Source organism: Ranitomeya variabilis, chromosome 3 (genome assembly GCF_051348905.1).
Source record: "Ranitomeya variabilis isolate aRanVar5 chromosome 3, aRanVar5.hap1, whole genome shotgun sequence".
In the NCBI taxonomy this organism is placed as follows: Eukaryota; Metazoa; Chordata; class Amphibia; order Anura; family Dendrobatidae; genus Ranitomeya; species Ranitomeya variabilis.
This window is the reverse complement of record NC_135234.1, coordinates 760,022,612-760,599,327: the sequence shown is the minus strand read 5'-3', so window position 1 is coordinate 760,599,327 and position 576,716 is coordinate 760,022,612. Positions and strand designations below refer to the sequence as shown.

The window sequence follows — 576,716 nt, the reverse complement described above, 5'->3', positions numbered from 1 at the left end:
CCTGCTGAGATCCGGGAATGGGTGCGTGAGAGGAGACCAGCGACAGTGGAAGAAGCTGCATCTCTCGCTGATGAGGCTCTCACCATCAAGCCTCAGTGGAGGGTTCTGTTGGAGGATGAAGAGAGGCCTACCAGCTCCACAACACCGGTGGCCCCCAGTTCTTCTGTCCCCATTGTTCCCCGTTCCTCTAAGCCACCACCTCATGCTGATACCCGTGTAAATGTGCCTCCAGTTGCTTCTACTGCATTTTCTGGAATACGACGAGGAGAGGAAGTAGCAGAGCGCAGGTGTTATGGTTGTGGGCATCCGGGGCATCTGCAGGCCTCATGCCCAGCCAGCTCATGGAGGAGTCGTCCTCAAACCCCTCCAGCACCTTCAGGTGGGAGCCGGCCTCCAGGTGCCCTTATCCCTTGCCCAAGAGGACGCCTTGGATGGAGTGAGACCCAGCACAGATGCTATCGATGTGGGCAGCCGGGGCATCTGCAAGCCTCCTGCCCAGCTGTTCAAATGAGGATTGATCCTGTACCTAGTCGTATTATTAATTATGTACAGCCAAGTGCCATGGAGGAAGACATGTCACCACTATGTGAGGACTGGCCTAGTGCCTCACCCACCCATGTTGCACCACTAGCAGTTTATGGTGTGCGACCTGCAGCTATGACGACTTCTGCTCATCGAGGTAAGCACTTGCAGGAGGTCGTGCTGGATGGACAGAGACTTATTGGATTTTGTGGCTCGGGGGCTTTCCTCACACTGGCTGATCCCCGAGTGGTTCGGCCTGAGGCAGTTCATAGAGGACCTGGGATTGTCATTAGACTGGCTGGTGGGCAATGGAGGACTATTCCCACAGCCACTGTGGATCTGAACTTTGGTTTTGGGGTCAGGCGATGTGTGGTTGGGGTGATGGGTGGTCTGCCTGCAGATGTTCTCCTGGGCAATGATGTGGGAGAGCTACGATGCCAATTCATGGCTGCATGAAGCCACATGTAAGTTACGCTCTGCCTGTGTGTACTTAACCAGCGACCTGTAGAGGTCCCTAGTACGTACACAAATTGGGAGGGGAAGGGATTGTCATGATATGTACTTTTGCCCTGTCCTGTATTTGAATAATATGCCATTTGATGTATGTAACTGTTCTCTGGTTTCTATTAGCTGTAATTTATGTATTTTCTTGTGCTGGGAGTCACCAGTAACAATGTCTCCTTCCCCCAATACTTGCAGCCCTAAGCTTTAATGTAATTAAGCTTTGTCAACTAGTGAAGGAATAGCCATTCTTCCTCACAGTAGGTGGCTAGTCAAATGTACATTGTTGTGAACTCCGTTTTCAGGCTCCCTCTTGTGGTCACAGATGGTATTGTGTGACTTTGGTTTTTTGGCTCCCCCTGGTGGTTTGGTTTATTATCCTGCGGGTCTGCTGGATCAGCTGCCTCGTTATTCACCAGGGAGGCTCCTATTTAGCTCTGCTTCACTTCCACTTGTTGCCGGCTGTCAATGTATTCAGTGCTATTCTGATTGCTCTTGATCATCTGGTTTTCTGTCTCTTCAGGATAAGCTAAGTTCTGTTTGAATATTTTTGCTCATCTGTCTGCAATATGATTTCTGTGTATGATGAGTCTAGTCCAGCTTGCTAATATGTGATTTCCTTTTGCTGGTAAGCTCTGGGGTCGGAGTTGCTTCCCCCGCACCGTTAGTTGGTGCGGGGGCTCGAGCAATCTCTGCGTGGATATTTTGAATAGGGTTTTGTATTGACCGCACAGTCCCCTTCCTATTTTCTGCTATCTAGTATTAGCGGGCCTCATTTGCTAAATCTAATTTCATCTCTGCGTTTGTGCTTTCCCCTTAACTAACCGTTAATATTTGTGGGGGGCTATTCTATTTCTTTGGGGTCATTTCACTGAGGCAAGCGAGGACTTTCTTTCCCTCTAGGAATAGTCAGTTTCTCCGGCCGTGACGAGACGTCTAGGAATTTTTTAGGTAACGTTCCACGGCTACTTTTAGTTGTGTGCGGATAGGATCAGGTTGCGGTCAATCTAGCTACCACTTCCCCAGAGCTAGTTGTCCGTTAGTACTTAGCTTGTCAGTCCTGCGATCCTTGCCACTGGGATCATAACAGTACAGCCGGCCCATAAAGTGCTAATTGCATGGCAGAAGCAGGAGAAAAGAAGCTTGGAGAAGTTTTTTTTTTTTTACTTTTTTGCTGCCGTGTGTCTAGCTGCTGTGTGTCTGGCTTCTATCCTCCTCTTAATCTTGGTGTGGCTCTGAGTTCAGCTGCTGATATGGATATCCAGAGTTTAGCCTCCAGTGTAGATCATCTTGCTGCAAGGGTACAAAGTATTCAGGATTTTGTTGTGCACAGTCCTATGTCAGAGCCTAGAATACCTATTCCGGAGTTGTTTTCTGGAGATAGATCTAGGTTCCTGAATTTTAAGACCAATTGCAAATTGTTTCTTTCTTTGAAACCTCGTTCCTCTGGGGATTCTGTTCAGCAAGTTAAGATTATTATTTCTTTCTTGCATGGCGATCCTCAAGATTGGGCTTTCGCATTGGCTCCAGGGGATCCTGCATTGCTCAGTGTGGATGCGTTTTTTCTGGCCCTTGGATTGCTCTATGAGGAACCTAATCTTGAGAACCAGGCTGAAAAAGCATTGTTGGCCCTCTCTCAGGGGCAAGATGATGCAGAGGTGTACTGCCAGAAATTTCGTAAATGGTCGGTGCTTACTCAATGGAATGAGTGTGCCCTGGCTGCAAATTTCAGAAAAGGTCTTTCTGAAGCCATTAAGAATGTCATGGTGGGGTTCCCTACGCCTGCAGGTCTGAATGAGTCAATGACTCTGGCCATTCAGATTGATCGGCGTTTGCGGGAGCGCAAACCTGCGCACCATTTGGTGGTGTCTTCTGAACAGACACCTGAGTCTATGCAATGTGATAGAATTTTGACCAGAAGTGAACGGCAAAATTATAGACGGCAAAATGGGTTGTGCTTTTACTGTGGTGATTCAGCTCATGTTATCTCAGCATGCTCTAAGCGCACAAAAAGGATTGATAAATCTGTCACCATCGGTACTTTACAGCCTAAGTTTATTTTGTCTGTTACCCTGATTTGTTTCCTGTCATCTTACCCGGTTATGGCTTTTGTGGATTCAGGTGCTGCCCTGAGTCTGATGGATTTGTCATTTGCCAGGCGCTGTGGTTTTGTTTTGGAGCCTTTAAAATTCCCTATACCACTAAGGGGAATTGATGCTACACCATTGGCTACGAATAAACCTCAGTACTGGACACAAGTGACCATGTGCATGACTCCTGCTCATCAGGAGGTGATTCGTTTTCTTGTATTGCATAATTTGCATGATGTTGTCGTGTTGGGCCTGCCATGGTTGCAGACTCATAATCCAGTCCTGGATTGGAAAGCAATGTCTGTGGCAAGTTGGGGTTGTCAGGGAATTCATGGCGACGCTCCTGTGGTGTCAATTGCTTCATCCACTCCTTCTGAGGTCCCTGCGTTTTTGTCGGATTACCAGGATGTATTTGATGAGCCCAAACTCAGTTGTCTACCTCCTCATAGGGATTGTGATTGTGCTATAGATTTGATTCCTGGTAGTAAATTTCCTAAGGGACGTCTTTTCAATTTGTCAGTGCCGGAGCATGCTGCTATGTGGAGTTATATAAAGGAGTCTTTGGAGAAGGGACTTATTCGCCCCTCCTCGTCCCCTCTTGGTGCGGAGTTCTTTTTTGTGGCTAAGAAAGATGGTTCCCTGAGACCTTGTATTGATTATCGCCTTCTAAACAAAATCACGGTCAAATTTCAGTATCCTTTGCCATTGTTATCTGATCTGTTTGCTCGCATTAGGGGGGCTAGTTGGTTCACCAAGATAGATCTTCGAGGTGCGTATAACCTTGTGCGTATTAAGCAGGGTGATGAATGGAAAACTGCATTTAATACGCCCGAAGGCCATTTTGAGTACTTGGTGATGCCTTTTGGACTTTCTAACGCTCCTTCTGTCTTTCAGTCCTTTATGCACGACATCTTCCGAGAATATCTGGATAAATTTATGATTGTGTATCTGGATGATATTCTGTTTTTTTCGGATGATTGGGAGTCCCATGTTGAGCAGGTCAGGATGGTGTTTCGGGTACTGCGTGCCAATGCGTTATTTGTGAAGGGCTCAAAATGTCTTTTTGGAGTCCAGAAGGTTTATTTTTTGGGTTTCATTTTTTCTCCTTCTGCTATTGAGATGGACCCAGTCAAGGTTCAGGCTATTCATGACTGGACTCAGCCTACATCTGTTAAGAGTCTTCAGAAGTTCTTGGGTTTTGCTAACTTTTACCGTCGCTTCATCGCTAATTTTTCTGGTGTTGTTAAGCCATTGACGGATTTGACCAAGAAGGGTTCTGATGTTACTAATTGGTCTCCTGCGGCCGTGGAGGCCTTTCGGGAGCTGAAGCGCCGGTTTTCTTCAGCTTCGGTCTTATGTCAGCCAGACGTCTCCCTTCCCTTCCAGGTCGAGGTTGATGCTTCTGAGATTGGAGCGGGGGCTGTTTTGTCGCAGAGAAGCTCTGATGGCTCGGTAATGAAGCCATGTGCTTTCTTTTCAAGAAAGTTTTCGCCTGCCGAGCGGAATTATGATGTTGGTAATCGGGAGTTGTTGGCTATGAAGTGGGCATTTGAGGAGTGGCGACATTGGCTCGAGGGAGCTAAGCATTGTGTGGTGGTCTTGACTGATCACAAAAATCTGATTTATCTCGAGTCGGCCAAGCGCCTGAATCCTAGACAGGCTCGTTGGTCGTTGTTTTTCTCCCGTTTCGATTTTGTGGTTTCGTAGCTGCCTGGTTCGAAGAATGTGAAGGCTGATGCTCTTTCTCGGAGCTTCGTGCCTGACTCTCCGGGAGTTTCAGAGCCGGCTGGTATTCTCAAAGAGGGAGTGATTTTGTCTGCCATTTCCCCAGATTTGCGACGTGTGCTGCAGAAATTTCAGGCGGATAGACCTGACCGTTGCCCACCAGAGAGACTGTTTGTCCCAGATAGATGGACCAGCAGAGTTATTTCCGAGGTTCATTCTTCGGTGTTGGCAGGCCATCCTGGGATTTTTGGTACCAGAGATTTGGTGGCTAGGTCCTTCTGGTGGCCTTCCTTGTCGCGGGATGTGCGTTCCTTTGTGCAGTCTTGTGGAATTTGTGCTCGGGCTAAGCCTTGCTGTTCTCGTGCCAGTGGCTTGTTGTTACCTTTGCCTGTCCCGAAGAGGCCTTGGACGCACATTTCCATGGATTTTATTTCAGATCTCCCTGTCTCTCAGAGAATGTCTGTCATTTGGGTGGTGTGTGATCGTTTTTCTAAGATGGTCCATTTGGTGCCCTTGCCTAAGTTGCTTTCCTCCTCCGAGTTGGTTCCTCTGTTTTTTCAAAATGTGGTTCGTTTGCACGGGATCCCTGAAAATATTGTTTCCGACAGAGGATCCTAGTTTGTGTCTAGATTTTGGCGGACCTTTTGTGCTAAGATGGGCATTGATTTGTCTTTTTCGTCAGCCTTCCATCCTCAGACGAATGGCCAAACCGAGCGCACTAATCAGACTTTGGAAACCTATTTCAGATGTTTTGTTTCTGCTGATCAGGACGACTGGGTGACTTTTTTACCATTGGCCGAGTTTGCCCTTAATAATCTGGCTAGTTCGGCTACTTTGGTTTCGCCTTTTTTTTGTAATTCAGGGTTTCATCCTCGTTTTTCCTCGGGTCAGGTGGAGCCTTCTGACTGTCCTGGAGTGGATGTTGTGTTGGATAGGTTGCATCAGATTTGGAATCATGTGGTGGACAATTTGAAGCTGTCACAAGAGAAGGCTCAGCGCTTTGCCAACCGCCGTCGCTGTGTGGGTCCCCGACTTTGCGTTGGGGACTTGGTGTGGTTGTCTTCTCGCTTTGTTCCTATGAAGGTCTCTTCTCCTAAGTTTAAGCCTCGGTTTATCGGTCCTTATAAGATTTTGGAAGTCCTTAACCGTGTGTCTTTTCGTTTGGACCTCCCGGCATCGTTTGCTATTCATAATGTGTTCCATCGGTCGTTGTTGCGGAGGTATGTGGTGCCTGTGGTTCCTTCGGTTGAGCCTCCTGCCCCTGTGCTGGTTGAGGGAGAATTGGAATACGTGGTGGAGAAGATCTTGGACTCTCGTATTTCTAGACGGAGGCTTCAGTATTTGGTTAAGTGGAAAGGCTATGGTCAGGAGGATAATTCCTGGGTTGTCGCCTCTGATGTTCATGCGGCCGATTTGGTTCGTGCCTTCCATGTGGCTCACCCTGATCGCCCTGGGGGTTTTGTTGAGGGTTCGGTGACCCCTCCTCAAGGGGGGGGTACTGTTGTGAACTCCGTTTTCAGGCTCCCTCTTGTGGTCACAGATGGTATTGTGTGACTTTGGTTTTTTGGCTCCCCCTGGTGGTTTGGTTTATTATCCTGCGGGTCTGGCTGGATCAGCTGCCTCGTTATTCACCAGGGAGGCTCCTATTTAGCTCTGCTTCACTTCCACTTGTTGCCGGCTGTCAATGTATTCAGTGCTATTCTGATTGCTCTTGATCATCTGGTTTTCTGTCTCTTCAGGATAAGCTAAGTTCTGTTTGAATATTTTTGCTCATCTGTCTGCAATATGATTTCTGTGTATGATGAGTCTAGTCCAGCTTGCTAATATGTGATTTCCTTTTGCTGGTAAGCTCTGGGGTCGGAGTTGCTTCCCCCGCACCGTTAGTTGGTGCGGGGGCTCGAGCAATCTCTGCGTGGATATTTTGAATAGGGTTTTGTATTGACCGCACAGTCCCCTTCCTATTTTCTGCTATCTAGTATTAGCGGGCCTCATTTGCTAAATCTAATTTCATCTCTGCGTTTGTGCTTTCCCTGTCATGATCTCTGCAGGCAGAGATCATAGCAAGCCTATAGAGGGACAAGCTCTCGGAAGATGGAACTATACTGACCATGAACTAAGCCTGCCGCGCAACTAGAAATAGCCAGGTAGCATTTCCTATTTATCGCTAGATGCCCAGCTCTGGCCTAAGACCTAAATAGCTAGCAGAGGGAAATATAAGACCTGGCTCACCTCTAGAGAAATATTCCAAAGAAGACAGTAGCCCCCCACATATAATGACGGTGAGTTCAGATGAAACAACAAACGCAGCAGGAAAATAGTCTTAGCAAATTTGAGGTCCGCTTACTAGATAGCAGAAGACAGATAGTATACTTTCATGGTCAGCAGAAAAATACTAACAAAACACCATCCAGAGATTACCTTAAACTCTGGCATTAACTCATAACGCCAGAGTAGCAATCCCTGATCGACGAGAGCTTTCCAGACACAGTAACAAAACTTCAGCTGCGAACTGGAACAAATAGGCAAACAAAACATGGACAAAAGTCCAACTTATCAGTAGTTGTCTAGAAGCAGGAACAAGCACTGAGAGGCATCAGATAACATTGTTGACCGGCAAGAAACCACCAGAGAAATGAGCTTAAATAGCGACACCCACTACTGATGGAATCAGGTGAAACAGGAAAGAGGATGACAAGTCCAATTCCACAAGCGGCCACCGGGGGAGCCCAGAATCCAAATTCACAACAGTACCCCCCCCTCAAGGAGGGGGCACCGAACCCTCACCAGATCCACCAGGGCGACCAGGATGAGCCCTATGGAAGGCACGAACAAGATCAGAAGCATGAACATCAGATGCATTGACCCAAGAATTATCCTCCTGGCCGTAACCCTTCCAGTTGACCAGATACTGGAGTTTCCGTCTGGAAACACGAGAGTCCAAAATTTTCTCCACAACGTACTCCAACTCACCCTCAACCAACACCGGAGCAGGAGGCTCAACAGAAGGTACAACAGGTACCTCATACCTGCGCAATAACGACCGATGAAAAACGTTATGAATGGAAAAGGACGCAGGGAGGTCCAAACGGAAAGAAACAGGATTAAGAATCTCCAATATTCTATAAGGGCCGATGAACCGAGGTTTAAACTTAGGAGAAGAGACCCTCATAGGGACAAAACGAGAAGACAACCACACTAAATCTCCAACACAAAGCCGAGAACCAACACGACGATGACGGTTGGCAAAACGCTGAGTCTTCTCCTGGGACAACTTCAAATTGTCCATAACCTGCCCCCAGATGTGATGCAATCTCTCCACCACCGCATCCACTCCAGGACAATCCGAGGATTCCACCTGACCGGAGGAAAATCGAGGGTGAAACCCCGAATTACAGAAAAACGGGGACACCAAGGTGGAAGAACTGGCCCGATTATTGAGGGCGAACTCTGCCAATGGCAAAAAAGCAACCCAATCATCCTGGTCAGCAGAGACAAAACACCTCAGATATGTCTCAAGGGTCTGATTAGTCCGCTCGGTCTGGCCATTAGTCTGAGGGTGAAAAGCAGATGAAAAAGACAAATCTATGCCCATCCTAGCACAGAATGCCCGCCAAAATCTAGACACAAATTGGGTACCTCTGTCAGAAACAATATTCTCAGGAATACCGTGCAATCGGACAACATTCTGAAAAAACAGAGGAACCAACTCAGAAGAAGAAGGCAACTTGGGCAGAGGAACCAAATGGACCATTTTAGAGAAACGGTCACAGACCACCCAGATGACAGACATCTTCTGGGAAACAGGCAGATCTGAAATAAAATCCATCGAGATGTGTGTCCAAGGCCTCTTAGGAATAGGCAAGGGCAACAGCAGTCCGCTAGCCCGAGAACTACAAGACTTGGCCCGAGCACAAACGTCACATGACTGCACAAAGACTCGCACATCTCGTGACAGAGAAGGCCACCAGAAGGATCTTGCCACCAAATCCCTGGTACCAAAAATTCCGGGATGACCTGCCAATGCAGAAGAATGTACCTCAGAGATGACTCTGCTGGTCCAATCATCCGGAACAAACAGTCTATCAGGCGGACAACGATCCGGTCTATCCGCCTGAAACTCTTGCAAGGACCGCCGCAGATCAGGAGAAACGGCCGACAAAATTACTCCCTCCCTAAGGATACCTGTGGGTTCAGAATTACCAGGAGAGTCCGGGTCAAAACTCCTAGAAAGGGCATCTGCCTTAACATTCTTAGAACCCGGTAGGTATGACACCACAAAATTAAAGCGAGAAAAAAATAAAGACCAGCGCGCCTGTCTAGGATTCAGGCGTCTGGCAGTCTCAAGATAAATCAAATTTTTGTGGTCAGTCAATACCACCACCTGATGCCTAGCCCCCTCGAGCCAATGGCGCCACTCCTCAAACGCCCACTTCATGGCCAAAAGCTCCCGATTCCCAACATCATAATTCCGCTCTGCGGGCGAAAATTTGCGAGAAAAGAAGGCACAAGGCCTAATGACGGAGCAGTCGGAACCTTTCTGCGACAACACTGCCCCAGCTCCGATCTCCGAAGCGTCAACCTCAACCTGAAAAGGCAGATTCACATCAGGCTGACGCAACACAGGGGCAGAGGCAAAACGGCGCTTAAGCTCCTGAAAGGCCTCTACAGCATGAGGGGACCAATTAGCAACATCAGCGCCTTGTCTGGTCAAATCAGTCAGTGGTTTAACGACATCCGAAAAACCAGCAATAAATCGGCGGTAAAAGTTGGCAAAGCCCAAAAATCTCTGAAGACCCTTAAGAGAGGAGGGCTGAGTCCAGTCACAAATAGCTTGCACCTTGACGGGATCCATCTCAATGGAAGAGGGAGAAAAAATATACCCCAAAAAGGAAATTTTCTGGACCCCAAAAACGCACTTAGACCCCTTCACACATAAAGAATTAGACCGCAGAACCTGAAAAACTCTCCTGACCTGCTGGACATGAGAGTCCCAGTCATCAGAAAAAATCAGAATATCATCCAGATATATTATCATAAATTTATCCAGAAAATCGCGGAAAATATCATGCATAAAAGACTGGAAAACTGAAGGGGCATTAGAAAGACCAAAAGGCATGACCAAATACTCAAAGTGGCCCTCGGGCGTATTAAATGCGGTCTTCCACTCATCCCCCTGCCTGATCCGCACCAAATTATACGCCCCACGAAGATCAATTTTAGAGAACCACTTAGCACCCTCTATACGAGCAAACAAATCAGTAAGCAATGGCAATGGGTATTGATACTTAACAGTGATCTTATTCAGAAGCCGATAATCAATACATGGTCTCAAAGAGCCGTCTTTTTTTGAGACAAAGAAAAACCCAGCTCCCAAGGGAGAAGAAGATGGACGAATAAGTCCCTTTTCCAAAGACTCCTTTATATATTCCCGCATAGCAGCATGTTCCGGCACAGACAAATTAAACAAACGACCCTTTGGATATTTACAACCCGGTATCAAATCTATGGCACAATCGCACTCACGGTGCGGAGGTAACGACCCAAGCTTGGGTTCGTCAAAGACGTCTTGATAATCAGAGAGGAACTCAGGGACTTCAGAGGGAATGGACGACGAAATAGAAACCAAAGGTACGTCCCCATGAATACCCTTACATCCCCAGCTCAACACAGACATAGCTCTCCAGTCCAAGACTGGGTTGTGAGACTGCAACCATGGCAATCCCAGTACCAAATCGTCATGTAAATTATACAGCACCAGGAAACGAATAATCTCCTGGTGATCCGGATTGATACGCATGGTTACTTGTGTCCAGTATTGTGGTTTATTATTAGCCAATGGGGTGGAGTCAATCCCCTTCAGAGGAATAAGAGTCTCCAAAGGCTCTAAATCAAAACCACAACGATTGGCAAAGGACCAATCCATAAGACTCAGAGCGGCGCCAGAGTCAACATAGGCGTCCGTGGCAATGGATGACAAAGAGCAAATCAGGGTTACAGACAAAATAAACTTAGACTGAATAGTGCCAATGGAAACAGACTTATCAAGCTTCTTTGTACGCCTAGAGCATGCCGATATAACATGAGTAGAATCCCCACAATAGAAACACAATCCATTCTTCCGTCTAAAATTCTGTCGCTCGCTCCTGGACAGAATTCTATCACACTGCATACTTTCTGGCGTCTTTTCCATAGACACCGCCAGATGGTGCATCGGTTTGCGCTCCCGCAGACGCCTGTCAATCTGAATAGCCATTGTCATGGACTCATTCAGACCTGCAGGCAAAGGGAACCCCACCATAACATCCTTAACGGCATCAGAGAGACCTTCTCTGAAAGTTGCCGCCAAGGCGCACTCATTCCACTGAGTAAGCACAGACCATTTACGGAATTTTTGGCAGAAAACTTCAGCTTCGTCTTGCCCCTGAGATAGTGCCATCAAAGTTTTTTCTGCCTGAAGTTCCAAATGAGGTTCCTCATAAAGCAAGCCCAAGGCCAGAAAAAACGCATCCACATCGCGTAACGCAGGATCCCCTGCTGGCAATGAGAAGGCCCAATCTTGAGGGTCACCCCTGAGCAAGGAAATCACAATCCTAACCTGCTGAGCAGGGTCTCCAGCTGAACGAGACTTCAGGGACAAATAAAGCTTACAATTATTTCGGAAATTCTGGAAGCTATCTCTATTCCCTGTGAAGAACTCCGGCAAAGGAATTCTCGGCTCAGATACCGGAGCATGTACCACAAAATCTTGTAAATTTTGTACTTTCGTGATGAGATTATTCAAACCCGCAGTTACACTCTGGAGATCCATTATTGTCAGGTGCACACAGAGCATACAGAGATTAGGAGGAGAGAGAGAAAAAAGACTGCAGCAAGGCAGACTGGAAAAAAAAAAAAAAAAAAAAAAAATTCCAGCAGACTTCTTATAACTCTCCTTTCTCAACCTGGGTCTTTAACACTTTATGGGCCGGTCAAACTATCATGATCTCTGCAGGCAGAGATCATAGCAAGCCTATAGAGGGACAAGCTCTCGGAAGATGGAACTATACTGACCATGAACTAAGCCTGCCGCGCAACTAGAAATAGCCAGGTAGCATTTCCTATTTATCGCTAGATGCCCAGCTCTGGCCTAAGACCTAAATAGCTAGCAGAGGGAAATATAAGACCTGGCTCACCTCTAGAGAAATATTCCAAAGAAGACAGTAGCCCCCCACATATAATGACGGTGAGTTCAGATGAAACAACAAACGCAGCAGGAAAATAGTCTTAGCAAATTTGAGGTCCGCTTACTAGATAGCAGAAGACAGATAGTATACTTTCATGGTCAGCAGAAAAATACTAACAAAACACCATCCAGAGATTACCTTAAACTCTGGCATTAACTCATAACGCCAGAGTAGCAATCCCTGATCGACGAGAGCTTTCCAGACACAGTAACAAAACTTCAGCTGCGAACTGGAACAAATAGGCAAACAAAACATGGACAAAAGTCCAACTTATCAGTAGTTGTCTAGAAGCAGGAACAAGCACTGAGAGGCATCAGATAACATTGTTGACCGGCAAGAAACCACCAGAGAAATGAGCTTAAATAGCGACACCCACTACTGATGGAATCAGGTGAAACAGGAAAGAGGATGACAAGTCCAATTCCACAAGCGGCCACCGGGGGAGCCCAGAATCCAAATTCACAACATTTCCCCTTAACTAGCCGTTAATATTTGTGGGGGGCTATTCTATTTCTTTGGGGTCATTTCACTGAGGCAAGCGAGGACTTTCTTTCCCTCTAGGAATAGTCAGTTTCTCCGGCCGTGACGAGACGTCTAGGAATTTTTTAGGTAACGTTCCACGGCTACTTTTAGTTGTGTGCGGATAGGATCAGGTTGCAGTCAATCTAGCTACCACTTCCCCAGAGCTAGTTGTCCGTTAGTACTTAGCTTGTCAGTCCTGCGATCCTTGCCACTGGGATCATAACAGTACATACTACATAGACTAAGCGGAGCCGACCAGAATAGAATCTTCTGGTGGACCAAACCATTGAACAGAAGGTGTGACCCCTACCCCCCTTCATGGGCGGATCCCAGGAGCTCAGACAATCCATTCTTATTTTTGAGATCAGATGTGAGTTGACCTTTGAAGGAGAAGGAGTGGGGATTCTTAGCCAAGGCAAGACCCCATGTCCATCTGTGACTGCGGAAGCGAACGGGGCGAGACTTGAGCTGAGGACATATCTCGTCATTCGTGGGATTGTTTTGTGATCCCTTGGACTCGTGTGGACTATTGCTTTGTTAGCTGGCACAAGGATTATCGGGATGTGCCCCCGAACCTGTTCCGTTGGACTAATTGTGGACTCTGTAGATCTACCTGCATGTGTTGTTCCAGCGTTCTTGATAATAAATCTGTGGAATCATCAAAAAAAAAATAGCGGCGATACAACAGAGAAGTAGATGCAGTTTGTTAACTTCCAACAATGCAATGATTAATCACAGGAATTCAATGAAGGATAGGCAAATTGTCGATACGCTTGAAGAGATGCAAAGGCCGGATGTACACAATTGCAAGAAATTGGTAACTGGCAGAGAGTTTGGTGTGAACAATGCCTTAGTAAACTGCACTGAGCTAGGAAACATCTTGGTTGTAGCATGGAAGTCAGGAGCAGCTGGAGTAGACGATAAACGCCTGACTAGAGTTCAGCCCAAAGAAGTAGTAGCAAATTCCTAAAACTTGAGGCAAATATTGACAATACTACTCAAGGAGGTAGACTCATAACTCGGCCTTAAAAAAGTTAAAATGTTATTCTCACGACTCTGCTGTGCTGTTCATTAGAATGCGCTTGTACTTTACACTTCTCGTTAGAATGTTCTTGTCATGACTCTGTTGTCGGGTGTCCAGGGACTCCTTCCTTCTCCCTAATGTTAGGGGTGCCCTAACTTGCCCTTCTCCCCGGATTACTTCTGATGGTGAAGACACCAGGGCCACATACCTTGCTTTGGATTCTAAATCCATCTGCAATCTGTACCCTTCCCCCACCCAGGGAAGAGGGGAGTAGTATTATACTGTAGTACACCAACCACACTAACAAGGTAATACAAACAGGGATAAAGGAAAATACCAATCATACGAATATACTCACACAACCAACACAGGTAAACACCAGGGAGGGGAGGATGGGGAAAAACCAAAGTAGGAGAAGGAGGGGAATTACCACACACCCAAAACCTAGCAACAGTCACAGATAAAGCCACCAAATGCCTTCTCCAATAATAACCACCAACAACCTCCAGCCATACAGCATAAGCTAACTCTGACAATGAGTGCCAGCCAGGGCCCAGATTATATAGGAGATGGGAGTGGCTAACAGTGCACAGCTGAGAGCCTTAATGCTCCTGGAGCTCTCAACAGAGCAGATTAACCCCTGCACTGCTAAAAGAAACTTACACCGTTTAATATGTAGGTTAAGTGATTCTAATCAGTGCAGTATAGGAGTAGGAGAAATCAGACACTGCAGTTTTCTGGCTCCTCTCTGTTGCGATAAACCTGTGTCAGTTATTGTACTTTGTGAATGTCATTAGAATGCTGGCCAATAGATTTCTCTTGTAATTTGTGCGGGTCATTAGAATACTCTTGTACTCTTGTGCTTTCATTAGAATGCTCGTTCTTTGTGCTCATCATTGCCCTTGTACTTTACACTCGTCATTAGAATGCCCTTGTGTTATGAACTGGTGGCCTAGGAGCAGCATGGACGAGCTCTGGAGTAGGTGGCCTCTATACTGACCGCAGACCCTGAACTTAACACATCAACTAGAAGTAGCCGTGGGATGTTCCTGTAACTCCCTAGACACCTCGTCACAGCCGGAGGACTAATTACCCCTAAAGAAAGAAACAGGAATACTATCTTGCCTCAGAGAAAATTCCCAAAGGAAAGGCAGCCGCCCACAAATATTGACTGTGAGAGGAGAGGGAAATTACAAACGCAGACTGTTATGATCCTTAATGGCTGAGGATCACAAATAGACCAGCAAGTGAATAAACTAAGGACGAGCTCTAGGGAGATGGTAACTGGACTGATCGCAAATCTGAACCTATCCAACACAACTAGAGGTAGCCGGTGAACGTGCCTAAAAAATTTCTAGACGTCTCGAGCCAGCCTGAGGAACTAGCTACCCCTAAAGAGAAAGAAAGACCTCGCTTGCCTCCAGAGAAATAATCCCCAAAGATATAGAAGCCCCCAACAAATATTAACGGTGAAGTAAGAGGAAGGCACATACATAGGGATGAAATCAGATTCAGCAAAAGAGGCCCACTAGTACTAGAAAGCAGAAAATAGAGCAGGGGTCTATGCGATCAATAAAAAACCCTTACAAAATATCCATCCTGAGATTTCAAGAACCCACACACCAACTAACGGTGTGTGGGGAGAAACTCAGCCCACTAGAGCAACCAGCAAGCGAGGGAATTACATTTTAGCAAGCTGGACAAGAAAACATGATAAACACTGCTGATCAAAAAATGAGCAAACAAAACTTAGCTTATCCTGGATGGACTGGGAGCATGGTAGACAGAAGAAATCTGAGTAGCACTGATTACATCGACAGCCGGCAACAAGTGGAAGTAACACAGAGCTATATAGGAACCTCCCAGAGGATAACGAACCAGCTGATAGCCAGAGTCCAGCAGGATAACAGACAAATCCACCAGGGGGAGTCCAAAGCAAAAGTCACACCATACCACCAGTGACCACAAGAGGGAGCCTGAAAACAGAGCTCACAACAGCAGACTGAAAAACAGAATTTAGCAAAGGAGGCCACGCTACCTAGAAAGAAAAGACAGGATAGAGTACTGTGCGGTCAGTATAAAAAATACTACAAAAACCACCACAGAGAATACAAAAATCTCCACACCTAACTAAAGGCATGGAGGGTAACTCTGTGACTCCAGAGCTTCCAACTTGGCTGAATAAATCTTTACACAGACAAAGCTGGACAAGAAAAAACATAGCAATTCACTGAACTATTAAGTCCACTGCATGTGGACTGCAAAAACAGAGCCAGGACTTATCTTTGATGATTTGCACAATCCAGAAGGAGAAACCAAGCAAAGATGTGGATTCCTAGAAAACAATGTACAATTGGCACTCACTAAAGGAAGGAGCCAGACTAAATAGCCCCGTCCAAAGTGGAAGCAGCTGATGACTGTTGTGAAGGACAAACAGTCGCACTACCACTTATAACCAACGGAGGGAAACAGAATTCACAACAGTACCCCCCCTTGAGCAGGGGTCACCGAACCCTCACCAGAGCCCGCAGGCCGATCCGGACGAGCCAAATGGAAGGCACAAACCAAATCGTCAGCATGAACATCGGAGGCAACAACCCAAGAATTATCCTCCTGGCCATAACCCTTCCACTTGACAAGATACTGAAGCCTCCGTCTAGAAAAACGAGAATCCAAGATCTTCTCCACAACATACCCCAACTCCCCATCAATCAACACCGGGGCAGGAGGATCAACAGAGGGAACCACGGGCACCACATATTTCTGCAACAAAGATCTATGAAAAACATTACGGATGGAAAAAGAGGCTGGAAGGGCCAAACGAAAAGACACTTGATTGATAATCTCAGAAATCCTATAAGGACCAATAAACCGAGGCTTGAACTTCGGGTAAGAAACCTTCATAGGAACATGACGAGAAGACAACCAGACCAAATCCCCAACCCGAAGCCGGGAACCCACACGCCGATGACGGTTGGCAAAACGCTGAGCCTCCTCATAAGACAACACCAAATTGTCCACAACATGAGCCCAAATCTGCTGCAACCTGTCAACCACAGAGTCCACCCCAGGACAATCAGAAGACTCAACCTGCCCTGAAGAAAAACGAGGATGAAACCCAGAATTACAAAAGAATGGTGACACCAAGGTAGCAGAACTAGCCCGATTATTAAGGGCAAACTCGGCCAATTGCAAGAAAGCCACCCAATCATCCTGATCGGCAGACACAAAGCATCTCAAATAAGTTTCCAAAGTCTGGTTAGTTCGCTCGGTTTGGCCGTTTGTCTGAGGATGAAATGCGGAAGAAAAAGACAAATCAATGCCCAGCTTAGCACAAAAGGACCGCCAAAACCTAGAAACAAACTGGGAACCTCTATCGGACACAATATTCTCCGGAATGCCATGCAAACGAACCACATGCTGAAAAAACAACGGAACCAACTCAGAAGAGGAAGGCAACTTAGGCAAAGGTACCAAATGAACCATCTTAGAAAACCGGTCACAGACCACCCAGATAACAGACATCCTCTGGGAAACAGGAAGATCCGAAATAAAATCCATAGAAATATGCGTCCAAGGCCTCTCAGGGACCGGCAAAGGCAAAAGCAACCCACTGGCGCGGGAGCAGCAAGGCTTGGCCCGCGCACAAGTCCCACAGGACTGCACAAAAGAATGCACATCCCGTGACAAAGAAGGCCACCAAAAGGACCTACTAACCAAATCTCTGGTACCAAAAATCCCAGGATGGCCAGCCAACACCGAACAGTGAACCTCAGAAATCACTTTACTAGTCCATCTGTCAGGAACAAACAGTTTCCCCGCTGGACAGCGATCAGGTTTATCAGCCTGAAACTCCTGAAGAGCCCGTCGCAAATCAGGGGAGATGGCAGAAAGAATCACCCCCTCCTTAAGAATACCAACTGACCCAAGAATCCCAGGGGAATCAGGCAAGAAACTCCCAGAGAGGGCATCAGCCTTAACATTCTTAGAACCTGGAAGATACGAGACAACAAAATCAAAACGGGAGAAAAACAGGGACCATCGGGCCTGTCTAGGATTCAGCCGTTTGGCAGACTCGTGGTAAATCAGATTCTTATGATCGGTCAAGACCACAATACGGTGCTTGGCCCCCTCAAGCCAATGCCGCCACTCCTCAAATGCCCACTTCATAGCCAACAACTCACGATTGCCGACATCATAATTGCGTTCCGCAGGCGAAAACTTTCGAGAAAAGAAGGCACACGGTTTCAAAAAGGAACCATCAGAATTCCTCTGAGACAAAACGGCCCCTGCCCCAATCTCAGAAGCGTCAACCTCAACCTGAAAAGGAAGAGAAACATCCGGCTGACGCAACACAGGGGCAGAAGTATATCGGCGCTTAAGCTCCTGAAAGGCAGAAATGGCCTCAGAGGACCAGTTAGCTACATCAGCGCCCTTCCTCGTCAAATCGGTCAGGGGTTTAACCACACTGGAGAAGTTGGCAATGAAACGGCGATAAAAATTAGCAAAGCCCAAAAATTTCTGAAGGCTCTTCACGGATGTGGGCTGGATCCAATCATGAATGGCCTGAACCTTAGCCGGATCCATTTCTATAGATGATGGAGAAAAAATGAAGCCCAAAAAAGAAACTTTCTGTACTCCAAAGAGGCACTTAGACCCCTTCACAAACAAGGCATTGTCACGAAGGACCTGAAATACCATCCTAACTTGTTTCACATGAGACTCCCAATCATCTGAAAAAATCAAAATATCATCCAAATATACAATCATGAATTTATCAAGATAATTCCGAAAAATATCATGCATGAAGGACTGAAACACAGATGGGGCATTAGAGAGTCCGAATGGCATCACAAGATACTCAAAATGGCCTTCGGGCGTATTAAACGCAGTTTTCCATTCATCACCCTGCTTAATACGAACCAGATTATATGCCCCTCGAAGGTCAATCTTAGTAAACCAACTAGCCCCCTTAATTCTGGCAAACAAATCAGAAAGCAGAGGCAAAGGGTATTGGAATTTGACCGTGATCTTATTCAAGAGGCGATAATCAATACAGGGTCTCAAGGAGCCATCCTTCTTGGCAACAAAAAAAAAACCTGCTCCTAATGGAGAAGAAGATGGCCGAATATGCCCCTTCTCCAAAGACTCCTTCACATAGCTCCGCATGGCGGTATGTTCAGGCACAGACAGGTTGAAAAGTCGGCCCTTAGGAAACTTACAGCCTGGAATCAAATCAATAGCACAATCACAGTCCCTATGCGGTGGAAGGGAACTGGACTTGGGCTCATCGAAAACATCCTGGAAATCTGACAGAAACTCAGGAATTTCAGAAGAGGGGGAGGAGGAAATTGACATCAGAGGAACGTCATCGTGAACCCCTGACAACCCCAACTAGTCACAGACATAGATTTCCAATCCAACACCGGATTATGTACCTGTAACCATGGAAACCCCAGCACAACAGAATCATGCAAATTATGTAACACCAGGAAGCGACAATCTTCCTGATGGGCTGGCGCCATGCACATGGTCAGCTGTGTCCAAAACTGAGGTTTATTTTTAGCCAATGGTGTAGCATCAATCCCCCTCAAAGGGATAGGACTCCGCAAAGGCTGTAAGGAAAAACCACAACGTCTGGCAAATTCTAAGTCCATCAAATTTAAAGCGGCGCCTGAATCCACAAATGCCATGACAGAGAATGACGGTAATGAGCAGATCAGGGTCACAGATAACAGAAATTTAGGTTGTACAGTACTGATAGTAAGTTAACGGAATTAGCGATTCTCTTGGTATGCTTAGGGCAATCAGAAATAACATGAGCTGAATCGCCGCAGTAAAAGCACAACCTATTCTGACGTCTGAATCCTTGGCGTTCCGCTCTAGACACAATCCTATCACACTGCATAGGTTCAGGACTCCGCTCGGAAGACAATGCCATAGTGTGCACAACTCTGCGCTCGCATAAGCGCCGATCAATTTGAATCGCCAGAGACATAGAATCACTCAGACCTGCAGGCGTGGGGAACCCCACCATAACATCTTTAACAGATTCAGAAAGACCCTTTCTGAAAATTGGCACCAAAGCATCCTCATTCCACTTAGTAAGCACAGACCATTTTCTGAATTTCTGGCAATATGACTCTGCCGCTTCTTGACCCTGACACAGGGCCAACAAGGTCTTCTCAGCATGATCCACTGAATTAGGTTCATCATACAATAACCCAAGCGCCTGAAAAAAGGTGTCTACATTAAGCAACGCCGGATTCCCAGGTTCCAGGGCAAATGCCCAATCCTGGGGGTCACCACGCAGCAGAGATATAACAATTTTAACCTGCTGGATGGGATCACTAGAGGAACGGGGCTTCAGAGCAAAAAAACAGTTTACAGTTATTTTTAAAGCTCAAAAATTTGGACCTGTCCCCGAAGAACAGATCGGGGGTAGGAATTCTAGGCTCTAAAACAGGAGTCTGCACGAAATAATCAGAAATACCCTGTACTCTAGCAGCAAGTTGATCCACCCCGAGAAGCAAGTCCCTGAACATCCATGTCAACACCTAACTCCTGAGCCACCCAGAGGTAAAGAGGGAAGAAAAAAACACAACAGAGTACAGAAAAAAAATGGCTCAGCACTTTCTTTCCCTTCTTTTGAGATGCGGTTAACTCATTGTTGGCCAGTTGTACTGTTATGAACTGGTGGCCTAGGAGCAGCATGGACGAGCTCTGGAGTAGGTGGCCTCTATACTGACCGCAGACCCTGAACTTAACACATCAACTAGAAGTAGCCGTGGGATGTTCCTGTAACTCCCTAGACACCTCGTCACGGCCAGAGGACTAATTACCCCTAAAGAAAGAAACAGGAATACTATCTTGCCCCAGAGAAATTTCCCAAAGGAAAGGCAGCCCCCCACAAATATTGATTGTGAGAGGAGAGGGAAATTACAAACGCAGACTGAAAAACAGAATTTAGCAAAGGAGGCCACGCTACCTAGAAAGAAAAGACAGGATAGAGTACTGTGCGGTCAGTATTAAAAATACTACAAAATCCACCACAGAGGATACAAAAATCTCCACACCTAACTAAAGGCATGGAGGGTAACTCTGTGACTCCAGAGCTACCAGCTTGGCTGAATAAATCCTTACACAGACAAAGCTGGACAAGAAAAAACATAGCAATTCACTGAACTATTAAGTCCACCGCATGTGGACTGCAAAAACAGAGCCAGGACTTATCTTTGATGATTTGGACAATCCAGAAGGAGAAACCAAGCAGAGATGTAGATTCCTAGAAAACAATGGACAACAGGCACTCACTAAAGGAAGGAGCCAGACTAAATAGCCCCGTCCAAAGTGGAAGCAGCTGATGACTGTTGTGAAGGACAAACAGCCGCACTACCACTTATAACCACCGGAGGGAGCCCAAGAGCAGAACCCACAACAGAATTCACAACACCCTTGTACTTTACGCTTGTCATTAGAACCCTCTTGTACTTTGTGCTGGTCATTAGAATACCCTTGTACTTTGTTCTAGTCATTATAATGCTCTTGTACTTTGTGCTGGTCAGTAGAATACCCTTGTACTTTGTTCTGGTAGTTAGACTGCTCTTGTACTTTGTGCTGGTCAGTAGAATACCCTTGTACTTTGTTCTGGTAGTTAGAATGCTCTTGTACTTTGTGCTGGTCATTAGAATGCTCTTGTACTTTGTGCTGGTTAGAATGCTCTTGTACTTTGTGCTGGCCATTAGAATGCTCTTGTACTTTGTGCTGGTCATTAGAATGCTCTTGTACTTTGTGCTGGTCACTGGAATACTCTTGTACTTTGTGCTGTTAGAATGCTCTTGTACGTTGTGCTGGTTGTTAGAATGCTCTTGTACTTTGTTCTGGTAATTAGAATGCTCTTGTACTTTGTGCTGGTTGTTAGAATGCTCTTGTACTTTGTGCTGGTCATTAGAATGCTCTTGTACTTTGTGCTGGTTAGAATGCTCTTGTACTTTGTGCTGGTCATTAGAATGCTCTTGTACTTTGTGCTGGTCATTAGAATGCTCTTGTACTTTGTGCTGGTCATTAGAATGCTCTTGTACTTTGTGCTGGTCATTAGAATGCTCTTGTACTTTGTGCTGGTTAGAATGCTCTTGTACTTTGTGCTGGTTGTTAGAATGCTCTTGTACTTTGTTCTGGTTGTTAGAATGCTCTTGTACTTTTTGCTGGTCGTTAGAGCATACTGGGAACTAAACCTTCTAGTAGATGCTCTAAAAGAGGCCCAGGCCAATGGAGCAAACTACAATATGGTCTATAAAGTGTTTCCGAAGACAACTGATTTACAGTGGGCAGCATATTGGGTCTCTTGCCACTAGATGAGGGGAGGGTAGAAATACAGTATAAGCAGCCAATGACACTGAAATGGGACATAGACATTTTCTGCAGTGTATCTGTGAGGCCCTCAGAATATTTTCTTCTGTTGAGTCTATGATATTTTTGTTTGACATTATTGATGGTGGGGGGGGGGGGGGGTAGTGATTAGAGAGGGTCTGCATACCCCTAAAGTTTATAGAGATTCACTCCAGGTGGTTTTATTGTGGAGCATTTGGGGCCATTCCTCGCCCAACTGACTGTAATGCAATTTTTTGGAAAGAACCCAGGACTGTCTAAGTGAAGAATGTGTTCTGCTTATCGAAACTTGAGCCGTAACTAATATCCTCAGATCTCACGTCCTCGGGCTGCAGATTTTTCCATTTTCCTAAAGTTTACAACAAGCTCAAACAGTTTCCTCTAGCTGATAAATCCAGATTTTGCCAGCAGCTCCCACACACTGCTCCCTGCGGTACACGGCTGGTACAGGCAAGGAGGGGAAGAAATCTAACAATGCTCAGCCATAGTCAATAGGCATGGCAGCAGGCTCCTAAACCCTGATGCGAAAGTTATCACGCCCGCCACAAATTATCTTCTCATGGTAAAGACTGAACCCTACAAAAAAAGCAGAATAATAGCAAACATGTCTCCAGCTCTGACTGCACATCTGCTGGTAGAGTTATATTCCTCCGTAGAGTCTTATAATGGCGCTCTGTCTTCAGCGTGGCTCCGGTGCACGGCATTAACAATCTGGGCTATGGTTGCGCTGAATCCGGCGTCCTCGCTCTAAACCTTCCCCACAAACGTGAGAAGACTGCAATACCAAACACTACGGGGGACAAAATCGCTTAAAAGGGAACAGAAATATATATATATATATATATATATATATATATATATATATATATATATATATATATATATAATTTTTTTTTTTCAATAAATAAAACTATTCGGCCATGAAATCAGAAGTCGTCTGTACTATAAACCCTTGTATTATGAATCCTCTGTAGATTTCTGGATGCAGCCTGTGGTGTAAGGCATTACGAATTAGTCTAGGATGTTGTCTATATCTATAAATTTAAGTTTTTCCTCTTTATAAGAGGCATCGTCGATTTCTCATAAAATAAATGTAAATAAGAACGCAATGGCCAAAACTCAAGGGCAGACACGGCAACTGAAAAATTCATCATGCTTTACACTGCAGGCTGTCTTCAGAAATCTGGGAAATTCTACAAAATAAAAGAAAAGTTTTATATCTAGGTGGTGCCTTATACTTTGGCTTATTCGAAAACAAATTGCTTCTCTATTGGTGACATCAAATATTGTGATTGTAGTACGGGTATCTCAACTCACAGGCTCCAATTGTCAGCGTAACTTAGTAGAAACTTGCACCTCTCTGGCGCCCCCTTACCCTACTCACCAATATGGGTATTGACAGAGGATAAGAAAATGAACACAGCTGTTCTAATTTATGTCAAATATTGTGTGATGTGACGGGATGTATATATACCACCGGTTCCTGGTAGGAACATATCTATATACAGTATATATACCTCGATCTAGTCACAATCAAGTCCCCAACACCACATAAATATGAAAACTATGCTTCCACCACCAACATCTTATAGGTGGATCGGACACCCATTTAGTAGCGTGAATTTGCGCGGAGTACTTGGCGGATCGCTCATAGAGCAAGAAGAACAAAGTAAGCATATTTATAATTTTACTCCAGAAGAATCGGCAGTGTTTACAAAAGATACAAATGATATTACAAAAGAGACCAAATACAAATATGTATAAACAGTTATGAAATAAAACGGGATAAACAAATACGAAACTTACTAAATCTCAGTCACAGGTATGACGTGTCGATAAAGGGGTGGAGAGATCCCAAAGAAATGATCCAGTACCACAGCATGGTGTTAGCTCTCTCTCCTGGCTCTGAATGCCTGCCAAAGATGGACATTCCTGTTTTATGCTTCGGCCATAAAACTAAGAACTCCCACTTTGCTGACCTCACATATGGGCTGTTTTCTGGGAGGACACATATCTTTGAAAGTTATCGATAACTCTTTTTTCTCCTTTCGTGGGCCTGGAAGCTCACAGGCCAATGATAATGGCATTATTTTTTCCCTTGTGATTTTACTGTTTTTTTAGGTATGTCTGGGATTTGCAGGTGGGCAGAAATTAATTTCCCAGGTTTCTAATGGCCCTAAATGCTGCAAAACGCTGCCATGCATAACCCTAAGTGCCCAGATACTGGAAATCTAATTTTCCTATTTCTGGGATTATTGTGTATTATTGAATTTGACTTTGAGTGTTTTGATTAGAAGAGAAAGAGTTTTTTGGAAGGAAAAAATGCATTCAGCTCTGCTAGTCTTGGCAGGCAATAAAACTCAGCATTCCAAGCTGACCATTTGTTTGAAGGGAGGGGGATGGAAATTAACAGAGAGAGGGGCTGTATGTAGGATTCGGTCCTACAGAAACCAATGGTGGGAAGAGTAGTAGGCCAGCTCTGGTTGTGTTCCCAGAACAATGGAAAATAATTCAGATTTTTCTGACACCAATAAAAAAAGCATCTTTAAAGGGAACCTGTCACCACGTTTTTGGAAGATGGGATAAAAATAGCGTTAAATAGGGGCAGAGGTGGGCGTTACATTAGTGTGTTTGTTATGCGTTTATTACCCACCTAAGTTGCCGAAATACCTTTGCAAAGTCTCCGTTTTCGCCTGTCAATCAGGCTGGTCTGGTCAAAAGGGCGTTGTCTTCCCCCAGATTTTGCGTAGTTTTCCGTTGGTGGCGTAGTGGTGTGCGCATGCCCAAGGTCCCGAATCCTCTGCCAGGGGATTTAAAAGAGCGCGCTGTTCGTTTTCATTGGTGATCGGTGGGCGCGGCCATCTTCCTTTGGCCGCGTGTGCGCAGAAGCGGCGCTGTGCTGGCCGCGGCTTCAGGAAAATGGCCGCGGGATGCCGCGCGTGCGCAGATGGATATCGCGGCGGCCATTTTCCTGAAGTCGCGGCCAGCACAGCGCCGCTTCTGCGCACGCGCGGCCAAAGGAAGATGGCCGCGCCCACCGATCACCAATGAAAATGAACAGCGCGCTCTTTTAAATCCCCTGGCAGAGGATTCGGGGCCTTGGGCATGCGCACACCACTACGCCACCAACGGAAAACTACGCAAAATCTGGGGGAAGACAACGCCCTTTTGACCAGACCAGCCTGATTGACAGGCGAAAACGGAGACTTTGCAAAGGTATTTCGGCAACTTAGGTGGGTAATAAACGCATAACAAACACACTAATGTAACGCCCACCTCTGCCCCTATTTAACGCTATTTTTATCCCATCTTCCAAAAACGTGGTGACAGGTTCCCTTTAACTAGGCCCCCACCTAATAGTCCAGGGCTTCTGTCCCATAGATTCCAGGCTCCAGTGTAGACTGTCAGCTCTTATTATTTATTTCTATAGCACCATTGATTCCATGGTGCTGTACCTGAGAAGGGGTTAGATACAAATTACAGATATCACTTACAGTAAACAACCTAATAATGACAGACTGATACAGAGGGGAGAGGACCCTGCCCTTGCGGACTTACATTCTACAGGATGGTGGGGAAGGAGCTATTACGTGCAGGGTCCTCTCTCCTGTAGTGTCAGCTCTTATGTGCAGGGTCCTCTCTCCTGTACAGTGTCAGCTCTTATGTGCAGGATCCTCTCTCCTGTAGAGTGTCAGCTCTTATGTGCAGGGTCCTCTCTCCTGTAGAGTGTCAGCTCTTATGTGCAGGGTCCTCTCTCCTGTAGAGCGTCAGCTCTTATGTGCAGGGTCCTCTCTCCTGTAGAGTGTCAGCTCTTATGTGCAGGGTCCTCTCTCCTGTAGAGTGTCAGCTCTTATGTGCAGGGTCCTCTCCCCTGTAGAGTGTGAGCTCTTATGTGCAGGGTCCTCTCTCCTGTAGAGTGTCAGCTCTTATGTGCAGGGTCCTCTCTCCTGTAGAGTGTCAGCTCTTATGTGCAGGGTCCTCTCCCCTGTAGAGTGTCAGCTCTTATGTGCAGGATCCTCTCTCCTGTAGAGTGTCAGCTCTTATATGCAGGATCCTCTCTCTCCTGTAGAGTGTCAGCTCTTATGTGCAGGGTCCTCTCTCCTGTAGAGTGTCAGCTCTTATGTGCAGGGTCCTCTCTCCTGTAGAGTGTCAGCTCTTATGTGCAGGGTCTTCTCTCCTGTAGAGTGTCAGCTCTTATGTGCAGGGTCCTCTCTCCTGTAGAGTGTCAGCTCTTATGTGCAGGGTCCTCTCTCCTGTAGTGTCAGCTCTTATGTGCAGGGTCCTCTCTCCTGTAGAGTGTCAGCTCTTATATGCAGGATCCTCTCTCTCCTGTAGAGTGTCAGCTCTTATGTGCAGGGTCCTCTCTCCTGTAGAGTGTCAGCTCTTATGTGCAGGGTCCTCTCTCCTGTAGAGTGTCAGCTCTTATGTGCAGGGTCTTCTCTCCTGTAGAGTGTCAGCTCTTATGTGCAGGGTCCTCTCTCCTGTAGAGTGTCAGCTCTTATGTGCAGGGTCCTCTCTCCTGTAGTGTCAGCTCTTATGTGCAGGGTCCTCTCTCCTGTAGTGTCAGCTCTTATGTGCAGGGTCCTCTCTCCTGTAGAGTGTCAGCTCTTATGTGCAGGGTCCTCTCTCCTGTAGAGTGTCAGCTCTTATATGCAGGATCCTCTCTCTCCTGTAGAGTGTCAGCTCTTATGTGCAGGGTCCTCTCTCCTGTAGAGTGTCAGCTCTTATGTGCAGGGTCCTCTCTCCTGTAGAGTGTCAGCTCTTATGTACAGGGTCTTCTCTCCTGTAGTGTGTCAGCTCTTATGTGCAGGGTCCTCTCTCCTGTAGTGTCAGCTCTTATGTGCAGGGTCCTCTCTCCTGTAGAGTGTCAGCTCTTATATGCAGGATCCTCTCTCTCCTGTAGAGTGTCAGCTCTTATGTGCAGGGTCCTCTCTCCTGTAGAGTGTCAGCTCTTATGTGCAGGGTCCTCTCTCCTGTAGTGTCAGCTCTTATGTGCAGGGTCCTCTCTCCTGTAGAGTGTCAGCTCTTATGTGCAGGGTCCTCTCTCCTGTAGAGTGTCAGCTCTTATGTGCAGGGTCCTCTCTCCTGTAGAGTGTCAGCTCTTATGTGCAGGGTCCTCTCTTCTGTAGAGTGTCAGCTCTTATGTGCAGGGTCTTCTCTCCTGTAGTGTGTCAGCTCTTATGTGCAGGGTCCTCTCTTCTGTAGAGTGTAAGCTCTTATGTGCAGGGTCTTCTCTCCTGTAGAGTGTCAGCTCTTATGTGCAGGGTCCTCTCTCCTGTAGAGTGTCAGCTCTTATGTGCAGGGTCCTCTCTCCTGTACAGTGTCAGCTCTTATGTGCAGGGTCCTCTCCCCTGTAGAGTGTCAGCTCTTATGTGCAGGGTCCTCTCCCCTGTAGAGTGTCAGCTCTTATGTACAGGGTCCTCTCTCTCCTGTAGAGTGTCAGCTCTTATGTGCAGAGTCCTCTCTCCTGTAGAGTGTCAGCTCTTATGTGCAGGGTCCTCTCTCCTGTAGAGTGTCAGCTCTTATGGGCAGGGTCCTCTCTCCTGTAGAGTGTCAGCTCTTATGTGCAGGGTCCTCTCTCCTGTAGAGTGTCAGCTCTTATGGGCAGGGTCCTCTCTCCTGTAGAGTGTCATCTCTTATGGGCAGGGTCCTCTCTCCTGTATAGTGTCAGCTCTTATGTGCAGGGTCCTCTCTCCTGTAGAGTGTCAGCTCTTATGTGCAGGGTCCTCTCTCCTGTAGAGTGTCAGCTCTTATGTACAGGGTCCTCTCTCCTGTACAGTGTCAGCTCTTATGTGCAGGGTCCTCTCTCCTGTAGCATGTCAGCTCTTATGTGCAGGGTCCTCTCCCCTGTAGAGTGTCAGCTCTTATGTACAGGGTCCTCTCTCCCCTGTAGAGTGTCAGCTCTTATGTACAGGGTCCTCTCTCTCCTGTAGAGTGTCAGCTCTTATGTGCAGGGTCCTCTCTCCTGTAGAGTGTCAGCTCTTGTGTGCAGGGTCCTCTCTCCTGTAGCATGTCAGCTCTTATGTGCAGGTGCAGCGCCCCAGAGTCCTGGTTGCTGCAGTAATATTATTCCTCCACCAGGGGGAGTGATATTACGTCTGGAGGCAATAAAGGAGATCTGTCCAGGTATCACAAACACACCACACACTTCACACTCCAGTCCACCAGGGGGAGCAAAGGTTCTATCTATTAGGCCACTCCTCACAGTTAGGTAAAACTGGTAGTTGGAGGGAAATTAGTTAGAGAGTTCCTGGCTGGAGGCTGAGAGAGAAAGGTCTCCAGGCCGAGCTGTCTGGAGTGATCTCCAGCAGATCCAGACTTCGGTCTGAGGAGGATGAGGGTACGCGGAGCTGCACCTGCACCCCATGCAGCAGCATCCTAGGAAAGAGACATTGAAAGGAAGCGTGTTCTAGTGAGTGAGAAACGAAGGCATAGCAATAAGTGGATACCGGAGAGGATAGTAGACGTGAGGAGCTGCATCCTTCTGGTGCGCGTTCCAGTAGCCAGAATACTGAGGGAGTAAAGTGCTCTACGCCATTGCTTCAGAGACCGGCAGGACAGTCAATTCCAAGTTGGCTGCCCGGCCTTAATACCTAAGAACACACGGTGGCAACTTGTGGGGGTCTGGGTGTCTCTATGGTCCCTATAAACAAGCCTCAGGCCATCAGTCATACGGGTTTTGTTCTATCCGACCACGGGGAACAGAGAGAGAAGAGTAATAACAGTGAGGACTTCATTAGAGCATAAGCAAGTGAGGACCTACTGTGTTACTGTGCACATAGGAAGGCTATTGAATTCCACCTGGATAAGGAGACTCTGGATTTGCCTTCAGACCGGCCGGACTCTGCTGCCCTGTGATCCGGCGCCCAGGACTGTGGACACTGAAGCCTTCAGTAAAAGGTAAAGAGACTGCAACCTTGTGTCCTCGTTATTCCCTGCGCCTCACACCATCACCATCTACACTCTGGGAAGCCCTGGGGATACACTTCACCTGTGGGAAGGTATACCATCTAGCTGCCATAACATCACCCCAGCGGACCCCTAAGCAGCGTCGGTCACCCTGACCAAATACCACAGGTGGCGTCACGAACTTCATACAAAGTACACCTTTAATTGGACGCCCCTCAAAGGGCCACGGACCAAGTCGGGCCACCGTGACATTCCCCAGAACCGAGAAGGACCCGGTACCGAGTACCCCATTGCCCTTAACGTGGGGGCGTTCCTCAGGGCCCTCTCTCCTGTAGAGTGTCAGCTTTTATGTTCAGGGTCCTCTCTCCTGTACAGTGTCAGCTCTTATGTGCAGGATCCTCTCTCCTGTAGAGTGTCAGCTCTTATGTGCAGGGTCCTCTCTCCTGTAGAGTGTCAGCTCTTATGTGCAGGGTCCTCTCTCCTGTAGAGTGTCAGCTCTTTTGGGCAGGGTCCTCTCTCCTGTAGAGTGTCAGCTCTTATGTGTAGGGTCCTCTCTCCTGTAGAGTGTCAGCTCTTGTGTGCAGAGTCCTCTCTACTGTAGAGTGTCAGCTCTTATGTGCAGGATCCACTCTCCTGTAGAGTGTCAGCTCTTACGTGCAGGATTCTCTCTTCTGTAGAGGACCAGCTCTTATGTGCAGGGTCCTCTCTCCTGTAGAGTGTCAGCTCTTATGTGCAGGATCCACTCTCCTGTAGAGTGTCAGCTCTTACGTGCAGGATTCTCTCTTCTGTAGAGTGCCAGCTCTTATGTGCAGGGTCCTCTCTCCTGTAGAGTGTCAGCTCTTATGTGCAGGATCCTCTCTCCTGTAGAGTGTCAGCTCTTATGTGCAGGGTCCTCTCTCCTGTAGAGTGTCAGCTCTTATGTGCAGGATCCTCTCTCCTGTAGAGTGTCAGCTCTTATGTGCAGGGTCCTGTCTCCTGTAGAGTGTCAGCTCTTATGGGCAGGACCCTCTCCTGTAGAGTGTCAGCTCTTATGTGCAGGGTCCTCTCTCCTGTAGAGTGTCAGCTCTTATGTGCAGGATCCTCTCTCCTGTAGAGTATCGGCTCTTATATGCAGGGTCCTCTCCTGTAGAGTGTCAGTTCTTAAGTGCAGGATCCTCTCTCCTGTAGAGTGTCAGCTCTTATGTGCAGGGTCCTCTCTCCTGTAGAGTATCAGCTCTTATATGCAGGGTCCTCTCTCCTGTAGAGTGTCAGCTCTTATGTGCAGGGTCTTCTCTCCTTTCTCTCCTGTAGAGTGTCAGCTCTTATGTGCAGGGTCCTCTCTCCTGTACAGTGTCAGCTCTTATGTGCAGGGTCTTCTCTCCTGTAGAGTGTCAGCTCTTACGTGCAGGATTCTCTCTCCTGTAGAGTGTCAGCTCTTATGTGCAGGACCCTCTCTCCTGTAGAGTGTCATCTCTTATGTGCAGGGACCTCTCTCCTGTAGAATGTCAGCTCTTATGTGCAGGGTCTTCTCTCCTGTAGAGTGTCAGCTCTTACGTGCAGGATTCTCTCTCCTGTAGAGTGTCAGCTCTTATGTGCAGGACCCTCTCTCCTGTAGAGTGTCATCTCTTATGTGCAGGGACCTCTTTCCTGTAGAATGTCAGCTCTTATGTGCAGGGTCTTCTCTCCTGTAGAGTGTCAGCTCTTATGTGCAGGACCCTCTCTCCTGTAGAGTGTCAGATCTTATGTGCAGGATCCTCTCTACTGTAGAGTGTCAGCTCTTACGTGTAGGATCCTCTCTCCTGTAGAGTGTCAGCTCTTATGTGCAGGGTCCTCTCTCCTGTAGTGTCAGCTCTTACGTGCAGGGTCTTCTCTCCTGTAGAGTGTCAGCTCTTATGTGCAAGATCCTCTCTCCTGTAGAGTGTCAGCTCTTACGTGCAGGATTCTCTCTCCTGTAGAGTGTCAGCTCTTATGTGCAGGGTCCTCTCTCCTGTAGAGTGTCAGCTCTTATGTGCAGGGTCCTCTCTCCTGTAGAGTGTCAGCTCTTACGTGCAGGATTCTCTCTCCTGTAGAGTGCCAGCTCTTTTGGGCAGGGTCCTCTCTCCTGTAGAGTGTCAGCTCTTATGTGCAGGACCCTCTCCTGTAGAGTGTCAGTTCTTATGTGCAGGGTCCTCTCTCCTGTAGAGTGTCAGCTCTTATGTGCAGGATACTCTCTCTAGTAGAGTGTCAGCTCTTATGTGCAGGGTCATCTCTCCTGTAGAGTGTCAGCTCTTATGTGCAGGGTCTTCTCTCCTGTAGAGTGTCAGCTCTTATGTGCAGGGTCCTCTCTCCTGTAGAGTATCAGCTCTTATATGCAGGGTCCTCTCTCCTGTAGAGTGTCATCTCTTATGTGCAGGGTCCTCTCTCCTGTAGAGTGTCAGCTCTTATGTGCAGGGTCCTCTCTCCTGTAGAGTGTCAGCTCTTATGTGCAGGATCCTCTCTCCTGTAGAGTATCGGCTCTTATATGCAGGGTCCTCTCCTGTAGAGTGTCAGTTCTTAAGTGCAGGATCCTCTCTCCTGTAGAGTGTCAGCTCTTATGTGCAGGGTCCTCTCCTGTAGAGTGTCAGCTCTTATGTGCAGGGTCCTCTCTCCTGTAGAGTGTCAGCTCTTATGTGCAGGATCCTCTCTCCTGTAGAGTGCGGGCTCTTATGTGCAGGGTCCTCTCTCCTGTAGAGTGTCAGCTCTTATGTGCAGGATCCTCTCTCCTGTAGAGTATCGGCTCTTATATGCAGGGTCCTCTCCTGTAGAGTGTCAGTTCTTAAGTGCAGGATCCTCTCTCCTGTAGAGTGTCAGCTCTTATGTGCAGGGTCCTCTCCTGTAGAGTGTCAGCTCTTATGTGCAGGATACTCTCTCTAGTAGAGTGTCAGCTCTTATGTGCAGGGTCCTCTCTCCTGTAGAGTGTCAGCTCTTATATGCAGGGTCCTCTGTTGTGAATTCTGTTTGTGGGCTCCCCCGGTGGTGTTTTATGGTAGTGCCACTTATTTGCCTTCTTCTATCCTTGATCACCTGTTGACACCCATTAGGGGAGTTTCCTATTTAAGGCTGCTTGGCTGCTGGTCCGATGCCGGCCAACAATGTATCAGTAGCATTCTGTTGCATTCTCCTGCCTCAAGATCCTGTTCAGCTAAGTTGAATTTTGTTTCTAGTTAATGCTATTTTTGTCCAGCTATTTGCAATGTGACTCTCTGTAGCTGGAAGCTCTCGTGGACTGAAATTGCCACTCCAGTGGCATGAGTTGTCACTGGAGTTTTAAAGTAATTTCAGGATGGTGTTTTTGAGTAGTGTTTTGAAGTTGACCGTGAAGTGACTCTTTCCTGTACTTCTGCTATCTAGTAAGCGGACCTCACTGTGCTAAATCTGCTGTTCATCCTACGTATGTCTTTTCCTCTTGACTCACCGTCAATATCTGTGGGGGGCTGCTATCTCCTTTTGGGGTTCATCTATGGAGATGGACCCTGTTAAGGTTCAGGCTATTTGTGATTGGATACAACCTACTTCTCTAAAGAGTCTTCAGAAATTCTTGGGATTTGCTAATTTCTATCGCCGATTCATAGCGGGTTTTTCTGCCATTGCTAAACCTTTGACTGATTTGACCAAGAAGGGTGCTGATGTTGCTAATTGGTCCTCTGCGGCTGTGGAGGCCTTTCGGGAGCTTAAGCGCCGCTTTTCTTCTGCTCCTGTGTTGCGCCAGCCTGATGTTTCGCTCCCGTTCCAGGTTGAAGTAGATGCTTCCGAGATCGGAGCAGGTGCAGTTTTGTCGCAGAAAGGTCCTGACTGCTCAGTGATGAGACCATGTGCGTTTTTCTCTCGAAAGTTTTCGCCCGCTGAGCGAAATTATGATGTTGGAAATCGGGAGCTCTTGGCCATGAAGTGGGCATTTGAGGAGTGGCGTCATTGGCTTGAGGGTGAGTTGGAGTATGTGGTGGAAAAGATCTTGGACTCCCGTGTTTCCAGACGGAAACTTCAGTATCTGGTTAAGTGGAAAGGCTATGGTCAGGAGGATAATTCTTGGGTGACAGCATCTGATGTTCATGCTCCTGATTTGGTTCGTGCATTTCATAGTGCTCATCCAGATCGCCCTGGTGGTTCTGGTGAGGGTTCGGTGCCCCCTCCTTAAGGGGGGGGTACTGTTGTGAATTCTGTTTGTGGGCTCCCCCGGTGGTGTTTTATGGTAGTGCCACTTATTTGCCTTCTTCTATCCTTGATCACCTGTTGACACCCATTAGGGGAGTTTCCTATTTAAGGCTGCTTGGCTGCTGGTCCGATGCCGGCCAACAATGTATCAGTAGCATTCTGTTGCATTCTCCTGCCTCAAGATCCTGTTCAGCTAAGTTGAATTTTGTTTCTAGTTAATGCTATTTTTGTCCAGCTATTTGCAATGTGACTCTCTGTAGCTGGAAGCTCTCGTGGACTGAAATTGCCACTCCAGTGGCATGAGTTGTCACTGGAGTTTTAAAGTAATTTCAGGATGGTGTTTTTGAGTAGTGTTTTGAAGTTGACCGTGAAGTGACTCTTTCCTGTACTTCTGCTATCTAGTAAGCGGACCTCACTGTGCTAAATCTGCTGTTCATCCTACGTATGTCTTTTCCTCTTGACTCACCGTCAATATCTGTGGGGGGCTGCTATCTCCTTTTGGGGTTCATCTCTGGAGGTAAGGCAGGCCTGTATATTCCTCTGATAGGGGTAGTTAGATCTCCGGCTGGCGCGTGGTGTCTAGGGCATCGTAGGAAACACTCCCCGGCTACTTCCAGTGTTGTGTCAGGTTCAGGTCACGGTCACTTTAGTTCCCATCACCCGAGAGCTAGTCCGTTGTTATTTTGATTTCCCTGCCATTGGGAAAATCATAACAGTCCTCTCTCCTGTAGAGTATCAGCTCTTATATGCAGGGTCCTCTCTCCTGTAGAGTGTCATCTCTTATGTGCAGGGTCTTCTCTCCTGTAGAGTGTCAGCTCTTATGTGCAGGGTCCTCTCTCCTGTACAGTGTCAGCTCTTATGTGCAGGGTCTTCTCTCCTGTAGAGTGTCAGCTCTTACGTGCAGGATTCTCTCTCCTGTAGAGTGTCAGCTCTTATGTGCAGGACCCTCTCTCCTGTAGAGTGTCATCTCTTATGTGCAGGGACCTCTCTCCTGTAGAGTGTCAGCTCTTATGTGCAGGGTCTTCTCTCCTTTCTCTCCTGTAGAGTGTCAGCTCTTATGTGCAGGGTCCTCTCTCCTGTAGAGTGTCAGCTCTTATGTGCAGGGTCCTCTCTCCTGTACAGTGTCATCTCTTATGTGCAGGGTCTTCTCTCCTGTATAGTGTCAGCTCTTACGTGCAGGATTCTCTCTCCTGTACAATGTCATCTCTTATGTGCAGGGTCTTCTCTCCTGTAGAGTGTCAGCTCTTATGTGCAGGATCCGCTCTCCTGTAGAGTGTCAGCTCTTATGTGCAGGACCCTCTCTCCTGTAGAGTGTCAGATCTTATGTGCAGGATCCTCTCTACTGTAGAGTGTCAGCTCTTACGTGTAGGATCCTCTCTCCTGTAGAGTGTCAGCTCTTATGTGCAGGGTCCTCTCTCCTGTAGTGTCAGCTCTTACGTGCAGGGTCTTCTCTCCTGTAGAGTGTCAGCTCTTATGTGCAGGGTCCACTCTCCTGTAGAGTGTCAGCTCTTATGTGCAGGACCCTCTCTCCTGTAGAGTGTCAGATCTTATGTGCAGGATCCTCTCTACTGTAGAGTGTCAGCTCTTACGTGCAGGATTCTCTCTCCTGTAGAGTGTCAGCTCTTATGTGCAGGATCCTCTCTCCTGTATAGTGTCAGCTCTTTTGTGCAGGGTCCTCTCTCCTGTATAGTGTCAGCTCTTATGTGCAGGGTCCTCTCTCCTGTAGAGTGTCAGCTTTTATGTGCAGGATCCTCTCTCCTGTAGAGTATCGGCTCTTATGTGAAGGGTCCTCTCTCCTGTAAAGTGTCAGCTCTTATGTGCAGGATCCTCTCTCCTGTATAGTGTCAGCTCTTATGTGCAGGGTCCTCTCTCCTGTAGAGTATCGGCTCTTATGTGCAGAGTCCTCTCTCCTGTAGAGTGTCAGCTCTTATGTGCAGGGTCCTCTCTCCTGTAGAGTGTCAGCTCTTATGTGCAGGATCCTCTCTCCTGTAGAGTGTCAGCTCTTATGTGCAGGATCCTCTCTCCTGTAGAGTGTCAGCTCTTATGTGCAGGATCCTCTCTCCTGTAGAGTGTCAGCTCTTATGTGCAGGATCCTCTCTCCTGTAGTGTCAGCTCTTATGTGCAGGGTCCTCTCTCCTGTATAGTGTCAGCTCTTATGTGCAGGGTCCTCTCTCCTGTAGAGTGTCAGCTCTTATGTGCAGGGTCCTCTCTCCTGTAAAGTGTCAGCTCTTATGTGCAGGATCCTCTCTCCTGTATAGTGTCAGCTCTTATGTGCAGGGTCCTCTCTCCTGTAGAGTATCGGCTCTTATGTGCAGAGTCCTCTCTCCTGTAGAGTGTCAGCTCTTATGTGCAGGGTCCTCTCTCCTGTAGAGTGTCAGCTCTTATGTGCAGGATCCTCTCTCCTGTAGAGTGTCAGCTCTTATGTGCAGGATCCTCTCTCCTGTAGAGTGTCAGCTCTTATGTGCAGGATCCTCTCTCCTGTAGAGTGTCAGCTCTTATGTGCAGGATCCTCTCTCCTGTAGTGTCAGCTCTTATGTGCAGGGTCCTCTCTCCTGTATAGTGTCAGCTCTTATGTGCAGGGTCCTCTCTCCTGTAGAGTGTCAGCTCTTATGTGCAGGGTCCTCTCTCCTGTAGAGTGTCAGCTCTTATGTGCAGGGTCCTCTCTCCTGTATAGTGTCAGCTCTTATGGGCAGGGTCCTCTCTCCTGTAGAGTATCAGCTCTTATGTGCAGGATCCTCTCTCCTGTAGAGTGTCAGCTCTTATGTGCAGGATCCTCTCTCCTGTAGTGTCAGCTCTTATGGGAGGAGCGAAGCCTCTTGCTCTTGGATGAGGTTTTTCTGTATGACCTTCATCGTGGAGATTCCCAGGGAACATTTCTGCTTTAAAAAGAACAAAGGGAAGTGTTCGGACCCCGCAGAGGGGACTTCAGTGTTATAAGTAAGGTCACATAACATGATTTCCCAGAAGATCCTCCTCCTACATTCTGCATGGACTTCAATAACATTGTCTGCACATCACACATCTCTCATCCTCAGCTGCATGTTTCGTTCCACAGATTTTAATTTTCTTCGCTCGGCCCCTTTTATTTTATATTAACAATGTGTGATGGAAAACTTTTAAAAACTTTTTCTTTTTCCCATATTCCACAGACCTTCTATAGGGTCGAAGACCGTAATCTGAGACAGTGGTTTCCAACCTGTGGTTCTTTATCTGCGAGGCTACATCTCCTAGCATACCCTGACACAGAGGAGTAACCGTCTGGCTACCTACCATCACATACTTCTTACATGATAAAGGGGCATTTAGGACCCCTCAGGCACCAGGGCTTGGGTGCGACTACAATTTATGGTTCCACTATCCACCGCTTTTGCAAACCTGATCTGTCGATTTATTGCTTTCTTGTGTAATACTACTTGTCGACTGTAGTGGCCGCTGCAGTGAAAATGAACAGCCGGTGGCAACTCACCCCTATACTTTACACTGCAGCTCTGCCTGAACTGAATACTCTCACAGCAAAGAAAGGATGATTGTTAACTAAAAGTAAAAGAAACTAAACCATCAACGGGAAATGTCTGCAACCCATAGACGATGGGGGCGCAATAAAAGTGGCGCTGGGAGTTCTGCCTTAAAATCCTCTCCCCAGGGGGTTCTTTTAATGATACTTGTTCTTGCTGAATATGAGGATGATTGAGTCCCATTAACAGAATATTACAGCCATATCCCATCTATACCGAGATTCTAGGGCTCTTGATTGATACAAGTGCTGCTGACTTTTAATAAGATCCATTTTGCATGTTAAGCAAGTTAATTACAGAAAAAAATGCATCCCAGTCCATCTTGTAATGAGGAGTAACAAGCACGTAATCACCCGAGGCGACGAATTTATCCTAATTGGAGAGCAGTCATTTATTTTTGTAAAAGATGTGTCTCATTAGGCGCTGGCGATGGAGCGAGAAACGCTCTGCTTCAGATCTGATGCTTCATCCTTTGGAAGAAATACGTCTATGTTGCATCATGGACGGTTGTACAAAAAAACATTGTATGTCGGTAAATCCCTGGTGTACAACAGGTATATTGTCATAGAACAGATAAAATGAGAATGATATTTTACCTGGAGGTGACAGGGTGCTACGGAAACATCAAAATTTGTGCTGCAATAAGGTACACATAACTAAGGTGCCTAAACAGTAACAGAAATACTTCTGCCATGCTACTACATATGTAACTAGTGTCACCACACAGTACTGTATAAATCACTAAAAGCACCATGCAACATAAATCATGCTGCCATACTGTACACACAAATACTATCACTATACAGTAACATAAATCATGCTGCCATACTGTACACATAAATACTATCACTATACAGTTACATAAATAATGCTGCCATGATGTACACAAAAATACTATCACTATACAGTTACATAAATAATGCTGCCATACTGTACACATAAATACTATCACTATACAGTAACATAAATAATGCTGCCATGATGTACACAAAAATACTATCACTATACAGTAACATAAATAATGCTGCCATACTGTACACATAACTACTATCACTATACAGTAACATAAATAATGCTGCCATACTGTACACATGACTACTATCACTATACAGTAACATAAATAATGCTGCCATGATGTACACATAAATACTATCACTATACAGTAACATAAATAATGCTGCCATGATGTACACAAAAATACTATCACTATACAGTAACATAAATAATGCTGCCATACTGTACACATAACTACTATCACTATACAGTAACATAAATAATGCTGCCATACTGTACACATGACTACTATCACTATACAGTAACATAAATAATAATGCCATACTGTACACATATCTACTATCACGATACAGTAACATAAATAATGCTGCCATACTGTACACATAACTACTATCACTATACAGTAACATAAATAATAATGAAATACTGTACACAACTAGTATCACTATACAGTAACAAATAATGCTACCATACTATACACATAACTACTATCACTATACAGTAACATAAATAATGCTGCCATGATGTACACAAAAATACTATCACTGTACAGTAACATAAATAATGCTGCCATGATGTACACAAAAATACTATAGCTATACAGTAACATAAATAATGCTGCCATGTACATATAACTACTACTATACAGTAACACAAAAAAGGTGCCATACTGTACATATAACTAGTACTATACAGTAACATAAATAATGCTGCCATACTGTACATATAACTACTATTATACAGTAACATAAATAATGCTGCCATGCTGTACACATAACTACTACCACTATAAAGCAAGGATCAGGTGAGTGCTCTACTTCTTTAAAGTTTGTGATTACTAACTTAAATAATACTGCAATATAGAAAAACTTGGCACTCAAGTAGTGAAGAAAGAAAGTTTAATTTATTATGCATCCAGACAATTTGTTGTTATTGAACATTTTATAGTATGGCAGCAATATTTATGTTACTGTATAGTGATAGTAGTTGTGTGTACAGTATGGCAGCATTATTTATGTTACTGTATAGTGATAGTAATGTGTACAGTATAGCAGCATTATTTATGTTACTGTATAGTGATAGTAGTTGTGTGTACAGTATGGCAGCATTATTTATGTTACTGTATAGTGATAGTAATGTGTACAGTATAGCAGCATTATTTATGTTACTGTATAGTGATAGTAGTTGTGTGTACAGTATGGCAGCATTATTTATGCTACTGTATAGTGATAGTATTTGTGTGTACAGTATGGCAGCATTATTTATGTTACTAAGTAGTGATGTAGTTATGTGTACAGTGTGGCAGTAGTATTTAACAATACAAAACATGGCACTCATACGATGATTAGTTGTAGGAGCTCAAGTAGGGCGTCCAGCATGTCGTATAAACAATATAGAAAAACTTGGCACTCAAGTAGTGAAGAAAGAAAGTTCCATTTATTATACATCCAGACAATATGTCGTTATTGAACGATTTTGGTCCACAGCAGGACCTTCATCAGAACAGTCTGGTTCGGTAGTGTGGATGTAATGGAGATTAATTCGCCTCATATAATGGTGTTTCAAGAATGGCTATGGATTGTGCGCACATCCATAGCGACGGTGGTCGCAAGCCGCAGTCGCCCTGTCTGGACATATGTCCACTCCTCCGGCATCCATCGCATACCCACAGCGACGGTTGTCGCAAGCTACAGACGCGCTGTTTCTGCATAGATTGGACCAACATCCAGGCGCCTAATCCATAGCAATTATTGAAGCATCATTATATGAGGCGAATTAATCTCCATTACATCCACACATCGTATGAGTGCCGTGTTTTTTGTATTATTAAATAATGCTGCCATACTGTACACATAACTAGTATCACTATAGAGTAGCATAAATAATAATGAAATACTGTACACATAACTAGTATCACTATACAGTAGCATAAATAATACTACCATACTGTACACATAACTACTATCACTATACAGTAACATAAATAATGCTGCCATACTGTACACATAACTTCTATCACTATATGGTAACATAAATAATGCTGCCATACTGTACACATAACTACTGTCACTATACAGTAACATAAATACTGCCATACTGTACACAACTCAGTATACAGTAACATAAATAATGCTGCCATACTGTACACATAACTACTATCACTATACAGTAACATAAATAATAATTCCATACTGTACACAACTACTATCACTATACAGTAACATAAATAATGCTGCCATACTGTACACATAACTACTATCAGTATACAGTAACATAAATAATGCTGCCATACTGTACACATAACTACTGTCACTATACAGTAACATAAATAATGCTGTCATACCATACACATAACTACTGTCACTATACAGCAACATAAATAATGCTGCCATACTGTACACATAAATACTATCACTATACAGCATCATAAATAATGCTGCCATACTGTACACATAACTACTGTCACTATACAGCAACATAAATAATGCTGCCATACTGTACACATAAATACTATCACTATACAGCATCATAAATAATGCTGCCATACTGTACACATAACTAATATCAGTATACAGTAACATAAATAATGCTGCCATACTGTACACATAACTACTGTCACTATACAGTAACATAAATAATAATGAAACTGTACACATAACTAGTATCATTATCCAGTAACATAAATAATGCTGCCATACTATACACATAACTACTATCACTGCTGCCATATTGTACACATAACTACTATCACTATACAGCATCATAAATAATGCCATACAGTACACATAACTAGTATCACTATTTAGTAACATAAATAATGCTGCCATACTGTACACATAAATACTATCACCATACAATAACATAATGCTACTGTACAAATCACTAGTATCACTGTACATAACACGTAAATAACAGTCATACTGTAGACATAAATAATGCCGCCATGCAGAGCAACAAATCACCGTCAGAAACCACACAATAATCAAAGCTACAATAATCGGAATATCTTCCTTAGCAATGCTGGCGTAGCCAGTAGCGTGCGCCTTATAAACATTGTCGCCCCCCCTGGAGAAAGCTGTGTAATCTGTGCGGAACTTCAGCAGGTTAGAGCGCACATCCCTGGTGGTGGTCTAGGACGGTGACGTGGTTGGTGCCACTATTATCAGAGCAAATGCTCTATAAGTTCCCATAGCTGCCACTAGGGGGGGGGGGCTCACTGCACATAAATACAGAGTCACACATGTACTTCGCTCCCCCTGGTGGTGGCCACCTGCATAACACTGTAAAATTATTCAGGAAAAACAAGGGAGTAGTAAAGTTTCTGTGCACCATTAACAGTAAATATCTTGGAAAGTGCAAACTTTTCGGATGTTTTCTGCTGTTTGCTGCAGCTCATAAAAAGAAAAGTCATTTCCGTCTAGTCTAGTATGTAGCAATGGTACAACAGTGCAAAAGCCTTATTACCGCAGTGCCACCTGCTGGACACAACTATAAATGCACATAAGTGAGCAGCACACTGTTACTCAGACAATGCAAACTTCTGTGCAAAACTCTGAGCTCAGTTTTCTGCTCCGTGTGAACCTGTCCCAATTCTCCTCATATCAGGCAACAGCTATCCAGATGACATCTTCTTGCCGCATAGCATGTTCTTGGAGCACAGCCGGATTTAGCCACCACTGGTACGCATCTCAAGGATATTATAGACACCTTTAGGGGCTTTTTTAACTTATTTATATGGATTTTTTACTAAATCATTTTTACAATTGAGTTTTATGAAATATTTTGGAGCATTTGGTTTCTACAGCCTTTATGTATCACAGTACATAGTAGACTGCAGAATGAGGTAGTCTGTATGTACAGTGAAACATAGAACCTGTAGAAACCAATATTTTGAGACAAAGTTATCAACTTCTGCTCATGCTTATTTCTTCTACACCTCTGTTCTAAATCTGTATCCACCTCTGTCTGTTTTATCCATTTAGAGAACGTCATAAATGGGGTGTACCAGGTACGTATGCTATCCCCTATTGATAGGATAAGACTTAACTCCTCGATTGCGGGGTCCGAGCACTGGGAACATCGCTAATCCCCGTGCACGGTATGAATGGAGCAGGGGTAAAGCATGCGCACCTTCCCTCTATTCATTGTCTATGGTATTGCAGGAAAAAGCTGAGGACAGCGCTTCGCAATTTCCGTCAGTCCCATAGACAATAACAGTTATAAAAAATGGAACGAAAGCTGAAAAGTTAAAAACACAAAACAATATTAACCAAAAAAGTGTCCTTAAAGGTAGTGTTAAAGGGGTTGTCCTATAAACAACATTTCTTACATATCCAGAAAAAGATCATCAATGTAAGATCTTTGGGGATGGGACCATGAGGGCTTGGGTCCGAACATCTGCTATGTGAATGGAGCGGTAACGAGCACGTGCGACCACTGACCAAGTCATGGTCTATAGAAGCAGTGGTCGCACATGCTCACTACAGCTCGTTACACAGAGGAGTTCTCGTCATATTTGGAGGCCACAGTGGTCTTAAAGGGGTTGTCCAGTCCAAATCGAGAAGTCTGCAGTTACACGGAGTGCCTGCAGACTTATCAATTTGGACTGGACAACCCCTTTAATTATAACGCTTTGATTAAGAACCATGAAGTTAAAGTTTTGAAATGCGCACATTTTCCAATAAGTTGTTTTCTACTTAATTTTTCACATCAATTACTGGTTTGTGCACAGGGTTGCTCTTCAGTCTGTGTCTACCACTGGTCCTTGGTGTATAATATCTGGCATTATTACCCCCCCCCCGGTGTATAACATTCACCCACCCACCCATGGTGTATAACCTCCAGCCCATCATCCACTGTGTATAACCTCCGACCCTCGCCCCCTGGTATATAACCTCCGGCCCCCCGCCATGTCATCTGCCTTTACTACCATGTGACAGAGCGGCCAGTGGTGCAGAGCCCCTGATACCAGCGCGGTCCTGTAATAGAAGCCACCGGGGTAACAAGTCCGTCCATGACATTTCTTCCTCCTAAATCTTCCCCCATCACCTGTGACTGATATTATTGAGAAGTGGAAGGAACTCACCCACGAAGTGGAGACCCCATGACGTTACATAGTGGGGGCCGAGTGCTGAGGGACAAAGGGCAGAAAAGTCACCACCGCTCTGCTGACCCCATAACTGCAGAGTCCAGACCTCCTCTGGTATCAGCACAAACACTGCGCCCCCGCCAGGAGCTTCATTGCCGAGCAGCTGCATGCAGCCGTACATCACCAAGCACAATGCTGAGCGTCGGATGGAGTGGTGTAAAGCCGCCACCACTGGACTCTGGAGGAGACGTGTTCTGTGCAGTGATGGATCACACTTCTCTATCTGCGTCTGATGGAGGAGTCTGGGTTTGGAGGACGTTACCCCTTGACTGCATTGTGCCCCCTGTACAGTTTGGTAGAAATTGTTGTGGGCCATTACATCTCTAGAGGTGTGACCAGGGGTGGATTAAGGGTAAAAACAGCAAAACATGGCAGAGATGCTTACCTGCCTAGGCCTCCAAACAAATGCACTATCAGGATGCAGTGGACCCATGTGGTCAAGATGAAAAAAACACAGGTGCAGCATAACCGATGAGGCAGCCACTCACAGCCTACCAAACTAATGGAGGGGGTAGCTGCTTGGCACATTGCTGCACATAAAAAACTTGTATGTGGCGCTGTTCACACAATGGAGATGCACAGCATCCAGGCAGGCCTAGTAGTGACACCCTTCTATTAGATCAGGCGGGCCTGCCCAGCGCTATCCAAATGCACCCCATGTGAACAGACACCACAGTTTACAAGAGAAAAATGGGCCCAACTGCACCCCGGAAAAAAGTGCAAAAAACACACAAAAAAAAATAATTTTTATGTGAGGTATTAGTTGGTATTTTGGCCAAAATAAAGAAGCTCATGACCCACGTCAAGGGTCCCCACGCTCATGAGTCCTAACTCTAAAATAGCTAAAAGCACAAAAAGAGGATTCAGAGATCCTCCAAAAATGAGAAAAAACAGCAACAGCATCCTGATAGTGCATTTGTTTGGAGGCCTAGGCAGGTAAGCATCTCTGCCATGTTTTGCTGTTTTTTCTCATTTTTGGAGGATCTCTGAATCCTCTTTTTGTGCTTTTAGCTATTTTAGAATTAGTGGATTAAGGGTAGCCAGGGCCCTGGGTTGTTCAGACTCTGTGGGCCCCCCGGTCATGTGACGGGGTCATCATATACCTGAACCAGATTATTCCAGAAAAATAGTTGCTAAGTGAAACTCCACTTCTCACCTATCACACATTAACAGTTCCCATCACCAGATGACACATATAGCCGGCAGCTTTTGTTTTGGCCAAAAGATTTTTCAAGCCGCCACCATAACACGGTAGACACTTTTGGCTGGGCCCTACTCTACTGTAACCTACTAAATATTTGTTAAAATATGCAATACAATTTAGGTATATTTTTATTTTTCAATTTTTAAATGATCAATATTATCACATACAAGGAACAAATACAACACCATGACCAGACCACATATTACCGCCACATAGTGACCAAATAATAGCACATACAAGGGAGAAATACCGCAACACCATGACCAGACCACATATTACCACCAGTGTCCGAATATTATCACATACAAAAAACAAATACCACCGCACCATGACCAAACCACATATTACCACCACAAAGTGAACAAATAGCACATACAAGGGACAAATACCGCAACACCATGACCAGACCATATACTACCACCACATAGTGACTGAATACTACAATACTGATCAGTAATAAAAAAAACACAATACTCTCACCATAAGTGCCAGTATTCACAGGAGATCTGTACTTAGTATGCAGTGTCTGTGTAGAGGTAATACAGTGATCACTGGTGACATTATACACAGGACCTCTGTATATAGTATACAGTGTATAGGTAACACTGACTCACCAGTGACGTCTCTAGGTGAAGTCCTTCATCTTTCATCCAGCACAGACCGCCATCACTTAATTCAGCCAGGACCCGCCTCTGCAGGAAATAACAGTTATCTCGAGCTTCGCTTGCAGAACACATTACTTAATTTTTCCCAACTTCTACATTACACCACATGAAGAAAAAAAGGCGACATAGTGTCACTCTACACAGTAACAGGACCGCCCCCCCATTTAAAACAGTATACTCAAAAATAAAATTAATACATCACTGCAGTAATAATATCCCTTATTTAGCCCCTATGGTAATAATAATATCCCCCATCCTGGCTCCGTGTATCTCATTCCTGGCTCCAGCCACATGTTCTCGCATCCTGCCCTCATGAGTATCCATTCTGCCCCATATGATCTCCCCATCCTGCCCCATCAGTCTCCATCATATCCATCCTGCCCCATGATCCTGCACGATCTGTCTCCAATCCTGCCCCATGTCTTTCATTCTGCCCCATGTCTCCAATCATGCCCCGTATCTACATTCTGCCCATGTCTCCAATCCTGCCCCATCTGTCTCCAGTCCTGCCCCCAATGTGTCCAGCATCTCTGCCCCCAAATGTGTCCAGCATCTCTGCCCCCAATGTGTCCAGCATCTCTGTCCTCAATGTGTCCAGCATCTCTGCCCCCAATTGTGTCCAGCATCTCTGCCCCCAATATCCAGCATCTCTGCCCCAGTGTGTCCAGCATCTCTGCCCCCAATGTGTCCAGCATCTCTGCCCCCAATGTGTCCAGCATCTCTGCCCCCAATTGTGTCCAGCATCTCTGCCCCCAATATCCAGCATCTCTGCCCCAGTGTGTCCAGCATCTCTGCCCCCAATGTGTCCAGCATCTCTGCCCCCAGTTTCCAGCATTCTGGGTCCCCCGGATTGCCGCTCTCAATAAAAAAAAACAAAAACCGACTTCTCACCTGACCGCGCTCCTGCGGCGAAGCTCCCTCCTCGCAGCTGAAGCGCGCACTCGCCGGCGACTGACAATGACATCAGACGCCGGCGACATGCGCGCTGCGGCTGATGTCAGCTGCCAGCCTCCAATTGGCTGGCTGCTGTTAACTATTGATGTGCGGGCACAGCGCCGGTAGGGGCCCGGTGAGCAGGTGAGCCCCCTCTGCCCACCGGGCCAATACGTCAGTCAGGGCAGTAATGCCCTGATGGCGGCGGTCAATCTGAGCGGTAGCCTAGGGCCCTCCCACACCACTGGGCCCTGGGCTACCGTCCAGATTGACCTCATTATAATCCGCCACTGGGTGCGACTCCATACTAATGTCTATGGATGAAGAATGGGATGTCAAAAAAGTTCCTGGGGAGGAATGTGGCGGGTGCACATACTTCTTTCCATGTTTTCCCATTGATAATCGGAGCAGTTTCCCCTCCCGGACATCAGATCATTCCCTCATTCCTCCATCCAGGACTATTACAATAAACCATCAGTTCGAGGCTTCGGGCGCCCATGACTCACGCCGGGGCTCGAGCTCCATATCACCAGCGACATAGGCAAACACATCCTTTGTTTCCTTGTCTGTGGACATGACTCATGGGTAGAGGAAGCTTCCCATACAGACCAGGGCTCGGAAATATTTTCCTCAGTTTTTCATATAGTAGCGGTCTGTATGACACAATATGGCGGTATGTGGCGGGTTCTACCAGGACTGTATACATTTAGTTTTAAGGGCGAGTACACAGGGTTAATTCACAGTCGGTTGTATATTGCTTGTCCATGGCAGCTACAGTCAGCAATATGTACAGTGGGGAAAGAAAGTATTTGATACTCTGACTATTTTGCAAGTTTTCCCACCTACAGAGAATGGAGAGGTCTGTAATTTTTATCCTAGGTACACTTCACCTGTGAGAGACAGAACCTAAAAATAAAAACCAGAAAATCACATTGTAGGATTCTTACATAATTAATTTGCATTTTATTGCATGAAATAAGTATTTGATCACTGACCAACCAGCAAGAATTCTGCTCTCACAGACCTGGAAGTTTTTCTGTAAGAAGCCTCCTACTCTGCTCTCATTACCTGTATTAATTGACCCTGTTTGACCTCATTACCTGTAGAAAAGACACCTGTCCACACACTCAATCACACTCTCACCTCTCCACCATGGCCAAGACCAAAGAGCTAAGGACACCAGGGACAAAATTGTAGACCTGCACAAAGCTGGGATGGGCTACAGGACAATAGGCAAGCAGCTTGGTGAGAAGACAACAACTGTTGGCGCAATTATTAGAAAATTGAAGAAACACAAGATGGCTGTCAATCTTCCTCGGTCTGGGGCTCCAAGCAAGATCTCACCTCAGGGGGTAAGGATGATTCAGCGAAAGGTCAGGAATCAAGTCCAGAACTACACGGGAGGACCTGGTCAACGACCACAGTCTCAAACTTTACCGTTAGTAACACACTGCCGTCATTGATTAAACTTCTGCAGGGCATGCAAGGTCCCACTGCTCACACCAGCACATGTCCAGGCCTGTTTGAAGTTCGCCAATGACCATCTGGATGATCCAGAGGAGGCATGGGAGAAGGCCATGTGGTCAGATGAGACCAAAATAGAACACTTTGGTATCAACTCCGCTCGCCGTGTTTGGAGGAAGAAGAAGGATGAGTACAACAACAAGAACACCGTCCCAAACGTGAAGCATGGTGGGGGAAACCTAATAGGGGGTGATTTTCTGCAAAGGGGACAGGATGACTGCACCGTATTGAAGGGAGGATGTATGGGGTCATGAATCACGAGACTTTGGCCAACAACCTCCTTCCCCCAGTAAGACCATTGAAAATGGGTCATGACTGTCTTTCAGCACAACAATGACCCGTAACACACAGCCAGGGAAACTAAGGAGTGGCTCCGTAAGAAGAATTTCACAGTCCTGGAGTGGCCTAGTGTCACAACACTGCTGTCGGGTGACACGGGACCAGGGGATCCTTCCCTGTTCCTAACACTAGGGGGTGCCCTAGCTGGCCCTACTCCCTGGGATACTTCTGATGTTGATGTTAAGATGTCTATTTTCTTCCCCCTCCCAGGGAAGAGGGGCGCTACTGTGCACCGTAGTACACCAACCCGACAAACAAGGCTACACAAACAAAGGTTAACAGAAAACTCCATACAAAATATTCACTCACATGTAACAGAGGAATGCACCGGGCATAGAGGTAGGGGAATAAACCAAAATAGAAGGATAGGGAATTACCACACATACAAACCAAGCAACAGTAACGGATAACTCCTCCAACTCTCCTTCTCATATGAACACCTCTCCCTCCTGAAGCCACGCAGCAAATGCTAGCTCTGACGAGGATTTGAAACAGAGCCCAGATTATAAAGGGAAAGGGAGTGGCTAACCGATCACAGCGATTTCCAAGGTAGACGATTAACCAATGTTCTGCCAGAAGAAATAAACACATTCAAAATGAAGAAGTTCTTCTTCTCAGCGCCAGAGTAGGAGCAATCAGATGCTACGGTCTTCTGGCTCGGCGCTCTCGCGGTAAACCTGTGACAGTACCCCATTTTCTACGAGGAACCCCCGGAACCTCAAGACCAGGCCTATCGGGGTGTGCCATGTGAAAAACCTGGACCAGTCTGGCCGCATGAACATCAGATGCTGGTACCCACATCCTCTCCTCAGGACCATACTCTCCCCCCAATGCACCAGATACTGAAGCGACCGACGAACAACACAAGAATCCAAAATCTTTGCAATCTGAAACTCCAAGGTTCCATCGACAATGACAGGAGACGATGGTAGAGGTGATGGGCCTGAAGATGCAATGCACACTGCTCAAAAAATAAAGGGGACACTTAAACAACAGAATCTAACTCCAAGTAAATCAAGCTTCTGTGAAATCAAACTGTCCACTTAGGAAGCAACACTGATTGACAATCACTTTCACATGCTGTTGTGCAAATGGAATAGACAACAGATGGAAATTATTGGCAATTATCAAGACCCCCTCAATAAAGGAGTGGTTTGGTTCTGCAGGTGGGGACCACAGACCACATCTCAGTACCAATGCTTTCTGGCTGTTTTGGTCACTTTTGAATGTTGGTTGTGCTTTCACACTCGTGGTAGCATGAGACGGACACAAGTGGCTCAGGTAGTGCAGCTCATCCAGGATGGCACATCAATGCAAGCTGTGGCAAGAAGGTTTGCTGTGTCTGTCAGCGTAGTGTCCAGAGGTTGGAAGTGCTACCAGGAGACAGGCCAGTACAGCGGGAGATGTGGAGGGGGCCGTAGGAGGGCAACAACCCAGCAGCAGGACCCCTACCTCAGCCTTTGTGCAAGGAGGAACAGGAGGAGCACTGCCAGAGCCCTGCAAAATGACCTCCAGCAGGCCACAAATGTGCATGTGTCTGCACAAACGGTTAGAAACCGACTCCATGAGGATGGTCTGAGTGCCTGACGTCCACAGATGGGGGTTGTGCTCACAGCCCAACACCATGCAGGACGCTTGGCATTTGCCACAGAACACCAGGATTGGCAAATTCGCCACTGACGCCCTGTGCTCTTAGCACATGTGACAGACGTGACAGAGTCTGGAGACGCCGTGGAGAGCGATCTGCTGCCTGCAACATCCTTCAGCATGACCGGATTGGCAGTGGGTCAGTAATGGTGTGGGGTGGCATTTCTTTGGTGGCTGCACAGCCCTCCATGTGCTCGCCAGAGGTAGCCTGTCATTAGGTACCGAGATGAGATCCTCAGACCCCTTGTGAGACCATATGCTGATGCGGTTGGCCCTGGGTTCCTCCTAATGCAGGACAATGCCAGAACTCATGTGACTGGAGTGTGTCAGCAGTTCCTGCAAGATGAAGGCATTGAAGCTATGGACTGGCCCGTCCGTTCCCCAGACCTGAATCCAATCGAACACATCTGGGACATCATGTCTCGCTCCATCCACCAACTTCACGTTGCACCACAGACTGTTCAGGAGTTGGCGGATGTTTTAGTCCAGGCCTGGGAGGAGATCCCTCAGGAGACCATCCGCCGCCTCATCAGGAGCATGGAGGCCACACACACTACTGAGCATCATTTCCTTGTCTTGATGCATTTCCACTGAAGTTGGATCAGCCTGCCAATTTGATTTTCCACTTTGATTTTGAGCATGATTCCAACTCCAGACCTGTGTGTTATATTAGTTGTGATTTACGTTGATCATTTTTAGGTTTTACTGTTCTCAACACATTCCACTATGTAATGAATAAAGATTTACAACTGGAATATTTCATTCAGTGATATCTAGGATGTGGGATTTTAGTGTTGCCTTTATTTTTTTGAGCAGTGTATTTTTTGAGGAGAGATCAATGGCATAAATTATGGATCCTAAAGGTGGGCGGTAAAGCAAGGCAAAATGCTACGGGATTGACGATGACTACGATCTTATAAGGACCGTTAAACCTCGGACCCAGTTTCCAAGATGGAACCTTCAGCTTAATGTTCCTAGAGGACAATCACATCAAGTCAGCAACACACAGGTCCGGACCCACCAAACGTCTCTGATCAGCCACACTCTTATATTTGGATCCCATCTTACTCAAATTATTCGTAACCCCCTGCCATATGGTAGTAATGGAAGATGACAACCGTTCTTCCTCCGGTAATCCAGAAGGGCGATTCGATTACTATTAAAAGAACTAAACGGAGGATGGAAAAACGGGGACTTACCGGTCGATTCCTGACAATTATTTACAGCGAATTCGGCAAATGGTAAGTAGGTAACCCAGTCCTCATCATTTTCAGATACAGAACACCTGAGGTACGTCTCTAGATTCTGGTTATTGATAAGACAGCTTTATTCTTCGGCTCAGTATGATTACTGTGAAACCTCATTTATATCATTTTTTATGTTTTGGCGCTTTTACACAATAAAAACTTTTATAGAAAAGTTTTATTATTTTTGCATCGCTTTATTTTGAGAGCTATAACTTTTTAATTTTTCCGCTAATGGAGCTGTAGGCAACTTGTTTTTTGTGGGACAAGATGATGTTTTCAACGGCACCATTTTTATTCACATTCATCTTTTTGATTGAGTTTTATTCCACTTTTATTTCCAGCGGTACTTGTTTTTTTTTTTTTTGTGGCGTTCTTTGAAGGGGTTAACTATTGTGATATAAGAAAAAATGAACCAGCTCACCACCAATCCTGGTGTCCTGAGGCACGGAACTACAAGGGACCACTTGTGAACAAAGAAAGTAAAGGTTGCAAAATTTATTATTGATTTAAAAATATTATCAATATATATTTATAATATTATAATATAGTAACACATCAAGGTTTTTTGTTGTTTTTCTAACCCTCCACGCAGCAAAGACTGATCATCGCTCCCCCCCCCCAAGATTGTTGCTGCACATAGCTTTTGGCGGCCTCTGCTGGTGAAAATCTGGTATTACATCAATGGCTGACACTATAATAGCCGTGCTGCGCATTACGTGGTGTCCGAGGGCGCTACGCAGAGATCTCTGCACATAGGAAAGTGGTGGAGTAGGGAGCTGTCAATCACGTCATATCCCCACCCACATCAGCAGTGTAAACCGATACATAATAACTAATAGTGGTTTGTTGGTGTAATTCCAATTTCTGCCTCAGGAGGGCAACAATGAGAATACGAAAAACCTCAGTGTGAAAAATATACAAAATTATTATTGCCTCCTAAGAAAAAAATAAACAATGAAAATGATTTTCCAAAAAACACCATTACCTTATAACCAGCAATGGATCACTGAATCATTAACGTTCATATGAAAAGTGACCGTACGTGCCCTTTAAATGACCTCTGGTATATAGGGAATGACCCCCGCCACATACAGTGCAGCTATAATTACACCACATGGGCAGACTGCCAGCCGGCATCTGGCGTTATTACTAATGGAGGAAGTGATGAGAAAGTGGCGTGATGGCGCAAGAGCGGGGACTCCGCAGTCACGATCTTATGGTCACATCACATTCTGGAGGTTTTATGCTATTGAGCAAGAAGGAAATGCATCAGTCAGAGGCTCCGGCACATGGAAGAATCACCGGAGGGCTGATGGCGGAATTATGAATGCAGCAGACTTTCCAGGGAGCATGTGCCAGAACGTGATGGCAGTGGGCAAGGACGAGTGTAGTGAAATGTGTATGGATGTATGACCAGCAGTAAATTCACATCTGTGCTGAGACCTATGTTATCCTGACAAAGGCAGTTTCCTGGCTCCAGTCTCCCCAGGGGGCCTTGCTGAGAACACACAGAATTGGAAACATTTCACACCTTCTGACTCTTTTGAACAGATGCCAATTGCAGCATGACACTACTTACTATGAGAAAGGTCACGCAAATAGTGTTCAAAAGAAAAGTAATGTCTTCACTGGTAAAGTAGCCGGGATCCAGTCACAAACCAAGGATTAGAATATTTAGCTGAGGGGCTGCTCTAGAAATTTGACCTCCAGGTTGACTCTATAAATTAGGCCTTTACACATAGAAAGATGTTCACAGTGATGGGATCCATTCCATATTTCCCCCTCCCTCAGGGGCAGAATAAAAGACTGCAAGGTTCGATATTTCTGTAAGTTTTATCCCTTTTATTTTATAACCGTTTCGCATATTTGTATGTCACTTTTTATTTCCATATTTTTATACCCTTTTTTACCCTTTTTACTGTAAGCACTGTACCGTTCCTATTAAAGCTTAAAACTTTGATAAGTCTGAACCTTGTATGCTCTAAGGAATCCATAGCCTTGCAGCACGTGCCCCTGCTGATTGGCAGACCATAGTAGTAGGATTTCCGGGACTCATCGCCCGTGTGTTCGGTGAGTGGTGGCAGCGTGTATGAGCGGGGGTGTGGCCTGGGTCGGTGTGTGATTTATGCCCCCATTACAGCATAGGACAGAGGGTGAATGCTGGACTAAGAGGGGAGATGGATTAACCCTTGCAGGCGCAACCCCAGGTCACGTGCTGAGAAGCAGGTACGTGACAATGAGACTTTAGCAGCCATATACAGCGCCTTAGAAAAGTATTCATACCTCATAAGCAAAGGAGCAAAAAGGTATGACTACTGATGATGTACCTCATGACTATAAACAGTCACTGACAGCTGGGCGGCACAGGAAGAGGTGCAGGAACCTATGTCATCGGTCCGTGCACTCTGACCTACTGATCACAGCAAGATATCTCACAGAAAGTGCCAAAATATCAGCACCGGCCACCTGATCACAGCAGGAGCTCCGCGCTGCTAGTGGCCGAGCTCCTGCAGTAACAGCCCCCAGCTGTTTAACCCCCGAAATGCTGCAACCGCACACCGGTCAGGACACATCACCTACAAACCTCCCGCGCGCACAGGGCCGCCTAGCCCCGCCCGGTTCTCGGCACGTGACTGAAACTTTCAGCTCTACTCCTCCCTCATCTGGTTGGACCACGCCCTGTTTGTATCACGTGACTGACTGTATTACAGTGATATCGCCCCGCCGCGCAGTGTCATTGCTGAGAGGGGGCGTGGCCCGGTATAAGTCCTGCCTCCTCCTCCTTCCCGGCCGGCGGTGACTGGCAGCAGAGCGCAGCAGCATGGCTCCGGCGCTGGACAGGCCCGGCTACTGGGGGCCGCCGACCTCCACCCTGGACTGGTGCGAGGAGAACTACGCCGTGTCCTACTACATCGCCGAGTTCTGTGAGTGACGGTGGTCTGTGTGTGTGTCTGTACCTGTGTGTGTGTGTATGTGTATGTATATGTGTATATGCCTGTCTAGTGTGTGTGTGCACCTGTGTCCTGTCCATATACTGTATATACACAGCCTGTGTACCGTCCATTCAGTATATCCATCTAATAGTATATACTGTCCTGTGTGCTGCCCATATAGTATATACTGTCCTGTGTGCCGCCCATATAGTATATACTGTCCTGTGTGCTGCCCATATAGTATATACTGTCCTGTGTGCCGCCCATATAGTATATACCCTCCATATAGTATATACTGTCCTGTGTGCCGCCCATATAGTATATACCCTCCATATAGTATATACTGTCCTGTGTGCCGCCCATATAGCATATACTGTCCTGTGTGCTGCCCATATAGTATATACCCTCCATATAGTATATACTGTCCTGTGTGCCGCCCATATAGTATATACTGTCCTGTGTGCCGCCCATATAGTATATACTGTCCTGTGTGCCGCCCATATAGTATATACTGTCCTGTGTGCCGCCCATATAGTATATACCCTCCATATAGTATATACTGTCCTGTGTGCCGCCCATATAGCATATACTGTCCTGTGTGCTGCCCATATAGTATATACTGTCCTGTGTGCCGCCCATATAGTATATACCCTCCATATAGTATATACTGTCCTGTGTGCCGCCCATATAGTATATACTGTCCTGTGTACTGCCCATATAGTATATACTGTCCTGTGTGCCGCCCATATAGTATATACTGTCCTGTGTGCCGCCCATATAGTATATACTGTCCTGTGTGCCGCCCATATAGTATATACTGTCCTGTGTGCCGCCCATATAGTATATACTGTCCTGTGTGCCGCCCATATAGTATATACTGTCCTGTGTGCCGCCCATATAGGATATACTGTCCTGTGTGCCGCCCATATAGTATATACTGTCCTGTGTGCCGCCCATATAGCATATACTGTCCTGTGTACTGCCCATATAGTATATACCGTCCATATAGTATACTGTCCTGTGTCCTGTCTATATAGTGTACTGCCTATATAGTATATACTGTCCTGTGCCGCCCATATAGTATATACTGTCCTGTGTGCCGCCCATATAGTATATACTGTCCTGTGTGCCGCCCATATAGTATATACTGTCCTGTGTGCCGCCCATATAGTATATACTGTCCTGTGTGCCGCCCATATAGTATATGCTGTCCTGTGTGCCGCCCATATAGTATATACTGTCCTGTGTGCCGCCCATATAGTATATACTGTCCTGTGTGCCGCCCATATAGTATATACTGTCCTGTGTGCCGCCCATATAGTATATACCCTCCATATAATATATACTGTCCTGTGTGCCGCCCATATAGTATATACTGTCCTGTGTGCCGCCCGTATAGTATATACTGTCCTGTGTGCCGCCCGTATAGTATATACTGTCCTGTGTGCCGCCCGTATAGTATATACTGTCCTGTGTGCCGCCCGTATAGTATATACTGTCCTGTGTGCTGCCCGTATACTATATACCATCCATATAGCATATACTGTCCTGTGTACTGCCCGTATAGTGTACTGCCTATATAGTATATACTGACCTGTGTACTGTCCATATAGTATATACTGTCCTGTGTGCTGCCCATATAGTATATACCGTCCATATAGTATACTGTCCTGTGTCCTGTCCATATAGTATATACTGCCCATGTAGCAGATGCTGTCCATATAGTACAGTTATGGCCAAAGTTTTGAGACTGACACAAATTTTGGTTTGCACAAATTTGCAGCTTTTGTGTTTTTAGATATTTTGGTCAGTTATTTCTATCCTTACTGAAGTACAGTTTGGAGTGACTGCCCGTCGCCTCCATCAGTATCTGGTGACTGCCAATCTCCTCCATCATCAGTATCTGGTGACTTCCCGTCGCCTCCATCATCAGTATCTGGTGACTGCCCATCACCTCCATCATCAGTATCTGGTGACCGCCCGTCGCCTCCATCATCAGTATCTGATGACCGCCAATCGCCTCCATCATCAGTATCTGGTGATCGCCAGTTGCCTCCATCATCAGTATCTGGTGACTTCCCATCACCTCCATCATCAGTATCTGATGACCGCCAGTCTCCTCCATCATCAGTATCTGATGACCGCCAGTCGCCTCCATCATCAGTATCTGATGACCGCCAGTCGCCTCCATCATCAGTATCTGATGACCGCCAGTCGCCTCCATCATCAGTATCTGATGACCGCCAGTCGCCTCCATCATCAGTATCTGATGACCGCCAGTCGCCTCCATCATCAGTATCTGATGACCGCCAGTCGCCTCCATCATCAGTATCTGATGACCGCCAGTCGCCTCCATCATCAGTATCTGATGACCGCCAGTCGCCTCCATCATCAGTATCTGATGACCGCCAGTCGCCTCCATCATCAGTATCTGATGACCGCCAGTCGCCTCCATCATCAGTATCTGATGACCGCCAGTCGCCTCCATCATCAGTATCTGATGACCGCCAGTCGCCTCCATCATCAGTATCTGATGACCGCCAGTCGCCTCCATCATCAGTATCTGATGACCGCCAGTCGCCTCCATCATCAGTATCTGATGACCGCCAGTCGCCTCCATCATCAGTATCTGGTGACCGCCCGTCGCCTCCATCATCAGTATCTGGTGACTGCCAGTCGCCTCCATCATCAGTATCTGGTGACTGCCAGTCGCCTCCATCATCAGTATCTGATGACCGCCAGTCGCCTCCATCATCAGTATCTGGTGACCGCCAGTCGCCTCCATCATCAGTATCTGGTGACCGCCCGTCGCCTCCATCATCAGTATCTGATGACCGCCAGTCGCCTCCATCATCAGTATCTGGTGACCGCCCGTCGCCTCCATCATCAGTATCTGGTGACCGCCCGTCGCCTCCATCATCAGTATCTGGTGACCGCCCGTCGCCTCCATCATCAGTATCTGGTGACCGCCAGTCGCCTCCATCATCAGTATCTGGTGACCGCCCGTCGCCTCCATCATCAGTATCTGGTGACCGCCAGTCGCCTCCATCATCAGTATCTGATGACCGCCCGTCGCCTCCATCATCAGTATCTGGTGACCGCCCGTCGCCTCCATCATCAGTATCTGGTGACCGCCAGTCGCCTCCATCATCAGTATCTGATGACTGCCAGTCGCCTCCATCATCAGTATCTGATGACCGCCAGTCGCCTCCATCATCAGTATCTGATGACCGCCAGTCGCCTCCATCATCAGTATCTGATGACCGCCAGTCGCCTCCATCATCAGTATCTGATGACCGCCAGTCGCCTCCATCATCAGTATCTGATGACCGCCCGTCGCCTCCATCATCAGTATCTGATGACCGCCAGTCGCCTCCATCATCAGTATCTGATGACCGCCCGTCGCCTCCATCATCAGTATCTGGTGACCGCCCGTCGCCTCCATCATCAGTATCTGGTGACCGCCCGTCGCCTCCATCATCAGTATCTGGTGACCGCCCGTCGCCTCCATCATCAGTATCTGATGACCGCCCGTCGCCTCCATCATCAGTATCTGGTGACCGCCAGTCGCCTCCATCATCAGTATCTGATGACCGCCAGTCGCCTCCATCATCAGTATCTGGTGACCGCCAGTCGCCTCCATCATCAGTATCTGATGACCGCCAGTCGCCTCCATCATCAGTATCTGGTGACCGCCCGTCGCCTCCATCATCAGTATCTGATGACTGCCAGTCGCCTCCATCATCAGTATCTGGTGACCGCCAGTCGCCTCCATCATCAGTATCTGATGACCGCCAGTCGCCTCCATCATCAGTATCTGATGACCGCCAGTCGCCTCCATCATCAGTATCTGATGACCGCCAGTCGCCTCCATCATCAGTATCTGATGACCGCCAGTCGCCTCCATCATCAGTATCTGGTGACCGCCCGTCGCCTCCATCATCAGTATCTGATGACCGCCAGTCGCCTCCATCATCAGTATCTGATGACCGCCCGTCGCCTCCATCATCAGTATCTGATGACCGCCCGTCGCCTCCATCATCAGTATCTGGTGACCGCCCGTCGCCTCCATCATCAGTATCTGGTGACCGCCCGTCGCCTCCATCATCAGTATATGGTGACCGCCCGTCGCCTCCATCATCAGTATCTGATGACCGCCCGTCGCCTCCATCATCAGTATCTGGTGACCGCCCGTCGCCTCCATCAGTATCTGGTGACCGCCCGTCGCCTCCATCATCAGTATATGGTGACCGCCCGTCGCCTCCATCATCAGTATCTGATGACCGCCCGTCGCCTCCATCATCAGTATCTGGTGACCGCCCGTCGCCTCCATCAGTATCTGGTGACCGCCCGTCGCCTCCACCACTTCTCGTCACTTGTACACAGGTTATGGAGGATCTCAGCAGGAGGTTGTGCCAAACATCTTGGAGAACTGACCCCGATCTTCTGTGTTTCTTCCATATGATCCCAGACAGACTGGATGATGTGAGATTAGGACTCAGTGGGGCCGGATCATCGCCCCCAGGACTCCTCTGTCTTAATTACATTGGCTGGATGTTGGGGGTTGTTGTCCGGCTGCCTCCTGATGGCATTCTTACATGCAATTTCTGCTTGATGCCCCATGAAATTTTTACTGCCCCAAGATAACATGAAAGTGGTGATCGGGGTTGTACCTGGGTGTGTATAAAGCCAGGAGCACTGCTCTAAAAACAATCATGTTCTTGAGGAGTGGAATGTGGTTGTACCTGGGCACAGACATTGCCTACAGCCACCACTGTGCTACAATGTATCTATAGGAGCCTTGTAGAACACTGGTCGGGTCGTCATGGTGACAATGTATCCAGAAGCTATGGCTACCTGTCCTTGTGCTTGGGGGGTTTCTGCTGCATCCAGATTCTTTGTTGATACCATGCAGTCAATTTCAGCATAGACTGGTGCTTTTGACTGGCAGGGCATGCTGGGAGTTGTAGTTCTGTAACCACTAATAAGCAAAACATGGGGAAATTGCTGCTGCTGGCGATATCTCTACCGTACAGAAGTGTCCACCGGGCTTTACACCTGCAGGGAGGTCTGTAAATCATTACCGTAAGCGGAAGAGTCGGCGCCTGTGATGCCGCCGCTGGTATTACCCCTGAGATAACGTGGCCGTCACTGCATTCAAGGGTCAGAAAAAAAGTTTAAAAAAATTGCCACGTTCACTTCTTCTAAAGTAGTATTTCTAGGTAATGCATACTGTAAACGGCATTCAGGGAAAAAAAATAACTCCATCATTATTATATTTTTTTTAACATTCATTTTTGTAAAAGGGGACATTTTCAATATTTACATTCTTGTAACTTTTTTTATTTTCTGTTTTTTTTGTTTTTGTTTTGGCCACCACATCTTCCCCCACAGAAAAAGTAATGTGATCAAAAAGTTTTGTACTTAAATATGGTACCAATAAAAATTTCTGCTCGCCACAAAAAAGAATTCCTCCTCACGCTCCAAACACAGCTCCATTGATGGTAACAATTTAAATGGTTGTGCAAGTTAGAAGATTGACCCCAATACATTTTTTTTTTAAAGCAAAATAGTAATAAAATAAAATGAGCTTTCAAAAGTTGTCCAGGGATCTTTCCAGCATCCTGTAAAAATAAATAGCAAAAAAAGTTGCAGAATTAACAGTATGTCTTTTTTTTTTTTTTCACCTTTCATCTCATTTTTATTTTTGTCTTTTTCCATTATATTATATGGTAAAGTGAATGGTGTCATTCTAAACTATGAGCTGTTCTGCTAAAAAGCAAAAAAATAACAAACAAGCCCTCATACGGGAAATGGGGGTAAAGAATGGAATGTTTGGCATTTAAATGGCTAGTCTCAGCTGACAACCCCCAGAAAATGAGTCTGGCGGAAGTGGGTCGTACAGTTGTCGCTGCCAATACAGGTCCGTTCAGATGTACTGGTGATCGCCCGCCCCCCCCAGTATCGGTCTGAGATGAGTCCTGTGAAGCGCTGCTCTGGAGCACCAGTTTGGTCTCGGTTTTCGCTCTTCTGTGTTTTTGATATTAATGACGGCTCTTCTCTTCGATTCACAGATCTGAAATACTTTGTGTGCTTTCGGCATATCTGGAATACTTACTAAGTGTCCTCGTGATCGGCCGCGCTCGCTCTGTGGATAAAGTTGCGCTTTTGCTTTAATTCTTTAAATGTGAACTTTGCCTTTTTAAAGGGCATTTCCTTAATGGTGATGATGAGTCAGAAGTTGGTCGCAGCCAGAGAATCTCTTCTTGTTTGAGAAGCCTTTTTGTGCCCTACTAATAGGATATCACTTTAAAGGGTTTCCCAGGCTTGGTCGTCATCTTAAGGTTCAGTTCCTGTCCCCATAATTAAAGAGGTTGTCCATGACTAGTCATGCACTGTATATAGGGGGCAGCCATGTTTCTGGACAGGTTGAGAGACGTATTGCTACTCAATGGAGCCGACCTGCAGCACCAGACAGAATCTATGGGCAGGTGTGGCGCTGTTTCTGTTTAGAATCTTAGACATTCCCTTTAATTATGAGTAGAGTGGAGAGGCACTTTAAGGGAGAACTACTTTCCTGCCATAGGTGATTCATACAAGTGATACTTGTGTGTTACTCTTTGTCTGCTCAGGAGTTCCACCCATATCTCCTTTCTTCCTCCCATGTGCAGATTAATATCCTTCCTTATCTTTTCCTCTCTGATCTTCTCTCTGTGGCCTCTTGCTTCACAATCTTTCATGCTCCACCTGTTTTCTGGATCTGGGCTGTATATTTACATTGCTGCTGCTCTCAGATTGTGAAGAGCACGTTATCTCCTCCATCTCCAATAATGTACGCATTCTTATACAGGGAAATCCATTATCATATACACTTATAATGTACATGAAAAGTTCACTCACTACTGATCCTGAGTTACATCCTGTATTATACTCCAGAGCTGCACTCACTATTCTGCTGGTGCAGTCACAGTGTACATACATTACGTTACTGATCCTGAGTTACATCCTGTATTATACCCCAGAGCTGCACTCACTATTCTGCTGGTGCAGTCACTGTGTACACACATTACATTACTGATCCTGAGTTACATCCTGTATTATACCCCAGAGCTGCACTCACTGTTATGCTGGTGCAGTCACTGTGTACATACATTACATTACTGATCCTGAGTTACCTCCTGTATTATACCCCAGAGCTGCACTCACTGTTATGCTGGTGCAGTCACTGTGTACATACATTACATTACTGATCCTGAGTTACCTCCTGTATTATACCCCAGAGCTGCACTCACTATTCTGGTGTGGTCACTGCATACATTATGGTATGTTCTGCAGGGAGCACCTTGAGGCTCTGTGTGAGCAGAGTTGGTGCCGTCTACCGGACCACCCAGCGATCTCCTGTGTACTGTGGGGTAACCGCGCTGTGGCCCCCTACGCCCGGCTCTGCTGGGGGTGCTGTGCCCTGTGGTTCCTCCATTGTGCCCTTTGGAAAAACCCGGGGTGGCTCGGTGCAGCAGTTCTCCTTCGGAGCGCGGTCGTTCCGGCCTCTTTACTTCGCTGAATGATGCAGGGGAAACTCTCATGTTGGGTAAACACTTTTTTGGATCCAGATCCAAAGCGATATGTTACCTTTTTTTACTTGTGCAAAGCCCTGCTAATCCTCTGGTTGTCTGTCCACGTGAACTTGCAGCAGGCACGGCCTTTTGCATGCGCTCTAAAATTTTAAAAAAAATTAAATAAAAAAAAAATATATATATATATATAGAGAGAGAGAGAGAGAGAGAGATATTCCTACCGTTTTGTGTATGCAGCTCCTTTGCAGAACATGTCCTTTTTTTTTTTTTTCTCCTTAACTTCTACTAGCATGCCCTTGACTTGTTTGTTTGCGGTATATTTGTCCTCCGTTCCCCGCTCCTGACTTATGATGCATGTACGGTGCGGAGGTGCGTATGGGATTAATTGTGCGAAGTAATGGGCGACACGTGAGAAATGTGTAGATGGAAGCGCGCTCATGTGTGTAATGACCGATGCCATGGCTCCTGCTGACCACATAGGGGGCCGCTGCTGGCCACAGAGGGGGCCACTGCTGGTGGGGTCTGTGCTTCTGCTACAGAGCAAGGACATACATCAGTGAAAATGAGTCCTATAGCAAACGGTAGCCCCCCCCATTGTAGTGCTGGGTAACACCAGCTATGACCGAGATGTCTGTTCCTTGTTTGCCCACCTTGATCTTTGTGCTGATTGCCTCCCCTCTAATCTTGATCAAGCAGAACTGCAGTGTAAAGCAGGGTGGAGGTGTGTGGGTTGCACTGAGAAGCAGTTAGCCCTATTTCGGGGCACACCAAAACTTCTCTGTAGTCACTGTTCATGGCTGAGTAGTAATAGAGCGAAGCTGGAGTATAAAGCATGGGGGTGAAGCCAGAAGCCCAGGCTTCTGATAGGACAGCCTATTATAGACTATGACTGATTTCTATAGAGAAAGGAACTATACCAGTTGTAGTTTGAGGACACAGCTGCATTTACTATTAACATTGCCCCGGTGCCAGTCAGGGGGTTGACACAGCGAGTATGTTTGTTCTCCAGATAGAAGTGACTGCTGTTTTCCCATTATTTTTGCACTTGCTCCATAAGAATCTGTTTTGCAGCAAGCCATAAAATGAGCTGATGTCCCACAATCTTGTAACCCTGACATCTAGTGGCCAATGTGAAAACGGCAATATTTTGCCATCCCAGGTGCTAACACAATGGTAGGTCTGCACTAAGGTTGCCCCCCCACTTCTGAGACTACAGACCCTTTATCTCTGGAGCACCCTTTTTTTAGTGACTCATTGTGGGATTGCACAATATCCCATGCCCCAAGCAAATAAAATCTCCATAGGTAAATTCTGTGCGCCCGAGGATGGATATGGAAATATGTCCCGGCCTCTTGGTATCGAGCGCCGGCTAAATCCAGGGATTGCACATTTTCATATCGAACCCGTAAGCAAATTTATGATCCTGATTGTGCGCTGCGGGAGGGGGGGCAGGATTAAAGGGCACCGCACCCTGAAATGCATCACTATATTGTCACTGCAGAATGGTTGCTCAGGACGCTGGGAAAGCTGGGTGACCTCGTATGTCTGCCCTTAACATTTCGACTGGGTAGTCACCGTCTTTCCATTGTATTGAGTTATTTACCGCTCCTGCTTGTTCAGGGACTGCACCATATTTATGTGTCCCCCATCCTCTCCATGTAGGGAACACGGTGAGCAACCTGATCATGATCCTCCCTCCCATCTGCGGAGCTATACAGACGGTTAATGACAAGCTGGAGACCAGATACCTGATGGCCTTCCTGGGTTTAGCAGGTGAGTAGCCCGGAATGCTGTAGGACTACAACTCCCAGCATACCCTTCAATTTTATTCCCTAGATCATACACATTCACTTCTTTTTTATAATACATTGATTGCACCTCCCTGCATCAAGAATGGGGGACAGGAGACCACCAGGCACCGCTTATCTCAATGTTTATGGAGAATGTGCACCAGACTTACAATTGTCGCTTTCCTCTGTGTTTTACAGCGGTTGGGATGGGATCCTGGTTCTTCCACATGACTCTGCAGTACGAGATGCAGGTAAGAAAGTTCTGCTGCTGTAAAAGATGCCATCCCATAATACAGGGGTAAGATACACTATAGAGAGAGCCAACCCCACCTGACATATCCCTTGTACATAGGGGCAGTATTATAGTAGTTATATTCTTGTATATAGGGGCAGTATTATAGTAGTTATATTCTTGTACATGGGGGCAGTATTATAGTAGTTATATTCTTGTACATAGGGGTAGTATTATAGTAGTTATATTCTTGTACATAGGGGCAGTATTATAGTAGTTATATTCTTGTACATAGGGGCAGTATTATAGTAGTTATATTCTTGTACATAGGGGCAGTATTATAGTAGTTATATTCTTGTACATAGGGGCAGTATTATAGTAGTTATATTCTTGTACATAGGGGCAGTATTATAGTAGTTATATTCTTGTACATAGGGGCAGTATTATAGTAGTTATATTCTTGTACATAGGAGCAGTATTATAGTAGTTATATTCTTGTACATATGGGGCAGTATTATAGTAGTTATATTCTTGTACAATGGGGCAGTATTATAGTAGTTATATTCTTGTACATAGGGGACAGTATTATAGTAGTTATATTCTTGTACATAGGGGACAGTATTATAGTAGTTATATTCTTGTACATAGGGGTCAGTATTATAGTAGTTATATTCTTGTGCATAGGGGCAGTTTTATAGTAGTTATATTGTTGTACATTGTTGCGGATTTTACATAAGATACAGGTAACTTGACATCTAACACTCTGGATAAATAAACCTCTATAACAGATGTATTGCTGCGGTTCTGCATCTTTCTGGTTCATGACTGAACCTGCCAGTAGTTTGCGGTGTTCATTCTTTCTGGCAGGGAATGGGCAGATTATCAGTATTTTGTCGGTGTTGTCACAGAGGTGGAATCTGGAAGCCAACAGTTGGGAGCTCTGACGACCTGTAGCAGAGGACATTACTGGTGTACGGTGGATGGTCGCCCTCTGTACATTATCTGCTTCCTTCTATTAAGTTACTCCAATATCTATGGAGAGGTTGTGATAGTGACACGTTTACCCCTAGACCAGGCGGTATTGTTGTTCGGAGCCCTGGTATCCAGTGGGTCGTTCTTTATTACCCCTGGTGTCCCTTTTGTTAATAATGGTTTCTATTTGCTAATATCAAATGGAGGTTGTGAAAATGAGGATCCGTGTAGTTACACATCACAATAGTTTTGGGGGGCCTTTTAAGGAGGGTGTGAACTTCCTAACATTACAAGTGTCAATTTTAACCCTTTCTCAGTTGTTTTTTCTGTTTTTTTTTTCTTCGCAGCTCCTGGATGAGCTGCCCATGATCTACAGCTGCAGCGTGTTTGTCTACTGTCTGTAAGTTACACATCGTGTGTTATAGGGGTGTACTCCTGAAAAGCAGAACAGTGCTGGTGTAATTACACTTTAACCCCTGTAGATGCTGCAGTCTACCCCAACCTCGGCATCTAAGCGATTAGACGGATCGGGATACTAGATAAGTTGCTGAAAGTTTTGTCAACAGGCGGCCTGTCGGGCAGGACTTTAATAGCAGTTTAAGATGACAATACAGAAGTATATAGCAGGTGAAATAAGTATTGAAGACGTCACCAATTTTCTACGTAAATGTATTTCTAAAGGTGCTGGTGACATGAAATTCTCCCCAAAATTCGGTAACAACCCATCCAATCCACACAGGCAAAGAAATCACCATAGATGTCCATAAATTATGTGTGATAATGAGAAATGACACAGTAAAAAAAAGTATTGAAGACCTGAAGAAAGAGCAGAGCAAAAAGCCATGGAAAATCTTGACACCAGCTGAAATCTACCAGGAATTAGAAAGCAATCCTGCCACTTAGTGACAAATAATATAAGATGGTTGGCCTATAGAAAGGTGTCTCATTATCAAGATGCCACACAAGAAACATCTCATGATGGGTAATGGCAGTAAGCTGTCTCAAGACCTTCACAACCTTATTGTTGCAAAACACACTGATGTCATTGGTTACAGGAGGATTTCTAAGCTACTGAAGGGTCCAGTGAGCACTGCTGAGGCCATAGCCAGGTGCTCCCTGAAAGATTTGACAGAAGTGAACAGAATTATCAGAAGAGTTATCCAAGAACCACAGACCGCCTGTGGAGAGCTACAGAAAGACATGTAATCAGCAGGTACAGCTGTTTCAAAGAAAACCATAAGTAATGCATGGGCTGTATGCACGCTCACCATGCAAGCTTGATTGCTGAGCAAAAAACATGTTGAAGCTCACTTAGTTTGCAGAATATTTAGGCAAGCCTGTCAAATACTGGGAGAATAAGACTGATCAGATGAGACCAAAATTGAACTCTTTGGTTGCCCTAATACACACCATGTTTGGAGGCCAAAAGGCACCGCATATCACCCCCAAAAACACCATACCCACAGTGAAGTTTGTAGAAGGGAACATCAGGGAGGTGGGCTGTTTTTCAGCATACAGCACTAGCAAACGTCATATAATTGAAGGAAGGATGAATGGACAAATGTACCAAGACATTCCTGATAAAAATCTGCTGCAGGATGATGGCGATTTCAGCAAGATCATGATCCTAAACACACAGCCAAGAAAACTCTCAATTGATTTTAGAGAGAGAGAGAGAGAGAAAATAAAGCTGCTAGAATGGCTGAGCCGATCACTGGCCTTGAATCCGATAGAAAATCTATGGAAGGAACTAAAGCTCAGAGTTCAAAGTAAAGGAGCCCATGGAAGCTGCAGGATAGTGTGTGGTAGAATAGGCCCAAATCACACCTGAGCAATGCCTGCGACTAGTTTCTCTATTTAGGTAAGTCTCTAAACTTCATCACTTACAAAGACTTTTGTACGACGTATTTAAAATTTTTCAGTAACCGTGTTCAATACTTTTTCCTGAGTCATTTCTTATTATTGAACATACACTACCGTTCCAAAGTTTCGGGTCACCCAGACAATTTTGTGTTTTCCATGAAAACTCATACTTTTATGAATCCAACGAGTTGCCAAATGAATTGAAAATTTAGTCCAGACATTGTCAAGGTTCGAAAAAAAGATTATTTGAAATAATAAATTTCTCCTTCAATCTTTGCTCCCTCTGCAGCAATTTCAGCATTGCAGACCTTTGGCGTTCTAGCAGTTAATTTGCCAAGGTAAACTGGAGAAATTTCTCCCCATGCTTCCAGAAGCCCCTCCACAAGTTGGGTTGGTTGATGGGCACTTTTTGCACCATACGGTCAAGCTGCTCCCACAACAGCTCAATGGGGCTGAGATCTGGTGACTGCGCTGGCCACTCCATTACAGATAGAATACCAGCTGCCTGCTGCTTCCCTAAATAGTTCTTGCATAATTTGGAGGTGTGCTTTGGGTCATTGTCCCGTTGTAGGATGAAATTGGCTCCAATCAGGCGCAGTCCACAGTGTATGGCATGGCGTTGCAAAATGGAGTGATAGCCTTCCTTATTCAAAATCCCTTTTACCTTGTACAAATCTCCCACTTTACCAGCACCAAAGCAACCCCAGACCATCACATTACCTCCACCATGCTTGACAGATGGTGTCGCACTCTTCCAGCATCTTTTCAGTTGTTCTGCATCTCACAAATGTTCTTCTGTGTGATCCAAACACCTCAAACTTGGCTTCGTCTGTCAATAACACTTTTTTCCAATCTTCCTCTGTCCAATGTCGGTGTTCTTTTGCCCATATTAATCTTTTCCTTTTATTAGCCAGTCTCAGATATGGCTTTTTTCTTTGCCACTCTGCCCTGAATGTCAGCATCCCGGAGTCGCCTCTTCACTGTAGACGTTGACACTGGCATTTTGCGTGTACTATTTAATGAAGCTGCCAGTTGAGGACCTGTAAGGCGTCGATTTCTCAAACTACAGACTCTAATGTACTTGTCTTGGTGCTCAGTTGTGCAGTGAGGCCTCCCACTTCTCTTTCTACTCTGGTTAGAGCCTGTTTGTGCTTTCCTCTGAAGGGAGTAGGACACACCGTTGTAGGAAATCTTCAGTTTCTTGGCAATTTCTCGCATGGAATAGCCTTCATTTCTAAGAACAAGAATAGACTGTCGAGTTTCACTTGAAAGTTCTTTTTTTCTGGCCATTTTGAGAGTTTAATGGAACCAACAAATGTAATGCTCCAGATTCTCAACTAGCTCAAAGGAAGGTCAGGTTTATAGGTTCTCTAATCAGCCAAACTGTTTTCAGCTGTGCTAACATACTTGCACAAGGGTTTAAGGGTATCTTAACCATCCATTAGCCTTCTTACACAGTTAGCAAACACAAAGTACCATAAGAACACTGGAGTGATGGTTGTTGGAAATTGGCCTCTATGCACCTATAAAGATATTGCATTACAAACCAGATGTTTGCAGCTAGAATAGTCATTTACCACATTAACAATGTATAGAGTATATTTCTGAATCATTTAATGTTAGCTTCATTGGAAAAAACTGTGCTTTTCTTTAAAAAATAAGGAAATTTCTAAGTGACCCTAAACTTTTGAACGGTAGTGTAGTTATGGACATCTGTGGTTTTATTGCTTTGCTTGTGTGGATTGGATGGGTTGTTTCTGACATCTGGCGAGAATTTCAGGTCAATAGGGTCTTTAGAAATATATTTACTTAGAAAATTGATGTGTTCAATACTTATTTCACACTTGGATTTGTGTGCTTAGATAACTTTGACCAAGATTTCAGACCCTAATAAGTCTGTTATGGATTGTTCGCCATCATCGTTAGGAAAGGCCAGGGGATGCAAATTTCGCAGCTTCATAAAAACCCAGCCTTCTGTAACCTTGTACCAAAACACAGCAGCCATGGGTTCTTCTAAGCAGCTGCCTATGTCTCTGAAAATGGTGGAGGCCCACAAAGCAGGAGCAGGCTATAAGAAGATGGCAAAGCGTTCTCAAGTTGCCCTTTCCTTAGTTCCAAATGTAATTAAGAAACGGCAGTTACCAGGAACAGTGGAGGTCAAGAAAAGATCTGGAAGACCAAGACAAATATCAGTGAGAGCTGCTCGTAGGATTGCTAGAGAAGCAAATTAGAATCATCTGCTAAAGATTTATCAGACTCTGGAGTTGTGGTACATTGTTCTACTGTTCAAATACACCTGCGCAAATATGGCCTTCATGGAAGAGTCATCAGAAGAAAACCTCTCCTGTGTCCTCACAATAATATTCAGCGTCATAAGTATGCAAAAGAACATCTAAAAAATAGTATGCATTTTGGAAACGAGTCCTGTGGACCGATGAGGTTAGAATAGAACTCTTTGGCCACAATGATCACCGGTATGTGTGGAGAAAAAGGGCACAGAATTTCAGGAAAAGAACATCTCGCCTACCATTAAGCATGGGGGTGGATCAATCATGCTTTGGGGTTGTGTTGCAGCCAATGACACAGGGAATATTTCATGGATTAAATGACATTTCAACAAATTCATGATGCAAACATAACACCATTTGTAAAAAAAAAAAAAAAGAAACAAAAGCTGAATGTTAAGAGGAAGAGGATGGCTTCCACAAATGGATAATGATCCTAAACACACGTCAAAATCCACAATAGACAACCTCAAAAGGCGCAAGCTGAAGGTTGTATAATGGCCCTCATAGTCCGCTGATCTGAACATCATTGTAAACCTGTGACTAGACCTCAAAATAGCAGAGGATGCAAGACAACCCAGGAATCTCATAGAACGGGAGGAATTATCCAAGGAAGAATGGAGGAAAATCCCTCAAACCAGAACTGAAGGACTCTTGTCTGGCTGCAAAAAGTGGTAATGTGTCCTCTTTAACGTTAGGCCTTTCACAATAATATGCATCATTTGGACCAGGGATGCTCAAACTATTACATGGTTGCCAATGTGTTATATATTAAGTTGAGTAGTGCTAATAAATAATTCAACTTATCCTATAAAAAAAAAAAGTGTTCGGCAGGGAGAAAGCAGAGGAAATCTGTAATGCTGGCCCCATTTCTGACCCCCTAAGAGCTGGTCCCACTTCTTCTGTGCTTTGCTGCCATCTAGTGGTCAAATTATGTAAGTGTTCATCTGCAATGGCAAGTTTTCATAAAGTCGCTCCTCGGTCATCCGTGGTTTGTTGTGGTGATCCGGACTCTTGCAGTATTACTTTTTATCATCAGGGGGCTGTAACTGCCTCTCCACTCCCTTCGGATCAGTCTGTATCTTGCACTCTGTGACTTTCTGCTTTTGTTTTCTCTTTTTCAGATATGAATGTTTCAAGTTCAGAAACTCGTATAATTATTTGCTGCTCATCCTCTTAATGCTTTTCAGTGTAATAGTAACTACGGTAAGTGTGGGGATTGTTGTACACCCATGGGGAGGGTGAAAGGGGTGTGGATTGTTACAGGCCATGTGTTAGAAGGCCAATGCATAGTTAGCACTAACACAACATAGTCAATTACTATCTATAATATGTTGTAACTCCATATAATGCATCACTCATCTTGTCCTTGTGCACCATTCACATCAAGAGCTGCATTCCTATTCTGTTGTCTCTGCAGTAATATATTCGTGAATGATGCAGTGTGCAGATGGCGCCCTCTAGTGGTGATGCAGTGTGTGCAGATGGCGCCCTCTAGTGGTGATGCAGTGTGTGCAGATGGCGCCCTCTAGTGGTGATGCAGTGTGTGCAGATGGCGCCCTCTAGTGGTGATGCAGTGTGTGCAGATGGCGCCCTCTAGTGGTGATGCAGTGTGTGCAGATGGCGCCCTCTAGTGGTGATGCAGTGTGTGCAGATGGCGCCCTCTAGTGGTGATGCAGTGTGTGCAGATGGCGCCCTCTAGTGGTGATGCAGTGTGTGCAGATGGCGCCCTCTAGTGGTGATGCAGTGTGTGCAGATGGCGCCCTCTAGTGGTGATGCAGTGTGTGCAGATGGCGCCCTCTAGTGGTGATGCAGTGTGTGCAGATGGTGCCCTCTAGTGGCATATGGCATGAACTGCACTGATTAAAGCTGAGGTAGTCGGGATAAAGTGTTTTCATTGGGTCCTCATACAGTTACATTAATGTGCTGCTATGTGTAGCTGACCTGAGCTCTGCTACATGTGTGTAGTATAATCCTGGGATGACATCTAATGCCTGACCCTTCAGCAATAATGTCCGTTTTTTTTTTCTATGTCAGGTTTACTTACTATGGAAGGAACCAGTATTCCATCAGGTAGGATTTCTGATCATATCTGTAAAAAAATAAAAATCAGCATTTCATGCAGTGGTGAACTTGTACTGATGCATGGCAGCCAATCTGGGTAAGCAGAGCTGCAGTATAAAGCATGGCGGGGGAGACTGCAGTAGCCAGAGCCTCTGATGAGAGACTAGGTAGGTTACAGGCTATCCCTGACTTCAGTTGCCATTACTTCTAAGAGGCACGCCATGATTGTGCCCTAATGGAGTAGAACTGTAGTGTAAAGCATGGCGGAGAGTGAGTAGTAGCCTGTGCCTCTGATAAGACAAGATGTCAGTTTCCTAATACCACAAACTTCAATAGAGAATTCAGCTAAGAAGCCGTCACTGATCCTGACCGCACCCTAATGGAGTAGAACTGTAGGGTAAAGCATGGTGGAGAGACAGCCCCTGCTTTTTTTTTTTTTTTTTTACAGAGGACAGATGCAAGATTGATTTTGACTTTAGTAGACTGTTAAGCTATGAAGCTGTGACTGATCATTTCTTTGTCCTAATGGACCAGAGCTGTAGTGTAAAGCATGGTGGAGAGAAATGAACAGGCTGAGACTGGAGGTAGAATTCAGACAATTATAAAATGCTGATTATGGCTGTTATAATGGAGTGGTGCAGCAGTATAAAGCATGGTGGTGAGACAGCCTGAAGCTCCGATGGAACCACTTATCATAGCTGTAGTGTAAAGCATGGTGGAGAGACAGCCTGAAGCTCCGATGGAACCACTTATCATAGCTGTAGTGTAAAGCATGGTGGTGAGACAGCCTGAAGCTCCGATGGAACCACTTATCATAGCTGTAGTGTAAAGCATGGTGGAGAGACAGCCTGAAGCTCCGATGGAACCACTTATCATAGCTGTAGTGTAAAGCATGGTGGAGAGACAGCCTGAAGCTCCGATGGAACCACTTATCATAGCTGTAGTGTAAAGCATGGTGGAGAGACAGCCTGAAGCTCCGATGGAACCACTTATCATAGCTGTAGTGTAAAGCATGGTGGAGAGACAGCCTGAAGCTCTGATGGAACCACTTATAGCTGTAGTGTAAAGCATGGTGGAGAGACAGCCTGAAGCTCCAATGGAACCACTTATCATAGCTGTAATGTAAAGCATGGTGGAGAGACAGAGCGTCAAGCTCTGATGGAGCCGCTTGTCATATGTTTGCCTGATAAGAACAGCAAACCCTGGAGGAAATGACTGCCGGATATAGATTATTCTGCATTACAAAGACCTATACAAAAAAGGCTAAAACCCCCAGCGACCTGTTAGTTCTCACAGCTGAGTGTTTGCAGCAATGCATCTCATTCACTGACAGCAAGCAGACATCCTGAAAATGGTAACGAACTTTTAAAAAGAAAAAAAAATTGACCAAAAACTCCTGATCAGACCTATCTCTGGCTGCAGCAGGAGCCTCCCCCCACTGCTCTGTCTTCTATAGGAGAACTGGTATGCCAAGTCCACCCCTCCCTGTTATAATGACGTGAGTGTGATGTCGTGAGATTGGCCGCGTGAAATGATTTCCTTTTTGTCTTCTCCCTCCGCAGGTGATGTACGGAGTGCTGGTGGGCTTCCTTGTCCTCCGGTCTGTGTATATAGTTACATGGTGAGGCCTGACCCCCGATCTGACACTTTATATGTTGTTGTGTTTGTTTTTTATCTCCTTAATCATACTGACCTGGATAATCAAGTCACTAGGTCACTTCTGCCACACCATACACGTGTTAGAATCACACATCACCCCCTCCAAAAAAAAAAAGGCAGATTTTTATTTTTTTTATTTTTTTTTACTAGTACATTATTTGGTAAAAAGGGTTTGTTCACAACTAGAAAACGTCTTGAAAATAAAACAAAAATGTATGTCGACTTTTGGAACAAGTGGAGGAAACAAATAAAATTAGCAAAAATCATTAAAATTGATAATTGGGAAGGGATTAATGGAGAGTCCCATTTGTAAAACCTGGCACCTTGGAGGGTTTACGAGCATAAGGTCATTACAGCATCTCAATCGGATTAAGGTCAGGACTTTGACTAGGCCACTCCAAAGTCTGAATTTTGTTTTCAGAGGTGGACTTGCTGGTGTGTTTTTGGATCGTTAACCTGCTGCTGATTACCAATGTGGCCACTGTATCAGTGTCCCGTGACTTTTTGTTTGCCTCTACATTATACCTTTTGCTATGATTGTCATATTACTCACATAATGGCAGACAAAGGGTGAAATAAAAATGTAAACTTCAGTGTTCGTTTTTCTCTGTGGCTATGCTTGTTTTCTGGAGCAGAGCTGTCTGTGCTCTCACTGTCCCTTCTTTTTTTTTTTTTTTTTCCCTTCCTTCTTGCCCTTTGCTGACCTCCCCGTGTCTTGTTGCAGGGTGTACCCGTGGCTGAGGGGCCTGGCTTACACCTCGTTAGGAGTGTTTTTAATTGGATTCTTGCTGTGGAACGTGGACAATGTTTTCTGCGATACCTGGAGGTAAGGATTTTGTAGGTGGTTGCACAGGATGACTCCTCGCATCGGTCACAAACGTTCAGCTGACGCGTTTCAACCATTTCTTTGGTCATCATTATGAATGTGAAGTGTTTTGAGGCTGTCCGACGGTTTTTGCTGCAATCAGAAAAGTTTCATGAAGAAAAATATGTAAAATTCTCCTTTTAATTACTTGTTTTGAAATGATTGAGGAAAAGACAAGGAGGCAGTACTATCTGTGCCTACATCCTTTCCAAGTAGAGTATTGCCTCCCTGCCTCTATCATGTCTCCCTTCTTTACATTGCACTCAGCGTGTTCTCCCAGTCTCCCTTTGTGATTAACGGAGACCTATGATAAACAGGGAGGCAGTACTCTCCTTGTAAATTGTGGACAGATAGTACTGCTTCTTTCGTTTTACATATGTCACATAGGGTCAGATAATAATTCTTCCCTGTCTCTCCGTAAATACTGTAGAAATAGATTTTACTGGAAAGTCCTCATCTTAGTAAATTATCTAGACAGAGTACTGCTTCCTTGTCTCTAAATGATATAGGCACAGATAGTACTGCTTCACTATTTATGAGCGATATAGATAATTCTGCCTCTTTCTCTATGATTACTGTAGAGACAGAGACAAGGAGGCAGAACCATCTGTGCATATATCATTTCCATTGGGAGCCAAGGAGGCAGTATTATGTAAATGATCTATGCACAGCTAGTGCTGTCTCCTTGTCTTCTGTAAATCATGTATGTAGAGTTAAGGTACCTTCACACGAAGCGACGCTGCAGCGATAGCGACAACGATGCCGATCGCTGCAGCGTCGCTGTTTGATCGCTGGAGAGCTGTCACACAGACCGCTCTCCAGCGACCAACTATGCCGAGGTCCCCGGGTAACCAGGGTAAACATCGGGTTGCTAAGCGCAGGGCCGCGCTTAACCCGATGTTTACCCTGGTTACCAGCGTAAAAGTAAAAAAAACAAACAGTACATACTCACCTGTGCGTCCCTCAGCGTCTGCTTCCTGACACTGACTGAGCTCCGGCCCTAACAGCACAGCGGTGACGTCACCGCTGTGCTTTCACTTTCACTTTAGGGCCGGGCTCAGTAAGTGTCAGGAAGCAGACGCTGGGGGACGCGCAGGTGAGCATGTACTGTTTTTTTTTTTTACTTTTATGCTGGTAACCAGGGTAAACATCGGGTTACTAAGCGCGGCCCTGCACTTGGTAACCCGATGTTTACCCTGGTTACCAGTGTAAAATATCACTGGTATTGTTGCTTTTGCTGTCAAACACAACGATACACGGCGATCGGACGACCAAATAAAGTTCTGGACTTTATTCAGCGACCAGCGACATCACAGCAGGATCCTGATCGCTGCTGCGTGTCAAACTAAACGATATCGCTAGCGAGGACGCTGCAACGTCACGGATCGCTAGCGATATCGTTACAAAGTCGTTTCGTGTGAAGGTACCTTTAGAATGGTCTTTGTTTCCCTTTGTAAGATATGTAGGTGCAGACAGTATTGTCTTCCTCTGTAAATGTAGAGATGGTGCTTAGTACGGCGTCCTCCATCTATAAATGATATAGACAAAAGTATTACAGCATAGCGGACTTTCTATGTACCGGTAAATGGGGGGGAAAAAGTGCTATCTGCCTACATAATCTTCAGGAAGAGAATCGGAGGCAGCATTACCTGTGCTTCCATTATTTTCTGGGTAAAGACTAGGAAACGTTCTTATCTGTGCCTACATGATTTCTGGATAGAGACAGGGAGGCAGTACTGTGTGTATCTGCAGTCCACTACTGCTTCATTGTTTCATGATGGAGGCACAGATAGTGCTGCTTCCTATCTTTACATTGACAGTACATGTGTTCCTAGCTGTGAATGATTTCGTGCCACATGCTCTGTCTTTCTGACAGCAGTGTAGGCACAGATAGTACTGCCTCTTCTTTCCTGATCTAGGTGTTCAGTAACGTCTCTTTAGTCTCGGGTGTCTAACTGCTGATCACCCAGATATCACAACGTCGCTTGCTGTTGCAGGCGCCGCGCTGCCCGGGTACGTATGGAAGCTGCTCGGCACTGACGTTTCATGCGTGTCTGTTGCAGGGACGTCAGACAGAAGATGCCTCCTGTCCTAGGGGCAGTGACGCAGTTTCATGCCTGGTGGCATATACTGACCGGACTGGGCTCCTACCTGCACATCTTGTTTAGGTAATTTGAGCTTTTTTTTTTTTTTTTTCCCTTTTGTCTGTTGGTGATTTTTGCCTTTTTTCATATGTACCCTTTCACACAGCGGTATTTGGGCGCATTCACTCGCTGATGAATTGATGCAGGTTTTTAGTTCACTTTCTGCAATGAGAACTAAAGCGCAATATACAGTACAGACCAAAAGTTTGGACACACCTTCTCATTTAAAGATTTTTCTGTATTTTCATGACTATGGAAATTGTACATTCACACTGAAGGCATCAAAACTATGAATTGACTCATGTGGAATTATATACTTAATTTTAGTTGTTTCACACTTTTTTGTTATGTCTTATATTCTAGGTTCTTCAAAGTAGCCACCTTTTGCTTTGACTGCTTTGCACACTCTTGGCATTCTCTTGATGAGCTTCAAGACATAGTCATCTGGAATGGTTTTCCCTTCACAGGTGTGCCCTGTCAGGTTTAATAAGTGGGATTTCTTGCCTTATAAATGGGGTTGGGACCATCAGTTGTGTTGAGCAGAAGTCTGGTGGATACACAGCTGATAGTCCTACTGAATAGACTGTTAGAATTTGTATTATGGCAAGAAAAAAGCAGCTAAGTAAAGAAAAACAAGTGGCCATCATTACTTTAAGAAATGAAGGTCGGTCACTCCAAAATATTGGGAAAACTTTGAAAGTGTCCCCAAGTGCAGTGGCAAAAACCATCAAGCGCTACGAAGAAACTGGCTCACATGAGGACCGCCCCAGGAAAGGAAGACCAAGAGTCACCTCTGCTTCTGAGGATAAGTTTATCCGAGTCACCAGCCTCAGAAATTGCAGGGTAACAGCAGCTCAGATTACAGACCAGGTCAATGCCACACAGAGTTCTAGCAGCAGACACATCTCTACAACAACTGTTACGAGGAGACTTTGTGCAGCAGGCCTTCATGGTAAAATAGCTGCTAGGAAACCACTGCTAAGGACAGGCAACAAGCAGAGGAGACTTGTTTGGGCTAAAGAACACAAGGAATGGACATTAGACCAGTGGAAATCTGTGCTTTGGTCTGATGAGTCCAAATTTGAGATCTTTGGTTCCAACCACTGTGTCTTTGTGCGACACAGAGAAGGTGAACGGATGGACTCTACATGCCTGGTTCCCACCGTGAAGCATGGAGGAGGAGGTGTGATGGTGTGGGGGTGCTTTGCTGGTGACACTGTTGGGGATTTATTCAAAATTGAAGGCATACTGCACCAGCATGGCTACCACAGCATCTTGTAGCGGCATGCTATTCCATCCGGTTTGCATTTAGTTGGACGATAATTTATTTTTCAACAGGACAATGAGCCCAAACACACCTCCAGGCTGTGTAAGGGCTATGTGACCAAGAAGGAGAGTGATGGGGTGCTACGCCAGATGACCTGGCCTCCACAGTCACCAGACCTGAACCCAATTGAGATGGTTTGGGGTGAGCTGGACCGCAGAGTGAAGGCAAAAGGGCCAACAAGTGCTAAGCATCTCTGGGAACTCCTTCAAGATTGTTGGAAAATTATTCCCGGTGACTACCTCTTAAAGCTCATCAAGAGAATGCCAAGAGTGTGCAAAGCAGTCATCAAAGCAAAAGGTGGCTACTTTGAAGAACCTAGAATATAAGACATAATTTCAGTTGTTTCACACTTTTTTGTTAAGTATATAATTCCACATGTGTTAATTCATAGTTTTGATGCCTTCAGTGTGAATGTACAATTTTCATAGTCATGAAAATACAGAAAAATCTTTAGATGAGAAGGTGTGTCCAAACTTTTGGTCTGTACTATGTATGTGTGTGTGATAAATAAATATATTAAAAAAAAAATAAAAATAAAAAAAAATTATATATATAAATATATATTTAATATATTTATATTTATTTTTTATATATATATTTATTTATCACACACACACACACACTCTTCTATTTTCCAAGTCCTGTAATGTTTTTAGTTTTCCATCGAGACCCTTGGTATTTGTGTGTTTATTGTTTGCCAAGCTTAGGTTTTTATTGACATTATTAGGGGTTACATATGGCTTTAAAAGTCCCATCGTATGTCAGGAAGGGGTTAAAAATTGTTCATTTTGGAGGAACTCTGCAAATTTTCTAATCTGGAGTCTGTAAATTCATCTTGAAAATCTGCAACATATCCAGAACAGAATTAATACAAAGTTGGAATTTATGAAATAAAATCAGCAACATAATCTGCTGCTGATTTATTGCAGGTTTTGCTACAGATTTGTTGCAAATTCCACTGTGGATAAGTGTTTAGTTTTAGAATAAGACAAATGTATCTAATGCTCCGGGTGTGTGACGCGGATCTGCTCTAACTGGATTTTGCATGGTCTCTTTTAGCTTGTATACACGGACTCTTTACCTTAAATATCGGCCCAAGGTGAAGGTAAGTACCTCCTTAATACAGCTAGGCCTGGCCACTGATGAGAGTTGTAGTTCTGCTTTACGACAAGCACTGTTTTCAAGGAGCAGTTGATACCCCTTGGGTGTAAGACATGCCCGGCTTGGTAAACTTCCACCTAATTATTAGCTAAAGATGCAGAACGTTTCCTAAAGGGGGATAGAACTTCTAACAAAGTGGTCACATGTTTAGTTAAAGGGCTTGTACAAGATTAGAAATAAATAGTGGCTGGGGTTGACCTGCAGTACCGCAAACAGCCTGCTGGCAGGTGTGGCGCTGGTGATCTGGTAATTCAGTGCTATTGATTACTGTTTCTGGTCGTCTTCTGAGCAGTTCCTGTACGGGATGTGGCCGGTGATTATGGTGGAATCTTCCAAGAGGCAATGACCGAACGCTAGGAGACGGAAGGACCAAACATTCCAAGGACTCCCGACAGTCTACTCAGCATCTCGGACTACAACTCTACTTATTTCTATATTCCAAGTACCCGCTGAGGGTTCCTGTGCGTGACGGCGCCCCCGATCTACAGAGCCGTGGAATATATAACTGCCAACGGAGCACGGTTGTCACATCGCCCCATTGGCGACTGAACAGCTGGAGTGACCAACAACTCCCATCATCCTTATTAAATGTGACACTTGAGTAACTTTTACTATATTATTGCCTTGCACTCGCAGAGCATAAGCGTTCCGGGATCAAGTATTACCTCCTCATCTTCTGACCCGGGAATATTCTTAGTGCACAATCTGTATTATGGGGTCCGAGCGACCGCAAAAAACGCGAGGGGTGTGTGGAGGGTCGTCCCGTGAAAGTAGCACAGGATATAATCTATAGGGGCTCACTGATCATGAAAATAACAATGTAACACAAGCAGGAGGTGTAGACTACTGGAGATGAAACTGTTGTGGTGGATTCGGTACCTCTAAAAAGTATTCACGCCCAGGCCATCATTGAATCGGTGTTTTTAGTCCAGTGCAGAAAAATCCAATCTCAAATTGGTGAGTTGCCAGTTAACGCAAGAATAGTCCAGTGCATAAGTATTCACCCCCCTCACAGCTTTGAATGTGTTCAGATTGGCCTCCAATTGTCTTTGCAGGTGTAGAAATTAGTTTCTTTAAGTTCCTGTTTATGGTCGATCCCTTGTGGACTGCAGCAGGTTTTCTACACCCATTTGCCTTTGCTGTGTTGAATCCTTCTGCCTACAAATGATGAAGCTCATCGCCACCATTGCTATTTTTTATAGCATTTCATTTATTTTATGCCCAACTTTAATTTTGTAATTTTTTTTTTTTTCTCTCCCCAAAAAAGTTTTCCGTTCCTTAGTCGCTGCTGTGTGCACAGTCTGTCTCATATCTGTCATGAAGCCTCTCCTCCTGAGGTGTCGGACCCATTGTCTGCCTCTCACTAGTTTCTTCCTTTTTAAAAAGAAAAATAAAAAATCATGCCATTACATGCACTGTGGTTTTCTGTTTTTACATGTACAATACACTAAAAAAAGTGGTTGGGGGCGCTAATACTTTTTATAGGCACATTATATGCAATGTATACCTTGAAACAGTGCCTAACTTATTTTCTTAATAAATTTTGTGCCTATCCTTTTGTTTGTGTGTTTCTTCATTGTGTAAGGTTTTTAGGTTGTTTATACTGCTGTACGGAGCAGTTATTACCACAAGAGGGCAGCAGCACATTTTCCTCTAAGTTTTATCTGTTACCTTTTAATGGTTATATAGATAGATAGATATATATCTATATCTGTTAAGATCTCTGGGCCAGACATAGATCTCCCCAAGAATCTGCCTGCAGAAATTATTGTAAATTATAGGAGGAGTTAACAGTGTGAGACATTTAACTAAGGCCAATCTTTCTGTCTATTGTTCGCATGTCCACTTTTCATTCGACTGGCCCATCAGCCACGACAAGGCGTCCTCCCTGTTGCTACCCTAAACCTAATATTTGTCAAACACGCCTCTCCCTAAGATTATTTTACATTAGGGCTGCATCCTACCAGCCCTATAATTTGGTAAAAGGACAAAATGTATTTATTTTTTTTTCATGCCAGTTTCCTTATTTCGAAGATCTGAAACGATCGTTACTTGGAAGAGACGTGAAAAAGCTATTACGGAGGGAGGCTTTTTGGATTCATGCTCTCTGGACCCTAGCAGCACCCAAGGGGTTAAAACAAACAGTATGATATTGCTCCCATAGCATGAAACCTCACGTTTAGAGGTAGATATAATTTGTAAATGTTTTACTATACATCTCATAGAACTGACTGAAGCATGACACCATGAGTGCAGGGAAGGTTTTCTCATTATTTGTGGACAACGGCCTGATCCACTTGCGCCACGGAAAATGGAGAGCCGATCGTTTATTTTATCTACAGGTTTCTCTTAGGGCTTGGGTGAGAGTTTGGGTTAGAATTAGGGCTGGCGTGAGAGTTTGGGTTGGGTATTGGGCTAGTGATAGGGTTGGCATTAGGACTTAGGTTAGAATTAAGAGTTTGGATTAGTATTAGTTAGGGTTAGGGATAAAATTAGGGCTTGGCATAGGGTTAGGGTTAACATTAGGGCTTGGCATAGGGTTAGGGTTAACATTAGGGCTTGGCTTAGGGTTAGTGTTACAGTTAGGATTAGCATTAGGGTTTGAGTTAGCTAGGTTAGGGTTAGAGATGGGGTATGGGTTGGCATTAGGGATTAGGTTAGAATTCGGGTTTGTATTAGGGATATGGTTAGAGTTTAGTTTAGTGCTAGGGTTAGTGTTTGGGTCAGAGTGAGGACATGGGGTAGCATTAGCGCTTGAGTTAGTGTTAGGGATACTGAACGTGGTCTCAGAGTTACAGTTAGGATTAGTGTTAGTTAGATTATGGCTTGGTTTGAGTCAGGGCTATTGTACAAGACCGTACTTTCAGTCTGAGTGCTTTCTGTGAAGAAAAAAAACCAAAACGCACTCTGATGTGTGAACTTACCCTTTTGGGTTAGTTAGGATTAGTCTAAGGCCGGGGTCACACTTGCGTGTGCAATGTGAGAAACTAGCGCATCAATACCGGAGCATTCAGCTGCATGTATTTCTATAGTGCCGGGTAGTGATGCGAGAGACTAGTGCGAGTTTCTCGCATTGCACATGCAAGTTAGAGTTAGGCTAGATTTAGGGCTGAGATTAGGCCGGCATCACATTAGAGCGTTTTACGGACGTATGAGAGGCGCAAAAATAACGCATTGCACACGGACCAATGTTTCTCTATGGGGCAGCTCCTATCTGCCGTATATTTCGCAGCCATGTTTTACGGGCTGAGAGAATTGCAGAATGCTGCGTTTGTCAGCGTATTGTGCAAAAAAAATCCGCCAATGAAAGTCTATGGGGGTGAGAAAAATGCGGATTACACACGGACCATGCGTGTGACTTGCGAGAAATACACAGCGGTGTTCTATAGAAAAGCCGGCAATTCAGCGCGGTGTACAGTAAAATCACACTGACAGGTTAGAATAGATTAGGTAGAATAAATGTGTACACATAGAATAGGTATATAAATGTTACTGACACACATATATACATATATTTATATTTCATATAGCGCCAGATGTCTTAAAAGCCGGTAATTCAACTGCCGGCTTTTGCTAACTCCTTATCAAACCTGACAGGATATGACACATGGTTACATACAGTAAAGCATTTCATATCCATTATATTTTTACATATTCTTCACTAATAATGTTAGTAGTGTGTATGTGCAAAATTTGGGAGCTCTAGGTGTTAAAATAAAGGGTTAAATCACGGAAATAACTGGCGTGGGCTCCCGCTCAATTTTCTCCACCAGAGTGGTAAAGCCAGTGACTGAGGGCAGATATTAATAGCCTAGAGAGGGTCCATGGTTACTGGCCCCCCCTGGCTAAAAACATCTGCCCCCAGCCACCCCAGAAAAGGCACATCTGGAAGATGCGCCTATTCTGGCACTTGGCCACTCTCTTCCCACTCCCTGTAGCGGTGGGATATGGGGAAATGAAGGGTTAATGTCACCTTGCTATTGTAAGGTGACATTAAGCCAGATTAATAATGGAGAGGCGTCAATTATGTCACCTATCCATTATTAATCCAATAGTACAAAATGGTTAATAATACATACACACATTATGAATAAAGTATTTTCATGAAATAAAGACACATGGGGTAAAAAAACAAGGAATATGAAATGATTTACTGTATGTAAACCATGAACTCATATCCTGCTGGGTTTGGTAAGGTGTGTGTGTGTGTATATATATATCTATAATATAACGCTGGGAGCGTCACTCTGTCCGAAGCCTCTATAGACTGCGCAAGCGCCGGCGCAGTCTGGACCGCACAGAGCGACGCTCCCAGGAGATCGCGGTATGCGTAAGCGCTGAACGCACACCGCGATCTCCACCGGACAAGCAGGGACGAGCCAGGAGGCGGAGGGTGAGTATACTTACCTGTCCCGTTCCACCGAAGCGCTTCCGGGCCGTGACTGTCCCCCTGCTCCCGGAATCGGCGCCTGCGCAGTCCGCGCTTTCCGGCGCCATTTTCTTGAAGACACATTGCAGTGTCTTCAAGAAAATGGCGCCGGAAAGCGCGGACTGCGCAGGCGCCGACTCCGGGAGCAGGACCAAGAAAATGGCCGCACCCAGCACAGCCGCCGCGCCCAGCACAGCCACGCACAGCGGCCCACAGCCGCCAACAGCCACCGCACCCAGCACAGCCGACCATAGCCGCCCACAGCCACGCACAGGCGCCCACAGCCACGCACAGCCGCACCCAGCACAGCCTCCGCACCCAGCACAGCTGCCCACAGCCACGCACAGCCACCCATAGCCACGCACAGCCGCCGCAGCCAGCACAGCCGACCACAGCCACGCACAGCCGCCGCACCCAGCACAGCCGCCCACAGCCACGCACAGCCGCCGCACCCAGCACAGCCACCCACAGCCGCCGCACCCAGCACAGCCGCCGCACCCAGCACAGCCGCCGCACCCAGCACATCCGCCGCACCCAGCACATCCGCCGCAGCCACCCACAGCCACGCACAGCCGCCGCACCCAGCACAGCCGCCCACAGCCACGCACAGCCGCCCACAGCCACGGACAGCCACCGCACCCAGCACAGCCGCCGCACCCAGCACAGCCACCGCACCCAGCACAGCCGCCGCACCCAGCACAGCCGCCCACAGCCACGCACAGCCGCCCATAGCCACGCACAGCCGCCGCACCCAGCACAGCCACGCACAGCCGCCGCACCCAGCACAGCCGCCCACAGCCACGCACAACCGCTGCACCCAGCACAGCCACCCACAGCTGCCGCACCCAGCACAGCTGCCGCACCCAGCACAGCCGCCGCACCCAGCACAGCTGCCGCACCCAGCACATCCGCCGCACCCAGCACAGCCATGCACAGCCGCCACAGCCACCCACAGCCACGCACAGCTGCCTACAGCCACGCACAGCCGCCGCACCCAGCACAGCCGCCCACAGCCACGCACAGCCGCCCACAGCCACGCACAGCCGCCCACAGCCACGGACAGCCACCGCACCCAGCACAGCCGCCGCACCCAGCACAGCCGCCCACAGCCACGCACAACCGCCGCACCCAGCACAGCCACCCACAGCCGCCGCACCCAGCACAGCCGCCGCACCCAGCACAGCCGCCGCACCCAGCACATCCGCCGCACCCAGCACAGCCGCCGCACCCAGCACAGCCACGCACAGCCGCCACAGCCACGCACAGCCGCCGCACCCAGCACAGCCACGCACAGCCGCCCACAGCTACGCACAGCCGCCTACAGCCACGGACAGCCGCCACACCCAGCACAGCCACCGCACCCAGCACAGCCGCCCACAGCCACGCACAGCCGCCGCACCCAGCACAGCCACCCACAGCCACGCACAGCCACCGCACCCAGCACAGCCACGCACAGCCGCTGCACCCAGCACAGCCACCGCACCCAGCACAGCCGTCCACAGCCGCCGCCCACAGCCACGCACAGCCGCCTACAGCCACGGACAGCCGCCGCAGCCGGCACAGCCGCCGCACCCAGCACAGCCGCCCACAGCCACTGCACCCAGCACAGCCGCCGCACCCAGCACAGCCGCTGCACCCAGCACAGCCGCCACACCCAGCACAGCCGTCCACAGCCGCCGCACCCAGCACAGCCGCCGCACCCAGCACAGCCGCCGCACCCAGCACAGCCGCCCACAGCCACGCACAGCCGCTGCACCCAGTACAGCCACCGCACCCAGCACAGCCGCCGCACCCAGCACAGCCACCCACAGCCACCCACAGCCGCCGCACCCAGCACAGCCACCCACAGCCGCCGCACCCAGCACAGCCACGCACAGCCGCCCACAGCCACGCACAGCCGCCCACAGCCACGCACAGCCGCCGCACCCAGCACAGCCACGCACAGCCTCCCACAGCCACGCACAGCCTCCCACAGCCGCGCACAGCCACCTACAGCCACGCACAGCCGCTGCACCCAGCACAGCCACCACACCCAGCACAGCCACCACACCCAGCACAGCCGCCGCACCCAGCACAGCCACCCACAGCCGCCGCACCCAGCACAGCCACCCACAGCCGCCGCACCCAGCACAGCCGCCGCACCCAGCACAGCCACGCACAGCCGCCCACAGCTGCCGCACCCAGTACAGCCACCGCACCCAGCACAGCCGCCGCACCCAGCACAGCCACCCACAGCCACCCACAGCAACCGCACCCAGCACAGCCGCCGCACCCAGCACAGCCACCCACAGCCGCCGCACCCAGCACAGCCGCCGCACCCAGCATAGCCACGCACAGCCGCCCACAGCCACGCACAGCCGCCCACAGCCACACACAGCCGCCGCACCCAGCACAGCCACGCACAGCCTCCCACAGCCGCGCACAGCCACCTACAGCCACGCACAGCCGCTGCACCCAGCACAGCCACCACACCCAGCACAGCCACCACACCCAGCACAGCCACCACACCCAGCACAGCCGTCCACAGCTGCCGCACCCAGCACAGCCGCCCGCACCCAGCACAGCCACGTCACATACAGCCGCCCGCACTCAGCACAGCCGCCCACACTCAGCACAGCCGCCCGCACTCAGCACAGCCGCCCGCACTGATGGGGGCGCAGGATGGAGCAGCACGTGATAGGATGGGGGCGCAGGATGGGAGCACATGACAGGATGGGGATGAGGATGGAGCGGCACATGACACGATGGAGTGGCACATGACAGGATGGGGGCGCAGGATGGAGCAGCACATGACACGGTGGAGCAGCACATGACAGGATGGGGGCGCAGGATGGAGCAGCACATGACACGGTGGAGCAGCACATGACAGGATGGGGATGCAGGATGGAGCAGCACATGACATGGTGGAGCAGCACATGACAGGATGGGGGCGCAGGATGGAGCAGCACATGACACGGTGGAGCAGCACATACCAGGATGGAGACAATATTCCAATATAAATGCTCGCCACCCGGGCGTAGAACGGGTTCAATAGCTAGTATATATATATATATATATATATATATATATATATATATATATATATATATTTATTTATTGTTTCACGAATATTTGAGCCCATGGAGAAAATCTCGCCATACGGATGACACACGGATACATTTTTAGAGAAAAAAATCGCTTCCTCGCGTTGAATACGGATTACTGTTCAGGAACTTTTCTGCGTATTACGCCTGTAAAAAACGGACCGTATTTCCCTACGCTAAGTGTGACCCCGGCCTTAGAGTAATCGAATGGTGATATTAAAAAAAAAAAAAATGTAACAAAGTTTAAAAAACAAAAAACAACTTATAACTTTTTATTTTTTTCATGAATGTTATCCTTTTAGTCTTTTTACTCGTTCTTTAAAAAATGGAAAAAAAAAAATGTTCTGCGAAAATTTCACGATTTGTGTGAAAATTTTAATGAGTATATAAAATCACTCTCTCCGGGGAAGGAGATGCTGGAAAGCAAAAACTCCTCCTACAATGTAGAGCGCCAAGCAAACGCCTAAAAAATGGATTTCTGAGTTAAAAAGAATTTGGTGCAAATTAAATTAAAAACACCAAAAACCAGAGAAAAACAATAAAGGAGAGAATTGAATATATATTTTTTGTGAACAAAGTTTGCTGCGTTTTACTTTTCCCTATTTTAAAAAAAAAAGCAAAATGGTAAAAGACATCGTTGGGCGTGGGGGGATTTATCACTTTTTTACTGTCGTATTCTTCTGTTTTTGAGCGAAAGTCTTCAAAATGGCGCACATGGGTCTTGACTTTTACACAAAACCGAAAAATGTTTGTTAGTCCAGATTCATTATTACACTTGCACTTTTTTGTCCAGTTTTTTTAAACCATTTTTAACATATATTTGCCTGTTTTTTTTTCTTATTATTTATGTACGCCATTTTGGACAAAGTTTGCATTTTCTAGATTTTATGTTACTAATTTATCAATTTTAACTTAAGAAAATATCGCAAATTTTTAGTAAAAATGTGCTCCATTCCCCTTTTGGAAAGATTTTATCTGAATTTTTTTTCTCACAATTTTATCCTTTTTTTTCGAATCATGAACCATGTGCGCCACTTTGAAGAACGTATCTTTTTTTTTTTTTTTGCGTCCGTTCGGCGTGTATGGACGTTGTTTGGCGAATGTGATAATTCTCCCTCACATAGGGGCGTCAAACCTATACGGTATGAAACTAACCATAATTATGACATATCTTTCTAATAATCACCTCAAAAATTGTGGCAAAACCACATTCATGGTGACAAGACCGCGATGAGGGCCTACTACGCGCAACAAAGTTACTATGTAATCCCTGTCGGTCAGGTAGAAATAGAATAATAATGTGCGCCATTTTTCATATTGCCCCCCCCCCCCCAATAAGTCTAATTTAAAAGTTACGTGTGCAATTACCATCTACTTTTTTTTATTTAAAATCCACATATAGATAGATTAAGTGCATATTCACTTCATAAAAATTGTCATTTATTGATAAATCCCATATTTTCCTGTCAGAGAGATATCACTCTTTCACCACAGACATGGCGCCCGCTAAGTAAAAACTACATTCCCCGTGGTGCTTTGCGGCGGCCACGCCCTCAGTCCCCTCCCTGCCCCCATGAAGCCCCGCCCCGTAGTAGAGAGTTGCAGTCCTGCGCTGCAGTCGCCGCTGTGATTGGCGTCTCCCGGAGAGAAGGGACCGGCAGCTGCTCATCCCCCCGGGACAGGTGAGCCAGGCGCGGAGGCAGCGGGCGGCACAGACCGCGGGGTGCACAGCTGCCTGGCCATTATACACTTATTACAGCCCAGGCGGGCGGACGGCTCGCTATTAACCCCTTCCAGGCGGACCTGTGGAGTGATCGGGGCAGATCTGGGGGCGCTGCTGCCGCTCTACTGCACCATGTGGGGCGCAGGGACTGTTATAGCGTTATTACACTCCAGACTATTAACTCTTCTATAGCCAGAGCCCGCTGTATGCAGAGTGGTCAGTGCTGGGGGCAATTACTAAGGGGCTCCCTCTTTATTAGGACCCCCAACACCTCATAGCGCCCATTATAATGTTATTACACTTCATGGATTAACCCTTGTGATCGAGGCCATTTTTGGGAAACCAGGGTGGTCCCGCATAATGGTTACTTTCTTTACTATTACCCCCCCTCCTCCGACACTTCTTTATTAAAGCCGGCGCTCAGAGTCTATTATAAAGTTATTACAGACCAGGCTCTGAAAGCTGCATTTAACCCTTGCGTCTCGGTGTCTATTATATAGTTATTACAGCACAGGCATTGACTTTATGGATTAACCCTTTTCTTTAGAGGGCCAGGTGTGGCTGGCTGGATAATGGGGACTGTAGTATTATCCCTCCCCTCTTCTTTATCAAAACCAGAGCTCGTCTATTATAATGTTATTACAGACCAGGCAATGTGTGGACTCCGTGGATTAACCCTTATAGGTCCACTGGTGATCGATGGCCTTGATCTGTGGAGCCCAGCAGGGTGATCAGTGGCCTTGAGAGATTACCTCCCCTACCTCTTGTTATATTACAGTGTCTATTATAATGTTATTACAGACCAGGCAATGTATAGACACTATGGATTAACCCTTGTAAGTCTGGTGAGCCCCCGTTGGATTTGAGAACTGCTGGGAAGAGATGGTCTCCCCCTCACTTCTTTTATAATATGCCGAGCTCTGTGACTATTATAATGTTATTACAGACCAGGCGGCGAGACTGGGATTTATTTTATGGATTGATCTGTAGAGAGCCGGGTCCTCTGGGATGATGGATATTGATGTTTTTTGTTTTTTTTTTACTCATATTTGTATGATGTCTCCTCTTATATCGGGAGCACTGTCTGTTTATAAAGCTATTACGTTACATTAATTTTCAGATCACCCCCCCCCCCCCCTATAATAAGATTAGGGGCTCCCCTTATTATAAGACCCCAGAGCGGTCCATTATATGGTTATTACAGTTCATCTATATAAATGAATTGATTTGCGGAGCCAAAGCCCGGTCTAATGAGCTCTGTGCTCGGGTCAGATCATTATATTACATTCTCTCATTATAAAATCCAGCGCCGGTCTGTTATATAGTTATTACAGATTAGTACTTTATTCACGGGTTAACCATTATACAGACAGGGATCTTTACTGACCCAGTACTCCGGTCACACAGGCAGAGGGGGGAGCAGCTCTGTGTATTACAATATTCGGAGCTTGCTGTACATTATATAGTTATTACAGTTTCACGTATAGAAACTAATATACTGCATGGATCCTTAATATTTTTTTTTTATATAAAGTCCAGGGCCTCTATAATGATCACATCAGCTGGGTATTACAGATGGGAGTGACAGCTGTGTATTATAGCGCCTGCACCTCTGCTATATATTATATAGTTATTACAGTACAGTTATAGGAAACCAGCATCTATTGATTAAATTAACCCTTTTTTTTTTTTTTTTTTTAAGTTAATCACTTTTCTTGGGCTGGTGATGGATAGAAACCTCCCCTGGTTATAATAGCCAGAGTTCCACGTACATTATTTGTTTATTACAGTACAGACACTGACTTTATAGATTAACTCTTACTCAGCCGCTCGCTCGGCCCTTATCTGGATGGCTCATTGCAGTAAGGTGTGGCCGCTTTTTTTTTTTTTTTTTTTTGGTCGCCCCCTGGTTGTTCATTTCATGCGGTGTGCATAAATGATAATTTTGATCATCCGAAAAATTGCGATTTACCAAAAATAATTTGTGTTTTGCTGATTAGCCCGAGTGTCATCCCACATTTGGAGTATGTGCTCATCATTTTGTATAAAAAATGAGCCATATATCTATATAAAGGGAACATAATATACATCGACCCTTCGTGTACACTAAAAAGGTGAAAACCGTTGTTTAATATCTTCTTTCTAGGCGGAGATACAGTTATTTGAAGTTACAGGCCCAAAGCCTGAGGCTGCACTACTGCAGTATCTACATTGTGCCTGGCTGGAATAATGACCAATGTGTGTGAATATAGAGGTAATTAGTGATTATTGACTCGTACGTGACCTCACAGATGTCAGAAGGGGCCCAGCATGAGTCTGTCTCAGTAGTGCAGCCTCAGGCTTCTGGCCTATAACTTCATGTCGTCATATCTCGGCCCAGGAGTGGCGTATTGACGAGCGGCTTTCACATTTGTAATCTACAAGGATCTGCGCTGCTGCTAGTTCGGGCCGTTTGCTGCTGCTGAGCTTTCCCTTAATGGATGTGATGCCATGGTCATGGTCATGCAGGCACGTTTAGTATTTTGTTTTTTTTCCGTCCTGTCTCATTTAGTGAAGCGGAGCTGTCACTTCAAGGAAATGAAAAGCCACAGACCCTGAACGGAGGAGATGTCTGAGCACTGGGGGAAGATCTTGTGCTGTGGTGTATTATAGCACGCGGTTATTACGTCACAGCAGCCTCTACGTGACACGGCGTTTCCTCATAGTAATCGATAATAACATCTGTGTAATATGTTGTCCGGACACTCACCTATACGGAGCGACAGCCAGAACCAATAGAACTCCCTAATGTACAGCCAATAAGCCGCCTTTATTAGAGGTCGGCACCCAGCTTTTCCAGACTCCTGAATAACAAACATGTTAGGTGCTACGTCCTCCTTTAAATTTGCCATCCAGAAGTGAAACCCTCTATTGTATCTATAGTGTTGGCCATATTGACTGCTTCCCAGCTTTTCCAGGCTCCTGAATCGCAAGTGTGACAGTTATGCAGAGCAAGGTCTTCCTGTTTAAAGGGAAACAGTCAGCTGGATTAACCTCTAAAATCTGTTCCTCCCACCACTTTCTTAACTCTTTTCCATTAGTAACTTTGCTTACTTACTAAAATCATTCCTGCCCCATGTGCATATGAAGAGTCAAGTGTCCATTGGGTGTAACCAGACTGGCAAAGTGTCCTGGTCTTATGCAAATGAAGCCTGAAGTGTCCAATGGGCGTATCCAGACCGTCATTCTTGTCTAAGCCATCCCTGGTCTGACAACTGAAACCCGTACACTCACAGAATGTTCTTGACTGGGTAGTATCAGTGTGCACATGTCCTGTACTCACTATGTCCTGGTTCTGCGCCTGTGTAGACCAAATTGGTGACTACTCTCACACAAGAGCAAACATTCTGCGCATGTGCCGCATCCAAGCTCCACTGTGCAGCCTGTGGATGGCACTGCAGATGACAGATAAAACAAGATGATCCGGATACGCCCAGTGGACACTGCAGCATTCATTTGCATATGATGACAATTAGATGGTCCAGATTTGACCAGAGGACACTTTAAGCATCATTTGCATGTCACCAGGACACTTAGCTAGTTCAGCCATGCCCAGTGGACACTTCTAGCATTATTTTACATATCACCAGGTCACTTGGATTGTTTAGGATACGCCCAGTGGACACTTCAGGAATCATTTGCATGCGGCACAAGAGTTTTTTAGTACTTTCTATAAAGTACAAATCTATAGAACTTTAGGAAACGAACATTCTGCAACATTGTTATATTTCTCCCCATCTTCCATATCTGTTTACTATCGGTGAGTTGGAGCATTCCACGCACTGCGAGAGACCTGTACAGACAGAATACGGCTCTAGCAGTTTTGCCCACAAGCCTGGACTTCAGAGTGATACAATGTATCAGTGCAGGTAGAATGTAACAATCTGGGCAGGAGGGGTTTGTGCTCCTTTGTTTCTGGGTGTGGTCACTTCTGTGATACATATGGATCCATTCTCATGGTCTCCCCTGGTATAAGGTTTGCACATGCCCGGGAAGGTAATATTGCAGCTAATCTTTTCTTTCTTTACTATACTCAGGATTGTTCTTTTATGCAGAGACTCTGCCCTTAGAGCAAATACTGACTCTGAGGATTGCAGTGTGTGCAGTGTACACAGTCCCGGGCCGGTCCCATCTGCTTTGTATTACTAATCCGCACATTGTTGGGGTGTTCTGCCTGTATAAGAACATTGTAACGCTCCTCCCTCTGTGTAAAGTTGCTTTAATTCCCGTGCCTGGAGGTCTGTTTTCAATTCTGTTCTACAGCCAAACTATAATGTTCGGGGACCTTGTAGATGGATTTACTTTTAGTGACTGATCATAAGACATCCTTCATACAAGTCGCCAAAATCTGCGCTCCGGCTGCATGAGATGTCGTCACAATAAAGAAATCCTGGATCTATTCACACTGATTATCGGGGGGATTTCCTGATTTATTCCTCTTTTATACACCTACAGGGATTTGCATTACACAGAGGCTGTCCCAAAAAAGTGTTTCTTCGATGCCTCTGTAACATCTGTATGGAATAGACTGAACACTACGTTATTTTGCATAGATCCACCAAACACTGCAGTGTGAACTCATCCTTGGGGCTGCTTTGGATGTGATTGGAGTATAGACGAGGCTGTCTAAAAATAAAGTTTCTCTGTTATATCTGTAGATTCAATCCAGGCCTGTCCTACAATATTCACATCACCCATTCCTGTAGATAAGCTCCGATTCACCGTATTCATTTTTTTTGTTAATAGGTGACATTTCTTTTTTTGGAATTGCCATTTTTAGCGCCAAATTTGTCAAAGTTCTTGCATTTTGCACCTATGAAAAATGCTTTTTATTTTTCATTTTTTTACTGTTTATTTATTTTTGCACAATCCTTTTAAGAAGTTGCACTTTTTTTCCCCCAAATGCTTGAAAATAAAGTTAAGTTATTACTTTATGGTACTGGAGTGCAATTGCGCAAAAAGTTGCAAGTGATGAAATGGGCACAAAGACAATGCTGAATCTCGGCCAACATCTTTATCTAGTAATTTTGCTTCATTTGCATTCAATTATCACATGTGATGTCACCAGTTACAAAACACTGGTGATGTCATCACTTGGGCATCTGTTACTTATGAGGTTTGCCCAGTAGATGATATGTCTGGGAGGAGAACCTCCAACCCCATGTACAGCCCCAATTCCCAAAAAGTTGGCCACTGTGCAAAATGTAAAGAAAACGAAAATGCAATGATCTGGAAATCTCTTATCTCCATATTTTATCACACCGGAAAGTGATCAGGAGATGAACGTTGGACATTTCTCTATTTATACATTGTACTATCTCCTCTATGTAATGCTCAGCATTGATGGTGCCTCTTGTGTGCACTGTACCTGCCCCATACAGCAACGAGGACGCGCCGGGTGGGCCCCTCTCCTCGAGGACGCAGCGTCCAAAAAGAATTTCACATTGATTCTTTCGACCACAGAACAGTTTTCCATTTTGCCTCCATCCCTTATGAATGAGCTTTGACCCGGAGAAGACAGCACCATTTTTAGATTGATGATATTTTGATGCTTTTTTACATGATGGAAATTTAATTTTCATTTTTTGGGATCGCACGGAGAACTGTATTCAGACAATGGTTTCTGGATTCATTCTTGATCCCGTACAGTGGCATGCATGACTGAATCCGCCCATTATTAATGTAGAGCCGCCTGAGGGCCCAGAGATCAGGAGCCTCCAATATTAACTTCCTTGTCCCTTGTGAACATGGATTTCTCCAGAATTTCTGAATCTTTCGATATTATGTCCTGTAGATAGTGGGATCGTCAAAGTCTTTGCTATCTTACGTTCAGTAACATTTTTATGAAACTATCCCACAATTTTTAGATGGAGTTGTTGGCAGATTGGTGACGTCTGACCATCTTTGCTACTGGGAGACTCTGCCTCTCTAACACGCTCTTTTTAGGGTATGTGCACACGCTGCGGAAAAAGCTGCGGGTCCGCAGCAGTTTCCCATGAGTTTACAGTTCAATGTAAACCTATGGGAAACAAAAAACGCTGTGCACATGCTGCGGAAAAAAACGTGTGGAAACGCAGCGGTTTACATTCCGCAGCATGTCACTACTTTCTGCGGATTCCACAGCGGTTTTACAGCTGCTCCGATAGAAAACCGCAGTGAAATCCGCAGAAAAACCGCGGTAAATCTGTGATAAATCCGCAGTGGACCAGAATACGTGTGCACATAGCCTTATACTTGGATATTGACCTTCCGGCTGTTTTCATTAGTATTACTTACTTTTTCCAGCCTTTCTTAACCCTGTCACAACCTTTTTGAGATGTGTCGCTGCCATCAATTTCTAAATGAGTTACTTTTTTTTTTAATTAAATAAAAAAAAAAGTCCAACATTCAACAAACTGATCTGTAGTCTCTGTTCTGCTATGAATAAAATCTGGTAATAAGAGATTTCCAAATCTTTGCATTATTATTATTATTATTTATTATTATAGCGCCATTTATTCCATGGCGCTTTACATGTAAGGAGGGGTGTACATAATAAAAACAAGTACAATAATCTTAATCAATACAAGTCATAACTGGTACAGGAGGAGAGAGGACCCTGCCCGCGAAGGCTCACAATCTACAAGGGATGGGTGAGGATACAGTAGGTGAGGATAGAGCTGGTCGTGCAGCGGTTTGGTTGATCGGTGGTTACTGCAGGTTGTAGGCTTTGTTGGAAGAGGTAGGTCTTCAGGTTCTTTTTGAAGGTTTCGATGGTAGGTGAAAGTCTGATGTGTTGTGGTACAGGGTTCCAGAGTAGGGGGGATACGCGAGAGAAATCTTGTATACGATTGTGGGAAGAGGAGATAAGAGGGGAGTAGAGAAGGAGATCTTGTGAGGATCGGAGGTTGCGTGCAGGAAAGTACCGGGAGACGAGGTCACAGATGTATGGAGGAGACAGGTTGTGGATGGCTTTGTACGTCATGGTTAGGGTTTTGTACTGGAGTCTGAGCAATGGGGAGCCAGTGAAGGGATTGACAGAGGGGAGAGGCCGGGGAATAGCGGGGGGACGGGTGGATTAGTCGGGCAGCAGAGTTTAGAATAGATTGGAGGGGTGCGAGAGTGTTCGAGGGGAGGCCACAGAGCAGGAGGTTACAGTAGTCGAGGCAGGAGATGATGAGGGCATGGACTAGGGTTTTTGCAGCATTTAATGTGGATGGTTTCCATTTGTTTCCTTAGAGAATGCAGCAGAGCCGAGGATGCAAACTAATCTGTATGCGTAGCATGTCCTTGAAAATTTAAAGGGATTGTCCAGAATCGGAAAAACATGGCTGCTTTCTTCTCTAAGCCGCATCACTGCTGTCTATGTTCGATGTTTTCTGAATTGCAGTGCAAGCTGCTGAGATGCATTACCTTACACAACCTGCGCACAAATGTGGCGCTGTTTTTAGAAGAAATTTGACTTTTTTTTATTATTATTATAATCCATCTGATCCTTGCTCTTTCCTATTTCAACACTTCCCCAATCCCCTGCTGGTCCAGACATTCTGCCCCACATCTACACACACAGGAAATAACACTCAGCCAGTCATGGGCCATATCTGTGACCTTCTTTAGCCAATAATTGGCTATAGATAGTCATTAGGATGTTGTTGTTACAGCAGAAAGGGACCACTGGAGGTAGACTGGGCAGAATCAGAATGGCAGTGGTGGAAGATCCAGGATAGGGCCAAGTCTGTGATGCCAAGGGATGAGAGGGTCTGTAGTAATGGGGAATGGTCCGCTGTGTCAAAGGCAGAAGGTAGGTCGAGGAGGAGGACAGAGTAGTGTTGCTTGCTCTTGGCGGTTAATAGGTCATTGGTGACCTTAGTTAGGGCAGTTTCAGTGGAATGGTGTGACCGGAAGCCAGATTGTAAGCGGTCAAAGAGGGAGCAAGAAGAGAGATGGGAGGACAGTTCAAGATGGACGTGTTGTTCCAGTAGTTTTGAGGCATAGGGGAGAAGTGATATAGGGCGATAGCTAGATACAGAGGATGGGTCAAGAGAGGGCTTTTTGAGGATAGGTGTGATTGAGGCATGTTTAAAGCTTGAGGGGAAAGCACCAGTTGTTAGTGATAGGTTGAAGAGATGGGTTAGGGTTGGGATGAAGACTGAGGTTTGGGATGAAGTGGGATGGGATCGGATCAAGTGCACAGGTGGTGAGATGCGATCTTGAGAGTAGAGTGGAGAGTTGATCTTTTGTAATGGTGGAGAAGTTGGTTTTTGAGGTGGAGGGCTGGGTAGGTTGGAGGAAGGGCTCTGGGGGTTGTCGACTAAAACTGTCTCTGATGTTTTCAATCTGCTTGAAAAATGAGGCAAAGTCTTCAGCTGAGATGAGTGGGGAGGGAGGAGGTGCTGGGGGATGGAGGAGAGAATTGAAGGTGTTGAATAACTGTTTAGGGTTGTGAGACAGGGAGGAAATGAGAGATGAGAAGTAGGTTTGTTTAGCTGTGGCGAGTGTGGTCTTGAAAGTAGTGAGGGACTGTTTGAATGCGATGAAGTGCTCGTTGGAGTGGGATCTTTTCCATCTGCGCTCAGCAGCCCTGGAAGCTCGCCTCCGGTCTTTGGTCAGGCTGGTGTGCCAGGGTTGTCTGTTGATTTTGTGAGCTTTGGTATGTGTGAGAGGGGCAACCGATTCCAAAGCTACAGCTATTGTGGTGTTATATAGAGCGGCAGCGTCATCCGCATTGTGTAGGGAACTTATGTCTGTGAGAGGGAATCTTGTTGGTTTTATATTTTACACAACGCCCAACTTTTTTAGAATTGGGTTTGTACTAATATGGAAATGAAAATGAGTTGACTACATTATGCACAAGGTAAATCATAAGAAATTGAAAGAATTGGCGCACTCGCCCAGATCCTATGTGGAATTTTTATTCCACGGTAAAACGTGATATCAAACCATATTAAAGTACGGAGAGCAGGGGAGCGGAGCTATGCAGATGAGGTGGAGGGGTTATTACAGAGCCCTCATTGTGTTATTGGTGACCCTGTTTCATACAGCCCACCCTGTCCTTGTCGTCCCACATGACTTTGTCCCTCTTGTACCTCGATGTCGGAAGGTTTGCACTCTAGTAGGCAGAATAGTTCTCCTATTTGTAATCTACTACGTTTCTCCAAGCAAAGTTATACATTTCTTTATTGTTTTAAAAGTTCTTACCCCCCAGTGACTGCATATGGGGTCTTTAGTTTGCAAATGGGGGAGGGAAGTGGAAAAAGTAGGTCAGGACTTTGTTTCACAATGTACTAGCCCCCAGCGATCAGGAGTAGTCTCATGACGGTCACGACTCGGTCGGAGCAGCTTCCTCTTCTACATCTTTACGTATGTAGAAGTAACGGATCTTGTGCTCGGACCATAAGACTATGCAAGAGAATGCAAAAATATAAGTACAACCCCAGCCCTCCAAAAATAAGAAGGGTCCCTGGTAAATAAAAGTCCATGTGTGTAGTCACACATGGCAGATTTGCTTCCTAAAAGTTTTGTAACAGATTTGTCACGGATGTAGGAATTATCCTGTTACATTATTTTAAAGGTTTTGCCACTTCTCAATTTCTGCACATAAATTTTCCACAAAAGAAGATAGTTTGTTGCTGCAAATTTTACAAAGTGAGACCCAGTAAGGCACGTATGGTCACCCTTCACAAAGTACAAAACCTTCCAAAAATCTGAAATAAATCCGTTTTGTAACTTTATTTTTGCTGGGGATTGACTGCACGATTAAAGGGTTCATACCAAAATATGAAGTTATCCCCTATGCACTGCTTTTTCCCATAGAAGATGGATGCATTGGATGGGGCACATGTTCTTCACCTATTCTTGGGATCCGAAGAGCCCCGTTTTTGTGACTGGTGGGGTTCCCATCAGACAGACCACCAATGATCATAAAGTTATTACCTACTGTTTACTGGGTAATGATTCATCATCTCGTTTGCGCCACTTTCCTGGCTCCTTTTTTGTCTAATTTTTCTTATTTCTGTTGGTTTCATTACTTCTCTCGTCAAAATATTGGTTTGTTGATGATACTGATGACAAACTTATAAAAAATTTGAACTGAAAGCTCAACTGTTTGTTACATGGTCGGAATGTTAAAGACCCAACAAAATCATGATCTAGCATGCAAAAGGTGCCAATCCCGTAAGCCTAGACAGGAAAAATGACTATAAATGCTCCTTACTTTGTAATTTTTCACTTTTTTTTTTCTAAACTTCCGGCATTCTTTCAATGAAAGAATCACTATTTATTGGTAGTGGTAAGTGCTGTGCTCCCCCACCAGTGACCAGAACAGGGTGTCCCTTGTTCCCGGTTTTGTGTGGTTATGGTTAGATGAGGTCCCTTCTTTCTCTTGTCTGTGTACAGAAAGGTGATTAATATGTAAACAAATAAGTCACAAATTGCTACAATGTAGAAACCCTAGTGTGCACTGACTGCAGGGAGCACACGGGCTCTGCACGGTGCAGAAGAGGACACCTCCATGATTGTCCATGTCCTGCTAATGCCTTAGTACCAGTGCTCCGGCTCATCAATAGTTAATGAGGGTTCGGATGGGTGTAGCTCCTCACTTGAGGTTTTAGCTGTAAATTAATGTGCACTCTTAGAATACATTAGCCACTCACAGGTCGGCATTGATCAATCTGAGGACGGATCCGGTGGCCGCAGGCTGGAAGCATTTAATGTGGATGGTTTCCTTAGAGAATGCAGCAGAGCCGAGGATGCGAACTAATCTGTATGCATAGCATGTCCTTGAAAATTTAAAGGGATTGTCCAGAATCGGAAAAACATGGCTGCTTTCTTCTCTAAGCAGCATCACTGCTGTCTATGTTTGATGTTTTCTGAATTGCAGTGCAAGCTGCTGAGATGCAATACCTTACACAACCTGCGCACAAATGTGGCGCTGTTTTTAGAAGAAATTTGACTTCTTTTTTTTTTTTTTTTATTATAATCAATCTGATCCTGCTCTTTCCCATTTCAACACTTCTCCAATCCCCTGCTGGTCTAAACATTCTGCCCCACCTCTTACACACACACAGGTAATATCACTCAGCCAGTCATGGGCCATATCGCTGACCTTCTTTAGCCAGTAAATGGCTATAGATAGTCATTAGGATGTCGTTGTTACAGCAGAAAGGGACCACTGGAAGTAGACTGGGCAGAATCAGAATGGCAGTGGTGGAAGATTGGTGAATATCTGTAATAGTATTTAATATTCCATTCGGATCATTAAAAAAGTGGACAAACCCTTTAAGTCATGAAGAAAAATACAGTTGAGGAGCCACATGCTGCAGCGAGAACTCTAGGCAGGGGTGTTGCAGACATGGCAGCTGCTCGGGGGCCGGCCACTAGTAGAACCCACCCCTGCAGAGCCAGTGTCATCACGCCTGGTGAGCTAGGCAAGAAAGCAACTTTTGAGGCTGTTTCGTCTGTACGTCTTTGATTTCCACTAATGTTTAGCTTAAAGTGATTCATGTGTGTTAGACGTGTGCTCCAGATCATGAGTAGAGAAGAAACTGGAGCCAGAGTGGGGCTTACGGATCACATTATGTTTGTGCATTATTTATGCATGCTTACATATCGGGGATTGCCAGTAATCATCATCCATCATGTCTGATGTAAGGAGCCCTGTGCTGACACTTCTGCAGAAGACCTGGGAGGTAGATGTCGGTTCTCGTAGTCTGCAATGATTGTCTCTGTGACACAGGACATCCTTTATCTAGCCTTGCAAGATGGCATGGCTGCAGTACTGGGCACAGCCACACTTGTGTGTGTGGCGCTGTACGTGGATAGAACGTAATGTACATAAGGCCACTGCTCTCCAGTCTCGTTCTATTATTCTATGCCGTTGTGTATTTAACTATTGCTCCAAAATCCATTTCTTTGCACAGGTTAGTCTCAGGCCGTGCACATTCCTGGGGAAAAGCAAAAAAACCAAATGAGCTTTCTTTGACCTCATGGTCTAAAATGGTGTTCACCCCCCGACCGCAAGCCGAGTATACAACGTGATTTATCGCCCACGGCCACATGCAGCGGGTTCAGCAGTAATGTAATATTAAATATTTAAGGGCAGCACCGTATTATTCGGAGACTGATGCTCTGCCGTGTAAATAGGCTGTTAGTTATTGATTGGTCTCAACGAGAACCACACCTAACATTCTGCAGTTATGTCATTGCATGGACTTTCCTCCCCATTTATATTAAGTTATTATATATTAAATATTAACCTTCCATTACAAGACTAAAGGGTGTGCCGGACTAGCAGATATTCCGTGTTATTGGACATTTTCAGCCTTAACCAATGTCATCATTACATCCCATAGTTCTCTCCCTTGGACATAAACTACCTACAAAAAAAATTATCTAATAACCTCATAACATCTCGCACCGTTAGAGGATTCTGCTACATAAGTGACAGTGGGATACATGGATGCGCAAGAGAATGTTGTATTAGCAATTTTTTGTGATTATCACAATAATTTTCACATTGTATAAATAAAAGATTTTCAAATAAATCGATTGAAAATAAATAATAAAAAAATAAAATATTTCAAATAAAAGATTTTTATTTGAAATAATAATTTTCTCCTTCAAACTTTTGCTTTCGTCAGAGAATGCTCCCTTTGCAGCAATCACAGATTTTTATTTGAAGGAGACAGCAGGAAATTTGCTCCTTTTGAAGGTGGCGTACGAGACTTTGGGGGTAAAGTAGTGCAAGTCTTCCGCCTTTGGAGCGGAGAGATCCCATAGAATGGGGAGATGGCTCATGATCTTTGCAGATATCTGATTCTGTTCTTGATCGGTGGTTTGTGCTGTTTCGGCAATATTCCATTTCTCCGTTCTTCGTCTCCGGAGAACGTTCTGCTAGGAAACTGATCAAACGTCTTTACCCCTATAGAATTTCCCATAGTCTGCAGCTAATAAGGGAAGTAATTATCCGTTCCTGGCTCTACTGGGATCCAACCTTGTGTAGGAAACAATCCTCCCAGTGGGATGACCGCTAGATTTTAGAGATAATGTCAAAGCCGCTGCAATATATTCCTCTTCACAACCGGCTAGGTCTTGTGTAACAGAAGCTTGGTGACGCTCATGGCAGGTGCTAATATGCTCAATTCCGTACCTATGGAATGAGCCCGCACCCTACGTAACGGATGTCGGCTGTGTTATGTAGCCAGCACCTGCCTCTAGCTAGCTAGCTCCTTGCTGTTTAACCACTTAACGGTAAATCTTTGCACCTTTATGGCGTTTTCCTTATGCGCCAAGTAATGAGAAAAGCCAAAATTGCTGTTTTTGTGGCGTCCTCCCCCCAAAAGGTAATTAAATAGTGATCAAAACATTGTATGTACCCAACGTGTTTCCAATAAATGCTACAGCTTGGCCACCAAAAAAAAAATATATATATCAAACCCTTCCAAAGCACTTTTGATGAAAAAATAAGTTGCTGGTCTTAAAAATAGCAACAAAAAAATGCAAACCAACGTGCAAAGAATAAAGATGATTATCCTAAATTGCAATAACTTGAGAAAATCTCTGCAAACAAAACACAAAGGCAAAGAAATAAAACCTGTCCTCGGCTTGGTGTAAAACTGAGCCTTGTTATAAAGGTTTTTAGCTGGAATGTTTCCATTCACTGACAATCGGCAGAGCTTTTTAATTACACAAGTTCAGGGGACCGCTCCTTGTATAGCTGTTCTTTGCCACTTGAAGCGGATCATACACAAATCATTATAAGACGCTGTTATCGCTCCGCCATAAACAAACAGAATCCCGTTTCATCCTTTGCGGGGTGAGCGGGAGGGCGAGCGGAGGTAGATTGTTTACAGGGCGACTCTCGGCTGTGTACATTATTTCTGTAATGTGTATGGGGTCAGGATGAGGACAGCCAAGTATGAGGAGCTCATAATGGTGAAAATGCGTGCGTTAGAAGACGTCTTGCGCTACGCTGAAGACAGATGTCCTCGAATTTAAGGAATCCATTTAGGGCTGATAATTGGATAATGAGTATTTTTTGTACTAGACCATCAGGCTACAAATGAGCGAAAGGCTTGTTCGTCGGGTGAGCTGATTCAAGTGCTTCTCACAAAATTAGAATATCATCAAATAGTTTAATTTATTTCAGGTCTTCACTACAAAAAGTGAAACCCGTATATTATATAGTCATTACATAGTGATCTATTGCATGTGTTTGTTTCTGTTAATGTTGATGATTATGGCTTACAGCCAATGAAAACCCAAGTGTCATTAAATTAGAATAATTAAAAAAAAAAACCTGCAAAGGCTCCTAAGTGTTTACAAAGGTCCCTTAGTCTTTTTCAGTAGCTCCACAATCACGGGGAAGACTGCTGACCTGACAGATGTCCAGAAGGCAGTCATTGACACGCTCCACAAGGAGGGGGAAGTCACAAAAGGTCATTGCTGAAGAAGCTGGCTATTCAGAGTGCTGAATCCAAGCACATTAATGGGAAGTGGAGTGGAAGGAAAAAGTGTGGTAGAAAAAGGTGCTCAAGCAACCGGGATAACCGCATCCTGGAAAGGATTAAGAAAAGGCCATTCAGAAATTTGGTGGAGATTCACAAGGAGTGGACTGCTGCTGGAGTCATTGCTTCAAGAGCCACCACACACAGACTGTCACGGGGTCCTACTCCGCTATCACAAAATCAACAGAGCAAGAGAAGTGTGAACAATCCCAAGACCTTTATTTAGTCAAAAATATGAAAGGTCCATATACGATCCACCACACAAAGGATAAAGTAGTCCAGAACACGAATGCAGTTCAGTAACAGGATAAAAGTCCAACAGTCCAGGAGACAGAGGTTAGCATAGTCCATATACTCTTCCTTCTTTCTGACGTGCTGTCATCACATCATGGTTCCACACAGGATCTGATCTGTGTCTCACCTCACTGATATTTACAAGTCCCCCTCCTCATTCACAGGTCAGGAGGGGGAAAGTTGCAGGGGGCTCATTGTTTCAACAAGCTAGGTCAACATGTCATTAGCATATTAGCAAACAATACAGAACTGTGGGGGCTGATATCAGATGGCAGCAACAGCCATTCATCAATTAGCAAATAACCCATCCTACAAGAGAACACCATGAAAACAAGCAAAACAGAAATATACACAAAAATGATACCCACATAGCATATCACACCATCACAACCTCTCCCCCCTCATAATAAGTGAGCACGCCATGAGGTCTACACAGACCTCTGGCCTGCTCACTTTAATCCACATTGCTCCATCGTTTATAGTTCCTTGTACAGTGGCAGGGGTAGGTCGGCCTGGGGAGCCTATGGTTCTTCTTGTCGAGACAGTCCATTGGCGTTCTGGTGTTGGCTTCCCCGCTTGTATTGGATGGAGAAGCTGTAGGGTTGTAAGGACAAGCTCCACCGCAGCAATCTTCCATTGTCCCCTGATATGCGGTTCAGCCATGTGAAGGGGTTGTGGTCTATAACAATTGTAAAGTCTCTGCCATACGAGTATGGCTGCAATTTTTTTAGCGCCCATACGATGGCAAGGCACTCCTTTTCAATAGTGGCATAGGCAACTTCCCGATCCAGAAGTTTCCGACTGGCAAAAGCAACAGGATGTTCTTCTCTGGCGGCGTTCACTTGGCTAAGTACTGCCCCAATCCCAAAGGTGGATGTATCTGTCTGCACGAGGAACCTGCGCTTATAATCAGGGGCAGCCAAGACAGGAGCAGTGGTGAGGGCTGTCTTTAACGCTGAAAAGGCATCCCATGCAGTCGTCCACGTCACATTCCTAGCCATGTTCTTGCGGGTCAGGTCGGTTAGGGGCTTGGCCAAGGTGCTGAAGTTAGAAACAAATTTGCGATAGTAACCAGCAGTTCCTAAAAATGCAAGTACCTGCTTTTTAGTCTGGGGTCTACACCAGTTGCTAATGGCTTCCACCTTGGCAGGCTCAGGCCTTAGAGTCCCACCCCCTACTCTATGCCCGAGGTACTGCACCTCAGCCATCCCTATTTGGCATTTATCAGGGCGAATGGTCAGTCCTGCAGTAAGGATACAGTCTAGCACTATGCCCAAGTATTTAAGATGTTCCTCCCAGGTGGTGCTAAAAATGGCAGTCATTTAAGTAAGCACAGGCAAAGTCCTGACATTGTTGTAACAGTTGATCTACCAGTCTCTGGAAAGTAGCGGGGGCATTTTTCATCCCAAAGGGCATTCCCAGGAATTCAAAAGCCCAAAGGGAGTAATGAAGGCCGAGCATCCTCCGTTACGGGTGTCTGCCAGTACGTGGCACAAATTGGGCACTGGCCAGACGATCCAATAGATCATCAGTCCTGGGCATGGGGTAAGCATCACTCTTGGTGGCAACATTTAATCGTCTCTAATCAACGCAGAATCGTGTTGTACCATCCTTCTTGGGGTCCAGGATGACAGGAGAGGCCCAAGAACTGTGAGATGGCTGAACAACTCCCAGTCGTTTCATCTCCTCCAGTTCGTTCTTTATGATGCCTCGAACAGCCTCTGGAACACGGTAGGCAGCCTGCTGGATGGGGCGTTGTCCGAGGGTTTCCACATGGTGGCTGGTGAGAGTAGTCTTCCCCGGCTTTGAGGAGAAAGCAGCAGCCCTCTGCCTTAGTACGGCGAGAATATCGTCCTCTTGTATGTGTGTGTGTGTGTGTGTATATATATATAAATATATATTTATATTTATATTATGCATATGCAGCGCCCCCACTGCCGCAGGGCCGAGGGGTACCCGGTACCGGGCCTCTGAGTCTCTGTTCTGGGGTTGTCACGGTGGCTAGACCCGATCCGTGACCCTGCTGAGGGGCGCACAATGAAAGGTGGTGGTATGGTGCTGATGTTATGGTGCGGTGTAGTGCCGGTCGCGGTCAATAACGAGGACACCAGGTTGCAGTCTCTTTACTGAAGTCCTCAATCCGGAATACGGTTAACCGGGCTGCGCAAGTCCGGTCGGTCCGATGGCACCTCCAGAGTTCCCTTTGCAGGTGGAAATCTGTGCCTACCTTCCTGCGCTTGTGTGGTGTGGTCCTCCCCTGCTGTGCTTACGGGATAGTACCCACAACTGTTGCGTCTGTTTCTCGTGTTCCCTCACAACTCGATTCTGATGTTCTCCCTCTACGTCCCCCTGATCTTACGGTTAGGACGCACCCGTATGACGGGGAGGCTCGGAGCTCTTCCGGGACTCTAGCATCGCCCCACTCCTGCTGTTACCCCCCTGTGTCTACCTGGGTCTGGGTGAGACAGCCCGCCTGTAACTGACTGTCCTGCCGTAGGTTTGAAGTTTGGCCTGGAGCTCTATACTTCCTCGGCGTTCCGGCCACCGGTTATGCGCCTCAATAGGATGTTGCCTCGTCTTACAGCACGACTCCTACTGGTATTCTCCTTGTTGTGTTGATCTCGTTTCTCACTCAGCACAATAAACTTCGCTTCTTATCCTTTCTTGGGGTACCGCCGCTATATCGTGCAGGCACGGTTCCGTAACGTTCCCTCTGGTTGCTAGGCCCCTGTCAGTATCCCACCCCTGACAGGGACCCCTCTGAATCTTCCCCTACAACACCCTCTGCCACAAGGTGTTGCCTGGTTCCAACCCAGTCAGCTTTCTCTCTAACTTCCTGCCTAACCCCCAGTTTTACAAGATTGTGAGGAGTGGCCTAATGAATAGAACCCTTAGCTCCCCCTGGAGGCCAGACTGTGAAATGTATTGGTGTCTGTGATACCTGGTCAGATGAACTCCTTCAGTGCCATCAGACGTACCATAGCCCCCCTTAGCGGTGGAGCCACAGTACTGCAACGACCAGGACTCTGGGGCGCTGCACTCCCCCCCGGTTAAATCCAGTACTCCTGGACTGGGAAGAAAACAACAATACATGTTAGCAAAAAGACATACAATTTTGAAAATGCAAGTACAAGTAAACTTTTTAACAGAGCTTCCCTTTATGGGAGGTGAGGACACTTGAACGTTACAAACATGGTTAAATACTTTAAATAACAGACTATAAATAACTTCTTTTACCCAAATGGGTATTCTACTCAGTGCAAAACTTGTGAACAATAATTCAACATTGCCTTTAAGGACGTACTCGCTAAATCCACTAAAGACCTTCTTATAACACATTATAAGGCTATTCAACGTTTATGCATTCTCCTTCTTTACGTCTGCAGGACCGCCTGTCCTAACTGCTCCAGACCTACTGCCTCTCCTTTCTGCACAGGACCGCCCCTTTCCGCCCGGGCCTACTGTCCTTCCACTACTATACACAGTATAGAACATATCATTTTTCTTTCAGTTCAAGATCGCTGAGCCATCTCTGTATGGCTCCTAGGAGGACTCACTAACTAACCCCGTACGGGTTCACTTCCTGTCCTCGTTCTTCTATCAACATCATTAAACATTTCTTACAATCAACTAGTTAGTTACATTTAACTTTTACATATCAGCATTATTAGTACTTTCTTTCAAAACATCATCATTCTTTAAGTGCTTTTGATGAACATCCCCTTTAAGAAGGGACTAAGTCTCTAAGAGGTAGTGCAATTTCTCAAGCTGCAAGTCCGTACGCAGCAAGGACTCCGGTGCTGGTTCCTAGACCAGTGTCTTCGCAAAGAGTCCTTTTCTTGTATAAAACCAGTAGAGAGCACCTTTAAGAAGGTGCAAACTATTTACAACATCAGTTTTTGAATCATTCACCGTCCATGATTCGGCAGTCCTTTGATAACTGTGCAAAAGTAGAAAACAAACAAAAAACAATAGGGATCCCGGGTCAACAAAGGGATCCCTTTAAGAGTTAACCCTGGACGGGTTTTAGCAGCAAAACAGCAGAAAACAATGAACTATTTACAGTTCAATAAAGCATTCTTGCTTACTTAGTCGTCTTGTAGTGTAGGGGGTGGTCTCCTTCCAGGCCTCACCCGGCCAAAGAGTCGCGTTGGTGCAGCAACGGCCGGTCCTGGCTCCAGTAACGACAGGATCCCTCTGCGGGACGCCCTCCTTACTCGTGGGCAAGCGCGACCCAGGGGCACACGGTGAGCCCGGACTTCCGGAGGTTCCACGGAGACAGGGTCCATCGCCTTCTCTGCAGGGGGTTCGTCCTCAGATGTTCCGGTATCGGCCTGGAGTGCGACACACCGCTGGACGCCCCGAGCTATCCAGCCTGTTTCACCAGCTTCCCTCCTCCACCGGGTATAGGTCACTGCGTCGCCAGGCTCCAGGTCGGAATCGTACCTTCCCCCGCAGGGCTCCACTTCCACCCGATCAACACGGACCTGTAGTGGCTCCCCGATCTCCTGGATAACTCCCCTTCCGGGAGTTAAAGGACACCACAACACCCCCCAGTGTGACGGCGGGGTTTCTCCAACGCTTGTCAGATCGACCTGGGCTGCAGGCTGGGGTCTGTTCCGCCATGCTGTCATCAGGCCCCGCAGGTGTTCTGCCTCCGGCAGGATCCTCAAGCCCTGTGACTGCAGCTCACACTCCACCGCGGTCGGGATGAAAGAAGCGGGGGACACCGGAGACAGGCGGACCTCCGTAGGTTGGCCCAGCCGAGCGGTCACACGGGCGTCGGCCTCCAAGCGGTGGGCTATCTGCCGGGCCTCGGCTGCAGCCACACACCCCTCGGACGGCGGCCAGGGGGGTCGGCCCATCGGTAGCTCCGCAAGGGTCAGTTCCCGCAATGATGGCGTGTCCGGGGCTGTGTCGGGTTGTGCAGCCTCTCGCTGAGTCGGGTCATTCCCACGCGGTGCTCCCAGCGTCGCCATCTTCGCTTCCTCTCCAGTGTCCTCTTTCCGCGGTCTCTTTCGTGGGCGGCCCCGTCTCCATGGTTTCCATCCTCCAAAGAGAATAAGGAGGCGGACCTCGGCTGCTGACGGGCACGTCCTCAGGACGCAGAAATATTTAGACTGGGCGGCCATTGTCTTTCGTGCTCTCCAGCTTGTCTATGCCCACTCCACGCCTCTCTCCTCCTGCGCTCTCCTCAGCGCTGTAATGGCGGCGGATTTTGGCGGCAAGTGGCACAGCACGGTCTTTGCAATAAGTCACAATCCAAGAATAATAAATCACAGTTCCAAGGCACACATGACCTGATTCTTCAGGCTTAAGTAGATCCTGTTCGTGACGCCAAAATTGCAGCGCCCCCACTGCCGCAGGGCCGAGGGGTACCCGGTACCGGGCCTCTGAGTCTCTGTTCTGGGGTTGTCACGGTGGCTAGACCCGGTCCGTGACCCTGCTGAGGGGCGCACAATGAAAGGTGGTGGTATGGTGCTGATGTTATGGTGCGGTGTAGTGCCGGTCGCGGTCAATAACGAGGACACCAGGTTGCAGTCTCTTTACCTCTTTACTGAAGTCCTCAATCCGGAATACGGTTAACCGGGCTGCGCAAGTCCGGTCGGTCCGATGGCACCTCCAGAGTTCCCTTTGCAGGTGGAAATCTGTGCCTACCTTCCTGCGCTTGTGTGTTGTGGTCCTCCCCTGCTGTGCTTACGGGATAGTACCCACAACTGTTGCGTCTGTTTCTCGTGTTCCCTCACAACTCGATTCTGATGTTCTCCCTCTACGTCCCCCTGATCTTACGGTTAGGACGCACCCATATGACGGGGAGGCTCGGAGCTCTTCCGGGACTCCAGCGTCGCCCCACTCCTGTTGTTACCCCCCTGTGTCTTCCTGGGTCTGGGTGAGACAGCCCGCCTGTAACTGACTGTCCTGCCGTAGGTTTGAAGTTTGGCCTGGAGCTCTATACTTCCTCGGCGTTCCGGCCACCGGTTATGCGCCTCAATAGGATGTTGCCTCGTCTTACAGCACGACTCCTACTGGTATTCTCCTTGTTGCGTTGATCTCGTTTCTCACTCAGCACAATAAACTTCGCTTCTTATCCTTTCTTGGGGTACCGCCGCTATATCGTGCAGGCACGGTCCCGTAACGTTCCCTCTGGTTGCTAGGCCTCTGTCAGGATCCCACCCCTGACAGGGACCGCTCTGAATCTTCCCCTACAACACCCTCTGCCACAAGATGCTGCCTGGTTCCAACCCAGTCAGCTTTCTTTCTAACTTCCTGCCTAACCCCCAGTTTTACCAGATTGTGAGGAGTGGCCTAATGAATAGAACCCTTAGCTCCCCCTGGAGGCCAGACTGTGAAATGTATTGGTGTCTGTGATACCTGGTCAGGTGAACTCCTTCAGTGCCATCAGACGTACCATAGCCCCCCTTAGCGGCGGAGCCACAGTACTGCAACGACCAGGACTCTGGGGCGCTGTGTATATAAATATATATATATATAAGAGAGAGAGATGAAAAAAAAAAAGGAAGACAGCACATTTTTTTCATCTATTACCGGAGACCATACTAACAGTGGTTGGGAAGGCGCTGCACTACTATTTGGTAATATTAAGATGCTGTTCCATTTTTGATTATATATATATATATATATATATATATATATATATATATATATATATATATATATATATATATATATATATATATATATATATATATATATATATATATACATATATATAATTTGTCTAAGGAGTACTTCCGTCTTTCTGTCGGCAACTTCCATCACGGATATTCATTCGCTGATTGGTCTCGCCAGCTGCCTGTCATGGCTGCCGCGACCAATCGGTGACGGGCACAGTCCAATTAGTCCCTCCCTACTCCCCTGCAGTCAGTGCCCGGCGCCCGCTCCATACTCCCCGCAGTCATGGCTCACACAGGGTTAATGCCAGCGGTAACGGAGCGCGTTATGCCACGGGTAGCTCACTCCGTTACCGCCGCTATTAACCCTGTGTGACCAAGTTTTTACTATTGAGGCTGCCTATGCAGCGTCAATAGTAAAAACATCTAATGTTAAAAATAATTTAAAAAAAATAACAAATCATTATATACTCACCTTCCGCCGCCTTTCCGACGCTCCGGAGACCGGTCCATGCAAGCGGCAGGTTCCGGTGCTAAGGTTGGTGTGCGACAAGGACCTGCCATGACGTCATGGTCATGTGACCGCGACGTCATCACAGGCCCTGCGCGAGAAGGACCTGCCGTGACGTCACGGTCATGTGACCTCGACGTCATTACACCCTCGGACCGCAAGCTGCCGCCTGAACCGAACACAGGCGACAGAACTACAAGGGGCCCCTCGGAAGGTGAGCATATGTTTATTTTTTAACCTGTGACATACATGGCTGGGCAATATACTACGTAGCTGGGCAATATACTACGTAGCTGGGCAATATACTACGTAGCTGGGCAATATACTACGTGGTGCTGGGCAATATACTACGTAACTGGGCAATATACTACGTGGCTCTGTGCTGTATACTACGTCACTGGGCAATATACTACGTCAATGGGCAATATACTACATGGCTGGGCAATATACTACGTCACTGGGCAATATCCTACTTGGACATGCATATTCTAGAATAACCGATGCGTTAGAATCGGGCCACCATCTAGTATCTGATAAATGGGAGCCCAGGGACACTTGTTCCAGTGATCCTCCCGCTTGGGCGACCTGGAGAAGATCAAGGAGATACTCATCGTCGGCATTATCACAAGGGGAGTGGCAGACGGCTAGAACAGGCAGAGATCGATCGTGGTAGTCTTTCAGCATGTTAATGTGACCGGTTTTCTGTCGTCGACCACTAGAGTCCAGGGCAATAACGTAGTTAGTGTCATTCATTTTCTTGACAACCTGATAAGGGCCTTCGCACACTGCTTGAAGCTTGTTGGCAGGGGAAGCAGTAATCATGAGCACTTGTTGTCCTTCCATAAATTCCCGGGTCCTGGCATTACGGTCATACCAGGTTTTTTGTCTGGACTGGGCCATTCGCTGATGTTCTTTAGCCAAGGTAGCTAGCTGGGCGAGACGGTCTCTGAACTCTAGAACATAGGGAATGATGGGCATTCCGGTGTCTGAGATATCTCCCTCCAAATGTTCTTTCAGAAGAGTGAGAGGCCAACGGACCTTCCGGCTAAACAGTAGTTCGAAGGGGGTTAGAACCCTGTGGACTCTTGGGGAACCTCCCGATAGGCGAAGAGGAGATGTGGCAGGTATTTTTCCCAGTCTTTTTCAACGTCAACAAAAGCCCTCAGCATATTTTTTAGGGTTCCATTATTGCGTTCACATAGTCCGTTGGTCTGCGGGTGGTGCGAATGGCTCGAAAACCACAGGTATGCCATAGGGACTGGACCAGATCTGACATGAACTGAGTGCCTGGATCCGATAATATTTCACTAGGAAACCCTACCCGGATAAAGATGGTAACAAGGACCTCGGCTACCTTTATTGCTGTAATACTGGACAGGGCCATAGCTTCAGGATACCTAGTGGCATAGTCCACCACTGTCAGGATATATTTTTTCCCCAACAGGCTGGGGTGGGCCAGAGGACCTATGATGTCGACAGCTACACGCTGAAATGATTCTTCAATAATGGGCAGGGATTGCAGGGGTACCTTATGTCGAGCTCCTTGGTGCTGCATTCGCTGGCACACATCGCAGGTGTGGCAATAATGGGCTACCGACTGCGAGAGGCCAGGCCAGTAAAAACTTTGCGTGAGTCTCTTTTCAGTCCTTTTCCTCCCTTGATTCCCAGCCAAGCGGATGTCATGGGCCAGTTGGAGTAGCTGTGCCCTGTACTTCTGAGGGACAATGAGTTGCCTGGTCGTTGCGTCAGGGTTGCCCCTGTCACTGACCTTTGTTAAGCGATAATACAGTCCGTTTTCTCGAGCGAAGCCATCCCCATTATCTCCCATGTGCCCAGTTTCTGCCCTTAGCCTAAGGGCTGCTAAGGTAGTGTCACCCTCTATTTCTTTCTAAACTCCTCTCTATCCCAAGACTCTCCCAATGTAGTAGCAGCGAACGTATTGCTTACCAACTCTGACCCGGTTCGTGGTGGTTGCTCCCCGGTGAGGTCCGGATGACGTAGTGCTTGAAGGGCCTGTAGTCAGGTGACTGCTCCCACAAAATAACACTGTAACTCCCTAATGTCATTCCCAAGGAGGATATCTGCAGGAAGTACTCCCAAAACTCCAATCCAATACAGTTTTTCTCCACAACCAAAATCTAAATGCACAGAAGCTCGCTGTATATATTTGCAGACACCCCCCGCCAGGACAATGGGAATTCCCGGACCCTGGTAAATTGCCTCAGGTCGAACCACACGGGGGTCAGCGATAGTCAAGAATGCCCCCGTGTCTCTAAATCCTGACACTTTGTATCCATCAATTAAGACATCCTGCAGGTGGCGTTGACGTTGCTCTGGGTAGCTAAAGGACAAAGGCCGGAGTCTGTACATTCCAGGAGGGGTATCTAAGGTGCCGAGGTCGGTGGTCCACTCTGGTGGGTTGGTGGTAGCTCTTCCTCAGGCGGGATGGAGTGCACAAGATGCACTGGACGAGGTGGGGCTCCCTCCGAATCCTTGAAGGACAGCCAGACTGCAAATGTCGAGGTTGCCCACACCCATAACATCTCCTCTCTGTGATACCCCCAGTTTGTGGTCGGAACTGTTGGGGCCCAGGATTGTGAGGCGTGATTTTCATCGGCTTGCGACTAGGTGGAAGGGCAGATATAATCTGAAGGGGACAGGGTGCGGGAGCAGGCCGTGGTTCATTGTCCAGAAGCCTCCTCCATTGCGGTCGGATAGTAAGGGCTTCATCGGCCAGGGCTGCAGCTCTATCCACGGCGCACGGCGTGCGCTCCGGGACCCATTCCCGTACCACTGGGGGGGCACTTGGCAAGAAATTGATCTATAAGGAACTCCTGTATAACACCTTCCACAGTAAAGGCGTTTTCATTGAAGGTTGCAGGGGCTCATTGTTTCAGCAAGCTAGGTCAACATGTCATTAGCATATTGGCAAACAATACAGAACTGGTTTTAGGTTTCTGCATTTAGTGCATGTAAAGGTGTGGCCTCTCTTCCTTTGAGCTGGACATTATATTTTAACAGTTCCCCATTTGCTGCGCGTCCATATTCGGGACCCGTTCCTGCTCAGCCTTTATTCGCAGATGCATGGTAAGGCTTTTATACTAGAGATTAGGATCAACCCAAATTTGGGTACACCTTGACGTTTAAAAAAAAAAACAATCAAAAGCTGTGTTTAAGGGCCCACTTATTTACATGCACTATTGTTTTTACTTATTTAATCACAGCAGGGTATGTGTTTATTTTGCTTCTGTCTTAAGGTACCGTCACATTAAGCGACGCTGCAGCAATATCGACAACAATGCCGATCGCTGCAGCGTCGCTGTGTGGTCGCTGGAGAGCTGTCACACAGACCGCTCTCCAGCGACCAACGATGCCGAAGTCCCCGGGTAACCAGGGTAAACATCGGGTTACTAAGCGCAGGGCCGCGCATAGTAACCCGATGTTTACCCTGGTTACCAGTGTAAAAGTTAAAAAAAAAAAAACCGTACATACTTACATTCCGGTGTCTGTCACGTCCCCCTGCGCTGTGCTTCTCTGCACTGTGTAAGCGCCGGCCCTAAGCACAGCGGTGACGTCACCGCTGTGCTTTGCTTTACGGCCGGCACTGACACATTCAGTGCAGGAAGCTCTGAGCAGCAGTGCGGACGCCGGGGGACGTGACAGACATCAGTGGGTGAGTATGTAGTGTTTTTTTTTTTTACTTTTACAATGGTAACCAGGGTAAATATCGGGTTACTAAGCGCGGCCCTGCGCTTAGTAACCCGATATTTACCCTGGTTACCATTGTAAAACATTGCTGGCATCGTTGCTTTTGCTGTCAAACACGACGATACACGCCGATCTGACGACCAAATAAAGTTCTGGACTTTCAGCAACAACCAGCGATATCACAGCGAGATCCAGATCGCTGCTGCGTGTCAAACACAACGATATCGCTATCCAGGACGCTGCAACGTCACGGATCGCTATCGTTATCGTTGCAAAGTCGTTTAGTGTGAAGGTACCTTTAGGTTTTATCTATTTAATGGCCAGTGTGAACTTGCTCCTATTTTGTATGCATACCAACTTACTCAAGTTCATTTTTTGTTGGCTTAATTTTAAGTTAGTAAAGTTAAGCGAGAAAACTACAGGAAAAAATTAAATTTATGGGAGGAAAGAACTAAAAATTGGTATGTGTTTATGTATTCACCCCTTTTGTCACATGCTTAGTGAGAATGAGCCCACCTGTGTGCAATCTAAGTGCCACATGTCTGTCACTTTATACACTTCACCTTTTCAGTAAGGCCTCAGAGGCTGCAACGTCATTAACAAGAGGCTCCACTAACCAAACACCATGAAGACCAAGGAGCTCTCCAAACACCACCATGAAGACAAAGGAGATCTCCAAACACCACCATGAAGACCAAGGAGATCTCCAAACACCACCATGACAAAAAGGGAGATCTCCAAACACCACCGTGTCCGCGGAGACGGTTAGGTTCGCGGCTAGAGGTCAATCTCTCTCTAATGCAGCCCGAAGAGCTATCTGGCTCAAAAACTGGTCGGGTGATATGCACTCCAAAAATAAATTGTGTTCCATACCCTTCTCTGGGGGCAGGGTCTTCTGACCGGTCCTCGACGATATATTAGAGAAAGCCTCAGACGTAAAAAAGGGGTTCCCCGAAGAAAAGCCTAAAAAATTCCAGCCCTTTCGGAGACCCCGCTATAATCAGAAACAGGATTACAGGGGTAAAGGGAAGCAAGGTAGATGGAGCTACCAGAAAGGGGGAGACAGTAGACCCAAAACCAAAGACTCGAGTTACTCAGGTCCGAGGTCTAGCTACCATAGGAAATGACGCCATCAGAGTAGGGGGTCGTCTAGCCGGATTCCTAGAAGGTTGGAGGGGAATAACAACGAGTCCTTGGGTGTTACAAGTGGTGTCCCAGGGGTACAAAATCGAATTTTCCTCCCTTCCGCCCGAAAGATTTCTGGTGTCCAGCACACATCTAAAATCATCATCCCCCATGTGGTCGGATATACAGGACCTCCTAAAAATGGCGGCAATTGTTCCGGTCCCCTCCCAAGAAGAGTACAGAGGTCATTACTCGAATCTCTTCTCAATAACAAAACCATCGGGAGAGTCGAGAACGATAATAAATCTGAAGCACCTAAACAACTGGGTGGTATACAAAAGATTCAAAATGGAGTCAATTCGGTCTACCATTCCTCTGTTGGGAAGGGGTATGGTGATGTGCACTCTAGATCTAAAGAGTGCATATTACCATGTTCCCATTTGCCTAAACCACCAAAAATTCCTGCGGTTTGCGGTAAACATGGAAGGGAAGATCTATCACTTTCAATTCCGCTGTCTCCCCTTCGGCCTGGCGTCGGCTCCCAGGGTTTTTACAAAACTTATGGTAGAGGTAGTCGCATATCTGAGAAATCGGGATGTGATGGTAATCCCTTATCTAGACGACTTTTTGATAGCGGCAGAGTCAGTAAACCAGCTCAGGGTCAACTGTCAGTTCCTCATCTCCACACTAGAGAGTCTCTGTTGGATTATAAATTGGAAGAAATCGGATCTAATACCGAAATCCAGAATAAAATTCCTAGGAGTCATGCTCGACTCAGAAACAAGAATGTCCTACCTTCCGGAAGACAGGCTAAAGGGTATAATAAAAAAGGTCCATCATTTCTCCCGAGGCCGAAATACGATCAGAGACGGGATGAGAATACTGGGATTGATGACGGCCTGCATCCCTTGCGTGAGATGGAGCCAGTTTCATTCCCGACAGCTTCAGCAGGGAGTTCTGAGGAGCTGGAACAGGAGGCAAAATTCTCTAAATCAAAGACTGAATCTTTCTTTTCAGATCAAGAGGTCTCTGGTGTGGTGGACTCTCTCCAAAAATCTCCGGGTAGGAGTGTCATGGCTTCAAACCCCAAGTGTGTCAGTCACGACAGACGCAAGTCAGGAAGGTTGGGGAGGTCATGTCCTAGGAAGATATTTCCAAGGTCGTTGGGGAAGAAAGGACAGCAAGAAGTCATCAAACCACAGAGAGTTGCATGCGGTTTGGAAGGTCCTAACGGCGGCACAACATTTGCTGAAGAACAAGCATGTAAAAATCTTCTCGGACAATACGACGACTGTAGCCTTCCTTCGACATCAGGGGGGCCCAAGACATCTGGCATTACAAGATCTGGCGGAACAGATCTTCAAGTGGGCAGAGAAGTCGGTGCGGTCAATCTCTGCTGTACATCTGGAGGGATCCAAGAACCAGTTGGCAGATTTCCTGAGCAGGAAAAGTGTATCCCCTACAGAGTGGGAACTGAACAGCGAAGTATTCAGGGATCTTTGTCATCGTTGGGGGAAGCCGACTGTGGATCTATTTGCTACAAAGCAAAACGCAAAAGTCGAAACCTTTTACTCCCTAAACCCCTGGGAAAGTCCAGCTGCGATCGATGCCCTGTCACAACCCTGGAGCAACGGTCTTCTCTATGCGTTTCCGACTCTAGCATTGATTCCAAGGACACTCAGGAAAATTTGCGAGGACGAGGCCAAAGTCATCCTCATAGCTCCTCACTGGCCGAAACGAAGTTGGTTTCCATTGTTAAAAAAATTGTCAGTGGAAGAGCCTCTCCTGTTACCAGTAAGAGAGGATCTTCTTCTACAAGGTCCAGTTCTACACCAGAACCCAGGAGCACTTCAGTTGGCAGCATGGATCCTGAACGGAAGATCTTGAGAGCAAAAGGTCTTTCAGATGACGTCATTTCTACCCTTCAAGCCAGCAGAAAGCCGGTGACATCTGCAATCTACACAAAAATATGGAAAACATTTTGTGGATTCTGTGGGGAGATGACAGTTGATACTGACCATCCAGATATCCCGAAAATTCTTGATTTCTTGCAGTCAGGATTTCAAAAAGGTCTTAGACCAAGTACATTAAGAGTCCAGATAGCGGCCCTAAGTACATTCTTTGATTTTTCTCTATCTACCCACCCCTGGATTAGTAGATTCTCTAGAGCAGTCCAGAGGCTAAGGCCATTCATTAGGAAATCAGTCCCGCCGTGGGATCTTAATCTGGTCCTGAATTTTCTCTGTGATCAGTCCTGGGATATAACTGGAGACATAGATATTAACAAACTCTCTCTTAAAACCGCGTTTTTAGTTGCGATCACATCGGCAAAAAGATTGGGGGAACTACAGGCTCTTTCGGTACAGAACCCGTATTTACAGATCTTTGATGATAAAATAGTACTAAGGCTAGATCCGGCCTTTCTCCCTAAGGTCGTCTCCAATACTAATATGAATCAGGAGATTGTTTTACCGTCATTTTGCCAATTCCCTAAAAACCAAAAAGAAAGATTTTTTTCATAACCTTGATGTAAGAGAGTCAGTACTCAGGTACCTTGATCTATCTAGACCCTGGAGACAGGACAATAACTTGTTCGTTCAGTTCAGGGGTTCAAATAAGGGGAAAAAAGCGTCTAAAGCGACTATCGCACGGTGGATAAAATCTACAATTGATTTAGCCTACAAAGCTAAAGGTTTGAATTCCCCAGTTAATCTTAAAGCCCACTCATCTAGGGCCATGGCCACATCATGGGCGGAGAAAGGGGGGGCTACGGCAGACCAGATCTGTAGAGCTGCATCATGGTCTAATCTTAGTACCTTTTCTAAACACTATAAGTTAGATGTAGTTTCGCCTCAGTTGGCCTTTGGTAGAAAGGTACTTCAAGCAGTGGTCCCACCCTAAATACCATTCTCCTTTGGTATTTCTCCAGTGTGCTGTCAGGTGGTGACCTGGAAAACAGTAATTAGACTTACTGGTAATTGTATTTCCAGGAATCCATCCTGACAGCACTGTTAGTTCCCTCCCTATTGTTTGATCTTTATACTTATGTGATGTAACATTTGTATGATTGATTATTTTGTTGTAATAAAACTTGTTTTTGCATCCATCCAGATGTGTTACTTTGGAAAAACACTGAAGGGTGGTAGGGGGAGGGTCCTTTTAACCTCTCGTGTTTCCTGTCCCATCATGGATAAGAAGGACGTCCTCCAGTGTGCTGTCAGGATGGATTCCTGGAAATACAATTACCAGTAAGTCTAATTACTGTTTTTCAAGCTGGTGTTACAAAGTATTCTAATTTACTGAGATAATGACTTTTTGGTTTTCATTGGCTGTAAGCCATAATCATCAACATTAACAGAAACAAACACGTGAAATAGAACACCGGTGTAAAACAAGGCATGTGCTGCCAAGAACAATGGCAGCACACACAGAACGATCATATTAGCAGTTGCTCTGTGCACATCTACATGGGATGATAGATTATAGATGGTGTGTTGTTTGTTTTTTGTATGCGTGCATGTTCGGGAGTTTGCCTGCTTGTTCACATGTCCCGATAGTTATGTATAAGGAACGCTTGTTTCGCAATTCTCGTCTTGTCTACAATTAGTCCGGTGGCCGTCGCCCATCCCTTTATGATCAGTATCGTCTTTATGGTTTGGAATCTTTCTGCCATTCCTGTAAGTGACATCTTGTCTCCGTGACTCCGACTTCCTAATTATATTGGATACAATAGTAACAAACCCTCAGCTATGAAGGCGTTAGGTCTGGACAGGTTTCCAGCCTTTGGATCATTGACTGCAAGCAGAGAGACTGTTTCACTATTTTCAGAAAGTTTCTTAGAAACTTTCAGAACTTTTTTCGATGGCCCTGGAATTCCCCCCTTATCTTCCTGTGATTTTTATATCTCTGCAGGCGTCCTGTATTGTTACGTAATATCCCCGGTAATGATTTTACTGTGTTCCACTGTATGAGTTGTGGGATCTGGCACCGGGTCCTGATTTCTAGAGAGCGGTGCACTAGAAACCCTGCGGGTGCCCAGATGACCAGATGAGCGCCATTTCTCTCCCCACAAGCCCTGTCATTAGGCGGTGACTCATTCTCCGGAGTTTCACTGCTTTTATGGTCTCCTTTCTGGCGTACAGATGATGTTTGTTTGTAGATTCCTCTGTACAATAGTGACAAGAAAAACCGGTTCTGCGTGGGAACGAGCTGTATCTGCAGCTGGTCGTGTGCAGACGCATGAAGGTTCCTAGGAATCCCCATCCGTGTGAGTCACGGGCGCAAACTCTCTCGGTAAAATAGCCACATTGTCTCATTCATAGTATATACTATAAATGTGTCAGTTTCCCTTTTAGGCTAAGTTCACACTAAGCATTTTTGCTGCGTTTTTTTAATGTGTTTTTAATGCTCATTTTCAGCTGCATTTTACAGTACCAGCAAAGCCTGTGAGACTTCAGAAATGTCATGCACCCACATTGGTTTTTTTGTGTGTGTCATTAGTATTAGTATTTTGTGCTTTGCATTGTTTTTGGAGCATGTCACTTCTTTCAGCGTTTTTTCAGAGTTTTTCACCCATTGAAAGCAATGGATGATGGAAAAAAAAAGGCTGCCAAAACGCAACTATCAGGTTTTGCAACATTTTTAATGAAAAAAAAAAAGTATATCAGTATACGAAACCCATTTATTTTATTTTTTTCCTTTCAGGTTACCATCTTGTCTTGGTCACCTACGGATGGCAGTTTGGTTTAGTACAATTTACCATAGCTAAATTAGTGATGCGTAAAAAGTAAACTTTGGCCGACCAAGGTGTGAGATTAAACAATGCATGTGGCTGACCAAGGTGTGAGACTGAACAATGCATGTGGCTGACCCAGGTGTGATATTGAACAATGACTGAGCAACTCCATATCTGACTAAAGTGTGAAAGTTAAACGGTGTCCTACAAACTCAATGCACTGCCAGTGTCATAGATAAATTATTACAGACTAATGCACCTTCCTCCTTTGATAAATTTATATGTGTATTTTTTTCATGAACATATGTCTTGCATTGGTGACCTGTGTTCATGCTTCTGTGGTGGAAGCAAAGCTGAACTTCAGAATCCTGAAAAAACACAGCAAAAAAACTCACCAAATCATGCGTTTTTAGTGCTCCTTCTTTTACCAAGATTCCAGGTTTTTCTGCAGAAAATAAACACCGCAAAAACGCCTAGTGTGAACTTAGCCTAAGTGTTCCCACCGATCGGCAGAACAGCGACACGGTGAGTGTTACACAAGGCCGTGTTCTGGAATGCAGAGCGCCCCGCGGCCTCATGTTCTTCTCCTCCTCTCTGAGGCGCCACACTGCTCCAGGGGAAACCATTCTCTTGATAAAGACATAAGAGCCCCCAGCTATCACAACAGGACTACAGTTGCTTACAAAAGTATTCATCCACTTGGCATTTTTGAATGTTTTGCTATCTCACAACCTGGAATTTCACGGTTCTGATTTTTTTTTCAGGGTTTCCATCAGTTTCTGTAAAGAACATGCATCTACAATTGTGAATATTTTGTGTTCTTTTTTTTTCGTGAAGCAAACAACAAATAGGACAAAATAACAAACTTCAGTGTGCATAACTATTCACCCCTCTAAAGTCAGTACTTTGTAGAGCCTCCTTTTGTGGAAATTACAGCTGCAAGTCACTTTGGATAAGTCTCTATGAGCGTTCCACATCTGGCCACTGGGATTTTTGTCCAGTCCTCAAGGCAAAACTGCTCCAGCTCCCTCACGTTAGATGGTTTCCCCTGGTGAACAGCGATCTTCAAGTCTGACCACAGATTCTCCATTCGATTAAGGTCTCGGCTTTGACTACGCTACTTAATTTCTCCTTAAACAGAAATATTTTTATTTAGCAGTGTGCTTTGGGTCAGGGTCTTTTTGGAAGGTGAACCTCTGCACCCAGTCACAGATCACTGACACAGACTGCCTCAGGTTTTGCTGAAGAATATCCCTGTATTTTGCACCAACCATCTTTCCCTCAACTCGGACTATTTTCCCCTGGCCCCTGCTGCCGAAAAACATCCCCAAAGCATGATGCTGCCACCACCATTTTTCATTGTGGGGTCGGTGTTCTTGGGGTGATGAGCCGTGTTGGTTTGACATAGCATTTACCTTGATTGCCGAAAAGTTCAATTTTGGTCTCCTCTGACCACAGCACTTTCTTCCGTACATTTGTTGAGTCTCCCACATGTCTTTTGGAAAACTCAAAACCAGCCTTACAATTTGCGTGTGTAAGTAAAGGCTTTTTTCTGACCACTCTTCCATAAAGGCCACCTCTATTGAGTGTAAGGCTTAATGTGGTCGTATGGACAGATATGCTAGTCTCTGCTTGTGAACTCTGCAGCTCCTTCAGGGTTACCTTTGGTCTCAGTTCTGCCTGTCTGATTAATGCCCTCCTTGCCCGGGCTGAGAGGTTTGTTATGTTATCATGTTCTTGCCAGTTGATAATGGATTACATGGTGCTTTGGGGGATCATCAGAGATTGGAATATTTTTTTTATAGCCCAACCCTGACTTGTACTTCTCAACAACTTTGTCTCGGACTTGTTTGGAGATCTCCTTGGTCTTTATGGTGGTGTTTGGAGATCTACTTGGTCTTCATGGTGGTGTTTGGAGATCTCCTTGGTTTTCATGGTGGTGTTTGGAGATCTCCCTTTTTGTCATGGTGGTGTTTGGAGATCTCCTTGGTCTTCATGGTGGTGTTTGGAGATCTCCTTTGTCTTCATGGTGGTGTTTGGAGATCTCCTTGGTCTTCATGGTGTTTGGTTAGTGGAGCCTCTTGTTAATGACTTTGCAGCCTCTGAGGCCTTACTGAAAAGGTGAAGTGTATAAAGTGACAGACATGTGGCACTTAGATTGCACACAGGTGGGCTCATTCTCACTAAGCATGTGACAAAAGGGGTGAATACATAAACACATACCAATTTTTAGTTCTTTCCTCCCATAAATTTAATTTTTTCCTGTAGTTTTCTCGCTTAACTTTACTAACTTAAAATTAAGCCAACAAAAAATGAACTTGAGTAAGTTGGTATGCATACAAAATAGGAGCAAGTTCACACTGGCCATTAAACAGATAAAACCTAAAGGTACCTTCACACTAAACGACTTTGTAACGATAACGACAACGATCCGTGACGTTGCAGCGTCCTGGATAGCGATATCGTTGTGTTTGACACGCAGCAGCGATCTGGATCCTGCTGTGATATCGCTGGTCGTTGCTGAAAGTCCAGAACTTTATTTGGTCGTCAGATCGTCGTGTATCGTTGTGTTTGACAGCAAAAGCAACGATGCCAGCAATGTTTTACAATGGTAACCAGGGTAAATATCGGGTTACTAAGCGCAGGGCCGCGCTTAGTAACCCGATATTTACCCTGGTTACCATTGTAAAAGTAAAAAAAAAAACCAATTCAGAAAGAGGAGGAGGGGGGAAGAGGAAGGGTTGAAGCTTGACACGCCGAGACATGCATCTAAGAACCGTTGCAAATGAATATAACCGGTGGGTGCCGTACCTGCTGGTGATTAACAGCTGATGTAGACGAAAGGAGAAATAGGGATTTCCAGCACATCCATCCAGTTTGAGTAAAATAACCAAAATTTATTAGGACATTTTAAAAAACAATGTTAAAAAGAAAGAGAGAAGAACTCTCTTTGCCTGACGCGTTTCTGGCGCACCACGGCGCCCTTAGTCATAGGAACTAATATGACATGAATACACAGGTTTATATATAACAGGGAACCAATCACAGACATAGCAATTAATTTCATTGGAAAAGGCTGCAGCTAAATTCAAATAACAAAACTTTACCTTATTTATCAAATGTCTTAGAAATACACAAATATCTGTTCTAAATTGCCAAAAAATCCATTAGTTATTCAATATATATAAAAAAGATCATTTTTGTAATTCATACCATGTGGATATTTGGTGTCTAAAGTTAGAATCCAAAAAGCTTCCCGCAGAGCTAATTGCTTCCTCCAATCTCCACCTCTAGGTGACTGACTGACCCTTTCAATGCCAAAAAAGGAAACTACTGCTTATAGCAGTCAATACAACAAAATCAGACAGATTATTCTCAAATATCTTCCTGTAGTCAATCAAGATAGTTCTTTGTGCACAATTCTCCAAAATGGTTGCAGGGTAGTGGCCAAAAGAGGTTGCACACTGGGGAATATTTTATCTCCCAGTATGGTGCGCCCGAGAAAAACTCCCACATCATGGCTATCAGTGAAGGGTTTCTTTAAATGTTCTGGCAATAGATGTAATGTCTGCCAATTTGCAGACAATAAGAGAACTTCTTTTTCTTCAAATCACAATGTCACTTATAATATAAAATCATTTATCAACTGTGATTCTGATCATGTTATATACTGCATAAAATGCAAAGCCTGTAATATTAGTTATATAGGTTATACCACAAGGAAAATTAAGAAAAGAATCTCTGAACATATAGCCAATGTAAAGAATAGGAATCCAAGTTATTCTGGGGCCACAAAACATTTTATTTCTGTGCACCAGGGAGATCTGTCAGATTTTTCCTTTTTTGGCATTGAAAGGGTCAGTCAGTCACCTAGAGGTGGAGATTGGAGGAAGCAATTAGCTCTGTGGGAAGCTTTTTGGATTCTAACTTTAGACACCAAATATCCACATGGTATGAATTACAAAAATGATCTTTTTTATATATATTGAATAACTAATGGATTTTTTGGCAATTTAGAACAGATATTTGTGTATTTCTAAGACATTTGATAAATAAGGTAAAGTTTTGTTATTTGAATTTAGCTGCAGCCTTTTCCAATGAAATTAATTGCTATGTCTGTGATTGGTTCCCTGTTATATATAAACCTGTGTATTCATGTCATATTAGTTCCTATGACTAAGGGCGCCGTGGTGCGCCAGAAACGCGTCAGGCAAAGAGAGTTCTTCTCTCTTTCTTTTTAACATTGTTTTTTAAAATGTCCTAATAAATTTTGGTTATTTTACTCAAACTGGATGGATGTGCTGGAAATCCCTATTTCTCCTTTCGTCTAAAAAAAAAAACCACTACATACTCACCCTCTGATGTCTGTCACGTCCCCCGGCGTCCGCACTGCTGCTCAGAGCTTCCTGCACTGAATGTGTCAGTGCCGGCCGTAAAGCAAAGCACAGCGGTGATGTCACTGGCGCTTACACAGTGCAGAGAAGCACAGCGCCGGGGGACGTGACAGACACCGGAATGTAAGTATGTACTGTTTGGTTTTTTTACTTTTACACTGGTAACCAGGGTAAACATCGGGTTACTATACGCGGCCCTGCGCTTAGTAACCCGATGTTTACCCTGGTTACCCGGGGACTTCAGCATCGTTGGTCGCTGGAGAGTGGTCCGTGTGACAGCTCTACAGCGACCACACAGCGACGCTGCAGCGATCGGCATTGTTGTCGATATCGCTGCAGCGTCACTTAATGTGACAGTACCTTAAGACAGAAGCAAAATAAACACATACCCTGCTGTGATTAAATAAGTAAAAACAATAGTGCATGTAAATAAGTGGGCCCTTAATAAACACAGCTTTTGATTGTTTTTTTTTTTAAACGTCAAGGTGTACCCAAATTTGGGTTGATCCTAATCTCTAGTATAAAAGCCTTACCATGCATCTGCGAATAAAGGCTGAGCAGGAACGGGTCCCGAATATGGACGCGCAGCAAATGGGGAACTGTTAAAATATAATGTCCAGCTCAAAGGAAGAGAGGCCACACCTTTACATGCACTAAATGCAGAAACCTAAAACTAAACCCCTAAAACATGCTCCGTGTGAACCTGCTCCTATTTTTCATGCATACCAACTTATACTCCAGTTGTTTTTTTTTCAGTTTAGCTTATTCAAACAGACATTACTATGATGCATGGATAGGTCTTAATACTAGAGGTTAGGACCTTCCCAGATTTGGGTACACCTTGACGCTGGTGGATGACTTTTACACTTTTGTTTTACGGTAAATAAAACACTGTTGGCCAAGTACCCTATTTATTTATATGCACTATTGCTTTTACTTACGGCAAGGTATATGGTTATTTTGTTTCTGTGTTAGGTTTTGTCCACTTCGCAAACTTAGACTATTCATATAGTGTACACCATAACAGTGCCAGCTCTGCAGCGTTCCCCTTAACTGTGCCTGTCGCGCCCTGCTGCTCCACATAACCGTACCAGCAGCACGCTGCACTACCAGAGGACGGGTACTCCAGAGGCTGCAAGACTCTCCACCATAATCGTTTGTTTGCACACACAACCTATATTATGAAACCAAATATTTAAAGCTCCAGCTCCGAATGTGGCATTTGACAACATAATAGGGTTTACAGTAAACTAAAAAACTAGCCAATAATCCAAAATTTGGATTATTTTACAACATTAAAAATTATTTTCTGGCTCCTTCAGGTGATCTTATGAAGAATGTTTTCGCCTTTGACTGCATTCGGGAACCAGCAGTATTACGACCTGAAGAAGGCATGCCAGAAGAAGAAGGAACTTTTTGAAGACCCCATCTTTCCTGCCAACAATGATTCCCTGTTCTACAAAACTCAGCGGGTGCAAGGCGTGCAGTGGAAGCGGCCAAAAGTAAGTGAGCGGGAAAAAGAGCTGAATGTTTACTTTTGAATTTCAGTTTACAACATAAAATTGCCTGACATTGCCATCTCCGTGTGTGGTTCCACCATTACTCCCAAGCAACATGCCCGCTGCCTTGGTGTCATACTTGATTCCGAGCTTTCATTCACCCCCCACATCCGATCACTGGCTCGCTCTTCTTATCTGCATCTCAAAAACATTTCTAGAATTCGCCCTTTTCTTACTTTCGACTCTGCAAAAACTCTTACTGTTTCTCTTATTCATTCTCGTCTGGACTATTGTAACTCTCTACTAATCGGCCTCCCTCTTACCAAACTCTCCCCGCTCCAATCTGTCCTGAATGCTGCTGCCAGGATTATATTCCTCACCAACCGTTACACCGATGCCTCTACCTTGTGCCAGTCATTACACTGGTTACCCATCCACTCCAGAATCCAGTACAAAACTATTACCCTCATCAACAAAGCGCTCCATGGCTCAGCACCACCCTACATCTCCTCCCTGGTCTCAGTCTACCACCTTACCCGTGCCCTCCACTCCGCAAATGACCTCAGGTTAGCATCCTCAATAATCAGAACCTCCCACTCCCGTCTCCAAGACTTTTCACGTGCTGCGCCAATTCTTTGGAATGCACTACCTAGGTTAATACGATTAATCCCCACAGTTGTAAGCGCCCCCTAAAAACTCACTTGTTCAGACTTGCCTACCACCTCAACGCATTAACCTAACGATCCCTGTGGGATCCTTTCAAAAAACTTAAACAATAATCAGGTTCTTCACATCATGTTCTCATACGCTTTATGCAGTTAATAGCCCTCTGTGTCTGTACTGCTACATATTCAGGCTGATAACTGGTTCATGCAGCTTTACATGAACACCCGAGCCTTACACTATGGCTGGTCCGAACAACGAAAGCAATTGTTACCATCCACCTCTCGTGTCTCCCTTTGTTCCTCATAGTTTGTAAGCTTGTGAGCAGCAGGGCCCTCATTCCTACTGGTATCTATTTTGATCTGTGTTTGTTATGCTGTAATGTCTACTGTCTGTACAAGTCCCCTCTATAATGTAAAGCGCTGCGGACTATGTTGGCACTATATAAATAAAATTATTATTATTATTATTATTATTATTATTAAAAAGTGGAGTCAGGTTATATAAACATTACATTATTTATCCTGTACTGATCCAGAGTTACATCCTGTATTATACTCCAGAGCTGCACTCACTATTCTGCTGGTGCAGTCACTGTGTACATACATTACATTACTGATCCTGAGTTACATCCTGTATTATACTCCAGAGCTGCACTCACTATTCTGCTGGTGCAGTCACTGTGTACATACATTACATTACTGATCCTGAGTTACATCCTGTATTATACCCCAGAGCTGCACTCACTATTCTGCTGGTGCAGTCACTGTGTACATACATTACATTACTGATCCTGAGTTACATCCTGTATTATACTCCAGAGCTGCACTCACTATTCTGCTGGTGCAGTCACTGTGTACATACATTACTGATCCAGAGTTACATCCTGTATTATAGTTCAGAGCTGCACTCATTATTCTGCTGGTGCAGTCACTCTGTACATACATTACATTACTGATCCTGAGTTACCTCCTGTATTATACCCCAGAGCTGCGCTCACTATTCTGCTGGTGCAGTCACTGTGTACATACATTACATTACTGATTCTGAGTTACATCCTGTATTATACTCCAGAGCTGCACTCACTATTCTGCTGGTGCAGTCACTGTGTACATACATTACATTACTGATCCAGAGTTACATCCTGTATTATACTCCAGAGCTGCACTCACTATTCTGCTGGTGCAGTCACTCTGTACATACATTACATTACTGATCCTGAGTTACCTCCTGTATTATACCCCAGAGCTGCACTCACTATTCTGCTGGTGCAGTCACTCTGTACATACATTACATTACTGATCCTGAGTTACATCCTGTATTATACCCCAGAGCTGCACTCACTATTCTGCTGGTGCAGTCACTGTGTACATACATTACATTACTGATCCAGAGTTACATCCTGTATTATACTCCAGAGCTGCACTCACTATTCTGCTGGTGCAGTCACTCTGTACATACATTGCATTACTGATCCTGAGTTACCTCCTGTATTATACCCCAGAGCTGCACTCACTATTCTGCTGGTGCAGTCACTCTGTACATACATTACTGATCCTGAGTTACCTCCTGTATTATACCCCAGAGCTGCGCTCACTATTCTGCTGGTGCAGTCACTGTGTACATACATTACATTACTTATCCTGAGTTACATCCTGTATTATACTCCAGAGCTGCACTCACTATTCTGCTGGTGCAGTCACTGTGTACATTCCATTCCATTACTGATCCTGAGTTACATCCTTTATTATACCCCAGAGCTGCACTCACTATTCTGCTGGTGCAGTCACTGTGTACATACATTACATTACTGATCCAGAGTTACATCCTGTATTATACTCCAGAGCTGCACTCACTATTCTGCTGGTGCAGTCACTCTGTACATACATTACATTACTGATCCTGAGTTACCTCCTGTATTATACCCCAGAGCTGCGCTCACTATTCTGCTGGTGCAGTCACTGTGTACATACATTACTGATCCTGAGTTACATCCTGTATTATACTCCAGAGCTGCACTCACTATTCTGCTGGTGCAGTCACTGTGTACATACATTACAATACTGATCCTGAGCAGGGCAGTTTCTAGCCCAAAAATGACACAGGGCGAGAGTAGGAAATTTCTCCCCCCCCCCCCCCCCCCCCGGCACCGAAAATAATAAACATTATTTTTGTGGGCTTGAGTAATAAATAGAGAGCAGGCTTGTATCTTCCCTTTTTTTAATAAATTATAATTTGCCTTTAACTTATATAGAACTTGGGGAAAAGGGACAAGTATGCTAATTATTAACGGTGAGAACAAAGTTGTAGGTAAATAATATCTATTAATTATTTTGGAAACAGATCCTAAAAATTGTAGGTTGCAGATTTATGAGAAACTGACTCTTCTAGATTTAGCCGCTGCAAAAGCATTAATAGCTTCCGAATAATTCAGCTTTTCTGCCAGTTCATTTTCTAATTCCAGGTCACATTTACTAATCTCTTCTAAAAGGAGATTGGCGAGACTTTCCCCAGATGTATCAGTAGCAGGACGATAGCCAATAAAATGTTCCTTTATTGCTACGTGATCATCATCTATATCAACAAATCTTAAGGTGTATGACAACTGTTCAGTGTGACCTGCATCTTGTGTGCAGTCCAACATTATTGAAAAATACTTAGATCTTTTGGCTTTTTCTAGAATACATTTCTTCACCTGAGAGGCCATCAAGCAGATAATTTCATTTTGAATTAAATTTCCACAGTAATGTGTATGGATTTCCTGGGAAGTAATTCGTTTTAAATGATCTCTCATTACTGGTTCAAATTTTCCAAGAAGCTCTATAAGCCCAAGGAAATGTCCATTATTTGGTGTAAACAATGTATTTGACGATCCTCGAAAAGCTAAATTATTGGTTGCCAGGTATACAGTTACTGCCATAACTCTTTCCAACACTTCTCGCCTGGGTGAGGATGCCACCAGACTGCCAAAGATGAGGTAAGTCAGCTGGGCCCCCTCCCGGGTTTCATGCTGTGGGGCATGCCAAATCAGCATGCCCCAAGGGTGGTTGGGGGGGGGGCAGGTGTGGGGGTCCCCATCCAAAAAAAAAGGCTAGCCCAACCCATCCCATCCCTCAGACCCCCTCACCTGTTCAGTGTGTCAGTGCCCTCTGCCCTCTGAGTCTGAGCGCGCTCAGACTGCTAAATGGGGCTGCTGGGAAGGGAAGGACTAATCCATAGGCAGGGGGTGGGCATTTTTGCTATACTGCTACCACTGTCAGACTAGACTGCAGCCTGTCCTGTCCAGCATTGAAATTGGCAACAGCCAGGCAGCCTAGTCTGACAGTGATAGTGTGTGTGCTTAGCTCTTTGATCACTGTCTCAGGGAGCGCCCGTGCTCAGCCGAGAGCGCGGCGCCCCTGCTATCAGTGTGGGAGTGGCCGAGCTGCCTCATCCTGGCTGTTCATTCTCGCTGTTCATCCAGCGCGGAGCGGAGGTGAGTCATACCTCCCAACTTTTGAAGATGGGAAAGAGGGACAAAGTTTGCGGCGCGCTTTGCGCGCCGCGGCAAATTTTAGGCCACGCCTCTGACCACACCCATTCATAATTAGTCACACCCATATCCACATCCCAACCACACCCATTTAGCACTGCCGATCACACTGTTTCATATACAATAATTATAAACAAAAAAATATGGCCACACAGTGCCCCATACTGTATAATGGCCACACATGATGCTCCATACTGTATAATGAACACACATGACGCTCCATACTGTATAATGGCCACACATGATGCTCCATACTGTATAATGAACACACATGATGCTCCATACTGTATGACCGCACATGATGCTCCATACTGTATAATGACCGCACATGATGCTCCATACTGTATAATGAACACACATGATGCTCCATACTGTATAATGGCCGCACATGATGCTCCATACTGTATAATGAACACACATGATGCTCCATACTGTATGACCGCAAATGATGCTCCATACTGTATAATGACCGCACATGATGCTCCAGACTGTATAATGACCGCACATGATGCTCCATACTGTATAATGACCCCACATGATGCTCCATACTGTATAATGACCGCACATGATGCTCCATACTGTATAATGACCGCACATGATGCTCCATACTGTATGACCGCAAATGATGCTCCATACTGTATAATGACCGCACATGATGCTCCAGACTGTATAATGACCGCACATGATGCTCCAGACTGTATAATGACCGCACATGATGCTCCAGACTGTATAATGACCGCACATGATGCTCCAGACTGTATAATGACCGCACATGATGCTCCAGACTGTATAATGACCGCACATGATGCTCCAGACTGTATAATGACCGCACATGATGCTCCATACTGTATAATGGCCGCACATGATGCTCCATACTGTATAATGGCCACACATGATGCTCCATACTGTATAATGGCCGCACATGATGCTCCATACTGTATAATGGCCACACATGATGCTCCATACTGTATAATGACCGCACATGATGCTCCATACTGTATAATGACCGCACATGATGCTCCATACTGTACAATGACCGCACATGATGCTCCATATTGTATAATGACCGCACATGATGCTCCATACTGTATAATGACCGCACATGATGCTCCATACTGTATAATGGCCACACATAATGCTCCATACTGTATAATGACCGCACATGATGCTCCATACTGTATAATGACCGCACATGATGCTCCATATTGTATAATGACCACACATGATGCTCCATACTGTATAATGACATACAGGCACGCAGCTCACACACAGGCACGCAGCTCACACGCACGCAGCTCACAAACACATGCAGCTTTGACACAAATGCATCACACACGCAGCCATCACACACACACGCAGCCATCACACACACACACACGCAGCCATCACACACACACACACGCAGCCATCACACACACACACGCAGCCATCACACACACACACACACGCAGCCATCACACACATGCAGCCATCACACACACACGCAGACATCACACACGCAGCCATCACACACACACACACACGCAGCCATCACACACACACGCAGCCATCACACACACGCAGCCATCACACACACACAGCCATCACACACACACAGCCATCACACACACACAGCCATCACACACACACAGCCATCACACACACGCAGCCATCACACACACGCAGCCATCACACACACGCAGCCATCACACACACACAGCCATCACACACACACGCAGCCATCACACACACGCAGCCATCACACACACGCAGCCATCACACACACGCAGCCATCACACACACACACGCAGCCATCACACACACACGCAGCCATCACACACACAGCCATCACACACACACACGCAGCCATCACACACACACACACACGCGCAGCCATCACACATGCAGCCATCACACACACACGCAGCCATCACACACACACGCAGCCATCACACACACACACGCAGCCATCACACACACGCAGCCATCACACACACACGCAGCCATCACACACACACACGCAGCCATCACACACACACACACGCAGCCATCACACACACACACACGCAGCCATCACACACACACAGCCATCACACACACACACGCAGCCATCACACACACGCAGCCATCACACACACACACACGCAGCCATCACACACACACAGCCATCACACACACACACCCAGCCATCACACACACACACACGCAGCCATCACACACATCACACACACACAATCTCCTCTGTGATGCAGGGGCGGCTGATGTCCATGTGCAGCTCTCTGCTGAAGTCTTCAGTCTCCTGCTCACAGCTCTGCACTATCCCGGCACCTCCCCCGTCTCTCCTTCTCTGCCGGGATAGCAGCTAAGAGCAGAAGCCGGAGCTCCGTGCACACACAGCCAGAGGTAGTGAATCGCTGACCTTTCTTCTTGATTGCTGCAGGCTCTCTCCTTCAGCGTGGCAGCGCCGCACAGGGGGCGGGAGGGGGGGGGGGTGTTGCGCGGGCGGTCAGGAGGCAGCTTTTATATAAAAAAAAAAAAAAACAGGCTCTCTCTACGTCCCGGAAGTGGGCGGGGCTTCACCGGCGGCCGCAAATTCGGGATTTTAAATGCCCGAAGCGGGACAGCGGGACCCCGGTGCCAAAGCGGGACTGTCCCGCTGAAATCGGGACGGTTGGGAGGTATGGGTGAGTGGCGGCGCCGAGGTGGCCGCAACCATTATGTGCGGTGCGGGGGGGGGGGCGCGGCGACGCGAGGCGATGATCTGACCGCTCAGCTGTCAGATTTGCAGCTGAGTTCGGGCAGGGCGCGCCCGCGCTCAGCACTGAGCGCGGCATCCGCGCCCCTGACAGCCCTTAAACAGCAGCAGCAGCGGGCAGGGGACCACCGGGGCCCGAGGCCTCTCCTGCGCCCCCCGGCCCCACGGCGCCCCGTGTGGCCGCCCTGCCCGCCCTGTTGAAGAAACGGCCCTGATCCTGAGTTACATCCTGTATTATACTCCAGAGCTGCACTCACTATTCTGCTGGTGCAGTCACTGTGTACATACATTACTGATCCTGAGTTACCTCCTGTATTATACTCCAGAGCTGCACTCACTATTCTGCTGGTGCAGTCACTGTGTACATACATTACATTACTGATGCTGTACTGATCCAGAGTTACCTACTGTATTATACTCCAGAGCTGCACTCACTATTTTGCTGGTGCAGTCACTGTGTACATACATTACTGATCCTGAGTTACATTCTGTATTATATTCCAGAGCTGCACTCACTATTCTGCTGGTGCAGTCACTGTGTACATACATTACATTACTGATCCTGAGTTACATCCTGTATTATACCCCAGAGCTGCACTCACTATTCTGTTGGTGCAGTCACTGTGTACATACATTACTGATCCTGAGTTACATCCTGTATTATATTCCAGAGCTGCACTCACTATTCTGCTGGTGCAGTCACTGTGTACATACATTCCATTACTGATCCTGAGTTACATCCTGTATTATACTCCAGAGCTGTCCTTCTCTCCCTCCCAGCATGTAGCGCGAGAGGGAGAAACTGCAGCTGCGCTCTCCTCCTTCTGCCCTCTTCCTACTGTTTTATACCAAATGGACTTGTCTGTGATTGAAGAGGGGGATTGTAAATATTCACAAAGAGGCCATAGACGGGGAAAGTGTGCTGAATATGTTCCTTTCCTTAATCACAGTAATGTACCATATATACTCGCGTATAAGCCGACCCGAGTATAAGCAGAGACCCCTAATTTTGCCACAAAAAACTGGGAAAACTTAATGACTCAAGTATAAGCAAAAGGATGGAAAATGCAGCAGCTACTGGTACATTTCAAAAATAAAAATAGGGACCAATAAAAGTAAAATTAATTGAGACATCAGTAGATTAAATGTTTTTGAATATCCATATTGAATCAGGAGCCCCAAATAATGCTCCATACAAAATACACCCCATATAATGCTGCACAAAGGTTGATTATGGCCCCATGCGATGCTGCGATTAAAAAAAAAAAAAGTGACATACTTGCCTCTTGTCCTGAGCAGGCGGGGACACCGGCACTTGCGATATTCGCCTGTCCCTGTTCCACCGCCGGGCGCCGCTCCGTCTTCCGACTCTGACTGTTCAGGCAGAGGACGGCCTGCACACTAAACATGTTATCGCGCCCTCTGACCTGAACATCACAGCCAAAGGACGCGGAAGACACAGCGCAGCGGTGGAACGGGGACAGGTGAATATCGCATGGCTCACCCTCCCCCCGTCATACTCGCCCTCCTGGCGCGGTCCCTGCTTCTCCGATGCGATGGTCTCTGATGCCGGCAGCTTATTCCGGTGTTCAGCGGTCTCTGGAATCGCTCATTAGAGTAATGTATATGCGCTCCACCCCTATGGGAGTGGAGTTGCATCCATATTCATTTAATGAGCGGTACCACGTGACCGCTGAACACAGGAAGAGCTGCAGGAGCCGGAGACCATCTGAGAAGCAGGGACTTGCAGAAGGTAAGTATGATGTGACAGCCGCCGACTCCTGCCGCTCCCCCTCCCTCGCCGCCCCCCTGGGACAATGACTCGAGTATAAGCCGATAGGGGCACTTTCAGCCTAAAAAAAATGGGCTGAAAATCTCGGCTTATACTCGAGTATATACGATTGGTTAATTTAAGTTTAATTTATTCACCTTTATTACCGATTTATGCAGGCAGTTAATCGTTAATAATTCCGTTGCCCTGTAGCTCAGGGTCGAAGGAATAGGCTGCTTCAGTCTCATACATGGAGTGATGGACACATTGTGATTGTTAAAAAATTAAAACAAATTTGAAAGCTGATGGCAATAAAATTAACTATAGTCTCCCATGTTATGAGATTTTGGGTACTTTTTCTTTTTTTTTTTTTTTTAATTACAGGTTTTCCAAGTTATGAACACTGACTTTTAATTACGGTACTCTACTTCGTACATCAATGTCCATAACATTAACACATTAAGAACAGAAAGCAAAACGTTTTTCGTTGATGAGCACTGGTCGTCCATACATGAAAACTGATTTAAGAAGTTGATTTTTAGCTTTTGAGAAGTTTCTTGATAATAATAATAATAATCTTTATTTTGATATAGCGCTAACATATTCCGCAGCGCTTTACAGGTTGCACACATTATCATCACTGTCCCCGATGGGGCTCACAATCTAAATTCCCTATCAGTATGTCTTTGGAATGTGGGAGGAAACCGGAGAACCTGGAGGAAACCCACGCAAACACGGAGAGAACATACAAACTCTTTGCAGATGTTGTCCAAGGTGGGATTTGAACCCAGGACTCCAGCGCTGCAAGGCTGCTGTGCTAACCACTGCGCTACCGTGCTGCCCGATGATCATGGGGGTCAACGTGAAAAGTCAATTGATTGTAGTACAAGGCATACGCCGTAATTTGTGGAGTGTTTTTTTCTTGTGCCTGAAAGTTGGTGCAGTATGAGAAAGGGAGACAAATTCCCATCCATCATGTCATTGTTTAACATGGACCTTAACAGGGTTTTCCAGAATTAAATATTAAAGGCCTTTTCTTAGGTCGGGGTGTGATCCTTTTATTCCTATGATCAGTAGAATGACCTCATCAGGTGAATGGGGTAAGTTACAGAATCGGATGTAAACACTGAAGACGCTAAGTCCCTTTTTATTTTTTTGAAACATTTTTTTTACAGCCACTAATAAATCTCCGCTGTTGATTCCTCAGTGTGTTTGCTCTTTCCTTGAACGCATAAATCGCCTCTTATATACAAGCATAAATTATACAGGAATTGGAGAAATGCAGCCGTTTATGTTTTGGCTCATGACTGTGTTCGGTAATGGGTTTACTTAAAACCAGAAGAGGGAGAGCATGTATCATCACTTGTTTAAAGACCAAAGAGAGCAAACTGTGCAAAAGATGTGTTCTGGGGCACAATCCATTTTGGCTCTCATTGGCAGTCTATGGACGGTCAGGCGGCTGCCCGGTCATTTGGCTGTCGGTCAGCGTACTACTTTACTAAAGCACAATGCTGAGTGTTATATGGATATCTGATGGAAAATCACATCTAAAATGTCGAGGATTTTATTTTCTCCACCACATTTAAAGGGGGATTTTATAAAAAAAACGTAAGGTTGGCCATTAGTATCCAATCGAGGCGCTCGAATTCTGATATTCCCGTCGATCAGCTGATTAACCACAGCGCCATACATTTAGTAGTGGCATTACCTGGCATTGCAGCTTGCAACAGTTGAGTCCAACTAAAAGGGGTTATCAATTTTATTTTTTTCCCAAAAAAACCCCCGGCATTTCTAAAGGTATCTAATAGAGATGAGTGAATGTGCTCAGATAAGGTGTTGTCAGAGTATGCTCATTTGCGAAGTGTCTTCTACGTGCTCGAAAAATATGTTCACGTCCCTGCAGCTGTTTGACAGCGGCAGTATATGCAGGGATTGTCTGTTAGGTAATCCTTGCATGTGTTGCAGTTGTCGAACAGCTGCGAGACTTGCAGGTGCGGGGACGCGAGCATGTTTTTCGAGCACGCCGACTACAGTCGGTTAGCACCCGAGCATGCTCAGATAACACCTTATCTGAGCACGTTCGCTCATCACTAGTATCTAAGCATGTCTTCCAATACTCTCTGCTTTTGTTCTATTCCTTAATCCAAGATCCACCATGATTTTATGTCTGTGTGAACATGACTGCTGTTCTGTATGTAGGAAACTCCATTTTCCCACAAGAGGAGATGAGAGGCCAAATCATGGAGTTCAAGGCTGTTCGTATCCATTAGAAGTCCAGCACCTGAGAGCTGCATTAACGTGCTGCAAGCTGCGCTCCTCTAAGCTATCTGCACCATTAATAAATAAATAATAAATGGGAGGCTGAGTAGGTGGTTGTGTGAATTTCCACGCTGTGTGAGTGCACAAGTGAGAAGCTGCTTCATTGCTAACAGCTTGTGCGAAGTGCCCTCGTCCGCCCTGTGCAATGAGAGGAACGCTACTGCGCATGCACAATTTTAATTTTATAGAAATAAGAGTATACCCGCTGCAAAACAGCAAATACCAACCATTCATTCTTCACTCGGCGTGCTAGCTCGGGGAAGTTATGGGTCCAGATTTCTTGTGCAAAGTGCCCTCTTTCTATCTGTGAAAAGGAGGACCGCGCTTGTGCGCATGCACCGTGCACCGGCTGCAAAATAATCAGCCGTACATGCTAGAACCAGTGGGGGAATGGGGAACGGCACAGGGGGCCCAAAAATACTTGGGGATGCAAAATTTGAAAAGGAGCGTGGAGGAGGTGGGAAAGCAGCAGTGTCTCTAGCACCAAAAATGAACGATTAGATTGCCCTGGACCTTTTGGCCGGTGCACCGGTCTCTGGGCAAGTGGCAATGTTGATGCCGATACAGTTTGGCCCTGTGGTTGAGCAGGGAGCCACCATTTCTTGTCGATGTTACAGGTCTAGGTCATATAAGACGTCCCTGCTTTGCCCCGCCTGTGCCGGACTAATGAATATAAATGTTTTTAACATATGCAAAAAAGAAAAATATAACGGCACTGCTGTGGGGCCAGACAACCATATGCTGAATGGAGTGCTTTCCGGATAGAGACCGCCTCTATGGACTCCGGGTGCTCATGCAAAAACAGGGTGTATGCAGCAAAGAAGAAAAATGCAGATAGCACTCACCGGTCCTTGAATAAAGGATGAAGTTTTAAACTTTAAAATGTCATGGCCAGAGGAACAGGTTGCTGGGATGTGTGAGCTGGTGTAAGACGGCCGTTTCGCGCCACTTAGCACTTCAACGGGTCTAGACCCGTTGAAGCGCTAAGTGGCGCGAAACGGCCGTCGTCTTACACCAGCTCGCACATCCCAGCAACCTGTTCCTCTGGCCATGACATTTTAAAGTTTGAATAAAGGATGAAGTTTTAAGGACCGGTGAGTGCTATCTGCATTTTTCTTCTTTGCTGCATAAATGTTTTTAACCTTTTGAAGATGTTGAGGCAAATGTGGTATTATTTTTGCTGGAAGCACTCTAGTGATCATTACTTAAAGGGGGAATTTATTTTAAGGGGGCACTCAGCGGGCATTATTACTTGGTTAGGGGGGTGCAAAAGTTGCACGCTATGCCAACTAAACGACGGATCTTTGGGTTACCGGGTACAGCATACTTAAATACCGGCCGTCTGATCAGACCTTCATAGCCTGTGCTGAAGAACACATCCTGGAGCAATGCTGGGGAAGATTTTTTTTTTTTTCCTGACTGTTAATAAGGGTGAGATCAGATTCATTGCGCTGCCAGAACTTTCCCACTAACATCATCATGAAGTCGATGGGATGTATCCGCATTATCGTGTCAGCAGCGCTAATGGAGGAATTAAAATCCCTTTTGGCGCCGGTCAGTAACTCTTCTCCTGCACAGGAGTGATTCTGAGGCTTCGCTGGGAATTGAGATTATTCCCACTGCTGGGAGTCATCCAGGACCCAGTGTTGTGTTGTAATGGTACCGATCGCCTTTCACCCCTCCCTGGCCAGATATCCGTATCTGCTGACTGGTCTATTGGGTTGGAGATTTTAGAATTAGGAAATCGCCTAACTAGCGATCCCTTCCTTTATCATCGCTATGTCTCCATTCAGTAGATGGAATTAAAGACGGAATAAAAGTGCGATTTATGATGGAGGCTGGCGTTATTTGAGACTCTTGGAGGACCCCATGACAGAAACCCATTTTCTTAAAAATGGATGAAGTGCGTACAGGGTGTCTGCAACGCTGTAATGGAGATTTGGTTTCTCAGGTTAATTATTAGATTGCTCTCTTCTGAAAATGATATTAGACATTGCTAGTTGTGTAATATAATCATTAGAGTGGATACAGATCAGAAAAGTCATCTTTTAATAACAGGTTCTTCCATTTTCTAGTACACTATAATATACTATAGGCCTCAGTTATCATAACAGGCCTCATCACCCATAGCAACCAATCAGAGGTCACCTTTCATTGCATCAGCTGCTTTGAAAAAATTAAAGCTGCGTTGTGATTGGTTGCTCTTAGATAACACAACCCTATTTCTCAGTTTTTATATATGAAGCCCATTGTATCAATTCATCGTCATTTTCAACGTCTCCGCTGTCAGTAAATGAGACAATTCTTGTTTCCACTTGTGAATATGTAGTCCTGCTCGTCAATTGCAAACACGAGGTGTGAACAGAGCAGGAAGCACAAATCGTACTCCAGTTTTGGGAGTTTGCGTTTCAGAAATGTTGAAGCGCCCCCCATCGCTGCCATTTCTGCTCCTTGTGAAGACTTCTCCCTACCCAATAATAAATAATAATAATAATAATAATAATAAAAATTGATCATATTTGGTATCAATGGGTCTCTAAAAATCTGATCTATCAAAATATAAAGTTATTAAATCCATAAGCTGAATGTCATAAAGAAATTAACACCATAATCGCACCTAATTTTTGGTCAACACCCCTCCCACCCAAAAAAATAGAACAAAGCAAAAATCCTATGTTTACCCCAGAGTGGCATTAAAAAAAGCAATAACCTACAGCTTGTATATACAATACAGACAAACATACATACATGAATATACAAGCTCTCATACAGCTTTACAACTGAAAAATAAAGTTACGGGTTTCAGGAAAAACAATGGTGTATATTCCTTTCTCTAAAGTTAGGAGCCATTGAATCTAGTCAATAAATTCTCGTCCGGTCGGACCCTTCTCATCTATCCAATGTTGTGCTGGCATCTTCCTTGACATCTGGAGCATTCTTTCTACCGCAGACTTTCCCGGGCCGCCAGTCTCCATATCTTCCACATACTCCAGCATACACACACACACACACACACACGGGGAGAGAGACCTTAAGGGGATTTATCTATAATCCACTTCCCAGTTCCGCTTTGGAACTTGCCGCTCTCTGGTGCCCCCCTTACCCTCAGGTCAGTCAGGGTACTGCACTTAGGGTAATTAGTTGCCAGAAAGGCTGCCTGCTATGTACTGGCTATTGGGCACGCTGCAGGGAGAGCGATTTAACTACTCCCACACAGGCGGGAACAATAATTATCAACGCCGCCGTCGCTACAAAGCCTCCCAAACGCACAGAGCAACGTATGATGCCACCAGCTCCGATTTTCCAAGGATTAACAGGTCCAGAGCCAACCCAAATCAGTAGCGTAAGTCATCTCAGAGGATGCGATAGTTCGTTTAGAGCATGACAGAGACAAGCTAGTAAATTATATATTTTATTCCAAAAAAAGGTAGGCAGTGTTTACAAGGTATAAAAAGATATTATAAAGCAGACAATATCATATGTACAATAAAAACTAGAAATAAAATGGGATTAAAATTGGAAAGAACACTTACAGGTCTTTCAGATCATTTCATCTCCTGTTTGCCCATGTGCTCAGGAGATACATCAAGTTGCATGTCACCTCTGTGTAGCAGCTGGTCCCCGGACAAAAGACACTGCAAGAATGCTGGTCTCACAAAGTTATTCCCTAGTCTAAAACCAAAGCCCTCCCCCTGTGGTGACATCACTTAGAAGCTGCAACCTCCCCTTTACTTAGGCATAGAAAGTTTTCATATTCTATCTCGCTGTATGAACCTCGTATAAGAAATACGGCAGGATCACGCGGTGCACCACGTCGGGGCTATTCTTTTAAGCATAAACATGGAGCAAATACCTGAACCGCTTATTGAGAAATCCACGCTTTGCACTCGTTGTGTTTAGCTTCTAGCGATTTCAGTGAGTGATAGATCTATCGATGGACATCCGGAATATTTAATTCTTATAGCCCTAGCCCGGATCCGTGCCACTATACATCACATTAATAGAACAAAGAAATGCCTGCAGTTTGGAAGTGGCTATACCAGTTCGGGCTAGTATTGGTTGGGAGGGGGGAATGAGTAGTTTTAGGGAGATGTCTGCTGCAGCTAAAAGCAATAAAAATTCTTCTGGGAGGGAGAAATGAGGGGTTTAGGATTCACACACACAAGCAGCAGGAGGGTGAGAAGACGGGGGGTCGGAATGGCCCTCAGCGTGTCTGGAAAGCCATGTAACCTTCTGAAACTAAACTCACAATATGACATTTTTACATTATCGTGACAACATTTTCTTTTTTTTTGTCTTGTGTTATTAATGATTAGTTTGTTTTTCACCAAATTATTAAAATTTGCACAACTGTTTCTTAAATTTTGCATAAAATAAAAAAATGTCTTTTTATTCTTTTGTAAAACGTCAGAAAATTTTATGCAGATATTTCGGATGTGTATAGTCACTCGAGAGTGAGTCTGGAATACACACGCACGAGAAGTTTGCAACTTTTTAAAAAGTCACTATTGATGAATCGGCCGACAATATCTATGAATCCCAAACTTAGCCCACAATGACTAACATAAAAATAAAAAAATACAGGTGAAGACCTATATAAAATAAGTGCAAACCCAAAGAAGAATTGCAGTAGGCGCCTATGTAAAAACGGAAGAAAAATGGCCAAAATTTGATGAAAAAATGCTCAAGTGCAGTAATGAACCAATGACCATTATTTGCATAAATTAAAGCAAGCAGATATTTATTCCCTCCTCCCTTTCACAACATGCACGCTCACAGGAGCAACGTGTAGGAAGTCTTCGTTTACCTTCTCTGCTGGAACCTCTTAGATGTTGGTGGTTGGCCAAACTGCGCCAACAGTAACCCTTTAAGCTCTTAAAGGTGAAGGCATATCACTAGGATATATAATATCATGTTTAATTAGATTGTGGACTCTGGCTGATGAATGGAGTTAGACCTTGGCTTCTGCTACAAACTGACATACCAGTGTCCGACCCCTACCAGGCGAGGGTCCACCTCTCCATCCCGGTATGATTGCACCTTGACTCGTTGACTTAGACGTTTTTATCGTTGGCTACAGATTAATTACGGTAATTTGCAGAAGTAGGAATGTGGTTTACTACGTGATCTCCCAGTTTGTCATCTTCCCTGTGTATGGCCGGTTATATAAACCTCTTATGCGTCGCTTACATTTCGCATGGCAGGAGCAGTGAAATACGCCCTTGTCACTTGGAGGGGACACATTACATACATTCCTTCCCTGGACTCTGTGGATTTCCTGTACAATTCATGGTCTGTTGACATGTTGACCCCTCTGGTTTGTCTGCTCTGCTGTGATTAATAGGGGGATAATGACGCTACACAGACTGTCGGGGTCCTGACGTTCACACTTGAGATGAACAGACCCATGATATTATCAGTGACTAACAGTAACTCATCAACAGTTCCCTCTCCTCTCCAGCAGTTTATATTTGTGTCTGCACAGAATGAAAAATGGGTCTAAAAGTTTACTGGAAAATTGGTCCTGGGGCCCGGATTTTGCTCCCTGCCCTTCATGTGTCTGTGCTTGGAGCTGGTGAAGAATGACGCCAGGAGAGGTCATTATGGCCGCATCCATTTGGTCATGGGCAGGTTCCAGCAGTGGAGGGCACACATGTAAGATGTGTACATGAGACTTTGCACTGACTACTGGGGGAAGGAGGGGGGATTTTTTTTTTTTTTTTTTTTTTTTTTAAACCACCGTGAAACCGTCTAATAAACCTTCCCATTATTATAGGGATCCTGCCGCTCACACTCCACACAGTGCAGATATTGATATTCTTGTGAGAAATAGGCTATAATATTAGTCTGGAGAACCCCAGTAGAGATGGATGGTGGCCATATTGATTGTCACCCAGCTTACCTAAATGAAACCGATGGCAAACCATTCTGATTACGGTAGCTTTGTATAGAAAACTGTCCATGATTCATGGTGGTTACAGGTGTAGATCCCCACATCTCGCCAGAGACAGCACTGCCCTTTATAAATATCTTTGTCTAACAACATAATCCAATCTACTGATTCATTAGAGCTCTGGCTGCAGCTCCTAAGCTGCCATTTAATCCTACAACTTGTCCATGTAAAGCTGAACATCGTATTCATCCAATTATCATCGCTAAGGAACAGAAAATGTACAAAAAGACAGATGTAAGTAACAGTGATAACAAATGGCGGAAAATAATATCTGTATACAAGAATAAAAGTATTAAGTCACTGCCAAGTATGTACAAGAATATAACTACTATAATACTGCCCCTATGTACAAGAATATAACTACTATAATACTGCCCCTATGTACAACAATATAACTCCTATAATACTGCCCCTATATACAAGAATATAACTACTATAGTACTGCTCCTATGTACAAGAATATAACTACTATAATACTGCTCCTATGTACAAGAATATAACTACTATAATACTGCCCCCTATGTACAAGAATATAACTACTATAATACTGCCCCCTATGTACAAGAATATAACTACTATAATACTGCCTCCTATGTACAGGAATATAACTACTATAATACTGCCCCTATGTACAAGAATATAACTACTATAATACTGCCCCTATGTACAAGAATATAACTACTATAATACTCTCCTATGTACAAGAATATAACTACTATAATACTGCTCCTATGTACAAGAATATAACTACTATAATACTCTCCTATGTACAAGAATATAACTACTATAAAACTGTCCCTATGTACAAGAATATAACTACTATAATACTGCCTCCTATGTACAAGAATATAACTACTATAATACTGCCCCTATGTACAAGAATATATCTACTATAATACTGCCCCTATGTACAAGAATATAACTACTATAATACTGCTCCTATGTACAAGAATATAACTACTATAATACTGCTCCTATGTACAAGAATATAACTACTATATAATACTCCTCCTATGTACAAGAATATAACTACTATAATACTGCCCCTATGTACAAGAATATAACTACTATAATACTGCTCCTATGTACAAGAATATAACTACTATAATACTGCTCCTATGTACAAGAATATAACTACTATAATACTGCCCCCTATGTACAAGAATATAACTACTATAATACTGCTCCTATGTACAAGAATATAACTACTATAATACTCTCCTATGTACAAGAATATAACTACTATAAAACTGTCCCTATGTACAAGAATATAACTACTATAATACTGCCTCCTATGTACAAGAATATAACTACTATAATACTGCCCCTATGTACAAGAATATATCTACTATAATACTGCCCCTATGTACAAGAATATAACTACTATAATACTGCTCCTATGTACAAGAATATAACTACTATAATACTGCTCCTATGTACAAGAATATAACTACTATATAATACTCCTCCTATGTACAAGAATATAACTACTATAATACTGCCCCTATGTACAAGAATATAACTACTATAATACTGCTCCTATGTACAAGAATATAACTACTATAATACTGCTCCTATGTACAAGAATATAACTACTATAATACTGCCCCCTATGTACAAGAATATAACTACTATAATACTGCTCCTATGTACAAGAATATAACTACTATAATACTGCTCCCTATGTACAAGAATATAACTACTATAATACTGCCCCCTATGTACAAGAATATAACTACTATAATACTGCTCCTATGTGCAAGAATATAACTACTATAATACTCTCCTATGTACAAGAATATAACTACTATAAAACTGTCCCTATGTACAAGAATATAACTACTATAATACTGCCTCCTATGTACAAGAATATAACTACTATAATACTGCCCCTATGTACAAGAATATATCTACTATAATACTGCCCCTATGTACAAGAATATAACTACTATAATACTGCTCCTATGTACAAGAATATAACTACTATAATACTGCTCCTATGTACAAGAATATAACTACTATATAATACTCCTCCTATGTACAAGAATATAACTACTATAATACTGCCCCTATGTACAAGAATATAACTACTATAATACTGCCCCTATGTACAAGAATATAACTACTATAAAACTGTCCCTATGTACAATAACATAACTACTATAATACTGCTGCAATGTAAAATAAAGGCAGAATCGTTTGGAGGCCTTTCATAGGCTAGTATATATTTTTTTTTATTCTTTGTGGGAGTTGCATACACATTTGGTCTTGGAGTATTGAGGAATAGCATTCTAGTACAATGAAGAGCTGGAGGGTTGGTGTCATTGGTTATTTCGCACACAGAACATTCTCTTGTTTCAGTTCTCTATAAAATGAATTCATGATGAATTGTTTTCATGGCGGTCATGAATGTACAAAGTTTTCTTTATTGCTTGATGAACATTGGCTCTACAGTACATACTGCAAATGTTGATGACCGATTGCTCAGCTGCAGTACCCAATAACTGCCACTACGTAGTGCATGGCGCTGTGCTGTTCTGACTCCATCCACTGTTTATCTACAGTGACCTTCGGAGCTGAAAGCAGCTGACCAATGAGATTGCTGGGTGTTGGACAGCCATTGATTTCTGATATCTAACGAGTTTGTCAAAAATTCAAGTTTAATTTCTTAGAAATCAATATGCAAAATACAATAATACTGATAAGACGAACCAAAACTTCATATAAGACCAGACATGGGATTTTTAATATTTGGAAACTATAGCACCAACTCCAACTAAACATACCATATATAGTGCTTTTTCATTCCCTTTTCTCCTTCTATGGATAATTGTCAGGTTACACATACCGTTATAGATTAACCATATGAGTGGAGCTCTGGAGTATACAGGAGTATACAGGATGTAACTCAGGATCAGTAATGTAATGTATGTACACAGTGACTGCACCAGCAGAATAGTGATCGCAGCTCTAGAATATAACACAGGATGTAACTCCGGATCAGTAATGTAATGTATGTACACAGTGACTGCACCAGCAGAATAGTGATCGCAGCTCTAGAATATAACACAGGATGTAACTCCGGATCAGTAATGTAATGTATGTACACAGCGACTCCACCAGCAGAATAGTGAGTGCAGCTCTGGAGTATAATACAGCATATAACTCAGGATCAGTAATGTAATGTATGTACACAGTGACTGCACCAGCAGAATAGTGAGTGCAGCTCTGGAGTATAATACAGGATGTAACTCAGGATCAGTAATGTAATGTACACAGTGACTGCACCAGCAGAATAGTGAGTGCAGCTCTGGAGTATAATACAGGATGTAACTCAGGATCAGTAATGTAATGTATGTACACAGCGACTCCACCAGCAGAATAGTGAGTGCAGCTCTGGAGTATAATACAGCATATAACTCAGGATCAGTAATGTAATGTATGTACACAGTGACTGCACCAGCAGAATAGTGAGTGCCGCTCTGGAGTATAATACAGGATGTAACTCAGGATCAGTAATGTAATGTATGTACACAGCGACTCCACCAGCAGAATAGTGAGTGCAGCTCTGGAGTATAATACAGCATATAACTCAGGATCAGTAATGTAATGTATGTACACAGTGACTGCACCAGCAGAATAGTGAGTGCAGCTCTGGGGTATAATACAGGATGGAGCTCAGGATCAGTAATGTAATGTATGTACACAGTGACTGCACCAGCAGAATAGTGAGTGCAGCTCTGGAGTATAATACAGGATGTAACTCAGGATCAGTAATGTAATGTATGTACACAGTGACTGCACCAGCAAAATAGTGAGTACAGCTCTGGGGTATAATACAGGATGTAACTCAGGATCAGTAATGTAATGTATGTACACAGTGACTGCACCAGCAGAATAGTGAGTGCAGCTCTGGGGTATAATACAGGATGTAACTCAGGATCAGTACAGGATCAGTAATGTATGTACACAGTGACTGCACCAGTAGAATAGTGAGTGCAGCTCTGGAGTATAATACAGGAGGTACCTCAGGATCAGTAATGTAATGTATGTACATAGTGACTGCACCAGCAGAATAGTGAGTGCAGCTCTGGAGTATAATACAGGAGGTACCTCAGGATCAGTAATGTAATGTATGTACACAGTGACTGCACCAGCAGAATAGTGAGTGCAGCTCTGGAGTATAATGCAGGATGTAACTCAGGATCAGTAATGTAATGTATGTACATAGTGACTGCACCAGCAGAATAGTGAGTGCAGCTCTGGAGTATAATACAGGAGGTATCTGTGGTTGGTGCCTCACGGGTCTGATCTCTGCACAGGATGACAGTATATCGCGGTCTCTCATTAATGACCGTCTTTCCCTCTCTCTACAGGAGTTCTGCTCCGACCCTCATCTGTTTGTGGACGGCATCAGTGCACATGACTTGCACCAGGGTCAGGTGGGAAACTGTTGGTTCGTGGCCGCCTGTTCCTCTCTCGCCTCTCGGGAGCCCCTATGGCAGAAGGTAAGGAGTGTAGTGCATCGTGTGCCATGTTTATTGGCGCTGCGCGCGCTCAGCTCTGCTGCATTTATCCCTCTGTCCAGCATGATACAAGAGCTCATCTATCACAGCGACTGCTTGCTGCTTTGCTCTTCCCAGTGGGGCTGGTGTGCTCGCTCGCTGTGGTTATTGAATACACATGTGCAGGCAGAGCGGAGTCTCGGTTCTTCCGTGTGATATTTTTATTTTTAAGCTGCAGCTTCTCGTCCCCGATGCTCACACTTATGGGTCACACGTGTCCCCGGAGAGCTCATTACACTGGTTTTCCTGCCCAGTTACCTGGTGTCCTCTGGAGACCGCTGTTTACTGTTTACTCCATGTTGTGACTCCTGGTGGTGGCTGCATCCAAAATCCATATGGAAAACCCGCAGCTTCTGTTTCCATTGCGTAAATCTGCATGCTCCCCGAACATGGAGCAGAGGGGAACGGCACGGAGAACTGGCTGCCTATGGACAGCAGTGGTGGGAAACTGGTGGCCAGAGGACAGGATAAAACATGAGATTAGGGTCCACGTTCATAAAGTGTGGTTATAAAGACCAACGCTCACTCTGGAGAGTCCGACAGAGCTGTGCCCCGCTCAGGAGCCCATTATATATAATATGCAATGCTTAATTTCTCCTGTGGAGGTACTGTAAGTATATTAAACACCTGTTCATTTGCTGAAATTCAGCCCCAAATTTACAGGACCCTCTACCGCTCTTAATTGTTCCTGCAGACTCTCATTATAGTGCCGCTTTTCAGCTCTTCGGAGAACAAACTGCCTTCATTATTGGCCAAATATTTAATATCTTGACTTATCAATTCACAGCAACTTCTGCCATATTTCGTCACCCTTATTGCAAGGTTTTCGAGCATATTTGAGGCAATTGGCTTTGTTACCATGTGGAAGGTAAGGTTTTGGGCCACAAGTGTTCCATGAAGACCACTTCTTGCCAGATTTCACCAACCAGTAGATGGTTGTAGTTCGGTCCGATTGATTGCTGCCAGTTCTGAGTTGATGGCTCTGCTGGACAACTTCCAATGAAGAAGGGAAGTAACGTGTCTTTCATCTGCTGCACTAAGTTTCTTTGGCTCACCAGTGTGTCTACAGTCCTCAGCGTTGCCCATTTCTTGGTGTCCTTGATCCTGAGAAATACAGACTTATACACTCATCGTATAATACCATCAGGGAGTTGTCTGGCTCCAAATTTATTTTGCAGCAGGAGAAAAACCCTAAACATACTTCTTAATGACATTGGCGGCATCTTCAGCATAAAGAATAGCAAGGGATCCTGGAGGTGACAATTAATTGGGTTTGTCGCATTTCACAATCTGTTACCGTGATGGAGGTCCCCTGGTGTCTAGCTTGGAGTTCACAAACTTGGGTATGGAGCTTGTGAATTCAAGAAATTACTTTGAATTTCAAAACGTTGATTGACTGTCAAGTAAGGATGGGTGGACCAGTGGATGGTCAGATTCGGCTGAACTTTATAAAAGTTTGATTCGGGTACCAGAATGGTACCTGAACTCAATCCTGGACCCCATTCATGTGAATGGGGTCCAGGATCTGATCGACAGTAACCTTACTGATGTTGCCACCAGTCACAGCACAGATGGCAGCGTGTGAGCCAGCAGCTGTGACCGGTGGGGAAAAGGCTACTGCCGGTTAGGGATCGGCTGATGACTACTACTCATCAGCGTACCCCGTGTCTCACTGAGAGTATTCACCAACCGGCGCCTGAGCATATTCAGAAATATGTCAGGGAGATAATTAGTGCAGTGTGTGTATAGCTTACTGTACATGTATTTACCTAAATAAATGGAAAAAAATTGCGTAGAATCACCTTTATTTTTCTAACTAGTAGTGATGAGCGAGTATGCTCGTTACTCGAGATTTCCAAGCATGCTCGGGTGTTCTCCGAGTATTTTGGGCGTGCTCGGAAATTGTTTGAATCTCCGCAGCTGCATGATTTGAGGCTGCTAGACAGCCTGAATACATGTGGGGATTCCCTAACAAGCAGGCAATCCCTGCATGTGTTCAGGCTGTCTAGCAGCTGCAAATCATGCAGCTGCGGCGACTCAAAACAATTTCCGAGCACGCCCAAAATACTCGGAGAACACTCGAGCATGCTTGGAAATCTCGAGTAACAAGCACACTCGCTAATCACTACTAACTAGCTGAGAGAAAGCAGACAACTGGGGGCTGGTGTTACTATTTTGAGAAGGGGTGAATATCCATGAAGCTTCCCAGGCTATGAATGCCTGCTCACAGCTGCATAGCCTTTTACTGGTTATTAAAATGGGGGACCCCCAAAATAATGATGTGGGGTCACCCCTATATTTAATAACCATCATAGGCTAAACAGACAGCTGTGGGCTGATACTAATAGACTGGGATGGGTACATGGATATTGGCCCCCTCCCAGACTAAAAACAATAGCCCTCCACCGCCCCAGAAATGGTGCATCCATTAGATGCGTGAATTATGGCGCTTGGTCTCGTCTCTTCTCACTTGCCCTAATGGTATTTTCCCCCATTTTTCATAACCTGCCAAGATAAAGCAGACAGCTGTTGGCTTGTATTAGGCTAGAAGGCCCATAGTTATTTTGCCTTTCCCAGCCCACAACTACCCCAGAAAAGGCACGACCATTAGATTCCCCAATTCTGGGACCTCCCCAGCTCTTCACGCTTTCTTCAGCCTGGCGAGCCCGAACAGTAACACAGACACATGGATACTAGGTGTCTGGTATGGACCCCGAACTTTACCTTTCAGGTTCGCCCATCTCTACTCTCGAGGACTACCTAACTAGTGCCTGATGTTTATTTTTTTTACCCCCATGAACAGGTGTGGCCACCCCTTGTGGCCATATTTCTCATAGATATTGTACTCCTAGATTCTAGGACAGTAATTATTTTGAGATGGCAATAAGGCGGCAGTGGTTTTGTTGTTCTCTCGAACATTGGACAATTGACATTCTATACATGTGACAGATTTTGGTTTGTCCATTTTGAAAACCATTTTTCATATGAGAGGCCTCCTGTTCTAGCTCAGTCTAGCTACTAATGTACAGTATTATAAATTGTGAACTCAAGAAACTACTTTGTTTTTTAAAGTCGGATTTTCTACTTTGTGGTAGACCCCAATGTCTATGTACCCTAATGGATACGTGACACCACCTTTTGAATAATTTTCAAAAAACATCTTTCAAATATTCTGAACCTACAATTTTGGACAATTATTTTGAAATGTAAAAAAAAAATGTTGGTGATAGTCTTCTTTAAGACAATGGGCACTTGACACTTTCTATGTCAGACTTGTACAGTTACACAGTAAAGGCATCCTATTTACAGAATCATTACTGTTTCCTTTCTCTCAGCGTCATGTTCCTAAGGTAACATTCACGTAAAATGACTCCCCATAGATTTATTTACCTAAGCTATTACGTGGTGCTCAAGCTGCAAATTAGGCAAGAGAGCATCCTCGGAAATCCTCCAAGGATTTGTTGCCTGAATGAACTGGGGTTGCTTAGCACTGGTGAGCTGCAGGAAGGTGAAGACAAACCTCTCAGTTCAGTCTTATGTTGACTGTCAAGACAGCAAGACTTGTCATAAAGTTTAGTCCCTTGAAAATCTGAAGACTATGTCGACCGAGGCCTCAGAATTGGAGCTGGTCTTCACCGAAGACTCCCAACTCACAAAGTGCATGCGTATACGAGTCCTTAGCCTCCAGCAGAAGAACGCCAAGCCCCAAGATGGTGAAAAGTTACTCAAACCCAACGAGTACATCTATCGGCTGGACTTCAGCCAACAGAAGATGAAGTTTCTTTGGTGGAAAGTCCACCTTAAGAAGCCGGGGAAAGTCATCATCACCGGAACATCTCAACATTGGACTCCAGATCTCACCAACCTCATGAATCGACAGCTTCTGGATCCTCCGGCGATCTTCTGGAAACAGACTGACGATGACGAGGTTCAGTGCAATGAAGCTGATGCTCAAGAGTTTGGGGAGAGGTTGTGCGAGCTCGCCAAAATTCGCAGGGTTATGTTCTTTGTCGTGACTTTTACCGATGGAGCGGAGTCGGGGAATGTCGCTTGCTCGGTTGGATTTAAGGTGTGAGAAGAATCCCCTGTTCGGAGGAGCCACTCGCATTGATAAATTAGCAAGCCTACTTTTTTTTTTTTTTTTGGCATAGCAATATTGATTTTCTTTTCATTTTATGCAAAATTTTACTTGTAGCCATATGTGTCCGTCTGTGTCTGTCAAGTTATCTTAATTTCAAATGTTTTATCATATTTAGCTCTATAAAGTTAAATATCAGTGATTTCATTCTACGTCATGTGAATGTCGAGTTTACATTTTACTTTAAGGGTACTTTTCCTGTAGTGCATGCATATAAAAAAAATGAGGCAGCTTTGCACAAGGTCTAGTTTAAAATCTATCGTTCTTACACATCCCTTTGTCTCCATGGTTACAGACTACAAACCTTGTGTAGTCTGATCCTCTGGTGCAGCATTACTTTGCAATTTTTGTCTTTTTTGCTCTGATTGCCGGAATCTGCACGTGACAACAGTGTATTCCAACCTAGACAGCTTGCATGAACTAACCATGGAATTGGTTTGGTTTGTATCCAAGCTGCGTATGTAAAACTGAAGTAGCCTTTTAACTTAAGACCCACTGGCAAGTTTCCTCATTTTCTAATAATATGCACTCATTAAAAATAATGCAAAAGTATGAATGCCGTTTAAATTTAACTTCTTAAACCTCAAATAGTACACCAAAACACAAAATGTTCTATTTTTTATTTTCTGTAAATTGTTTTTTTTTTATAATGGTAGAGAAGGAAAACTATTCAGCAGTGCAATCCTCTCTGCCGTGAACTTGAAGTAATGAGATTGAAGATTCATGGAAATTTTGGTTTCAGATCTACTTTATAAGTTTCCAAAAAATAAAAATTCAACTTTTTTGCTTTGCTCACAATATGGCAGAATCGTCTTATATTTCAATTGTAGATGTGATGCTGATGGGACTTAAGTTTTAAAATACGGTACTTGTTCTTCTGCAGAACTTTCCGATGAAACATTTCTTGGTCAACTTGAGAAAATAGCTAAACATTTGTTTCAAATGTAATAATTTTTTTCTAATGTCTTTACGTTTTTTTTTATTTTGTTTCCTGTTTTTTTGTGTTCATACATAGTCACCTATTTCTGTATATTATAATTATCATTAAAAAAAAGTTGCTTTATAGGAAATAAATTTGTTACCTCATTTTGTGTTTGTTTTTTTTTATTTTGTGATATATTTCAAATACATAAAATGGCATCAATCTATAATAAACAAATGCATTGGATAAATTTGGTAATGGTGCGAAAGTTGCAGTACCAGGTACAGCTTAGACTTAAGAGTGGCGCTGTTTCTCGATTTTATTTATTTATTTTTATTTTATCTTCTAGACATCCCTTGCTAGGGCACTTGGACCTCATAGGGGTGGCTCTCCTGTTCCAGATCTCTTACTATGAGCCAAAATGGAAATCTGTCTTAAATAAGCTCCCACTGTAGCTGATGTGACCTGTTGATAAATAACCACATATCAATACTGCATGGAAATGATTGGTTTCTCTAAGCTAAACCAGCTGTTATTGGGATCTTTGATCAACTGATCACTTGGTCCACTATAATGTAAGAAGGAGGGTTGTCAGACACCCTCCTTTAAAGGGAAAGTATTTGCATGACACAGGAGACGGCTATGTCCTCGGCATCCACCATTTCTTCCATCCACACTTGCCAACGTCATTACTCAGTCTGCAGTTTTTTTTGCAGTTCCCAAAACTTTTAGAATTCTTTCTAAAACTACAGAAGTTACGGGAACTTCTCCTTGATTTTTTTTTTCTTCCACCATGCTTGACTGGTAGACTGCATATGTAGAAGATACAGAACTTTGTCTTTTTGCAGACAGTGGTGGAGCAGAGCTTCAATTGCCTAACAGATGAGACCATTTCAGTATTTTATTTATTCTTTATTTTGAGGTTTTTTGTTTGTTTTTTTAATTGGTATCCCAGCCACAAGAATTTTATCACTTTCCCCTGTGACCAATGCTGAATCTGTGTCTGCTGATTTGATAGAATGCCAAACCCAGGTGCCCAATTCCCTTTTCCGTAAAACGGAAGCGGCGGTCGACCATTCCCCCTGAAATGATCAAAATCATTGGGGGGGCACAGACTTTTGGCTATTGTAATATTAGTAGCTTGTCTTTTTGCTGTCTTTTCATCAGCTGCCGGGTTTATTACTCCCAAAGCGCCGTCCCCTGCCACCTCCACTATATAAGGATAGATGGCGTCATCTTCACAGGTAATAGACCGAGCTCCGCGATAATAAATAAAACATCTGCATTCTCGCCAGCAGCCATTTATCACCTCGTAGTGAAATGCTTACTGCTGCAATTATCTTATTTTTTTTATTTTTTTCTTCTACGTGATGTTAGATGTCAATCTTCCCTCCACTCCACATAACATTCAGATTTTCTGCTAATCTCAGCGGAAATCGCCGTAAACTCCAGATCCGCGGCACGACCCTAATCTGTAAGCGTTATTATTCCTGACCGTGGAGAAAGAGGCGAAACATCAATCACTGACAAATGGATCACAGCTGGCTTCAACAGGAGCTGATGGTGCCGGATTATCAGATATTCTGGGCTACCGGGTAGTGACAAGCATTTCCTGGTATGCTGAAATAATGGCTCTCAGCGATGGCCGACTGAGCAGACCTCCAGTGAGGAGGACTGTAAGAAGTTACATGGATTGAAAAAAGACCTCGGTCCATCAAGTTAAACCCTTCTCCACCATTTGTACATTTGTCACTAATTTATCTATAACCCGCCATGTTATGTGTAGTGAGGGAATCATCCGGCCCTGTTATAAAGGCTGTTATAGTGTCGGCCATTACTACCTCCTGTGGTCGGCATTCCACAGTCTGACTGCTCTAACTGTAAAGAACCCTTTCCTGTTTAGCTGCCGGAATCGCCGTTCTTCCACCAGTAATGAGTGCCCCCTGGTCCTCCGTATGGTCTATGGGAGGAATACGTCATGTGCCATCTTTTGTACCAATCACACATATATTTATACATGTAAATTAGATCCCCTCTGAGGCGTTTTGTCTAAGCTAAACAAGCCCAACTTTTCCAACCTCATGTGAGCGGCCTCCATCCCTTGTAATAATCTAGTTGTCGCCTATGAACTGACTCTAACTTCTGAATATCCTTTTTAAAATGTGAAGCCCAAACCTGGATCCCATATTCTTTGTGGCCTCACCAGTGATTTATAAAGGGATAACGATATGTTGTGACTCATGGGATTTTCTCTTTTTATACACCCTAAAATCTTGTTTGCTTTTGCGGCTGCTGCTTGACATTGAGTGCTGCTGCTCGGCTTATAACCAGAATCCCCCGTCCTTGTCCTGTTCTGTGGTCCGGAGTATGGTCCCATCTAATGTATATGCAGCTATAGGATTACTCCATCCTAGGTGCATTACTCTACATGTTTCTACATTTGCCAAGTGTTTGCTCATCCAGGCATCTTATCCAGATCATTTTGCAATATTGTAATGTCAAGGTCAAATTTTAATATCCTACATAGTTTGGTGTCGTCAGCAAAGAATAAGACTGACACTTTACACTCCATCTCATCCAAAAAGGTAATTAATAAAGAGATTAAAAAGAATCGGTCCTAGCACAAAACCCTTGGGTCCCCTCTGCTACCAGTACAGATCCCTGCGGTCCCCATTTCTCCCAGTACAGATCCCTGCGGTCCACCACTGCGCCCAGTACAGATCCCTGCTGTCTCCACTGCTCCCAATACAGATCCCTGCTGTCTCCACTGCTCCCAGTACAGATCCCTGCTGTCTCCACTGCTCCCAGTACAGATCCCTGCGGTCCCCATTTCTCCCAGTACAGATCCCTGCGGTCCCCACTGCTCCCAGTACAGATACCTGCTGTCTCCACTGCTCCCAGTACAGATCCCTGCGGTCCACCACTGCTGACTATATCCCATTTCGAGAACATACCATTTATGATGACTCTGTTTCCTGTCATTTAACCAATTCTTACCCATCTGCATATAGTTTCCCCCAGTCCATGTTTCTGTAGCTTCAGTATAAGGCTGTTTTATGGAACAGTATCAGATGCCTTTGCAAAGTCCATATAAATCACATCAGCCGCATTACCTACATCCAGACTTGAACTTATCTCCTCATAGAAATCCAATATGATAGACACGACCTACAGATGATTCTCACAAAATTAGAATATCATCAAAAAGTGAATTTATTTCAGTTCCTCAATACAAAAAGTGAATCTCCTATATTCTATAGAGTCATTACACACAGAGTGATCTATTTCATGTGTTTATTTCTGTTAATGTTGATGATTATGGCTTACAGCCAATGAAAACCCAAAAGTCATTATCTCAGTAAATTAGAATACTTTATAACACCAGCTTGAAAAATTATTTTAAGATCCGAAATGTTGTCCTCCTGAAACGTATGTTCAGTAAATGCCCTCAATACTTGGTCCTTTGGCATCAGTTACTGCATCAATGCGGCGTGGCATGGAGGCGATCAGCCTGTGGCACTGCTGAGGGGTTATGGAAGCCCAGGTCGCTTTGATCGCAGCCTTCAGCTCGTCTGCATTGTTGGTCTGGTGTCTCATCTTCCTCTTGACAATACTCTGTAGATTCTCTATGGGGTTAAGGTCAGGCGAGTTTGCTGCCAATCAAGCCCAGTGATACTGTTGTTTGTACACCAGGTATTGGTACTTTTGGCAGTGTGAAATTAAAACTACGGAGAATGCTGTGTAGATGAAATGTTAAAATAGGAAAGAAAGAAGGTGATGTAATAGGAATTCTTTTTCTTTTTTTATGAGGATGACGATGGTCGTACTGATGATCTCTTTTGGCATTACATACAATAGACTCCACACTTAACACCTCTCATCTTTCCAATGCAGGTAATTCCCAACTGGAAGGAGCAGGAGTGGAATTCAGAAAAGCCGGAGAACTATGCCGGGATCTTTCATTTCCACTTTTGGCGTTTCGGGGACTGGGTGGACGTGGTGATCGACGACCGGCTGCCGACTATTCATAACGAGCTGATTTACTGTCACTCCAATGATCGGAACGAGCTGTGGTGCGCCCTCGTGGAGAAGGCTTACGCCAAGTACGTCCTAATGCTCCACCAATCGCATTGTGTGATTTCACCGAATCCCCGGCAAAGACAAAACTAGTCTTGAGTGGGCGGTCGAGGTCTTTAATTGCGTTAGTTGTGGAATACGTTAATTTGCAATGAGACCAATGCCGTATTTAAAGTGGGCACTGTTTTATACAAATTAGACACCGATTTATTAAATTAGACACCGATTTATTAGATTAGTCAACGACAACTTGCTGATGGTTTCCAGCTTGTCAATGATTTCCTCTTCCTTACAGATTAGTTGGGTGCTACGAGGCCCTGGACGGGGGAAACACTGCAGACGCCCTGGTGGATTTTACAGGCGGGGTGTCTGAGCCCGTCGAGCTGTCAGAAGGAGATTACATCAATGATGACCACAAAAGAAATGATCTCTTTGAGAGAGTCCTGAAGGTTCATAACCGAGGAGGGCTGATCAGCTGCTCCATCAAGGTGCGCCCTCCGCCCCTACATGTAAAATGTCAGAGCCGCAGGAGGCGGATAAAAGCCAAATCTCTCCGGCTCATGATTACAAATGTAATTTGTAACCATGTCAAGTAGTTCAGAGGCGGAAAAATGTCACAGCGAGATCCAGGCAGCTTATTACACCGCGCCAGCGCCAAAATAAATTACCTGCAGCTATTAATGGACATCATTAACCCCTTCGCGCCCATTTTCATTTTTGCGTTTGTTTTTCGCTCCCCTTCTTCCCAGAGCCATAACTTTTTAAATTTTTTTTTGTCAATATGGCCATGTGAGGGCTTGTTTTTTGCAGGACGAGTTGTACTTTTGAACAACACCATTGGTTTTACCATGTCGTGTACTAGAAAACGGGAAAAAAATGGCAAGTGCAGTGAAATTGCAAAAAAAGTGCAGTTGCGCAATGGTTTTTTTTATTTATTTTTTTTTACCATGTTCACTAAATGCTAAAACAGACTTGCCATTATGATTCTCTAAGTCATTACAAGTTCATAGACACCAAATATGTCTAGGCTCTTTTTTTATTTAAGCGGTGAAAAAAAAATAATTCCAAAGTTGTTTTTTTTTTAAATTAAAATAAAAATTGCGTCATTTTTCGATACCCGTAGCATCTCCATTTTTCGTGTCCTCTTGTTGAGTAAGGGCTTATTTATACGCGCCGAGCTGACGTTTTTATTGATACCATTTTGCTGCAGATACGATCATTTGATTGCCCGTTACTGCATTTTACTGCAATGTTCTGGCGACTAAAAAAAGTAATTCTGGCTTTTTAATTTTTTTTTCTCGTTGTGCTGTTTACCGATCGGGTTAACTTTTAAAATAATAAATAAATTAAATAAATATATGTGTGTGTATGTATGTATATATATATATATATATATATATATATATATATATATATATATATATATATATATATATATGTATGTGTATATGTGTATATATATATATATATATATATATATATATATATATATATATATATATATATATATATATATATATATATATATACTAGCTGTACTACCCGGCTTCGCCCGGGTTAATGACTGCTGTTAGCAAAATAGAATGTGTTAACAAAAATTTATTCTGCACACAAAAACCACAAAACAAATAGATAGAAATGTAATTATTAAAAGGCAAAAACTAAGCAAATAGAAGCATTTCACAACATATATTAGCTTTGTTATACTGAGAATGTCTTTGTTGCCTATATTAACCAATCAGAGCTCAGGTTAATTAACTGTAGCAAAATAGAAGCTGAGCTGTGATTGGTTGCTATTGGCAGCCTGATAAATCCCCAGCCAACAGGAAGCCCTCCCCCCTGGCAGTATATATTAGCTCACACATACACATAATAGACAGGTCATGTGACTGACAGCTGCCGTATTTCCTATATGGTACATTTGTTGCTCTTGTAGTTTGCTTATTAATCAGATTTTTATTTTTGAAGGACAATACCAGACTTGTGTGTGTTTTAGGGCGAGTTTTATGTGTCAAGTTGTGTGTGTTGAGTTGCGTGTGGCGACATGCATGTAGCGACTTTTGTGAGATGAGTTTTGTGTGGCGACATGCGTGTAGCAACATTTTGTGTGTTGAGTTGCATGTGACAGGTTAGTGTAGCAAGTTGTGTGCAGCAAGATTTGTGCATGGCGAGTTTTGCGCGTGGCGAGTTTTATGTGTGGTGCATTTTGAGTATGTGCAAGTTTTGTGTGAGGCAACTTTTGCATGTGGTGCAACTTTTGTACATGTGGCAATTTTTCTGTGTGTGCAAGTTTTGCATGAGGTGAGTTTTCCATGAGGTGAGTTTTGCACGTGTGGCGAGTTTTGCGTGAGCCTAGTTTTGCATATGGCGAGTTTTGCATGTAGCGAGTTTTGAGTGGTGACTTTTGTGTTTCGACTTTTATGTGGCAAGGTTGGTGTGTGTGTGTGGTGAAATGTGTGCTGAGGGTGGTATATGTGTTCAAGCACGTGGTAGTGTGTGGCGCATTTTGTGTTTGTGTTCATATCCCCGTGTGTGGTGAGTATCCCATGTCGGGGCCCCACCTTAGCAACTGTACGGTATATACTCTTTGTCGCCATCGCTCTCATTCTTTAAGTCCTCATTGTTCACATCTGGCAGCTGTCAATTTTCCTCCAACACTTTTCCCTTCACTTTTTCCCCATTATGTAGATAGGAGCAAAATTGTTTGGTGAATTGGAACGCGCGGGGTTAAAATTTCACCTCACAACATAGCCTATGACGCTCTCGGGGTCCAGACGTGTGACTGTGCAAAATTTTGTGGCTGTAGCTGCGACGGTACAGATGCCAATCCTGGACATACACACATACATACATACACACATTCAGCTTTATATATTAGATATACCTGTATGTAATCTCCTGTATATAGTATATACCTGTGTGTCATCTCACCTATATATAGTATATATCTGTGTGTCATCTCCTGTATATAGTATATACCTGTATGTCATCTCCTCCTATACATAGCATATACCTGTGTCATCTCCTCCTGTATATACTATATACCTGTAGGTAATCTGCTCCTGTATATAGTATATACCTGTGTGTCATCTCCTCCTGTATATAGTATATACCTGTATGTCATCTCCTCCTGTATGTAGTATGTACCTGTATGTCATCTCCTCCTCTATATAGTATATACCTGTGTGTCATCTCTCCTGTATATAGTATATATCTGTGTGTCATCTCCTCCTGTATATAGTATATACCTGTGTCATCTCCCCTGTAAATAGTATATACCTGTGTGTCATCTCCTGTATATAGTATATAGCTGTATGCCATCTCCTCCTGTATTAGCCCTCGTTCACACGTTATTTGGTCAGTATTTTTACCTCAGTATTTGTAAGCTAAAATGGCAGCCTGATAAATCCCCAGCCAACAGTAAGCCCACCCCCTGGCAGTATATATTAGCTCACACATACACATAATAGACTGGTCATGTGACTGACAGCTGCCGGATTCCTATATGGTACATTTGTTGCTCTTGTAGTTTGTCTGCTTATTAATCAGATTTTTATTTTTGAAGGATACCAGACTTGTGTGTGTTTTAGGGCGAGTTTCGTGTGTCAAGTTGTGTGTGTTGAGTTGCGTGTGGCGACATGCATGTAGGGACTTTTGTGAGATGAGTTTTGTGTGGCGACATGCGTGTAGCAACTTTTTGTGTGTCGAGTTGCATGTGACAGGTTAGTGTAGCAAGTTGTGTGCAGCAAGTTTTGCGCATGGCGAGTTTTGCGCGTGGCGAGTTTTATGTGTGGTGCCTTTTGAGTATGTGCAAGTTTTGTGTGAGGCAACTTTTGCATGTGTTGCAACTTTTGTGCATGTGGCAATTTTTCTGCGTGTGGCAATTTTTCTGCGTGTGCAAGTTTTGCGTGTGGCGAGTTTTGCACGTGTGGCGAGTTTTGCATGTGGAGAGTTTTGCGCGTGGCGAGTTTTGAGCGGCGACTTTTGTGTTTCTACTTTTATGTGGCGAGGTTGGTGTATGTGTGGTGAAATGTGCACTGAGGGTGGTATATGTGTTCAAGCACGTGGTAGTGTGTGGCGCATTTTGTGTGTGTGTTCATATCCCCGTGGTGGTGTGATTATCCCATGTTGGGGCCCCACCTTAGCAACTGTACAGTATATACTCTTTGGTGCCATCGCTGTCATTCTTTAAGTCCCCCTTGTTCACATCTGGCAGCTGTTAATTTGCCTCCAACACTTTTCCTTTCATTTTTTCCCCATTATGTAGATAGGGGCAAAATTGTTTGGTGACTTGGAAAGCGCGGGGTTAAAATTTCACCTCACAATATAGCTTTGACGCTCTCAGGGTCCAGACGTGTGACTGTGCAAAATTTTGTGCCTGTAGCTGCGACGCCTCCAACACTTTTCCTTTCACTTTTTCCCCATTATGTAGATAGGGGCAAAATTGTTTGGTGAATTGGAAAGCGCGGGGTTAAAATTTCACCTCACAACATAGCCTATGACGCTCTCGGGGTCCAGACGTGTGACTGTGCAAAATTTTGTGGCTGTAGCTGCTATGGTTCAGATGCCAATCCCGGACATACATACATACATACATACATACATACATACACACACACACACATTCAGCTTTATATATTAGATATATATGTGTGTATATATGTATGTATGTATGTATATATATATATATATCTAATATATAAAGCTGAATGTGTGTGTGTGTGTATGTATGTATGTATGTATGTATGTCCGGGATTGGCATCTGAACCGTAGCAGCTACAGCCACAAAATTTTGCACAGTCACACGTCTGGACCCCGAGAGCGTCATAGGCTATGTTGTGAGGTGAAATTTTAACCCCGCGCTTTCCAATTCACCAAACAATTTTGCCCCTATCTACATAATGGGGAAAAAGTGAAAGGAAAAGTGTTGGAGGCGTCGCAGCTACAGGCACAAAATTTTGCACAGTCACACGTCTGGACCCTGAGAGCGTCAAAGCTATATTGTGAGGTGAAATTTTAACCCCGCGCTTTCCAAGTCACCAAACAATTTTGCCCCTATCTACATAATGGGGAAAAAATGAAAGGAAAAGTGTTGGAGGCAAATTAACAGCTGCCAGATGTGAACAAGGGGGACTTAAAGAATGACAGCGATGGCACCAAAGAGTATATACTGTACAGTTGCTAAGGTGGGGCCCCAACATGGGATAATCACACCACCACGGGGATATGAACACACACACAAAATGCGCCACACACTACCACGTGCTCGAACACATATACCACCCTCAGTGCACATTTCACCACACATACACCAACCTCGCCACATAAAAGTAGAAACACAAAAGTCGCCGCTCAAAACTCGCCACGCGCAAAGCTCTCCACATGCAAAACTCGCCACACGTGCAAAACTCGCCACACGCAAAACTTGCACACGCAGAAAAATTGCCACACGCAGAAAAATTGCCACATGCACAAAAGTTGCAACACATGCAAAAGTTGCCTCACACAAAACTTGCACATACTCAAAAGGCACCACACATAAAACTCGCCACGCGCAAAACTCGCCATGCGCAAAACTTGCTGCACACAACTTGCTACACTAACCTGTCACATGCAACTCGACACACAAAAAGTTGCTACACGCATGTCGCCACACAAAACTCATCTCACAAAAGTCCCTACATGCATGTCGCCACACGCAACTCAACACACACAACTTGACACACGAAACTCGCCCTAAAACACACACAAGTCTGGTATCCTTCAAAAATAAAAATCTGATTAATAAGCAGACAAACTACAAGAGCAACAAATGTACCATATAGGAATCCGGCAGCTGTCAGTCACATGACCAGTCTATTATGTGTATGTGTGAGCTAATATATACTGCCAGGGGGTGGGCTTACTGTTGGCTGGGGATTTATCAGGCTGCCATTTTAGCTTACAAATACTGAGGTAAAAATACTGACCAAATAACGTGTGAACGAGGGCTAATACAGGAGGAGATGGCATACAGCTATATACTATATACAGGAGATGACACACAGGTATATACTATTTACAGGGGAGATGACACACAGGTATATACTATATACAGGAGGAGATGACACACAGATATATACTATATACAGGAGAGATGACACACAGGTATATACTATATAGAGGAGGAGATGACATACAGGTACATACTACATACAGGAGGAGATGACATACAGGTATATACTATATACAGGAGGAGATGACACACAGGTATATACTATATACAGGAGCAGATTACCTACAGGTATATAGTATATACAGGAGGAGATGACACAGGTATATGCTATGTATAGGAGGAGATGACATACAGGTATATACTATATACAGGAGATGACACACAGATATATACTATATATAGGTGAGATGACACACAGGTATATACTATATACAGGAGATTACATACAGGTATATCTAATATATAAAGCTGAATGTGTGTATGTATGTATGTGTGTATGTCCAGGATTGGCATCTGTACCGTCGCAGCTACAGCCACAAAATTTTGCACAGTCACACGTCTGGACCCCGAGAGCGTCATAGGCTATGTTGTGAGGTGAAATTTTAACCCCGCGCGTTCCAATTCACCAAACAATTTTGCTCCTATCTACATAATGGGGAAAAAGTGAAGGGAAAAGTGTTGGAGGAAAATTGACAGCTGCCAGATGTGAACAATGAGGACTTAAAGAATGAGAGCGATGGCGACAAAGAGTATATACCGTACAGTTGCTAAGGTGGGGCCCCGACATGGGATACTCACCACACACGGGGATATGAACACAAACACAAAATGCGCCACACACTACCACGTGCTTGAACACATATACCACCCTCAGCACACATTTCACCACACACACACACCAACCTTGCCACATAAAAGTCGAAACACAAAAGTCACCACTCAAAACTCGCTACATGCAAAACTCGCCATATGCAAAACTAGGCTCACGCAAAACTCGCCACACGTGCAAAACTCACCTCATGGAAAACTCACCTCATGCAAAACTTGCACACACAGAAAAATTGCCACATGTACAAAAGTTGCACCACATGCAAAAGTTGCCTCACACAAAACTTGCACATACTCAAAATGCACCACACATAAAACTCGCCACGCGCAAAACTCGCCATGCACAAATCTTGCTGCACACAACTTGCTACACTAACCTGTCACATGCAACTCAACACACAAAATGTTGCTACACGCATGTCGCCACACAAAACTCATCTCACAAAAGTCGCTACATGCATGTCGCCACACGCAACTCAACACACACAACTTGACACATAAAACTCGCCCTAAAACACACACAAGTCTGGTATTGTCCTTCAAAAATAAAAATCTGATTAATAAGCAAACTACAAGAGCAACAAATGTACCATATAGGAAATACGGCAGCTGTCAGTCACATGACCTGTCTATTATGTGTATGTGTGAGCTAATATATACTGCCAGGGGGGAGGGCTTCCTGTTGGCTGGGGATTTATCAGGCTGCCAATAGCAACCAATCACAGCTCAGCTTCTATTTTGCTACAGTTAATTAACCTGAGCTCTGATTGGTTAATATAGGCAACAAAGACATTCTCAGTATAACAAAGCTAATATATGTTGTGAAATGCTTCTATTTGCTTAGTTTTTGCCTTTTAATAATTACATTTCTATCTATTTGTTTTGTGGTTTTTGTGTGCAGAATAAATTTTTGTTAACACATTCTATTTTGCTAACAGCAGTCATTAACCCGGGCGAAGCCGGGTAGTACAGCTAGTCTAATATATAAAGCTGAATGTGTGTGTGTGTGTATGTATGTATGTATGTATGTATGTCCGGGATTGGCATCTGAACCGTCGCAGCTACAGCCACAAAATTTTGCACAGTCACACGTCTGGACCCCGAGAGCGTCATAGGCTATGTTGTGAGGTGAAATTTTAACCCCGCGCTTTCCAATTCACCAAACAATTTTGCCCCTATCTACATAATGGGGAAAAAGTGAAAGGAAAAGTGTTGGAGGCGTCGCAGCTACAGGCACAAAAATTTGCACAGTCACACGTCTGGACCCCGAGAGCGTCATAGGCTATGTTGTGAGGTGAAATTTTAACCCCGCGCTTTCCAATTCACCAAACATTTTTGCCCCTATCTACATAATGGGGAAAATATGAAAGGAAAAGTGTTGGAGGCAAATTAACAGCTGCCAGATGTGAACAAGGGGGACTTAAAGAATGAGAGTGATGGCGCCAAAGAGTATATACTGTACAGTTGCTAAGGTGGGGCCCCGACATGGGATAATCACCACACCACCACGGGGATATGAACACACACACAAAATGCGCCACACACTACCACGTGCTCGAACACATATACCACCCTCAGCGCACATTTCACCACACATACACCAACCTCACCACATAAAAGTAGAAACACAAAAGTCGCCGCTCAAAACTCGCCACGCGCAAAAATCTCCACATGCAAAATTCGCCACACGTGCAAAACTCACCTCATGGAAAACTCGCCACACGCAAAACTTGCACACGCAGAAAAATTGCCACACGCAGAAAAATTGCCACATACACAAAAGTTGCAACACATGCAAAAGTTGCCTCACACAAAACTTGCACATACTCAAAAGGCACCACACATAAAACTCGCCACGCGCAAAACTCGCCATGCGCAAAACTTGCTGCACACAACTTGCTACACTAACCTGTCACATGCAACTCGACACACAAAAAGTTGCTACACACATGTCGCCACACAAAACTCATCTCACAAAAGTCCCTACATGCATGTCGCCACACGCAACTCAACACACACAACTTGACACACGAAACTCGCCCTAAAACACACACAAGTCTGGTATTATCCTTCAAAAATAAAAATCTGATTAATAAGCAGACAAACTACAAGAGCAACAAATGTACCATATAGGAATCCGGCAGCTGTCAGTCACATGACCAGTCTATTATGTGTATGTGTGAGCTAATATATACTGCCAGGGGGAGGGCTTACTGTTGGCTGGGGATTTATCAGGCTGCCATTTTAGCTTACAAATACTGAGGTAAAAATACTGACCAAATAACGTGTGAACGAGGGCTAATACAGGAGGAGATGACATACAGTTATATACTATATACAGGAGGAGATGACACACAGGTATATACTATTTACAGGGGAGATGACACACAGGTATATGCTATATACAGGAGGAGATGACACACAGATATATACTATATACAGGAGAGATGACACACAGGTATATACTATATAGAGGAGGAGATGACATACAGGTACATACTACATACAGGAGGAGATGACATACAGGTATATACTATATACAGGAGGAGATGACACACAGGTATATACTATATACAGGAGCAGATTACCTACAGGTATATAGTATATACAGGAGGAGATGACATACAGGTATATGCTATGTATAGGAGGAGATGACATACAGGTATATACTATATACAGAAGGAGATGACACACAGATATATACTATATATAGGTGAGATGACACACAGGTATATACTATATACAGGAGATTACATACAGGTATATCTAATATATAAAGCTGAATGTGTGTATGTATGTATGTGTGTATGTCCGGGATTGGCATCTGCACCGTCGCAGCTACAGCCACAAAATTTTGCACAGTCACACGTCTGGACCCCGAGAGCGTCATAGGCTATGTTGTGAGGTGAAATTTTAACCCCGCGCATTCCAATTCACCAAACAATTTTGCCCCTATCTACATAATGGGGAAAAAGTGAAGGGAAAAGTGTTGGAGGAAAATTGACAGCTGCCAGATGTGAACAATGAGGACTTAAAGAATGAGAGCGATGGTGCCAAAGAGTATATACCGTACAGTTGCTAAGGTGGGGCCCCGACATGGGATACTCACCACACACTGGGATGTGAACACAAACACAAAATGCGCCACACACTACCAAGTGCTTGAACACATATACCACCCTCAGCACACATTTCACCACACACACACCAACCTCGCCACATAAAAGTCGAAACACAAAAGTCACCACTCAAAACTCGCAACGCGCAAAACTCGCTACATGCAAAACTCGCCATATGCAAAACTAGGCTCACGCAAAACTCGCCACACGTGCAAAACTCACCTCATGGAAAACTCACCTCATGCAAAACTTGCACACACAGAAAAATTGCCACATGTACAAAAGTTGCACCACATGCAAAAGTTGCCTCACATAAAACTTGCACATACTCAAAACGCACCACACATAAAACTCGCCACGCGCAAAACTCGCCATGCACAAATCTTGCTGCACACAACTTGCTACACTAACCTGTCACATGCAACTCGACACACAAAATGTTGCTACACGCATGTCACCACACAAAACTCATCTCACAAAAGTCGCTACATGCATGTCGCCACACGCAACTCAACACACACAACTTGACACATGAAACTCACCCTAAAACACACACAAGTCTGGTATTGTCCTTCAAAAATAAAAATCTGATTAATAAGCAGACAAACTACAAGAGCAACAAATGTACCATATAGGAAATACGGCAGCTGTCAGTCACATGGCCTGTCTATTATGTGTATGTGTGAGCTAATATATACTGCCAGGGGGGAGGGCTTCCTGTTGGCTGGGGATTTATCAGGCTGCCAATAGCAACCAATCACAGCTCAGCTTCTATTTTGCTACAGTTAATTAACCTGAGCTCTGATTGGTTAATATAGGCAACAAAGACATTCTCAGTATAACAAAGCTAATATATGTTGTGAAATTCTTCTATTAGCTTAGTTTTTGCCTTTTAATAATTACATTTCTATCTATTTGTTTTGTGGTTTTTGTGTGCAGAATAAATTTTTGTTAACACATTCTATTTTGCTAACAGCAGTCATTAACCCGGGCGAAGCCGGGTAGTACAGCTAGTATATATATATATATATATATATATATATATATATCATACATACATACATACATATTATATATATATATATATATATATATATATAATTTTGATAGATCGGGTGATTCTGAATGCGGCGATACCAAATGTGTATGTTTTTTTTGTTTGTTTATTTTTAAAAACCTTTTTTTTTAACTTTTGGGATGCCTCAATAGCCTCCATGGGAGACTAGAACCTGCCATAACTCGATCACCTCTGCGACATGCAGGCGCTGATCAGATCACCTGTATGTAGCAGAATTGCTAACTTGCTATGAACGCGGCTCACAGCAATCCGGCTTTCACAACCATAGAGGTCTGCAGGAGACCACTGGCTGTCATGACAACCCATCGGTGACCCGCAATCACGTGACGAGGGTCACCGATGGGCAGACTTCTGTGAGCCCACATCTTTCTTGGCATGTCAGCTATTTTGAACAGCTGATGTGCCCGAAACAGCCGCAGGTGGAATCGCGATCCAGCCACGGCTATTAACCCTTTAAATGCAGCTGTCAAACTGACAACAGCATTTAACTTGCGCTTCCAGCTATCGTGCCAGAAGTCTGCCCATCGGTGACCCTGGGAGGAGGGGAGGACACGACATGCGCAATACTAGTATTGTCGTCATCCAGCATAGCCATAATATATATATTTATATTCTTGTACATAGGGGCAGTATTATAGTGGTTATATTCTTGTACATAGGAGCAGTATTATAGTAGTTATATTCTTGTACATAGAGGCAGTATTATAGTAGTTATATTCTTGTACATAGGGGGCAGTATTATAGTAGTTGTATTCTTGTACATAGGAGCAGTATTATAGTAGTCATATTCTTGTACAGAGGAGCAGTATTATAGTAGTTATATTCTTGTACATAGAGAAGTATTATAGTAGTCATATTCTTTTACTTAGGAGCAGTATTATAGTAGTTATATACTTGTACATAGGAGCAGTATTATAGTAGTTATATTCTTGTACATAGGGGCAGTATTATAGTAGTCATATTCTTGTACATAGGAGCAGTATTATAATAGTTATATTCTTGTACATAGGGGCAGTATTATAGTAGTTATATTCTTGTATATAGGAGCAGTATTATAGTAGTTATATTCTTGTACATAGGGGCAGTATTATAGTAGTTATATTCTTGTACATAGGGGGCAGTATTATAGTAGTTATATTCCTGTACATAGGGGGCAGCATTATAGTAGTTATATTCCTGTACATAGGAGCAGTATTATAGTAGTTATATTCTTGTACATAGGAGCAGTATTATAGTAGTTATATTCTTGTACATAGGGGCAGTATTATAGTAGTTATATTCTTGTACATAGGGGCAGTATTATAGTAGTTATATTCTTGTACATAGGGGCAGTATTATAGTAGATATATTCTTGTACATAGGGGCAGTATTATAGTAGTTATATTCTTGTACATAGGAGCAGTATTATAGTAGTTATATTCTTGTACATAGGAGCAGTATTATAGTAGTTATATTCTTGTACATAGGGGCAGTATTATAGTAGTTATATTCTTGTACATAGGAGCAGTATTATAGTAGTTATATTCTTGTACATAGAGGCAGTATTATAGTAGTTATATTCTTGTACATAGGAGCAGTATTATAATAGTTATATTCTTGTACATAGGGGCAGTATTATAGTAGTTATATTCTTGTATATAGGAGCAGTATTATAGTAGTTATATTCTTGTACATAGGAGCAGTATTATAGTAGTTATATTCTTGTACATAGGAGCAGTATTATAGTAGTTATATTCTTGTACATAGGGGCAGTATTATAGTAGTTATATTCTTGTACATAGGAGCAGTATTATAGTAGTTATATTCTTGTACATAGGAGCAGTATTATAGTAGTTATATTCTTGTACATAGGAGCAGTATTATAGTAGTTATATTCTTGTACATAGGGGCAGTATTATAGTAGTTATATTCTTGTACATAGGAGCAGTATTATAGTAGTTATATTCTTGTACATAGGAGCAGTATTATAGTAGTTATATTCTTGTACATAGGGGCAGTATTATAGTAGTTATATTCTTGTACATAGTGGCAGTATTATAGTAGTTATATTCTTGTACATAGCAGCAGTATTATAGTAGTTATATTCTTGTACATAGGGGCAGTATTATAGTAGTTATATTCTTGTACATAGGAGCAGTATTATAGTAGTTATATTCTTGTACATAGCGGGCAGTATTATAGTAGTTATATTCTTGTACATAGGGGGCAGTATTATAGTAGTCATATTCTTGTACATAGGAGCAGTATTATAATAGTTATATTCTTGTACATAGGGGCAGTATTATAGTAGTTATATTCTTGTATATAGGAGCAGTATTATAGTAGTTATATTCTTATTCACTAACTGCGTCAATAACAGTTCGTCACTCATATAGGCAACCACAGCGGATGACATGGAGGCACGCTTGGCTTGTGGCCTAGTGAAGGGTCACGCCTATGCTGTCACAGATGTTCGTAAAGTGAGACTGGGTCATGGACTGCTCGCGTTCTTCAAGTCTGAGAAGCTGGATATGATCAGAATGCGGAATCCATGGGGGGAGAGAGAATGGAATGGACCCTGGAGTGACAGGTAAGGTGTATAAGCTTTAAAACAAAAATAATTAGAAATACCCTCATCGTTGATATAAGCAACCCCATGTGTATGGGGCTTAAGCTCTTATATACTAGCAGCGTACACCTTTCTTTTCTCCAGTTCAGAGGAATGGCAGAAAGTAAGCAAAAGTGAGAGAGAAAAGCTCGGGATGACCGTGCAGGATGATGGGGAATTTTGGTAAGTAATTTCAGTTTATCGCACTTTCAGGAAAACCTTGACGTGTTCTCTCCTGTTGTGCTGATCATGGCGCGATCTCCTACTGAAGCTTAGGCTATGTGCACACTTTCACGGTTTTTCGCGGTTTTTCGCTATAAAAACGCATACATATGCATCCTATCATTTAGAATGCAGAATTTGTGTGCATGTGATGCGTTTTTTCCACTATTTAATGCATTGGGAAAGCTCCGGAAAAAAAAACGCAGAAAAATCTGCAAAAAAAAGGGTAAAAAACGCGAAAAAACACATGTGGATTTCTGGCAGAAATGTCCGTTTTTTGTTAGGAAATTTCTGCAAGAAATCCTGACATGTGCACATAGCCTAACAGTCAAAGGAATATCTTGTTGGGTTGAATCAGTGCAGCCAGTTACAACTCATGATCTTTCCTCCTCTCTATAGGATGACTTTTGAAGATTTTTGCAAGTATTTTACAGACATTATTATGTGCCGACTTATAAACACTTCTTACTTGAGCATTCACAAAACCTGGGAAGAGGCAGTGCTGCGGGGGGCATGGATAAAGCATGATGACCCTTTACACAATCGGTCAGGAGGCTGCCTCAATAACAGGACCACCTATCTCCAAAACCCACAGGTGAGATCGGCCACAGACTACATGAATGAAGAAAAGCACAGCATTATGGTTATGAGTCCCTGAGATATGGAAGGCTGGTGTCACTGTGCACATACATTACTGATCCTGAGTTACATCCTGTATTCTACTCCAGAGCTGCACTCACTATTCTGCTGGTGCAGTCACTGTGCACATACATTACTGATCCTGAGTTACATCCTGTATTATACTCCAGAGCTGCACTCACTATTCTGCTGGTGCAGTCACTGTGTACATACATTACATTACTGATCCTGAGTTACATCCTGTATTATACTCCAGAGCTGCACTCACTATTCTGCTGGTGCAGTCACTGTGTACATACATTACATTACTGATCCTGAGTTACCTCCTGTATTATACCCCAGAGCTGCACTCACTATTCTGCTGGTGCAGTCACTGTGTACATACATTACTGATCCTGAGTTACATCCTGTATTATACCCCAGAGCTGCACTCACTATTGTGCTGGTGCAGTCACTGTGTACATACATTACATTACTGATCCTGAGTTACATCCTGTATTATACCCCAGAGCTGCACTCACTATTCTGCTGGTGCAGTCACTGTGTACATACATTACATTACTGATCCTGAGTTACATCCTGTATTATACCCCAGAGCTGCACTCACTATTCTGCTGGTGCAGTCACTGTGTACATACATTACATTACTGATCCTGAGTTACATCCTGTATTATACCCCAGAGCTGCACTCACTATTCTGCTGGTGCAGTCACTGTGTACATACATTACATTACTGATCCTGAGCTACATCCTGTATTATACCCCAGAGCTGCGCTCACTATTCTGCTGGTGCAGTCACTGTGTACATACATTACATTACTGGTCCTGAGTTACATCCTGTATTATACCCCAGAGCTGCACTCACTATTCTGCTGGTGCAGTCACTGTGTACATACATTACATTACTGATCCTGAGTTACATCCTGTATTATACTCCAGAGCTGCACTCACTATTCTGCTGGTGTAGTCACTGTGTACATACATTACATTACTGATCCTGAGTTACATCCTGTATTATACCCCAGAGCTGCACTCACTATTCTGCTGGTGCAGTCACTGTGTACATACATTACATTACTGATCCTGAGTTACATCCTGTATTATACCCCAGAGCTGCACTCACTATTCTTCTGGTGCAGTCACTGTGTACATACATTACATTACTGATCCTGAGTTACATCCTGTATTATACTCCAGAGCTGCACTCACTATTCTTCTGGTGCAGTCACTGTGTACATACATTACATTATTGATCCAGTATTATACTCTAGAGCTGCACTCACTATTCTGCAGTCATCTGTCAGCATTTTCGGCCTTTTTTCTTAGTTTGTGATGCCTGTGTCTGATTTCTTTATCTCTGCTTCCTTCAGTTCTTGTTTGATGTGAAGAAGCCAGAAGATGAGATCCTGATTTGCCTTCAGCAGAAAACCAAAAGGACGACGAGGAAAGATGGGAAAGCGGAGAATTTGGCCATAGGGTTTGATGTTCACCGGGTGAGACGTGTTTAATTATTATCGGGGGTGGAGGTGGTTCCGCTCTTCCTGACTGCTCCTGTGATCTGCTCCTCCGTCCTCCTTGGTCCTGACGCTCCTCGCACTTGTCCTTTCTGCAGGTGGAGCTGAACCGTAAATATCGGATGCACACGGTGCAGCCCAAAGTGGCCAGTTCCATCTACATCAACTCTCGCAGTGTTTTTCTCAGGTCTGACATTAAAGAGGGCCGATACGTCATCATTCCAACCACCTTCGAGCCGGGTCTAACCGGAGATTTCCTCCTCCGAGTGTTCAGTGACGTGCCTTCAAACTGCTGGTAAGCAGCGCATCTCCCCTCCTCAGCGCAGTCAAGTTGCATTTATTTTTTCACTATTTTGTTTGTTTCTTTCCTTATTCCAAGAGCCATAACTTTTTTTTTTTTTCCCCTCCTTCCATCACATAGTCATATTACGGCTATTTTTTTCCGCGGAACGAGGTTTTTTTGCAGAGGCAAATGTATTAAAAAAAAAATTCTGATTTACAACTATGACCGCGCTGAGCCGAAAAAAAATAATTGAAAAAAAATAAATTAAATTAAATTAAAAAAAACACACATTTGACAGTAGACGTATCTATAAAAGTTTGGTCTCTAGAAAAATAAAATTATTTCTCCTATTTGGTGAAAAAAACATGTAATAGCCCCAGTAATGGAAAAATAAAATCATGTATTGGTTTATGGATAATGCAATGGAAAGAAAAAATGCAAACACCAAAAATAGGTTTGGTCCTTAAGGGGTTAAGTAGCGTGGCAACCGCCTTACTTTAAAAGCTGTGTTTGAGATTGTGAATATGAATATGTTAATACATGGGGTGTTCACCATACTGGCCCCGTATCCTCCGTCTGCTGGAGCCTCGGACCACTGTGGAGGGAGAGCCGATAATGACTCCATCATCTAAGTGCACAATGGTAAATTAATTGCACATTGTTTCCTTCAAGGACAATTGTTGTTTCCTTTTTCCTTTAAAATGTGCTTTTATTCTGGTTTTCTGCACGATTCCTGCTGACATAAAGCAAAACCCATCATTCATGTTATCAGAGGCTATATTGTTCTCCCCCTCGTACCGGCCATCAAGATGGTGACTGCAGTGATGGCTTCTATTGGGAAAGGGTCAATTCTGAGTCATAGGAGGAGCAGAAAACAAGATCATTGTGTGACAAACCAAGAGACGCTTTATGAATAAATATCAACTGTAACCACAAAAAGCCCAAAAAGTTCTTATACATGTACTCTATGTACAGGAATATAACTACTATAATACTGCCCCTATGTACAAGAATATAACTACTATAATACTGCTCCTATGTACAAGAATATAACTACTATAATACTGCTCCTATGTACAGGAATATAATTACTATAATACTGCTCCTATGTACAAGAATATAACTACTATAATACTGCTTCTATGTACAAGAATATAACTACTATAATACTGCCCCTATGTACAAGAATATAACTACTATAATACTGCTCCTATGTGCAAGAATATAACTGCTATAATATTGTTCCTATGTGTAAGAATATAACTACTATAATACTGCCCCTATGTGCAAGAATATAACTACTATAATACTGCCCCTATGTACAAGAATAGAATTACTATAATACTGCCCCTATGTACAAGAATAGAATTACTATAATACTGCCCCTATGTACAAGAATAGAACTACTATAATACTGCCCCTATGTACAAGAATATAACTACTATAATACTGCCCCTATGTACAAGAATAGAACTACTATAATACTGCTCCTATGTACAAGAATATAACTACTATAATACTGCTCCTATGTACAAGAATATAATTACTATAATACTGCCCCATGTACAAGAATATAACTACTATAATACTGCTCCTATGTACAAGAATATAACTACTATAATACTGCTCCTATGTACAAGAATATAACTACTATAATACTGCTCCTATGTACAAGAATATAACTACTATAATACTGCTCCTATGTACAAGAATATAACTACTATAATACTGCCCCTATGTACAAGAATAGAACTACTATAATACTGCCCCCTATGGGCTGGACCTTGTAGTAACCACATTTGTGTGTAATTTCAGTGAGCTGACTGTGGATGAGCCCAAGAAGACCTGCTGGTCGGGGATGTGCGGTTTCCCCCAGGTGGTGTCTCAGGTACATGTAGTCAGTGCTGCAGGACTTAAACAGCAGGACTCTGAAGGAGGTAGGTGTCTCAGCCTATTTTCCTTACCTGTGTCAGTGATGGGGATCCTGTAAATGTATTTTTCCGGATTATTTTTGGAAGTTCGGTAATTTGTGAAATCTAATCATCTGATATCTCACTGGCACATAATTTGGATGTCTTTTTTTGCTCTGTGCCTGTAATTCCCCAGTGACTGCGATGATGATTGACAGCTCATGTGCAGTTTCCCAGATTCCCCGACTCTTGCTGGAGTCTTGTAGATGAGAAATACCTATAAATGCAGGAAATGCTGGTGCACCGACGTCGTCTCTGCGAGGGGAGAGTGGGGGTCATGTGGTTTCCTGTAAGATTATGCCTATGATGTGACTGATCACCTGCAGAGCTTACAGACTAGTGGTAGATGTAGTAGTGACTGATCACCTGCGGAGCTTACAGTCTAGTGGTAGATGTAGTAGTGACTGATCACCTGTGGAGCTTACAGCCTAGTGGTAGATGTAGTAGTGACTGATCACCTGCGGAGATTACAGACTAGTGGTAGATGTAGTAGTGACTGATCACCTGCGGAGCTTACAGCCTAGTGGTAGATGTAGTAGTGACTGATCACCTGCGGAGCTTACAGCCTAGTGGTAGATGTAGTAGTGACTGATCACCTGCGGAGATTACAGACTAGTGGTAGATGTAGTAGTGACTGATCACCTGCGGAGATTACAGACTAGTGGTAGATGTAGTAGTGACTGATCACCTGTGGAGCTTACAGTCTAGTGGTAGATGTAGTAGTGACTGATCACCTGCGGAGCTTACAGCCTAGTGGTAGATGTAGTAGTGACTGATCACCTGCGGAGCTTACAGCCTAGTGGTAGATGTAGTAGTGACTGATCACCTGTGGAGATTACAGCCTAGTGGTAGATGTAGTAGTGACTGATCACCTGCGGAGATTACAGACTAGTGGTAGATGTAGTAGTGACTGATCACCTGTGGAGCTTACAGTCTAGTGGTAGATGTAGTAGTGACTGATCACCTGCGGAGCTTACAGCCTAGTGGTAGATGTAGTAGTGACTGATCACCTGCGGAGCTTACAGCCTAGTGGTAGATGTAGTAGTGACTGATCACCTGTGGAGATTACAGCCTAGTGGTAGATGTAGTAGTGACTGATCACCTGCGGAGATTACAGACTAGTGGTAGATGTAGTAGTGACTGATCACCTGCGGAGATTACAGACTAGTGGTAGATGTAGTAGTGACTGATCACCTGCGGAGCTTACAGCCTAGTGGTAGATGTAGTAGTGACTGATCACCTGCGGAGCTTACAGTCTAGTGGTAGATGTAGTAGTGACTGATCACCTGCGGAGCTTACAGACTAGTGGTAGATGTAGTAGTGACTGATCACCTGTGGAGCTTACAGTCTAGTGGTAGATGTAGTAGTGACTGATCACCTGTGGAGCTTACAGTCTAGTGGTAGATGTAATAGTGACTGATCCCCTGTGGAGGTTACAGACTAGTGGTAGATGTAGTAGTGACTGATCACCTGCGGAGCTTACAGCCTAGTGGTAGATGTAGTAGTGACTGATCACCTGTGGAGCTTACAGTCTAGTGGTAGATGTAGTAGTGACTGATCGCCTGCGGAGCTTACAGCCTAGTGGTAGATGTAGTAGTGACTGATCACCTGCGGAGATTACAGACTAGTGGTAGATGTAGTAGTGACTGATCACCTGTGGAGCTTACAGCCTAGTGGTAGATGTAGTAGTGACTGATCACCTGCGGAGCTTACAGACTAGTGGTAGATGTAGTAGTGACTGATAACCTGCGGAGCTTACAGCCTAGTGGTAGATGTAGTAGTGACTGATCCCCTGCGGAGCTTACAGACTAGTGGTAGATGTAGTAGTGACTGATCACCTGCGGAGCTTACAGACTAGTGGTAGATGTAGTAGTGACTGATCCCCTGCGGAGCTTACAGACTAGTGGTAGATGTAGTAGTGACTGATCCCCTGTGGAGCTTACAGACTAGTGGTAGATGTAGTAGTGACTGATCACCTGTGGAGCTTACAGACTAGTGGTAGATGTAGTAGTGACTGATCACCTGTGGAGCTTACAGTCTAGTGGTAGATGTAGTAGTGACTGATCACCTGTGGAGCTTACAGACTAGTGGTAGATGTAGTAGTGACTGATCACCTGTGGAGCTTACAGTCTAGTGGTAGATGTAGTAGTGACTGATCACCTGCGGAGATTACAGACTAGTGGTAGATGTAGTAGTGACTGATCACCTGCGGAGATTACAGCCTAGTGGTAGATGTAGTAGTGACTGATCACCTGTGGAGCTTACAGTCTAGTGGTAGATGTAGTAGTGACTGATCACCTGTGGAGCTTACAGTCTAGTGGTAGATGTAGTAGTGACTGATCACCTGCGGAGATTACAGACTAGTGGTAGATGTAGTAGTGACTGATCACCTGCGGAGATTACAGCCTAGTGGTAGATGTAGTAGTGACTGATCACCTGTGGAGCTTACAGTCTAGTGGTAGATGTAGTAGTGACTGATCACCTGCGGAGATTACAGACTAGTGGTAGATGTAGTAGTGACTGATCACCTGCGGAGATTACAGCCTAGTGGTAGATGTAGTAGTGACTGATCACCTGTGGAGCTTACAGACTAGTGGTAGATGTAGTAGTGACTGATCACCTGTGGAGCTTACAGTCTAGTGGTAGATGTAGTAGTGACTGATCACCTGCGGAGCTTACAGACTAGTGGTAGATGTAGTAGTGACTGATCACCTGCGGAGCTTACAGTCTAGTGGTAAATGTAGTAGTGACTGATCACCTGTGGAGCTTACAGTCTAGTGGTAGATGTAGTAGTGACTGATCACCTGTGGAGCTTACAGACTAGTGGTAGATGTAGTAGTGACTGATCACCTGCGGAGCTTAGTCTAGTGGTAGATGTAGTAGTGACTGATCACCTGTGGAGCTTACAGACTAGTGGTAGATGTAGTAGTGACTGATCACCTGTGGCGCTTACAGACTAGTGGTAGATGTAGTAGTGACTGATCACCTGTGGAGCTTACAGTCTAGCGGTAGATGTAGTAGTGACTGATCACCTGTGGAGCTTACAGACTAGTGGTAGATGTAGTAGTGACTGATCACCTGTGGAGCTTACAGACTAGTGGTAGATGTAGTAGTGACTGATCACCTGTGGAGCTTACAGACTAGTGGTAGATGTAGTAGTGACTGATCACCTGTGGAGCTTACAGACTAGTGGTAGATGTAGTAGTGACTGATCACCTGCGGAGCTTACAGACTAGTGGTAGATGTAGTAGTGACTGATCACCTGTGGCGCTTACAGACTAGTGGTAGATGTAGTAGTGACTGATCACCTGTGGAGCTTACAGTCTAGCGGTAGATGTAGTAGTGACTGATCACCTGTGGAGCTTACAGACTAGTGGTAGATGTAGTAGTGACTGATCACCTGTGGAGATTACAGACTAGTGGTAGATGTAGTAGTGACTGATCACCTGCGGAGATTACAGACTAGTGGTAGATGTAGTAGTGACTGATCACCTGCGGAGCTTACAGTCTAGTGGTAAATGTAGTAGTGACTGATCACCTGTGGAGCTTACAGTCTAGTGGTAGATGTAGTAGTGACTGATCACCTGTGGAGCTTACAGTCTAGTGGTAGATGTAGTAGTGACTGATCACCTGCGGAGCTTACAGTCTAGTGGTAGATGTAGTAGTGACTGATCACCTGTGGAGCTTACAGTCTAGCGGTAGATGTAGTAGTGACTGATCACCTGTGGAGCTTACAGACTAGTGGTAGATGTAGTAGTGACTGATCACCTGTGGAGCTTACAGTCTAGCGGTAGATGTAGTAGTGACTGATCACCTGTGGAGCTTACAGACTAGTGGTAGATGTAGTAGTGACTGATCACCTGTGGAGCTTACAGACTAGTGGTAGATGTAGTAGTGACTGATCACCTGTGGAGCTTACAGACTAGTGGTAGATGTAGTAGTGACTGATCACCTGTGGAGCTTACAGACTAGTGGTAGATGTAGTAGTGACTGATCACCTGCGGAGCTTACAGACTAGTGGTAGATGTAGTAGTGACTGATCACCTGTGGCGCTTACAGACTAGTGGTAGATGTAGTAGTGACTGATCACCTGTGGAGCTTACAGTCTAGCGGTAGATGTAGTAGTGACTGATCACCTGTGGAGCTTACAGACTAGTGGTAGATGTAGTAGTGACTGATCACCTGTGGAGATTACAGACTAGTGGTAGATGTAGTAGTGACTGATCACCTGCGGAGATTACAGACTAGTGGTAGATGTAGTAGTGACTGATCACCTGCGGAGCTTACAGTCTAGTGGTAAATGTAGTAGTGACTGATCACCTGTGGAGCTTACAGTCTAGTGGTAGATGTAGTAGTGACTGATCACCTGTGGAGCTTACAGTCTAGTGGTAGATGTAGTAGTGACTGATCACCTGCGGAGCTTACAGTCTAGTGGTAGATGTAGTAGTGACTGATCACCTGCGGAGCTTACAGTCTAGTGGTAGATGTAGTAGTGACTGATCACCTGCGGAGCACGTATTTCCTCTCCTGAAATACTCTGTGCTGCTCAGATTCCATTTACCTCCTAATCTAATGTAAAAATAACGACACCCTTTCTTTTTTTTTTTCTTTTGGTCGTCAGGCGCTGACCCGTATGTCATTATTAGCTGCGAGGGGAATAAAGTCCAGTCGCCAGTAATAAAGGACACGCTGACTCCTCAATTCGATGTCAAGGGCTTGTTCTACCGAAAGAAGCCGGGTCAGCCTATCATCGTCCAGGTGGGTGTCTGCACGAGCCTCTGAGACTACTCCGATCATTGTGGTCATATCGTGCCAGATGCTGACCACCGGTTACACACAAGTCACATTGTAGGCCTCATGTTGGTGGGTGTATTGGTAGATGGTACATAGACGCCCCCTAGTGTTAGAGCTGCGTAAATAAAAAAGAGGGATTATCAATAGTTTGTGAACAAAGTTTAGCTGTTACACAGCAAATGAAAATTAGCTTTGTACATGTTTACTTCCTTTGTGTGTATTGAAACACAAAAAAAACAGACAAAGCAGATTGGTCATTTCACGCAAATGCCCATAAATGGTCTGGACAAAATTGTTGACACACTCAGCTTAATATTTGGTCACCCCTTTGGAATAAATAGCTGCTATCAGTCGCTTCCTATAGCCATCTACAAGCTTCTGACTCCTCTCAGCTGGGATCTTGGGCGACTCTTCTATCACAAACTGCTCCCCGTCTCATATGTGTAAACTCCTGGAACGCCTGGTCCACTCCCGTCTTACCCGCTATCTCTCAGATAATTCTCTTCTCGACCCTCTTCAATCTGGTTTCCGCTCTTTACACTCTACTGAAACTGCCCTCACTAAAGTCTCTAATGACCTACTAACAGCTAAATCTAATGGTCACTATTCCATGCTAATTCTCTTGGATCTCTCCGCAGCATTCGACACTGTGGATCATCAGCTCCTCCTCACTATGCTCCGCTCCATCGGCCTCAAGGACACCGTTCTCTCTTGGTTCTCCTCCTATCTCTCTGGCCGATCCTTCAATGTTTGTTTTGCTGGTTCCTCCTCCTCTCACCTTCCCCTTAAGGCCCCGTCTCACTAAGCGATTTACCAACGATCACGACCAGCGATACGACCTGGCCGTGATCGTTGGTAAGTCGCTGTGTGGTCGCTGGGGAGCTGTCACACAGACAGCTCTCTCCAGCGACCAACGATCAGGGGAACGACTTCGGCATCGTTGAAACTGTCTTCAACGATGCCGAAGTCCCCCTGCAGCACCCGGGTAACCAGGGTAAACATCGGGTTACTAAGCGCAGGGCCGCGCTTAGTAACCCGATGTTTACCCTGGTTACCAAAAAAAACAAACAGTACATACTCGCCTTTCGGTGTCCAGGTCCCTTGCCGTCTGCTTCCTGCTCTGACTGAGCCGCCGTACACTGAGAGCAGAGCGCAGCGGTGACGTCACTGCTGTGCTCTCACTTCTCACTGTACGGCCGGCAGTCAGTGAGAGCAGGAAGCAGACGGCAAGGGACCTGGACACCGAAAGGCGAGTATGTACTGTTTGTTTTTTTTGGTAACCAGGGTAAACATCGGGTTACTAAGCGCGGCCCTGCGCTTAGTAACCCGATGTTTACCCTGGTTACCAGTGAAGACATCGCTGGATCGGTGTCACACACACCGATTCAGCGCTGTCAGCGGGGCCTCAACGACCAAAAAAAGGTCCAGGCCATTCTGACACGACCAGCGATCTCGCAGCAGGGGCCTGATCGCTGGTACGTGTCACACATAGCGAGATCGCTATGGAGGTCGCTGTTGCGTCACAAAACTTGTGACTCAGCAGCGATCTCGCTAGCGATCTCGCTATGTGAGACGGGGCCTTTACTGTTGGGGTTCCTCAAGGATCAGTCCTAGGCCCCCTCCTCTTCTCTTTGTATACTGCCCCTATTGGACAAACAATCAGTAGATTTGGTTTCCAGTACCATCTCTATGCTGACGACACCCAATTATATACCTCTTCTCCTGTTATCACGCCGACCTTTTTAGAAAACACCAGTGATTGTCTTACCGCTGTCTCTAACATCATGTCCTCCCTCTATCTGAAACTGAACCTGTCAAAAACTGAACTCCTCGTGTTCTCTCCCTCTACTAACCTAGCTTTGCCTGACATTGCCATCTCCGTGTGCGGTTCCACCATTACTCCCAAGCAACATGCCCGCTGCCTTGGTGTCATACTTGATTCCGAGCTTTCATTCACCCCCCACATCCGATCACTGGCTCGCTCTTCTTATCTGCATCTCAAAAACATTTCCAGAATTCGCCCTTTTCTTACTTTCGACTCTGCAAAAACTCTTACTGTCTCACTTATTCATTCTCGTCTGGACTATTGTAACTCTCTACTAATTGGCCTACCTTTTACCAGACTCTCCCCGCTCCAATCTGTCCTGAATGCTGCTGCCAGGATCATATTCCTCGCCAACCGTTACACCGATGCCTCTACCTTGTGCCAGTCATTACACTGGCTACCCATCCAATCCAGAATCCAGTACAAAACTACTACCCTCATCCACAAAGCACTCCATGGCTCAGCACCACCCTACATCTCCTCTCTGGTCTCAGTCTACCAACCTACCCGTGCCCTCCGCTCTGCTAATGACCTCAGGTTAGCATCCTCAATAATCAGAACCTCCCACTCCCGTCTCCAAGACTTTACACGTGCGGCGCCGATTCTTTGGAATGCACTACCTAGGTTAATACAATTAATCCCCAATCCCCACAGTTTTAAGCGTGCCCTAAAAACTCATTTGTTCAGATTGGCCTACCGCCTCAACGCATTAACCTAATTATCCCTGTGTGGCCTATTAATAAAAAAACAACAACATAATCACGTTCCTCCATCATGTTCTCATACACTTTATGCAGTTAATAGCCTCTGTGTCTGTACTGCTACATACTTAGGCTGATAACTGGTTCATACAGCTTTACATGAACACCCGAGACTTACACTATGGCTGGTCCAAATAACTAAAGCAATTGTTACCATCCACCTCTCGTGTCTCCCCTTTTCCTCATAGATTGTAAGCTTGCGAGCAGGGCCCTCATTCCTACTGGTATCTGTTTTGAACTGTGATTTCTGTTATGCTGTAATGTCTATTGTCTGTATAAGTCCCCTCTATAAGTTGTAAAGCGCTGCGGAATATGTTGGCGCTATATAAATAAAATTATTATTATTATTATTATTATTATGTGAAGGCGCCTTCCTCCAACAGCAATTGTAAGATCTCTCCACATGTGATCAATGGGATTTAGATCCGGACTCATTGCTGACACTTCGGAACTCTCCTGCGTTTTGTTTCCTTTTATTTCTGGGGGCTTCTTGAAGTATGTTTGGGGTCACTGTCCTGCTGGAAAACCAATGACCTAGGACGCAAACCCAGCTTTCTGACACTGGACACTACATTGCAACCCAAAAAATTTTGGTTATCTTCAGATTTCATGATCCCTTTCACACAGTCAAGGCACCCAGTGCCAAAGGCAGCAAAACATCTTTGAACCTCCTCCATATTTGACTGTAGGTACTGTTCTTTTTTTTTTTCTCTCTTTTTTTTTTTGTAGGCCTCATTCTGTTTTTGGGAAACAGTCAAATGATGTGCTTTACCGAAAAGTTCTAACATGGCCTCATCTGTCCACAAGATGCTTTCCCAAAAGGATTTTTGCTTACTCGCAAACATTTTGGCAACCTGCAGTCTAGCTTTTTTTATGACTGTCAGCAGTGGGGTCCTCCTGAGTCTCCTGTGATAGCGTTTCATTTCATTCAAATGTTGATGGATAGTTCACTGTGACACTGATGAACCATGAGTCTGCAGGACAGCTGTAATTTCTTTGGAACTTGATTGGGGCTGCTGATCCTCCATTTGGATTATCCTGCGTTGCAACTTTTCATCAATTTTTCTCTGTCGTTCACGTCCAGGGAGATTAACTACAGTGTCATGGGTTGTAAACTTCTTGGTTTATGTTGTGCACTGTGGACAATAGGAACATGAATATCTCTGGAGATGGACTTGTAACCTTGAGATTGTTGATATTTATTAACAATTTTGGCTCTGAAGTCCTGTTCTGTTCTCCATGCTTAGTGCTGCACACACAGACACACAATGCAAAGATTTTGTCAACTTCTCCCCTATTTATCTGGTTTCAGGTGTGATTTTCATATTGCTCACACCTGTTACTTGCTACAGGTGAGTTTGAACGAGCATCACATACCTGAAACAAATTTGTTTATCTAAAATTTTGGAAAAGTGTCAACAATTTTGTCGGCCTCATTTTTAGGGTTTTGTGTGAAACTACGCCCAATTTGCCTTTTTTTGTCTGTTTTTGTGGTGTTCCAATACACGCAACAGAAATAAACGTATAAAAAAAAATAACATTGCAATAATTTTCTGGGAGAAATACTTAATTTTCTGGAAAAATTTCAAGGATGTCAACACTTTGTAATAGCAGAAAAGGGGAAAAATTTGCTATTTACTAATGCACAGAATTTTATTTTTCAATCATTGGCTGTGTGAAGGCTTGTTGTTTGCTTGACCATTTTTCTTGGTAACATTTTATGTTTTATGGCACCTTAAACATTTTGATTGCTTTTTCTTCCATTTTGGGGGGGAGGGGGGTAGAGTTGCAAGATGTTTGGTTTTTTTCCTTGTCTTTATGGCGTTCGCTGTCCAGGTTAATTTTATAGATTGGACTTTTGTGATCATGGTGATACCGAATATCTTACGTTCTGTTTTTGTTTTGTTTTTTTTGCGGGTGGGGGCGGGGGGTTTATGGGAAAAGTTGGTGACTTCCACCTTTTTGTGTTTTCTTTATTTTTTCTTTTGTAAGTCCTCTTAGGGAACCTACAATCAGGATTGCTGTGTATAGCAAAAAAATGTCCTATGAAACTCCGCTACATACTGGGCTTCATGGGAGTACACAGATGGCAGTGATTGGGAGGTGGGATTCATTTGTCAACTGCAAAAATCCTTCTGGCAGTATAAAGCATGGAAGTGTTGGGGGGGAGGAAAGAGAGCACCAGACTAAACCTCAGTTGTGCAGCAAGGATGTTTAAGGCTACCTATATACTCCCAATTTAGGCTACTTTCACACATCAGGTTTTCGCTGTCAGGCTAAATCCGGCTAAATTTCAAAAAAATGGATCCGGCGAATGTTGCCGCCGGATCCAGTTTTTTTCCCATAGACTTGCATTAGTGCTGGATTGCGCCGGATGACATTGTGTTTCGACTGGTTTTCGCCGGATCTGGCAAATCTGCCGTTTCTGGAAAAAACGTCCATAGCAACGTTTTTGTCTCTGGCGAAAAAGCCGGAAGCGCCGGATCCAGCGCTTCCGGCTGTTTGTTAGAATGGAAGCCTATGGGTGCCGGATCCGGAAAATGATGGATTCCGGCGCCGCATTCCGTGTTTTTTTTTAAACTGAGCATGCTCCAAATTTTTTTTTATCCAATACTCTAGATATGCTAGCCGGATCCGGTTTTTCCAACATTCGCCGGATTGTGCCTGATGCAAAAAACCTGATGTGTGAAAGTAGCCTAATAAGAGTCCAGATCACTGCTGTACCCTAATGTGACCTCTCTGCAGAGCCCTGCTTGTTCAGTGTCTGCACGTAGCTTTATCCGGCTTTGCAGTGTGGAAGATGTAGTGTTCTCTTGTTTTTTGTTTTTTTTCAGTGGTGCATGATGAGGGTTGTAGTGTTCTCACTAGCTAGTGCACAAGATGTTTTTTTTGTTGTTGTTGTTTGTTTGTTTTTTCTTAAAGACCCTAAGCGAGATATTTGGATGTGACTGTTGCACGTGATATATTTTTTTTAGTTACATTTTTTAAATTCTGTTTTTCTCAGGTTTGGAATCACAATGTGATTAAAGACGAATTTATGGGTCAAGTGGTCCTAACGGCCGAAGCGAACAACCAACAGTCTCAGCACAGCCTGCCGCTCCAGGACAAGAGTAACAAGAGTAATCCCCAGGTGGCCGGCTCCATCCAGCTGGTTCTATTCAGCAGCAACAGCCTGACCGGAATCTAAGCGCCAAAACTGCCTGACGGCACCCAGCGCGGACTGTCAGCTACTGGGGCCCATATTCCATAGACCTATATTATCTATATTCCAGTGCGGTAACCGTGTGTGCCGCACCTCGCCCCAGTGTTGTGTGTTTCATATATCCGTATGTAGAATTATCTACCAGTAGGATAAGCGGCGCCATTCCAGCTCCTTTATATGCATCTGTTGTTTCTTATACAAGGGGGCCGGATGGTTCCTTACAGATATTTCCAATGTAACGCTGGGTGGGAGTGAGGGTCCTCTGCTGGTCATGTGACTAACGGTCACAATCTGGACTCTGGAGCGAATAATACCGCCATATGGAAGAGCAGACGATTGGATCCACATCACCTGGGTCTCTGCAGCCAAAGTGGTATTATGTAGGTAAAGCCTTATCCAGATCTCTGCTTGCTGTACATGAATTGAAATTTAGATATGTATTTTAATCAAGAAGCCTGTACAGACCAAGAACCCTCGCAGCTGAGGGTTTGCTACAATTGTACCTACTTTATACAATCCCCATCAAGTCTGATAATTTTTTTTTGCCTGCACCAATACATTCTAACAAACCATCAAGTCAGAAGATAGATTTATGCTGCCAATATATTTCGGATTGTCTCCGCTGGATACGATTGTCATAGACCCTCAGATTTGCCAATATTTCGGTCGGGACTTGGTAGGTATGCAACAGTGTTCCCATTCACTGCCAGCAAGCAGAGACTTTGGGAAATGCAAAGAATCAGGGCAAGAAGTTACAAAAAGTTGCAGAATGTCGTCTTATTACACGTGATAAGGCTTTATTTACAGAAAATTAAGGAAACCCTTTAAGGATTAGGACCACCCCCATCGAGGCGTCTTTATCGCATGTCCTTTATTATGTGTATACAGGTGTCCGTATATATACTACAACGCATGCGTATCGCCTGGGAATGTACGAGCAATGAAATGGACGGGCCGAGAAATGGATCAAATGTGCCAAAGGGCTCCAGGTTTGAGGCAATACCTCATTCAAACAAACAGTGGCCATGTTGTTCTTATCAACCAATCGGTGCACAGCTTTCGTTTTCTCTTTGCGAAGACGACCAATCAGAGATTGGCTTTTATCAGACAGAAAGTGAAAGCTGAGCACTGATTGGTTGTCATCGGTAGCAATTACTCCGATGCAGGTTCTGTACATGAAGGCCTCAGTTACTGGAAAATTTGTTGCCATGGTGACTGAGCAGCTGTCAGTCGGAGCAGTATCTAGGTTACTCAGTGTGCCTCTCAAAGAACAAAGCCATAATTAGCCATGTCTGACACAGGGTCCAAAATGCCAAATAATTGTTTTTCCTTTTTTCATTTTGTTAAAGGTCCTCTAACGCATAAAAACCGGCACCAAAAAAGGTAAATGCCACTCGATTGGTTCCATTTTTGTTTTTATGCATGAGGGTCTTTCTCTGGTGTTGTCATAGCAACAAATACTGTAACCGACCAATGGTTGCTACGGGCAACACCATAGGTCTTCATTTTCATACGTTGTCAGAAATGTCGCCTCATGTCTTAAGATTTTGCTCATCTGTGAAGATGTTTTTGGATTTAGAGTAAATTTTCGTTTCTCCGATTTTTTTTTTTTTTTTTTTCTTGTTTTTATAAAATGTTTGTCTCTATCTTGACGGTGATTTGGGGGATGACGATTTCTCTTGACTTTCTATTTTTATTACTATTCGATTTTATGATATCTTTTTTTGTACGTTTACAGGTTAGCACTTTATAATCCGTATAATGTGTACGTGGGGAACCTTTATATTATATTCCTCTGATTTACCGCGTCCGCGCAGTGAATCGCCTTACGAGACAGCTGAAAAATAAAACATTTCAATAAAACCCGAATATGTAAACTGGTGTCCATATATTCTAACTTATAAAGCCTGATTCATTCCTAATTTGTATCTGTACATAGTGTATTCTAGAGTTGACCACTAGACGGCGCCGCGAGCGCTGACTAATGGCGCAGGTTCACATTTTCCCGCCACAGCTAATTTTCAGGGGGTTTTTTTTCCCTTTTTTTCCATGAACCATATGGTATTTATTCTTCTGTGGACTTGCGTGAACGAGGGTTTGTGTCTTTTTGAATGACGCCATTTATATAATTCACTGAAAAAATGTCAGTGAAATGGTAAGGGGAAAAAAAATAGTCTTTTTTTTTTTTTTTTGCTTTTGTTTTTATGGTGTTCATTGTTCTATAAAAATTACCCAGCGACATATATACAGTACAGACCAAAAGTTTGGACACACTTTCTCATTTAAAGATTTTTCTGTATTTTCATGACTATGAAAATTGTACATTCACACTGAAGGCAACAAAACTCTGATTTAACACATGTGGAATTGTATACCGTATATACTCGAGTATAAGCCGACCCCCCCTAATTTTGCCACAAAAAACTGGGAAAACTTAGTGACTCGAGTATAAGCCTAGGGTGGAAAATGCAGCAGCTACTGGTAAATTTCAAAAATAAAAATAGATGCCAATAAAAGTAAAATTAATTGAGATATCAATAGGTTAAGTGTTTTTGAATATCCATATTGAATCAGGAGCCCCATATAATGCTCCATACAGTTTATGATGGCCTCATAAGATGCTCCATATTAAAATATGTCCCATATAATGCTGCACAAATGTTGATTATGGCCCCATAAGATGCTCCATACAGACATTTGCCCCGTATAATGCTCCACAAATGTGGATTATGGCCCCATAAGATGCTCCATACAGATATTTGCCCCCATATGCTGCACATGGCCCCATACAGATATTTGCCCCCATATCATGCTGCACATGGCCACATTACAGATGCCCCATACAGATATTTGCCCCCATATCATGCTGCACATGGCCCCATACAGATGCCCCATACAGATATTTGCCCCCATATCCTGCTGCACATGGTCACATACAGCTGCCCCATACAGATATTTGCCCCATATTCTGTTGCTGCGATTAAAAAAATTACATACTCACCTCTCCGGCCCCCAGCACTTGCTATAGTCACCTGCTCCCCGTTCCACCGCTGACCGCCGCTGTGTCTACCCATCCTCTGCATCGGCATTCAGGAAGAGGGCGGCGCGCACTAATCGCGTCACCGCGCCCTCTGACCTGAGCGTCACTGTGGAAGACACAGCGGCGCTGACGGTGGAACGAGGAGCAGGTGAATATCGCGCACTGCCCCCGTCATACTCACCTGCTCCTGGCGCCGTCGCTGCACGTCTGTTCCCCGGCGCCGCATTTTCTTCCTGTAGTGAGCGGTCACCGTTACTGCTCATTACAGTAATGAATATGTGGCTCCACCCCTATGGGAGATGCTGCAAGATGCTGTGGTAGCCATGCTGGTTCAGTATGCCTTCTATTTTGAATAAATCCCCAGCAGTGTCACCAGCAAAGCACCCCCACACCATCAGACCACCTCCTGCATGCTTCACGGTGGGAACCAGGCATGTAGAGTCCATCCGTTCACCTATTCTGCGTCGCACAAAGACACGGTGGTTGGAACCAAAGGTCTCAAATTTGGACTCCTCAGACCAAAGCACAGATTTCCACTGGTCTAATGTCCATTCCTTGTGTTCTTTAGCCCAAACAAGTCTCTTCTGCTTGTTGCCTGTCCTTAGCAGTGGTTTCCTAGCAGCTATTTTACCATGAAGGCCTGCTGCACAAAGTCTCCTCTTAACAGTTGTTGTAGAGATGTGTCTGCTGCTAGAACTCTGTGTGGCATTGACCTGGTCTCTAATCTGAACTGCTGTTAACCTGCGATTTCTGAGGCTGGTGACTCGGATAAACTTATCCTCAGAAGCAGAGGTGACTCTTGGTCTTCCTTTCCTGGGGCGGTCCTCATGTGAGCCAGTTTCTTTGTAGCGCTTGATGGTTTTTACCACTGCGCTTGGGGACACTTTCAAAGTTTGCCCAATTTTTCAGACTGACTGACCTTCATTTCTTAAAGTAATGATGGCCACTCGTTTTTCTTTACTTAGAATTTGTATTATGGCAAGAAAAAAAGCAGCTAACAGTCTATTCAGTAGGACTATCAGCTGTGTATCCACCAGACTTCTGCACAACACAACTGATGGTCCCAACCCCATTTACAAGGCAAGAAATCCCACTTATTAAACCTGACAGGGCACACCTGTGAAGTGAAAACCATTCCCGGTGACTACCTCTTGAAGCTCATCAAGAGAATGCCAAGAGTGTGCAAAGCAGTCATCAAAGCAAGAGGTGGCTACTCTGAAGAACCTAGAATATAAGACATAATTTCAGATGTTTCACACTTTTTTGTTAAGTATATAATTCCACATGTGTTAATTCATAGTTTTGATGCCTTCAGTGTGAATGTACAATTTTCATAGTCATGAAAATACAGAAAAATCTTGAAATGAGAAGATGTCCAAACTTTTGATCTGTACTGTATGTATATGTGTGTGTATATATCTATGTACCGTATATGTATTATATTTACACATTTGGAAAACAGTTCCAGAGATTTGGGTCTTTCTATTCAATGTGAATTTATTTTATTTTTTTATCCAGGGGTGTAGCTCACAGGATCCTCTGGGGTGTGTCTCTAGGCTGCTTTGCATCATTATCCTGTGAGCCACGCCCCTTTGTAAAAGAATAAATAAATCTTGAAATATGAGTCCATATCTCCGGAACCGTATGGTGGATTTAAAAAAAATAAATAAATATTCGGGAGCAGCGGAAAGCTAAAGGGGAAAAAAAAAAAAACTACCCGCCTTTGGTCTTGTTACTTAATGTCATGGCACATCCACAGTATGCGGCATAATTGCCTGATAGTTTGGAGTCCTGCATCTGTCTTGAAAACGAGGCCGTGCCATGTTCTGCTGTCAGTGGATCAAATATCCCTTCTATTCCTAGCGGTGAGACCCCCTGTGAAGATATTTATGGTCTATTCCCAGGAAGGGCAATTAATTTTCCCTAGGGGCCCCATGAGACCATGTTGTGGAGGCCGAACCAATGGGCTAAAATTAATTCTGCTCAATATTAATATTAACTTAATTAACATTATTTTATATTGTGTGGCTCAGTGGTTAGCACTGTTGCTCAGTTTGTATGTTCTCCCCGTTTTTGCGTGGGTTTTCTCTGGTTTCCTCCCACACTCCAAAGATTGGGGCTCACAGTCTAGATTCCCTATGAGGACAGTGATAATGTCTGAACAGCGCTGTGGACTATGATGGCGCTATCTAAGCAAAAAAGCATAATAGCAATAATAGTATCACTTAATATTGAGCTGAATTAAGTCTGTTGAGCAACTGCTGCTGTTAATACAGGTGACATTCGGCCATATTGTATTATCACTGGCAGCAAAATCAAAACTATAATTTATTGCTTTATATAAAGTTTATAAATCATGTGCTCCTGTTGTTCAGTCCTGGTACATCACCAGCCCCCCAACACTATATAATGTCCCAACACAGTAGGATGGACCCCACATAGTATGATGGACCCCACAGCTCTCCAGCACTGTATGATGGCCACACTCAGTATGATGCCCTCTCGGCCCCCAGCACAGTATGATGGACCCCACACACAGTATGATGGACCCCACACACAGTACGATGCCCTCTCATCCCCCCCCCCCCAGCACAGTATGATGGACCCCACACACAGTATGATGCCCTCTCATCCCCCCCCCCCCCCAGCACAGTATGACGGACCCCACAGCTCTCCAGCACTGTATGATGGCCACACTCAGTATGATGCTCTCTTGGCCCCCCAGCGCAGTATGATGGATCCCACACACAGTATGATGGACCCCACACACAGTATGATGGATCCCACACACAGTATGATGGACCCCACACACAGTATGATGCCATCTCGGCCCCCCAGCACAGTATGATGTCACCACACACAGTATGATAGCCCCCAGAACACACATGCGGTTTGATGTTTCTCACAGCCCCCTTGATGGTATGATCATCCCAAATATTCACCCTACAAGTAACTAACGAAAAAAATCTATATCTGGCTCCCGTCCCCCCAACACTTTGCTCCTGTCTTTGCTGGGGACACACTGAGACTACACACCAGACATGTAAATTTGCTGGGAATAGTCAGAACATTTGTTAATATATTTATATAGGTTTGTGCAGCTAAGGACGCCTGGCTGGCTGCTCATTTGTCATTGTCTGATTTGGCTATAGAAAGTCGCTCAGCAATAATTATCGGATAAGTAAATAAAAAAAACCATGTATTTAAAAAAATAAAACCGCATGGCGCAACGTGTAGAATGTTAGATTGTATTCAGAAAATCTAGTATTGGCCACTAGGTGTCATAAAAGAGCATCATTTCTGTTGCTGTAAATGAGATGCAATAGTCTGTCTCGGCCACATGGTGGCAGTAATCGCAGATCAATTTTAGAAATTGTCAGAAATTGACCTATATTGGACCTGGGATGGGGGCAAAATCTTTAGAAAAGGAGATGTTGCCAGGAAAGGTCAGTAGAAAAAGTAGATGCAAGGCCCTATGGCTGAAAACCCATCACGATTGACACTGGAATGAACATGAAGCAAGCAAAGTGAGAACCTGGCCAAGGGCTGGACACAACTGTGCGGTTATTCCTGGTTCCTGTAATATTATCATAAGGTGCTGCCCTCTTCACAACTCATCCAGCTGAGTGCATAGGCACTTGGCATACTTTTTATGCTGTTTTTGTTACCATGCAGTAATCCAGAAAGTCTGATAATCCGGCAAATATCTGATTCAGTTAATTCTGGATTAAAGGAAGGTGTTATTTTTAGCTTCCGATCAGTCATCCTTTATCTTATGACTCAGATGGAAATTGTGACTCCACATGGTGCAGTTCTCCTCGCCCATTATGTGATTCATGTGTGCTGTGGGCGCTCCGCGGCTGGAGTACAGGGATCACAACTTGTTCATTAAGGGCCCTGAAAAACCTTTTGGATGAAGTAATCTAATATTTTTGCCCATTACCACTCATGGAGCGACAGACTGGGCCCCCTGCCTACACGCTATACTGCATGAGGATTACAAGGTCACACCCATCATGAGGGGTCAAAAAGGGTTTCAAAAGGATCACAAATCTTATTTTCAGCACGTATTTGTGAAAAAAATATATACTGCCTTATTATGACCAAGGAGCACCAAAATACCAATAGTACACTGGCTGAGCGATGGCTCCATTACATGTGGCAACCTGTTGTGTCCTTTATTCCATCTGACATTGTTCCTCTAATACAATACACATTTCCCATGATGCCTCTGGCTTTGCACAGGGGGCAGATTCTCATTATATTGCACTAGTCTAAGTCCCATCTAAGGGCAGCAAGTCATCGATTAGTTCAATACAGCTGCTGTCTAAAGCAGAGTCTGTGTCTCCTATGTGATGAATATACAGCAGCCTCAGTGTCTCCAATATGATGTATATTCAGCAGTCTTGGTGTTTCCAATGTGATGTACAGTATATACAGCATTGTCTGTTTCTCCGATGTGATATATACCGCGGCTTCTCTGTGTATCCTATGCGATGTATATACAGCAGTCTGTGTCTCCTATGTAATGTATATACAGCAATCTCAGTGTTTGCTATGTGATACACAGTATATACAGCAGAGTTTTGATTTCTCCTATGTGATATATACAGCAGTTTCTCGGTGTATCCTATGCAATGTATATACAGTAGTCTGTCTCTTAGGCAATGTATATACAGTAGTCTTATGATTTCCTATGTGATGTATATACAGCAGCCTCAGTGTCTCAAATGTGATGTATATTCAGCAGTCTGTTTCCTATGTGATATATACCGCAGCTTCTGTGTATCCTATGCGATGTATATACAGCAATCTCTGTGTTTCCTATGTGATACACAGTATATACAGCAGACTTTTGGTTTCTCCTATGTGATGTATATTCAGCAGTCTGTTTCCTATGTGATGTACAGTATATACAACAGAGTCTCGGTTTCTCCTATGTGATGTATACAGCAGTTTCTCGGTGTATCCTATGCAATGTATATATAGTAGTCTGTGTCTCTTAGGCAATGTATATACAGTAGTCTTATGATTTCCTATGTGATGTGTATACAGCAGCCTCAGTGTCTCAAATGTGATGTATATTCAGCAGTCTGTTTCCTATGTGATGTACAGTATATACAACAGTCTCGGTTTCTCCTACGTGATGTATACAGCAGTTTCTGTGTATTTGATGCGATGTATGTACAGCAGTCTCTGTTTCTCCTATGTGATGTATAAAGCAGTTTCTCGTTGTATCCTATGTGATGTATAGGAGAACATACAGAAATAAGATTAGTACAGGGGATGACAGGAGTCCGCGAGCTGCCAGCAGGGATGTGATAGGTGAAGACATCCTGTAGTTCTCAGAGACTGACTTCCTGTCTGCATATGATCGTGGTACTGGACGGTGGTCAGACCGGAGATCACATGACCCTGCTGCTTTTAATAATGAAGGGAAATGTATGAGCCGGGATGAAGTCACACAGCTGGAATATTGGAACATTACTGGTGAGTTTTCCTCTGAAGCTCCTGGCCGGACGCTCCATTCTTTCTTTTCAGATATTCTCTGCTGTTGGCGATTCTGGTTGGTTTTTTTAATTGTAATTTTGAGAACAAAATCATAACATTCTTCTTCTAAAAATACTCTGCGCTGCTGGGAGTTCTCCTTTCTCTATAATACCCTTAAGCCTTTGACTCCCCACATTTATTCAGTCCCATCCCCCCTTATGACACAATGTCCTACATAAGGCAAGCGCGTTCCTTAAGTACTCTGTTCTGCTTTGAAATGTGTGCGTGCCCCTCCCCACCCCCAGTCATGACACTGCCCCTGTCACATGCAGACCACTTCTCCTTAGTTATTCGGATCACCGGTTGGGTGTAGATAATACTAATCATGTGTTCTACAAAGTTATTCTATAATCTCCAGTCTTCTGGTTATCTGGATTGGTCAGACCTACCACCATTGTCCTGGAAAAGCTGGGATAATAGAGACCCCATTCCGGTGTCAGTCACCAGGAACTGTCAGCTGCAGACGATCCCATGTGATGGCGATATGGGGTCCTCAGTCACTGATGGGTGGTCCAAAGTGAGGGGCAGACATCAAAGTCCCCCAAAGATGTGATCTCACTGTGCAAGACTGATAGGTACAGTAAAGGCACAAAACCCACTGTCCCCACTACCTCCAGGGTTCACATACCTGCTGGTTCAAGAAAGTCAAAAGTGTTGGCACCCTTGAATTTGTTTCAGAAAATGAAGTATTTCTCCCAGAAAATTATTGCAGTTACACATGTTTTGTTATACACAGGTTTATTTCCTTTGTGTGTACTGGAACAACACAAAAAAAAAACAGAGGGAAAAAAAGACAAATTGGACATAATTTCACACAGAACCCCAAAATGGGCCAGATAAAATTTATACCTTTCCAAAACTGTGGGTAAACAACTTTGTTTCAAGCATGTGATGCTCATTCAAACTCACCTGTGGCAAGTAACAGGCGTGGACAATATGAAAATCACACCTGAAACCAGATAAAAAGGGGAGTTAACTCAATCTTTGCATTGTATGTGTGTGCAGCACTAAGCGTGGAGAATAGAAATAGGAGGAGAACTGTCTGAGGACTTGAGGACCAAAATTGTTGAAAAATATCAACAATCTCAAGGTTATAAGTCCGTCTCCAGAGATCTTGATGTTCCTTTGTCCACAGTGCGCGACATAATCAAGACGTTTACAACACATGACACTGCTGCTAATCTCTCTGGACGTGGACGGCAGAGAAAAAATTGATGAAAGGTTGTTACACAAGATAGTCCGGATGGAGGATCAGCAGCCCCAATCAAGGTACAAAGAAATTCAAGCTGTCCTGCAGACTCAGGGTGCATCAGTGTCAGTGCGAACTATCTGTTCACATGTGAATGAAATGCTATGGCAGGAGACCCAGGAGGACCCCACTGCTGACACACAGACATAAAAAATCTAGACTGCAGTTTGTCAAAATGTAAGTAAGCCAAAATCCTTCTGGGAAAGCGTCTTGTGGGCAGATGAGACCAAGATAGAGCTTTTTAGTAAAGCAGTTCATTTTACTGTTTGCCAAAAAGGGAATAACACCTACAAAAAAAAAGAACACAGTACCTACAGTCAAATATGGTGGAGGTTCACAGATGTTTTGCAGTTGTTTTGCTGCCTATATGCAAGGCATCATGAAATCTGAAGATTACCAAAGGATTTTGGTTGGCCATGTAGAGCCCAGTGTCAGGAAGCTGGGTTTATGTCATGGGTTTTCCAGTAGGACAATGACCCCAAACATACTTCAGGAAGCCCCCAGAAATAGCTGGAAACAAAGCGCTGGAGAGTTCTGAAGGGGCAGCAATGAGTCCGGGTCTAAATCCCATTGATCACCTGTGGAGAGATCTTACAATCGCTGTTGGGAGAAGGTGAAATATGAGAGACCAGGAGCAGTTTACAAACGAAGAATGAGCCAATATTCCAGCTGAGAAGTGTAAGAAGCTTGTGGATGGATATAGGAAGCGACTGATCGCAGCTATTTATTGGTGACCAAATATTAAGTTGAGGGTGTCAACAATTTTGTCCGGTTTTGTGTGAAATTATTTCCAATTTACCTCTGTTTTTGTGCTGTTCCAATACACACAAAGGAAATAAACCTGTGTAATAGCAATAATATTCTGGGAGAAATGCTTCATTTTCTGGAACAATTACAAGGATGCCAACACCTCCGGCCATGACTGTATCTATTTATCATTATCCTTTAGCTATATGGATTGGAGAAAGCTGCAGAACTGCAACATATTTCCATAAAAAGAGTGATTTATTAATCTGTGTTCGTGCAACATTTGCTCTGCATTATATAACTTTTTTTAAGCTTGATAGCGGATCAATAATAGGAGATGATAATATAAATAGATAAATGATAGATAATAGAGAGAAAAAAGATTAAAAAGCTGCACAAGTGGGTATAGGGCGCAAAGTCTCATAGGTACATACCAGTCATTCCAGATAAATCAATAAAGGTTGAAGCAGCACGCCAGAGATTAATTATAAGGAGCTATTTATTAGCCCATGTGGAGACGTTTCAAAAGCCATAATAAATAGCACCTTATAATTAATCTATGGCGTGCTGCTTCAACTTTTATTGATTTAGATAGATAATGTATAGATGATAGATAGATGATAGATAATCGATAGATAATAGATGATAGATAATAGAAAATAAATAGATAATAGATAGATAGGTAATAGATAGATAATAGATAATAAATAGATAGATGATAGATAATAGATTTATAGATAGATGATAGATACATAATAGATAGATGATAAATGGCAGATGGATAGATACAGTTAGGTCCATATATATTTGGACAGAGACAACATTTTTCTCATTTTGGTTATAGACATTACCACAATGAATTTTAAACAAAACAATTCCGATGCAGTTGAAGTTCAGACTTTCAGCTTTCATTTGAGGGTATCCACCTTAAAATTGGATGAAGGGTTTAGGAGTTTCAGCTCCTTAACATGTGCCACCCTGTTTTTAAAGGGACCAAAAGTAATTGGACAGATTCAATAATTGTAAATAAAATGTTCATTTCTAGTACTTGGTTGAAAACTCTTTGTTGGCAATGACTGCCTGAAGTCTTGAACTCACAATAAAAAAAATTATGTTGTGGCAGCATCAATTTTTTTTTTATAATTTTTTTTATTGTACATCAATATATAGGAGAAAGTGTTCACACTCCAAACAGCAAACAAAATGAAAAAAGTGTATTTCTTGACACTGGCACGCGACATTTCGGCTCACGGTGTGCAGTTTTCTGAAGTGAACGTATATATATATATATATAGTGCTGTATATAATGACATAATTAACATGATACATTTAACAACAGTGGAAACAATCCACTAACCCTTCACATTCCACGGCACTCAGCCTGCAGCGATATAACATATGACGCGCCTGCTGACGGCTGCCCACCATCTCGCACCTTTCTTTGATGGGACCCCAACTGTTTACTCATCAGACAAATGTCTCCCTGACAGAAATCCTGCACGTCCATAGAGCAGATCGGACCAGACACTGATTAGAAGCCGCCTCAGGACTTGTTCACACTTTTGAGTTTTTGCTTCAGAAATAATACAGCACTTTCCAATACCAGTAAACGGTATTTCTCCAGCCTCGCGCACACGCTGCTTATTTTTTCCTTGCAGATTTTAATTTTCAAAATGTTTTTTTTTTTCCAATCTGCCTCTCGCCAATTCTTGCAGCTTTTTTCACCCATTCAAATGAATGGTAAAAAAAATGCATCAAAAACGCAAGTGTTTTACTTTTTTTTTTTTTTTTTCTGCCCAAATTCTTTTAGTAAACGTGTACACATAGAAATTGTGCAGTGCCCATTTATAGGTGGTGACGGCCTCCATACTTGGCTGAGCCCCTTTCCACTGATTGAACACATACCCACTATAGCCTATGGGGAGGGAGAGCGCTGTACTGAGGAGCACGTGTCCGCAAAAAAAAAAAAAACATGGCGGCTTTAGGTCTGGATCAAAATGGACCACAAAAGTCTATGGGGCCATGAAAAACACTGACAACGCATGAATACCATCCAATCAGTGGCCTAACTAGAGTCCGATTAACCCTGGTGCAAAATTTGGACCTGGGCCCCCACCTGTATGTTGGTCAGGTGTGTGGACCCTTGTAGTGTTCTAGATCATATACCGACATGCATGTTTGCCCCCATTAAATAACATACCATCCTGGCCCCTTCCAGTAATAATGCCCCCCCATCATGTGGACAAATCTGAACTAATTATCTTTCCTCCATCTCGCATATCTTCCCTACCTGATCTATCTATCAATCAAAATAAATAAAATCACACTTTCCCCCGTCCCGGTAATCCGCTGCCTCGGAGTAATCCCTGACTCTGCCCAGTCCTCCAAACTGCACATCCAAGCTCTTTCCACCTCCTGTCGCCTCCAGCTCAAAAATATCTCCAGAATCCATCCTTTCCTCAACCCTCACTCTACCAAAATGCTCGTTCATGCCCTCATCATCTCCCGCCTCGACTACTGCAACATACTCCTCTGTGGCCTCCTCTGTGGCCTACCTTCTAACACTCTCGCACCCCTCCAGTCCGTCCTTAACTCTGCTGCCCGACTAATTAATCTCTCTCCTCACTACACTCCTGCTTCCCCTCTTTGCAAATCCCTTCACTGGCTCCCAATTTCCCAGCGTATCCAGTTTAAACTACTAACACTGACCTACAAAGCCATCCATAACCTTTCTCCTCCGTATATTTCCACACTAATCTCTCAATATCTTCCCTCACGTAATCTCCGGTCCTCCCAAGACCTCCTTCTCTCCTCCACACTTATTCATTCCTCACCCAATCGCCTCCAAGACTTCTCCCGAATATCACCCATCCTCTGGAATTCTGTGCCCCAACACGTCCGGTTGTCCACCACATTTGGATCCTTCAAAAGAAACCTGAAAACCCATCTCTTCAAAGAAGCTTACAGCCTGTAAAGACCACACGGCCACCTCAACACCATCGGAGCTCCTGCAACCCTCAACCTACTATCTCCTTCCCCATAATCCTATAGAATGTAAGCCCGCGAGGGCAGGGTCCTCGCCCCTCTGTATCAGTCTGAAAGAACCGCAGGTAAAGAAGGATGCAGGGACAAAGAGGAGCCAGAAAGCAAATAACGTTTTCTTTAACTTTCCTTTTAACTTTCAACCAAACACAAATAACAATAGTTTTCCACGCAGGGAACTCAAGTACAAAATCACAATTTCACAGTAAATCCTCTCTACTATATAGGCGCCCTGAACTATTCCCGCGGAACACGACAGCGCCTCACTAGTGACCCCCCTAACAAGATGAAGTCAATAACGTTCACTTATCAGTGCTGTTTCAGCGATGCAGTCGGGATGGTGAGGCTCCGTCAGCGACGTAGTCCTGTTGGCGGATGAAGAAGATGGCCTCCGACGACGGGCCCAGGTGTAGATCCGAGTCCAGAATGTCTGCTGCGGTGCTGCGTTACCTCCTTTAGGCGAACGTCGATCCAGAGTAACAGTTTCCAAGTTCAAAGAGGAGTCTTTTTGAGGAGAATTAGCGGAGTGATCCGTATCAGTCACGGCTGGGACAAACCCCGGAGGTCCTGGAGCAGTCTCTGGTAAGATGTTCCCGGGGGGCGGCGTAATACTGTCCCTGAGCTGATCAGCGCTACCTCTCTGTTTTGGGGGTCGCTGACGACGAATGCGCCGCTTTCTGGGGGCTCTGGTAGTTGCCTGCAGCGTCTGCTGCGCGTTCTCCCCCTGCTTCCAGCAAGTCTCTCTGCGGCCTGCACACACACGACAACCGCGCTGACGTTCCCTCCCCTCAGAGTCCCCTCGCGCTCCTCTGCCCCTGCTTTCGCGCGCTTTTCCTTTTATCTTCCTCCCTCCCTGCGTCACTCTGCCTCCTGTCACATCTGCCCGGCTTCCCGTACGTCCCACACATTCGTTCCCCGGAACCCCGACTCCTGGCAACAACGGTTCCACCCGTCCGCACGGCTCACCAGGTCCCCGTCCCCTACATTCCCCCACCCTGTATGCTCGCCAGTCCCTGGGCGAGGTCTTCGAACTGACAGGTCGCCCACCTGACAGGTTGTTCCACACTTGAGTCTGTCTAGCGTGTAAGTCAGGACTGTAGCGAGCTGGGGGTCTACCTGCAGTAGAACGTTCAGAATGTCGTAGCTCGGGGCCTTGTGTAGGGGGTGTCGGGGGAATGCAGTCAACGGAGGGGCGACTGGTCAGGGGTAGTGTAGTAGTCGAGATAGGGGGAGCATTTTGACACCGTTCCTCTTCTTCATCATCCTCTTCATCCCACCAAGGGTTGTTGGGGGACTCAGTCGTAGGTGGCTCTTCCCTGATTGCGGGTTCTGGGGTGTTCGAGTCAACAGAGCGACACAAACGGAGCATGTTGCGATGGAGAATGCGAGTTCCTGTGCTTCCGGGGACTTCAGACCGCACTTCATATACAGGTCCATGCGGGTCTATACGGCGAAGTACCCGATAGGGTGTTTTTTCCCAACGGTGGTCTAACTTGTTTTGTGGTCTTTGTTCTCGAACGAGTACTCGATCACCTGGCTGGAACTCTGGGGGTTTTGCTGTAGGGGTGCTCCGATGCTCCACTTCCCGAATTCGAGTGTGCACCATCCGGTGTAAGGTCTGCAGCCGATGTCGATGATCACGCACCCACGAAGCCATCCCTGCTCGGGGGCCTTCTTCCTCCGAAGACAGTTCCAGATCTGTCACGCCTTTCCCTGGGCGCCCAAAGACCACTTCATACGGGGTGCGTCCTGTGACTTGATGAACTCTATTGTTGTAGATCCACACTAGATCAGACACATACTCCGGCCAGCGGGCCTTTTGATCTTGCTCCAGCGCACGCAACATTTGAAGCAAAGTCCGGTTAAACCGCTCACAAGCCCCATTTCCCTGGGGGTGATACGGTGTGGTGCGTGACTTATCAATGCCGTAGAGGCGATGCAGTTCATCCATGACTTTGCCCAAGAAACAGGCGCCTTGATCCGAATGTATTCGTCTCGGACAGCCGTAAACTTGAATAAAGTTCTTACAGACAGCGCTCGCCGCAGACTCAGCTGTCTGATCACGGGTAGGGGTGACTACCGCGAATTTTGAAAAATGATCAATCATAACGAGGCAGTGTTCGTAGCCTTGATGTGCTGCTCCGATGGTGATGTAGTCTATCATTAATACTTCAAAAGGAGCAGACGTCGTGATGTTCTGCACAGGCGCCCTTTCCTCCGGTGACTTGGTTAACTCACATTGTCGACATTGTCTACAGGCAGTTTGCACTTCCGCAAGCAGCCGAGGATGATAGAACCGAGTTTGCAGCCACTTAAACGTCCTCTTCACTCCGAAGTGTGCCCCGGACTTATGAGCTTCTTTAGCAACTGCGGCCACCACGGGCCCTGGTAAGACCATCTGCCACATCGGCCCGGAATCTGCCTGAGCCATGGTTAAGTGGCATAAGAGTCCTTCCTGGAGAGTTAGGCGCTCCCATTGCCGCAGAAGAAGGTTCAGATCTGACGGGAGGGTTTGTCCAGGAGTTCTCACGGGCAATAGACCATTCGTTACCCACTGTCGCAATGGAGCTAGTTCCTGGTCTTCCTGTTGCAGCCGTATCCATTCGTCCCGACTCTGAACCAACAGTCCTGTAGCCGTTCCGTTCCCGGTCTGCTCCCGGCTCACAGCCGTCCGAGCAGCGCTCCCGATGGCGTAGGGGATTTCTTCTCCCTCCAGCTCCTCATCTCGGTTAGTTCTTGGGGTGTTCCTCCGCAGACGAGATAATGCATCAGCATGCACATTCTCCGCTCCTCGCTTGTAGAGGATTCGGTATCTGTACTTGGCCATCCGGGCTACCCAGCGCTGTTCCAGGGCACCCAATTTCGCATTTTCCAGATGTGCCAATGGGTTGTTATCCGTGCGTATCAGCACCTCAGAACCGGCCAGGTACTCAGCGAACCGCTCCGTCATAGCCCACACCACGGCCAGCAGCTCCACCTTGAAAGAACTGTAATTGTCCGGGTTCAACTCAGAGTCATGAAGAGACCGACTCGCATAGGCGATCACTCTCTCCCGCCCATCCTGAATCTGAGACAACACAGCCCCCAATCCCTGAGAGCTGCCGTCGGTGTGTAGGATGAACGGTTGCGAAAAGTCCGCATAAGCCAACACCGGCGGCTCCATGAGAGCTGTTTTCAAGTCCCGGAACGCTGCTTCTTGTGGCTCCTGCCATTGTATCTTCTTTCCCCGTTCCTTGGGGGAGCTTCCTTTCAGCAGGACTTGTAGATTGTGAGAGCGGTGAGCAAAGTTCTTCACGAAGCGCCGGTAGTACCCAGCGAGGCCCAAGAACGCCCGTACATCCTTGGCGGTCTCCGGTGTGGGCCACTCCTGGATTGCGGCAATCTTCTCCTGTGATGGCCGGACTCCTTCGGCGGACACCACATGCCCCAGGTACTCGATCTGTTCCCGGAACAAGTGACACTTCTGGGGCTTCACCTTAAGCCCGTATTTCAGTAACCGGTCTAGTACCTGCTCCAGTCGGCACAGATGTTCCTCGAATGTTGGGGCATAGATGATGATGTCATCCAGATAAATGAGAGTGGCCTCGAAGTTCAAATCCCCCAGACACCGCTCCATTAATCGTTGGAAGGTGCCTGGAGCGTTGGCCAGCCCAAACGGCATTCGATTGAACTTGAATAGTCCCATGGGCAGGATAAACGCTGTCTTAGGACGATCTGCTTCTGACATCGGGACCTGCCAGTATCCGCTGGCGAGGTCTAAGGTGGAAAAATATTTGGCCCGACCCAGCACGGAGAGAGACTCCTCAATACGGGGAAGTGGATAAGAGTCTCGGACGGTGCATGCATTTAGCTTACGGTAGTCCACACAGAACCGGAGCGTGCCGTCCTTTTTCCGCACCAGCACGATCGGGGCAGCCCACGGGCTCTGACTCTCGCGGATCACTCCTTTTTGTAGCATCTGGCCTAACAACGTCTTTACTTCCTGGTACATCTGCGGGGGAATCTGTCTGTACCGCTCCCTGATGGGCACTGTATCCCCGGTCGGAATTCCATGTTCGATGGCCGTGGTACAGCCAAAATCATCTTCATGTTGTGCGAACACTTTAGCATAATGTCCAAGGAGTCGCTGCACTTGTGAGATCTGTGATGGATCCAGGCCCGATAATTCTGTCCGCATGTGCTCCAGAATAGTTTGACCCTTTCGAAACGCTATCGGCTCAGGATCCTGCGTAGACCGGACACTGACCATCCAGGGATCAGGGGAATCCACCTTTAACTGCAAAGTATCTGGAGGAGGCATCACTTCTAAAGGTCGTAACACTTTGGCCATCTCACTTCGGACCCGTAGCACGACATCGTGTTCGTCCACGTTCACACATCACACTGGTACGGCCCCATTTCTAACAGTAGCCAGAGATCGGGCCACCAACAGTCCTGTGGGCAAAGGGGATGTAAAGGTGGGCTCAATCTGTACTTGTACTCCTTCTAGAGGGATGCGAGCTCGTATGGGCAGGGATATAACAGTCTGTCCTGGGGGGAACGTCACCTTTGCTGTCGGGGAAGTAATTACTCTCCCTAGTATGTCTCCCTCCTGACAGGTCTCTTGTACCCGGACTTCCCTCACTAACTGTCTGAACACGGAGCCCTGAGGTGTACTGGTCCCCCACTGATTGAGTGTCTCTTGCGTAGTCTCCCCTAACAGAAAACTGCCAAAATCTTTCAATACGTTCATCCCCAAGGTCACGGTATGTTGTGGGCTGGGATCTCCCCGTGTTAACACAACCCCCCGGCGACCCAGGTCTTTCCCACATAAAGATATTTGCATCCAGGTGACCCCCTCCACTGGGATGGGCAGCTGATTGGCGGCCTTTAACCGAATTACAGGGCCCCATTGGGGTCTGACTGACAAAGGGAAATGTTTTCTAAAATAAGCCTCGGGCATAGTCGTGACTTGGGACCCGGTGTCTACCAGACAGCGTACAGCCCGCCCTTCAAACTCTGCCCAAACCAGGGGGCAGCTGGCAACCAAATTTCCGGGACTTTCACCGCCCATCCGCGGGGACTCTGACTCCGAGCGTCGTCCCCCTAGCTCGGAGTCCTCTAGTTTAACGCCCGCCGTGACGAGGCCCTCCCTCTCCGGGGGCACTCCCGTGCGAAATGTCCTGCCTCCCCGCAACCATAGCAAGCACCGGGGACCGGATAATATCCTGAACGAGCGCCACGAGCTGGACTCCCAGACCCTTGCCCCCGGGGTAGCTCCCTTGGGCTTCGCGCATTTCTTTTTACTTCAGCCAGTTCATCTCTGATTTGTTTGAGCTCCTGCCGCATCTCCTGAACCCACAATGGCTCACTCCCTTCTGCGGCAGCGGTCTGGATAACCCGAGTCTCTCCAGTCGGGACCGTCACCCCCCTCTCTTGCTCCCGGGTGCGGGCCTCATTGCCTATGTCGGAGAAAGTCAGGCGCGGGTCGACCCGCACTCGTTCACGTAGAGCCTGTTTGGTTAGCTCATCTCGCAGTCCCGTCACCAGCTGGTCGCGTAGGGTCACGTCAACATGTCCCATCCCCATACCATCTTTCCGCACGATCGCAATGTGTAGCTCTTGCAGAGCATTCATGTACTGAGTCACAGTCTCGCCCTCTTTTTGTCGCCGTCTAAACAACCGGGCCCTCAGCTCTCCCACGTCGGTGGGATCCCCGTGCGTCCCCTCTAACACATCTAACACCCGGGCAAAAGTATTCCGCTCTGCGGGGGGTCTCAACATCACTGAATCCCGGGCCTCTCCGTCTAATGCCATAATGGCCACCTCCGCTTCCAGGGCCGGGGTCATAGGATGCATCCTCAGCAGCCCCCGCATCCTTTCAGTCCAACTCCACAACAACATGTTGCTCCCATTAAACTTGGGCAGATTATTTAACATGGCCCCCAAGGAGAGAGACGCTCTAGGCCCAGCCCCATCCTCCGCATCCTCTGGCTCCCTCTTTGGATCCTGCATCCTGCCGACTACGCCAAATGAAAGAACCGCAGGTAAAGAAGGATGCAGGGACAAAGAGGAGCCAGAAAGCAAATAACGTTTTCTTTAACTTTCCTTTTAACTTTCAACCAAACACAAATAACAACAGTTTTCCACGCAGGGAACTCAAGTACAAAATCACAATTTCACAGTAAATCCTCTCTACTATATAGGCGCCCTGAACTATTCCCGCGGAACGCGACAGCGCCTCACTAGTGACCCCCCTAACAAGATGAAGTCAATAACGTTCACTTATCAGTGCTGTTTCAGCGATGCAGTCCGGATGGTGAGGCTCCGTCAGCGACGTAGTCCTGTTGGCGGATGAAGAAGATGGCCTCCGACGACGGGCCCAGGTGTAGATCCGAGTCCAGAATGTCTGCTGCGGTGCTGCGTTACCTCCTTTAGGCGAACGTCGATCCAGAGTAACAGTTTCCAAGTTCAAAGAGGAGTCTTTTTGAGGAGAATTAGCAGAGTAATCCGTATCAGTCACGGCTGGGACAAACCCCGGAGGTCCTGGAGCAGTCTCTGGTAAGATGTTCCCGGGGGGCGGCGTAATACTGTCCCTGAGCTGATCAGCGCTACCTCTCTGTTTTGGGGGTCGCTGACGACGAATGCGCCGCTTTCTGGGGGCTCTGGTAGTTGCCTGCAGCGTCTGCTGCGCGTTCTCCCCCTGCTTCCAGCAAGTCTCTCTGCGGCCTGCACACACACGACAACCGCGCTGACGTTCCCTCCCCTCAGAGTCCCCTCGCGCTCCTCTGCCCCTGCTTTCGCGCGCTTTTCCTTTTATCTTCCTCCCTCCCTGCGTCACTCTGCCTCCTGTCACATCTGCCCGGCTTCCCGTACGTCCCACACATTCGTTCCCCGGAACCCCGACTACCTGGCAACAACGGTTCCACCCGTCCGCACGGCTCACCAGGTCCCCGTCCCCTACAAGTCCGTCATTGTTAGTTTTGTTTACTGTAAGTGATATCTGTAACTTGTATGTAACCCCTTCTCATGTACAGCACCATGGAATCAATGGTGCTATATAAATAATAATAATAATCTTGAGGCGCATGCTATGACAATGTCTCCCATCCTGTGCCCTTCCTCCACTAATAATGATCTCATGCTGAGCTCCATAATATAGTACCTTGAGAGCCAACTACCAATTAAGTAAATCAGGTGATGTGCATCTCTGTAATGAGGAGGGGTGTTGTCTAATGACATCAGAACCCTATATAAGGTGTTCTTAATTATTAGGCAACTTCCCTTCCTTTGGCAAAATGGGTCAGAAGAGAGATTTGACGGCTCTGAAAAGTCGAAAATTGTGAGATGTCTTGCAGAGGGATGCAGCAGTCTTGAAATTGTCAAACTTTTGAAGCGTGATCACCGAACAATCAAGCGTTTCATGGCAAATAGCCAACAGGGTTGCAAGAAGCGTGTTGGGCCAAAAAGGCGCAAAATAACTGCACATGAATTGAGGAAAGTCGAGCGTGAAGCTGCCAAGATGCCATTTACCACCAGTTTTGCCATATTTCAGAGCTGCAACGTTACTGGAGTAACAAAAAGCACAAGGTGTGCGATACTCAGAGACATGGCCAAGGTAAGGAAGGCTGAAAAACAACCACCTCTGAACAAGAAACAGAAGATAAAACGTCAAGACTGGGACAAGAAATATCTTAAGACTGACTTTTCAAAGGTTTTATGGACTGATGAAATGAGAGTGACTCTTGATGGGCCAGATGGATGGGCCAGAGGCTGGATCAGTAAAGGGCAGAGAGCTCCACTCCAACTCAGATGCCAGCAAGGTGGAGGTGGGGTACTGGTATGGGCTTGGATCATCAAAGATGAACTTGTGGGACCTTTTCGGGTTGAGGATGGAGTGAAGCTCAACTCCCAGACCTACTGCCAGTTTCCGGAAGACAACTTCTTCAAGCAGTGGTACAGGAAGAAGTCGGTATCGTTCAAGAAAAACATGATTTTCATGCAGGACAATGCTCCATCACATGCCTCCAACTACTCCACAGCGTGGCTGGCCAGTAATGGTCTCAAAGAAGATAAAATAATGACATCGCCCCCTTGTTCACCTGATCTGAACCCCATAGAGAACCTGTGCTCCCTCATAAAATGTGAGCTCTACAGGGAGGGAAAACAGTCCACCTCTCGGAACAGTGTCTGGAGGCTGTGGTGGCTGCTGCACGCAATGTTGGCCGTAAACAGATCAATAAACTGACAGAATCTATGGATGGAGGCTGCCGAGTGTCATCATAAAGAAAGGTGGCTATATTGGTCACTAATTTTGGGGGGTTTTGTTTTTGCATGTCAGAAATGTTTATTTCTAAATTTTGTGCAGTTATATTGGTTTACCTGGTGAAAATAAACAAGTGAGATGGGGATATATTTGGTTTTTATTAAGTTGCCTAATAATTCTGCACAGTAATAGTTACCTGCACTAACAGATATCCTCCTAAGATAGCCAAATCTAAAAAAAACCCTCTCCAACTTCCAAAACTATTAAACTTTGATATTTATGAGTCTTTTGGGTTGATTGAGAACATAGTTGTTGATCAATAATAAAAATAATCCTCTAAAATACAACTTGCCTAATAATTCTGCACAAAGTGTAGTATAGTAATATACAGTATAATGTATTGACCCCTATCTTGGGCTCCTTTCTGGTATACAGTCCCCATCTGGGGCCCCTTCTTTATATAATGTCCCCCATCCTGGGCTCATTCCTAGTATAATGTCCCCCTTCCTGCCATAATGTCCCCCATACTGGGGCCCTTCCTGGTATAATGTCGCCCTTCCTAGTATAATGTCCCTCTTCCTGGTATAATGTTCCCCATCCTGGGACCCTTCCTGGTATTATGTCCCCCTTCCTGGTATAATGTTCCCCATCCTGGGGCTCTTCCTGGTATAATGTCTCCCTTCCTGGTATAATGTCCCCCACCCTGGGGCCCTTCCTAGTATAATGTCTCCCTTCCTGGTATAATGTCCCCCATACTGGGGCTCTTCCTGATATAATGTCCCCCATCCTGGGGCCCTTCCTGGTATAATGTCCCCCTTCCTGGTATAATGTTCCCCATCCTGGGACACTTCCTGGTATAATGTCCCCCCATCCTGGACCTCTTCCATTCTTCTCCAGCACATTGTAAAAATAAACAAATTATTTTCTTGCATTCCCCCGCTCCCATGTGTAGCGTCGTCCCCTATAGCTGGCAGCTGTCTGCAGTACGCCGGCCATCGTGGGCAGGCTGACATCTGCTGCCGGCCTCTGAATAGCCGGGGCCATGTGTTGCTGTGCAGGGAGCTGGCAGATCTCTGCACTGTAACTGATTTCGGCTGAATGTGTGTCACCAGGATCCCCTCCCGCACCGGCCCGGTTGCAATCACACCCTCTGCGACCGCGATCGTTACGCCCCTGGTTCGATCCAATTCTAACATTGTAATTGGACAGGAGAAGCTTTGAAATGTATTTATTATTTCATATGTTGAGAATTTGAAAAAATCATTGACAAATGAATGAGATTTCAGGCTGTTTTTGTAATTAGTGCTGGATCCTATCTGCCTATTTAAATTTATAATTTTTGGTCCGGGAGAGACATGTCTGAAGGAAGCGTCGCCTTGTCGTGGCTGCTGGGCTCATACACATTGTCAAATTTGTGCCCTGTGTTCCTCAATGTTACAATATATTCTATATAGCAATGATGCATTTCATACATTCAGTGTTTGCATACCTTAGCTCACACAGTGTCTGTTGTATTTTTGGGGGTTTGTATGTACCTGTTCACATTTGCTTTATTCTGTTTTGCAGGGTTATGGACATATGTGTATATATATATATATATATATATATATATATATATATATATATATATATATATATATATATATACTGTATATATAGATATCTCAAGTGACAAGATTGGCTCAGCTACATGTGAGCAGGTTACATTGTAGCAGGCAGGGTGCGTTGTGCTGCTGCCTCCATTGTCCTCCCTTCTATCACAGCTTTTGTCCCTCTTCATGCTCCCTGCCATCCCACAATACCAGGCCGCCCATGCCAGGGCACTATCACTTACCACACTCCACCCAGGGCTCTGATGTCAGCTGGAGACCAGACCTCTGCCCTGCAATCTCCTCCTCCCTGTAAGAAGGATCAGTGGACATGAATGGGCAGCCTGTTACAGGCAGGATCACACCAGGCGGCTTCACCTAGGTAGCAGCCTGAGCCTGGTGCAAGGGAACAAGGGGGTTGCAAAAGTCTTGGATCCCCCCTATTTACCCGGGTACCTGGAATTTTTTGAGGGTCCATGGGCGGTATATGGTAAGTACTGACTGCGAATTCCTCTTTTGCTCCTTTTCTACAATTGCGTTCTGCAAGGATTTGCTATAATCTCCTTAAGAATCAGAGCGGCCTCATCAGCACTGACACAAGGAATTCTTTCATTCTCAAGTGTAGAAGCCCCCTTGTCCTAAACCCTTCTGCGTACAATTACCCTATACAATGTCGTTCTGGAGTTCATGAATCAGGAGGCTCAGGATGAGCGGGGCTATGCTTTTCTTTTTCGGGTGACCCTATTGAATTTCTCGGCGATGGATCTTGATGGACGGCTCTTGATATAATGTAACGGAGCGATAGAAGTGGATTATTAGAATGATTTCGGTCGGTGCGATATAGTGATACAATGTAGTGAATTGTTTTACTAAACGTATTTATTATTAATTGCTTTGATGTTTTGTAAACAATCTCCAGTCTGTGATCCGCTCATGGTATTTAAAGGGACCTTCTCCTTTTAATTATTTGATATTCCCACTATGGAGTCAGGAGGTAAGAATCCTGTTCCCTGATTGGTGGGATCATTGGACCCCGTTACTCTCCACAGTCTTGTGATCAGAGGTGTCTAAGCTAAATGTCAAAGGGGCATCGTGCTCATTAAAAGAGGGGGGATCACAGCTCCCGGACCCTCAAAGATGTAAACATGTATCTAAGACCATAGTATGGGTCAGACCACATCTCATGTACTATGCAGCAAAGAAGCCATTTAACCCCCCCTTTTACACCTGGATTATTTCTGCATCCTCTATTGTCTCTATGAGTCTTAGAGGGGGCAAGGGGGGATTACATTTTCCGTATTTTGAAATCACTGTTGGTATGCAACTGAAACAAAACCTCAGCTGTGAGATATGAGCTCTAAGGGTCCCAAAGCAAAATCTATAATGAGCCCCACCGACCACGTGCCACTGGGTCCCTTTGCCTCTGATAATATGGTTCCTGGCAGCAGGAGAGCTGCGTACCCCACTCATAGGTTAAATGCCTTTTAATCCCTGGTAATTGCATCTCTCCAGGGTCATTTAATAACACTGCTGTAACCTGACTGCCCCTCGCCATGCTGTGTTACACAATGCCCTGCTGAACCCACAAAGCGTGACACACGCCACCTCGTAAATCATTCACGGCATTTGTGCGGCGTTTCCGGACAATCTGGGAAGTGTTTGTATTGAATTGTCAATTATTATTGATTCTCTATTTTATCTTCAGAGTTATCCCTTTAAATCCCTTTAAAGCTCTGCCCCTGATAATCATAAATACGGAGATACCAATCTGGCTGCCAATAGCTGCCACTAGGGGGAGCTCACTGCATAAATATTAGCTCCAATATGATGAACGTATGAGTGCTGGGGGTCCGGCTGTGGAGACCCCCCACTGATCGAGGAACCCAAATTCCCCTGTGTTAATGGAGCGATACTGAGCATGTGCAGAGAATGAATGGTGCAGTGTCGCACATGCTTACTACCACTCTATAGCTTCAAATGTTGCAAAACTGTGTTGGAAAAAAAGTGTTAGATTATCAGACTGTCTGGATTATTAGATGCCAGATTAAAGGAGTTTCCTTGCCCTTTCCCTTTAATGACAGTAGTGGTGCAACTAGAGTGAAAAAATTGTAAAGATTGAGTATTAAAAAGTTTAACGTGAGACTGTTGCTGAAGTTTCGGGGGGATATTATTGCCCCCCCTCCCCCCACCCTGCAAAAATAAACCGTCCTCCACTGTGATCCAGTGAAAAGTGATATATAAATGACAAGAGAAAACTTAAAAATGAACAAGCAAAAGAAACACAAACGAAAAAGTAAAAATGAACAATATGTTGGGAGCAGAACGAGGGAAAAGCCATGGAGTGATGGAAATCGCAGGATGGAGACATCACTGATCTGTAAATAATGTAAAAAAAGGAAATAATATTACAAAACATCTTGATTTATTTTGCCAGGAGTCTGAACTGTGTCTAGAAATCCTGGCACCTCCAGCCTCGGGTACGATCAATAAGGTCATTAATGGTCATCTGAGGAAGGTTCTGCCGCTGAAAGCACTTGGGCAAATCATCAAGATCCTCTGCTGGCAGCTCCTGTGTAATCATTGGCCAATGATGTCCTAGGTGTGCTCCATGGGAGACAAGTCCGGAGATGCTGCAGCCATGGGAGACAAGTCTGGAGACGCTGCAGCCATGGGAGACAAGTCTGGAGAGGCTGCAGCCATGGGAGACAAGTTTGGAGAGGCTGCAGCCATTGGAGACAAGTTTGGAGATGCTGCAGCCATGGGAGACAAGTCCGGAGACGCTGCAGCCATGGGAGACAAGTCCGGAGATGCTGCAGCCATGGGAGACAAGTCCGGAGATGCTGCAACCATGGGAGACAAGTCCGGAGACACTGCAGCCATGGGAGACAAGTCTGGAGATGCTGCAGCCATGGGAGACAAGTCCGAGAGATGCTGCAGCCATGGGAGACAAGTCCAGAGACTCTGCAGCCATGGGAGACAAGTATGGAGACTATGCAGCCATGGGAGTAGGTTTAGGCCATGCTCACATGAGCATCATGTGGCAGCAGTGGATCTTGATGATTTACCCAAGTGCAATCAGCAGCAGAACCTTCTTGAAACAACCATTAATGACCTCCGTGATAGCTGCCGAGGCTGTAAGTGCCGGGATTTCTGCACATGTCTCAGATTATTTGCAGATCAGTAACATCTCCATCCTGTGATAAGAGAGCAGCTTCACAGGGAACACCCACTGAGCACTGAACCTGCAACTCCACAAGCAGCAACTGGAAAATATAAGAAGCAACTGAGAAACTAACCAAAAAGCATCAAGAATTCTAAACCTTTTCTGATACTCAGATACGTTTGCTGAGATCATGGTGAAACAGGCTCTTGAATAGGTTGGGTCTTTCCATTTCTCTGCAGTCACAGTCCGCACTTCACTGTCTCTATGTAGCGCAAGCGTAGAAGTTATTTCACGCCTTCACAGTAAAGAAAAGATAAAAATAGAAGTATTTGTAAAAGCAACAATAACTTAAGGTAGAGTGTAGACACGTACGGCCCAGCCGGATATTGCTTTATCACCCTCATACATAACGTATCGTAAACACATACACTGTGCTGCAGGCCACGTTCCTTCTACTTGTCTAAAACACACAAAAAAAGTTTTAAAAAGTACACAAAACCCATTTGTAGTACCATATTTTTCGGACTATACGACGCACTGGACCATAAGATGAACCCAAAGTTTCAAAATGAAAATAGGGGAAAAAAATAATGTGTCAAATGGGGTCCGTCTTACAGTCCGAATTCAGCTTACCGGAGGAGAATTGGCACAGGTGGGGAGTGGTCACAGGGGTTGTTCGGTGGTTCGGGCTGGTGCGGTGGCCTTCGGTTAATCCCATCCCAGACTGGTGCGGCAGTGGTGCTCTGGGGTTCACCAGTATTTTGCGACAGGTTTGGCAGTGATGCGGCGAGGCTCCGCCGGCATTTTGCAACAGGTGCGGAGGTGATGCTCTGTGCTGTGGCGGAGCTCCACCGGCATTTTGTGAAAGCCCGGAGGCCCCCACAGATCGATTGCTGCGATGCGGCGGCCTCCAGGAAAATGGCCACCGGGGGTGGCGCATGCTCAGATACAGATCTCGGCAAAGAGATATCATACCGAGATCTCGTCTCCCAAGATCTCGTTGCCGAGATCTCAATCTGAACATGCGCCACCCCCGGTGGCCATTTTCCTGGAGGCCACCGCATCGCAGCAATGGATCTACGGGGGTCTACGGGCTTTCACAAAATGCCGGCGCAGCTCCGCCACAGCACAGAGCATCACCACCGCACCTGTTGCAAAATGTCGGCAGAGCCACTGCCGCACCAGAGAGCATGACCGCCGCACCAGCCTGGGAAGGGAGGCTGCATCGCCCTGCAGTGTTGGACCGGGACCGCCGCCACAATAGTTTGTAAGTATATTCAGACTATAAGACGCACCCCCATTTTGCCCCAAAAAAATTATGAGGAAGAAAGTGCATCTTATAGTTCGGAAAATACGGTAGTGTCTTATTTATAGTGGATGCAAGAGGGTCTGAACAGATCCAGATTAAAAAAATCTATATATAAAGTGTTAATTTTATACAAAAAAGGTGAAAATAAAATAAAGAAAAAATGAACACGCATTACCCATGCCATAGGGAAAAATTAAAATACTATATTTCAATTTGAATTTACACTTTTACAAATAAAGAACGATAGATTGAAAACATATTTATTATATTTTATCCAAAAAGAAAGTGTGGGTAAATAAGAAATACACATCACACATTGTGCAGAAATGTACTTATTACTGTATTAAAACTAATAACATTACTAAATCATTTATGACTCTTCAGACTATTAAGGGGTTATGGTCTGACCCCGGGACCACCCCTTAACCACAGCCTAGGAAAGACCATTTGAGACATATTTGCTTAAACCCAAACTCTTTTGAGGTCCGTTTCTTGGGACAGTCACATGTAAATAAAAAAAAATGCCATCCATATGAGTAGAGAAAATCTTAAAAGGTACGTTCCAGGCCAAACCAAAATACTATGTTATGGCTAATTCAGTGCTAAATTGTGTTGTCAAGAGGAGTTTAAGATCACCAAATGAGCCACCATCCTACTGTAGTACTGAAGAATTGCTATTTTCAGGATAAGGAACCGCAATGGGGGTAAACATCACCCAACATATGCAAATACTGTTAGGGAAAAGTGAATATATCTATATTACAATTTTGATGCAACAATAACCATTTGACTACACAGTTTCCATCAATATTATTATTTATTCGGAAAGTTGCAGCTCCCATAATGATACCTATATGTCCAAGTACGACTACAATATCTGGTAGAGATCTTTAATTTCTTTAATTTGGCATAGATGGATGGCATTGTAAAGCACCCTCTTTCACTGATATCCACACTCTGTTTTTTTACAATTAATGGTGGTACATTATAATGTTTATAGCATTGTAGTTTCCTAATTGTTACCTGGGGTAACTATATGTAAAAAAAAACTTTTACTTTGTTGTTTTCAGGTTTAATTTCAGTACTATTTAGAAAATCCTTTTGGGGCATTTCATTTAAATTAATTACTCCTTCTCTTCTGCACATCGTGAGTGTATCCCTGTAGCAATATGTTGGGTGTGAATTTGCCGTTTAAGAGTGAAGCTTCCAGTAGTTATTTATATGACTACCATTGCAGTAAACCTCTGTCCTTGATCTTTTTGTTGCCCTGTAAATGTTTGGGATTTTTTCTTTTTCAAAATAAATTGATAACTTACAATACTGAGCATATATTCAGGCCACAGAGCAAATATATTTATATATACACGGTATATATCTACACACTCATGTAGCCAAACACTCATGTAACTAACGGGGAGGAGCCAAACACCCAGGTATACAAGGTTTTATGCAAGTTACAGAACAATTCTACTAGTCTTGAAACTTATCAAAACAAGCTCTGTGCACAGAACAAGCAAGAAAAGCTGATTTTTAGGTACGAAGCCTGGAGAATAGCGAGTGCAGCTCTGGAGTATAATAAAGGATGTAACTCAGGATCAGTAATGTAATGTATGTACACAGTGACTGCACCAGCAGAATAGTGAGTGCAGCTCTGGGGTATAATACAGGATGTAACTCAGGATCAGTAATGTAATGTATGTACACGGTGACTGCACCAGCAGAATAGCGAGTGCAGCTCTGGAGTATAATACAGGGTGTAATTCTGGATCAGTAATGTAATGTATGTACACAGTGACTGCACCAGCAGAATAGCGAGTGCAGCTCTGGAGTATAATACAGGATGTAATTCTGGATCAGTAATGTAATGTATGTACACAGTGATTGCACCAGCAGATTGCCATCCAGTGTACATCTTGCCACATGTATGCAGTCCTTGACCAGCTGGTCGAGGGTGCATACTGCTGTGCGAGATGTGAGCACATTGTGCATTTGGAAACCCAGATACTGGATCTAAATGTGCAGCTGGCAACACTGAGATCCATAGACAATATGGAGAGGAGTCTTCTGCTCACAGAGCAGACGCTCAATGGGATAGATGAGGAGGGGGATGGTAGGATGGAGCTGCAGGACAGTGTGGCAGTTAGCTGGGTGACAGATAGAAGGCGGGGTAGAGGGAAGAGTGCCAGGGAGGCTAGTCCTGATCTGGCACACCCCAATAAGTTTGCTAAGTTGGCAGATGAGGGGGGTGCCAGTACAGGGGTAGCACTGCTGCGGCCAGGCATGTCCTCTGAAAGCCGGAGGAGTGACTGCTCCAGTAAGGAGGGAAATAGGAGAGCAGGGCAGGCCAGACAGGTGCTGGTAGTGGGGGGACTCCATTATTAGGGGAACAGATAGGGCAATCTGTCACAAAGACAGGGATCGTCGAACGGTGTGCTGCCTACCTGGCGCTCGAGTCCGACACATCGCTGATCGGGTGGACAGATTACTGGGAGGGGCTGGTGAGGACCCAGCGGTCATGGTGCACATTGGCACAAATGACAAAGTTAGAGGTAGGTGGAAGGTCCTTAAAGATGATTTCAGGGAATTAGGCTGCAAGCTGAAAGCAAGGACCTCCAACGTGGTATTTTCCGAAATACTGCCTGTACCACGTGCCACGCCAGAGAGGCAACGGGAGATTAGGGAGGTTAATAAGTGGCTCAAGAATTGGTGTAGGAAGGAGGGGTTTGGGTTCCTGCAGAACTGGGCCGACTTCTCAGTGGGCTACAGGCTCTACGCTAGGGACGGGCTGCACCTCAATGGGGAAGGTGCAGCTGTGCTGGGGGAGAAAATGGTTAGAAGGTTGGAGGAGTGTTTAAACTAGGGATTGGGGGGGAGGGTATTCATTTTATAGGAGGGGAAGATAGTGCAGATAGAGAGCTGGGCACAAATAAGGAAGTTGGGGGTGGCGGTGGCATGGGGGGTGGGGTTAGAACAGTTAGTAATTTAAGAAAGAATAGAGGTACAGAGAGGAACATCAAGTGCATGTATACTAATGCCAGAAGCCTCGCCAACAAAATGGACGAATTAGAACTAATGTTGTTGGAGCATAATTATGACATGGTGGGGATATCTGAGACGTGGCTGGATGAGAGCCATGACTGGGCTGTTAACTTGCAGGGCTATAGCCTGTTCAGAAATGACCGTACAGATAAGCGAGGGGGTGGGGTGTGTCTGTTTGTAAAATCGACCTTAAAACCCATCCGGCGTGATAATATAAGTGAATCTAATGAAAATGTAGAGTCCCTGTGGGTGGAGATAAGGGGAGGGGGAAAAAATAATAAATTACTGATAGGGGTTTGTTATAAATCTCCAAAACTAATGGAAGCAATGGAGAATATCCTCGTAAAGCAAATAGATGAAGCTGCGACTCAAGGAGAAGTCATTATTATGGGGGACTTCAACTACCCTGAAATAGATTGGGGAACAGAAACCTGCAGTTCCAGCAAAGGTAATCGGTTTTTGACAACTATGAGAGACAATTACCTTTCACAACTGGTTCAGGACCCAACAAGGAGGGGGGCACTGCTAGACCTAATATTAACCAACAGGCCAGACCGCATATCAAATATAAGGGTTGGGGGTCACTTGGGGAATAGTGATCACAAAATAATACGTTTTCATGTAACCTTTAATAAGATGGGTAGTAGGGGGGGGTGACAAGGACACTAAACTTCAGGAGGGCAAATTTCCAACGGATGAGAGAGGATCTTGGTGCAATTAACTGGGACGATATCCTGAGACACAAAAATACACAAAGAAAATGGGAGACATTTATTAGCATCCTGGATAGGACCTGTGCACAGTATATACCGTATGGGAATAAACATACTAGAAATAGGAGGAAACCAATATGGCTAAATAGAGCTGTAAGGGGCGCAATAAGGGACAAAAAGAAAGCATTTAGAGAATTAAAGGAAGTAGGTAGTGAGGAGGCATTAAATAAATACAGAAAATTAAATAAATTCTGTAAAAAGCAAATCAAGGCAGCAAAGATTGAGACAGAGAGACTCATTGCCAGAGAGAGTAAAAATAATCCCAAAATATTCTTTAACTATATAAATAGTAAGAAACTAAAAAATGACAGTGTTGGCCCCCTTAAAAATAGTCTGGGGGAAATGGTGGATGAGGATGAGGAAAAAGCCAATATGCTAAATGACTTTTTTTCATCAGTATTTACAAAAGAAAATCCCATGGCAGACAAAATGACTAGTGATAAAAATTCCCCATTAAATGTCACCTGCTTAACCCAGCAGGAAGTACAGCGGCGTCTAAAAATAACTAAAATTGACAAATCTCCGGGCCCGGATGGGATACACCCCCGAGTACTGCAGGAACTAAGTACAGTCATTGATAGACCATTATTTTTAATCTTTAAAGACTCCATAATAACAGGGTCTGTACCACAGGACTGGCGTATAGCAAATGTGGTGCCAATATTCAAAAAAGGGGCAAAAACTGAACTCGGTAATTATAGGCCAGTAAGCTTAACCTCTACTGTGGGTAAAATCCTGGAGGGCATTCTAAGGGATGCTATGCGGGAGTACCTGAAGAGGAATAACCTCATGACCCAGTATCAGCACGGGTTTACTAGGGACCGTTCATGTCAGACTAATTTGATCAGCTTCTATGAAGAGGTAAGTTCCGGACTGGACCAAGGGAACCCAGTGGACGTAGTGTATATGGACTTTTCCAAAGCTTTTGATACGGTGCCACACAAAAGGTTGTTACATAAAATGAGAGTAATGGGGATAGGGGAAAATATGTGTAAGTGGGTTGAGAGCTGGCTCAGGGATAGGAAACAAAGGGTGGTTATTAATGGAGCACACTCGGACTGGGTCACGGTTAGCAGTGGGGTACCACAGGGGTCAGTATTGGGCCCTCTTCTTTTTAACATATTTATTAATGACCTTGTAGGGGGCATTCAGAGTAGAATTTCAATATTTGCAGATGACACTAAACTCTGCAGGGTAATCAATACAGGGGAGGACAATTTTATATTACAGGATGATTTATGTAAACTAGAAGCTTGGGCTGATAAATGGCAAATGAGCTTTAATGGGGATAAATGTAAGGTCATGCACTTGGGTAGAAGTAATAAGATGTATAACTATGTGCTTAATTCTAAAACTCTGGCCAAAACCGTCAATGAAAAAGACCTGGGTGTATGGGTGGATGACAAACTCATATTCAGTGGCCAGTGTCAGGCAGCTGCTACAAAGGCAAATAAAATAATGGGATGTATTAAAAGAGGCATAGATGCTCATGAGGAGAACATAATTTTACCTCTATACAAGTCACTAGTTCGACCACACTTAGAATACTGTGCACAGTTCTGGTCTCCGGTGTATAAGAAAGACATAGCTGAACTGGAGCGGGTGCAGAGAAGAGCGACCAAGGTTATTAGAGGACTGGGGGGTCTGCAATACCAAGATAGGTTATTACACTTGGGGCTATTTAGTTTGGAAAAACGAAGACTAAGGGGTGATCTTATTTTAATGTATAAATATATGAGGGGACAGTACAAAGACCTTTCTGATGATCTTTTTAATCATAGACCTGAGACAGGGACAAGGGGGCATCCTCTACGTCTGGAGGAAAGAAGGTTTAAGCATAATAACAGACGCGGATTCTTTACTGTAAGAGCAGTGAGACTATGGAACTCTCTGCCGTATGATGTTGTAATGAGTGATTCATTAATTAAATTTAAGAGGGGACTGGATACCTTTCTGGAAAAGTATAATGTTACAGGGTATATACACTAGATTCCTTGATAAGGCGTTGATCCAGGGAACTAGTCTGATTGCCGTATGTGGAGTCGGGAAGGAATTTTTTTCCCCATGGTGGAGTTACTCTTTGCCACATGGGTTTTTTTTGCCTTCCCCTGGATCAACATGTTAGGGCATGTTAGGTTAGGCTATGGGTTGAACTAGATGGACTAAGGGTATGTGCACACGTTGCGGATTTCTTGCAGAAAATTCCTGAAGAAAACCGGAAATTTTCTGCAAGAAATCCGCATTTTTTTTTTTGCGTTTTTTTTTCCGTTTTTTTCGCGTTTTTTTAGCATTCTGCAAGCGTAATTAGCTTGCAGAATGCTAAAGTTTTCCAAGCGATCTGTAGCATCGCTTGGAAAACTGACTGACAGGTTGGTCACACTTGTCAAACATAGCGTTTGACAAGTGTGACCAACTTTTTACTATAGATGCAGCTTATGCAGCATCTATAGTAAAAGATAGAATGTTTAAAAATAATAAAAAAAATAAAAAAAATGCTTATACTCACCCAGACATCTCCTCAGCGGCCGTCCGGCTCCTCTTCTAGCTGGTCTGTGCGCACAGGACCTCCCGTGACGTCACGGTCACGTGAGCGGTCACATGACCGCTCACGACCAATCACAGGACAGTGACGTCATTCGGCGAGGTCCTTCAGCGCACACCAGCTACAGGAACCGAACGGCAGCGTGCGAGGAGGCGGGAATACATCGAGGGTGAGTATAGGACTGTTTATTATTTTATTTCTTATTTTTTGACCACTTATATGGTGCCCAGTGCGTGGAGGAGAGTCTCCTCTCCTCCACCCTGGGTACCAACCGCATATAATCTGCTTACTTCCCGCATGGTGTGCACAGCCCCGTGCGGGAAGTAAGCAGATCAATGGACTCCTAGGTGTGCGGAATCCCTGCAATTCCGCATTTTTAATGAACATGTTGCTTTTTTTTCCGCTATGCGATTTTTTCGCGGAAAAAATCGCAACATTTGCACAAAAAATGCGGAATACCCTGTAAATAATAGGAGGCTTATGTAAGCGTTTTTTTTCGCGTTTTTATCACGTTTTTATAGCGAAAAAACGCGAAAAAAACGCTAACAATCCTGAACGTGTGCACATGGCCTTACAGTCTTCCTTCAACCTTAATAACTATGTAATAACTATGTAACTATGTAACTATGAATAGTGAGTGCAGCTCTGGGGTATAATACAGGATGTAATTCTGGATCAGTAATGTAATGTATGTGCACAGTGACTGCTCCAGCAGGATAGTGGGTGCAGCTCTGCTCAGCTGCTGCTCACTGTGTTGATTGTGGGTGCGGTCGCTGCTGAACCTGCAGTGTGCTCCTGAGCTCCTGGGAACCACCACCTCTCCGCCCGGGGACCTGCTCTCTCTCTTACCCAGGGAGGGAGTGGGTTTCCTGGGATGAGTGAAGGAGCCAAGTCCCAGGCTTCTGCTTCCCGGACCAGGCTGGCGGGGGGCAGAAAGAACCAGCAACCAGCCTGCACATCAGAGGATTCGGGGGTGAGACGCTCCACCAGGAGTCGCAGCAATGTGGCTCCTACTCCCCCCAGGTCTGCAGAGACCCAGAGAAGCCGCAAGGCTTCCATGGAGGAGAAGCCTGCTAGCGTGCAGGATGACGGCCCTTCCGGAGGAAAGCTGAGTGCTCACGGAGGTGAGGCCGACCTCACTGAGGAGGGTTGGGTGCTGCAGAGACCCCGGGAGTCTGTGTCCACCTATGCCTCCCGGGTCATGAGCCACCTTCGTGAGTATGAAGAAGCAAGCAAGAGATTGAGAAGGCTCCGGGAAGAGCTGCGCTGCACAAGCGCAAAAGCTGCAGGCGCCTCCAGACCCAGGAAGACGCAATTCCAGGCTGAGGTAAAGAGGCTGAAGCTGGAAATTAATGACCTGGAGGTAAGAAAAGCCTTTATCCAAGAAAAAAGTGGACCATTTAAAGAAAAATTGCAAAATGAAGACCGATTCAGAGAAATGGCTGATAACAGAGAGCAAAGGCAGATAGGGCTGCAGCCTGGGAGCCAGGTGGATGATGATGATGATGATGATGAGAAGAAGGAGGATGACCAGCAGAAAGCCCCACCTGGCAGCCTGCTTAGTCACTCACAGGCCACGTGCAGCGAGCTCCCTGCGGGACAGGCGACAATGACATCTCGTCGCAGTTCTGCTGGCTCTGGGGAGGACAGTGACATCGACCAGGGAGGGGCACTAATGGCAGAGATCAAGCTCCTGGAGTCCCCAGTGTGCCTTCAGAACTTCCATCTTGGTGATGATTTACCAGAGGAGGCACCTGGGGGCCAGAAGAAAAAGGTAAAGAAGATCAAACCTAAGCTCCAGGAAGCGGTAAGCTATGTGTATGCCCCCCTCCCTGTACCCCCTGAGTCGGCTGCAGGGTCAGCTCGCTGTATAAGCCCCGTTGCCCAGCCCAGCCCCGGTTCTGCTGTGGATCCGGTGCAAAGGCGCGGGGAGACTACAAAGCAATGTAGTGAGGCGCAGAGCTCCGTCTCTGCTTGTAGTAGCGGGGACGTAGCAGCAGGTGCATCAGCCGAGAGGCTGGACAGTGAGGGCGGCCCGGCGGCGGGCGAAAAATCAGGCCACGATACTGTGGTGCGCTCCCCAGTGGGAGGGGGGAGCAGCCCGGTGTCAGGGGCAGCTCCGGTAGCCTCGGTGCCCCTGAATGCTGTTGCCGCTGATCACTTAGTTGAGAAGCGGCGGCAGTGTGAGGGGGCTACCGGGGCAGGGCGTTCCGGTCCTCCCACCAAAGTCCTGTTCTGTGTTGGCGCCGCTGGTCAACAAGATCCTGATGCTAAGGATCAGCGGTGCCTCACAGCAGCTAAAGATCAATGGCGCCTGGTAGCAACCATGAAGCAGCGGAAAATATCAACTGATGATGCGGAGGGCACACATAAAACCAGGGGTGAGGTCACCTCCAGTTCTGTGGAGGAGACTCAGCCCCTTGTGCCTGATGATGCGGAGGCCAAAATGTCACCCCCTGTTGTCACTGGTCCAGCAGGAGTGAATGTGGTGGTGGGTATGGATGAGGAAAATTCTTTGTCTAGTGGTGTGGTTGCTGGTTTGGTGGAGGGTGAGGAGGTTATGGAGGTGGGCAATGGTGATGCTGTTGGTGTGGATGTGGTCACTGGTCCGGTTGCCCCCCCGGTGGTGGCAGCACCTGTCAGGAGTTATGCCGCTGTCACCTCCGGGGGAAATAGGGCGTCCTCCTCGTCTCTGGGCTCTGGGGACGGCATGTTGCAACGGCGTCTCCTGTAGGCTCTAAAGAAGGGAGAGAGATCACTAATGGTAGAGGGTCGAGAGGTTGATCTATCCTTCTGGATAGAGAGGCATGCCCTGGGGGCCTTCCGAGAGCAAAGAGGGGGGGATACAGTGTGGTCCCTCCCAACAGGGTAGTGTGCATAGGAATGTGGTCAGTCTTCGGTGGAGGGGCAGTGATGCATGTCCTCCAAGGTTGAAGGTTGTGGAGCTCCTGCTGAGGATGGGCTTCAAGGCGATTGACATCTACGCCTTGATACATCCCTATTCCACACCTGAGTTTGATGTCAGCTTTGTTCGGCCGGAGGGGCTTGAACTTTTCTGGTCGAACTATGAGTTGGCAAAAAATGAGCCCGGCTGGCGAGACTTTGCCGTTCAGGCAGTGTCTCGCCAAAATCAAGTCAAGAAAGTGACCGTGATGACGTGTAACGAGTCGCTTTCTTGTTATGACATCATGACGTGGCTTGGCCGGTATGGAGAGGTAGTGGAGATGCCAAAGAAAAACCGTGACGAGTTTGGTATCTGGTCAGGGGCCTGGACGTTTATGGTAAAACTTAAGCGTTCAGGTGGTACGGTTGCCCACATACCATCATCTGCCTTCCTGGGTAGGGATCGTATCCTGGTCTTCTACCAGGGGCAACCGAAGCTCTGTCACAAGTGCGGCGACCCCACACACTTCAGCGCAAACTGCACTGTGCAGAAGTGTGCATTGTGTGGGGATGTCGGCCATCTTGCTGCATCTTGTGTGGAGATTAGGTGCCACCTGTGTGGTGAGTTAGGTCACCCATTCAGCCGTTGTCCTCGCTCCTTCGCTAACGCAGTCGTGACCCCAGTGGGAGAAAGCCGTGAGGCTGATTCTGCTGGGGAAGGGACTAGCAAGGGTGAGGGAGCTGAGGGGCCAAGGAAGAAAAGCAATAAAAAGACGCCTGCCCAGCTAAGGCGTCTAGACAAGCGCAGACAGGATAGGGAGCTGGGCGAGCCTCGGGCTACTGGGGCGGCCCCTGTCCTGGATGCCAGTCTTGCTGCTGAGGCCCCAAGGGATGATGAGTTGGATGAGGAGGTCAGGAGGATCCACAGGGAGGAGAGTGCCACTGCCTCAGAGTCCTCCCATTATGAAAGTATGGATGAGGATAATAGGCAGTGGCTAGAGGACAAGCGTAAGCTCGGCACCAAAAAGAAGAGAAAGAAGGGAGAAAAAAAAAAAAATCTTCTCTCACTCTGACCAAGGTACCTAAGGAAGGAAAAACCGACTCCCCTCTGGTTGGTCTTTCTAACCGGTTCCAAGCCCTTGAAAACATCTCTTCCTCTGAGGAGGAAGCTGAGGGTGAGGTTCTGGCTTCGGCGGGGCTCACAGGGGGCGCCGAGTCTCCTCCTTCTGGGAACATAAGATCTTTGGAGGGAGGGACTGGCCCAGAGTCCGGAGACGAGGACGAAAAAAATAAAAAACGCGTGGAAATGGATACCTCCATGTCATTAAAGAGGGGGAAGGATTCCTCCTCTGAGGCAGAGGATAAGGGGAGTGGGAAAAAGAAAGCCATCTAACTCAATCACCAATGATGGCGGAACCCACTCCGTTGACGCTGGCGTCCATTAATGTCGCCAGCATAAAGTCAAATACAGCTAGATTTGCAGCCTTTGATTTTCTCAGCCGGGTTGAAGCTGACATTTTCTTTTTGCAAGAGACCAGGCTGCCAAACATGGCAGATGTGTTTAAAGCTAAGAGGGAGTGGAGACTCGGGCCCTCCTATTGGTCTCTTGCGGCCGAGCCGTATAGCGGAGTGGCGGTCCTTTTTACCGCATCGGTGGAATGCCGACGGGTTATTGAGTTAGAAATGGGGAGGTGCCTGATCTTAGATGTCCTCATGAAGGGACAAGAGCTCCGGCTCATTAACATCTATGGTCCCCAATCTAAGTGGGACCGGAAGTGTCTCTTTATGAGGATCTAGCCCTACCTTTTTACAAGTCGGCAAGTTGTCTTTGGAGGGGACTTCAATGCTGTCACGAGGCCCCGAGATAGAGGAGGTTCCAGAGACAAGCTGACTTACGATAGCGTCGCCCTTAATAGTATAGCTAGTGAGGCTCGCCTGGTGGATGTCTACATTCGGCACACCCCAGGCCACGAGGGGTTCACCTATCATAGAGGTAACTGTAGGTCCAGAATAGATAGGTTTTATTTAAAGGAGGAAGCTGTCTCTTCAGCAGTGTCTGTTGTTGAGGTGGAGTTCTCCGACCGCTGTTTAATTTTGTTTTCTCTGAATGTTACAGAGACCCTCCGGATGGGAAGAGGCTTTTGGAGGCTCAATTCGTCTCTCTTGGAAGAAGCGGAGATAAGACAGTCCTTTGAGGATTTTCTTCAGAGCCAGGTACCCTTACTGGATCTTTGTAGTAGTAGGTCAGAGTGGTGGGAGATGTTCAAGGAAAGGGTGTCGAGATTCTTCCGCCAGCTCTCGAGCCTCAGGAGTCTGAGCAGGTACCGCCTGTATCAGGGTCTGAGGAGGAAACTCGAGCATCTTGTCTCAACTGGAGGTAGCCGCGAGGAGATCTCCAGAGTGAAATCTTTGCTTATGAGGTGTCAGTACGATAGACACGCATCTTTGGTTTTTGAGAGGGATTACGGGAAGTACCGCTCGCCCGACCCTTACAGAAACTGCAAGATGTCAGTGAATAGTAAAGTGGTTACAGGACTGGTCGACACTACGGGGTCCCTGAGGCGATCCAGATCAGGGATCCTGGAGGTTGTCAGATCCTTCTACTCGCACCTCTTGGGGAAGAGGGATCTTGATTGGGATGAGATGTCGGCTTTCCTGGCAGAAGCCGTCCCCGAACCAGGGGTAGACCCCTCTCTTGACGTTTTGACAGAAATGATCAGGGAAGAGGAAGTTCAGTTGGCGATTGAAGGGCTTGCCCCCCAAAAAATCGCCTGGTCCAGATGGCTTAACATCTGAATTCTATAAGACCTTTAACCCCTTCACCCCCAAGGGTGGTTTGCACGTTAATGACCGGGCCAATTTTTACAATTCTGACCACTGTCCCTTTATGAGGCTATAACTCTGGAACGCTTTGACGGATCTTGGCGATTCTGACATTGTTTTCTCGTGACATATTGTACTTCATGTTAGTGGTAAAATTTATTCGATATAACTTGCGTTTATTTGTGAAAAAAATGGAAATTTGGCGAAAATTTTGAAAATTTTGCAATTTTCCAACTTTGAATTTTTATGCCCTTAAATCACAGACATATGTCACGCAAAATACTTAATAAGTAACATTTCCCACATGTCTACTTTACATCAGTACAATTTTGGAACCAAATTTTTTTTTTGTGACGGAGTTATAAGGGTTAAAAGTTGACCAGCAATTTCTCATTTTTACAACACCATTTTTTTTTAGGGACCACATCTCATTTGAAGTCATTTTGAGGGGTCTATATGATAGAAAATACTCAAGTGTGACACCATTCTAAAAACTGCACCCCTCAAGGTGCTCAAAACCACATTCAAGAAGTTTATTAACCCTTCAGGTGTTTCACAGGAATTTTTGGAATGTTTAAATAAAAATGAGCATTTAACTTTTTTTCACACACAATTTATTTCAGCTCCAATTTGTTTTATTTTACCAAGGGTAACAGGAGAAAATGGACCCCCAAAGTTGTTGTACAATTTGTCCTGAGTACGCTGATACCCCATATGTGAGGGTAAACCACTGTTTGGGCGTATGGCAGAGCTCGGAAGGAAAGGAGCGCCATTTGACTTTTCAATGCAAAATTGACTGGAATTGAGATGGGACGCCATGTTGCGTTTGGAGAGCCCCTGATGTGCCTAAACACTGAAACCCCCTACAAGTGACACCATTTTGGAAAGTAGACCCCCTAATGAACTTATCTTGATGTGTGGTGAGCACTTTGACCCACCAAGTGCTTCACAGAAGTTTATAATGCAGAGCCGTAAAAATAAAAAATCATATTTTTTCACAAAAATGATCTTTTCGCCCCCAATTTTTTATTTTCCCAAGGGTAAGAGAAGAAATTGGACCCCAAAAAATGTTGTGCAATTTGTCCTGAGTACGCTGATACCCCATATGTGGGTGTAAACCATTGTTTGGGCGCATGGCAGAGCTTGGAAGGGAAGGAGCGCCATTTGACTTTTCAATGCAAAATTGACTGGAATTGAGATGGGACGCCATGTTGCGTTTGGAGAGCCCCTGATGTGCCTAAACACTGAAACCCCCTACAAGTGACACCATTTTGGAAAGTAGACCCCCTAAGGAACGTATCTTGATGTGTGGTGAGCACTTTGACCCACCAAGTGCTTCACAGAAGTTTATAATGCAGAGCCGTAAAAATAAAAAATCATATTTTTTCACAAAAATGATCTTTTCGCCCCCAATTTTTAATTTTCCCAAGGGTAAGAGAAGAAATTGGACCCCAAAAAATGTTGTGCAATTTGTCCTGAGTACGCTGATACCCCATATGTGGGTGTAAACCATTGTTTGGGCGCATGGCAGAGCTTGGAAGGGAAGGAGCGCCATTTGACTTTTCAATGCAAAATTGACTGGAATTGAGATGGGACGCCATGTTGCGTTTGGAGAGCCCCTGATGTGCCTAAACATTGAAACTCCCTACAAGTGACACCATTTTGGAAAGTAGACCCCCTAAGGAACTTATCTAGATGTGTGGTGAGCACTTTGACCCACCAAGTGCTTCACAGAAGTTTATAATGCAGAGCCGTAAAAATAAAAAATCATATTTTTTCACAAAAATGATCTTTTTGCCCCCAATTTTTTATTTTCCCAAGGGTAAGAGAAGAAATTGGACCCCAAAAAATGTTGTGCAATTTGTCCTGAGTACGCTGATACCCCATATGTGGGTTTAAACCATTGTTTGGGCGCATGGCAGAGCTTGGAAGGGAAGGAGCGCCATTTGACTTTTCAATGCAAAATTGACTGGAATTGAGATGGGACGCCATGTTGCGTTTGGAGAGCCCCTGATGTGCCTAAACATTGAAACTCCCTACAAGTGACACCATTTTGGAAAGTAGACCCCCTAAGGAACTTATCTAGATGTGTGGTGAGCACTTTGACCCACCAAGTGCTTCACAGAAGTTTATAATGCAGAGCCGTAAAAATAAAAAATCATATTTTTTCACAAAAATGATCTTTTTGCCCCCAATTTTTTATTTTCCCAAGGGTAAGAGAAGAAATTGGACCCCAAAAAATGTTGTGCAATTTGTCCTGAGTACGCTGATACCCCATATGTGGGTGTAAACCATTGTTTGGGCGCATGGCAGAGCTTGGAAGGGAAGGAGCGCCATTTGACTTTTCAATGCAAAATTGACTGGAATTGAGATGGGACGCCATGTTGCGTTTGGAGAGCCCCTGATGTGCCTAAACATTGAAACTCCCTACAAGTGACACCATTTTGGAAAGTAGACCCCCTAAGGAACTTATCTAGATGTGTGGTGAGCACTTTGACCCACCAAGTGCTTCACAGAAGTTTATAATGCAGAGCCGTAAAAATAAAAAATCATATTTTTTCACAAAAATGATCTTTTTGCCCCCAATTTTTTATTTTCCCAAGGGTAAGAGAAGAAATTGGACCCCAAAAAATGTTGTGCAATTTGTCCTGAGTACGCTGATACCCCATATGTGGGTGTAAACCATTGTTTGGGCGCATGGCAGAGCTTGGAAGGGAAGGAGCGCCATTTGACTTTTCAATGCAAAATTGACTGGAATTGAGATGGGACGCCATGTTGCGTTTGGAGAGCCCCTGATGTGCCTAAACATTGAAACTCCCTACAAGTGACACCATTTTGGAAAGTAGACCCCCTAAGGAACTTATCTAGATGTGTTTTGAGAGCTTTGAACCCCCAAGTGTTTCACTACAGATTATAACGCAGAGCCGTGAAAATAATTTTTATTTTTTTTCTCAAAAATGATTTTTTAGCACCCAGCTTTGTATTTTTACAAGGGTAACAGAATAAATTGGACCCCAAAATTTGTTTTCCAATTTGTCCTGAGTACGCTGATACCCCATATGTGGGGGGGAACCACTGTTTGGGCGCATGACAGAGCTCGGAAGGGAAGGAGCGCCATTTGGAATGCAGACTTAAATGGATTGGTCAGCAGCCGTCACGTTGCATTTGCAGAGCCCCTGATGTACCCAAACAGTACAAACCCCCCACAAGTGACCCCATATTGGAAACTAGACCTCCCAAGGAACTTATCTAGATGTGTTTTGAGAACTTTGAACCCCCAAGTGTTTCACTAAAGTTTATAGCGCAAAGCCGTGAAAATAAAAATTCTTTTTTTTTTTTCACAAAAATGATTTTTTAGCCCCCAGTTTTGTATTTTCACAAGGGTAACAGGATAAATTAGACCCCAAAAGTTGTTGTCCAATTTGTCCTGAGTACGCTGATACCCCATATGTGGGGGGGAACCACTGTTTGGGTGCATGACAGAGCTCGGAAGGGAAGGAGCGCCATTTGGAATGCAGCCTTAAATGGATTGGTCTGCAGGCGTCACGTTGCATTTGCAGAGCCCCTGATGTACCCAAACAGTACAAACCCCCCACAAGTGACCCCATATTGGAAACTAGACCTCCCAAGGAACTTATCTAGATGTGTTGTGAGAACTTTGAACCCCCAAGTGTTTCACTACAGTTTATAACGCAGAGCCGTGAAAATAAAACATCTTTTTTTTCCCACAAAAATGATTTTTAGCCCCCCCAATTTTTATTTTCCTAAGGATAACAAGAAAACTTGGACCCCAGAAGTTGTTGTTCAATTTGTCCCGAGTACGCTGATAACACATATGTTGGGGTAAACCCCTTTTTGGGCGCACGGGAGAGCTCGGAAGGGAAGGAGCACTGTTTTACGTTTTCAACGCAGAATTGGCTGGAATTGAGATTGGACGCCATGTCGCGCTTGGAGAGCCCCTGATGTGCCTGGACAGTGGAAACTCCCCAATTCTACCTGAAACCCTAACCCAAACACACCCCTAACCCTAATCCCAACGGTAACCCTAACCACACCCCTAGCCCTGACACACCCATAATTCTAATCCCAACCCTAATCCAAACGTAAATGTAATCCAAACCCTAACCCTAACTTTAGCCCCAACCCTAACTTTAGCCCCAACCCTAACTTTACCTCCAACCCTAGCCCTAACCCTAACCCTACCCCTAACCCTAACCCTAAACGTGACTGAAATACGTGGCACTGAAATACGTGGCACTGAAATACGTGGCACTAAAATACGTGGCACTGAAATACGTGGCACTGAAATACGTGATACGTGGCACTTAAATACGTGGCACTGAAACACGTGGCACTGAAATACGTGATACGTGGCACTGAAATACGTGGCACTGAAATACGTGGCACTGAAATACGTGGCACTTAAATACGTGGCACTGAAATATGTGATACGTGGCACTGAAATACGTGGCACTGAAATACGTGGCACTGAAATACGTGGCACTGAAATACGTGGCACTGAAATATGTGGCACTGAAATATGTGATACGTGGCACTTAAATACATGGCACTGAAACACGTGGCACTGAAATACGTGATACGTGGCACTGAAATACGTGGCACTGAAATACGTGGCACTGAAATACGTGGCACTGAAATACGTGGCACTGAAATACGTGGCACTGAAATACGTGCAACTGAAATACGTGGTACTAAAATATGTGGCACTGAAATACGTGATACGTGGCACTGAAATACGTGATACGTGGCACTGAAATACGTGATACGTGGCACTGAAATACGTGGCACTGAAATACGTGGCACTGAAACACGTGGCACTGAAATACGTGGCACTGAAATATGTGGCACTGAAATACGTGGCACTGAAATACATGGCACTATGACTGTCAGAAAATGTTCATTAAACGGTTAGGGGTGAGGTTAGGGGTAGAGTTAGGGTTAGGGTTTGGATCCCTTTATCACCTTGATGGTGGTGGGTGGCTTTTCAGTGTGTTTTCTGTTTTTTTCGAAAAAATGCATGCGTTTTTAACGCAAACAAACGCATGTGCTTAAAAACGCAAGAAAATACTGCAGGTTGTATTTCTGAAAATGAACGCATGCAGAAAAAAAACGCATGCGTTTGAAAACGCGACCAAACGCGTACAAAAAAACCGCATGCGTTTTCAATGTTAAATATAGGGAAAAAACGCATGCGTTTTTTTGTGCAAAAAACGCTGCAGACAAAAACGCAAGTGTGAAACCAGCGACGCTTTTTATAGCAAAAAAGTTTTTGCGTCTCCACATTTTGAGACCTATAATTTTTCCACATTTTGCTCCACAGAGTCATGTGAGGTCTTGTTTTTTTGCGGGACGAGTTGACGTTTTTATTGGTAACATTTTCGGACACGTGACCGTTTTTGATCGCTTTTTATTCCGATTTTTGTGAGGCAGAATGACCAAAAACCAGCTATTCATGAATTTCTTTTGGGAGAGGCGTTTATACCGTTCCGCGTTTGGTAAAATTGATAAAGCAGTTTTATTCGTCGGGTCAGTACGATTACAGCGATATCTCATTTATATCATTTTTTTATGTTTTGGCGCTTTTATACGATAAAAACTAAAATATAGAAAAAATAATTATTTTGGTATCGCTTTATTCTCAGGACTATAACTTTTTTATTTTTTTGCTGATGATGCTGTATGGCGGCTTTTTTTTGCGGGACAAGATGACGTTTTCAGCGGTACCATGGATATTTATATCAGTCTTTTTGATCGTGTGTTATTCCACTTTTTGTTCGGCGGTATGGTAATAAAGCGTTGTTTTTTGCCCCTTTTTTTTTTTTTTTTTTCTTACGGTGTTTACTGAAGGGGTTAACTAGTGGGGCAGTTTTATAGGTTGGGTCGTTACGGACGCGGCGATACTAAATATGTGTAATTTTATTGTTTTGTTTTTTTTATTTAGATAAAGAAATGTATTTATGGGAATAATATATATTTTTTTTTTATTATTTATTTAGGAATTTTTTTTTTTTTTTTTCTACACATGTGGAAATTTTTTTTTTTTACTTTTTTACTTTGTCCCAGGGGGGGACATCACAGATCATTGATCTGGCAGTGTGCACAGCACTCTGCCAGATCGACGATCTGCTGTGCAGGGCTGCAGGCTTACCAAGTGTCTGCTCTGAGCAGACACTCGGTAAGCCACCTCCTTCCCTGCAGGACCCGGATGCCGCGGCCATCTTGGATCCGGGACCTGCAGCCAGGAAGGAGGTAAGAGACCCTCTGAGCAACGCGATCACATCGCGTTGCTCCGGGGGTCTCAGGGAAGCCCGCAGGGAGCCCCCTCCCTGCGCGATGCTTCCCTATACCGCCGGTACACTGCGATCATGTTTGATCGCGGTGTGCCGGGGGTTAATGTGCCGGGGGCGGTCCGTGACCGCTCCTGGCACATAGTGCCGGATGTCAGCTGCGATATGCAGCTGACACTCGGCCGCGCTCCCCCCGTGAGCGCCGCTGATCGGTGATGACGTACTATCCCGTCGGCGGTCATACGGGCCCACCCCACCTCGACGGGATACGGGATAGTACGTCAAATGTCGGGAAGGGGTTAAGGACGTTTTGGTTCCCCTCTTGACTGAGGTATTCAATGAGTGTCTTTCCTCGGGCACTCTGCCGAAATCAATGAGGAGGTCTGCTCTGATCATCTTGTCAAAGGGTAAGGACCCGTCTTGCATTGAGAATTGGCGTCCCATAGCGCTTCTCAATGCAGACAGGAAGGTTCTGGCAAAGGTGCTGCTTAATCGGCTGGTGAAATTTGCACCCCGACTCCTTTCGGGGGCCCAGCATTGCTCTGTTCCAGGCCGCAGCACATTTAGTGCTGTGCTCTGTGTCCGAGAGGCAGTGGAGCAGGGTAGGGCTGGTCACTGGAAGGGGTACATGCTGTCACTGGACCAGGCAAAAGCGTTTGATCGGGTTAATCACGAGTACCTCTGGTCCGTCCTTCTGAGATATGGCCTGCCGGGGGGGTTTGTTGATTGGCTTAAGACCTTGTACAGTGGGGCAGAGAGTTTCCCGCTTGTGAATGGTTGGATTGGTAGCTCTTTTGAGGTTGGGTCCGGTGTTCGCCAGGGTTGTCCCTTGAGCCCGCTGCTGTACGTGTTTGCGATTGACCCTCTTCTTAGGAGGGTGGAGCGTGGACCGTTGGCCGGGATCGGGATGGATCAGGCAGCACCGGAAGCCACTCTGAGGGTGGTGGCGTATGCCGATGATGTCACCGTGTTTGCTTCCTCTCACGAGGAGGCAGGGTGGCTGATGTCAGAGGTAGATCGCTACTCGGAGGCATCCGGGTCCAAGATCAACCGGGATAAGTGTGAGAGTCTCTGGCTGGGAGGAGGAGATCCTGGTTTTGATCTCCCGGACACCCTTCCAGGACCCAAAGTCTCTGCAAAAGTCCTTGGCATCGAATTTGGCCAGGGGGATTACCCCAAACAAAATTGGGACAGCAGGCTAGAGATCGCCACTCAGAAGGTGAACCAATGGAAGGGTTGGTCTTTGACCCTAAGGGAAAGGGTAAACCTGATCAAAACTTACCTGCTCCCTTTACTGATTTATCTGGGCAGTGTGTGCATCTTGCCGGAATCTCTCTGGACTCGGGTCTACAGTTTGTTCTTCCAACTGTTATGGGGGAATAGACTGAACCTGGTCAAGAGGGAGGTTACTTACCGTACGAGGAGACTAGGAGGGTTGGGTATGGTCAACCCTGTGGTATTCCTTGTGGATACCTTCATTAAGATCAATATCGCACACCTCTGGAAAGAGAGGGCTCCTCCGTGGGTATTCTCCTGTAGGGGATGGTTTCAGCCTTTCTTCCAGGAATGGGAGACAGGAGGGCAAGTGAAGGATCTTCGCACACCGCATGGACATCTTCCGGCTTACGCTACCTTGGTTCTGAAGGTAATTCGTCGGTGGGGTCTGGGAATGTGGGAGATCAGGACTCTGCCAAGGAAACTACTTGACAGTAGGGTTCTGTTGACCCATTTCCAGAGGCCTCTGGCGCTCAGGGACTGCCCAAGTCGGGATCTTGGGGTGGGTTTACATCTTTTGAATTCTATCAGGATCCCCTCGAAGTTTTGGGACTTGGCTTGGCGCTGCTTCCATGGGAAACTGTGTGTGAGGGACAATCTGAAGTGTAGGAGCTCTGAGGACAGGAATTGTCCTCGGGAGCATTGTGGTACCTTGCTGGAAAGCATGGACCACTTCCTGCTTCATTGTCCCTTCAACACAGAGGTGTACAACAGGGTGGGCACCTTCATTGGCTGGTCTCGGCTGGCCGGTCTCTCCTATGCGGAATGGGCCTATGGAGCATTTGGAGACCTGGGTGGTCGGGACCGCTGCACCTTATTTCTAGTTAGCGCAGTGGTTAGGTATCACACGTGGAACGCACGGTGCTTAGTATCGACGCAACGAAAAATCCTCCCCATGGATGATGTGTTTAGGACCATACTCGGTGACCTGGTGAAGGTGCGCTCTCTGGAGTATGGGAGACTGGGCGCACGGAGGGCCGCTCTCCTCTGGAGGGGCTTTTCTTTTAGTGTGCCCTAGTCTGGTCATCTCCTTTCCTGGTGGTGGGCTGCTGCTGACAAATGTAGATTTTTGTTTTGTTTGATCATTATACAGTGATGTAGGGCTGCAGGCGCCGAACTTGGGCTTCGTGAGTTGTGATTATTGTGGTGTGTGCTGCTGTATATATTGTATATATTGTATATAGGGATATAGAATTGGGTGTAGGTCTTAGGTTGGGTGGTGGGAAAGGGGGGGAGGTGGGTTTATCTTGTGGGACTATGGGACACTGGGTTGTTTGGGGGAAAAACTGACACTGCCTGATCTGGCCTATGGACGTTGGACATGGACTGAGGCATGAGACGCAGGACCAGCTCTCAGGTCAGTGCGGGGGGTTGGGAATGGAGGATAGCTTAGTATTGTATATATTTGCTTAATTTGTAGTTATTTTATTTAAAATTAAAAAAAAAAAAAAAGTTTATGTATATAGTTTTTGTTTGCCATTGTTTATTTTATTTGTTATTATTATTTTGTTTGGTGACCGGACCTGAAGGTCAAAGTAGTTATTCTGTATATACTGTATAATATGTGTGAGAGGAGAGAATGAGCGGCTGGACCAGTGTTCAGTATACGGATTATTTTCTGGCAAATATTTTTGTTATGTTTTCTGCTATTATTGTTGTTATGTTTTTCATTTTTATAATAAAAGATCTACAGGATGTAACTCAGGATCAGTAATGTAATGTATGTACACAGTGACTGCACCAGCAGAATAGTGAGTGCAGCTCTGGAGTATAATACAGGAGGTAACTCAGGATCAGTAATGTAATGTATGTACACAGTGACTGCACCAGCAGAATAGTGAGTGCAGCTCTGGAGTATAATACAGGATGTAACTCAGGATCAGTAATGTAATGTATGTACACAGTGACTGCACCAGCAGAATAGTGAGTGCAGCTCTGGAGTATAATACAGGAGGTAACTCAGGATCAGTAATGTAATGTATGTACACAGTGACTGCACCAGCAGAATAGTGAGTGCAGCTCTGGAGTATAATACAGGATGTAACTCAGGATCAGTAATGTAATGTATGTACACAGTGACTGCACCAGCAGAATAGTGAGTGCAGCTCTGGAGTATAATACAGGATGTAACTCAGGGTCAGTAATGTAATGTATGTACACAGTGAGTCCGCAGGATTGTAAGTTAGGATTGTTTTTGTTGCCCATAGCAACCAAACACAGGATACATTTCATTTTTATATTCTTTTGAAAAAATTGAAAGCTGCGCTGTTTTTTTTTTCTAGTATTTCATGCATGCAGACGTTTTACGCCTCCATTTTGTATAGAACTGAAATAGAGCTGGATTATGTCTCCCATGGGGAGTTGGATTCTCAGAGCCCTCATTATGCTGGGACAAGATACGTAATGAGGAAGTGGAATAGCAGAGTTGAGTTGTATACAAGATTAGAGAGCAAAAATAGTAACAGGGTAACTCAGACTCAGTATTAACATTTCAGAGTAGCAAAACAGAGTTGCACAGGAGGTTTAGGGGTAGAGCTGTTCTTGTGATGTAGCAGAGCTACGTTTGCAACAGAGTCCAATGCGGAGATGTACTGCAATTTATCATGTTTACCTGGTGAAGTAGCAGAGCTGGGTTGGACACAGAGCCCAAAGCAGCAAGCGGAGCCTCCTTCAGCGCCATAGTAGGGAGCTGTGCAGCCTCCGTGTATTGCTGTAGAGGCTCCATGCACACGGCTTTCCCGAGTCCTTGGAAGCATCTCCTGTTAATAGGCAGATCACTGGGCATAATACTAATCCCTAAGCAATCTGCTGTAATCATTGGGCTAGAGATTCCTAGAAAGTGTTCAGTTTTCCTACACTGCCTCCACAGGTGAAATAAGGCATTGCACAATCTTTACTGAAATTGATGGGTAGCTAGAACAATGCACACCCCAGCTGACAGAAGGTGGTGCTAAATAACGAAGACCTTACTATAAATCTCATGCCACCCAGGCAAATATTGGTTTTTGCACATTTTTATTCATTGCATAGTGGAATGTGTTCAGAACAATAAAACATAACATAAAAAGGTCAAGGTCGGTCTGCACACTACAGTAAATTGGTGCTTTTAGAGGAAAACAAAGTCAATATTGTAGAACAACCTCAAGCACTCTAAAAAATGAAAGCATCTATCATATATCTTGAATCAATGCTGAAACTTTATTCTGGGAATTCACAGCCATAAAAAATGGTATAAGAGAAGAAATTTATTCCCAACGTTTCGGCCAAACAGGCCTTTTTCAAGGGTTCATTCTGCAACCGTGAGCAGCGTCATATACAGCAAATCCCAGGAAAGTCACTGTTCAATCGGATTCAGGTCTGGGGAACGGGCGGCCAGTCCATAGCTTCAATGCCTTCATCTTTCAGGAACTGCTGGCACACTCCAGCCACATGAGGTCTGGCATTGTCCTGCATTAGGAGGAACCCAGGGCCAACCGCACCAACATATGGTCTCACAAGGGGTCTGAGGATCTCATCTCGGTACCTAATGGCAGTCAGGCTACCTCTGGTGAGCACATGGACGGCTGTGCGGCCCTCCAAAAAATGCAAACCCCACACCATTACTGACCCACTGCCAAACCAGTCATGCTGAAGGATGTTGCAGGCAGCAGATCGCTTTCCCCTGCGTCTCCGGACTCTGTCACGTCTGTCACATGTGCTCAGTGTGAACCTGCTTTCATCTGTGAAGAGCACAGGGCGCCAGTGCTGCACGGTGTTGGGCTGTGAGCACAACCCCCATCTGTGGACGTCGGGCACTCAGACTATCATCATGCAGTCGGTTTTTAACCGTTTGTGCAGACACATGCACATTTGTAGCCTGCTGGAGGTCATTTTGCAGGGCTCTGGCAGTGTTCCTCCTGTTCCTCCTTGCACAAAGGCTGAGGTACCGGTCCTGCTGCTGGGTTGTTGCCCTCCTACAGCCCCCTCCAAGTCTCCTGGTGTACTGTCCTATCTCCTGGTAGTTCCTCCTGCCTCTGGTAACTACGCTGACAGACACAGCAAACCTTCTTGCCACAGCTCGCATTGATGTGCCATCCTGGATGAGCTGCACTACCTGAGCCACTTGTGTGGGTTGTAGAGTCCGTCTCATGCTACCACGAGTGTGAAAGCACAACCAACATTCAATAGTGACCAAAACATCAGCCAGAAAGCATTGGTACCGAGATGTGGTCTGTGGTCCCCACCTGCAGAACCACTCCTTTATTGAGGGGGTCTTGATAATTGCCAATAATTTCCATCTGCCGTATATTCCATTTGCACAACAGCATGTGAAATTGATTGTCAATCAGTGTTGCTTCCTAAGTGGAAAGTTTGATTTCACAGAAGTTTGATTTACTTGGAGTTTTATTCTGTTGTTTAAGTGTTCCCTTTATCTTTTTGAGCAGTGTGTGTGTATGTGTATATATATATATATATATATATATATATATATATATATATATATATATATATATATATATATACATTATTTCATTTTTACTTAAACTCATGTATTTTGGTCTAATAATAATTTTTTCAATTGAGTTTCATTAGCACCATTTGCCTTCTATAGCCTCTTGTGTGTCACTGTCTATTGCTGGCTGCAGAATGAGTTAACTGAGAATCTGTCAGTGAGCTTGCTATAACGATCTAATGGGTTGGGCGGTGAGGGGGGACTTGTAGCTCTTTTATTTGTCTTTTTAAAAATGTGCTCCAAGCTGATTTATGACCACAGACCACATCAAAGTTGAATGTGCAGGAAAACAAAGAGACTGTAAGGGTGTGTTTCCACGGTCAGGAAACGCTGCTTGTTTGACGCTGCGCAGAGCTGCAGCGTCAAACAAGCAGCGTCCAGATGTTCCAGCATAGTGGAGGGGATTTGATGAAATCCCGTCTCCACTATGCGTGGAAACCCGCACGCGGCGGCCCTGCGACTCCGGACATGCTGCGCGTCTTTTCAGATCGCAGCATGTCCGTACACCTTGCGGGGACGCAGCGTCCCCGCAAGGCATATCACAGGGCGCTATGGGAGAGAGCGATCATCCCGGATGTGAAGAGTTAACACATCCGGCATGATCGCGACCCAGAAAGGGGGCGGGGCTTAGCGCCGAGCGGCTTCGCCGCTGCGGCGATACCGCCGCCCATCTGTAACGTGGAGACATACCCTTAAAGTAAAATAGTGCAAATTTTTAATGGAACCCAATAACACAACTCTTTATCCATCTTCATGATGTTATAGCAAGACATGGAGCGAGAAGGGGTTAATAATATCGTTATTAAAGGGTTAACGTGGAATCTCCTATAATGACATGACCACGTCCTCTCCGCTGGACAGACAGAGACTATTCATGCGCACGGACCAAGCAATGCCATAAAATCTTTATGAGGTGTCACATTCTTATAGAACACCATAAAACAACAGGGCAAAATATATTGCAACTGTATCCGATAATAACGAGCCTCCCACTGTATACAGGGGACAAGACATGGTATCTGCTCTTCTATGGAAGTAATGAATAATGTAGTAATAATCTCTGAAGAACCAACACAGCAAATATACCTACAGAGAGGACAATAGTATGTCGCAATGTGGTGCAGTGGACTGTGTGGTGTGTCGTTTGGACCTTGGACTGTGGTGTGTGACATCTGGGTGGTGGACTGGGTTGTGTTACGTCTGGGTGGTGGACCATGGTGTGTGACGTCTGGGTGGTGGACTGTGGTGTGTGACATCTGGGCGGTGGACTGTGATGTGTGATGCCTGGGCGGTGGACCATGGTGTGTGACGTCTGGGCGGTGGACTGTGGTGTGTGACTTCTGGGTGGTGGAATGTGGTGTGTGATGTCTGGGCGGTGGACTGTGGTGTGTGACTTCTGGGTGGTGGACTGTGGTGTGTGACATCGGAGCAGTGGACTGTGGTGTGTGATGTCTCATAGGTGGACTGTTGTGTGTGATGTCAGGATTGTGGACTGCGGTGTGTGACGTTTGGGCGGTGGACTGTGGTGTGTGACGTCTAGGCGGTGGACTGTGGTGTGTGACGTCTCGACGGTGGACTGTGGTGTGTGACGTCTGGGAGATGAACTGTGGTGTGTGACATCAGGATGGTGGGCTGCAGTGTATGATGTCTAGGCAGTGGATTGTGGTGTGTGATGTCTGGGCAGTGGACTGTGGTGTGTGATGTCTGGGCAGGGGACTGTGGTGTGTGATGTCTTGGCAATGGACTGAGGTGTGTGACGTCTGGGTGGTGGACTAGGATGTGTGACGTCTGGGCGGTGGACTGTGGTGTGTGACGTCTGGGTGGTGGACTGTGGTGTGTGACATCTGGATGGTGGACTGTGGTGTGTGATGTCTGGGCAGGGGATTGTGGTGTGTTATGTCTTGGTGGTGGACTGAGGTGTGTGACGTCTGGGTGGTGTATTAGGATGTGTGACGTCTGGGTGGTGGACTGGTGTGTGACGTCTGGGCGGTGGACTGTGGTGTATGACGTCTGGATGGTGGACTGTGATGTGTGACGTCTGGGCGGTGGACTGTGGTGTGTGACGTCTGGGTGGTGGACTGTGGTGTGTGGCATCTGGGTGGTGGGCTGCGGTGCATGATGTCTAGTCAGTGGACTGTGGTGTGTGATGTCTGGGCAGTGGACTGTGGTGTGTGATGTCTGGGCAGGGGACTGTGGTGTGTGATGTCTTGGCAATGGACTGAGGTGTATGACGTCTGGGTGGTGGACTAGGATGTGTGACGTCTGGGCGGTGGACTGTGGTGTGTGACGTCTGGGTGGTGGACTGTGGTGTGTGGCATCTGGGTGGTGGGCTGCGGTGCATGATGTCTAGTCAGTGGACTGTGGTGTGTGATGTCTGGGCAGTGGACTGTGGTGTGTGATGTCTGGGCAGGGGACTGTGGTGTGTGATGTCTTGGCAATGGACTGAGGTGTGTGACGTCTGGGTGGTGGACTAGGATGTGTGACGTCTGGGCGGTGGACTGTGGTGTGTGACGTCTGGGTGGTGGACTGTGGTGTGTGACATCTGGATGGTGGACTGTGGTGTGTGACGTCTGAGAGGTGGACTGTGGTGTGTGACATCAGGATGGTGGGCTGCGGTGTATGACATCTAGGCAGTGGACTGTGGTGTGTGATGTATGGGGAGGGGACTGTGGCGTGTGATGTCTTGGCAATGGACTGAGGTGTGTGACGCCTGGGTGGTAGACTAGGATGTGTGATGTCTGGGTGGTGGACTGTGGTGTGTGACGTCTGGGAGGTGGACTGTGGTGTGTGATGTCTTGGCGATGGACTGAGGTGTGTGAAGTCTGGGTGGAGGACTAGGATTTGTGATGTCTGGGCAGTGGACTGTTGTGTGTGACGTCTGGGCGGTGGTCTGTAGTGTGTGATGTCTGGGTGGTGGACTGTGGTGTGTGACCTCTGGGCAGTGGACTGTGGTGTGTGAAGTCTGGGAGGTGGACTGTGGTGTGTGACGTCTGGGAGGTGAACTATGGTGTGTGACGTCTGGGCAGTGGATTGTGGTGCGTTACGACTGGGCGCTGGACTGTGGTGTGTGACGTCTGAGCGGTGGACTATGGTGCGTGTCGTCTGGGCGGTGGACTGTGGTGCATGATGTCTGGGTGGTGGATTGTGGTGTTTGATGTCTGGGCGGTGGACTGTGGTGTGTGACGTCTGGGTTGTGGACTGTGGTGTGTGGCGTCTGAGCGGTGGACTGTGGTGCATGACGTCTGGGCGGTGGACTGTGGTGTGTGATGTCTGGGCAGTGGACTGGTGTTTGATGTCTGGCCGATGGACTGTAGTGTGTGGCATCTGGGCGATGGACTGTGGTGTATGACGTCTGGGTGGTGGACTGTGGTGTGTGACGTCTGAGTGGTGGACTGTGGTGTTCGCTTTCAGGGTGAGTTGGCCATTGGGGATCAGTAGAGTGAATATTGTATGACTGTTGCAGTAGCGCTAGTGAACACCAGTTCTCCCATTACATCTGTATAGTCCTGGAACTGAGTTTTTCTACTAATGTAGTCAGGAGTTATGTGTGCCCAGGAGTCACAGCTGGCTCTACATGTGCCCAGGAGTCACAGCTGGCTCTACATGTGCCAGAGTCAAAGCTGGCTCTACATGTGCCCAGGAGTCACAGCTGGCTCTACATGTGCCAGAGTGACAGCTGGCTCTACGTGTGTGCCCAGGAGTCACAGTTGGCTCTACGTGTGCCCAGGATTCAAAGCTGGCTCTACATGTGCCCAGGAGTCACAGCTGGCTCTACATGTGCCCAGGAGTCACAGCTGGCTCTACATGTGCCAGAGTCAAAGCTGGCTCTACATGTGCCCAGGAGTCACAGCTGGCTCTACATGTGCCAGAGTGACAGCTGGCTCTACGTGTGTGCCCAGGAGTCACAGCTGGCTCTACATGTGCCCAGGAGTAACAGCTGGCTCTACATGTGCCCAGGAGTCACAGCTGGCTCTACATGTGCCAGAGTCACGGCTGGCTCTACATGTGCCAGAGTCACAGCTGGCTCTACATGTGCCAGAGTCAAAGCTGGCTCTACATATGCCCAGGAGTCACAGCTGGCTCTAGATGTGCCCAGGAGTCACAGCTGGCTCTACATGTGCCAGAGTCACAGCTGGCTCTACATGTGCCCAGGAGTCACAGCTGGCTCTAGATGTGCCCAGGAGTCACAGCTGGCTCTACATGTGCCAGAGTCACAGCTGGCTCTACATGTGCCCAGGAGTCACAGCTGGCTCTACATGTGCCCAGGAGTCACAGCTGGCTCTACATGTGCCCAGGAGTCACAGCTGGCTCTACATGTGCCCAGGAGTCACAGCTGGCTCTACATGTGCCAGAGTCACAGCTGGCTCTACATGTGCCCAGGAGTCACAGCTGGCTCTACATGTGCCCAGGAGTCACAGCTGGCTCTACATGTGCCAGAGTCACAGCTGGCTCTACATGTGCCCAGGAGTCACAGCTGGCTCTACATGTGCCCAGGAGTCACAGCTGGCTCCACATGTGCCCAGGAGTCCGCTGGCTCCACATGTGCACAGGGGATATATGCCAAGTCAATTTTGTGTGGTACTTTTTTGTTAGTGGCGCTTTGATTTGCACCCCTGGGATCATCTGAGGTGTCTTTGGATTTCTTCCCACATCAAAAGCCCTGATAAGTGATTGTGATCCAATGCAAATTCTTCACCAGGGCCCCCAACTGCCATGTGCCATAAAACTGGTGAATGTATTGATGAAAGGCCCCCAGAGTCCAGAGTAATGAGGCTGAGAGTGAAAGTGATCAATGGGAGGCTGGCTCCGCTGCCGATGCATTCTGGTGAGGTTGGTCCTGTTATAGATTCCCTGTGGGGGCTGGCTCTGTTATAGATGCCCTGTGGAGGCTGGTTCTGTTATAGATGCCCCGTGGGGGGCTAGCTCTATTATAGATGTCCCGTGGGGGCTGGCTCTGTTACAGTGCCCTGTGGGGGCTGGCTCTGTCATAGATGTCCTGTGGGGACTGGCTCTGTGTTAGATGTCCTGTGGAGGCTAGCTCTATTATAGATGCCCTATGGGGGCTGGCTCTGTTATAGATGTCCTGTGGGGACTAGCTCTATTATAGATGCCCTATGGGGGCTGGCTCTGTTATAGATGTCCTGTGGGGGCTGGCTCTGTTATAGATGTCCTGTGGGGACTGGCTCTGTTTTAGATGTCCTGTGGAGGCTAGCTCTATTATAGATGCCCAGTGTGGGCTGGCTCTGTTATAATGCCCTGTGGGGACTGGCTCTGTTTTAGATGTCCTGTGGAGGCTAGCTCTATTATAGATGCCCAGTGTGGGCTGGCTCTGTTATAATGCCCTGTGGAGGCTAGCTCTATTATAGATGCCCAGTGGGGGCTGGCTCTGTTATAGATGTCCTGTGGGGACTGGCTCTGTTTTAGATGTCCTGTGGAGGCTAGCTCTATTATAGATTCCCAGTGTGGGCTGGCTCTGTTATAGATGACCTGTGGGGGCTGGCTCTGTTCCAGACGCCTTGAGGGGGCTGGCTCTGTTATAGATGACCTGTGGAGGCTAGCTCTATTATAGATTCCCAGTGTGGGCTGGCTCTGTTATAGATGACCTGTGCGGGCTGGCTCTGTTACAGATGCCTTGAAGGGGCTGGCTCTATTATAGATGCCCTATGGGGGCTGGCTCTGTTATAGATGTCCTGTGGGGACTAGCTCTATTATAGATGCCCTATGGGGGCTGGCTCTGTTATAGATGTCCTGTGGGGACTAGCTCTATTATAGATGCCCTATGGGGGCTGGCTCTGTTATAGATGTCCTGTGGGGGCTGGCTCTGTTATAGATGTCCTGTGGGGACTGGCTCTGTTTTAGATGTCCTGTGGAGGCTAGCTCTATTATAGATGCCCAGTGTGGGCTGGCTCTGTTATAATGCCCTGTGGGGACTGGCTCTGTTTTAGATGTCCTGTGGAGGCTAGCTCTATTATAGATGCCCAGTGTGGGCTGGCTCTGTTATAATGCCCTGTGGAGGCTAGCTCTATTATAGATGCCCAGTGGGGGCTGGCTCTGTTATAGATGTCCTGTGGGGACTGGCTCTGTTTTAGATGTCCTGTGGAGGCTAGCTCTATTATAGATGCCCAGTGTGGGCTGGCTCTGTTATAATGCCCTGTGGGGACTGGCTCTGTTTTAGATGTCCTGTGGAGGCTAGCTCTATTATAGATGCCCAGTGTGGGCTGGCTCTGTTATAATGCCCTGTGGAGGCTAGCTCTATTATAGATGCCCAGTGGGGGCTGGCTCTGTTATAGATGTCCTGTGGGGACTGGCTCTGTTTTAGATGTCCTGTGGAGGCTAGCTCTATTATAGATGCCCAGTGTGGGCTGGCTCTGTTATAATGCCCTGTGGAGGCTAGCTCTATTATAGATGCCCAGTGGGGGCTGGCTCTGTTATAGATGTCCTGTGGGGACTGGCTCTGTTTTAGATGTCCTGTGGAGGCTAGCTCTATTATAGATGCCCTATGGGGGCTGGCTCTGTTATAGATGTCCTGTGGGGGCTGGCTCTGTTCCAGACGCCTTGAGGGGGCTGGCTCTGTTATAGATGACCTGTGGAGGCTAGCTCTATTATAGATTCCCAGTGTGGGCTGGCTCGGTTATAGATGACCTGTGCGGGCTGGCTCTGTTACAGATGCCTTGAGGGGGCTGGCTCTGTTATAGATGACCTGTGGAGGCTGGCTCTGTTATAGATGCCCTGCGGGTGCTGGCTATATTATAGATGTCCTTTGGGGGCTGGCTCTGTTATAGATTTAAAAAAACTGACCGTCACATCACCTAGAGTCACCAACTCCTATACAGTCAAATAAATAAGGCAGCACACTGTGGTGCCAAATCCTGCAATCATGAACCATGAAAATTGAATTGCATTACTGCATTACAAATATGAATAAATGAGAGCATTTAGTGCATAAATTGGCCAATTCATGTGTACCTGGTGGCCACAATAAGGCATTTCTCGTATACCAGGTCCTAGCAATGCCTTTCCTCTCGGAGAATAAAGTCTTCATCTGAATGGGAACCTAATGTGAGTCCTCTCTTACACTAAAATCTCTCTCTCTTTGGAGGGGTAGTGGTCCTGCTGTGATTAATCATTCAGATGAAGACTTTATTCTCAGAGAGGAAATGCATTGTCAGGCCCTGCTATACGAGAAATGCCTTATCGTGGCTACCAGGTACACATGAATTGGCCAATTTATATGCTAAACTTTCTCAATTTTTCCTATTTCTAGTGCTGTAATGCAATTCAATTTTCCTATTTCATGTTTGCAAGTTTTGGCGCTACAGTGTGCTGCCTTATTTGGCTCTGTTATAGATGTCCTGTGGGGGCTGACTCTGCTATAGATGCCCTGTGGGGGTTGGCTCTGTTATGGATGCCCTGTAGTGGCTGGCTCGATTATAGATTTTCGGTGGGGCTGGCTCTGTTATAGACATTTTGAAATTCTATGGAGGCTGTGGGGTCTGGCTATGTAATAGATGTCCTGTGGGGGCTGGTTCTGTTATAGATGCTCTGCGGGGACAAGCTCTGTTATAGACGTTCTGTGGGGGCTGGTACTGTTATAGATTCCCTGTCGGGGCTGGCTCTGTTAGAGACATTCAGTGGGGGGCTGGCTCTGTTATAGATGTCCTGTGGGGGCTGGCTCTGTTATAGACATGCGGTGGGGGCTGGCTCTGCTATAGATGACCTGTGGGAAGCTGGTTCTGCTATAGATGCGCTGCAGGAGACTGGCTTTGCTATAGGTTCCCGGCAGGAGGCTGGCTCTGCTATGGGTTCCCTGTGGGAGGCTGGCTCTTTTTTGAAGTGTATCTATTAGAAATCAGCTGTTATAGGTGCACTTTTATGGACTGGTTCGATGTTTGGCTCTTTTGTGGAGCTGCTTTGGTAGCGACGTAGACAACATTTCAATGTCCTTGAACTTCACTTCTAAAAGTTGGACACGTGTTTTTTTTAAAATACTTTCATCTACTCGCCCCATATTGCACCAATTTGAGAACATGGGAAAACAGACACTGAGCCAGCAGAGGGCGACGTTGAGCTGAGTGAAGCTGGATTGGTGAAAGTTGGGAGAAAATTAAATAAATATGCAGCTGACGGATAATAATCATGTACCAAGAAATCCAACCTGTCTGTGCTCCCCGACTGCAGTCTGTGAGTGAGGGTTGTCAGGCCCCATAGTCAGCGACACATGTACTGTATATAGGGGGCATGAACCCTGCATAAGATTCCACGCATGACGGGAAGTCTAATATGTAACATTGTAGGATTGGAAAGGTGACGTTCATTAGCTGGAGAAGAACGAGATTATCTCTTCAATAGTGACATGGCCACTCATGTGACTACAATCAGTGTGTGGCGCCATAGAGAGAACAACGCCAGCGAGGACAGAGATGGATAATATAGAACTGAGTATAGAGGAACGTTGGTGCAAATGTGAAATGGAATCCAATAAGAGACAATACATGTAATAATGTCCGGAATACACCCGCTACTAGAAGAGATGCAACAAACTGTCTAAAAATACAATAATTACTGTAAATTTCAACATAGGAAGCTATATATTAAACACAGCATATACAGACAATGCAGGCAGTATTATAGCAGTTATATTCTTGTACATAGGGCAGTATTATAGTAGTTATATTCTTGTACATAGGGGCAGTATTATAGTAGTTATATTCTTGTACATAGGAGCAGTATTATAGTAGTTATATTCTTGTACATAGGAGCAGTATTATAGCAGTTATATTCTTGTACATAGGAGCAGTATTATAGTAGTTATATTCTTGTACATAGGAGCAGTATTATAGTAGTTATATTCTTGTACATAGGAGCAGTATTATAGTAGTTATATTCTTGTACATAGGAGCAGTATTATAGTAGTTATATTCTTGTACATAGGGAGCAGTATTATAGTAGTTATATTCTTGTACATAGGAGCAGTATTATAGTAGTTATATTCTTGTACATAGGGAGCAGTATTATAGTAGTTATATTCCTGTACATAGGAGCAGTATTATAGTAGTTATATTCTTGTACATAGGGACAGTATTATAGTAGTTATATTCTTGTACATAGGAGCAGTATTATAGTAGTTATATTCTTGTACATAGGGGCAGTATTATAGCAGTTATATTCTTGTACATAGGAGCAGTATTATAGTAGTTATATTCTTGTACATAGGGAGCAGTATTATAGTAGTTATATTCCTGTACATAGGAGCAGTATTATAGTAGTTATATTCTTGTACATAGGGACAGTATTATAGTAGTTATATTCTTGTACATAGGAGCAGTATTATAGTAGTTATATTCTTGTACATAGGGGCAGTATTATAGCAGTTATATTCTTGTACATAGGAGCAGTATTATAGTAGTTAAATTCTTGTACATAGGGAGGAGTATTATAGAAGTTATATTCTTGTACATAGGAGTAGTATTATAGCAGTTATATTCTTGTATATAGGAGCATTATAGTAGTTATATTCTTGTACATAGGGGCAGTATTATAGTAGTTATATTCTTGTACATAGGAGAAGTATTATAGTAGTTATATTCTTGTACATAGGGGCAGTATTATAGTAGTTATATTCTTGTACATAGGAGCAGTATTATAGTAGTTATATTCTTGTACATAGGGGCAGTATTATAGTAGTTATATTCTTGTACATAGGGGCAGTATTATAGTAGTTATATTCTTGTACATAGGAGCAGTATTATAGTAGTTATATTCTTGTACATAGGGGCAGTATTATAGTAGTTATATTCTTGTACATAGGAGCAGTATTATAGTAGTTATATTCTTGCACATAGGGGCAGTATTATAGTAGTTATACTCTTGCACATAGGGGCAGTATTATAGTAGTTATATTCTTGCACATAGGGGCAGTATTATAGTAGTTATACTCTTGCACATAGGGGCAGTATTATAGTAGTTATATTCTTGTACATAGGAGCAGTATTATAGTAGTTATATTCTTGTACATAGGAGCAGTATTATAGTAGTTATATTCTTGTACATAGGGGCAGTATTATAGTAGTTATATTCTTGTACATAGGGGCAGTATTATAGTAGTTATATTCTTGTACATAGGGGCAGTATTATAGTAGTTATATTCTTGTACATAGGGGCAGTATTATAGTAGTTATATTCTTGTACATAGGAGCAGTATTATAGTAGTTATATTCTTGTACATAGGGGCAGTATTATAGTAGTTATATTCTTGTACATAGGAGCAGTATTACAGTAGTTATATTCTTGTACACAGGGGCAGTATTATAGTAGTTATATTCTTGTACATAGGGGCAGTATTATAGTAGTTATATTCTTGTACATAGGGGCAGTATTATAGTAGTTATATTCTTGTACATAGGGACAGTATTATAGTAGTTATATTCTTGTACATAGGGGCAGTATTATAGTAGTTATATTCTTGTACATAGGGGCAGTATTATAGTAGTTATATTCTTGTACATAGGAGCAGTATTATAGTAGTTATATTCTTGTACATAGGGGCAGTATTATAGTAGTTATATTCTTGTACATAGGAGCAGTATTACAGTAGTTATATTCTTGTACACAGGGGCAGTATTATAGCAGTTATATTATTATACATTAGCTATGTCACATACTGCCCTCGTTCATTACTGTTCTCTTTATGATTGCTTGCTTTGTCTTGTTGCCTTCTGGATGGGTGATTGATTCGTTTTCGGCTGCAGTCGCTTTGTTACCTTTGTGTCACATATCAGTGAAAAATAAAGCAAAACAAACCTGAGGATATTCGGTGAATGTTTCCCTGGGGACGTGTAGATTACATGTGACTTATCTAATTTATCAATGGGAATTGAAGTCTCTCTGTATTACCAGCTTATCATTGGTGGGGAAGGGCCGACTCTGGTAATTTCATTAGCGTCCTAGAAGCCGCACATATGAGCAATGTTGATGTTTATTGTGTGATTCTGGCGGCTTTTATACATTCATTGCCTGTAATAATAGCGTTTTATGTTTATTCTTCCCCAGATAACTGCTGCTTGATGTCTCTGAAGAATCTGGCGAGATGGTCATTCTGCGGCAGGTACGTCGCTCACCACCGTTTTATAGGAGGAATAAACTGACCTTGGGCATGATTATTTGTGTCTCTATGCATTGAATACTGGATTCTGTGTGTTTCTAATTTAGGGAAAAGTTATATGTTGTTTACAATGTATTAAGGAATCTCCTTACAAATATTGCCATTTCTCAGATTTCACCTATAGTCTAGGCATCTTATAGTACACAATTGTATATGTAGAGCTGGTACAGCCTGTGAAAAAGGACCATTATTTGTCGCATTCCCATTAAATTTTATAGAAAATGCATCCTTGTATCTAATATATGTGAATTGAGACACTGATTTGACTTTTATCCTAAGTCATATTGCACGACTCGTTAAAGGGAACCTGTCACCACGTTTTTGGAAGATGGGATAAAAATAGCGTTAAATAGGGGCAGAGGTGGGCATTACATTAGTGTGTTTGTTATGCGTTTATTACCCACCTAAGTTGCCGAAATACCTTTGCAAAGTCTCCGTTTTCGCCTGTCAATCAGGCAGGTCTGGTCAAAAGGGCGTGTTGTCTTCCCCCAGATTTTGCGTAGTTTTCCGTTGGTGGCGTAGTGGTGTGCGCATGCCCAAGGTCCCGAATCCTCTGCCAGGGGATTTAAAAGAGCGCGCTGTTCGTTTTCATTGGTGATCGGTGGGCGCGGCCATCTTCCTTTGGCCGCGCGTGCGCAGAAGCGGCGCTCTGCTGGCCGCGGCTTCAGGAAAATGGCCGCGGGATGCCGCGCGTGCGCAGATGGATATCGCGGCGGCCATTTTCCTGAAGCCGCGGCCAGCAGAGCGCCGCTTCTGCGCACGCGCGGCCAAAGGAAGATGGCCGCGCCCACCGATCACCAATGAAAACGAACAGCGCGCTCTTTTAAATCCCCTGGCAGAGGATTCGGGACCTTGGGCATGCGCACACCACTACGCCACCAACGGAAAACTACGCAAAATCTGGGGGAAGACAACACGCCCTTTTGACCAGACCAGCCTGATTGACAGGCGAAAACGGAGACTTTGCAAAGGTATTTCGGCAACTTAGGTGGGTAATAAACGCATAACAAACACACTAATGTAATGCCCACCTCTGCCCCTATTTAACGCTATTTTTATCCCATCTTCCAAAAACGTGGTGACAGGTTCCCTTTAAAGGGTTCATTATGACTTGTAGGATCGCTACTTCCAACAGGTGGCGCTATAGAGTTCAAGTCTTCTTTTTCTCTGTAGAGGCAATTCGCATTCTAATATATGGAAAAATACACAAATTTATAATTGACACAGATATCTACATTGCCATCTGCTGGTAGAGAGTGTTACTACAGATTTCCAACATGTCGCATCTAAATTCCTAAATTATCAAGAATACAGTAATGAAAATGAAGCAAGCATTACAACAATAATACCCCCCCCCACATGCACACCAATATAACTACTATCATTCAGCCTCTATTTTCAAGAATATAACTACTATAATACTGCTCCTATGTACATGAATATAACTACTATAATACTGCCCCTATGTACAGGAATATAACTACTATAATACTGCTCCTATGTACAAGAATATAACTACTATAATACTGCCCCCTATGTACAAGAATATAACTACTATAATACTGCTCCTATGTATAAGAATATAACTACTATAATACTGCCCCTATGTACAAGAATATAACTACTATAATACTGCTCCTATGTACAAGAATACAACTAATATAATACTGCTCCTATGTACAAGAATATAACTACTATAATACTGCCCCTATGTACAAGAATATAACTACTATAATACTGCTCCTATGTACAAGAATATAACTACTATAATACTGCTCCTATGTACAAGAATATAACTACTATAATACTGCCCCCTATGTTCAAGAATATAACTACTATAATACTGCTCCTATGTACAATATAACTACTATAATACTGCCCCTATGTACAAGAATATAACTACTATAATACTGCTCCCTATATACAAGAATATAACTACTATAATACTGTCACCTATGTACAAGAATTTAGCTACTATAATACTGCTCCTGTGTACAAGAATATAACTACTATAATACTGCCCCCTATGTACAAGAATATAACTACTATAATACTGCTCCTGTGTACAAGAATATAACTAATATAATACTGCCCCTATGTACAAGAATATAACTACTATAATACTGCTCCTATGTACAAGAATATAACTACTATAATACTGCTCGTATGTACAAGAATATAACTACTATAATACTGCCCCTATGTACAAGAATATAACTACTATAATACTGCCCCTATGTACAAGAATATAACTACTATAATACTGCTCCTATGTACAAGAATATAACTACTATAATACTGCTCCTATGTACAAGAATATAACTACTATAATACTGCTCCCTATGTACAAGAATATAACTACTATAATAATGCCCCCTATGTACAAGAATATAACTACTATAATACTGCTCCCTATATACAAGAATATAACTACTATAATACTGTCACCTATGTACAAGAATTTAGCTACTATAATACTGCTCCTGTGTACAAGAATATAACTACTATAATACTGCCCCCTATGTACAAGAATATAACTACTATAATACTGCTCCTGTGTACAAGAATATAACTAATATAATACTGCCCCTATGTACAAGAATATAACTACTATAATACTGCTCCTATGTACAAGAATATAACTACTATAATACTGCTCGTATGTACAAGAATATAACTACTATAATACTGCCCCTATGTACAAGAATATAACTACTATAATACTGCCCCTATGTACAAGAATATAACTACTATAATACTGCTCCTATGTACAAGAATATAACTACTATAATACTGCTCCTATGTACAAGTATATAACTACTATAATACTGCTCCCTATGTACAAGAATATAACTACTATAATAATGCCCCCTATGTACAAGAATATAACTACTATAATACTGCCCTTATGTACAAGAATATAACTACTATAATACTGCTCCTGTGTACAAGAATATAACTACTATAATACTGCCCTTATGTACAAGAATATAACTACTATAATACTGGCCCCATGTACAGGAATATAACTACTATAATACTGCTCCCTATGTACAAGAATATAACTACTATAATACTGCTCCTATGTACAAGAATATAACTACTATAATACTGCCCCCTATGTACAAGAATATAACTACTATAATACTGCCCCTATGTACAAGAATATAACTACTATAATACTGCCCCTATGTACAAGAATATAACTACTATAATACTGCTCCTATGTACAAGAATATAACTAATATAATACTGCCCCTATGTACAAGAATATAACTACTATAATACTGCCCCCTATGTACAAGAATATAACTACTATAATACTGCCCCTATGTACAAGAATATAACTACTATAATACTGCCCCTATGTACAAGAATATAACTACTATAATACTGCTCCTATGTACAAGAATATAACTAATATAATTCTGCCCCTATGTACAAGAATATAACTACTATAATACTGCCCCCTATGTACAAGAATATAACTACTATAATACTGCCCCTATGTACAAGAATATAACTACTATAATACTTCCCCTATGTACAAGAATATAACTACTATAATACTGCTCCTATGTACAGGAATATAACTAATATAATACTGCCCCTATGTACAAGAATATAACTACTATAATACTGCCCCCTGTGTACAAGAATATAACTACTATAATACTGCTCCCTATATACAAGAATATAACTACTATAATACTTCCCCTATGTACAAGAATATAACTACTATAATACTACCCCTATGTACAAGAATATAACTACTATAATACTGCCCCCTGTGTACAAGAATATAACTACTATAATACTGAGAAAAAGCAGAAGTCCAGCGTGGGTGATGTCCATAAAAAATACCTTTTATTCCATTTTTGTTAAAAGCACATAAATCCAAAGTCCATCTTCATATCCATAGACACAAAAACGGGTGATTCATACCAGTGACAGTCACAGGCTTAAAGTGCATTAAAATCAAACGCGTTTCAACGGTCGTGCCGCCTTACTCATAACTACTATAATACTGCCCCTATGTACAAGAATATAACTTCTATAATACTGCCCCTATGTACAAGAATATAACTACTATAATACTGCCCCTATGTACAAGAATATAACTACTATAATACTGCCCCTATGTACAAGAATATAACTACTATAATACTGCTCCTATGTACAAGAATATAACTACTATAATACTGCCCCCTATGTTCAGGAATATAACTACTATAATACTGCCCCTATGTACAAGAATATAACTACTATAATACTGCTCCTATGTACAAGAATATAACTACTATAATACTGCCCCCTATGTTCAAGAATATAACTACTATAATACTGCCCCCTATGTACAAGAATGTAACTACTATAATACTGCTCCTGTGTACAAGAATATAACTAATATAATACTGCCCCTATGTACAAGAATATAACTACTATAATACTGCTCCTATGTACAAGAATATAACTACTATAATACTGCTCGTATGTACAAGAATATATCTACTATAATACTGCCCCTATGTACAAGAATATAACTACTATAATACTGCCCCTATGTACAAGAATATAACTACTATAATACTGCTCCTATGTACAAGAATATAACTACTATAATGCTGCTCCTATGTACAGGAATATAACTACTATAATACTGCCCCTATGTACAAGAATATAACTACTATAATACTGCTCCCTATGTACAAGAATATAACTACTATAATACTGCTCCTATGAACAAGAATATAACTACTATAATACTGCCCCTATGTACAAGAATATAACTACTATAATACTGCTCCTATGTACAAGAATATAACTACTATAATACTGCTCCTATGTACAAGAATATAACTACTATAATACTGCCCCTATGTAGAAGAATATAACTACTATAATACTGCTCCTATGTACAAGAATATAACTACTATAATACTGCTCCTATATACAAGAATATAACTACTATAATACTGCTCCTATGTACAAGAATATAACTACTATAATACTGCTCCTATGTACAAGAATATAACTACTATAATACTGCCCCCATGTACAGGAATATAACTACTATAATACTGCTCCCTATGTACAAGAATATAACTACTATAATACTGCTCCTATATACAAGAATATAACTACTATAATACTGCTCCTATATACAAGAATATAACTACTATAATACTGCTCCTATGTACAAGAATATAACTACTATAATACTGCTCCTATATACAAGAATATAACTACTATAATACTGCTCCTATGTACAAGAATATAACTACTATAATACTGCTCCTATGTACAAGAATATAACTACTATATTACTGCTCCTATGTACAAGAATATAACTACTATAATACTGCTCCTATATACAAGAATATAACTACTATAATACTGCTCCTATGTACAAGAATATAACTACTATAATACTGCCCCCATGTACAGGAATATAACTACTATAATACTGCTCCCTATGTACAAGAATATAACTACTATAATACTGCTCCCTATGTACAAGAATATAACTACTATAATACTGCTCCTATATACAAGAATATAACTACTATAATACTGCTCCTATATACAAGAATATAACTACTATAATACTGCTCCTATGTACAAGAATATAACTACTATAATACTGCTCCTATATACAAGAATATAACTACTATAATACTGCCCCTATGTACAAGAATATAACTACTATATTACTGCTCCTATGTACAAGAATATAACTACTATAATACTGCTCCTATATACAAGAATATAACTACTATAATACTGCTCCTATGTACAAGAATATAACTACTATAATACTGCTCCTATATACAAGAATATAACTACTATAATACTGCTCCTATGTACAAGAATATAACTACTATAATACTGCTCCCTATGTACAAGAATATAACTACTATAATACTGCTCCTATGTACAAGAATATAACTACTATAATACTGCTCCTATGTACAAGAATATAACTACTATAATACTGCTCCTATATACAAGAATATAACTACTATAATACTGCTCCTATATACAAGAATATAACTACTATAATACTGCTCCTATGTACAAGAATATAACTACTATAATACTGCCCCTATGTACAAGAATATAACTACTATAATACTGCTCCTATGTACAAGAATATCACTACTATAATACTGCTCCTATATACAAGAATATAACTACTATAATACTGCTCCTATGTACAAGAATATAACTACTATAATACTGCCCCTATGTACAAGAATATAACTACTATAATACTGCTCCTATGTACAAGAATATAACTACTATAATACTGCTCCTGTGTACAAGAATATAACTACTATAATACTGCTCCTGTGTACAAGAATATAACTACTATAATACTGCTCCTATGTACAAGAATATAACTACTATAATACTGTCCCTATTTACAAGAATATAACTACTATAATACTGCCCCTATGTACAAGAATATAACTACTATAATACTGCTCCTATGTACAAGAATATAACTACTATAATACTGCTCCTATGTACAAGAATATAACTACTATAATACTGCCCCTATATACAAGAATATAACTACTATAATACTGACCCTATATACAAGAATATAACTACTATAATACTGCTCCTATGTACAAGAATATAACTACTATAATACTGCTCCTATGTACAAGAATATAACTACTATAATACTGCTCCTATATACAAGAATATAACTACTATAATACTGCTCCTATGTACAAGAATATAACTACTATAATACTGCCCCTATGTACAAGAATATAACTACTATAATACTGCTCCTATGTACAAGAATATAACTACTATAATACTGCTCCTATATACAAGAATATAACTACTATAATACTGCTCCTATGTACAAGAATATAACTACTATAATACTGCTCCTATGAACAAGAATATAACTACTATAATACTGCCCCTATGTACAAGAATATAACTACTATAATACTGCTCCTATGTACAAGAATATAACTACTATAATACTGCCCCTATATACAAGAATATAACTACTATAATACTGCCCCTATGTACAAGAATATAACTACTATAATACTGCTCCCTATGTACAAGAATATAACTACTATAATACTGCTCCTATGTACAAGAATATAACTACTATAATACTGCTCCCTATGTACAAGAATATAACTACTATAATACTGCTCCTATGTACAAGAATATAACTACTATAATACTGCTCCTATGTACAAGAATATAACTACTATAATACTGCTCCTATGTACAAGAATATAACTACTATAATACTGCCCCTATGTACAAGAATATAACTACTATAATACTGCTCCTATGTACAAGAATATAACTACTATAATACTGCTCCTATATACAAGAATATAACTACTATAATACTGCTCCTATGTACAAGAATATAACTACTATAATACTGCTCCTATGAACAAGAATATAACTACTATAATACTGCCCCTATGTACAAGAATATAACTACTATAATACTGCTCCTATGTACAAGAATATAACTACTATAATACTGCCCCTATATACAAGAATATAACTACTATAATACTGCCCCTATGTACAAGAATATAACTACTATAATACTGCTCCCTATGTACAAGAATATAACTACTATAATACTGCTCCTATGTACAAGAATATAGCTACTATAATACTGCTCCTATGTACAAGAATATAGCTACTATAATACTGCCCCTATGTACAAGAATATAACTACTATAATACTGCCCCCTATGTACAAGAATATAACTACTATAATACTGCTCCTATGTACAAGAATATAACTACTATAATACTGCCCCTATGTAGAAGAATATAACTGCTATAATACTACGGTAGTGTTATGCCGCCCTGTATGTAGAATACGCTTTCTGTGGTCCACATCCGGTGACGGTGTCTGTGTACTCTGAGATTGGCGCTGGCAGATTGTAGGTCTGTGGTTTGGTGGATAAATAGTTACAAATCCCTTCATCCATTGAGGAGTAAACATTCCTCATCATTTTCATGGAACTAATCTTTCCACTCTCTGCCTTTGAACAGAAGAACATTATGAGAGGAGCAGGTTGTCCGGAGGGAACTCGTCACCCTATTTTGTAGATAGATTGGTCCTGGCGTCTCTTTTCTGCAGGACAATGGGGTCTTCCTAGATGCTCCGTAGCGGGGGACTAATGAGGCTGTGAATCGTGGCTTTGGCTCTGGACTTATTACTCGGACGTCCCTCCATTGTCCTGGAAGTTTGATGGGTTTTTTTTATAAAAAAAAAGTTGAATATTTCGTATGGAGTGAATGGTAGAGAAGGAGATGAGTGGGGAAAGGGTGAAGAAGAGGAGTCTGCACAGATAGCCGGCACTATGGCGTCACCTAGGAGTGTGGACGAGCAGCCAGAGGGCCACTCCTGGAACCTTGGGTGGGGCGATCACCCACGCTCTCCGCGCAGACAGGTAATTGTTATCTCTTACAACTAAAATAGAACGTTTTATGGGAAGGACGGAGCCATCACCCTGAGCAAGCAGCGACGTTTGCATTGTGCTGATCTGATATGGCACAAGTAGCTGGGGCTGTATGTGAGAGCGGCCCTAAGACTTCAGGGGCCACATTAAAAGAATCCAGTATGAAATAATGCATTTGGGGAGAGGGGGCTGCTGCAGATTTGGCATTGGTGCTTAGGAGCTTTGTGTTTTCCTCTATATTCAGGCACCTCGTGGGGTGGAATCCCAGCACCTGCTGCTCCTATCAATTCCTACTGATTTCATTGGCAGCGGATGAAGCTTAAAAGGGTCTTTTTTAAGATATTGCATTTTTGGATACCCCATTAGGGCTTTACTTGGGGTCTCCTGCATTCCAGCAGTGGCTTCAACGAGCGTAGGACTCAACAGCCAGACATATGCTACTTTTTGCCTGTGGGTGGCGCTGGAGGGGTTGTGTTTTCCTTTGCAGCAATCCTCATGTTGTCTTCCTCATGGGGGGAGGGTGTCCCTTTAATCACAATATCTTAGCATTCTGCAGCTTCTTTCTAATGTTTCTTTTTAGTTCTTCGCGAGTTCATCAGAAGGCACAAACCTCCTGTGGCGCTTCTATGGCCGCTCTCACGACAAATTGCAGGAGTGAATTTATGCAACAATGTGCCGCAATTTCGCATGGAAGTTTGCAATATGATGACATCACATGCTGGATATTCTGTTCTACAGTGTCTTGAAAAAGTCTTCATACCCTGTGAATTTTTCCAAATTTTTTCCTAAGATGTATTTTCTTTAGATTTTATGTGACACCAACCCAAAATTATCAAATATTATATCAAAAGGGTTTTCTAAATATTTAAAAAATATAAATCTGAACATTACGCCATGCATTTGTATTCAGCGCCTGAGTCAATACTTTCTAGGACCACCTTTCACTACAGTTTCTGCTGCAGTCTTTTGGGGTCTCTCTCAGCTTTTGTCATCTAGAGGTGACATTTTGCTCCTTCTTTGCACACTCGCTCTCGCTCAGTGAGATTGGATGGAGACGTCTGTGATCAATGCTTTTCACGTCTTGTCACAGATTCTCAACAGGATTTAGGCCTAGACTGTGACTGGACCATTCACACACATGGATATGCTCTGATCTAAACCATCCATTGTAGCTCTGGCAGGATGTTTAGGGTTGTTGTCCTGCTGGATGATGAACCTACACCCCAGTCTCAAGTATTTTGCAGCCTCTAACAGGTTTTCTTCAGGATTGCCCTTTATTTCCCACCATCCAACTTCCCATCAGCTCTGACCAGCTTCCCTGCCCCTGCTGAAGAAAAGCTTCCCGACAGCATGATGCTACCACCACCATGTTTGACAGTGGGGATACTGTTTTTTTAGGGTGACATGCAGTGTTAGTTTTCCACCACACTAGCATTTTGTACTTAGCCCAAAAATATCATCTTTGGTCTCATCTGACCAGAGACCCTTCTTCCACATGCTCGTTGTGTTTCCCACATGGCTTTCTGCAAACTGCAAACATTACACCTTATGGCTTGCTTTTCAAAAATGTCTTTCTTCTTCTCACTCTTCCATAAAGACCAGATTTGTGGAATATATTATTTAGGCTACGGTCACACTATCAGGATTTGGTCGGTATTTTACATCATTATTTGTAAGCCAAGGCCAGGAGCGGAACTATCAGAAAAGTATAATAGAAAGACGTCACCAGTTCTGCATTTTTGACCCACTCCTGGTTTTGGCTTACAAATACTGATGTGAAATACTGACCAAATACTGATAGTGTGACCATAGCCTAATAGTTGTCCTGTTGACAGATTCTCCCACCTGAGCTCTGGACCTCTGTAGCATCTCCAGAGTGACCATGGGCCTCTTGGCTGCTTCTATGATTAGTGCTCTCCTTGCTTGGGATGTCAGTTTGGTGGACGGCCATGTCTTGGTAGGTTTGCAGTTGTGCCATACTCCTTCCATTTTTGAATGATGGATTGAACAGTTCTCTCTGAAGTGTTCAGAGCTTGGGCTATTTTGTATAACCTAACCCTGCTTTCCTCTTCTCCACAACTTTATCCCTGACCTGTCTGGTGGGCTCCTTGATTTTCGTGAGTCTATTTGACCCCTAGTGTTCACACTCAAACCTATGAGGCCTTAACAGAACAACTGTAGTTATACTGAGAAGTAATTATACACAGGTGAACTCAATGTACTAATAATACGACTTCTGGAGGCAATGGGTCACTCAGGATTTTATTTAGGGGTATCAGACACCAGGAGGGCTGAATACAAATGCATCTGACAATTTTCAGATTTATATTTTTAAAATAATTAGAAAACCTCGTATCATTTCCTTTACACTCCACAAACACTTGTTATTTTGTGTTGATGTCACATAAAATTGCAATAAAATATATATAAGTTTGTGACCGTAACGTGAAAACATGCGGAAAGGTTCTTGGGGTATGAATACTTTTTCAATTACATATGATGATATCACATTGTATATTATGCTGGATTTCCTGCTCTATATGTGATGGTTATTGTCAGCCGTATGGCCATGTCGCTGTGCGCCTTCATAGGCCGAAGCCCAGACTAAATGTTCTCGTTTGTGCATGAAGAACCCACAAAGGTGTCATAAATATTGATCGGCGATGGCTTCCGCCATTAATTTAAGGGTTGGATTCGATCTTCTCAGGTATATTTTATGGTCTTTGGAAGTTCACATTAGCATGTAAATTACTCTACAACCCACCAGTATCATCCTTTAGGCTCGGTATTTTTGGAAGCGATGACATTTTAATCGTCTCTTTCCAATCACAAGATGTTGAGACAATTTATTGAGACAATGAAGACGACATAGCCTTAGCGGGTGGATTTTATCGCCTGACGGTGACATTTATGACCCAACTTGCACGCTCCAAGAAGACGTTTGATCATAATATCGCAATCTCAGACTTGACGTCAGGGGAGAGAGAAATGTGAAGATGTTTGTTCTTTTTATTCCTTTATTGAGAGGTGAGATGTCGTCTGTGGTCACTGACCGTCCCGAATACAGCTGGTTATAGGGACGGTAAATTTAATATTGATTTCATGGTGAATCTTCAGTCCCCAGTATTTCTTGCAATTCTGCTGTAGTATCATAGGTTCATATTAATACTGGTATGATACCATTATACTTTTGGAGTTTTGGTGTTTTACTTGGTGGTGGTATTTTGTAGGGCAATGGTTTGTGTTATGTTTTCAGTACTTTCTTTTTTTTTTTACAGGGCACAATTTTTTTTAGCCAGGTTAGTAGGGGTACTGGCAATGGCGGTAACGCTCTGAGCCAGGGCAAATTTTGAGGTGGGAATATGGTCGGGGCAAAGAGCTTAGGACATTTCTCACACCAAGGAAATTGTAGGACCACCTTTCACTGCAGTTTCTGCTGCAGTCTTTTGGGGTCTCTCTCAGCTTTGCTCATCTAGAGTTGACATTTTTGCCCTTTCTTCTTTGCGTCTGTGATCAGAAATTTTCACATCTTATCACAGATTCTTAACGGGATTTAGGTCTAGACTGTGACTGGAACATTCACACACATGAATATGCTTTGATCTGAACCCTCCATTGTAGTTCTGGCAGGATATTTAGGGTCGTTGTCCTGCTGGAAGATGTACCTACCAGTCACAAGTCTTTTGCAGCCTCTAACAGGTTTTCCTCCAGGATTGCCCTTTATTTTGCGCCATCCATCTTGCCATCAGCTCTGTCCAGCTTCCCCGCCCCTGCTGAAGAAAAGCTTCCTGACAGCATGATGCTACCACCACCATGTTTGACAGTGGGGATATTGTTTTTTTAAGGTTGAAGTGCAGTGTTAGTTTTCCACCTCACTAGCATTTTGTATTTAGCCCGAAAATATCTACTTTGGTCTCATCTGTCAGTACATGAAGCGGCAGTTCCCCTGTAGACATAGAAAGTCTGTCAAAGAAAGTTCTACAAACTTGGCGAATTGGAATTTAAAAAGATTCACAAATCTCTAGCTGTGACAAATTTATTGGGTTGTAGTATTTTTTCAGAGTTGTACTGTTGTATAGGGCTGTAGTATATTTCTGAGTTTAATGTATTTTTCTAGGTTTGCGACATATTCACAGAATTGTGGTATATTTCAAGGGTTGTAGTATGTTATAGGGTTGCATTTTTTTATAGGGTTCCTTTTAAATAGGGGCTGTGGTATCATTCTAGGTATTTCTGGAGTTGAGAATTTTTTCTCAGGTTGTTGCATCTCTTAGTGTGTTATGGTTGTGGTATATTTCCAGGATTGTAGTGTATTTATAGATTTATATTATATTTCCAGGTTTCTGGTATATTAATATTTATAACGTTGTGGTATGGTTATATTTATATTGTGGTATATTTATAGGGTAATAATATACTTCCAGAATTGTAGTGTTTTATAGGGTTGTGGTACATTTCTAGGGTTGTTGTGTATTTCCAGGTTTCTGGTATTTTAATATTTATAGGGTTGTAGTAAATTTCCATGGATGTAGCATATTTATAGGCTTATAGTATATTAATAGGATTGTTGTTGATAGATTTATAGCATATTTATAGGGTTGTGATATATTTATAAGCTTATAGTATATTTATAGGGTTGTGGTATATTTATAGATTTATAGTATATTTATAGGGTTGTGGTATATTTATAGATTTATAGTATATTTATAGGGTTGTGGTATATTTATAAGCTCATAGTATATTTATAGGTTTATGGCATATTTATAGGGTTGTAGTGTATGTATAAGCTTACAGTATACTTATAGGTTTATAATATATTTATAGGATTGGGGCATATTTATATGCTTATAGTATATTTATAGGGTTGTGGCATATTTATAGGGCTATGGTATATCAATAGGCTTATAGAATATTTATAGGTTTGTGGTCTAAGGAGTAACGTTTCTCCTTATGGAGAGTGACATACCGGCTGGCTTGTCAAGGTAAGGAGGCTTATTCGCCGTACAATGCTCCTCTGGGAAATTAAATATGCAAATTGCCTCTTCTGAGAAAAAGAGGACTTAAACTCTATAGCGCCACCTGTTGGAAGTAGCGATCCTACAAGTCACAATCAACCCTCTAACGAGTCGTGCAATATGACTTAGGATAAAAGCCAAATCAGTATCTCAATTCACAGACACGGTGTTTCGGGCTGTTGGATCTCGTCAGTGCGAAGCATGAGAACTGATTTGTCTGATTTGAGAACCGTGTCTGCGAATTGAGATACTGATTTGGCTTTTATCCTAAGTCATATTGCACGACTCGTTAGAGGGTTGATTGTGACTTGTAGGATCGCTACTTCCAACAGGTGGCGCTATAGAGTTTAAGTCCTCTTTTTCTCAGAAGAGGCAATTTGAATATAGGTTTGTGGTATTTTTATAGAGTTGTGGTATATTTATATTTTTAGGGTATGTGCACACGTCCGGATTTCTTGCAGAAATTTCCTGAAGAAAACCGGAAATTTTCTGCAAGAAATCCGCATTTTTTTTTTTGCGTTTTTTTTCCGTTTTTTTCGCGTTTTTTTTAGCATTCTGCAAGCGTAATTAGCTTGCAGAATGCTAAGTTTTCCAAGCGATCTGTAGCATCGCTTGGAAAACTGACTGACAGGTTGGTCACACTTGTCAAACATACTTTTTGACAAGTGTGACCAACTTTTTACTATAGATGCTGCTTATGCCAATCACAGGACCGTGACGTCATCGCAGGTCCTTCACCGCACACCAGCTACAGGAACCGAAGCGGCAGCATGCACCGCTGAGAGGCGGGAAGACATCGAAGGTGAGTATATCACTATTTTTTATTTTAATTCTTTTTTTTTTTACCAATTATATGGTGCCCAGTCTGTGGAGGAGAGTCTCCACTCCTCCACCCTGGGTACCAACCGCATATAATCTGCTTACTTCCCGCATGGTGTGCACAGCCCCGTGCGGGAAGTAAGCAGATCAATGGACTCCTAGGTGTGCGGAATCCCTGCAATTCCGCATTTTTAATGAACATGTTGCTTTTTTTTCCACGATGCGATTTTGTCGCGGAAAAAATCGCAACATTTGCATAAAAAATGCAGAATACACTGTAAATAATAGGAGGCATAGGTTAGCGTTTTTTTCGCGTTTTTATCACGTTTTTATAGCGAAAAAACGCGAAAAAAATGCGAAAAATCCTGAATGTGTGCACATGGCCTGAAGGTTGTGATTTATTTATAGAGTTGTAGTATATTTCTAGGTTTCTGGATATATTTACATTTATAGTGCTGTAGTATATTTCCAAAGTTGTTATGGTACTTTTCTAGGGTTGTGATGGGACGTGAATACTTTATAGTGTCAGCTGTGACATATGAGGTCACCCGCTCTCAGTCATCCATTACTGACGGTGTTCTCAGTGATGGTCGTCTGGGGATATGTCCGCAGGTTCCCGTCCTTACAGATGGCTGACCCTTCTGCAGAAGTAATAAATGAGGAGCCATCAATTCCTTATGGTCCAGTATTATCCTCAGAATAAAAAGACCAATGATTTTTTTGCTCCGGGGAGGAGAGAGGACGGTCACTAACAACGATATGAAGAAGAACTTATAGAATGCCATATGGCGCTGATATACATGAGTTGTCTGTACCCACAGAGAACATGTACTATACAATTTTGTGACTTTCTGAAGTGTTTTACGTCTGTTTTCTGTTGTAAAAGCTTTGATGTATCGGCCCTGTTAGCTATAATAAGCCTATCTGCACATAGTCCCGTAATCTCTGGTCAGAGCGTTACCTAAATTAATCCATGTAATGGTTTTTCTAAGTATATATTGATTACCGGGATCCATGAACAGAAGTGAACACTTGCAGGGCCCGGACTGCTTAAGGAAGGTGACAGATCCATGAATTATGCAAGAAGTCGTTGCTATGGAAGTAGATTGTCTATGTAGATGCGGAGGAGCTGCAGGTGGGTCTTGGTTTTGGGTTCCCTTAGTGCTTTGCCTTAACTGGTGGTTGTTAAGGTATTAAGTTAATCAGAAACCATGTGTCACATACCACCGGGACCATCTGCAGATTAATGAGTACCAGGACGGACTCTCCAAGGCTCCTTCTCTTTCTCAGAGCTCACCCCGGCCTAGAGAAATTGCCTAAGATCCACTGAAGCTCTAAATGTTTGTGAGACCTCAGCAATTGCTCTACAGAGGACTGAAAGGTCGCTCGGAGATTCTTGGATGTTTTTTTCATTTTTGGTCACGTCTTCAAATAAAATGGAGGCTCTCCTTTGATCGGGTTCTTGTGGATTATTGGACTCATAGAGTGGTGGTGAGAATGGTGGTGATATCGTCAGTCTCGTAGTGATTTTTGATCTATTGACTGCAAAAGTCGGGATGTATCAACGTAGAGGAGTGGAGGAAGTCTTGGAAAAAGACCAGGGCAAGTGGGCCCTGCTACGTAACATTAACCAGGCTGTGAAACCCAGCACGCTACTACCGGTGAGCGAGGTCTACTGTTACCATACCAATGGGGTGCCCTGCGACACTTAGGACTGGGACCACGTTGGCCTTCAATCCTTTCCATGGGTTTACAAAACTTTTAGGATAGACCAACAATATCAGATTGTGAGGGGACATCAATCTATACCTGCACGTTCTTCACCTTCTGCCAGCTGAGCATGATGTTGTTGTGTTGTCCCATTGTAGTAAATAGGACACGGCTGCAATAGCTAGCACAGCCTAAGCATAGGCCATCAATATTGTGTTCCCAGAAAACCCTTTAATGGAGGATACTATGATGTAGACATTGTATGGCACTGTTATTTCTTTGTTCCACAGCTCTATAATGTACAGTATGTATACTATAGCACTGTCATGTATTTGTTATAATGAAAGCACGGTACGGCACTCTCATGTATTTGTTATAACGCTCTTTATGGCATTATTATGTATTTATCATCATTTACCATAATGTAGGCAATGTATGGCGCTGTTATTTGGTCGTCATAAAGCTCTATGATGTTAGCACAGTATGGCACTCTTACGTATTTGTTTTAATGCTCTATTATTTAGATTCTGAACAGCAGAGTAATGCATTATTAATACATCTGAAAGAACAGTATGGCACTTATGTTTTTATTGTGAAGTACTATAATATACAGTAGGTATGGCATTGTTATGTATGCATCATGATGTACTGTAATGTAGGCACAGTATGGCACTGTTATGTATGTATCATGACGTACTGTAATGTAGGCACAGTATGGCACTGTTATGTATGCATCATGACGTACTGTAATGTAGGCACAGTATGGCACTGTTATGTATGTATCATGACGTACTGTAATGTAGGCACAGTATGGCACTGTTATGTATGTATCATGACGTACTGTAATGTAGGCACAGTATGGCACTGTTATGTATGTATCATGACGTACTGTAATGTAGGCACAGTATGGCACTGTTATGTATGTATCATGATGTACTGTAATGTAGGCACAGTATGGCACTGTTATGTATTCATCATGATGTACTGTAATGTAGGCACAGTATGGCACTGTTATGTATGCATCATGACGTACTGTAATGTAGGCACAGTATGGCACTGTTATGTATTCATCATGACGTACTGTAATGTAGGCACAGTATGGCACTGTTATGTATGCATCATGATGTACTGTAATGTAGGCACAGTATGGCACTGTTATGTATGTATCATGATGTACTGTAATGTAGGCACAGTATGGCACTGTTATGTATGCATCATGATGTACTGTAATGTAGGCACAGTATGGCACTGTTATGTATATATCACAATGTACTGTAATGTAGGCACAGTATGGCACTGTTATGTATTCATCATGATGTACTATAATGTAGGCACGGTATGGAACTGTTATGTATACATCATGATGTACTGTAATGTAGGCACAGTATGGCACTGTTATGTATATATCATGATGTACTGTAATGTAGGCACAGTATGGCACTGTTATGTATTCATCATGATGTACTGTAATGTAGGCACGGTATGGAACTGTTATGTATGTATCATGATGTACTGTAATGTAGGCACAGTATGGCACTGTTATGTATATATCATGATGTACTGTAATGTAGGCACAGTATGGCACTGTTATGTATACATCATGATGTACTGTAATGTAGGCACAGTATGGCACTGTTATGTATTCATCATGATGTACTATAATGTAGGCACAGTATGGCACTGTTATGTATATATCATGATGTACTGTAATGTAGGCACAGTATGGCACTGTTATGTATTCATCATGATGTACTGTAATGTAGGCACGGTATGGAACTGTTATGTATACATCATGATGTACTGTAATGTAGGCACAGTATGGCACTGTTATGTATATATCATGATGTACTGTAATGTAGGCACAGTATGGCACTGTTATGTATACATCATGATGTACTGTAATGTAGGCACAGTATGGCACTGTTATGTATACATGATGATGTACTGTAATGTAGGCACAGTATGGCACTGTTATGTATACATCATGATGTACTGTAATGTAGGCACAGTATGGCACTGTTATGTATACATCATGACGTACTATAATGCAGACACTGTTATGCATTTATTATTAGATCAATTATTATTATTAAATCATTATTATAAGATACTATAATGTAGGCACTGTGTGGCTTTTTTGTATATTTTAATAATCTATAACATGGGCACTATATAGCACTACTGTGTATTTATGAAGTACTATAATGTAGGCACTGTTGTGTATTTAGTATGAAGTACTGTAATGTTTGCCCTGTATGGCAATATTGCTTTATTGGCACTACATTTCTTTGGTATGGAGTAAATGTAGGTCACTAATAAATAAGCGCTGTATGGTGCTATTGTGTAGGAGCTCTGCAGGATTATAATGTTGGATAATTTTATGCATGTGCTGTATGGTACTGTTTTGTATTTAATGTGAGACAGCTGTCTATAGTATATGGGAGCCTTAGTCAATTTCTTTCTCAGCTGGCAGACGTTCAAACAGCTGTATTTTTAGTCCAGCACACTGACCTTATAATGTTTTAGTATCAAGTGTCATAAATTAAAGATTATAACATCTACATAACTACATCACCAGAACCACCGTTAGTACAGTAATACATCACCAGAAGCTCCATCACTGAAGTAAATCACCATCAATCCATCACCACAATCACCGTCAATACAGTAATATATCACCACAACCACCGACAGTACAGTAATACATCATCAGAACCACCGTCACTGCAGTAAATCACTTTCAATCCATCACCAAAATCACCGTCATTACAGATATATATCACCACAACCACTGTCAGTATTGTAATACATCACCAGAACCTCTATCAGTACATGAACACATTGCCAAGCTTAGTACCGCAAATTAATTAACTTAGGCTACAACTACCAGTATGTCATTAACAATGGAAAGCAGATGCTTGAAGTTGTTGTTACAGCCATCATCAGACTGCGAACCATACAGGAACCACAATACTGTTTGGTCCCAGGCAAAAGCTTTATTAACCCCTTTGCGACATGCACCGTACTAGTACTGCTCTCGGCACATCCCGCAGAGCAGTACTAGTACGGCGCCGCGATCGTGCGGCCTCATGTTGAGCGCCGTGGCAATCAGGTGCGGGTGTCAGCTGTATATGACAGTTGACACCCCGTAGCAATGCCCACGATCGGTGCTATCATCGATCGTGGGCATTTAACCCCTCTGATGCCGCTGTCAGTAGTCACAGAGGCATAGAGAAGCATCGTGCTGGGAGGGGGCTCCATGCATGCTCCCATCATGCGATCGTGTTGTTCTGGTGGTCTCCATGGAGACCCCCCGGCACCAAGATGGCCATGGGGTCCTTCTGGGTCCTGAAGGGAAGGTGGCTTGTGAGCGCTGGCATGCCTCCTTCCCTGCCTGTCAGATAGCTGATCTGACACTCTGCTGTGCAGTGTCAGATCAGCGATCTGATGTAAAATAGTCATGTCCCATAATGGGACAATCTAATAAAGTTAAAAAAATATATTATAATGTGTAAAAATATATTTTTTTAAATCCCCAAATAAAGAAATTTTTTTTACCAATAAATTTATTTATGTAAATGAAAAAAACAATAAAAGTACACATATTTAGTATCGCCGCGTCCCACAAAAAACAAGCCCTCACAAAACTCTGTCGGACAAAATATGAAAAAAATATAGCTCTCAAAATATATTGACCCAAAAGTAGTTTTCGCAATAAAAAGCGTCTTTTAGTGTGGACAGCTGCCAAACATATATACCGATATAAATCTGGTATCGCTGTAATCGCACCGACCCAAAGAATAAAGTCACCTAATCACTTATACCACATGAGGAACGGCATATAAAATAAATAAAACCAATTCTTCACATGCTGTTGATTTTTCATTCTGCCTCCCAAAGATCGCAGTAAGGCTCGGCGCACATTTATCCTGATCTCTGAAATAAGTGATTCAGATGGAACCCACGGCGGAAAATTCCCTACAATGAGGCAGATGGAGGCACTGTGGACGCCATAGCACCTGTGATCCGGCGGTGTCCATCGGTGTGAGTTGCCAGACGGGGTCCAGAATAACTCTGCTGCCTCATTATAGCGAATGGATCCATGGGGGGTTTTATCTGAATCACAAGATTTAGATGGAAATCCCAAAGTAAGTGCTCAGTGTAGAGCGTCGGATAACTGTGATCCCAAACGTTGTGTAAAATGTTCCCAATAAAAGCTTCCACTCAGTCCACAAAAAAAAGCAAGTCCTCACTCAGATCTGTCATCTGTTAACGGAAATATAGGGGGCTTCCTGGTTACTGGTAGCAAAAAGGCTCTGGAAAAGCGAAATGGCTCCTCAGCCGCCAAAAGAAATTCAGTAAATTCCCCGCTCCCAAATCCAAAGTGGTCAGAATAGTAAAATTTGGCCTAGTCATTAAGTTGAAAACAGGTTTCGTCTCAAAGGGGTTAAATATTTAAAGAGTACCTTAACCTTTAGGAGATATCTCATATGTGCTAGGTTCATTCACAGATTGGTGTGAGTCTGAAGATGGCTAAGTATGAAAAAGGGGCATCATGGGGTAGGACCTGAGAACCCAATTGATTGCTCAAAAGACCTCTTAGGAGACAGGACTGTGACTTTTCCACTCACTGGATGCACACTGCGCTGTGTGCATGCTCTCCTGGCTCCTGAAATGCTGTCTTCTAGAAGGTCGTTGTTTAGCGACTGGTTGGGGCTTCTGTTATGAACTGGTGGCTTAGGAGCAGCATGAGACGTGCTCTGGAGGAGGTGGTACCTGTACTGACCGCAGACCCTGAACTTAACACAACAACTAGAAGTAGCCGTGGGATGTACCTAACACGGCCTAGACACCTCGACACAGCCGGAGGACTAATACCCTTAAAGATAGAAACAGGAAAGCTATCTTGCCTCAGAGAAAATCCCCAAAGGATAGACAGCCCCCCACAAATATTGACTGTGAGAGGAGAGGAAAATAACATACGCAGAATGAAACCAGGATTTAGCAAAGGAGGCCACTTCTAGCTAAATAGAAAGGATAGGACAGAGTACTATGCGGTCAGTATTAAAATACTAGAAAATATCCACCACAGAGAATACAAAATCTCCACACCTAACTAAAGGCATGGAGGGTAAATCTGCTTCTCCAGAGCTTCCAGCTTGACTGAATAAATCCACACTGACAAAGCTGGACAAGATAAAACATAGAAATGAACTGAACTATAAAGTCCACAGTATGTGGACTGCAAAAACAAAGCCAGGACTTATCTTAGATGATTTGGACAGAATAGCAGGAGAATCCAGGAGAGATGTGAATCCACCAAGAAACAATGGACAACTGGCACTAACTAAAGGATCTAGCCAGACTAAATAGCCCAGTCAGAATTGGTGATAAGTGGAAGCACCTGATGACTACTGAAATCCAAAGGAGCGGCAGTACCACTTATAACAACTAGAGGGAGCCCAAGAGCAGAACTCACAACATTACCACTTATAACCACCGGAGGGAGCCCAAGAGCAGAATTCACAACAGTACCCCCCCCTTGAGGAGGGGTCACCGAACCCTCACCAGAGCCCCCAGGCCGATCAGGACGAGCCAAATGAAAAGCACGAACCAAATGAGCCGCATGAACATCGGAGGCAACAACCCAAGAATTATCCTCCTGGCCATAACCCTTCCATTTGACAAGATACTGAAGCCTCCGCCTCGAAAAACGAGAATCCAAAATTTTCTCAACCACATACTCCAACTCCCCATCAACCAACACCGGGGCAGGAGGATCAACAGAGGGAACAACGGGCACCACATATCTCCGCAATAAAGATCTATGGAAAACATTATGGATGGCAAAAGAGGCTGGAAGGGCCAAACGAAAAGACACAGGATTGATAATCTCAGAAATCTTATAAGGATCAATAAACCGAGGCTTGAACTTAGGGGAAGAAACCTTCATAGGAACATGACGGGAAGACAACCAGACCAAATCCTCAACCCGAAGCCGGGAACCAACACACTGACGACGGATAGCAAAATGTTAAGCCTTCTCCAGAGACAACGTCAAATTGTCTACCACATGAGTCCAAATCTGCTGTAACCTGTCCACCACAGAATCCACACCAGGACAATCAGACGGCTCAACCTGCCCTGAAGAAAAACGAGGATGGAAACCAAAATTACAAAAGAAGGGCGAAACCAAAGTAGCCGAACTAGCCCGATTATTAAGGGCAAACTCGGCCAATGGCAAGAAAGCCACCCAATCATCCTGATCAGCAGACACAAAGCATCTCAAATAAGTTTCCAAAGTCTGATTAGTTCGCTCGGTTTGGCCATTTGTCTGAGGATGAAATGCGGAAGAAAAAGACAAATCAATGCTCATCCTAGCACAAAAGGCCCATCAAAACCTAGAAACAAACTGAGAACCTCTGTCAGACACGATGTTCTCCGGAATGCCATGCAAACGAACCACATGCTGAAAAAACAACGGAACCAAATCAGAAGAGGAAGGCAATTTACACAAAGGTACCAAATGAACCATCTTAGAAAACCGGTCACAAACCACCCAGATAACAGACATCTTCTGGGAAACAGGAAGATCTGAAATAAAATCCATAGAAATATGCGTCCAGGCCTCTCAGGGACCGGCAAAGGCAAAAGCAACCCACTAGCGCGGGAACAGCAGGGCTTGGCCCGCGCACAAGTCCCACAGGACTGCACAAAAGAACGCACATCCCGTGACAAAGAAGGCCACCAAAAGGACCTACCAACCAAATCTCTGTTACCAAAAATCCCAGGATGGCCAGCCAACACAGAACAATGAACCTCAGAAATCACCTTACTAGTCCATCTATCAGGACAAACAGTTTCCCCGCTGGACAGCGATCAGGTTTATCAGCCTGAAATTCCTGAAGCACCCGTCGTAAATCAGGGGAGATGGCAGAAAGAATCACCCCTTCCTTGAGAATACCAACCGGCTCAAGGACTCCAGGAGAATCAGGCAAAAAGCTCCTAGAGAGGGCATCAGCCTTAACATTCTTAGAACCCGGAAGATACGAGACCACAAAATCAAAACGGGAGAAAAACAGGGACCATCGAGCCTGTCTAGGATTCAACCGCTTGGCAGACTCGAGGTAAATCAGATTCTTATGATCGGTCAAGACCACAACACGGTGCTTGGCCCCCTCAAGCCAATGTCGCCACTCCTCAAATGTGTCATGAATCCCCAATGGCTAGGGATAGCACAGGATAAGCAAAGTATAATAAATATCGGACGAGCTCTAGGGTGATGGAACCTGGGCTGACCGCTGCCCTACGCCTGACAAACGCAACTAGAGATAGCCAGGGAGCGTGCCTACGTTGGTTCTAGACGCCACGCACCAGCCTAAGAGCTAACTAGTACTGCAGAGAAAACAAAGACCTCACTTGCCTCCAGAGGAATTAACCCCAAAGATATAGTTGCCCCCCACATGTATTTACGGTGAAATGAGAGGAAGACACATACAGAGAGATGATGTATATAGCTTTAGCAAATAGAGGCCCGCTGAAAACTAGAAAGCAGAATGACACAAAAGGGGACTGAGCGGTCAGCAAAAAACCCTAATCAAAAAAACCATCCTGAGATTACAAGAACCCATGTGCCAACTCATGGCACATGGGGAGAACCTCAGTCCACTAGAGCAACCAGCTAACAAAGAGACATTCTAAGCAAGCTGGACAAAAAACCAAACAACTGAAAATCAGCACTTAGCTTATCCTGAAAGATCTGGGAGCAGGTAGGCAGGAACCAAACAGAGCACATCTGAACACATTGTTAGCCGGCAAGGGAAATGACAGAGAGGCCAGGTAAAATAGGAAACACCCAGCCTCTGATGGACAGATGGAAACCAAAGGCCGCAACCCACCAAAGTCACCCAGTACCAGCAGTAACCACCAGAGGGAGCCCGCAAACAGAATCCACAACAGTACCCCCCCCTTGAGGAGGGGTCACCGAACCCTCACGAGAACCCCCAGGGCGATCAGGGTGAGCTCTATGGAAGGCGCGGACCAAATCAGTCGCATGAACATCGGAGGCGACCACCCAGGAATTGTCCTCCTGACCATAACCCTTCCACTTAACCAAATACTGGAGTTTGCGTCTGGAAACACGAGAATCCAAGATCTTTTCAACAACATACTCCAATTCTCCCTCCACCAGCACCGGAGCAGGAGGCTCGACCGAAGGAACAACAGGCACCTCATACCTCCGCAACAACGACCGATGGAACACATTATGAATAGCGAACGATGCTGGGAGATCCAAACGGAAAGATACAGGGTTAAGAATCTCCGAGATCCTATAAGGACCGATGAACCGAGGCTTGAACTTAGGAGAAGAGACCTTCATAGGGACAAAACGAGAAGACAACCACACCAAGTCCCCAACAAGAAGTCGGGGACCCACGCGGCGACGGCGATTAGCAAACTACTGAGTCTTCTCCTGAGATAACTTCAAATTGTCTACCACCTGATTCCAAATGTGATGTAGCCTGTCCACCACCACGTCCACTCCAGGACAATCCGAAGACTCCACCTGACCAGAGGAAAAACGAGGATGAAACCCCGAATTACAAAAAAAAGGAGAGACCAACGTGCCCGAACTAGCCCGATTATTAAGAGCAAATTCGGCCAGTGGCAAAAAAGCAACCCAGTCATCCTGATCAGCAGAAACAAAACACCTCAAATAAGTTTCCAAGGTCTGATTAGCTCGCTCCGTCTGGCCATTCGTCTGAGGATGGAATGCAGACGAGAAAGACAAATCAATGCCCATCTTGGCACAAAACGTCCGCCAAAATCTAGAGACAAACTGGGATCCCCTGTCAGAAACGATATTCTCCGGAATCCCATGCAAACGAACCACGTTCTGAAAAAACAAAGGAACCAACTCAGAGGAGGAGGGCAACTTAGGCAAGGGCACCAAATGAACCATCTTAGAAAAGCGGTCACACACAACCCAGATAACGGACATTTTCTGTGAAACCGGGAGATCAGAAATAAAATCCATGGAAATGTGCGTCCAAGGCCTCTTCGGGATGGGCAAGGACAACAACAACCCACTAGCCCGTGAACAGCAAGGCTTAGCTCGAGCACACACTTCACAAGACTGCACAAAGGTACGCACATCCCTAGACAAGGAAGGCCACCAAAAAGACCTGGCCACCAAGTCTCTTGTACCAAATATTCCAGGATGACCAGCCAACACAGAAGAATGGACCTCGGAGATGACTCTACTGGTCCAATCATCCGGAACAAACAGTCTTTCTGGTGGACATCGATCCGGTTTATCCACCTGAAACTCCTGCAATGCGCGTCGCAAGTCTGGGGATACGGCGGACAATATTACTCCATCCCTAAGGATACCAGCAGGCCCAGTGTCTCCAGGAGAGTCAGGCACAAAACTCCTGGAAAGAGCATCTGCCTTCACATTCTTTGAACCTGGCAGGTGTGAAACCACGAAATTGAAACGAGAAAAAAATAACGACCAACGAGCCTGTCTAGGATTCAAACGCCTGGCAGACTCAAGGTAAATGAGATTCTTGTGATCAGTCAAGACCACCACGCGATGTTTAGCACCCTCAAGCCAATGACGCCACTCCTCAAATGCCCACTTCATGGCCAAAAGCTCCCGATTACCCACATCATAATTGCGCTCGGCGGGCGAGAATTTTCTAGAGAAGAAAGCACATGGCTTCATCACCGAGCCATTAGAACTTCTCTGTGACAAAACCGCCCCCGCTCCAATCTCGGAAGCATCAACCTCCACCTGGAAAGGAAGTGAAACATCTGGTTGACACAACACAGGAGCAGAAGAAAACCGGCGCTTAAGTTCCCGAAAGGCCTCCACGGCCGCAGGAGACCAATCAGCAACATCAGCACCCTTTTTAGTCAAATCAGTCAAAGGTTTAACAATACTGGAAAAATTAGCAATGAACCGACGATAAAAATTAGCAAACCCCAAGAACTTCTGAAGGCTCTTAACAGATGTAGGTTGTGTCCAGTCACAAATAGCCTGAACCTTAACGGGATCCATCTCAATAGTAGAAGGAGAAAAAATGTACCCCAAAAAAGAAATCTTCTGGACTCCGAAGAGACACTTTGAGCCCTTCACAAACAGAGAATTGGCCCGCAAAACCTGAAACACCTTCCTGACCTGTAGAACATGAGACTCCCAGTCATCAGAAAACACCAAAATATCATCCAAATACACAATCATAAACTTATCCAGATATTCACGGAAAATATTGTGCATAAAGGACTGAAAGACTGACGGAGCATTGGAGAGTCCAAAAGGCATTACCAAATACTCAAAATGGCCCTCAGGCGTATTAAATGCGGTTTTCCACTCATCACCCTGTTTTATCCGCACCAGATTATACGCACCACGAAGATCTATTTTAGTGAACCACCTAGCCCCCTTAATGCGAGCAAACAAATCAGTAAATAATGGCAATGGATACTGGTATTTGACTGTAATCTTATTCAGAAGGCGATAATCTATACAAGGCCTCAGGGAACCATCTTTTTTTGCCACGAAAAAAAAACCTGCTCCCAGAGGGGACAAAGATGGACGAATATGTCCCTTTTCCAAGGACTCCTTAATATAATTCCGCATAGCAGTATGCTCTGGCAGTGACAGATTAAAGAAACGACCCTTAGGGAACTTACTGCCAGGAATCAATTCTATAGCACAGTCACACTCTCTATGGGGAGGGAGCGAATTGAGCTTAGGCTCCTCAAAAACATCCCTATAATCCGACAAAAACGCAGGGATCTCCGAAGGAGTAGATGAAGCTATAGAAATCGGAGGTGCATCATCATGAACCCCGTGACATCCCCAGCTTAGCACAGACATTGTTTTCCAGTCCAGGACAGGATTATGAGTTTGTAACCATGGCAGACCAAGCACTAGTACATCATGTAAATTATACAGTACAAGGAAGCGAATCACCTCCTGATGAACGGGAGTCATGCGCATGGTCACTTGTGTCCAATACTGCGGTTTATTCATAGCCAATGGTGTAGAGTCAATTCCCTTCAGAGGAATAGGAACTTCCAGAGGCTCTAGACTAAAACCGCAGCGTTTAGCAAATGACCAATCCATAAGACTCAGGGCAGCGCCTGAATCCACATAGGCATCGACGGAAATGGAAGACAGTGAAAAAATCAGAGTCACAGACAAAATGAACTTAGACTGCAGAGTATCAATGGCAAAAGATTTATCAACCCTTTTTGTGCGTTTAGAGCATGCTGATATAACATGAGCTGAATCACCACAATAAAAACACAAACCATTTTTCCGCCTATAATTTTGCCGTTCACTTCTGGACTGAATTCTATCACATTGCATAGTCTCAGGTGCCTGTTCAGAAGACACCGCCAACTGGTGCACGGGTTTGCGCTCCCGTAAACGCCGATCAATCTGAATGGCCATAGCCATAGACTCATTCAGACCTGTAGGCGCAGGGAACCCCACCATAATATCCTTAATGGCCTCAGAAAGACCATTTCTGAAGTTTGCAGCCAGGGCGCACTCATTCCACTGAGTAAGCACCGACCATTTCCGAAATTTCTGACAATATATTTCCGCTTCATCATGCCCCTGAGAGAGGGCCAATAAAGCCTTTTCAGCCTGAATCTCTAGGTTAGGTTCCTCATAGAGCAATCCCAATGCCAGAAAAAACGCATCCACACTGAGCAATGCAGGATCCCCTGGTGCCAATGCAAATGCCCAATTCTGAGGGTCGTCCCGTAGGAACGATATAACAATCTTGACCTGTTGAGCAGGGTCTCCAGAGGAGCGAGATTTCAAAGAGAGAAACAATTTACAATTGTTCCTGAAATTCAGGAAGGTAGATCTATCTCCAGAAAAAACCTCTGGAATAGGAATTCTAGGTTCAGACATGGGAGTGTGAACAACGAAATCCTGTATGTTTTGAACCTTTGCCGCGAGATTACTCAGGCTGGAAGCCAAACTCTGGACATCCATGATAAACAGCTAAGATCAGAGCCATTCAAGGGTTAAGAGGAGGTAAGAAGCAGCTAGACAGCAATTAAGGGCTAGGCAGCAAAACTCTGAAGGAAAAAAAAAAAAAAAAAATTTCCTTGAACACTTCTTTTCCTCCTGCTTCAGCCCAAACAATTAACACTTTGTGGGCCGGCTATACTGTCATGAATCCCCAATGGCTAGGGATAGCACAGGATAAGCAAAGTATAATAAATATCGGACGAGCTCTAGGGTGATGGAACCTGGGCTGACCGCTGCCCTACGCCTGACAAACGCAACTAGAGATAGCCAGGGAGCGTGCCTACGTTGGTTCTAGACGCCACGCACCAGCCTAAGAGCTAACTAGTACTGCAGAGAAAACAAATACCTCACTTGCCTCCAGAGGAATTAACCCCAAAGATATAGTTGCCCCCCACATGTATTGACGGTGAAATGAGAGGAAGACACATACAGAGAGATGATGTATATAGCTTTAGCAAATAGAGGCCCGCTGAAAACTAGAAAGCAGAATGACACAAAAGGGGACTGAGCGGTCAGCAAAAAACCCTAATCAAAAAAACCATCCTGAGATTACAAGAACCCATGTGCCAACTCATGGCACATGGGGAGAACCTCAGTCCACTAGAGCAACCAGCTAACAAAGAGACATTCTAAGCAAGCTGGACAAAAAACCAAACAACTGAAAATCAGCACTTAGCTTATCCTGAAAGATCTGGGAGCAGGTAGGCAGGAACCAAACAGAGCACATCTGAACACATTGTTAGCCGGCAAGGGAAATGACAGAGAGGCCAGGTAAAATAGGAAACACCCAGCCTCTGATGGACAGATGGAAACCAAAGGCCGCAACCCACCAAAGTCACCCAGTACCAGCAGTAACCACCAGAGGGAGCCCGCAAACAGAATCCACAACACAAATGCCCACTTCATAGCCAACAACTCCCGATTGCCGACATCATAATTGCGTTCCGCAGGCGAAAACTTTCGGGAAAAGAAGGTACACGGTTTCATCAAGGAACCATCAGAATTCCTCTGAGACAAAACGGCCCCTGCCCCAATCTCAGAAGCGTCAACCTCAACCTGAAAAGGAAGAGAAACATCCGGCTGACGCAACACAGGGGCAGAAGTAAATCGGCGTTTAAGCTCCTGAAAGGCAGAAACAGCCGCAGAGGACCAATTCGTCACATCTGCGCCTTTCTTAGTCAAATCGGTCAGGGGTTTAACCACACTGGAGAAGTTGGCAATGAAACGGCGATAAAAATTAGCAAAGCCCAAAAATTTCTGAAGGCTCTTCACAGATGTGGGTTGAACCCAATCATGAATGGCCTGAACCTTAACAGGATCCATTTCTATAGACGAAGGACAAAAAATGAAACCCAAGAAAGAAACCTTCTGAACTCCAAAAAGGCACTTAGACCCCTTCACAAATAAAGCATTATCACAAAGGATCTGAAATACCATCCTGACCTGTTTCACATGAGACTCCCAATCATCGGAAAAAATCAAAATATCATCCAAATATACAATCATGAATTTATCAAGATAATTGCGGAAAATATCATGCATGAAGGACTGAAACACAGATGGAGCATTAGAAAGCCCGAAAGGCATCACAAGGTATTCAAAATGGCCTTCGGGCGTATTAAACGCAGTTTTCCATTCGTCACCCTGTTTAATACGAACAAGCCCCTCGAAGGTCAATCTTAGTAAACCAACTAGCCCCCTTAATCCTAGCAAACAAATCAGAAAGCAAAGGCAAAGGGTATTGAAATTTGACAGTGATCTTATTCAAGAGGCGATAATCAATACAGGGTCTCAAGGAGCTATCCTTCTTGGCAACAAAAAAGAATCCCGCTCCCAATGGTGACGAAGATGGCCGAATATGCCCCTTCTCCAAGGACTCCTTAACATAGCTCCGCATGGCGGTATGTTCTGGCACACACAGGTTGAAAAGTCGGCCCTTAGGGAACTTACATCCTGGAATCAAGTCAAAAGCACAATCACAGTCCCTATGCGGAGGAAGGGAACTGGACTTGGGCTCATCAAACACATCCTGGAAATCTGACAAAAACTCAGGAATTTCAGAAGAGGGGGAAGAGGAAATTGACATCAAAGGAACGTCATTATGAACCCCCTGACAACCCCAACTAGTCACAGACATAGATTTCCAATCCAGCACCGGATTATGTACCTGTAACCATGGAAAACCCAGTACAATAACATCATGTAAATTATGCAACACCAGAAAACGACAATCTTCCTGATGTGCAGGCGCCATACACATGGTCAGCTGTGTCCAAAACTGAGGTTTATTTTTAGCCAAAGGTGTAGCATCAATGCCCCTTAAACGAATATGGTTCTGCAAAGGCTGCAAGGGGAAACCACAACGCTTGGCGAGTTCTAAGTCCATCAAGTTCAAAGCGGAGCCTGAATCCACAAACGCCGTGACAGAAAATGACGACAATGAGCAGATCAAGGTCAGAGATAAGAGAAATTTAGGCTGTACAGTACTGATGGTAACAGACCTAGCGACTCTCTTAGTACGCTTAGGACAATCAGAAATAACATGAGCAGAATTGCCGCAGTAAAAACACAACCTATTCTGACGTCTGAATCCTTGTCGTTCAGCTCTAGACACAATCCTATCACATTGCATGGGCTCAGGACTCCGCTCGGAAGACAACGCCACAGCGTGCACAACTCTGCGCTCGCGCAAGCGCCGATCAATCTGAATGGCCAGAGACATAGAATCACTCAGACCAGCAGGCGTGGGGAACCCCACCATAACATCTTTAACGGCTTCAGAAAGACCCTTTCTGAAAATTGCCGCCAAAGCATCCTCATTCCATTTAGTGAGCACAGACCATTTTCTAAATTTCTGGCAGTATGATTCTGCCGCTTCCTGACCCTGACACAGGGTCAACAAGTTTTTTTCTGCATGATCCACTGAATTAGGTTCATCATACAATAACCCTAGCACCTGAAAAAAGGTGTCTACATTAAGCAAAGCAGGATTCCCTGATTCAAGGGAAAATGCCCAATCCCGAGGGTCGCCACGCAGCAGGGAGATGACAATTTTAACCTGCTGGATGGGATCACCAGAGGAACGGGGTTTCAGAGCAAAAAACAGTTTGCAGTTATTTTTAAAGCTCAAAAACTTGGACCTGTCCCCAAAAAAAAAATCAGGAGTTGGAATTCTAGGCTCTAAAACCAGAGTCTGGACAACATAATCAAAAATACCCTGTACTCTTGCAGCAAGTTGATCCACACGAGAAGCCAAACCCTGAACATCCATGTCAGAGCCAAACTCCTGAACCACCCAGAGATTAAGAGGGAAAAGAAGACAAAGTAGACTGCAGAAAAAAAAATGTTTCAGCACTTTTCTTCCCTTCTTTTGAGATGCATTTTACTCATTGTCGGCCAGTTGTACTGTTATGAACTGGTGGCTTAGGAGCAGCATGAGATGTGCTCTAGAGGAGGTGGTACCTGTACTGACCGCAGACCCTGAACTTAACACAACAACTAGAAGTAGCCGTGGGATGTACCTAACATGGCCTAGAAACCTCGACACAGCCGGAGGACTAGATACCCCTAAAGATAGAAACAGGGAAGCTATCTTGCCTCAGAGAAAATCCCCAAAGGATAGTCAGCCCACCACAAATATTGACTGTGAGAGGAGAGGAAAATAACATACGCAGAATGAAACCAGGATTTAGCAAAGGAGGCCACTTCTAGCTAAATAGAAAGGATAGGACAGAGTACTATGCGGTCAGTATTAAAATACTAGAAAATATCCACCACAGAGAATACAAAATCTCCACACCTAACTAAAGGCATGGAGGGTAAATCTGCTTCTCCAGAGCTTCCAGCTTGACTGAATAAATCCACACTGACAAAGCTGGACAAGAAAAAACATAGAAATGCACTGAACTATAAAGTCCACAGTATGTGGACTGCAAAAACAAAGCCAGGACTTATCTTTGATGATTTGGACCGAATAGCAGGAGAATCCAGGAGAGATGTGAATCCACCAAGAAACAATGGACAACTGGCACTAACTAAAGGATCTAGCCAGACTAAATAGCCCAGTCAGAATTGGTGATAAGTGGAAGCACCTGATGACTACTGAAATCCAAAGGAGCAGCAGTACCACTTATAACCACCGGAGGGAGCCCAAGAGCAGAACTCACAACATTACCACTTATAACCACCAGAGGGAGCCCAAGAGCAGAATTCACAACAGGCTTCAGGAACTGCTGAGGCATGCAGCGTCAAACCTGCAGCGGCCAGCTGCGAAAGCATAGTGATGGGGTTTCTAGAAATCCCATGTCCACCATGCGTGCATAGTCGCCTGTAACTCACCCGCGGACACTGACATGCGGTGCGTGTTTCAGCACACATACCCTTATTGTTAAGTCCCTGAGCTGGGCAGCCCCATGGTTGTCCTGGGACTCTTCCAGGTGAGGGATATTGGCTTCATTCTCTTCATCATCCTTTCTAGCCAGTACAGTGAATCGAAATTTACCATTTACATTATGTGCCTTTGTTGCTATAGCCGCTTTCTGGCGACATACTGGACTATTGGGTGCTTTAGCATTAGCCGGTAATTCCCAGACCAAAGGAAAATCTTGACCGATAACAAAAGCAGGCAACAAGTCCTTGACCACTTCCACTTTGTGGGACACAACACTACAATCTGTACGTATGTCAACCTGGACCACAGGAAAGTTTTTGATGTCTCTGTGGATACATCTAACGTCCAACACTTTCCTAGGGACTGGCACATGTGGGATTGTGGTCCACACCAGGCTCACCAAACTGTCAGAGACCAGCAGACCAGTCACTTGCACACTGTTCATTGTTACCTGACACACATGGGGCCCCTCGTCAGGATGAGGAATAGCCCTACAGGCAAGGTAGGTGAAGTAGGAACAGCACCAGCCTATGCCAGAGTCCACTGGCTCTGAGGTCAGGGGATAGTTGGCTGATATATGCCCACGGGCATGACACCTCCAACAAATAATCTTATGAAATGGACCCCTTGATCCTGGCTCTGATCCCTCCTGGGACCCAGTACGCCTCTCAGAGGTGATTTTGGGCCCCTTCTTTTGGTTATCCTCGATGGGTGAACTCAGACTCCCTTGACATCTCAGTAAGTTCTCCACAGCCAAGTATCTCTCTATCAGGCCCACCAGGTCATCTGCATTCTGTGGATCTCCCCCAGCTTTGCATCGGCTTCAGGAATGAATAGATAAGCCGATCCATCACCACCCTCTCCACCATTTGTGCTGGGGAACATGTCTCGGACTGCAGCCATTTTTGCATCAGGTGGAACAGGTCAAGCATCTGGGACCAGGGAGACATGCCCCTTTGGTAGCACCAGAGATACACCTGTTGTGCTCAAACTGCCAGGGTGTCATGTCGGAAGCTGTTCACACTAGGGCGTCCGACAGACACCGGTAATTCCTCATTCGTCCACTATATGCTCAGTGGCGCCGGCTAGATTGATCCAGTTTGTCCGGGGTTAATCTGGCTGGTACTCGGGTTGGAGGCTTAGTCTCGCCCATTGCCTTCAAATAGTTTTGCTGGGCTTTGGGCGTCGCCGATTATAGCTTGTGTCTTGTGCCTGGTGATCTCAGTCTGGAGTGGTGGTCTAGGAGAGGAAATATCGTATCTGGTGGTGTATTATCTTTCATTATATTTCTCCTTCCTATATTTGTATTGTTTTGCCCTGTGCACATTATAGTGTTTTCCTGTGTGTCTGCGGCGTGGTGCGTTTTTTAGTTTTTCCTGTCTGTGCTTTCTGTGGGGGTTGGTGAGAGGTCTTATCACTGGGTGGCGGGTGGAGGTTTCAGCTTAGTACTGAAACAGGACTCAGGGTCAGGCCTGGCGGCCCAGACTTGCACACCTTCAGTGTAAACTCTGGGAGAGGGACAGACAGGGTTTCCCTAGTTTGAGGGATATTGCAGGGGCCCGGGTAATCAGCTTTGTTCTACCCAGTACCCCCGTGACACAGGGTGATGCTCAAATGTGCCATAATCTCCGCCTTCAGCTTGTCATAATCCTTGGCATCCTGTAGGACAAGGTCGTAGTATGCTTTCTGCTGTTTCCCAGTAAGGTATGGAGCTAGGACCTCTGCCCATTGCCCTGGTGGGCAGTTTCTCTCTGTCTGCAACCCCCTCACATACAGTCAGGAAAGCCTTGACGTCATCCTCCAGAGTCATCTTCTGTAAGGCCTCCCGTAACGTTCACCTCTACCGATTATCTTCGCTTCGCCTGGTGGACGATGCTATCTCCCTGACTCAGACAGTTTCTGCCTGAAGAGCAATCTGCTGTTGAACCTGCTCTAACTGCTGCTGAACCCACTGTAACTTCTGCTGCTGCTGCTGCTGCTGCTCTTGTAATTTCTGCCACAACTCCTCCTGCTGCTGCTAAACCCACTGAAACTTCTACTGATGCTGCTGCCACAACTCCTGTTGCAGTTGAAACTTCTGTATCAGGAGTTTGTTAGTCTTCTGTTGGGTCTGCTGCTGGACTAATTGCTCAACAAGCTCCTCCATGCCTTCAGACTATGTTTTCAATGCTGTAGCTGCCTTTACCCAGTACATTACATTTTTACACTGCAATCGCCTGTGCTCTCTGGGACTTTATGCCCGTATTCTCCACCAATTGTAGGGATTCACTCTCTCTGGTAGGCATTTGGCATCAGGCCCTAGGTATCATTTCCACAGGCAATGAAGTTTTGGTTAAAACAGGTAAGTTTTTATTGCTTTGCACTGGTTGTACAGCACCAAAACAAACTCATAAACATAAATCCCTAGTCTTGTGCAGGCACTAATCAAACAGCAAAGACCCTGACTACTTCAGACATGGCTGAGCTAGCCTTGCAGTTTGGTGTATACATCCTGAGCAGACTCTTTTCAGAGAGATTCTGGCTTGTTTCTCTGATTGCCTTACATTAACACCTAGCTTACCTGTCATGATCTCCATGGCCAGAGAACTAGCATAAGCCTCAATAGGAACAAGCTCTTGGAAGATGTAACTGTACTGACCATGAACTAAACCTACCGCATCATCTAGAAGTAGCCAGGTAGCATGTCCTACTTTTTATCCCTATATGCCCAGCGCCGGCCGGAGAACTAAATAATGCTAGCAGAGGGAAATATAAGACCTGACTCACCTCTAGAGAAATGCCCAAAAAGGAGACAGAAGCCCCCCACATATATTGGCGGTGATATGAGATGAAACAACAAACGCAGCAGGAAAATAGTTTTAGCAAATTTGAGGTCCGCTTTCTAGATAGCAGAAGACAGAAAGCATACTTTCATGGTCAGTAGAAAACCCTAACAAAACACATCCAGAAATTACTTTAGGACTCTGGCATTAACTCATAATACCAGAGTGGCAATTCCTGATCGACAAGAGCTTTCCAGACACAGTAACGAAACTGCAGCTGTGAACTGGAACCAAAATACAAAAACAAAACATGGACGAATGTCCAACTTATCTAGTAGATGTCTGGGAGCAGGAACAAGCACAGAGAGGCTTCTGATAACATTGTTGACCGGCAAGCATCTAACAGAGAAGCCAGGTTATATAGCGACACCCAGATCTAATCAGAACAGGTGAACAGGGAAGATGATGTCACAAGTTCAATTCCACCAGTAGCCACCGGGGGAGCCCAGAATCCAAATTCACAACAGTACCCCCCCCTCAAGGAGGGGGCACCGAACCCTCACCAGAACCACCAGGGCGATCAGGATGGGCCCTATGAAAGGCACGAACCAGATCAGAGGCATGAACATCAGATGCAGTGACCCAAGAATTATCCTCCTGGCCGTATCCCTTCCACTTGACCAGATACTGGAGTCTCCGTCTGGAAACACGGGAGTCTAGGATTTTTTCCACAACGTACTCCAACTCACCCTCAACCAACACCGGAGCAGGAGGCTCAACGGAAGGCACAACCGGTGCCTCATACCTGCGCAATAACGACCGATGAAAAACGTTATGAATAGAAAAGGATGCAGGGAGGTCCAAACGGAAGGAAACAGGGTTAAGAATCTCCAATATTTTATACGGACCGATGAACCGAGGCTTAAACTTAGGAGATGAAATCCTCATAGGGACAAAACGAGAAGACAACCACACCAAATCTCCAACACAAAGCCGAGGACCAACACGACGGTGACGGTTGGCAAAAAGCTGAGTCTTCTCCTGGGACAACTTTAAATTGTCCATCACCTGCCCCCAGATATGATGCAATCTCTCCACCACCGCATCCACTCCAGGACAATCCGAGGATTCCATCTGACCGGAGGAAAATCGAGGGTGGAACCCCGAATTACAGAAAAACGGGGACACCAAAGTGGCAGAGCTGGCCCGATTATTGAGGGCGAACTCCGCCAATGGCAAAAAAGCAACCCAATCATCCTGGTCAGCAGACACAAAACACCTCAGATATGTCTCCAGGGTCTGATTAGTCCGCTCGGTCTGGCCATTAGTCTGAGGGTGAAAAGCAGACGAAAAAGACAAATCTATGCCCATCCTAGCACAGAATGCCCGCCAAAATCTAGACACAAATTGGGTTCCTCTGTCAGAAACGATATTCTCAGGAATACCATGCAAACGAACAACATTTTGAAAAAACAGGGGCACCAACTCGGAAGAAGAAGGCAATTTGGGCAGGGGAACCAAATGGACCATCTTAGAAAAACGGTCACACACCACCCAGATGACAGACATCTTCTGAGAAACAGGCAGATCTGAAATAAAATCCATCGAGATGTGTGTCCAAGGCCTCTTAGGAATAGGCAAGGGCAACAATAATCCACTAGCCCGAGAACAACAAGGCTTGGCCCGAGCACAAACGTCACAAGACTGCACAAAGCCTCGCACATCTCGTGACAGGGAAGGCCACCAGAAGGATCCTGCCACCAAATCCCTGGTACCAAAAATTCCAGGATGACCTGCCAATACAGAAGAATGTACCTCAGAGATGACTCTACTGGTCCAATCATCAGGAACAAACAACCTATCAGGCGGACAACGATCCGGTCTATCCGCCTGAAACTCCTGCAAGGCCCGCCGCAGGTCTGGAGAGACGGCTGACAAGATAACTCCCTCCTTAAGAATACCTGTGGGGTCAGAGTTGCCGGGTGAATCAGGCTCAAAACTCCTAGAAAGGGCATCCGCCTTAACATTCTTAGAACCCGGTAGGTACGATACCACAAAATTAAACCGAGAGAAAAATAATGACCAGCGCGCCTGTCTAGGATTCAGGCGCCTGGCGGTCTCAAGATAGATCAAATTTTTGTGGTCAGTCAATACCACCACCTGATGTCTGGCCCCCTCGAGCCAATGGCGCCACTCCTCAAACGCCCACTTCATGGCCAAAAGCTCCCGATTCCCAACATCATAATTCCGCTCAGCGGGCGAAAATTTACGGGAAAAGAAGGCACAAGGCCTCATCACGGCGCAGTCAGAACTTTTCTGCGACAACACTGCCCCAGCCCCGATCTCAGAAGCGTCGACCTCAACCTGAAAAGGAAGAGTCACATCAGGCTGACGCAACACAGGGGCAGAAGAAAAACGGCGCTTAAGCTCCTGAAAGGCCTCCACAGCATCAGGGGACCAATTAGCAACATCAGCACCCTGTCTAGTCAAATCGGTCAATGGCTTAACGACATCCGAAAAACCAGAAATAAATCGACGATAAAAGTTGGCAAAGCCCAAAAATTTCTGAAGACTTTTAAGAGAAGAGGGCTGCGTCCAATCACAAATAGCTTGAACCTTGACAGGATCCATCTCAATGGAAGAGGGAGAAAAAATATATCCCAAAAAGGAAATTCTCTGAACCCCAAAAACGCACTTAGAACCCTTGACACACAGAGAATTAGACCGCAAAACCTGAAAAACCCTCTTAACTTGCCGGACATGAGAGTCCCAATCATCCGAAAAAATCAGAATATCATCCAGATACACTATCATAAATTTATCCAAAAAATCGCGGAAAATATCATGCATAAAGGACTGGAAGACTGAAGGGGCATTAGAAAGACCAAAAGGCATCACCAAATACTCAAAGTGGCCCTCGGGCGTATTAAATGCGGTTTTCCACTCATCCCCCTGCCTGATCCGCACCAAATTATACGCCCCACGGAGATCAATCTTAGAGAACCACTTGGCCCCCTTTATGCGAGCAAACAAATCAGTCAGCAACGGCAATGGGTATTGATATTTAACCGTGATTTTATTCAAAAGCCGATAATCAATACATGGTCTCAAAGAGCCGTCTTTTTTTGACACAAAGAAAAAACCGGCTCCTAAGGGAGATGACGATGGACGAATATGTCCCTTTTCCAAGGACTCCTTTATATATTCTCGCATAGCAGTATGTTCAGGCACAGACAGATTAAATAAACGACCCTTTGGGTATTTACTACCCGGAATTAAATCTATAGCACAATCGCACTCACGGTGCGGAGGTAGCGAACCCAGCTTGGGTTCTTCAAAGACGTCACGATAATCAGACAGGAACTCAGGGATTTCAGAGGGAATAGATGATGAAATGGACACCAAAGGTACGTCCCCATGAGTCCCCTTACATCCCCAGCTCAACACAGACATAGCTCTCCAGTCAAGGACTGGGTTGTGAGACTGCAGCCATGGCAATCCTAGCACCAAATCATCATGTAGATTATACAGCACCAGAAAACGAATAGTCTCCTGGTGATCCGGATTAATACACATAGTCACTTGTGTCCAGTATTGTGGTTTATTATTAGCCAATGGGGTGGAGTCAATCCCCTTCAGAGGAATAAGAGTCTCCAAAGGCTCTAAATCATACCCACAACGATTGGCAAAGGACCAATCCATAAGACTCAAAGCGGCGCCAGAGTCGATATAGGCGTCCGTAGTAATAGATGACAAAGAGCAAATCAGGGTCACAGACAAAATAAATTTAGACTGTAAAGTGCCAATGGGAACGGATTTATCAAGCTTTTTAGTACGCTTAGAGCATGCTGATATAACATGAGTAGAATCCCCACAATAGAAACACAACCCATTTTTCCGTCTAAAATTCTGCCGCTCGCTTCTGGACAGAATTCTATCACACTGCATGTTTTCTGGCGTCTTCTCAGTGGACACCGCCAGATGGTGCACTGGTTTGCGCTCCCGCAGACGCCTATCGATCTGAATGGCCATTGTCATGGACTCATTCAGACTTGCAGGCACAGGGAACCCCACCATAACATCCTTAATGGCATCAGAAAGACCCTCTCTGAAAGTAGCCGCCAAGGCACACTCATTCCACTGAGTAAGCACAGACCATTTACGGAATCTTTGGCAGTAAATTTCAGCTTCATCTTGCCCCTGCGATAGGGACATCAAAGTTTTTTTCTGCCTGAAGTTCCAAATGAGGTTCCTCATAAAGCAAGCCCAAGGCCAGAAAAAACGCATCCACATTGCGCAACGCAGGATCCCCTGGTGCCAATGCAAAAGCCCAATCTTGAGGGTCGCCGCGGAGCAAGGAAATCACAATCCCAACCTGCTGTGCAGGGTCTCCAGCAGAACGAGATTTCAGGGACAAAAATAACTTACAATTATTTCTAAAATTCTGAAAGCTAGATCTATTCCCTGAGAAAAATTCCGGCAAAGGAATTCTCGGCTCTGATACCGGAGCATGAACAACAAAATCTTGCAAACTTTGTACTTTCGTGGCGAGATTATTCAAACCTGCAGTTACACTCTGTAGATCCATTATAGACAGGTGAACATAGAGCCATTCAAAGATTAGAAGGAGAGAGAAAAAAAAAGAAAGACTGCAGCATAGACAGACTGGCAAGTGATCCAATTAAGAGCACACTAACTACTAGAGAAAAAAAAAAAAAAAAAATTTTTCAGCAGACTTCTTATTTCTCTCCTTTCTCAGCCAAGGATTTTAACCCTTTAGTGGGCCGGTCAAACTGTCATGATCTCCATGGCCAGAGAACTAGCATAAGCCTCAATAGGAACAAGCTCTTGGAAGATGTAACTGTACTGACCATGAACTAAACCTACCGCATCATCTAGAAGTAGCCAGGTAGCATGTCCTACTTTTTATCCCTATATGCCCAGCGCCGGCCGGAGAACTAAATAATGCTAGCAGAGGGAAATATAAGACCTGACTCACCTCTAGAGAAATGCCCAAAAAGGAGACAGAAGCCCCCCACATATATTGGCGGTGATATGAGATGAAACAACAAACGCAGCAGGAAAATAGTTTTAGCAAATTTGAGGTCCGCTTTCTAGATAGCAGAAGACAGAAAGCATACTTTCATGGTCAGTAGAAAACCCTAACAAAACACATCCAGAAATTACTTTAGGACTCTGGCATTAACTCATAATACCAGAGTGGCAATTCCTGATCGACAAGAGCTTTCCAGACACAGTAACGAAACTGCAGCTGTGAACTGGAACCAAAATACAAAAACAAAACATGGACGAATGTCCAACTTATCTAGTAGATGTCTGGGAGCAGGAACAAGCACAGAGAGGCTTCTGATAACATTGTTGACCGGCAAGCATCTAACAGAGAAGCCAGGTTATATAGCGACACCCAGATCTAATCAGAACAGGTGAACAGGGAAGATGATGTCACAAGTTCAATTCCACCAGTAGCCACCGGGGGAGCCCAGAATCCAAATTCACAACACTTACCTATATGCAGAGCTAGCCAGGTGTACTAACCAAAGCCTGCAGAACTAGGATTTAACCCTAAACTACCTGGCATTGCTACAATATACACACACACTTATTTATCGATACATATACATCTAAATTAACACGTATTCATATGGACACATATATACCGTATATACTCGAGTATAAGCCGAGATTTTCAGCCCAAATTTTTGGGTTGAAAGTGCCCCTCTCGGCTTATACTCGAGTCACGGTCGGCGGGTGAGGGGGAGAGGGCGCTGAGGCATACTTACCTAGTCCCGGCGATCCTGACGCTCCCCCTGCCCGTCCCACGGTCTCCAGGTGCAGCAGCTCTTCCCCTGTACAGCGGTCACGTGGGACCGCTCATTAGAGAAATGAATAGGCTGCTCCACCTCCCATAGGGGCGGAGCCGCATAATTCATTTCTCTAATCAGCGGTGCCGGTGACCGCTGATAGAGGAAGAGGTTGCGGCACCGAAGACCAGCTGTCCGGGGGAAGGAGCGGGACGCCGGGAGCAGGTAAGTATTACATAGTCACCTGTCCTCGTTCCACACGCCGGGCGTCGCGCCATCTTCCCGGCGTCTCTCCGCACTGACTGTGCAGGTCAGAGGGCGTGATGACGCATATAGTGTGCGCGCCGCCCTCTGCCTGATCAGTCAGTGCGGAGAGACGCCGGGACGGGAGGCCTAGGAGCTGCAAGCAAGAGAGGTGAGTATGTGTTTTATTATTTTTATTGCAGCAGCAGCAGCACAGCTATGGGGCAATAATGGACGGTGCAGAGCACTATATGGCACAGCTATGGGGCAATAATGAACGGTGCAGAGCACTGTATGGCACAGCTATGGGGCAATAATGGTGCAGAGCACTATATGGCACAGCTATGGGGCAATAATGGTGCAGAGCACTATATGGCACAGCTATGGGGCAATAATGAACGGTGCAGAGCACTGTATGGCACAGCTATGGGGCAATAATGGTGCAGAGCACTGTATGGCACAGCTTTGGGGCAATAATGGTGCAGAGCACTATATGGCACAGCTATGGGGCAATAATGGACGGTGCAGAGCACTGTATGGCACAGCTATGGGGCAATAATGGACGGTGCAGAGCACTATATGGTACAGCTATGGGGCAATAATGGTGCAGAGCACTGTATGGCACAGCTATGGGGCAATAATGGTGCAGAGCACTATATGGCACAGCTATGGGGCAATAATGGACGGTGCAGAGCACTATATGGCACAGCTATGGGGCAATAATGGTGCAGAGCACTATATGGCACAGCTATGGGGCAATAATGGTGCTGAGCACTATATGGCACAGCTATGGGGCAATAATGGACGGTGCAGAGCACTATATGGCACAGCTATGGGGCAATAATGGTGCAGAGCACTATATGGCACAGCTATGGGGCAATAATGGTGCAGAGCACTATATGGCACAGCTATGGGGCAATTATGAACGGTGCAGGGCACTATATGGCACAGCTATGGGGCAATAATGGTGCAGAGCACTATATGGCACAGCTATGGGGCAATAATGGTGCAGAGCACTATATGGCACAGCTATGGGGCAATAATGAACGGTGCAGAGCACTATATGGCACAGCTATGGGGCTATAATGAACGGTGCAGAGCACTATATGGCACAGCTATGGGGCCATAATGAACGGTATGGAGCATCTATTTTTATTTTTGAAATTCACCGGTACCTGCTGCATTTTCCACCCTAGGCTTATACTCGAGTCAATAAGTTTTCCCAGTTTTTTGTGGCAAAATTAGGGGGGTCGGCTTATACTCGGGTCAGCTTATACTCGAGTATATACGGTACTTATATACAGACAAACACAGTATGCTGAACACACATACTGTTTATACACACACACACATACACTCATATATACCTACACATATACTTACACACAGACATACATATACACATATACATATACAGACACCTACATGCATTTTTTCCCAAGGGCTCACAGGCTTTTATCTCACATAACTCTGCCCACGGCTGGCATCACAGGGTATATATCCCGTGTGAAGTCAGTGTGTATATAGTGGGATGTGGCGGTCAGATTGCATTTCTGGGAATGAAGTAGAATCTTTCTTATTGATACTGACCTGTGGTCAGGTGAAGTCTTGGGCTATGCTCAGCGTATATTCTAGACAGTGGTGCCATGCATAGTTCTTTGGCATCCATGCACTTTTTGCCAAGGGTGCACTTACATTTTATACAATCAGAGCTGGCTGGCAGTATTAATCTGCTGCCACCGCCTATGCCAAGCAATAATACAAACAAACACCCTGGTTTCCCACAGGCATCCTGCCCAGATCTAAGCGATCAGATATCATGTGTAACAGCCACAGGGCAATGTCCGGTCCATGACAATTTAACGGTATCCTGCCCTTTTTACCCCAATTTATTTGTGCATCCCGGCCCCAATGATCTAGAAATGAAATAACCTGTCCCTGGTGACCCTGTTATTTAACCCCTTAAGGCACCATGACGGATTTAGGTTGCAGAGGGCTCAAGGGCTGTATTACACAGCCAGCATCTGCCACGAAAAGCATACGGGACTGTTCCTATTCATTCCTTAAATTACGCTGTCAATCACTGGTCCTGGCATCAGTTTTGGGCATCCATTGACTGCCCAAAATACGATCGCAGGGTGCCAATGGTTTGTCACGGTAGTTAGGTGACTGCCACACTGGGACTCCTGTGAAGTCCAGTCTGTGGCTAGCCATTATAGAAAACCATGATTTGGACTATATACTGCAATACTAAACTAAGATTAAAACATAAGGTAAAAAGTTTAAAAAAAAATAAAAATTAAAATATAGCATTAGAAAAAAAAAAAAAAAAGCATATAAATTAAAATCACCCTCTTTACACCTGTTTACTATTTTATTAAAGCTGAGAGAAACTGGTGTGAGAATAAAAAACCTAAAATGTAGCAACATTTTTGCACAATTCCGTGATGCGGGCAAAAAGTTTGCAATTTTTCAAAGCGATTTTGCAAAGTTTCTTGGGTAATTGCATTGATGATTGCGGCTGCAGGTTTTCCTTACTTGGCAATCCAGTGGTTTAGCTGCACACCAGTAATTTAGAATTATTTCCCTAGTGGTCTGATGTTTGGTATGTTGTCTATAAACCGTGGCTATAACTACATTATACACACCCCTGTTAATATGTCAGGTTTTTGTCATGTAACAAAAATGCTACCAAGAAGAAACATTTCAACCTTAAATGTCGCCCAAGATTCATTAAAAAAATAAACAAAATATTTTCAGAAAAAAACAAAACAAATGAACTGTAATAGTGTGGATGCATAAATATACACACCTTTACACTAATACTTTGCTGAAGTCCATTTTGAATTTATCGCATCACTCTGTTTTTTTTGGTCGGAGTCTATCAGCATGACACATGTCGAATTGGTGATCTTTGCCCACTTTTCCTTGCAGAAACTCCACATCTGTCAGATTATTGTAGCATTTCCTGTGTACAGCGCCCTTTTAAGGTCATAGATTGTCACTTGGAGTCAGATCTGGGCTCGGTCTGGGTGATTCCAAAACTTTCTTCTGACTGCCTCATTATTTTGTTAATTTGGAGGTCACTTAGGGTCGTTGTGGTGCTGAAAGGTGAAATTCCTTTTCATCTTCAGCTTTTTAGAAGAGGCTTGAAGGTTTTGTTGCAAAATTGACTGATATTTGGAACTTTACATAATTCCCTTCATCTTGACTAAAACCCCAGTTCCAACTGCTGAAAAACAGCACCAAAAGTATAATGCTGCCTCCATCATGCCTCACTGTGGGTTTGGTGTTCTTTTGGTGATGTGCAGTGTTGGCTTTGTACCAAACATAACTGTTTTAATTATGGTCAAAAAGTTCAACCCTGGTCTCATCAGACCATATCAAGTTTTCCACATGTCTTTGGCATAAGTGATTGAGGTTTGGCAAAATGCAGCCGGTCTTTGATTTTTTTTTTGTAAGAAAAGGCTTCTATCTTGCCACCTGACCCCACAGACCAGATGTATGAAGACTATGGGAGATTAAAATACGTAAATAAGGACACCGCGCTAACTAAATAAAACAGCACATGTGTGTCAAAATGAACGTCTGGCTGGACAAAACATATAGCACACTGGAAAAAACGTACGGCACACTGGAAAAGAAACTAATGTCCACACTCCAGTGAACAATAGTCAAAGCAACAACAGCACAGAAAAAGACAATGCAAGTGCCTGGTGAGGGCACAATAAACCGTGAAAGTGTGTGGTAAATACGTATAATAGGGTAATGCACACTTACTAAATGATGATATAGTTGCTGTGAAGATGCTGGCGATTATCCAGTAAAGGCTATCAACATCCTCTTGGATGCTGGAACAGGGTCACCAGCGGTTCAGATGTCTAAAGGTGCAGTGTCCAGAACGGCAGCGCAGGGCGGCACAAACACCCAAAAATGTGGGGAGCGTCCTCCCTAGTGAGTGTATGCCGTGCGCGCCTGGGGCAAAGCTGACCGGCACACGTGGGAGATTGTTGTAACATATAGGACACAATCAGTACTTGCCAGAAATTCCTGCAGCTCCTTTAATGTTGCTGTAGGTTTCTTGGCAGCCTCCCTGACCAATTTTCTTTTGTCTTCTCATCAATTTTTGAAGGACATCCAGTTCTAGGTAATTTCACTTCTTGATGACGGCCCTCACATTGGTCTGTGCTATATCCTACGTGGCTGTGCTATATCCTACGTGGCTGTGCAACAAACTACGTGGGCTGTGCAATATACTATGTGGGCTATGCAATATACTACGTGGGCTGTGCAATATACTACGTGGGCTGTGCAATATACTATGTGGGCTGTGCAATTTACTACGTGGGCTGTGCAATTTACTACATGGCTGTGCAATATACTACGTGGGCTGTGCAATATACTACGTAGGCTGTGCAATATACTATGTGGGCTGGGCAATATACTACATGGCTGTGCAATATACTACGTGGCCGGCCGCGAACAATCAGCGACAGGCGCAGTCCGGCCACGAATTGGCATGGAATTTGAACCACGCTTCGCTAATTGGTCGCACCCGGCCGGCCGAATCCTTGGTATTCAATGTATTATTCTAAAATCTTCATAAATAAACTACATATATATTCTAGAATTCCCAATGCGTTAGAATCGGGCTACCATCTAGTGAGGCTATAAGAAGCCTCCCAGAATTCCATAGTGAGGCCGTCCAGATTAACCTCTGAACTGCCTAATCCCACAAACTATGCAGATCATGACACCATGTCATCTGCTGGTGTAGGTCCACTGTGTTTTATCAAGACCAAAGTCAGCGCAGCCGTCTACCAGGACACTTTAGAGCACTTCATGCTTCCCTCTGCCTACAAACTTTTTGGAGATGGAAATGTCATTCTCCAGCAGGACTTGGCCCCTGTCCACACGGCCAAAAGTACCAATACCTGGTGTAAAAACAACAGTATCACTGGGCTTGATTGGCAGCAAACTCGCCTGACCTTAACCCCATAGAGAATCTATGGAGTATTGTCAAGAGTAAGATGAGACGCCAGACCCCAGTCCAGAGCCTCTCACCTAGCCAGATCAGTTCTCATGCTTCGCACTGACGAGGGCCAACAGCCCGAAACACAGTGTCTGCGAATTGAGATACTGATTTGGCTTTTATCCTAAGTCGTATTGCACAACTCGTTAAAGGGTTGATTGTGACTTGTAGGATCGCTACTTCCAACAGGTGGCGCTTTAGAGTTTAAGTCCTCTTTTTCTCAGAAGAGGCAATTTGAATATTGAGACCCAACAATGCAGACGAGCTGAAGGCTGTGACATCACCTATTGGGAATGGTGGATCCTGTGTTATCTACTGTATATAAAGGTGTTATCAATTATCATACAGGAGGAGGAGGTGAGCTGTGACATCACCTATTGTGAATGGTGGATCCTGTGTTATCTACTGTATATAGAGGTGTTATCAATTATCGTACAGGAGGAGGAGGTGAGCTGTGACATCACCTATTGTGAATGGTGGATCCTGTGTTATCTACTGTATATGTGTCCACTATTTCATCCTTCCTCTCCGCTAGATTTCTAAAACTTAACATGGACAAAACAGAATTCATCATCTGTCCCCCATCTCACGCGACCCCCCCAACGAACCTAACCATTACAGTAAATGGCTGCCCACTCTCCCCAGTCCCACAAGCTCGCTGCCTCGGGGTTATCCTTGACGCTGATCTCTCCTTCAAACCACATATCCAAGCCCTTTCCACTTCCTGACGACTTTAACTAAAAAATATTTCACAAATCCGTTCATTCCTCAACCAAGAATCTGCAAAAACCCTAGTCCATGCCCTCATCATCTCTCGCCTTGACTACTGCAACCTCCTGCTCTGTGGCCTCCCCTCGAACACTCTCGCACCCCTCCAATCTATTCTAAACTCTGCTGCCCGACTAATCCACCTGTCCCCCCGCTATTCCCCGGCCTCTCCCCTCTGTCAATCCCTTCACTAGCTCCCCATTGCCCAGAGACTCCAGTACAAAACCCTAACCGTGACATACAAAGCCATCCACAACCTGTCTCCTCCATACATCTGTGACCTCGTCTCCCGGTACTTACCTACACGCAACCTCCGATCCTCACAAGATCTCCTTCTCTACTCCCCTCTTATCTCCTCTTCCCACAATCGTATACAAGATTTCTCTCGCGTATCACCCCTACTCTGGAACTCTCTACCACAACACATTAGACTCTCGCCCACCATCGAAACCTTCAAAAAGAATCTGAAGACCCACCTCTTCCGACAAGCCTACAACCTGCAGTAACCACCGATCGACCAAACCGCTGCATGACCAGCTCTATCCTCACCTACTGTATTCTCACCCATCCCTTGTAGATTGTGAGCCCTCGCGGGCAGGGTCCTCTCTCCTCCAGTTATGACTTGTATTGTTTAAGATTATTGTACTTGTTTTTATTATGTATACCCCTCCTCACATGTAAAGCGCCATGGAATAAATGGTGCTATAACAATAAATAATAATAATAATAATATATAGAGGTGTTATCACTATCAGTCATTGTACAGGAGGAGGAGGTGAGCTGTGACATCACCTATTGTGAATGGTGGATCCTGTGTTATCTCCTGTATATAGAGGTGTTATCAGTCATTGTACAGGAGGGGGAGGTGAGCTGTGACATCACCTATTGTGAATGGTGGATCCTGTGTTATCCGCTGTATATAGAGGTGTTATCAGTCATTGTACAGGAGGAGGAGGTGAGCTGTGACATCACCTATTGTGAATGGTGCATCCTGTGTTATCTACTGTATATAGAGGTGTTATCAGTCATTGTACAGGAGGAGGAGGAGAAGGTGAGCTGTGACATCGCCTATTGTTAATGGTGGATCCTGTGTTATCTACTGTATATAGAGGTGTTATCAGTCATTGTACAGGAGGAGGAGGTGAGCTGTGACATCACCTTTTGTGATTGGTGGATCCTGTGTTATCTACTGTATATAGAGGTGTTATCAGTCATTGTACAGGAGGAGGAGGTGAGCTGTGACATCACCTATTGTGAATGGTGGATCCTGTGTTATCTACTGTATATAGAGGTGTTATCAGTCATTGTACAGGAGGAGGAGAAGGTGAGCTGTGACATCACCCATTGTGAATGGTGGATCCTGTGTTATCTACTGTATATAGAGGTCTTATCAGTCATTGTACAGGAGGAGGAGAAGGTGAGCTGTGACATCACCCATTGTGAATGGTGGATCCTGTGTTATCTACTGTATATAGAGGTGTTATCAGTCATTGTACAGGAGGAGGAGAAGGTGAGCTGTGACATCACCTATTGTGAATGGTGGATCCTGTGTTATCTACTGTATATAGAGGTGTTATCAGTCATTGTACAGGAGGGGGAGGTGAGCTGTGACATCACCTATTGTGAATGGTGGATCCTGTGTTATCTACTGTACATAGAGGTGTTATCAGTCATTGTACAGGAGGAGGAGAAGGTGAGCTGTGACATCACCTATTGTGAATGGTGGATCCTGTGTTATCTACTGTATATAGAGGTCTTATCAGTCATTGTACAGGAGGGGGAGGTGAGCTGTGACATCACCTATTGTGAATGGTGGATCCTGTGTTATCTACTGTACATAGAGGTGTTATCAGTCATTGTACAGGAGGAGGAGGTGAGCTGTGACATCGCCTATTGTGAATGGTGGATCCTGTGTTATCTACTGTATATAGAGGTGTTATCAGTCATTGCACAGGAGGAGGTGATCTGTGACATCACCTATTGTGAATGGTGGATCCTGTGTTATCTACTGTATATAGAGGTGTTATCAGTCATTGTACAGGAGGAGGAGGTGAGCTGTGACATCACCTATTGTGAATGGTGGATCCTGTGTTATCTACTGTATATAGAGGTGTTATCAGTCATTGTACAGGAGAGGGTGAGCTGAGACATCACCTATTGTGAATGGTGGATCCTGTTTTATCTACTGTATATAGAGGTGTTATCAGTCATTGTACAGGAGGAGGAGGTGAGCTGTGACATCACCTATTGTGAATGGTGGATCCTGTGTTATCTACTGTATATAGAGGTTTTATCAGTCATTGTACAGAAGGAGGAGAAGGTGAGCTGTGACATCGCCTATTGTGAATGGTGGATCCTGTGTTATCTGCTGTATATAGAGGTGTTATCAGTCATTGTACAGGAGTAGGAGAAGGTGAGCTGTGACATCACCTATTGTGAATGGTGGATCCTGTGTTATCCACTGTATATAGAGGTGTTATCAGTCATTGTACAGGAGGAGGAGGTGAGCTGTGACATCACCTATTGTGAATGGTGGATCCTGCGTTATCTACTGTATATAGAGGTGTTGTCAGTCATTGTACAGGAGGAGGAGGTGAGCTGTGACATCACCTATTGTGAATGGTGGATCCTGTGTTATCTACTGTATATAGAGGTGTTATCAGTCATTGTACAGGAGGAGGAGGTGAGCTGTGACATCACCTATTGTGAATGGTGGATCCTGTGTTATCTACTGTATATAGAGGTGTTATCAGTCATTGTACAGGAGGAGGAGGTGAGCTGTGACATCACCTATTGTGAATGGTGGATCCTGTTTTATCTACTGTATATAGAGGTGTTATCAGTCATTGTACAGGAGGAGGAGGTGAGCTGTGACATCACCTATTGTGAATGGTGGATCCTGTGTTATCTACTGTATATACAGGTGTTATCAGTCATTGTACTGGAGGAGGAGGTGAGCTGTGACATCACCTATTGTGAATGGTGGATCCTGTGTTATCTACTGTATATAGAGGTGTTATCAGTCATTGTACAGGAGGAGGAGGAGGTGAGCTGTGACATCACCTATTGTGAATGGTGGATCCTGTGTTATCTACCGTAATTTTTCAAAATGATTTTCTTGGGAGATACTAGCAAAATGTAAAAAAATATTATATGATTCACTGTAATCGTATGGATTGATACTATAAAAATATATAATTATTTATCCTGCAAAGTGAACGACGTAAGAAAAAAAATCCAAAAAACAGTACTAGAATTGTTTTTTTAATTATTCCACCTCACAAAAAAAAAATAAGTAAAAAGTGATCAAACAGATGAAAGTACCCAAAAAAGGCAAATATGAAAAATGCAGGTTGTCCCACAAAAAGACTGGCCTTGGTGTATGGCAAAGTTCCTCCAAAAATTATATATATTTTTTGTATTAAAGTAGTAAAAAATAAATGAATAAGACTTACATAAGTTTGCTTTTGTCATTCTTGTGTTGACCTGCAGAATAAAGTTATCATGTCTATTAAACTGAATAGTGAACAGTTTCTTTTGTACATTCCACCTCACAGTAAATTAATAAAAAGCGACACAAAAAGTGATTTTTTTTCAGATCACGAAGTATTATTGTACAAAACTAATACTAATACATAAATAAAACTACATCAATTTGGTATTGCCCAAATCCTGCTGACCCAAAGCCACAGAATAAAGATACCACTGTAACACCAACATTTCTTCAAAGTTTTTTACCCCAGAATTCTGTTGTAAAAGCTTAAATGAATCAAGACCTTTATTTGTGAAAGACATTGAAGAGCGTAAAATTTATACCATTAGAAAACAAAGCAGAATTGCTTTTTTTTTTTTTTTTTTAAATTTCTTCCCATAAAGAGTTAGTGAAAGTTTGATATTAAGTGATATGTACAATGTTGCCACTAACTACAGCTCATCTTGCAAAAAAAAAAACAAGCCCAAAGTGGACAAAAAAAATCTCATCATATCAGGGATCCTGGAATGTGACAATGAAAAAAATTAACAAAAAAGTTGTTAAGTGGTTAAATGCTCTGAACATGAAGAGAAGCAGATGAGAATCCATTTGGTGCGTGATGCAAATGTGCAAATCTCATACTTGAGGCCATTTGACCACTCACTCATGCTGGGAATAAGTGGGACTCATTTTATTCATCCATTGGTTTAGTGACTCGTCCCTGGTAATCTAGTAGTTTTGTGTCCTGTCCCCTTTGACCTAGTTATTAAGTGTCCTGTCCGTAAGGATCTAGTGGTTCAGTCCTGTCCTTTATGATCTACTAGTGGCTCAGTCTCCTGTCCCTGGTGATCTAGCGGCTTAATGTTTAGTTTGTGGCCAACTAGTAGATCATTTTCCTATCCGTGCTGTCCTGGTGGCTTAGCATCCTGACCTTGGTGATGTAGTGGTTATGACTTGACCATGGTGATTTAGTGGTTTGATGTTTTATCCCTGACAAAATAATACTTTTGTTCGGACTCTGGCGATCTAGTGGTTCAGTGTCCCATCCCTGGTGTCCTAATAGTTTAGCTTCCTGACCCTGGTGATGTAGTGGTTGTGTCCTGACCCTGGCGATCTAGTGGTTCAGTGTCCCATCCCTGGTGTCCTAATAGTTTAGCTTCCTGACCCTGGTGATGTAGTGGTTGTGTCCTGACAATGGCGATCTAGTACTTCAGTGTCCCATCCCTGGTGTCCTAATAGTTTAGCTTTCTGATCCTGGTGATGTAGTGGTTGTATCCTGACCCTGGTAATCTAGTGGTTCAGTGTCCCATCCCTGGGGTCCTAATAGTTTAGCTTCCTGACCCTGGTGATGTAATGGTTGTATCCTGACCCTGGCGATCTAGTGGTTCAGTGTCCCATCCCTGGTGTTCTAATAGTTTAGCTTCCTGACCCTGGTGATGTAGTGGTTGTGTCCTGACAATGGCGATCTAGTACTTCAGTGTCCCATCCCTGGTGTCCTAATAGTTTAGCTTCCTGACCCTGGTGATGTAGTGGTTGTGTCCTGACAATGGCGATCTAGTACTTCAGTGTCCCATCCCTGGTGTCCTAATAGTTTAGCTTCCTGACCCTGGTGATGTAATGGTTGTGTCCTGACCCTGGCGATCTAGTGGTTCAGTGTCCCATCCCTGGTGTCCTAATAGTTTAGCTTCCTGACCCTGGTGATGTAGTGGTTGTGTCCTGACAATGGCAATCTAGTACTTCAGTGTCCCATCCCTGGTGTCCTAATAGTTTAGCTTCCTGACCCTGGTGATGTAGTGGTTGTGTCCTGACCCTGGCGATCTAGTGGTTCAGTGTCCCATCCCTGGTGTCCTAATAGTTTAGCTTTCTGACCCTGGTGATCTAGTGGTTCAGTGTCCCATCCCTGGTGTCCTAATAGTTTAGCTTCCTGACCCTGGTGATGTAGTGGTTGTATCCTGACCCTGATGATCTAGTGGTTCAGTGTCCCATCCCTGGTGTCCTATTAGTTTAGCTTCCTGACCCTGGTGATGTAGTAGCTGTGTCTAGACCCTGGCGATCTAGTGGTTCTGTCCCTGGTGTCCTAGTGGTTTAGCACCCTGAAAATATTATAGTTTATTGTCCTGTTCCAGGTGATCCACTAATTTAGTGCTCTCCAATCTGTTCCTTGCAGCAGTTTAGTGCCCCTTTCTTGAGAATATAGTGACTTGCAACCCAATTCTCAATTCTTGGTCACATTCTGTCATGTCTTGGTGAACCAGTGATTGAATGCCTATGTGTGATTAGATCATCATCAGATTCTGGACTACAAAATGTCAGATTAATGTGTTTTTTTTGTTTGCATGGTTTTCTCTGATTATACTACAGTCTTTAAAGGAATAAAAAAATCACATATGGGCGATCGTATATTGATAATACTGTATACATGTTTATAATTCATGGGACAACCCCTTCTAGCAAAATATTAAATTAATTAACCTGTTCTGTAAAATGCCATAATCAATATAAAAAAATTCAAGACTTCAGAATTATAGTTTTTCTGTGCAGCAAGCTTAGGCAAAATAATACAATATGAGGCAGTCATATTTATCCCAATACGTTATCAGTAAAAACTTCAGCTCACCACAGAAAAAAACAAGCCCTCGCCCAGCTCCATCAATGAAAAAAAAAAAATGTTACGGTTCTCAAAAAATGACGACAGAAACCAAATTTTTTTTATCACTTATTTTTAAAAAGTTCTTTATTGTCTACTGACCTGAAAAGTTACAATTCAACGTAATTTATTACCGCAAAGTTAACACCATAACAGCAAAACCAAAAAATCTGTGACACAGTTATATTTTTTTCCCCATTTCATTTCACGTGGAATTTTTTTTCCCATTTTTCCGTACATATTCGTAGATAATAAAATTAATCGTGTCATTCAGAACTCCAACTCCCTTTCCAAAAGAACAATTCAAATGAAAAATAAAATCTGGCTCTTGGAAGAAGGAGAGGATGAAAAAATCGCCAAGGTGTTGAAACAGAAAACAGTCCAACAATTTTCTAGGACAGTCCTAAATATATAGGACTCCATAAACACAGACATACAATTTTTTGGTGGAAAACCTTTTTATCTGTAAGGTCAAGTACATTTTTGAGGTTGACTGATTGAGAAGTCACCAAAAATTGGCTAAACATCCTATGGGGTCATCACCTTGGTATACAGTGGTCTTACTTAAGTCTTGTTGACCAGAGTGGGCCAGGATGGATGATACACCTGGGCCAAGGTCCGCCTAAATTCCGATTGGGTTCCTCATGTGTTCATCTTTATGGTGGAGAATTAGAGGGTCTCATTCCCATCGAAGAGCGGAGTGTAATCGTATTAGTACTATCTTTCAGGGCGATTATGTCTGGCTGGACCTCAAGACGGGTCGAGAGTTTGATGTTCCGGTTGGAGCCGTGGTTAAGCTGTGTGACTCCGGTCAGATCCAGGTCTTGGATGATGAAGGAAATGTAAGTGGTGACCACAGTTAACCCTGATTTTCCCCCATAATTACTGTTTCCAGGAACTTGAGATTTAAACTGTTGTTTGCAAGGGCTTCCCACCGCAGAGCTGCCTTAGCTGTCCCAATGCTGGAGGGTACACTCGGGTCAGGGCTATATCTAGGGTTTGGCAGCAATTAAGCTATTACCCTAGGACTAAAAAAATGAGCTTCGAACCCTACTCTAGACCGCCAGGAATATGGACAATAAACCCTCCCCTAGACTACCAGAAAAGCAGGTATTCTCCACTCCATGACTCTAGGCTACCGGAAAAGTGACTGAGTCACTCTACTACCCTAGACCACTAGGACAGCAGTCATGAATAACCCTAGTCTACCAGAAAATCTCTTCACTACCCTAGATCACAAATATCTCCACTACCACAGATACCTGGGGAAGCAGACAGGAATCCCTCCCTGGCCCAAGACAATTAGGACAGTAGTTACGAATCTCTTCACTACCTGAGTTCACTAGGGAACATGGTCAAAAATATCTCCACTGCCCTATACTACCAGGAAAGCAAGTGTAATAGAATGCAGGTGTTGAGTATGTCACCACGGAACAGACAGACCAACTGTTGAGGGGTTTATTAACAGGAATAAGGTTCTCCTCGCAGGGAGAAAACAGTAGGATATAAACTACTGCAAATATATGGAAAGTAGTATAAGTTCCCATATAGTCAAACAGTGTAACAGTAGTAAACGGAATTTCTTGAGAAAACACTTATCAGTCTAATGAGGACTTGCTTGTAGGGTCGTCTTCTCCAACGTAGGCGCCGAGAAGCAGCGGCACTTGTCGCCCCTCTGTTATCCGTGGGCTGTGTAGTCTCTAGGAACCCGCAACCTGGGGTTTAAGGGGTTACTGGGATGGACAGAGGGGATGCTAGGCAAATGGGGTCCCCTCTGCTCTGAGTCTTTTACTATAACAGTAGAGCCTATCACGGGAGAATGATGCTCAGTCTATTATTGAGTCTCTCAACAGCAATCAAGGGCTCTGCACTAATACCGTGGGTACCAGGGGCCACTGTCTCTGCATGGGCCACTGTCTCTGCACGTGTCACTGTCTCTGCATGGGTCTTTGCACGGGCGTCAGGGCGCACCTCTCCAGTCACAGCAGAGTCCGCTTTCACGTACTAACAAGATGCAGTCTTTCCGGGCAATCTCCCTGTATTCGTCCTCCGACCGGGAGCTCTCTCTCTTGGGGAGCGCAGCGCTGCAGCCTGCTTTCTCTCTGGCGCGCTGTCCCCTCTCTTTGGCGTGCTCTACTTTCGCACCTTCTGCCTGCCTGCTTTTTTGGACCACCGTCCCTTCCACTTCCTCTCTGCCCCCAAAAGTCATATGCACTCCTCCGTCCAGGGCAGAAAGTCCTTCCCCCAACAACCCAGCTGTCCGGCTAAGTGGTTCCAGGTAAGGAGCAGGGAAAGCAACCTCCTTTGGGCTCTTCTTCCTCTTCACCCCCTTACACAAGCATGCAACCTTCCTTGACCTTAGGCTACTAGGCTACCAGGGATGGATCCTTTTGTACACTAAACCATTAGATAAGTAGCCTAAACCTACTACCCTACATAATCAGGAAAAAGAGAGAAATATGTGTACACTACCCTAGACAATCAGGGAAACAGGCATGAGTCCTTTCACTTTCCTAGAACACAAGGGCAGCAAATATGAATATCTCCACTGCTGTAGACCACCAGGGAAGCAAACCTAAATCCTTCCACTTTCCTAGACCGCATGGAAATGTGTTGGTTCTTCCTCTTCCCTAGACCACCTGGGAAGCAAATGAGTTATTCTACCTTCCTAGAACATAAGAGAAGCAGGCATGAGGCCTTTATCGTCTTTAAACTACCAGCGAAGAAAGCATGAGTCCTTCTACTTCCCTAAACCACAAAGAAGTCAGTCATGAATCTGTCCGCTATACTAGACCACCAGAGACGTAGGCGTCAAATCCTCCACTACCCATGACCAATAGGAAAGCAGACATGGGTTTCTTCACTCTCACTACCCTAGATCACCAAGGAGGCTAGCATGAATCCCTCCACCTCCATAAACTATCAGGGAAGTAGGTATGAATCTCTTCACTGCCTTAGACCACAAGGGAAACCGACATAAAACTTTCTACTGCTAACTAAATACAAACTAGGGAAGCAAACATGAATCCCTTATCCCTAGATAACCAGAAAAGCAAGCATAAATATTTCCAATACCCAAGACCAACATAAAAGCAAGTATAAATACTTCTACTATTCTAGCCCACCTGGTAGGCAGGCATGGATCATTCTACTACTCTAGACCACCAGGTAGGCAGGCATGGATCATTCTACTACTCTTGACCACCTGGTAGGCAGGCATGAATCCTTCTACTACTCTTGACCACCTGGTAGGCAGGCATGAATCCTTCTACTACTCTTGACCACCTGGTAGGCAGGCATGAATCATTCTACTACTCTTGACCACCTGGTAGGCAGGTATGGATCATTCTACTACTCTAGACCACCAGGTAGGCAGGCATGGATCATTCTACTACTCTTGACCACCTGGTAGGCAGGCATGAATCATTCTACTACTCTTGACCACCTGGTAGGCAGGCATGAATCTTTCTACTACTCTTGACCACCAGGTAGGCAGGCATGAATCCTTCTACTACTCTTGACCACCTGGTAGGCAGGCATGAATCTTTCTACTACTCTTGACCACCAGGTAGGCAGGCATGAATCCTTCTACTACTCTTGACCACCTGGTAGGCAGGCATGAATCTTTCTACTACTCTTGACCACCAGGTAGGCAGGCATGAATCTTTCTACTACTCTTGACCACCAGGTAGGCAGGCATGAATCCTTCTACTACTCTTGACCACCTGGTAGGCAGGCATGAATCTTTTTACTGCCCTATACAACCAGGGAAGCAAATATGAATCTATCCACTACCTTAGACCACCAGAGAATCAGGCATAAATCTTTTCTAACATAGACCACCAAGGAAGCAGACATTTTAAGCTTTGTATTTAAACTCTATAGTTTTATAAAAATGAACATGGGGTAGGAGGACGTTTTTCTGCCGTGTTAGTGAAGTTTTCTAGACAATGTTCCACCTTGACAAGGATTTTTCTTCTATGCCTAATAAAATAGTGACTCTGCTGAGTGAAGTAGCGTGACATGGACCTTGCCTTCAGGGCTGCCATTTTGTTAGTACCCACAGTGTCCCTTCTATGACATAGGCAGCACATGAACCAAATCCTATGGTTCGTAGAAAGACTGCCCCTTTAAAAGATCGTGACTATTATATACTGATCCGTTTCACTTACAGGAACACTGGATATCTCCGCAAAATGCAACAAACATTAAACCGATGCACCCAACATCCATCCATGGAGTGGAGGACATGATCCGCCTGGGGGATCTCAATGAGGCCGGGATCCTGCGTAATCTACTCATTCGATACCGGGAGCACCTCATATATGTGAGTCGTTTGCTTTATATATTGCTGCCGCTCATTTTTTAGGATTTGGAGGAAGCTATAATGGAGCACTTGAGAAGGTGACACAATATTAGTGATTGGTGCTCCCCAAACCCTATGTTGCAATAGATCCCTTGTGTAGGAGAAGGGCAAGGATGAAGGAAACATGTAGCTTGCAGTCATGTTTGTATAATAGTTACAGAACCTGAAAATTAATACCCACCGAAACCCCAGCCATCTGAGCTCGATTGTATTGATACAAAGCTCCAAATCCTCTGCAGTAACATAGTTATATGATAACATTCTGACTGACTGAAGCCACCACTAGGGGGAGCAGTAGAGCTTACTAAATACAATTTATGCAGTGAGCTCAATAATGAAACTGTGTGCAGTGAGCTCCCCCTAGTGGTGCAACATTTAATCATGAACTTATTTTTATGCAGGGGATTTGCAGCTCTGTATCAGAAAACGGGCGCTTCATATCCTAAAAACATCATGTGTTCATATCCCAGCTTAAAAGTGAGAACTATATACATAATGTAACTTTGTACATAGCATTCTTTACTTACAGTGGGGGAAATAAGTATTGATCCCTTGCTGATTTTGTAAGTTTGCCCACTGACAAAGACATGAACAGTCTATGAGTTTAAAGGTAGGTTAATTTTAACATGCAAATAAATTTAGATAATTTATACTTATACTTTATTTTTTATGTTCTATCTCTCAATATTAAAATTAACCTACCCTTAAAATTATAGACAGTTCATGTCTTTGTCAGTGGGCAAACTTTCAAAATCAGCAAGGGATCAAATAAATATTTCCTCCACTGTACCTGTAAGTGATGACTAATGCTCCACTCACACCCAGAGCTGCTGTTTTCCTGTCTTCTGCACAGAGCCTATCACCTCACTTCTGCCCCCTGCTGGTTTATATTAATAACAGTATGGGAGATCGCTTGCTGTATATTCTTTTGGCTTGGATGTTATACTCCATGAAGTAGGCAGCACATTTTTTTTATTAAATGCAGCTCTAGATGTGACTGGAGTACAAGACGTGATACAAAGTATTTGCAAAAGTCGCTAAACTTTTGATATAACGTGACAATGTGGCAACAGTATCCGCTCGCAGCTCATCCGCGTGTGTCACACAGATACGGGGCTGAGATGTGAGACAGATAATTATGGCCGATCGTAGGTCTCCTGTCTACAAGATCTGCATTAAGATTTAATGTGCGTTGCGGCTGCCATTGTTTGAGCAAAATTAACCCTATCACCGCCCTGAATAATTGATGATAAGAATCGGAGATGTGCGCCCCTGGGAGACTCTGGCGTGTGACCTTGCATTAATAATGCTGACATGCAGCAACTCTGGGGTTACGGGGACCGCAGCGCTCTCGTGCTTTGAGGGTCTTTCGGGGTCATTTATTTATTTTACCTTTGTAATTGCTGATTATTGATCAATACAATGTTTATTGCTTCGAAGAGCTGAGTAAATCATAATTTTTTTCTTAGTTGGAGTTCCCCTTTAAGCCTAGACATTACTGTTTCGACCCTTTGCAGGACTCGCTAGGACCCCCACCAATCAGAAGAACTGGGGTCCCATGTCTCCCGATTGACTGAAGTGGTGGGCAATCATCCAACAAGACTGATGAGCCCCAAAACGGAGTATCAGCCCATAAACCCGGCTGCCAGTCATTCAGACGAGGGACATGGGGCCCCATATCTCCTGAACAGTGGCGATTCCAAAGATGAGACCTCCAGCGATCTGACATTTGGGTAAGATCTGTATATACTGCGTGATCAATAATTATATAATCCATTTTTTTTCCCTAAGACTAACTGTGGAGGGAGGGTAAGTAGCCATCCCCCCATCAAGGCTTCATTTCACCAGTATGCCTAAGGCCACCAGCTCATCCATCATTCTGCTTGTCATATATATCATGTAAACCTGTCATCATTGCCTTCAGTATGCGGGATTTGCCAATGGCAGGCATGCAGTGGATATAAAAAGTCTACACACCCCAGGTTTTTGTTGCGTAAAAAGCTGCTACCAAGAAGAATTATTTCATAACTTTTTCGTAATCTGTTCAAATCCATCAAGAGACAAACTGAAATAACTTTTAAGGGGAATATATATATATAAAAAACTAAATATGGTTGCATAAGGGATTATAATTGGGGATGTAATTGTGTTCTTAACTAGCCAGTCACATTTACACTCATGTTATATAGGAGTCAGTGCATGGCCACTAACATTTAGGCCGGCGTCACACTGGCGAGTTTTACGGACGTAAGAGCGCAGAAACTACATCCGTAAAACTCGCATTACATACGGCACAATTATTCTCAATGGGGCTGCTCCTATTAGCCGTATATTACGGTTCAGTATTATACGGCTTTCTACGGCCGTACAAAATCGCAGCATGCTGCGTTTGTCAGCGTATTGCGCAAAAAAATCGCCAATGAAAGTCTATGGGGGCGAGAAAAATACGGATTCCACACGGACCAGCAGTGTGACCTGCGAGAAATACGCAGCGGTGTTAGTGAAAAGTCGGTAATTCAATTGCCGGCTTTGCATTTCTCCTGCACAAACCCGACAGGATATGAGACATGATTACATACAGTAAACCATCTCATATCCCCTTTTTTTTTGCATATTCCACACTACTAATGTTAGTAGTGTGTATGTGCAAAATTTCAGCGCTGTAGCTGCTGAAATAAAGGGTTAAATGGCGGAAAAAATTGGCGTGGGCTCCCGCGCAATTTTCTCCGCCAGAATGGTAAAGCCAGTGACTGAGGGCAGATATTAATAGCCAGGAGAGGGTCCATGGTTATTGGCCCCCCCGTGGCTACAAACATCTGCCCCCAGCCACCCCAGAAAAGGCACATCTGGAAGATGCGCCTATTCTGGCACTTGGCCACTCTCTTCCCACTCCCTGTAGCGGTGGGATATGGGGTAATGAAGGGTTAATGCCACCTTGCTATTGGAAGGTGACATTAAGCCAGATTAATAATGGAGAGGCGTCAATTATGACACCTATCCATTATTAATCCAATTGTAGGAAAGGGTTAAAAAACACACACACACACACATGATTGAAAAGTATTTTAATGAAATAAACACAGCGGTTGTTGTAATAATTTATTGTTCTCTCAATCCATCAGGAACACCCTCGCTTGGAAAAATAATAAACGCACAAGATACATACCTTCTGGTGAACCGTCTCGTCCCACGATGTAATCCATCTGAAGGGGTTAACTAATATTACAGGCAGGAGCCCTGCTAATGCAGCTGTGCTCCGTGCCTGTAATCCCCGGCGAATGAATGAAATGTAGGTCATTGACCTACATTTCCTTCAGTCGCGGTGATGCGCCCCCTGGTGGATGTCCTCATATGACCTGGAGCGTGGGAAAAAGTTCCCAGGCTGCAGTTCATGAGAACATCCAGCAGGGGCGCATCACCGCGACTCAATGTAAGTACAGATCACTGCTTTCCTTTCAGCACCCGGGGATTACAGGCAGCAGCGAGTGGTTTATCGCAGCTCCTGCCTGTAATATTAGTTAACCCCTTCAGATGGATTACTTCGTGGGACGAGACGGTTCACCAGAAGGTATGTATCTTGTGCGTTTATTATTTTTCCAAGCGAGGGTGTTGCTGATGGATTGCGAGAACAATAAATTATTACAACAACCGCTGTGTTTATTTTATTAAAATACTTTTAAATCATGTGTGTGTGTGTTTTTTAACCCTTTCCAACAATTGGATTAATAATGGATAGGTGTCATAATTGACGCCTCTCCATTATTAATCTGGCTTAATGTCACCTTCCAATAGCAAGGTGGCATTAACCCTTCATTACCCCATATCCCACCGCTACAGGGAGTGGGAAGAGAGTGGCCAAGTGCCAGAATAGGCGCATCTTCCAGATGTGCCTTTTCTGGGGTGGCTGGGGGCAGATGTTTGTAGCCGGGGGGGCCAATAACCATGGACCCTCTCCTGGCTATTAATATCTGCCCTCAGTCACTGGCTTTACCATTCTGGCGGAGAAAATTGCGCGGGAGCCCACGCCAATTTTTTCCGCCATTTAACCCTTTATTTCAGCAGCTACAGCGCTGAAATTTTGCACATACACACTACTAACATTAGTAGTGTGGAATATGCAAAAAAAAAGGGGATATGAGATGGTTTACTGTATGAAAACCATGTCTCATATCCTGTCGGGTTTGTGCAGGAGAAATGAAAAGCCGGCAATTGAATTACCGGCTGTTCACAGATATCGCGCTGAATGAAATCTAAATACAGAATATATATATATGTGTCTCAATGACACATATATATATATATATATATATACTGTATATATGTTTTCCCGAACATTTGAGCACATAAATCCATTAGATGTCGGTTTTGCAAGCCTGCGCGAAAATCTCGCAGTACGGATGCCATACGGATTACATACCGAGGATGCCATGCGCAAAATACGCTGACACACCCTGACTACGGATCACTATTTTGGGAACATTTCTCCGTATTACGGCCGTAGTACGGACGTAAAAAACGGACCGTATTGTCTTACGCCGAGTGTGACGCCGGCCTTACAGTGATGAACTCCATAGAAAGTTTTGCTGTTCTAGAAGGATTTTTATTACATTTCCTTAGTCATATTTTACAGCACAATCCACGGTGTGTAATCAGCTGACAACACAGCAAAGGGATCTCATTGTTGAAAGTCATCAGTCAGGATAAGAGTATAAAATAAATTCCCAGGTATTAGATATATAAAGCACTGTGAAGACATCATGGAGCAGTGGCTTAAATTTGGAACAAATTGGCATTATCTTGAACTGAACATCCCTGAAAAAGTTATGAGAAGACAAGAAGAAAATTGGCCCTGGAGGCTTCCGGAAGGCCTACAGCAACAATAAAGGAGCTGCAGGAATTTTTGCCAAGTACTGGTTGTGTCCTGTATGTGACAACAATCTCCCATATTCTTCATATGTCCTGCCTGTGGGGTAGGGTGGCAAGATGGATCCTTTTCTTACAAAGAAAAACATCCAATCCCAGCTGTGTTTTGCCAAAACCTACATCAAGTCTGCTAAAGCCATGTTGGAAAAGGTGTTATGGTCTGATAAGACCAGGGTTGAACTTTTTGTCTATAATTCTAAACGGTATGCGCATCACTAAGAGAACATCATATCCACAGTGAGGCATGGTGGAGGCAGAATTATATTTTGGGGCTGATTTTTTTTACATGACAGAAACCTGGCATTTAAAAGGGGTGTATAGAATTTTTATATCGACCGTACATAGAAGGAACCAGAGGTGAATGCTACCTTTTTACCAAATTCCTTTTCTACCCAAGGAAAAATATAAAGCATTGAGGTCAAAACACAGACAACAAAGAACCCCTTTAATGTGATCCCAGATATAGACTCCGTCCTGGACTATAATTGGTTAAGAATATATTATAATACACCTTTCACTTCCCAATATTCTCTATCATGTGACCATTGCACCCAGACCTGTACTGTCTTGTGGTTACTGATGATAGCCTGTGCTGGGAATTAACAAGGTTCATTATTGCTAAGCCCTGAGGAGGCATCTCACCAGCTTGTGAGCCACCATGGCATGTTCTCTGGTCACCGTCATGTCACCTGCTGCATATTCACTACTCATTGTGACATAATCCATGTAAACCACTATTGTGCATGTTATATTATCCTGTTTTACTTCACTTGTAATAACAAATGTAACAAATCTTTGTGTCTTGGATGGCAGCCATGTTGTTTAATCAAGAATTTGGGATATATTCAGTCTATAACTGCAGTACAGTAACATGTGTGTCCCCTTAAAACAAATAATGCCTCCTGAGTGCCCCCCTTTAGAAAGTATTGATGCCCTCTGAGTGTCCCCTCCAAAAGTCCTCTTCTCTCCTGGACACAGCGAGCCAACAATGGAATGAAATAACATAATTGTGCCATCTGCGTTGGGACGGTGACGTCATATAGGCCACTAAAATCATCTGTTATCTGTGGGTGCCGAGCACCTAATGAGACAGCTATAGGCTGGACCACGGTGAGTCATTGGACGTGGTATATCTCGATTTTTCCAAAGCGTTTGATACCGTGCCGCACAAGAGGTTGGTACACAAAATGAGAATGCTTGGTCTGGGGGAAAATGTGTGTAAATGGGTTAGTAACTGGCTTAGTGATAGAAAGCAGAGGGTGGTTATAAATGGTATAGTGTCTAACTGGGTCGCTGTGACCAGTGGGGTACCGCAGGGGTCGGTATTGGGACCTGTTCTCTTCAACATATTCATTAATGATCTGGTAGAAGGTTTACACAGTAAAATATTGATATTTGCAGATGATACAAAACTATGTAAAGCAGTTAATACAAGAGAAGATAGTATTCTGCTACAGATGGATCTGGATAAGTTGGAAACTTGGGCTGAAAGGTGGCAGATGAGGTTTAACAATGATAAATGTAAGGTTATACACATGGGAAGAAGGAATCAATATCACCATTACACACTGAATGGGAAACCACTGGGTAAATCTGACATGGAGAAGGACTTGGGGATCCTAGTTAATGATAAACTTACCTGGAGCAGCCAGTGCCAGGCAGCAGCTGCCAAGGCAAACAGGATCATGGGGTGCATTAAAAGAGGTCTGGATACACATGATGAGAGCATTATACTGCCTCTGTACAAATCCCTAGTTAGACCGCACATGGAGTACTGTGTCCAGTTTTGGGCACCGGTGCTCAAGAAGGATATAATGGAACTAGAGAGAGTACAAAGGAGGGCAACAAAATTAATAAAGGGGATGGGAGAACTACAATACCCAGATAGATTAGCGAAATTAGGATTATTTAGTCTAGAAAAAAGACGACTGAGGGGCGATCTAATAACCATGTATAAGTATATAAGGGGACAATACAAAGATCTCGCTGAGGATCTGTTTATACCAAGGAAGGTGATGGGCACAAGGGGGCATTCTTTGCGTCTGGAGGAGAGAAGGTTTTTCCACCAAAATAGAAGAGGATTCTTTACTGTTAGGGCAGTGAGAATCTGGAATTGCTTGCCTGAGGAGGTGGTGATGGCGAACTCAGTCGAGGGGTTCAAGAGAGGCCTGGATGTCTTCCTGGAGCAGAACAATATTGTATCTTACAATTATTAGGTTCTGTAGAATGACGTAGATCTGGGGATTTATTATGATGGAATATAGGCTGAACTGGATGGACAAATGTCTTTTTTCGGCCTTACTAACTATGTAACTATGTAACTATGTAACCCTAGTACTTACTGTATGTGAGCAGGAGCTCAACGCTTTCTGCGGAGTGTCCCCTCCTGACGGCAGTGACTCTCGGATAGTGTGTCGCCCAACACATTCAACATGAAAAAGATTTCCCCGTATTAGATTTTTAATTTTATGGTACATCGCTAAGATGTCATAAATTAAAGGACAGAGGTCCCATTAGCAGGTCTCCTGCACAGCACCGCTACCAGGCACCCCATTGTGCAGAGAGCAGGTTGTAGCTCCCTGCACAGCTGATGCAGGATCAGAGGCGGTACTGTCAATTAAGACCCCCACCAATTATTGATGGCGTACCCTAACCATATTATAGCCACCAAATGTCCCGGATCCAATGGGAGTGTCCCGATTTGAGGGAGCAGCACTGCTGTCCTGGCAGGTCAGGGCTGTGTCCCTACTTCCACTATCTCTGTGCGATGTCATCTCTGCAGCCACTTTACCCCCTGAGGAAGCCACATTTTGTGGCGTTACGCGTGAGGACTCAGATTCTCTCCCTCTTTTATTGTCAATATGGGTTGTGTACCTGATGGGTCACATCATGTACATCTATGATCTGATCCTGCTTTGTGGTATATTTCTTCTATTTATTTTTACACCTTTTCTATTTATACCTTACTAGGTTGTTTCTTTTCCTGCATTTTGCCATATCTATGCATTTTTGTACATTCTATTTTTGTTATTCTGACTGTATTGATATGCATGCTATATATGCATAGGTCGTAGTTCTTTTTTTAACAACCCTTAGCTATGTGTTTTTTTTGCATTTCACTTGTAGGGAGATTGTAATTGTCTCCTTTTCTATTATGTCTATTATTTGCCTTACTTTGTGCTTTTATATATTTTTAAGATTATCTTGTGTTTTTTTTTCAGTGCATCAATAAAAGTTTTTTTAAATTTTTTTTGTGATATTGCAAGCATCACCTCAGTCTCTTTTTTATGGGTTACTGATGCCGTATATCCACCAACTCTTTTTTTTTTCCATATCTTCTGCCCAGCAGTCTTCACTATTCCGTAAGGCCGGCGTCACACTCGGCGTAAGACAATACGGTCCGTATTTTACGGCCGAAATACGGTGAAATGTTCCCAAAATAGTGATCCGTAGTCAGGGTGTGTCAGCGTATTTTGTGCATGGCATCCTCCGTATGTAATCCGTATGGCATCCGTACTGCGAGATTTTCGCGCAGGCTTGCAAAACCGACATCTAATGGATTTATGTGCTCAAATGTTCATTAAAACATATATACAGTATATATATATATATATATGTCATTGAGACACATATATATATATTCTGTATTTATATTTCATTCAGCGCGATATCTGTGAACAGCCGGTAATTCAATTGCCGGCTTTTCATTTCTCCTGCACAAACCCGACAGGATATGAGACATGGTTTTCATACAGTAAACCATCTCATATCCCCATTTTTTTTGCATATTCCACACTACTAATGTTAGTAGTGTGTATGTGCAAAATTTCAGCGCTGTAGCTGCTAAAATAAAGGGTTAAATGGCGGAAAAAATTGGCGTGGGCTCCCGCGCAATTTTCTCCGCCAGAATGGTAAAGCCAGTGACTGAGGGCAGATATTAATAGCCAGGAGAGGGTCCATGGTTATTGCCCCCCCCTGGCTAAAAACATCTGCCCCCAGCCACCCCAGAAAAGGCACATCTGGAAGATGCGCCAATTCTGGCACTTGGCCACTCTCTTCCCACTCCCTGTAGCGGTGGGATATGGGGTAATGAAGGGTTAATGCCACCTTGCTATTGGAAGGTGACATTAAGCCAGATTAATAATGGAGAGGCGTCAATTATGTCACCTATCCATTATTAATCCAATTGTAGGAAAGGGTTAAAAAACACACACACACACACACACGATTAAAAAGGATTTTAATGAAATAAACACAGCGGTTGTTGTAATAATTTATTGTTTTCGCAATCCATTTGCAGGCCCTCACTTGGCAAAATAATTAACGCACAATATACATACCTTCTGGTGAACCGTCTCGTCCCACGAGGTAATCCATCTGAAGGGGTTAACTAATATTACAGGCAGAGCTGCGATAAACCACTCGCTGCTGCCTGTAATCCCCGGGTGCTGAAAGGAAAGCTGGATCTGTACTTACATTGAGTCGCGGTGATGCGCCCCCTGCTGGATGTTCTCATGAACTGCAGCCTGGGAACTTTTTCCCACGCTCCAGGTCATATGAGGACATCCACCAGGGGGCGCATCACCGCGACTGAAGGAAATGTAGGTCAATGACCTACATTTCATTCATTCGCCGGGGATTACAGGCACGGAGAACAGCTGCATTTGCAGGGCTCCTGCCTGTAATATTAGTTAACCCCTTCAGATGGATTACCTCGTGGGACGAGACGGTTCACCAGAAGATATGTATCTTGTGGGTTTATTATTTTTCCAAGCGAGGGTGTTCCTGATGGATTGAGAGAACAATAAATTATTACAACAACCGCTGTGTTTATTTCATTAAAATCCTTTTTAATCATGTGTGTGTGTGTTTTTTAACCCTTTCCTACAATTGGATTAATAATGGATAGGTGACATAATTGACGCCTCTCCATTATTAATCTGGCTTAATGTCACCTTACAATAGCAAGGTGGCATTAACCCTTCATTACCCCATATCCCACCGCTACAGGGAGTGGGAAGAGAGTGGCCAAGTGCCAGAATAGGCGCATCTTCCAGATGTGCCTTTTCTGGGGTGGCTGGGGGCAGATGTTTGTAGCCAGGGGGGGCCAATAACCATGGTCCCTCTCCTGGCTATTAATATCTGCCCTCAGTCACTGGCTTTACCACTCTGGCGGAGAAAATTGCGTGGGAGCCCACGCCAATTTTTTCCGCCATTTAACCCTTTATTTTAGCAGCTACAGCGCCCAAATTTTGCATACACACACTACTAACATTAGTAGTGTGGAATATGCAAAAAAAAACGGGATATGAGATGGTTTACTGTATGTAAACCATGTCTCATATCATGTCGGGTTTGTGAAGGAGAAGGAAAAAGCCGGCAATTGAATTACCGACTTTTCACTAACACCGCTGCGTATTTCTCGCAAGTCACACTGCTGGTCCGTGTGGAATCCGTATTTTTCTCGCCCCCATAGACTTTCATTGGCGTATTATTTGCGCAATACGCTGACAAACGCAGCATGCTGCGATTTTGTACAGCCGTAGAAAGCCGTATAATACTGAACCGTAATATACGGCTAATAGGAGCAGCCCCATTGAGAAGCATTGGGCCGTATGTAATGCGAGTTTTACGGACGTAGTTTCTGCGCTCTTACGTCCGTAAAACTCGCCAGTGTGACGCCGGCCTAACTCCTACTCCTTCGGGGGATGGGGACAACATCTCTCTGCTCTAAACACATTTAGATTAATTAAACAAAACAATTATTTTCTTGAGATCTGGTTTCACCTGGATTCCAGCCTACATCATTGTAGGCAGTAGCAGAAGCTGTGAGTCCCATTTTCTATATGTAAATGTGCAGCTCTGGAATCACAGGCACATTGTACTGGTCATAGAGATGCATCTGTATATAGCAGCGCATTTCTATGTCCCTGTATTCTAGAGGGAAGATATGTTAGATTTTTTTTCTTCCTATAAAATTGCTAAAAATTAATGAAAAATAATTACAATAATGTGCATTTTTAATGCACTATTAAAAAAAAATAATACTAATCACAAATCATCAAATAACAGACTTGTTTGGTGTCTCTGTAATCAAAACAACTCACACAAAACAGTGACCAGATTATTTACAATGATTGGTAAATGGTGTTAAAAAAATATTTTTTGTCCTCTCCATTATACCCATAGGAAAATGAACCAAAAATATATTTCTATGGACATGTTCATATGTAGCATAAATGCTGCATTTTTACTACACATTTTCTGCAGGTTTTCCATACAACAGAACACAATAACAATCTTCTCTGATTATTGCATGTTTGCTGTGTTTTTTTATTCATTTTCCCCCTTATTTAATGCGTTTTAGGTGCAGATGTGAGTCTGCTTTTTTAATGCTTTTTAACATTCTTTAATGCTACAGAAAATATTTGATTCTACACTTAAAAATACAACTGAGTTGTTTAATACATGTGTTTTTTTCAGGCTACACATATAAGTTTATTTAGAAAAATGCCACAAAAATCGCACAGTACAACAGCGTCTTTAGACTCCCCGTGGGCAGGAGTTTTCATGACATCACATTCACTTTGCTTGGACATCTAGGCCGTGTTCACACGTAGCAGAAATGCTGCGATGTTTGTGCCTTTTTTTTCGCTCATACTTTCTGCTATGTTTAAACTGTCAAAGCAATGAGGATGTGATTACATTAAAACTCCCCCCACTGTGCGTCTAAAGACACTTGAATTCTGCGGTTTTGGTGCTTTTTTTTTTTTCTCTACAGGTTTCTATGGGGAGATTAAAAAAACACATGTAAAAAACTGCATTTACTTTTTTATGTGTAGAATCAAAGCATGTTTGTACTATAAAATCAGTGCTTCAAATTTGCACCAAAAATGCATAAAATAATTGGAAAAATGCATAAAATGCAACAAAAATACAATAATTAGAGAAGATCATTATTGCATAGATTGGCGAGTACACTTGGGAAAACAAATAAAAGTTTTTCCACAGTGTTTGTACCCGTCCTTACAGACACAAAAATCCCAGATGTCATATAGCTAAGCTTATGAAAGCAAGAGAAAGTCATGGCTGCTACAACTGTGGATGACCAAAAAATAAATCCATAGGTCCTAACTAGAGATTTATTTAAATTTATTTATTTTTCCTACATTTTTATAGACTTTTATGAAAGCTTATCAGAATACCGGCCACATCTAGAAGTGAATAAAAATGCCACAAAAAAATGCATTCCCAGCAGTTAACATTTTTCTGTGAGAAACATTATGTTTCAGGCCATCCGAGGCCTCAAAAACGTCACAAAAAATATTTTTCCGCTTTTTTCATGGCATTATTTTTTCCAACTTTTTTGGTTGAATTTTTTTTGTATGTTGTAACATGAATTTTTTTCAACTCCTATTGTGAAGCCTTTAGGAAAAAAAAAGCCATAAAATGATACAGTATAAACTCCACAAACCACAAAAATGCTGTGTATGAAGAGTGTTCAACAATTTATTGTCGACTTTACTGAACTAAACTTTGGTACAGATGTTAAAAAAATATCTGGCAACAGCAAGGCCGGCGTCACACAAGTGAGTTTTACGGATGTATGAGAGGTGCAGAAAATACGGATTGCATACGGTACAATGATTCTCTATGGCCCAGCTCCTATCTGCCGTATTTTAATGATCCGTATTATACGGTCTTGTAGTAGTGTGTATGTGCAAAATTTGGGCGCTCTAGCTGGTAAAATAAAGGGTTAAATGGCGGAAAAAGTTGGTGTGGGCTCCCGCACAATTTTCTCTGCCAGAGTGGGAAAGCCAGATATTGTTGATTTTTCATTTTACCTTTTTTACAGGACGAGGGTCTTCAGGTGGATTATGAGTATAATAAAATATTAAAACACCCTGTGTCTTTATTTCATTAAAATACTTTTAAATAATGTGTGTGTTTTATTAAACATTTCGTACTATTGGATTAATAATGGATAGGTGTCATAATTGACGCCTGTCCATTATTAATCTGGCTTAATGTCACCTTACAATAGCAAGGTGACATTAACCCTTCATTACCCCATATCCCACCGCTACTCGGGAGTGGGAAGAGAGTGGCCAAGTGCCAGAATAGGCGCATCTTCCAGATGTGCCTTTTCTGGGGTGGCTGGGGGCAGATGTTTTTAGCCAGGGGGGGCCAATAACCATGGACCCTCTCTAGGCTATTAATATCTGCCCTCAGTCACTGGCTTTACTACTCTGGCGGAGAAAATAGCGCGGGAGCCCACGCCAATTTTTTCCGCCATTTAACCCTTTATTTTAACAGCTAGAGCGCCCAAATTTGGCACATACACACTACTAACATTAGTAGTGTGGAATATGCAAAAAAAAAGGGATATGAGATGGTTTACTGTGTGTAATCATGTCTCATATCATGTCGGGTTTGTGAAGGAGAAAGAAAAAGCCGGCAATTGAATTACCGGCTTTTATGCTATCTCGCACTGAATTAAATATAAATACAGTATATAAATACATATATACATATATATATGTGTGTGTGTGTCTCAATGACATATATATATATATATATATATATATATATATATATATATACACTGTATATATGTTTTAACGAACATTTGAGCACATAAATCCATTAGCCTGCGAGAAAATATCGCAGTACGGATGCCATACGAATTACATACGGAGGATGCCATGCGCAAAATACACTGCACACCCTGCCTACGGATGACATACGGATCACTATTTTGGGAACATTTCTGCGTATCAAGGCCGTAAAAAACGGACTGTATTTTCATACGCTGAGTGTGACGCCGGCCTAAAAGTGCAGAAAAACGCTGTGGGTGATTCCAGCCTCAACATGTTGTTTTAGGCTTATCAACATGAGTAGGCCGCATTAGTCAGAAGTGTTACCCATAGCAACCAATCACAGCGTAGCTTTTATTTTACCAGAGCAGTTTCAGAAATGAAGCTGAGCTCTGATTGGTTGCTATGGGTATAAGGACATGTTTGTTTTTTTATTATTGATATATAAGGCCTACTAAGTGTATTCTGTGAGATTATTTTCTGGATATAACCCTAAACATAACCGGGATATAGACTGAGGCAACTGTGTGCTACTAGAACAGAGGTCCCCAACCGCCGGTCCGCGGACCAGGACCGGGCCGTTGGGGTTTTTCAGCCGGTCCGCGGCGCCGCTGACAGCTAGCTCCGCGTTTTCTGCCGTAGCCGTGACAGCTCGCAGCTCCCGACAGAGAACATTATGCAGGACGGGGTGGGGCGTCGGGCGGGTCTTAGTGACGCAGCCCTCCACACTGTGAACACAGTGTTCCTGACGGGGTGGGGCGGCAGGCTCTCCTCACTGACACGCCCCCGGCAGAACATGTTATGTGGGGCGTGCTGGGGCAGCAGACTGGCTTCAGTGACGCGGCTCCCAGTACCGGTGTTCAGTGTGTAGCGCTGCTAAGCAGCAGCGCTGTATACACTGACGCTCAATGTACAATGCTGCTACTTAGCAGCGCTGTACACCGAGGTCCCGCCAGCATCCTCCCCATACAGCGCTGCTCAGGCAGGAGCAGGGACAAGCAGGTCATGTGTGTCCAGCGCTCCTTCCCCTCCTGCTAGCTGCGAGTTGGAGGGGGAGGGGCCATATGACCAAAGCCCCGCCCCTTCCCCACCCCCACCAGGCCATGGAAAACTGTGGTCTTGCTTAAAGCCGGTCCCTGGTGCAAAAAAGGTTGGGGACCTCTGTACTAGAACATATCCAAAATAAAAGAGCAAACATTGAAAGGTGTACGCCATTATGAATTAAATGGGGCACTATGCTTTCAGATTTTAAGGGTCTATTAGGGGACAATTAGACATTCAGAACAGAATGTTTTATGTGTGGACTGTACTAAGATTCGTAGCAACCGGACCCCACAGGGTTAAGAGATTCTTTTTTTTTCATGGTACATTGGGCATATTTTCTTTAATATTTTCATACTCTCTTTTTTACATTTTTGCAAATATCAGACTATGTCAGTGGAAAAATAAAATAAATCTTTTTTTTTTCTTTTTTTTATGACCACAAGGGACCACTAAAATATATTTTACGCTTGTTCCCCTTACTATAGCATATATCTCAAACACGTGGGTTTTTTTTTGTTTCTTTTGTTTTCTTGTACAGAGGTGGGGCTAGTAATACACTTGGATTGTCCTTAGCTTCTTTTTTTTATTCTTAATCTTTTTTCTCTGATTTCATCTATTCGTTGATTTATTTTTCATGTCTTTTATTGTACACTTTGTGTCACCCATCAGCTCATTTTAAGAATTTACTTTTCTTTTATAATTGCTGGTTGACCAAGTTACAGGGGAAATCTTGTCTTCCACCTGCATTCAAGGATTATCTTTAGTTTCTTTTTTATTCATTTTTTTTTCCTGATTTTATCTATTTATTGATTTATTATTCATTCCATTTATTGTACATTTTGTGTCACCCATAAGTTCATTTCAGCATTTTTAATTTTTTTAAATATCTGATTCACACAGTTACAGGGGAATTCCAGTCTTCCGCCTGCATGCAAGGATTGTCCTTAGCTTCTTTTTTATTTGTGGATTTTTCCTGATTTTATCTATTTATTGATTTATTATTCATTTCATTTATTGTACAAGTTGTGTCACCCATAAGGTCATTTCAACATTTTACTTTTTTTTAATATCTGATTGACCCAGTTACAGGGGAAATCCAGTCTTCTGCCGGCATACCAAGGGTGGGTCTCTTATGACCCAGCAAGCCCAGCTCCCAGCCTACACCCAGAGATCACAGGACTGCTGGGTCCGGAGGAGGAAGTGCTGTCAGCACTGTGTATACAGCGATAGGGCAGAAACCATAATAAACCATCTCTGGCTTCTCTGTGGGGATGGGCCTACAGAAACAAGTGCGGTCAGAACCACAAGTTATTGAAGACTGTTACATGTTTATTGATTATATAAATAAAAATTAATAACAGATAAAAAAAAAGATTTTACGCCGCACTGTCTAAGGACTGGAAAACAAAGTGACCATGATTTATGTTAATGTGGATAAAAAGGGGGTTTCTTCACACTCCCAGGTTAGGCAGGGGTGGGGTTTAAAAGGTTCTGCAAATTTAGGATGTAAATTTTAGTACGTTGTTTCCCTCTGCCCCTTCTTCAACTAGTCTGTATTGAGAACAGGTCTGTATATGACAAGATAGTACTGGTGGTATATTGTTGTATAGCACATGGCGGATACATATAATAGTACCATATGGTAGAACATTGGACATAGTGGTACAGGGTGCACGATCCACTTAAATGACTATTCTACTCTCACCATTACATAAATGATTCTCATTTTCCTCTTGCAGACGTACACTGGATCCATTTTAGTTGCTGTAAACCCCTACCAGCTGCTCCCCATCTACACTCCGGACCAGATACGCCTGTATACCAACAAAAAGATTGGAGAAATGCCGCCCCACATCTTTGCCATAGCCGACAACTGTTACTTCAATATGCAGCGAAACAGTAAGGACCAGTGTTGTATCATTAGGTGAGGAAAACACCCCACTATCAGGCTTATGGGTCACGGGAGCAGTTAAAATGCCATTGTGGTTAATTTGTTAACCCTTTAAAGAAGTAGCCATTTTTCATGTTTGATTTGTTTTGTTTATTTCCTCCCCTTCCTCCAAGGTCCATTTTTTTTTTATTTTGTAGGACAAATTCTGCTTTTTAATGACATCATTCACTTTCCCATATATTGTACTGAAAAACAGGGAAAAAATCTAAATGGGTGGAAAAAAGCCCCCAAATTCCAACATTATTTTTTTGATTTTCGTTTAGTTTTTACCCTGCTTTTAAAATAACAAGAAAACTTGACTTTTCAAGCTCAATACGATTATGATGATAGTAAATTTAAAACTTTTTTTATTTATTTTTTTTGGTGGGGGCTCCATTTTCTTAGCTTCATAACTTTTTTATTTTTTCATTGATGAAACTGTGTGAGGACATATTTTGGGGGGCCAACTTATGGTTTTTATTGGTACCATTTTAAGGTGCATAAGATGGTTTGATAACTTTCTATTGTGTTCTTTTGAGGAAATGCTTTGAATAAAACAGCAATTCTGGTGTTTCAGAAAAACTTTTTCTGTGTTTACCGTATGGGTTAATTAACTTTATATTTTGATTAATCTGACCTTTACAGATGTGGAAATATCAAATAGCCCTTTTTTATTTGATTTTCAGATTAGGAAAATGAGGGGATTTTTTTTTTATCTTAGTTTACTAATATATTTTGCATTTTTTGTAACTACTTTTTTAATTTTTATTAGTGTGGGATTTGAACATGTAATCATCTGATTGCTTGTACTGCATACTGCAATGCTTTAGTATAGGCTTTCTTGCTGTAGTATAGGCTCCCACGTGCCGTGGTAACCCATCATCACCCCTCAACTGCATCATCACGGGGTCTGACGAGGAGCATCCACATGTATGCCGCACTATTTCAGACCATTTAAATGACGCTGTCAGATATGGACAGCAGCATGTAAAGGGTTAAACAGCATTCATTGATGGTGTTAGAGATAGGTGTATTACCCAGCCGGCACCCGCGCTGTATACAGTAAAGCGGGCTCAAACCCTGAGTTTGCTCCATATACCGACACCCAACCAGTAACATTACAGGTTGCGTTATAGGGGTCAGAGTTATTTTTTCCTGATATAGAGCGCCAAATTTGTGTAGTCATAAAATTTCATTGTAAAATTCTAGCTGCCTACTGTTGCCACTAGGGGGATCTCACTGCATACTGTCCCTACTTAAAGAGGACCAGTCACGTGCTCAAAAAAAACAAGTTAAATCTCTTAGTAAAATCTCTGTGTTCCCCAGAATCTGCTGCTTTTTTCCATTTTGCATTGTACCACTCCATTGCATAGATATTCACATTTGTTGCTTTTGTAGCACAGTATGTGAAATCTTTGCTTACAGTGTAACTCAGCGTGTCTTCAGAGTCTTCTCTAAAGGGAGGATGTTCACTTTCACTCCTAGATGCTGCCAATTACCGCTCAGCAGCATCTGAGACTACTAGATCAGCTGCTAAGCTGTGATTGGCAGCGTATAGGAGGGAAGAGTCAAAGCGCACGCCCCATAGAAGACTCTGAAGAAACACCCAGTTGCACTGCAATCAGAGGTTTCACATACTCTGCTATAAAAGCAAAACATTTAAATATCTCTGCAATGGAGCCACGCAGAACAAAACTGAAAATAGCTTCAGAATCAGGGGAGCTCATGGATTTTTAGAAGGCATTTATCAATTTTGCTTGCGCAAGTGACATATCCCCTTTAATTCTATAAAAACAATAAGCTCATAAGCACCCTCTAATGGTGGCTGATGCAGACAGAATTTTAAAATATTTTAAATACAAAATAGACTGTACGTCAGAATTAAATTTAGACGTTTGTTCCTATCACTGAGTTGTAATATTTTATGTTGTTCTTACCTGCTGCCACTATCTATTGATAATTGAGTTTGTCTTATTGATATGTGATATCATCTATTGCAGTGGTGAATCCGGCGCCGGTAAAACTGAGAGCACTAAACTGATCCTGCAGTTCCTGGCAGCTATCAGCGGTCAGCACTCATGGATAGAGCAACAAGTCCTGGAAGCCAATCCCATCCTTGAGGGTCAGTAGGAAATACCTCCAAACTTTTACTATACATAGGATCAAGCATATCTCCCAATTTTTTAAGAACAGAAAGAGAGACAAATTGTGCAGCACGCTAAGCATGCCTTGGCAAATTTGGATCACGCCCCTAACCTCACCCCAATCCACGCCCATTTACCATGTTTTTCTCCCCTAGCGGGAGGAGATCTCAGACGGGCGCTGGAAGTGAGGGACGTTCAGCAGACGCCCAAGACTGCAGGGTGTAAACCCATATCTGGACTGTCCGCTGTATCCAGGGGACTCCGGTCCAGCGTCCAGGCCGTGCTACCTGGCAGCTGAATGGGAGGCCGCAAATCTCTTACCTTCCAGTGTCCCCAGTGCGGCTTTTGATTGTTACCTATATGTAGCTTCACTATTCGACATCTGACTTTTTTGTGTCTGTAAGGCTTCTTTCACACTAGCGTTGGGCTCGGCCCGTCGCAGTGCGTCGGGCCGAGGTCACCGACGCTAGCGTTGTCTCCACCGCACAACAGGGGCAGCGGATGCATTTTTCCAGTGCATCCGCTGCCCCATTGTGAGGTGCGGGGAGGTGGGGGCGGACTTCCGGCCGCGCATGCGCGGTCGGAAAAAGCGGACCGTCGGCCGCAAAAAACATTACATGTAACGTTTTTTTGCGGCCGACGGTCCGCCACAACACGGCGCAACCGTCGCGCGACGGTTGCGACGTGTGGCAATCCGTCGCAATGCGTCGCTAATGTTAGTCAATGGAGAAAAAACGCATCCTGCAAGCACTTTTGCAGGATGCGTTTTTTCTGCAAAACGACGCATTGTGACGGATTGCAGTTAACGCTAGTGTGAAAGTAGCCTAAGGCCGTGTTCACATGTTGCAGAAATACTGTTTTTTGTTTTCTGCACCAAACTACACAATAACAATCTTGTCCGCCTTATTTGATGCGTTTCTGGTGCAGATGTGAAGACGCATTTTTAATTTTTTCTTTTATATTACAGAAAAGTTTTGATTCTGCAATTATAAAATGAACTGCAGTTTTTTGCAAGTGTTGTTCTAGGCTCCAAATATAGGGCAAGAGAGAGTAAAAAAAAGCAGAAAAACCGCACAGTTCAGCAGCGTCCTTGGGCGCACAATGGCCGCAGTTTTCATGAAATCACATCCACTTTGCTTCGACAGTTAAAAAGCAGAATTTCTGTGCAAAAAAAGCAAAAGAAAATATTCAACATTTACGCTACATGTGAACACAGTCTAAATTTTTAAGCAAATGTGATGCTATGAAATCTCTGCCCTCGATGCGTATAAAGATGCTGCTGAACTCTGCGGTTTTGATGCATTTTTTTCTCTATAGACTTCTCTTGAAAAAAAAAGCCATTAAAAAAGACACCATTGCATTTTTAAGGCAGAATCAAAGCTTTTCTGTAGTATTAAGAAGGCGTTAAAAACCCTGCTTCATATCTGCACCAAAAATTGCATCAAATAAACAGGAAAAGGCATAAGAGAAGCGCAGCAAACACGCAATAATCGGAGGAGATTGTTATTGCGTTGTGTGGTGAGGACACCTGCAGAAAGAAAGCAGCATTTGCATTACATGTGAACACGGCCTCGGCATTACAGTGTTATTTTTTCTCTATTAAACCCATAAAAAATGTAATATCAGTCACGCTATCTTTTTGCGCCATTTACCATTTTCCCTCCCGGAAATAATCTGATCGCTGTGATCTGCGGGTTGATACAATTACAGGGACACCAAATATGTCCATGTTATTTGTTGATTTGTAATTTTTATTATTTAAAAAAAATGCATTAAAAATGACATCATTTTTTTCATTATCAAGTTATTTTATTATTATTTTTTAGTATTTTTATAGGATGAAAAAATCTCTTATTATCCCTCTAGAACACAAATACATTGTACATGTCCAACCCGTATGTAGGCTGGGACAGTGACGCCAGCGCTGATTGTGTGACAGGGTGACAGGGTGTCACGCTATGACAGTCTTTGGTAAGGAAGGAGGGGGCATCAAACTATCCATGCAACTGGGATGCTAACTATCCCTGTCCCGGGGGCACTCTTAAAGGTAGAGAGGCCTGAGTCTCAGACCTTACTATTCTCCAGTTAATTTTCTAACCTGTCCCCTCCCCTTCCCCAGGAGGCCTAGGAAAGATATGTATACACGTAAGACACAGGGATAACGAAAAGCAACTTACATGCAAAAACACACACCAAGGGTAGAAAGGAATAAAAGGAAAGATAGTAAGGTGCAAACCAAATAAGAATAGGATATTGAAGAAAGAAAACACCCCAAAACAGCAAACAACAACAATCTCCAGCAGCAACTACAAACTCCAACTTCAGCGCACCAACTCCAGCAAGCCAGGAAGCAAAATTTTCACAGACAGGGATGAGAAGGTCTGGCCAGGTTATATAGAGAGAGAAAACTAGCAGGTCAGGAGCAGCTGTTACATGAGGCTGTATGTCACTGTGGCGCCCCAGGGTCCTGGTCGTCACAGTAATGTCGCTTTCCTCACGGGGAGAGCGATGCTATGTTTGGAGGCAAGAAAGGATAACTGTAACCAGGTACCACAAACATGCAACACATTCACACTCCAGGCCACTAGGGAGAGCTTTTGATCCTATTTACTAGGTGACTCCCCATATATATATATATATATATATATATATATATATATATATAACTGGTAGTCTGTAGGGAAAGTTAGTTCCAGACAGCCGTCTGAGGAGGACAGAGGGTTTACGAAGCTGTGCATGCCCTCAGAGCTGGTCCCGGAAAGAGAAATTTAGAAAGCAGAATTGATTGCAGCGAGCATGCAGGAAAGCAGAGCACAGGAGAGGATACCAGAAGGGGACCAGCCCCGAGCAGGCTGCCTCCTTCTGAGGAGCAGAACACCAGTAGCCGGAACACCGAGGTTGTAAGGACCACCACGCCTTACATCAGAGACCGTCAGGGCAGCTAATTGCACGTTACCTGTCCGCACCCACACCCAGGGGGCACGGTGACACCCCACAGAGGCGGGTCATCTAAGAGACCCTATAAACAGGCTCAAGTCACCAGTCATACGAGTTTTGTCCTATCCTAACCGGGGACAGAGAGAGAAAGAGATAACATCTGTGAGGACCTTATGTGAAGCTTAGCAGTAAGGGACTACACCACTACAGCGCAAAGGAAGGCTTCTATTTTCCACCTGGATAAGGGGACTCTGGACTTGCCTCCAAACCGGCCGGACCCTGCCTGCCCTGTGATCTGGTGCCCTGGACTGTGGCTGCTGAAGTCTTCAGTAAACGAGGTGAAGAGACTGCAAACCTGTGTGGAACGAGGGTTCCTTACTGCACCTCTCACCATTCTACCATCTACACACTGGGAAGCCCTGGGGATACACTTCACCTGGGGGAAGGTATACCATCTAGCTGCCATAACATCACCCCAGAGGATCCCTTAAAGCAGCGTCGGTCACCCTGACCGAATACCACAGGTGGCGTCACGAACATAAACTTTATTCCCTTTAAAGACCTTTCCTTTTTACATGGGCGCCCTGGGCCACGGACCAGGTCACCACGGTGACATACACCTGTGAACACCGGACCTGGTACCGAGTACCCCACGGCCCCGGGGGGCGACTCGTCACTAACCAGCATCACATACGGTTGGGATCTGTTGATCAAGTGCTGATTGTCATGCAGAAAAAACTGTTGTATGATGAACAGTTCTGGAGCTTTTGGGTTTTCATAATTTTGCCAAATATTCTTTAGCAAAATTTGCGACATGTTTTCTTGATAAAGCACAAAAATGTAAAATTTTCCTATGTTACACTATGGATACATAAATAACTTAAAGGGTCATTATTGATGAACTATCTTTAGGATAGGTGGGGGTCCCCACTGATCTGCTGTAATTAGATGCCAGACCCCCAATCATCTGCTATTCCTAAAGATAGGTCATTAATATCGGAAACCTGGAAAACTGTTTTAAGCCTTCGAGAATCTGAAACCACATGTGAGATTTAGTGCTCATCCTGATGTTGGCTCTGTTATTGATGCCCTTACAGCGTTTGGCAACGCCAAGACAATTCGCAATGACAATTCCAGCCGGTTTGGGAAATACATTGACATTCACTTCAATAAGAAAGGAGCCATTGAGGGCGCCAAGATTGAGCAATATCTACTGGAAAAGTCTCGTGTCTGCAGACAGGTAAAGAAATACTGTACCAATGTGATAATCCAGAAAGTTTTAGTAAGTGATAAGGATGGTAATTCACACTCTCTAGACAATTTAATGAATAGTGAGTTCAGCTCTGGAGTATAATACAGGATGTAACTCAGGATCAGTAATGTAATGTATGTATACAGTGACTGCACCAGCAGAATAGTGAGTGCAGCTCTGGGGTATAATACAGGATGTAACTCAGGATCAGTAATGTAATGTATGTACACAGTGACTGCACCAGCAGAATAGTGAGTGCAGCTCTGGGGTATAATACAGGATGTAACTCAGGATCAGTAATGTAATGTATGTACACAGTGACTGCACCAGCAGAATAGTGAGTGCAGCTCTGGGGTATAATACAGGAGGTAACCCAGGATCAGTAATGTAATGTATGTACACAGTGACTGCACCAGCAGAATAGTGAGTGCAGCTCTGGGGTATAATACAGGATGTAACTCAGGATCAGTAATGTAATGTATGTACACAGTGACTGTACCAGCAGAATAGTGAGTGCAGCTCTGGAGTATAATACAGGATGTAACACAGGATCAGTAATGTAATGTATATACACAGTGACTGCACCAGCAGAATAGAGAGTGCAGCTCTGGGGTATAATACAGGGTGTAACTCAGGATCAGTAATGTAATGTATATAGACAGTGATTGCACCAGCAGAATAGTGAGTGCAGCTCTGGGGTATAATACAGGATGTAACTCAGGATCAGTAATGTATGTACACAGTGACTGCACCAGCAGAATAGTGAGTGCAGCTCTGGAGTATAATACAGGATGTAACTCAGGATCAGTAATGTAATGTATGTACACAGTGACTGCACCAGCAGAATAGTGAGTGCAGCTCTGGGGTATAATACAGGATGTAACTCAGGATCAGTAATGTAATGTATGTACACAGTGACTGCACCAGCAGAATAGTGAGTGCAGCTCTGGGGTATAATACAGGAGGTAACCCAGGATCAGTAATGTAATGTATGTATACAGTGAGTGCACCAGCAGAATAGTGAGTGCAGCTCTGGGGTATAATACAGGAGGTAACTCAGGATCAGTAATGTAATGTATGTACACAGTGACTGCACCAGCAGAATAGTGAGTTCAGCTCTGGGGTATAATACAGGATGTAACTCAGGATCAGTAATGTAATGTATGTACACAGTGACTGTACCAGCAGAATAGTGAGTGCAGCTCTGGAGTATAATACAGGATGTAACACAGGATCAGTAATGTAATGTATATACACAGTGACTGCACCAGCAGAATAGAGAGTGCAGCTCTGGGGTATAATACAGGGTGTAACTCAGGATCAGTAATGTAATGTATATAGACAGTGATTGCACCAGCAGAATAGTGAGTGCAGCTCTGGAGTATAATACAGGATGTAACTCAGGATCAGTAATGTAATGTATGTACACAGTGACTGCACCAGCAGAATAGTGAGTGCAGTTCTGGGGTATAATACAGGATGTAACTCAGGATCAGTAATGTAATGTATGTACACAGTGACTGCACCAGCAGAATAGTGAGTGCAGCTCTGGGGTATAATACAGGAGGTAACCCAGGATCAGTAATGTAATGTATGTATACAGTGAGTGCACCAGCAGAATAGTGAGTGCAGCTCTGGGGTATAATACAGGAGGTAACTCAGGATCAGTAATGTAATGTATGTACACAGTGACTGCACCAGCAGAATAGTGAGTTCAGCTCTGGGGTATAATACAGGATGTAACTCAGGATCAGTAATGTAATGTATGTACACAGTGACTGCACCAGCAGAATAGTGAGTGCAGCTCTGGGGTATAATACAGGAGGTAACCCAGGATCAGTAATGTAATGTATGTATACAGTGAGTGCACCAGCAGAATAGTGAGTGCAGCTCTGGGGTATAATACAGGAGGTAACCCAGGATCAGTAATGTAATGTATGTATACAGTGAGTGCACCAGCAGAATAGTGAGTGCAGCTCTGGGGTATAATACAGGAGGTAACTCAGGATCAGTAATGTAATGTATGTACACAGTGACTGCACCAGCAGAATAGTGAGTTCAGCTCTGGGGTATAATACAGGATGTAACTCAGGATCAGTAATGTAATGTATGTACACAGTGACTGCACCAGCAGAATAGTGAGTGCAGCTCTGGAGTATAATACAGGATGTAACTCAGGATCAGTAATGTAATGTATGTACACAGTGACTGCACCAGCAGAATAGTGAGTGCAGCTCTGGGGTATAATACGGGACATAACTCAGGATTAGCACAGAAAAACTAGTGTAATGTATTCATATAAGAGCTGCACTTTTATGTAGATTAACCCTAAGAACTGTAATATGGGGTTCAGAAATGAATATTCAGCTTTATTTGTACGTTTTGTTCCCATCTAAGGGTTGTACCAACTTTCTTGTTTTTGAAGGAAAGCAAATTTGAATGCCTGTTTTCTACGAGAATTCTTGTGATTTTTCTCCCAGGCTCCAGATGAGCGGAACTACCATGTGTTTTACTGTATGTTGAAAGGGATGCCTCCAGATCAAAAGAAGAAGCTAGGCCTTGGGAAAGCGACAGACTATAACTACCTCTGTATGGTGAGCGGACAATTGTTCTGAGAGTTTATTATCTTCATAAGTTTTTCCACATGTGTATCAGTGTAAATTGAAGCTACTGGGCTGCATTGCAAAATCTATAATATGGACCATACTTCCATTTATAGCAGTGTCTTTATGTGGCGGGGAGGTATGCAGCTTTTAATAAATGTGATGCAATTTCCTCCAGCGCAGAACAGGCACTGGCATTAGGTGGTTTAGCCTAGGCTAATCTGGATTGCAAGGGTCCCCAAGCCCAACGGTCCCCAAGCCCAGTGAACCCCAGCATTTTCCCAGGTTTGAATGCTCCCTTTATGATAACCTATGATTTTCCTTACAGGGGCGCTGCACCACGTGTGATGGCAGAGATGACATCAAGGAATATGCCAACATTCGTTCTGCCATGAAAGTCTTGATGTTTACCGATACTGAAAACTGGGAGATTTCCCGGCTCCTGGCTGCCATATTGCACTTGGGAAACCTGCGTTATGAAGGTAATGACCTCAATATTTCTGTACGCCCCTGTGCTGTGACTGTGGGCATGATGTCATTGCTGATATAGAGAGCTGTGATACTCTCTGCTCCAACACAGGGAATGTGGACTTTGCCAACCACCAGGTTTAGTCATCCTTAAAAAGAACAGGAGCCATTTTCAAATGATACAGTCTTTTATATTTTCTATACTTTTTTCGAAAAGAGGAAAAAACAAAGTGGTTAGACATCCAAAGAGGTGCACAAACTTAGTGGTTACACATCCAAAGAGGTGCACAAACTTAGTGGTTACACATGCGAAGAGGTTCAAAGCATAGTGGTTACACATCCAAAGAGAAGCACGGCATAATGGATACACAACCAAAGAGGAGCACGGCATAATGGATACACATCCGAAGAGGAGGACAGCATAATGGTTACACATCCAAAGTGGAAAACAGCATAATGGATACACATCCGAAGAGGAGCACAGCAAAATGGATACACATCCGAAGAGGTGCACAACATAATGGATACACATCCAAAGAGGTGCATAGCATAATGGTTTCACATCCAAAGAGGAGAACAGCATAATGGTTTCACATCCAAAGAGGAGAACAGTATAATGGTTATACATCAGAATAAATACACAGCATAATGGTTACATGTCCAAAAAAGTGCACAACATAATGATTACACATCAAAAGAGGAGCACAGCATAATGGATACACATCCAAAGAGGAGCACAGCGTAATGTTTATACATGCAAAGAGGAGCACAGCATAATGGTTAACCATACTAAGAGGTGCACAACATAATGGATACACATCCAAAGAGGTACACAGCAAAATGGTTACACATCAGAAGAAATGCACAGTCATGGTTATCAGTCATGGTACAGGAGGAGGAGGTGAGCTGTGACATCACCTATTGTGAATGATGAATCCTGTGTTATCTACTGTATATAGAGGTGTTATCAGTCATTGTACAGGAGGAGGAGGTGAGCTGTGACATCTCCTATTGTGAATGGTGGATCCTGTGTTATCAGCTGAGTATAGAGGAGATATCAGTCATTGTACAGAAGGAGGAGGTGAGCTGTGACATCACCTATTGTGAATGATGGATCCTGTGTTATCTACTGTATATAGAGGTGTTATCAGTCATTGTACAGGAGGAGGAGGTGAACTGTGACATCGCCTATTGTGAATGGTGGATCCTGTCTTATCAGTCATTGTACAGGAGGAGGAGGAGGTGAGCTGTGACATCACCTATTGTGAATGGTGGATACTGTGTTATCTACTGTATATAGAGGTGTTATCAGTGATTGTACAGGGGGAGGTGAGCTGTGACATCATCTATTGTGAATGGTGGATCCTGTGTTATCTACTGTATATAGAGGTGTTATCAGTCATTTTACAGGAGGAGGAGGAGGTGAGCTGTGACATCACCTATTGTGAATGGTGGATCCTGTGTTATCTACTGTATATAGAGGTGTTATCAGTCATTGTACAGGAGGAGGAGGTGAGCTGTGACATCACCTATTGTGAATGATGGATCCTGTATTATCTACTGTATATAGAGGTGTTATCAGTCATTGTACAGGAGGAGGAGGTGAGCTGTGACATCACCTATTGTGAACGGTGGATCCTGTGTTGGCCTTATTTTTCATTTGTAATCCTACCTGTGATGATAAGGTGACAGCTGAAAAGCCTTCTATAGAGAACAGGAAGTAGTATGGGTGTACTATAAGGTGGTTAGTGGGAAAATTGCAAGATTTTTATGCCTTTACTCTATATGGTGATGGTGTTTTTATGCAGATGTGGATACAATGCTGTGAAGTAAGAACCCTTTCAACAACAGAAGTGTTAATAGTTTATTTTTCATCAATTAGAAAAATGAAAAGTGAATGAGAAATCTAAATCCCATCAATATTTGATGACTGCCTTTTGCCTTTTCAGATCTTCTAAGTGCACGTAGTTTTTGAAGGAACTCAGCATGGAGACTGTTGCAAACATCCTAGAAAACTAACCGCAGATGTTATTTGTGTATGAGGCTTGTGCGGATCCTTCTGTCTCCATGTGATCCCAGACACACTGGATGATGTGAGATCAGGGCTCTGTGGGGTCCGGATCCTCACTTCCAGGACTCCTTGCTCTTCTTTACACTGAGGATCGTTCTTAATGACATTGGCTATGTGTTGGGGGTTGTTGCCCTGCTGATAAATAATACATTTGGAGCCAATCAGATGCCTCCATGATGGTATTACAGGGTAGGCATTTCCCATATTTCTCAGCATTAAGGACACCAAGAAATAAGCAACCTTGAGGGCTGTAGATGCAGTGGTCAACCAGAGGAACTTAATGCAGCAGATGAAAGACACGTCGTTACTTCCCTTCAAAATCAGGAGCCCAGCAGTGCCATCAACTCAGAACCGGCAGTAAGCTGTAGAGCCTATCTATACCCATTAACTGTTAGCAAAAATCTGGGCAGAAGTGGTCTATGTAAGGGGTAACAGAGACTGGTATATGCCCTCATTCCCCTCACCCATTTAAAGGGAGCCTGTCACCCCGTTTTTTCAGTATGAGATAAAAATACCATTAAATAGGGGCAGAGCTGTGCTTTACAATAGTGTATTTTGTGTACCCTGATTCCCCACCTATGCTGCCGAAATACCTTACCAAAGTCGCCGTTTTCGCCTGTCAATCAATGTGGTCTGGTCAAATGGGCGTGGTGGAATCGCTGGTTTCTCCCCCAGATCTTGCTTACCTTTCCGTTGGTGGCGTAGTGGTTTGCGCATGCCCAACAGCGGAATGCACTGCGCAGCTGAAGGAAAAGAGTGCGATCTGCGCTATTAAACGGTTTAGCGCTGGCGGCGGCCATCTTCCTGAGGCCGCGCGTGCGCAGATGGTAGTGCTCTGCTTCCCGGGGCTTCAGGAAAATGGCCACAGGATGCCGCGCGTGCGCAGATGGAGATCGCGGCGGCCATTTTCGGGAAGCCGAGCACTACCATCTGCGCACGCGCGGCCTCAGGAAGATGGCCGCCGCCAGCGCTAAACCGTTTAATAGCGCAGATTGCGCTCTTTTTCTTCAGCTGCGCAGTGCATTCCGCTGTTGGGCATGCGCAAACCACTACGCCACCAACGGAAAGGTAAGCAAGATCTGGGGGAGAAACCAGCAATTCCACCACGCCCATTTGACCAGACCACATTGATTGACAGGTGAAAACGGCGACTTTGGTAAGGTATTTCGGCAGCATAGGTGGGGAATCAGGGTACACAAAATACACTATTGTAAAGCACAGTACAGGCCCTATTTAATGGTATTTTTATCTCATACTGAAAAAACGGGGTGACAGGTTCCCTTTAAGCACATCCCAGTTGAAGCTATTACTAAATGATGTATGTTGTTGTAGTTAAATGCCATATCTAGTGCTGTTATGTACATACATTTATATATTGTCTTTCTGTATATGCTGTTTAATGAAGATGGTTACTTAGGGAAAGGGCAGTACCTTAATTAGGACACTAGATGGGGCACAGTAGGATTAGGTAATAGAAGCTTAGTATACTAGCTAGTTAATATAGGAGGGGCCAGCTGTGGTTAAGACATGAGCATTTCCTCAAGTGAGTCAGAAAAGCCAGGAAGCTGAAACAGCTCAGGAGGGCCAGAGAGCCCAGACAGTCCCGGAGGGCCTTAGGCCCAGGGCAACACAGTGGGCCCCGCAACGTTTAAGACAAGGAACCCAGTCATCCAGAGCTGGGTGGACAGAAGTACAGCTGAACCAGCACAGGGTACAGCAGTGGTGAAGCAGACGAAACAGTGGGTCCACAGCAGTATGGGGATGTAGGTCGCTCGGCATGTGGCAGTTCATCGCATGAGCTGATGCCCTCAGATCCGGTGCAAAACGGACGAGGGAACACCAAGCACAGTGAGTCTGGATGGGGAGGATGCTACCTTACTGCAAGAAGCGGTATGACCCGGGCACGTACTGAAGGACCAAGTGAAGAGTGCAGGGGAAGTGGAAAGTGTGAGCTGTGGGAAACCTCATGGAAATGCTGTCTGTTAAGGATGTGCTGTACAAACAAGGAAGTAAAGTTATACGTTTCAAGTTGCAACTGGACTGTGTCTCTGTTTGTACGACAATGACCTTAGGCAACGGAGAGAAGGCCCTGACAGTGCAAAGGATAGAGAGGCAAGTACATTGACCATGGGAGGAATCTGCATGTGATGGGAGACCAGGGCGAGCAAGACCTGTTAATCTCAGCCACGTCTACGGCCCTCCCTCACATCTACATGGAAGAATTGCAGCTAAAAAGCTTTCCACATGGAAAAAAGGCAAAGCTAATCGAGTATGCACAAAAACATAGTGTCACACGGGCACTGTTGATAGTCACCCAGCAGCCCAAAAATGGCTACCAAGAACAAGCTTGGAGCAAGCTACTCTGTTTCTCAGAACCCAGGGGTTGCACTGGCCTTCACCCTTTAACCCCTGTACAGGGATCTGGACTTACATAGGGGTCCTTGGGCAAGGACCACAGAGCTAGCTGCTGTTTGGTGGCACATCACTCGCAACAACAGCGTGGCACCACCTAGCGGCCGATTCAGAAACTGGCATAGATGTTACACATAGGAACTGGGGTACAGAAAAATGGCAGCAATGCTCTGGAATGGTGAGTCACAATGTACAGTATTTGACTGTAACAGAAGGTAGTTTGTTGCCAAAGGGTTGGAGAGCGGCACAATAATGAGGGTCTGCAGGCAGCAGTAAAGCACAGTGAGCGGTCTCGTTGGAGTTGGGAATTCGATCCTCAATGAGAAATACCCATCATGTAATTGCGTCATGGAGGCGTCTGGTTGGCTCCAAATTTATTCTGCAACAGAACAACGACCCCAAACACACAGACAATGTCATTAAGAATGACCGTCAGCGTAAATAAGAACGAGGAATCCTGGAAGTGATGGTCCGGCCCCCGCAGATCCCTGATCTCACATCATCTAGTCTGTCTGGGATCACATGGAGACTGAAGGATCCGCACAAGCCTCATACACAGAAGATCTGGGGCAGCTCTCCAAGATGTTTGGAACAATCTCCTGCTGAGATCCTCCGTAGTAACCTGTGTACAAGTGACGAGAAGTGATGGAGGCGGGGAGTACTAACAGCTACTGTACAGCTGATCATCACCTCTGTAGTTTACAGTTTATGGATATTTATGGATCTTACTGCACATATGCAATATAATAAAGTTACAGCAATAAATGATATTATCTCCTTGTAAACGAATACGTTTTTTGATGAAGAGTTAGAGCGTTATTAGAAAATGATGGAACACATTGTATGCAACGCTTGCTGAAATATACATATGTAAATAAAGAAATGTTATTTCTGCAGCTCGTATGTACGATAATTTGGACGCCTGTGAAGTGATTTATTCCACCTCATTAACGACAGCAGCCAATCTATTGGAGGTGAGTTATTTCTAGACTTGAGAGATAATATCTGGAGCTGGAGAAAAAGAGACGTGCTCCGCACATCTAAAACATATTCATTCATCTATTGCAGCTGAGACAAAAATTACAAAACTCAACATGAGGTTCTTAGTTTAGCAGTCTGATCAGACTGTATAAAACCCACTGCCACGTCACGGCAAACGTGGCAGTGGGTCCCTGTCCTGAAAGGTGCGGTGCCATGCACTGACTACAGCGCATCATTATGGCCAGCGACCAGGTGCCCCAGTAAGTGCCCAAGCGAGAGAGTCGTGTGCCAGTGGTGCTCCCACTTGCTCTGGCACAATACGTGTCCCCGTCCCGGTGTGCTGCTGTGTGTGGGGTCCATCACACTTACTTCTGGCCTCCATATTTTTACAGATTTTGTAAAAACAATCACACTTTTACTAGACAGTTGGCAGTCTTTACAAGCAGGCATATAGGATAAGGCCCAACAGGTTGTCGTCTATCCCACAGGTACCGGACACAACTTCAGCCCTGGTTCTCGGTATAGGTACAGTGTCACTCTTACTATCTTCTCCACCACTAGCAGTGCATCCGGATTGCAATGGGTGGAAGGCCCATCAGCTCCCCCACTCCTACACCCCACAGCACCCATGCTTCAAGACTGAACCCCCATGACTCTAGGTCATACCACCCCACAAGCACAAAACCACAGCAACAATGGTTGCCACACAGCATCAACACCAAGTGGAAGGAACGAAGAGACTACAGAAGCAAAAAGACTGAGTAAAAGCAAAAATAGGCAGAATTAAGAACTAAGAAGAATAAAACTAAAAACCTCGTGATCTGTTTTGTAAATTTTTGCTTATTATTATAGTATACTATTATAGTAGTTATATTCTTGTACATATGAGCAGTATTATAGGAGTTATATTCTTGTACTTAGGGGCAGTATTATAGTAGTTATATTCTTGTACTTAGGGGCAGTATTATAGTAGTTATATTCTTGTACATAGGGGCAGTATTATAGTAGATATATTCTTGTACATAGGGGCAGTATTATAGTAGTTATATTCTTGTACATAGGAGCAGTATTATAGTAGTTATATTCTTGTATATAGGAGCAGTATTATAGTAGTTATATTCTTGTACATAGGAGCAGTATTATAGTAGTTATATTCTTGTACATAGGAGCAGTATTATAGTAGCTATATTCTTGTACATAGGAGCAGTATTATAGTAGTTATATTCTTGTACATAGGAGCAGTATTATAGTAGTTATATTCTTGTACATAGGAGCAGCATTATAGTAGTTATATTCTTGTACAGAGGAGCAGTATTATAGTAGTTATATTCTTGTACATAGGAGCAGTATTATAGTAGTTATATTCTTGTACAGAGGAGCAGTATTATAGTAGTTATAGTCTTGTACAGAGGAGCAGTATTATAGTAGTTATATTCTTGTACATAGGGGCAGTATTATAGTAGTTATATTCTTGTACATAGGAGCAGTATTATAGTAGTTATATTCTTGTACATAGGAGCACTATTATAGTAGTTATATTCTTGCACATAGGAGCAGTATTATAGTAGTTATATTCTTGTACATAGGGGCAGTATTATAGTAGTTATATTCTTGTACATAGGAGCAGTATTATAGTAGTTATATTCTTGTACATAGGGGCAGTATTATAGTAGTAATATTCTTGTACATAGGGGCAGTATTATAGTAGTTATATTCTTGTACATAGGAGCAGTATTATAGTAGTTATATTCTTGTACATAGGGGCAGTATTATAGTAGTTATATTCTTGTACATAGGGGCAGTATTATAGTAGTTATATTCTTGTACATAGGGGCAGTATTATAGTAGTTATATTCTTGTACATAGGGGCAGTATTATAGTAGTTATATTCTTGTACATAGGAGCAGTATTATAGTAGTTATATTCTTGTACATAGGGGCAGTATTATAGTAGTTATATTCTTGTACATAGGAGCAGTATTATAGTAGTTATATTCTTGTACATAGGGGCAGTATTATAGTAGTAATATTCTTGTACATAGGGGCAGTATTATAGTAGTTATATTCTTGTACATAGGAGCAGTATTATAGTAGTTATATTCTTGTACATAGGGGCAGTATTATAGTAGTTATATTCTTGTACATAGGGGCAGTATTATAGTAGTTATATTCTTGTACATAGGGGCAGTATTATAGTAGTTATATTCTTGTATATAGGGGGCAGTATTATAGTAGTTATATTCTTGTACATAGGGGCAGTATTATAGTAGTTATATTCTTGTACATAGGAGCAGTATTATAGTAGTTATATTCTTGTATATAGGGGGCAGTATTATAGTAGTTATATTCTTGTACATAGGGGCAGTATTATAGTAGTTATATTCTTGTACATAGGAGCAGTATTATAGTAGTTATATTCTTGTACATAGGGGGCAGTATTATAGTAGTTATATTCTGGTACATAGAAGCAGTATTATAGTAGTTATATTCTTGTACATAGGGGCAGTATTATAGTAGTTATATTCTTGTATATAGGGGGCAGTATTATAGTAGTAATATTCTTGTACATAGAGCAGTATTATAGTAGTTATATTCTTGTATATAGGAGCAGTATTATAGTAGTTATATTCTTGTACATAGGGGCAGTATTATAGTAGTTATATTCTTGTACATAGGAGCAGTATTACAGTAGTTATATTCTTGTACATAGGGGGCAGTATTATAGTAGTTATATTCTTGTACATAGGAGCAGTATTATAGTAGTTATATTCTTGTATATAGGAGCAGTATTATAGTAGTTATATTCTTGTACATAGGGGCAGTATTATAGTAGTTATATTCTTGTATATAGGAGCAGTATTATAGTAGTTATATTCTTGTACATAGGGGGCAGTATTATAGTAGTTATATTCTTGTACATAAGAGCAGTACTATAGTAGTTATATTCTTGTATATAGGAGCAGTATTATAGTAGTTACATTCTTGAATGTCTGTTGCATAATGTCTACTGCATTCTAATTAGTAATATTTCCTTTTTATATATAAACAGGTTGAACCTCAAGACCTAATGAATTGTCTCACCAGCCGAACTATTATCACCAGAGGAGAAACTGTTTCCACCCCCTTAAGCATGGAGCAAGCATTAGACGTCAGGGATGCCTTTGTTAAGGTTCATAACATGGTTGTCTGGTTTCTATAAGCCATTATCAAATTGTCTAATAGAAATATATAAATTAATTTACAAATAACCCTTTTGAGGATTTTCATCTATAAGCCCAAGAAGACTGAAGCAGCAATGTCTCCCCATATATTACTCAGACAGCTAATTTATTATTATGAGAACTGTAATGCTTGTTTTCTCCAGTGGTGGTGCTGTAGGGAAGCTACATACTTCCTCCCAGTTTCCCCCATTGATTCCAGCTGAATACTGGTCACAGCAGCCAGCATTATGTATGGATATATGGCGCTCTTAGGATGTGGTGCTCGAGTAAAGATTACGCTCTATGTATTCACAAGATAAGATACTCGGCACTACCAGACTTTAAAGAAAAATATATTTAATATTGATGAAGCAATTCAAAACTATGCGACATTTCAACCCTATAACATGGGTCTTTATTAAACTCTGTGTGCCAACCTAAACAAATACAGTATAACAAAAAAAAAAAGGAATACAATATGTATGGTCATATTGACATATTTTCCTGTGAGCAATATTTCTGTCTAGATGTGAACATTTAATAATAATAATCTTTATTTTTATATAGCGCTAACATATTACGCAGCGCTTTACAGTTTGTACACATTATCATCACTGTCCCCGATGGGGCTCACAATCTAAATTCCCTATCAGTATGTCTTTGGAATGTGGGAGGAAACCGGAGTGCCCGGAGGAAACCCACGTGAAATCAGTATGTCTTTGGAATGTGGGAGGAAACCGGAGTGCCCGGAGGAAACCCACGTGAACACGGAGAGAACATACAAACTCTTTGCAGATGTTGTCCAAGGTGGGATTAGAACCCAGGACTCCAGCGCTGCAAGGCTGCTGTGCTATCCACTGTGCCACCGTGCTGCACCATTTAACCGTTTAACTTCATATTGTAAAGACAGAGGACATCGATAGATTATAAACTAGGTGTTATCTGTGGAGCGAAAAATGATATAAATATATGAATATTTTGTTTGATTGTATAATTATTGGATGATGTATCCTGACAGTGTGTATTATTGTTTTTTTTTTCTTATACTCTATTTATTTATTTTGGCACACAGAGTTTGAAAAAGACCCATGTTATAGGGTCGAAACTTCACAGAATTTTGAATTGTTTCATGAATAAAAGTCTCTTTTTCTTTTAAAGTCTGGGAGTTCCCAGTATCTTATATTGTGAATACACGCAGCAGCCAGCACGGCACAGGACTTAGTTTCTGTCCCAATTAAGTCAGCTCCTTTTTTCCCCATCTTGCCTCATGGCATAAGCAACATTTTCTCTTTTGTGATTCTCCCCGAGACTTGAACCCACAACCTCTATTATTGCAGGCAGGAGCTAAAATTTGAACTACAGACTCCACTGATTGCTGGAGTCTGTGGCTCAAAGCTTTAGCTCCTGCCTGCAATAATAGAGGTTGTGGGTTCAAGTACTGGGGAGACTCCAAAAAAATAAAAATGAAAACAACATTTTATCACTGGAGTTTGTGGCTCAAAGCTTTAGCTCCTGTCTGCAATTATAGAGGTTGTGAGTTCAAGTCTCGGGGAGACTCACAAAAAAAAAAACAACAGAAAATGGCATGAGTGACCCTGCAAACAAGCCCTCCCACTAAGAATAAAGGAATGTTTCAGAATAGACAGCCCATTGAAGTCAGCTGTGAAGTGGTTTCTATAAGGCTACGTTCACGTTAGCGGCAAGCGCCGCATGCGTCATGCGCCCCTATATTTAACATGGGGGCGCATGGACATGCATCGCACTTGCGTTTTGCGCCGCATGCGTCGCTGCGGCGCCCGCGTCCGGGCGCAGAGGACGCAGCAAGTTGCATTTTTGCTGCGTCCAAAATCAATTAAAAAAAGGACGCATGCGGCGCAAAACGCAGCGTTGTGCATGCGTTTTGCTGCGTTTTTGTTTGCGTTGTGCGCTGCGGCGCCGACGCTGCGGCGCACAACGCAAATGTGAACGTAGCCTAAGTCTGGTGCAGTTTCTTACGGAGCTTCTACTAATCAGGGGGTTTTGTATCAAACAGGGAATATATGGACGACTGTTTGTATGGATAGTGGAGAAAATCAATGCCGCTATTTACAGACCACTTTCCAGTGAACCAAAAGTGATCAGGAGATCCATCGGTCTGCTGGATATATTCGGGTTTGAGAACTTCACCGTAAACAGGTGATGATAGAGGATCTACGGTATCTATGTGTCTCTTGTCCTTTTATCTACATATTGTGTCTGTTCTCTACTTTTTCTCATTAGCAGCATAGAATAAAATGATATCTGTTCTTCATTTTTAGCTTTGAGCAGCTTTGCATTAATTTTGCCAACGAGAACCTGCAGCAGTTCTTCGTCCGTCACGTCTTTAAGCTGGAGCAGGAGGAATACAACTTGGAGAACATCAACTGGCAGCACATCGAGTTCACGGACAACCAGGACGCCCTGGACATGATCGCTATCAAGCCCATGAACATCATCTCACTTATCGATGAAGAGAGCAAATTCCCAAAGGTAGCGGAAGGCCTGGATATGATCTGGGCGGAGGGCAATGTCGCAGAACAGATCAAATAAATATGAATGTATAGGTCCTCCAAGGGTGATCCCCATCTATAGAAGTTGTCATCTTTTCATAGGATGACCGATTCGACCCAAATTTATCCACTTCGTCTGAATGGAGTGGTGGTCGGACATGTGTACCACCGCGTCATTCATTTTACATGGGACTGACGGAAAAATCTGAGCTGGAAGAAACAGTTTTTTCTTTCCATCTTAGGTGGAACAAAATGTGAATGTTGTAGCAGAAAAGACAGCGCCGATTACGGGGAAGCGATGTCCCCTCCGGTCTTTGCTTTAGGCCTCATACAGACATCAGTTTTTCTCACGTACGAGAACAACGGACCGATTATTTTGATTAGAGTTTTGCCCGGGTGTCATTGTTTTGTCTCGTACATGGAGGAAAAATCCCCGACCCTTGGATCAAAATCAGACGTTTCCGCAATTTTCCACATACCACGGACACGTGACTGGCCCCATAGACTATAGGTACGAGTGCTATCCGTGAAAAACTCAAATAGCAATCATATGTGAAAAGCAGAGGTCTGAATGAGGCCTTATTCCCTGCAGTGATCATCTGCTGTACATCAGCCACATGACCGCTGCAACCAATCACTGACTCAGCGGTGAGGGCAGCATTTACGCCATGCCATGTGACGTCTGAGGACAGTGATTGGCTGCGTCAGGCATGTAATCTTGGAGATGGCGTAGACATTGACAGGTGGGGACCACCAAAGGGGCAAAGAATAGAAGAGAAAACCCCTTTAATTTGAGGAACTCTGTTGAAAGGCAATGAAGTGGGTCCAGGGGGGTGATAAAAAAAATTCATGAAAACCGCTCCTCACCTATAGGCGCTGCTTCTCCATAGTTCGTGAAAGAAACACTGTACAGTGGGGATCAGGCCTCTCTGTATTTCCGGAGCACTCTGCCCGATCATTAAGGGGACAGCTCAGGGGTTCAGTGTAGAGGTCGGCCTTCCCTGAGCGGAGGATACGCTGCTGTATGAATGTTATGGCGATTCTTGTTCTCAGGGTACAGACACCACCATGCTGAACAAACTCAACTCTCAGCACAAGCTCAACACCTTCTACATCCCCCCGAAAAACAGCTACGAGACGCAGTTTGGGATCAATCACTTTGCCGGGATCGTTTACTATGAAACAAAAGGTGAGTAAATCTGTCATCATCGTGTACACTGCCGGTCTATGTGTATTGTTATGGTCTGTATATGTATCTCTGTACATCCATCACATATCTAATATCCCAAGGAGGCAGCACTTCCATATGATTACGATGAAAAGCTGAAACTGAGCTATCGATCTATTATCTATATTATCGATCTATTATTATCTATCTATTATCTATCTATTATCAATCTATTATTATCTATCATCTATCTATCTATTATCTATTATCTGTCTATAATCTATCTATAATCTATCTATTATCTATCTATTAGCTATCTATTATCGATCTATTAGCTATCTATTATCTATCTATCCATCTATCTATCTATCTATCTGTCTATCTATTATCTATTATCTATCTATCTATCTATCTAGAAAAAAAAGGGACCAACACATTATTATACTTATCTTCGGGTGCAAGGCCCCCAAACAATCCATCCAATGATCATCTACATTTCATAGAAATTAAAAAAAAAAGAGGCAGCACTCCCATTATTTCGGTGAAAAAACGTGCAGGATTTAATCAACCCACATGTCTGGGTGACGTTTCAGATCTGAATGAGCCTTATTGAGAAAGGCTCATTCAGATCTGAAACGTCGCCCAGACATGTGGGTTGATTAAATCCTGTACGTTTTTTCACCGAAATAATGGGAGTGCTGCCTCTTTTTTTCTAATATGTATCTATTATCTATCTATTAACTATATATCATCTATTATCTATCTATCTCTCCATCTGTCTATAAACATTGAATTTTGGTTCCTACAGTGGGTGCGGAAAGTATTCAGACCCCTTTACATACTTCACTCTTTGTTTCATTGCAGCCATTTGGTAAATTAAAAAAAGTTCCTTTTTTCTCATTAATGTACACTCTGCATCCCATCTTGACTGAAAAAAACAGAAATGTAGAAATTTTTGCAAATTTATTAAAAAAGAAAAACTGAAATATCACATGGTCATAAGTCTTCAGCCCCTTTGCTCAGTATTGAGTAGAAGCCCCTTTTGAGCTAGTGCAGCCATGAGTCTTCTTGGGAATGATGCAACAAGTTTTTCCCCTCTGGATTTGGGGATCCTCGGCCATTCCTCCTTGCAGATCCTCTCCAGTTCCGTCAGGTTGGATGGTGAACGTTGGTGGACGCCATTTTCAGGTCTCTCCAGTTATGCTCCATTGGGTTTAGGTCAGGGCTCTGGCTGGGCCAGTCAGGAATGGTCACAGAGTTGTTCTGAAGCCGCTCCTTTGTTATTTTAGCTGCGTGCTTAGGGTCATTGTCTTGTTGGAAGGTGAACCTTCGGCCAAGTCTGAGGTCCAGAGCACTCTGGAAGAGGTTTACATCCAGGATATCTCTGTACTTGGCCGCACTCATGTTTCCTTCAATGACAACCAGTCGTCCTGTCCCTGCAGCTGACAAACACCCCCATAGCATGATGCTGCCACCACCATGTTTCACTGTTGGGATTGTATTGGGCAGGTGATGAGCGGTGCCTGGTTTTCTCCACACACACCACTTAGAATTATCACCAAATAGGTCTATCTTCATCTCATCAGACCAGAGAATCTTATTTCTCATAGTCTGGGAGTCCTTCATGTGTTTTTTAGCAAACTCTATGCGGCTTTCATATGTCTTGCACTGAGGAGAGGCTTCCGTCAGGCCACTCTGCCATAAAGGCCGGACTGGTGGAGGCTGCAGTGATAGGTGACTTTGTGGAACTTTCTCCCATGTTTCTGCTGCATCTCTGGAGCTCGGCCACAGTGATCTTGGGGATCTTTTTTACCTCTCTCACCAAGGCTCTTCTCCCACGATTGCTCAGTTTGGCTGGACGGCCAGGTCTAGGAAGACTTCTGGTGGTCCCAAACTTCTTCCATTTAAGGATTATGGAGGCCACTGTGCTCTTAGGAACCTTGAGTACTGCTGAAATTCTGTTGTAACCTTGGCCAGATCTGTGCCGTGCCACAATTCTGTCTCTGAGCTCCTTGGCCAGTTCCTTTGACCTCATGATTCTCATTTGGTCTGACATGCACTGTGAACTGTGAGGTCTTATATAGACAGGTGTGCGCCTTTCCAAATCAAGTCCTATCAGTGTAATTACACACAGCTGGACTCCAATGAAGGAGTAGAACATCTCAAGGAGGATCACAAGGAAATGGACAGCATGGGACTGAAATATGAGTGTCTGAGCAAAGGGGCTGAATACTTATGGCCATGGGATATTTCAGTTTCTCTTTTTTATTAAATTTGCAAAAATTACTACATTTCTGTTATTTTTCAGTCAAGATGGGGTGCAGAGTGTACATTAATGAGAAAAAAATGAACTTTTATGAATTTACCAAATGGCTGCAATGAAACAAAGAGTGAAAAATTTGAAGGGATCTGAATACTTTCCGTACCCACTGCAGCAGTACATTTACATTACCTGTTAATATGTTGAGAGCATCATGAAGCATTGGCAAAATAAAATAAGACAAAGTATGAAACATATCACAATATAACAAAAAACACACAGTAGCTCCGTATCATAAAACATAATGACTTAGTATGAGCAATGCAAGTATTATAGATCAGCACACAGTAATGATAAATATAATAATCATGCCCTCACACAATAAAATACTAATATATATATATATATCACATTGCAAAATATCGCAATGCCACATAACATTATGCAACTAATATGAGTTATTGAACTTATATACATATACCCACAAAATACAATATAATACTCAACAAGTTTTCACAGAACATAATACAGAAAAAAACAACCACCATGCAATATAAGATAATACAACATATATAAACTAACAATACAGTGTAACACCGCAGAACATAACACACAACATAATACAGCATAACGCTATAGGACATGGCATAATACAGCATAGTACTATAGGACGTGGTATAATACAGCATAACGCTATAGGACATTGCATAATACAGCATAGCGCTATAGGACATTGCATAATATAGCATAGTACTATAGGACACGGCATAATACAGCATAGTACTATAGGACATGGCATAATACAGCATAGCGCTATAGGACGTAGTATAATACAGCATAGCGCTATAGGACGTGGTATAATACAGCATAGCACTATAGGACGTGGTATAATACAGCATAGCGCTATAGGACGTAGTATAATACAGCATAGCGCTATAGGACGTAGTATAATACAGCATAGCACTATAGGACGTGGTATAATACAGCATAGCGCTATAGGACGTGGTATAATACAGCATAGTGCTATAGGACGTGGTATAATACAGCATAGCGCTATAGGACGTGGTATAATACAGCATAGCGCTAAAGGACGTGGCATAATACAGCATAGTGCTATAGGACGTGGCATAATACAGCATAGCGCTATAGGACGTGGCATAATACAGCATAGTGCTATAGGACGTGGCATAATACAGCATAGCGCTATAGGACGTGGCATAATACAGCATAGTACTATAGGACGTGGCATAATACAGCATAGTACTATAGGACGTGGCATAATACAGCATAGTACTATAGGACGTGGCATAATACAGCATAGTACTATAGGACGTGGCATAATACAGCATAGTACTATAGGACGTGGCATAATACAGCATAGCGCTATAGGACACGGCATAATACAGCATAGTACTATAGGACGTGGTATAATACAGCATAGCGCTATAGGACGTGGCATAATACAGCATAGCGCTATAGGACGTGGCATAATACAGCATAGTACTGTAGGACGTGGCATAATACAGCATAGTACTGTAGGACGTGGCATAATACAGCATAGTACTATAGGACGTGGCATAATACAGCATAGTACTATAGGACGTGGCATAATACAGCATAGTACTATAGGACGTGGCATAATACAGCATAGTACTATAGGACGTGGCATAATACAGCATAGCGCTATAGGACGTGGCATAATACAGCATAGTACTGTAGGACGTGGTATAATACAGCATAGCGCTATAGGACACGGCATAATACAGCATAGTACTATAGGACGTGGTATAATACAGCATAGCGCTATAGGACGTGGCATAATACAGCATAGTACTGTAGGACGTGGCATAATACAGCATAGTACTGTAGGACGTGGCATAATACAGCATAGTACTGTAGGACGTGGCATAATACAGCATAGTACTGTAGGACGTGGCATAATACAGCATAGCGCTATAGGACGTGGCATAATACAGCATAGCGCTGCACACTGCAATCTTGTGGTACATTATAGTAAAAGATATTGGTCACATTTCAGGATTCCTGGAGAAGAATCGGGACACTCTTCATGGAGATATTATACAGCTGGTCCACTCATCGAAGAATAAATTCATCAAGCAGATATTTCAGGCTGATGTGGCGATGGTAAATATCTACATGTAGAATGTGAGTGTGATGGGGATCACAGCTGTATATGTGCAGGACAGGAACCCAGTGTACACCCCTATAAGAACTGTACTACACATGGTGTTATACCTCTATATAAGGGCACATAGGGTAGAAAGACACTCGGGGTACAGGATAATGACACTGACACTCGGGGTACAGGATAATGACACTGACACTGGGGGTACAGGATAATGACACTGACACTGGGGGTACAGGATAATGACACTGACACTCGGGGTACAGGATAATGACACTGACACTCGGGGTACAGGATAATGACACTGACACTCGGGGTACAGGATAATGACACTGACACTGGGGGTACAGGATAATGACACTGACACTCGGGGTACAGGATAATGACACTGACACTGGGGGTACAAGATAATGACACTGACACCCGGGGTACAGGATAATGACACTGACACTGGAGGTACAGGATAATGACACTGACACTCGGGGTACAGGATAATTACACTGACACTGGGGGTACAGGATAATGACACTGACACTGGGGGTACAGGATAATGACACTGGGGGTACAGGATAATGACACTGACACTCGGGGTACAGGATAATGACACTGACACTCGGGGTACAGGATAATGTCACTGACACTGGGGGTACAGGATAATGACACTGGGGGTACAGGATAATGACACTGACACTGGGGGTACAGGATAATGACACTGACACTGGGGGTACAGGATAATGACACTGGGGGTACAGGATAATGACACTGGGGGTACAGGATAATGACACTGACACTCGGGGTACATGATAATGACACTGGGGGTACAGGATAATGACACTGACACTGGGGGTACAGGATAATGACACTGGGGGTACAGGATAATGACACTGACACTGGGGGTACAGGATAATGACACTGACACTGGGGTACAGGATAATGACACTGACACTCGGGGTACAGGATAATGACACTGACACTCGGGGTACAGGATAATGACACTGGGGGTACAGGATAATGACGCTGACACTGGGGGTACAGGATAATGACACTGACACTGGGGGTACAGGATAATGACACTGACACTGGGGGTACAGGATAATGACACTGACACTCGGGGTACAGGATATTGACACTGACACTGGGGGTACAGGATAATGAAACTGGGGGTACAGGATAATGACACTGACACTGGGGGTACAGGATAGTGACACTGACACTGGGGGTACAGGATAATGATACTGACACTGGGGGTACAGGATAATGACACTGACACTCGGGGTACAGGATAATGACGCTGACACTGGGGGTACAGGGTAATGACACTGACACCGGGGGGTACAGGATAATGACACTGACACTGGGGGTACAGGATAATGACACTGACACTGGGGGTACAGGATAATGTCACTGATACTGGGGGTACAGGATAATGACACTGACACTGGGGGTACAGGATAATGACGCTGATACTCGGGGTACAGGATAATGACACTGACACTGGGGGTACAGGATAATGACACTGACAGTGGGGGTACAGGATAATGACACTGACACTGGGGGTACATGATAATGACACTGGGGGTACAGGATAATGACACTGACACTGGGGGTACAGGATAATGACACTGGGGGTACAGGATAATGACACTGGGGGTACAGGATAATGACACTGGGGGTACAGGATAATGACACTGACACTGGGGGTACAGGATAATGACACTGACACTCGGGGTACAGGATAATGACACTGACACCCGGGGTACAGGATAATGACACTGACACTGGGGGTACAGGATAATGACGCTGACACTGGGGGTACAGGATAATGACGCTGACACTGGGGGTGCAGGATAATGACACTGACACTCGGGGTACAGGATAATGACACGGACACTCGGGGTACAGGATAATGACACTGACACGCGGGGTACAGGATAATGACACTGACACTCGGGGTACAGGATAATGACACTGACACTGGGGGTACAGGATAATGACACTGACACTGGGGGTACAGGATAATGACGCTGACACTGGGGGTACAGGATAATGACACTGACACTGGGGGTACAGGATAATGACACTGACACTGGGGGTACAGGATAATGACACTGACACTCGGGGTACAGGATAATGACACTGACACTGGGGGTACAGGATAATGACACTGACACTGGGGGTACAGGATAATGACGCTGACACTGGGGGTACAGGATAATGACACTGACACTGGGGGTACAGGATAATGACACTGACACTCAGGGTACAGGATAATGACGCTGACACTGGGGGTACAGGATAATGACACTGGCGGTACAGGATAATGACACTGACACCCGGGGTACAGGATAATGACACTGACACTGGGGGTACAGGATAATGACGCTGACACTGGGGGTACAGGATAATGACGCTGACACTGGGGGTGCAGGATAATGACACTGACACTCGGGGTACAGGATAATGACACGGACACTCGGGGTACAGGATAATGACACTGACACGCGGGGTACAGGATAATGACACTGACACTCGGGGTACAGGATAATGACACTGACACCCGGGGTACAGGATAATGACACTGACACCCGGGGTACAGGATAATGACACTGACACTGGGGGTACAGGATAATGACACTGACACTCGGGGTACAGGATAATGACACTGACACTGGGGGTACAGGATAATGACACTGACACTCGGGGTACAGGATAATGACACTGACACTCGGGGTACAGGATAATGACGCTGACACTCGGGGTACAGGATAATGACACTGACACTCGGGGTACAGGATAATGACGCTGACACTCGGGGTACAGGATAATGACGCTGACACTGGGGGTACAGGATAATGACGCTGACACTGGGGGTACAGGATAATGACGCTGACACTGGGGGTACAGGATAATGACACTGACACTGGGGGTACAGGATAATGACACTGACACTGGGGGTACAGGATAATGACACTGACACTGGGGGTACAGGATAATGACACTGACACTGGGGGTACAGGATAATGATACTGACACTCGGGGTACAGGATAATGACACTGACACTGGGGGTACAGGATAATGATACTGACACTGGGGGTACAGGATAATGACATTGACACTGGGGTACAGGATATTGATACTGACACTCGGGGTACAGGATAATGACACTGACACTCGGGGTACAGGATAATGATACTGACACTCGGGGTACAGGATAATGACACTGACACTGGGGGTACAGGATAATGACACTGATACTCGGGGGTACAGGATAATGACACTGGGGGTACAGGATAATGACATTGACACTGGGGTACAGGATAATGACACTGACACTTGGGGTACAGGATAATGACACTGACACTGGGGGTACAGGATAATGACACTGACACTCGGGGTACAGGATAATGACACTGACACTGGGGGTACAGGATAATGACACTGACACTGGGGGTACAGGATAATGACACTGACACTGGGGGTACAGGATAATGACACTGACACTGGGGGTACAGGATAATGACACTGACACTGGGGGTACAGGATAATGACACTGACACTGGGGGTACAGGATAATGACACTGACACTCGGGGTACAGGATAATGATACTGACACTCGGGGTACAGGATAATGACACTGACACTGGGGGTACAGGATAATGACACTGACACTTGGGGTACAGGATAATGACACTGACACTGGGGGTACAGGATAATGACACTGACACTCGGGGTACAGGATAATGACACTGACACTGGGGGTACAGGATAATGACACTGACACTGGGGGTACAGGATAATGACACTGACACTGGGGGTACAGGATAATGACACTGACACTCGGGGTACAGGATAATGATACTGACACTCGGGGTACAGGATAATGACACTGACACTCGGGGTACAGGATAATGACAGTGACACTGGGGGTACAGGATAATGACGCTGACACTGGGGGTACAGGATAATGACGCTGACACTGGGGGTACAGGATAATGACGCTGACACTGGGGGTACAGGATAATGACACTGACACTGGGGGTACAGGATAATGACACTGACACTCGGGGTACAGGATAATGATACTGACACTCGGGGTACAGGATAATGACACTGACACTGGGGGTACAGGATAATGACGCTGACACTGGGGGTACGGGATAATGACGCTGACACTTGGGGTACAGGATAATGACACTGACACTGGGGGTACAGGATAATGACACTGACACTGGGGGTACAGGATAATGACACTGACACTGGGGGTACAGGATAATGACACTGACACTGGGGGTACAGGATAGTGACACTGACACTCGGGGTACAGGATAATGACACTGACACTGGGGGTACAGGATAATGGCACTGACACTGGGGGTACAGGATAATGACACTGACACTGGGGGTACAGGATAATGGCACTGACACTGGGGGTACGGGATAATGACACTGACACTCGGGGTACAGGATAATGACACTGACACTCGGGGTACAGGATAATGACACTGACACTGGGGGTACATGATAATGACACTGACACTGGGGGTACAGGATAATGACACTGACACTCGGGGTACAGGATAATGACACTGACACTGGGGGTACGGGATAATGACACTGACACTGGGGGTACAGGATAATGACACTGACACTCGGGGTACAGGATAATGACGCTGACACTCGGGGTACAGGATAATGACACTGACACTGGGGGTACAGGATAATGACACTGACACTCGGGGTACAGGATAATGGCACTGACACTCGGGGTACAGGATAATGGCACTGACACTGGGGTACAGGATAATGACACTGACACTCGGGGTACAGGATAATAACACTGACACTGGGGGTACGGGATAATGACACTGACACTGGGGGTACAGGATAATGACACTGACACTGGGGGTACAGGATAATGACGCTGACACTGGGGGTACAGGATAATGACACTGACACTCGGGGTACGGGATAATGACACTGACACTGGGGGTACAGGATAATGACACTGACACTGGGGGTACAGGATAATGACACTGACACTGGGGGTACAGGATAATGGCACTGACACTGGGGGTACAGGATAATGACACTGACACTGGGGGTACAGGATAATGACACTGACACTCGGGGTACAGGATAATGACACTGACACTGGGGGTACATGATAATGACACTGACACTGGGGGTACGGGATAATGACACTGACACTGGGGGTACAGGATAATGACACTGACACTGGGGGTACAGGATAATGACGCTGACACTGGGGGTACAGGATAATGACACTGACACTCGGGGTACAGGATAATGACGCTGACACTGGGGGTACAGGATAATGACACTGACACTGGGGGTACAGGATGATGACACTGACACTCGGGGTACAGGATAATGACACTGACACTCGGGGTACAGGATAATGACACTGACACTCGGGGTACAGGATAATGACACTGACACTCGGGGTACAGGATAATGACACTGACACTGGGGGTACAGGATAATGACACTAACACTGGGGTACAGGATAATGACACTGACACTCGGGGTACAGGATAATGACACTGACACTGGGGGTACAGGATAATGACACTGACACACGGGGTACAGGATAATGACACTGACACTCGGGGTACAGGACAATGGCCGGCACAGTTATTCTAGATATTTACAGTTTCGGGTGTTGCTTGTTGCTGTGCACACAGGGACATTGTGTAACAATAATCCGCTGATTAGATAACCTTGTCCTTACTCCACGTCGCCCTCCGGGTGACACTTATGTCTTCACAACTGCTAATCGCCTTATACTGACCAGTCTTCTGTCTGTTTCTCTGTCTTCTCCGCTTTGCCCCTGTCCTGTAGTTTCTCTGTGGCTATTTCAGCAGTTCTTTTGGCCAATCATCTACCCTTCCTGCAAAGGTAAAGAAAGGTCTCTGCTCCTCTCTCCCCCGGTCACTTGTACTGTGAAGCATTCGTTCCTCTGTATCTGTATTATTATGTCATTTGTAGTGATTCTCTTTGAGCGATGACATTAAAATGACCCGTCACATGACAACATAATACATGACAATAAAATGTAACACTACATAATACAGCACTACATAATACAGCACTACATAATACAAGGACTACATAATACAAGGACTACATAATACAGCACTACATAATACAAGGACTACATAATACAGCAGTACATTATACAGCACTACATAATACAGCACTACATACTACAGCACTACATAATACAAGGACTACATAATACAGCACTACTTAATACAGGACAATATAATGTAACACTACATTGTACAGCACTACACAAAACAGGACAATATAATACAGCACTACATTATACAGAACAACATAATACAGGATATTAGAATGTAACACTACATAATGCAGCAGGACATAATAAAGCAGAACATAATAGGGACAAGCTGAGGCTAAGGGACAGAATTGGCGCATTTAATGGATGCACGATTTTGGGGGCAGCTGATGGCTGGTCTTATTAGGCTGGGAAGGGACCAACATCCATGGACCTTCTCAGCCTATTAATATCAGGCTGTCTGCTTTGCTTTATCTGCTTATTAAAAATAGGAGGGACCCCTTGTCATTTGTTGGGGGTCCCCCATTTTTAATAACCAGCAAAGGCAAAACAGACAGCTGGGGGCTTCTCTTAATAAGCTGGTAAGCTCCATGGATATTGGCCCTATTACAGCATAATAAGACCAGCTCACAGCTGTCTGCTTTCCCTTGGCTGGATATTAAAATCAGGGGGGACGTCTTTTTAATTTATTTATTTATTAACCAGTACAGTAAATTATACATGCAAGGCACTGTTCCACTCCTCCATTTTGTCCTCTGACTCCTCTCTCAAGATTATTATTTTTTATATTTGTTTATTCTATGTTATTTTAAGTAACTTCCGTAGCCCCATTTGTTTGCAGGGCAATTATTCTGCTCTGAATTCCATTTTGCTTCCCTTTGCAGCCCCCTAGCCATTACTATGTCCATTTTACAGCCATTTTAGTGTATCAATGTTTGGGTCCCCAATGACTTACAGTGGTAGTGATTGCCCCCTTCCTGATTTGCTATTCTTTTGCAAGTTTATCACACTTAAATGTTTCAGATCACCAAACAAATGTAAATATTAGACAAAGATAACACAAGTAATCACAAAATGCAGTTTTTAAATGAAGGTCTTTATTATTAAGGGAAAAAGAAATCCAAACCTACAGGGCTCTGAAAAATGTATTACCCCCTAAACCTAATAACTGGTTGGGCCGCCCTTAGCAGCAACAGCGGCAAGCAAGTGTATGAGATAATTGGCAATGAGTCTTTTACAACGCTCTGGAGGGATTTTTGCCACTCATCTTTGCAGAGTTGTAATTCAGCCACATTGGAGGGTTTCTGATCATGAGCCGCCTTTTTAGGGTCATTACAGCATCTCAATCTGATTAAGGTCATGAATTTGACTAGGCCACTTTAAAGCCTTAACTTTGTTTTTCAAGCCATTCAGATGTACTTGCTGGTGTGTTTTGGATCATGGTTCTGCTGCACACAAGTGCTGTTCAGCTTGAGGTCACGAACAGATGGCCGGACATTCTCTTTCGGGATTTTTTGGTAAACAGCAGAAATCAGGTCTCCATTTACCATAGCATGTCTTCAAGGTCCTGAAGCAGCAAAGCAGCCCCAGACCATTACACTACCGCCACCATATTTTACTGTGGGTATGATGTTATTTTCTGAAATGCTGTGTTACTTCTACGCCAGATGTAATGGGACATACACCTTCAAAAAAGTTCAACTTTTGTTTTGTCAGTCCACAGAGGGGACCATCAAGATGTTTTCTGGCAAAACTGAGATGATCCTTTATGTTCTTATTGCTCAGCAGTGGTTTTCATCTTGGAGCTCTGCCATGCAGGCCATTTTTGCCCAGTCTCTTTCTTATGGTGGAGTCATGAATACTGACCTTAACTGAGACAAGTGAGACCTGCAGTTGTTTGGTTGTGGGGTATTTTGCGACCTCTTGGATGAGTCGCCGCTGCACTCTTGGGGGAATTTTGGTCAGCCGGCCACTCAATGGAAGGTTCACCACTGTTACATGTCTTCGCCATTTGTGGATAATGGTTCTCACTGTGGTTCGCTGGACTCCCAAAGCTTTAGAAATAGCTTTATAACCTTTTTGTCATGATTCCACCCCTCAGTTTGTCTGGGATGCAGTTCCTGACAGCTCAGCTGTTCAATCGGGCGTTGTCAGTGTGTTCATTGACAGCTCGACTATCAAATCTGAGACTGTGAGGCGTCGACTGTCTCCAAATGTTCATTATCCCTGGTGATTGCCATGCTACTTAACTGAGCAGTTTCTCCCAGACCTCTGACAGACGTACATTCAGCAAGTGAGGTTTGTGCTTCCTGCGCCTTGAGTTCTGTATGCTTGATCTTTTGTTTCCTGACCTTGGACTTTGTTCTGACCATCCAGCTGTTTAACCCCTTCTGCTCTAATCCGTTATGCTCCTGGTATTCTGACCTTGGAACGTTACCCGACTACACTTTTGTCTCTTCCTTTTGTTTATGATGTAACCTCCTGGCTTCTGACCTTGGACTCCTAGATCATTCTGACTCACGGCTTGGCCGTGAGAAGTTACTAGCGTCACACTTTTCCAGACTGATAGATCTCAATTACTTTGTTTCTCATTTGTTCCAGAATTTCTTGGTTCACTGCATGATGTCGAGCTTTTGAGGGTCTTTTGGTCTACTTAATTTTGTCAGGCAGGTCCTATTTAAGTGATTTCTTCATTGACAACAGATGTGGCAGTATTCAGGCTAGGGTCTGGCTAGGGAATTTTAACTCAGCTTCCCAAATATGTAATAAACCACAGTTACCCGTATTTTTCGGACTATAAGACACACCGGACCATAAGACGCACCCCTAATTTGGGGTGAAAATTGCAGAAAAAAAGATTTTTTATAAGATGGGGGTCTGTCTTATTGTCCAAATTTACAGTATCTTACCTGAGGGCTGTCGGTACAGAGCAGGGTCACAGGAGGCATGGTGTCGGCAGAGGTGCGTTGATGCGGTGGGCGATATGGCATGCACCTGAGCAGGGTCCCTTCCTGTTTAGCTGGGCAACGCCACGGCCTGGTGTCCATGGGGGGTTGCAGCAGTGCTGTGGCGGCGGCAGAGGTGCGGGGCTAATGAGGCGCAGTGAGCGGTATGGCGTGAGCAGGGTCCCTTCCAAAGGTGAGGTGACGCAGCCGCCCGGTATCCAAGGTAAGCAGCAGAGCCGGGTGAATCATGGCTTTATCGGTGGCGGCGGCCATCTTCCTGAGGCCGCGCGTGCGCAGATGAAGTGCTCTGCTTCCCGGGGCTTCAGGAAAATGGCTGCAGGAGGCCGCTCATGCCCAGATGGAGATCGCGGCGGCCATTTTCCTGAAGCCGAGTTCGCAGATTTAGATCTCGGCTTCAGGAAAATGGCCGCCGCAATCTCCATCTGCGCACGTGTGGCCTCCCGTAGCCATTTTCCTGAAGCCCCGAGAAGCAGAGCACTCCATCTGCACGCGCGCGGCCTCAGGAAGATGGCTGCTGCCACCGATAAAGCCATGATTCACCCGGCTCTGCTGCTTACCTTGGATACCGGGCCACTGCGTCACCTCACCTGTGGAAGGGACCCCGTTCACACCATACCGCTCACTTCTCCTCATCATCCCCGCACCTCTGCCGCCGCCACACCACTGCTGGTAAGCCTGCATTCCAACTATAAGACGCACCCCCCATTTTCCTCACATTTTTTGGGGGGAAAAAGTGCGTCTTATAGTGCAAAAAATACGATAATTTATGTATTGAAGTGGAGGAAATCACTTTTTCACACAGGGCCCTGAAGGTTTGGGTTTATTTTTCCCTTAATAAGGACCTTCATTTAAAAACTTCAATTTGTGCTTACTTGTGTAATCTTTGTCTAAGATTTACATTTGTTTAAATATTTTTTAAAAGATTATTATTATTACATTTTTTTGGTGATCTGAAACATTAAAATGTGACAAACATATAGAGATCCCCAACTGCAGATGCCGCAGATAGAACTCCCTCACTAGGCAATCGTTCATGTAGGTCTATAGCATCTACCCAGAAGTTATCCTCCAGACCGAAACCCTTCTACTTAACAAGAAACTGTAGTTGCCGTTGACACGTCTGGAATTTAAAACATGTTCCACCTCATGCTGTTTGTCCACTTCCAAGTCTACCTTAATACTGTCCTGAGAACCCAATATCCTTTCAAACTTTTTAAGAATCGAAACATGGAAGGAATTATTAATCCTTCATTCCAACGGCAGTTGAAGCTTTGGTCAAATCGAAAAGCATCACCAAATTATCAAATAGAACCCTCGGGAGTATTGAAGGCAGCCTTCCACTCATCACCTTGGTGAACACATATCAGGTTATATGCCCCTCTCAGATCTAGTTTAGAAAACAACTTGGCCCATGCTAGTTGAGTAAACAGATCAGAAATAAAAGGTAACGAGTATGGGTTGCGTACAGTAATTTTATTAATCTCTCTAAAATCCAAACTAGGACACAAATCTCCATCTTCTTTCTTAATTAAAAAAAATCCTATAGCGACTGGTCAGGTGGAAGGCCTTATTTGACCCTTGAAGAGACTCTTTTGAACCTACTCATTCAAGGCATCGCTTTCTGGAAGAGAGAGATTAAACAGACGAGATTTAGGCAATTTGGCATCTGGGATAAATTCAATCGTACAATCATGTGACCTATGCGGGAAAAGAACTTCACATTCAGTCTCAGAAAAAACATTCTTAAAATCCTGAATAAAATCTGGAAGAAAAGATCTCACGGATGCCAGAGATTTAGACAAACAATTGGAAAATAAAAATTCCCCAAAGACTTAACCTTATGACTTTCCCAATTGATGGAAGGATTGTGTTTCACCAACCAGGGCATACCCAACACAACTTTAGCTGGTAAGGAAGGAAACACCATGAATGAGATAGACTCTACCCATGCTCAATAGCAAAATCATGGTCAATGAGAACTAAGGCGGAACCTTGAGAGATGACTTCAAACTGTTAGGATCAGTATCCTTACATTTTAATATTTTTTATATCCTCTTTACCCTGTCATTGAAACATTGTATTTGAAACATTGAATTATTACATGACCAATTCGATCACAGACTAGTATAAACAGAAATGAGCAGGTGTTTTATGTACAACTCACTCCTTGGACTCTCCGCCGGCCCCAAATTGCATGGGTTCACCTGCCTCAATAGGAGGAGAGGGAGTAAACACAGAAACAGTCCCAAATGTGTTTTTATCTCTAAGACGTTGGTCAAGATGCATCACCAGAGCCATGGCCTCATCCAGGGACAATGGAGATTTACTATAGACCATCATATCCTGTGTTTTACTTGACTTGAGAGTTCCTGGCAGAATTGACTGCAGAGAGCTGGTTCATTCAATGACGTCTCCACTGCCCAATGTCTGAACTGAGAGCAGTAGTCCTCCACTTTATGATTTTCCTGAACCAACCTACAGATCATTGATTCAGCAAAAGTAATTTTATCTGGGTCATCATAAATGAGTCCCAAGGAGGAGAAAAAAGCATCAGCAGAGGAAAACACTGGAGAATCCTCAGGCAAAGAAAATGCCAAGCCTGAGGGTCTCCAGGAAAAAACAAACAAAACAATACCCACATGTTGACTCTCTCCCCCTGGACAAAATAGGATGGAGACGAAAAAACAATTTACATGAAGCAAAAAAGATGGAAAACCTAATTCGTCCCGATCGAAATAGCCCTGTAATTTTACCTTAAGCTTAGATCACTGATTAGGGTGGTGTAGAACCTGCGGAGCAGTGGAAAATTCAAGCTGTTGTTGCTGGTTGATGTCTGCCACTTCCAAAAGACAAAGTTCACAATTACGTGGTCAGGGCATCTATGAGGATTTCTCGGTACACAACAAATAGAATGGGCTGGTGATAGTGATGTGACTGCCAAAGCAAATTCACGCGGGTAGAGCATAAAAACCAGAAAGACAAATACCTGAACCTTACAGGTCTCTGTTCAGACTAGGAAAAGCCCTTCTCTGACCCTGGTCTGTCTCTGCCTGACCGCGGAGGTTGACACTCTAAGGTGACGCAATGGCGCCCCAATTCGACAGCGGCTTACCGTGAATGTCCTTAGCAGCTCCTAGGATCTCTAGAGTGGCATTTCCCTAAGGAGAAAAGGAATCACACAGAAAATAACTGCAACCAACACAAACTACAGCACAGTGAATGAATCCAACAAAGATTATCACTAGCATGAAACACCAGTAGGTGAAGGTATTTAAAGCTGCACCCAAAAGGTGATAGGACAGACAAACAGTGTAAATGAAAAACACCTGTTACCCACAACAACAAAAACAAATATAACAAAACTAAAACATCCTAAGAGATGGAAAGAGATGCCGAACACAGAATCGAGGGTTCAAATCCAGAAGCATGACAACTACATAATGCAACACTACAGCACAACATAATACAGCACAACATAAAACAACACTACACAATACAGTATAACATAATACAACACTACATAATACAGCACTACATAATGTAACACTACAGCACTACACAATACAGCACTACATAATATAGCCCAACATAATACAACACTACACAATACAGTATAACATAATACAACACTACATAATACAGTGCAACATAATGCAACACTACATAATACAGCACAACATTATACAGCACAAAATAATACACTACATAATACAGCACTACATAATACAACACTACATTATACGACAATACATAATACAGCACATTATACAGCACTACATAATACAGCACTACATAATACGACACCACAGAATACGACACTACATAGTACAGCACAACATAATATGATACCACAGAACACGACACTGCATAATACAGCAGACACTACATAATACAGCACTGCATAATACACTACATAATACAACACAATATAATACAACACTACATAATACAACACCACAGAATACGACACCACAGAATACAGCACAGAGGATATGTGAAAGAATGAAATAAAATTAACAAGCCGCACACTTACTGGTAATGGTGTAGTTGCGGTGGAGGTGCTGGCGCTGGGTTAAGCTGAGCAGGATCACCAGCGTTCCGGACATCCAGGGGTAGGCGGACCAAGAAGCAGCGTGGGGCGGCAGGGACACCTGTGAGTGTGGGGAGTGTCCTCCCTAGTCGGTGCCCGGCTGCCGCGCACCTGGAACGCCGCTGGCCAGCGCACGTGGGCCGGAAGAGAACCGCTACAGAGCGGTAAACAGAGGGGACGGCCTAATCTGGGTGACGTCACCTAGATAGTAAGGAAAGGAGTAGAGGTCCGTCCACACCATTACCAGTAAGTGTGCGGCTTGTTAATTTTATTTCATTCTTTCACATATCCTCTACACATTTATATCTCCTCTGAGACTTCTGTCCCACTGACAGATTACGGTAATAGGAGGCATCTTGCTGGCTTTGTGTATATTCACATATGAACATTCAATTACTCTGTATGACACTTCTATTGTGCTACTGCTGACAAATTTGTCACTGACCACCAATACTTTTAATCAGGTTACTCCCTCTGGTTACCCATTTTTTTCATTATTTCAGTTTCATGTTCACCTCCTTATCTCATTTTATTGTTTTCATATCTAGTTAGCGCGGTGTCCTTATTTATTTATTTTGAACTTCTTCGTTATCCCATGACAGATTGAGCACAGTAGCTGTCTAGGCACCTGCAGCTTTCTAGTGCATCCCCCTGGGAGCGCCGGTGTGTTTCTTTCTTTGTGAACTTGTAAACATAACAGTTTTACTGAAAGAGGTAACGGGGTCCAGTGTCTCTCTTAAAGGCAAAGTTCACAGTATATTGTGCATATGGAAGTAATGGTTCTCTCCTCAGGAGACAAGCGAGGTTATGGCCTCAGGGCAGTTGGAGCAGAGCTCTCTTCACTTGCTATTAGAGGAAATGCTATGCACAGTCCAAGAAATATTACACTGATGGAGGGAACTTCACAGACAGGCTCTCCGTAGAAACACACTAAAGTGTGGAAATACTTCGAGCCTACTGTTCTCTATCATAGGGGGAAGGTTAAACAAAGTCAGTGGCATGGCAGCCACATGGATCTGGGCCTGGCTAGAAGCAAACAGGATAACCAGCATGCAGGAGAGCACAAGTGCAGCTTTATTTCTCCTGACAGGATGAGACTTCACTCCTTTGTGGAGGAGATTATGTGGAGAAAGATGTCCCCTCAGTGTGGACTTGCATGGAGAAGTATGATGGGAGCAGTAGTGTTTGCTCCCTCAGGCAGCTTGAACTGCCCAGAATTGGAATTTACCTCAGGACGTGAGAGAGTCCTGAGCTGGGATTTACCTCAGGAAGTCTGTGAGCCCTGAGCTGGAATTTACCTTAGGAACTGTGAGAGTCCTGAGCTGGGAGGCTCCTCTCAGCCATTTCTTCTATGGCAGCTTTTTGTGAGGACAATAATCACTTAACTTTCATATACACACATTGGCCAGTAGATGGCAACACAGCACATTTATGAGTCGTCGGTATACAATGCAATGTATTACATTTTCTAACTCACAGCGCCCAAACTAATTCTGACACCCTGGAACAAATCTACTGTAACATGACAACTGCCTCATTCAGCAGCAATAGAACGGGTACCGGGATACCACAACAACATAATACAACACTACATAATACAGCACTACAGAATACAACACTACAGTATTAATACAGCACTACATATTACGACATATTAAACTTTGTCTTCTGATGTCATCTCTAACCCATCAATGCGAGAATGAAACTTGTGCTCCTCGTTCTCCTATTTCTTCCCTGTCCTCTAGGATGTGGCCAGAGGAAGTGACTGGAGTGCCAGGTCTTGAAGGTGCCCTGTGTCTCCACTGAAGATTGCCCAATGTAATACATGATAATATCCCCAAAAATAATATTATGCAGTGTGTAAAGTGATCCTCCATCAACAGTAACAAGTCCCACATCACTGTATCATGTCTCGATTTGCAGAACCTGACTAACACGAATCTCATGTCAAGGTCTGTATTGTACCGATGTAGCAGCCACCAACATGTCCATTGCCCCTCGCTATAATAACACCACAGCATGACTCGGTGCTCCGCACCAGCTCAGGATTTCTCATTCACTTTGCACCACTGATAGTCACAAACCTGGGCGGTCACCATGAGTGTAAACCCACTGCCAACAGGTAAGGCAGTGATAAGGAGGAACCAGTGCTCCGCATACAAGAATGACTATTTCTGTATGTCTCATTCATTACTGATAGAGTGAATGTTGCTGAGCGGCCCCGGCTGTCCTCAGTGCCTGTGTTTTTTTCCTGTTTTCCTTTTCCGGAATTCAATTTTATTGCATCTCTGTGATAATAATTCTTTTAGCAGTGCTTTTGAAGACACAACATTTGGCCATAAAAGGGGTTGTCCAGGCCTTGCATATTGATGGCATGTCCTTAGCATAGGTCACCAGAACTATTTTGGTGGGAGTTTAACACCCAGCACCCAGCTGTGTGCCATATGATTGGGAGCAAACTGGATCAGCACAGCTCTGTACACCTTGGGCCACTCCACCATAGTGACAATGGTCAAGGCAGGGTGGATTGTTAGTGCCTTCTTGACACATGTTAAGTTATTTGGCTTGCATATGTAGCGCTATCATATTCCACAGTGCTTTACAGATATTGTTATCTCCGTCCCCATTGGGGCTCACTCTTTGGAGAGTGGGAGGAAACCTGACGTTGACGTAAACACAAAGAGACCATGAAGACTCTTTCCAGCTGTTATCTTTGGTGGGATTTGAACCAAAGCAACAGTGTTAATCTCTGAACCACATGCCCATCTAGTGTGATAGAGAAAATAGGAAACTGTGAGGAGGGGAAGGAGGGAGATGCAGCTGCCCTGCTTCTCCCTTGCTGAGTGTGCGGTGGTTGCATGCTGTGATAGGGCGATATTCTAAAATTAAGTAGAAGTAACCGCTAGTATTTTGATTTTCGCTGTAGAAACTCATTTTTCTATGGGCCTCTATGCTTTTCCCCCCAGATCCATAAAACTTTAGTTTAGACTGCTTCTCTCGGGATTAGTTAATATATATATGTATAAACTTCCTTCTCACCCCCCCCCCCCATTGGGGTGGTCTTTGTTGTCCTTTCTCATTTTCTCATTCTTGGGTCCTCTACCAGAGGCCTGGGAGTTTGAGGGTTCTGAGCAGGATCTTAGTTGTTCCCAGCATGGCGCTTTTCTGAACAGAGAGCTCAGACGTTGCCCATGTGATCTGTTGTAGCCATTTTCCCAACTTAGGGGTCACTGCTCCAAGTGCTCCTATCACCACTGGAATCACTGTTATCTTCACCTTCCACATCTTCTCCAGTTCTCCTTTGAGGCCCTGGTATTTCTCCAGCTTCTTATATTCCTTCTTGCTGATGTTGCTGTCACTTGGCACTGCCACATCTACCGTATTTTTCGGACTATAAGATGCACCGGACCATAAGACGAACCCCAAATTTTCAGATGGAAAATGGGGGAAAAAAATTAATGCGTCAAATGGGGGTCCGTCTTACAGTCCTGAATTCAGCTTACCTTGAGGGGATCAGCAGCACTGGTGGAGTGGAGTCACAGGGGGTGTTTTGGTGGTCCGGCGATGATATGACCCAGACTGGTGTGGCAGGTTCAGTGGTGCAGGGGCTCCAACAACATTTTGTGAAAGCCCGGAGCCCCCCGCACTTCCATAGCTGCGATGCGGTGGTATCCAGGAAATCCCATCCCAAAGCTGGTGCTGCAGGTTCGGCGGTTCTCGGTGGTGCGGGGGCTCCGGTGACATTTTGTGAAAGCCCGGAGCCCCCCGCATTTCCATTGCCTCGATGCTGTGGCCTCTGGGAAAATGGCCGCCAGAGGCGGCGCATGCGCAGATTGAGATCTCGGCAAAGAGATCTTGTCCTGAGATCTCAGGAGATGAGATCTTGTTGCTGAGATCTCAACCTAATGTCGCGAGAGCCCCCGCACCACCGAGCACCACCGAACCTGCCACACCTTTCGCATCGGGATGGGAGTGAGATCATCATCCTGCAGCTTGGACCACAGGAAGAATCACCCGACTCCTGCTGCCACCTTGCTAATTGTAAGTTCGGTATATTGCCACTATAAAACGCACCCCTGTTTTCTCCCACATTTTTTGGGGAAAAAAGTGCATCTTATAGTCTGAAAAATACAGCATTTTCATTGCTGTCTTCTGGTCCTTGTCTACTATCACAATGTCTGGTTGGTTAGCCAACACCTGCTTACCCATCTGGATCTTGAAGTCCCACAGGATTTTAGTCCTTTCATTCTCCACCACTTTTTCTCGGGTCTCCCACCTGGACTTAGCCCATATGTTGTGCAGATATTCCTGTATACAATTCCCGCTACTTGGTTGTGGCGTTCGATATATGCTGTTCTTGCATTTTGCATCCTGCCACTATGTGCTGGACAGCTTCTTTTTTTTTTCCTTTAAATGTTTATTTTATTTTCAAAGATAACACATAACAACACAAACATAAAATATTCCAATACAAATTATAATTACAACACAAAAAAAATAAATAAATAAAAATATATATATATATATACAGTGGGGCAAAAAAGTATTTAGTCAGTCAGCAATAGTGCAAGTTCCACCACTTAAAAAGATGAGAGGCGTCTGTAATTTACATCATAGGTAGACCTCAACTATGGGAGACAAACTGAGAAAAAAAAATCCAGAAAATCACATTGTCTGTTTTTTTATCATTTTATTTGCATATTATGGTGGAAAATAAGTATTTGGTCAGAAACAAAATTTCATCTCAATACTTTGTAATATATCCTTTGTTGGCAATGACAGAGGTCAAACGTTTTCTGTAAGTCTTCACAAGGTTGCCACACACTGTTGTTGGTATGTTGGCCCATTCCTCCATGCAGATCTCCTCTAGAGCAGTGATGTTTTTGGCTTTCGCTTGGCAACACGGACTTTCAACTCCCTCCAAAGGTTTTCTATAGGGTTGAGATCTGGAGACTGGCTAGGCCACTCCAGGACCTTGAAATGCTTCTTACGAAGCCACTCCTTCGTTGCCCTGGCGGTGTGCTTTGGATCATTGTCATGTTGAAAGACCCAGCCACGTTTCATCTTCAATGCCCTTGCTGATGGAAGGAGGTTTGCACTCAAAATCTCACGATACATGGCCCCATTCATTCTTTCTTGTACCCGGATCAGTCGTCCTGGCCCCTTTGCAGAGAAACAGCCCCAAAGCATGATGTTTCCACCACCATGCTTTACAGTAGGTATGGTGTTTGATGGATGCAACTCAGTATTCTTTTTCCTCCAAACACGACAAGTTGTGTTTCTACCAAACAGTTCCAGTTTGGTTTCATCAGACCATTGGACATTCTCCCAAAACTCCTCTGGATCATCCAAATGCTCTCTAGCAAACTTCAGACGGGCCCGGACATGTACTGGCTTAAGCAGTGGGACACGTCTGGCACTGCAGGATCTGAGTCCATGGTGGCGTAGTGTGTTACTTATGGTAGGCCTTGTTACATTGGTCCCAGCTCTCTGCAGTTCATTCACTAGGTCCCCCCGCGTGGTTCTGGGATTTTTGCTCACCGTTCTTGTGATCATTCTGACCCCACGGGGTGGGATTTTGCGTGGAGCCCCAGATCGAGGGAGATTATCAGTGGTCTTGAATGTCTTCCATTTTCTAATTATTGCTCCCACTGTTGATTTCTTCACTCCAAGCTGGTTGGCTATTGCAGATTCAGTCTTCCCAGTCTGGTGCAGGGCTACAATTTTGTTTCTGGTGTCCTTTGACAGCTCTTTGGTCTTCACCATAGTGGAGTTTGGAGTCAGACTGTTTGAGGGTGTGCACAGGTGTCTTTTTATACTGATAACAAGTTTAAACAGGTGCCATTACTACAGGTAATGAGTGGAGGAAAGAGGAGACTCTTAAAGAAGAAGTTACAGGTCTGTGAGAGCCAGAAATCTTGATTGTTTGTTTCTGACCAAATACTTATTTTCCACCATAATATGCAAATAAAATGATAAAAAAACAGACAATGTGATTTTCTGGATTTTTTTTTCTCAGTTTGTCTCCCATAGTTGAGGTCTACCTATGATGTAAATTACAGACGCCTCTCATCTTTTTAAGTGGTGGAACTTGCACTATTGCTGACTGACTAAATACTTTTTTGCCCCACTGTGTATATATATATATATATATATATATATATATATATATATATATATATATATATATATATTATAACAACTGTTTTAGGACAAATGGTATTTACTCGCTGTCCAGGTTTGCCAAATCTTTGCTACCTTTTTTCTCCTAGTTGCGAGACTGAGACAACATTAATTCATATTTACAATTCACATTCAGCTTTTCGGTCAGCTCTTTTAGGGTTGGAGGGAAGGTCTCCTTCCATTTTCTAGCCAACAATATTCGAGCTGCTATCAGTATATGTGATATCAACCCTCTAATTTGTTTAGGAAATATTTCCAAACCAATGTGTAAAATCACCATTGAGGGTGTAATTTGTGCCGTTACCCCTGAAATCTCCATAATCAGCTTCAACACACTGCCCCAAAAGGATAGAAGCCTCGGGCACGAGTACCAGATATGTCTCTGGTTGCCTACTTGTCCACATCCTCGCCAACATAAATGGGAGGATTGCGGATTAAATTTTGCAATTCTCTCTGGGCATAGATACCATCTCATTTGAGTCTTCTTTAATTGTTCCACGTGATTTATACAGGATGACACTCTCTTAACCTCCTTTATGCTATTTCCCCATAGTTCTAATTCTAATACCTCCCCTAACTCTAGCTCCCATTTTTCCATATAAGGCAGTTTAATCTCTTCAACTGGGTTAATTAAAGCTCTATAAAACACTGATATTCCTTTTATAGTTGGACCTGATGTTACTATGAGTTTTCCCATCTTTCCCTCTCCCATAGTGCCAGAATATCTCGCTATTACAATTTTATTTAAAAAATTCCTAATTTGTAAATACTGATAAAAATATTTTCGTATTCCGGTATATTTCTTGGCTAATTGATCAAAAGGGATAACTCCAGTGATTTCCATTATGTCTGCTAAAGTTTGTATACCCGCCCCTCGCCATTGTTGGAGGTTTAAATAAGGAATATGGGACTCAATGGCAAATATTGACAATGTTTCACATGGTATCCCTAGCAGCAAGGGCAATAACAATCTCCATAACCGGATTGCCGCCTGCATTGTTGGCAATAAGGGGGAGGTGAGTCCCATTTGAATTAACTCTGTCTCTAGCGCCAGACGCGTGGAACCCCGTCTAGAATAAAATGTTTCTATCTGCATCCATCTGTGGTTTCCAGTCATCTGCCACCATTCTTTTAACCCCACTAATATTGAGGCTCTATGATATGCCATTAAATCCGGGACTCCCATCCCCCCTACTTCCATAGGTAGATATAGTGACGCCCTTGCTACGCGTGGTTTCTTATATGCCCATATATATTTACTAACTAGTAGTTGTAAATCATTAATATATTTTTTTGGTATATTTAGGGGGAGGGTCCTAAAATAATACAAAATCTTTGGTAAGGCTATCATTTTGAAAGCATTAATACGGGCTACCCAGGAAGTGGTGATTTTATGCATATCTTCTAATAAAATTTTAATTTGTGTATGTAGATTTGTAAAGTTTACTTTTATTATCTGATCTGTAGTTGTCAACATTATCCCTAAATAGGGAATTCCTTCTTTTAACCACTGAAATGAAAATAATTTCTTCATATCTTGTATGGACTCTATTGACATTGCCACTGGAAGAATTGATGATTTATTCAGGTTTAATTTATAAAATGATATCTCACTGAATTCCTTCAGCTCCTCTAAGACTGTCGATAAGGACTGTTTAATATTCAAACAAGAGATAATAATATCATCCGCATAAAGACTTATTTTATGAGCTTCCTTCCCTAACATTACCCCTGAAATTAAAGGCGAGATCCTAATACTTTCCGCCAGTGGTTCCATACATAGGACAAAAATTATTGGGGACAGGGGGCAGCCCTGTCGCGTCCCGTTTGTTATATAAAAAGGTTCCGATAGAGCACCCGCCGTCCACACCCTCGCCGAAGGGGCCGCATATATGGCTAAAATAGCTGCGAGAATTGATCCTCCCAACCCAAATTTTTCCAGAACTGCCCGGACATATCCCCAGTGCACCCTGTCAAAGGCCTTCTCTGCGTCCAATGACAGGAATGCACTGGGGAGGCCAGACAGCTCCGCAATCCGAACTAAATCTATCATTCGGCGTATTCCATCTTTCGCCTCTCTACCCCTCACAAACCCTACCTGGTCTGGTGAGACCAGATCTGGAATACTCTGATTTAAACGAGAGGCTAACATTTTGGTAAAAAAATTTATATCGGTGTTCAAGAGAGCTATAGGTCTAAAATTTTCTGGGGTTATGGGTGTTTTACCGGGTTTCGGTAAAGTGACAATGGTAGCCTCCAAGTTGACTTTAGCGATTGACCCCTCGTCCTTCCACCTCGAAAATATTCTCAACAAGAAAGGAACTAGCTCCTCCTGAAAAGTTTGATAATAATAATTAGGAAATCCATCCGGCCCAGGCGCGCTAGCCCTCTTAGATTGTTTTATGGTCGAAATAATCTCTTCTTTTGTAAAGGGGGCATTCAGATAGCTCAATTGCTCATCTGAAATCTTAGGGAGATTCACGGATCTAAGATAATTTTTTATTCCCTGCGCCGAGGGTTGTGGGATCCCCGGGTCACTCCCCAGATTATACAGCTTTGTGTAATATTTAACAAATTCCTCAGCTATTCCCATAGGGTTTCTCACATGAGACCCATCTGACTTCAAAATATATTCAATCCTATTCTTTATCTCTCTTTTTTTTATTCTTCGAGCAAGGAGGGCCCCCCCTTTGTCCCCAGTGGAATACCACTTCATTTTTAATTTACGCATGTTATGCGCATGCGCAGACAGCATTGAATCTCGCAATTTAAATTTGATTGAAAATATTTCAGTAGTGATTGGAGGGGTAACCACCTTCTTGTTGATAGATTCTAAGGTTTGCAATCTGCCCAAAAGTTCTCTTTTTTCCTTCTCCTTTCATTGTTTCAGGATAGACGCTTGTTGTAATAACACCCCCCTTATAACCGCTTTATGTGCCATCCACAAGGTTTCATCATTGATCTCCCCATTGTCATTTTTATCAAAATATTCCCTTACTGCAGAACCTACTATCGAAGATACCTTTTCATTAAGGAGTATTTCCTCATTCATACGCCACCTGAATATGGGCGTATGTTGATAAGACAATGAAATCTTAAGATATATGGGGGCGTGACAGCTTCTGAGGTTTCTTTGCATAGTCTGCACCTTGGGTCTTGTCTTGTGTGGTAGATTCCTGCTTCTATGGATCTAGTACTTAGTGCTTGCTCTTGTGCCGCTAGGATTAGTGCCTCTGTGCCAGGGCCGGACTGGGACTAAAATTCAGCCCTGGCATTTGAAGTCACACAGGCCCACTTGTCACATGGTGACTGTATAATATCTTTGTACACTTGTAGGCTACAAGAAGTGAGGGGAGTGTAACATGACTATATAACATATAATTACAGCTGTATCCAGCATTACAGCTCAGCCCCCATAGAATGTAATGCAGCCAGCCCCCATAGAATGTAATACAGCCAGCCCCCATAGACTATAATACAGCACAGCCCCATAGAATGTAATGCTGCACAGCCCCCATAGAATGTAATACAGCCAGCCCCCATAGACTATAATACAGCACAGCCCCATAGAATGTAATGCTGCACAGCCCCCATAGAATGTAATGCAGCACAGTCCCCATAGAATGTAATGCAGCACAGCCCCATAGAATGTAATACAGCCAGCCCCCATAGAATGTAATACAGCCAGCCCCCATAGAATGTAATGCAGCACAGCCCCCATAGAATGTAATGCAGCACAGCCCCCATAGAATGTAATGCAGCACAGCCCCCATAGAATGTAATGCAGCACAGCCCCATAGAATGTAATACAGCCAGCCCCCATAGAATGTAATACAGCCAGCCCCCATAGAATGTAATGCAGCACAGCCCCCATAGAATGTAATGCAGCACAGCCCCCATAGAATGTAATGCAGCCAGCCCCCATAGACTGTAATACAGCCAGCCCCCATAGACTATAATACAGCACAGCCCCATAGAATGTAATGCTGCACAGCCCCCATAGAATGTAATGCAGCACAGCCCCCATAGAATGTAATGCAGCACAGCCCCATAGAATGTAATACAGCCAGCCCCCATAGAATGTAATACAGCCAGCCCCCATAGAATGTAATGCAGCACAGCCCCCATAAAATGTAATGCAGCACAGCCCCCATAGAATGTAATGCAGCCAGCCACCATAGAATGTAATGCAGCCAGCCACCATACAATATAATGCAGCACAGCCCCATAGAATGTAATGCAGCACAGCCCCCATACAATATAATGCAGCACAGCCCCATAGAATGTAATGCAGCACAGCCCCATAGAATGTAATGCAGCACAGGCCCATAGAATATAATGCAGCACAGGCCCATAGAATATAATGCAGCACAGGCCCATAGAATATAATGCAGCACAGGCCCATGGAATATAATGCAGCACAGGCCCATAGAATATAATGCAGCACAGGCCCATAGAATATAATGCAGCACAGCCACATAGAATATAATGCAGCACAGCCCCATAGAATATAATGCAGCACAGCCCCATAGAATATAATGCAGCACAGGCCCATAGAATATAATGCAGCAGAGGCCCATAGAATGGAATGCAGCCAGCCCCATAGAATATAATGCAGCAGAGGCCCATAGAATGGAATGCAGCCAGCCCCATAGAATATAATGCAGCAGAGGCCCATAGAATGGAATGCAGCCAGCCCCATAGAATATAATGCAGCAGAGGCCCATAGAATGGAATGCAGCCAGCCCCATAGAATATAATGCAGCAGAGGCCCATAGAATGGAATGCAGCCAGCCCCATAGAATATAATGCAGCAGAGGCCCATAGAATGGAATGCAGCCAGCCCCATAGAATATAATGCAGCAGAGGCCCATAGAATGGAATGCAGCACAGGCCCATAGAAAACAATGCAGCACAGGCCCATAGAATATAATGCAGCACAGGCCCATAGAATGGAATGCAGCACAGCTGCCCCATAGAATATAATGCAGCCCAGGCCCATAGAATATAATGCAGCAGAGGCCCATAGAATGGAATGCAGCCAGCCCCATAGAATATAATGCAGCAGAGGCCCATAGAATGGAATGCAGCCAGCCCCATAGAATATAATGCAGCAGAGGCCCATAGAATGGAATGCAGCCAGCCCCATAGAATATAATGCAGCAGAGGCCCATAGAATGGAATGCAGCCAGCCCCATAGAATATAATGCAGCAGAGGCCCATAGAATGGAATGCAGCCAGCCCCATAGAATATAATGCAGCAGAGGCCCATAGAATGGAATGCAGCACAGGCCCATAGAAAACAATGCAGCACAGGCCCATAGAATATAATGCAGCACAGGCCCATAGAATGGAATGCAGCAGAGGCCCATAGAATATAATGCAGCACAGGCCCATAGAATGGAATGCAGCACAGCCCCATAGAATATAATGCAGCACAGCCCCCATAGAATATAATGCAGCAGAGGCCCATAGAATATAATGCAGCACAGCCCCCCCCCCCCAATAGCTCCACAATCCAGTCATCACTCATTGATAAAAAAAAAAAAAAACACTCTACTCACCTTTCCTCCTGCCCCGCGCTGCTCTGGCTCTGGTCTCACTCTCAGCAGTCGCAGTCTGCCCGCCCGGTCACACAGCAGGTGCGCGATGATATGACGTCATCGCGCACCCGCAGTGTCAGCGGCAGGCAGAGCGGGGAATGATGGGAGAGGGGGTGTCAGCAGACGCTCTCTCCTCCATCATTGCATTCAACTGTACCGGCGTCTATGACGCTGGTATAGTTGAATGCGGGGCCGGGAGTGTGCCGACAGCGTGGGGAGTGTGCCGACAGCGTGGGGAGTGTGCCGAAAGCGGGGAGAGTGTGCCGACAGCGGCACACTCGAGCGGCCCACTACTGCCACCGGCCCTTCTGGCATTTGCCAGAACTGCCCGATGGCCAGTCCGGCCCTGCTCTGTGCTGTGTGAGTCCAGCTTTCTCCAGCCATTGGTAGGATTTCTCCATGTCAGCGACTTCCATTATCTGGCGATGGTACGTCCCATGCAGCGGATTGTCTTGTCATGGTGCTTCATGTTCCTGTTCTTCCTTCCAGATCTGTTGTTGTTGCTGTCTTAGGCTTTCTCTCAGCATCTCATCTTTTGGTGCCATTTTTCTGATGCATTCCTGGATACTCTTTGTTTCATCCGTGATGGTGGCTTGGATGCTTATAAAGCCTCGACCACCCTCCTTTCCGTTGGTATACTATCTTTGTGTGTTAGACTTAGGATGGAGACCTCCACGCATTGTGAGGAGCTTTTGTGTCTTCACATCTGCAGCTTCCATCTCTTCTTTTGGCCAGGACACTATGCCAGCAGGGTATCTGATAACTGGCAGGGCATATGTATTGATGGCACGTATTTTATTCTTCCCATTGAGCTGGCTCTTCAGGATCTGTCTTGCCCTTTGATGGTATTTGGATGTTGCTGCTTTCCTTGCCTCCTCCTCATGGGTAACGTATTCCTGTGGGATGTAGCATGTCTGTACATCTGCTATGTGTCCTGCTGGTAATTCCACTCCATCAGTCCTGTCTATCTTGCCTATCTTTATTACCAACCGGCCGCACTTCTCCAGTCCGAAGGACATCCTGATTATATAAAATGCAATTAGTATGAAGTGTAGTGTTTAATTGTAAGTCAACCAATAACTTGAGTAGACACCAAAGGGGTCTTGGTGCTTTGGTGGCACATGGATGCAAAGTTAAGGGGCACTTAGAGCATCGCAGCTTCATGGAGTCCATGGAGAATTGTTACGTATATCCTTACAAATATTTATATCTCTGCATGTTTGTGTGAGCGTGATATATTGTGTGCAATCATAGATCCACACAATGCATGGAACAGTATATGTTAGCAGTGTTTCCGGTGGCACTGGCAGTGCATGAGTTACTCCGGGTTATAGATTCGCCCTTCTGTCCCCAATGGTAGTGTTTCATGTGGTTCCAGCAGTGCAAGAGTTACTCTGGGTTATAGATTTGCACCTCTGCCCCATCTGGCTGTGTTTCCTGTGGTCCCAGCAAAGCAGGGGTTACTCCAGGGTGGTTAATTTGCTCTTCTACCCCTTCTGCCAGTGTTTTCTGTGGTCCTGGCAGTGCAGAGGATACTCCAGGGTGGTAGATTTGCACCTCTGGCCCCTCTGGCAGTGTTTCCCGTCGTCCCGGCAGTGCAGGGCTTACTTCGGGGTGGTAGATTTGCACCTCTGCCCCCTCTGGCAGTGTTTCTCTTCGTCCCAGTAGTGCAGGGCTTACTTCGGGGTGGTAGATTTGCACCTCTGCCCCCTCTGGCAGTGTTTTTCTCGTCGTCCCGGCAGTGCAGGGCTTACTTTGGGGTGTTAGATTTGCACCTCTGCCCCCTCTGGCAGTGTTTCCTGTGGTCCCGGCAGTACAGGGCTTACTTCGGGGTGGTAGATTTGCACCTCTGCCCCCTCTGGCAGTGTTTCCCATGGTCCTGGCAGTGCAGGGGTTACTCTGGGGTTGTAAATTCGACCCTGTGCCCCCACTGGCCGTGTTTCCCATGGTCCCGGCAGTGCAGGGGTTACTCTGGGGTTGTAAATTCGTCCCTCTGTCCCCTCTGGCAGTGTTTCCCATGGTCCTGGCAGTGCAGGGGTTACTCTGGGGTGGTAGATTTGCACCTCTGCCCCCTCTGGCAGTGTTTCCTATGGTCCGGCAGTGCAGGGGTTACTCCGGGGTGGTAGATTTGCACCTCTGCCCCCTCTGGCAGTGTTTCCCATGGTCCCGGCAGTGCAGGGGTTACTCCGGGGTGGTAGATTTGCACCTCTGCCCCCTCTGGCAGTGTTTCCCATGGTCCTGGCAGTGCAGGGGTTACTCTGGGGTTGTAAATTCGTCCCTGTGCCCCCTCTGGCCATGTTTCCCTTGGTCCCAGCAGTGCAGGGGTTACTCTGGGGTTGTAAATTCATCCCTCTGTCCCCTCTGGCAGTGTTTCCCATGGTCCTGGCAGTGCAGGGGTTACTCTGGGGTGGTAGATTTGCACCTCTGCCCCCTCTGGCAGTGTTTCCCATGGTCCTGGCAGTGCAGGGGTTACTCTGGGGTGGTAGATTTGCACCTCTGCCCCCTCTGGCAGTGTTTCCTATGGTCCGGCAGTGCAGGGGTTACTCCGGGGTGGTAGATTTGCACCTCTGCCCCCTCTGGCAGTGTTTCCCATGGTCCCGGCAGTGCAGGGGTTACTCCGGGGTGGTAGATTTGCACCTCTGCCCCCTCTGGCAGTGTTTCCCATGGTCCCGGCAGTGCAGGGGTTACTCCGGGGTGGTAGATTTGCACCTCTGCCCCCTCTGGCAGTGTTTCCCATGGTCCCGGCAGTGCAGGGGTTACTCCGGAGTGGTAGATTTGCACCTCTGCCCCCTCTGGCAGTGTTTCCCATGGTCCCGGCAGTGCAGGGGTTACTCCGGGGTGGTAGATTTGCACCTCTGCCCCCTCTGGCAGTGTTTCCCATGGTCCTGGCAGTGCAGGGGTTACTCCGGGGTGGTAGATTTGCACCTCTGCCCCCTCTGGCAGTGTTTCCCATGGTCCTGGCAGTGCAGGGGTTACTCTGGGGTTGTATATTCGTCCCTGTGCCCCCTCTGGCTGTGTTTCCCATGGTCCCGGCAGTGCAGGGGTTACTCCGGGGTGGTAGATTTGCACCTCTGCCCCCTCTGGCAGCGTTTTCCTCCGGTGACACCAGAGAGGAAGAACTCCTTATCATCCTTCCATTTCCTGACACAGATTTGTTTGCTTCTAATTCCGATGTATTTTCTGCTCTTTTTTTCCTTGTAGGGGGCAGAGACCAGGAAACGCTCGCCCACCCTGAGCAGTCAGTTCAAGCGCTCGCTGGAGCTGCTGATGAGGACGCTGAGCGTGTGTCAGCCCTTCTTCGTCCGCTGCATCAAGCCCAATGAATACAAGAAGCCTATGGTATGTACCGGGGGCACCGGGGGGCCGCTAACTCATAGCCCACCCATATTATCTACATCAGCCGTGAGCCATACAGGCAGACCAGCATGGACATGGTTCATTTGGCTGAAGGACCCGGCACTGATGGACTACAGATCACAGCATGCCCAAGCAGCAGGATCCCCACAGTGTCCGTCTTCCATGTGGCGTCGTCTCCGTCTTTACCTGGTGCCCCGGTTTTACCCTTCTCCATAAATAACATAAAAACAGGAAATTCCCTGTCTGTTATGATGACATGTGACTGACGGCTGCGCCCCCCCCCCCCCAGAGCCGAATAAGCTGGGACCCCCATTATCCCCTGTCATTCATGTTATGGGGGCAGTCACCTAATGAGTATGGACATAAGCGCTCCCCCCATCCGTGACTTGTGACTGCCTTTACCAAACATATCAGGTGGAGCGAAGTCTAATGGCTGCGACCCCCCACATTCATCAGAGATATAGTGTGTACAATGGTATGTGGTCAGGGAATGTCAGTGTCCCGACAGCCATGGTGCCCCATAATAGCGACAGCCGCAGTGCCCCCATAACTGTGACAGCCGCAGTGCCCTCATAACAGTGACAGCCGCTGTGACCACATAATAGCAACAGCCGCAGTGCCCCCATAACAGTGACAGCCGCTGTGCCCCCATAATAGCGACAGCCTCAGTGCCCCCATAACAGCGACAGCCACGGTGCCCCCATAACTGCGACAGCCACGGTGCCCCCATAACTGCGACAGAAACGGTGCCCCATAACAGCAACAGCCACGGTGCCCCCAAAACAGCGACAGCCACGGTGCCCCCATAACAGCGACAGATACGGTGCCCCCATAATAGCGACAGCTGCACTGCCTCCATAGCAGTGACAACCGCAGTGCCCCCATAATAACAGTGATATCCACAGTGCCCCCAAAATAACAATGATATCCACAATGCCCCCATAATAACAGTGATATCCACAGTTCCCCCATAATAACAGTGATATCCACAGTGTCCCCATAATAACAGTGATATCCACAGTGTCCCCAAAATAACAGTGATATTCACAGTGCCCCCATAATAACAGTGATATCCACAGTGTCCCCATAATAAGTGATATCCACAGTGCCCCCATAATAACAGAGATATCCACAGTGCCCCCATAAGAACAGTGACATCCACAGTGTCCCCATAAGAACAGTGATATCCACAGTGTCCCCATAATAACAGTGATATCCACAGTGCCCCCCATAATAACAGTGATATCCACAGTGTCCCCATAATAAGTGATATCCACAGTGCCCCCATAATAACAGAGATATCCACAGTGTCCCATAATAACAGTGATATCCACAGTGCCCCCAAAATAACAATGATATCCACAATGCCCCCATAATAACAGTGATATCCACAGTTCCCCCATAATAACAGTGATATCCACAGTGTCCCCATAATAACAGTGATATCCACAGTGTCCCCAAAATAACAGTGATATTCACAGTGCCCCCATAATAACAGTGATATCCACAGTGTCCCCATAATAAGTGATATCCACAGTGCCCCCATAATAACAGTGACATCCACAGTGTCCCCATAATAACAGTGATATCCACACTGCCCCATAATAACAGTGATATCCACAGTTCCCCCATAATAACAGTGATATCCACAGTGCCCCCATAAAAACAGCGATATCCACAGTGCCCCATAATAACAGTGATATCCACAGTGTCCCCATAATAACAGTGATATCCACAGTGCCCCCATAATAATAGTGATATCCACAGTGCCCCCATAATAACAGTGATATCCACAGTGCCCCCATAATAACAGTGATATCCACAGTGTCCCCATAATAACAGTGATATCCACAGTGCCCCCATAATAACAGCGATATCCACAGTGTCCCCATAATAACAGCGATATCCACAGTCTCCCCATAATAACAGTGATATCCACAGTGCCCCCATAATAATAGTGATATCCACAGTGCCCCCATAATAACAGTGATATCCACAGTGCCCCCATAATAACAGTGATATCCACAGTGTCCCCATAATAACAGTAATATCCACAGTGCCCCCATAATAACAGTGATATCCACAGTGCCCCCATAATAACAGTGATATCCACAGTGCCCCCATAAGAACCGTGATATCCACAGTGCCCCCATAATAACAGTGATATCCACAGTGTCCTCAGAACAACAGCGATATCCACAGTGTCCCCATAATAACAGTGATATTCACAGTGCCCCCATAATAAGTGATATCCACAGTGCCCCCATAATAACAGTGATATCCACAGTGTCCCCATAATAACAGTGATATCCACAGTGCCCCCATAATAATAGTGATATCCACAGTGCCCCCATAATAACAGTGATATCCACAGTGTCCCCATAATAACAGTGATATCCACAGTGCCCCCATAATAACAGTGATATCCACAGTGTCCCCATAATAACAGTGATATCCACAGTGCCCCCATAATAACAGCGATATCCACAGTGTCCCCATAATAACAGCAATATTCACAGTGCCCCCATAATAAGTGATATCCACAGTGCCCCCATAATAACAGTGATATCCACAGTGTCCCCATAATAACAGTGATATCCACAGTGCCCCCATAATAATAGTGATATCCACAGTGCCCCCATAATAACAGTGATATCCAGAGTGTCCCCATAATAACAGTGATATCCACAGTGCCCCCATAATAACAGTGATATCCACAGTGTCCCCATAATAACAGTGATATCCACAGTGCCCCCATAATAACAGCGATATCCACAGTGTCCCCATAATAACAGCGATATCCACAGTGTCCCCATAATAACAGTGATATTCACAGTGCCCCCATAATAAGTGATATCCACAGTGCCCCCATAATAAGTGATATCCACAGTGCCCCCATAATAACAGTGATATCCACAGTGTCCCCATAATAACAGTGATATCCACAGTGCCCCCATAATAATAGTGATATCCACAGTGCCCCCATAATAACAGTGATATCCACAGTGTCCCCATAATAACAGTGATATCCACAGTGCCTCCATAATAACAGTGATATCCACAGTGTCCCCATAATAACAGTGATATCCACAGTGCCCCCATAATAACAGCGATATCCACAGTGTCCCCATAATAACAGCGATATCCACTGTGTCCCCATAATAACAGTGATATTCACAGTGCCCCCATAATAAGTGATATCCACAGTGCCCCATAATAACAGTGATATCCACAGTGCCCCCATAATAACAGTGATATCCACCGTGCCCCCATAATAACAATGATATCCACAGTGCCCCCATAATAACAGTGATATCCACAGTGCCCCATAATAACAGTGATATCCACAGTGCCCCCATAATAACAGTGATATCCACAGTGTCCCGTGTTATGGTTCTTGTGGTAAGAACACATGAACTGACCTGATAGGTAAACGAAAAAATAGGACAAGCTCTGGGGATGTGGGAACTTTACTGACCGCAATCCTGATCCTATCAACACACACTATAGGCAGCCGTGGAGCATTCCTAACTCGGCTAGACGCCTCTGCACAGCCTGAGAACCTAGCTACCCCTAGAGAGAAACAAAGCCTCACTTGCCTCAGAGAAATTTTCCCCAAAGTGAGAGCAGCCCCCACAAATAATGACGGTGAGTTAAGAGGAAAACACAAACATAGAAATGAAAATAGGTTTTAGCAAATGAGGCCCGCTAATAACTAAATAGTCAGAGGATAGCAAGGAATCTGTGCGGTCAGTATAAAATACTACAAAAATTATCCACGCACAGAATACAAAAAGACCCCCACACCGACTCACGATGTGAGGGGCGCAACTCCGCACCCCAGAGCTTCCAGCTAGCAATCAAATAGCATATAAGCAAGCTGGACTGAACTCATCATATACTGAGAAACATTTTCAAATAGCAATGAGCAAAAATAGACTAGCATGAACTTAGCTTCTCCACGAGGAGACAGGTCACAAGGGAAGTCCCAGAGAGATCTGAACCAGTACTGAATACAACAACAGCAGGCAACAAGTAAAGGTCCAGGTGGAGTTAAATAGGCAGCAAGCCTAGCAGGAAACGAGGCAGCTGGAGTCCAGCTACAGACTAGCCGTAACACTCAAAGCCACCAGAGGGAGCCCAAGAACAGAACTCACAAAGTACCACTCATGACCACAGGAGGGAGCCCGAGAACGGAATTCACAACAGTACCCCCCCCTTGAGGAGGGGTCACCGAACCCTCACCAGAGCTCCCAGGCCGATCAGGACGAGCCAAATGAAAGGCACGAACCAAATCGGCAGCATGGACATCAGAGGCAACAACCCAGGAATTATCCTCCTGACCATAGCCCTTCCATTTAACCAAGTACTGAAGCTTCCGTCTCGAAATACGAGAATCCAAGATCTTCTCCACCACATACTCCAATTCTCCCTCGACCAACACCGGAGCAGGAGGATCAACAGAAGGAACCACAGGCACCACATACCTCCGCAACAATGACCTATGGAACACATTATGAATGGCAAAAGATGCTGGGAGGTCCAAACGGAATGACACAGGATTGAGGATTTCTGAAATTTTATAAGGACCGATGAAACGAGGTTTAAACTTAGGAGTGGAAACCTTCATAGGAACGTAACGAGATGACAATCATACCAAATCCCCCACACGAAGTCGGGGATCCACACAGCGACGGCGATTAGCAAAGCGCTGAGCCTTCTCCTGTGACAACATCAAATTGTCCACTACGTGGTTCCAAATCTGCTGCAACCTATCCACCACAGAATCCACCCCAGGACAGTCAGAAGGCTCAACCTGACCTGAGGAAAAACGAGGATGAAAACCAGAATTACAAAAAAAAGGCGAAACCAAGGTAGCAGAACTAGCCCGATTATTGAGGGAGAACTCAGCCAATGGCAAAAAAGTCACCCAATCATCCTGATCAGCAGAAACAAAACATCTCAGATAAGCTTCCAAGGTCTGATTAGTTCGTTCAGTTTGGCCATTTGTCTGAGGATGGAAGGCCGAAGAAAAAGACAAATCAATGCCCATCTTAGCACAAAAGGACCGCCAAAATCTGGACACAAACTGGGATCCTCTGTCAGACACAATGTTCTCCGGAATACCATGCAAACGAACCACATTCTGAAAAAACAGCGGAACCAAATCAGAGGAGGAGGGCAACTTAGGCAAGGGCACCAAATGGACCATTTTAGAAAAACGATCACAAACCACCCAGATGACAGACATCCTCTGAGAGACTGGAAGATCCGAAATAAAATCCATGGAAATATGCGTCCAAGGCCTCTTCAGGACAGGCAAAGGCAAAAGCAATCCACTGGCACGAGAACAGCAAGGCTTGGCCCGAGCACAATTCCCACAGGACTGCACAAAGGAACGCACATTCCACGACAAGGAAGGCCACCAAAAGGATCTGGCCACCAGATCCCTGGTACCAAAAATCCCAGGATGACCCGCCAACACCGAAGAATGAACCTCGGAAATAACTCTACTGGTCCATCTATCCGGGACAAACAGTCTCTCCGGTGGACAACGGTCAGGTCTATCGGCCTGAAATTCCTGCAGCACCCGCCGCAAATCAGGGGAGATGGCAGACAAAATCACCCCCTCTCTGAGGATACCAGCCGGCTCAGAAACTCCCGGAGAGTCAGGCACAAAACTCCTAGAAAGGGCATCAGCCTTCACATTCTTTGAGCCCGGAAGGTACGAGACCACGAAATCAAAACGGGAGAAAAACAGCGACCAACGAGCTTGTCTAGGATTTAACCGCTTGGCAGACTCGAGATAAATCAAATTCTTGTGATCTGTCAAGACCACCACGCGATGCTTGGCTCCCTCAAGCCAATGTCGCCACTCCTCGAATGCCCACTTCATTGCCAACAACTCCCGATTAGCTTCTCTGTGACAAGACAGCCCCTGCTCCAATCTCAGAAGCATCAACCTCGACTTGAAAGGGAAGAGAGACATCAGGCTGACGCTAGACAGGAGCCGAAGAAAACCGACGTTTCAGCTCCTGAAAGGCCTCAACGGCCGCAGAAGACCAATTCGTCACATCAGCACCCTTTCTAGTCAAATCCGTCAAAGGTTTAACCACACTAGAAAAATTAGTGATGAAGCGACGGTAAAAATTAGCAAAGCCCAAGAACTTCTGAAGACTCTTCACTGATGTAGGTTGAGTCCAGTCATAGATGGCCTGGACTTTAACTGGATCCATCTCGATAGTAGAAGGGGAAAAAATGAAGCCCAAAAAGGAAACCTTCTGGACTCCAAAGAGACATTTAGAACCCTTCACAAACAAGGCATTGGCACGCAGGACTTGAAACACCATCCTGACCTGCTTCACATGAGACTCCCAATCATCAGAAAAGACCAAAATATCATCCAGGTACACAATCATAAATCTCTCCAGATACTCTCGGAAGATGTCGTGCATGAAGGACTGAAACACGGAAGGGGCATTAGAAAGCCCAAAAGGCATCACCAAGTACTCAAAATGACCTTCGGGCGTATTAAATGCTGTTTTCCATTCATCGCCCTGCTTTATACGCACAAGATTATAAGCTCCTCGAAGATCTATCTTGGTGAACCAACTAGCCCCCCTAATCCGAGCAAACAGATCGGACAGCAGAGGCAAAGGGTACTGAAATTTGACCGTGATTTTATTTAGAAGGCGATAATCTATACAGGGTCTCAGAGAACCATCCTTCTTGGCCACAAAAAAGAACCCTGCACCCAAAGGTGACGAGGACGGACGAATATACCCTTTCTCCAAAGACTCCTTTATATAAGTCCGCATAGCGGTATGTTCTGGTACAGATAAATTAAAAAGTCGACCCTTAGGGAACTTACTACCAGGAATCAAATTTATAGCACAATCACAATCCCTATGAGGAGGTAGGGCACTGGATTTGGGCTCATCAAATACATCCTGGTAATCCGACAAAAATTCAGGGACTTCAGAAGGAGTAGAAGAAGCAATTGACACCAAAGGAACATCGCCATGTACCCCTTGACAACCCCAACTTGACACAGACATTGCTTTCCAATCCAGGACTGGATTATGAACCTGCAGCCATGGCAGACCCAACACGACAACATCATGCAAATTATGTAACACCAGAAAGCGAATAACCTCCTGATGTGCAGGAGACATGCACATAGTCACTTGAGTCCAGTACTGAGGCTTATTCTTGGCCAATGGCGTAGCATCAATTCCCTTTAGTGGAATAGGGAATTGCAATGGCTCCAAGATAAAACCACAGCGCCTGGCAAATGACAAATACATCAAATTCAGGGCAGCGCCTGAATCCACAAAAGCCATAACAGAGTAGGATGACAGAGAGCAAAACAAAGTAACAGACAAAATGAATTTAGGCTGTACAGTACTAATCGTGACCGACTTAGCGAACCTTTTTGTGCGCTTAGAAAAGTCAGAGATAACATGAGTGGAGTCACCACAGTAAAAGCACAACCCATTCTGACGTCTGTAATTTTGCTGTTCAATTCTGGTCAGAATCCTGTCACATTGCATAGACTCAGGCTTCTGTTCAGAAAACACCGCCAGATGGTGCACAGGTTTGCGCTCCCGCAAACGCCGATCAATCTGAATGGCCAAAGACATTGACTCATTCAGACCCGCAGGCGTGGGGAACCCCACCATAACATCCTTAAGGGCTTCAGAAAGACCCTTTCTGAAAATCGCTGCCAGGGCACACTCATTCCACTGAGTGAGCACAGACCACTTCCTAAACTTCTGACAGTAAACCTCTGCTTCATCCTGACCCTGAGAGATAGCCAGCAAAATCTTTTCTGCCTGGTCTACTAGATTAGGTTCCTCATAAAGCAATCCAAGCGCCAGAAACAACGCATCCACATTTAGCAATGCAGGATCTCCTGGTGCCAGGGAGAATGCCCAATCTTGAGGGTCACCACGTAACAAAGAAATAATAATTTTAACTTGCTGAGCAGGGTCACCAGAGGAACGAGGTCTCAGAGAAAGAAACAATTTGCAATTATTTTTGAAATTCAAAAACCTAGACCTATCTCCAGAGAACAGCTCAGGAATTGGTATTTTAGGTTCTGACATAGGACTGTGAATTACATAATCCTGAATGCTTTGTATCCTTGTAGTGAGCTGATCCACACAAGAGGACAGACCTTGAATGTCCATATCTGCAGCTAAGTCCTGAACCACCCAGAGATTAAGGGGAGGAGAGAGGCTAAACACACTGCAGAGGAAAAAAAAAAACAAAACCTCAGAGCTTCTCTTATCCCTCTTTTGCGATGCATTAATACTTTATTGGCCTGCTGTACTGTTATGGTTCTGGTGGTAAGAACACATGAACTGACCTGATAGGTAAACCAAAAAATAGGACAAGCTCTGGGGATGTGGGAACTTTACTGACCGCAATCCTGATCCTATCAACACACACTATAGGCAGCCGTGGAGCGTTCCTAACTCGGCCTAGACGCCTCTGCACAGCCTGAGAACCTAGCTACCCCTAGAGAGAAACAAAGCCTCACTTGCCTCAGAGAAATTTTCCCCAAAGTGAGAGCAGCCCCCACAAATAATGACGGTGAGTTAAGAGGAAAACACAAACATAGAAATTAAAATAGGTTTTAGCAAATGAGGCCCGCTAATAACGAAATAGTCAGAGGATAGCAAGGAATCTGTGCGGTCAGTATAAAATACTACAAAAATTATCCACGCAGAGAATACAAAAAGACCCCCACACCGACTCACGATGTGAGGGGCGCAACTCCGCACCCCAGAGCTTCCAGCTAGCAATCAAATAGCATATAAGCAAGCTGGACTGAACTCATCATATACTGAGAAACATTTTCAAATAGCAATGAGCAAAAATAGACTAGCATGAACTTAGCTTCTCCACGAGGAGACAGGTCACAAGGGAAGTCCCAGAGAGATCTGAACCAGTACTGAATACAACGACAGCAGGCAACAAGTAAAGGTCCAGGTGGAGTTAAATAGGCAGCAAGCCTAGCAGGAAACGAGGCAGCTGGAGTCCAGCTACAGACTAGCCGTAACACTCAAAGCCACCAGAGGGAGCCCAAGAACAGAACTCACAAAGTACCACTCATGACCACAGGAGGGAGCCCGAGAACGGAATTCACAACAGTCCCCATAATAACAGTGATATCCACAGTGCCCCATAATAACAGTGATATCCACAGTGCCCCCATAATAACAGTGATATCCACAGTGTCCCATAATAACAGCGATATCCACAGTGCCCCCATAATAACTGTGATATCCACAGTGCCCCCATAATAACAATGATATCCACAGTGCCCCCATAATAACAGTGATATCCACAGTGCCCCATAATAACAGTGATATCCACAGTGCCCCTATAATAACAGTGATATCCACAGTGCCCCCATAATAACAGTGATATCCACAGTGTCCCCATAATAACAGTGATATCCACAGCGTCCCCATAATAATAGAGATATCCACAGTGCCCCATTATAACAGCGATATCCACAGTGTCCCCATAATAACAGTGATATCCACAGTGCCCCCATAATAACAGTGATATCCACAGTGCCCCCATAAGAACAGTGATATCCACAGTGCCCCCATAATAACAGTGATATCCACAGTGCCCCCATGATAACAGCGATATCCAGTGTCCCCATAATAACAGTGATATCCACAGTGTCCCCATAATAACAGTAATATCCACAGTGCCCCATAATAACAGTGATATCCATAGTGCCCCCATAATAACAGTGATATCCACAGTGCCCCCATAATAACAGTGATATCCACAGTGCCCCATAATAACAGTGATATCCATAGTGCCCCATATTAAGTGATATCCACAGTGCCCCATAATAATAGTGATATCCACAGTGCCCCCATAATAATAGTGATATCCACAGTGCCCCCATAATAATAGTGATATCCACAGTGTCCCCATAATAACAGTGATATCCACAGTGCCCCATAATAAGTGATATCCACAGTGCCCCCATAATAACAGTGATATCCACAGTGTCCCCATAATAACAGTGATATCCACAGTGCCCCCATAATAACAGTGATATCCACAGTGCCCCCATAATAACAGTGATATCCACAGTGCCCCATAATAACAGCGATATCCACAGTGCCCCATAATAACAGTGATATCCACAGTGCCCCATAATAAGTGATATGCACAGTGCCCCATAATAATGGTGATATCCACAGTGCCCCATAATAACGGTGATATCCACAGTGCCCCCATAATAACAGTGATATCCACTGTTGCCCCCTTAATAACAGTGATATCCACAGTGCCCCCATAATAACAGTGATATCCACAGTGCCCCATAATAACAGCGATATCCACAGTGCCCCCATAATAATAGTGATATCCACAGTGCCCCATAATAACAGTGATATCCACAGTGCCCCCATAATAACAGTGATATCCACAGTGCCCCATAATAACAGTGATATCCACAGTGCCCCATAATAACAGCGATATCCACAGTGTCCCCATAATAACAGTGATATCCACAGTGCCCCATAATAACAGCGATATCCACAGTGCCCCCATAATAATAGTGATATCCACAGTGCCCCCATAATATCAGTGATATCCACAGTGCCCCCATAATAATAGTGATATCCACAGTGTTCCCATAATTACAGTGATATCCACAGTGCCCCATAATAACAGTGATATCCACAGTGCCCCCATAATAACTGTGGATATCACTGTTATTATGGGGCACTGTAGATTTCACTGTTATTATGGGGGCACTGTGGATATCACTGTTATTATGGGGGCACTGTGGATATCACTGTTATTATGGGGCACTGTGGATATCACTGTTATTATGGGGACACTGTGGATATCACTGTTATTATGGGGCACTGTAGATATCACTGTGTCCCCATAATAACAGTGATATCCACAGTGCCCCATAATAACAGTGATATCCACAGTGCCCCCATAATATCAGTGATATCCACAGTGCCCCATAATAACAGTGATATCCACAGTGCCCCCATAATAACAGTGATATCCAGTGTCCCCATAATAAGTGATATCCACAGTGTCCCCTGTTATGATCCTAGTGGTAGAGGATCTCAGGAGTTCCAGCTAAGTCCGCAAACACAAAAACCAGCTCATAGGGAAGTGGTAACTTGGCTGACCGCATATCTGATCCTGGCACAACAACTAGAAGTAGCCGGGGAACGGTACCTACGTTGATTCTAGACGTCTCGCACCAGCCGGAGAACTAACTAACCCTTTCAGAGAAAATAAGACCTCACTTGCCTCCAGAGAAAAGACCCCAAAGTTATTATACAAGCCCCCAACAAATAATAACGGTGAGGTAAGAAGAAAAGACAAACGTAAGAATGAACTAGATTTAGCAAAGAGAGGCCCACTAATTAATAGCAGAAAATAGGAAGAGGACTTATGCGGTCAGCAAAAAACCCTATAAAAATATCCACGCTGAAGATCCAAGAACCCCCGCACCGACTAACGGTGTGGGGGGAGAATATCAGCCCCCTAGAGCTTCCAGCAAAAACAGAAATCACATTTTGAACAAGCTGGAACAAAATAAGATCAAATGCAAAAGGACAAAAATAAGAAAGCAGAACTTAGCTTATCTTGCAAAACTCAGGGACCAGGAGTCAGGAGGAAAACAGACATAGACTGATTACATCGCTTCCAGGCACTAGACAGAGTTTCCAGGAAGTCTAAATAGGAACACCCAAGGCCTAACGAACCAGGTGGGTACCAACCTGGGGAAGGATAATCCAAGTGCCATACCGCTAGTGACCACAAGAGGGAGCCAACAAATATAGTTCACAACAGTACCCCCCCTTTAAGGAGGGGTCACCGAACCCTCACCAAGACCACCAGGGCGATCAGGATGAGCAGCGTGAAAGGCACAAACCAAATCGGCCGCATGAACATCAGAGGCGGCCACCCAGGAATTATCCTCCTGACCATAGCCCTTCCATTTGACCAGATACTGAAGCCTCCGTCTAGAGAGACGAGAATCTAAGATCTTCTCCACCACGTACTCCAACTCGCCCTCAACCAACACCGGAGCAGGAGGCCCAACAGCAGGAACCATAGGCACAACGTACCGCCGCAACAAAGACCTATGGAACACATTGTGAATGGCAAACACAGGAAGATCCAAACGAAAAGACACTGGATTAAGGACTTCCAAAATTTTATAAGGACCAATAAAGCGAGGCTTAAACTTAGGAGAGGAAACCTTCAGAGGGACAAACCGAGAAGACAACCAAACCAAATCCCCAACACGAAGTCGGGGACCCACACCGCGGCGGCGGTTGGCAAAACGCTGAGCCTTCTCCTGTGACAACTTTAAGTTGTCCACCACATGATTCCAAATCCGCTGCAACCTATCCACCACGGAATCCACCCCAGGACAGTCAGAAGGTTCAACATGACCCGAGGAAAAACGCGGATGAAAACCAGAGTTGCAGAAAAATGGCGAAACCAAAGTAGCGGAACTAGCCCGATTATTGAGGGCAAACTCAGCCAATGGCAAGAAGGTCACCCAATCATCCTGATCCGCAGAAACAAAACATCTCAAATAAGCCTCCAGCGTCTGATTAGTTCGCTCCGTTTGGCCATTAGTCTGAGGATGAAAGGCAGATGAAAATGACAAATCAATGCCCATCTTAGCACAAAAAGATCGCCAGAATCTGGACACAAACTGGGATCCTCTGTCAGACACGATATTCTCAGGAATGCCGTGCAAACGAACCACATTCTGAAAGAACAAAGGAACCAGATCGGAAGAGGAAGGCAACTTAGGCAAGGGCACCAAATGGACCATCTTGGAAAAACGATCACACACCACCCAGATGACAGACATTCCTTGAGACACCGGAAGATCTGAAATGAAATCCATGGAAATGTGCGTCCAAGGCCTCTTCGGGACGGGCAAGGGCAAAAGCAACCCGCTGGCACGAGAACAGCAAGGCTTAGCCCGAGCACAAATCCCACAGGACTGCACAAAAGAACGCACATCCCGCGACAGGGAAGGCCACCAAAAGGACCTAGCCACCAAATCTCTGGTACCAAAAATCCCAGGATGCCCTGCCAGCACTGAGGAATGAACCTCAGAGATAACTCTGCTGGTCCATTTATCAGGAACAAACAATCTATCAGGTGGGCAAGGGTCAGGTCTACCAGCCTGAAATCTCTGCAACACACGTCGCAAATCAGGAGAAATGGCCGACAAGATTACTCCCTCTTTAAGAATACCAGCTGGCTCTGAGACGCCGGGAGAGTCAGGCACAAAGCTCCTAGAAAGAGCATCAGCCTTCACATTCTTTGAACCAGGCAGGTACGAGACCACAAAGTCAAAACGGGAGAAAAACAACGACCAACGAGCCTGTCTAGGATTCAGGCGCTTAGCAGACTCGAGATACATCAGATTCTTGTGATCAGTCAAGACCACCACACGATGCTTAGCTCCCTTGAGCCAATGACGCCTGTTGTGAATTCTGTTTGTGGGCTCCCCCGGTGGTGTTTTATGGTAGTGCCACTTATTTGCCTTCTTCTATCCTTGATCACCTGTTGCCACCCATTAGGGGAGTTTCCTATTTAAGGCTGCTTGGCTGCTGGTCCTATGCCGGCCAACAATGTATCAGTAGCATTCTGTTGCATTCTCCTGCCTCAAGCTCCTGTTCAGCTAAGTTGAATTTTGTTTCTTGTTTATGCTATTTTTGTCCAGCTATCTGCAATGTGACTCTCTGTAGCTGGAAGCTCTCGTGGACTGAAATTGCCACTCCAGTGGCATGAGTTGTCACTGGAGTTTTAAAGTAATTTCAGGATGGTGTTTTTGAGTAGTGTTTTGAAGTTGACCGTGAAGTAACTCTTCCCTGTACTTCTGCTATCTAGAAAGCGGACCTCACTGTGCTAAATCTGCTGTTCATCCTACGTATGTCTTTTCCTCTTGACTCACCGTCAATATTTGTGGGGGGCTGCTATCTCCTTTTGGGGTTCATCTCTGGAGGTAAGGCAGGCCTGTATATTCCTCTGATAGGGGTAGTTAGATCTCCGGCTGGCGCGTGGTGTCTAGGGCATCGTAGGAAACACTCCCCGGCTACTTCCAGTGTTGTGTCAGGTTCAGGTCACGGTCACTTTAGTTCCCATCACCCGAGAGCTAGTCCGTTCGTTATTTTTGATTTCCCTGCCATTGGGAGAATCATAACAGTTTGGCCGGCCCATGTGTTAAAACTATGCACTAAAGCAGGAAAGGATGTGAAAAGGTTTTTTTTTTTTCTCCTTCTGTGTTTGGAATGTGCTCAGTTGTACTCCTTGCTTAAACTGCAGTCTTCAGCCTTTTTTTTTTCCTCTCCTCTTAATCTCTGAATGGCTTTGGTTACACCTGTTTGAATCATGGATCCACAGAGTTTGGTTGCAGGTTTGAATAACCTGGCTACAAAGGTCCAGAACTTACAAGATTTTGTTATACGTGCTCCAATGTCTGAACCTAAGATCCCTATGCCTGAATTTTTTACCGGAGACAGATCCCGTTTTTTGAATTTCAGAGAGAATTGTAAATTGTTTTTGTCTCTGAGATCTCACTCTGCTGGTGATCCTGCACAACAGGTTAAAATTGTTATTTCTCTATTACGGGGTGACCCACAAAGTTGGGCATTTGCATTGTCGCCTGAGGATCCTGCGTTATTAAATGTAGATGCGTTTTTTCTGGCTCTGGGGTTGCTTTATGAAGAACCTAATTTAGAGATTTTGGCTGAGAAAGCCTTGATAGCTCTTTCCCAAGGGCAAGATGAAGCTGAGATATACTGCCAAAAATTTCGTAAATGGTCGGTGCTTACTAAATGGAATGAGTGCGCACTAGCAGCTAATTTCAGAGAAGGTCTCTCTGATGCCGTGAAGGATGTCATGGTGGGGTTCCCTGTGCCTACAGGTCTGAATGATGCCATGAAATTGGCTATCCAGATTGATCGGCGTTTACGGGAGCGCAAAGCTGTGCACCATATGGCGGTATCTTCTGAGCAAAAATCTGTGCACCATATGGCGGTATCTTCTGAGCAAAAGCCTGTGCACCATATGGCGGTGTCTTCTGAGCAAAAACCTGTGCACCATTTGGCGGTGACCTCTGAAAAGGCACCAGAGCATATGCAATGCGATAGTGTTTTGTCTAGAGGCGAACGACAGAATTACAGGCGCAAAAATGGGTTGTGCTTCTATTGTGGAGATCCAGCTCATGTTATATCAGCATGCTCTAAACGCATAAAGAAGGTTGATAAAAAGGTTGATAAATCTTTTTCTATGGGTACCTTGCAGTCTAAATTTCTTTTGTCCGTGACATTGATTTGTACCTTATCATCTGTTACTGTGGATGCTTATGTGGATTCTGGCGCCGCTCTGAGTCTCATGGATTGGTCCTTTGCCAAGCGTTGTGGGTTTGATTTAGAGCCTCTGGAGGTTTCTATTCCCTTAAAGGGTATTGATTCTACACCTTTGGCTAGCAATAAACCACAATATTGGACACAAGTGACTATGCATCTTTCCCCAGACCATCAGGAGATTATTCGTTTCCTTGTGTTATATAATCTACATGACGTGTTAGTACTTGGATTACCATGGTTACAAATTCATAATCCAGTCTTGGACTGGAGATCAATGTCTGTGCTGAGCTGGGGATGTCGGGGGGATTCATGGGGATGCACCTTTGGTTCCCATTTCTTCATCTACTCCCTCTGAGATCCCAGCATTTCTGTCGGATTTTTATGATGTCTTTCAGGAGCCTAAAATTGATTCTCTCCCTCCTCACAGAGAGTGTGACTGCGCTATTGAGTTGATTCCCGGTAGTAAATTTCCTAAGGGTCGCTTGTTTAATTTGTCTGTACCTGAACATACTGCTATGCGGGAGTATATCAGAGAATCTTTGGAAAAGGGTCATATTCGCCCCTCTTTGTCTCCACTGGGGGCAGGGTTTTTCTTTGTGGGCAAAAAGGATGGTTCATTGAGACCTTGTATCGACTATCGACTTCTGAATAAGATTACAGTTAAATACCAGTATCCGTTACCTTTACTGACTGATCTGTTTGCTCGCATAAAGGGGGCGAAATGGTTCACTAAGATCGATCTACGTGGTGCGTATAATTTGGTGCGGATTAAGCAGGGGGATGAGTGGAAGACCGCATTTAATACGCCTGAAGGCCATTTTGAGTATTTGGTAATGCCTTTCGGTCTCGCGAATGCCCCTTCCGTTTTTCAGTCCTTTATGCACGATATTTTCCGTGAATATCTGGATAAATTTATGATTGTGTATTTGGACGATATTTTGATTTTTTCGGAGGACTGGGAATCTCATGTTCAACAGGTCAGGAGAGTTTTTCAGGTTTTACGAGCTAATTCTCTTTTTGTGAAGGGCTCAAAGTGTAGTTTTGGGGTTCAGAGAATTTCCTTTCTGGGATATATTTTTTCCCCTTCATCTATGGAGATGGACCCTGTTAAGGTTCAGGCTATTTGTGATTGGATACAACCTACTTCTCTAAAAAGTCTTCAGAAATTCTTGGGATTTGCTAATTTCTATCGCCGATTCATAGCGGGTTTTTCTGCCATTGCTAAACCTTTGACTGATTTGACCAAGAAGGGTGCTGATGTTGCTAATTGGTCCTCTGCGGCTGTGGAGGCCTTTCGGGAGCTTAAGCGCCGCTTTTCTTCTGCTCCTGTGTTGCGCCAGCCTGATGTGTCGCTCCCGTTCCAGGTTGAAGTAGATGCGTCCGAGATCGGAGCAGGTGCAGTTTTGTCGCAGAAAGGTCCTGACTGCTCAGTGATGAGACCATGTGCGTTTTTCTCTCGAAAGTTTTCGCCCGCTGAGCGAAATTATGATGTTGGAAATCGGGAGCTCTTGGCCATGAAGTGGGCATTTGAGGAGTGGCGTCATTGGCTTGAGGGTGCTAGACACCAGGTGGTGGTCTTGACTGACCACAAGAATCTAATTTATCTTGAGTCAGCCAGGCGTCTGAATCCTAGACAGGCGCGCTGGTCGTTGTTTTTCTCTCGATTTAACTTTGTGGTTTCATATCTGCCTGGGTCTAAGAATGTGAGGGCGGATGCCCTCTCTAGGAGTTTTGAGCCTGACTCGCCTGGTGATTCCGAACCTACTGGCATCCTGAAGGATGGGGTGATATTGTCAGCAGTCTCCCCAGACCTGCGGCGCTCTTTGCAGGAGTTTCAGGTGGATAGGCCTGATCGCTGTCCGCCTGGTAGACTGTTTGTCCCTGATGACTGGACCAGTAGAGTTATTTCGGAGGTTCACTCTTCCGCGTTGGCAGGTCATCCTGGAATTTTTGGCACCAGGGATCTGGTGTCTAGGTCCTTCTGGTGGCCTTCCTTGTCTCGAGATGTGCGTATTTTTGTGCAGTCTTGTGATGTTTGTGCTCGGGCTAAGCCCTGCTGTTCCCGGGCCAGCGGGTTGTTGTTGCCCTTGTCTATTCCTAAGAGGCCTTGGACGCACATCTCTATGGACTTTATTTCTGACCTTCCTGTTTCTCGTAGGATGTCCGTCATCTGGGTGGTGTGTGACCGTTTTTCCAAGATGGTTCACTTGGTACCTTTGCCCAAATTGCCCTCCTCCTCGGTGCTGGTCCCTCTATTTTTTCAGAATGTGGTGCGTTTGCATGGTATTCCTGAGAATATAGTGTCTGACAGGGGCACTCAGTTTGTGTCTAGATTTTGGCGGGCGTTCTGTGCCAGGATGGGCATCGACTTGTCTTTTTCGTCTGCATTCCATCCTCAGACTAATGGCCAGACTGAGCGTACTAATCAGACCTTGGAGACTTACTTGAGGTGTTTTGTGTCCGCTGATCAGGACGATTGGCTTGATTTTTTGCCATTGGCAGAGTTTGCCCTTAACAATCAGGCTAGTTCTGCCACTTTGGTTTCTCCATTTTTTTGTAATTCAGGGTTTCACCCTCGCTTTTCGTCCGGTCAATTGGAGTCTTCGGATTGCCCTGGAGTAGACGCTGTGGTTGATAGAATACATCAGATTTGGGGACAGGTTGTGGACAATCTGAAGTTGTCCCAGGAGAAGACTCAACAGTTCACTAATCGTCATCGGCGTGTCGGTCCTCGTCTTTGTGTTGGGGACCTGGTTTGGTTGTCTTCTCGATTTATTCCTATGAAGGTCTCGTCTCCTAAGTTTAAGCCTCGGTTTATCGGCCCTTATAGGATTTTGGAGGTTCTCAATCCTGTGTCCTTTCGTTTGGACCTCCCAGCATCTTTTACTATTCATAATGTTTTTCATCGGTCATTATTGCGGAGGTATGAGGTGCCGGTTGTTCCTTCTGCTGATCCTCCTGCTCCTGTGCTGGTTGAGGGTGAATTGGAGTATGTGGTGGAAAAGATCTTGGACTCCCGTGTTTCCAGACGGAAACTTCAGTATCTGGTTAAGTGGAAAGGTTATGGTCAGGAGGATAATTCTTGGGTGACAGCATCTGATGTTCATGCTCCTGATTTGGTTCGTGCATTTCATAGTGCTCATCCAGATCGCCCTGGTGGTTCTGGTGAGGGTTCGGTGCCCCCTCCTTAAGGGGGGGGTACTGTTGTGAATTCTGTTTGTGGGCTCCCCCGGTGGTGTTTTATGGTAGTGCCACTTATTTGCCTTCTTCTATCCTTGATCACCTGTTGCCACCCATTAGGGGAGTTTCCTATTTAAGGCTGCTTGGCTGCTGGTCCTATGCCGGCCAACAATGTATCAGTAGCATTCTGTTGCATTCTCCTGCCTCAAGCTCCTGTTCAGCTAAGTTGAATTTTGTTTCTTGTTTATGCTATTTTTGTCCAGCTATCTGCAATGTGACTCTCTGTAGCTGGAAGCTCTCGTGGACTGAAATTGCCACTCCAGTGGCATGAGTTGTCACTGGAGTTTTAAAGTAATTTCAGGATGGTGTTTTTGAGTAGTGTTTTGAAGTTGACCGTGAAGTAACTCTTCCCTGTACTTCTGCTATCTAGAAAGCGGACCTCACTGTGCTAAATCTGCTGTTCATCCTACGTATGTCTTTTCCTCTTGACTCACCGTCAATATTTGTGGGGGGCTGCTATCTCCTTTTGGGGTTCATCTCTGGAGGTAAGGCAGGCCTGTATATTCCTCTGATAGGGGTAGTTAGATCTCCGGCTGGCGCGTGGTGTCTAGGGCATCGTAGGAAACACTCCCCGGCTACTTCCAGTGTTGTGTCAGGTTCAGGTCACGGTCACTTTAGTTCCCATCACCCGAGAGCTAGTCCGTTCGTTATTTTTGATTTCCCTGCCATTGGGAGAATCATAACAGACGCCACTCCTCAAATGCCCACTTCATGGCCAATAACTCCCGATTACCAACATCATAGTTCCGCTCAGCAGGCGAAAATTTCCTAGAGAAAAAAGCACATGGTCTCATCACAGAGCAACCAGGGCCTTTCTGCGACAAAACAGCTCCGGCACCGATCTCAGAAGCATCCACTTCAACCTTGAAGGGAAGTGAGACATCAGGCTGGCACAAAACAGGCGCCGAAGTAAACCGGCGCTTCAGCTCCCGAAAAGCCTCCACGGCTGCAGGAGCCCAATTAGCAACATCAGAACCTTTCTTGGTCATATCCGTCAAAGGTTTAACAACGCTAGAAAAATTAGCAATAAAAAAGACGGTAGAAATTAGCAAAACCCAAGAACTTCTGAAGACTCTTAACAGACGTGGGTTGAGTCCAATCATGAATAGCTCGGACCTTGACTGGGTCCATCTCCACAGTAGAAGGGGAGAAAATAAAACCCAAGAAGGAAACCTTCTGCACTCCAAAGAGACACTTTGAGCCCTTCACAAACAAAGCATTATCACGCAAAACCTGAAACACCATCCTGACCTGCTTTACATGAGAATCCCAATCCTCAGAAAAAAACAGAATATCATCCAGATAAACAATCATAAATTTATCTAGATACTTCCGGAAGATGTCATGCATAAAGGACTGAAACACTGAAGGAGCATTAGAGAGCCCAAAAGGCATCACCAAGTACTCAAAATGACCTTCGGGCGTATTGAACGCAGTTTTCCATTCATCTCCCTGCTTAATGCGCACAAGGTTGTACGCACCACGAAGATCTATCTTGGTGAACCAACTGGCACCCTTAATCCGAGCAAACAAGTCTGACAATAGTGGCAAAGGATACTGAAATTTGACAGTGATTTTATTCAGAAGCCGATAGTCAATACAAGGTCTCAAAGACCCGTCTTTCTTGGCCACAAAAAAGAATCCCGCACCAAGAGGGGAAGAAGATGGACGAATATGTCCCTTCTCTAAAGACTCCTTTATATAAGAACGCATTGTGGCATGCTCAGGTACAGACAGATTAAATAATCGTCCCTTAGGAAATTTACTACCAGGAATCAAATCTATAGCGCAGTCACAGTCCCTATGAGGAGGAAGGGCACTGGACCTGGACTCACTGAATACATCCTGATAGTCCAATAAATACTCCGGAACTTCAGAAGGAGTAGAAGAGGCAATAGAGACCGGCGGGGAATCGCAATGAATTCCCTGACAACCCCAACTTGACACAGACATAGCCTTCCAATCCAAAACTGGATTATGGGTCTGTAACCATGGCAGACCCAAAACGACCAAATCATGCATTTTATGCAGAACAAGAAAACGAATCACCTCCCGATGTTCAGGAGTCATGCACATGGTCACTTGTGTCCAATACTGCGGTTTATTCTCCGCCAATGGCGTAGCATCAATTCCTCTAAGAGGAATAGGATTTTCCAAAGGCTCCAGGACAAAACCACAGCGCTTGGCAAACAACAAGTCCATAAGACTCAGGGCAGCACCAGAATCCACAAATGCCATAACAGGGTAGGAAGACAATGAGCAAATTAAAGTCACAGACAAAATAAACTTAGGCTGCAAATTACCAATGGCGACAGGACTAACAACCTTTGTTAGGCGTTTAGAGCATGCTGAGATAACATGTGTAGAGTCACCGCAGTAAAAACACAACCCATTCTGACGTCTATGATTTTGTCGTTCAGTTTTAGTCTGAATACTATCACATTGCATTGAGTCAGGTGTCCGTTCAGACAATACTGTCAGAGAATTAGCAGATTTGCGCTCCCGCAAACGCCGATCAATCTGAATGGCAAGAGTCATAGAATCATTCAGACTTGTAGGGATGGGAAACCCCACCATCACATTCTTAATGGCCTCAGAAAGGCCATCTCTGAAATTTGCGGCCAGAGCACACTCTTTCCATTGAGTAAGCACGGACCATTTCCGAAATTTTTGGCAATACACTTCAGCTTCATCCTGGCCCTGAGAGATAGCCAGCAACGCTTTTTCTGCCTGAATTTCAAGATTAGGCTCCTCATAAAGCAATCCGAGCGCCAGAAAAAACGCATCAATATTTGCCAATGCAGGATGTCCGGGCGCCAATGAGAAGGCCCAATCCTGAGGGTCGCCCCGCAAGAAAGAGATAACAATTTTAACTTGCTGAGCTGAGTCTCCAGACGAACGAGGTCTCAAAGATAGAAACAATTTACAGTTATTCCTAAAATTCCTAAATTTAAATCGATTTCCAGAGAACAGCTCAGGAATAGGTATCTTAGGCTCTGACATAGGACTACAAGTAACAAAATCCTGAATGCCCTGCACTCGTGCAGCAAGCTGATCCACACTAGTAATCAGAGTCTGAACATTCATGTCTGCAGCAGGGCTTCAAGCCACTCAGAGAAAAAGGGGAAGGAGAGAAAAAAAACAACTCAGATCTTTTTTTTTCTTTTAATCCCGCTTCAGCGATGCATTAAATATTCTCTTTTAGGCCTGGAATACTATTATGATCCTAGTGGTAGAGGATCTCAGGAGTTCCAGCTAAGTCCGCAAACACAAAAACCAGCTCATAGGGAAGTGGTAACTTGGCTGACCGCATACCTGATCCTGGCACAACAACTAGAAGTAGCCGGGGAACGTACCTACGTTGATTCTAGACGTCTCGCACCAGCCGGAGAACTAACTAACCCTTTCAGAGAAAATAAGACCTCACTTGCCTCCAGAGAAAAGACCCCAAAGTTATTATACAAGCCCCCAACAAATAATAACGGTGAGGTAAGAAGAAAAGACAAACGTAAGAATGAACTAGATTTAGCAAAGAGAGGCCCACTAATTAATAGCAGAAAATAGGAAGAGGACTTATGCGGTCAGCAAAAAACCCTATAAAAATATCCACGCTGAAGATCCAAGAACCCCCGCACCGACTAACGGTGTGGGGGGAGAATATCAGCCCCCTAGAGCTTCCAGCAAAAACAGAAATCACATTTTGAACAAGCTGGAACAAAATAAGATCAAATGCAAAAGGACAAAAATAAGAAAGCAGAACTTAGCTTATCTTGCAAAACTCAGGGACCAGGAGTCAGGAGGAAAACAGACATAGACTGATTACATCGCTTCCAGGCACTAGACAGAGTTTCCAGGAAGTCTAAATAGGAACACCCAAGGCCTAACGAACCAGGTGGGTACCAACCTGGGGAAGGATAATCCAAGTGCCATACCGCTAGTGACCACAAGAGGGAGCCAACAAATATAGTTCACAACAGTCCCCATAATAACAGTGATATCCACAGTGCCCCATAATAACAGCGATATCCACAGTGCCCCCATAATAACAGTGATATCCACAGTGTCCCCATAATAACAGTGATATCCACAGTGCCCCCATAATAACAGTGATATCCACAGTGTCCCCATAAAAAGTGATATCCGCAGTGCCCCCATAATAACAGTGATATCCACAGTGTCCCCATAATAAGTGATATCCGCAGTGCCCCCATAATAACAGTGATATCCACAGTGCCCCCATAATAACAGTGATATCCACAGTGTCCCCATAAAAAGTGATATCCGCAGTGCCCCCATAATAATAGTGATATCCACAGTGCCCCCATAATAACAGTGATATCCACAGTGCCCCCATAATAACAGCGATATCCACAGTGCCCCCATAATAACAGTGATATCCACAGTGTCCCCATAAAAAGTGATATCCGCAGTGCCCCCATAATAACAGTGATATCCACAGTGTCCCCATAATAAGTGATATCCGCAGTGCCCCCATAATAACAGTGATATCCACAGTGCCCCCATAATAACAGTGATATCCACAGTGTCCCCATAAAAAGTGATATCCGCAGTGCCCCCATAATAATAGTGATATCCACAGTTCCCCCATAATAACAGTGATATCCACAGTGCCCCCATAATAACAGCGATATCCACAGTGCCCCATAATAACAGTGATATCCAGTGTCCCCATAATAAGTGATATCCACAGTGCCCCCATAATAACAGTGATATCCACAGTGCCCCCATAATAACAGTGATATCCACAGTGCCCCCATAATAACAGCGATATCCACAGTGCCCCCATAATAACAGTGATATCCACAGTGTCCCCATAATAACAGTGATATCCACAGTGCCCCATAATAACAGTGATATCCACAGTGCCCCATAATAATAGTGATATCCATAGTGCCCCCATAATAACAGTGATATCCACAGTGCCCCCATAATAACAGTGATATCCACAGTGCCCCCATAATAACAGCGATATCCACAGTGCCCCCATAATAACAGTGATATCCACAGTGTCCCCATAATAACAGTGATATCCACAGTGCCCCCATAATAACAGTGATATCCACAGTGTCCCCATAATAATAGTGATATCCACAGTGCCCCATAATAACAGCGATATCCACAGTGTCCCCATAATAACAGTGATATCCACAGTGCCCCCATAATAACAGTGATATCCACAGTGCCCCCATAAGAACAGTGATATCCACAGTGCCCCCATAATAACAGTGATATCCATAGTGTCCCCATAATAACAGTAATATCCACAGTGTCCCCATAATAACAGTGATATCCACAGTGCCCCCATAAGAACTGTGATATCCACAGTGCCCCCATAATAACAGTGATATCCATAGTGTCCCCATAATAACAGAAATATCCACAGTGTCCCCATAATAACAGTGATATCCACAGTGCCCCCATAATAACAGTGATATCCACAGTGCCCCCATAATAACAGTGATATCCACAGTGCCCCATAATAAGTGATATCCACAGTGCCCCATAATAATGGTGATATCCACAGTGCCCCCATAATATCAGTGATATCCACAGTGCCCCATAATAATGGTGATATCCACAGTGCCCCCATAATATCAGTGATATCCACAGTGCCCCCATAATAATAGTGATATCCACAGTGCCCCCATAATAACAGTGATATCCACAGTGTCCCCATAATAATAGTGATATCCACAGTGCCCCCATAATAACAGTGATATCCACAGTGCCCCCATAATAACAGTGATATCCACAGTGCCCCATAATAACAGTGATATCCACAGTGCCCCCATAATAACAGTGATATCCACAGTGCCTCCATAATAACAGTGATATCCACAGTGCCCCCATAATAACAGTGATATCCACAGTGCCCCCATAATAACAGTGATATCCACAGTGCCCCATAATAACAGTGATATCCACAGTGCCCCCATAATAACAGTGATATCCACAGTGCCCCCATAATAACAGTGATATCCACAGTGTCCCCATAATAACAGTGATATCCACAGTGCCCCCATAATAACAGTGATATCCACAGTGCCCCATAATAACAGTGATATCCACAGTGCCCCCATAATAACAGTGATATCCACAGTGCCCCATAATAAGTGATATCCACAGTGCCCCATAATAATGGTGATATCCACAGTGCCCCCATAATATCAGTGATATCCACAGTGCCCCATAATAATGGTGATATCCACAGTGCCCCCATAATATCAGTGATATCCACAGTGCCCCCATAATAATAGTGATATCCACAGTGCCCCATAATAACAGTGATATCCACAGTGCCCCCATAATAACAGTGATATCCACAGTGCCCCCATAATAACAGTGATATCCACAGTGCCCCCATAATAACAGTGATATCCACAGTGCCCCCATAATAACAGTGATATCCACAGTGCCCCATAATAACAGTGATATCCACAGTGCCCCCATAATAACAGTGATATCCACAGTGCCCCCATAATAACAGTGATATCCACAGTGTCCCCATAATAACAGTGATATCCACAGTGCCCCCATAATAACAGTGATATCCACAGTGCCCCATAATAACAGTGATATCCACAGTGCCCCCATAATAACAGTGATATCCACAGTGCCCCATAATAAGTGATATCCACAGTGCCCCATAATAATGGTGATATCCACAGTGCCCCCATAATATCAGTGATATCCACAGTGCCCCATAATAATGGTGATATCCACAGTGCCCCCATAATATCAGTGATATCCACAGTGCCCCCATAATAATAGTGATATCCACAGTGCCCCCATAATAACAGTGATATCCACAGTGTCCCCATAATAATAGTGATATCCACAGTGCCCCCATAATAATAGTGATATCCACAGTGTCCCCATAATAATAGTGATATCCACAGTGCCCCATAATAATAGTGATATCCACAGTGCCCCCATAATAACAGTGATATCCACAGTGCCCCATAATAACAGTGATATCCACAGTGCCCCCATAATAACAGTGATATCCACAGTGCCCCCATAATAACAGTGATATCCACAGTGCCCAATAATAACAGTGATATCCACAGTGCCCCATAATAACAGTGATATCCACAGTGCCCCCATAATAACAGTGATATCCACAGTGCCCCATAATAACAGTGATATCCACAGTGCCCCATAATAACAGTGATATCCACAGTGCCCTGTTATGGTTCTCAATGGCAAGAGAACATAGCCCAGCAAACATACGAACTAGCTCTTGGAAGGATGGAAACTAAACTGACCATGAACTAAACCTGCCGCACAACTAACAGTAGCCGGGTAGCGTAGCCTGCGTTTTATCCCTAGACGCCCAGCGCCGGCCGGAGGACTAACTAATCCTGGCAGAGGAAAATATAGTCCTGGCTCACCTCTAGAGAAATTTCCCCGAAAGGCAGACAGAGGCCCCCACAAATATTGGCGGTGATTTTAGATGAAATGACAACCGTAGTATGAAAATAGGTTTAGCAAAATTGAGGTCCGCTTACTAGATAGCAGGAAGACAGAAAGGGCACTTTCATGGTCAGCTGAAAACCCTATCAAAATACCATCCTGAAATTACTTTAAGACTCTAGTATTAACTCATAACATCAGAGTGGCAATTTCAGATCACAAGAGCTTTCCAGACACAGAAACGAAACTACAGCTGTGAACTGGAACAAAATGCAAAAACAAACAAGGACTAAGTCCAACTTAGCTGGGAGTTGTCTAGCAGCAGGAACATGCACAGAAAGGCTTCTGATTACAATGTTGACCGGCATGGAAGTGACAGAGGAGCAAGGCTAAATAGCGACTCCCACATCCTGATGGAAACAGGTGAACAGAGAGGATGATGCACACCAGTTCAATTCCACCAGTGGCCACCGGGGGAGCCCAAAATCCAATTTCACAACAGTGCCCCCATAATAACAGTGATATCCGCAGTGCCCCATAATAAGTGATATCCGCAGTGCCCCATAATAACAGTGATATCCACAGTGCCCCCATAATAACAGTGATATCCACAGTGCCCCATAATAAGTGATATCCACAGTGCCCCCATAATAACAGCGATATCCACAGTGCCCCAAAATAAGTGATATCCACAGTGCCCCATAATAACAGTGATATCCACAGTGCCCCCATAATAACAGTGATATCCACAGTGCCCCATAATAACAGCGATATCCACAGTGCCCCATAATAACAGTGATATCCACAGTGCCCCATAATAACAGTGATATCCACAGTGCCCCATAATAACAGTGATATCCACAGTGCCCCCATAATAACAGTGATATCCGCAGTGCCCCATAATAACAGTGATATCCACAGTGCCCCCATAATAACAGTGATATCCGCAGTGCCCCCATAATAACAGTGATATCCACAGTGCCCCCATAATAACAGTGATATCCACAGTGCCCCCATAATAACAGTGATATCCACAGTGCCCCCATAATAACAGCGATAGCCACAGTGCCCCATAATAACAGTGATATCCACAGTGCCCCCATAATAACAGTGATATCCACAGTGCCCCCATAATAACAGTGATATCCACAGTGCCCCCATAATAACAGTGATATCCACAGTGCCCCATAATAACAGTGATATCCAAAGTGCCCCCATAATAACAGTGATATCCACAGTGCCCCCATAATAACAGTGATATCCACAGTGCCCCCATAATAACAGTGATATCCACAGTGCCCCATAATAATAATTCCGGTATCTGTAGTCACTGTTTCAGCAATGATGTGCTGTAGATATTCTTGATTCTGGGAAATTGGGTGACAGCACATGTGGGAGCTGTAGTATCATCCATATTGACTTTCTCTGTTTCCTGATCCGCAGCTGTTTGACAGAGAGCTGTGCATCCGTCAGCTGAGATACTCCGGAATGATGGAGACCATCCGGATCCGCAGGGCTGGATACCCCATACGTTACACCTTTGTGGAGTTTGTGGACCGATATCGAGTGTTAATGCCGGGGGTGAAGCCTGCGTACAAACAGGTAATATCTACTATATAATTGTCTAAGGGTCACTTCCGTCTGTCTGTCTGTCCCGGAAATTCAGCGTCTCTGATTGGTCGCGGCCGAGAATTAGTCCCTCCCTACTCCCCAGCCGTCAGTGCCCGCTCCATACTCCCCGCAGTCAGCGCTCACACAAGGTTAATGGCAGCGTTAACGGACCGCGTTATGCCGCGGTGTAACGCAGTCTGTTAACGCTGCTATTAACCCTGTGTGACCAACCTTTTACTATTGATGCTGCCTATGCAGCATCAATAGTAAAAAGATCTAATGTTAAAAATAATTAAAAAAATAAAAAATAGTTATATACTCACCGTCCGTCGGCCCCTGGATCAGGAACAGGGCCTTTCTCGCTCCTCGCGGCGCTCCGGTGACCGCTTCATGCATTGCAATCTCGCGAGATGATGATGTAGCGGTCTCGCGAGACCGCTACGTCATCATCTCGCGAGACCACAATGTACTCTTGGGACCGGAGCATCGCGAGGAGCATCGGTAAACGCCTCGCTTGGATCCGGGGGCCAATGGAGGGTGAATATAGAACTATTTTTTATTTTAATTCTTTTTTTCAACAGGGATATGATGCCCACATTGCAATATACTACGTGGGCTGTGCAATATACTGCGTGACTGTGCTATATACTACGTGGCTGTGCAATGTACTATGTGGGCTGTGCTATATACTACGTGGCTGTGCTATATACTACGTGGGCTGTGTTATATGCTACGTGGGCTGTGCAATATACTACGTGGGCTGTGCAAAATACTGCGTGACTGTGCTATATACTACGTGGCTGTGCAATATACTATGTGGGCTGTGCTATATACTACGTGGCTGTGCTATATACTACGTGGGCTGTGTTATATGCTACGTGGGCTGTGCAATATACTACGTGGGCTGTGCAATATACTGCATGACTGTGCTATATACTACGTGGCTGTGCAATATACTACATGGGCTGTGCTATATACTACGTGGGCTGTGCAATATACTGCATGACTGTGCTATATACTACGTGGGCTGTGCAATATACTATGTGGCTGTGCAATATACTATGTGGCTGTGCAATATACTACGTGGGCTGTGCTATGAACTACGTGGCTGTGCTATGTACTAAGTTGGCTGTGTTATATGCTACGTGGGCTGTGCAATATACTGCATGACTGTGCTATATACTACGTGGCTGTGTTATATACTGCGTGGGCTGTGTTATATACTACGTGGGTTGTGCAATATACTGCATGACTGTGCTATATACTACGTGGGCTGGGCAATATACTACGTGGGCTGTGCTATATACTACGTGGGCTGTGCAATATACTGCATGACTGCTATATACTACGTGGGCTGTGCAATATACTACATGGGCTGTGCTATATACTACGTGGGCTGTGCAATATACTGCGTGACTGTGCTATATACTATGTGGCTGTGCAAAATACTACGTGGGCTGTGCAATATACTGCAAGACTGTGCTATATACTACGTGGCTGTGCAATATACTACGTGGGCTGTGCTATATACTACGTGGGCTGTGCAATATACTGCATGACTGTGCAATATACTACGTGGCTGTGCAATATAATATGTGGCTGTGCTATATACTACGTGGGCTGTGCAATATACTACGTGGGCTGTGCAATATACTACGTGGGCTGTGCAATATACTGCGTGGCTGGGCAATATACTACGTGGCTGTGCAATATACTACGTGGCCTCTTATATACTACATGGCCGGCTGCGAACAATCAGCGACAGGCGCAGTCCGGCCGCGAATTGGCGCAGGATTTGAACCACGCTTCGCTAATTGGTCACGCCCTGATGGCCGAATCCTATGTATTCAATGTATTATTCTAAAATCTTCATAAATAAACTACATATATATTCTAGAATACCCGATGCGTTAGAATCGGGCTACCATCTAGTATATATATATAGTCCTGGCTGACACATATGGATATCTTGCAGACGGGAGAAGTCTATCTCATCCTGCAACTCCTTAAAACCCACGTTGTCCCCACTTTTAGCAAATCCAAAAAGATACAACAATACAAAAAACATAAACAGAAAAATGTTGATTTTTTTTGTCTTTTTTTGTAGGGGGATCTGCGAGGGACTTGTCAGCGCATAGCGGAGTGTGTGCTGGGCAAGGATGATGACTGGCAAATTGGGAAAACCAAGATTTTCCTAAAGGTATCATGCACAGTGTTCAGTGATGGGATTAGGATACAGTTTAGGATAAAACTTCGGACCTGATTACTTATTTTCTTCTAATTTTTGGTGTTTTCCATCTGTTTTTCACTTACGTCTTATTTTTGCGCATTTTTATTTGTTTTCTCCTGTGTTGTTTTTTTTCTCTTTGTGTTCGTCATTGTGGGCAGGGTTTGGAGTTTCCTGAAGTTTTGCGCTTATTCATCGATTGCAACTTTTAGTTGGAAAATTTTTACCTTTTTTTTGTGACTGTGCAAATTTGCAACGTTTTAGCTGAACAGGCAACTTTGTGCTCCAAGGTTAGAAACAAAAATATAGAGCATTTTTGATTTTGCGCTAAATTTATGAACCACTCTTAAAAACTTTGCACATCCATCAGCGAATGACACAACACAAAAAAAGAAAAAACAGACTGAAGAAAAAGATGAAAATGATGAATCAGGACCCTCCTGTCTGTCCCCAGTTGTAGCATGGAGGTCATAGAGCTAAGTCTCTCTCCAAAAGTAGATTGGCACCAGGGGGACACTATGTCTGACACCATCTGGAACAGAAAGATCTACACTCACCGGCCACTTTATTAGGTACACCTGTCCAACTTCTTGTTAACACTTAATTTCTAATCAGCCAATCACATGGCGGCAACTCAGTGCATTTAGGCATGTAGACATGGTCAAGACAATCTCCTGCAGTTCAAACCGAGCATCAGTATGGGGAAGAAAGGTGATTTGAGTGCCTTTGAACGTGGCATGGTTGTTGGTGCCAGAAGGGCTGGTCTGAGTATTTCAGAAACTGCTGATCTACTGGGATTTTCACGCACAACCATCTCTAGGGTTTACAGAGAATGGTCCGAAAAAGAAAAAAAATCCAGTGAGCGGCAGTTCTGTGGGCGGAAATGCCTTGTTGATGCCAGAGGTCAGAGGAGAATGGGCAGACTGGTTCGAGCTGATAGAAAGGCAACAGTGACTCAAATCGCCACCCGTTACAACCAAGGTAGGCCTAAGAGCATCTCTGAACGCACAGTGCGTCGAACTTTGAGGCAGATGGGCTACAGCAGCAGAAGACCACACCGGGTACCACTCCTTTCAGCTAAGAACAGGAAACTGAGGCTACAATTTGTACAAGCTCATCGAAATTGGACAGTAGAAGATTGGAAAAACGTTGCTTGGTCTGATGAGTCTCGATTTCTGCTGCGACATTTGGATGGTAGGGTCAGAATTTGGCGTAAACAACATGAAAGCATGGATCCATCCTGCCTTGTATGGAGCATCTTTGGGATGTGCAGCCGACAAATCTGCGGCAACTGTGTGATGCCATCATGTCAATATGGACCAAAATCTCTGAGGAATGCTTCCAGCACCTTGTTGAATCTATGCCACGAAGAATCGAGGCAGTTCTGAAGGCAAAAGGGGGTCCAACCCGTTACTAGCATGGTGTACCTAATAAAGTGGCCGGTGAGTGTATATCTGGTGCTACTTCGACACGCTAAGTCAAGTGTAATGTAGAAGAAGATTTGGATCCAGGTCTGTCGCCACTTGTAACAGATCTGTATCTGGTACCACTATGACATTCCGAGCCAAGACTGGTGCCAAGTGTAAAATGGACAAGGTCATCAGACTCCAGGTTTATTGTGGTGCACCATGTGTGTCACCATCTGTAACAAGAAGATCTGTATTTGCTGCAAGTATGACACGCCAAGACTAGCCTGGTGCCAAATCTAAAATGGAGACATAGATACGTCACCAGATTTAAGTGTGGCTCCTTTTCTGTCACCGTCTGTAACATGGAGATCTACATCTGGTGGTACTATGACATCCAGAGCCATGTCTGGTGCCAAGTGTAAAATACAGGCATAAATCTGATACCAGATCCAAGTCTGTAACTCTTTCTAACATAGAGATCTGGTAATACCTTGGCTTGGAGAGCAATATCTGGTGCCAAGTGGAAAAAAGAAGATGATCTGAGGTGAAATGCCATATCAGTCACCATTTCTAACAGATATCTGGTGCCACCATGACATGTAGAGCCAAGCCTGGTGCCAAGTGTAAAATGGGGAACTAGATTGTGTAGTGCAGCGGTAGCACACTGTGCAGTGATGAGGCAGTGACCCAGCAAAGTTCAAAGCAAAACATCTCTTTAATGTTAAACTCAAAGAAACACAGCACACGATATCCTCCGGATCACAGCCGGGAAACAGGACCGTCTACTTCCAGTACACAGCTGGGCACATATCCTCTGGATTTAAGTCACTAAACATGCCAGTCCACTTTCATGACCTGTTACCGTGGGCGATTGCACCGCCGTGTCAATGTTCTACTCACTGCACTACACAGCACACGATATCCTCTGGATCGAGGCCGGGAACCATATCCTCCAGTTTACAGTCACTAATCACGCCAGTCCTCCTCTGACAACTTACCGTGGGCGACTGCACCACTGTGTATGCTGTGGGTGCCAAGCTTCTCAGCTGCCTTGCCTGTTTGGCTCCACTGGCCTGTGTTACCTCACACAGGTGGAGTGCTGCAAAACCTTCTTCTCTGTACTCCTGCCAACACCAGACTGACACTGACTCTGAGCCTGACACACCCAAACCCTATACTGCAGGGTTTTTTAACTAGCAACTTGTGGCCTTCAGCCACATGGAAAACCCGGCCAGGAATGAAATGGACTGCAACACTACCATCTGTAGTCTGTTTCAAATACAAAAGCCCAGAGCACGTTTTCCCTAAATCTGCCTTGGACAACTAGCATGTCCAAGACATATACTCACTGTAGTCTGCAATGCAACCACAGCTACGCCTGTGACTGCAATGCTCTCTCATGGCCTCAGTACGCCTCCTTGCACATCCTGGGGGGAACATACAGTAACCTAGTCACCAGTCACTGCCTCACAATTGGCACCAGATCTAAGGTTTCACGCCATGTCTATTACCGTTCCTAATACTGAGCTCTGTAGCTAGTGCCAAATGTAAGGCCACGTTCAAGCGGCCATCTTTTTGGGCAGGGTTCTGCGGGAGTGCACAAAAGACAATACACGGATAGTCGTCTGACCAATATTAGTCTATGCACAGATTTTATATCACTTGTGACCAGACAAGCGCATGCAATAGCAGACAGCTCATGCGCCCATCTATGCTAATCAATATCCAAAATTAGCAAAAATGACAGACCCAATTATTAATACAGAAGTCGATCTGGGACCATGTTTTATAGGGGACACCATCTGTGACATAAATAACTATATCTGGCCCTACTATGAAGTGCGGAGCCAAGACTGGAGCCAAATGTGATAGAGAAGTAGATGTGGGACCAGGTTTTATAAAGGAACGTCTTGCCTGTCTCCATCTATAACATCGGCATCTATATCTGCTGCCTCCATGACACGCAGAGTCAAGTCTGGTGCCAGAAGTAATGGAGGAGGTCTGGTGCCACTAAGTCTTATATAGTGAACCATGTCCATCACCATCTATACCTTTGAGCTGGTGCCAAGTCCAGAAAATGTGATGTAGATTGTATGGTGCTGGGCTGGATTTTATACCTCTGTATTCACATGGTGTATACGTGGGGCTACTATGACGTGAAGAACCAAGTCTGGGGCCAAATGCGAAATGGAGAACTAAAATTTGCACTGACCAGATCCTAGTGGTACCATATAGGAGCATTATTCCAGGGCTTAGAAGGAGGCATTTATGACACTCTGAGGGGCACCTGTTTAATTCACCATCTATGACATCCATTAATCAGACTTAATTCCGGAAGAGGACTTTAGGGTTCCTTTCCTAGAAAGTCCTTGTCACTTTCCCGTATTTTTGCTGTCCAGCCCCGCACAATCCATTGAGAACATTTTATGACATCCCATCCAGTTCAGAATTCCCTCATGTCTTTTATCGGGACTCTGCAGATGTCAATCCTGGAGGAAATGCATGTAGGAAATGGAGGTTTCCCCACCAGGAAATGGAGAGAACAGCTGGTCAGTCAATCCATAACATCAACATGTGCAAAAAAAAAAATGCGAGGAGTCACCATGGCTGGGTCAGGCCAAGAGCTTTGCACGTGTTTCTATGGAAGAATGTTCTGTATTTATACACAGAGATTTTTGGGGGTCTTTGCAGAAGTCTATTAGTAGTCATCAGAAAGCTGTGTAAGGGGGTGGTAGTAATTTTAGGACGTATTTTAGAAGGGGCAATATTTCTTCCTGAGTCATCGATATTTATTGTGGTGGGGCTAGGTTAGTATTTTTATACTGTTCATAGGAACAGAAGTCAATACACAGCAGTCAAAAAAGGTCAAAACCTGAAGGGCTGAGGGTTTTTGGGAGGAAATGGAAGGCTAGGACTTCTCAGAAGAAAATGTTGGGGCTTAAAGTAAGCATTTTTACATCATTGTTAAAATGAACCAGAATCCCCAAGAGTTTGACAAATGTTGGGATGTGTTCATACATACTAACAGCTGTTTTATTGCAGGACCACCATGATATGTTACTGGAAATCGAAAGAGACAAAGCCATAACAGACAAGGTCATCCTCATCCAGAAGGTGGTGCGGGGCTTCAAGGACAGGTGAGCTTGCCGGAGCAATAAGGCCATGAAATCTGTCCGAAAACTGTAACAGACCCTCTTCATACCTTGTGCTATGTATACTACTTTGGTGTGGTGGACAAGTAAGGCTCCTAAGTCACCAGGGCCAATCAGACTGGAAGGGAAAGTCTACTTTTGGGTGGGTCTTGGCTTAACCCTTAACCACATTGTGATTTTCCATTTTTGCAATTTCGTTTTTTGCTCCCTTGTTTCCCAGAGCCATAACTGTTTTTATTTTTTTTTGTCAATATAACCGTATGAGGGCTTGTCTTTTACTGGATGAGTTGTACTTTTGAATGACACCATTGATTTTACCACATAGTGTACTAGAAAAAGGGAAAAAAATGCAAAAAAAATTTCCACAATTGATTTTTGGGTTTTTTATTCACCATGTTCACTAAATGCTAAAACTGAACTGGTAATATGATTACTCAGGTCTGTACAAGTACGCAGATACCAAACATGTATAGTTTTTTTTTTATTTAAGTGGTGAAAAAAAAAAATTGGAAAATTTGTTAGATAAAAAAAAATTGACTTATGTCACCGTTTTCAGAGACCGTAGGGTCTCCATTTTAGCAATCTGGGACTGTGTGAAAGCTTATTTTTTTGTGTCCTGAGCTGAGGTTTTCTTGATACCATTTTGGGGTAGATATAATGTCTTTATCGCATTTTATTGGAATGTTGCAGTACACCTTTCTGTAAAGTCAAATGGCGCCCTTTTCCTTTTCAAGCCCTGCTGTGCGCCCAAACAGTTCTTTTCCTCCACATACTGGGCATCAGCGGACTCAGGAGAAATTGCACAACAAATTGCATGGAGCAATTTCTCCCGTTACCCTTATGAAAATGCAAAATTTGGAGCTAAAAACGATTTATCTGGGAAAAATGTGATTTTTTAATTTTTATTTTAACGGCTCTACGTTATAAACTTCTGTGAAGCAAGGTGCTCAATACACATAGAGGTAAGTTCTCTAAGAGGTCTAGTTTCCAAAATGGTGTCACTTGTTGGGGGTTTCCACTGTTTAGGCACATCAGGGGCTCTCTAACCATGACATGGCGTCCACTAATTATGCCAGCAAATTTTGCATTAAAAAGTGAAATGGTGCTCCTTCACTTCCGAGCTCTGCCGTGCACCCAAACAGTAGATTTCCCCCACATATGGGGCATCAATGTATTCAGGAGAAATTGCACAACAAATTGTATCATCCATTGTCTCCTGTTACCCTTGCAAAAGTTAAAAAAAATAGGTCTAAAGGAAAAATTTTGTGAAAGAAAAGTAAATGTTTATTTTTCCTTCCACATTCCAAAAATTCCTGTGAAGCACCTGAAGGGTTAATACATTTCTTGAATGTGGTTTTGAGCACCTTGAGGGGTGCAGTTTTTAGAATGGTGTCACTTTTGGGTATTTTCTGTCATATAGGATACTCATACTTACTTCAAATGTGAGATGGTCCCTAAAAAAATGGTTTTACAAATTTTGTTGTAAAAAAGAGAAATCGCTGGTCAACTTTTCACCCTTAACTTCGTAACAAAAAAAAAAATTGTTTCCAAAATTGTGCTGATGTAAATTAGACATGTGGGAAATGTTATATAATAACTATTTTGTGTGACGTGACTCTCTGCTTTAAGGGCATCAAAATTAAAAGTTAGAAAATTGCAAAATTTTGAACTTTTTCGACAAATTTCTGTTTTTTTCCAAAAAATAAACACAAGTCATATCAAAGAAATTTTACCCTGATCATGAAGTACAATATGTCACACAAAAAAAATATCAGAATCAGTGGGATCCGTTCCAGAGTTATAACCTCATGAAGTGACAGTGGTCAGAATTGTAAAAATTGGCCTGGTCAGGACGGTGAAAACAGGCTTGGGGGTGAAGAGGTTAGGTATACTGCTGTAAGGTCAATGATACCCCAGACTTTGTACGTTTTGTGACATTTTATATTTTATATTTTTAGGTCCAATTTCGTAAAAGTTAGAAAATCAGTACTTCTGATCCAGAGATATTGGAGAGGATACAACTGCAGGAGAAACTACACAGTGGTAAGGTCACGAGTAGATAATGGAGGAGGACGCAGTTCTTGCGAAAATTCATTCAATTTCCCTTTTAATAGAGAGTTTTATTCCACCCCTGAGAGCAATTGTAGTCAAATCATGCAAAAAAAATCAGATTTAGGCTATGTGCCCACATTCAGGATTGTTTGCAGAATTTTCCTGAACCAAACTGGACTCCTTTCGCAGGAAATCCGCATGCGTTTTTCTCGCAGATTTTTCACCTTTTTTTTTTTCGCGTTTTTTTCGCGTTTTTTTCCGTAGCTTCCCAATGCAATAATATAGCTGCAAATCTGCTGAAATTCTGCAAAATGAATGAACATGCTGTGTTTTTTTCCTTCGATGCGTTTTGTCGCGGAAAAAAAACGCAGCATGGGCACAAAAATTGCGGAATGCATTCTAAATATGGAATGCTTAATGTAAGTTTTTTTTAGTGTTTTTGCAGTGGAAAACCGACGAAAAAAACGCTAAAAAAAACCTAGAAAACCTGAACGTGGCCATATAGCCTTACATGCGGGATCAAGAACTCTGCTTGTTGACTATGAATGAAACCATTCTTAATGAGCGATGCCCTGTCCAAATGATAGAGGAGTATGACTCGTTACACTGATCATGTAGGAATTTGTATAGATTTTCAGTCTCTCAGGAGGAGGGGGGTATTTCCATTCACTGACAGCAATCAGAGGTCTTGAGGATGTTGGGAAACTTGAGATGAAAGTGTCAGAATAAAAACTAATCCCTGAATTCAATAATGAATTGTGCCTTCATTGCATAGTGTCATCTCTTTGTATCAGATGAAAATAGGATTTCTGAGGCTGCAGGCTCTCTACCGCTCCAGGAGGCTCCACCAGCAGTACCATATTGTTCGCAAGCGGGTTAGCCATTTCCAGGCAAGATGTCGAGGATACCTGGTCCGAAGGGCCTTCCGTCACCGACTTTGGGCGGTTTATACCATTCAGGCCTATTCTAGGGGAATGATCGCCCGAAGACTTTACAAGCGTCTGAAAGGGGAGGTATGACATAGTCTGTACTGTGTAAAGAAATGTGTACTAATTTAATAAATCATAAGGTGGAAGATAAAAGGACCTCCAAGTACTGTCTTTGATACTGTCCTTTTTCTCCTACTAGTATCAACGCCGACTGGAAGCAGAGAAGATGCGTCTTGCAGAAGAAGAGCGTTTCAAGAAGGAGATGAGCGCCAAGAAGGCAAAACAGGAAGCAGAAAAGAAACATCAAGTAAAGAGTCACAGGGATTGTCTATGTAAAATAAGTGTGAATGTACTGCTATAATACTGCCCCATGTACAAGAAAATAGAACTACTATACTGCTGCTCCTTATGTACAAGAATATAACTACTATAATACTGCCCCTATGTACAAGAATATAACTACTATAATACTGCCCCCTATGTACAAGAATATAACTACTATAATACTGCCCTGTGTACAAGAATATAACTACTATAATACTGCTCCTATGTACAAGAATATAACTACTATAATACTGCCCCTATGTATAAGAATATAACTACTAAAATACTGCTCCTATGTACAAGAATATAACTACTATAATACTGCCCCTATGTACAAGAATATAACTTCTACAATACTTCTCCTATGTACAACAATATAATTACTATAATACTGCCCTGTGTACAAGAATATAACTACTATAATACTGCCCTATGTACAAGAATATAACTACTATAATACTGCCCCTATGTACAAGAATATAACTACTATAATACTGCCCTGTGTACAAGAATATAACTACTATAATACTGCCCTATGTACAAGAATATAACTACTATAATACTGCCCCTATGTACAAGAATATAACTACTATAATACTGCCCCTATGTACAAGAATATAACTACTATAATACTGCCCCAATGTACAAGAATATAACTACTATAATACTGCCCCTATGTACAAGAATATAACTACTATAATACTGCCCCAATGTACAAGAATATAACTACTATAATACTGCCCCTATGTACAAGAATATAACTACTATAATACTGCCCCAATGTACAAGAATATAACTACTATAATACTGCCTCCTATGTACAAGAATATAACTACTATAATACTGCCTCCTATGTACAAGAATATAACTACTATAATACTGCTCCTATGTACAAGAATATAACTACTATAATACTGCTCCTATGTACACGAATATAACTACTATAATACTGCCCTTATGTACAAGAATATAACTACTATAATACTGCCCCAATGTACAAGAATATAACTACTATAATACTGCCTCCTATGTACAAGAATATAACTACTATAATACTGCCTCCTATGTACAAGAATATAACTACTATAATACTGCCTCCTATGTACAAGAATATAACTACTATAATACTGCTCCTATGTACAAGAATATAACTACTATAATACTGCTCCTATGTACACGAATATAACTACTATAATACTGCCCTTATGTACAAGAATATAACTACTATAATACTGCTCCTATGTACAAGAATATATCTACTATAATACTGCCCCCTATGTACAAGAATATAACTACTATAATACTGCTCCTATGTACAGGAATATACCTACTATAATACTGCTCCTATGTACAAGAATATAACTACTATAATACTGCCCCCTATGTACAAGAATATAACTACTATAATACTGCTCCTATGTACAAGAATATAACTACTATAATACTGCTCCTATGTACAAGAATATAACTACTATAATACTGCTCCTCTGTACAAGCATGTGGTACCGGGTAAGAATGAGTCAGACAGGTAGCTGGTTCAATCTCAGTGCATGCTCATGTGACTATATGTGTCAGCCACAGTCATACCAACTGACTTTTATTTTCCAAATACACGGTACTAAAAAGGAATGCAATAGGCGGGGTTTAAGCAGTATACGTCTAGTGCTCAGTCCTTCTGATTCGTCGGACATCTCCTGGTGGATCCTCCTTTTCTTCTCATTCCTTAGGTTTCGACTTCAGAAGAAATGAAACTTAACTCTTTAAACACTGAACTAAAATGAAGAATGAACACTGGCAGCCATCTTTAATACAATTACATTTGCATTAGCAAGGGAAAACTTATTGTTTCACAGTATAAAATATAAAAGTACAAAAAAGTATATAAGAAAATATATTTTCACCTTGACACTATAATACTGCTCCTATGTACAAGAATATAACTACTATAATACTGCTCCTATGTACAAGAATATAACTAATATAATACTGCCCCCTATGTACAAGAATATAGCTACTATAATACTGCCCCATATGTACAAGAATATAACTACTATAATACTGCCCCTATGTACAAGAATATAACTACTATAATACTGCTCCTATGTACAAGAATATAACTACTATAATACTGCTCCTATGTACAAGAATATAACTACTATAATACTGCCCCCTATGTACAAGAATATAACTACTATAATACTGCTCCTATGTACAAGAATATAACTACTATAATACTGCCCCATGTACAAGAATATAACTACTATAATACTGCCCCCTATATACAAGAATATAACTACTGTAATACAGCTCCTATGTACAAGAATATAACTACAATACTTCCCCTATGTACAAGAATATAACTATTATAATACTGGCCCTATGAACAAGAATATAACTACTATAATACTGCTCCTATGTACAAGAATATAACTACTATAATACTGCCTCCTATGTACAAGAATATAACTACTATAATACTGCTCCCTATGTACAAGAATATAACTACTATAATACTGCCCCTATGTACAAGAATATAACTACTATAATACTGCCCCTATGTACAAGAATATAACTACTATAATACTGCTCCTATGTACAAGAATATAACTACTATAATACTGCCCCTATGTACAAGAATATAACTACTATAATACTGCCCCTATATACAAGAATATAACTACTATAATACTGCTCCTATGTACAGGAATATAACTACTATAATACTGCCCCTATGTACAAGAATATAACTACTATAATACTGCCCCTATGTACAAGAATATAACTACTATAATACTGCTCCTATGTACAAGAATATAACTACTATAATACTGCTCCTATGTACAAGAATATAACTACTATAATACTGCTCCTATGTACAAGAATATAACTACTATAATACTGCCCCCTATGTACAGGAATATAACTACTATAATACTGCTCCTATGTACAAGAATATAACTACTATAATACTGCTCCTATATACAACAACATAACTACTATAATACTGCTCCTATGTACAAGAATATAACTACTATAATACTGCTCCTATGTACAAGAACATAACTACTATAATACTGCTCCTATGTACAAGAATATAACTACTATAATACTGCTCCTATGTACAAGAATATAACTACTATAATACTGCTCCCATGTACAAGAATATAACCACTATAATACTGCCTCATAGGTACACGAATAACACCACTAACACTTTCATCCTTTTTTTTCTGTATCACAAGGAGCGTTTGGCCCAGTTGGCCCGTGAAGATGCGGAACGGGAGGTGAGGGAGAAAGAGGAAGCTCGAAGGAAGAAGGAACTTCTGGATAAGATGGAAAAGGCCAGAAACGAACCAGTCAATGACTCTGACATGGTGGACAAAATGTTTGGCTTCCTTGGTACCACCTCGTCGCTGCCCGGGCAGGAGGGGCAGGCACCCACTGGTTTTGAGGTACAGTGTAATGTTTTCCCCAATATTGTGGATTTTGAGAGGCCTTCACATCACCATGTGGGTAGAGGCAGAGCACATAATGAAGTCTGAGGTGGTCTGTGCCCTATCAGTATAGGCGGATGTGTCTGGAGAAATAGGTGGCGGCACACTTGTTTGGTTCTAAGAACATCAAAAACGCGTTGGGTTTTACTGATTTCTGCTCTTCTTTCATCTCATCTGTTCCCTCCTCGCAGGATCTAGAACGAGGGCAAGGAGAAATGGTGGTGGAGGATTTAGATGAGGCTCTGCCTCTCCCCGACGAGGAGGAAGAAGACCTCTCCGAGTATAAGTTTGCAAAGTTTGCCGCGACTTACTTCCAGGGCACCACCACTAACACCTACATCCGAAGACCCTTAAAGCAGCCCCTGCTCTATCATGAGGATGAAGGCGACCAGCTGGTATGTAGTATTCACTCCATTTTATTCACAATGGACCCGATACATTATTGCTTTTGCGCCTGTTTTTTGTCTGGTATTTGGTGTTTTTCACCTGTTTTACTTTTGTGCCTTATTCTTTTTTTATTTTCCCCTTAATTAAATTCTCCTTTATACATTTTTCTAATTTTCCATTGTGAGCGAGATTGTTTGTTTTCCAGACGTTTGCAGCCAATTCATAAATTGAGATGCCAAATTTTCATGCAAATATTCTCCAGTTTCCCCCCTTTTAGTGATGTTTATGTAATTTTTTTGCACACATTTTGCAATGTTTTAGAGGGACATTAAACTTTTTGTGCTAAAAAGTCACAACAAAAAGGTAAAAGACAAAAATGTAGAGCATTTGTGATTTTGCGCAAAAATTCTGGAACTGCGCGCACTGCTTTTAAGAATTTGGCGCAAAAAATGTCAACGAATACCACAAGATAAAAAAAAAAAAGTGACTTAAAAGAACACATATGATAAATTGGGCCTTATGTATCCAGATATCCCAGTACCAGTAATATTACTGGGGGACTTTATGTCCTATGGTTGTGGTGGGTGAACGACTCCTGTGTTACATAGCCGACTTCTGCTTGTAACAGCAGCAGCAGCAGCCGGAGCAGGCTCAGATCGCTGCTGTTTAACCATTTATATGTTGCTGTCAATCACAGAAAACGAAATGTAAATGCCCAAGTTGCCGGTGCGCACATGCTTAAGTTTAAGTCATCTAATGGGAACAAGAAACACGTTAAAAACTTTAAAAAAAAAAGTTTAAAAAAATAGAATAAATAAAATAAAATAAAAAAAATAAAAATGAAATCACAACCTTTTAAAATTTTAAGAAATTTGGAAGAGAAAAAAAAGAAACATATTTGGTATTGTCGAGTCGGTAAAAGTCTGGTCTATAAAAAATTTTTAATGGTACGTCAAATGTGGGAAAATGCAAAATTGATTTTTCAGTCACTACATTTTCCTAAAAAAAAAAAAAAAAATGAAATTTGAAATGATCAAAAATGTCATATTTACACCAAAATTGTATCAATAAAAAATGAGTTCTGCACACAATAAAGAAATCCTTATTCCTCCCCGTGGATGGAATAATAAAAAAATCAGAATATGAAGACAAAGTTCAGTATTTGTTTTTGACCGCTAAAGTATAAAAACCCGTATAAGTTTTGCGTCGCCGCAATGGTACTGATCTGAAGAATCATGTCGGCCACAGGACGGACACCGTAAAAATAGAACCTGAAAAAGGCAGGATTTTTTTTTTCACAATTTTACTAGACTTGTTTTTTTTTTCCTGCTTTTCAGTAATCTTCTAGTAAAGTGAATATTAGCATGCAAAAACTACAACTAAAAAAACACCAACACGCCAAATAAGACAAAATAACTCCATAACTTTTGCTATATCATATACTGAAAAATGAGAAAAAAAATTCTAAGTGTAAAAAAAAATATATAAAGCACCAATTATTTTTTAGGATTAGCTTTACGGCATACAGGTAAAAAAAAAATGACATGGTACCATGATTCTACATATCAGTACGATTATGGTGATACCAAATTTATAAAAAAAAAAATTATTTCACTGATGTAAAAAAAATTCTGAATGTTTGGATTGTATCATCATTTTCTGACACCTGTAACTTTTTATATATATTTTTCCATTGATGGAGCTGTTTGTCATTTTTTGCTGGTTTTTTTTTTTTTTTTATGTCGTTTTTATTGGTGCGCTTTATATATTTCTTAGGGAAGGCGAGGTGATGGGAAAATAGCAATTCTGTTTTTTTTTTTTTCTTTGCTACAATGTTTAGCTAATGGGTTAAATATTAGTGTTATATTTTTAAATTACCCAATATGCTGTTTTATTTTTTTTTGTTATTAAAATGGAAGGTCAGTGATTTATATTTTTATTTTTTTATTATATTTTTATTCTATATTGTTATATATTTTTATCATGTAAAAAGGAATTTTCTTTGTTTTACATATTTTTCGAGTCGCTTTATCTCTTGCAATAAAATACTTTAGATTTTTTTTATCAATATACTTTAAACAAATATATATGGGTATATATAAAAATTAATATAAAAATTAATATTTGTGTCTTCATTTCCCAGGCCGCTCTCGCTGTGTGGATTACTATTCTCCGATTCATGGGTGACCTTCCGGAACCAAAATATCACACGGCCATGAGCGACGGGAGCGAGAAGATCCCGGTTATGACAAAGATCTACGAAACCCTGGGGAAAAAAACGTATAAGAGGGAGCTGCAGGCTCTGCAGGGTGAGGGGGAGGTAAGACATGGTCGCCCAAAATGTAAGCAGCGTAATTAAAGAGTATTCCCATTTCCAAGATCCTATCACTATATATAATAGGTGTCAGAAGAATAATGTTAGCAAATACCTCCAATTACAAATGTAGTATAGTTCTTCTGATTCACTATATTGCTTACCCCATGTGCAGGGCATTGCAGTAGTTTAGATATCCATGGCTACAACCACTCATGTAGTGACAGTTAGTTAGTTGCTAGTGGTCGTAACCATGGATACCTAACATACTGCAATGCTCTGCAGATGGGGTAAGCAACACAGCTAATCAGAAGAACTATGCTACATTTCTATTGGAGCTATTTGGTAATATTATTGCTATACCTACTACATATTGGTATAGAATCTTGGAGATGGGAATACCCCTGTAAGGATAAGGGGTATTATACGGGATTGTTCCAGAATGAATTTATATATTTTGAATTTTGATTATTTTTTAGACAGGTGTGCCACCAGTTTTTTTTAACTCCTTTAAACAGTGCCTCCCCGAGGTCTCCTTTCTATCACTTTGCTACCTATAACTTATTTTGCTGCTTTCGGCCTGTGGGAGTGTACTAATACATTCCTGTGCAGGATGCAGAGGCAGCGCATGGTATAGCGACTACCAAAACTAGAAGTTATGTGGTTGATAGGAAACGTTTAAATGAGTATTTTCCTTTCGAGAACTGGGTATATTTCCATAACTTCCTACAGCGATGGCAGTACCCCTTTAAATCCCGCACCTTTACAAGGGGCATGCCAGCATTACTTCTTCATATCTCTTTCCCTCCTTGTAGAGTGGTCAAATCGACAGCCTGAAGAAGAACAGCGTCCGCCACAAGCTGGTGTCACTGACCCTGAAGAAAAAGTCCAAGTTAACGGAGGAGGTACAATACATGTCTATAATGGGTCCATGGGCTCTCCGCAGTGCCGTCCACGGAGCACATGGACCAAATATACTGTTTTCGCTTGTTTGAATGAATCCCTAACAGGCAGTGGTGTCCAATATATGGTATAAGAAGCTACTACTCCTGGCATATCTGCTTTTAAAGATGGCGATGATCCGGGGAATGGTCACCGTAGGGGCCAACATTATATGGGAGCTCTCGTAGGATAGGCGCCCCATACCCTTTCATCACTCCATTTCATTGATATTGGACAGGTCACGAAAAGACTTCACGACGGGGAATCCACGCTGCAGGGTAACAGCATGCTGGAAGATCGGCCCACCTCGAACCTGGAGAAACTCCACTTCATCATCGGGAATGGCATCCTGAGGCCGGCGCTACGGTCAGACCCTATTTTTTTCTACTCCAATCACATCTAAAGCTGCAGAAAAATAACAAAAATTGTCTGCCGGTTGATCCCAACTGCCTACCCCATGCTCTCAGATTTTAATGCTTTGCAGCTCCGGATGTGACTAGACGACAAGACACGATTCAACTTTTTTTTTTATGAGCCCCCATCCGCAGAGGTGACGGGTTCACAGCGCCCCCCTCATAAAGGGATCGTTAATTTACATTATCCCTCACAATTAATAATGGATTAGTGTTGGCGCCTGTAGCAGCTGTTGTGCGCACCTACCACCTGTGTGATTACAGTATCGCTGTCAGCGCAGCGGCATTAATAAGTGATGGACACGGAAGCCTTTACATGCAGCTTACTGACATTTTATTTTTACTTTGTTTCCATGGACGGTTATAAAAAGGAATCTAACGAACTTTAAAGCGCTGATTCATCCTCACTCATCACACATAAAATATTAACCCCAAATCACTCGCTTTATATCCCACCCCTTGATCGTGTCTTAAAGGATAGGGACACCTCTGAGACAGTTTTTTAAAATTATTATTATTATTATTATTATTAATAATAATAATAATAATAATAATAAAACGGGTCTAAAACTAATTTTTGCACTTGGGTTTCATTACAAATATTGCACCGTTTGCCCTATAGACTTTGCGTTGCTCTGTCCATTGCTGGCTGCACAATGAGTTAACTGAGAATCGATCAGTGAGCTCGTTTCGATGAAGAGTATATCAATATTTTACATAAGAGATTTATGATCGGATGAAAGTTCAACCCAACTTTGATGTGGTCCGTGGCTATAAATCAAGCTAAGAGGAGCTCATTAATATAGAAAAGAGTTACAAACTCTGCAGTCACAAAGAGCTCACTGATGGACCTTTAATTAACTAATTTGGGAGCCCACAATCTGCAGGGTAACAATCTGCTTTTCATAGCCAAATGGGGCTATATTTTTACTGAAACCTAATTGCAAAAATATATATATATTTTTTATATTTTATATTTGTAGCCCAAAATACAAAGTGTCCATATTTATTTAGCTGACCATACACATGTAATGGCTGTCAGCCGGCAGTGTGTCTAGACAGTAGGCAACAGTCAATCAGGTGCACTGCCGCTAAAATTTTAATGGGAAGAAAAGTTCTCCATTATGCCCATCGTTGGGGGTCCCAGGAGTCGAAACATCACCGATCAACAAGTTATCACTTATCCTGTGGACACACAGAGAGGATGAAATCTCCTACACTGTGCCGTGGCCGTTCTTGGGTTCCGCAGCTTAGCTTCTTTTGAAGTGAATGTAATCTGAGCTGCAGTACCTAAGAATGACCACTACACTGTGTACGGCGCTGTGCTGTTCTGGGTTCGTACACTGTGTGCATCCCGCCCCCGAGGGAGCTACAAAGAGCTAATCGATGGGGTGTCCGGAGTTGGACCTCCATAAACTGATATAAATGAGCTAGGCTTATTATTAAAGTCCAGATTTAACTTGTTATGATGGTTTTGATCCTTATATTAGATGACCTTTTAATTTTTCTTTTTTTTTCTGACCCTGCAGGGATGAAATCTATTGCCAAATCTCCAAGCAGCTTACCCAGAACCCCTCCAAAAGCAGCCATGCCCGTGGCTGGATTCTCATGTCTCTGTGCGTGGGATGCTTCGCTCCCTCTGAGAAGTTTGTCAAGGTCAGGGCGCAAGAAATTCCATTATATTCGCCATCGACTTCTGCGTAATGCCATAGTGGGGGTCTTTAATTTAGATGGTTTTTACTTCTTGGAAGGGTCCCTTGATGATAAGCTGTCTGTCTTGCTAAGAGGACCAACGATCAGCCACAATCCATGGTGAAATGTTACAGTAAATGTTTCTCTACAGCACTCCCGCAGGGGAAATGACGTATTACACAGTGTCCTCGGGTCGGGTCCTCCAGACAGAGAAACGGTCTTTATAAAAGATCTCTTCTCTGGCCAACATTTATCAAAGCTCCACCTCTCCATAATTCTAAGACGTCACACCTGAAATGTAATTTTTGGCGCAAGTTACGCCAGCGCAACTTTTTAAGCATAGTAATACATCTTTCCATGTTCAGTAAGAACTGGAGATCAATGTGTCTCACAATATTGCAATTTTATTTTCTGCGCACCTTACGACTTTTTCATTTTCACTTCTCAGTTTTACCGAGAGTAGAAATTTGCGTGAATCATGACATAAATATAATTGTCCATCGTCTTATCAGAAATCAGTCATGAACTGAAACCCCGTTTTTTGTCATTTTTTCACATTTGGTTTAGGGAATAAAAAATGGTGTCAAACCTTATGGCGTAATAGGTCAAAAAAATCGTAAATGGGCAAAATCGCAAAGATAAATTTGTTTATGACTTCCATGTTATTTTTTTTTCAGTACCTTAGAAACTTCATTAATGGGGGACCCCCAGGATACGCTCCGTATTGTGAAGAGCGATTGAGAAGGACGTTTGCCAACGGCACCAGGACGCAGCCCCCCAGCTGGCTGGAGCTTCAGGTGGGCTTCCACAGAAATAATTGGGTGTTGGACACAAAGATACCAAATATCCTTGTTTTCATTTTTTGAATTGGGAAAAGTGAGGTGATTCAAACTTTTATATTTTTCATTTTTAAATATTTTTTTAAACTTTTTTTTAATTTATTTATCTTTTTAGTCCCACCTTAGTTGTTTGATAATATTCACTACGCAATATGTAGTAAAATTAATTATACAAAGTCCTGCGTGGGAGTACAAAGATGGCGGCAATGACAGCCTCCTGTAGCGTAGACCCCCAACTGTGATTGCTACCCATCAGTTCCCCATGATTGCATGTAGACTGATTACTTAAATTACACGGTCACAAATGGTTGACTGGTTAAAACAGCAGCAATTGGAGTCCGCTCTGATTGCTGCTGATAGCGGAAGGCTGCATATCCCAGCTGGTACCCACCAGGTATGGAGGGCCCTGAGTCCACTCCATACACCCATTTATACATATGTCACTGGACTTACGGATTAAAAATTTCACCCCTTCAGGTGCCATTTATGCAAAAGGGTTTGATTTTTCATCCGTGAAGAACAAAGACCACAGCTCGGCTTTTCAGGCGCTATCCATTTTTTTTCCTCGCCACCATGTGAATGGCCAATCTGCATAAATGGGCCGGAATACGTCCTGTAATGAGTTTTTCCCCCAAAACAACAAAACAAATAATGGATGAGTGAATAGCCCCCAATAACATGATTGATACGGCATGGGGACTTCCTGCCTTATCCGTGATCTTTCCTGTTCTTCTGACCAGGCCACCAAATCCAAAAAGCCGATCATGCTCCCTGTGACGTTCATGGATGGAACGACTAAGACCCTCCTCACGGACTCGGCCACCACAGCCAAGGAACTCTGCAACTCGCTGGCCGACAAAGTCAACCTGAAGGACCGATTCGGGTTCTCCTTGTACATAGCCCTGTTTGATAAGGTACTTGGGATCCACACATGCTAAATACCACCATGCAGTGTCGGGTCACCGCAGAGCGGGGATCTGGACGAACTTTGCCTTATTCTATGGTTTTACTTTTGCATACTTTACAATCTTTTAGCCTAAATCCTATGATTTACATACAACACGTTCAGTACTAGAAGGGGCCTCACGTTTATTTTCTTCCGTGTCCTCCAGGTGTCCTCGTTGGGCAGTGGGAACGACCACGTGATGGACGCCGTATCTCAATGCGAGCAATACGCCAAGGAGCAGGGGGCACAGGAGAGGAACGCCCCCTGGAGGCTGTTTTTCAGGAAGGAAATTTTCACCCCATGGCACAATCCTACGGAAGACAATGTGGCAACCAATCTTATTTATCAGCAGATTGTGAGGGGGGTGAAATTTGGTGAATACCGATGTGACAAGGTGAGTACAGATCTTACATTAACGATTGGATTGTTACGTGTCTCTGTGATATGGTCCTATGATAACACTGCCGGTCCTATGTTACGGAGATCCTACGTTTTCTTTAAGAATGCAGGATGTTAGTGATTTCAGCCATTTTGCTCCCATCTGGTGGCCGCTGGACCAGGGTCTGGCACCAGGAAGATGGGGGTAGTAGCGTCCACGTAGAGGAGGGATCGACCAAACATCCTGAGTAGTATTGTCATTCTTGGATTATGCTGTGATACCCACATTGGATCTGACATTATCCACATGTGATTCCTTTTCTTAATGGATTCCTGTCCCACTGTTAGGAGGAAGATCTGGCGGAGCTGGCGTCTGAGCAGTACTATGTGGACTACGGTTCAGAGCTGATAATGGAAAGACTATTAAACCTTATACCGTCTTACATCCCGGACCGAGAGATCACACCGTCCAAAAACGTGGAGAAGTGGGCCCAGTACATAATTGCAGCACACAAAAAGGTGAGCCAGCCCCTGCTGAAATATGTAAATATATGCAAATATAAATCTCCAACTTCCCACCCCCTAGGAATCCACAATCTTAGCAATGTCTTAAAAAGAGCTATTCGCATCTTATAAAGTGATGACAGTAAATGGCTTTCTCCCCTTGTAGGGTATTTACGCCCAGAGGAGATCTGACGCACAGAAGGTGAAGGAGAACGTGGTGGATTTTGCTCGGTTTAAGTGGCCTTTACTGTTTTCTAGATTCTATGAGGCCTTTAAGTTTTCCGGTAAGTAACCAGATATGATTTAGGTTACCCCAAGCATACATTGTTCAGCACTATATAGTTTTTTTAATCTAAAATTATTTTCCAGATTTTTAATTCTGATGTACAGACAGTCAAAGTTGCACCAAATTTATTAAGGGGTGTACACCTCTTAGGAAATCTGGCACATCGCACTCCTCCATGCTTTAACACCAGTCTAAGTAAATCCAAACCATAATTTTAAATAATCTTAAATATTAATGTTCCTGCAGCCACCACTAGGGGGAGCTTACTGCATACAATGTATACACTGAACTCACTAATCACTCAGTATGCAGGGAGCTCCCCCTAGTGGTGGCGGCAGGAACTTTAATATTTTATATCAACGTTTTGTGTTTCTGTTCTTCACCATTTTCATGATCTTTGCTTTTAATCTGTTATCAATAGATTCAAAAAGCTTTACGCTTTACTGTTTATCCTCAGATATAGCCTAATACTGCTCACAGCTGAGGCTTTGTTACAATTGTATCCCGTCTAGACATTCTAGGGATGTAACTACTTGAATTACATGTACATGGAGGTGATGATTTAGTGGCCCTGCTACATATTATGTATTATCTTGCAATTTTTAGGACCCAGCCTTCCAAAGAATGATGTGATTGTGGCTGTTAACTGGACTGGGGTCTACTTTGTCGATGAGCAAGAGCAGGTTCTTCTTGAGTTGTCCTTCCCTGAGATCACAGCCGTGTCCAGCAGCAGGTGAATACAAAAATATTATTATTAAAATATTATTATCCCCATAGAAATCAATGGATACTGAAGAAATATAGACTGCCTCTGCATTTAGGGGGTTTGTCCACTACTACAGGACAGACAGGCCATCTCTGAGAGAGATGGGGAATTAGGACTCACAGGCTTTCTCTATGAATGGGAGAAGGAAGCAGGACTCACAGGCTTTCTCTATAAGTGGGCATTGGAAGCAGGACTCACTGATTTTCTCTATGGGAGAGTGGAGTATGCAAGACTCACAGGCTTTATCTTTGAGTGTAATTTTTATTTTTGAGTGTAGGTTTTTTTTCTATGAATCCTGGGAGCAGATAAACTGCTTTTTAAATGAAAGGTCTAAATTAAATAATGGAAAACTATACATCCCTGTACTCAGCCTCTCCACCTCTATATACTGTGACGCCTTCAGATAGAGAGTCCTTACTGCACTATATTAAAGGGAACTTTTTATGTCCTTAAACACTATTAATCTGCAGATATATGATCAATCTGCAGGCTCATAGCGTTCTAATGCTGCCCAACCTCCTTACTGAAAGTGCAGCTATCGGGAGAAAATGAACTTCTATCCTCCCAGAAGCCGCCGGCTTTTAGTCATGGGGGCGGTGCAGGGAGTGGTTACAGTCATCACTCACGGCATTGTAAGTGGCAGCTATAAACACTCCCCAACACTTTCATTGACATCTGACTCTGGACAATTGTGCTGCAAAGCGAAATGACACTCAAAGTGCAGGATGTGTTTATGGTCTTCACTCACAATGCTATTAGTGATGACTATAACCACTCCCTACACCAGCCCCATGACTGAAAGCTGGCGGCTGCCAGGAGGAATAAAGTTAATTTTCTCCCAGGAGCTACATTTTCAGTCTGGCAGCCAGACAGCAAATTAAACACATATGTTTTCAAAGACAAGATGAAGCTGCATCTGAACATGTTCTCCGATTACCCCCTTTCATTGCGCTGTCCTATAGGGGAGGTAAGCTGCAGGGGCAGAGCTTCACCTTGGCCACTATTAAAAGTGATGAGTACACCTTCACCTCCAACAATGCCGAAGATATCCGAGATCTTGTGGTGACCTTCCTCGAAGGGCTGAGAAAACGATCCAAGTATGTGGTGGCTCTTCAGGACAATCCAAACCCTGGTAAGGCGGGATCTGTATGAATGCTTCCTCCATCAATGTAATGCAGCAGATTTGTGTTATACGAGGCAGCAACTTAAAGTGACGCTACACCCCAGACTGATGTTGGAAAAAAATCATTGTAAACTCTTGACATCTAAAACAATGATGAGAGGCATTCCAGTCTAAGCAAGTGTGAGATCAGTGAAGAATCGGGAACTAGTGTCATTCGTTCTCCTCTGGGTTATTGCTGTAGGCATTGAATGGAGCGGCATGTTGCGCGTGCTTTCTGCTAATTCATATAGAGTCTATGGTACTACCACAGCCCTGGACTATCTTCGTCAGAGTCTAACTTATATGTAGCTGCTGGGCGCTGGGGCACCCTGATGCACCTTTCAACTCCTTTTGGCAGCAGTCTGATGCCAGCAGAGAATGGCGCTGATTATATAGGGTTTATATTGATTGCAAAATGCATTTTCAGCATTCAGCTTAAGGGGATAGGCACCTAGGGAATTCAACAGGATTAATAAAAAGACCAAGGCAAAGGTGCCCATTATCATTTTCAAGTTCCCCAATAAGGGTCTGTATAAGGAACACATTGTGTTTGATACCCAAAAAAAAACAAGTAATATTCGGTACTCAGTCACTAAATTCATCTGCCTATACAATCTGATATTATATTTCTGGTTTATTTTTTGGAATTTATAGCTGGAGAAGATTCCGGATTCCTTAGTTTTCAGAAGGGAGACCTGATCATCCTGGACCAGGACACTGGGGAGTCCATCATGAATGCTGGCTGGGCCCATGGCTATAATGAGAGGACAAAGCACAAAGGAGACTTTCCAACGGAGATTGTGTATGTCATGCCAAGCGTCACTAAACCCCCCTCGGAGATTGTGGTAGGTTCTTACCAAAGTCTTCAATTTATCTGGCGTTCCTTGATTGATGCTCATTTCTTCCAGGGTAGTTTCATAAAAGGATGCTACTTATTTTCTGCACAAACATATTAAAACAATAGAAAAAAATAAATTTATAGTCACTTTTTTTACTATTGGCCACTGTTGGAATATGTTACGTGCCCATTGCGGTCCCCTTAGGAGTCCATTAAGGCCGTATGACAATAGACTTATAGAAAATGCGCCCTCATAAAATGACATATTATAAGCATATTTTTTTCATTTAAAGTGTTTTTTGTAAATTTCTTTGTTACTATTCACATAAAAAAATCTTAAAATATTGTACTTTTTCCACTAGAGGAGGCACAGTAGGCTGACACTTTCTGTTTTTATGTAACTCACTTGTCAGCTTTGCCCTATAGACTGGGGCAATATAAACAGAGAGATCTCATTTCCATTGAAGTGGAAAAGGTGTTTTCCAGGACTTCATCGATGATCAGTCTGTTGGATAGGTCATCAATATTAGATTAGTGGGGGTCTGATATGCAGCACCCCCAAAGACCATCCTCCATAAAACGAGTGTAGCAGCTCCCACAGGCTGATTGGATAAGGTGCCTGTAGGTGGTATATGTCACATGTATATTGTACATTGGGAATGTGAAGAGTCACTGGTCTTAAAGCCATTTTCTGTTGTCCAGACACTGGTGACGATGACCCCAGACCAGAAGCAGGATGTGGTGCGGACGGTGCAGATGACCACCCTGGAGCAGGAGGAGAAGGTGAAGCCGTACACTCTGGAGGAATTCTCCTATGATTACTTCAGGTTAGGAAGTTGCACTGCGACCAGGGAACACTGTGCCAACCATACCTCCGTAACATTGCAGGCTTTATAAGCGGCCCCAATAACAATTCCAGGCACCATACCTTCATTACAGTCAGCCAAAAAAAATCCTCAAAATAGTGCCCCCTACACTCACCATAGAGTTGTACGTCCCACCAACTGCCTCCCATAACCTTGCCAGTCACAATACATCCACTGCAGTGGTAGTTCCCGAAAAAGGAGTAAAAATATGAATGGGGTCGATTGGACTTCCAGCATTATTCGGGTTCTGTGCCTGAGTGTTCATAATAAAACTGTCTTCCTGCAGCCACCACTAGGGGGAGCTCAGTACATAGGAAAATATACAGCTGTCATTGTAAAAACTGCAATACACTGAGCTCCCACCAGTGGTGGCTGTAGGAAAAACTAAGGAAGCAGAAAGAGTTTAGAGCAGGAAGGGGGTTAAAAGTATTAATGGGGTCCTTTGGGCTTCCAGCACTGTTCATGCTGTGTGCCAGTATGTTGCCCCCCTCCTGAATGTGCATAATAAAACAATCTTCCTGCAGCCACCACTAGGGGGAGCTCAGTACATAGTAAAAACAACAAAGCACTGAGCTCCCCCTAGTGGTGGCTGTAGGAAAACACTAAAGGAGCAGGAAGAGTTTAGAGCTGGAAGCCCCCTGGCAGAGGTTTGGACTGCCTCAATAGATGGTGCATACCCCAGTCTAGGACATCAGGTACCCGAAATGCAGAACTGTCCCACAGAAATAATTTCAGATCATTGCTGTCAGCAAATAATTTCTCTGACTTTGTCCTCAGGCCGCCACCAAAGCACACGCTGAGCCGCGTGATGATCACCAAGAACCGAGGGAAGGACAAGCTCTGGTGTTACACCCGGGAGCCCATCAAACAAGCGCTCCTGAGGAAGGTGCTAATGAGCGACGAGCTCTCACAGGAAGCCTGCATGTGCTTCATCGATATCCTTTCCTAACTCAAAAGACTAGAAAAAATCTTAAAGGGGTGGTCTCACCTTCCAGCCCCTCCCTCATCCCACCTGGAAACTCCCACCTGGGGGAGGAATAAGTGTAAGCCCCATCCCTTTTCAGCTTAGGTCACCGCCAAAATTGCTCGGACTGTTTCCGAAAATTCGGGACGATCCGAGACAGATGGCGAGTTTGGTTCTCACCTATAAACTAGGGTGTCTTACAATGGACATGTCCTTTAAGGGGAGAGCTAAAGCGCCCATATAACATAGAGACAGACCACCTGACTGCCGTTGGGCCCTCTTTTGTGTCTGCCATGGGAACCATTACCCCATATACTCAAACTGTGCATAAGGACATGGGTGCCGCTACTGAACCCAATATTCCTTGACGTGACCCCTGCACCCATGCTGAAGTATATGGGCGACTACCCGTCCAAGCGCATGCGCTCAGTCAACGAGCTGACAGATCAGATCTTCGAAGGTGCCTTAAAAGCCGAACCTCTGAAGGATGAGATCTACTGTCAGATCCTCAAGCAGCTGACGGAGAACCACATCAAGTGAGTGTCTACAGCCGGTGCTTCACCAGGGACTGAGGATTTGGACAGTTTTAACCCTAAATCCAAATTGATGGAAGGGGCTAAAAAAAGTTCGCATTTTCCACTACTTTAAACACTAGCGATCAGTGGAGGAACCTGGGAGCAAGTGTTTGATTACCCTGCACTGCCCCCACAGGAGAAATGAAGTATTACAGGGTACTCATTGAAATCAATGTAATGGACACACGTGCCGGGTCCTCCAGAGCTATAACGGGGGTCACTGCTCTGAAGATCCCAATTTTCACTGAGCGATGACCGACCATACCTGGTGCCACTTCATTCATTGTCTACGGGACTGATGGAGATAGGCGGACACAGTTAGGACAACCCCTGTAAATGATGCCACTAGGGGGATTCTTTTTAATGCTGAACATTTCGTTTTAGGTACAGCGAGGAGAAGGGCTGGGAGCTGCTATGGTTGGCCACGGGCCTCTTTCCACCCAGCAATATCCTACTGCCTCATGTACAGAGGTTTATACAGTCCAGGAAACAGCATGCGTTGGCTGCAGACTGCATGCACCGACTGCAGAGAGCACTTCGGTAAGTGCTACCCATGGAAACCACCATGCAAATATGGAACCAGACTTAGGTCGCCGAATGTTCCCATCTACTGGGAGCACTGGAAAGTTTCCTTAAAGGGGTTTTCAGCCTTTTTCTTTAACTTTACATATGGTTCCAGTGTAGTAAAGAAATAAGAAGCAGAATTTATTTACCTTCTGATTTCTGGCCGCTCCTCCTGCCATGTTCCCTGCATTTCTTCTCTTTCATCTTGGTTTGCATGTGACCGCTGCAGCCAGTCAGTAAACACAACGATTGGCTGCAGCTCTCAAGTGCCAACCACAACGGAAAAAAAGAAGAGACCGTCGGGAAACACGGGCAGCAGAACGGAGGAGCAGTGGACAGTGGAAAAGTGAGTGCATTTATTTTTTTTCCTACACTCTAAAGTTAAAGAATGAGGCAGAAAATCCCTTTATAAGACATATTTTCTGATTTGTAATTTGTGGATTGCAAAATATAAAACGTATCTACCGTCTATTAATATAATATTTCTGCCTCTTCCAGGAATGGCTCCAGAAAGTATCCACCACATTTAGTTGAAGTGGAGGCCATTCAGCATAAAACTACCCAGATATTTCACAAAGTGTACTTCCCTGATGACACAGACGAGGTGAGTAACATCTAGTAGGATCTGCAGATATAGGCTGCCTTAGGCCTCGTTCACACGGTCAGGATTTTACATCAGTATTTGTAGCCAAAACCAGGAGTGGGTGATAAATACAGAAGTGGAGCAGATGTTTCTATTATACTTTCTCCTACGCCTCATTGGGGGACACAGGACCATGGGTGTTATGCTGCTGCCACTAGGAGGACACTAAGTAAACACAGAAAGAATAGTTCCTCCCCTGCAGTATACACCCTCCTGCTGGCTCTCAGCTCCTCCCCTGCAGTATACACCCTCCTGCTGGCTCTCAGCTCCTCCCCTGCAGTATACACCCTCCTGCTGGCTCTCAGCTCCTCCCCTACAGTATACACCCTCCTGCTGGCTCTCAGCTCCTCCCCTGCAGTATACACCCTCCTGCTGGCTCTCAGCTCCTCCCCTGCAGTATACACCCTCCTGCTGGCTCTCAGCTCCTCCCCTACAGTATACACCCTCCTGCTGGCTCTCAGCTCCTCCCCCGCAGTATACACCCTCCTGCTGGCTCTCAGCTCCTCCCCTGCAGTATACACCCTCCTGCTGGCTCTCAGCTCCTCCCCTGCAGTATACACCCTCCTGCTGGCTCTCAGCTCCTCCCCTGCAGTGTACACCCTCCTGCTGGCTCTCAGCTCCTCCCCTGCAGTATACACCCTCCTGCTGGCTCTCAGCTCCTCCCCTGCAGTATACACCCTCCTGCTGGCTCTCAGCTCCTCCCCTACAGTATACACCCTCCTGCTGGCTCTCAGCTCCTCCCCCGCAGTATACACCCTCCTGCTGGCTCTCAGCTCCTCCCCTGCAGTATACACCCTCCTGCTGGCTCTCAGCTCCTCCCCCGCAGTATACACCCTCCTGCTGGCTCTCAGCTCCTCCCCTGCAGTATACACCCTCCTGCTGGCTCTCAGCTCCTCCCCTGCAGTATACACCCTTCTGCTGGCTATCAGCTCCTCCCCTGCAGTATACACCCTCCTGCTGGCTCTCAGCTCCTCCCCTGCAGTATACACCCTCCTGCTGGCTCTCAGCTCCTCCCCTGCAGTATACACCCTCCTGCTGGCTCTCAGCTCCTCCCCTGCAGTATACACCCTCCTGCTGGCTCTCAGCTCCTGCCCTGCAGTATACACCCTCCTGCTGGCTCTCAGCTCCTCCCCTGCAGTATACACCCTCCTGCTGGCTCTCAGCTCCTCCCCTGCAGTATACACCCTCCTGCTGGCTCTCAGCTCCTCCCCTGCAGTATACACCTCCTGCTGGCTCTCAGCTCCTGCCCTGCAGTATACACCCTCCTGCTGGCTCTCAGCTCCTCCCCTGCAGTATACACCCTCCTGCTGGCTCTCAGCTCCTCCCCTGCAGTATACACCCTCCTGCTGGCTCTCAGCTCCTCCCCTGCAGTATACACCCTCCTGCTGGCTCTCAGCTCCTGCCCTGCAGTATACACCCTCCTGTTGGCTCTCAGTGAACCAGTTCTTGCTTAGTGTCTGTAGGAGGCACTTGGGTCTGCTTTCAGACCCCACCGTTTTTATTTTAATTTTTGATTTTTTGTTCTATTTTTTCCTTTAACGGAGCGAATGGGGGCGACGGATCATTTCTAGGCTCCGATCTCCCCCGAACCATGAACAGGCAAGTACGTGGAGCGTCCCTCGCGTATCCTTTCCTGCTACGTTGGATGCCAACCCTGAGCTCACCTTACGGGCGATGGTTCCTTCGCGTTCCGATCTCCCCCCTCCATAGCAGGCGACCACATGGAGTAGCCCTCCATCTACCTCTCCTGGAGCCAGGTGCATAGCCGGACATGATATATTTGGCGTCCGTGCAGCCCCCCTCTGCATCACCACTGATATAGCGGATGACGCATGGCGGCAGAAGCTCTCCACCCCCTCCCTGACTACGGCGACGGTGGATTGAGCACCGGCCCACCGCATCTACCGTGAGTACACTGCGGGGGCCGAGGCACTAGGGGGATCCTGGTCCCCGGGGTATGGGAGGTCCGCACCTTAAGCCTGTGTCCGTGGGTGGTCCCTAGTGCGGTGACCCCACGAAGGAGTGCAGCTAATGATGGCACTAATAGCGGTCGCGGCGCTGCAGGCCGCAACCGCAGAGGGAAAAAAAAACCACCTTAATTCAGGCCGGAGTTTTGTCCATGCCCACCGGCTGTTAGCCCCACCCACTTTTCCTGGCGCTTCTCATTCTCTGTGATGAGCTTCCCACTTGGGACACCCACAGCCCTGATGCTGCAGCACTGCTCCAGCGTTTCCTATCACAGCGTCAGGACTAGCGTTTTTCTCTGCCTACACTGCGGACCTGCCCTGGGGACTCAAGACACAGGACCTGGATAAGCTGCAGACACATAGCTTAAGCCTTCCCCTGCTAGTAAGCGTTTTCCTCCAGGCTTTACTATGTCTTAACCAAAGCCCCACAAAAAGTCTGGGAAAACCCACACTGTATTTTTTGCTGTATGTACCTCTTGTAAGGTATCATTACCCCGGGGTCACAATACTGTGTTATGCACAGCTTGTGAACCGGTGACGGCTCAGGAACCACCTGTTGCTGATACTGAACCCAGTGAGCCTAGTCCCCCTGAGTGGGCTACCTCCCTTACCCGGTCTATGGCATCCCTGGCAAAAGCGTTAGACTCGTTCCGAGACCCTTCCTCTAACCAGGGCACTAATACGGACGACGCTTCTGATGGTCAGAACCCCTCGTACTCCAGGGGTCGTACCTTGCCAAGGAGTTCTCACTCTTCCAGGAAAAGGACTCATGTCATATCCCCAGACTATCAACGGTTTTCGGATTCTGAGAGCTCCATTTCTCGCTCCCCTTCCATTGGGGCTAGTAGAGAACCTGTTTCAGAGGACGATTCTGATACGTCCCTAGATCAGGAATTTCATCACGATCAGGAGACTCTCGACTCTCTAATTGAGTCAGTGAATAAGGCTTTGAGACTTGAGGAGGAACCCTTATCTAAAACGGATCATGCCGTGTCCTTTAAGAGGACCAAACGAGCTCACAGAGTGTTCGCCACTCATCCCGAGTTTAAGCAAATTGTTGAATCTCACAGGATCCGTCCAGATAAACGATTCACAGGGCTGAAGCCCATGGAGTCCAAATATCCCTTTGCCCAGGATCTAAGAAAAGATTGGTCACAATCTCCCCCAGTAGATCCTCCGGTATCGCGGCTGGCTACCAAATCTGTTTTATCCTCCTCGGAGGGCGCCTCTATCAAAAATCCAACCGATCGTCAGATCAACAATATGGCGCGTTCAGCCTTTGAAGCCTCAGCGGCCGCACTCTTTCCATCTTTTGCCGCTCGTGGGTGGCTAAGGCTATAACCCACTGGGCTGAGGTCTTGTCTTCAGCAGTACTGGATACCAATCTTCCCCCCCGAGATAGCAGACCTCGCTACTCAGATAGCCAGAGCTGGAGATTTTGTAGTGACCGCGTCCCTGGATGCCGCTGACTGCACTTCTCAAGCAGCAGCAAATGCCATCACCATCCGGAGGTACTTATGGCTTAGGGACTGACGTGCGGATTCTACTTCCAAAAGTCATTGACTTCTCTCCCATATCAGAGCGGTCGCCTTTTTGGCGAACAGCTTGACCAGTTCATTTCTGACGCCACTGGAGGGAAGAGTAAATTTCTTCCACAACAGAGACCCTCTCGGCCCTTTCGGAACCTGCAACCACAGGCTCGTTCCCGATTTTTTTTTTCGTTACAACTCAAACTGGTCCTCTACTTCCACATCTCCTGGTTCCGGCCGGGCACAACGTGGAGACAGAGGTTCACAGGCCTCTTTTAAGCCTTCCCCTTCATGGAGAGGCAGGCCAAGGCAGCCGGGATCCAGAGGCGCGAGAACGGGCAGACCTTCCACACAATGACTCCCTGCGGTATCCTGGGGACACCCTCAAAGTAGGAGGCCGCCTGCTTTCCTTCAGTGCCGCGTGGCTCTTGGTCGTTCACGACGAGTGGGTCCGCGATCTAGTGTCCTCCGGATACAAGATAGATCTCTTATCTCATCCTCCAAACCATTTTTTCCTGTCTTCTCCCAGGGCAAAAGCATCAGAGTTCTTCAAAGCTATAAGCTCTCTGAGAAAAGACTGAGTTATTATTCCGGTCCCTCAAAGCGAAAGGTTTCAAGGTTTTTATTCAAACCTCTTCATTGTTCCAAAGAAGGACGGTACAGTACGGCCCATACTGGACCTAAAACTGCTGAACAGGTTCGTCAGGGTACGACGGTTCCGGATGGAATCGCTTTGTTCTGTCATCGCCTCCATGGAAAAAGGCGAGTTCCTGGCATCTATAGACATCCAGGACGCATACCTCCACATTCCTATTTTACCTTCTCACCAAAGGTTTCTTCGCTTCGCAGTTCAGGAAGATCACTTCCAATACGTTGCTCTGCCCTTCGGCCTCGCCACTGCTCCCAGGGTATTCACCAAGGTCATGGCGGCTGCCGTGGCCATACTCCACACCAGAGGAGTGGTGGCACTCCCGTATTTAGACGATATCCTCATCAAAGGCCCCTCTTTCCGCTCCTGCAAGGAAGCCGTGGCCATCACAATAGATACCCTTTCTCGCCTGGATTGGAAAATAAACTTCAAAAAATCTTCCCCAGTACCGGCTCAGCGAATTTCCTTTCTAGGAATGATACTTGACTCGTCCCGGGGGTTGGTTCTTCTTCCCCCGGAAAAGATCTCAGTCTTACAGTGAGAAGCTCAGAAGCTCTCTCAGACTCGCTCTCACTCTCTGCGCTTCAGTATGAGAGTCCTCGGCAGGATGGTAGCAGCTATGGAGGCGGTTCCATTTGCCCAACTACACCTCTGTCCTCTACAGCATGCCCTCCTGGCTGTTTGGGACAGGAACCCGTTCTCCCTATACCGTCGGTTCCTCCTTCCCCAGCGAGTCAGACAGTTGTAATAACGTGCAGGTACTGAGTATGTCACCACGGAACAGGCAGACCAACAGTTGGGTTTAATAACAGGAATTAGGTTCTCCTCGCAGGGAGGAAGCAATGGAAAATAACTAACAATAAAACAATGCAAGAATACGGGAGTTAAACAATAAAACAGAATTAAGCAGGATTTCTTGAGAAAAGAACACTTATCAGTCTCATGAGGACTTGCTTGGAGGGTCGTCTTCTCCAACGTAGGCGCCGAGAACCAGTGGCACTTGTCGTCCCTCTGTGGTCCGTGAGCAGAGTAGTCTCTGAGAGCCTGCTGCCTGGGGTTTCGGGAGTTAATGTGGTATGCACAGGCTCTGAGTCTTTAACTTTTATAGCACAGCCAGAAAATCAGGGCTCCGCACGGTTGTCTCTGTACCAGGAAAACAAGGGGCTCTGCACTGTTAAGTCTCTGTACCAGGAAAACAGGGGCTCTGCACTGTTAAGTCTCTGTACCAGGAGTCAGGGGCCAGGGTGTAGTAGTCTCTCAACGGGTCTCAAAGCGCCCCCCTAAAGTCACAGCAGAGTCCGCTTTAAGTACTCACTGGATGCAGTCTTTCTGGGCAGTCTCTACAAGATGCAGTCTTTCTGGGCAGTCTCTACAAGATGCAGTCTTTCTGGGCAGTCTCTACAAGATGCAGTCTTTCTGGGCAGTCTCTTTCTCTCTCTCTTCTGGAGCGCAGCTGCACCCGGCTCTGCACGCTGCTCTGCAAGCTGCTCTCTCTCCTGCATGCGTCCCTTTCCCGCTCTCTGGCTGCTTCCCTCTTGTCCCAGTCTACAAGTGTCTCCCCTAGGGAACCTGCGGCACAGCTCAAAGATTCCGGGCACAGAGCCGAGAAGGTAACCGCCCCCAGACTCTTCTGGTGCTTTTAACTCCTTACATTCCCCCCCTCTTTCTGCTCGCCATTCCACGGGCGAGATCTTCAGGAGCTCCTGTTGGCAATCTTCTAGTCCTTGCACAATCTGCTGCCAGATGAACTCATCCTGATTGTAGCGAACAGGGGGTACACCAGCCGTTGAACGTTCAGAGCGTCTAAAACCAGCAGGGGCAGTGGTGTCAGCTGCTGTGGGAGGAGTCGAGGCTTCCTCCGATACGTTGGTAGAATCTGGCACCAGCCCTGTTTCTGGGTTCACTGGAGGAGATTCGAAGTCTTCCTCATCTTCCACATCTACATTGATCACTGGCGCAGCCGGTGGGGGTGCTGGAGCCAATTGGACTGATTCAGGATCTCGAGACAAACATGGACGCAACATATTCCTGTGCAGCGTGCGGGTGGGAGTCCCTTCTTCCGTTTTGGGCTGGACCTCATAAACGAGACCCCCGTTGCCGAGCCGCCGCTTCACTCGGTACGGCCTTTTCTCCCATCGGTACTCCAGTTTGTTGTGTGGGCGCTTTTCCCTCACTAAGACTCGGTCTCCAGGCCACAGGGCTGTCCCCTTTCTAGGAGCTACCTGGGGATGCTCCAATTCTTGTAGCCGGTCCTGCACTAGACGTTGAATTGTTCGCAGCCGACGACGATGTTCTTGAACCCAGGAGTACACCCCCGTCCGTGGGTAGTACTCCTCGGGTTCCTGCGCCAGCTCTGCCAGTCCCTTCCCGGGTCGGCCAAAGAACAGAGAGTAGGGGGTGAATCCGGTAGTGCTGTGTTTACGATTGTTATATGCCCACACCAATTCAGGGACGGACTCAGTCCACTTCGCCTTCTGGTCCTCCTCCAGAGTCCTCAGCATTTGAATCAGAGTGCGGTTAAATCTTTCACAAGCCCCATTCCCCTGGGGATGATAAGGGGTGGTCCGGGACTTATCTATTTTGTACAGCTGGTGCAGCTCCTCCATCACTCTTCCGAGGAAGCAGGCCCCTTGATCAGAATGGATGCGCTTGGGACACCCGTACACCTGAATGAAGTGTTTGCAGATTGCGTGAGCAGCAGACTCGGTAGTCTGGTCCCACGTGGGCGTCACTACGGCAAATTTAGTAAAGTGGTCTATCATCACTAAACAATGCTCATAACCTTGATGTGCTGGTCCAATTGTCAAGTAATCTATTGCCAGTAGGTCCATGGGGCCAGAAGACCTCACCGTCTCTGTGGGAGCTCTTTGTTCTGGTGGTTTGACCAGCTCACAACTTCTGCATTGCCGACATACTTTATCCACAGTGTTCCTTAAGTGGGGGTGATAAAATAGGCGCTGTAACCACTGGAAAGTCTTTTCTGGCCCAAAGTGTGCTCCTTTCTCATGTGCTTCCTTAGCCACCTGGTCTATCATGGACGAGGGAATCACTGTCTGCCATACAAGACTGAGTTCTGTTTTCAGGAATACCTTCCGGTACAGGATACCATCCCGCAACTCGAGCCTCTCCCACTGGCGTAGCATCTTCAGTACTTCAGGTGACATGGACCTCCTCTCACGTCGATTGGGCATTTGTTCAGACACGACCCACCTTCTCAACTGAGCTAGCTCCGGATCCTCCTGTTGTACTCGGACCCACTCATCGCGGGGCTGCTCCAGCAAATTCACACAGGCCTCTTCCTGTTCAATTTCCCGCGCCGCTGCCACCGTCCTGGCCGTCTTTCCAAAACCTGGAACCTCTACATCTTCCAGTTCTTCATCCTGGCTGGGTGCTGGTTTGCGATAGTTTACTCGAGAGAGGGCATCCGCATGTACATTCTCAGCTCCTCTTTTATACGAAATTCTGTATCGGAACTTGGCCATTCGGGCTACCCAACGTTGTTCTAGGGCGCCTAACTTGGCATTCTCGAGATGGGCCAACGGATTGTTATTGGTGCGTACATGAACTTCTGAGCCAGCCAGATATTCCGCAAACTTCTCAGTCATTGCCCACACCAGCGCCAACAACTCCAGCTTGAATGAACTGTAATTTTCTGGATTCCTTTCTGAGTCATGCAGAGACCGACTGGCGTATGCGATGACGCGCTCTTTCCCGTCCTGCATCTGCGACAGTACAGCACCGAGGCCCTGCAGGCTCCCGTCAGTGTGCAAGATGAACGGTTGTGTGAAGTCAGCGTAGGCCAGCACGGGGGCCTCCGTCAATGCCTTCTTCAAAGCCAAGAATGCCTCCTCCTGATGCTTCCCCCACTGTATGTTCCTGTTTTTGGCGCAAGAGGGCACTCCCCTCAACAACTCCTGGAGTGGATTAGCAAGGCGGGTAAAGTCTTTTACAAAGCGTCTGAAGTATCCCGTGAGTCCCAGGAATGCACGCACATCTTTCACCGTTTTTGGAGTTGGCCACTCTTGTACCGCAGCAATCTTTTCCTGGGAAGGCCTCACCCCTTCAGCGGAGACAACATGTCCCAAGTATTCAATCTCGGTACGGAAGAGGTGACATTTCTGGGGTTTCACTTTCAAGCCATACTTCTGTAGCCGACTCAGAACTTGCTCTAATCTCTGCAGATGCTCCTCAAAGGTGGGGGCAAAGACAATGATATCATCCAAGTAGATCAAAGTGGCTTCAAAGTTCAGGTCTCCCAGACATCTCTCCATGAGTCGCTGAAATGTTCCTGGGGCGTTTGCTAGGCCGAAGGGCATCCGGTCAAACTCATACAGTCCCATCGGAAGGATGAAGGCCGTCTTGGCTCGGTCTTGCTCAGACATGGGCACCTGCCAGTAGCCGCTGGCCAAGTCTAACGTGGAGAAATATCTGGCATTCCCTAGTGCCGTCAGGGACTCCTCTATCCTGGGCAGTGGGTACGAGTCCCGCACTGTGCAAGCATTGAGCCGCCGATAGTCCACACAGAACCGCAGGGACCCGTCTTTCTTTCTCACCAAGACGATAGGGGCAGCCCACGGGCTCTGACTCTCACGTATAACTCCCTTCTTCAGCATGTGTGACAGCATTCCCTTCACCTCCTGGTACATCTGTGGAGGTATTTGGCGGTACCGTTCCCGGATTGGCGACGCATCCCCGGTGGGTATCTCGTGGGTAATGGCCGTGGTACGTCCAAAGTCATCTTCATCTTTGGCGAACGCATCCTGAAATTTCCCCAATACAGCTTCTACCTGAGGTACCTGCTGCGGAGTAAGTTCCGAGAGCTCCGCCCTCATGCGTTCCAGTATCTGGCGCCCTTCTTGCATTAACCTGGGGTCCGGAGCTGCCTCCGCCTTGACGGTCACCAGCCACGGATCTTCTGGCCTTGCTGTCAGCTGTACCGCCTCAGTGGGGACCAATTCGTCTGGAAGGCCCAGGACTTGAGCGACTTTGCTTCTAGGGGGCAAAGTTATATCTGTCTCCCCCAAATTGATGCAGCGCACAAGGACAGTTCCATCCCGCACGGTAGACAGGGACCGTGCGACCAATATTCCTGACGGCAGCTGGTCGGCTCTGCTGGGCTCAATTTGGACTTCGACTCCCTCCAGCGGGATGCCAGCTTGTACAGGCAGGGGAAGCACTGTCTGCCCAGGGGGCAACACTCGATTGACTGAGGCGGGGATGACGACTTTGCCGAGTTCCTTTCCGTCGCTGTATGCTTCCCGGACCTGGGCGGTCCGTATCAGTTGTTGGAAGACCCTTCTCTGGGGAGTTTGGTCGCTCCATTGTTGTAGGAACTGTTCCGGGGACTCGTTGAAAACGAGGCTTCCGAGGTCTTTTAACACATTCATGCCCAGGGTCACGGTATGGTCTTTAGCTACCTCTCCATCCACCAATACCACTCCTCTCCTCCCGAGGTCTTTTCCGCAGACATCTATGTTCATCCATACCACCCCTGCGACCGGGATGGGCAAGTGATTGGCCGCCATAAGTTTGATCACAGGACCCATTCGGGCCGTAGCGCCTCTGTGAAGTGATGGCGGAAATATCTCTCAGGCATGGTGGTCACTTGTGAGCCGGTGTCTATCAAGCATCGCACTGCTCTTCCATTGATTTCTGCCCAGACCAGAGGGCACGTGGAAACAAGGCTGTGGGGACTTTTACTCCTCCTCCTCTGTTCTTCACGCTCTGAGCGGCGCTCCTCAAGCCCAGAGCCACCTAGTTTAAAGGAGGATGCGGGGATGGTCGGCTCCGCCGGGGACACCATCGAGCAATGTGGCCGGACTCTCCACAAGTGTAGCATGTAAGAGGGCTTCTCCTCCTGGTAGTTTCACCCTCCCTTCGGGGGGCAGCTTCTCTGTCTCGCACCAGAGGGCCGGGCCCCTCTGCCAGAGTTCTTCTGGAGGCCGCCATTTCTTCACGGACCTGTCTAATCTCCATTCTCAGGTCCTCCACCCACTGGGGAATATTGCCTGCGGTGGTGGTTACCTCCCCGCTCTGCACCCTTCCTACCAGCCCCGTCACTCCCTGTTCTTGTTCTCGCACACGCGCCTCACTGCCAACCTCAGAGAAAGTCATGTCTGGCTTTACTCGCATGCGCTCTCGCAGTGCCTGTTTCATCATTGCGTCACGCAGTCCTGTCACTAGCTGATCTCTGAGCACCACATCAACTGACCCTACCCCTACACCGTCCTTTCGTCTGATAGCAGTGTGAAGCTCTTGTAGGGCGTTCATGAATTGGGTCACGGTCTCCCCCTCCCGTTGTACCCGGTGAAACAGTCGCATGCGAAGTTCCCCTACGTCAGTGGGGTCCCCATGCGTTTCCTCAAGTATGCGCAGCACTTTGTCCAGGGTATCTCTCTCCCGGGGGGACCTATGCATGACAGAATCCCGCGCCTCCCCCTCCAGAGCCATCAATGCAATTTCTGCCTCCAGGGCTGGTGTCATGGGGTGCATCCGCATCATTCCCCGGATACGCTCTGTCCAACTCCACAACATTACATTGTTCCCAGTGAACCTTGGCAAATTATTCAACATGGCTCCCAGGGAAATGCTAGACCTGGGAACTTCCCCCGCTGCTTGGTCTGCCCTATCCGCACTACCGTGTGACAATCCTGCCGACTACGCCAAATGTAATAACGTGCAGGTACTGAGTATGTCACCACGGAACAGGCAGACCAACAGTTGAGAGGTTTAATAACAGGAATTAGGTTCTCCTCGCAGGGAGGAAGCAATGGAAAATAACTAACAATAAAACAATGCAAGAATACGGGAGTTAAACAATAAAACAGAATTAAGCAGGATTTCTTGAGAAAAGAACACTTATCAGTCTCATGAGGACTTGCTTGGAGGGTCGTCTTCTCCAACGTAGGCGCCGAGAACCAGTGGCACTTGTCGTCCTTCTGTGGTCCGTGAGCAGAGTAGTCTCTGAGAGCCTGCTGCCTGGGGTTTCGGGAGTTAATGTGGTATGCACAGGCTCTGAGTCTTTAACTTTTATAGCACAGCCAGAAAATCAGGGCTCCGCACGGTTGTCTCTGTACCAGGAAAACAAGGGGCTCTGCACTGTTAAGTCTCTGTACCAGGAAAACAGGGGCTCTGCACTGTTAAGTCTCTGTACCAGGAGTCAGGGGCCAGGGTGTAGTAGTCTCTCAACGGGTCTCAAAGCGCCCCCTGTTATGATTTTCCCAATGGCAGGGAAATCAAAATAACAACGGACTAGCTCTCGGGTGATGGGAACTAAAGTGACCGTGACCTGAACCTGACACGACACTGGAAGTAGCCGGGGAGTGTTTCCTACGATGCCCTAGACACCACGCGCCAGCCGGAGATCTAACTACCCCTATCAGAGGAATATACAGGCCTGCCTTACCTCCAGAGATGAACCCCAAAAGGAGATAGCAGCCCCCCACAGATATTGACGGTGAGTCAAGAGGAAAAGACATACGTAGGATGAACAGCAGATTTAGCACAGTGAGGTCCGCTTACTAGATAGCAGAAGTACAGGAAAGAGTCACTTCACGGTCAACTTCAAAACACTACTCAAAAACACCATCCTGAAATTACTTTAAAACTCCAGTGACAACTCATGCCACTGGAGTGGCAATTTCAGTCCACGAGAGCTTCCAGCTACAGAGAGTCACATTGCAAATAGCTGGACAAAAATAGCATAAACTAGAAACAAAATTCAACTTAGCTGAAAAGGATCTTGAGGCAGGAGAATGCAACAGAATGCTACTGATACATTGTTGGCCGGCATCAGACCAGCAGCCAAGCAGCCTTAAATAGGAAACTCCCCTAATGGGTGTCAACAGGTGATCAAGGATAGAAGAAGGCAAATAAGTGGCACTACCATAAAACACCACCGGGGGAGCCCACAAACAGAATTCACAACAGTACCCCCCCCTTAAGGAGGGGGCACCGAACCCTCACCAGAACCACCAGGGCGATCTGGATGAGCACTATGAAATGCACGAACCAAATCAGGAGCATGAACATCAGATGCTGTCACCCAAGAATTATCCTCCTGACCATAGCCTTTCCACTTAACCAGATACTGAAGTTTCCGTCTGGAAACACGGGAGTCCAAGATCTTTTCCACCACATACTCCAACTCACCCTCAACCAGCACAGGAGCAGGAGAATCAGCAGACGGAACAACCGGCACCTCATACCTCCGCAACAATGACCGATGAAAAACATTATGAATAGTAAAAGATGCTGGGAGGTCCAAACGAAAGGACACAGGATTGAGAACCTCCAGAATCCTATAAGGGCCGATAAACCGAGGCTTAAACTTAGGAGACGAGACCTTCATAGGAACAAATCGAGAAGACAACCAAACCAGGTCCCCAACACAAAGACGAGGACCGACACGCCGATGACGATTAGTGAACTGTTGAGTCTTCTCCTGGGACAACTTCAGATTGTCCACAACCTGTCCCCAAATCTGATGCATTCTATCAACCACAGCATCTACTCCAGGACAATCCGAAGACTCCAATTGACCGGACGAAAAGCGAGGGTGAAACCCTGAATTACAAAAAAATGGAGAAACCAAAGTGGCAGAACTGGCCCGATTGTTAAGGGCAAACTCTGCCAATGGCAAAAAATCAAGCCAATCGTCCTGATCAGCGGACACAAAACACCTCAAGTAAGTCTCCAAGGTCTGATTAATACGCTCAGTCTGGCCATTAGTCTGAGGATGGAATACAGACGAAAAAGACAAGTCGATGCCCATCCTGGCACAGAACGCCCGCCAAAATCTAGACACAAACTGAGTACCCCTGTCAGACACTATATTCTCAGGAATACCATGCAAACGCACAACATTCTGAAAAAATAGAGGGACCAGCTCAGAGGAGGAGGGCAATTTGGGCAAAGGTACCAAGTGAACCATCTTGGAAAAACGGTCACACACCACCCAGATGACGGACATCCTACGAGAAACAGGAAGGTCAGAAATAAAGTCCATAGAGATGTGCGTCCAAGGCCTCTTAGGAATAGGCAAGGGCAACAACAACCCGCTGGCCCGGGAACAGCAGGGCTTAGCCCGAGCACAAACATCACAAGACTGCACAAAAATACGTACATCTCGAGACAAGGAAGGCCACCAGAAGGACCTAGACACCAGATCCCTGGTGCCAAAAATTCCAGGATGACCTGCCAACGCGGAAGAGTGAACCTCCGAAATAACTCTACTGGTCCAGTCATCAGGGACAAACAGTCTACCAGGCGGACAGCGATCAGGCCTATCCACCTGAAACTCCTGCAAAGAGTGCCGCAGGTCTGGGGAGACAGCTGACAATATCACCCCATCCTTCAGGATGCCAGTAGGTTCGGACTCACCAGGCGAGTCAGGCTCAAAACTCCTAGAGAGGGCATCCGCCCTCACATTCTTAGACCCAGGCAGATATGAAACCACAAAGTTAAATCGAGAGAAAAACAACGACCAGCGCGCCTGTCTAGGATTCAGACGCCTGGCTGACTCAAGATAAATTAGATTTTTGTGGTCAGTCAAGACCACCACCTGGTGTCTAGCACCCTCAAGCCAATGACGCCACTCCTCAAATGCCCACTTCATGGCCAAGAGCTCCCGATTTCCAACATCATAATTTCGCTCAGCGGGCGAAAACTTTCGAGAGAAAAATGCACATGATCACTGAGCAGTCAGGACCTTTCTGCGACAAAACTGCACCTGCTCCGATCTCGGAAGCATCTACTTCAACCTGGAACGGGAGCGAAACATCAGGCTGGCGCAACACAGGAGCAGAAGAAAAGCGGCGCTTAAGCTCCCGAAAGGCCTCCACAGCCGCAGAGGACCAATTAGCAACATCAGCACCCTTCTTGGTCAAATCAGTCAAAGGTTTAGCAATGGCAGAAAAACCCGCTATGAATCGGCGATAGAAATTAGCAAATCCCAAGAATTTCTGAAGACTCTTTAGAGAAGTAGGTTGTACCCAATCACAAATAGCCTGAACCTTAACAGGGTCCATCTCCATAGATGAAGGGGAAAAAATATATCCCAAAAAGGAAATTCTCTGAACCCCAAAAATACACTTTGAGCCCTTCACAAATAGAGAATTAGCTCGTAAAACCTGAAAAACTCTCCTGACCTGTTGAACATGAGATTCCCAGTCCTCCGAAAAAATCAAAATATCATCCAAATACACAATCATAAATTTATCCAGATATTCACGGAAAATATCGTGCATAAAGGACTGAAAAACGGAAGGGGCATTCGCGAGACCGAAAGGCATTACCAAATACTCAAAATGGCCTTCAGGCGTATTAAATGCGGTCTTCCACTCATCCCCCTGCTTAATCCGCACCAAATTATACGCACCACGTAGATCGATCTTAGTGAACCACTTCGCCCCCTTTATGCGAGCAAAAAGATCAGTCAGTAAAGGTAACGGGTACTGGTATTTAACTGTAATCTTATTCAGAAGTCGATAGTCGATACAAGGTCTCAATGAACCATCCTTTTTACCCACAAAGAAAAACCCTGCCCCCAGTGGAGACAAAGAGGGGCGAATATGACCCTTTTCCAAAGATTCTCTGATATACTCCCGCATAGCAGTATGTTCAGGTACAGACAAATTAAACAAGCGACCCTTAGGAAATTTACTACCGGGAATCAACTCAATAGCGCAGTCACACTCTCTGTGAGGGGGGAGAGAATCAGTTTTAGGCTCCTGAAAGACATCATAAAAATCTGACAGAAATGCTGGGATCTCAGAGGGAGTAGATGAAGAAATGGGAACCAAAGGTGCATCCCCATGAATCCCCTGACATCCCCAGCTCAGCACAGACATTGATCTCCAGTCCAAGACTGGATTATGAATTTGTAACCATGGTAATCCAAGTACTAATACGTCATGTAGATTATATAACACAAGGAAACGAATAATCTCCTGATGGTCTGGGGAAAGATGCATAGTCACTTGTGTCCAATATTGTGGTTTATTGCTAGCCAAAGGTGTAGAATCAATACCCTTTAAGGGAATAGAAACCTCCAGAGGCTCTAAATCAAACCCACAACGCTTGGCAAAGGACCAATCCATGAGACTCAGAGCGGCGCCAGAATCCACATAAGCATCCACAGTAACAGATGATAAAGTACAAATCAATGTTACGGACAAAAGAAATTTAGACTGCAAGGTACCCATAGAAAAAGATTTATCAACCTTTTTATCAACCTTCTTTATGCGTTTAGAGCATGCTGATATAACATGAGCTGGATCTCCACAATAGAAGCACAACCCATTTTTGCGCCTGTAATTCTGTCGTTCGCCTCTAGACAATACACTATCGCATTGCATATGCTCTGGTGCCTTTTCAGAGGTCACCGCCAAATGATGCACAGGTTTTTGCTCAGAAGATACCGCCATATGGTGCACAGGTTTTTGCTCAGAAGATACCGCCATATGGTGCACAGGTTTTTGCTCAAAAGATACCGCCATATGGTGCACAGATTTTTGCTCAGAAGATACCGCCATATGGTGCACAGATTTGCGCTCCCGTAAACGCCGATCAATCTGGATAGCCAATTTCATGGCATCATTCAGACCTGTAGGCACAGGGAACCCCACCATGACATCCTTCACGGCATCAGAGAGACCTTCTCTGAAATTAGCTGCTAGAGCGCACTCATTCCATTTAGTAAGCACCGACCATTTACGAAATTTTTGGCAGTATATCTCAGCTTCATCTTGCCCTTGGGAAAGAGCTATCAAGGCTTTCTCAGCCAAAATCTCTAAATTAGGTTCTTCATAAAGCAACCCCAAAGCCAGAAAAAACGCATCTACATTTAATAACGCAGGATCCCCTGGCGACAATGCAAATGCCCAACTTTGTGGGTCACCCCGCAATAGAGAAATAACAATTTTAACCTGTTGCGCAGGATCACCAGCAGAGTGAGATTTCAGAGACAAAAACAATTTACAATTCTCTCTGAAATTCAAAAAACGGGATCTGTCTCCGGTAAAAAATTCAGGCATAGGGATCTTAGGTTCAGACATTGGAGCACGTATAACAAAATCTTGTAAGTTCTGGACCTTTGTAGCCAGGTTATTCAGACCTGCAACCAAACTCTGTGGATCCATGATTCAAACAGGTGTAACCAAAGCCATTCAGAGATTAAGAGGAGAGGAAAAAAAAAAAAAGGCTGAAGACTGCAGTTTAAACAAGGAGTACAAATAAGCACTAAGGTGCACTTTCCAAACACAGAAGGAAAAAAAACCTTTTCATATCCTTTCCTGCTTTAGTGCATAGTTTTAACACATGTGGGCCGGCCAAACTGTTATGATTTTCCCAATGGCAGGGAAATCAAAATAACAACGGACTAGCTCTCGGGTGATGGGAACTAAAGTGACCGTGACCTGAACCTGACACGACACTGGAAGTAGCCGGGGAGTGTTTCCTACGATGCCCTAGACACCACGCGCCAGCCGGAGATCTAACTACCCCTATCAGAGGAATATACAGGCCTGCCTTACCTCCAGAGATGAACCCCAAAAGGAGATAGCAGCCCCCCACAGATATTGACGGTGAGTCAAGAGGAAAAGACATACGTAGGATGAACAGCAGATTTAGCACAGTGAGGTCCGCTTACTAGATAGCAGAAGTACAGGAAAGAGTCACTTCACGGTCAACTTCAAAACACTACTCAAAAACACCATCCTGAAATTACTTTAAAACTCCAGTGACAACTCATGCCACTGGAGTGGCAATTTCAGTCCACGAGAGCTTCCAGCTACAGAGAGTCACATTGCAAATAGCTGGACAAAAATAGCATAAACTAGAAACAAAATTCAACTTAGCTGAAAAGGATCTTGAGGCAGGAGAATGCAACAGAATGCTACTGATACATTGTTGGCCGGCATCAGACCAGCAGCCAAGCAGCCTTAAATAGGAAACTCCCCTAATGGGTGTCAACAGGTGATCAAGGATAGAAGAAGGCAAATAAGTGGCACTACCATAAAACACCACCGGGGGAGCCCACAAACAGAATTCACAACAGCCCCCCTAAAGTCACAGCAGAGTCCGCTTTAAGTACTCACTGGATGCAGTCTTTCTGGGCAGTCTCTACAAGATGCAGTCTTTCTGGGCAGTCTCTACAAGATGCAGTCTTTCTGGGCAGTCTCTTTCTCTCTCTCTTCTGGAGCGCAGCTGCACCCGGCTCTGCACGCTGCTCTGCAAGCTGCTCTCTCTCCTGCATGCGTCCCTTTCCTGCTCTCTGGCTGCTTCCCTCTTGTCCCAGTCTACAAGTGTCTCCCCTAGGGAACCTGCGGCACAGCTCAAAGGTTCCGGGCACAGAGCCGAGAAGGTAACCGCCCCCAGACTCTTCTGGTGCTTTTAACTCCTTACACAGTCTCTCAGGTGGTGGACATTGAAATCCTCCCTGAATCAAGGGAAGTCCTTTCTTCCAGTACACTGGCTGGTTGTGACGATAGACGCCAGTCTTCTAGGCTGGGGAGCGGTGTTTTTTCATCACACTGCTCAAAGCCGCTGGTCCCCCCCAGGAATCACGCCTTCCAATCAACATCTTGGAAATCCGGGCGATCAGGCTGGCACTTCTCCAGTTCCATCCCTTCCTAGCAGGTCGCCCAATCAGGATTCAGTCCGACAACGCCACTGCAGTGGCATACATCACCCGCCAAGGGGAGCCCGCAGCAGGGCGGCCATGACAGAGGTAGGCCACATCCTCCGATGGGCCAAGGAAAACCGCTCAATGATCTCTGCGGTTCACATCCCGGGAGTGGACAATTGGGAGGCAGACTTCCTCAGTCGGCAATGCCTCAACTCCGGGGAGTGGTCTCTCCATCCGGAGATCTTCCAACAGATCTGCTGTTGTTGGGGAACCCCGGACATGGATCTGATGGCCTCACGGCTGAATTCCAAGGTTCCCGACTTCATGGCTCGGTCCCACGATCCGGCAGCCATCGGGGCAGACGCTCTTGTACTCCCGTGGCATCATTTTCGGCTTCCGTACATATTTCCCCCGCTTCCTCTCCTACCGAGAGACATCAAGAAAATCAGAGCGGAGAGGGTACCGGTAATCCTGATTGCGCCAGATTGACCGTGCCAGGCGTGGTACGCGGAACTAGTTCAACTAGTTGCCGACGTTCCCTGGCGATTACCGAATCGCGCAGATCTGCTATCTCAAGGCCCCTTTTACCACAAGAACTCAGAAGCCCTGTGTTTGACGGCATGGCCGTTGGGTCCTGGGTCCTAACCCAGGCAGGTTTCTCTCCAGAAGTCATAGCTACCATGATCAACGCTAGAAAGCCTACGTCTATGCGTATCTATCATCGCACTTGGAAGACTTTCTTTTCATGGTGTAGCGACCGAGGACGTTCTCCTCTATATTTTTCCATCCCATCCATTCTCGAGTTCTTACAAACGGGTTTGGACTTGGGTCTCGCCCTTAGTTCTCTCAAGGGGCAGATCTCAGCCCTGTCTGTTCTCTTCCAACGCAGGATTGCCAACAGATTACAGGTCAAGATGTTTATTCAGGGAGTCTCCCATCGGCGCCCCCCTATAGGATGCCGTTGGAACCATGGGATCTTAATCTGGTCCTCGGAGTTTTGCAACAGGCTCCTTTCGAACCTCTACAGGAGGTTTCCCTGTCTCTCCTTTCATGGAAAGTTGCTTTTCTAGTTGCAGTCACCTCTATAAGACGAGTCTCCGAGCTGGCGGCTCTGTCCTCTCAAGTTCCGTTCCTGAATTTTCATCAGGATAAGGTGGTTTTGAGGACATCCCCGTCTTTTCTACCGAAAGTTGTATCCTCTTTTCATCTCAATGAGGAGATTGTCCTACCCTCACTCTGTCCGGCACCAGTCCATTGCATCGAGAAGGCCCTTCACACACTGGATTTAGTGAGAGCTCTTAGGAGATACATCTCGCGGACAGCGTCTTTCCGCAAGTCAGATGCCCTATTCGTGCTCCCGGAAGGACCGAGGAAGGGGTTTCCCGCTTCCAAGGTGACAATAGCCAAATGGATCCGTTCGGCTATTCAGGAGTCCTACCGAGTCAGAGGTCTTCCTGTCCCAGCAGGGATTAAGGCTGATTAAGGCTCACTCCACTCGGTCAGTGGGTGCATCTTGGGCCATCCGGCACCAAGCTTCGGCAGCACAAGTTTGTAAGGCTGCGACTTGGTCCAGCCTGCATACCTTTACAAAACATTACCATATTCACTCTCAGCCCTCGGCAGATGCGACCGTCGACAGACGAATTTTGCAGGGGGCTGTGCCGCATCTGTAACTTGTGGGTGCAAGTAGCAATTGCAGTTAATTGTTTCCCACCCAGGGACTGCTTTAGGACGTCCCATGGTCCTGTGCGGCGTAGGAGAAAAGGAGATTTTTGTGTACTCACCGTAAAATCCTTTTCTCCGAGCCAATCATTGGGGGACACAGCACCCACCCTGTTAGCCTATTGGCTTTGGTTTTTGTTGAGTTAACTTGGTTTTTTACATAGTTCATCCTTGTTAAATATTAAGCTCCTACTGCTTTGTTACCGAACTGGTTCACTGACAGCCAGCAGGAGGGTGTATACTGCAGGGGAGGAGCTATTCTTTCTGTGTTTACTTAGTGTCCTCCTAGTGGCAGCTGTTGTGAATTCTGCTCTTGGGCTCCCTCCGGTTGTTAGTGGTAGTGCAGTGGTCTCTGGATTGTAAGCCAGGGCAGGTGTTTCTGCTTATTGCAGCTCTATTAGGTATATGGAGCGCCCCCACACCGCCGCAGGGCCGAGGGGTACCCGGAGCCGGGCCTCTGGGTCTCAGTCCTGGGGTTGTCACGGTGGCTAGACCCGGTCCGTGGCCCTGTCTGTCAGTGGGGGACGTCCGGTGCAATAAGTGATGATGATGGTGCAGTTGTGGGGTGCAAGTCGCGGTAAATAACGAAGACACCAGGTTGCAGTCTCTTTACCTCTTTACTGAAGGTTTTGGAGACCTCAGTCCAGAGCGCTGTTAACTGGGTTGTCAGAGACCGGCCGGTCCAAAGGCACATCAGGAGTTCTCTTTACAGGTGGGAATCAGTGTCTACCTTCTAGCGCTGGATGTTGTAGTTCTTCCCTGCTGAGCTCCCGGGATAGTCCTCACAACTGTTTCTGTCTGTCTCTGATGTTCGTTCTCTCCGTCCCCCAGATGATATGGTAGGACGCACCCGTATGACGGGGTAGGCCTGGAGTTCTTCCGGGACCCTAGAGTCGCCCCTCTCCCACAACTGCCTCCGTTGTCTGCTTAGGTGTTAAGTGAGACAGCCAACCTATAATTAGCTGTCCGGCCGTGGTTTGCAGTGTACTTAAAGTCTCTTACTTGCTCGGCGTTCCGGCCACCGACTGTTTGCGCCTCAGAAGGATGTTGCCTCGGTCTAACAGCACGACTCCTTCTGGTCCCAATACTTCTTTACTGTATTCCCGTTGTGCACTGGTTAGTTCTGTTCTGAGGAGTCTGCCAGGATCCCATCCCTGACAGGTCCTCTCACTAGCTCTTCCCAGCTACTTCTCTCTGTCTTCCTGTCCAACCCCCAGTTTTACCATAGTGTGAGGAGTGGCCTACTAGATAGGACCACCCCCCCTGGTGGCCGGAGTGTGAAGTGTAGTGAGGTGTTACCTGGTCAGAGAAACTCCTTTAGTGCAATCAGACGTACCATAGCTCCCCATAGTGGCGGAGCCACAGTACTGCAACAACCAGGACTCTGGGGTGCTGCACTCCCCCCCGGTTAAATCCAGTACTCCGGGACTGGGAAAACAAGAACAATAATACATGTTAACAGAAAACACACAAATTTTTGAAATAGCATAACAATTGAACATAACAATGCTTCCCTTTATGGGAGGTGAGGATTCTTGAACGTTGCAAAAGTTAGGTCATGCACAGTTTATGACTCTCAGTTCAGTGGTTGAAACAGCGGGGACCCCGGGTAAACAAAGGGGTCCCCCTTATGAAAGTTTTTGAGCAATTCACCGTCCATTACTCTAGTGTCCATTTAAAAACCTGTAACAAAAAGATATATATACAACCATTTACAATTAAATAGCAGTTCTTATTAATACCTCTGTCATGATTCTCAATGGCGAGAGAACATAGCCCAGCATATATGAGAACTAGCTCTTGGAAGATGGAAACTATACTGACCATGAACTAAACCTGCCGCACAACTAGAAGTGGCCGGGTAGCATGCCTACGTTTTTTTATCCCTAGATGCCCAGCGCCAGCCGGAGAACTACCTAATCCTAGCAGAGGAAAAGACAGTCCTGGCTCACCTCTAGAGAAATTTTCCCAAAAGGCAGACAGAGGCCCCCACATATATTGGCGGTGATTTAAGATGAAATGACAAACGTAGTATGAAAATAGGTTTAGCAAAATCGAGGTCCGCTTACTAGATAGCATGAAGACAGAAAGGGCACTTTCATGGTCAGCAGAAAACCCTATCAAAACACCATCCAGAAATTACTTTAAGACTCTAGCATTAACTCATAACACCAGAGTGGCAATTTCCGCTCACAAGAGCTTTCCAGACACAGTAACGAAACAGCAGCTGTGAACAGGAACAAAATGCAAAAACACACAAGGACAAAAGTCCAACTTAGCTGGGAGTTGTCTAGTAGCAGGAACATGCACAGAAAGGCTACTGATTACATTGTTGACCGGCATGAAACTGACAGAGGAGCAAGGTTATATAGCGACTCCCACATCCTGATAGGAGCAGGTGAACAGAGGGGATGATGCACACAAGTTAAATTCCACAAGTGGCCACCGGGGGAGCCCAGAATCAAATTTCACAACAGTACCCCCCCCTCAAGGAGGGGGCACCGAACCCTCACCAGAACCACCAGGGCGATCAGGATGAGCCCTATGAAAGGCACGGACAAGATCGGAGGCATGAACATCAGAGGCAGTGACCCAAGAATTATCCTCCTGACCGTATCCCTTCCATTTGACCAGATACTGGAGTTTCCGTCTGGAAACACGAGAGTCCAAGATCTTTTCCACAACGTACTCCAACTCACCCTCAACCAACACCGGAGCAGGAGGCTCAACGGAAGGCACAGCTGGTACCTCATACCTGCGCAACAATGACCGATGAAAAACATTATGAATCGAAAAGGATGCAGGGAGGTCCAAACGGAAGGACACAGGGTTAAGAATCTCCAATATCTTGTACGGGCCGATGAACCGAGGCTTAAACTTAGGAGAAGAAACCCTCATAGGGACAAAACGAGAAGACAACCACACCAAGTCCCCAACACAAAGCCGAGGACCAACACGACGACGGCGGTTGGCAAAAAGCTGAGTCTTCTCCTGGGACAACTTCAAATTGTCCACCACCTGCCCCCAAATCTGATGCAACCTCTCCACCACAGCATCCACTCCAGGACAATCCGAAGATTCCACTTGACCGGAGGAAAATCGAGGATGAAACCCCGAATTACAGAAAAACGGGGACACCAAGGTGGCAGAGCTGGCCCGATTATTGAGGGCGAACTCCGCCAAAGGCAAAAAAGCAACCCAATCATCCTGATCCGCAGACACAAAACACCTCAAATATGTCTCCAAGGTCTGATTAGTCCGCTCGGTCTGGCCATTAGTCTGAGGATGGAAAGCAGACGAAAAAGACAAATCTATGCCCATCCTAGCACAGAATGCCCGCCAAAATCTAGACACGAATTGGGTCCCTCTGTCAGAAACGATATTCTCCGGAATACCATGCAAACGAACAACATTTTGAAAAAACAGAGGAACCAACTCAGAAGAAGAAGGCAACTTAGGCAAGGGAACCAGATGGACCATCTTAGAGAAACGGTCACACACCACCCAGATGACAGACATCTTCTGAGAAACAGGCAGATCCGAAATAAAATCCATCGAGATGTGCGTCCAAGGCCTCTTCGGGATAGGCAAGGGTAACAACAATCCACTAGCCCGAGAACAACAAGGCTTGGCCCGAGCACAAACGTCACAAGACTGCACAAAGCCTCGCACATCTCGTGACAGGGAAGGCCACCAGAAGGACCTTGCCACCAAATCCCTGGTACCAAAGATTCCAGGATGACCTGCCAACGCAGAAGAATGAACCTCAGAGATGACTCTACTGGTCCAATCATCAGGAACAAACAGTCTACCAGGTGGGCAACGATCAGGTCTATCCGCCTGAAACTCCTGCAAGGCCCGCCGCAGGTCTGGAGAAACGGCAGACAATATCACTCCATCTTTAAGGATACCTGTGGGCTCAGAATTACCAGGGGAGTCAGGCTCAAAACTCCTAGAAAGGGCATCCGCCTTAACATTCTTAGAACCCGGTAGGTAAGACACCACAAAATTAAACCGAGAGAAAAACAACGACCAGCGCGCTTGTCTAGGATTCAGGCGCCTGGCAGACTCAAGGTAAATTAAATTTTTGTGGTCAGTCAATACCACCACCTGATGTCTGGCCCCCTCAAGCCAGTGACGCCACTCCTCAAAAGCCCACTTCATGGCCAAAAGCTCCCGATTCCCAATATCATAATTCCGCTCGGCGGGCGAAAATTTACGGGAAAAAAAAGCACAAGGTCTCATCACGGAGCAGTCGGAACTTCTCTGCGACAACACCGCCCCAGCTCCGATTTCAGAAGCGTCGACCTCAACCTGAAAAGGAAGAGCAACATCAGGCTGACGCAACACTGGGGCGGAAGAAAAGCGGCGCTTGAGCTCCCGAAAGGCCTCCACAGCATCAGGGGACCAATCAGCAACATCAGCACCCTTCTTAGTCAAATCAGTCAATGGTTTTACAACATCAGAAAAACCAGCAATAAATCGACGATAAAAGTTAGCAAAGCCCAAAAATTTCTGAAGATTCTTAAGAGAAGAGGGTTGCGTCCAATCACCAATAGCCTGAACCTTGACAGGATCCATCTCGATGGAAGAGGGGGAAAAAATGTATCCCAAGAAGGAAATCTTCTGAACCCCAAAAACACACTTAGAACCCTTCACACACAAGGAATTAGACCGCAAAACCTGAAAAACCCTCCTGACCTGCTGGACATGAGAGTCCCAGTCATCCGAAAAAATCAGAATATCATCCAGATACACAATCATAAATTTATCCAAATAATCGCGGAAAATGTCATGCATAAAGGACTGGAAGACTGAAGGGGCATTTGAAAGACCAAAAGGCATCACCAAATACTCAAAATGGCCCTCGGGCGTATTAAATGCGGTTTTCCACTCATCCCCCTGCTTGATTCGCACCAAATTATACGCCCCACGGAGATCAATCTTAGAGAACCACTTGGCCCCCTTTATACGAGCAAACAAATCAGTAAGCAGTGGTAACGGATATTGATATTTAACCGTGATTTTATTCAAAAGTCGATAATCAATACACGGCCTCAAAGAGCCGTCTTTCTTAGACACAAAGAAAAAACCGGCTCCTAAGGGAGATGACGAAGGACGAATATGTCCCTTTTCCAAGGACTCCTTTATATATTCTCGCATAGCAGCGTGTTCAGGCACAGACAGATTAAATAAACGACCCTTAGGGTATTTACTACCCGGGATCAAGTCTATGGCACAATCGCACTCCCGGTGCGGAGGTAGTGAACCAACCTTGGGTTCTTCAAAAACGTCACGAAAGTCAGACAAGAATTCAGGAATCTCAGAGGGAATAGATGATGAAATGGAAACCAAAGGTACGTCCCCATGAGTTCCTTTACATCCCCAGCTTAACACAGACATAGCTCTCCAGTCGAGGACTGGGTTATGAGATTGCAGCCATGGCAATCCCAGCACCAAAACATCATGTAGATTATACAGCACCAGAAAGCGAATAACCTCCTGGTGATCCGGATTAACACGCATAGTCACTTGTGTCCAGTATTGTGGTTTATTACTAGCCAATGGGGTGGAGTCAATCCCTTTCAGAGGTATCGGAGCCTCCAATGGCTCCAAATCATACCCACAGCGTTTGGCAAAGGACCAATCCATAAGACTCAAAGCAGCGCCAGAGTCGACATAGGCGTCCGCGGTAATAGATGACAAAGAACAAATCAGGGTCACAGATAGAATAAACTTAGACTGTAAAGTGCTAATTGAAACAGACTTGTCAGGCTTCTTAGTACGCTTAAAGCATGCTGATATAACATGAGTTGAATCACCACAATAGAAGCACAACCCATTTTTTCGTCTAAAATTCTGCCGCTCGCTTCTGGACAGAATTCTATCACATTGCATATTTTCTGGCGTTTTCTCAGTAGACACCGCCAAATGGTGCACAGGTTTGCGCTCCCGCAGACGCCTATCGATCTGAATAGCCATCGTCATGGACTCATTCAGACTCGCAGGCACAGGGAACCCCACCATAACATCCTTAATGGCATCAGAGAGACCTTCTCTGAAAATCGCCGCCAGGGCGCACTCATTCCACTGAGTAAGCACAGACCATTTGCGGAATTTTTGGCAGTATATTTCAGCTTCATCTTGCCCCTGAGACAAGGACATCAAGGCCTTTTCCGCCTGAAGCTCTAAATGAGGTTCCTCATAAAGCAACCCCAAGGCCAGAAAAAACGCATCCACATTGAGCAACGCAGGATCCCCTGGTGCCAATGCAAAAGCCCAGTCTTGAGGGTCGCCCCAGAGCAAGGAAATTACAATCCTGACCTGCTGTGCAGGGTCTCCGGCAGAGCGAGACTTCAGGGACAAAAACAATTTGCAATTATTTTTAAAATTTTGAAAGTGAGATCTATTCCCCGAGAAGAATTCAGGCAAAGGAATTCTAGGCTCAGACTTAGGTGCATGAACAACAAAATCTTGCAAATTTTGTACCTTTGTGGCGAGATTATTCAAACCTGTAGCTACACTCTGAAGATCCATTTGAAACAGGTGAACACAGAGCCATTCAAGGATTAGAAGGAGAGGAAGAGAGGAAGGCTGCAGTATAGGCAGACTAGCAAGTGATTCAATTAAGAGCACACTCAGAACTAGAGGGAAAAAAAAAAAAAAAAAATTGTAGCAGACTTCTTTTTTCTCTCCTTTCTCAGCCAGTAATTTAACCCTTTTTTTTGGTCCGGTCAAACTGTCATGATTCTCAATGGCGAGAGAACATAGCCCAGCATATATGAGAACTAGCTCTTGGAAGATGGAAACTATACTGACCATGAACTAAACCTGCCGCACAACTAGAAGTGGCCGGGTAGCATGCCTACGTTTTTTTATCCCTAGATGCCCAGCGCCAGCCGGAGAACTACCTAATCCTAGCAGAGGAAAAGACAGTCCTGGCTCACCTCTAGAGAAATTTTCCCAAAAGGCAGACAGAGGCCCCCACATATATTGGCGGTGATTTAAGATGAAATGACAAACGTAGTATGAAAATAGGTTTAGCAAAATCGAGGTCCGCTTACTAGATAGCATGAAGACAGAAAGGGCACTTTCATGGTCAGCAGAAAACCCTATCAAAACACCATCCAGAAATTACTTTAAGACTCTAGCATTAACTCATAACACCAGAGTGGCAATTTCCGCTCACAAGAGCTTTCCAGACACAGTAACGAAACAGCAGCTGTGAACAGGAACAAAATGCAAAAACACACAAGGACAAAAGTCCAACTTAGCTGGGAGTTGTCTAGTAGCAGGAACATGCACAGAAAGGCTACTGATTACATTGTTGACCGGCATGAAACTGACAGAGGAGCAAGGTTATATAGCGACTCCCACATCCTGATAGGAGCAGGTGAACAGAGGGGATGATGCACACAAGTTAAATTCCACAAGTGGCCACCGGGGGAGCCCAGAATCAAATTTCACAACATACCTCCAAGTTTTGTAGCGGAGGGGGGTTTGATTTTGAGTGCTGCGTGTGGACCTTCGCAGCGCAGGGGTTGCTATTGGCCTAACAGGGCCCGCTATGCTTGCTACCGCTGGTGTAGTGCGCTGTCTTCTAACTACACTTCTAGTGAGTCTGGGTAGCACTGGCAGGTTGGGGCTCTCAGAGCTGCAGTTATCAACAGTGGGTACAGCAGATTCACTGATAGCAGAGGGAGGACTTGCCGGTTCAACGGTTGGCAGGGCTTCATCAGGTAAGGCTTGTTGAGGTAGTGGAGCCAGATGATCTGGTACCACCATTGTTTCTGGCGGGTCCGGCTGTTGAAACATTATGACAGGTACCACAACGGCTTGGTTTATCTGAGTCCAGGACTGGGGAAAGTCACCAAGGACAGTATGGAACATTTTCTCCTTTTCCACCGGCGGGGAGATTTCTGGGGCCGTGCCCCTCTCTTTCAACTTATCGGGGCAGACCTTAAGGTGATCCCTGGATACCGCTGTCGAGGTCTCCCCTCTGTCCTTGCTGATGAGACAGACCTTTGTGTTGTCGAAGTCGGATGGCAGGATGGTATACGGTTCCGCTTCCCATTGGTCATCGAGCTTGTGTAACCTCCTCTTTTGTTTAAGCACTTGCTCACCAGGTGACAGGGGAATCGCAGGAGCGTGTTGATTGTAGTCCCTTTCTTGTTTCTGCCTAGCCTGGGCGAGACTTCTCTCTACACACTCCTGTACTTCGCGGTATCTTCGCTGCCTTTCTGTATCCCAATCTGCCTCCGGCGAGGTATCTTCGGGTACTAGGACCCCCATGTCCAGATCAACGGGTAACCGACTAGACCTTCCTCGCATCAGGTACGCTGGAGTACAGTTGGTGGAACTTACTGGGATGTGGTTGTACATATCCACCAGGTCAGGCAACTTTGTCGGCCACAGGTTCCGTTCCTCCACAGGCAAGGTCTTCAATAAATCGATTACTACCTGGTTCATCTTCTCGCACATCCCGTTGGTTTGAGGGTGGTACGGGGTGGTTCTGATCTTCTTACACCCGTACAGCTGGCAGAATTCTTGGAACACTTCCGCTTCGAATGCAGGCCCCTGATCGGTCAGTACTTTCTCTGGGTAGCCATGGGGCCTACAAAAGTGCTGCTGGAAGGCCCTGGCGGCAGTCCTAGCCGTTAGATCCTTGACAGGCACAACCACCAAAAACCTGGAGTAGTGGTCCACGATGGTAAGGGCGTAGATATAGCCCGACCGGCTAGGTGTCAGCTTCACATGATCCAGCGCGACCAATTCGAGCGGCCGTTTGGTGATGATAGGCCGCAGGGGAGCCCGTTGACTGTCACGGTCCTTCCTGCGCAGACTACATGGACCACACTCCCGACACCACTTCTCAATGGTTCTCTTCATGCCAATCCAATAGAACCTCCCTCGGAGCAGCTTCTCTAGCTTCCTTCATCCGAAGTGTCCGGCTCCATCATGGTAGGCTCCCAGAACCATGGGCGCATCTCGCCTTGGCACCACTATCTGCCACACCAATTCATGAGTACGTGGGTCGATGCTCCTCCTGCACAACTTGCCATCATGGATAAACAGTTTGCTTCTCCCCTTCCACAGCTGTTGGGTTTCTTGTGGATCATCTGGGCCATGGTGCAACCCAGCCTGCGTCAAGAGCTCCTTCACCTGACGGACCGCGGGGTCACTATCCTGGGTTTCTGCCCATCCGTGGTGGGGCAGGGGATTGAGCGTGGCATCCGGTTGGTTCTTGTGCCTATTCTTCACCTGATGAGAGTTTTGGGTGGCTTTGGGGTGATGGAATGCAGGCAGCTCCACCTCTTCAAGTGCCTCCGGGTCTTCTCCCACTTCTGGTAAATTGGGCATTCGGGACAGAGCATCAGCATTGGCATTCTGGTGTCCTGCCCGATATTTGATGGTGAAATCATAGTTGGACAGCCGGGCCATCCACCGCTGTTCCAAAGCCCCGAGTTTGGCAGTACCCAGATGCGTTAGCGGATTGTTGTCCGTAAAGACGGTGAATTTCGCGGAGGCCAGGTAGTGCTTAAACCTCTCTGTCACTGCCCAGACAAGGGCAAGGAATTCCAGTTTGAAGGAACTGTAGTTGTCAGGGTTCCTTTCCGTGGGACGGAGTTTCCTGCTGGCGTAAGCGATCACTCTTTCCTTGCCTTTCTGGACTTGAGACAGCACGGCTCCTAGTCCCACATTACTGGCATCTGTGTACAGCACAAACGGTTGGTCGTATTCGGGGTAAGCCAGTACCTCTTCTCCCGTCAGTGCCGACTTCAAACAGGTGAAGGATTCCTCCAGCTCTTCGTTCCAATCAAAGGGGGTGTTCCTCCCCTTGGTCTTCTTTGGTTGGCCCACCAACAGGTTTTGCAAGGGTGCGGCCTTCTTGGTGAAGTCCTTAATGAACCTCCGGTAATAGCCTACCAGCCCGAGGAACTGCCGGACTTCGTGGAGGTCACTGGGCTTTGGCCAGTCCTTAATCACTGTGACCTTGTCGGGGTCTGGGGCCACTCCTTCAGCGCTCACCACATGGCCCAGGTACTGCACTTTAGGTTTCAGCAGATGACACTTGGACGGTTTCACCTTTAAGCCAAAGTTGGATAGGGCTTCAAACACCTCGGCCAGGTGCTTCAGGTGGTCTTCGTAGGTCTTAGAGAAGACAATGACATCATCCAAATATAGCAGCACGGTTTCAAAGTTCAGGTGTCCCAGGCAGCACTCCATCATCCTCTGGAACGTTCCGGGAGCATTGCACAATCCGAAGGGCATGTAGTTGAACTCACAGAGACCCATTGGCGTCGTGAAGGCCGTCTTCTCTTTGTCCGCCTCCGCTACAGGAACCTGCCAGTACCCACTGGTGAGATCTAAGGTAGAGAAGTAGTTAGCAGATTTTAAGGCAGCCAGAGACTCCTCTATCCTAGGCAGTGGGTATGCGTCCTTATGTGTAATGCGATTCAACTGCCTGTAATCAACACACATCCTCATTGTACCATCTTTCTTTTTAACAAGGACTAACGGAGCTGCCCAGGGGCTACAGCTGTCTCTCACCACCCCAGCCTCCTTCATTTCCCGCAACATGTCCTTGGCACACTGGTAATGAGCTGGGGGTACAGGGCGATATCTCTCTTTTATGGGTCGGTGATCTCCCGTGGGGATGTGATGTTGGATCCCTTTCACCTGCCCAAAATCTGAGGGGTGTTTGCTGAATATCTGCTCGTACTCGTGTACCACCCTGTAGGCCCCCTGTTTTTGATGGGATGGGGTAGAGTCAGTGCCCACATGCAATTCCCGACACCAGTCCTTCGAGGGCTCTGCAGAACCTTTGTTCTCCGCCAAGTTTGACGGGACCAAGGGTTCAGGTGTCTGTATCACATTATTATTGACAGTGAACAATTTGGCGAGCGTATTATACTTGGTGAGGTGAACCTCTTCCTCCCCACAATTGAGGACACGTACGGGCACTCTCCCCTGACGGACGTCGACCACCCCCCGGGCTGTCAGAACAGTAGGCCTATTGTCTGAATATACGGGTTCTACCAAGGCCTGGTAGTCCTTACCCCTGAGGCCTATGGCTGCTCGACACCATATTAACATTTCACTCTTGGGGGGTATCGCGATGGGGTTTGAATCACTCACAGTGACACGACCAATCTCACCACCAGTCAGCTCTACCTGCTGTCTCTGCATCAGAGCTCTGATTTCCTTCTGCAGGGCACGTTGCTCACTGTGGCCAGCGGTTTCTGCCACCTGTTGCAACAAAACAATCACTTCTGCAAGACAATTTTCTATAACATTAGTACCAAGAGTCATCATGGGATTACATTCTCGACGATCAATATCAACAATCACAATCCCTTGGGCTTTCAATTCCACCCGCCCCACTTTGATGGTGACCTCCTTATACCCCACTTGTGGCAACGGCTGACCATTACTGGCGATTATGGTGAAATCATCGTCAGGGCCACGAGTAATATCAGCGTCCTCCCAATACCGTTTGTAGAGCACGTAAGGTATAGTCGTCACCTGAGAACCGGTGTCCAGCAAAGCATTCAAGGGGATTCCATCAATCACTACAGGGAGAACTGGTCGTCCTCCAATATACTTGGTTCTCCAATGCTGCGGGCCTGACCGTCCTACTCCTGGGGGTTGGCCCTTTGCCCCAGGGGTTGCTCGTTTAAAGGACAGTACCTTGCAAGATGGCCCACCTGGTGACATCGGCGGCAGATGGGTCGTCCGTCCTGATGGAAACGATCGCTGTCCCGGCCTCTGGTCGGTGGGGTCCTCTTCTGTCGCGTCCAGGGAACATCCTCTGGTCCGGAGGCTAGCTGGATCTTTTTCTTGGGGGCCTCCTGTAGGGACTGCACCGTCCGGGCTAGGGCAGCAACGTTCTTGGTCAGCTCCTGCATCTGAAGACGGAGTCCTGCAGGGGAGTCGTCCTCGAAGCTCTGGGCGTCGGCCTCCGCGGCAACTGGGGTATCCGATGCCACCTCCTGGTGGTATGTGAGAGCGGGGCGCCTGGGTGGTATTGCGCGGCTGGGCTGTCGCTCCTGCAATGCCTGGATAGCTTTATCTTTGAACTGCGCAAAAGTCAAGTCTGGATTTTGCATGGCCAGGAAGTGCAATTGGCCCCGCTGGTGACTGCACAGGAGCCCCTCAATGAACCGCTCCTTCAGAAGTTTATCCTCATCCTGCATGCTGCCGGGGTCACTCTGCTTAATGGCCCGCATAGCCTCCTGGAGAGTAAGGGCATAGTCCCGTAAGCTATCCTGTGGCCTCTGTTTGCATCCATAAAAAGTCAGTTTAATTTCTGTAGCAGTGCGAGTATCAAAGGTGGCTTTAAGCTTGGCAAAAATCTGTTTTGCAGTTCCTTTATCCTCAGCGGGCCAGGATTTCAATTCTCTCAGAGCCGCCCCAAAGAGTTGGCCGGTTATCATATGAACCTTCTGGGGCTCTGTCAGGGGATAGAACTCGAGCAGGCTGCAGAGCCCTTCCTTAAAGTCAGTGAATGTATGTGACTCCCCAGAGTATCGTGGGAGCCAGGCCGCTCCGGGCAGGTACGGCATAGAAAAGGGCATTATGGCTTTTGTGTTAGCGGCAGTGTCCGGCTGGCTGAGGGGAACAGCGGGTTCTGCGGCAACCGGTGGTGGTATTAGGGCCGCGGCTTCGCCCGCTTCGTGGACCGGAGCTGCCCCTACGTCCGCGGCTGCGACCGCCACCTCCTCTCCTCCCGACTCAGACATGGCTGTCCCTTCCTCCCACTAACCTGCTGGAGGTCGGGGTTCCTCTTCCGGGATTGGCGCCTTACCGCGCTTTCCGTTCCGCGCTTCTTTTGGCTGGTTCCACCCGCGTAGCTAGGGCTCCTCCCTCCGTGCGCGGCAATGGCAAATTTTGGCGGTAAATGGCACAGCACACAGTCTTTTCAATAAAGTACAGTCCAAGCACAATAAATCACAGTTCCAAGGCACACATGACCTGATTCTTCAGGCTTAAGTAGATCCTGTTCGTGACGCCAAGTTGGAGCGCCCCCACACCGCCGCAGGGCCGAGGGGTACCCGGAGCCGGGCCTCTGGGTCTCAGTCCTGGGGTTGTCACGGTGGCTAGACCCGGTCCATGGCCCTGTCTGTCAGTGGGGGACGTCCGGTGCAATAAGTGATGATGATGGTGCAGTTGTGGGGTGCAAGTCGCGGTAAATAACGAAGACACCAGGTTGCAGTCTCTTTACCTCTTTACTGAAGGTTTTGGAGACCTCAGTCCAGAGCGCTGTTAACTGGGTTGTCAGAGACCGGCCGGTCCAAAGGCACATCAGGAGTTCTCTTTACAGGTGGGAATCAGTGTCTACCTTCTAGCGCTGGATGTTGTAGTTCTTCCCTGCTGAGCTCCCGGGATAGTCCTCACAACTGTTTCTGTCTGTCTCTGATGTTCGTTCTCTCTGTCCCCCAGATGATATGGTAGGACGCACCCGTATGACGGGGTAGGCCTGGAGTTCTTCCGGGACCCTAGAGTCGCCCCTCTCCCACAACTGCCTCCGTTGTCTGCTTAGGTGTTAAGTGAGACAGCCAACCTATAATTAGCTGTCCGGCCGTGGTTTGCAGTGTACTTAAAGTCTCTTACTTGCTCGGTGTTCCGGCCACCGACTGTTTGCACCTCAGAAGGATGTTGCCTCGGTCTAACAGCACGACTCCTTCTGGTCCCAATACTTCTTTACTGTATTCCCGTTGTGCACTGGTTAGTTCTGTTCTGAGGAGTCTGCCAGGATCCCATCCCTGACAGGTCCTCTCACTAGCTCTTCCCAGCTACTTCTCTCTGTCTTCCTGTCCAACCCCCAGTTTTACCATAGTGTGAGGAGTGGCCTACTAGATAAGACCACCCCCCTGGTGGCCGGAGTGTGAAGTGTAGTGAGGTGTTACCTGGTCAGAGAAACTCCTTTAGTGCAATCAGACGTACCATAGCTCCCCATAGTGGCGGAGCCACAGTACTGCAACAACCAGGACTCTGGGGTGCTGCATATATAGGTGTGAAGGAGCCTTCTATCCCTGCCAGTTGTCCATTGTATCTTGGAAGGATTGCATCTCTGTCTGGCTCCTCTTGCCCTGCTGTCATTTCAGCTAAGATAAGTGTTTGGTTTTTGTTTTCTGTAGCACGCTTGCAGTGTGCTTTTATGTGCAGTGCAATCTATTGTATTTTTGTCCAGCTTGACTTTGTTTGGATTTTTCTGTCATGCTGGTTTCTCTGGAGATGCAGATATATACTCTATGTCTTTAGTTAAATGTAGTTTATAATATATTCTGCTGTGGATTTTTCTAGAGTTTAATACTGACCGCTTAGAACTCTGTCCTTTCCTTCTCTATTTAGCTAGAAGTGCCTCTTTTGCTAAATTCTGTCTTTTCTGCCTGTGTACGTATTTCCTCTTAAACTCACAGTCAATATTTGTGGGGGGCTGCCTTTCCTTTGGGAATCTGCTCTGAGGCAAGATAGTATTTCCTCTTTCCATCTTTAGGGTTATTTAGTCCTCCGGCTGTGTCGAGGTGTCTAGGCCATGTTAGGAACATCCCACGGCTACTTCTAGTTGCGGTGTCAGTATTAGAATTGCGGTCAGTACAGGTACCACCTACTCCAGAGATAGTCTCATGCGGCTTCAGGGTCACCGGATCATAACAGTACAACTGGCCAACAAGTTAAATGCATCTCAGAAGAAGGGAAGAAAAGTGCTGAGCCATTTTTTTTCTGCAGTCTGTTTTGTCTTTCCTTCCCTCTTTTCCTCTGGGTGACTGAAGAGCTGTGTGCTAGCATGGATGTTCAGGGATTGGCTTCTCGTGTGGAACAACTTGCTGCTAGGGTACAGGGTATTTCCGATTATATTGTTCAGACTCCGGTTTTGGAGCCTAGGATTCCTACTCCTGATTTATTTTTTGGGGACAGGTCTAAATTTTTGAGTTTTAAAAATAACTGTAAACTGTTTTTTGCTCTGAAACCTCGTTCTGCTGGTGATTCCATTCAGCAGGTTAAAATTGTCATCTCACTGCTGCGTGGCGATCCTCAGCATTGGGCATTTTTCCTGGAATCTGGGAATCCTGCCTTGCTTAATGTAGAAGCCTTTTTTCAGGTTCTAGGGTTATTATATGATGAACCAAATTCTGTGGATCATGCTGAGAAGACCTTGTTGACCCTGTTTCAGGGTCAAGAAGCGGCAGAATTGTATTGTCAGAAATTTAGAAAATGGTCTGTGCTGACTAAATGGAATGAGGATGCTTTGGCGGCAATTTTCAGAAAGGGTCTTTCTGAATCTGTTAAAGATGTTATGGTGGGGTTTCCCACACCTATTGGGCTGAGCGATTCTATGTCTCTGGCCATTCAGATTGATCGGCGCCTGCGTGAGCGCAGAGCTTTGCGCGCAGTGGCGTTGTCCTCAGAGCAGATACCTGAGCCTATGCAGTGCGATAGGATTCTGTCTGGAGCAGAACGACGGGGATTCAGACGTCAGAATGGGTTGTGTTTTTACTGTGGAGATGCTTCTCATGTCATTTCGGTCTGCCCTAAGCGTACTAAGAGAATCGCTAGTTCAGCTACCATCGGTACCGTACAACCTAAATTTCTGTTATCTGTGACATTGATCTGCTCATTGTCGTCATTTTCTGTCATGGCGTTTGTAGATTCTGGCGCCGCTTTAAACTTAATGGACTTTGAATTCGCTAGACGTTGTGGTTTCCCCTTGCAGTCTTTGGAGAACCCTATTCCTTTAAGGGGTATTGATGCTACACCTTTGGCTAAAAATAAACCCCAGTTTTGGACACTGGTGACCATGTGCATGGCATCAGCCCATCGGGAGGATTGTCGCTTTCTGGTGTTGCATAATTTGCACGATGCTATCGTGCTGGGTTTTCCATGGTTGCAGGTACATAATCCGGTGTTGGATTGGAAATCTATGTCTGTGACTAGTTGGGGTTGTCAGGGAGTTCATGGTGACGTTCCTTTGATGTCAATCTCTTCTTCCCCCTCTTCTGAAGTTCCAGAGTTCTTGTCTGATTTTCAGGATGTGTTCGATGAGCCCAAGTCCAGTTCCCTTCCACCGCATAGGGACTGTGATTGTGCTATTGACTTGATTCCAGGTTGTAAGTTTCCTAAGGGCCGACTTTTCAACCTGTCTGTGCCTGAACATACCGCCATGCGGAGTTATATTAAAGAGTCTTTGGAGAAAGGGCATATTCGGCCATCTTCTTCACCATTGGGAGCGGGTTTTCTTTTTGTTGCCAAGAAGGATGGCTCCTTGAGACCCTGTATTGATTATCGCCTCTTGAATAAGATCACGGTCAAGTTTCAATACCCTTTGCCTTTGCTTTCCGATTTGTTTGCTAGGATTAAGGGGGCTAGTTGGTTTACTAAGATTGACCTTCGAGGGGCATATAATCTTGTTCGTATTAAGCAGGGTGACGAATGGAAAACTGCGTTTAATACGCCCGAGGGCCATTTTGAATACCTTGTGATGCCTTTCGGGCTCTCTAATGCTCCATCTGTTTTTCAGTCCTTCATGCATGATATCTTCCGGAATTATCTTGATAAATTCATGATTGTATATTTGGATGACATTTTGATTTTTTCCGATGATTGGGAGTCTCATGTGAAACAGGTCAGGATGGTATTTCAGATCCTTCGTGATAATGCTTTATTTGTGAAGGGGTCTAAGTGTCTCTTTGGAGTGCAGAAGGTTTCGTCTTTGGGCTTTATTTTTTCTCCCTCATCTATAGAGATGGATCCTGTTAAGGTTCAGGCCATTCATGATTGGATTCAGCCCACGTCCGTGAAGAGTCTTCAGAAATTTTTGGGCTTTGCTAATTTTTATCGCCGTTTCATTGCTAACTTCTCTAGTGTGGTTAAACCCCTGACCGATTTGACGAAAAAGGGCGCTGATGTGACGAATTGGTCCTTTGCAGCTGTCTCTGCCTTTCAGGAGCTTAAACGCCGATTTACATCTGTCCCGGTGTTGCGTCAGCCAGATTTCTCTTCCATTTCAGGTGGAGGTTGACGCTTCCGAGATTGGGGCAGAGGCCGTTTTATCTCAGAGGAATTCTGATGGTTCCTTGATGAAACCATGTGCCTTCTTTTCCCGAAAGTTTTTGCCTGCTGAACGTAATTATGATGTCGGCAATCGGGAATTGTTGGCTATGAAGTGGGCGTTCGAGGAATGGTGACATTGGCTTGAGGGAGCCAAGCACCGTATTGTGGTCTTGACCGATCATAAAAATCTGATTTACCTCGAGTCTGCCAAGCGGTTGAATCCTAGACAGGCTCGATGGTCATTGTTTTTCTCCCGTTTTGATTTTGTGGTCTCGTAACTTCCGGGTTCTAAGAATATTAAGGCTGATGCCCTCTCTAGGAGCTTTTTGCCTGATTCTCCGGAGGTTCTTGAACCTGTCGGCATCCTAAAGGAAGGGGTGGTCCTTTCTGCCATCTCCCCTGATTTGCGACGGGTTCTTCAGGAATTTCAGACTGACAAACCTGACCGCTGTCCAGTGGGGAAACTGTTCGTTCTTGATAAATGGACTAGTAGAGTGATTTCGGAGGTTCATTGTTCTGTGTTGGCTGGTCATCCTGGTATTTTTGGTACCAGAGATTTGGTTGGTAGGTCTTTTTGGTGGCCTTCTTTGTCGCGGGATGTGCGTTCTTTTGTGCAGTCCTGTGGGACTTGTGCACAGGCTAAGCCTTGTTGTTCCCGCGCTAGTGGGTTGCTTTTGCCTTTGCCGGTCCCTGAGAGGCCTTGGACGCATATTTCTATGGATTTTATTTCAGACCTACCGGTTTCCCAGAGGATGTCGGTTATCTGGGTGGTTTGTGACCGGTTTTCTAAGATGGTTCATTTGGTGCCTTTGCCTAAGTTGCCTTCCTCTTCTGATTTGGTTCCATTGTTTTTTCAGCATGTGGTTCGTTTGCATGGTATTCCGGAGAATATTGTGTCCGACAGAGGTTCCCAGTTTGTTTCTAGGTTTTGGCGGGCCTTTTGTGCTAGGTTGGGCATTGATTTGTCTTTTTCTTCCGCATTCCATCCTCAGACAAATGGCCAAACCGAGCGAACTAATCAGACTTTGGAAACTTATTTGAGATGCTTTGTGTCTGCTGATCAGGATGATTGGGTGGCTTTCTTGCCATTGGCCGAGTTTGCCCTTAATAATCGGGCTAGTTCGGCTACCTTGGTTTCGCCCTTCTTTTGTAATTTTGGTTTTCATCCTCGTTTTTCTTCAGGGCAGGTTGAGCCTTCTGATTGTCTTGGTGTGGATTCTGTGGTGGACAGGTTGCAGCAAATTTGGGCTCATGTGGTGGACAATTTGGTCTTGTCTCAGGAGGAGGCGCAACGTTTTGCTAATCGTCGTCGGTGTGTTGGTTCCCGACTTCGGGTTGGGGATTTGGTCTGGTTGTCTTCCCGTCATGTTCGTATGAAGGTTTCTTCCCCTAAGTTTAAGCCTCGGTTTATTGGTCCTTATAGGATTTCTGAGATTATCAATCCGGTGTCTTTTCGTTTGGCCCTTCCGGCATCTTTATCCATCCATAATGTTTTCCATAGATCTTTATTGCGGAAATATGTGGTGCCCGTTCTTCCCTCTGTTGATCCTCCGGCTCCTGTGTTGGTTGATGGGGAGTTGGAGTATGTGGTTGAGAAGATTTTGGATTCTCGTTTTTCGAGACGGAAGATTCAGTACCTTGTCAAATGGAAGGGTTACGGCCAGGAGGATAATTCTTGGGTTTTTGCCTCTGATGTCCATGCTGCTGATTTGGTTTGGGCCTTTCATCCGGCTCGTCCTGATCGGCCTGGGGGCTCTGGTGAGGGTTCGGTGACCCCTCTTCAAGGGGGAGTACTGTTGTGAATTCTGCTCTTGGGCTCCCTCCGGTGGTTGTTAGTGGTAGTGCAGTGGTCTCTGGATTGTAAGCCAGGGCAGGTGTTTCTGCTTATTGCAGATCTATTAGGTATATAGGTGTGAAGGAGCCTTCTATCCCTGCCAGTTGTTGTATCTTGGAGGGATTGCATCTCTGTCTGGCTCCTCTTGCCCTGCTGTCATTTCAGCTAAGATAAGTGTTTGGTTTTTGTTTTCTGTAGCACGCTTGCAGTGTGCTTTTATGTGCAGTACAATCTATTGTATTTTTGTCCAGCTTGATTTTGTTTGGATTTTTCTGTCATGCTGGTTTCTCTGGAGATGCAGATATATACTCTATGTCTTTAGTTAGATGTAGTTTATAATATATTCTGCTGTGGATTTTTCTAGAGTTTAATACTGACCACTTAGAACTCTGTCCTTTCCTTCTCTATTTAGCTAGAAGTGCCTCTTTTGCTAAATTCTGTCTTTTCTGCTTGTGTACGTATTTCCTCTTAAACTCACAGTCAATATTTGTGAGGGGCTGCCTTTCCTTTGGGAATCTGCTCTGAGGCAAGATAGTATTTCCCTTTTACATCTTTAGGGTTATTTAGTCCTCCGGCTGTGTCGAGGTGTCTAGGCCATGTTAGGAACATCCCACGGCTACTTCTAGTTGCGGTGTCAGTATTAGGATTGCGGTCAGTACAGGTACCACCTACTCCAGAGATAGTCTCATGCGGCTTCAGGGTCACCGGATCATAACAGGCAGCAGCATAACACCCATGGTCCTGTGTCCCCCAATGATTGGCTCGGAGAAAAGGATTTTACGGTGAGTACACAAAAATCTCCTTTTTCCTCTGATTGTTCCACTCCTGGTTTTGGCTACAAATAAGTGATGTAAAATACTGACCAAATACTGATCATGTGAACGTGGCCTTTCACTCCAGAGCTGCACTCACGTATATTACATACATTCAATAATAACAGGTATTAAGTTCTGAAACAACCAGGAGGTAACTCATGATCAGTAATGTAATGTATGTACACAGTGACTGTGGAGCGCCCGCTAGGGCCTAGGGGTACTCGGTACCGGGTCCGGCAGTCGTTAAAGGGGGTAGTCATGGTGGCAGCGACCCCGTTCGTGGCCCTAGGCGTCCAAGTTAAAGGGAAGGTCTTTAAAGGGGCTGTTTTGAATAAAGAATGTTCGTGACGCCACCTGTTGTATTCGGTCAGGGATGACCAATGCTGCTTAAAGGGGTCCACTGGGGATGGGGATGATGTTTTTGCAGCAGGGATGGTATGGCTTCCCACAGGTGAAGCTGGGTCCTGATGTGGTGGCAAAGATGATAGATGGTGTGGTGCCAGAAAGAATTAGAGGACACAAGGTTGCAGTCTCTCTACCTTTTACTGGTAGTATGTAGCCACAGTCCAGGGTACCGGTAACAGATGACAGTGAGGTCCAGGCAGCCTGAAAGCGATGTGGAGTCACCATAGCCAGGTGGGGTTGGAAGCCTTCATTACTGCGCTGTAGTGTGCGTCCGTTGCTGCCTGAGGCTTCACACAGTGTCCTCTCTTTCTCTCTGTTCTATGGTAGGACAGTACCCACTTGGCAGGCAGCGCGAGCCTTTTTACAGGTGTCTCTACTTGCGGCGACTCCGGGCTCTATATGCTGCTGTGCCTTCGGGTGTGGTTCAGGCAACCTGAAAATCCCCTGCCCTCTGGTTTCTGCTGTGGGGCATACACTCCCACACAGCCTCGGACTCCCGGTGTCCGGTTCCTGCGCTTCAGCGTGGTGGGAGCCCAGTTGCAGCTCCCCTCCAAATCCTCACTTTTCCTGAGCTTCTTTTCCTTCCTACAGACTCAACTCTGTCTGACTCCTCCACTCCGGTAAGGAGCTGCAGAACCTCGTGTCTGCATGGCTCCAGCTCTCGTCTTATTCTCCAATTCCCTCTCTCCAACTCACTAACTCCTCCTCCAGCCAGAATATATATAGGGGAGCTCCCCTGAAGCTGGGTCTACAGCTCCCCCTTCTAGTCTGGAATAGGAACATGTTGCGTGTATATGTTACCTGTTAAAGGGATCCTCCTCGCTTCCAGGCATGGCATCTCCCTCCCCGTGAGGAAGGCAGCATAACTGTAACAACCGGTTTCCTGGGGTGTTACAACTGCACCAGCAAATAGTGAGTGCAGCTCTGGGGTATAATACAGGATGTAACTCAGGATCAGTAATGTAATGTATGTACACAGTGACTGCACCAGCAGAATAGTGAGTGCAGCTCTGGAGTATAATACAGGAGGTAAATCAGGATCAGTAATGTAATGTATGTACACAGTGACTGCACCAGCAGAATAGTGAGTTCAGCTCTGGGGTATAATACATGATGTAACTCAGGATCAGTAATGTAATGTATGTACACAGTGACTGCACCAGCAGAATAGTGAGTGCAGCTCTGGGTTATAATACAAGATGTAACTCAGGATCAGTAATGTTATGTATGTACACAGTGTCTGCACCAGCAGAATAGTGAGTGCAGCTCTGGAGTATAATGCAGGATGTAACTCAGGATCAGTAATGTAATGTAATGTATGTACACAGTGACTGCACCAGCAGAATAGTGAGTGCAGCTCTGGGGTATAATACAGGATGTAACTCAGGATCAGTACTGGATCAGTAATGTATGTACACAGTGTCTGCACCAGCAGAATAGTGAGTGCAGCTCTGTGGTATAATACAGGATGTAACTCAGGATCAGTAATGTAATGTATGTACACAGTGACTGCACCAGCAGAATAGTGAGTGCAGCTCTGGGGTATAATACAGGATGTAACTCAGGATCAGTAATGTAATGTATGTACACAGTGACTGCACCAGCAGAATAGTGAGTGCAGCTCTGGAGTATAATGCAGGATGTAACTCAGGATCAGTAATGTAATGTATGTACACAGTGACTGCACCAGCAGAATAGTGAGTGCAGCTCTGGGGTATAATACAGGATGTAACTCAGGATCAGTAATGTAATGTATGTACACAGTGACTGCACCAGCAGAATAGTGAGTGCAGCTCTGGAGTATAATACAGGATGTAACTCAGGATCAGTAATGTATGTACACAGTGACTGCACCAGCAGAATAGTGAGTGCAGCTCTGGGGTATAATACAGGATGTCACTCAGAATCATGTGTAACCTATAATACAGTGCTGGACATGGGCTTTAGGTCAGTCAGACTCATAAATGTGAAGATTGCAAATTTTCAATCAGACAGTCCTTCTTTGCTGACAGAAGTCGGTTATATACAGCTATTTATTATTGATATCACTGATGTTTTCAGTCTCAAAAACAACAAGAAAATATTGGTGTGAAACGTGTCAGTATCTGTAATGAATCTGATCCGTGAGACTGTAGCTTTGTCTGTCGGTCATGTTCCTTCACCTCCTTCTAGACCTGGACCGATCTGCAGCATCTTCCTCGGACTACAATGCTCCTCTGTTCTGGGATGCTGGGGATGGAGTCGTCCTGAATTTCTTTCCCGTCTTTGTGCTCATAAGATATTGCCTGATAGAATATTATCCCACATTGTCACCGTGGACGTTCACACCGCTTCTTCTCTTACAGGCGTTTGAAGTAGAGTCAAGCACCAAAGCCAAGGATTTCTGCCAAGATATTGCTAACCGGCTGCTTCTGAAATCCCCCGAAGGCTTCAGTCTGTTTGTGAAGATCTCCGATAAGGTAAGAACTGAGCGAGGGGCCGGGGTCATCAATGAAATGAGGTTATGTGACTGGCGGTGTTAACTCTTCAGCTGAGAGTCTCACAATATTGTGGACCTAAGTTAAAAAGAGTTAATTATAGAAGAGCGCTGTAAATAAGGGCATTACTATAGCAAACCTAGTGGAGCAACTACAAGTCTCAGCAGTTAAACTAAGTCTCTAGTAAGTGGTTTACTGGGGGGTCCCCACCTCAAACTGCAAAAAAAAAAGTAATGTCTGCAGATCAGGATCCCCGCTACACAAACATCAATGAAATGGAAAAAGGAAATGTACAATAAGTAGCGTTTAGGCTATTAGGGGACATTTCAGCGTCTAAAAAGACAGTACTAGTCTTTATCATGAATTCCTAAATATATTTTACAGGTAATAAGTGTCCCAGAAGGAGACTTTTTCTTTGATTTTGTTCGGCATCTGACAGACTGGATAAAGAAAGCCCGACCCTCCAAGGATGGTAAGAAGTTACCAAAGTTACCTAGAAACCTTTTACTGTAAAAATACAAGATTCAGAATGTAAAAGCAAATATAAGGCCTCAAATGGACAAAGGTGGTGTCATACTGCCCCTAATACAGAAATATAACTACTATAATACAGCCCCTAAGTACAATATAACTACTATAACACTGCTCCTAATACAGAAATATAACTACTATAATACAGCCCCTAAGTACAATATAACTACTATAACACTGCTCCTAAGTACAAGAATATAACTACTATAATACTGCTCCTATGTACAAGAATATAACTGCTATAATACTGCCCCCTATGTACAAGAATATAACCACTATAATACTGCCCCTATATACAAGAATATAACCACTATAATACTGCTCCTATGTACAAGAATATAACCACTATAATACTGCTACTAAGTACAAGAATATAACTACTATAATACTGCCCCTATGTACAGGAATATAACTACTATAATACTGCTCCTATGTACAAGAATATAACTACTATAATACTGCTCCTATGTACAAGAATATAACTACTATAATACTGCTCCTATGTACAAGAATATAACTACTATAATACTGCCCCTAAGTACAAGAATATAACTACTATAATACTGCCCCTAAGTACAAGAATATAACTACTATAATACTGCCCCTATGTACAAGAATATAACTACTATAATACTGCCCCTAAGTGCAAGAATATAACTACTATAACACTGCTCCTAAGTACAAGAATATAACTACTATAATACTGCTCCTAAGTACAAGAATATAACTACTATAATACTGCTCCCTATATACAAGAATATAACTACTATAATACTTCCCTATGTACAAGAATATAACTACTATAACACTGCTCCTATGTACAAGAATATAACTACTATAATACTGCTCCCTATATACAAGAATATAACTACTATAATACTGCTCCTATGTACAAGAATATAACTACTATAATACTGCTCCCTATATACAAGAATATAACTACTATAATACTGCTCCTATGTACAAGAATATAACTACTATAATACTGCTCCTATGTACAAGAATATAACTACTATAATACTGCTCCCTATATACAAGAATATAACTACTATAATACTGCTCCTATGTACAAGAATATAACTACTATAATACTGCTCCCTATATACAAGAATATAACTACTATAATACTGCTCCCTATATACAAGAATATAACTACTATAATACTGCTCCTATGTACAAGAATATAACTACTATAATACTGTCACCTATGTACAGGAATATAACTACTATAATACTGCCGCTAAGTACAAGAATATAACTACTATAATACTGCTCCTATGTACAAGAATATAACTACTATAATACTGCTCCTATGTACAGGAATATAACTACTATAATACTGCTCCTATGTACAAGAATATAACTACTATAATACTGCTCCTAAGTACAAGAATATAACTACTATAATACTGCTCCTAAGTACAAGAATATAACTACTATAATACTGCTCCCTATATACAAGAATATAACTACTATAATACTTCCCTATGTACAAGAATATAACTACTATAATACTGCTCCTATGTACAAGAATATAACTACTATAATACTGCTCCTATGTACAAGAATATAACTACTATAATACTGCTCCCTATATACAAGAATATAACTACTATAATACTGCTCCTATGTACAAGAATATAACTACTATAATACTGCTCCCTATATACAAGAATATAACTACTATAATACTGCTCCCTATATACAAGAATATAACTACTATAATACTGCTCCTATGTACAAGAATATAACTACTATAATACTGTCACCTATGTACAGGAATATAACTACTATAATACTGCCGCTAAGTACAAGAATATAACTACTATAATACTGCTCCTATGTACAAGAATATAACTACTATAATACTGCTCCTATGTACAGGAATATAACTACTATAATACTGCTCCTATGTACAAGAATATAACTACTATAACACTGCTCCTAAGTACAAGAATATAACTACTATAATACTGCTCCTAAGTACAAGAATATAACTACTATAATACTGCTCCCTATATACAAGAATATAACTACTATAATACTTCCCTATGTACAAGAATATAACTACTATAACACTGCTCCTATGTACAAGAATATAACTACTATAATACTGCTCCCTATATACAAGAATATAACTACTATAATACTGCTCCTATGTACAAGAATATAACTACTATAATACTGCTCCCTATATACAAGAATATAACTACTATAATACTGCTCCTATGTACAAGAATATAACTACTATAATACTGCTCCTATGTACAAGAATATAACTACTATAATACTGCTCCCTATATACAAGAATATAACTACTATAATACTGCTCCTATGTACAAGAATATAACTACTATAATACTGCTCCTATGTACAAGAATATAACTACTATAATACTGCTCCTATGTACAAGAATATAACTACTATAATACTGTCACCTATGTACAGGAATATAACTACTATAATACTGCCGCTAAGTACAAGAATATAACTACTATAATACTGCTCCTATGTACAAGAATATAACTACTATAATACTGCTCCTATGTACAGGAATATAACTACTATAATACTGCCCCTATGTACAAGAATATAACTACTATAATACTGCTCCCTATATACAAGAATATAACTACTATAATACTGCTCCTATGTACAAGAATATAACTACTATAATACTGCTCCTATATACAAGAATATAGCTACTATAATACTGCTCCTATGTACTATGTATTTAGTGACTCCATTTTATATTGCAGGTATTGTGCCTTCTCTCACCTATCAAGTGTTCTTTATGAAGAAATTGTGGACTAATACAGTTCCAGGAAAGGACTCGATGGCTGACTCCATTTTCCACTACTACCAGGTTTGAGGTTCTTCATGTAGTCCTAGTTTCCTGGCTAATACAATGTGGTCACTTGATAATATGCAGCAGGTGTAACATTGAGCGGGGGAGGTTGTGAATGTGATGGACGATATTCCTCCTTGGTACCATTCTTTACTGATCCTGTGTACGGCTTTTGTTACAGGAGCTTCCGAAGTACCTGCGCGGTTACCACAAGTGCACCCGGGAGGACGTCCTGCAGCTGGCTGCTCTCATCTACAGGGTCAAGTATGAAGATGACAAATCCTACTTCCCAAACATTCCAAAAATGCTAAAAGAACTGGTTCCCCAAGACTTAATCCGACAATTAAATCCAGACGACTGGAAGAGAGTGAGTATTCTGAACTAAACCTTGCTGATGGAAACATTGACTGTCAAATTATACTTCTGATAACTGCATTGATCTAACTAGCACTTCTTTGAATCTGTATAAGCCATACTCCCCCTAGTGGTGGATGTATAGATCTGTATGCAGTGAGCTCCTCCTAGTGGTGGCTGTATAAATCTATATGCAGTGAGTTCTCACTAGTGGTGGCTGTATAGATCTGTATGCAGTGAGCTCCCCCTAGTGGTGGCTGTATAGATCTGTATGCAGTGAGCTCCTCCTAGTGGTGGCTGTATAAATCTATATGCAGTGAGTTCTCACTAGTGGTGGCTGTATAGATCTGTATGCAGTGAGCTCCTCCTAGTGGTGGCTGTATAAATCCATATGCAGTGAGTTCTCACTAGTGGTGGCTGTATAGATCTGTATGCAGTGAGCTCCTCCTAGTGGTGGCTGTATAGATCTATATGTAGTGAGCTCCCCCTAGTGGTGGCTGTATAAATCTATATGCAGTGAGCTCTCACTAGTGGTGATGTATACATCTGTATGTACTGAGCTGGATGTTCTAGAGGACAGAAATGTCCAAGAAGAATTTGAGATTTTGCTAAATAAAATTCTCACTGCGCAATCAGTAACAATTCCGAAAAGAAGGAAGAATTTGAAGCATTAAAAGAGACCAGGATGGATGAGCATAGAACTTAAACAATTTTGTCACAGGAATACAGAGAGGATCCAGAAGATTGCGGCGTCTGGTTACACAAACTCTTGCACTGATTAGTACTGCTTCGCCATCCTATTAAACAGTGCAAGTTTCCATTGCTCTGTCATTGTAAGGGTTAATCTGTTCAGTTAATCACATGGAGTTCTCCATCTAGAATTTTCTCAGCTGTTCTGTGTTGGCCACTTTCCTCTGGTATATATGCTTGGGAATTGCCAGTGATAGTTCTTACTTTCTGGCTTGGTGGTGAAGGAGAATTCTGAATTGGTAGCAGTCAGTTGGTGCAGTTTACAGGAGACATCTGTGTAGATTCGGTATTGCGTGTTTATCCTAATCCTCTCCTATTTGGTTTACCCCTCCTATTGTTTCCTTCATTTCCACTCTGTTGATTTGTGAGTGTATTTGTATGATTGTGTTTTCTTTTATCCCTGTCTGTTTACCCCTGTGTTTTCCATTACACTTAAAGGCCCCGTCACACATAGCGATTTACCAACGATCACGACCAGCGATACGACCTGGCCGTGATCGTTGGTAAGTCGTTGTGTGGTCGCTGGGGAGCTGTCACACAGACAGCTCTCTCCAGCGACCAACGATCAGGGGAACGACTTCGGCATCGTTGAAACTGTCTTCAACGATGCCGAAGTCCCCCTGCAGCACCCGGGTAACCAGGGTAAACATCGGGTTACTAAGTGCAGGGCCGCGCTTAAGGCCCCGTCTCACTTAGCGACGCTAAAGCGATCCCGACAACGATACGACCTGTCAGGGATCGTTGCTGCGTCGCTATGTGGTCGCTGGTGAGATGTCAAACAGTGAGATCTTCCCAGCGATCGCTGCTGCGATCTCACTGTTTGACATCTCACCAGCGACCTGTAGCGACCTGTACAACGATGTCACATGGGAGCTATTATGACGATTCAGTGTCTGAGTCGTCAACGAGGTCGTTCTTAAGGTGTCAAACACAGCAATGTGTGCTACCCAGCGGGACCTCAACGATCAAAAAACGGCCCAGGCCATTCCGACACGACCAGCGATCTCACAGCAGGGGCCTGGTCGCTGCTACGTGTCACACATAGCAAGATCGCTACTGAGGTCGCTGTTGCGTCACAAAACTTGTGACTCAGCAGCGATCTCGCTAGCGATCTCGCTAAGTGAGACGGGGGCTTTAGCCTCACACCTACCTAGGTGGGGGAGGGAACAGATAAGGGTTAAGATAGGGGCATAACAAAGTACAAGACCCCAGCGTCTCCACCATCTGGGGTAATCTAGGGGACTAGGCTAGCCTAGGGTGCCCTTAATTTGGGGGATAGGTGCCCACTGTCCTTTGTCACTTTCTGACAACTTGCTAAAAAAGAAAAAAGATAGGTATGTCAAAGAGGGGGGCATATCTAAAGAAGAATATAATGTTGTCTGCAGGGAATACAGGGCAAGAATTAGAAGAGCTAAAACCAGTAATGAAGTGCGGCTTGCAAGGGAGACCAAAAGCATTAAAAAAGGAGTTGGGGGTATGTCAAAAGGAAAAGTCAAAGATGCTCTAGAATTTTCACAGGATGAAAAGGGTGAAGTGGAAAAAAAATTATGTTGATAAGGCCGAATTTCTATTTTGCATCTGTGTGTGTATGTAATGAGCTTCTTGTGGTGGCTGTATAAATCTGTATGCAGTGAACTCCCTCTTGTGATAGCTGTATAAATCTGTATGCAGTGAGCTCCCTCTAGTGGTGGCTGTATTAATATGTATGCAGTGAACTCTTTTATTATAAAAATACAAAACTTACAATAAATAGCAAAAATCAAAACCCCAGCAAAAGCAACTGTCCGAGTCCAACATTACCCCCCCAGTCCAAAGCAAAGTCCGAGTCCAGCATAACTGCCCCCAGTCAAAGCAACCCTGCAAAAGAAAACAAACTGCCTTCTTCTTTCTCAGAGAAGCTTCATCCATCTTTCCTTTCTTTCTTTATGTTGTTTTCTGTCCTTTACTCTTCTTTTCACTTTTTGATTCCTCCTCCCCAGGTTACCTCACCCAAGGAGAGAAGAAACATTTTATTAATACACACGCACATACACACTTCATACCAAACCTGACAAAGAAAACTCTGGTCCATCGCCCAAAAAGAAACATTATAGCCACCTGGCTTAAACACATCTATCTAAATCACACAAAATTTTTTTTTTTTTTATATATATATATTTATATATTTTTTTTATTATTATTTCATTTTTTAATTTTTTTTTTTTTTTTTTTTTTACACAGCAAACAACTATAAACAACCTACCACCAAACCCACACAATACAAACATAAGCTCACCGAGTAACTCATAACCTCTTGCTTACAGGTGCATTAACCCTGTAAGCCACAGGATCATCACCTTACAATACAATACTACATAACTCTATATTACAACACTTACCCAGAGCCAGGATTGGTGCCTGTAAGCCCTATATCAATAATTCACTTCTGCAAAACAAAAATCTGATAGTGAAAAGCCCCAGCCCGCCACCGGGAAACCGGAGATGACAGGCTTCTACCCTAGCAATCCTTACCCTACCAGCCGTCCCTACCTGTCTAGACATCTGCCCCTATTCATCTACCTACCTTTCCCTGTCTCTCCCTGCCTGACCCTACTACCCTACCTAACTCACCGCATGCCTATCTAACTGTCCCTGGGCTGTCCCTATCCTGTCCCTAACTATCTACCTGTCCCTACTGAAGCTGTCTACCTGTCCCTATCATTTACCTGCTTATCTAAGCCCTAGGTACATTAAATGAGAACCCTCTCCAGAGAAGAGAGGCCCTCGCTGCACCCAGCCTGTCATACTCCAGAGAGCGCACCTTCACCAGGCCACCCAGAATGTTCCTAACAACCTCGTCCCGGGGGAGGATTTTCTGCTGAGTTGACACTAAGCACCGTGCGTTCCACGTGTAAAACCTGACGACTAAACTGACTAGAAATAAAGTGCCCCGATCTCGGCCACCCAGGGATCCGAATGCCCCATACGCCCACTCCGCATAGGAAAGGTGTGCCAGCCGAGGCCAGCCTATGGAAGCACCCACCCTGTTGTAGACCCCTGTATTAAAAGGACACTGAAGGAGGAAGTGCTCCATGCTTTCCAGCGTGTCGCAACACCCCTCACGGGGACAACCCCGATCATCGGAGTTCCTACACTTCAGGTTGTCCCTTACATACAGTTTCCCATGGAAGCAACGCCAAGCCAAGTCCCAAAACTTCAAGGGGACCCGTGTAGAATTCAATAACCTCAGCCCACCCTCCAGATCCCGACTTGGGCAATCTTTGAGCACCAGAGGCTTCTGGAAATGGGTCAACAGGACCCTCCTGTCAAGGAATTTCCTCGACATGGTCCTGATCTCCCACATTCCCAGACCCCACCGGCGGATCACCTTCAGAACCGGGGTAGCGTAAGCCGGGAGATGCCCGTGCGGTGTGCGCAGGTCCTTCACTTGCCCTCCTGTCTCCCATTCCTGGAAGAAGGGTCGAAGCCACCCCTTGCAGGAGAATACCCACGGAGGAGCCCTCTCTGACCAGAGGTTGGCGATGTTAGTTTTGACAAAAGTGTTTATTAGAAACACCACTGGGTTGACCATACCCAACCCTCCTAGTCTCCTTGTGCGGTATGTGACCTCCCGCTTGACTAGGTTCAGCCTATTTCCCCATAACATCTGGAAAAACAGGCTGTAGACCCGTGTCCAGAGCGGCTCTGGCAACATGCAGACACTGCCCAGGTATATTAACAAGGGTAGCAAAAAACCCTTAACCAGGCTAACCCTTTCCCTCAGGGTCAAAGACCAACCCTTCCATTGGTCCACCTTCTGGGCGGCGATCTTAAGTCTGCCCTCCCAATTTTGCTGGGGGTAGTCCCCAGGGCCAAATTCGATGCCTAGGATTTTTGCCGATGCCTGGGGCTCTGGAAGAGTGTCCGGGAGACCAAAACTAGGGTCTCCCCCTCCCAGCCAGAGACTCTCACACTTTTCCTGATTAATTCTGGACCCAGAAGCCTCCGAGTAGCGATCAACCTCAGACATGACCCACTCCGCCTCCTCACCCGAGGACACGAAAAGGGAGACGTCATCGGCATACGCTACCACCCTCAGAGTGGCTTCCGGGGCCACCTGGTCCATCCTGACTCCCACCAACGGTCCACGCTCAATCCTCCTTAAAAGGGGATCTATCGCGAACACGTATAACAGCGGGCTCAATGGACAGCCCTGGCGGACCCCAGACCCAACCTCAAAAGGGCGGCCAGACCAACCATTCACGAGCGGGAAAGTCTCTGCCCCCGCGTACAAGATCTTTAGCCAATTTACAAACCCCCCAGGCAGACCATACCTCAGAAGGACGGACCAGAGGTACTCATGGTTAACCCGATCAAAAGCCTTCGCCTGGTCTAAGGACAGCAAGTACCCCTTCCAGTGACCTGCCCTGCCCTGCTCCACTGCCTCTCGGACACCGAGCACAGCACTAAACGTACTGCGGCCTGGAACAGAGCAGTGCTGGGCCTCCGAAAGGAGCCGGGGTGCAAACTTCACCAGCCGTTTGAACAGCACCTTTGCCAGAACCTTCCGGTCCGTATTGAGAAGCGCTATGGGACGCCAATTCTCAATACGGGACGGGTCCTTACCCTTTGACAGGATAATCAGGGCAGACTGCCTCATTGACTGGGAAAGAGCGCCCGAGGAGAGACACTCGTTAAACACCTCAGTCAAGAGAGGGACCAAGGAGTCCCTAAAGGTCTTATAAAACTCGGATGTTAAGCCATCCGGACCTGGCGATTTCTTAGGCCGAAGCCCATCAATGGCCAGTCGCACTTCCTCTTCCCTGATTGGTTCTGTCAAAACGTGAAGCGAGGGGTCATCTCCTGGCTCAGGGATGGCTTCGGCCAGGAAAGCCGACATCACGTTCCGATCCAGATCCCTCTTCCCCAAGAGGTGTGAGTAGAAAGATCTGATCACCTCCAGGATCCCTGATTTGGATCTGTTCAGGGAACCCGTATCGTCGACCAAACCTGTCACCACCTTACAACTCACTGACATCTTACAGTTTCTGTAGGGGTCAGGCGAGCGGTACCTCCCGAAATCCCTCTCAAAAACCAAAGATGTGTGCCTATCGTACTGACACCTCTTGAGTAAAGACTTCACTCTGGAGATCTCCTCACGGTCACCTCCAGCCGAGACGAGATGTTCGAGTTTCCTCCTCAGTTCCTGATACAGGCGGTACCTGCTCAGGCTCCTGAGGCTCGAGAGCTGGCGGAAGAAACTCGCAACCCGATCCTTGAACATCTCCCACCACTCTGACTTATCGCTACAGAGATCCAAAAGCGGTACCTGGCTCTGAAGAAAGTCCTCAAAGGATTGTCTTATCTCTGCTTCTTCCAAGAGGGACGAATTCAGCTTCCATAGCCCCCTTCCCATCCGAGGGGTTTCTGAAACATTCAGAGAAAAAGAAATCAGACAGTGATCGGAGAACTCCACCTCAACAACGGACACTGCTGAAGAGATGGCTTCCTCCTTTAAAAAAAACCTGTCTATCCTAGACCTACAATTACCTCTATAAAAGGTGAAACCACAGTGACCTGGGGTGTGCCGGATGTGGACATCCACCAGGCGAGCGTCACTAGCTATGCTATTAAGAGTATTACTATCATAAGCCAGCCGGTCAATGGAGCCTCCCCTATCACGAAGCCTTGTGACAGTGTTAAAGTCACCTCCAAAGACCACCTGCCGACTCGTAAAAAGATAGGGCTTAATCTTCAGGAAGAGACATTTACGGTCCCACTTTGACTGTGGACCATAGATGTTAATGAGCCGAAGCTCCTGTCCCCTCATGAAGACGTCTAAGACCAGGCACCTCCCCATTTCTACCTCAATAACTCTCCGGCATTCAACCGTTGCAGTCTTAAAAAGGACTGCCACCCCGCTACACGGCTCGGCCGCAAGAGACCAGTACGAAGACCCGCACCTCCACTCGCTCTCCGCCTTGCGTATGGCCCCCATATCCGTAAGCCTGGTCTCCTGCAAAAACAAAATTTCAGCCTCAAATCGGGTGAGAAAATCAAAGGCCGCAAATCTAGCCGCATCAGACTTTATACTAGCGACATTAATGGTCGCTAGAGTCAACGGGGTGGGTGCCGCCATCATGAGTGATCGAGTTAGATGGCCTTTTTCTTCCTCCCACCCTTTTCCTTAGCCCGCTCATCTCCGGACGATGAAGCCCCCCCTCTTCTTTTCAGAGAGACAGAGGTATCCATCCCTCCCACCTCTTTCTCATCTCCGGACCCAGGGTCGTCCCCACCTCCCGAGGAAGACACACCCTCTGGAGAAGGGACTCCCCCACCTCCCAAAGGCCCTCCCGATGTTACCTCCGGAACCTCACCCCCGACTCCCGTCTCAGCAGGATCGTCAAGGGCTTGGAACCGGTTGGAGAGGGGGATCAGAGGGGAGTCGGTGGGACCTTCCTTAGGCACCTTGGTCAGGGAAGAATGTTCCACCTTTTTTCTTCTTTTTTTATACTTTTGGCACTCTTGGTACCCTTGTCACCCATTTCTTTTGGCTGTTCCCCTCCATCCTCATCAAAACTTTCATATTGAGAGGCATCTGAGAGATCAGCCACTTCCTCATTCTCCATCCGTCTGATCTCCTCATTCACCGCTTCCTCCCCCAGGGCCTCAGTGACATGGGCCGTCGCCTCGGAGGAGGGGGCAGCCATTACCCCAGTTTCCCGAGGCTCCTCCTGCCCCCTGCCCTCCTGACGCCTTGCCTGCCTCCGCTGGTAAGAGGGGCCCCTAGCCCTGCCATTCCTCATCGGCCCCTCAGCTCCTCCCCCGCTGCCACCTCCAACCTCTGCAGAAGTTGCACCACCAGGAACTTCCCCGCGGCTCCCCTCCGCCCGGACGGCCATGGCATTAGAGAAGGAACGAGGGCAGCGGCTGAACGGGTGACCTAAATCACCACACAGGTGACATCGAATGACAACACAGGATGCGGCGAGGTGACCCACCTCGCCACACAAGGCACATTTCTGCACCTTGCAGCCCGCGCTGAAGTGGCGAGGATCACCGCACCAGTGGCATACCTTCGGCTGCCCCTGGTAGAAGACCAGAATCCGATCCCTACCCAGGAAAGCCGAGGAAGGGATGTGGGTGACAGTGCCACCTGAACGCTTCAACTTTACCATGAAGGTCCAGCCTCCTGACCAGATACCAAAATCGTCCCGGTTCTTCTTAGGGACCTCCACAACCTCGCCGTAGCGGCTCAACCAGGTCATTATGTCAACGCCAGAAAGAGACTCATTACATGTTAAAACGGTCACTTTCTTCGGCCCACTTTGGCGAGAAATTGCTTCCACGGCGAACCCTCGCCAGCCGGGCTCCTCTTTTACCAGCTCATAATTCGACTAAAAGAGCTCCAAGCCCTCCGGCCGAACAAAGCTGATATCAAAGGTGGAGGTCCCAAAAGGATGTATCAGAGCAAAGATGTCAATAGCCCTGAAGTCCATCTTCATGAGGAGCTTCACCACATTTGTCCTGGTTCGACACGCCTCATCGCCCCTCCAGCGAAGACGAACCACATTTCTCCTGGAGACCCCCTGCCCGGCTGTCGGGAGGGACCACACGGTCTCCCCCCCCCCCCCCTTTTCTCTTGGAAGGCAGCTAGACCAAACTTATCTAGCCAGTAGGACAACGCCACCTCTCGTCCGCTCCCCTTTTTTGAGGGCCTCCAGGAAACCGCAGCGAAAAGCTTCATTCCCTGGGTCCGGAGATGAGGAAGACCCCTGTGGAACCCCAGCGGCAGCAGCCGCATAACTAATGGCGGCTGCAGGTGAGGGGGACGATGGACCAGCCCCTATATTCCCTGAACCCTCAACCTCACAGTCAACCATCTCCACCTCACTTACCTCAGCCTCACCATTTTCACTAGTAGAAATCCCCGCACTGGCACCATTCACACCAACCATACCTCCAGCAGAAACCGCCCCTGACCCGTCACCATTATCACAGACAATATTCACACCACTTGCACCACTTCCATTCTTATTTACATTTTTGTTTGCATTTTTTTTTCTGCTTTCTGCTGGGGTTGTTGCTATTTGCAGTGCAGCTGCCCCTTTAAGATCGATACTGCAGGGTTTGATTACCACACCCTGCTTTTCAGCAGAGCATGTGCTGGCAGCTGCAGACTGTTGCTCCAGCCTCTCCTGCAGACCATCTCCACGCTCCTGTGTGCACTTCACCGCCGGGTCCCCCACAGATACAGGTGACACACATGCAGAGGACCCCGGCGGTGCGGCCCCCTCCGGCGAGGGTGCGATCTGGACCGGCATTACCGCAGCCATTACAGCTGCACCCGAGATGATAACCGGTGCCGGGGTCCCGGACTTTGACCCAGCATCGAATCTGCATGTGGGGGACCCCGACACCACAGCATACGCCGCCGATGGTGTGCTGTCAGCCGGGGCCGCATCGCCAACACTGCGGGGAGCGGTGACCACCGGCAAGGTACCCACAGCCTCCACCCCCCGAGCATCAGCGGGAGCAGCAGGCACCAGGCCGTCCCCCGTTTCCACAGAGGATCGGGCCTGGACACCCCCACAGATTTTATTACCGCCCGCCACAGGGCCACACTCCAGACCATGCTCACTGTCCGCCTCTGCAGCCGCATGCCCACTCTCGCCCCCTCTGCTACCGCCAGCAGAGACGGCGACCTGTGCCATACGACTTGTACTCTCCCCGCTCCCTCGCACCGGACCCACTGCAGGTCCCGGGCCGGGGTGGGTAGCGGGCTCCACACAGCGGGACCGGGGGGTCCCAGGAAGGGGGACAAACACCAACCTCTCCTCCGATGTTTTCTTCCTTTTTTTCTGTTTCTTTTTCCCCCTCCTGGTTGCCTCGTCCCCGCAGACCTCATCCCCAAACTTCAGGTGGGCATAGTTTACTGGGGACTCTAGCTGACGGATCTGCTGCAAGACGAGGCAACCCCCACTACTGCTGTTATCGCTGCTGCTATCATCCGCATCACCCCCATCATCCTCTGAAATGCTATTGTCTGATGGGAGTGGGACCTGCACTGGATCTATCCAACTGTGTGTGGCCTGGAGATCATTTACCAAGCCCCCATGTGGGTACGGTGCCTCCTCCATCTCCTCATGGTCCACCTCCTCCACCTGGGTCGGACGCCGAGACCCCTCTGGCTCCTTTGCAGCAGCCATGTTGTGGAATCGGTCCTCATTTTCCAGCTTTTCCCAGAAGGGCCCGCTGTTGTCCAATATAGCCGCTCTCTGGGCTTCCATGCCCTCAATGCAGATCCCCAGGCTGGATATCCTGGCTGTTAGGGCAGACCTCTCTGTGCGGGAGGCTCTGCTTGCAGCTTGCCTCACCTCCTTCAGCTCCTCCCGGAGCCTTTTCAGGGTCTTCCCAGCCTCCTCATACTCGCTGAGGTACGCATGGACGTGGGAGCCATAGCTGGTAACCGGCTCCCGTGCGGCCCTAGTGCCCCAATCCTTCTGCACCGTCGCCGCTGCACCTCTGCGAGTACTCCGTTCGCCTCCAGGAGGAGACACCACAGTGGCCCTCGCCTCAGCCTTAGGGGCTTTGCAGCCCTCCTGGGTCTTCCTGAGCTCCTCCATGTTTTGGGCCTTGCCGGATCTGGTGACCCTCTTTGCCGGTAGCAATGAGCTCCCACCCCTCGCTGGCTTAGACCGAGGGGTGGGAGACGGGGACTCAGCCCCACAGTCCATCCACTGCACCCCTCTCTTTCCTGTGTCAGAGAGGGGGTGGAAATTCCTAGGTGAAAAAAAAACTGGTGACTCTCCTGGAGCAAACAGAGCAGCAACTTCCTCCACAGACTACAGGCTCCTAGTGGTGGCTGTATAAATCTGTATGTAGTTAGCTCCCCCTAGTAGTGGCTTTATAAATCTGTATATAGTGAGCTCCCCATAGTGGTGGCTGTATAAATCTGTATATAGTGAGCTCCCGCTAGTAGTGGCTGTATAAATCTGTATATAGTGAGCTCCCGCTAGTGGTGGCTGTAGGTACCTCTTTTAGCCATGTCACTGCAGGCAGAGGTAACAGCAGTGACGCTCCTTTTGGTTCCACCCCACAGTCCATTATTGCCTACTTCAACAAACACGCCGGCAAGACGCGAGAAGAATCCAAGGTTGCCTTTCTGAAGATTATCTTTAAGTGGCCAACGTTTGGTTCAGCTTTCTTTGAGGTTAAGGTGAGTTCTGGTAGCCATGATCGGCACATCAATTATACAAAGAGATTTATATTTAACTTTATATTTAACTTTTTTTTTTTCATCAGCAAACCACCGAGCCGCACTTTCCTGAAATCCTCCTGATAGCGATAAACAAGTATGGCGTCAGCCTGATAGACCCGAAGACAAAGGTGCGATATCCCTCATAGTGATGTGTGTATGTCGTGCCTTTACCCCGCCGCCTGAACCTGAGCTTCTGCTTTAGGTTATTGACCTTTCAGGTAGATGAAAGCGGACGGTACAGCCCAGAGATACTGCGGGACCTCCCATCGTGGTGCTGTGTTTTGCTCCCCAGTTTAGAAGGGTCTGTGTGTCACAGAAAAGGCACAAAAAAGTGCCAAAAACACTCCAGAAAAATCTTTAATTTATGTGTTTCATAAACTGTATATTTCAGCCAGGATATTCCACATGAAACAACTTTGTGTGAATTGACCCCAAGAATATGGTTTTTAGGTCAATATTGAAGAGTTCTTCTGCTCCAAAATTCCCGAGAGAAAACACTTTAAATATTCTTTGAATAAGTTTCCCACTCATTTCGATAATAAAACGCGGTGATTTTTTTTCCCACTTAGAGAAAGTACAAACGTGTTAGTTCTTGAGGTTTTTTTATGCTTGAAAAATGCTCCAAATGTGACTACTATATAGCAGGAGAAAATCACGTAATACATAAAAAACTGCATAAAAAAATACACCCAAAACAAAGCAAAAAAACAAACATTTTTTCAAGCATGTTTATGTGGATTTTTGAGCCAGAAAAAATTCACTTTAAAAGATTTAATGTGAATTTTCCCTAGGAGTATAATCACAAGGATTTTTTTTACACGTAGATTTTTCAGGCTAGAAAAATCCACATGAATAAAAACTTCTTAAAATTGTGACACTTTTCCTACCGCGCATTAAAAAGCTCGACCTGTGCGCATTTTTATTCGAAAGAACGGGAAGCTTTTTGCAAGCAGATTTGAAGCAGGATTTTTTGGGGGAGATTTTGGTGCAGAATCTGTATGTAAAATTATCCCTTTTTGTATCTTCTCGCTGCATTTCTTTGTGTCCTTTCTGCCAAACCTGGTAATTTGTGTCTTGTAAGGATGGCAGTAGGGTAAGCGTCTCGGAGACGGGGAGATTATTACCGGGTCTTGCTCCTCTAACCTCGGCGTCTCTTGCAGGACATCTTGGCCACACATCCTTTCACGAAGATCTCGAATTGGAGCAGTGGGAACACGTACTTCCACATAACCATCGGGAACCTGGTGAGAGGCAGCAAACTGCTGTGCGAGACCTCGCTGGTAAGTGCCCCGACATCCGTGCCCCATGCTGGGCCTTGACTTTTCACTTGCTTTATCCTTTCTGTTCCTTGACGTCTGCCGAGAGAGCGTTGGGACACCCTATACACATAACATGGCCGATCAATCCCACGAAAATCGGCTTGTAGGGCTGACTTCTATCTAATAGGACGGGAGCCATTCCAACCCCACTCTCCTCGTGATGCCGGTGCATGTGCCGATGTCATTCACTAGAATAGGACTAGTGCAGGGTACCTCCCGAAGATGCCCATGTCCCGGCTGGCATCAGGCATGTGCCTTCCCTCCTGAAAGACATCGATTACAAAATGGTTCTGACATTCGATTTTACTGTATTTTTATGACTGTTGTAATATGTGAAAACGCATAGAACTTTATAAGAACTAACTGATGAGGTTATCGTGATGTAATGTGATGATTGTACAGGTTTAGGACCTAGGGTATAGTATAGGGCTTAGAGGTTAGGATAAGAACTCGAAATATGCAGTGGTGGGCATATTAGTTATAGGGAATAATGTACAGGTGTAGAAACGGTTGATATGTTCGGGAAAAGCCTATATTTTGGGACAAGCTAGAGTAGACAAAAAGGGGAAACACTTCCTCTAAGACAGTGAGAGTTGGAGGTTCATGGGAAGTTGGAGTGGGTTGGAGGCACAAAAAGTGCATATTGTTCAGGTAGCATGAGGTCTCACCAGAAGTCTTGCAAAAATCCTCATGAAGTCCGCGGCTCGTGGCCTAGAGTAGGCACTGGAATGCCAAAGAGGCCAGGTGGAGGGATGCAAGAAGGAAGGGTAGCGGATATCGGAAAAGCTGCGTTACCGGGTGGAGAGTCCCTGGGGTCTTCAGAAGTTGTTGAGGTAGGGACAGTCTGAGCGGAACGGAGGCAAAGTCTTGCTATCTACTGTGTAACTGGAACAACAACTGCGATACCGCATGTTGCAGACTGTTGTATCTGAATTGTCCAGTAAAGTTGAACTTTAGGGGGTTATGTGGGGGATCATACTGTACACAGGGGACTATGTGGGGCTCATACTCTATATACTGAGGCTATGTGGGTGCCCAAACTGTATTTAGAGGGCTATGTGAGGTCTCATACAATATTTATGGGGCTATGTGGGGGCTCATATTGTATATAAGGTGACTATGTGGGGGCTGATATTGTATATAGAGAGGCTACAGGGGGGCTCATATTGTATATAGGGGGCTATGTGGTGTCTCAAACAGTATTTATGGGGCTATGTGGGGATCATACTGTATATAAATAAGGGGGATATGTGGGGGCTGATAGGGGCTATGTGGGGATCATACTGTATATAAATAAGCGGGATATGTGGGGGCTGATATTGTATATAGAGAGGCTAGGAGAGAGCTCATACTGTATCTAGGGGGTTTTATGGGGGCACATGCTGTATTTTTATGTGGGTGCTCATACTGTATATAGGGGGGCTATGTGAGGGCTCATATTTTATACAGGGAGGCTATGTGTGGGCTCGTACTGTCTACAGGGGGATATTTGGGGTCTCACACTGTATTCAGGGGGTTCACACTGTGTAAAGGGTACTATGTTAGTGCTCACATTCTATACGAGGGGATATGTGGTGGATCACAGTGTATACAGGGGTCCACAGTATATGGGGGCTCATACTGTATATAGAGGGGCTATGTGGGGGCTCACACTGTGTGTAGGGGGATGTATGTGGGCTCATATTGAATATAGGGGGATGTCAGCATACTTAATTCTGCTCAATATTAAGTCATATCATTAATATAAAATAAATATAATTAATATATTAATATTGATATTGAGCAGAATTCATTTCAGACTATTGGTTCGGCCTCCACAACAGTCACGGTCTCTCATGTGGCCCCTCGGGAACATTGCCCACTCCTGGTCTACGGCATATTGGTCTCTTTGTTGGTTCAGATATTAATTTTGCGATTTTCCTTTCTTCCAGGGCTACAAGATGGACGACCTGCTGACCTCCTACATCAGCCAGATGCTGACCTCCATGAGCAAGCAGCGGGGGGCTAAAGGCAGCAAGTGAACTGAGAGGGAGCGCTGGCACCTTGTGCTAGACCTGATCCGCTGCCTGAAGTCCGTGGGGTATCCGTGCAGCTGGGGTAAGACCTTCTCCCCCCAAGTCTGGAACATGAGCAGGGCTGAATCCCAAATCTCATCCGATTCAGAGACTGATTCAGAGACTGAAGGATCGAACACCTCATCCAGCGAGGACGACTACCTGTGAGGGCGCAGGCACAGGCGCCGCACTACGGGGGGCGCTGTATTTGGATGGGCCCTTTGGTACTTGGCAGAAGAACACTTTCCGTGGTGGCAGAGGCCCATGTCCTGCACATGTTCAGTGTTTAGAAGATGGTCGGAGCCACCGAACAACAACACGTGGGAACGAGGCCGGACGACTCCGAGAGCACACGACGTTTTATATAAACTCTATGCAGCAGATTATAATATATTCCTAATCCCAGAGTCCTAGAGGAGCCGCCAGCGGGATCCAAGAGCAAATTCTACTTTATTTATTTAACTTAAATGACGACGTCCCAAATTGTTCTGAAAGTTTGAATTTGAAAAAAATATAATTGAGAAAAATTCTGAAGCTCGAATCTTGTGTTTATACTAATAAGATAGCGGGGTCTCCCGGGAGCATGGGGGCTAGTATAGTGAGCGCAGCTCTGGGGTATAATACAGGATGTAACTCAGTAATGTAATGTATGTACACTGTGACTGCACCAGCAGAATAGTGAGTGCAGCTCTGGAGTATAATACAGGATGTAACTCAGGATCAGTAATGTAATGTATGTACACAGTGACTGCACCAGCAGAATAGTGAGTGCAGCTCTGGAGTATAATACAGGATGTAACTCAGGATCAGTAATGTAATGTATGTACACAGTGACTGCACCAGCAGAATAGTGAGTGCAGCTCTGGGGTATAATACAGGATGTAACTCAGGATCAGTAATGTATGTACACAGTGACTGCACCAGCAGAATAGTGAGTGCAGCTCTGGAGTATAATACAGGATGTAACTCAGGATCAGTAATGTAATGTATGTACACAGTGACTGCACCAGCAGAATAGTGAGTGCAGCTCTGGAGTATAATACAGGAGGTAACTCAGGATCAGTAATGTATGTACACAGTGACTGCACCAGCAGAATAGTGAGTGCAGCTCTGGAGTATAATACAGGAGGTAACTCAGGATCAGTAATGTATGTACACAGTGACTGCACCAGCAGAATAGTGAGTGCAGCTCTGGGATATAATACAGGATGTAACTCAGGATCAGTAATGTATGTACACAGTGACTGCACCAGCAGAATAGTGAGTGCAGCTCTGGAGTATAATACAGGATGTAACTCAGGATCAGTAATGTAATGTATGTACACAGTGACTGCACCAGCAGAATAGTGAGTGCAGCTCTGGGGTATAATACAGGATGTAACTCAGGATCAGTAATGTATGTACACAGTGACTGCACCAGCAGAATAGTGAGTGCAGCTCTGGGGTATAATACAGGATGTAACTCAGGACCAGTAATGTAATGTATGTATACAGTGACTGCACCAGCAGAATAGTGAGTGCAGCTCTGGGGTATAATACAGGATGTAACTCAGGATCAGTAATGTAATGTATGTACACAGTGACTGCACCAGCAGAATAGTGAGTGCAGCTCTGGAGTATAATACAGGGTGTAACTCAGGATCAGTAATGTAATGTATGTACACAGTGACTGCACCAGCAGAATAGTGAGTGCAGCTCTGGGGTATAATACAGGAGGTAACTCAGGATCAGTAATGTAATGTATGTACACAGTGACTGCACCAGCAGAATAGTGAGTGCAGCTCTGGGGTATAATACAGGATGTAACTCAGGATCAGTAATGTATGTACACAGTGACTGCACCAGCAGAATAGTGAGTGCAGCTCTGGGGTATAATACAGGATGTAACTCAGGACCAGTAATGTAATGTATGTATACAGTGACTGCACCAGCAGAATAGTGAGTGCAGCTCTGGGGTATAATACAGGATGTAACTCAGGATCAGTAATGTAATGTATGTACACAGTGACTGCACCAGCAGAATAGTGAGTGCAGCTCTGGAGTATAATACAGGATGTAACTCAGGATCAGTAATGTAATGTATGTACACAGTGACTGCACCAGCAGAATAGTGAGTGCAGTTCTGGGGTATAATACAGGAGGTAACTCAGGATCAGTAATGTAATGTATGTACACAGTGACTGCACCAGCAGAATAGTGAGTGCAGCTCTGGGGTATAATACAGGATGTAACTCAGGATCAGTAATGTATGTACACACTGACTGCACCAGCAGAATAGTGAGTGCAGCTCTGGGGTATAATACAGGATGTAACTCAGGATCAGTAATGTAATGTATGTACACAGTGACTGCACCAGCAGAATAGTGAGTGCAGCTCTGGAGTATAATACAGGGTGTAACTCAGGATCAGTAATGTAATGTATGTACACAGTGACTGCACCAGCAGAATAGTGAGTGCAGCTCTGGGGTATAATACAGGAGGTAACTCAGGATCAGTAATGTAATGTATGTACACAGTGACTGCACCAGCAGAATAGTGAGTGCAGCTCTGGGGTATAATACAGGAGGTAACTCAGGATCAGTAATGTAATGTATGTACACAGTGACTGCACCAGCAGAATAGTGAGTGCAGCTCTGGGGTATAATACAGGATGTAACTCAGGATCAGTAATGTAATGTATGTACACAGTGACTGCACCAGCAGAATAGTGAGTGCAGCTCTGGGGTATAATACAGGAGGTAACTCAGGATCAGTAATGTAATGTATGTACACAGTGACTGCACCAGCAGAATAGTGAGTGCAGCTCTGGGGTATAATACAGGATGTAACTCAGGATCAGTAATGTAATGTATGTACACAGTGACTGCACCAGCAGAATAGTGAGTGCAGCTCTGGAGTATACTACAGGATGTAACTCAGGATCAGTAATGTAATGTATGTACACAGTGACTGCACCAGCAGAATAGTGAGTGCAGCTCTGGGGTATAATACAGGATGTAACTCAGGATCAGTAATGTAATGTATGTACACAGTGACTGCACCAGCAGAATAGTGAGTGCAGCTCTGGAGTATAATACAGGATGTAACTCAGGATCAGTAATGTAATGTATGTACACAGTGACTGCACCAGCAGAATAGTGAGTGCAGCTCTGGGCTATAATACAGGATGTAACTCAGGATCAGTAATGTAATGCATGTACACAGTGACTGCACCAGCAGAATAGTGAGTGCAGCTCTGGAGTATAATACAGGATGTAACTCAGGATCAGTAATGTGATGTGTGTACACAGTGACTGCACCAGCAGAATAGTGAGTGCAGCTCTGGAGTATAATACAGGATGTAACTCCGGATCAGTAATGTAATGTATGTACACAGTGACTGCACCAGCAGAATAGTGAGTGCAGCTCTTGAGTATAATGAAGGAAATACAAACATTTTAGTGTAGAGAAATTGTGTGAACGGAACAATATGATATTTTTATTTCCATATTGATGATACAGATACAGTACAACTTTTGTATAAAAATCCTTTTTCTTTAATAAGCAGCAAACATGTCTGATATCACAGGCCGGGCAGTGCCGCCTTCACATCAGACGAGTCTTTACAGGAAATTGCATTATTGCTCTAAGCAGCAGCTTCTTCACTTCAGATCTGCCAGTAAAACCTCAAACATGATCATTTTCTAATTTGATGAAAAAGAGAAAATATTAAAAAAAATTGTGCCTGACACTATAAATGTCCTTCTTTGCAATAATACAAATGCCACAATAACCATACAAAATACAAGTCGTCATCTACATAAAAATAGAATAGAAAACCTTGCCCGATATCGGCTTAACAAGACCCACATCTCACCAGCTCCTGGGGAACTATAACTCCCAGCATATTCAGAAGTCAGTCTTTGGTGCTATATACAGTATACATACAAGAACAGGCGACTCCGGGCCTCATATGACCAAGATCTAGCGAAATGGCAGAACATATGATAGGAATTGGGGGGGATGGTGCGCCTGGACTTGGGGGCTCTCCGGCATATATCGAGCCACAGTTTTTGGTACATTTGTCAAGGGATACTTAAACAAGTGCAATAGTATTGTTTGTTGTCACTTGTCTGAGGGCCCCTGCTTATAGTCATCTGATTCCGGGGCTCTAGGGACACTAATTGGTTCTAGTTTACTGAGTCAATAAATATTTTCTAATAATCAATCGTGACAATGAAAAATGTGCAAAATGGCTCCTCCTTGCCTGCAGGGACAGCACTGTGAAGTGGTCATCAGTGATGGAGACGTCTGGCTACACAGCCCCTTCTAGTGACAGCAGTCAGCATCAAAAGAGGATGTCAGCGACCACTGATGAGCAGCTCATGTGTCACTTCTTATTGCTGAGAACAAAGCTGGAACGGGTTTGTGCATTTACTATAATGCTGGCACTGTGAGCAACAAAAAGTCTGACAATGTAGAACTATTATGACTCTGGCATTGTAGGAACCACAATGAGTCTGACAATGCAGGACTATGATCAGGCTGGCACTTTGGGCACCGCTATGGGTGCCACAATGAGTCTGACAATGCAAAACTATGATCACGTTGGCATTGCTATGGGTGCCACAACAAGTCTGACACTGCAGGACTATTATGACACTGGCACTGATGGCACGACAATCCGTCTGACACAACAGGACTGTTACTACGCGGGCACCACAAAGAGTCTGACACTGCAGGACTATGATGAGGTTGCCACTGATGGCACCACAATAAGTCTGACAAAAACAGGATTGTTACTACGTTGGCATGACAATTAGTCTGACTCATCAGTATAATCAGGATGCTGGCACTGAGGGCACCACAAAGAGTCTGACACTGCAGGACTATCATGAGGCTGGTACTGTGGGTACCGCCATGGGTGCAAGAATGAGTCTGACACTGCAGGAGTATTATAATGCTGGCACTGAGGACACCACAATGAATCTGACACTTCAAGACTATTATGATGATGGTACTGAGGGCACCAGAATGAGTCTTGACACTGCAGGATTATCATGAGGCTGGTACTGTGGGTACCGCCATGGGTGCCAGAATGAGTCTGACACTGTATGACTATTATGACACTGGCACTGAGGGCACCACAATGAATCTGACACTTCAGGACTATTATAATGCTGCCACTGAGGGCACCACAATGAATCTGACACTTCAGGACTATTATAATGCTGCCACTGAGGGCACCACAATGAATCTGACACTTCAGGACTATTATAATGCTGCCACTGAGGGCACCACAATGAATCTGACACTGCAGGACTATATTGAGGCCGGCACTATGGGCCAATAGTTTTGCCTGGAGGGCTTTTGTATGTGGGATCAGAGTGTTGAATTGTCATGATACTATACCCATCCCTCTTTACTGGCACCAGTTTTGGAAAGTTGGGCACCAGTTCATTCTTCGTCTGTCCCAGAACTTGCTTTAGTCTAGTCCATGGGTGGTAATGTCACAGAGGGGGTACAACTTCTATATGGACCTGGGCATGGTTGGTCTTTGCTGTCACTGGCATCATTGGCGGTTCTGGGCTTTCTGTGTCATTCTCTCAGGCAATCTCGCCAGAGACCCTGTGTTCATCATTGGGTCTGGCACTTGGGGTGGTTGGGAGACTTCTGACGTAGCTGTCCTCTGATATCGACATGTCTATCTCTGTGGGGATAAAAAGGTTACAGAGACAGGAGATAAAGCTGATGACCAATAGTTCTTATCCGTGGGCTAGCGCCACTCTCAATATGTTGGCTCAGAAGTTGTTGCTTCCATTACCATATCTCACCACTAGATGGCAATGTAACAAAGCACTCTTACAATACTTAATCACGTACATTTAAAGGGAAAGTGCATTTAATCGCTCACATCATGCACTGCTCTCTGAATACTGAAGTTAGATTTGGATGTGATTGGAAAAGAAACCATGTAGCTCAAAATCAGTACAATCTTTACAAAGTTAATCAACATTATGGGCCGATTCATTATTACATGTGCGCCTGTTTTGGGCATTTTGACCTCTTTTTGTTTGTGCCAACTTCTTATCATTTGTGCCTTTTTCCAAGTTTATTTGGTGCTAAAACTGTCAATCAATAACACAAAACAAAAATATTACTAAACCCCCCGCAAATGATGATAGGACCCATAGATCTAAATGATAATTCTACCTACCTGCATCCACCACTAGAGGGAGCTCAATAGCTTACTGCACAGTGTTTAACAAAATCTTAAATAAGAGTTTAGTGGGCTCCTAAGCGCCCCTTAGTGGTGATTGCAATGTGTCAGTTGAAACGGGCATGCAAAAAGATGATGTCAAAAGAAAGCCAATGTATCCAATGACTACATCTCACAAATATATCAGAAATCACATCCATACAATAAAATAGTTCTGCCATTGATATTATCATTTATCATGTGTTGCTTTATATGTATTGATTAAAATAAACTATCTTTTTTACCTTACTTTGGATCACATGCTCACGAAGGGATGCTTACAGCAAACAACATGCACATGTGCCGTGCTGGAATGAAGCGTAAAAAGGTGAAGAATGCCTCCAGAGAGATCAGGAACTGAGGCCAGACTAGTCTGGGGAAAGCGAGGCTTCAAGGACTAATCCTGGCTAATTAACATAAGACAAACTGCTGTTTTAAAGGTTTTTTTTTTTTTTTTACAAATAAAAGTTTTTTGGGGACATCAGGGACTTTGTTGTACTGGAGTAATAGGAGAATGTAGCCTTATGGTGGCAGTTTGGGATCCTTGGACCTAACAATTTTCCTTTTTGTCCTGAAATCAACGTCTAGTGGAAAAGTAAAGTTTCGCTTTAAGCATGGAGTGTTTTTTTTTTTTCCATTTTCTGATGAACTTTTGGAGCGGTTGTGCTACAGTGTGACAGCTCTGTGATTACAGCAGAACACAATGTACCGATCCTTTCAGCCTCTCCGCGTCAATCTCCAGATCCGAGCAGACAAGGGGAGAGCTGCCGCCTCTCTAATGGATCCGTAGATAATAACCTGCCGCGGCCGCTCGCTCTTTCAAGTGCAAATATCAACACTACATGTCCTCTAGAAGCTCTTAAAGGGAACACAAGAGGCTTCTAAAGTCTGAAAAAGGCTTAAAGTATGTAAAAAAATAAAAATCAATGTCATCGCGCCCTTACGAGTTTTTGAGTGCTTGACTTTGAGTAGCCAAGATCTCAGGGGGTCAGGCCGCATACCCCCCGTGATCTATGTGGCCAATACCAGCCAACTAACGGGAGATCGGGGTGATTTTTGTAATTACATAACTGCCCCTTTTCAACTAGCACCGCTACGTCCATGTCCCTCTCCCTCCTTCTAGACACCAGGGCAATGAAAATCCTGGTGAGGCGGGGAGGCGCTACTTTCTTTGCGGTGATTCCTGGTTGGCGCGTAGGAAGTAGTCATATCCTCCATATCTGTGCTACGCCGGCTCTGCCTATATCACAGGGGTATATCATTTAGGAATAGCCCCAGGGGTAGTTGTCCTGTGTAGATGATTCACATATGGGAAGATGGGGCCTAATGCATCAAGGAAAATTCCATTTTCAAAAATCCCAACTTTTCTTATTTTTAAAGGCCAAATCCAAAGACAGGTCAGAGGGAATCAGACTGCGCAGCGAGGTTGTGTTATGTAATGTCTCCGAGATTACCTCCATTTTCCATTAGTCACGGTACAAAACGAGCCACAAGCCCAGACCTGGACAAAGTGCGGCCACTGATAGTCAAAAGGCTGGAAACAGTGGCATGCCACCACAGCACGTGGCCGCTCACCTCACCCAGCGTCGTGATTTCAACAATATCTGCATTTTCAGGACACATACAATTGAATACAATGGTGGAGGGTCTGTCGCCCCCTCTTCCACCATTCAGCCTGGGTGTCTGAATCTCAATAACAACTCTAGATAAAGAACCTCAGTCTGGACACTGCACAGACCGCAGCAGCATGCCGGGAGAAGGCGGGTCAGGTGAGTAGTTATGGTTTTTTTTATTGTCAGTCACTTCTTGTGTCGGGGGACTGTGGGGGAATCATACTGCATATGGGGGGCTGGGGGAACATTATACTGTGTGGGGGGCTGTAGGGGAATATAGTACTGTGCGTGGGGGGGTTGTCGGTACATTACACTGTGTGTGGGGGGCTGTAGGGACATAGCATAGTACTGTGTGTGGGGGAGTGTGGGGGAATTATACTGTGTGTGGAGACATCATACCATGGTGTGAAGGGGTCTGTGCCATTCATCATACTGTGTATGGTGGTCATTATACTCTGTAGGGGGGTTGAGGGCATGTGTGATAGAATCATACTGCATAAGGGGACATCATACTGTGTGTGGGGACATCATACTGTGCTGTGAAGGGGTCTGTGCCATTCATGTATGGGGGGATTTGGGTGCATTATACTCTGTGGTGGAATTGTAGGAGCTTCATACAGTGTTGGGGATGGGTAGTGGGGGCATCACACTCTGTGTGGTAGGCCATGGGGACATCATACTGTGTGTGGGGATACCATACTATGTACGGGGACTGTAGAATCATCTTACTGTGTGTGGGGACATCATACTGTGTGCAGGGGACTGTGGGATCATCATACTGTGTGTTGGAACATCATACTGTGTACAGGGGACAGTGGAATCATCATACTATGTGTGGGGACATCATACTGTGTACAGGGGACTGTGGAATCATCATACTGTGTGTGGGGACATCACACTGTGTACAGGGGACTGTGGAATCATCATACTATGTGTGGGGACATCATACTGTGTACAGGGGACTGTGGAACCATCATACTGTGTGTGGGGACATCACACTGTGTACAGGGGACTGACTGTGGAATCATCATACTATGTGTGGGCACATCATACTGTTTACAGGGGACTGTGGAATCATCATACTATGTGTGGGCACATCATACTGTGTGTGGGCACATCATACTGTGTACAGGAGACTGTGGAATCATCACACTATGTGTGGGGACATCATAGTGTGTGTACAGGGGACTGTAGGATCATACTATGTGTGGGCACATCATACAGTGTACAGGGGACTGTGGAATGATCATACTGTGTGGGGAAATCATACTGTGTACAGGAGACTGTGGAATCATCATACTGTGTGTGGGGACATCATACTGTGTGCAGGGGACTGGTATCGTCATACTGTGTATGGGCACATCATACTGTGTACAGAGGCTGTGGGATCATACTATGTGTGGGCACATCATACTGTGTACAGGGGACTGTGGAATCATCATACTGTGTGTGGGCACATTATACTGTGTACAGGAGACTGTGGAATCATCATACTGTGTGTGGGCACATTATACTGTGTACAGGAGACTGTGGAATCATCATACTGTGTGTGGGGACATCATAGTATGATCCTACAGTCCCCTGTACACACTATGTGTGGGCACATCATACTGTGTACAGGGGACTGTGGAATCATACTGTGTGTGGGCACATCATACTGTGTGTGAGAAGGTTGCAGGGGCATCATACTGTGTGTGGGGACCACATACTGTGTACAGGGGACTGGAATAATCATACTCTGTGTGAGAAGGTTGCGGGGGCATCATACTGTGTACAGGGGACTGTGGGATAATCATACTGTGTGTGGAGATATCCTGGTGTGTGCAAGAGGCTGTGCCATCCATAATACTGTGTGTGGGGGGTTGTGGAGACATCATACTATGTGGGGGGTTGTGGGGAGCATCATACTGTGTGTGGAGACATCATAATATGTGAAGGGGCTGTGCCATTCATTCGCATTTGGAGAGGAAACCTGCTGAAAAAAAACCTGTAAATAGGAACATGACCAAACGAGAAGGCGGCTAGGATAAGTGATGATCAGCACCATCAGCCTTCTTGTTGATGGTTTCTATAGAGTTGGGGCTAAGGGGCGAAGCATCTCCATCAGGAGGAGGAGGAGGCAGAAGATATCTAAGCATATATTGCACAGAACTACATAGAACAAGACTGACATGCTACATTACCTTGCAGCCGCCATGTCTCCTTAGTGGCCCTGTGCACACGGCGCTCCGGCTCACTTACCTGTTTTGAACGTGTTGTAGAATCCACTGTCGGGAACTTCATTACTTTCAGGACAACATGAGAAGCCCCTTTCTCTCCACCTAAAACCACAGAAAATACACAGATCCTCATAATCAACCAGTATTAACCACCCAATACAGAAGACCGCCAGGGAAACCAGTATTACCCCTCCATCACACCACCAGGGAAACCAGTATTACCTCTCCAGTACACCACCAGGGAAACCAGTATTACCCCTCCATTACACTACACCACCAGGGAAACCAGTATTACCCCTCCATCACACCACCAGGGAAACCAGTATTACCTCTCCAGTACACCACCAGGGAAACCAGTATTACCCCTCCATTACACTACGCCACCAGGGAAACCAGTATTACCCCTCCATTACACCACCAGGGAAACCAGTATTACCCCTCCATTACACTACGCCACCAGGGAAACCAGTATTACCCCTCCACTACACTATACCACCAGGGAAACCAGTATTACCTCTCCACTACACCACCAGGGAAACCAGTATTACCCCTCCTTTACACTACGCCACCAGGGAAACCAGTATTACCCCTCCTTTACACTACGCCACCAGGGAAATCAGTATTACCCCTCCATTACACTACACCACCAGGGAAACCAGTATTACCCCTCCATTACACTATACCACCAGGGAAACCAGTATTACCCCTCCATTACACTACACCACCAGGGAAACCAGTATTACCCCTCCATTACACTATACCACCAGGGAAACCAGTATTACCCCTCCATTACACTACACCACCAGGGAAACCAGTATTACCCCTCCATTACACTATACCACCAGGGAAACCAGTATTACCCCTCCATTACACTACACCACCAGTGAAACCAGTATTACCCCTCCTTTACACTACGCCACCAGGGAAACCAGTATTACCCCTCCATTACACTATACCACCAGGGAAACCAGTATTACCCCTCCATTACACTACACCACCAGTGAAACCAGTATTACCCCTCCTTTACACTACGCCACCAGGGAAACCAGTATTACCCCTCCATTACACTACGCCACCAGGGAAACCAGTATTACCCCTCCATTACACTACGCCACCAGGGAAACCAGTATTACCCCTCCATTACACTACACCACCAGGGAAACTAGTATTACCCCTCCATTACACTATGCCACCAGGGAAATCAGTATTACCCCTCCATTACACTACGCCACCAGGGAAACCAGTATTACCCCTCCTTTACACTACGCCACCAGGGAAATCAGTATTACCCCTCCATTACACTACACCACCAGGGAAACCAGTATTACCCCTCCATTACACTATACCACCAGGGAAACCAGTATTACCCCTCCATTACACTATACCACCAGGGAAACCAGTATTACCCCTCCATTACACTATACCACCAGGGAAACCAGTATTACCCCTCCTTTACACTATACCACCAGGGAAACCAGTATTACCCCTCCATTACACTACACCACCAGGGAAACCAGTATTACCCCTCCATTACACTATACCACCAGGGAAACCAGTATTACCCCTCCATTACACTACACCACCAGGGAAACCAGTATTACCCCTCCATTACACTACACCACCAGGGAAACCAGTATTACCTCTCCACTACACCACCAGGGAAACCAGTATTACCCCTCCATTACACTATACCACCAGGGAAACCAGTATTACCCCTCCATTACACTACACCACCAGGGAAACCAGTATTACCCCTCCATCACACTACACCACCAGGGAAACCAGAATTACCCCTCCTTTACACTACGCCACCAGGGAAACCAGTATTACCTCTCCATTACACTACACCACCAGGGAAACCAGTATTACCCCTCCATTACACTACACCACCAGGGAAACCAGTATTACCCCTCCTTTACACTACGCCACCAGGGAAACTAGTATTACCCCTCCATTACACTACACCACCAGGGAAACCAGTATTACCCCTCCATTACACTATACCACCAGGGAAACCAGTATTACCCCTCCATTACACTACACCACCAGTGAAACCAGTATTACCCCTCCTTTACACTACGCCACCAGGGAAACAAGTATTACCCCTCCATTACACTATACCACCAGGGAAACCAGTATTACCCCTCCATTACACTACACCACCAGGGAAACCAGTATTACCCCTCCACTACACTATACCACCAGGGAAAAGAGTATTACCCCTCCATTACACTATACCACCAGGGAAACCAGTATTACCCCTCCATTACACTATACCACCAGGGAAACCAGTATTACCCCTCCATTACACTATACCACCAGGGAAAAGAGTATTACCCCTCCATTACACTATACCACCAGGGAAACCAGTATTACCCCTCCATTACACTATACCACCAGTGAAACCAGTATTACCCCTCCTTTACACTACGCCACCAGGGAAACCAGTATTACCCCTCCTTTACACTACGCCACCAGGGAAATCAGTATTACCCCTCCATTACACTACACCACCAGGGAAACCAGTATTACCCCTCCATTACACTATACCACCAGGGAAACCAGTATTACCCCTCCATTACACTATACCACCAGGGAAACCAGTATTACCCCTCCATTACACTATACCACCAGGGAAACCAGTATTACCACTCCATTACACTACACCACCAGTGAAACCAGTATTACCCCTCCTTTACACTACGCCACCAGGGAAACCAGTATTACCCCTCCTTTACACTACGCCACCAGGGAAACCAGTATTACCCCTCCATTACACTACACCACCAGGGAAACCAGTATTACCCCTCCATTACACTATACCACCAGGGAAACCAGTATTACCCCTCCATTACACTACACCACCAGGGAAACCAGTATTACCCCTCCATTACACTACACCACCAGGGAAACCAGTATTGCCTCTCCACTACACCACCAGGGAAACCAGTATTACCCCTCCATTACACTATACCACCAGGGAAACCAGTATTACCCCTCCATTACACTACACCACCAGGGAAACCAGTATTACCCCTCCATCACACTACACCACCAGGGAAACCAGTATTACCCCTCCTTTACACTACGCCACCAGGGAAACCAGTATTACCTCTCCACTACACCACCAGGGAAACCAGAATTACCCCTCCTTTACACTACGCCACCAGGGAAACCAGTATTACCTCTCCATTACACTACACCACCAGGGAAACCAGTATTACCCCTCCATTACACTACACCACCAGGGAAACCAGTATTACCCCTCCTTTACACTACACCACCAGGGAAACCAGTATTACCCCTCCATTACACTATACCACCAGGGAAACCAGTATTACCCCTCCATTACACTACACCACCAGTGAAACCAGTATTACCCCTCCTTTACACTACGCCACCAGGGAAACCAGTATTACCCCTCCTTTACACTACGCCACCAGGGAAACCAGTATTACCCCTCCATTACACTACACCACCAGGGAAACCAGTATTACCCCTCCATTACACTATACCACCAGGGAAACCAGTATTACCCCTCCATTACACTACACCACCAGTGAAACCAGTATTACCCCTCCATTACACTACACCACCAGTGAAACCAGTATTACCCCTCCTTTACACTACGCCACCAGGGAAACCAGTATTACCCCTCCATTACACTACACCACCAGGGAAACCAGTACCACCCCTCCATTACACTACACCACCAGGGAAACCAGTATTACCCCTCCATTACACTACACCACCAGGGAAACCAGTATTACCTCTCCACTACACTACACCACCAGGGAAACCAGTATTACCCCTCCATTACACTACACCACCAGGGAAACCAGTATTACCCCTCCACTACACTATACCACCAGGGAAACCAGTATTACCCCTCCATTACACTACACCGCCAGGGAAACCAGTATTACCCCTCCATTACACTACGCCACCAGGGAAACCAGTATTACCCCTCCATTACACTACACCACCAGGGAAACCAGTATTACCCCTCCATTACACTACGCCACCAGGGAAACCAGTATTACCCCTCCATTACACTACACCACCAGGGAAACCAGTATTACCCCTCCACTACACTATACCACCAGGGAAACCAGTATTACCCCTCCATTACACTACACCACCAGGGAAACCAGTATTACCCCTCATTACACTACGCCACCAGGGAAACCAGTATTACCCCTCCATTACACTACGCCACCAGGGAAACCAGTATTACCCCTCCATTACACTACACCACCAGGGAAACCAGTATTACCCCTCCATTACACTATACCACCAGGGAAACCAGTATTACCCCTCCATTACACTACACCACCAGGGAAACCAGTATTACCCCTCCACTACACTATACCACCAGGTAAACCAGTATTACCCCTCCATTACACTACACCACCAGGGAAACCAGTATTACCCCTCCATTACACTATACCACCAGGGAAACCAGTATTACCCCTCCACTACACTATACCACCAGGGAAACCAGTATTACCCCTCTATTACACTATACCACCAGGGAAACCAGTATTACCCCTCTATTACACTACACCGCCAGGGAAACCAGTATTACCCCTCCACTACACTACACCACCAGGGAAACCAGTATTACCCCTCCATTACACTACACCACCAGGGAAACCAGTATTACCCCTCCACTACACTACACCACCAGGGAAACCAGTATTACCCCTCTATTACACTATACCACCAGGGAAACCAGTATTACCCCTCCATTACACTACACCACCAGGGAAACCAGTATTACCCCTCCATTACACTACACCGCCAGGGAAACCAGTATTACCCCTCCACTACACTACACCACCAGGGAAACCAGTATTACCCCTCCATTACACTACACCGCCAGGGAAACCAGTATTACCCCTCCATTACACTACACCGCCAGGGAAACCAGTATTACCCCTCCACTACACTACACCACCAGGGAAACCAGTATTACCCCTCCATTACACTACACCACCAGGGAAACCAGTATTACCCCTCCACTACACTACACCACCAGGGAAACCAGTATTACCCCTCCATTACACTACACCCCCAGGGAAACCAGTATTACCCCTCCATTACACTACACCACCAGTGAAACCAGTATTACCCCTCCATTACACTATACCACCAGGGAAACCAGTATTACCCCTCCATTACACTACACCGCCAGGGAAACCAGTATTACCCCTCCATTACACTACACCACCAGGGAAACCAGTATTACCCCTCCATTACACTACACCACCAGGGAAACCAGTATTACCCCTCTATTACACTACACCGCCAGGGAAACCAGTATTACCCCTCCATTACACTACACCACCAGGGAAACCAGTATTACCCCTCCACTACACTACACCAGCAGGGAAACCAGTATTACCCCTCCATTACACTACATCACCAGGGAAACCAGTATTTCCCCTCCATTACACTACACCGCCAGGGAAACCAGTATTACCCCTCCATTACACTACACCACCAGGGAAACCAGTATTACCCCTCCATTACACCACCAGGGAAACCAGAATTACCCCTCCATTACACTACACCACCAGGGAAACCAGTATTACCCCTCCATTACACTACACCGCCAGGGAAACCAGTATTACCCCTCCATTACACTACACCGCCAGGGATACCAGTATTACCCCTCCATTACACTACACCGCCAGGGAAACCAGTATTACCCCTCCATTACACTACACCACCAGGGATACCAGTATTACCCCTCCATTACACTACACCACCAGGGAAACCAGTATTACCCCTCCATTACACTACACCACCAGGGATACCAGTATTACCCCTCCATTACACTACACCACCAGGGAAACCAGTATTACCCCTCCATTACACTACACCACCAGGGAAACCAGTATTACCCCTCCATTACACTACACCACCAGGGAAACCAGTATTACCCCTCCATTACACTACACCACCAGGGAAACCAGTATTACCCCTCTATTACACTACACCACCAGGGAAACCAGTATTACCCCTCCATTACACTACACCGCCAGGGAAACCAGTATTACCCCTCCATTACACTATACCACCAGGGAAACCAGTATTACCCCTCCATTACACTATACCACCAGGGAAACCAGTATTACCCCTCCATTACACTACATCACCAGGGAACCCAGTATTACCCCTCCATTACACTACACCGCCAGGGAAACTTGTGCTACTCCTCCACCTTTATAGACCACCAGTTAAAACCAGTATTACCCCTTCACTACCCTAGACGACCAAGGAAACCAGTATTACCCCTCCACTACCCTAGACCACCAGGGAAAGTATTACTACCCTTTCCACAACCTTAAACCACCTGGGAAACAATTATTACCTGTTCACTACACTAGACCTCCAGGAAAATCATTATGATATTGCTAACGCTACATGAGACCCCCAGTAAAACAAATATTATCTTTGCCCTAGTCTAGACTAAGAGGGAAAACAATATTTCCCCTCTACTACCCTAGACCTCCAGGGAACCCAGCATTATCCCTCCAGTACCCAAGGAGGCATACCCTGGGGGTCAATGCCATGTCATCAGTGGCTACAGACCACCAGGGAAGTCGACATTAATCCTTACACTGTCCTAGACCACCAATGATATCTGCAATTACCCTTTTCCCGACGTAGACCACTGGGGCATATTACCAAGAAGACCACCGGGGCATATTACCAAGAAGACCACCGGGGCATATTACCAAGAAGACCACCGGGGCATATTACCAAGAAGACCACCGGGGCATATTACCAAGAAGACCACCGGGGCATATTACCATGAATTCCTAGATGCTATTCAGCTAATCCTTGTACGATTCAACAATATATATCTAATGGGTTTTTTGGAGGGTCACTAACTGCCCCTATGTATCGGAGCAAAGGTTTGGAGATGATATTTTAATTGGGAGCATGAAAACAAGTATCAGACGAGTCGGACTCACCAGTGCAGCACAAAGATGAGTGTTATCAGCAAGGCAGAAACTACGTCAGTGAGAATCCACATCAGCTGGTACTGATCCGGGGTCTGGGAGACAAGAAAGGAGGAGATGACCGGGGGCCGGAGAGTCCGAGAGCCTCAGACATAAAGGAGCAAAAACTGTATATATAATAACTGAAACTATAAAATACCAAGAGAAACATCGGCTCCTGCATCTTCTTCAGCGCGTGTACAGAATTAGTGGTGACAGAATAAGCTCCAGAGCACCAAGCCAAGGAGAACAGCCACGGCTCGCTGATCACATACAGGTTGGTGGTTATATTGGCGGCGGCGTATTCACTAAAAGAAATACAAGAATCAATATCGCTTTATTTATATGGCTCATTATTATAGGGGCAGTATTATAGTAATTATATTACTGTACATAGGAGCAGTATTATCGTAGTTATATTCTTGTATGTAGGAGCAGTATTATAGTAGTTATATTCTTGTACATAGGAGCAGTATTATAGTAGTTATATTCTTGTACATAGGAGCAGTATTATAGTAATTATATTACTGTACATAGGAGCAGTATTATAGTAGTTATATTCTTGTACATAGGAGCAGTATTATAATAGTTATATTCTTGTACATAGGAGCAGTATTATAGTAATTATATTACTGTACATAGGGGCAGTATTATAGTAGTTATATTCTTGTACATAGGAGCAGTATTATAGTAATTATATTCTTGTATATAGGAGCAGTATTATAGTAGTTATATTCTTGTACATAGGAGCAGTATTATAGTAATTATATTCTTGTATATAGGAGCAGTATTATAGTAGTTATATTCTTGTACATAGGAGCAGTATTATAGTAGTTATATTCTTGTACATAGGGGCAGTATTATAGTAGTTATATTCTTGTACATAGGAGCAGTATTATAGTAGTTATATTCTTGTACATAGGAGCAGTATTATAGTAGTTATATTCTTGTACATAGGAGCAGTATTATAGTAATTATATTACTGTACATAGGAGCAGTATTATAGTAGTTATATTCTTGTACATAGGAGCAGTATTATAGTAGTTATATTCTTGTACATAGGAGCAGTATTATAGTAATTATATTACTGTACATAGGGGCAGTATTATAGTAGTTATATTCTTGTACATAGGAGCAGTATTATAGTAATTATATTCTTGTATATAGGAGCAGTATTATAGTAGTTATATTCTTGTACATAGGAGCAGTATTATAGTAATTATATTCTTGTATATAGGAGCAGTATTATAGTAGTTATATTCTTGTACATAGGAGCAGTATTATAGTAGTTATATTCTTGTACATAGGAGCAGTATTATAGTAATTATATTCTTGTATATAGGAGCAGTATTATAGTAGTTATATTCTTGTACATAGGAGCAGTATTATAGTAGTTATATTCTTGTACATAGGAGCAGTATTATAGTAGTTATATTCTTGTACATAGGAGCAGTATTATAGCAGTTATATTCTTGTACATAGGGGCAGTATTATAGTAGTTATATTCTTGTACATAGGGGCAGTATTATAGTAGTTATATTCTTGTACATAGGAGCAGTATTATAGTAGTTATATTCTTGTACATAGGTGCAGTATTATAGTAGTTATATTCTTGTATATAGGGGGCAGTATTATAGTAGTTATATTCTTGTACATAGGAGCAGTATTATAGTAATTATATTCTTGTATATAGGAGCAGTATTATAGTAGTTATATTCTTGTACATAGGAGCAGTATTATAGTAGTTATATTCTTGTACATAGGAGCAGTATTATAGTAGTTATATTCTTGTACATACGAGCAGTATTATAGTAGTTATATTCTTGTACATAGGAGCAGTATTATAGCAGTTATATTCTTGTACATAGGGGCAGTATTATAGTAGTTATATTCTTGTACATAGGGGCAGTATTATAGTAGTTATATTCTTGTACATAGGAGCAGTATTATAGTAGTTATATTCTTGTACATAGGTGCAGTATTATAGTAGTTATATTCTTGTACATAGGGGGCAGTATTATAGTAGTTATATTCTTGTACATAGGGGCAGTATTATAGCAGTTATATTCTTGTACATAGGAGGCAGTATTATAGTAGTTATATTCTTGTATATAGGAGCAGTATTATAGTAGTTATATTCTTGTACATAGGGGGCAGTATTATAGTAGTTATATTCTTGTACATAGGGGACAGTATTATAGTAGTTATATTCTTGTACAGAGAAGAAGTATTATAGCAGTTATATTCTTGTACATAGGGGCAGTATTATAGTAGTTATATTCTTGTACAGAGAAGAAGTATTATAGTAGTTATATTCTTGTACATAGGAGCAGTATTATAGTAGTTATATTCTTGTACATAGGGGCAGTATTATAGCAGTTATATTCTTGTAGATAGGAGGCAGTATTATAGTAGTTATATTCTTGTACGTACATAGGGGGCAGTACTATAGTAGTTATATTACTGTACATTGGGGCAGTATTATAGTAGTTATATTCTTGTACATAGGGAGCAGTATTATAGTAGTAATATTCTTGTACATAGGGGCAGTATTATAGTAGTTATATTCTTGTACATAGGGGCAGTATTATAGTAGTTATATTCTTGTACATAGGGGACAGTATTATAGTAGTTATATTCTTGTACGTACATAGGGGGCAGTACTATAGTAGTTATATTACTGTACATTGGGGCAGTATTATAGTAGTTATATTCTTGTACATAGGGAGCAGTATTATAGTAGTAATATTCTTGTACATAGGGGCAGTATTATAGTAGTTATATTCTTGTACAAAGGGGCAGTGTTATAGTAGTTATATTCTTGTACATAGGGGCAGTATTATAGCAGTTATATTCTTGTACATAGGAGCAGTTTTATAGTAGTTATATTCTTGTATATAGGAGCAGTATTATAGCAGTTATATTCTTGTACATAGGAGCAGTATTATAGTAGTTATATTCTTGTACATAGGAGCAGTATTATAGTAGTTATATTCTTGTACATAGGAGCAGTATTATAGTAGTTATATTCTTGTACATAGGGGGCAGTATTATAGTAGTTATATTCTTGTATATAGGGGCAGTATTATAGCAGTTATATTCTTGTACATAGGGGCAGTATTATGGTAGTTATATTCTTGTACATAGGAGCAGTATTATGGTAGTTACATTTTTACATTCTTCATATATTTTTGTACTCATGGATACTGTCATTACCTATTATATTACAGTACATGTTTGCTATGAATGTTCCCAGTGGAGCTGATATTGCTCCTTATTGTGACTTTTTATTCGCAGGGTGATGTGACAGTAACACAGTGGGGTAATCCGTGTTGACTTTCTCTGCTCGTGTCATTGGACGTCTCGGGAGCCAGGTGCACGTGGGCGACTATTACTGTCAAGGGGCTGTTATACACAGCGGGGGGCCGTGTACTGGGGCTGTATGGCCGTGTGGATAATCAGCATTATCATTGTGTCGCTGCCAGCAAACAAACCGGCTGAAAATAGATTTCTGCATAAACATGGCCGGCGTTATATAATCCTGAGGTAATGTCAGACTTGTGTTCTGCACATCTGAGCGTCATGTTAACACTGCGGCACTGTTACTACAGTATAACATGCAATGTTTTTACCGGTGATTATATATTAAAGGGACGGGGTCAGGGAGGTCAGAGAAGCTCATTCACTATACACAGATTCTGGTTGCTAGGTTACAGTGACAACCTTATATGCAAGTCTATGGTTGTTAGGCAATGAACCCCTAGCAACCAAACTGTGAGATCGCGGTAGGTCTATCGGATCGGTGGAAGTAGCGCCATCGCCAGGGTTGTCACCAGGAGAACAGTGAGGATGTGAAATAACCAAGGACGAGGCAGGGAAATCGTCAAAAAAAGGGGCAAAACCGGGTGATTATCAATAAGTATCTGACCATAAGGAACAAGGCCGAGGTCAGGCTCAAAGTATCAGGCAAGACATGGTGGAAGGACGCGTCCCCGTGAAGTAGGCCGCTAGGCCCAACGTCAACCCCAGGTGCTGGTTGTCTTAGCAACCTGGGTCCAAACCAGCCCGGCCATAGTCACAGCAAAGGAGGTCGAAGCATCTGGTCACCTAGCAACCCGGCAATGTTTTGGGCAGGGGCCATGGCCGTCCGTTGGGTGACAATTAGGCCTGTACAGGTTTCAGCCCCTCGATGTAACTTACAAAGTTTCCATTCAGGGACCGTTCCAGGGTTATGTAGAGCGTTTTGGTGACAAAGTCCCAGTGCGATCCTCTTCACTTTCGATTTTTCCTCCACGTTTTACAAACACTACAGATTTTTACATTTTTTGTGATCAATGTATGAAGGCTTGTTGTTTGAGGTACAAGCAGTAGATATTATTGGTACCCTTATAGGGTCCACATGAAACAGCAATTCTGCCATGATTTTTTTTTTTCTTTCGTTTCACAAATCACAATATTTTATTAATTTGCCACTAATTCCAAATCTCTCTCTCTTTATATATATATATATATATATATATATATATATATATATATATATAGATATATAGATATATATATATATTTATTTAGTTTATTATTTGAATTTTGTTCTGGGAAAAGAGGGTGATGTAAACTTTTCTATTTTTTAAATGCATTTTTTATTTATTTTTTGATATTTTTCTAGGGGAATTGAATCTGTAAACTTGATTGCGAGTAAAATATACTACAATATTGTACAAGCTGTGATGTCTAGGTGTACAAACATCAGAAGTCTCCCAGTCCCCATGACAATGCCATCGGAAATCATACTCAGGGGGCCAATAGGCATCAGAAGGGGCATCGCTCCCTATATCTAACCTCTTAAATGCTTTTTTTTTTCATGATTGACAACTGCATCTAAAGGGCTAAACTTGGGTGCCAGTATCTGCAAGCACTGTGGGCCTTGGCACTTGCCTGAACTCTTCCCATTTACTGACATCAAGCAGACACTTTGAGAATAGAACAAAATTAATGGCCCCTTTTCTGCTCACAACCTTGTTGTGAAGACTTAGGACAGACTGGTTACTAGGGATGTGCTGCCTGACAACCTCATATAAAAGACTGGTTACTAGGCAGTTTATCATTGGCTTCCAGATTGACAATCGGACCATTGTGCTGACAACAGAGGAGGATAAGCTTTCTGGAGTGCTGTCATTCCATTATCTAATCAGAGCATCCCAACAATGGAGATCCCCTTTAAGAATAGAGTAATAAGGCAGAAGTTATAATGAGCGGTCTGTAGCAACCACCTGATGTCTCGCTGGGACATCTCGCTGTACGGCAGGTTCAACTTCACGATGTGATGGCTGACAAGGTCTTCGACATTCGCTTTGAAGCCCAATGTCTGCTGAAAACCAGGGTGCACGGACTGTACGAAGTGTCTCATGTCGTTCGGCAGCCATAAAACCTAAAAAAAATGATAATCAGGACATGGGACAGGTCAGAGGTGATCCGGGCACTTTGACAGACATCAAGGAGTACACATATAGTAAACTGTCTACCATAGGATCGGGCTGTGGGGCCAGATGGTGGCCAATGAGGACGCAGTCCCGCTTTTGGACTCGTCCCATTTTATCGACCCCGCTTATGTCTGTCAAAATACAGTCATGGCCGAAAGTATTGGCACTCTTGAAACTGTTCACGAAAATTAAGTATTTCTCCTCGAAAATTATTGCAATTACACATTTTTATTACACATGTTTATTTCCTTTGCGTGTACTGGAAACACACAAAAATAACAAAGAAAAAAGGCAAATTGGACATAATTTCACACAAAACCCCAAAATTGTTGGCTACTTTCCAAAATTATGGTTGAACAACTTTGTTTCGAGCATGTGATGCTTGTTCAAACTCACCTATGGCAAGTAACAGGTGTGGGCAATATGAAAATCACACCTGAAGCCAGATAAAAAGGGGAGAAGGTGACGCAATCTTTGCATTGTGCGTCAGTGTGTGACGCATTAAGCATGGAGAACAGGAAGAGAAGAAGAAGAGAACTATCTAAGGACTTAGGAACCAAAATTGTTGCAAAAATAGCCACAATCTCAAGTGTAAGAAGCTTGTGGATGGTTATAGGAAGCGATTGAGTGCAGTTATTTATTCCAAAGGGTGCAACCAAATATTAACCTGAGGGTGCCAACAATTGTATCGGGCTCATTTTTGGGGGTTTTGTATGAAATTATGTCCAATTTGCCTTTTTTCTTTGTTTTTTTGTGTGGTTCCAACACACAAAGGAAATAAACCTGCGTATAACAAAACATTTGTAACTGCAATAATTTTCTGGGAAAAATACTTCATTTTTTGGAACAATTTCAAGGGTGCCAACATGGAGAGCTTTGTCATAAACCCCACACGTGATTATTCTGATATTAGAAATCACCAACAGGTACTAAAACGTGACACCCAGGCCGCCACAACAAAAGTACTGGGGTAAAATCAACAAAAACTAAACGTGAAAAAAATTAACAAAATTATTAAAAAACAAACATATAATTGTGTGTTTTTGGGGGGAGGATTTTATGCCAATGAACAACTCTTCTGTTATTCTTTTTGGGCTATTGTATAAAATCTACGAAGCATCAATAAATCTTACAGGAATTTACTTCTCCTCCTGCAGTACCACTTTTCACCACCATTAGTTACTAGTACTTTCCATAGACTCCAATACAACAGCGCCCTCGTACTTAAACTAATGGAAAAATTGTGTATCACTTTAGAAAAAGTAATCCCAAATGAACAGCAGGGACATCATTTTATTCAATGAGAAAAGCTCTATAACATTTATATTTTAGAGCATAATTGCCACTATCCCTTTAAGATGATATATTAGTACTTTATCATACAATATAGAGTCATTTTTGACATCTATGTACCAGTTTTGGATCAATTGCAGCTTCACTGATGACTTCCAATGTCCGGTTAATCCAAGTTTCTCGATAGGGATGATCCTGCGGAGGGCGATAGAGGTCAAAGATAACCGTCTTATTGGCGCGGTCGGCGAGTCTTAGGAAATCTACCAGTTTGTAAATGGTCTGGTTCCTGGCTGTCTGCTGGTCTTCATTAGACAAGGATCCCATATAGGAAAATGGTGGTTTCTGGGGATTAAGAAAGTGAGTATTAAAGTAAACTCACTACTCCACAGTAACTTTAAATAAAATATTACTATCTCGCAATAAAGTACCACTATATTAAACAGTGCATAAAAGGAAAAATAGAAAATCTCCATTATGAACTCCTGATATGTCACCATGATGGGTCAGGACAAAGACCAGTGGAATTCTCTTTTAAATTACAATCAGTGTGATAAAAAGCCCACGTAAAGTTCATAGAAGTTAATGTAGAAAGCCGAGCATGCTCAGTCACCTCCCCAATCACAGCAGCGTGCAACGGAGCTCTGTTCTCAATATTATATCCATAAACTTATATCCTGCTGATAGCACATAAAAGTCTGAGATGGAAATTCCCTTGTACATTTCCCACCCTCTAAAGATTATGAGATGACTCTGCTCATTCTGTCCTAGTCTATACAACAAAGCTGAAATTGAGTTGCAGAAAAAAAAGAAATATCCGAAAAAAAATTCGACAACACCTTGAATCATACTGTAATTGATCATATTACCCTTTAAATGAGCCTGGCACTGCTGTATGTACACAGGACATTGGCATTACCTGTATGAACCACTTCCCAGCATTTAGATTCTCCAGCATATCCCAAGGTAAGAAGGCAGCATTGATTTTAGTCAAGTTGGGAAACACAACGTCCACATTTGTTGTTCTCTTTAAAGTGCTGTCGTGCATTAGGAAAGGAACGCCGTCGGAACTGGAAGGTAAGAACGTTACACTGCTTAGCCGTAACTATGGGATTAGTCGCCGACCATATGCACTGAGCAACGGACGAAAGCTACAAGGGCAGCACAGAACCGACCAATTATACAGTGACCGTGACGGACTTGTTAGGGATCTTGAATTAGGAATGTGGCATAAATCAGCTCAGTGTCAAAATCTACACCCAGAATAGTGTTACTGAATACAAACCATGAACTGTGGAACCAAAACACAAGTACCAGAAACAGTCTGGTGATAATTACCTGTTATTGTCTAACGAAGCACAAGGATTGGATAATAATAGCTGTCCTGACCTTAGTAAAGACATATTCCTGCAATCATACGGCCCATGTACAAGAATAATACTACTATAATACTGCCCCCTATGTACAAGAATATAACTACTATAATACTGCTCATATGTACAAGAATATAACTACTATAATACTCCCCCTATGTACAAGAATATAACTACTATAATACTGCCCCCTATGTACAAGAATATAACTACTATAATACTGCTCCTATGTACAGGAATATAACTACTATAATACTGCCCCTATGTACAAGAATATAACTACTATAATACTGCTCCTATGTACAGGAATATAACTACTATAATACTGCCCCTATGTACAAGAATATAACTACTATAATACTGCCCCCTATGTACAAGAATATAACTACTATAATACTGCCCCTATGTACAAGAATATAACTACTATAATACTGCCCCTATGTACAAGAATATAACTACTATAATACTGCTCCTATGTACAAGAATATAATACTATAATACTGCTCCTATGTACAAGAATATAACTACTATAATACTGCCCCTATGTACAAGAATATAACTACTATAATACTGCCCCCTATGTACAAGAATATAACTACTATAATACTGCTCATATGTACAAGAATATAACTACTATAATACTGCCCCCTATGTACAAGAATATAACTACTATAATACTGCCCCTATGTACAAGAATATAACTACTATAATACTGCCCCTATGTACTAGAATATAACTACTATAATACTGCTCCTATGTACAAGAATATAATACTATAATACTGCTCCTATGTACAAGAATATAACTACTATAATACTGCCCCTATGTACAAGAATATAACTACTATAATACTGCCCCCTATGTACAAGAATATAACTACTATAATACTGCCACTATGTACAAGAATATAACTACTATAATACTGCCCCTATGTACAAGAATATAACTACTATAATACTGCCCCTATGTACAAGAATATAACTACTATAATACTGCCCCTATGTACAAGAATATAACTACTATAATACTGCTCCTATGTACAAGAATATAATACTATAATACTGCTCCTATGTACAAGAATATAACTACTATAATACTGCCCCTATGTACAAGAATATAACTACTATAATACTGCTCCCTATCCCAATTCCCCAACGAATCCAGTTCAAACTACTAACACTGACCTACAAAGCCATCCACAACCTGTCTCCTCCATATATCTCTGAACTAATCTCCTGATATCTTCCCTCACGTAATCTCCGATCCTCCCAAGACCTCCTTCTCTCCTCCACACTTAGGGTACCGTCTCACGTAACGATTTACCAACGATCACGACCAGCGATACGACCTGGCCGTGATCGTTGGTAAGTGGTTGTGTGGTCGCTGGGGAGCGGTCACACAGACCGCTCTCCAGCGACCAACGATGCCGAAGTCCCCGGGTAACCAGGGTAAACATCGGGTTACTAAGCGCAGGGCCGCGCTTAGTAACCCGATGTTTACCGTGGTTACCAGCGTAAAAGTAAAAAAAAAAAAACCGTACATACTCACATTCCGGTGTCTGTCCCCCGGCGTTCTGCTTTTCTGCACTGTTTGCGCCAGCCGGAAAGCACAGCGGTGACGTCACCGCTGTGCTCGCTTTCCGGCCGGCCGGCGCTCACAGTGCAGAGAAGCTGAGACGCTGGAGGACAGACACTGGAATGTGAGTATGTACGGTTTGTTTTTTTTTACTTTTACGCTGGTAACCACGGTAAACATCGGGTTACTAAGCGCGGCCCTGCGCTTAGTTACCCGATGTTTACCCTGGTTACAAGCGAACGCATCGCTGGATCGCTGTCACACACAACGATCCAACGATGACACCGGGAGATCCAGCGACGAAAGAAAGTTCCAAACGATCTGCTACGACGTACGATTCTCAGCAGGGTCCCTGATCGCTGCTGCGTGTCAGACACAGCGATATCGTATGGATATCGCTGGAACGTCACGGATCGTACCGTCGTAGCGATCAAAGTGCCACTGTGAGACGGTACCCTTATTCGCTCCTCACCCAACCGCCTCCAAGATTTCTCCCGAATATCCCCCATCCTCTGGAATTCCACGCCTCAACACGTCCGATTATCCACCACCCTTGGATTCTTCAGATGGAACCTGAAAACCCATCTCTTCAGGAAAGCCTACAGCCTGCAATAACCATTCTGCCGCCTCACCACCGCCAGAGCTGCCGCACCCCCGACCTTCTGTCTCTTCCCCATTATCCCGTAGAATGTAAGTCCTCTGCCCTCAGGGTCCTCGCCCTCTGTACCAGTCTGTAATTGTAAATTAGTTTACTGTAAACGATATCTATAACCCTGTATGTAACCCCTTCTCATGTACAGCACCATGGAATTAATGGCGCTATATAAATAAATAATAATAATAACTACTATAATGTTGCCCCTATGGACATGAATGTGTTAGGACATAGTTCTAGCTGATTTTCTTACATGTATACAATTTCCTATTTTCTGCACAGATTCTTCCTCCAGATAGAGATAGGTGTATCATAGATAATCCGTATGGGGGGGCGGGGGTCACTTTGAGGCCATTTTGCTCTCAAGTTGTCGCTGCTCATTCTTCTTATTCTCATGGAGATTGTGGCGCTGTAGAGGGGGGCGCGGCGTCTCCGCTATCAGGCCGGGGAATTACTCACTGGACCCTTTCCCATCAGTTCATTTACAGATAAATCCTACCCCGCGAGTAATCGGGTCCACAGATCTGTAGACGCCACTGTGTAAAGCTTTTATCTCCCCAGACATCTAATGTAACAATCTCCCTGTTGACTCCATTCACCATAATACCGCCATCTCTTTCTTCCAAACCCCTGGAAGACACAGGACAGGATTGCAACTGTTCTAGTGATATGAGGCGGCTATTGCAACTATCAGGCATTGATGGCATATTCTGTTGATATGTAATAAATGTTTAAGATGGGTACAACTCTTTACCCCTTTAATACATGGGTACTGTATGGCGGTTTTATTTGGACACTGAAGTCCAACTTATTTTTGCAGGTATTTTGTGGGAAATATTTGGCAGTGTTACATGGTAGTTTACATGGTAGCATCATATGTATGCTATGTGGAGATTTTATTTGGCGTTCTATGGCAGTACGGTATAGGCATTGTATGGAGGTTTTAATTGGCATTGTATGGCAGTATTTCGGTATAAAGATTTTAATAATTTGTCGTGGGTCTATATTAGTTTCAGGGATCTGGTCTTTATTATTTTAGGGGTCTGGTGTGGATTCCTTATTAGTTTAAAGGGTTGGTCTGGGAGTTTATATTAGTTTCGGGGCTCTGATCTGGGGTCTGCAATAGTTTATAGGATCTAGTCTGGGGTTTTATCAGTTTAAAGGATCTGGTCTGGGGTCTGTAATAGTTTATACGATCTAGTCTGGGGTTTTATCAGTTGAAAGGATCTGGTCTGGGGTCTGTTTTAGTATAGGGGGTCTGGTCTGGGATTTTATTAGTTTACGCAGTCTGATCTGGGGTCTGTATTTGTTTTGGGGGGGTATTGTCTGAGTTTTGTATTTATTTTGGGGGTCTGTGGTCTGTATCAGTCTAGGGGGTCTGGTCTGCCTTTTTTAAGGGGTCTGGTGTGAATTCCTTATTAATATAAATGGCTTGGTCTGGGAGTTTCTATTAGTTTAGGTCATATTAACAAATTACCCAGAGGGTAAATAGACCCAATTTATGGGATATTGTGATTAAAACTTGACTTTTATTGATATGTATTTAATAAACATGGTGTAAATTAATATTAAAAAGCACTAAAGTGTCATTACTGTATAATAACTTCTGTTAGATTCCTATATTAGGTATCGCTATCCTATCGGCTATCAATCCTCCTACCAAGATTAATGACTGCAGTCCATTAGCTAGTATAGCCTTCTGAGAATAAATATAGTAAATATTGAGTACAGAACCACTAAGGCTAATTAACTCATAGCTTTCCCAACATGTTTCGCCATTTCTCCGCCCACTGATGAAGCCTGTCTAGGCGAAACATGTCGGAGAGGCTATGCGTTAATCTTACTTAGCTTTAGTGGTTCTGTACTCAATATCTCCCTCTATCCGACCACCATCTGCTCACCTTCTCATCCCTGTCCTCCTCACCGGTCACCCATGTTCAGCAACATGCGCACCCCCGCAGGAACCTCGCACACCTAGACACCCACACACTCTCTGACTCCATCCTACCACTGGCATCCATATCCTCACTCCACGACACAGACAGTGCCACTGCTTTTTACAATGCCACTCTCGCATCAGCTATTGACACGGTCGCCCCTCTCATCCATGGCAGAGTGCGACGTATCAATAGACAACCCTGGCACAATAACACCACGGAAAAGCTCCGGGAACTGTCCAGGGTTGCAGAGCGGCGTTGAAAGAAAACACATTCGCAAGACGACTTCACTGTATTCAAACAAGCAACACTCGCTTTTAAATCTGCACTCACCTCTGCTAAACAGGCGCCTACTTCACAACCCTCGTATCTTCCCCAAACAGTTATTCAAAACCTTTAACTCCCTCCTGCACCCCCCACTGCCCCCTCCAACCTCCCTCATCTCTGCTGAGGACTTTGCCACACACTTTAAAAATAAGATCGACCAGACAAGGCAAGTCTTCATTGTTCAACCACCACAACCCCTTTGTATACCAGACCAATGCCCAAACCCCATAACCTCCCCATCCAACATCACTGAAGGGGGGCTTAATTGTCTCCTCTCCAAATCGCACCTCACTACCTGTGCGCTCGACCCCATCCCATCCCACCTCCTCCCCAACCTCACCACCACACTGATCCCATCCCTAACCCACCTCTTCAACCTATCACTAACTTCTGGCACCTTCACTACTGCTTTCAAACATGCCACAATCACGCCTATCCTTAAAAAGCCAACCCACGATCCAACTGCTATGTCCAGCTATCGCCCAATATTGCTGCTCCCATTTGCTTCCAAACTCCTGGAGCAGGACGTCCACGCTGAACTTTCCTCCCACCTCTCATCTAACTTGCTCTTTGACAATCTACAATCTGGTTTCCGCCCCCATCACTCAACTGAGACAGCCCTGACCAAAATCACTAACGACCTACTTACCGCCAAAGCTAATGGACAATACTCTGTACTCCTCCTTCTAGACCTGTCCTCTGCCTTCGACACAGTTGACCACTGCCTCCTACTACAGATCCTCTCCTCCTTTGGCATCAAAGACCTCACCCTATCCTGGATCTCCTCATACCTTTCCAACCGCACATTCAGCATCTCCCACTGCCATACTACCGCCTCATCCCACCCTCTCTCTGTTGGAGTCCCCCAAGGCTCTGTTCTAGGACCCCTACTCTTCTCAATCTATACACTTGGCCTGAGACAACTCATAAAGTCCCATGGATTCCAGTACCACCTCTATGCTGATGACACTCAGATCTACCTCTCTGGCCCAGACATCACCTCTCTGCTGTCCAGAATCCCGGAGTGTCTATCAGCCATATCCTCCTTCTTCTCCTCTCGCTTCCTCAAACTCAATGTGGACAAATCTGAACTCATCATCTTTCCTCCATCTCACAGATCTTCCTTACCTGACCTATCTATCGCAATCAATAACATCATGCTTTCCCTCGTACCGGAAGTAAGCTGCCTCGGAGTAACCTTCGACTCTGCCCTGTCCTTCAAACCGCACATCCAAGCTCTTTCCACCTCCTGTCGCCTCGAGCCCAAAATATCTCCAGAATCCGTCCTTTCCTCAACCGTCAATCTACTAAAATGCTTGTGCATGCCCTCATCATCTCCCACCTTGACTACTGCAACATCCTCCTCTGTGGCCTCCCTGCTAACACACTTGCACCTCTCCAGTCCATCCTTATCTTTGCTGCCCGACTAATTAATCTCTCTCCTCGCTCCTCCTCCGCTTCCCCCCTCTGCAAATCTCTTCACTGGCTCCCATTCCCTCAGCGTATCCAGTTCAAATTACTAATACTGACCAACAAGCCCATCCATAACCTGTCTCCTCCATATATCTCTGATCTAATCTCCCAATATCTTCCCTCACGTAATCTCCGGTCCTCCCAAGACCTCCTTCTCTCCTCCACACTTATTCGCTCCTCATCCAACCGCCTCCAAGACTTCTCCCGAATATCCCCCATCCTCTGGAATTCTCTGCCGCAACACGTCCGACTATCAACCACATTCGGATCCTTCCCCACATTCCTGTAGAATGTAAGCCCACAAGGGCAGGGTCCTCGCCCCTCTGTATCAGTCTGTCATTGTTAGTTTGATTACTGTAAGTGATATCTGTAACTTGTATGTAACCCCTTCTCATGTACAGCACCATGGAATCAATGGTGCTATAGAAATAAATAATAATAATATTTACTATATTTGCTCTCAGAAGGCTATACTAGCTAATGGACTGCAGCCATTAACCGAGGCAGGAGGATTGATAGGTCTGTATTTGTTTAGGGGGTCTGGTCTTGAATTCTATTAGTTTGGGCACTCTGGTCTAAGATCTGTATTTGTTTAGGTGGTCTGGGGTCTGTAATAGTCTAGGCTAGGGAATCTGGTGTGAGGATCTGATTTTTTTTTTAGAATATCTGATGTAGGGTTCTATATTAGTTTATGGGGTCTGGTCTGGGGTCTGTATTTGTTTAAAGGGTCTGGTCTGTGGTTTGTATTATTTTAGGGTCTGATCTGGGATCTGTCTTAGTCTAGGGCGTCTGGTTGGAGAGTCTGTATTTTTTAGAATATCTGATTTAGAGTTGCATATTAGTTTAAAGGAGTTAAGTTTGTATATAGTTTAGGGGGCTATTAGTTTAGGGTGTTTGCAGAATGGGGGACTTACCCCATTGGCACTTGTGACAAACTCCTTAGGTGTCCTGGTCTTTTTTGACTGAGGCATCTAAGGTGTTACATGGCGGAAGGTTTTAGGAAAAATGCCTTAAAAAATTGCCATAGATTTTTTGGTGATAGTAGACTCTTACCCGTTTCATTGTTGACCCCAAACCATTATCTCAAAGCCCCCTGTTCCCCACGTATAGCACGTGTAACCATGGTCATATCTACACAAATGAACATAGAAGCAATCATATGATTCACCCCCTCGTGTGCAGACCCCAAATGTGCAATGCACAGACGGAGGCTGAATTGTCTCTGCGACTGTGCAGAAGTGGACACAGCAGCGAAACGGCCATGCGAGTAAATGAGACCATGTGCACCATTGTGTATAGGGCTTCTAAGTTTTTGATGCAATGTGTTCGGGGTGTGAGGTTTCCACTGACAATACGAGGATCTACGGAGGACGACACGGAACACACATTACCTGATGGTGACGTCGCTCTCCAGACCATCGCCTTCATATTCTATTGTTTTTTCAAAGGACATTTTGGTATTTTCCGGTGCAAACTGCGGGGGGAGGGAAGACAGAATTTAATTAAATCTGTCCTTATTAGATATATGGAAAATCTCACCAATTTTAATACTTATGGAAAAAGACAAAAAAATATGTAAAAGAATACATCCTACAAGACAAGACCTCATCATAGATGTTGTTGCTGCATTACTGTTAGCTTTCGAGTTCAGATCCGGCTGTTACACTTCGGTGGTTCAGTGCCTGTGCTCACCCCCATTTAGAAATTCACATCGTTTTTTGTTTTTTTTAATTTCTCATTTAGAAACAGAACAGTTACAGTAGTTTGCCAAAACTTTATCATCCAAAACCCAAGAAGGTAAAATAACCGCAGTGTTTCTGCCGGCAAGGTGTTGACTGATTGAAACCGATTTGAATGCAGCTTCGGAGGTGACTAAAGAGATAGTTATCTGTGATCAAGTCCTTATGTATGATTATAAAAAATGACAGAAAAGCGAAGCTGACCCCACCGCCGGATACTTACCGTCGGTGATCCCCGGTGCCCTATCAGCAAGGGTTTCGCCCCAAGCGATCCTTTCTCCCTTATGCAGGGGGAATACATCCCCAGTGGTAATAAATACAGGAGTAGCAGCACAGCGATGTACGGACTGATGATCATCAGCTGAGACACTGGGAAAAACAAGAAAAAAAAGTTAAAGTAAAAAAATAAAATAATTTATTTTCAAATGTAAAGGAGAAACGCTGCAAAAAAAACAAACAAAAAACGATATTGGTGTGTGTATTTGTTTAGGGATCTGTTCTTGAGGTCTGCATTGATTTGAGTGGTCGAATCTATGCTTTTTATAAGTTTATGGGTCTGGTCTGGGGCTGAGCTTCTATTTAGAGGGTCTGATTTCAGGTCTCTTGTTTGTCCAGGGGCTTTTCTTTTTGGGTCCTCCAGGACAAGGGTCTGTTCTCTATAGATGGGCAGGAGGGTGAGCCGTGCGCTTTATATTACACACGTGGAGCGCACATATACAGACCCCGCACAGCGAGAAGGAGCCGGAGGTTTGCTCTTCACATGAATTATCCAAATAATAGTTTAACAATGAAAAAAACAAAATCAACATGTTCCTCCATAATGTGAGATGTCAGCGTCCTGCAGCAGGAGCAGAACAGACTGTGGAATATTTCATCATTTTAATAAATCAGATAGAATTTTACTTGTTTTTTTTTTTTTAATTTGGATGAAAAATGCAAAACCTGATATTGATTAATCTGGTGATCAGATCTAGTGGATCCCGGATAAAGACTAAACCCGTCGCCTGAGAAGTATGCAGTATTACCGTATATATAAAGCCAGAAGGTAAGTGCACTAAGGACACATATAATATGTCACATGCAGACCCGAGACCATATCCTCCTTATATACAGAAGCAGAACAAACACCAGATCCTAGACCAGATCCCCTGTGTACAGACCAATCCTCCCTGCATACACACTCTAAACCAGGCTCCTCTAAGTACACAAGGAAGACCATCAGATACAGATACCCCAAAATACAGATCCCCCATCATAAGGATGCACCTGCATATGGATCCACCTACATACAGATCCACCTGCATATAGATCCACCAGCACACACATCCACCTGCATGTAGATCCCTCTACGTACAGATCCACCTTACAGAGCCTCTACATACAGGTTCCCCCTACATACAGATCCCCCTACATACAGATCCCCCTACATACAGATCCTCCTACATACAGATCCTCCTACATACAGATCCTCCTACATACAGATCCTCCTACATACAGATCCCCCTACATACAGATCCCCCTACATACAGATCCCCCTACGTACAGATCCTCCTACGTACAGATCCCCCTACGTACAGATCCTCCTACATACAGGTTCCCCCTACAAACAGATCCCCCTACGTACATATTCACCTGCGTACAGATCCCCTACATACAGGTTCCCCCTACATACAGGTTCCCCCTACATACAGATCCCCCTACATACAGATCCCCCTACATACAGATCCCCCTACGTACAGATCCTCCTACGTACAGATCCTCCTACATACAGATCCTCCTACATACAGATCCTCCTACATACAGATCCCCCTACATACAGATCCCCCTACATACAGATCCCCCTACATACAGATCCCCTACGTACAGATCCTCCTACATACAGATCCCCCTACGTACAGATCCCCCTACATACAGATCCTCCTACATACAGATCCCCCACGTACAGATCCTCCTACGTACAGATCCCCCTACGTACAGATCCTCCTACATACAGATCCTCCTACATACAGATCCTCCTACATACAGATCCCCCTACGTACAGATCCTACTACATACAGATTCCCCTACGTACATATTCAAATGCCTACAGATGCCCTACATACAGGTTCCCCCTACAAACAGATCCCCCTACGTACATATTCACCTGCGTACAGATCCCCTACATACAGGTTCCCCCTACATACAGGTTCCCCCTACATACAGATCCCCCTACATACAGATCCCCCTACGTACAGATCCTCCTACGTACAGATCCTCCTGCGTACAGGTTCCCCCTACATACAGATCCCCCTACATACAGATCCATCTACATACAGATCCCCTACATACAGATCCCCAAACATACAGATCCTCCTGCATACAGATCCCCTACATACAGATCCCCCTACATACAGATCCCCTACATACAGATCCCCTACATACAGATCCCCAAACATACAGATCCTCCTGCATACAGATCCCCTACATACAGATCCCCTACATACAGATCCCCCTACATACAGATCCTCCTGCATACAGATCCCCTACATAAAGATCCCCTACATACAGATCCCCTACATACAGATCCCCCTACATACAGATCCCCTGTGTACAGACCAATCCTCCCTGCATACACACTCTAAACCAGGCTCCTCTAAGTACACAAGGAAGACCATCAGATACAGAAACCCCAAAATACAGATCCCCCATCATAAGGATGCACCTGCATATGGATCCACCTACATACAGATCCACCTGCATATAGATCCACCAGCACACACATCCACCTGCATGTAGATCCCTCTACGTACAGATCCACCTTACAGAGCCTCTACATACAGGTTCCCCCTACATACAGATCCCCCTACATACAGATCCTCCTACATACAGATCCTACTACATACAGATCCCCCTACATACAGATCCCCCTACATACAGATCCCCCTACATACAGGTTCCCCCTACATACAGATCCCCCTACATACAGATCCCCTACATACAGATCCCCCTACATACAGATCCTCCTACATACAGATCCCCTACGTACAGATCCCCCTACGTACAGATCCCCCTACGTACAGATCCTCCTACATACAGATCCCCCTACATACAGATCCCCCTACATACAGTGCCTCCTACATACAGATCCTCCTACGTACAGATCCTCCTGCATACAGGTTCCCCCTACATACAGATCCCCCTACATACAGATCCATCTACATACAGATCCCCTACATACAGATCCCCAAACATACAGATCCTCCTGCATACAGATCCCCTACATACAGATCCCCCTACATACAGATCCCCCTACATACAGATCCCCTACATACAGATCCCCAAACATACAGATCCTCCTGCATACAGATCCCCTACATACAGATCCCCTACATACAGATCCCCTACATACAGATCCCCCTACATACAGATCCCCCTACATACAGATCCCCCTACATACAGATCCCCCTACATACAGATCCCCTTACATACAGATCCCCTACATACAGATCCCCCTACATACAGATCCCCTACATACAGATCCCCCTACATACGGACTACCTGACCAGACCACCTGCATACACACCCCAGACCAGATTCACCCAGTATAAAGACCCTACACCAGATACCCCTCTCAGCATACAGACCCCAGACCCCCAGGGTAAACACTGTAAGTCGAACCCCTCCTAAATACAGATCCCGTGACAACCCCGGGGCATAGAGGAAAGTCTGAGCGGTCTCTGCTTTTTCCTGACATCTGACCATTCTGTAATGGTCGGCGGTACGGACGAGGGCAGCAATAAACTTCTCATCCTGGAACCTTCTGGGGCCAAGAATACAAAGTAACACAGCGGACATTATCCACCAACTAGTAACACTTACATCTTGTGTTCATCCTGACAAAATAAAGTGCGACTGGCCAAGACAGCAGGGTCATTACCGCCAGAGAGCCAATATGGAGGTACGGAGCCGTCACCTGGATCAGAAACATAATACCGGGCATTACTGAGGATTCATCTGTTTGTGACAACAAGAGGACACAGCGCCGCGACAGTCTACTTTCATACAATATGGATGTACTTTTTTAACAAAGGTATGTCCATCTTTGAATAGTATTTTACAGATTATCTATAGAAAAAAAAATATTTATAAATGTAAAAAAGTGCATTTATTATCCTGTGGGCATCCTGGGCCTGTATTATACCCCAGAGCTGCACTCACTATTCTGCTGGAGCAGTCACTGTGTACATACATTACATTACTGATCCTGAGTTACATCCTGTATTATACCCCAGAGCTGCACTCACTATTCTGCTGGTGCAGTCACTGTGTACATACATTGCATTACTGATCCTGAGTTACCTCCTGTATTATACCCCAGAGCTGCACTCACTATTCTGCTGGTAGTAGTGTCATTCTGTCAGAAATTTTTCACATAACTTTCCATTCTCACAAATGGCAGAATTGTTTATGTACCCCTTTGTAAAGGACCGCTTACCTGGAACGAGAGGCGAATAGCTGCCCATTCCTCTCCCCATAAATTAGACAAAGCAGCAAGGGCAGCAATAAAGAAAATAAAGACAAACAGCATCCCACCCTGGCAAAGGGAAAGCACATCGGTCAGAAACAAAGCAAATACAAAAAATGTCATTGGGACAGATAAGAATCATCTTGAGGTTTTAGGTCCAACATTCCATGCAGATAGATTTGCTCATTTACCTTTATATGTTCCCTGTATAGATAGAATTACTGTATATGAGAATATTGTGTTTGCCAGCAGCCACCACTAGGGGGAGCTCAGGAACACACTGTGTATACACACAGCTCGATACATCAGTATGCGGTAAGCTCCTGAGCTCCCCCTAGTGGTGGATACTAGCTGATAGAATATTATCATGTATCTATGCCGGTGAAGAGGATTTGGAGCTTTGTGTCAGTAAAGGGAGCCGTGACCACTATAAAGAACATTCTAATCAGGGAAGAAGATTACTGTAATTAATTACCTTATGGCTCCAGTGCAGGTAAAGCTGCTGACCTTCTGAAAGCAGACATACTGCCAAAACCTAAAAAAAACAACAAGAAATACTTATATTAATCAAGTCCCATTGTATGCCAAAGATGATAAGATGTACCCCCAATCAAATGTGAGTGGTCACTCAGCTTTCCCACAGTCCTGAATTTTGCCATTCAGAAGTCTGAAAAAGCTGAGTGTCAACCCCCATAAGATATGTAATGGCAGGTATGCCAGTTGTCAGGAAGCTGCTGTGGCTTCTTAGCAAAGGGTACCATGATCACTGGGACATACTATGCTTCACTGCTGCGGAAACTGCGGGAGGCCATCAAAGCCAAGAGACGTGGCACGCTCCCCAAAGATGTCCGCCTTCTGCAAGACAATGCACCAGCTCACAACTCACATGTAGCCCAAATGGAAGCATGCTCCTGTGGCTTTGTAATTCTACCGCATCCCCCTTATTCACCCGACCTCGCACCATCCAACTTCCACCTCTTTCCAACAATGAAGTTATTTTTGAAGGTCAAGCATTTTCCAGATGAGGAGACTCTGATTTCCGAAGTCACAACGCGGCTTTTGGAGCAACCTGTCGACTTCTACAAGCGAGTCGTTTACAGTTGCTTAAAGAGATGGGAGAAGTGTGTGTCCCTAAGTGGCCCCTATGTAGAGAAGGACTAATAACTGTGCCAAGGTTCATTGCTCTCAGTCCACAGGAAGTGGGTCAGGGGAACCTTTCATGAATACCCTCATATCAACTCCACTCGCCGTGTTTGGAAGAAGAAGAAGGATGAGTGCAATCCCAAGAACACCATCCCAACCGTGAAGCATGGTGGGGGAAACATCATACGTTGGGGTGCTTTTCTGCAATGGAGACAGGACAACTGCACCGTATTGAAGGGAAGACGATTGCGGTCATGTATAGTGAGATTTTAGCCTACCACCTCCTTTCCTCAGTAAGAACATTAAAGATGAATCTTGGCTGGGTCTTCCAGCATGACAATGACCTGAAACGCACAGCCAGGGCAACTAAGGAGTAGCTCCATAAGAAGCATTTCAAGGTCCTGGAGTGGCCCAGCTGGTCTCCAGACCTGAACCCAAAAGACAATCTTTGGAGGGAGCTGAAACTCAATGTTGACCAGCGACAGCCCCGAAACCTGAAAGATCTGGAGAAGATCTGGATGGAGGCGCGGGCCAATATCCCTGCTGCAGTGTGTACAAACCTGGTCAAGAACTACAGGTGACATCTGACCTCTGTATTTGCAAACAAAGAATAGAAAACAGAACTTAACATTTGGTCCAGAAACCTATCAAATACTTATTTCTTGTAATAAAATGCAAATTAATTATGTAAAAATCCTACAATGTGATTTTCTGGATTTTATTTCTAGATTCTGTCTCTCACAGGTGAAGTGTACCTACGATAAATATTACAGACCTCTCCATTCTTTGTTGGTGGGAAAACATGCACTCACTATTCTACTGGTGCAGTCACTGTGTACATATATTACATTACTGATCCTGAGCTCCATCCTGTATTATACTCCAGAGCTGCACTCACTATTCTGCTGGTGCAGTCACTGTGTACATACATTACATTACTGATCCGGAGTTACCTCCTGTATTATACCCCAAAGCTGCACTCACTATTCTGCTGGTGCAGTCACTGTGTACATACATTACTGATCCTGAGTTACATCCTGTGTTATACTCCAGAGCTGCACTCACTATTCTGCTGGTGCAGTCACTGTGTACATACATTACATTACTGATCCTGAGTTACATCCTGTATTATACCCCAGAGCTGCACTCTCTATTCTGCTGGTGCAGTCACTGTGTACATACATTACATTACTGATCCTGAGTTACATCCTCTATTATACCCCAGAGCTGCACTCACTATTCTGCTGGTGCAGTCACTGTGTACATACATTACATTACTGATCCTGAGTTACACCCTGTATTATACTCCAGAGCTGCACTCACTATTCTGCTGCTGCAGTCACTGTGTACATACATTACATTACTGATCCTGAGTTACATCCTGTATTATACCCCAGAGCTGCACTCACTATTCTGCTGGTGCAGTCACTGTGTACATACATTACATTACTGATCATGAGTTACCTCCTGTATTATACCCCAGAGCTGCACTCACTATTCTGCTGGTGCAGTCACTGTGTACATACATTACATTACTGATCCTGAGTTACATCCTGTATTATACCCCAGAGCTGCACTCACTATTCTGCTGGTGCAGTCACTGTGTACATACATTACATTACTGATCCTAAGTTACATCCTGTATTATCCTCCAGAGCTGAACTCACTATTCTGCTGGTGCAGTCACTGTGTACATACATTACATTACTGATCCTGAGTTACCTCCTGTATTATACTCCAGAGCTGCACTCACTATTCTGCTGGTGCAGTCACTGTGTACATACATTACATATTCTAATTTACATGGTTTGTTATATTTTACACATCAGCCATAACCTGAGCACCACCTCCAGACTCACCACTAATATCGCTACATAAGTGAACAGCACGGCCACCACCACCAGGATTAGCAAGGACCACAAGAACCAGTATCCCAGACCCTTGTATGAAAACCTGGAGGGGAGAACAGAGAAACATGTGCAATATAGAAACTATAACAAGGCAGCAAAAATAAGTAATTATTGACACATCAGTTACAATGTCTAACATTAATGCCGCAATGTATCCAAATGTCAGACAAGTCAATAGAAAGTGTTCTCTATAGTATACAGAGGTGTTATCAGTCATTGTACAGGAGGAGGAGGTGAGCTGTGACATCACCTATTGTGAATGGTGGATCCTGTGTTGTCTACTTTATATAGAGGTATTATCAGTCATTGTACAGGAGGAGGAGGTGAGCTGTGATATCACCTATTGTGAATGGTGGATCCTGTGTTATCTACTGTATATAGAGGTGTTATCAGTCATTGTACAGGAGGAGGAGGAGGTGAGCTGTGACATCACCTATTGTGAATGGTGGATCCGGTGTTATCTACTGTATATAGAGGTGTTATTAGTCATTGTACAGGAGGAGGAAGAGGTGAGCTGTGATATCGCCTATTGTAAATGGTGGATCCTGTGTTATCTACTTTATATAGAGGTGTTATCAGTCATTGTACAGGAGGAGGAGGTGAGCTGTGACATCACCTATTTTAAATGGTGGATCCTGTGTCATCTACTGTATATAGAGGTGTTATCAGTCATTGTACAGGAGGAGGAAGAGGCGAACTGTGATATCGCCTATTGTAAATGGTGGTTCCTGTGTTATCTACTGTATATAGAGGTGTTATCTGTCATTGTACAGAAGGAGGAGGAGGTGAGCTGTGACATCACCTATAGTGAATGGTGGATCCAAAGACATACTGATAGGGAATTTACATTGTGAGCCCCATCGGGGACGGTGATGATAGTATGTGCAAAACTGTAAAGCGCTGCGGAATATGTTAGCGCCATATAAAAATAAAGATTATTATTATCCTGTGTTATCTACTGTATATAGAGGTGCTATCACTGTAAGGCCTCAGCGTCGCTGTGCTCCATTCTCCATGTGCTCCCGTTATGCCTTTGTGCTTATTCTCAGCTCACAGTAGTATTATACGGCACATTCTGTATTTGTCGGAGACACTTACCAATCAAAGTCATTGTAGTCGTTCTTTGCTTCCCCCCAGAAATACAGGAAAACTAAGGCCAGACAAAAAGCCGCAACCAGGAGGAGGAAGAACACCGACTCCCTCTACAAACGGAAATACACAACATTACACCCTAAGGAAGGGGAACTGAAGACCTCTAAATGGACAATTACTACTCCTTGGATCTTGACAACCCGCTATTCTATGGCACTGTTATGTTTTTATTATAACGTATAAATATTTACAGAATGGCCCTACTATATCAGCACTATATGGGGGTATTGTGGGGGCACGGAATGACACTCCTATTTGGCACTGTATACTAGTATTATTTTGTCATATTATAGGAACCGTATGGAACTGTTCAATAGATACTGTGAAAATGATGGTACTGTTGTTGAATACTTTGCGGAGATATTATTTGTGCGCTATGTGGCACTATTATTTGGGTGATATTTTTCACTTTGGTCTTTGTGCCAAAAATTAGCACAGTGACCTATTATTTTTGCACAAGGACCTCAGCATACAGTATACACACGAGGATGTAGAGATTGATGTGGATGGTGACCTGTCAGTCGCATCTATGAATGCAGCTCTGGATGTGACTAGAGCAGAAATCATCATTGGAAGGGTGAATCGCACCAATGCCATAAGTCAGTGTTCTGCACGTGTCTTACCCCTTTGCAGCAGCACTGGCCCGGCTCCGTCTTCTGGCGCTGGTACCGCTTCCATCGGCAGCTGTAGAGACCGGCCAGGAGCGAGACGAACGGCTGGTGCTCGTAATGCTGCAGGAGGCGTCTGCGCACAATCTTCAGCTTCCCCAGCCGCAGCCTCCGGAGAGTGGTGGAGGAGCCCCCCATCGGCGATAACTCACATCATCCTCACGTCTGCAACACAAGAGCGTAACGGAAGATAGGATTTATAAGAGCGCAGGAATGGATTGGGGGACTTATGTATAATTGTGAAGTCTAACCTCAACGATCTGGAGTACAACGGTGTCTATAGTGGAGAAGTGCTGGTCCTATGCAGTAACTGACAGCGCATACAGAGAGGGCTGTCAGTCACTAACCTGCTCCGCCCACTGGACTCCTAGCAGGGATTTAATAGGATATTCTGTAGATGATCCCTTATATCCATCTTCTCAGCTCCTCCTGCTCTATAATGAGCTGCCCTTATATGTTCCCTATGGATCTTGAAAGATAATAACAATAATAACTTTGGAAATCTCCATGGGATAAAGTGAGTATCAAACTAATTAGCACAAAATAATCTTCCATTATGAAAAGGGGAAACTCTCTAGCGCCACCTATTGGCGATAACTACCATCAAGACCCATCCTCCACAATGAGATAAAGCTTAGGTGCACATATCAGCATAATAAGTCCAGGAACTCTCCCAATTCTCATCCTCTGTAACTGTAACACTCCTACACTTCCAGTAGAGAAATAAAGACCCGCCTCCACTTCCCGTAGAGAGACAGAGACCCGCCCCCACATCCTGTAGAGAGATAGAGACCCGCCCCCTTTTCTTGTAGAGATAGAGACCCGCCCCCACATCCTGTAGAGAGATAGAGACCCGCCCCTACTTAATGTAGAGAGATAGAGACCCGCCCCCACATCCTGTAGAGATAGAGACCCGCCCCTACTTAATGTAGAGAGATAGAGACCTGCCCCCACTTCCCATAGAGAGATAGAGACCCGCCTCTACTTAATGTAGAGAGATAGAGACCCGCCCCCACATCCTGTAGAGATAGAGACCCGCCTCTACTTAATGTAGAGAGATAGAGACCCGCCCCCACATCCTGTAGAGATAGAGACCCGCCCCTACTTAATGTAGAGAGATAGAGACCTGCCCCCACATCCTGTAGAGATAGAGACCCGCCCCTACTTAATGTAGAGAGATAGAGACCCGCCCCCACATCCTGTAGAGATATAGAGACCTGCCTCTACTTAATGTAGAGATAGAGACCCGCCCCCACATCCTGTAGAGATACAGACCCGCCCCTACTTAATGTAGAGAGATAGAAACCCGCCCCCACATCCTGTAGAGATAGAGACCCGCCCCCACATCCTGTAGAGAGATAGAGACCCGCCCCTACTTAATGTAGAGAGATAGAGACCCGCCCCCACATCCTGTAGAGATAGAGACCCGCCCCTACTTAATGTAGAGAGATAGAGACCTGCCCCCACTTCCCATAGAGAGATAGAGACCCGCCTCTACTTAATGTAGAGAGATAGAGACCCGCCCCCACATCCTGTAGAGATAGAGACCCGCCCCTACTTAATGTAGAGAGATAGAGACCTGCCCCCACATCCTGTAGAGATAGAGACCCGTCCCTACTTAATGTAGAGAGATAGAAACCCGCCCCCACATCCTGTAGAGATAGAGACCCGCCCCCACATCCTGTAGAGAGATAGAGACCCGCCCCTACTTAATGTAGAGAGATAGAGACCCGCCCCCACATCCTGTAGAGAGATAGAGACCCGCCCCTATTTAATGTAGAGAGTTAGAGACCCGCCCCCACATCCTGTAGAGATAGAGACCCGCCCCTACTTAATGTAGAGAGATAGAAACCCGCCCCCACTTCCCATAGAGAGATAGAGACCCGCCTCTACTTAATGTAGAGAGATAGAAACCCGCCCCCACTTCCCATAGAGAGATAGAGACCCGCCCCTACTTAATGTAGAGAGATAGAGACCTGCCCCCACATCCTGTAGAGATATAGAGACCCGCCCCCACTTCCTGTAGAGAGATAAAGACCCGTCCCCTTTTATTGTAGAGATAAAGACCCACCGCCACTACCTGTAGAGATAAAGACCCGCCTCCACTTCCTGTAGAGTGAAGGAGACCCGCCCCTACATCCTGTAGAGAGATAAAGACCCACCCCCACTTCTTGTAAAAAGATAAAGACCCATGTCCACTTTCTGTAGAGACATAAAGACACACACCTAGTTCCAATAGAGAGATAAAAACCCACCTCCACTTCCTGAAGAGAGATAAAGACCCGCCTCCACTTCCTGTAGAGAGATAAAGACCCGCCTCCACTTCCTGTAGAGAGATAGAGACCCGCCCCTACTTCCTGTAGAGCTAAAGACCTGCTCCCACTTTCTGTAGGGAGATAAAGACCCGCCCCGTCTTCCTGTAGAGATAAAGACCAACTCCCACTTCCTGTAGTGAAGACCCGCTTCCACTTCCAGTAGAGAGATAAAGACCCGCCTCCACTTCTTGTAGAGATAAAGACTCACCCCACTTCCTGTAGATAAAGACCCGCCTGTCATGTTCTCAATGGCAAGAGAACATAGCATAAGCATATATAGGAACTAGCTCTTGGAAGATGGGAACTGAGCTGACCATGAACTAAACCTAACGCACAACTAGCAGTGGCCGGGTAGCATGCCTACGTTGATTCTAGATGCCCAGCACCAGCCGGAGGACTAAATAATGCTAGCAGAGGAAAATATTAGTCCTAGCTCACCTCTAGAGAAATACCCCGAAAGGAGACAGAGGCCCCCCACATGTATTGGCGGTGAATTAAGATGAAATAACAAACGTAGTATGAAAATAGGTTTAGCAAATTTGAGGTCCACTTACTACATAGCAGAAGACAGAAAGGACACTTTCATGGTCAGCTGAAAACCCTATCAAAAACACCATCCAGAAATTACTTTAAAACTATGGCATTAACTCATAACACCAGAGTGGCAATTCCTGTTCACAAGAGCTTTCCAGACACAGTAACGAAACTTCAGCTGTGAACTGGAACAAAAATGCAAAAACAAACATGGACAAGAGTCCAACTTATCTAGTAGTTGTCTAGGAGCAGGAACAAGCACAGAGAGGCTTCTGATAACATTGTTGACCGGCAAGCAACTAACAGAGCAGCAAGGTTATATAGCGACTCCCACATCTTGATGGGAACAGGTGAACAGAGAAGATGACAACACCAGTTCAATTCCACCAGTAGCCACCGGGGGAGCCCAGAATCCAAATTCACAACAGTACCCCCCCCTCAAGGAGGGGGCACCGAACCCTCACCAGAACCACCAGGGCGATCAGGATGGGCCCTATGAAAGGCACGAACCAGATCAGAGGCATGAACATCAGATGCATTCACCCAAGAATTATCCTCCTGGCCGTATCCCTTCCACTTGACCAGATACTGGAGTCTCCGTCTGGAAACACGAGAGTCTAAGATTTTCTCCACAACGTACTCCAACTCACCCTCAACCAACACCGGAGCAGGAGGCTCAACGGAAGGCACAACCGGTACCTCATACCTGCGCAATAATGACCGATGAAAAACGTTATGAATAGAAAAGGATGCAGGGAGGTCCAAACGGAAGGAAACAGGGTTAAGAATCTCCAATATCTTATACGGGCCGATGAACCGAGGCTTAAACTTAGGAGAAGAGACCCTCATAGGGACAAAACGAGAAGACAACCACACCAAATCCCCAACACAAAGCCGAGGACCAACACGACGGTGGCGGTTGGCAAAAAGCTGAGTCTTCTCCTGGGACAACCTCAAATTGTCCACCACCTGCCCCCAGATCTGATGCAATCTCTCCACCACAGCATCCACTCCAGGACAATCCGAAGTTTCCACCTGACCAGAGGAAAATCGAGGATGAAACCCCGAATTACAGAAAAACGGGGACACCAAAGTGGCAGAGCTGGCCCGATTATTGAGAGCGAACTCAGCCAATGGCAAAAAAGCAACCCAATCATCCTGGTCAGCAGACACAAAACACCTCAGATATGTCTCCAGGGTCTGATTAGTCCGCTCGGTCTGGCCATTCGTCTGAGGATGGAAAGCGGACGAAAAAGATAAATCTATGCCCATCCTAGCACAGAATGCCCGCCAAAATCTAGACACGAATTGGGTCCCTCTGTCAGAAATGATATTCTCAGGAATACCATGCAAACGAACAACATTTTGAAAAAACAGAGGAACCAACTCGGAAGAAGAAGGCAACTTGGGCAGAGGAACCAAATGGACCATCTTAGAGAAACGGTCACACACCACCCAGATGACAGACATCTTCTGAGAAACAGGCAGATCTGAAATAAAATCCATCGAGATGTGCGTCCAAGGCCTCTTAGGAATAGGCAAGGGCAACAATAATCCACTAGCCCGAGAGCAACAAGGCTTGGCCCGAGCACAAACGTCACAAGACTGCACAAAGCCTCGCACATCTCGTGACAGGGAAGGCCACCAGAAGGACCTTGCCACCAAATCCCTGGTACCAAAAATGCCAGGATGACCTGCCAACGCAGAAGAATGAACCTCAGAGATGACTCTACTGGTCCAATCATCAGGAACAAACAGTTTATCAGGTGGGCAACGATCCGGTCTATCCGCCTGAAACTCCTGCAAGGCCCGCCGCAGGTCTGGAGAAACGGCTGACAATACCACTCCATCCTTAAGGATACCTGTGGGCTCAGAGTTACCAGGCGAGTCAGGCTCAAAACTCCTAGAAAGGGCATCCGCCTTAACATTCTTAGAACCCGGTAGGTATGACACCACAAAATTAAACCGAGAGAAAAATAATGACCAGCGCGCCTGTCTAGGATTCAGGCGCCTGGCGGTCTCAAGATAAATCAAGTTTTTGTGGTCAGTCAATACCACCACCTGATGTCTGGCCCCCTCAAGCCAATGGCGCCACTCCTCAAAAGCCCACTTCATGGCCAAAAGCTCCCGATTCCCAACATCATAATTCCGCTCAGCGGGCGAAAATTTACGGGAAAAGAAGGCACAAGGCCTCATCACGGAGCAGTCAGAACTTTTCTGCGACAACACTGCCCCAGCTCCGATCTCAGAAGCGTCGACCTCAACCTGAAAAGGTAGAGCAACATCAGGCTGACGCAACACAGGGGCAGAGGAAAAACGGCGCTTAAGCTCCCGAAAGGCCTCCACAGCGTCAGGGGACCAATCAGCAACATCAGCACCCTTCTTAGTCAAATCGGTCAATGGCTTAGCAATATCCGAAAAACCAGCAATAAATCGACGATAAAAGTTAGCAAAGCCCAAAAATTTCTGAAGACTCTTAAGAGAAGAGGGCTGCGTCCAATCACAAATAGCTTGAACCTTGACAGGATCCATTTCAATGGAAGAGGGAGAAAAAATATATCCCAAAAAGGAAATCCTCTGTACCCCAAAAACACACTTAGAACCCTTCACACACAAAGAATTAGACCGCAAAACCTGGAAAACCCTCCTGACTTGCTGGACATGAGAGTCCCAGTCATCCGAAAAAATCAGAATATCATCCAGATACACAATCATAAATTTATCCAAATAATCGCGAAAAATATCATGCATAAAGGACTGGAAAACTGACGGAGCATTTGAAAGACCAAAAGGCATCACTAAATACTCAAAGTGGCCCTCGGGCGTATTAAATGCGGTTTTCCACTCATCCCCCTGCCTGATTCGCACCAAATTATACGCCCCACGAAGGTCAATCTTAGAGAACCACTTGGCCCCCTTTATGCGAGCAAACAAATCAGTCAGCAACGGCAATGGGTATTGATATTTTACAGTGATTTTATTCAAAAGCCGATAATCGATACATGGTCTCAAAGAGCCGTCTTTTTTTGACACAAAGAAAAAACCGGCTCCTAAGGGAGATGACGATGGACGAATATGTCCCTTTTCCAAGGACTCCTTTATATATTCTCGCATAGCAGCATGTTCAGGCACAGACAGATTAAATAAACGACCCTTTGGGTATTTACTACCCGGGATTAAATCTATGGCACAATCGCACTCTCGGTGCGGAGGTAATGAACCAAGCTTGGATTCTTCAAAGACGTCACGATAGTCAGACAGGAACTCAGGAATTTCAGAGGGAATAGATGATGAAATGGAAACCACAGGTACATCCCCATGAGCCCCCTTACATCCCCAGCTCAACACAGACATAGCTTTCCAGTCGAGGACTGGGTTGTGAGATTGCAGCCAAGGCAATCCTAGCACCAAGTCATCATGTAGACTATACAGCACCAGAAAGCGAATAATCTCCTGGTGATCTGGATTAATACGCATAGTTACTTGTGTCCAGTATTGTGGTTTATTATTAGCCAATGGGGTGGAGTCAATCCCCTTCAGAGGAATAAGAGTCTCCAAAGGCTCTAAATCATACCCACAGCGTTTGGCAAAGGACCAATCCATAAGACTCAAAGCGGCGCCAGAGTCGACATAGGCGTCCGTGGTAATAGATGACAAAGAGCAAATCAGGGTCACAGATAGAATAAACTTAGACGGTAAGGTGCAAATGGAAACAGATTTATCAAGCTTTTTAGTGCGCTTAGAGCATGCTGATATAACATGAGTAGAATCACCACAATAGAAACACAACCCATTTTTCCGTCTAAAATTCTGCCGCTCGCTTCGGGACAGAATTCTATCACACTGCATACTCTCTGGCGACTTCTCAGTGGACACCGCCAGATGGTGCACTGGTTTGCGCTCCCACAAACGCCTATCGATCTGAATAGCCATTGTCATGGACTCATTCAGACCCGCAGGCACAGGGAACCCCACCATAACATCCTTAATGGCATCAGAGAGACCCTCTCTGAAAGTCGCCGCCAGGGCGCACTCATTCCACTGAGTAAGCACAGACCATTTACGGAATCTTTGACAGTAAATTTCCGCTTCATCTTGCCCCTGAGATAGGGACATCAAAGTTTTTTCTGCCTGAAGCTCCAAATGAGGTTCGTCATAAAGCAACCCCAAGGCCAGAAAAAACGCATCCACATTGAGCAACGCAGGATCCCCTGGTGTCAATGAAAAAGCCCAGTCTTGAGGGTCGCCCCGGAGCAAGGAAATCACAATCCTGACCTGCTGTGCAGGGTCTCCGGCAGAGCGAAATTTCAGGGACAAAAATAATTTGCAATTAATTCGAAAATTCTGAAACCCAGATCTATTCCCCGAGAAAAATTCCGGCAAAGGAATTCTCGGCTCAGATACAGGTGCATGACAAACAAAGTCTTGCAAATTTTGTACCTTCGTGGCGAGATTATTCAAACCTGCAGTTACACTCTGAAGATCCATTACAAACAGGTGGACACAGAGCCATTCAAAGATTAGAAGGAGAAAAAAAAAAAAAAAAAAAAAAAAAAATTCTCAGCAGACTTCTTATTTCTCTCCTTTCTCAGCCAAGGATTTTAACCCTTTAGTGGGCCGGTCAAACTGTCATGTTCTCAATGGCAAGAGAACATAGCATAAGCATATATAGGAACTAGCTCTTGGAAGATGGGAACTGAGCTGACCATGAACTAAACCTAACGCACAACTAGCAGTGGCCGGGTAGCATGCCTACGTTGATTCTAGATGCCCAGCACCAGCCGGAGGACTAAATAATGCTAGCAGAGGAAAATATTAGTCCTAGCTCACCTCTAGAGAAATACCCCGAAAGGAGACAGAGGCCCCCCACATGTATTGGCGGTGAATTAAGATGAAATAACAAACGTAGTATGAAAATAGGTTTAGCAAATTTGAGGTCCACTTACTACATAGCAGAAGACAGAAAGGACACTTTCATGGTCAGCTGAAAACCCTATCAAAAACACCATCCAGAAATTACTTTAAAACTATGGCATTAACTCATAACACCAGAGTGGCAATTCCTGTTCACAAGAGCTTTCCAGACACAGTAACGAAACTTCAGCTGTGAACTGGAACAAAAATGCAAAAACAAACATGGACAAGAGTCCAACTTATCTAGTAGTTGTCTAGGAGCAGGAACAAGCACAGAGAGGCTTCTGATAACATTGTTGACCGGCAAGCAACTAACAGAGCAGCAAGGTTATATAGCGACTCCCACATCTTGATGGGAACAGGTGAACAGAGAAGATGACAACACCAGTTCAATTCCACCAGTAGCCACCGGGGGAGCCCAGAATCCAAATTCACAACACCCGCCCACCCTTCCTGTAGAGAGATAAAGACCCGCACCCACTTCCTGTAGAGATAAAGACCCGCCCCCACTTCCTGTAGAGATAAAGACCCGCCCCCACTTCCTGTAGAGAGATAAAGACCCGCCCCCACTTCCTGTAGAGATAAAGACCCGCCCCCACTTCTTGTAGAGATAAAGACCCACCTCCACTTCCTGTAGATAAAGACCCGCCCACCCTTCCTGTAGAGAGATAAAGACCCGCACCCACTTCCTGTAGAGAGATAAAGACCCGCCCCCACTTCCTGTAGAGATAAAGACCCGCCCCCACTTCCTGTAGAGATAAAGGCCCGCCCCCACTTCCTGTAGAGATAAAGACCCGCCCCCACTTCCTGTAGAGATAAAGGCCCGCCCCCACTTCCTGTAGAGATAAAGACCTGCCCCACTTCCTGTAGAGATAAAAACCACCCCCACTTCCTCTAGAGATAAAAACCACCCTCACTTCCTGTAGAGATAAAGACCCGCCCCCACTTCCTGTGGAGATAAATACCCGCCCCCACTTCCTGTAGAGATAAAGACCCGCCCCCACTTCCTGTAGAGATTAAGACCCGCCCCCACTTCCTGTAGAGATAAAGACCCGGCCCCACTTTCTGTAGAGGTAAAGACCCACCCCACTTCCTGTAGTGATAAAGACCCGCCCCCACTTCCTGTAGAGATAAAGACCCGCCCCCACTTCCTGTAGAGATAAAGACCTGCCCCACTTCCTGTAGAGATAAAAACCACCCCCACTTCCTGTAGAGATAAAAACCACCCTCACTTCCTGTAGAGATAAAGACCCGCCCCCACTTCCTGTGGAGATAAAGACCCGCCCCCACTTCCTGTAGAGATAAAGGCCCGCCCTCACTTCCTGTAGAGATAAAGACCCGCCCCACTTCCTGTAGAGATAAAGACCCGCCCCCACTTCCTGTAGAGATAAAGACCTGCCCCACTTCCTGTAGAGATAAAAACCACCCTCACTTCCTGTAGAGATAAAGACCCGCCCCCACTTCCTGTAGAGATAAAGACCCGCCCCCACTTCCTGTAGAGATAAAGACCTGCCCCACTTCCTGTAGAGATAAAGACCCGCCCCCACTTCCTGTAGAGATAAAGACCTGCCCCACTTCCTGTAGAGATAAAGACCCGCCCCCACTTCCTGTAGAGATAAAGACCCGCCCCACTTCCTGTAGAGATAAAGACCCGCCCCCACGTTTTGCCGCCTGATGCTACAGGTGGATGACACTTGACAACAGGCAGCAAATAGAAATTTTGACAGAAGGGATAGAACTGGCGGCGGCTTTTTAGAATTAATATACACATCCTCAAACAATATTATGAGGAAAAACGGAAAAAGTGCAAAAATGTTGTTAAAAAATACGTTTTATTTGAATTAATTTATAAAAAATCCATAAAAGAATTATTCAACAAGAAAACAGGGAGGGAAGGAGGGAAGGAGTGAGAGGACGTGGGAGCTGGATTTCCCTTTGCACGCTGCACTTTGTAGGTACTTTTTCTGTTCTCACCATACACTCTGCTCACAGTTATGTTATCTTATTGAGCCACAACTTTGATCACTTGATCGTTATATGTTACTACTCATGATACAGAGTGGCTTTTTCTTATGTGACTTGCGCTCTATTCGGCATAATGATTTACAGCTGCACTATGCACTTTATCATTTATGTATATATGAATTGATAAATATTAACGCTATTTGCTTTATGCATAAAATATAGAATTTTGAACACATTTTTTGTTACATATATTTTGTAATAATCTTGTATCTCAAATTTGTTGTGTAGAGGAGTTTGATTGCTATTGTGAGTCCATGCTCCTTCCCTCCCTGTTTTCTTCTTGAATAATTCTTTCATGGATTTTTTTTATAAATTAATTAAAATACAATGTATTTTTTAACAACATTTTTGCACTTTTTCCGTTTTTTCCTCATAATATTGTTTGAGGATGTGTATATAGACAGACGGTTTGTGCCGTAATTATATAGGACTGTGTCAATAAATCTAGGCCGCTTTTTAGAGTAAATATTTTTTTTAACGAGGAAGTATCTATCACGGCATAAAAGGCAGACTAAGTATAATGGCAGCCAAATAACCTGGAAGCAGACAGAACGGATGCGCAGTCTTGATTAAATAATTAAACATTTCTGTGATATTTTCGAGCTTCTGTCAGTCGGATCTGGGTTGGATCGGTGAGGACGGTGACGGTCGGCGACCTGATACTGGAATGTGCTGCACATTTTGTCCATAATGTCGAGGTAATTGCACAAATCTGTAATTAATTGTGGACGTACTCATCTTTCATCTCATGGAGAGCTCGCTGAGCGTTTTACCATGTGGAAATTAAATCAGGGGCCTTTATTTTATTTTATGCTCCAGTCACATCCAAAGCAGCATTCAAGGTTCAGACACCCTGACACCTTGTGCCAATTGAAGCTTCACACTCATAATAACAACTTCACAGATTATGTGACTCCAGAATCAATGAGATACCGTCCCACGCGCAACATGGGACCTGGGATCAGCCTCCCGCATCAACATTTGCTCATAACCAAGTCCTAAATGACAGAGAACAATAGCTGTACAGCAAATAAAGAGAGACATACCAGATTACTGTCTCTTTAATTAATCATACTGTGAAGCATTGCCTTTTGGAGCTCAACTGACCTGTAAAGATGTACAGATAGGGCATTTATTCAAAGTCAGACACTTAATATTGAACCTTTAATCCTTATATTTCCTTTCATAGCACTGCCGCTGTATTAACATATCAACAGTGTTCAGGCTGGCTTGTAAATACTAGAGAAAATGCAGTCTGTTCTACAAGACAAAAATGAGAAATAACATAGATCATGAAAAAAAACCATAGATGCACAAAAATGTGTCAGTTATAAGTACTGTGTAGATTAATACTGCCCCTATGTACAAGAATATAACTACTATAATACTGCCCCTATGTGCAAGAATATAACTACTATAATACTGCTCCTATGTACAAGAATATAACTACTATAATACCGCCCCTATGTACAAGAATATAACTAATATAATATGGCCCCCTATGTACAAGAATATAACTGCTATAATACTGCTCCTACGTACAAGAATATAACTACTATAATACTGCTCCTATGTACAAGAATATAACTACTATAATACTGCCCCTATGTACAAGAATATAACTACTATAATACTGCCCGTATGTACAAGAATATAACTACTATAATACTGCCCCTATGTACAAGAATATAACTACTATAATACTGCTCCTACGTACAAGAATATAACTGCTATAATACTGCTCCTATGTACAAGAATATAACTACTATAATACTGCCCCTATGTACAAGAATATAACTACTATAATACTGCCCCTAAGTACAAGAATATAACTACAAAAATACTGCCCCTATGTACAAGAATATAACTACTATAATACTGCTCCTATGTACAAGAATATAACTACTATAATACTGCTCCTATGTACAAGAATATAACTACTATAATACTGCCCCTATGTACAAGAATATAACTACTATAATACTGCCCCTAAGTACAAGAATATAACTACAAAAATACTGCCCCTATGTACAAGAATATAACTACTATAATACTGCTCCTATGTACAAGAATATAACTACTATAATACTGCTCCTATGTACAAGAATATAACTACTATAATACTGCTCCTATGTACAAGAATATAACTACTATAATACTGCCTCCTATGTACAAGAATATAACTACTATAATACTGCTCCTATGTACAAGAATATAACTACTATAATACTGCTCCTATGTACAAGAATATAACTATTATAATACTGTTCCTATATACAAGAATATAACTACGATAATACTGCCCCTATGTACAAGAATATAACTACTATAATACTGCCCCTATGTACAAGAATATAACTACTATAATACTGTTCCTATATACAAGAATATAACTACGATAATACTGCCCCTATGTACAAGAATATAACTACGATAATACTGCCCCTATGTACAAGAATATAACTACTATAATACTGCCCCTATGTACAAGAATATAACTACTATAATACTGCCCCTATGTACAAGAATATAACTACTATAATACTGCCCCTATGTACAAGAATATAACTACTATAATACTGCTCCTATGTACAAGAATATAACTGCTATAATACTGCTCTTATGTACAAGAATATAACTACTATAATACTGCTCCTACGTACAAGAATATAACTACTATAATACTGCCCCTATGTACAAGAATATAACTACAAAAATACTGCCCCTATGTACAAGAATATAACTACTATAATACTGCCTCCTATGTACAAGAATATAACTACTATAATACTGCTCCTATGTACAAGAATATAACTACTATAATACTGCTCCTATGTACAAGAATATAACTACAAAAATACTGCCCCTATGTACAAGAATATACCTACTATAATACTGCCTCCTATGTACAAGAATATAACTACTATAATACTGCTCCTATGTACAAGAATATAACTACAAAAATACTGCCCCTATGTACAAGAATATAACTACTATAATACTGCCTCCTATGTACAAGAATATAACTACTACAATACTGCCCCTATGTACAAGAATATAACTACTATAATACTGCCTCTATGTACAAGAATATGACTAGTATAATACTGCTCCTATGTACAAGAATATAACTACTATAATACTGCTCCTATGTACAAGAATATAACTACTATAATACTGCTCCTATGTTCAAGAATATAACTATTATAATCGTGCCCCTATGTACAAGAATATACCTACTATAATACTGCCCTTATGTACAAGAATATAACTACTATAATACTGCCCCTATGTACAAGAATATAACTACTATAATACTGCTCCTATGTACAGGAATATAACTACTATAATACTGCCCCTATGTACAAGAATATAACTACTATAATACTGCCCTTATGTACAAGAATATAACTACTATAATACTGCCCCTATGTACAAGAATATAACTACTATAATACTGCCCCTATGTACAAGAATATAACTACTATAATACTGCCCCTATGTACAAGAATATAACTACTATAATACTGCTCCTACGTACAAGAATATAACTACTATAATACTGCTCCTATGTACAAGAATATAACTACTATAATACTGCCCCTATGTACAAGAATATAACTACAAAAATACTGCCCCTATGTACAAGAATATAACTACTATAATACTGCTCCTATGTACAAGAATATAACTACTATAATACTGCTCCTATGTACAAGAATATAACTACTATAATACTGCCCCTATGTACAAGAATATAACTACTATAATACTGCCCCTATGTACAAGAATATAACTACTATAATACTGCTCCTATGTACAAGAAAATAACTGCTATAATACTGCTCCTACGTACAAGAATATAACTACTATAATACTGCCCCTATGTACAAGAATATAACTACAAAAATACTGCCCCTATGTACAAGAATATAACTACTATAATACTGCCTCCTATGTACAAGAATATAACTACTATAATACTGCTCCTATGTACAAGAATATAACTACTATAATACTGCTCCTATGTACAAGAATATAACTACTATAATACTGCCTCCTATGTACAAGAATATAACTACTATAATACTGCTCCTATGTACAAGAATATAACTACTGTAATACTGCCCCTATGTACAAGAATATAACTACTATAATACTGTTCCTATATACAAGAATATAACTACGATAATACTGCCCCTATGTACAAGAATATAACTACTATAATACTGCCTCTATGTACAAGAATATGACTACTATAATACTGCTCCTATGTACAAGAATATAACTACTATAATACTGCTCCTATGTACAAGAATATAACTACTATAATACTGCTCCTATGTTCAAGAATATAACTATTATAATCGTGCCCCTATGTACAAGAATATACCTACTATAATACTGCCCTTATGTACAAGAATATAACTACTATAATACTGCTCCTATGTACAAGAATATAACTACTATAATACTGCCCCATATGTACAAGAATATAACTACTATAATTCTGCCCCTATGTACAAGAATATAACTACTATAATACTGCCCCTATGTACAAGAATATAACTACTATAATACTGCCCTTATGTACAAGAATATAACTACTATAATACTGCCCCTATGTACAAGAATATAACTACTATAATTCTGCCCCTATGTACAAGAATATAACTACTATAATACTGCTCCTATGTACAAGAATATAACTACTATAATACTGCCCCATATGTACAAGAATATAACTACTATAATACTGCTCCTATGTACAAGAATATAACTACTATAATACTGCCCCTATGTACAAGAATATAACTACTATAATACTGCCCCTATGTACAAAAATATAACTAATATAATACTGCTCCCTATGATAATAACAATATATTGAACTTCTAGGAATGACTGTAGATTGGAATGTAAGCTGATGAATATATATTTTTCTAGATAGTTATTTAGCTGAAACTGCTGAGGGCAGAAAATACCCTGAATTATTATGAAAGGTCAGATAGAAAGTTGCAAACATGCCTGACACTCTCGCTATCCTGTGATTCTTTACATTTTACATGTAACACCATACAGTACATGCGGCTAAACCTGTTTTTTTTTTAATTCCACAACGTTCTCTTGATCTCTCGGGGCGAACATGAAAGCATCGCTCCCATTCTATGTTACATAAAGGTAAGAGCACTCAGCCTCCCAGATGCACAACTATGGGCCCCAAAGCAAAATGCCTAATAGGGCCATTTCTCAGAACTAGCCTTGTCCTGCATGGTGGTTTGCGCAGTATTTCTGTAGGTGTCCTTCCACTAGTCGTTTTGCCATCATATAGTGTAACTATACGATAAAGTGACCAAATTAAAGTTCCAAACATTGGCCCAAATAACCAGAAAATGCGATGCAGAGTAGCCACCGCCATCCAGTACCAAAATAGAAGTGCAAAGCAGTACTGCCACACTGTACATCGACCAAACAATACTGCTACACTGTGACCATAATGTAAACTAATGAACTAAAATACTGCTATACCATTAGTATCAATTACGTGCTTCTTGGACAGTCCTATAGTCCGTGCCAGGGGAGTAGAGTCGGAATTTACCCTCTTGGCCCTCATCGCCCCAGGACCTTTGGTTGCATTTGCTATTTTTTTGGCCATTGTCCGGTTTGGAAGAGGAAAGGGACAATTTTAAGTCCATCTCAAGTCACCACTGACACGTCAGTAGGAACTATACTTTGGGAACCTTGCTTTTTGGCGTCCAGTTTGAAGACACAATGTCAGGAACAATCCTTGGGTTAATTATGATTATTACATGATGGAAGAGTCACCGATTGCTAACTTAAGAGGATGGCTTTGGAGACAGCTCAGAAGGGAGATCTGTTTCCTGGACACAGTTAGACCTTCGGGACTTTGTCTCGAAATCTCACCGTGCCAGGAGACTCATTGGAAAGTACTCAGAATGACCACAATTAGAAAGCAAATAATTCACCAAATACACAAACAGATGAATAGTTCTTGTATTAAACCCTCTAAAGAACAGGAGAGCCCAGGGTGTGACTTCTAAGACGCCAAATGCCAACGAGCCAACATAAACAAAACCAAAAGAAATGAACGGGACCGAAAGAAAAGAAATGTTGACTTGTTGGTTAATATATTATCCAAAAGATTAATATATCATTCACCAAAGCTCTTAATGTTCCCTCATGATCAACTGACTTCACTTTTAGACGGTCTACCAGATTCCTGGTCCCCAAAAAAGGTCCTATTCAGTTCTCTAAGGGCTCTCAATGTCTTCCTAGACCAATATGACCTACTGATCATCTTACTGCTTAGTCTGTATGAATGTTAGGGGTTAATGGGTCCTGGACCTCCGTTGATTCCAAGAGGTTCTGGTCATTGTTGGAGAACTTACCCTCCACTGGACTTATGAGATATCCCCCATTGTTGGGATTGTGAATCTTTGGGATCAGTTGAGATTCCAGTTGCGATACTCATTCTCACATATCACAAAGTCCTCATTTGTAATTTTGGGAACATGGCTTTTTAGTTTACTAATTTGAAGATGTGAGGTCAGGAAGAGATCCAATTAGCCATTTTGGAACAGAGATACAGTGGGGAAAATAAGTATTTGATACACTGTTTGCCTATTGTCTTGTAGTCCATACCAGCCATGTGCAATTTTATCCCTGGTGTCATTAGACAGCTCTTTGGTCTTGGCCATGGTGGAGAGATCGGAGTGTGATTGATTGTGTGGACAGGTGTCTTTTATACAGGTAACAAGATCAAACAGGTGCAATTACTACAGTTAATGAGTGCAGAGTAGGAGGCTTCTGAAAGAGAAACGAACAGGTCTGTGAGAGCTGAAAACTTGCTGGTTGGTCGGTGATCAAATACTTATTTCATGCAATAAAATGCAAATTAATTAAGTAACAATCACACAATGTGATCTTCTGGATTTTATTTTCAGATTCTATCTCTCACAGGTGAAGTGTACCTACGATAAAAATTACAGCCCTCTCCATTCTATGTAGGTGGGAAAATCGGCAGTGTATCAAATACTTATTTTCCGCACTGTTTTTGGAATGGTTCCTCTAGAGCAGTACTCCCCAACTCCGGTCCTCAAGAGCCACCAACAGGTCATGTATTCGGGATTTCCTCAGTATTGCACAGGTCATGCCTTTCCAGGTAACGCAATTATCAGCTGGGCAATACTAAGGAAATCCTGAAAACATGACCTGTTGGTGGCTCTTGAGGACCGGAGTTGGGGAGGACTGCTCTACACTATTAGATCTATGGAAGCATCTAAAACCCTCTTAAAATGGTCATCAGACGTTTTAACATATGGAATTCATTTCAGATGTTGGAGTTGGGTCGTAGATGTGATGTTGGAGGTCCGAAACCTGAGGACACCTCACATCTGAAGACACAACCAAGGATCCCTTTAGATGAGGTCAATGATGTGCATCTTTATTCTCGTCTATAGCTTCTAGAAGGTGTCCTGATGGATCTAGATCAGATCCACCTTCCTAAAGGTTTTCGTGCATTTATCAGAATATAAATTGGTTCAGAAGTAAAGGTGTCACTGCCCACTCATTCTTCTCACAGTTTCTCAGTATGGACAAAGGAGTAAGATGCTTGCAGATAATTTGGGTAGACAGGAAGTTGGTGCAGGTCGTTATCTCTCTACAGGAAGTAGGGGCGTGTCTATCTCTCGACAGGAAGTGGGGTGGGTCTTTATCTCTCTACAGAAAGTGGGGGAGGGTCTTTATCTCTCGACAGGAAGTGGGGGTGGGTATTTATCTCTCTACAGAAAGTGGAGGCGGGTCTTTATCTTTCTACAGGAAGTGGGGGTGGGTATTTATCTATTTGCAGGAAGTGGGAGTGGGTCTTTCTCTCCATAGGATGTGGAGGCGGGTCTTTTTCTTTATACAGAAGTGGAGGCGGGTCTTTAGCTCTCTACAGGAAGTGGGGGTGGGTCTCTATTTCTCTACATGAAGTGGAGGCGGGTCTTTATCTCCCTACAGGAAGTGGGGGCGGGTCCCTATTTCTCCACAGGAAGTGGGGGCGGGTCTTTATCTCTCTACAGGAAGTGGAGGCAGGTCTTTATCTCTCTACAGGAAGTGGAGGTGGGTCTTTAGCGCTCTACAGGAAGTGGGGGTGGGTCTTTAGCTCTCTACAGGAAGTGGAGGTGGATCTTTATCTCTCTACAGGAAGTGGAGGTGGGTCTTTATCTCCATAGGAAGTGGAGGCAGGTCTTTTTCTTTGTACAGGAAGTGGAGGTGGGTCTTTAGCGCTCTACAGGAAGTGGAGGTGGGTCTTTAGCGCTCTACAGGAAGTGGAGGTGGGTCTTTAGCGCTCTACAGGAAGTGGAGGTGGGTCTTTAGCGCTCTACAGGAAGTGGGGGTGGGTCTTTAGCTCTCTACAGGAAGTGGGGGTGGGTCTTTAGCTCTCTACAGGGAGTAGATGTCATTTGTTGACTTTGTGTGATATTTTTGAGCACACCATAGTGCTATTTACCATCTTATAGGGGTGTTTTTTTGCCGCTATATTTCCCCATGTTGATGACATTATACGTGTGACACTGCACTGCGGTATTTAGCATTTTATAGTGGGATTATGTTGGCATTATATGGCAGTTTTGTAGACATTAAATGAACATTATTATTATATTTTAATTATATGACCCGGTATAAGTTCGGCATTGTACGGTTATGAGCCTTATATGAGCAGTGACGTAGCCGCTGTATGTCTGTTAGGAACGCGCCACCACTACTGACCCACGCCACCCTCACCAGGTGACACCAGGCTAGGGTCAAGATAAAGAATGGTGAAAACTATTTAGGAGACACAAACAAAAATTTGGACATGGTGGTGACGTGTCAGTGATAGCTGCGATTGCTATTTTTTCCCCATTGAAAGTAGGTCAGAAAATTGGTGTAATTACAGCGACACGTTGCCTACGGGTCCATGACGTCTTGGAGCCGCAGGCGGCGACCGGCTCAATGGTCTAGAAAGCAAAAACGTCCTCCGCGCTCTGTCTCAGGGCAAACTGAAGCTTCAAGAATCATTGAAATCCAAACTGAAGAAAAGGACAGCGCCACACCAGATAGTGAAAAGCAGCTCACATATTTATTCTGCCTTCTGCAGCAACGTTTCGGTCCGAAGACCTTTGTCAAGCCCTTTGGGCCTTTGGACCGAAACGTTGCCGCTGAAGGCAGAATAAATATGTGAGCTGCTTTTCACTATCTGGTGTGGCGCTGTCCTTTTCTTCAGTTTGGATTTGGATGTTCTATCTGGGATGGACCCCCTGGTGAGGACGTGCGCCCTGATGTCCATAGAGACTATATAATTATAGGGTGCGGCTTTACTGCTTTTTTTGAATCAAGAATCATTGAGTCGCCATCAGTCTCCCGCTTGCGCCAAAGTGAATGTGTCAGCGGAAGATAAGCTATTGTTTATGCCAGGCTTTTATGATAGATGTTTGTTTTTTATTCCTGATTCTTTTCTCCATATCACGGTGTCACAATTTTCACACTGGCCACTAGGCCTAATACTGGACTCACATTTCCTGTTCTGTGCAAATAGCTTTTCAGCAGTCTCATTATGATCACAGACAGGATTATAACAGGTAACACCTCCATATACAGTATACACAGTAGATAACACAGGATCCACCATTCACAATAGGTGATGTCACAGCTCACCTCCTCCTCCTGTACAATGACTGATAACACCTCTATATACAGTAGATAACACAGGATCCACCATTCACAATAGGTGATGTCACAGCTCACCCCCTCCTCCTCCTGTACAATGACTGATAACACCTCTATATACAGTAGATAACACAGGATGCACCATTCACAATAAGTGATGTCACAGCTCACCTCCTCCTCCTGTACAATGTCTGATAACACCTCTATATACAGTAGATAACACAGAATCCACCATTCACAATAGGTGATGTCACAGCTCACCTCCTCCTCCTGTACAATGACTGATAACACCTCTATATACAGTAGATAACACAGGATCCACCATTCACAATAGATGTCACAGCTCACCCCCTCCTCCTGTACAATGACTGATAACCTCTATATACAGTAGATAACACAGGATCCACCATTCACAATAGGTGATGTCACAGCTCACCTCCTCCTCCTGTACAATGACTGATAACACCTCTATATACAGTAGATAACACAGGATCCACCATTCACAATAGGTGATGTCACAGCTCACCCCCTCCTCCTCCTGTACAATGACTGATAACACCTCTATATACAGTAGATAACACAGGATGCACCATTCACAATAAGTGATGTCACAGCTCACCTCCTCCTCCTGTACAATGTCTGATAACATAACACCTCTATATACAGTAGATAACACAGGATCCACCATTCACAATAGGTGATGTCACAGCTCACCTCCTCCTCCTGTACAATGACTGATAACACCTCTATATACAGTAGATAACACAGGATCCACCATTCACAATAGATGTCACAGCTCACCCCCTCCTCCTGTACAATGACTGATAACCTCTATATACAGTAGATAACACAGGATCCACCATTCACAATAGGTGATGTCACAGCTCACCTCCTCCTCCTGTACAATGACTGATAACACCTCTATATACAGTAGATAACACAGGATCCACCATTCACAATAGGTGATGTCACAGCTCACCCCCTCCTCCTCCTGTACAATGACTGATAACACCTCTATATACAGTAGATAACACAGGATCCACCATTCACAATAGGTGATATCACAGCTCATCTCCTCCTCCTGTACAATGACTGATAACACCTCTATATACAGTAGATAACACAGGATCCACCATTCACAATAGGTGATGTCACAGCTCACCCCCTCCTCCTCCTGTACAATGACTGATAACACCTCTATATACAGTAGATAACACAGGATCCACCATTCACAATAGGTGATGTCACAGCTCACCTCCTCCTCCTCCTGTACAATGACTGATAACACCTCTATATACAGTAGATAACACAGGATCCACCATTCACAATAGGTGATGTCACAGCTCACCTCCTCCTCCTGTACAATGACTGATAACACCTCTATATACAGTAGATAACACAGGATCCACCATTCACAATAGGTGATGTTACAGCTCACCTCCTCCTCCTCCTCCTGTTCAATGACTGATAACACCTCTATATACAGTAGATAACACAGGATCCACCATTCACAATAGGTGATATCACAGCTCACCTCTTCCTCCTGTACAATGACTGATAACACCTCTATATACAGTAGATAACACAGGATCCACCATTCACAATAGGTGATGTCACAGCTCACCTCCTCCTCCTGTACAATGACTTATAACACCTCTATATACAGTAGATAACACAGGATCCACCATTCACCATAGGTGATGTCACAGCTCACCTCCTCCTCCTGTACAATGACTGATAACACCTCTATATACAGTAGATAACACAGGATCCACCATTCACAATAGGTGATGTCACAGCTCACCTCCTCCTCCTGTACAATGACTGATAACACCTCTATATACAGTAGATAACACAGGATCCACCATTCACAATAGGTGATGTCACAGCTCACCTCATCCTCCTCCTGTTCAATGATTTTTTCTCAGATTAGAGCATGCTCAGATGAGGCTTGTATACAAGCAAATAGGGTCTGAGTGCATCTATTGGTGCTTATCTCTACGTGAAAAACAAGAAGTAGGAATAAAATATTTGGCCTACTGGCCGGTGTGAATGTTTCAAGATTTTGTTTTACATAGATAGTGATATGAAAAAGAAAAAATATATATTTTAAAAAAAAATACATTCAACATAAAAAATTATTTAAACAATAGATTATATTCTGATGACCTAGAGGTGAGTAATGTGCGATCACTGGGATCCCAACGACCATCTATTGCAGGAAATATGGCGGACATTTGTGGAAGGGACTAAGAGGACATCTGTGGCAGGGACTAAGGGGACGTCTGTGGCAGGGAATAAGGGGACATCTGTGGCAGGGACTAAGGGGACATCTGTGGCAGGGACTAAGGGGACATCTGTGGCAGGGACTAAGGGGACATCTGTGGCAGGGACTAAGGGGACGTCTGTGGCAGGGACTAAGGGGACATCTGTGGCAGGGACTAAGGGGACATCTGTGGCAGGGACTAAGGGGACATCTGTGGCAGGGACTAAGGGGACATCTGTGGCAGGGACTAAGGGGACATCTGTGGCAGGGACTAAGGGGACGTCTGTGGCAGGGACTAAGGGGACGTCTGTGGCAGGGACTAAGGGGACGTCTGTGGTAGGGACTAAGGGGACATCTGTGGCAGGGACTAAGGAGACATCTGTGGCAGGGACTAAGGGGACGTCTGTGGCAGGGAATAAGGGGACATCTGTGGCAGGGACTAAGGGGACATCTGTGGCAGGGACTAAGGGGACATCTGTGGCAGGGACTAAGGGGACATCTGTGGCAGGGACTAAGGGGACATCTGTGGCAGGGACTAAGGGGACATCTGTGGCAGGGACTAAGGGGACGTCTGTGGCAGGGACTAAGGGGACGTCTGTGGCAGGGACTAAGGGGACATCTGTGGCAGGGACTAAGGAGACATCTGTGGCAGGGACTAAGGGGACGTCTGTGGCAGGGAATAAGGGGACATCTGTGGCAGGGACTAAGGGGACATCTGTGGCAGGGACTAAGGGGACATCTGTGGCAGGGACTAAGGAGACGTCTGTGGCAGGGACTAAGGGGACATCTGTGGCAGGGACTAAGGAGACATCTGTGGCAGGGAATAAGGGGACATCTGTGGCAGGGAATAAGGGGACATCTGTGGCAGGGACTAAGGGGACATCTGTGGCAGGGACTAAGGAGACATCTGTGGCAGGGACTAAGGGGACGTCTGTGGCAGGGAATAAGGGGACATCTGTGGCAGGGACTAAGGGGACATCTGTGGCAGGGACTAAGGGGACATCTGTGGCAGGGACTAAGGAGACATCTGTGGCAGGGACTAAGGGGATGTCTGTGGCAGGGAATAAGGGGACATCTGTGGCAGGGACTAAGGGGACATCTGTGGCAGGGACTAAGAGGACATCTGTGTCAGGGACTAAGGGGACATCTGTGGCAGGGACTAAGGGGACATCTGTGGCAGGGACTAAGGGGACATCTGTGGCAGGGACTAAGGGGACATCTGTGGCAGGGACTAAGGGGACATCTGTGCAGGGACTAAGGGGACATCTGTGGCAGGGACTAAGGGGACATCTGTGGCAGGGACTAAGAGGACATCTGTGGCAGGGACTAAGGGGACATCTGTGGCAGGGACTAAGGGGACATCTGTGTCAGGGACTAAGGGGACATCTGTGGCAGGGACTAAGGGGACATCTGTGGCAGGGACTAAGAGGACATCTGTGTCAGGGACTAAGGGGACATCTGTGGCAGGGACTAAGGGGACATCTGTGGCAGGGACTAAGGAGACATCTGTGGCAGGGACTAAGGAGACATCTGTGGCAGGGACTAAGGAGACATCTGTGGCAGGGACTAAGGGGACATCTGTGGCAGGGACTAAGGGGACATCTGTGGCAGGGACTAAGGAGACATCTGTGGCAGGGACTAAGGGGACATCTGTGGCAGGGACTAAGGGGACATCTGTGGCAGGGACTAAGGAGACATCTGTGGCAGGGACTAAGGGGATGTCTGTGGCAGGGAATAAGGGGACATCTGTGGCAGGGACTAAGGGGACATCTGTGGCAGGGACTAAGAGGACATCTGTGTCAGGGACTAAGGGGACATCTGTGGCAGGGACTAAGGGGACATCTGTGGCAGGGACTAAGGGGACATCTGTGGCAGGGACTAAGGGGACATCTGTGCAGGGACTAAGGGGACATCTGTGGCAGGGACTAAGGGGACATCTGTGGCAGGGACTAAGGGGACATCTGTGGCAGGGACTAAGAGGACATCTGTGGCAGGGACTAAGGGGACATCTGTGGCAGGGACTAAGGGGACATCTGTGTCAGGGACTAAGGGGACATCTGTGGCAGGGACTAAGGGGACATCTGTGGCAGGGACTAAGAGGACATCTGTGTCAGGGACTAAGGGGACATCTGTGGCAGGGACTAAGGGGACATCTGTGGCAGGGACTAAGGAGACATCTGTGGCAGGGACTAAGGAGACATCTGTGGCAGGGACTAAGGGGACATCTGTGGCAGGGACTAAGGGGACATCTGTGGCAGGGACTAAGGGGACATCTGTGGCAGGGACTAAGGGGACATCTGTGTCAGGGACTAAGGGGACATCTGTGGCAGGGACTAAGGGGACATCTGTGGCAGGGACTAAGGGGACATCTGTGGCAGGGACTAAGGGGACATCTGTGGCAGGGACTAAGGGGACATCTGTGGAGAATATTTGGTAAAGGTACTTTCTAAGTGAAGGTTTCCCCTTAAGGAGAAAGATCCACAGCCATAATCTGATCCACTGGTGAGAGGATGGGAATCCTCATAAAAATCATTGCGCTGTTGATGTAATGCTGCTCTCCAGTAAAAGAGACCCCCTGTTCGCCCCCTACAGAGCATAGCTCGGGGGAAGGGGGATGGTTATTTCCATGCTGCACATCCATACAGGCTGCTCTGTGAAAGGGGCATGTATATTAGTCTACGTACCAGACACCGATTAATATCTATAAACCCCCCGCGCTCAGTGACGACCCCTTGAACAATCCTCCAATATAGAATGATGCAGGAACTGGTAATATAGTGTTATATACCCCGGGACTGGTACATGGGGCCACAGTTACATCCTGCGCTTACAGGACACTGCCACCCGGGGGCGCTGTGCTTCCCAAACTGCGGCTTTGACCCCACTGATTGCCTTTTTCTTGGAAAGTGCAATCTATAGGAGGATGGGTCACTAAGGGGTTAACGGTGAGAAGTGCCACAACAAAAGCAGCTCCAAGGCAACGCGGAACACAGAGGCTGTCTGCATTCACTGTGCACATGAGCCCCCCAATAAGGAGACCACCACCCCCTGGACGGTGGCATGCACGCTCCTGACCTGCGCGCTCCTGACCTGCGCCCGGTGCTGGCGATCCTCCTCAGTCTGCTGGAGAGTGACTGGAGCTGCAGAGCCCCGAGCTGGTCCGGCCCATGGAGGCGGCGCCACAGCTGCTGCTGCTGACAGCCAGGATCCTGGGCACGGTGCCCCCCAGCCTGGCCGGGGACTGGGGACCAGCCTATTAATAACACCGCCAGCCCCTCCAAAAAGGCGGGGATTGGTATCATGTCTGATAGTAGGAAAGATGAACGTCGCTGCTGCTGCGGAACATCTTTACTGAGAGTCGTCTGCGTACGCATCATCGATATAGGAATCATTCGTCCAGATGCGACAAATACCCTATAATCATTTCCCTGATTTATACCCCCCAGAGAGGAACAGAACAATTTTTAAAATGTTTCCTCCTTACATTCCGGGGTCTGAATTTTCATTTTTTATTTTATTTTTTTGCTTTTCCTTTCGCCAGTTGCGCTGATAGTTTCCTGTTTATATTATTGGGAAAATCGATTCTAAACAAATTTTCCTACGAACTACTTCTTCCCCAATAATTTACATTTTGACCAATTTGAATTTTTTTCGGATTCGATTTGAATGTAACAAAATGAACCGACACACGGATGGACAGACAAAAAGACGGAAGGACGGATGGAAAGACAGAAGGACGGACAGCTAGAAGGATGGACAGACGGAAGGAAAGAAGGGCGGACAGATGGAAGGAGGGATGGACAAAAGGATAGACATACAGACAGAAGGACAGACGGAAGGAAGGATGGAAAGACGCACAGACGGAAGAAGGGACGGATGGAAAGACGGAAGGAAGGACAGATGGAAGGAGGGACAGACGGAAGGACAGATGGAAAGACAAAAGGACAGATGGAAAGACGGAAGGACGGATGGAAAGACAAACAGAAAGACGGACAGATGAAAGGAGGGACAGACAAAAGGATAGACAGAAGGACAGATAGACGAAAGGAAGGATGGAAAGACGGACAGACGGAAGGAGGGATAGATGGACGGATGGACAGACGGAAGAACGGATGGAAAGACAGACAGACAGAAGGAGGGACAGATTGAAGGACAGATGGAAGGAAGGACAGACGGATGGATGGAAAGATGGAAGGAAGGACAGATGGAAGGAGGGACAGACAGACAGAAGGACAGATGGAAGGATGGACAGACGGAAGGACGGATGGAAAGACAGAAGGACAGATGGAAGGACGGATGGAAGGACAGATGGAAGGACGGATGGAAAGACAGAAGGACAGACGGAAGGACGGATGGAAGGACGGATGGAAAGACAGATGGAAGGATCGACAGACGGAAGGACAGCAGGAAAGACGGAAGGTCGGACAGATGGAAGGACAGACAGATGGAAGGACAGACAGATGGAAGGACAGACAGGCGGAAGGACGGACAGACGGAAGGAGGTACAGACGGAAGGACAGATGGAAAGAGGGAAGTAGGGGTCAGATGGAGGGACAGACGGAAGGACTGACAGATGGAAGGAGGGACAGATGGAAGGACGGACAGACGGAAGGAGGGACAGACGGAAGGATGGACAGATAGAAGGAGAGACAGACAGAAGGACAGACAGATGGAAGGAGGAACAGATGGAAGGACGGACAGATGGAAAGACGGACAGATGGAAGGAAGGACGGACAGACGGATAGATGGAAGGATGGATGGACAGACGGAAGGAAGGACACACGTATGAACAGACGAAAGGACGGACAGACAGAAGGACGGACAGATGGATGGACGGACACACAGATTAACAGACAGAAGGATGGACACACGAATGAACAGATGGAAGGATGGACAGACGGAAGGACGGACACACACATGGATGAACAGATGGAAGGACGGACACACGGATGAACAGATGGAAGGATGGACAGTCAGAAGAATGAACAGACAGACGGAAGGATGGACAGACGGAAGGATGGACAGACGGAAGGATGGACACAAGGATTAACAGACAGAAGGACAGACAAACGGATGAACAGATGGAAGGACGGACAGATGGAAGGATGGACAGACAGAAGGATGGACAGACGGAAGGACGGACACACGGATGAACAGACGGATGGATGGACCGATTGATGGCCGTACCTTGTGCTGGAATCTTCTGAGCCAGGAAAGTGATTTTCTGCTTCTTCCTCCATTTCGGGACGTGACTTCGATCAGAGGTTACGATGTTTCGAATTCTTTTTCATTTTTTAGACAGGTACGAAACTAATAAACTCCGGGTTTTAATTTTTTTTCCGATTATTAGCGTTTACCAAAGGTTTAATCTGATATTTTCAAAGATCGAACTTTTACGAATGTGATGAGACCAAATATATATATTATTTTTTTGTTCCTTTTTTATCTTTACTATTGATATTGGAAAAGAGGGGCGATTTTTTAACTTTTATATTTTTCATACTTTTTTTTAAAGATTTTAAAATTTTTACTTATTTTTTTAGTTCCCCCTGGGGGACTTGAACGGTGCAACACTACATAAAATTGCTGATGTCAAGGATCGGATGGTGATGATATTGGCTTCCGTACAGCGGGGTAGAGGCTTTGGACGCCAGAACTATTGCACCATGCAATTTTGTCCTTTAAATGCCGCTGTCAGAAACCAGCAACTGACAGACTTACTAGTACTTCCTACGTCTCCGTTAAAGTAAATAGGGCTGAGATGCAATACTACTTACAACCTGTTGGACGGGTGTGGCGCTGTTTTGGGAAGAAATCATCCATGAGATTTTAATTCTGTACTGCCCCTTTAAGAGCATGTCTTACCAAGGAAGTTACATAATTTCTTCGATATGTCAGTAGGTGTGACTGATCGATGCTTCCAAAATCATTCATATCAGATCATTATTAGGATGGACACAAGCAGAAGAAAAACAATTGTAGAAATAGTCCTGGCTCATATATTATACAACCTGCACAACGAGGAAGTAAAATGCCCCGAGGACACAGCGCAGAATACGTGTGACATGACCTTTATACATAAGCGGAATACCGGAGGACACTCCCACTCTGTAGAATCGCACATAGCTCTGCTGTCCCTGAGAAATTAAAGGGGCTTTCCATTTTGGACTATATCTTTGGAAAGGTTCCCCAATGATAAGCTGATCCCATGGTGTCCCACTGCTCAGATCAATGGAATTCTGTAAAAAAAAAACTGGCATGAAATTACTATTTTCATTTAAAGGGGTCCTGTCACTTGCCATAAAAATGTAAATTTCTTACCTGGTATAAATGCCGCCGTTCTCCTGAATTCGGCGCTGTTTTCCTTTTGTTCCTGCGCCTCTCCGTTCCCGAGATATCTTCCTTCCTTCCCTGTATGTAATTTTAGTATTTTTGTTTTTTGCAACCGGATGTAGTCACCGAATAGTATTTTTGTGGTTCACGCCCACTTGGCTAAAAGAGACTAAAATTACTTACGGGGAAGAGAGGGCCATATCTCAGGAACGGAGAGGCGCAGGAACAAAAGAAAAACATCTCCGGATTCAGGAGAACAGCGGCATTTACGCCAAGTAAAAGAAAAAACATATTTAGGTCCTTAAATTAAAGGGTCCTCCAGATTAAAAGACCCGTTTAGTACCCGCTCTTCACTCTATTAGATGAGGGTCCGGCCAGGAGACCCCCGTATAATTACTAAGAAGTCCCTAATAAAGTACTAGATATTACAATGTGGATGTAGAGCCACCCCTTAAAGGGCATGTCCACCTAGAATAGAAGTAGTGACAAAAAAAACAACAAATAATAAAACACTTATTCTTTCTATAAAGTTTTTAGAAACTTTCTTGGTTGGTATAACTTCTGTCTTTTTCTAAACTTTCGAACAGGAAGTGACCCGAGTCCTATGAAGGATGCAGTGATGCTTGCTGTTTTCTAGCTCATGAGGGTGACAACCTCTTTCTGGGAATTGTAAACTTGCTACAGCGCCACCACAGGCGAACTAAAGCATTGCACATTTACTCAAATAATTTTTTTTTCTTACATGAGGCTACCAATTGAGGGCTCAAACATGACGGCAGTGTCAGTTGGAGTCTGTAGCAGTCAGAAATTTGGATCTATCCCTACGGTCATGCTTTACACTGCAGCTTTGCTTGTTTAGATTGACTGCTGCCGTATTAGCATAAGCTCAGTAAGAAATCAGCAAAGAGATGATTTATATTAAAGAGGACTGGATTAATAAAAAATACACGTTTAACAACCATTAGATAAAAAACAAGTAGTCAAAGGGGCGGGGCCACTGTAAGGGGGAGGAGTCTGGACTTAACACTTGTACTTTATACACAGTAATATGACATCTCCTTCCAGTCGTCCGCTGGGTCTCGGTGGAGGCCAAGATCTATTGCATCCTGATAGAAATTCCATATAAAGGTCACAGGACTATGACAATGGCTTCTCCCCACGATTTGTAACCCCGGCTGAAACGCACCAGTGACCTCCTGATATCATCTCCCAAAATCAAGTTCCCTGATCTTCTAGAATATTAAATAAAAAAAATATATATAAATATTTATATGTTTAACCACTCCTCGCCACAGCCAATTTTGCTTTTGCATTTTTGTTTTTTTCATTTCCTTCAGCAAAAAGCCAGAACTCTTTCTATTTTACCGTCCGCACAAATATAATAAGCGCAATTCCAACATTGTTTTTTGGGGTTTATTTCATTGTGCAGTAAAAAAACTACCTGCCAATATGATTCTCCAGGTTGGTGTGATTACGGCGATACCAAACTTGTCCATTTTTTACATGTATTATTATTAATATTATTATTATTATTATTTTATTATTATTATTAATTTTAACCCCTTAACCCCCAAGGATGGTTTGCACGTTAATGACCGGGCCAATTTTTACAATTCTGACCACTGTCCCTTTATGAGTTTATAACTCTGGAATGCTTCAACGGATCTTGGCGATTCTGACATTGTTTTCCCGTGACATATTGTACTTCATGATAGTGATAAAATTTATTCGATATAAATTGCGTTTATTTGTGAAAAAACCGAATATTTGGCGAAAATTTTGAAAATTTCGCAATTTTCCAACTTTGAATTTTTATGCCCTTAAATCACAGACATATGTCACGCAAAATACTTAATAAGTAACATTTCCCACATGTCTACTTTACATCAGCACAATTTTGGAACCAAAATTTTTTTTTGTGACGGAGTTATAAGGGTTAAAAGTTGACCAGCAATTTCTCATTTTTACAACACCATTTTTTTTAGGGACCACATCTCATTTGAAGTCATTTTGAGGGGTCTATATGATAGAAAATACCCAAGTGTGACACCATTCTAAAAACTGCACCCCTCAAGGTACTCAAAACCACTTTCAAGAAGTTTATTAACCCTTCAGGTGTTTCACAGAAATTTTTGGAATGTTTAAATAAAAATGAACATTTAACTTTTTTTCACAAAAAAATTATTTCAGCTCCAATTTGTTTTATTTTACCAAGGGTAACAGGAGAAAATAGACCCCAAAATTTGTTGTACAATTTGTCCTGACTACGCTGATACCCCATATGTGGGGGTAAACCACTGTTTGGGCGCATGGCAGAGCTCGGAAGGAAAGGAGCGCCATTTGACTTTTCAATGCAAAATTGACCGGAATTGAGATGGGACGCCATGTTGCATTTGGAGAGCCACTGATGTGCCTAAACATTGAAACCCCACAAGTGACACCATTTTGGAAAGTAGACCCCCTAAGGATCTTATCTAGATGTGTGGTGAGCACTTTGACCCAACAAGTGCTTCACAGAAGTTTATAATGCAGAGCCGTAAAAATAAAAAATCATATTTTTTCACAAAAATGATCTTTTCGCCCCCAATTTTTTATTTTCCCAAGGGTAAGAGAAGAAATTGGACCCCAAAAATTGTTGTGCAATTTGTCCTGAGTACGCTGATACCCCATATGTGGGTGTAAACCATTGTTTGGGCGCAGGGCAGAGCTCGGAAGGGAAGGAGCGCCATTTGACTTTTCAATGCAAAATTGACTGGAATTGAGATGGGACGCCATGTTGCATTTGGAGAGCCCCTGATGTGCCTAAACATTGAAACCCCCCACAAGTGACACCATTTTGGAAAGTAGACCCCTTAAGGAACTTATCTAGATGTGTGGTGAGCACTTTGACCCAACAAGTGCTTCACAGAAGTTTATAATGCAGAGCCGTAAAAATAAAAAATCATATTTTTTCACAAAAATGATCTTTTCGCCCCCATTTTTTTATTTCCCCAAGGGTAAGAGAAGAAATTAGACCACAAAAGTTGTTGTGCAATTTGTCTTGAGTACGACTATACCCCATATGTGGGGGTAAACCACTGTTTGGGCGCATAGCAGAGCTCGGAAGGGAAGGAGCGCTATTTTACTTTTCAATGCAAAATTGACTGGAATTAAGATGGGATGCCATGTTGCGTTTGGAGAGCCCCTGATGTGCCTAAACATTAAAAACCCCCACAAGTGACACCATTTTGGAAAGTAGACCCCCTAAGGAACTTATCTAGATGTGTTTTGAGAGCTTTGAACCCCCAAGTGTTTCACTACAGTTTATAACGCAGAGCCGTGAAAATAAAAATTCTTTTTTTGTTCACAAAAATGATTTTTTTAGCCCCCAGTTTTGTATTTTCACAAGGGTATCAGGATACATTGGACCCCAAACGTTGTTGTCCAATTTGTCCTGAGTACGCTGATACCCCATATGTGGGGGGGAACCACTGTTTGGGTGCATGACAGAGCTCGGAAGGGAAGGAGTGCCATTTGGAATGCAGACTTAAATGGATTGGTCTGCAGGCGTCACGTTGCATTTGCAGAGCCCCTGATGTACCCAAACAGTACAAACCCCCCACAAGTGACCCCATATTGGAAACTAGACCCCCCAAGGAACTTATCTAGATGTGTTGTGAGAACTTTGAACCCCCAAGTGTTTCACTACAGTTTATAACGCAGAGCCGTGAAAATAAAAATTCTTTTTTTTTTCACAAAAATGATTTTTTAGCCCCCAGTTTTGTATTTTCACAAGGGTATCAGGATAAATTGGACCCCAAAAGTTGTTGTCCAATTTGTCCTGAGTACGCTGATACCCCATATGTGGGGGGGAACCACTGTTTGGGCGCATGACAGAGCTCGGAAGGGAAGGAGGGCCATTTGGAATGCAGACTTAAATGGATTGGTCTGCAGGCGTCACGTTGCATTTGCAGAGCCCCTGATGTACCCAAACAGTACAAACCCCCCACAAGTGACCCCATATTGGAAACTAGACCCCCCCAAGGAACTTATCTAGATGTGTTGTGAGAACTTTGAACCCCCAAGTGTTTCACTACAGTTTATAACGCAGAGCCGTGAAAATAAAAAATCCTTTTTTTCCCACAAAACTTATTTTTTGGCCCCCAGTTTTGTATTTTCCCAAGGGTAGCAGGAGAAATTGGACCCCAAAAGATGATGTCCAATTTGTCCTGAGTACGCTGATACCCCATATGTTGGGGTAAACCCCTGTTTGGGCACACGGGAGAGCTCTGAAGGGAAGGAGCACTGTTTTCCTTTTTCAACGCAGAATTGGCTGGAATTCAGATCGGATGCCATGTCCCGTTTGGAGAGCCCCTGATGTGCCTAAACAGTGGAAACTCCCCAATTATAACTGAAACCCTAATCCAAACACACCCCTTACCCTAATCCCAACAGTAACCCTAACCACACCTCTAACCCAGACACACCCAACCCTATTCCCAACCGTAAATGTAATCCAAACCCTAACCCTATCTTTAGCCCCAACCCTAACTGTAGCCCCAACCCTAGCCCCAACCCTAGCCCTAACCCTAGCAATAACCCTAGCCCTATCACTAGCCCTAACACTAGCCGAAACACTAGCCCTAACCCTAGCCTTAACCCTAGCCCTAACCCTAGCCCTAACCCTAGCCCTAACCCTAGCCCCAACCCTAGCCCCAACCCTAGCCCCAACCCTAGCCCTAACCCTAGCCCTAACCCTAACCCTAGCCCTAACCCTTGCCCTAACCCTAACCCTAACCCTAACCCTAGCCCTAACTCTAGTCCTAACTCTAGCCCTAACCCTAATGGGAAAATGGAAATAAATACATTTTTAAATTTTTTTATTTTTCCCTAACTAAGGGGGTGATGAAGGGGGGTTTGATTTACTTTTATAGCGGGTTTTTTAGCGGATTTTTATGATTGGCAGCTGTCACACACTGAAAGACGCTTTTCATTGCAAAAAATATTTTTTGCGTTACCACATTTTGAGAGCTGTAATTTTTCCATATTTGAGTCCACAGAGTCATGTGAGATCTTGTTTTTTGCGGGACGCGTTGACGTTTTTATTGGTTACATTTTCGGACACGTGACCGTTTTTGATCGCTTTTTATTCCGATTTTTGTGAGGTAGAGTGATCAAAAACCAGCTATTCATGAATTTCTTTTGGGGGAGGCGTTTATATCGTTCCGCGTTTGGTAAAATTGATAAAGCAGTTTTGTTCGTCGGGTCAGTACGATTACAGCGATACCTCATTTATATCATTTTTTTATGTTTTGGCGCTTTTATACGATAAAAACTATTTTATAGAAAAAATAATTATTTTGGTATCGCTTTATTCTCAGGACTATAACTTTTTTATTTTTTTGCTGATGATGCTGTATGGCGGCTCTTTTTTTGCGGGACAAGATGACGTTTTCAGCGGTACCATGGTTATTTATATCAGTCTTTTTGATCACGTGTTATTCCACTTTTTGTTCGGCGGTATGATAATAAAGCGATGTTTTTTGCCTCGTTTTTTTTTTTTTTTTCTTACGGTGTTTACTGAAGGGGTTAACTAGTGGGGCAATTTTATAGGTTGGGTCGTTACGGACGCGGCGATACTAAATATGTGTACTTTTATTGTTTTTTTTATTTTATTTAGCTAAAGAAATGTATTTATGGGAATAATATATATATTTTTTTCTTTATTTAGGATATTTTTTTTATTTATTTTTTTACACACATGTGGGGAATTTTTTTTAAACTTTTTTACTTTGTGGGGGGACATTACAGATCGGTGATCTGACAGTGTGCACAGCACTCTGTCAGATCTGCGATCTGCTGTGCAGTGCTGCAGTCTTACCAGCGCCTGCTCTGAGCAGGCACTCGGTAAGCCACCTCCCTCCCTGCAGGACCCGGATGCCGCGGCCATCTTGGATCCGGGACCTGCGGCGAGGAGGGAGGTAGGAGACCCTCGGAGCAACGCGATCACATCGCGTTGCTCCGGGGGTCTCAGGGAAGCCCGCAGGGAGCCCCCTCCCTGCACGATGCTTCCCTATACCGCCGGTACACCGCGATCATGTTTGATCGCGGTGTGCCGGGGGTTAATGTGCCGGGGGCGGTCTGTGACCGCTCCTGGTACATAGTGCCGGATGTCAGCTGCGATATGCAGCTGACACCCGGCCGCGATCGGCCGCGCTCCTCCCGTGAGCGCGGCCGATCGGCTATGACGTACTATCCCGTCGAGGGTCAGATAGGCCCAGGTCACCTCGACGGGATAGTACGTCTAAGGTCACAGAGGGGTTAATGATTATTCATTATTTTATTATTTCTTATTATTATTATTATTAGTTATTAATTGTATTATGAGTATTAATTATTATTATTTATTCTTTTAATATTATTATTCATTTATTATTATTATTATTATTAATAATAATAGTAGTCGTATTAATTATTATTATTATTATTTATATTATTATTTTTTATTATTATTATTAATTATTATTGTTACTTATTATTATTATTTATTATTATTTTAGTACTGAAACCAAATGTAGAATTTTTTTTTTTTGGGGTCACTGGAGCTGTTTGAGTTCTTGTTTCTTGCGGGGATGGGATGACGTTTTTATTGATACAATTTAAGGATAGGTATGATGTTTTTAATCGCTTCTTATTTAATTTTTTTGCGGCGACCAAATCCTGAATTTTGTATTTTTTGTCTTTTTTTCATTCTTTTCTGTTTACATATTGGGTTAATTGGGTGATACCAAACTTGTCCATTTTTTACATGTATTATTATTAGTAGTATTATTTTATTATTATTATTATTATTATTATTATTATTATTATTATTAATGTATTAATATTATTAATGTTTATTATTCATAATTTTATTTTTTATTATTAATAATAATTGTTATTAATTTTATTATTAGTATTATTATTATTTATTCTTGTAATATTATTATTCATTTTTATTAGTAGTAGTAGTGGTATTAATTATTATTATTTTATTATTATTATTCATTTTTATTATTTTTATTAATAGTAGTAGTATTAATTATTATTATTATTTATTATTATCATTATTATTTTATTATTAATAATTATTATTGTTACATAATAATAATAATAATAATAATATTATTTTAGTAGTGAAACCAAATGTAGAATTTTTATTTTTTTGGTCACTGGAGCTGTTTGAGGTCTTGTTTCTTGTGGGGAGGGCATGACGTTTTTATTGATACAATTTAAGGATAGGTATAATGTTTTTAATCGCTTCTTAATTTTTTTTGCGGTGACCAAATCCTACATTTTGTCTTTTTTGTCCTTTTTTCATTCTTTTCTGTTTACATATTGAGTTAATTCATATTCTCTAATAAATCAAACTTTTTTTTTTTTATACTTTTTTTAATACTTTTATTTTTAATTAGGGAAAAGAAAGGTGATTTCATTTGTGGTGATTTTTGTATTTTTTATATTTCTTTGTATTTTATTGTATTTATTTTTTATTTTTCTATATAAAATAAAAACCCTTTTAATACTAGAGGCAGAAGCAGTGCATCATGGGATTATAGAAATGGGATGTATAGGTTTTTGCCTGCATACTTTATCTGATCACAGGCTCCATGCCCACCGCTCTGACACAGCCCACCCATCACAGTTTTGTGGCATCGTCCTCAGACTGGGCGAGACTTATGCAAAAATGGGAGGAAAATATGGGAAGTAATGGACTCTGGTGAACGCATCCAGTCCATAGTGCAGAAATCCTAACACCGCTCCTCTAGATAACGACCTGCGAAGGATCAACAGTCGGCGCCTTCTGCTTGGAGAGGAGCAGCTGCTGCCAACTGAAAAAGTAACGCAGCCAGGTCCAATGCAGAGCGCAGCGGTGAAGATGAGTTTGTCATCAGATATTGTGCTCTGCATAGACAGCAACAGAGGGGCTGAGTAATGGTATTAACTCATACAGTGGGTACGGAAAGTATTCAGACCCCTTTAAATTTTTCACTCTTTGTTTCACTGCAGCCATTTGGTAAATTCAAAAAAATTCATTTTTCTCACTAATGTACACTCTGCACCCCATCTGAAAAAAAACAGGAATGTAGAAATTTTTGAAAATGTATTAAAAAAGAAAAACTGAAATATCCCATGGTCATAAGTATTCAGCCCCTTTGCTCAGACACTGATATGTAAGTCACATGCTGTCCATTTCCTTGTGATCCTCCTTGAGATGGTTCTACTCCTTCATTGGAGTCCAGCTGTGTGTAATTAAACTGATAGGACTTGATTTGGAAAGGCGCACATATGTCTATATAAGACCTCACCGCTCACAGTGCATGTCAGACCAAATGAGAATCATGAGATCAAAGGAACTGACCAAGGAGCTCAGAGACAGAATTGTGGCAAGGCACAGATCTGGCCAAGGTTACAACAGAATTATACTCAAGGTTCCTAAGAGCACAGTGGCCTCCATAATCCTTAAATGGAAGAAGTTTGGGACCACCAGAAGTCTTCCTAGACCTGGCCGTCCAGCCAAACTGAGCAATCGTGGGAGAAGAGCCTTGGGGAGAGAGGTAAAGAAGAACCCCAAGATCACTGTGGCTGAGCTCCAGAGATGCAGTAGGGAGATGGGAGAAAGTTCCACAAAGTCACCTCTCACTGCAGCCTCCACCAGTCGGGCCTTTATGGCAGAGTGGCCCGACGGAAGCCTCTCCTCCGTGCAAGACATATGAAAGCCGCATAGAGTTTGCTAAAAACACATGAAGGACTCCCAGACTATGAGAAATAAGATCCTCTTGTCTGATGAGATGAAGATAGACCTTTTTGGTGATATTCTAAGTGGTATGTGTGGAGAAAACCAGGCACTGTTCATTACCTGCCCAATACAATCCCAACAGTGAAGCATGGTGGAGGCAGCATCATGCTATGGGGTTGTTTATCAGCTGCAGGGACAGGACGACTGGTTGTCATTGATGGAAACATGAATGCTGCCAAGTACAGAGATATCCTGGATGAAAACCTCTTCCAGAGTGCTCTGGACCTCAGACGTGGCCGAAGGTTCACCTTCCAACAAGACAATGACCCTAAGCACACAGCTAAAATAACAAAGGAGCGGCTTCAGAACAACTCTGTGACCATTCCTGACCGGCCCAGCCAGAGCCCTGACCTAAACCCAACTGAGCATCTCTAGAGAGACCTGAAAATGGAGTCCACCAACGTTCACCATCCAACCTGCTAGAACTGGAGAGGATCTGCAAGGAAGAATGGCCGAGGATCCCCAGATCCAGGGGTGAAAAACTTGTTGCATCATTCCCAAGAAGACTCATGGCTGTACTAGCTCAAAAGGTGCTTCTACTCAATACTGAGCAAAGGGGTTGAAGACTTATGACCATGGGAGACTTCAGTTTTTCTTTTTTAATAAATTTGCAAAAATGTCTACATTTCTGGGGGGGTTTTCAGTCAAGATGTGGTGCAGAGTGCACATTAAAACCCCTACATGACCTTGGGATTTTCCATTTTTCCGTGTTCGTTTTTCGCTCCCCTCCTTCCCAGAGCCATAACTTTTTTATTTTTCCGTCCATATGGCCATGTGAGGTCTTATTTTTTGCGGGATGAGTTGTACTTTTGAACAACATCATTGGTTTTACCGTGTCGTGCACTAGAAAACGGGAAACAAATTCCAAGTGCGGTGAAATTGCAAAAAAAGTGCAGTCCCACACTTGTTTTTTGTTTGGCTTTTTTGCTAGGTTCACTAAATGCTAAAACTGACCTGCCATTCTGATTCTCCAGGTCATTACGAGTTCATAGACACCTAACATGTCTAGTTTATTTTTTATCTAAGTGGTGAAAAAAAATTCCAAACTTTGCTAAAAAAACAAAAAAAAAAAATTGCGCCATTTTCCGATACTCGTAGCGTCTCCATTTTTCATGATCTGGGGTCGGGTGAGGGCTTATTTTTTGTGTGCCGAGCTGGCGTTTTTAATGATACCATTTCGGTGCAGATACGTTCTTTTGATCGCCCGTTATTGCATTTTAATGCAATGTCACGGCGACCAAAAAAACGTAATTCTGGCGTTTCGAATTTTTTTCTCGTTACGCCGTTTAGTGATCAGGTTAATGCTTTTTTTAATTGATAGATCGGGCGATTCTGAACCCGGCGATACCAAATACGTGTAGGTTTGATTATTTTTTTATTGATTTATTTTGAATGGGGTGAAAGGGGGGTGATTTAAACTTTTATATTTTTTTATTTTTTTCACATTTTTTTTAAGTTTTTTTTTTAACTTTTGCCATGCTTCTATAGCCTCCATGGGAGGCTAGAAGCAGGCACAGCGCGATCGGCTCTGCTACATAGCAGCAATCTGACGTTCGCTGCTATGTAGCGGAAATGCAGGTGTGCTATGAGCGCCGACCACAGGGTGGCGCTCACAGCTACCGGCGATCAGTAACGATAGAGGTCTCAAGGACCTCTATGGTTACTCTGCAGAAGCATTGCCGACCTCCGATCATGTGACGGGGTCGGCGATGACGTCATTTCTGGCCGCCCGGCCGGAAGCGACGGTTAAATGCCACTGTCAGCGTTTGACAGCGGCATTTAACTAGTTAATAGCGGCGGGTGAATCGCGATTTCACCTGCCGCTATTGCGGGCACATGTCAGCTGTTCAAAACAGATGACATGTCCCGGCTTTGATGCGGGCTCACCGCGGAGCCTGCATCAAAGCGGGGCTTCTGACCTCGGACGTACTATCCCGTCCGAGGTCAGAAAGGGGTTAATGAGAAAAAAAGAACTTTTTGAATTTACCAAATGGCTGCAATGAAACAAAGAGTGAAATATGTAAAGGGGTCTGAATACTTTCCGTACCCTCTGTAGGCACAGAGGAGAGAAAGATCTACAGGGAGAGCAGTGCCATGGGGATCAGTAATGTAATGTATGTACGCAGTGACTGCACCAGCAGAATAGTGACTGCAGCTCTGGGGTATAATACAGGATGTAACTCAGGATCAGTAATGTAATGTATGTACACAGTGACTGCACCAGCAGAATAGTGAGTGCAGCTCTGGAGTATAATACAGGATGTAACTCAGGATCAGTAATGTATGTACACAGTGACTGCACCAGCAGAATAGTGAGTGCAGCTCTGGGGTATAATACAGGATGGAACTCAGGATCAGTAACGTAATGTATGTACACAGTGACTGCACCAGCAGAATAGTGACTGCAGCTCTGGGGTATAATACAGGATGTAACTCAGGATCAGTAATGTAATGTATGTACACAGTGACTGCTCCAGCAGAATAGTGACTGCAGCTCTGGGGTATAATACAGGATGTAACTCAGGATCAGTAATGTAATGTATGTACACAGTGACTGCTCCAGCAGAATAGTGAGTGCAGCTCTGGGGTATAATACAGGATGTAACTCAGGATCAGTAATGTAATGTATGTACACAGTGACTGCACCAGCAGAATAGTGAGTGCAGCTCTGGTGTATAATACAGGATATAACTCTGGATCAGTAATGTAATGTATGTACACAGTGACTGCACCAGCAGAATAGTGAGTGCACCTCTGGGATATAATACAGGATGGAACTCAGGATCAGTAACGTAATGTATGTACACAGGGACTACACCAGCAGAATAGTGAGTGCAGCTCTGGGGTATAATACAGGATGTAACTCAGGATCAGTAATGTAATGTATGTACACAGTGACTGCACCAGCAGAATAGTGAGTGCAGCTCTGGGGTATAATACAGGATGTAACTCAGGATCAGTAATGTAATGTATGTACACAGTGACTGCACCAGCAGAATAGTGAGTGCGGCTCTGGAGTATAATACAGGATGTAACTCAGGATCAGTAGTGTAATGTATGTACACAGTGACTGCACCAGCAGAATAGTGAGTGCAGCTCTGGGGTATAATACAGGAGGTAGCTCAGGATCAGTAATGTAATGTATGTACACAGTGACTGCACCAGCAGAATAGTGAGTGCAGCTCTGGGGTATAATACAGGATGTAACTCTGGATCAGTAATGTAATGTATGTACACAGTGACTGCACCAGCAGAATAGTGAGTGCAGCTCTGGGGTATAATACAGGAGGTAGCTCAGGATCAGTAGTGTAATGTATGTACACAGGGACTGCACCAGCAGAATAGTGAGTGCAGCTCTGGGGTATAATACAGGATGTAACTCAGGATCAGTAGTGTAATGTATGTACACAGTGACTGCACCAGCAGAATAGTGAGTGCAGCTCTGGGGTATAATACAGGAGGTAGCTCAGGATCAGTAATGTAATGTATGTACACAGTGACTGCACCAGCAGAATAGTGAGTGCAGCTCTGGGGTATAATACAGGATGTAACTCTGGATCAGTAATGTAATGTATGTACGCAGTGACTGCACCAGCAGAATAGTGAGCGCAGCTCTGGAGTATAATACAGGATGTAACTCAGGATCAGTAATGTAATGTATGTACGCAGTGACTGCACCAGCAGAATAGTGAGTGCAGCTCTGGGGTATAATACAGGATGTAACTCAGGATCAGTAATGTAATGTATGTACACAGTGACTGCACCCGCAGAATAGTGAGTGCAGCTCTGGGGTATAATACAGGATGTAACTCAGGATCAGTAATGTAATGTATGTACACAGTGACTGCTCCAGCAGAATAGTGACTGCAGCTCTGGGGTATAATACAGGATGTAACTCAGGATCAGTAATGTAATGTATGTACACAGTGACTGCTCCAGCAGAATAGTGACTGCAGCTCTGGGGTATAATACAGGATGTAACTCAGGATCAGTAATGTAATGTATGTACACAGTGACTGCTCCAGCAGAATAGTGACTGCAGCTCTGGGGTATAATACAGGATGTAACTCAGGATCAGTAATGTAATGTATGTACACAGTGATTGCACCAGCAGAATAGTGAGTGCAGCTCTGAGGTATAATACAGGATGTAACTCAGGATCAGTAATGTATGTACACAGTGACTGCACCAGCAGAATAGTGACTGCAGCTCTGGGGTATAATACAGGATGTAACTCAGGATCAGTAATGTAATGTATGTACACAGTGACTGCACCAGCAGAATAGTGAGTGCACCTCTGGGATATAATACAGGATGGAACTCAGGATCAGTAACGTAATGTATGTACACAGGGACTACACCAGCAGAATAGTGAGTGCAGCTCTGGGGTATAATACAGGATGTAACTCAGGATCAGTAATGTAATGTATGTACACAGTGACTGCACCAGCAGAATAGTGAGTGCAGCTCTGGGGTATAATACAGGATGTAACTCAGGATCAGTAATGTAATGTATGTACACAGTGACTGCACCAGCAGAATAGTGAGTGCGGCTCTGGAGTATAATACAGGATGTAACTCAGGATCAGTAGTGTAATGTATGTACACAGTGACTGCACCAGCAGAATAGTGAGTGCAGCTCTGGGGTATAATACAGGAGGTAGCTCAGGATCAGTAATGTAATGTATGTACACAGTGACTGCACCAGCAGAATAGTGAGTGCAGCTCTGGGGTATAATACAGGATGTAACTCTGGATCAGTAATGTAATGTATGTACACAGTGACTGCACCAGCAGAATAGTGAGTGCAGCTCTGGGGTATAATACAGGAGGTATCTCAGGATCAGTAGTGTAATGTATGTACACAGGGACTGCACCAGCAGAATAGTGAGTGCAGCTCTGGGGTATAATACAGGATGTAACTCAGGATCAGTAGTGTAATGTATGTACACAGGGACTGCACCAGCAGAATAGTGAGTGCAGCTCTGGGGTATAATACAGGAGGTAGCTCAGGATCAGTAATGTAATGTATGTACACAGTGACTGCACCAGCAGAATAGTGAGTGCAGCTCTGGGGTATAATACAGGATGTAACTCTGGATCAGTAATGTAATGTATGTACACAGTGACTGCACCAGCAGAATAGTGAGTGCAGCTCTGGGGTATAATACAGGAGGTAGCTCAGGATCAGTAGTGTAATGAATGTACACAGGGACTGCACCAGCAGAATAGTGAGTGCAGCTCTGGAGTATAATACAGGATGTAGCTCAGGATCAGTAATGTAATGTATGTACACAGTGACTGCACCAGCAGAATAGTGAGTGCAGCTCTTCAGTATAATACAGGATGTAGCTCAGGATCAGTAGTGTAATGTATGTACACAGTGACTGCACCAGCAGAATAGTGAGTGCAGCTCTGGAGTATAATACAGGAGGTAACTCAGGATCAGTAGTGTAATGTATGTACACAGTGACTGCACCAGCAGAATAGTGAGTGCAGCTCTGGGGTATAATACAGGATGTAACTCTGGATCAGTAATGTAATGTATGTACACAGTGACTGCACCAGCAGAATAGTGAGTGCAGCTCTGGGGTATAATACAGGAGGTAGCTCAGGATCAGTAGTGTAATGTATGTACACAGGGACTGCACCAGCAGAATAGTGAGTGCAGCTCTGGAGTATAATACAGGATGTAGCTCAGGATCAGTAATGTAATGTATGTACACAGTGACTGCACCAGCAGAATAGTGAGTGCAGCTCTTCAGTATAATACAGGATGTAGCTCAGGATCAGTAGTGTAATGTATGTACACAGTGACTGCACCAGCAGAATAGTGAGTGCAGCTCTGGAGTATAATACAGGAGGT

The 576,716-nt window shown here is 44.7% G+C and overlaps 5 protein-coding genes across 12 annotated transcripts; 4 read left to right on the top strand and 1 right to left on the bottom strand.

The window, feature by feature from the left end:
- The first annotated feature begins 53,037 nt into the window (after window positions 1–53,037).
- Window positions 53,038–78,713, top strand: ACER3 (alkaline ceramidase 3). Its single transcript, XM_077298720.1, has 11 exons — window positions 53,038–53,214; window positions 62,460–62,570; window positions 62,786–62,838; window positions 64,139–64,191; window positions 69,064–69,145; window positions 69,977–70,012; window positions 71,566–71,624; window positions 72,387–72,488; window positions 74,591–74,695; window positions 77,058–77,103; window positions 77,452–78,713. The coding sequence occupies exons 1-11, from the start codon at window positions 53,112–53,114 to the stop codon at window positions 77,503–77,505; spliced, it is 804 nt and encodes a 267-aa protein (XP_077154835.1). The 5' UTR covers window positions 53,038–53,111; the 3' UTR covers window positions 77,506–78,713.
- A 7,488-nt stretch (window positions 78,714–86,201) lies between these two features.
- Window positions 86,202–185,174, top strand: CAPN5 (calpain 5). Its single transcript, XM_077298718.1, has 13 exons — window positions 86,202–86,353; window positions 123,638–123,817; window positions 145,163–145,294; window positions 154,306–154,514; window positions 154,784–154,976; window positions 167,884–168,077; window positions 168,201–168,278; window positions 168,717–168,912; window positions 170,327–170,449; window positions 170,569–170,765; window positions 172,569–172,690; window positions 177,345–177,481; window positions 183,108–185,174. The coding sequence occupies exons 2-13, from the start codon at window positions 123,653–123,655 to the stop codon at window positions 183,288–183,290; spliced, it is 1,929 nt and encodes a 642-aa protein (XP_077154833.1). The 5' UTR covers window positions 86,202–86,353; window positions 123,638–123,652; the 3' UTR covers window positions 183,291–185,174.
- OMP (olfactory marker protein) lies at window positions 148,899–149,559 on the top strand. Its single transcript, XM_077298719.1, has one exon. It carries the CDS (start codon window positions 148,950–148,952, stop codon window positions 149,424–149,426), a length of 477 nt encoding a protein of 158 aa, XP_077154834.1. The 5' UTR covers window positions 148,899–148,949; the 3' UTR covers window positions 149,427–149,559.
- A 21,958-nt stretch (window positions 185,175–207,132) lies between the features above and the next one.
- On the top strand, window positions 207,133–492,149 carry MYO7A (myosin VIIA). The gene is made up of 51 exons (XM_077298716.1): window positions 207,133–207,257; window positions 246,424–246,478; window positions 300,476–300,589; window positions 303,922–304,074; window positions 305,905–305,922; window positions 320,417–320,601; window positions 322,608–322,729; window positions 326,786–326,928; window positions 329,421–329,534; window positions 329,872–330,025; window positions 335,392–335,468; window positions 338,524–338,643; window positions 340,707–340,849; window positions 340,972–341,182; window positions 342,256–342,391; window positions 346,669–346,775; window positions 352,640–352,696; window positions 374,924–375,061; window positions 402,613–402,771; window positions 404,888–404,980; window positions 409,459–409,553; window positions 411,527–411,611; window positions 412,415–412,633; window positions 412,749–412,856; window positions 416,116–416,325; window positions 416,559–416,762; window positions 418,898–419,074; window positions 419,884–419,973; window positions 420,249–420,376; window positions 421,953–422,079; window positions 422,793–422,912; window positions 423,695–423,868; window positions 424,067–424,294; window positions 424,627–424,797; window positions 424,949–425,066; window positions 425,675–425,801; window positions 426,797–426,966; window positions 427,651–427,841; window positions 428,537–428,661; window positions 429,478–429,635; window positions 430,047–430,200; window positions 430,624–430,779; window positions 431,302–431,407; window positions 473,395–473,508; window positions 473,911–473,998; window positions 476,817–476,923; window positions 477,087–477,272; window positions 488,091–488,207; window positions 488,294–488,377; window positions 489,410–489,529; window positions 491,500–492,149. Exons 2-51 carry the CDS (start codon window positions 246,461–246,463, stop codon window positions 491,587–491,589), a joined length of 6,609 nt encoding a protein of 2,202 aa, XP_077154831.1. The 5' UTR covers window positions 207,133–207,257; window positions 246,424–246,460; the 3' UTR covers window positions 491,590–492,149.
- A 3,475-nt stretch (window positions 492,150–495,624) lies between these two features.
- GDPD4 (glycerophosphodiester phosphodiesterase domain containing 4) lies at window positions 495,625–561,665 on the bottom strand. Of its 8 annotated transcripts, XR_013224124.1 has the most exons (17): window positions 558,775–558,914; window positions 533,887–534,096; window positions 533,210–533,313; window positions 532,061–532,154; window positions 529,534–529,593; window positions 529,029–529,127; window positions 528,413–528,506; window positions 524,778–524,923; window positions 524,207–524,289; window positions 516,395–516,545; window positions 515,599–515,820; window positions 513,976–514,133; window positions 508,866–509,013; window positions 508,679–508,761; window positions 501,715–501,794; window positions 496,917–497,311; window positions 495,625–496,813 (listed from the first exon to the last, which is right to left on the bottom strand). XR_013224124.1 is itself a non-coding variant. In XM_077298714.1 (16 exons), the coding sequence occupies exons 2-16, from the start codon at window positions 534,067–534,069 to the stop codon at window positions 497,208–497,210; spliced, it is 1,809 nt and encodes a 602-aa protein (XP_077154829.1). In that variant the 5' UTR covers window positions 534,070–534,096; window positions 561,565–561,665; the 3' UTR covers window positions 495,625–497,207. The 8 variants fall into 8 exon arrangements, 7 of the variants coding, with proteins under 7 accessions (XP_077154829.1, XP_077154830.1, XP_077154826.1 ...); XM_077298714.1 differs by lacking the exon at window positions 558,775–558,914 and adding an exon at window positions 561,565–561,665 and having other exon boundaries at window positions 495,625–497,311; XM_077298715.1 differs by lacking the exon at window positions 558,775–558,914 and adding an exon at window positions 560,887–560,910 and having other exon boundaries at window positions 495,625–497,311.
- Between the last annotated feature and the right edge of the window lie 15,051 nt (window positions 561,666–576,716).

Coding starts and splice junctions, on each gene's coding strand:
- ACER3 (XM_077298720.1), top strand. CDS start 53,112: ATGGCTCCGGCGCTGGACAGGCCCGGCTACTGGGGGCCGCCGACCTCC. Junction 64,192..69,063: donor AGCGTGTTTGTCTACTGTCT/GTAAGTTACACA, acceptor TCTCTTTTTCAG/ATATGAATGTTTCAAGTTCA. Junction 69,146..69,976: donor TCAGTGTAATAGTAACTACG/GTAAGTGTGGGG, acceptor TTTCTATGTCAG/GTTTACTTACTATGGAAGGA.
- GDPD4 (XM_077298714.1), bottom strand. CDS start 534,069: ATGGGGGGCTCCTCCACCACTCTCCGGAGGCTGCGGCTGGGGAAGCTG. Junction 528,507..529,028: donor CTATTCGCCTCTCGTTCCAG/GTAAGCGGTCCT, acceptor TTTCTGATCCAG/GTGACGGCTCCGTACCTCCA. Junction 501,795..508,678: donor CTCATCTTTGTGCTGCACTG/GTGAGTCCGACT, acceptor CTGTGGTTTTAG/GTGGAGAGAAAGGGGCTTCT.
- MYO7A (XM_077298716.1), top strand. Junction 412,857..416,115: donor AAGCAGAAAAGAAACATCAA/GTAAAGAGTCAC, acceptor CTGTATCACAAG/GAGCGTTTGGCCCAGTTGGC. Junction 420,377..421,952: donor ATCCTGAGGCCGGCGCTACG/GTCAGACCCTAT, acceptor CTGACCCTGCAG/GGATGAAATCTATTGCCAAA.
- OMP (XM_077298719.1), top strand. CDS start 148,950: ATGTCGACCGAGGCCTCAGAATTGGAGCTGGTCTTCACCGAAGACTCC.
- CAPN5 (XM_077298718.1), top strand. CDS start 123,653: ATGTTTTCGCCTTTGACTGCATTCGGGAACCAGCAGTATTACGACCTG. Junction 168,279..168,716: donor CAGGATGATGGGGAATTTTG/GTAAGTAATTTC, acceptor TCCTCTCTATAG/GATGACTTTTGAAGATTTTT. Junction 177,482..183,107: donor GTCAGCCTATCATCGTCCAG/GTGGGTGTCTGC, acceptor TGTTTTTCTCAG/GTTTGGAATCACAATGTGAT.